This window comes from Somniosus microcephalus, chromosome 5 (genome assembly GCF_052327205.1).
Source record: "Somniosus microcephalus isolate GS21.2 chromosome 5, FLI_Smic_1.0, whole genome shotgun sequence".
NCBI classification, from domain to species: Eukaryota; Metazoa; Chordata; class Chondrichthyes; order Squaliformes; family Somniosidae; genus Somniosus; species Somniosus microcephalus.
This window is the reverse complement of record NC_140991.1, coordinates 244,623,238-245,199,953: the sequence shown is the minus strand read 5'-3', so window position 1 is coordinate 245,199,953 and position 576,716 is coordinate 244,623,238. Positions and strand designations below refer to the sequence as shown.

The 576,716-nt window shown below is 47.0% G+C and overlaps 3 protein-coding genes across 10 annotated transcripts; 1 reads left to right on the top strand and 2 right to left on the bottom strand.

Moving 5' to 3' along the window:
• The first annotated feature begins 108,381 nt into the window (after positions 1-108,381).
• Positions 108,382-482,761, top strand: mak (male germ cell-associated kinase). 7 transcript variants are annotated; one of them, XM_085988793.1, is made up of 15 exons: positions 108,384-108,512; positions 156,221-156,567; positions 168,075-168,129; positions 195,130-195,251; positions 286,174-286,256; positions 286,422-286,554; positions 287,817-287,988; positions 312,693-312,860; positions 318,022-318,345; positions 341,254-341,441; positions 384,683-384,822; positions 405,741-405,842; positions 415,574-415,699; positions 416,791-416,858; positions 481,869-481,954. In XM_085988793.1, the coding sequence occupies exons 2-14, from the start codon at positions 156,467-156,469 to the stop codon at positions 416,811-416,813; spliced, it is 1,737 nt and encodes a 578-aa protein (XP_085844919.1). In that variant the 5' UTR covers positions 108,384-108,512; positions 156,221-156,466; the 3' UTR covers positions 416,814-416,858; positions 481,869-481,954. The 7 variants fall into 7 exon arrangements, with proteins under 7 accessions (XP_085844918.1, XP_085844916.1, XP_085844917.1 ...); XM_085988790.1 differs by lacking the exons at positions 286,174-286,256; positions 416,791-416,858 and adding an exon at positions 244,543-244,622 and having other exon boundaries at positions 108,383-108,512; positions 481,869-482,761; XM_085988788.1 differs by lacking the exon at positions 416,791-416,858 and having other exon boundaries at positions 481,869-482,761.
• LOC147117635 (uncharacterized) lies at positions 423,876-425,949 on the bottom strand. The gene has a single exon (XM_085988795.1). It carries the CDS (start codon positions 425,745-425,747, stop codon positions 424,185-424,187), a length of 1,563 nt encoding a protein of 520 aa, XP_085844921.1. The 5' UTR covers positions 425,748-425,949; the 3' UTR covers positions 423,876-424,184.
• A 14,427-nt stretch (positions 482,762-497,188) lies between the features above and the next one.
• LOC147117633 (transmembrane protein 14C-like) lies at positions 497,189-555,307 on the bottom strand. Of its 2 annotated transcripts, none has more exons than XM_085988785.1 (4): positions 555,162-555,307; positions 533,890-533,991; positions 528,574-528,661; positions 497,189-497,348 (listed from the first exon to the last, which is right to left on the bottom strand). In XM_085988785.1, the coding sequence occupies exons 1-4, from the start codon at positions 555,235-555,237 to the stop codon at positions 497,273-497,275; spliced, it is 342 nt and encodes a 113-aa protein (XP_085844911.1). In that variant the 5' UTR covers positions 555,238-555,307; the 3' UTR covers positions 497,189-497,272. The 2 variants fall into 2 exon arrangements, with proteins under 2 accessions (XP_085844911.1, XP_085844912.1); XM_085988786.1 differs by lacking the exon at positions 497,189-497,348 and adding an exon at positions 523,480-523,701 and having other exon boundaries at positions 555,162-555,292.
• Positions 555,308-576,716: the final 21,409 nt, after the last annotated feature.

Here is a 576,716-nt window from a genome sequence, read left to right as displayed (position 1 = left end):
CCCCCAGATCCCTCTGTACCTCAGCATTTTGTAATCTCTCCCAATTTAAATAATAATTTTATTTTTTATTTTTCCTACCAAAGTGGATAACCTCACATTTTCCCACATTAAACTCCATCTGCCAGATTTTTGCCCACTCACTTAGCCTATCTATATCCCTTTGGAGATTCTTTGCGTCTTCCACACAATTTGCTTTCCCACCTATCTTTGTATCATCAGCAAATTTGGCTATATTACACTCGGTCCCTTCATTTAAGTCATTAATATAGATTGTAAATAGTTGAGGCCCCAGCACTGATCCCTGTGGCACCCCACTAGTTACAGTTTGCCAACCTGAAAATGACCCATTTATCCCAACTCTCTGCTTTCTGTTAGTTAGCCAATCCACTATCCATGCTAATATATTACCCCCAACCCCATGAGCTCTTATCTTGTGTAGTAACCTTTTATGTGGCACCTTATCGAATTTCTTCTGGAAATCCAAATACACTACTGGTTCCCCTTTATCCACCCTGCTCATTACATCTTCAAAGAACTCCAGCAAATTTGTCAAACGTGGTTTCTTTTTCATAAAACCATGCTTGACTATATTATGATTTTCTAAATGTCCTGCTATCACTTCCTTAATGATGGACACCAGCATTTTCCCAATGACAGATGTTAGGCTAACTGGTCGATAGTTGCTTGCTTTCTGTCTCCCTCCTTTCTTAAATAGGGGCGTTACATTTGCGGTTTTCCAGTCTGCTGGGACCTCTCCAGAATCCAGGGAACTTTGGTAGATTACAACCAATGCATCCACTATCTCTGCAGCCACCTCTTTTAAGACTCTAGGATGCAGGCCATCGGGTCCAGGGGACTTGTCCAGCTTTAGTCCCATTAGTTTGCCTAGTACTTTCTCTCTAGTGATAGTTATTGTTTTAAGTTCCCCCCCCCCGCAGCCCCCGCCACCCCAATAGCCCCTTGGTTATCCACTATTGAGATGTTTTTAGTGTCTTCTACTGTGAAGACCGATACAAAATATTTGTTCAAAGTCTCCGCCATTTCCCTGTTTCGCATTATTAATTCCCAGACTCATCCTTTAGGGGACCAACATTTACTTTAGCTACTCGCTTCCTTTTTATATACCTGTAGAAGCTCTTACTGTCTGTTTTTGTAACAAAAATAAGAGCACATGGAATTGGAGGCAACCTATTGACATGGGAAGAGAATTGGTCAGGAGATAGGAGACAGAGAGTAGGGATAATGGGTTTGTACTCAAATTGGCAGAATTTCACTTGTGATGTCCCTTGGGGATCTGTACTGATGCCACAGTTTTTCACTATATTTAAAAATGACTTAGATGAAGGAATTGAGAGCCAGATATCCAAGTTTGCTGCTGACACCAGGTTAGGTGGCACAGTAAATAGTGTAGATGGGAGCAGAAAGTTGCAAAAGGACATTGATAAATTAAGTGTGTGGGAAAAACAGTGGCAAATGTATGTATTAGGAACAGAGGAACAGAAATAGGTCATTCAGCCCCTTGAACCTGTGCCGCTATGCAATTAGATCGTAGCTGATCTGTATCTTAACTCCAAATACCTGCCTTGGTTTTGTAGCCCTTAACACCCTTGTCTAACAGAAATCTATCAATCTCAGTTTTGAAATTTTCAATTGACCTAGCCTCAACATCTTTTTGCGGGAAGAGAGTTCTTTCTTGGGTCCATAGTGGATGACCTCACACTATCCCACAATCCAGAGATTATAACACTTGAGGTCCTGTTCTTTAATTTAGCTTCTAGTTCCTGGTACTTCCCAAACAGGACCTCTTGCCTACTCTTCCCTATGTTGTTGGTCCCAACATGGACCACAGCAACTGGATCCTCCCCTCCCTCTCCAATACCCTTTCAAGCCAGTTCGAGATGTCCCTCACCCTGGCACCAGGTCGGCAACATATCATGTGGGGCTCTTAATCTTGCTTACAAAAGATGCTCTCTGCCCTCGAATTATAGAATCCCCTACAACTATCAAATCTCTATTCCATTCTCCCAGTTTCTCCATCTCCGCCGCATCTGCTCTGACGATGTCACCTTCCATACCAGTGCTTCCGACATGTCTTCCTTTTTCCTCAACCGAGGAGTCCCCTCTACAGTGGTTGACACGGCCCTTAACCGTGTCCGTTCTATCTCCCGCACTTCTGCCTTCACCCCTGCCCCTCCTTCCCGGAACCACGATAGAGTTCCCCTTGTCCTCACCTTTCACCCCACCAGCCCCCGCATTCAACGGATCATCCTCCGCCATTTCCACCACCTCCAGCGTGATCGCACCACCAAACGCATCTTCCCCTCACCTCCCCTTTCAGCATTCCGTAGGGACCGCTCCCTCTGCAACACCCTAGTCCACTCCTCTATCACCCCCAACACCCCTTCTCCTTCGCCTGGCACCTTCCTGGGGAAAAGCACGAGATGCAACACATGCCCTTATACCTCCCCACTTCCCACTGTCCAGGGCCCCAAACACCCCTTCCAGGTGAAACAGCGATTTACTTGTACTTTTTGCAATTTAGTATACTGTATTCGCTGCTCACGATGTGGTCTCCTCTACATTGGGGAGACCAAATGCAGATTGGGTGACCGCTTTGTGGAACACCTCTGTTCAGTCCGTAAGGGTGACCCCGAGTTTCTGGTCGCCTGTCACTTTAATTCAATGCTCCACTCCCACTCTGACCTCACCATCCTCAGCCTCTTACACTGTTCCACAGAAGCTTAGCATAAGCTCGAGGAACAGCACCTCATCTTTCGATTAGGCACTTTACAGTCTTCTGGACTCAACATAGAGTTCAACAATTTCAGATCATAACCACAGCCCCTATCATATATATATTTTTTATCCACACTTTTTGTTTCTGTCTTCCGTCCTTCTCTCCCGTGTAAGGCTCGCAAAATTCTACAGATTCCTCAAACTAAGAAAAGAAGAGATTTTGGACTATTTAAAAGAATATTGGGCCAGAAAGGGGCTTAAAATCAAAACCCCAGGATTTTGGGCAATTTTAAAAGGCATATCCAGGCCTGTGGAAGGCTGCGACAAAAGGAGGTGTGATGGGTCCCCGAAACAAGCAGTTTGAGTATTGGCAAAGGCCAGATTGTCTGGGAATGTTCTGGGCCGTCTCAGTCATTCCACATAAAGACAATAGGCCCACGGAAGGACAGTTCCCGCCAAAAATTACAGAGCTGTAGGAGTGCTTGAACTCCTAACGAAAGTACTGAGACTGAAGCTAGCAGTTAACCAAACGTGGTTTAATGCACTAGTAAAAGTTACAAACAAAAACGCAGGAGAAACTCTATACAGGTCTGTACACCAACTGGTTCCACGAGGACAGAGAGAGAACACCTCTCCCCTCTGACGTCATGACGTCATCACGCTTCCTGCCGTTGGGAACATCACGTGACCTGCGTGATGACGTCATCGCGCTGGATCGCCATTTTACCGAACCCACGCTGTTTATACAGAGCAAACACTTAAAAGGTAACAAGCCCCTGTTAAAGGCAATTATATACATTACTGCAAGAGTCTCTTGGTGGCTTTGCCACATACGCCCCCCCAGAATTGTCTTTAATAAGGAAAGTCAATCGCAGAGGAGGTCGGACAAGCCTGTTTGAACGACTCCTAAATTCCCGGAGAGGAAAACGCTGAGCAGCTGGTGAGCTGGTGGGGATAGCGGCCTGGTCAGGTGCGGCAGCAGCCGGCGGTCGACCCCTACGCGGGGGCTGAGCGGGCTCGACTGGCTGTTCAAGGTCCAAGTGCGCGGGCTTGAGGTGATCGACGGACCAAAAAAGTCTTAGCCCCTGTCTGTAAAACCCGGAAAGGACCCGTATACGGAGGCTGGAGCAGGCTGCGATGGGCGTCTTGACGAACGAACACGAATTTGGCCTTCATCAACTCCACTGGAATGTGGGAGGCAGGAAAACCGTGTTGCGACGTCGGAACTGGCCGGAAGCACTGGGCCGCTTCCCGGTGGGCTTCCCGCTGAGTGGCTGCGGACCACGGCTGTGTAGGGAACGGCAGGAATTCGCCTGGTACCCGGAGCGGCTGGCCATAAACCACTTCCGCGGCCGAAGCCAGCAGGTCCTCCTTTGGCGCTGTGCGCAACCCCAGCATAACCCAAGGCAGTTTATCAACCCATGCCACGTCCAGGAGGCTGGCCCTGAGCGACGTCTTCAATGAACGATGAAAACGCTCACACAGCCCATTCACCTGCGGGTGGTAGGCCATGGTGCGATGGAGTTTGGTGCCTAAGGCTGAGGCCACCACGTTCCAAAGCTCAGATGAGAACTGTGGACCGCAGTCGGACAAAATATCCATCGGAACCCCAAAGCGTGCTACCCATGACGAGATAAAGGCTCGAGTGACATCCGCAGAGGTGGTAGACGTCAGGGTAACCACCTCTGGCCATCTCGTGGTGTGATCTACCATCGTCAGAAGGTGTGTGAAACCCCGCGACGGCGGGAGTGGCCCCACAAGGTCGACGTGGATGTGGTCGAACCGACATTCCGGTACCTCGAAGGTGGCCAAGGAGGCCCTGACGTGTCGTTGTACTTTGGCTCGTTGACAAACCACACATGTGTTCGCCCAGTCGCGGATGTCCTTGCGCATCCCTCTCCAGACGAATTTGGATGCTAGCAACTTCTGCGATGCCCTCACACCAGGATGCGAAAGTCCGTGTATTGTGTCGAAAACTTTCCGACGCCAGGTGGACGGAACAATCGGACGGGGGTCTCCCAAGGAGACGTCACAGAGTAAAGTGGTGCCCACCGAATGGAATGGCACATCCTTCGGTTGAAGGCTGGCGGAGTCAGAACGAAAGGCTTGAGTGTCCGGGTCGGCAGCTTGGTCGGCCGCCATTCTCGCATAATCGATCCCCAACTACACGGCTTGGACAGTGGCGCGGGAAAGGCAATCCGCTACCACGTTGTCCTTGCCGGCCATGTGCCAGATGTTGGTGGTAAATTCAGAAATAAATGTAAGCTGTCACTGCTGTCGAGCCGACCACGGTTCGGCAGTCTTGGCCATCGCGAATGTCAGCGGTTTGTGGTCGACAAATGCAGTGAAGTGGCGCCCTTCGAGCAGAAAACTAAAATGGCGAATGGCCAAAAACAACGCCAACAGCTCCCTGTCAAAGGTACTGTACTGGCGTTCGTGCCGTCGCAGCTGGCGGCTAAAAAACGCCAGTGGTTGCCACGTGCCGTCGACCCATTGCTCTTGGACGGCCCCTTTGGCGTAGTCCGACGCGTCAGTCGTGAGAGCGATGGTGGCTCCTGGCAAGGGGTGTGCCAACATTGTCGCATTCGCGAGGGCGGTCTTCGTGTCCCCGAAAGCGCGGTCCATTTCCGGCGTCCAAACTACGGGCTCCTTTCCTGGCTTCCCTCTGAGGGCCTCGTAGAGCGGCCGCATGAGCTGTGCAGCCCTGGGAACAAAACGATGGTATAAATTTACCATACCCAGGAACTCCTGGAGTGCCTTCACGGACTGCGGCCGCGGGAATGCGGCGATCACCTCCACCTTAGCTCGAAGCGGCATTGCCCCCTCCGAAGTGATGCGGTGGCCTAAGAAGTCGATTTGCTGCAGGCCGAACTGGCATTTGGCCGGGTTGACAATGAGGCCGTGCTGCTGAAAGCGATGAAAGAGAATGCACAGATGCTTGAGATGGTCCTCCTTTGTGGCGCTGGCAATCAGTATGTCATCCAGATAGACGAACAAAAATTTGAGATCCCGCAGCACCGAATCCATTAGGCGTTGGAATGCCTGCGCCACGTTTTTAAGTCCGAAAGGTATGCAGAGGAACTCAAACAGGCCAAAAGGGGTGATGACCGCTGTCGCTTGGACGTCCTGGTGATGCACCGGTACCTGATGGTACCCACGGACGAGGTCGACCTTGGAGAAGATCGAATTCCCCGCCAAATGTGCGGAGAAATCCTGTGTGCGGTATGGGATACCGGTCGGGGGTCGTGACATCATTGAGGCGGCGGTGGTCGCTGCAGGGCCGCCATCCACCCCTGGGCTTAGGGACAATGTGGACAGGCGAGGACCAGGGACTATTCGACCGGCGAATAATCCCCAACTTTTCCATGGCGGTGAACTCCGCCTTAGCAGCCGTGAGCTTGCTGGGCTCGAGCCGTCATGCCCTGGCATAGATGGTAGAGCCGGTCGTCGTTATATGGTGCTCCACCCTATGTTTGGCGGTCGAAGCCGAGAAGGTGGGCTTAGTCAGCTCTGGAAAGTCCCCGAGGAGGTGGGAGAAAACGTCGGGGGGGTGGCCGAGCGCAGACCGAGTGCGGTGCGACCGTGCCACGCACACAGGGAATACAGTCGAACGTGGCGGCGTGAACAAGCCGACGATTTTTTAAAGCGCATAAAAAGTCGGCGCCTAGGAGTGCCTGTGAAATTTTGGCGGTGACGAAGTCCCATATAAAGCGTTGGCCACTGAAGCAGACCTGCAAGTACTAATCGCACCCCCGTTGGCAGCTTGGAGGGGAGAACCACGCCTGCCGGACCGAAGGTCGAGGACTGACGCGGGAAGGATGCTGCACTGCGCCCCTGTGTCGCACAAAAAACGACAGCCCGAGATGGAGTCGGTTAAATAGTTTCCCGGAATCGCCGATCGCCATCGTGGCCGCGGGGCATGCCCCGGAGTCGGTGTTCTTGACGCACAGTTGCTTGTTCGGTGTTTTGGGCACGAAACTGCAAGGTGGACGGCAGCTTCTGGCCTTCAAGCCAAACCGAGCGTGGTAATAACAGAAACCGATTGCTGGAGGCGTCGAGGCAGGGCCCTTTGGGGTGGGGCATTTCGTGACAGCGCAGTGTTGTTGTCGGACCGCGTATATTTTATCCGCCTCTTCGGCGAGCACTATGCAATCCCTGGCGTCCGATCTGGCGAGGGCCGCCTGCACCTGTTCGGGCAGTTGACTGAGGAACAGTTTGCGGAACAGGAAACATTGCGGTTCAGACCCCAGGAGCGTGAGCATCTGGCTCATCAACTCCGAAGGTTTGGAGTCTCCTAACCTGGGCAGCGTGAGTAGGCGGCATGCACGCTCTGCCTTCGTAAGGCCGAATACCTGCATTAGCCGTGCCTTAATGGCGACATACATGTCGGTGGCCGGGGGGTTCTCCAGTAGGCTGATGATCCTCGATGCCGTTGAGCTGTCGAGTGCGGCGACCACGTAAAGATAACGGGTCTGATCCTGCACGACGTTGCGGAGCTCGAACTGCGCCTCCGCTTGTACGAACCAGGAGGCCGCCTGTTGTTCCCAAAATTGGGGGAGCTTCAAAGCCACTGCGTTGGCTTCCATCATGGCCCTGCGTTCCGTTTCCGCCGCGAAGAACGTCCACGAGGATTCGGGGTCACCAATGTAGGAATGCTTGAACTCCTAATGAAAGTACTGAGACTGAAACTAACAGTTAACCAAACGTGGTTTAATGCACTCGTAAAAGTTACAAACAAAACCGCAGGAGAAACTCTATACAGGTCTGTACACCAACTGGTTCCACGAGGACAGAGGGGGAACGCCTCTCCCCTCTGACGTCATCACGTTTCCCGCCATTGGGAACATCACGTGACCTGCGTGATGACGTCATCGCGCTGGATCACCATTTTACCGAACCCGCGCTGTTTATACAGAGCAAACACTTAAAGGTAACAAGTTAAAGGCAATTATATACATTACTGCAAGAGTCTCTTGGTGGCTTTGCCACAGAGCCATCAAGAACATGAATATTACAGTACATGCCACTGATCAACAAAAGGGACCCTGACCCCAGCAGTCGAAGACAATCGAACAACAGTTTAAACCACTCAGAGAGACATCCAAAAACCACTTCACACACTTTAACCAATTTTGAAGCAATCCCGAAACCAGTTAAATAAATGGGACCAATTGATGTTAACGAGGCCGCCCAAAATTTAACAATGAACCGAGACTGATTTGGCAGGCAGATAAGCAGGCCTTAATTAGTATAAACTAAAGACCTGTCTCCACAAGAAATCAGTTCGTTCGATGTGTTCGATGGGTTCGAACAGTTCGAAAGTTGTTCAGTCAGAGAGTCATACGGACAGTCAGTGAAGATTATTCGGACGGTGTGTGAACTTGAAGGTACAGTTCATACAGACAGAGGCACAGCTCATTTGAAAGACACATCAGCCTCGGGACAATCAATCGACGAAAGGACAACAGAAGGAGAACGGAAGGAATCGTGGCAACCAAGGGCTCCAAGAAACAAACAACCAACAATATTACCAACAACTAGATAATATTGGGCCACCGCGACCAACAAGAAACCAACTCGGAAGAAACCGAAGATCTGCAAGTTTTTCCCACTCTACAAACTATTCCTGCGTTTGGTGAGCATTTCCCTGGTCCTCTGGAATCCAACCTAGTTCGTGTAGTGGGATTGGGAGGGGGGAAGGATTTTGTCTATTGTCATTCTCCCTCGTATATTTCGATGTGTTACCCCTTTTAGAGTGATAAGATTATTGTGTTGTGTATATTTTCTTGTCTCAAATAAAAATCCAAGTTCTTTTCACCAACTCAGTTGCCTGTTGCAATTTCATCACAGCCCCCAAATAAGTCCAGGTCTAGAACCAAGGGAATGGGAGCGATTCAAAGCGCTCAGGGAGTCAGAGGCAAAGCTGACCACACACACTACCCCTTACACCCACATGGCAGCTGTCTTTCATTCTGCCAGCGCAATTTACACTTCATCTAGAGCCATCCTTTGTTTCTTAACCTGTCCCATTACCATCATCTTTTGCCTTGAATATCTCTTAATGTCTCTCAATGTCTCACAATCCCTCCTGCCTTCTATCCTATCACAGACCTTCCCTTTTGTTCTTTCATCCCCTCCCCCATTTCCCAGCCACTACACTTGCTTAAAAATCTGTTCCATTTCCTGCTTTTTTCCAGTTCTGACAAAAGGTCATCGACCTGAAACGTTAACTCTGTTTCTCTCTTCACAGATGCTGAGTATCTCCAGCATTTTCTGTTTTTATTTCAGATTTCCAGCATCTGCAGTATTTTCTTTTTGTACCAAATTACACTTCCTCTCCTCCTCCTCCTCCCCACTTTGGACAGCCTCCTGCTCCAAAGTGCCTTGGTCCGCATTCTGGCTGTCCTTCCAACAGTCTTTATCCTTATCCTCACAGGTAGCAAGTACATTGTGCCTGTTATGTAGGATCAGTTTCTGTGGATCCTTGTTTTCTTTCTCACCTGGGTTCCCCTTACTCTGCATACTATCGGTCACACTAGTCCCATTCTGAACCTGCACCTCCCTACAAGGCATGACCGAGGTCTGGAGCAAACTGTCCAGATACTCCACCCGCTCCCTTATGTGTCGGAGTGTCTCCAACTCGCACTCCAGCTCAATGACTCTGAGCCAGTGCGATTCGAGATGGAGACATCTACTGCAGATGTGTTCACTTGGGACAGTCTTGCTGTCCACAAACTCCCACATACTGCAGTCCAGCCACACAACCTGCTCTGGAATATCTTAGTCTAACCTTCTTTTATTTATTTAATTAGTTAAAGTCTTTATTCAAATGATTATTTATAGTTATATTAATTCGTTTATCTGGTTAAGTTACTAATTTAATAAAGTACGTTATAGTTTCCCAGCTCTTAGTTTAAACCACTGTCCTAGCTTAGAGAGAAAAAAACATTAATACTCACCAGCCAATGACCTATGTGCTGTCCTGTGACGTCATTCCTTGGGCAGAATTTTCTGGGGGGTTAGCGGGCGTGATCAGTGGCGGGTCGGGTGGGAGAACCTACCACCACGTGCCTTTCCCAAATGTTGGGTCTGTCAGCGCTGAGCAGACCCGTCACCCGACAGGGAGGCAATTCAGGTCATCAAGACCTTGTTTACAGAGGATTAGCAACTATTTTCAGCTCACCTTCAGAGTTTACCAGGTCACCCATGGGATCCACGTTGCTCGGGATCACGTCAGGTAAGCAGGGCATGAGTTGAATGGCCATGGAATCATCTTAATACTTGACAGCTGGAAATGTGCTATAAAAGCTCCCATCTCACAGCTGTTTACCTTCCAAGCTCAGAAGCTGTTGCTTACTGCATTTAGAAGACAGATTGAGCTTTATGCAAGTTGCAAGTGTTTGGAGCAAACTCTCTGGGGGAAAAATTCAGTATCGCCCCGTTTGGGGCGCGATTATCGGCCGTGCGCAAAGTTTAGCGCCTGGCGCTAATTATCGCCTCCGACAGCAAACTTGGCTTTTATCACCCCTGGAGGTGATTGAAGCGCTAAATCAGGCGCTACACACCTCTCTTAAGGCGCAAAGGCCGAGGAGCGAGGCGCTAACTCAGAGCGCGGGTGCCGCGCAGGTGCTGTCAGTTAGCCATGGAACACAGACACACTGGCGCCGGACAGTTCTTAAAGGGGAGGGTCGATCTTGCTCTCCAGCCACACCCTGCTCATTGGAGCCTTGAATCTTGGCCTAAATCTTGCAGCCAAGGCCTATGGAGAGGGCCAGTGAGCGAGCACAGCATTTCAGCGAGCGGGCCTTGGAGGCGCGATTACAGAAGAGTGTGGAGGGAGGTGGCTCAGAGTGTCTCCTCCAGGAGCATGGTGCCCAGGACCCATATACAATGTAGAAAAAAGTTCAACGACCTCACTCGGGTCGTCAGGGTGAGTGGCTTTTTTTTAATACCTCTCCATCTCAACCTCACTCTATGGCCAGAGGGTCTTAAAACCCCAATGCCCAACACTCATCCAACACCTATGGCCCTCTCATGAAACACACACGCACATTCAACACTTTGCATACAGTAAGGGCTATTCATCTATGGGAGGCACATCAGGCAAGACCATGGCTGCATACAGTAAGGGCTATTCACCTATGGGAGGCAAATCAGGCAAGACCATGGCTGCATATAGTAAGGGCTATTCACCTATGGGAGGCACATCAGGCAAGACCATGGCTGCATACAGTAAGGGCTATTCACCTATGGGAGGCACATCAGGCTAGACCATGGTTGTATATTTACTCAGGCACCGTCCCTTTTCTTGCAGGCCAAGCTATCTCATAATAGGCGATAGCAGCAATGGACGGATGGAGGGCGGCCTCAGCTGCAACCCCTCAGCGATCTTGAGGAGCACGTCCACAGGATTGTGGCAAGCCAGGTGATCGGTCCCATCGCCACTGGAGAGGCCGACCCCATTCTGGACAGCAATGGTAAGGTCATCACCTTTTTGTCCTCTCTCCTTCCACTTGTCCCTCAGAACACCAGACTTTGACACTTTCAATCCAACTTACTAAATCGCTGCACTCATTCCTCCCTTACTGCCCCCCTGTCCTCACGCTAAAGCCACTCTTGTACCTCCCTGCTTTCAGATGGTGATTCACCAGCTGAGGAGACGGGCCCTCAAGCTGCCAGTGGGAGTGAAGCTGCAGGCGAGGAGGAAGATGAAGCCGGAGCATCAGCGCCACCCTCTCCCGAGGAAGCCCATGCCCACACTGGGAACACGCCTTCCCTGGAGGGGGGCAGGGGGAAGGGTCTGATGAGGGTGAAGCTCCAGGACCCAGCAGGCTGCAGCAACGCAATGGGGGTAGGGAAGCTCGGGGGCCTTCTCCCCGGAGGGAGAGTATGCCAGTGAGTTCTACTGCACTGGACGCAGAGGAGGAGTGAACACCCAGGCGGTGGACATGTACACTGAGCTCATGGGTGTAGTGGGAAGGGTGCCCGAATGCATTCAATCACTGGCAAGGAGTGTGGAGCACTTCGCTGTAGCACAGGCTGATGCCATGCAAATGCTTAGTGCTGCAATTCAGTCACTGGCTGCCATGACCCCCATCTCTGACTGCTCTCATGCAGACTCAGATTGAGGCCACGTGAGCACTGACTGCTGCCATCCTCGCTGGTTCGGACACATTTCCCCGGGGCTCTCACCGTGCAGCAGCAGGCCAGCAATCTGTGCTCCAGCAGATTGCGCCGGATGCTGAAGTGCTGCCCCATGGGAGTGCCAGTGTGTCGGTCGAGCAGGGAGTTGCTGTCCTCTCTCAAGATGACAGCATTCCTGCTGCCACCACTGTCACTTATCCACTGCACTTGCCATCGCCTGTAGGACAGACTGCTGCCGCCCATGCAGAGTTGGTGCAGTCTGCAACCGGGCCCTCCAGGCCCAGAGCTGGTCAAGGCCGTCATTCAAGGGCATTTGCAGTCTCAGGTTCTGACAATCAGCAGCCTTCCACCAGCCTTGCTGCAGCCACTGGGGTCCCATTACGGAGGAGCAGTAGGGTGGGAAGGGGGGAAGTGCGCAAAGGAAGGAGATCACCCTCAAAGGGCAAAAGGTAAGAGGTGTGACAAAATGTTGGTAATTTTTTTATTAAAGGCCGAGGTTCATGTTCAAACTTTTGTTTAGTGTTTTGGACATTATCTCCAGGTTGTGAGAACCAGTTATGTTAATGACTGTTTTTTTGTGTTTCTTTCTATTAGTTTGTCACGAGGAAATGACACACACAGAGTTTGTAAAATAAATAAGTTTTTGTATTCAAAATGTACATGTTTGGTCTTTGCAATCATTGCTGCCTTGGCCGGCTTAGGGGTTGCGGGTTCATTTTATTCATGTTGTTCTCAATGGCAGAAGCCATTTCCTCAGCAGGGGCCTAGAAGCGGCTTGCTATCAGCCATTGATGGACGGCCCTTCCAGTTTCTACATTGTGGGCCTTGTAAGATTCGCAAAATTTCTACATTTCCCCAAAGGTTATTAGTAATAAAAGGGACCCTGCATGGACATTTTAATGAAAAGGGTACCCAAAGATGGCGTCTGCACCTCGTGGCTAAAAGCCTGCAAGATATTAAAAGCTTGGACTCAGTGGCACAAGCAGTTCTTGGGAAATCAAAACCCAAGCTGCAGTTTCTGTGAAGAGAGACTTTTGTGTTTTGAAAGCAGACAGGACTTTGAATTATGCATTAAGTTAAATTGGAGACAGATCAAAACCAGTGAGGCCTATACTTAAGGCCATCAAGTTGTTTGCATAAATAATTGGAAACAGCTTAGGGAAGCCATCGAAGCTGGGCAGGCCGATTAAGATGTATTAATAACAAAAGCAACTCAGGAATCGGGCCGGTAGGTGCAAGTGCCGGCCATCTAAAAAAGGTTAGTATAGATTGCTACAATTATTTAAACTAGCCCGCCAAGATTGGGACAAAGAACTAACCTGATTTGGCGTGCAGATAAGGGCCATCCGAAGGAGTATAATTGTAGGCCCACTGGCAACCTTCTCTCTCTGCTCTCTTGCCCTTGCTCCCGGCTCCTGCTCCGGCCCCTCGCCCGCGTGGCTACTGCTCTTCCCCCGTCCCGCGCTTACCGCCCGGCCACTGCCCGTGCCTTCCCCATTCCATCAGGGACGCCCGGCATTGCGCCAGGCGGACACGGACAAACCAGGCGAGGCGAGGCGGGACGCGACGAGGTGAGGTGGTGAGAAAGACCAATGGGAAGACGATTGAAGAAAAGCTTCGAATAATCGTACCTTCAATCCAGCTCACCGTCGACTATCTTCATGCAAACTCCAACTGCCGGCCGAGGAAGAGGAACCATCATCCCTGCGAGGTAAAGTACCCAAGCAGAGACTTTAACTTTGGGGTACTTGTACCTGGACAACGCCCTTGCAGCACCCCGAGACCACATGACGATGGCAGGCTCCAGAGAGCACAAAGAGCGAACCCCAAACCCCACTGCTGTTTTGAATTCAGCAGATCTTTTGATTAGTGAGCATGAATTCTGGCCCCTCATAGCTTAACCTAGTTAGGTATAGAGGGTGGGATAAGGATAAGGGGATTGTTAAGATAGTCGTTTTCCCTTGATGTGCCGTGTGTTCCCCATTCCCTGTATAAGTATAGTTATTTTGTATTTGCCTGTAAATTTCATACTAGTAACTTTTCATAAGACTGTGTTAATTTCTATTTCAATAAAATCTTGGTTTTGCTTACATCCAAACCACCTGTCTACTCGAGTCTTTTCTGTATCGCCGCCTGTACCTAAGTCCGGTGTCTAGAACCCAGGGGCGTGGGAGTGATTCGAACTGCTCATAAACAGTCAGTCAGAGGCATAACTGACTGGGTGCACGCGCCACCCGACACCACCCCCTACAGCCTCCCTCCCGCCTTGGTGCTGCTGCTGATCATCCTCCTCCTCTTCCTCCTCCTCTTTCTCCTCCTCCTCTGGTGGTGCTCCAAGGCCTGGTGGCATTGGCTGGGTCCTGAGGATTGCCAGGTTATGCAGCATGCAGCACACAACAACGAAGTGGGAGACTCGCTCAGGCGAGTACTGCAGGACTCCTCCAGAATGGTCCAGACAGCGGAACCGTTGCTTGAGCACGCCGATTGTGTGCTCAACGATGTTCCTGGTAGCTTGATGACTCTCGTTGTACTGCAGCTCAGCAGGGGTGTTGGGCATACGGAGTGGTGTCATCAGCCAGGTGCACAGTGGATATCCCTTGACCCCGAGAAGCCAACCATCTGGGTGATGCGGTGCCTGCAAAAGTTCTGCCACAGTAGTCTGGCGCAGGGTGTATGCATCGTGGCTGCTCCCAGGATAGCAAGCATTGACAGCGAGTATCAGCTGTCTGTGGTCACAGGCCAACTGCACGTTTAAGGGATGGAATCCCTTTCAGTTGTGGAAATCCTTTGCATTCTCATGCAGAGCACGCAAAGCCACATGCGTGCAGTCAATGGCACCCTGCACCATGAGGAAGGCCACTATCCTCGCAAAGCCCATAGCGCGTTCATGCTGCTTGGCCGGGGTCATGGGGAAAGAGATGTACTCTCGTCTCCTTTTATAGAGGGCATTTGTGAACTGGGAGATATTGGCAATGTCCCCAGTAGCTGATTGAAATGAGCCGGTGGCATAAAAGTTGAGAGCCACTGTTATCTTCACTGCCACCGACAGAGACGTCCTGCTTCTCAGTTGAGGCTGCAGATCTGGCTGCAGCAGGTGGCAGAGCTCAGTGACCACCTCCTTGCTGAAGCGCAGCCTTCGCAAACACTGCTCCTCAGACATATTAATGTATGAGAATTGTTGGCGAAATACCCTGGGAGGGTAAGGTCTCCTGTACAGAGGCCTGTTGGCCCTCCTCTGTCTGGCCATGATTGCCACTCACTCTCTGCGTTTCTGTGGCCTCCAAATCTGCTGGCGCAGGACGATGCCCCCAATTAGTGCAGCCCCCATAGTGTCTTGGCAATCAAAGTAATGAAGGTCAAAAACCAAAGTACCTGCAAAATTATGGTCAGAAGCCAAAACTACTTCACACAGCGTTGATTCAATGCAGAAGTCTCTCTTTTCTCTCTCTCAAAATCTCTCTCTCTCTCAGAACGAGTGGTGCAAAAATGTCTACCACACAAAAAGCCAGGAAGAGGCCCCCTTTAAATAGCGCCCCCCTAGCCCCACAGCGACTGGGAAGCATTCCAGTCTACCTGTCGTTGGTTGTGCCAGGCAGAAAGGAGGGGGGCGCCACTCAATTTCCGTTCTGGGGCGCCACAAGGGCGTTGCACGCTCGAATGACGTCAAGCTCTGCGTGCGCAGGAGATCGGGCGGTATTGTTTAGCGCCGCCGCAAAATGTCCGGTCAATTTCACGAGAGGCGCAGATAGCGCCGCGCCCGAGCGCTAGTTGCTTTGTGCCCCATTAGTGCCCTCTTAAGGCGCTAACGGGAGGCGCAAACCAACTGAATTTTTCCCCCTCTATCCAGTGTCACCTCATTGGAACAATCTCTCTCACCATTGACAGATTGCTTCTGTCATCTCAAGTTCACCTGCCATCTATTACATCAGAATGGGTACGGTTTATACCGTCTTACCTTGGTTCTCATAATCCCACCACGATCAGCCACAACACCAGCAGCACCAGGCACACCAGCAGCACAAACAACACCAACCTTCTCTGCAATCAACTGATGCTGCACAGGTCACAGGGCATCAGCACCCGAGCACATTGCTGAGCGGGAGGCCAGGGATGGCCTCACCATGGCCAGATTTGCTTCACTTGACGCTATACACCCTGGCTGCCACATGATGCGCCAGGTTGGCACCACCCCACACCAACACCATAAAGCATCCCTACAAAGCCCAAGCCATTCCTTTCACATTCATCAGCATTGCGGGGGGGTACCGTTATGTCTCACTACGCCAATTCCAAAGGTGCACACAAATCTGTCCAAGAACGCAGTGTTGAAAATAAATATTTCAATGTTTGGCAGCACATTAACAGAAACTTCACATGGACATTGGCTGAAACACACAAGTGCCTACCCTTGTGTGTTGTTAGTTGGTTTAATTGCACTAGGATGGGGTTGTGTATGAGGGGTGGCTAGTGAAATGGGGAAGTGATAATGTAGATCGAGAGGGCTGGGTGGAGGCGCTGTCCTTGGCCTCCCATTCCATGTATATTCTGCCTCCTCCGCTGCTGCCGTCGCTCAGCTCCGCACTGTCCTCGTCCTCCCGCTCAGTATATACTCTGCCGCCGCTCAGGTCCACACTGTCCTCATCCTCCCGCTCAGTATATACTCTGCCGCCGCTCAGGTCCACACTGTCCTCGTCCTCCCGCTCAGTATATACTCTGCCGCCGCTCAGGTCCACACTGTCCGCGTCCTCCCGCTCAGTATATACTCTGCTGCTGCTCAGGTCCGCACTGTCCTCGTCCTCCCGCTCAGTATATACTCTGCTGCTGCTCAGGTCCACACTGTCCTCGTCCTCCCGCTCAGTATATACTCTGCTGCTGCTCAGGTCCACACTGTCCTCGTCCTCCCGCTCAGTATATACTCTGCTGCCGCTCAGGTCCACACTGTCCTCGTCCTCCCGCTCAGTATATACTCTGCCGCCGCTCAGGTCCACACTGTCCTCGGCCTCCCGCTCAGTATATACTCTGCTGCCGCTCAGGTCCACACTGTCCTCGTCCTCCCGCTCAGTATATACGCCGCCGTCGCTCAGGTCCACACTGTCCTCGGCCTCCCGCTCAGTATATACGCCGCCGTCGCTCAGGTCCGCACTGTCCTCAGCCTCCCGCTCAGTATATACTCTGCTGCTGCTCAGGTCCACACTGTCCTCGGCCTCCCGCTCAGTATATATGCCGCCGTCGCTCAGGTCCACACTGTCCTCGTCCTCCCGCTCAGTATATACTCTGCTGCTGCTCAGGTCCACACTGTCCTCGTCCTCCCGCTCAGTATATATGCCGCCATCGCTCAGGTCCACACTGTCCTCGTCCTCCCGCTCAGTATATACTCTGCTGCTGCTCAGGTCCACACTGTCCTCGTCCTCCCGCTCAGTATATATGCCGCCATCGCTCAGGTCCACACTGTCCTCGGCCTCCCGCTCAGTATATACTCTGCCACCGCTCAGGTCCGCACTATCCTTGTCCTCCCGCTCAGTATATACTCTGCTGCCATTCAGGTCTGCACTGTCCTCAGCCTCCCGCTCAGTATATACGCTGCCGCCGCTCAGGTCAAACTGTCCTCGGCCTCCGACAAGATGGTGGTCTTTTCATACGTAATCCTCCTTCTCACACCCTACTTTCCCCTCATCCCACAATCTCTTCTGATTTATAACAGCACATGGTGTAAGCATGCACCTCTTGTTTCGAGAGTTGTGAATGTTTGGAATTCTTTACCCCAAAAGGCTGTGGCTGCTGAATCTTTGAGTATATTCAAGACTGAGATAGATAGATATTTGGACTCTAGGGGAATCAAGGGATATGAGGATCAGGCAGGAAATTGAAGTCAAGGTTGAAGATCAGCTATGATCTTATTGAATGGTGGAGCAGGCTCAAGGCCTATGGCCTACTCTTGTTCCTAATTCTTATGTGCTTATGTTCTTAATGTGTGAGGGTAGTGGTGCAGATGGTGGGATATGGCATTTGAGGATGAATTCACTGACCTTGACCACTCATGTGAGGTCATTAAACTTATTCCTGCATTGCATCCAGGACCTCGGGGCTTCTTCTTCATCTTCTTAGGCAGTCCCTTGGAACCGAGGATGACTTGCTTCCACACTAAAAATGAGTTCTCAGGTGACTGATGAGTCCAATGCGGGACCTACAGTCTCTGTCAGAGGTGGGGCAGACGGTGGGTGAAGGGGCGGGTGGGTGGGGTGCTTGGGTTGACGTGCGCTCCTTCCGCTGTTTGCGTTTGGCTTCCGCTTGCTCCCGGCCAAGAGACTCGAGGTGTTCGGCGCCTTCCTGGATGCTTCTCCTCCACTTTGTGTAGTCTTGGGCCAGGGATTCCCAGGTGTCAGTGGGGATGTTGCACTTTTTCAAGGAGGCTTTGAGGATGTCCTTGAAGCATTTCCTCTGCCTACCTGGGGTTCTCCTGCCATGTCGGAGCTCCGAGTAGAGCGCTTGTTTTGGGAGTCTTGTATCGGGAATGCGGACGATGTGACCCGTCCATCGGAGCTGATCGAGCGTGGTCAAAGCTTCGATGCTGGGGATGTTGGCCTGAGCGAGAACACTGACGTTGGTGCGCCTATCCTGCCAATGGACTTGCAGGATCTTGCGGTACCTCTCCAGTGCTTTGAGGTGCCTGATGTACATGGTCCATGTCTCTGAAGCATACAGGAGGGCAAGTATCACTACTGCTCTGTAGACCGTGAGCTTGGTGCTGGGTTTGAGGCCCTGGTCTTCAAACACTCTCTTCCTCAGGCAACTGAAGGCTGCACTGGCACACTGAAGGCGGTGTTGGGCTTCGTCTTCGATGTCTGCCCTTGTTGACAGCAGGCTCCCGAGGTATGGGAAGTGGTCCACGTTGTCCAAGGCCTCGTCATGAATTTTGATAATGGGGGAGCAGTACTGTGTGGTGGGGGCAGGTTGGTAGAGGACCTTAGTCTTATGGATGTTTAGTGTAAGGCCCACCTCGGGGCTACACTGCTGGCATTGACCATGATGGCTATCTGCTCTCATTGCCTTTTATGTATTTGCCTGCAGGGTTTCCTGGCCCCCTGTGGAAAGAGGATCTCTCTACTGGAGTTGACCTATTTGGACAAGGCCTCCAGTGCTGCATCGGAGAATCTTGGAGCATGCTATATCCCCTGTTATGACATCAGTAGACTTTTTTGCTGCTCTGACTGTTCCCCAGCCAGTTCAATCACCTGCTGCAGGCAGAATGCACTTCCCCTTTAAGAGGTGTAGGCTAGCATTAATTGGTGCTCGCCTCGCACGAACTTGGGCCCCTTCTGAGTGTAAAGCCACTCAGCAGGGGCTGAATGCCACAATCATGATAATCAGCAGGCAGCATGAAGTTAGCGTGCTGCCTGCCCTCCCAGCTCTTGTTTTTGGGGGGCAAACGAATTTCTAACCATTTATTTCTAGTGTGGACCTGCACCACAACTAGTTAGGCCATAGTTGAAGAATTAGTGCAGTCTGGAAAACACTTTAAAGGAAGAGTGGAAAAGGTACAGTGAAGATTCACTAGAATGATATGACAAATTAAAGGTTATAGTTATGAAGGAATGCTTTAATAAATAGAACTTTTTTCACTCTATCAAAGAAGGATAAAGGGGACTATCAGAGGCTTTCAAAATTATGAAAGGATTTGAGATTGTAAATTATACAAAATTGTTTCCACTGGTTGGCAACTCAATAAGAAGAGTGCATAAACTATCTCTAGAAAAAAGGTGCAAGTTAGAACTTTTTTCACACAAAGTTATTAGAACATGAGAGGATGAATGTCCCATGAAATATCATACACAATAAAGAGATAACTTATAAAATTGGACACTCTGGCAATTTCTCATTTTAAAAGTATACCTGTTTGGATGCCAAGTGAGAACAGGACTCGGCACATGTGCACAGGGTGGCACCCAAAGACAAATAGCCTGCCAACGCACGAAGTTCAACAGAGATAAATGTGAGGTATTACATTTTGGTAGGAAGAATAGGGAGGCCACTTGTCACTTGGAGGGTATGAGTCGAGGTGGGGTAGAGGAACAAAGGGATCTCGGAGTACAAATACACAAATCACTAAAAGTTGCGTCACAGGTTAACAATGCCATAAAAAAAAGCAAACCAAGCACTAGGGTTGATTTCTAGAAGGATAGAAATGAAAAGTAGGGAAGTTATGCTAAACCTGTATCGAACCTTGGTTAGACCACTTAGAGTGCTGCGTACAGTTCTGGTCGCCACATTATAAAAAGGATATAGAAGCACTGGAGAGCGTGCAGAGAAGATTTACAAGGATGATAGCAGAAATGCGAGGGTATATATTTCAGGAAAGGATGAACAGGCTAGGTCTCTTTTCTCTTGAAAAAAGAAGGCTGAGGGGATGACCTAATAGAGGTCTTTAAAATTATGAAATTTTTGATAAAGTGGATACATCCTACTTGCTTTCCTAATTGCTTGCTGTACCTGCATGTTAACTTTCACTGATTAGTGTACAAGGACACCCAGGTCCCTCTGAACACCAACATTTCCCAATCTCTCACCATTTAAAAAATACTCTGCTTTTCTATTTTTCCTACCAAAATGGATAACTTCACATTTCTCCACATTATATTCCATTTGCCATGTTCTTGCCCACTCACTTAGCCTGTCTATATCCCCTTGAAGCCTCCTTGCATCCTCCTTACAACTTGCATTCCAAAGATTCACCACCCTCTGAGTGAAGAGATTTCTCCTCATTTCAGCCCTAAATGGTCAACCCCTTGTTCTGAGACTGTGACCTCTGGTTCTAGACTCCCCAGCCAGGGGAAACATCCTCCCTGCATCTACCTTGTCAAGCCCTGTAAGAATTTTGTATGTTTCAATGAAATCACCTCTCATTCTTCTAAACTAGAGAATATAGGCCCAGTCTACTCAAACTCTCCTCATAGGACAATCCCCCCATCGCAGGAATCAGTCTGGTGAACCTTTGTTGCACTCCCTCTATGGCAAATATATCCTTCCCTAGGTAAGGAGCCCAAAACTGTACACAGTACTCCAGGTGTGGTCTCACTAGGGCTCTATATAATTGCAGTAAGACGTCTTTACACTTATACTCAAACCCTCTTGTAATAAAGACCAACATACCATTTGCTTTCCTAATTGCTTGCTGTACCTGCATGTTAACTTTCAGTGATTAGTGTACAAGGACACCCAGGTCCCTCTGAACACCAACATTTCCCAATCTCTCACCATTTAAAAAATACTCTGCTTTTCTATTTTTCCTACCAAAATGGATAACTTCACATTTCTCCACATTATATTCCATTTGCCATGTTCTTGCCCACTCACTTAGCCTGTCTATATCCCCTTGAAGCCTCCTTGCATCCTCCTTACAACTTGCATTCCCACCCAGCTTTGTAAAATCAGCAAACTTGGATTTATTACATTTGGTCCCCTCATCCAAATCACTGATATAGATTGCGAATAGCTGAGCACTGATCCTTACGGTACCCCACCAGTTACAGCCTGCCAACCTGAAAATATCCCGTTTATTCCTACTCTCTGTTTTCTGTCCATTAACCAATCCTCAATCCAGGCTAGTATATTACACCTGTAAGATTCGCAAAATTTCTACATTTCCCCAAAGGTTATTAATAAGAAAAGGGACCCTGCATGGACATTTTAATGTAAAAGGGTACCCAAGATGGCGTCCGCACCTCGTGGCAGAAAGCCTGTGAGATTTTTAAAACTTGGACTCTGCGGCACAGGCAGCTCGTGGAGAAATCAAAACCAAAGCTGCAGTTTCTGTGAAGAGAGACTTTGCATTTTGAAAATCAAACAGGACTTTGAATTATGTATTGGACCAAATCGGAGACAGATCAAACCCAGTTAGGCCTATAGTTAAGGCCATCAAGCAGTTTGCATAAATAATCGGGAACAGCTTAAGGAAGCCATCGATACTGGACAGGCCCATTAAGATGTATTAGTAACAAAACAAGTAAATTATCCGGCCAGTAGATGCGATTACCAGCCACCTAAAAACAGTTAGAGTAGACTGCTACCGTTATTTAAAATAGCCCGCCAAGATTGGGACAAAGAACTAACCTGATTTGGCGCGCAGATAAGGGATATCTAAAGGAGTATAATTGTAAGCCCACTGGCAACCTTCTCTCTCTGTTCTCAGCCTTTGCTCCGACTCCGGCCCTTCACCCTCATAGCTACTGCTCTTCCCCCATCCCGCGCTTACCGCCCAGCCACTGCCCGTGCCTTCCCCATTCCTTCAGGGACGCCCGGCATCACGCCAGGCGGACACGGACAAACCAGGACAGGCGAGGTGGGACGCGACGAGGCGAGGTGGTGAAGAAGACGAATGGAAAGACGATTGAAGAAAAGCTTCAAATAATCAGGCCTTCAGTCCAGCTGACCTGCGACTATCTTCATGCAAACTCCAACTGCCGGCCAAGGAAGAGGAACCATCATCCCTGCGAGGTAAAGTACCCAAGCAGCGACTTTAACTTTGGGGTACTTGTACCTGGACAACGCCCTTGCAACACCCCGAGGCCACGTGACGATGGCAGGCTCCAGAGAGCACAAAGAGCGAACCCCAAACTCCACCGCTGTTTTGAATTCAGCAGATCTTTTGGATTGGTGAGCATGAATTCTGACCCCTCATAGCTTAACCTAGTTAGGTATAAGGGGTGGGATAAGGATAAGGGGATTGTTAAGATAGTTTGTTTTTCCCTCGATGTGCCGTGTGTTCCTCATTCCCTGTATAAGTATAGTTATTGTGTTATTTTGCCTGTAAAAGTTTATACTAGTAATTTTTCATAAGATTGTGTTAATTTCTCGAGTCTTTTTTGTATCGCCGCCTTGCACCTAAGTCCGATGTCTAGAACCCAGGGGCTTGGGAGCGATTTGAACTGCTCACAAACAGACAGACGCGCCACCCCACACCACCCCCTACAGAAATGGCGACCGCGGCAGGACACCGGCAACAAGGTTGTGATGCAGTAGACAATGGTTCGGATGAGCGAACCATGATGGAGGAAAGGATTTCTGATTATGTGTTTAGCAAGGTGAATATCAGTAAGAAGTGGATCACCACTTTGTTAAAGGCTGGGCGTCCGGTAGATGCAGCAGCCAAGTGGACAGAGGGAAAGGAACACAAGAAGTCCTTAGAGAAGGCAGTTTGGCAGATGTGTTTTAAAAAGCAGGTGCAGCTTTTGGACAGGCTCGTTGCAGCACAGGCAGTCAAGTTAAGGGAGTCAGCCCTGGAGATCCAGGATAAGGCTCTTGCAGGGGAAAAGTTATTAGTAGCTTTGCAGGCTCTGAATCAGGAGAGAGTGCATTTAGTGGGAGAACACAAGGCCCAGTTGGAATACCTACGGTGCCAAGTCACCGAGGCCAAGGGAAATGAGTTAAGGTTGTGGGAGAAAAATGCCCGCTTGGCAAGGCAGATTAGGGAACAGGAAGAAAAAGTACAGGAGGTAAAGGCAGCGTATAAGCTAGTGAGCGAACAGGGGTTTGAGGAAGCAGACCACGGCCCCTGTAAAGAGAGGATAAAAAATCTGAGCCAGGCCCTCCGGAAGGCAAAAGGCATGGTATGCCTCATAAGCCCAAAGGCAGGCCAGGCAGATTTTATGGGGAACAAAGGATGGACAGTTCCAACGTCACCAGTAGTGTCTAGGGACGACCCGGTTGAGAGAGAGGAGACTTCACGACCACCACCCATAGCGCCAAGTTTAAGCGAGGTTTGGCAGCAAGGGGGGGTGGAACCCGGGGTGGAGCCCAGAGTGGAGCCAGAGGTGGAGGCGGAGGTAGAGCAACCCCCGCCAGAGAGGTCGGAGCTGGGACCGCTGTGCCCAGCACGGCATCGGAGGTTCGGCCCACCCGCCAATGGCGACATTGAGGGACCCCTCCAAAACCAGTTCGTATTACCCTTTAACACCCAACAGCTTAGGGCCATGGTCAACCATCTCCCGAGGCTCTCCGAAAAGGGAGACCCCTCGATCCACTTCAGGGAAGTAGAGCAGGCAGCCAGCATCAACGACTGCGATGACGCTGAGAAGGCCAAAATGCTGCTATTCTCCCTGGAGAGTAGTCTCTTCCAATCCCTCTCTGACGAGTGCAAAAGGGGGCAGTGCGAGTATGAGGAGCTTAGAGATGCGGTTCTGGAGGCCATGGGGATGGATGAGGGAAGTCCTTTCTCCCGTGTGGAGAAGACGATCCAGCTCTCAGGGGAAACCCCGCAGGCTTTTGCGGACCGGCTGTGGCCGGTGTACTGGAGGGCCTGTCCGGGGACGCCGGGCCAGGCGTTCCTGAACGGGGATTCCCTGACGCATTGGCTCCGTTGCCTGGTGGCGAACAGCTTGCCACAGGTCCGGGCCAAGGCAGAAGCCTGGTTCGATCCCCAAAATCCCCAGACCACCGAACTTACGGTAATTAGGCAGCTCACTCTGGCTTACAAAAATGGTAGGGGAGCTGATGCACACCCACCCAAGGGGAAGGTGCATGAGATAAAACCCGGACCGGGTAGGAAAGAGTGGCACCAGGAAGGGAGTAACCCCCCCAACACCAAGACCAATTGTTACGGGTGTGGGAAGGATGGTCACTGGCGGAAGGAGTGCAAAAATCCTTGGAAAGATAACAAGGGAAGGCATCCCACAGCCCCAGCCCAAAAGGCGGGGGCAGGGACCCCCTTCCGCAGAGGTTGAGTCACTTTTGGACGCCATGAGGTCCTTACTGACTGGCCAGGGGAGAGTAGCAGCCGCCACCGGTGCTCTCACCCCGTCAGCCCCATCCAACCCACAGCCATGACTAGAGCCAATGCAGTCTGTTTATCTGATATGATGAGTGGAAAAGACCCCTTTTGCAGATGGAGGTGGAGAAGATGACGAGGACCTATCTGTTAGACACAGGGGCATCATGCACTGTGGCCTACTCAGCTAACCCCGCCACCTCACCTCTCTCCAGCGGGGTCCCATACAGTCTAACGGGGTTCACGGGTAGGGAACAGGCTGGCTCGTTTTCCATCCCACTCCCCATTCGGTTAAGACCGCTCCGCTCCAAGTGGACATGTGTCCTGATGAAATGAGACGTGGAGGGTGGAAGAGGGGTCCTGGGAGCCGACTTTATCGTAGGCCACGGGATCCTAGTGGATTTGAGGAATCACTGCCTTTGGGGAGCAGGTAAAGAATGGAGAGATCATAGTAATCCCGGGAAAGGAAGGGAAGGGGACCCTCTGCACCATGAAGCCCAAAGAGGATTATAACCTCGGGCTCATGGTCAGCAACACCCCACCACAGTTCCAGGCATTTGTGCATGCCCACCTGGGCACATTTGCCACTCACAAGCACGACTGCGGGAGGGTCACAGGGTTTGAGGTCAGCGTAGACGGGGACCCCATGGCCCGACCACAGAAACAGTATAACTTCCCCAGGGAAGCAGAACCGGACATGGAAGCAACCATGTCCTCGTTAGTGCAGCAGGGAGTTCTGAGGCCGATAGCTACCCACGTGAATTCTCCATTATGGTCGGTCAGAAAGGGGGACAATTCCTGGAGGGCCACGGTGGACTATCGAGTGCTCAATAGTAACATCCCAGCCTGCACACCCACAGTGGCAGCAGTTGCCGACTTCATCGGGAGTATTCCAGCATCCGCGACCACTTTCACGGTGCTGGATATTTCAAATAGGTTTTGATCCATCCCTGTAAGGAGGGAGGATCAGTACAAGTTTGCCTTTACGTTTAAAGGGCAACAGTACACGTGGAACTGTTTGCCTCAGGGCTTCCACAACAGCCCCAGCATTTTCCATCAGTGCATGGCCAACAGTTTGAAGTATTTTAGCCAGCCCAGACAGTTGGTCCAATATGTGGATGACCTGCTCCTGTTCACTGATTCGAAAGAGGAGCATGGCCCGCTATTGGCCGAACTGCTGGAGCTGTTAGGGCAGAAGGGTTTCAAAGTAAATGCCAAGAAAGCGCAGGTCGGCCAGCAGGAGGTGAAATTCCTCGGTCTGACCGTGCGTGCTGGAGAAAGGGCCACAGATACGTCTAGGAGGGAGGCGGTAAAAGAACTATCGGTCCCTAACACAGTAACGGGTGTGAGGTCGTTTCCAGGGCTAGCGGGGTACTGTAGAGATTTCATTGAGGACTATGCAGCTACCGCAGCCCCTCTGCTCCGACTCCTACACAAGGGAGTGGAGTGGCTTTGGGATGAGGGTTGCCAGGCAGCATTTGTCAGGCTCAAGAAAGACTTGCAGACCGCGCCAGCTCTAGGGGCCATAAATGGGGGGAAAGAGTTTTTCCTGGAGGTAGCTGTTGTGTATGTACCTTTAAGAGAAGAACTGATTCTATACTGCAGTACCGGCAGTGACCACCCCTGTATATAAAGCCATAGCAGACTTCTGTATTTCAGTCTTGAATTACTCTCTGTTCAGTAAATACCTGTTTATTTGTTCTCCTGCAGTCTGAGTATTATTGATCCTCGGACACTACACTGGCGACGGGCAGGTTTGAACTCACCTGCAGTACTGCATCACCTCACGGGGATCTTTTCCCTGAAGAGAAGCTTCTTGGAGGTCGAAGTCAGAACGGCAGGCGTCGACCGCGGGCAACCGCCCAGGGATCCATCGGAGAGTTGCAGGGGAGGCTGTGGAGAGCTGGGCCTGGCTCCCCAGTCGAGGTGTTCCAGCAAGTCGTGCTGGTAGCAGGTAGTGCGCTGACCCTTCCGGGCTGCGGCGGCCTCGGGCTCGATCGAGCGGCTCTGCAAAGGGGCCGTGCAGCGTCGTCGGGAGGAAGAGAGAGAGAGAGGGTGGAGCGCACAGGGCGCGGTCGGTGCTCAAGAACCGGGCAGCGTGGAGAGGATAGAACGTGGGGAAGGAAAATTGAGATGCGCCGAAGCTGCGGGTCGCTGCCATTACCCTGCAGAACGCTAGGAGCAGCATGGCAGCAAGGGGAAGAAGGAAAAGCGCGGGAGGCGCCATTTTATTCCATTGGGAAAGAAGGAAAAGCGTGGGAGGCACCATTTTAATTCATTGGTGAAGAAGAAAAAGTGCGGGAGGCGCCATTTTAAATCACCCAAGATGCCGAAAAGTGGCAGTATCACTGCTTTCGACAATGAGGTAGAAGACTGGACCACGTATGTGGAAAGAATTGAAGTGTCTGCGAGGCAAATGAGGTGGCCGATGGAAAGAAGGCGTCGGTATTATTAAATTTGATGGGCGCGAGAACGTTAAATTGCGGAATTTAATTACCCCAGCTAAACCAATGGAGAAAAGTTTTGAGGAGATTGTTAATATCTTACAGGAACACCTAAACCCTACACCGCTGCTGATAGCAGAAAGATTCAAGTTCCATAAAAGAAACCAGCACAAAGATGAGAGCAATGCTGACTATCTTACGGAACTACGCAAGTTATCGAAGCACTGCCAGTTCGGAGCAGGACTGGCAGACACCTTGCGGGATAAGTTTGTCTGCGGGCTCCAGAGTGAAGGAACCCAGAAACGACTACTTTCGGAAAAGGGCCTGACGCTAGAACAGGCTTTCAGCGTGGCAGTATCCTATGAAGCAGCAGCACGGGGAGCTGCGGAAATACAACAGAAACCACAGGAATACAGCGCTAACGAAATGGCGTATGGAGCTGCGGCAGAACAACCCATGATCAGAAGGACTGCTGGGTTAAGGACAAAATATGCAGGCAATGCGGGAAAATGGGACACATTGCAAGAGTCTGCAGGGCGGGAAAGAAAACCAACACTACAAGAACTACTAAGGAAAAGTACAAGAAAGTAAAGAAATTGACAGACAGTAGTTCGGAAGATCAGAAGAGTGATAAGGACTCCGGGAGCAGGAGACTAAGTTGTCTAAAGTTACACAACGTGATCGCAAAGGAGGATCACCGAACCACTTGTGTCACCCTCATGATAGCAGGGTCCCCAGTAAAGATGGAATTGGACACAGGATCAGCCCTAACTGTCATGATTTGACGAGACTACGAGCAGCTATTCTCACACATACCCTTGAAGGACACGTCCATTGTATTGAAGACATACACGGGGCAAAAAGTCTACCCCAGAGGAAAAATAAGGGTGCCAGTTGAATACAACGGCAAGGAAACACAGAAACTCTATCTATATATACTACCAGATGGAGGACCACCATTATTGGGACGTGAATGGATCCGAAAAATACAATTGGATTGGCATTCCATTCAGGCGCTAACTGTGACTGATAAAAAGGATGATGACGTCACACCTGGCCGACTGTCAAAAATTCTAACTGACGCGAAAGAGATGTTCCAACAAGGACTTGGGACTCTAAAAGGAGTAATGGCAACGATAAAAATCGAAGATAACGCAAACCCAAAATTTTTTACGGCCAGACCGGTACCTTACGCGATCCGCCCAGCTGTTGAAGCAGAGCTGGAGAGTCTGGAGCGTTCGGGTGTGCTGTCCAAGGTGGACTGGAGCGAGTGGGCCACACCCATCATCCCTGTAATGAAGAAATCATTGAGCAGCACGCCTGGGGAAACGAAGAAGGTTCGCATCTGTGGGGACTTCAAGGTAACTGTGAACCCAGTCCTGCACACAGTAAAATATCCACTTCCACGGATAGAAGATATTTTCACCTCACTATCTGGAGGGAAACGCTTTACAAAGATTGATCTGGCCCAAGCGTATCTACAAATGGAGGTGGAAGAAGCGTCTAGGAAATACCTCGCGATAAACACTCACAAAGGCCTTTACCAGTACAATCGACTGGTATTCGGGGTAGCATCAGCCCCGGCTATTTGGCAGAGGGCAATGGAACAAGTCCTGCAAGGGATCCTGGGGACCCAGTGTTATTTGGACGACATCCTGGTTACGGGCGAAAATGACAGTGAACACCTTGCCAACCTGGAGCAGGTGCTCACGAGATTACAGGAATATGGGCTACGAGCCAACTGCCCCAAATGCGAGTTCTTCAGGAGACAAATCTCGTATTGTGCCCACATGATTGATGAGGAAGGGTTGCATAAGTCGCCGGACAAGATTGAGGCTGTAGTCAAGGCTCCAGCACCGGAAAATGTGTCGCAACTAAGGTCGTTCCTCGAGTTGGTGAACTACTACCATAAGTTCTTGCCGAATTTATCTACAATTCTGCACCCACTGAACGCCCTACTGCAAACTGGAGTAACATGGAAATGGAGTGACGAGTGTAAGCGTGCCTTTCAGAAATGTAAATGCCTAATCACTTCAAAAGAAGTATTGGCCCACTACAATCCAACACTACCGATTCGGTTAGTATGTGATGCGTCTCCCTACGGCATCGGAGCGGTGCTGTCACACAAATTCCCTGACGGTTCAGAGAGGCCAATAGCCTTTGCGTCGCGCTTGTTAACCTCAGCCGAGCGTAACTATGCCCAGATTGACAGGGAGGCCCTCAGCCTGGTTTGGGGGGTGAAGAAGTTCAATCACTATCTGCACGGGCAGAAATTCACCCTACTGACTGATCATCAACCCCTGGTCTCCATTTTTAACCCAAAGAAGGGCGTTCCGGTGATGACGGCGCAACGGCTGCAAAGATGGTCACTTTTTCTAGGGGCACATCAGTACGACATAGAGTACAAGGGTACGAAACAGCATGGAAATGCTGATGGGCTGTCGCGCCTACCGTTGCCTATGGTAGAGGAAGCACCTGCAGTGGGCCCTGTTGAGATATTCCATGTGACCATAGTCGAATGTTTACCTGTTACAAACTCAAGTACAGAGAAGGAAACCCGAAATGACCCGACACTCTCTCGGGTCTATGATTTGACGGTGAAGGGATGGCCAGCACATGGCAACTCACTGTTGCCAGCATTCTCGCCAAGGAGAGAACAGCTGTCAGTGTGCCGGGGGACCTTGATGCGTGGATCCCGAGTGGTAATTCCACCCAAGTTGAGAGATAGAGTGCTCAATGAGCTTCATGAGGGTCATCTGGGAGGAGTAAAAATGAAGAGCCTAGCCAGGGCGTTTGTGTGGTGGCTGGGAATCGATAATGAAATCGAGGATATGACCAAGAGATGCACAGGATGCCAGAAGGTCCAAAACGCTCCACCACAGGCCCCACTACATCCATGGGAGTGGTCCTCATCTCCATGGCAATGGGTACACATTGATTTTGCTGGTCCATTTATGGACTCAGTGTTCCTAATCGCTGTGGACGCCCATTCGAAATGGCCAGAGGTCATCAAAATGTCCTCCACCACCACGGAGAAAACTATTGCAGTCCTACAGACCATCTTCACCAGGAATGGCTTGCCAGAACAGATTTGCTCTGACAATGGGCCACAGTTTGTGTCAGAGGATTTCCGGAGGTTTCTGAGGAATAATGGGGTGAAGCATTACACATCTGCCCCATATCATCCAGCCACAAATGGATTGGCTGAGAGGTTTGTTCAGACCTTTAAAAAGGCCATAAAGGCAATGCATAATGACGACATACCACTACAACACAAGGTGGATAATTTCTTGTTTGCTTACCGGAATGCGACACATGCAGTCACCAACCAAGCTCCAGCCATAATGTTCTTCAACCGAAGGCTAAGATGTCGCCTGGATTTGCTCAAACCAAACATAAGACGAGATGTTGAGGATAAGCAATTCCAGCACATAAATGAGAAGCCAACCAGGAACTTCAAGATGGGGCAACCAGTCTTGGCCCACGACTACTGAACAGAAAAATGGCAGCCAGGAACGATATGCACACAGCAGGGACCACTAATGTACACAGTGGACGTTGGAGAGAGCATTGTGAGACGCCATGCTGACCAGATTCTAGAGTCACAGGAACAAGCCAAACCCATACCATGAGCAGGTGCACCTGGTAATCAACCTGAAGTACAGATTGCGTCTACCTCAGAAGCAGTGGTATTGGAAGCTGACGAACCAACCAATGACAATGAGCCAGAATCAACTCCGCCGCAAGAACAGGATACTCGAGAAAGGCGCTATCCAGTCAGGATCAGGAAGCCTCCTCAAAGACTGAACTTATAAATGTTTATTTCAGTTGATGTATATAGTACAGGGAAAATTGTAATTGTAATTAGTTATTATTTAGTTGTTAAATGAATGTTATGTACTGTTTATCTAAAAGGGGAGGAATTGTTGTGTATGTGCCTTTAAGAGAAGAACTGATTCTATACTGCAGTACCGGCAGTGACCACCCCTGTATATAAAGCCATAGCAGGCTTCTGTATTTCAGTCTTGAATTACTCTCTGTTCAGTAAATACCTGTTTATTTGTTCTCCTGCAGTCTGAGTATTATTGATCCTCGGACACTACAGTAGCAGCCAGCGGGGACAGCCTGAGTACTGTGCTGCTCCAAGAGCGGCACGGCCGGCTGCGGCCGGTGGTCTACTCCTCCAGGATACTCACTGATGTGGAAAGGAGCTATTCCAACTGTGAGCAGCACCTTTTGGCCACACATTGGGCTGTGAAAAGATAGTTTATCTTCACAGGCACCTCTTCCCATCACCCTCCTCACCCATCAAGCACTGTTGCCTCACAGCGCCAGGGACCCGGGTTCGAATCCGGCCTCGGGTGACTGTCTGTGTGGAGTTTGCACATTCTCCCCGTGATTGCGTGGGTTTTCTCCGGGTGCTCCGGTTTCCTCCCACAGTCCAAAGATGTGCGGGTTAGGTTGATTGGCTATGATAAATTGACCCTTAGTGTTAGGGGGATTAAATATGTGGGGTTACGGGGATAGGGTGGGATATGTGTTGATGTAGGGGTTACGGGGATCGGGTGGGATATGTGTCGGTGCAGGCTCGATGGGCCGAAATGGCCTCTATCTGCACTGTGGGGTTTCTGTGATTTCTGTGATTCTGTGATCACACACCCACCCAGATGCTTCTGGATGGGAGGATCAAGGATGGAACAGTGAGCAGTGCCCGCATTGCCCGCTGGACCTTGCTCCTCTCACAGATGGATCTGAAGGTGAAGGGTCTCTGTGAGCCAAAGCTCGCAGCCAACCTGGTATATCCTGGAACAGCCCACCAGTGTTCCATTGAAGGGGTTTGGGAAGTAAACATAGGTTTACGGGCCGGGATACACCCCACAGGCCGCGAGATCTATGTAGACGGTTCCAGCACGGTGTCTGCTGGCGAGCGTCTCACGGGGTGTGGAGTTTACGACCTAGCGGCAAACATTGCCCTGGCGATTAAGCTCCCCAGCACCATGAGCGCCCAGCAGGCTGAACTGCTCGCGGTGGTGTACGTTGTTACACACCCCGAAATCTTCCCCACCCCCTACACGATTTGCTCAGACAGCATGTTCACGTGCAATTCGTGTACAGAGTACCTGGCCATCTGGTCCCGCCGCGGATACACCTCCGCTGATGGGAGACCCCTCACAGTAAAACCCCTGCTGGAAAAGATCCTGGCAGCAGTGGGGGAGGAAGGGGAGGTTTTCATTCACAAGGTGAAGGCCCATTCCTCCACAGAACCCTGCGGCCAAGGCAACCAGCAGGCTGACTTGCTCGCCAAGGAGGGTGCCCGCACAGGCACTTTCTGGGACCCATTTGGGTCCAGACCCATGGCGGCGGTCAGAGGTAGGGACGGGACCCAAGGGAGTGTAGGGGTAACGTTAGCCCCGGACCTTAAGACGGTCCAAGCCCAAGACCCCGTCCTCAAAGCAATCCTCAGCGCTGTAGCTGAGGGAAAGGGAGCAGAAGGCCCGTACGGCACAGCGACCCTCTCCGTTAAAGACGGCATGCTGTTCCAGTGGGAACAGTGGGTTGTGCCGCAGCAGCACCGGAGGGAATTCCTTCAACTGGCCCATGAGGGTCAAGGAGCGGGACACCCCGGGCCCGAGACCACCTGGCAGTGGGTGGAACAGGCGGGATGGTGGCTGGGACTCAGGGACGATGTCCGCGAGTTCTGTGCAGGCTGTCTTGTGTGCGCTGACCCCCACAAAAGGAAGGTCCCTACGGGACACGTCAGGAGGGTAGAGGGACCATGGCAGTCGATACAAGTCGACTACATCGGGCCCCTGCCTACCGCCCAGGGAGGCTATAAGTACTGCCTAGTCCTGGTGGACGTGTTTACCAAATGGGTAGAGGCCTTTCCCTGCAGAGCAGCCACAGCTCTGGGTACTGCCAGGATCCTGGTCCGGGAAGTGTTCCCACGGTGGGGACTACCACAGTTTGTGGAGTCCGACCAAGGGAGTCACTTCACCGGACAGGTGATGCAGAACACCCTTATGCTGTTAGGCATTGAAGGGAAATGGCACGTGGCCCACAACCCGCAGTCATCAGGGATTATGGAACGTATGAATCGGACCCTCAAAGAAAGGTTAAGAAAGGAGACGGTGGACTCACCCCGTAAATGGGCCGAGGTCTTACCGTTGGTTTTGATGGGGATCCGGGCCAGCCAGTCTAAAAGCACGGGGTATTCCCCGTACAAGCTAATGACTGGCAGGGTTGTGCGGACCCCCACCCATGTACTAGCCCCGGTGCTCACAGAGGGTCAGCTCAGAGAGGTCAACCGGGACAGGTTCGCCCGAAACCTCTTTGAGCACCTGAAGCAGGTCCACGAGCAAGCGGCTGGGAACATGGGGAGGCAGCATCGGAGTAACTGATTGCTGCTCGAACCGAGAAAGCACCACGAGTGGGAGGTAGGAGATCAGGTCATGGTAAGAAACTATGCCCGAGTGGGGAGTTTGGAGCCATTGTACATGGGGCCCTACAGTATTGTAGATAAAGCCAGCCCCATGGTGTACGCCGTGAAAATGCCCCGGCGTACAAAATGGTTCCATATCACCCAGTGTAAGCTGTTTACACCTGAAAGGGGAAAACAGCCAGTTGGGAAAAGGGCTGAGGATAAAGATCCTCAGCCTGCAGCAGGAGCGAGTTCACAGACTGCACAGGCAGGCGCTGCGGCTTGCTTAAAGGGAGGGGCCATCCCGCCCATCGATTGGGACACTCCCCCACTCTTCTGGGAGCCAGATGAGGGGGAGGGACCGGAGGGCGAAAACCCCGCCCCTAACCCAGGTATAGAGAGGGAGGGACCGGAGGTCGAAAACCCCGCCCCGGACCCAGCCATGGGATCTGGGGGTGGAGACTCTCAGCTCGCAGCAGCAGGCTGCGAAAAGTTACCTGCCCCCAGCCCAGGTTCGGGAGGGGTCAAGCCTGAGGGAGCAGCGGTTCGGGTTAAAGGCCCAGCGGCCAAGAAAGCCCCACCCAGAAGGTCCCCACGGACGCCCCAGCCGAGAAAGCCGTGGTCACCCGCCCTCCAGTTACCAAGGGCCGCCCCTCGAGCTAGGGAAGGGTCCAAGGACAGAGGTCCTCAGCCAGCAGCCACGGGCTGCGAGGGACCAACAGGGAAGGACGGTGCGGTCACGCCGGGGGTGGCGGTGAGACGCAGTCCGACCAGGGATTAGTTTGGCTGCCCAGAGACGGCCGGCGGGTGTATATAGTTTTAGTTTAAGTTTTGGTTAGTGTTTACTGTTAAGTTTAATTATTTAGCTTAAGCTTGCGTGTTTTAGTTTAAGTTAAATAAGGTGATGGGTAGTTTTAAGTAAGCAATCTGCTAAGAGTGTGTATATTTGGGGTCGAGGTCACGGGACCCGACCATGCTTCACCAAGCCAGAGAATCTCTTGGGGACCTGGCTGCATGTTTTTCTATCTTTTGTAGAAAGATTTTCAGGATGAAGGGATCGTGATCCTATTCGCCCTGATTGGGATGAGCGTCGAAAGACGGGGCGACGTCCAGGACTCCCACATCTACGGGTGCTCGGGATATAAGGCGCCCACGGCGATCGATGGGAGCGGTAAACAGGATGCGGAGGAGGCCGCCGTCTACTTCCACAAGAGAAGGTGGCCAGGATGGCTGGGGTCCAATTCGTCTCAGTACTCCAGCCAAACCGGATTCACGTACGGGGAGACCTCTCTCCTGTGCCCCAGGGTACGGGTCGCTACCACGAGGGTCAGCGTCATCGTTGGAAGGCGAGTATGTTTGACGCGTAAAGGACACATTGCACTGGATAGATGGTGGTGGCTCAGGAAGCTGAGCAAGGACATGAGGAACCCTGAAGTCGAGTGGGAACGGTTGGGGAACAGCACCCACCGGACGATCACAGGGACTCATGGAGGATTAAGTTGGGACAAGTGGTGGGAACCGGATCAAGGGATTTATATCTGTATGTGGGCTCAGAGGAGGTCTGCCCCGCAGGCATATCCATCGTTTTCCACTGGCAGTGGCACGACACCGGGAAGGGGATAAGGTGGTATGCCAGCCGGAAGGTGTGTGCGGTCCCATACTCCCCGATCCCAGTCAACGCCACTGAGCTGGTAACCCGCCTGCGTAAGCCCCTGCCCACGGCGCAGGCGGCGAGGTTACACAGGGAAGGTTGCCCCACCGCCACCAAGGGACCAGGGAATGGGTTGGTACTAGTACCTACCGATCAGGTGCTGTACCGGGGGTACACTATGCGGTAGCCTCCATGATTTTAAATCTCACCGAGGTACATTTGCCGGAGTGGTGTCTCAAAGAAACAGAGCAGCTATACCAGGCCCTATTAAAGGACATGTTCAAGAAGTTTTACGAGTTTGATTTCGCCCACGTGGACAAAACCGAACTGTACACCACACACCGAGAGTTTTTGGGTAATGTAGGGAGACAAAGAAGGGGAGTATGGAATGATATTTTTACTGCGTTTAATACTGGGTTCTCTGTCATCAACAGTTTAGATGACATAGAGTTGCAGACCCAGATAAACGGTTCCAAAACACAGTTGAAGAAGATATTACTGGATGAGAACAAGGTAGTGGGCTCGGAGTTGCATGAGGACCAGGCCATGATGGTCCATTTAAAGGAAGTCATAGCGGAGTTGGAAAAGCACACAAAGATGATAAATGCTCTCATAAGGGAGGACAGGAATGCTTCTTACCAGGCTGCGCAGAATGAGGTGTGCATGTTATACGGGGCGTGGTTACTGGGCGAGGGCCGCAGTAATCTGGAGGATTTAAAACAGGGTTTGGTCCCCTCCTGGATTAGCAACAAGCACCTCACAGCCCTCCACCTTTTTGAGAATGCATTAAGCCCGTGCCAACTCCAGCTAGCCTCCGAAGCCTATTCAGTCCCCGTGGATTGTGGGTGGTCCAACCACACAATCATGGGAGTAGTAGTTAGGATACCAGTCATGGGTAGGACAGCCCGACCCGTGCCGGTATACAGGGTTGAGAACATTGGAGTCATTCAAGGGGGTGCACGCATTCGTTTTACAGTGGTCCCGCCTTACGTCATTAAGTGGGAGCACGCTATGACAGGTACTGACCTCTCAGGGTGCCGGAGCCGGGGAGCACACATAATCCTGTGTCCCCAGCACTTGAATGCCTATTCAAAACCGCAGTGTGGGTTCAGAGCTGCTGGCGCGAAACCTATAAATTGTACCATGGAGGCAATGGCACAAAGCCATGTTCCCCCGCAGGTAGCATATATAGGAGGTGGGACATATTGTGTCACCACCAGCGCGTCCCATTACCAGCATGGACAGCATAGCTGGTGACTGGTCAGTGAAAGCAGCTTCTGTTTAAACCCGAGGCAGAAGTTCAAGTGGCCCAGGAGCAAATTGTCCCCATTCCTGAACCCTCCACATTTCACCTCACTGTGAAGGAGAATTTTACGGATTTGCAAAAGTACGTAGCCCACTTTGGCTACGAAATTCCCCCTCTCCCAGAACACCTTACCAAAATACTCAAAGCCGTAATAGTTTCGCAGAAACATTTTTACACTCTAGAGCAGAAAACAGTAGAGATAGGGACTAAGATATTGGATATTGTGATTCCACCCTGGTGGGACATTTTCAATAACATAGAGGTCCCTTCGTGGATCAGACTGGCTTCCCACATTCTCGTGGTTTGCCAGTTAGGGATAGTCATAGAGTCATAGAGTTATAAAGCACAGAAAGAGGCCCTTCGGCCCATCGCGTCTGCGCCGGCCATCAAGCCCTGTCTAATCTAATCCCATTTTCCAGCATTTGGTCCGTAGCCTTGTATGGCATTTCAAGTGCTCATCCAAATGCTTCTTGAATGTTGTGAGGGTTCCTGCCTCTACCACCCTTTCAGGCAGTGAGTTCCAGATTCCAACCACCCTCTGGGTGAAAAAGTTTTTCCTCAAATCCCCTCTAAACCTCCTGCCCCTTACCTTGAATCTCTGCCCCCGTGTTATTGACCCCTCTAAGGGGAAAAGTTCCTTTCTATCTACCCTATCTATGCCCCTCATAATTTTGTACACCTCAATCAGGTCCCCCCTCAGCCTTCTCTGCTCCAAGAAAAACAACCCCAGCCTTTCCAGTCTTTCTTCATAGCTGAAGCGCTCCAGCCGAGGTAACATCCTGGTAAATCTCCTCTGCACCCTCTCCAAAGCAATCACATCCTTCCTATAGTGTGGCGACCAGAACTGCACACAATACTCCAGCTGTGGCCTTACCAGCGTTTTGTACAGCTCCATCAATACCTCCCTGCTCTTATATTCTATGCCTCGGCTAATGAAGGCAAGTATCTCATATGTCTTTTTAACCACCTTATCCACCTGTTCTGCTGCCTTCAGGGATCTATGTACATGCACACCAAGGTCCCTCTGATCCTCTGTCTTTCCTAGGGTCTTACCATTCATTGTGTATTCCCTTGCCTTGTTAGTCCATCCAAAATGCATCACCTCACACTTTTCAGGGTTAAATTCCATTTGCCACTGTTCCGCCCATCTGACCAACCCATCTATAGCGTCCTGTAGCCTGAGGCTTCCCTCCTCGCTATTTACCACCCCACCAATTTTCGTGTCATCTGCAAACTTACTGATCATACCTTTTACATTCACACCCAAATCATTAATGTAGACCACAAACAGCAAGGGACCCAGCACTGATCCCTGTGGTACCCCACTGGACACAGGCTTCCAGTCACAAAAACAACCTTCCACCATCACCCTCTGCCTTCAGCCACTAAGCCAGTTTTGTATCCAATGTGCCAAGGCACCCTGGATCCCATGGGCTCTTACCTTCCTGACCAGTCTCCTATGCGGGACTTTATCAAAAGCCTTACTGAAATCCATGTAAACCACATCCACTGCACTGCCCTCATTCACACACCTAGTCACCCCCTTGAAAAATTCAATCAAATTGGTCAGACATGATCTTCCCTTGACAAAGCCATGCTGGTTATCCCTAATTAATCCTTGCCTCTCCAAGTGGAGACTAATTCTGTCCCTCAGAATTTTTTCCAATAATTTCCCAACCACTGATGTTAGGCTCACTGGCCTGTAATTTCCTGGTTTATCCCTACTACCCTTCTTGAATAATGGTACTACGTTAGCTGTTCTCCAGTCCTCTGGCACATCCCCTGTGGCCAGAGAGGTTCTGAAAATTTGTGTCAGAGCCCCTGCAATCTCCTCCTTTGCCTCACATAGTAGCCTGGGATACATCTCGTCCGGGCCTGGGGATTTATCCACTTTTAAGCCTGCTAAAACCGCTAGTACCTCCTCCCTCCCAATGCTAATATGGTCAAGTATATCACAGTCCCCCTGCCCGATTTCTATGTCCACATCGTCCTTCTCCATAGTGAACACAGATGCAAAAAATTCATTTAAAACCCCACCTACATCTTCTGGCTCTACACACAGCTTGCCACTTTGGTCCCTAATGGGCCCTACTCTTTCCCTAGTTATCCTCTTGCCCTTAATATACTTATAAAACACCGTAGGATTTTCCTTTATTTTGCTCGCCAGTGTTATTTCATGGCCCCTCCTCGCTCTCCTAATTTCTTTTTTTAAGTATCCCCCTGCACTTTTTATACTCCTCTAGGGCTTCCTCTGTCTTTAGTCCTTTGTATCTGCCAAAAGCCCCCCTTTTTTTCCTAATCCATTCTCATATATCCCTTGACATCCAAGGTTCCCTGGGCTTGTTGGTCCCACCCTTGACCTTTACGGGAACATGTTGCCATTGTACTCTCTCAATTTCCTTTCTGAAAGACTCCCATTGCTCCGATGTGGATTTTTCTTCAAGTAGCTGATCCCAGTCCACATTGGCCAGATCCTGCCTTATCATATTAAAATCGGCCTTCCCCCAATTTAGAACCTTTATTTCCGGTCCATCCTTGTCCTTTTCCATGACTACCTTAAATCTCACCGAATTATGGTCACTGTCACCAAAGTGCTCACCTACTAACACTTCTACCACTTGCCCGGCCACATTCCCTAGAATTAGGTCCAGTACCGCCCCCTCTCTTGTAGGACTTTCTACATGCTGGCTCAAAAAGCTCTCCTGGATGCACTAAGAATTCTGCACCCTCTACGCCTTTCACACTCTGACTATCCCAGTTAATATTGGGGAAGTTGAAATCCCCCACTATTATTACCCTATTATTTGCACACTTCTCTGAGATTTGCCTACATATCTGTTCCTCTATCTCCCCCTGACTGTTTGGGGGCCTATAGTACACTCCCAGCAAAGTGTTAGCCCCCTTTTTGTTTTTATGTTCAACCCATATGGCCTCATTAGAGGAACCTGTTAATATATCATCCCTCCTTACAGCAGTAATTGACTCCTTAATTAATATTGCGACACCCCCTCCTCTTTTACCCCCCCCCTCTGTGTCGCCTGAAGATTCTATACCCCGGAATATTGAGCTGCCAGTCTTGCCCCTCCCTCAACCATGTCTCCGTGATAGCAAAAATATCATACTCCCATGTATTCATCAACAACTTCAGTTCATCCACCTTATTCGTAAGACTCCTTGCATTAAAATAAATGCCATTCAGCCTTGCCCTACTCCCTTGTGCCGTTACATATTTGCTCTGCCTTCCAGTCTGACTTGTTTTTTCCTCTATATTTGGCTGTACATCACCCCCTATTATAGCTCCACTCTGTATCCCATCCCCCTGCCAAGTTAGTTTAAACCCCCCCGAACAGTGCTAGCAAACCTCCCCGCAAGGATATTTGTCCCGTTCTGGTTCAGGTGCAACCCGTCCGACTTGTACAAGTCCCACCTTCCCCAGAAGCAGGACCAGTGATCCAGGAAACTAAAGCCCTCCCTCCTGCACCAACTCTTTAGCCACGCATTCATCTGCTCTATCCTCCTATTCCTATACTCACTAGCACGTGGGACCAGGAGTAATCCAGAGATTACAACCTTTGAGGTCCTGCTCTCTAATCTGCTACCTAGCTCCCTAAATTCTTGCTGCAGGACCTCATCCCACTTTCTACCCATGCCACTGGTCCCAATGTGAACCACAACCTCTGACTGTTCACCCTCCCCCTTCAGAATGCCCTGCAGCCGTTCAGTGACATCCTTGACCCTGGCACCAGGGAGGCAACAAACCATCCTGGAGTCACGTCTACGGCCACAGAAACGCCTATCTGTTCCCCTTACGATAGAATCCCCTACCACTATTGCTCTCCCACTCTTTTTCCTCCCTTCCTGAGCAGCAGAAGCACACCTGGTGCCAGGAAGTTGGCTGCTGCTGCCTTCCTCTGGTAAGTCATCCCCCTCAACAGTATCCAAATCGGTATACCTGTTTGAGAGGGGGATGGCCACTGGGGTCCCCTGCACTACCTGACTGCCTCTACTGCCCTGCCTGATGGTCACCCATTTCCCTTCTGCCTGTGCAGCCCTTACCTGCGGTGTGACCAACTCACTAAACGTGTTATCCACGACCCTCTCAGCATCGCGAATGCTCCAAAACTCATCCATCCGCAGCTCCAGCGCCGCAATGCAGTCTACTAGTAGCTGCAGCTGGATACATTTCTGTCACACATGGTCGTCAGGGACACCGGCTGCGTCCCTGAATTCCCACATAGAGCAAGAGGAGCATAACACGGGGCTGGGCTGTCCTGACATGACTTACCCTTTAATTAATTTAAATTAATTCAATACCACCAATTAAAGATATACTCTAGGGCACTTGTATGGTTTACCAACAGTCCCCGCTACACCAGAAAGACCCTAGCAACTATAAACCACAGTTAAAGTTTAAAAAATAGAGAAATACTCACCAACCAATCTTACCTGCTCCCTGGTGACGTCACACTCTGATTACTTTTTACCTCTCTCCCCTGCTGCTGAGTTGGTAAGCCTTACCTCACTGCCGGTTTTATACTCGGCCTCGCTGCTCCCAGGTCCGATCTGGTCAGGCCTTACCTCACTGCTGGTTTTATACTCGGCCTCGCTGCTCCCAGGTCCGATCTGGTCGGGCCTTACCTCACTGCCGGTTTTATACTTGGCCTCGCTGCTCCCAGGTCCGATCTGGTCGGGCCTTACCTCACTGCCGGTTTTATACTCGGCCTCGCTGCTCCCAGGTCCGATCTGGTCGGGCCTTACCTCGCTGCTGGTTTTATACTCGGCCTCGCTGCTCCCAGATCCGATCAGGTCGGGCCTTATCTCGCTGCCGGTTTTATACTCGGCCTCGCTGCTCCCAGGTCCGATCTGGTCGGGCCTTACCTCACTGCCAGTTTTATACTCGGCCTCGCTGCTCCCAGGTCCGATCTGTATCTAGTTTGCATTCAATGTAAGGTAAAAGGTCAGTTGTTAAAAATCCGTAACCAGAAGATCTGGAAGGAACATTATGTAAAGGTGGAGGGAGATACGCCTGTTTAAGTCTTTTTCCTTGTATTTTGATTAAAGATGGCTGTTTTTTTGTGTTTGTTATTTTAATAAAGGTTTTTTCTGTTTGTTATTTTGCGACGCGGTTAATAAAGATGTATGTGTACCAAGTGGTGCAGGGGTGTTGGACCCCTCCATGCTTGGATATGTGTAAAGTCTGTAATTTTACTCTCTGTATGCTGATGTACACTACATTTTCGCGGAATGGGAAGTGTATGTCTCGTGGGTATATTAGATAGGCAATTACACGGGAAGGTTGACTATGGAGGATCAGAAATTTTTGCTCACTTTGTAAAAGTATGATACTTCAAGCAAGTTTTAGTATCACGGGGGGAGTGTAAGATTCGCAAAATTTCTACATTTCCCCAAAGGTTATTACTAAGAAAAGGGACCCTGCATGGACATTTTAATGAAAAAGGGTACCCAAGATGGTGTCCACGCCTCGTGGCAGAAAGCCTGAGAGATTTTTAAAACTTGGACTCTGCGGCACAGGCAGCTCGTGGAGAAATTGAAACCAAAGCTGCAGTTTCTGTGAAGAGAGACTTTGCATTTTGAAAATCAAACAGGACTTTGAATTATGTATTAGACCAAATCGGAGACAGATCAAACCCAGTTAGGCTTATAATTAAGGCCATCAAGCAGTTTGCATAAATAATCGGGAACAGCTTAAGGAAGCCATCGAGACTGGACAGGCCCATTAAGATGTATTAATAACAAAACAAGTAAATTATCCGGCCAGTAGATGCGATTACCGGCCACCTAAAAACAGTTAGAGTAGATTGCTACCATTATTTAAAATAGCCCACCAAGATTGGGACAAAGAACTAACCTGATTTGGCACGCAGATAACGGCCATCCAAAGGAGTATAATTGTAGGCCCACCGGCAACCTTCTCTCTCTGCTCTCAGCCTTTGCTCTGGCTCCGGCCCCTCGCCCTCATGGCTATTGCTCTTCCCCTGTCCTGCGCTTACAGCCCGGCCACTGCCCGTGCCTTCCCCATTCCTTCAGGGACACCCGGCATCACGCCAGGCGGACACGGGCCAACCAAGCCAGGCGAGGCAGGATGCGACGAGGCGAGGTGGTGAAGAAGACGAATGGAAAGACGATTGAAGAAAAGCTTCGAATAATCAGGCCTTCAGTCCAGCTGACCTGCGACTATCTTCATGCAAACTCCAACTGCCGGCCGAGGAAGAGGAACCATCATCCCTGCGAGGTAAAGTACCCAAGCAGACTTTAACTTTGGGGTACTTGTACCTGGACAACGCCCTTGCAGCACCCCGAGGCCACGTAATGACGGCAGGCTCCAGAGAGCAAAAAGAGCGAACCCCAAACCCCACCGCTGTTTTGAATTCAGCAGATCTTTTGGATTGGTGAGCATGAATTCTGACCCCTCATAGCTTAACCTAGTTAGGTATAAGGGGTGGGATAAGGATAAGGGGATGTTAAGATAGTTTGTTTTTCCCTCGATGTGCCGTGTGTTCCCCATTCCCTGTATAAGTATAGTTATTGTGTTATTTTGCCTGTAAAAGTTTATACTAGTAATTTTTCATAAGATTGTGTTAATTTCTTCTTCAATAAAAATCTTGGTTTTGCTTACATCCAACCACCTGTCTACTCGAGTCTTTTCTGTATCGCCGTCTTGTACCTAAGTCCGGTGTCTAGAACCCAGGGGTGTGGGAGCAATTCGAACCGCTCACAAACAGTCAGAGACATAACTGACTGGGCATACGCGCCACCCCACACCACCCCCTACACACCCAATCCCATGAGCCCTAATTTTGTTTAATAACTTCTTGTGTGGCAACTTATTGAGTGCCTTCTGAAAATCCAAATGCACCACATCCACTGGTTCCTTCTGATCTATTCTGCTAGTAACAACCTCAAAAAATTCTAACAGATTTGTCATACACGATTTCCCTTTCATAAATCCGTGTTGACTCTGCCCAATCTTATTATTATTTTCTAAGTGCCCTGTTACCATGTCCTTAATAATAGAATCTAGCATTTTCCCTACTACTGATGTCAGGCTAACTGGTCTGTAGTTCCCTGTTTTCTCTCTCCCTCCTTTCTTAAATAGTGAGGTTACATTTGCTACCTTCCAATCCGCGGGAACCATTCTAGAACCTATGGAATTTTGGAAAATGACGACCAATGCATCCACTATCTCTAGAGTCAACTCTTTCAAAACCCTAGGATGTAGGCCATCAGGTCCAGGAGACTTATCGGCTTTCAGTCCCTTTAATTTCTCCAGTACTACTTTTTTACTAATAATAATATCTTTCAGTTCCTCATTCTCGCTAGAGCCTTGGTTGTCCACTATTTCCAGGAAGTTTTCTGCGTCTTCTTCCATGAAGACAGACACTAAGGCTGGGATTCTGCCGGCGCTCAGGGGGTGGGTTTGGAGGTGGGACCTCCGTCAAAATCGCAAAAATTGACAGCGGGCAGGAAACCCGCTGTCATCCCACCTCCAATCAATCTTTCCAATTGTTGGGGCCCGATTTGCGCCTGGATCCGACATCTAGCAGCGGGAAGAGGATTACAGCCACTTAACTGCCTGTTAAAGGTTGTTAACAGGCAGTTAACAGGCTCTTTTTCAATTTTGACACTTCTACTTCGGACTTCCCGACGTCCGGACACTACGCCAGGTAAATGTGGAGTGTTGTGAGTCTGCTGTAATGTTTCTGCATTGATGACAGCTGCAGAAGTGGTGTGAAGGATCCAATGGTGCACTGATGAGTTTCAGAGGTAAGAAAATGTTGGGAAATTCATTTTTAATGCAGTTAGACGTTTCTGTAGGTAACTAGTTTTGAATTGCATGTTTAGTCCCACCTCATTGGGAGAACCTCTCTCACCAGTGACAGATCGCTTCTGTAACCTCACCTGCAGCTGCCATCTGTTCTAGCCTAAGGAGGGAGTCACTGGAGAGCCTGGGTGCAAGAACTCACCTGTGAACAGTCATTGTCAATGTTTGCAGTATCTCAATGCAGTCAAACATGGAGAAATGAGCTGTCAAAGAAAAATTGTGCGTGGTCCCTTTAAGAAAACCGGCAGATGATGCATCATCAAATGACGTCATCTGACCGACGACTTCTTAATTGGCCGGCAAGCCGGCAGGGCGGGCTTAACAAGGCCAATTGACATAAAACCACGTCCATGGGCCGGATGAAGTTGGGGGCGGGACTGGAACCCAGAAACCAGCTGACCCGCTCCTAAGCCGCATCAATCGAGAAAGTCGTGGCCAAATTCCCCATTATAATTTCTGCTGTCTCAGCCTGTAAGGGACTTACATTTACTTTTGTTAATCTTTCCGTTTTTACATACATATAGAAGCTTTTACAGTCTGTTTTTATGTCTCTCGCTAATTTACTCTCATTCTATTTTCCCTTTCTTTATCAATTTCTTGGTCCTCCTTTGCTGAATTCTAAAATCCTCGCAATCCTCAGGCTTACTATTCTTTTTGGCAGCATTATAAGCCTCTTCCTTTGATCTAATACTATCTTTAACTTCTCTTATTAGCCACGGTTGGACCACTTTTCCTGTGGGGTTTTTGTGCCTTAAAGGAATGTATATTTGTTGTAAATTATGTATTAATTCTTTAAATGCTAGCCATTGCTTGGCTATCATCAGACATTTTAAGGTAGTTTCCCAATTTACCTTAGCCAACTCACCCCTCATACCTACGTAGTTTATTTTGTTTAGATTTAAGATCCTAGTTTCGGATTTAACTAAATCACTTTCAAACTCAATATAAAATTCTACCATATTATGGTTACTCTTCCCTAAAGTCCCCTTTACTACAAGGTTATTAATTAACCCTTTCTCATTGCACAATACTAGATCTAAAATAGCCTGTTCCCTAGTTGATTCCTCAACATACTGATCTAGAAAACTATTTTGTATACATTCCATGAATTCGTCCTCCACACTCTTACTGCAGATTTGATTTGCCCAGTCTCTATGTAGATTAAAGTCCCCCATGATTACTGTATTACCCTTGTTACATGCACCTCTAATTTCCTGATTATACTCTGCCCTACATTACAACTATTGTTTGGGGGCCTATAAACAACTCCCACCTATGTTTTCTGCCCCTTGCTGTTTCTTAGCTCCACCCAAACTGATTCTACTTCTTGATTTTCCCAGTTAATATCCTTTCTCTCTACTGTCTTTATCCCATCCTTTATTATCAGGGCTACCCCGACTCCTTTTCCATTTTGCCTATCCCATCTAAAAGTTATGTATCCTGGAATATTTAGTTCCCAACCTTGGCCACTTTGCAACCACGTCTCCGTTATGGCTATTAGATCAAACCTGTTCATTTCTATCTGCGCTATTAATTCATCTATTTTGTTCCGAATGCTTCGCACATTCAGATATAGTACCTTTAGCTTTGACTTATTTCTATTTTTCCATGATGTCACCTTAGTTACTGATGCCTTACTACCTTTGTTACTCTCTCTGTCCCTTCCTGACCCACTCTGCTTATTTTTACCCAAAATTACACTGCTCTAGAGCCTTGACATTTCTCTCACTGCTTTTAAATTTACTCTTTCCTGAATCCTCCCACTCCCCCTTGATTAGTTTAAAGCCCTGCCTACTGCTCTAGTTATTTGGTTTGCCAGGACACTGGTCCCAGCCTGGCTTAAGTGGAGCCTGTCCAATGGAACAGCTCCCTCTTTCCCCAATACTGGTGCCAGTGCCCCATGAACCAAAACCCCTTCCTCCCACACCATTCTTTGAGCCACACATTTAAACCTCTAATCTGTTTGTCCCTATGCCAATTTGCACGTGGATCAGGTAACAATCCAGAGATTGTTACCTTTTAGGTTCTGCTTTTTAATTTGGATCCTAGCTCCTCAAACTCCGTCAGCAGAACCTCATTCCTAGTTCTACCTATGTTGTTGGTTCCTACGTGGACCACGATAGCTGGATCCTCCCCCTCCCACTCCAAGTTCTTCTCCAGCCGCGAGGAGATGTCTTTAACCCTGGCAGCCAACACAACTTTCGGAACTCTTGGTCATGGCTGCAGAAAACAGTATCTATCCTCCTGACTATACTGTCCCCTACCACAACGACATTCCCTTTCACTCCTCCCACTTGAATGACCTCCAGCACCATGGTGCCATGGTCAGCTTGCTCATCCATCCTACAGGCTTTTCCCTCATCCACACAGGCAGCAAGTACCTCATACCTGTTGGACAAGGGCAAAGGCTGAAGCTCCTCCAGCACTGCACCTGGGGTTCCCTTACCTGCCTGAATTGCAGTCACACCTTCCTGTCCCTGACCACTAACCAGACCTGTACCACTATCTAACCTAAGGGGTGTGACTGCCTCCTGGATCAGTGTCCAGGTAACTCTCCGCATCCCTTATGCCCCGCAATATCTGCACCTCAGACTCCAGCACAAAAACTCTGAGCTGAAGTTCCTCAAGATGCAAACATGGTTGTCCAGGATCACAATGCTCTCCACAAACACCCATATGCTGCAGTTGCGGCACACCATCTGTACTGCCATCCCTATATGACCTCGATTGATTTAATAAAATTTAATTAAATTTGTATTTAGGTAGCTTAGTTTACAGTGTAGTTTCTTGACTACTTACTTGATCTAGATTAATTTAAGGGTATTCAAATTAAATATCTACCTGTAACACAAAGACTACAGGTAGTGTAGGCAAAAAGCAACAATTCCTTCCGTCTCTTCTCCGAATTCCCACTCTTTCCAAATTCCCAACCAAAGCATTCTGTTCAAGTCCACTCCGTTTAATCCTGCTCTGTGCAGACTGTGCAGAATGAATCATTTCAAAATGTTTAATGTAGCATTCTATAAAACCAACTCCTGAAAAGGGCAGGACCTAAAAGTGTATAGATACTACATCAGTACTAAAAGGATGTACTTCAGTTAAGCAGCATGCACCTGTGTACAGGCAATCAAAGCTTCATAGACATCCATACTTCATTCTTAGTAGCTTTTGCTTCCCTTTGTATCTTCATTGTTAATGAGATAGAAAGAAAACATAATCCTCTGTTCTACTATAAAGAATTATACTGAAAATAAATATAGTTAACAAACACAACAGCAGTCTTCCAAAATTATAAAAGGAAGGCCCAATGTTTTTCAACATCTGACATTAGTGCTGCAGACAAAACGTTAACAAAGCATCTCTGATTATGAGATTTTTACAATAGGACACTATCCAAAGCATCTCTGATTATATGAGGTTTTTACAATAGGACACTATCTTTGAAAGCTAGTAGTCTAAATTAAGATGTAAAATGATATGGCATTATCAATTCAGAAGCTAAAATGTATATATATATAATTAGGTACCAAAGACAATGAGATGAAGTTCAGTTGAGTTTAATGTTGATCTTTCAGCATTTGAAAAGGCACTAGTAAATGGCATGTGGCTTTTCCTATGGTCAATTAATGATTATGGCCTAGAAATTAGCCCATTTAACACCACAAGTTTTCGTCGCGATCCGGTTGAAAAATGTCAGCCGCCGCTCTAGCATCACCATTTTGGTGATGGCCTCAGCGATGCCAATAGCAGCGCTGGCCCTGGAAATGTAAATTAAGAGAGGGTGACATCAGTCGGCGTGCAACGCTGATTAACGTCACCCCAGCGAACTTTGACCTTAGCGCTGAGGTCCTAAGCTCGCCATAAAAATGCAGCATTCAGCAGACTGACAGAGATGCTGTCAGCACCTCTTAATGGGACACGCACATCTTTCAGGTAAGTTTTTGGACTAGATTTTTAAAATTTTATTTAAGTAGTGGCTTGGTGCAATACATGTTAAAAACTTTTTAAATGTGCCGGGATTGCTGCTGGGTGCTTGCAAGGCCTCAGATGGTAAAGGAAGACCTCTGAGAAGACAGAAAATGCTGTAAATACTCCACAGGTCAGGCAACATCCGTGGTGAGAGAAACAGAGTTTACATCTCAGGTCGAGATGCTGCCTGATCTGCTAAGTTTTTCCAGCATTTTATCCTTTTGTTTCAGATTTATAGCATCCACTCGCAGAGAGAAGAGGAAGAAGCAGAAGAGGAAGAAGCAGAAGAGGAGGAAGCAGAAGGAAGGATTCAACCCAGACAGCCCCTTTCTGGCTGGGATATCTGGGATGGAATCATCCGCCTGCAGTACCAGTGACCACAACCCCAATTCCCCTTTCAACATTTGTCCCACACCTTACCTTCCCTCTGTTACTGAACATCATAGCATCCTCTTGGCCACAATGCTGAAATAAAAGCCACCACAAAGCAAACTTTCCTATCCAACCTTATCCATATATCCATCAAATATGACATTAAGAAATCAACTAATCACCCTTATACATTCTCTTAGTGACTGTCTTGTGTGTGCCTTTGCCTCTCCTACTGCTGTCATGAAGTGGCAGCAGTTCTTCTTCTTCTTCTCTCCCCTCCCTCTTCTTGGTCAACCGCTGGCTGGGCAGGCTGCATTTTTTGGGTGTGTGAAATAAAGAAGGCACAAGGGTGGAGTTGTGGTGAGGGGAGGGCGGGAAAGCAAGACTCGCATGCGAGAAGGAGGATAACGTATGAGGATACCAGCATCTTGTATTCTTTCAGCCCCACTGCTGGCCAAGGGCTTAGCCATGCCCCTGCCAAGAATGGTCAGAACCGTCTCATCCAAGGGGGTGAGGTGAAGCTAGGAATGGGAGGTGTGCCTTGTGTTTGGTACAGATTGTTGGTAGGTGAGTGATTGGAGGGGGTGGAGTCATGCATTGGGAAGTGTGTGAGGCTTGTGGTGCAGTTGGTAGGAGACAGCTTTTGAAGATGCATTCACTGACCTTGACCACTGGCCTGAGGTCATGAAGTTTCTTTGGGGACTGGAGCCAGTTGATGGGGGTGACACTGCTGGCAGTGACAGCCTCGGTGATCTGGTCCCACATTGTACTTTCTGAGGGGTTCCTGGCCCCTGTAGGTAGAGGACCTCTCTTGCAGTGTTGACCCCCTGCACAAAGCTGGAGTGCTGCGTGCGAAACCCTGGGTACCCCTTCCCTGGCTTGCTGAGCCATTTGTGTTAGTGCTGAAGCACTTTTCCCATTTTTTTAAGGTATGGAAGGGAATTCAGCTTTAAGAGCTGAAGACTCGCATTTGGGAATTATTTTTAATGTTCATTTTTTTTCAGAAGGCAGTTGAGCTGTAAGGGCTAAAAACTGCATATGTTTACGTCATTTTTATTTTTTTCATTTCAGAAAGCATTGTCCTTTTAAGAAAACAACAATGCATTTCCCTTTTAAGAATCCCACAATGATTTGTGAAATCACAGCCTCGCTTTCAGAGGCTGTTCTAGTAGCAACGCCACTTAAGCACGCCACATTGGAGCCTGCTGCCGGAACCAATGCCACCAGGAAAGCGTTCCACAGTGAGTTAAGCGCTGGGCTAATGATAATTACATGCCAACTGATGTCATGCTCTCCATATTTGCATCTCCAGGGCCAGCACTGCTAACAGCAGCACTCAGGTCCTCACCAAAATGGTGGTTGCTGAGTCCCACGTCAGAGAAGAGCATTAGAGTGGCGGCTACCATTTTTCACCAGGGTTGTGGCGCTAACTCATGGCGATAAGGTTGGGAATTTCTGGGCCAGAGTGTTTCCACTTGTGGGAAAGAGCAAAACTAGAGGCCATCAATATAAAACAGTCACCAAGAAATCAAATAGGGAATTCAGGAGAAACTTCTTTACCCAGAGAGTAGTGTGAATGTGGAACTTGCTACGACAGGAAGTGGTTGAAGCGAATACTATAGATACATTTAAGGGGAGGCTAGATAAGCATATGAGGGAGAAGGGAATAGAGGGTTATGCTGATATTTAGATGAGGAAAGATGGGAGGAGACTCAAGTGGAACATAAATGCTGGCATGGACTGGTTGGGCCAAATGGCCTGTTTCCGTGGAGTATGTTCCTTGTAATTCTATGTAATCTAGTAGCCAGAGTCTGTAACTACATTATAACCATTCACTAAAGAAAATTGATTGGAAAATGCTGCCTGGATTTTAAAGAAAGAAAGATTTGCATTTATATAGCGCCTTTCACAACCACTGGATGCCCCAAAGCGTTTTACAGCCAATGAAGTACTTTTGAAGCGTAGTCACTGTTGTAATGTAGGAAACATGGCAGCCAATTTGTGCACAGCAAGCTCCCACAAGCAGCAATGTGATAATGACCAGAGAATTGTTTCTTAATGATTGCGGGATAAATATTAGCCAGGACACTCTCCTGCTCTTTGAAATAATGCCATGGGATGTTTTACACTCACCTAAGAGGGCAGACGGGGCTTCGGTTTAACGTTTCATTTGAAAGATGGCACCTCTGACAGAGCCACATTCCCTCAGTTCTGCACTGGAGTGTCAGCCTAGGTTTTTGTGCCCAGGTCCCTGGAGTGGGATTTGAACTCACAACCTTCTGATTCAGAGGTGAGGGTGCTACCAGCTGAACCGCAGCTGACACTACGTTAAGAACAACGGTGTGGCTATCAGTGCTCACTGTTATTGTGGAGTACATTGTACAGCAACTTCCGGCGTCCGCACATGTGCAGTTAAATTTACTCACCAATAACCTGCTCACTGATGCGCAGTTTGGGTTCCACCAAGACCACTCGGCTCCCAACCTCATTACAGCCTTGGTCCAAACATGGACAAAAGAGCTGAATTCCAGAGGTGAGGTGAGAGTGACTGCCCTTCACATCAAGGCAGCATTTGACCGAGTGTGGCCCTAGTAAAACTGAAGTCAATGGGAATCGGTCCGATTTGCCCTACTCCCCCACAAACTTCACTGCATCAGTACCTCGCCAAGAGACTCGGCATTCAAATACATGAAGGGTGTGAAGTTGCCATACTTACCCAGTAGTTACCAGCTAAACACGGCAGAAAAAGTTAGGGTTTGTGCATTCAGATGTAAGTGAATTTTGAATGGCGTGATGAATTTTAATTATTGCCAAACAACCCTCTGGCACTGAAAATAACTTTTAAAAGTGTGGTGTCTCATTCCTTCAGCTTTTAATTAGTGTTGGAGATTTTTTTTAAATTACAATTTTTTTTCACTTTTTCTTTCTGTCTCTTTTATCTTTCTTTTAATCTCATCTTTCTTTCCCTCGCTTTATTTTGCTTTTTGTACGTGCTTTTACATTGAATTACATGTTCAAATTTATACTTTCTGGTTTAGACTCCGCGAGTCTCAGTGAGGGTTCTTCAATCTGATTGGTTGAAGCGACACGCTGTTGCTTGCCCAGCTCACACATGCCACAGGTCCCATGTTAGGGTGCGCCATGCTGAAAGGGATCTCGAGTAACTGTAATTTTCCGCTCAAAAGCCCAAGAAAAGTCTGTGGGCAGCTATAAGTGTAATGAATGGTGAACGCTGTTCCTTCGCCACTGACCGCAAAATCTGGGCCAATAATTTGCAATGGCAAATGTTGACAGGAATACGTGATCAAAAATCGTGAAAGTAGGAAAGCTTTGTGAGAAATGCACCACCCTATATAAGACTTTTTAAGTACCAGTGGATCTCTCGTGACATTGCCAATGGAAAATGAAATTAAAGCAAATTTTCTTCAAAGTGTGTTAGTGATGCCGTAGGTATAGGTAGGGGATTTACGGCTTTTGGAGTTCCATCAACTAGTACAAGTTTGCAGCTGCAAGCATGATTGTGTGCCACAGAATGGTGTTGTCCAAAGGGGGAGAAATTCAGTGTAGCCTCGTTTGGGGCGCTAACTTCGCCGGGGCGCTAAAAGTAGCACCCCAGAAAAATTAGCGCTCCCGCAACGGAAATTGGTCGGTTGCGCCCCAAAAGGAAGCGGGGCACTACTGGAGGCGCCCCACCTCCCCCTTGGGGCGCTGCGAGTGAATATCATGGCGCTACGTGCCGCAGTACCACACACTGCGGCACGTCGCGCTGCGGTATTGCAGGCCTTCCTCCCCTTCTTAAAGGGGAGAGGCCTTGTGCAGTGCGACCTGGGGCCCAGCTGGGCCCCCGGGGATCGGGAGTGCAGGCAAAAGAGCCCAGCACCCAAGAGAAGTGCCGGGCCCTTGGAGCGCAGCCGGCACTCCGCGGTGGGGGGGGGGCGGTTCCGGAGGCCGGAGACGGGAGCGCAGGCAGGCGGCCAACAACAAAAATGGCCACCCCGCACCTCTTCTTTAATTTGCGCATCCCCGGCCGCAGGTACGCCACCCTGACCCTGTCGGACATAGCGTCCAGCGGTAAATCAGGGGGCGCTCCCGAAGATCGCGGCCGGGGCGTGAGCGGGGCGCTGCGCACACCGATGATGTCATCGCCAGCGACGCAGCGCTAACGATTAGCGCCACCACTAACCTCCTGCTGAATTTGGCGGGAGGCGTGGGCAGTGCCGCGCCCGGGCGCTAGTTGGTTTGCGCCCCACTTAGCCCCCTCTTAAGGCGCTAAAGGGTCGTGCAACCAACTGAATTTTTCCCCCAAAGTGTGTGTGACACAGATAGTAAATTGAATATATTAATAGTCAGTCTCCTGTGGGGAGGCACATGGGTGGCCAAGACTAAGGACAGGGTTATAGAGGAAAGGTTAATTGGACCAAGGCAAGGCAAGGAAGGAGAGGGAAAGAAAAGGAGGAGCGATAGGGAAGAAGGAAGGGGTGGAGGGAAGGGTGAAGTAGGAAGGAGGGGAAGAAGAGGTAGACTGGCGAGAGCAGAGGAGGTGAGGGACTGCCTGAGGGGAGATCTAAAAGATTTTTAAAATAACTTTTAAACTGTGGCTGTCTCTCGGCTGAACTGGTTCTACTGTTTTTTTCTAGCTTCGTTGGCTTCTGGCTAGCAGCTGCTGTTTCACTGCTATCTGGTCACTCATTCTACTGGTTTTTCAGCTTTGCTGGTCATTGGCTTGTGGTTGTACATTTTCTCCACCGCTTTTGATCTACGGTGACCTCCAACTTGCGTCAATTTCGTAATCATCTTTCTGCACCGCAACCAATTCTCATTCCTACGGCAACAACCTTCATCCTCCAACTCGCTACCCTTCAACTAGCTTCTGGGCTTCACTCGCCCGCTACACCTGTCTCTGAACTTGGACAGCTCCGTGCTGGCTCCATCTTATGTCGGCTTTGTCCTTCCATGGGACCTCTGACTTTGACGCTGGTCTCTCTACTATTGTCTCCAACCTATTCCCAGCTACCAGGAAATATGTATCCCATTAATTACTACATAAGCAGGCCTATGTAACCTGAGCTTTTCCCTGTGTCCATTTGCATGCGCACTTTGGTTGCCGCTCCAAACCCGAGCTGTTCACTTCTACTTCCACTATTTTCTCCCCACTTTTCCTTTTTTCTCAACCTTCCCTGACCACTCTCTCCTGTCATCCCTCCTTTCATCTCTCCTCTCTCAGATATTCTGCCCTCCCAAATCCCTACCCCAATCCTTCATTACTTTTTGACTTTCCTATTCTCCTGCCGCCGTACCAGGCTCGAGTCCCTCTTAAATAAGCCTACAGCTTCCTTCTGTGCGTCTATTGGTATCCTCCGAAAGGCCCACCATGGCACTCATCACTGCCTCTTCATGTGCAGCAACCCCAATTGTCCCATCCTGCTCTTTCGCTGACCTTCCCGCCCAGCGCACCCGCTGGGGGCTAATCTTGACAGCATCCTCCCCGTCCAACGCGCCCCTCCCAGCGCTGACACAATGGACACTGGCAATAGATCAGCCATCACCGGCCATCTCCGCATCTCCCTGCAGAATGTCCGTTCACTTGCGAGCAAGGCCCTTGCCATCCATGAGCTTATCGTGGATAAGAACATAAGAACTAGGAGCAGGAGTAGGCCATACGGCCCCTCAAGCCTGCTCCGCCATTCGGTAAGATCATGGCTGATCATCGATCTCAACTCCACTTTCCCAACCGATCTCCATATCCCTTGATTCCCTTAGAGTCCAAAAATCTATCTATCTCAGCCTTGAATATACTCAAAGACTCAGCATTCACAACCCTCTGGGGCAGAGAATTCCAAAGATTCACAACCCTCTGAGAGAAGAAATTCCTCCTCATCTCCGTCTTAAATGGCCTACCCCTTATCCTGCAACTAAGCCCCCTAGTTCTAGACACTCAAGCCAGGGGAAACAACCTCTCAGCATCTACCCTGTCAACCCCCTTCAGAATCTTGTATGTTTCAATGAGATCACCTCTCATTCTTCTAAACTCCAGAGTGTATAGGCCCATTCTACACAATCTCTCATCATAGGACAGCCCTCTCATCCCAGGAATCAATCTAGTGAACCTTCGTTGCACCACCTCCAAGGCAAGTATATCCTTCCTTAGATAAGGAGACCAAAACTGTGCACAGTACTCCAGGTGTGGTCTCACCAAAGTCCTGTACAATTGTACCAAGACTTGCTTACTCTTATACTCCAACCACCTTGCAATAAAGGTCAACATGCCATTGGCCTTCCTTATTGCTTGCTGTACCTGCATGCTAGATTTCTGTGTTTCTTGCACAAGGACACCCAAATCTCTCTGAACACCAACATTTGAAAGTTTTTCACCATTTAAAAAAATATTGGCCTAAAAATTCGGTTGCTTTGCACCTCCCGTTAGCACACTAAGAGGGCGCTAATGGGGCACAAAGCAACTAGCGCCCGGGCACGGTGCCGTCAATGCCTCCTGCGAAATTCAGCGGGAGGTTAGCGGCGGTGGTAACCGTTAGGGTCCTGTGACGTCATCACTGTGCACAGTACCCCGCTCGCGCCCCGGCCGCGATCTTCGGCAACGCCCCCTGACTTACCGCCGGACGCTATGTCCAACGGGGTCAGGGGAGCCTACTTGTGGCCGGGGCGGCGCTAATTAAAGGCGAGTTGCTGGGTGGCCATTTTGGTTGCTGGCTGCCTGCCAGCACCTGCCCCCGTTGCCGTCCCCGGCCTCCTAACCAACCCCCCCACGGAGTGCCAGCTGCGCTCCATGAGCCCGGCACTTCTCTTGAGTGCCAGGCTCTTTTGCCGGCACTCTGATCCCGGGTGGCCCTTTAAGAAGGGGAGGAAGGCCTGCAGTACCGCGGCGCGACGTGCCGCAGCACCGCAATATTCATCAGTAGCGCCCCAAGACGGAGGCGGGGTGCTTCCAGTAGCACCCTGCTTCCCTCTTGGGGTGCTACCGATTAATTTCAGCCGCGGGGGCGCCACTTTTTTTGGGGCGCTAAAGGGGGCGCGACTCAAATTTTCCCATTCTGTTTTTCTATTCTTCCTACCAAAGTGAATAAGCTCACATTTCCCTACATTATACTCCATCTGCCACCTTACTGCCCACTCACTTAGTCTATCTATATCCCTTTACAGACTCTTTGTGTTCTCCTCACAGCTTACTGTCCCACCTAGCTTTGTGTCATCAGCAAACTTGGATACTTTACACTCGGTCCCTTCATTTAGGTCATTAATATAGATTGTAAATAACTGAGGCCCCAACACTGATCCTTGCGGCACCCTACTAGTTACAGCCTGCCAACCTGAAAAACATCCGTTTATCCCTACTCTCTGTTTTCTGTCCATTAACTAATCCTGTATCCATGCTACTATATTACCCCCAACCCCATGATTCGATGATTGCAACGACATCATGGCCCTGACAGAAACTTGGCTGAGGGGTGATGACATCTTACCCTTAAATGAAGCCTCCCCACCTGGCTATACCTTCCACCACATGCCCTGCCCAGACCGCCGTGGTGGCAGTGTGGTTCTCATCACCAAATCACACCTTGGTCTGTCCCCCTACTCCTCCGGACACTTTCTCCTTCTTTGGGCATCTCACCTTATTCCACCCCTCTCACCTCTCATTTAAAATTCTTTTTCTGTACAGCCCACCCAAGTACCATAAAATTTTTATTGCCGAGATATCTTCACTGCTTTCTTCCCTCAGCCTCTGCAGAGATGGTGAGGCTGGGAGGCTGGGATGAGGGAGAGCAGAGAAGGGAGGAGAGGGAAGAGACATTAGGTGGCAGGGAGGGAGGAGAAGATGAGTGCGGAGCAGAGAACGAGAACACTAATAGCAGAGAGGAGGAATAGGAGCAAAGATAATATAGTAGCATGGATAGAGGATTGGTTAACGGACAGAAAACAGAGAGTAGGGATAAATGGATCTTTTTCAGGTTGGCAGGCTGTAACTAGTGTGGTGCTGCAAGGATCAGTGTTGGGCCTCAGTTATTTACAATCTATATTAATGACCTAGATGAAGGAACCGGGTGTAACGTATCCACGTTTGCTGATGATACAAAGCTAAGTGGGACAATAAGCCGTGAGGAGAACGCAAAGAGTCAGCAAAGGGATATTAGATAGACTAAGTAAGTGGGCAGTAAGGTGGCAGATGGAGTATAATGTAGGGAAGTGTGAGGTTATTCACTTTGGTAGGAAGAATAGAAAAACAGAATATTTTTTAAATGGTGAGAAACTTTGAAATGTTGATGTTCAGAGAGATTTGGGTGTCCTCGTGCAAGAAACACAGAAAGCTAGCATGCAGGTACAGCAAGCAATAAGGAAGGGAAATGGCATGTTGGCCTTTACTGCAAGGGGGTTGGAGTATAAGAGTAAGGAAGTCTTGCTACAATTGTACAGGGCCTTGATTAGACCACACCTGGAGTACTGTGCACAGTTTTGGTCTCCTTATCTAAGGAAGGATATACTTGCCTTGGAGGCGGTGCAACAAAGGTTCACTAGATTGATTCCTGGGATGAGAGGGCTGTCCTATGATGAGAGATTGTGTAGAATGGGCCTATACTCTCTGGAGTTTAGAAGAATGAGAGGTGATCTCATTGAAACATACAAGATTCTGAAGGGGATTGACAGGGTAGATGCTGAGATGTTGTTTCCCCTGGCTGGAGTGTCTAAAACTAGGGGGCAGAGTCTCTGGATAAGGGGTAGGCCATTTAAGACTAAGAGGAGGAGGAATTAAGACTCAGAGGGTTGTGAATCTTTGGAATTCTCTGCCCCAGAGGGCTGTGAATGCTGAGTCTTTGAGTTTATTCAAGGCTGAGAGAGATAGATTTTTGGACTCCAGGGGAATCAAGGGATATGGAGATCGGGTGGGAAAGTGGAGTTGAGGTCGATGATCAACCATGACTTATTGAATGGCGGAGCAGGCTCGAGTGGCCATATAGTCTACTTCTGCTCTTATTTCTTATGTAAAGGAAGAAGGGAAGGGATGAGAGGGAGCGAGAAGGGGAGGAGAGAAAAAGGGTTAGAAGAGAGTGGGGAGAGAGGGCAAGAGGAGGGAAAGTGAAAGGGGTAAGTGGAAGAGATTGGGCTATGGGTGAGGGGGAAAGGAGGAGGATGCACAAAAAGGCTGGGAAGGGTCAGAGAGGAAAAAGGAAGAAGAGGTGGGGATGGAGAAGTGAAAGGCAGGGGTGGGAGATGGGGAAGAGGTGCGGGAAAATTCTCTCAAAGCAGGAAAGAAAGCACATTTCACAACCTTAAGATGTCCCAAAGCACTTCACAGCTAATTGATTAATTTTGTAGTGTAGTCATTGGGCCATATTTTGCAACCCCTACGGGTGCGTACGAGGTGTGTACGCTCCTGTAAGGGCCGCGCAAGTTCTGGGTTTAGGCATGTGAAGCGCATGCGCTAAAACCCGGAACTTGCGATCTGTCAAGAATCATCTTGGCAGATCCTCCGCATCCCCGGGAGAAGGGCCTCTGTGGGTGGAGAGTTGCGCTATTTGCCCAACTTCCGCCCGCTGAATGCCTGTGAAATTCTTACACCTGGTAAGAGTTTTAAAAAATAGAAAAATATCATTTTATCACTCATTTACACATTAAAAACCCTGTCCAATAAGGTAAGTTTATTTTTAGACCCGTTAAAACATATACTTTTTTTTCCAAAAAATTACATTTTTGTTTAAAATATTTTATTAAACGGCATTTTAATTAATTTTAAATATGTATTTTTTTATTTATTTCATATGTTAGTATATTTTTTAAGTGCTCCCCATTCATACTTATGGGGTTTCCGTACGTACGGAATTCCCATACGTATGAATGAGGATTCCCTTCTTTTATTGGTTGGGCCGGCCCACGTGATCCCAGGGGCACTTGCGAACTGCATGCGCCCCTGGGATATGTGGGTCTCTGCCCGCGTGGACCCAGAGAGGCCCAGGATCGCAAGCCTCCATACCTCCCGGGCCACCAGGTACATTCGTAGATTTTTTACAGGTCGAAGGCATCCGCCTGCCGGAAGCCTCCGATCGCAAATGTTGGGCCATTGTTGTAATGTATGGAAATGTAGCAGCCAGTTTGCAAACAGCAATTCCCACAAACAGCAAGGAGATAAATGACCATATCATTTGTTTAGTGCTATTGAGGGGTAAATGTTGGCCAGGACACCAGGGGGGAGAAATTCGGTACCTTAGCGCCTCCCGTTATCGCCTCTAGGAGGTGATAACAGGGTGCTAATGACTTACCGACGAAATGAACGACTCCCAGTAACTTGGCTGAGAAGTTTGCGGTGGCGGTAACACGATGGCCCAGGAATTCGGGTCTCCACGGGTGAGTACGCACGGGGTACTCACCCGCAGGCCCAATGGAAGTGCCGGTTTCGTGCATGCACTGCGCATGCGCGGGAAACTGGAATTTCGGTTCCCTTAAAGGAAGGGGTACAGAGGTCAAATGCGTACGCCGGAGAGGCAGCGCGTGCGCATGGAACTTATGTTTTTTTTCCAGGTTTCTCCAGGAGGGTAAGTCTCCAGGAGTTACACATGTAAAAAGCAGTCGCAAGGCCTGCTTTTATCAAGGTAACTGGTGATTTAATTAAAATTAAAACATTTTTTCCACAGGTTTATTATTTTTAAATACTTTAAAGAAAGGTAAGTTTATTTTTAGCCCTGTTAGAAAATGTAATAAATGTTTTCAAAAATTTAAATTATTGTTTAAAATAGTTATTTTATGTAATTTATAGTTATTTTAAAAATGTGATTTAAAAAAAAATGTATTTGAAGTTTTAGTGATGTTTTGCGGCTTATAGTATTTATAGTTTTGACAGCTCTTCCTGTCAATTTTATGAATGGGCATTCCCTGCTACCATTGGCTCTCCATGGCCCACGTGATCCCAGGGGACACGTCGAACTAACTGCGTCCCTGGGATACGCAAGCACTGCACGCTGGCAGTTGGAGCAGGCCCAGGATCGGAATCCCACGTGGGCCCACAGCTCAATGGCCGGCGCGCTAGGTAAGTGCAGGTCGGGGGTTGCACCCGCGGGAAGCCTCCGACCCGAATTTCTGGGCCATTATGCCATGATCTCCTGCGCCCGGAGATCGTGATGTCATTTCCGTGCACATCGCCCCGGACCTGAACTTCGGTTCCGCCCCCTGCAGCTTTGCTGGGCGACAACACTGACAGCTGCAGGAGGCATTGTTCGAGAGGCTGGGTGCTTCGGGGGCGCAAATTAAAGGGGATGTTAAGTATAAAAATTGTTACAATGCATTGCTTCAATTTTTTCCATTTTTCTTTGGCAGCGATTGAACAGCCCGGCACTCTGCTGGAGTGCTTGGGGCTGATCAGGCCGGATCGCGGTTGCCGTCGGGGATCAGCTAACTAGTCCCAATGCACAGCCTGCAGCGATTGCCCTTCCCTTTAAGGGAGGGAAGGAGCCTCAGATCTCGGCAGCGCTGCACGGGACATTGTGCAATGCTGCACCACCCTGCCTGCGTCCTTTAGTGCTCCAGGAAGGAAGTGGAGCACTTGATTTAGCACTCCACTTCCTTCCTGGAGCACTAACAGCCAATTTAGGGGAAACACAGAATCATTAGTGCCTGGCGCTAATTTTTCAGGATTTCAAAAATTAGCGCCCCAAATGGGCGATTCCGAATTCCTCCCCCCAGGTAAACTCCCCTGCTCATCTTCAACTAGTGCCATGGGATCTTTCATGTCCACCTGAGCAGGGAGACAGGATGTCAGTTTAACATGGCATCTGAACGAAGGCAGCTCCTACAGTAAAGTATTTCTTCAGTATTGCACAGTCAGCCTAGATTTATATACTCAAGTCTCTGGAGTGGGGCTTGAACCTAAGGGGGGAGAAATTCGGTACCCTAGCGCCTCCTGTTAGCGCTACCGGCTTTGCAACCGGGCGCGGCGATAGTACCAACGCCCGCGAAATTGACGTGGAGGTTTGGGGTGGCGGTAACAAGTAGAACCATGATCATGATCTCCTGCGCTCGGAGATTGTGACGTCATTGCCGTCTGCATCGTCCCGTTAGCGCCCCGGACCTGAACTTTGGTTCCGCCCCCTGTCCGGGCGCCTGCCGTTAGCAACGACAGGTAGAGGAGGTGATATGCAGTCGGATGAATGCTGGAGGAGCGCTATATAAAGGCGTCAACATTGGGTTTATTTTTAGTCAGTAAAGAAAGCTGCCTTGTCAGTTTGACATAGGCAAACAGGCATTTTGAGCGAATTCAGCGTTTTCCACTTGAAGTAAGTAGTCTTCTGTCTCAGAAAAATTACTTTCATTTAGGTGAGATTTTAAAGTGCAACATTTCCATGCTTTAATGGGGCTGTACTGGCACTGGATCTCGCCCTCCAGCATCAACGTCGGAGGCAGCAGAGGCAGAGAGAAAGATTGCAAATGTGGCCAGAGGGAGGAGGGGCAACAGGGCTGTCAACAAGAAGCCTTACCCTCCCAGGGTATTTCGGCAGCATTTCTCCTACATCAATCTCACTGAGGAACAGTGTCTTAGAAGGCTTCGCTTCAGCAAGGAGGTGGTCACAGAGCTCTGCCACCTCCTGTAGCCAGACCTTGAGCCTCACATCAGGAGCACCACATCTCTCTCAGTGGCAGTCAAGGTCACCATCGCCCTCAATTTCTACTCCAGTGGATCCTTCCAGGGTGCAACAGGAGACATATCTAACATATCGCAGTTTGCTGTCCATTGCTGCATCTGGGTGGTCACAAAGGCTCTCTACAGAAGGAGAAGGGACTACAATTCTTTCCCCATGACCAGAGAGAAGCAGCGCGAGCGTGCACGTGGCTTTGCCAGGATAGCCTGCTTCCCCATGGTGCAGGGCGCCATTGACTGCACCACGTCGCTTTGCGGGCACCGCATAACAATCCTGAGTTATTCCGTAACTGCAAAGGCACTCACTTAATGTGCAGTTGGTATGTGACCACACACAACAAATCCTCACCGTCAATGCCCACTATCCTGGCAGCAGCCACGAAGCCTTCATCCTGTGCCAGACCAGTGTGCCAGCTCTGTTCCACCCATCACATCAAGCTTGCGGCTGGCTGCTGGGAGACAACGGCTATCCGCTCTCTACCTGGCTCATCCACATTGCCCTGAAGACCTGGGGCAATGGCCTCCTTCCAGTGTCCGGGAACAGCACTGCCCTCCTTCCCTTCGCTCCACTTCCACGATCAATGCCTCATCCGTGAAATGACGAGCTCTCTCTCCCTGCGAGTGGGATCAGCCATCAGGTTCAGGGGATTGAGTTGGTTGCAGGTCGCCTTCACAGCCAGCAATGCTGATAATGAGGTTCTGCACAGTGAAGCAACCTCCCCTTTAAGAGTTGCAAGGAGCCAGTGTGAAGGATCATTCCCGATTGCATTGCACCTGAAATTCATTATCGCTCTGCTGGTAGCGCCCCTGTAGCACCCTACTGAGTACATTAGTGCTTGATTTAGCGCTTATAGTGATCTGGGTTGTTATGGTTGGGGTTGTCCAATGGGTGGTGCTGTAGCCAATGCTGCTGCTAAGGTCAGGGGTTTTACTTCCTGTTAAGGTCAGCAAAGGTCAAATGCCAGGATGCAGGCCTAATGTATGTGTTTCCCAGTTGTTAATAAAGTACTCGTGTTAATTCTATGATATCGCCTCTTTGAGTCCTTGTTCCACTTAATGGTTTTAACACATTTGGCGACGAGGCAACTAAAGGACCCTGCATAAAGAAGAAAAGTCTGCCGGGACATTTAAACAACAAAATCACGAGCTAAAGTTAGCTACAAGCTGGAAGAGAGCATGGCTGCCACGGTAGGAACGGTTCCGCTTTTGATATTCAAGCACAAACCTGGGAAGAATACTGTGAAGTGTTGGGTTATTTTTTCGAAGCAAATGAAATAAATGATGCCGGAAAACGGAAAGCCATTCTGCTTAGTTCAGTGGGAAGCCAGACCTACAGTTTGATGACGAATCTGCTCAGTCTTGAAAAGCCTGGAGACAAATCATTTCTTGAATTAGTGGCCTTGCTAAAAGAACATTTCAACCCTAAGCCTAGTGAGATTGTACAAGTTTAATTCAAGGAACAGGAAAGAGGAAGAGAGCGTAATGGACTATGTAGCGGTGTTGCGTAAATTAGCACAAGATTGCAATTATGGGAACAACCTGAAGGAAATGCTGCGAGATAGGCTAGTTTGCGGAATTATGGACGATCGAATGCAGCGTAGATTATTATCCGAGACTGGGCTTACTTATGAAAAAGCATTGGAACTTGCTCAAGCCATAGAGACAGCGAACCAAGATGTAAAAGAAATACAGGGTTCAGACAGGGCTAATGCTACGCAAGTTGCAGGTCAGGTTGTTGTGCACAAGTTGAACATGCGTCAGAAACCACAACGTGAGCATGTGAAGGCATGTTATAGACGCAAGGGCGATCACCTGGTGAGTGAATGCCGGTTTAGGGAGGTAAAGTGCTACAAGTGTGGGAAACAAGGACACATAAAACGAGCTTGCAGGGCGAAATCACCTGTGGAGGAATCCAAACCAAAAGGGGGAGGACAGCAAAACCAAGGGAGAGAAGTGAAAAAACATGGAGCACACCACATCAGCGGGGAAGCTGAGGAAGAAGAGGACACGTTCATAATGTATAGCATGTTAGAGAACATTCCAAAAGTGGCTCCTATCACATTGCAACTGACAGTAAATGACTCTAAGGTGAACTTTGAAGTGGATACAGGGTGTGGCGTGACCATAATGAACAAGGCAGAGTACTCAAAATTGTGGAACTGTGCAAAAGTTCCAGAGTTGCAATATTAATTAAGGAATCAATTACTGCTGTAAGGAGGGATGATATATTAGCGGGTTCCTCTAATGAGGCCATATGGGTAGAACTTAAAAACAAAAAGGGGGCAAGCACTTTGCTGGGAGTGTACTATAGGCCCCCGAACAGTCAGGGGGAGATAGAGGAACAGATATGTAGGCAAATCTCAGAGAAGTGCGAAAATAATAGGGTAATAATAGTGGGGGATTTCAACTTCCCCAATAATAATTGGGATAGTCAGAGTGTGAAAGGCTTAGAGGGTGCAGAATTCTTAAAGTGCATCCAGGAGAGCTTTTTGAGCCAACATGTAGAAAGTCCTACAAGAGAGGGGGCGGTACTGGACCTAATTCTAGGGAATGTAGCCGGGCAAGTGGTGGAAGTGTCAGTAGGAGAGCATTTTGGCGACAGTGACCATAATTCGGTGAGATTTAAGGTGGTCATGGAAAAAGACAAAGACGGCCTGGAAATAAGGGTTCTAAATTGGGGAAAGGCCGATTTTAATATGATAAGGCAGGATCTGGCCAAAGTGGACTGGGAGCAGCTACTTATAGGAAAATCCACATCAAAGCAGTGGGAGACTTTCAGAAGGGAAATAGAGAGAGTACAACACCAACATGTTCCTGTAAAGGTCAAGGGTGGGACCAACAAGCAAAGGGAACCTTGGATGACAAGGGATATACAAAAATGCATTAGGAAAAAAAGGGGGGCTTTTGGCAGTTACAAAAGACTAAAGACGGAGGAAGCCCTAGAGGAGTATAAAAAGTGCAGGGGCATATTTAAAAAAGAAATTAGGAGGGCGAGGAGGGGCCATGAAATAACACTGGCGAGCAAAATAAAGGAAAATCCTAAGATGTTTTATAAGTATATTAAGGGCAAGAGGACAACCAGAGAAAGGGTAGGGCCCATTAGGGACCAAAGTGGCAATCTGTGTGTAGAGCCAGATGAGGTAGGCGGGGTTTTAAATGAATTTTTTGCATCTGTGTTCACTATGGAGAAAGACGATGTAGACATAGAAATCGGGCAAGGGGACTGTGACATACTTGAACATATTAGCATCGAGAGGGAGGCGGTACTAGCGGTTTTAGCAGGCCAAAAAGTGGATAAATCCCCAGGCCCGGACGAGATGTATCCCAGGCTGTTGTGTGAGGCAAAGGAGGAGATTGCAGGGGCTCTGACACAAATTTTCAGAACCTCTCTGGCCACAGGGGATGTACCAGAGGACTGGAGAACAGCTAACGTAGTACCATTATTCAAGAAGGGTAGCAGGGATAAACCAGGGAATTACAGGCCAGTGAGCCTAACATCTGTGGTAGGGAAATTATTGGAAAAAATTCTGAGGGACAAAATTAGTCTCCACTTGGAGAGGCAAGGATTAATCGGGGATAGTCAGCATGGCTTTGTCAAGGGTAAATCATGTCTGACCAATCTGATTGAATTTTTCGAGGGGGTGACTAGGTGTGTGGATGAGGGAAATGCTGTGGATGTGGTTTACATGGATTTCAGTAAAGCTTTTGACAAAGTCCCGCATAGGAGACTGGTCAAGAAGGTAGGAGCCCATGGGATCCAGGGTGCCTTGGCGCGTTGGATCCTAAACTGGCTGAGTGGCAGGAGGCAGAGGGTGATGGTCGAAGGTTGCTTTTGTGACTGGAAGCCTGTGTCCAGTGGGGTATCTCAGGGATCGGTGCTGGGACCATTGCTGTTTGTGATCTACATAAGTGATTTGGATGAGAATGTAAAAGGTATGATCAGTAAGTTCGCAGATGACACGAAAATTGGTGGGGTGGTAAATTGCGAGGAGGAAAGCCTCAGGCTACAGGACGATATAAACGGGTTGGTCAGATGGGCGGAAAAGTGGCAAATGGAATTTAACCCTGAAAAGTGCGAGGTGATGCATTTTGGACGGACAAATAAGGCAAGGGAATACACAATGAGTGGTAGGACCCTAGGAAGTACAGAGGGTCAGAGGGACCTTGGTGTACATGTACATAGATCCCTGAAGGCAGCGGAACAGGTAGATAAGGTGGTTAAAAAGGCATATGGGATACTTGCCTTCATTAGCCGAGGCATAGAATATAAGAGCAGGGAGGTTGTGATGGAGCTGTACAAAACGCTGGTGAGGCCACAGCTGGAGTATTGTGTGCAGTTCTGGTCGCCTCACTATAGGAAGGATGTGATTGCTTTGGAGAGGGTGCAGAGAAGATTCACCAGGATGTTACCTGGGATGGAGCGCCTCAGCTATGAAGAAAGACTAAACAGGCTGGGGTTGTTTTCCTTGGAGCAAAGAAGGCTCAGGGGGGACCTGATTGAGGTGTACAAAATGATGAGGGGCATAGATAGGGTAGATAAAGAGGAACTTTTCCCCTTAGTAGGGGGGTCAATAACAAGGGGGCATAGATTCAAGGTAAGGGGCAGGAGGTTTGGAGGGGATTTGAGGAGGAACTTTTTCACCCAGAGGGTGGTTGGAATCTGGAACTCACTGCCTGAAAAGGTGGTAGAGGCAGGAACCCTCATAACATTCAAGAAGCATTTGGATGAGCACTTGAAATGCCATTGCATACAAGGCTATGGACCAAATGCTGGAAAATGGGATTAGACTGGACAGGGATTGATGGTCGGCGCAGACACGATGGGCCGAAGGGCCTCTTTCTGTGCTGTATACCTCTATGACTCTATGACTCTATGAGTTAAAGCCTTGCTCCCTGCATCTTAAAACATATACAGGTGAACGAGTAGCGACATTAGGTACAGCTAAGGTAACTGTGCAACACAGGGACACAGTGGAACAGCTACCTGTAGTTATAGTATCGGGTACCGGACCAAACCTGTTATGTCGGGGCTGGATAAAAGAACTTAAATTAGACTGGGGAGCAGTACATCAAATAGATGCGGGCAAACAGTTGACTTTGCAAGAAGTGTTGAGTGAACATGAGAATGTGTTCCAAGGAGGAACTTGGCACATTTAATGGCCCCCCAGCTAAGATTTATGTAGACAAGGAGGCACCGCCAAGGTTTTTTAAACAACGACCTGTGTCTTATGCCATGAAGCCAAAGGTAGAGGCTGAGCTTGACCGTCTATTGAGAGAGAACATACTGGAGCCGGTGAAATGTTCGGAATGGGCAGCTCCCATAGTACCTGTTTTAAAACCGGACAATTCGGTAAGACTCTGTGGAGACTATAAATTGACAGTCAATCGGGTGTCCAAACTAGAGCAGTATCCTATTCCCAAAACAGAGGATCTCTTTGCAAACCTGGCTGGAGGAAAGAAATTCACAAAGTTGGATATGAGTCATGCCTACTTGCAGATTACACTGGATGACGAATCAAAGAAGTATGTCACCATAAATACACACAAGGGTTTGGTGTCTCATCTAGTCCAGCTATCTTCCAGAGGACAATCGAAGGTGCACTGCAAGGGATTCCACATTTTTCCATCTATCTGGATGACATTCTGGTGACGGGAAGAACTGACCAGGAGCATCTGAGCACTCGGAGAGAGGTACTACAGAGGTTGGAGAGGGCAGGGTTCCGACTCAAGAGGAGTAAGTGCACTTTCCTGGGGAATGAGGCAGTGTTCCTGGGACACAGAGTGGACGCCACTGGGCTCCATCCACTCAAGGAGAAGGTACAAGCACTGCAGGATGCCCCTGCTCCTACAAATGTGGCTGAGTTAAAAGTTTACCTGGGACTGTTGAACTATTATAACAGGTTTTTACCAAACTTGTCAACAGTGTCAGCACCTCCTCACAAACTACTGTGCAAGGAGACACAGTGGCAGTGGGGAGAGGAGCAGGGGGTTTCATTTGAACAGTCCAAGAAACTGATGCTGTCGTCGGATGTGCTGGTTCACTACAATGCAGAGAAAGACATCATTCTCTCTTGTGACGCTTCACCTTACAGGGTGGGAGCAGTTCTTTCACACTGCATGGAAGATGGAACTGAAAGACCAATAGGGTTTATGGCCCGAACTCTAACACCAGCGGAAAAAAACTATTCCCAGTTAGACAAAGAGGGGTTAGCAGTAATGTTTGGGTTACAGAGGTTCCACAAGTACATATATGGCAGGAAGTTCACCATATGCACCGATCATAAACCTCTTCTCTCTCTTTTCAATGAAATGAAAGCAGTTCCACGTGGTAAGTGACAATGCCACTTCTTTTGTGAGTACAGAGACAAAAGAGTTCTTGAGGAAAAATGGCATAGTGCAGGTGACCTCAGCTCCATATCATCCGTCCTCAAATGGACTTGCGGAGAGAGCCGTACAAACATTTAAAGAGATGATGAAAAAAAGTGCAGAAGGGAGTTTAGCAGCCAAAGTGTCACGGGTTCTGTTCAGCTACAGAATAACACCTCAATCCACCACAGGACTCTCTCCTGCTGAGATGTTATTAGGTCGTAGACTACGCTCCTCTCTTGACCTTGTCCACCCAGACCTAAAAAGGAAAATGGAAAACAGACAAAACAAACAAAAAGAGAACCATGACAAAAGAACAAAGAGCCAAAGTTTTGGAGAAGGAGATGCGGTCCTTACCAGGAATTTCAGTTATGGACCAAAGTGGATTCCTGGCTTCATAGACTCAATGACCGGTCCAGTATCATACAAGGTCATGTTGGGAGATGGTAGGGTAGTACGCAGACATGTAGATCAGATACTTCCCAGACATGGGGAAATTGAAATGAACGTTCCAGATGCAATGACTGAGGACAGGTTTACCTCCAGTTATCCAAGTGCATCTGTGGTGCCACCACCAGGGACAGAGAAAATTCCACAGGAACCCGTTCGTCAAGAGGGAACCATCATTGCAGAGTCAGATACTCAGAGCACTGCTCAGGAGCAGCTGGTGGCTTCACCACAAACAAGCAGGGAATTTACTGTTAGACATTCACAAAGGGCTCGCAAGCCACCAGAGAGATTGATACTGACCTGTTAGATTCTTCAAGTATGGAACATGGTGAATGGAGACTTCTTATGTGACCCTTAGGAATGGTTGTTTGTTAAGAAATTCATACTGAAATCTTAAGGGGGGAGGGATATAGTGATCTGGGTTGTTATGGTTGGGGTTGTCCACTGGGTGGTGCTGTAGCCAATGCTGCTGCTAAGGTCAGGGGTTTTACTTCCTGTTAAGGTCAGCAAAGGTCGAATGCCAGGATGCAGGCCTGATGTATGTGTTTCCCAGTTGTTAATAGAGTACTCGTGTTAATTCTACGATATCGCCTCTTTGAGTCCTTGTTCCACTTAATGGATTTATCACAGCGCTCCAGTTCTTTCCTGGAGCGCTAACAGCCAATTTAGGGGAAGCTCAGATTCATTAGCGCTTGGCGCTAATTTTTCATGATTTCAAAAATTAGCGCCCCAAACGGGCCGATACCAAATTTCTCCCCTAAGATGACTCAGAGTGACATCTTGGCTCAGTGGTAGACTAAAAAGAGTGGGTGGAGGAGTGGGGGAATGACCAGCCCAAAACGTCTGTCACGGGGTGGGGGATTACAATCCAGGCAGGTTCATCAGCAGCAGTTTCCAGGCCCAGAAATGTTGGGAGGGGAGCAAGCCCAAGAAGACTGGAAGGAGTCGGCAGCAGGGGCGGCAGAGAATGAAGAGGCCGAGGGCAGCGGACCTGGAAGGAGTCGACAGCAGGGGTGGCAGATACAAATCCGCCGAATTCCAAAAGAACAGCAAAATCAAGGAGTGACGTCACAGGACTGCAGGTAGGTGATTCGTGGGTGAGTATTAGCATTTTATTCTAACTTAACTAGATAAACTAATTAATAAAGCTATAAATAATTGTGTGAACAAAGACTTTAAGAGAGCGGGAGAAGCAGCCGGAAATAAAGGTAGGCCAGACTTTTAAGACTCTTAGGGGGAGAAACTCAGTAGCGCCCAGGAAGAGGCGCTAACTTTTGAGAAGTTGGAAATTTAGCGGCAGGTGCTAAGCAATCTCGCTACCCGCTAAATTCAGTCTCAGCACTCAAAGAATGCAGGGGAGCGCTAATGGGATAGGTGAGTGGCGTTAGGTGAGTGCCGTTGTGTAATTGGGAGTGAGCATTGGCACAGGCACCTTCCAGCCATTAAAGGGGAGGGTCACTGGAGTCTGCACACCAGCCCCCCAATGATTCGGGGAGGGCAGAACGGCAACATGTTGTGAGATGAAATGCAAAGTGCTATGATGACCCGCAACACTCCGGGGACTAAGCAAGCGTTATTTGGCTGCAGATACATCTAGCGCTCTCTGCCACTCATAACTGACCTTTCGAATGGAAGTTCTTAGACAGCTGTGGCGCATCCCTTTAAGTAACGCCCCACCAGCCGCTAGCCGGCTGTTTCACACATCCACGCCCAGGCACTGTCGGCGCGAGGCAGTAAGGCATGGGGCGCTACTGAAGTTGGCACATCGGGCACCCAGCAAGCGTTGTAAACTTGTTGACGTCACGATCTGTATGGCAAAAAGAACCGAGGTGCTAACTGTTATCGTCAAATGTCCTACCCCGTACCCTGAGACTGTGAGCCCTCGTTCTATACCTACCAGCCAGGGGAAACATCCTCCCTGCATCCAGTCTGTCTAGCCCTGTCAGAATTTTATACGTTTCAATGAGATCCCTCTCATTCTTCTAAACTCTAGTGAGTACAGGCCTAGTCGACCCAATTTCTCCTAATGCCAACCCAGGAATCAGTCTGGTGAACCTTCGTTGCACTCACTCTATGGCAAGTATATCCTTTCTTAGGTAAGGAGACCAAAACTGCACACAGTACTCCAGGTGTGGTCTCACCAAGGCCCTGTATAACTGTAGTAAGACATCCTTGCTCCTGTACTCAAATCCTCTTGCAATGAAGGCCAACATACCATTTGCCTTCCCAACTGTTTGCTGCACCTGCATGTTTGCTTTCAGTGACTGGTGTACAGGAACACCCAGGTCCCTCTGTACATCAACATTTTCCAATCTATCACCATTTAAATAATACTCTGCCTTTCTGTTTTTCCTACCGAAGTGGATAACTTCACATTTAGCCACATTATACTGCATCTGCCATGTATTTGCCCACTCACGATTTCCCTTTCATAAATCCATGTTGACTTTGTCTAATCCCATTGATATTTTCTAAGTGTCCTGTTATCACATCCTTTATAATAGACTCTAGCATTTTCCCTACTACTGATGTTCCCTGTTTTCTCTCTCCCTCCTTTTTTAAATAGTGTGGTTACATTTGCCACTCTCCAATCTACAGGAACTGTTCCATAATCTATAGAATTTTGGAAGATGACAACCAATGCATCCACTATTTCCATGGCTACCTCTTTTAGTACTCTGGGATGCAGATTATCAGGCCCTGGGGATTTATCGGCTTTCAGTCACATTAATTTCTCCAGCACTATTTTTTTACTAATACTAATTTCCTTTAATTCCTCTTTCTCACTAGACCCTTGGATCCCTAGCATTTCTGGGAAGTTATTTGTGTCCTCTTCCGTGAAGACAGAACCAAAGTATTTGTTTAATTGCTCTGCCATCTCCTTGTACTCCATTATAAATTCTCCTGTTTCTGACTGTAAGGGATCTACATTTGTTTTCACTAATCTTTTCCTTTTCACATACTTGTAGAAGCTTTTACAATCCGCTTTTATGTTCCTTGCGAGTTTACTCTCATACTCTATTTTACCCCTCTTAATCAATCTCTTGGTCCTTTTTTGCTGAACACTAAACTGCTCCCAATCCTCAGGCTTGCTACCTTTTATGGCAACTTTATATGATTCCTCTTTGGATCTAATACTATCCTTAATTTCTTTTGTTAGCCATGGTTGGGCCACTTTTCCTTTTGTGTTTTTGCGCCAGAAAGGAATGTATAACTGTTGCAATTCATGCATTCATTCCTTAAATGTTAGCCATTGCCTATCCACCCTTAAGCCTTTTAATGAAGCTCCCCAATCTATCATAGCCAACTCACTTCTCATATTTTCGTAGTTTCCTTTGTTTAGATTTAGGACCCTAGTTTTGGATTGGACTACTTCACTTTCCATCTTAATGAAGAATTCTATCATGTTATGGTCACTCTTCCCTAAAGGACCCCACACAAGATTATTAATTAACCCCTTCTCATTGCACAATACCCAATCTAAGATAGCCTGTTCCCTAGTTGGCTCCTCAACGTACTGGTCTAAAAATCCATTTCGTACACACTCCAGGAATTCATCCTCCACAGTATTATTGCTGGTTTGGCCAGTCTATATGTAGATTAAAGTCACCCATGATTGCTGTAGTACCCTTGTTACATGCATCTCTAATTTCCTGTTTGATGCCATCCCCTACATTACCACTACTGTTTGGAGGCCTATAGACAACTCCCACCAATGTTTTCTGCTCCTTGGTGCTTCTTAGCTCCACCCAGACTGATTCTACATCTTGATTTTCTGAGCCAATATCCTTTCTCACTATTGCTCTGATTTCATCCTTTACTAACAACGCCACCCCACCTCCTTTTCCTTTTTGCCTGTCCTTCCTAAATATCGAATATCCTTGGATATTCAGCTCCCAACCTTGGTCACCCTGCAGCCATGTCTCCGTAATTGCAATTATATCGTATCCGTTTACATTTATTTGCACTGTTAATTCATCTACCTTATTACGAATGCTTCGTGCATTCAGATACAGTACCTTTAGATTTGTCTTTTTAACATTTTTAGACATCTTAACATTTTTTTATCTATGGCCTTATTTGCCTTATTACCATTTTTGCTTACCCGGACACTATTTGTTAGTGCACTCCTTTGTTTGTACGCTCTGTCCCTTCCTGACACAATCTGGTTATCCTTACCCCAATCACTTTCCTGCACTGTTTCCTTGTCTTTTCTCTTTAGCATTCTAGATTTCTCTCCACCGGGACCCTCCAGACATTGAAGTTCCCCACCCAGAGTACATTCTGTGCCCTTGCTTCCCTCAGTGCTTCTTCCAAGTGGTGTTCAATATGGAGGAGAACTGATTCATCAGTTGAGGGAGGGCAGTAGGTGGTAATCAGCAGGAGGTTTCCTTGCCCATGCTTGACCTGAAGCCATGAGACTTCATGGAGTCCGGGGTAAATGTTGAGGACTCCCAGGGCACTCCCTCCTGACTCTATACCACTGTGCTGCCACCTCTGGTGGATCGGTCCTGCCGGTGGGACAGCACATACCCAGGGATGATGATGGAGGAATCTGGGACATTGGCTGACAGGTATGATTCTGTGAGTATGACTGTCAGGCTGTTGCTTGACTAGTCTGTGGGACAGCTCTCCCAATTTTGGCACAAGTCCCCAGATGTTAATGAGGAGGACTTTGCAGGTTCGACTGGGTGTGCCGTTGTCGTATCCGAAGCCGGTACCAAGGTCGATGCCGGGTGGCCCTTCCGGTTTATTATATGTGCCACATAATAGGCTTGCCAGCAAAGTTGAAGCCCATGGAATAAAAGGGACAGGGGCAGCATGGATACGAATTTGACAAAGTGACAGGAAACAGAGTAGTGGCGAATGGTTGTTTTTCGGACTGGAGTAATGTATACTGTGGTGTTCCCCAGGGGTCGGTACTAGGACCACTGCTTTTCTTGATATATATTAATGACTTGGACTTGGGTGTACAGAGCACAATTTCAAAATTTGCAGATGACACAAAACTTGGAAGTATAGTGAACAGTGAGGAGGATAGTGATAGACTTCAAGAGGACATAGACAGGCTGGTGGAATGGGCGGACACATGGCAGATAAAATTTAATGCAGAAAAGTGCAAAGTGATACATTTTGGTAGGAAGAATGAGGGGAGGCAATATAAACTAAAGGGTACAATTCTAAAGGGGGTGCATGAACAGAGAGACCTGGGGGTATATGTGCACAAATCGTTGAAGGTTGCAGTGCAAGTTGAGAAAACAGTTAAAAAAGCTTATGGGATCCTGGGCTTCATAAATAGAGGCATAGAATATGATGAACCTTTATAAAACACTGGTTTGGCCTCAACTAGAGTATTTTGTCCAATTTTTGGCACCGCACTTTAGGAAAGATGTGAAATCCTTAGAGAAGGTGCAGAAAAGATTTATGAGAATGACTGCAGGGATGAGGGACTTCAGTTACGTGGCTAGACTGGAGAAACTGGGGTTGTTCTCCTTAGAGCAGAGAAGGTTGAGAGAAGGTTTGATAGAGGTGTTCAAAATCATGAGGGGTCTAGACAGAGTAGATAGAGAGAAACTGTTCCCATTGGCGGAAGGGTCGAGAACCAGAGGAAACAGATTCAAGGTGATTGGCAAAAGAACCAAAGGCGACATGAGGGAAAACTTTTTTACGCAGCGAGTGGTTAGGATCTGGAATGTGCTGCCTGAAAGGGTGGTGGAGGCAGACTCAATTGTGGCTTTGAAAACAGAATTGAATAAGTATCTGAAGGAAAAGAAATTGCAGGGCTACGGCGAAAGGGTGGGGAGTGGGACTGGCTGAAGTGCTATTACAGAGAGCCTGCACGGGCTCGACAGGCCGAATGGCCTCCTTCTGTGCTGTAACTATTTTATGATTCTATGATTCAAAGACGGTAGTCAACAGGGAGATCCGAAACAGTCCTACAGTAGGTAGTGGGTTGGGAGATTGAAAAAATCCTTAAGTGGTGAGGGATGTTGTTTGTCCTGAAAAGTGCTTCAGTAGCATGTTTTCCTGTCATATCGTGTTCTTCAGTGGGCTTGTATATCTCAACCTCTTCAGTCGTTCTAGTGGGAGGTTTGCAGTCTCAAAAAACCCATTCAGTGGGAAGGGGGCCAGTATTTTAGCTACAAAAGTCCTTTGGCAGAAGGTGCATGCTCAAATGCAGAAGAGTAGGTGCAATGCTAACTTTAAGTATGATAATACAGTTACAGTGCTGAGTTTAGAGCTAACGTTCTGTAACAGAACTTTTAACTTTGGCCCAAATTCTGCAATTGGAGGCTTCCTGTGGGCGGATGCATCCGACCTGTAAAAAATCTACAAATGTACCTGGTGGCCCGGGAGATATGGAGACTTGCGATCCTGGGCCTCTCCGGGTCCGCACTGGCAGAGGTCCACATATCCCAGGGGCGCATCTGGCCCAACCAATAAAAGAAGGGAATCTACATTCATACTTATGGGAGTTCTGTACGTACAGAAACCCCGTAAGTATGAATGGGGATCACCTAAAAAATACATGAACACATGCAATAATTTAATTTTTTTAATTATATATTTAAAATTAATTAAAATGCCATTTAATTAAATATTTTAAACAAAAATAGAATTTTTTGAAAAAAATGTATATGTGTTAAGCAGGCGTAAGAATTTCATGGGTATTCAGCGGGCGGAAGTTGGGTAAATAGCGCAACTCTCCCCCCGCAGAGGCCTTTCTCTCGTGGATGCGGAGGATCTGTCCAGAAGATTCTTGACAGATCGCAAGTTCCGGGTTTTAGCGCATGTGCTTCACATGCCTAAACACGAAACTTGAGCAGCCCCTATGGGCGCGTGCACACCTCGTACGCACCCGTAGGGGTTGCAAAATACGATCTATTATAAATGCTAATCACAGCACCACCTACAGGCATAACTGGTATTGTAGGTAAAGGTTGACACTTTTCAATGGGTTTTCACATTGACAAAACCTGACATGGGAGTTTTTTCAATGAATTTTGAGACAGAATATTATGACCTACTAAGTTTTTTAACATATAATATTTGATGTCCCATGATGTTGCACGTGGAGCGTCAAGATCAGGGGTAAGAGGGCAGGGTATAATTGGACCAAGTCATGCAAAGACAATTCAATTCACAATATGATGTCATATATTCTGTCCTTATGTGTCAACCAACTATAACTTAAAACACACTGCTTAACTGTAATTCATTTCCAAATGTTTTCTGTGGAAAAAATGGTCAAAAAATCATGGAATGTGACAGCTGTACAGTGCTACAACTGGCAGGAGAGTGTCATTACAGCATGAAAAGTTAGTACAGACAGATTCTACTATAACTGTTGATGTGGGAATTCACAATGGATGTATGCAGGCCTAAGATTTTTAGAGTATTACTAATTGATTTCCCATGGCATTAGCCATGGCAAGTTGGAGAATATGGTCTCTTACCTATCTCTTTTTAAATTTTGTTTAAACTCTTAGGGGCAAAAATTGAGTCGCGCCCCCTTTGGGGCACTAACTTAGCTACTTTTAATGCCCCGAAAAAGTTTGCACCCCCCCACGGCCGAAATTCATCGGTAGCGCCCCAAGAGGGAAGCGGGTGCTACTGGAAGCGCCCCGCCTCCCTCTTGGGGCACTGCGAGTGAATATCGCGGCACTATGTGTCACGGTACTGCAGGCCTCCCTCTCATTAAAGGGGAGGGGCCTTGCACAGCACTACCCGGGGCCCAGCTGGGCCACCAGGGATCGGAGTGCCGGCAAAAGAGCCTGGCACTCAAGAGAAGTGCCAGGTTCACGGAGCGCAGCCGGCAATCCACAGGGGGTGGGGGGCTTCAGAGGAGGCCGGGGACAGCAGAGGGGGCAGGTGCTGGCAGGCGGCCAGCAACAAAAATGGCCGCCTGGCACCTTCCTTTTAATTAGCGCCGCCCCGACGTAGGTAGGCCCTCCTGACCCCATCGGACATAGCGGCTGGCGGTAAGTCAGGGGGTGCTACCGAAGATCACGGCTGGGGCACGAGCAGGGCGCTGCACATGGCGATGACTTCATCGCCGGCGGCGCAGCGCCGTGGGAGGCTAACAGTTACCACTGCCGCTAACCTCACACTAAATTTCACGGGAGGCATTGGCGGTGCCGGGCCTGGGCGCTAGTTGCTTTGCGCCCTGTTAGTGTCCTCTTAGGGCGCTAATGGGAGGCGCAAAGCAACCAAATTTTTAGGCCTTATTCTGGAAATTTCATTTACTAGGGTAAAATAGCATGCCAATAGTGTTCAGATGAAGAATTTTCAGAAAGCATTTTAAGAGATTCGTGGGGAAAATCCACTTGGTGGCCACATTGTATCAAATTTACATAAGCAAATCTCATTATAAATGTAGATAAAGGAATCTACAATGGTTGTTGTTTTCATATCTTCAAATTCCTCCCTTGAAGAATACTGTGAAATAGTGGAAGGATTCGCTCGTTAATTAATAGTTTGACAGGCTGCATCATGAGCGCTCCTCCATTACCGTAACCATCTTTAGACCAGTCGATAGGGTGACTCCTATACGGCTGGCGGGTTTTATCGGCTCCCACAACCATATGAGGGGGAGGATGGCACCCACACCCACCAGACATGAATATTCCACTGGATGTCATGTCAACCCAGAACTTAGAGCTGGAACTCTAGTCCCCACTTGCCAAGACTGTCTGAAGCAGGTTTCAAACCCTACAGGGGGGAATTTTCTGGGGGGTCAGCGGTGGAGATCGGTGGCAGGTTGGGTGGGAAAATGTGGGGTTTTTTTTAACAGTAGGTCGGGACGCTGCTGTCAACTCGCTGCCACACGCTTTTCCCAAATGTCAGGTCTGTCAGCACTGAGCAGACCCAACACGCAGCTGCGGGGGAGGCAATTCAGGACATTATGACCTTGTTAACAGAGGATTAACAACTATTTTCAGCTCACCTTCAGAGTTTACCAGGTCGCCCACGGAGTCCACGCTGCTCGGGGATCACGTCAGGTAAGCAGGGCGGGAGCTGAATGGCCATGGAATCATCTCATTATGCAAATGTGCTATAAAAGCTCCCATCTCACAGCTGTTCACTTTCCAAGCTCATAAGCTGTTGCTTACTGCATTTGGAAGACAGATTGAGCTTTATGCAGGCTGCAAGTATTTGGAGCAAACTCTCTATCCAGTGTCACCTCAGTGGAACAACCTCTCTCACCATTGACAGATTGCTTCTGTCATCTCAAGTTCACCATTTACACTCTCTGAACTTGGTCCTCAGAATCTGATGATGATCAGCCCCAACACCAGCAGCACCAGGCACACCAGCAGCACCAACCTTCTCTGCAATCAACTGATGCTGCACAGGACACAGGGCATCAGCATCTGAGCACTTTGCTGCCCAGGAGGCCAGGGGTGGCCTCATCATGGCCAGATTTACTTCACTTGATGCTGTACACCCTGGCTGCCACATGATGTGCCAAGTTGGCACCACCCCACACCAACTCCATAAAGCATCCCTACAATGCCCAAGCCATTCCTTTCACACTCATAACCATTGCAGGGGTACCATTATGTCTCACCATTCACTGTAACTCACTAAGACACTTCCAAAGGTGCACACAAATCTGTCCAAGAACGCAAAGTGTTGAAAATAAAGGTTTCAATGTTTGATACCACATTGACAGAAACTTTACATGAACATTGCATAAAACAGCCAAGTACCTACCCTTGTGTGTTGTTAGTTGGTATGCTTGCAGTAGGATGAGAGTGAGTGTGAGGGGTGGCTAATGAGATGGGGAAGTGATGATGTAGATAGAGAGGGATGGGTGGAGGTGCAAGGTAAGTTGCTGTGAGTAAGGATGTGCAGGAGTAGGGCAGGGAAGGCAGAGTGATAGGTGGCACAGCAGGATACGGTTGAGTGTGGCTTTGTACTAACGTTTCGTGATCTACTGAGATAATTGAAAGGTTTGCGGCACTGCAGTCTGGTCCTCCTGACGACATCCCTGCTTGTGTCCTTCTGTGCAATGTGCAACCAGGCTGCATTCATCTCTTGGGGAGGTCTCTTCCGCCCTTGGAAGGGAAGAGAACTTCCCTGCGTGCTGTGACTCCCTCCATAAGAATATGGAGGGAATCATGGGAGAGCCTGGGTGTAGCCGTGCACCTCTGTGCAGTGCTTGTCAGTGTTTGCAGCACCTCAATGCTGTAGAACACTAACAGCACAAATGTCAAAATAAAGTTGCGCATGGTCCCTTTTAATGAAACCGGCTGATGATGTGTCATCAAATGATGTCATCAGACCCGCTTCTTTCAATTGGCCAGCAAACGCGCTGGGCGGGCTTAACAAGCGCAATCAGGGGAAAATCATTTTGGACAGCGGACTGGAGCCGGCAGCAAGGCCGGGACTCGCCATCGACGTCCCCTGCCACGGACCAGCCGAGGTTAGTAAAATCCAACCCTACACTTCTGAATTAGAGGCAGGAATGCTACAACAAAGCCTAAGGCTCGCTCCTTCTACAATGGTAAAAAGTTGACACAAAAACATGGTAACAGGATGTAAGGTTTTCTAGACAGGATGTGTTTCCAGATGCAAGATTGTTAATGAGATATATGTAAAGTCTGTGGGTTGTATAGCGAAGTAATACACAGACTACAAGAGTAACTTAAACAGGACTTTACTATTCGAAGGTCAGGGCGAATCTGCCCAATAAATTCTGCCACAGCACTTATATACCGGTGTGGTCACCGTCGGTATTACAGTATACAGCAGCCAGGATAAAGTAGTGCCACACCTAAAATAGTTCTCTTAAAGGTGGACAGTTACATACAATAGTTCTCTTAAAGGTAGAACAGTTACATACACTACAATCCTCCCTTTTTAGCTTACAACATACTTATTCCCCATTAAACATAACCTCCTAACATATATCCAACTTTATGTTAAAACAGTTCACAGATGTAATCTCTGCGGAAACAGTTCACAGATTCAGTCTCTGCGGGAAACAGTTCATAGATTTAGTCTCTGCGGGAAACAGTTCACAGATTCAATCTCGGTGGATGCGCCTTCCGTGCTTCTTGACTCGGTCCTGACAACGCCTCAGTGGTGCAGCAGTTCCCCGTGGTGTAGTCGGTTCACGTTGCTGGAGTGACTCATCCAATAGTCCTTCACTGGACTTAACAGCTTGAACTTCCGTCCTTCTGAACCAGCATTGTTGGCTTGTAAAACTTGAGTACCTTGGGAAGTTTTTTACTTCCAAACTGATTTGGCTCCGTTCACAGGGACCCCGTGCGTGATCTAATAGTGATGATGATGGTCCAGATGATCATCATCTTCTGCTTCGTCTTTTCCTTTTCTGTGGTTCAGATGGTTATCATCTTCTGCTTCGTCTTTTCCTTTTCTGCTTCTTGGAGACTCTCGGGGCTCCATTGTCAGCTGCCAGCTGCCTGCACAGTTCCTCCCGTAGTAGCGCCACCATCTCCCGATGTTCCTTAGACTTTTTGTGATTCATCAAGGTTTCTGCACTTTGGGAGTTTTCATCACAAGCTGGGCAGAACAGGTCCTCGTAATATTCGGTGTCGCTCAACAGGTCATGGTAATATTCGGTGTCGTCCTGAGCTAAGCCAGCGGGAGGGTCTTCTATTTCCTCCTTGCCCAGCTGAACGTTAGCCGACTTTTGTTCTAAATCCCGACATCTGTCCTGAAGAGACTTCATCATGCGTTCAGCTTCATCCCGCTTTTTCTGGGCTTCCTGCAAGTCTTTTACTAATGACCTCATTTGTGATTTCAATACTTCAACTTCATTCGGAGATTGATTGATCGGACCATTCAATCCCTCTACTGAAGTAGCTGTTTCAGCATTCTGTTGTTCTGCATTGACGTGAGGCAGCGTACTTTCGGCATCCAAGAGCGGCTCTGCTGCAGTCTTCTCAGTCTGTGTTGCCACCTCAGCTATTTCAATAACCTTTGAGAGTTCCGAACCCCTTTTCTTTGAAGATTGAGGCTCGTGTTCAAGTTTTTCCCATTTCAGGGTCTTGTCCCTCAGCATATGAAGAAGTTGGCTGACTGTTAACTCTTCTGCCATCATCCGTTTCCCATTAGCTGCAGGGCTGTTTATAAACTTGCCCTGGGGCTCCTTTGCTGTTTCTACTTTGCCATCATCCGCAGCCTCCACCATTCGAATTTCCACAAATGAATCGTCCGGTGATGCTGCACCCAACTTCAGTAGGAGCTCGGAAGTCATGTCGACCAAATCAGCCTTTTCTGCCTGCAACCTGCTAACAAGCGCCTTCAGTTGCTGCACATCTTGTTCCACCAGATTAGAGCACGCACCTTCAGAAACCGAATCAGCTTTGATTCGTTTGGCCTCCTCTCGCAGACGGTTTGTGTGCTCCTGCTCCCTTTTCTCCCTCAGCTGCTTCTGTTGTCTTTCCAGATTCTCCCATTCGGTGTCATAGAACTTTTTCATTGCTTTCATCTCTTGTTCGAGACGGCAACTCAATTGCTCTAATTGCTGTCGTAATTTGAAATAAGTTTGAGTTCGAGCTCGGTGTTCCTCAGTAATGTATATGTCTGTAAACTGAACAGACTCAGAATTCTCTGTCAAACTATGTTGTTGTTGTTCAGTGGAGTTCTGTTCCGAAACTTTGTTCTCCTCTGGAGCATAAGCCTTTATGCACGCCTTCGTTTTTCCAACCTTAGTCAGCAAGTCCATTTTAGCCTTGTCTTTCATACTTGGGCTGGACTTATCGTCATCCGTTTCAGAGTCTGAGCTGATTGTCCGCACCGAGTCCTCACTCGTTATTGCTTTTAGGTAGTGCCATTCCATGTCTATTTTCTTGATCCACTCCCATCCTAGAAGTGGTGGTCCTCCCTCAGGTAGTACATATAAGTCCATTCCTGGGTGTTCTTTGCCCCTGTCTCTCACCTTGACTCTTATCTTTCCCATGGGGTATACTTTATGCCCCATGTATGTCTGCAATACGAACTTGGTATCTCTCAAGGGTATATGTGAGAATAGCCGGTTGTAATCCCTTCGATTTATGACTGATAGGGCTGATCCAGTGTCCAACTCCATTTTTACTTGGACTCCGGCTATTTTTAGCATGACCCAGATAGTTTGTAGGTCAGCTTCCTTACTCACATTGTGAATTCTCAGACTACCCAGTTCCTGGCCGTTTGGGTCTGAATCCGAATTCGGTTCATCTGAACTCTTCTCAGCCACCTTGTGTACTTTGTTGTACTTTTCCTGTGATGGTTTTCTTTGGTTGTTGGTCTTCTTCCCTGACCGGCATACTTTAGCTATGTGACCCAGTTTGCCACATTTTCTACATTCCTGGTTTTTAAACCAGCATTGGTTCTGATCGTGTGTTGTCTTCCCACAACGATAACATTTCGTTGTACCCGAAGTAATTTGATCCACACTGAGTACCGCTGCCTTTAGCTGCATTTCCGCAGTTCCTTTCGCTGCGGCTTCGTGTGATGCTGCAATAAGAACAGCCCTCTCAAGTGTAAGGTCGTTCTCTTCGAGCAGTCGCTTTTGCATTCCTTCCTTCGACAACCCACACACGAACTTGTCTCGCAATGCCTCTGTCAGATTTCCTCCAAACTGGCAGTATTTCGCTAATCTACGCAGTTCGACCAAGTATTCCACGTTGCTTTCCTCTTTCCGTTGCGTTCTCGCATAAAATTTGAATCGTTCTGCCAACATCAGCGGTGTGGGGTTCAAGTGATCCTTCAGAACAGCAACAATATTATTGAAAGTCTGATCCGCCGGTTTAGCTGGTGATAGAAGATGCTTCAATAACCCATATGTCTTCGCGCCCATCGAGTTTAGCAAGGTTATAGCTTTATCATCATCTTCTATTTTATTGGCCTCACAATATATCTCGATACGTTCTACGTACGTGGCCCAATCTTCCACCTCGGCATCGAAGTTGTTGATGTTACCATGCTTAGGCATCTTCACTATCTCCCACTATCTTTCTGCGAAACAACAGGATTTCTCTTTAACTTTTTAACTTTTTCTTTTTTTCTCAAAAATGGCGGTTTCCCGCGCTTGTCTTCTTCCCCGCCTACTGGCAAAATGGCGGTTTCCCGCGCTTGTCTTCTTCCCCCCTACTGGCAAAATGGCAGTTTCCCGCTCCTGACTTCTTCCTCTGGTGGGAGGGGTAAGCTTTGCCCTCGGGCGACGACCGCTGGTTTACGGGGTTTGTAGCCTGTGCGCCGGCTTCAGTTTATTCTGAAGCGCGCGCTAGAAAAGCCGATCGCGTTCCTTGTTCCCCCCCCCTTCTTTTCGGCAGGGGCAACCGGCGCTGGGGACAACCAGTTGGCGTCGGACAGATCCAGCTCCTGGTCCTTCACGGCAGCTGCTGCAAGCCGCTGGCCGGAACCTCGCTCAGTCTCTCTCTCGGGCTCTGTCTCTCCTGCTCGCGCGGCTCTCGCTCGCTCTCTCTTGGGCTCTGTCTCTCCCGCTCGCGCGGCTCTCCCTCAGCGGCTTTAAACGCCTCTCCCAGACCTCCCGCAGTCCGGTCCTTTCCTCCCCGACTGCGGCTGATTCTTCGCGGGTTACTTAGTTATTTATTTATTTATTGCCTCCGCGCCTTATGATCCCGGTCGCAGCGCCTCGCGGCCTCGGTAGGTGCCTGGCCTTTTTCGCTCCAATCGCGCCTCCCAGCCCTCTCGCAGTCCGGTGCTTTCCTCCCCGGCTGCGGCTGAGTTCTCCGTGGCTTATTTATGTTTATATCTTCCCGCGCCTTACGATTCCGGTCGCAGCGCCTCGTGGTCGCGGTATTTGTCCGGCATTTTTCGCCGTCGCGATCTAGTCATCTCACGACGCTCCCCAGCCCGCTTGTACCACGGCTTCTGCTCCACGCTGCCCCAGTCTCAGCGCCTCTGGGCCCGACTTCTGTCCGGCTCCTTTCCCCCTCGACCGTGGTCGAGTGCACCGCCCTTATCCTCCGTTTATTTGTTTCTATTTTCCCTTTACTCACAGTCACCGTGGCCGACTTGCTTCTCGTGTTGATCGGCTCACTCACCACCGTGGCAGAAGGGACAATCCGTGCCTGTTGCTGATGGAAGACTTCGTGTTTGAAATCTTCCTCCTTTCTTGGTCTGCAGACTCGAGTTTTCTCTCAGCAAAACGACGAGGGCGGGTGCCTCTTCTCGACGCTCGTTTACTTCTTCAGAAGTATTGTTGCCGCAGGGTAAGATCGAACTCGTCGCCACTGTAAAGTCTGTGGGTTGTATAGCGAAGTAATACACAGACTACAAGAGTAACTTAAACAGGACTTTACTATTCGAAGGTCAGGGCGAATCTGCCCAATAAATTCTGCCACAGCACTTATATACCGGTGTGGTCACCGTCGGTATTACAGTATACAGCAGCCAGGATAAAGTAGTGCCACACCTAAAATAGTTCTCTTAAAGGTGGACAGTTACATACAATAGTTCTCTTAAAGGTAGAACAGTTACATACACTACAATATAGATAGATTTGTAATTAAATAGCAAAACCTATGGCAATTTGGGAATTGGAAAAGTAGAGTTTGCTTGAAGCACAGTAGTTTCTCTACAGTACAGGTTAAAAACCAAGTGTTGTAAAACTGTGGTGCCAGAGAGCCTGGAATTACAGCACAAATTTACATAAACAGCTTCCATTTTGAATGTGGACAAAGACATTTATAATGGAAATAGTTGACACAAAAGTGTGACAAAAATGTTACAGCAGGAAGTACAGTTTTGAGGACAGGAAGTTGGCATAGACAAGATTTTTAATATATCATAGATATAATAGATCATTCCACTTTAATTGTGCCTTGTGACAGTGGTATTTTATAGGGGGACTGTTAATCAAACCTGCTTAATAGCAAGAAGTTGGACAGTGGGAATTAAAGTTAAACATTTTCAACATGTTTTGCGTATTCTATTAAAATTCTATCTTGTCAGGGAGCTATTATTACATTTCTAGCCCAGTAACTTTTTGATTCTGCATATTACAATGTAACATTTATCAGTTCTGACATGCAGACGCACATGGGTTCAGTGTCGAAAAAGGTTTAATGATCTGCTGAGATCACCTAAAGTGTGGCCTCTGTGTTCTGGGAAATGGAAGTTCAAGAGTGAGGGCTCAGGGCGAATTCCATGTAGAATGTTGGTGGTGACATTGAGCGCAAACCATCGTTTATTGGATAGATGATGCCTGGGATTTTGAGAATGTCGGACTTATATTCATCTCCATGTGCCAGCCACCTGTGGTTGAAGCATTAGCTTACGCGATTCTGGCATGGTTGAGTGCATCCCTTTCCTGACGGCCAGCGATGTGGTCGCCTGCTGCTGGATTGGCCACATCCAGCCCCGCCAGGCATCGCTTCCTGTCCTCTTCCTCCGAGGAGGCTGTGTGCTGAGCCACTTGTTCATCCGGCAGCACTAAGCTGTGCTGCTTTGTGATGTTGTGCAGGGCACAGCAGACCACGACAATTCTCGACACACTGGCTGGTGCATACTGCAAGGCTCCTCCAGATCTGTCTAGGCATCGGAAGCACATTTTGAGCAAGCCGATGGTTTGTTCGATAATGCTTCTGGATATGTGACTCACATTGTACTGCTCCTCAGCATCGTTTGATGGCCTCCTCATCGGTGTCATAAGCCACTTTTTCAGGGGATAGCCCTTGTCGCCAAGAAGCCATCTGCAAAGTTGGTTTGGCGGATGGAAGAGCAGAGGCACAGTAGACTGGTGCAGGACGAAGGAGTCACGGCAACTGCCAGGGTACTTTGCGCAAACATGCATGATGATTTTCCTGTGGTTACACACCAGCTGGATGTTCAGGGAGTGGAATCCCTTGCGGTTGACAAATACAGCTGGGTTATGATAGGGGGCCCTAATGGCTACATGTGTGCAGTCTATGACATCCTGCACCGTTGGCAAGCCTGCCATATTGGCAAAGCCAACCGCATGCGCCATCACACTTGGGCCATCCGTGGAGAAGTGGATGTAATTATGCACCTTTGCAAAGAGGGCATCAGTGACCTGCGTAATGCAGGTGTGTGCGGCCAACTGGGAGATGCCGCTGATGTCTGCAGCTGATCCCTGGAAGGAGCCCAAAGCAAAGAAGTTGAGTGCGGTGGTGACTTTGACAGCAACTGGTAAGGAGTGTCCACATGCTCCTCTGGGCACCAGGTGTAGATGCAGCATTGCGCAGATGTCAGCGACTACGTCTCTTGAAAGTCGCAGGGTTCTTTGGCACTGCTGCTCAGTCCTGTTGAGGAAGCTCATCCTGGGCCGAAAAACCCTGTGTTGGGGGTATCTCCTGCAGCGAGGTGCAGCCCTGCACTGAGGCCCTCCGCCCTGTGCATCATCAGGTGGGTGAGGAGGAGGTTGGCGCTGCTGTTGTGGCTGGTTGTGGTGCTACCGTGGCTGCACTTCCTTTGAATCTGACGACCAGGATGAGCAGATATAAATGGTTCCCATCCCGTTGCTATAGATTTAATTTGAGGCAAGAAGCTTGCAAGCGCACAGTCGAAGAGGCCTGAAATTATTCCAACCAGGTCACATTGCAGATGGCTGTCAGCTTGAACAGTCAGAAGGTCAGTAGATTTGCAAAATCTTATCCCAAACCTCCAACAACAAAGTTGTTGCATTTGAATGTCAGCCATGTTACAGGAGCGCTTTTAAAGTGCTGCACCAATGACTACAAATTATGTCTTCCAGCAACTCGTCTCCTTGCAGCTAGCCTGTTTCTGACAAGACAAAGAGTTGGAATAAACGGGTCTTTTTCCGAGTGGCAGGCAGTGACTAGTGGGGTACTGCAGGGATCGGTGCTAGGACCCCAGCTATTCACAATATATATTAATGATCTAGACGAGGGAACTAGATGTAATATCTCCAAGTTTGCAGACGACACAAAGCTGGGTGTGCTGTGAGGAGGATGCCGAGAAACTCCAGTATGATTTGGACAGGTTGGGTGATTGGGTGATTCGGCAGATGCATGGCAGATGCAGTATAATGTGGATAAATGCAAGGTTATTCACTTTGGTGGCAAAAACAGGAAGGCAGATTATTATCTGAACGGCAATAGACTGGGAGAAGGGGAAGTGCAATGAGACCTGGGTGTCCTTGTGCACCAGTTGCTGAAGGTAAGCATGCAGGTGCAGCAGGCGGTAAAGAAGGCAAATGGTATGTTGGCCTTCATAGCGAGAGGATTCGAGTACAGGAGCAAGGAAGTCTTGCTGCAGTTGTACAAGGCCTTGGTGAGACCACATCTTGAATATCATGTGCAGTTTTGGTCGCCTTATCTGAGGAAGGATGTTCTTGCCATGGAAGGAGTGCAGCGAAGATTCACCAGACTGATACCTGGGATGGGAGGAATGACGTATGAGGAGAGATTGGGTCGATTGGGCTTATATTCGCTGGAGTTTAGAAGAATGAGAGGGGATCTCATTGAAACTTATAAAATTCTAACAGGACTAGACAGACTAGATGCAGAAAGGATGTTCCCGATGGCGGGGGAGTCCAGAACCAGGGGTCACATAGAAACATAGAAGATAGGAGCAAGAGTAGGCCCTTCGGCCCTTCGAGCCTGCTCCGCCATTCAATGAGATCATGGCTGATCATCCAAATTCAGTACCCTGTCCCTGCCTTCTCCCCATATCCCTTGATCCCTTTAGCCTTAAGAAATATATCCAACTCTTTCTTGAATATATTTAATGAACTGGCCTCCACCGCCCTCTGTGGCAGAGAATTCCACAGGTTCACCACTCTCTGGGTGAAGAAATTCCTCCTCATTTCGGTCCTAAATGGCTTACCCCTTATCCTTATCCCCTGGTTCTGGACTCCCTGGCCATCAGAAACATCCTTCCTGCATCTAGTCTGTCCAGGCCTCACAGAATTTTATAGGTTTCGATGAGATCCCCTCTCAATCTTCTAAACTCCAGTGAGTATAAGCCCAATCGACACAATCTCTCCTCATACATCATTCCTGCCATCCCAGGTATCAGCCTGGTGAATCTTCGCTGCACTCCTTCCATGGCAAGAATGCCCTTCCTCAGGTAAGGCGACCAAAACTGCACACAATACTCAAGGTGTGGTCTCACCAAGGCCCTGTACAACTGTAGCAAGACATCCTTGTTCCTGTATTCGAACCCTCTTGCTACGAAGGCCAACATACCATTTGCCTTCTTAACCGCCTGCTGCACCTACATGCTTACCTTCAGCGACTGGTGCACAAGAACACCCAGGTCTCTTTGCACTTCCCCTTCTCCCAATCTATTGCCATTCAAATAATAATATGCCTTCCTGTTTTTGCCACCAAAGTGGATAACCTCACATTTATCCACATTATAGTGCATTTGCCATGTTTCTGCCCAATCACCCAACCTGTCCAAATCGTACTGGAGTTTCACGACATCCTCCTCACAGCTTACCCTCCCACCCAGCTTTGTGTCGTCTGCAAATTTGGAGCTATTACATCCAATTCCCTCGTCCAGATCATTAATATATATTGCGAACAGCTGGGGTCCTAGCACCGATCCGTGCGGTACCCCACCAGTCACTGCCTGCCACTCCGAAAACGACCTGTTTATTCCAACTCTTTGCTTTCTGTCCGCCAACCAGTTCTCTATCCAAGTCAATACCTTGCCCCCAATCCCATGTGCCTTAATTTTGCATGCTAATCTCTTATGTGGGACCTTATCGAAAGCCTTCTGAAAGTCCAAATACACCACATCCACTGGTTCTCCCTTATCTATTTTACCAGTTACATCCTCAAAAAATTCCAGTAGATTAGTCAAGCATGATTTACCTTTTGTAAATCCATGTTGACTTTGTCCGATCCTGTCACTGCTTTCCAAGTGCTCTGCTATTACATCTTTTATAATAGAATCTAGCATTTTCCCCACTACCGATGTCAGGCTTACCGGTCTATAATTCCCCGCTTTTTCTCTGTCACCTTTTTTGAATAGTGGGGTAACATTAGCTACCCTCCAATCCATGGGTACTGTTCCAGAGTCTATCGAGTTTTGGAAGATGACCAGCAATGCATCTACTATTTCTAGGGCCAATTCCTTAAGTACCCTGGGATGTAGATTATCAGGCCCTGGGGATTTATCGGCCTTCAGTCCCATCAACTTTCCTAACACCATTTCCCTACAAATACTGATTTCTTTCAGTTCCACCCTTTCATCAGACCCTATTGTTCCCCGGCATCTCTGGGAGGTTATTTGTGTCCTCCTTTGTGAAGACAGAACCAAAGTATGTATTTAGTTGGCCTGCCATTTCTTTGTTTCCCATTATAAATTCCCCTGATTCTGACTGCAAGGGACCGACACTTGACTTCACCAATCTTTTTCTCTTCACATATCTATAAAAGCTTTTACAGTCAGTTTTTATGTTCCCTGATAGCTTACTCTCATATTCTATTTTCCCTTTCTTAATTAATCCATTTGTCCTCCTTGGTTGAATCCTAAACTGCTCCCAATCCTCAGGATTATTGCTTTTTCTGGCCAATTTATATGCCCTCTCCTTGGATCTTATGCTATCTCTAATTTCCCTTGTTAGCCACGGTTGAGTCACCTTTTTTGTTTTACTTTTATGCCAAACTGGGATGAACAAATTCTGTAGCTCATCCATTCGGTCTTTGAATGTTTGCCATTGCCTAGCCACCATCAACCCTTTGAGTGCCATTCTCCAATCAATCCTACCCAACTCGCTACTCAGACCATCGTAGTTTCCTTTATTTAAATTGAGGACCCTAGTCTCTGAGTCAACTACTTCATTCTCCATCTTAATGAAGAATTATGATCGCTCCGACCCAAGGGGCCTCGTACAACAAGATTGCTAATTAATCTTTTCTCGTTACATAATACCCAGTCTAAGATGGCCTGATCTCTGGTTGGTTCCTCGACATATTGGCCCAGGAAACCATACCGTAAACACTCCAGGAATTCCTCCTCCACAGTATTGTTACTCATTTGGTTGGCCCAATCTATATGTAGATTAAAGTCACCCATGATGACTGCTGTGCCCTTATTGCACGCTTCTTTAATTTCCCTTTTAATGCCATCCCCAACCTCCGCATTACTGTTTGGAGGTCTATATACCACTCCCACTAATGTTTTTTTCCCCTTAGTATTTCTCAATTCTACCCATACAGATTCCACATCATCAGAGCTAATATCCTTCATTACAATTGTATTAATCCCTTCTTTAACCAGTAATGCTACCCCACCTCCCTTTCCTTTTTGCCTATCTTTCCTGAATATCGAATACCCCTGGATGTTGAGTTCCCAGTCTTGGCCATCCTTGAGCCACGTTTCCGTAATCCCAACCAAATCATATTCGTTTACCTCTATTTGCGCAGCCAATTCGTCCACCTTATTACAAATGCTCCTCGCATTAAGACACAAAGCCTTCAGGCTTGTTTTTTTAATGCTCTTAGACCTATTAGAATTATTATTTACTGTGGCCACATTTGATTTAAACCGTTGATTTCTCTGACTGCCACTTTTGTTTTTCTCCTATCTTTTGCTTTTATCCCTGTTTCCCTTTCCTCTGTCTCCCTGCTCAGGTTCCCAACCCCCTGCCATTTTAGTTTAAACACCCCCGAACAGTGCTAGCAAACCTCCCCGCAATGATATTTGTCCTGTTCTGGTTCAGGTGCAACCAGTCCGACTTGTAGAAGTCCCACCTTCTCCAGAAGCAGGCCCAGTGATCCAGGAAACTAAAGCCCTCCCTCCTGCACCAACTCTTTAGCCACGCATTAATCTGCTCTATCCTCCTATTCCTATACTCACTAGCGCGTGGCACCGGGAGTAATCCAGAGATAAAGATAAGGGGCAAGCCATTTAGGACTGAGATGAGGAGGAATTTCTTCACCCAGAGAGTAGTGAACTTGTGGAATTCTCTACCACAAAAGGCAGTTGAGGTCAATTCAGTAAATATATTCAAGAAGGAGTTAGATATACTTCTTAAGGCTAAAGGGATCAAGGGATATGGGGAGAAAGCAGGGACAGGGTACTGAATTTGGATGATCAGCTATGATCACATTGAAAACCTCGGGAGCCTACTGTCAACAAGGGCAGACATCGACGACAAAGTCCTACACCGCCTTCAGTGTGCCAGTGCAGCCTTCGATCGCCTGAGGAAGAGAGTGTTTGAAGGCCAGGACCTCAAACCCGGCACTAAGCTCATGGTCTATAGAGCAGCAGTGATACTCGTCCTGCTGTATGCCTCAGAGGCATGGACCATGTACAGCAGGCACCTCAAAGCACTGGAGAGGTACCACCAACACTGCCTGCGCAAGATCCTGCAAATCCATTGGCAGGATCGGCGCACCAACGTCAGTGTTCTTGCTCAGGCCAACATCCCCAGCATCGAAGCTTTGACCACACTCAATCAGCTCTGATGGACGGATCACATTGTTCGCATGCCCGATACGAGGCTCCCAAAACAAGTGCTCTACTCGGAGCTCCGGCACGGCAAGAGAGCCCCAGGTGGGCAGAGGAAACGCTTCAAGGACACCCTCAAAGCCTCCTTGAAAAAGTGTAACATCCCCATCGACACCTGGGAATCCCTGGCCCAAGACCACACAAAGTGGAGGAGAAGCATCCGGGAAGGCGCCGAACACCTCGAGTCTCTTCGGCGGGAGCAAGTGGAAGCCAAGCGCAAGGAGCGCACGTCAACCCAAGCACCCCACCCACCCGCCCCTTCAACCACCATCTGCCCCACCTGTGACAGAGTCTGTAGATCCCGCATTGGACTCATCAGTCACCTGCAAACTCATTTTTAATGTGGAAGCAAGTCATCCTCGGTTCCGAGGGACTGCCTAAGAACTGGCGGAGCAGGCTCGAGGGGCCGAATGGCCTACTCCTGCTCCTATCTTCTATGAAACAGGAGCCAGAAGCACGAAAAGGGGAAACCACTATAAAAATAGGATTAGCAAGGTGTTTAACAGGCTGTTAACTGCCTTAGCTACCGGTCCCACTGGTTCCAGTTGGGTCAGTTTTGGAGCAGCTGACTCGACACTCACGAACATCGCATGGGGGCGGGATGGAGGCGGGTTGGCAGTCTGAAGCCAATTTTTCCGATTTTTGCTGCCCACCCGCCTCCAAACTGCCCTCCTCAGGGCTATTAAAATCGACCCTTTGTGTCTGTCTTCACGGAAGTAGACGTACAAAACTTCCTAGAAATAGTGGAGTACCAAGGGTCTAGTGAGAATGAGGAACTGAAAGAAATTAGTATTAGTAAAAAAACACTTCTGGAGAAATTAATGCGACTGAAAGCCAATAAATCCCCTGGACCTGATGGCCTACATTCTAGGGTCTTAAAAAAAAGTAGCTATCGGGATAGTGCATGTATTGGTTGTCATTTTCCAAAATTCCATAGATTCTAAAACGGTTTCCGTGGATTGGATGGTAGCAAATGTAACCCCACTATTTAAGAAAGGAGTCAGAGAGAAAACGGGAAACTACAGACCAGTTAGCCTGACATCAGTAGGAGGGAAAATGCTAGAATCTATTATTAAGGACGTGGTAGCAGGGCACTTAGAAAAGAATAATAGGGTTAGGCGGAGTCAACACGGATTTATGAAAGGGAAATCATGTTTGAAAAATCTGTTCATTTTTTGAGGTTGTAATGAGCAGAATAGATAAGGGGGAATCAGTGGATGTGGTGTATTTGGATTTTCAGAAAGCATTCGATAAGGTGCCACACAAGAGGTTATTAAACAAAATTAGGGCTCATGGGATTGGGGTAATATATGGATTGAGGATTGGTTAATGGACAGAAAACAGAGAGTAGGAATAAACGGGTAATTTTCAGGTTGGCAGGCTGTAACTGGTGGGGTGCCGCAAGGATCAGTGCTTGGGCCTCAGCTATTTACAATGTACATCAATGGGGCCGATTTTCCCAATGGAGGCGGGTTTTGATTCCTTCAGCATTCTTTCCAATAATTTTCCCACCACCGAGGTTAGGCTGACTGGCCTGTAATTAGTCGGTCTATCCCTTTCTCCCTTTTTAAACAAGTATGGGTTGCCCTGGGCCAATTAGTGTTTTGGGACTGAAACTCGCCTCTGCTGACGTCACTTATCCAGCTTCATTTAAGGGCTGCTTGCTGCCTTGGCTCATTCCACTGGATTTTGGTCGATGGTGCACCACCTGCAAAAAAATTTCTGCTTGAACAATGGCCAACTCCAATGCAAGGGCCTCCCCGAGGTTCTCCGATGAGGCACTGGGAATGCTGGTTGAAGGGGCAAGAGCCAGCAGGGAGGTGCTCTTCCCCTCATCTGGGAGGAAGAGGCCTCCCAAAGAAACCAAAACTGTCTGGGTACAGCTGGCAAGGGAGATCACTTCCAGATCAGTGTGCAGCAGAACATGGCTGCAGTGCCGTAAAGGTTCAATAACCTTGTAAGATCAGGCAAAGTGAGTATACCTTCAGCTTGACCCTCCTTCTGCTCCCCTTCTCCTCTCATCACCAGCTCTCTGCATTGTCAACCTCCTTCTCCACATCCCACTTTACCCTCACAACCCTTGCACCCTTCACCATCCCTCACACTCTTATGAACCCAATCACTTGACTTGACTATTTGTCTATGCTGCCCTCACACTCCCTTTCAATGTTATGCAATGACAACGACTAACAATGCACAGGGAGGGCCCTTGGACATGGAACCTCACTCTATCTTTGTCTCCTTTTAAGCATCTATGCTCTGGACTCTCTACACTCACTCCATCATTCTCATTCCAACTCCACTTGTCTCCCTCATTGCAGGAAAAGAGAGCCCACAATAGAAGGGAAAGGGCGAAGACAGGAGGAGGGCCACCTTCCCTAGCCATTCTCACCCAGGCTGAAGAGGCGACCCTGGACATCGTGGCACAGAGGTGGAGGTGGAAGTGGGGGACCGACAGATGGGCGAGGCAGAGCAAGCTGGTGACAAAATAGTTTTGCCCCTCTCTCATTTACACTGCTTGAGTGACTGACATGGCTGCTGGTGTACATTATTAGAATGCCACTTGAGCATCTGCACTATTGCATGTGCATGCCACACTTCTGTCAAATGTCTAACCCATGCCTTTACTCCCCCACAGGACCATTCACAGAGCCCCACCCCACTGTCGATGAGGAAGAGGCTGAGCAGCAAGACTCCTCAGGGGAACCTGCAACCTCTGAGGATGCAGCGTCAGCAGAATTAAACACACCCAGCACTAGCACAGATATGCACACCTTGGTGGGACCTTCGGGACATAGATTAGTGTTGTCACCGTGTGTATCACATCTCACAGGTGAGCATCAGCAGTGGAGAGTCCTCGGCGGAGGGCGCAGGACTCTCCCAGCTCTGCTCCGTTGCATGTGGACCCTGTGCCTCTGGGTTCATCCAGAAGGAGAGCGATGCTGGAACTCCAGGAGCAGGTGTCTCTGACAGGTCTTGTCTCCAGGGTCACTGCGAGTGTGGAGAGGACGGAGGAGTCCAACTCTAACCTGAGCAGTGCCGTTGGGGAGGCAATGGCGCATATATGCAGCACCATGGAAAGGATGGCAACCTCCGTGGAAAGGCTGGCTACAGCCATGGAGGCAGTAAGTCGCCAGAGTCAGGAAAACATGGAGCTGCGATTGGATACATACTGGACCATCCGCGATGCTGAGGACATCGTGGATATCACGTTTGATCAGTTGGTCACACCGCAGGTAAAGGTTGCACAGGCAGAAAGGGAATGGGTGACGAACAGGCAGAGTAGTAGGCGCAGGCAGGTAGTGCAGGAGTCCCCTGTGGACATTCCCCTCTCAAACAGATATACCACTTTGAATACTGTTGGGGGGATGGCTTATCAGGGGAAGGCAGTAGCAGCCAACTTCCTGGCACCAGGGTGGTTCTGCTGCACAGGACGGGAGGAAAAAAGGAGTAGAGCTATAGTAATAGGGGATTCTATTGTAAGGGGAATAGATAGGCGTTTCTGCGGCCACAAACGAGACTCCAGGATGGTGTGTTGCCTCCCTGGTGCAAGGGTCAAGGATGTCTCAGAGCGGCTGCAGAACATTTTGGAAGGGGAGGGTGAACAGCCAGTTGTCGTGGTGCATATAGGTACCAACGATATAGGTAAAAAAACGGGATGAGGTCCTAAAAGCTGAATATAGGGAGTTAGGAGGTAAATTAAAAATTAGGACCTCAAAGGTAGTAATCTCAGGATTGCTACCAGTGCCACATGCTAGTCAGAGTAGAAATAGAAGGATATTTCAGATGAATATGTAGCTAGAGGAATGGTGCAAGGGGGAGGGATTCAAATTCCTGGGACATTGGAACCGGTTCTGGGGGAGGTGGGACCAGTACAAACCGGACGGTTTGCACGTGGGCAGGGCCGGGACCGATGTCCTAGGGGGAGTGTTTGCTAGTGCTCTGGGGGAGGATTTAAACTAAAATGGCAGGGGGTTGAGAACCTGAGCAGGGAGACAGAGGAAAGGGAAACAAGGATAAAAGCAAAAGATACGAAGGAGAAAAACAAAAGTGGCAGTCAGAGAAATCAATGGTTTAAATCAAACATGGCCACAGTAAATAATAATTCTAAAAGGTCTAAGAGCGTTATAAAAACAAGCCTGAAGGCTTTGTGTCTTAATGCGAGGAGCATTCGTAATAAGGTGGATGAATTGGCTGCGCAAATAGAGGTAAACGAATATGATTTGATTGGGATTACGGAAACATGGCTCCAGGGTGGCCAAGACTGGGAACTCAACATCCAGGGGTATTCAATATTCAGGAAAGATAGGGAAAAAGGAAAGGGAGGTGGGGTAGCATTGCTGGTTAAAGAGGGGATTAACACAATTGTAAGGAAGGATATTAGCTCTAATGTTGTGGAAACTGTATGGGTGGAACTGAGAAATACCAAGGGGCAGAAAACGTTAGTGGGAGTGGTATATAGACCTCCAAACAGTAATGCAGCGGTTAGGAATGGCATTAAAAGGGAAATTAGAGAAGCATGCAGTAAGGGCACAGCAGTTATCATGGGTGACTTTAATCTACATAAAGGGCTAACCAAATTAGTAACAATACTGTGGAGGAGGAATTCCTGGAGTGTATACGGGATGGTTTCCTGGACCAATATGTCGAGGAACCAACTGGAGATCAGGCCATCTTAGACTGGGTATTATGTAATGAGAAAGGATTAATTAGCAATCTTGTTGTACGAGGCCCCTTGCGATCATAATATGATAGAATTCTTCATTAAGATGGAGAGTGAAGTAGTTGACTCAGAGACTAGGGTCCTGAATTTAAATAAAGGAAACTACGATGGTATGAGGCATGAGTTGGGTAGGATTGATTGGGGAATGTCACTCAAAGGGTTGACGGTGGATAGGCAAAGGCAAACATTCAAAGACTGCATGGATGAACTAAAGAATTTGTTCATCCCAGTTTGGCATAAAAATAAAACAAAGAAGGTGACTCAACCGTGGCTAACAAGGGAAATTAGGGATAGCATAAGATCCAAGGAGAGGACATATAAATTGGCCAGGAAAAGCAGTAAACCTGAGGATTGGGAGCAGTCTAGGATTCAACAAAGGAGGACAAAGGGATTAATTAAGAAGGGGAAAATAGAGTATGAGAGTACGCTTTCAGGGAACATAAAAACTGACTGTAAAAGCTTTTATATTTATGTGAAGAGAAAAAGATTGGTGAAGTCAAGCGTAGGCCCCTTGCAGTCAGAATCAGGGGAATTTATAATGGGGAACAAAGAAATGGCAGACCAATTAAATACATATTTTGGTTCTGTCTTCACAATGGAGGACACAAATAACCTCCCAGAGATGTCGAGGAACATAGGGTCTGATGAAAGGGAGGAACTGAAAGAAATCAGTATTTGTAGGAAAATGGTGTAAGGGAAATTGACGGGATTGAAGGCTGATAAATCCCCAGGGCCTGATAATCTACACCCTAGGGTACTTGAGGAAGTGGCCCTAGAAATAGTAGCTGCATTGCTGATCATCTTCCAACATTCGATAGAATCAGGAACAGTACCCATGGTTTGGAGGGTAGCTAATGTTACCCCACTGTTCAAAAAAGGTGGCAGAGAGAAAACGGGGAATTACAGACCAGTAAGCCTGACATCGGTAGTGGGGAAAATGCTAGAGTCCATTATAAAAGATGTAATAGCAGAGCACTTGGAAAACAGTGACAGGATCGGACAAAGTCAACATGGATTTCCAAAAAGTAAATCGTGCTTGACTAATCTACTGGAATTTTTTGAGGATGTAACTGGTAAAATAGATAAGGGAGAACCAGTGGATGTGGTGTATTTGGACTTTCAAAAGGCTTTTGATAAGGTCCCGCATAAGAGATTAGCGTGTAAAGTTAAGGCACATGGGATTGGGGGCAAGGTATTGACTTGGATAGAGAACTGGTTGGCAGACAGAAAGCAAAGAGTTGTAATAAATGGTTTTTTTTCCGCGTGGCAGGCAGTGACTAGTGGGGTACCGCAGGGATCAGTCCTTGGACCCCAGCTATTCACAATATTATTATATATATAAATGATCTAGACGAGAGAACTAGATGTAATATCTCCAAGTTTGCAGATGACACAAAACTGTGTGGGCATGTGTGCTGTGAGAAGGATGCCGAAAAACTCCAGTATGATTTGGACAGGTTGGGTGATTGGGCAGAGGCATGGCAGATGCAATATAACGTGGATAAATGCGAGGTTATCCACTTTGGTGTCAAAAACAGGAAGGCAGATTATTATCTGAATGGCAATAGATTGGGAGAAGGGGAAGTGCAATGAGACCTGGGTGTCCTTGTGCACCAGTCGCTGAAGGTAAGCATGCAGGTGCAGCAGGTGGTTAAGAAGGCAAATGGTATGTTGGCCTTCGTAGCGAGAGGGTTTGAGTACAGGAACAAGGATGTCTTGCTGCAGTTCTCCAGGGCCTTGGTGAGACCACATCTTGAGTATTGTGTGCAGTTTTGTTCGCCTTATCTGAGGAATGATGTGCTTGCCACGGAAGGAGTGCAGCGAAGATTCACCAGGCTGATACCTGGGATGGCAGGAATGACGTATGAGGAGAGATTGGGTCGATTGGACTTATACTCGTTGGAGTTTAGAAGAATGAGAGGGGATCTCATTGAAACTTATAAAATTCTGACAGGACTGGACAGACTAGATGCAGGAAGGATGTTCCCGATGGTCGGGGAGTCCAGAACCAGGGGTAACAGTCTAAAGATAAGGGGTAAGCCATTTAGGACAGAGATGAGGAGGAATTTCTTCACCCAGCGAGTGGTGAACCTGTGGAATTCTCTGCCAAAGAAGGCAGTAGAGGCCAATTCATTAAATATATTCAAGGAGTTGGATATATTTCTTAAGGCTAAAGGAATCAAGGGATATGGGGAGAAAGCAGGGACAGGGTGCTGAATTTGGATGATCAGCCATGATCTCATTGAATGGCGGAGCAGGCTCGAGGGGCCGAATGGCCTACTCCTGCTCCTATCTTCTATGTTCAGAATAGACAGACATCTCTGGAGGGGCAATGGGCAGCTATTGAACAGAGAAACCAGAGCTTCATGGAAGTCCTTTTGAGTAGGACTGCCAGTGCAGAGACGGGTCCCCATGGCCCCCCTGATGTGCAGCAAGGTGCTCTAAAGCCACTTCCAAGTGCTGAGGTGGACCTGACTCATGAGAGGGAAGTTGGAGGCAGACAACAAGGAAGTGGGGGCTCCTCTCCAAGTGCTCACACTTCCATGCCACTGCGTAGCCCTCGGTCAGAGCCTCACCAGAGTCCGCACTCAACTGAGATGGGCTCTCAGCCCCTGCACTGCCGCAGGAGGAGCAGACATTTGGCAAGCCCTCACAGGCTCGCAAACCCAGAGGACACCCACTAAAGGTGTCGCAGCAGGAGCAGCATGAAAGTGAGCAAGAGGCCTCCACATCTGCTGAAGCCACAGTGGGAGCACCACGTAGGAGCACGCGTAAGAGAAAAATAAAGCACCATTAGTCACAGGGGTAGCCACTTGGGTGAATGTTTATGTTTATTGACGAAATGCCATCCCTGTTTGAAAGTATAAAAATGATTTGATGGCAAACTGTTGGCGTGATGGCATCTGTTATTTTGCCTTAGGGAGCTCCACTTTGCGGGCTCCGCAACATTTGCGTGGTCAGGGTGGTGGCCAGAGAGTCATGTCCATTGTCTATCATGTCTTAAGATGGAGCCAAGGACATGTGCCAACATGGGCAACCTATGCAAATCTGGCCAGGATAAGTGCATCCCTTGCATCACGGGCAGCCATGTGCTTGCGTGCTGCCATTGCTGCTGGTCGATAGGCCAGCGCTTGGTCCTCTTCCTCCTCCTCCTCCTCCTCCTCATCTGAGGAGGCTATGAACTGAGCCACTTGCTCATCAGGAAGCTGCAAGCCACGACGCTGTGCCATGTTGTGCAGTACACAGCAGACCATGACCATTCTGGAGACCCAGGCTGCTGAATACTGCAGGGCTCCACCTGATCTGTCAAGGCATCGGAATCGCATCTTCAACAAGCCAATGGTTTGCTCGATGATGGACCTGATCGAAATGTGGCTGGTGTTGTAGCGCTCTTCAGCCTCGTTAGCTGACCTCCTGATCGGTGTCATTAGCCACTTCTTCAGGGGGTAGCCCTCGTCACCAAGGAGCCATCCGTTAAGTTTTTTTGGCGGATTAAAGAGTGCAGGAACACTAGAGTTCCGCAGGATGAACGAGTCATGGCAACTACCACAAAACTTGGCACAAACATTCCAAATTTCCATCTTGTGGTTACACACCAGCTGTACGTTGAGGGAGTGGAAGCCCTTGCGGTTGACAAAGATAGCTGGGTTTTGATGGGGTGCACTAAGGGACACATGTGTGCAGTCTATGACGCCCTGCACCATTGGCAAGCCTGCCATATTTGCAAAGCCAACTGAATGGGCGGTTTTACTTGCTTGATCTCGAGAAGTGGATGTAATTGCGGACCTTTGCGAAAAGGGCATCGGTAACCTGTGTGATGCAACTGTGGGCGGCCGACTGGGAGATGCCGCTGATGTTTGCTGATGATCCCTGGAATGAGCCTGAGGCAAAAAAGTCAAGTGCGGTGGTGACTTTGACAGCCACTAGTAAGGGGTGTCCACCCACTCCTCTGGGCTCCAGGTGTTGGTGCAGCAGTGCGCAGGGGTCTCCGACAACCTCTCGCGAAAGTCTTAGCCCCCTTTGGCACTGCTGCTCACTCATGTTGAGGTAGCTCATCCTCTGTCTGTAAACCCTGAGAGGGGGGTATCTCCTGCGGCAATGTGCTTCTGCCCTGTGTAGCATCAGGTGAATGAGCAGCAGGTTGGGGCTCCTTCTGCTGTTGCTGCTGAGCTGCCTGGTTCTGCTGCTGCCGTGGCTGCTCCTCATCCGAATCCGATCTCCATGGTGAAAGGAAATAAATGGTTCCCATGCTGCTGGCAGATACCTCCGTTGGGGAAGCGCTCAGTCAAGCGGGGAGAGGGTCTTCCAAGGAGGTCCCACAGTTGAGAGATAGAAGCTGCAGTACCTCTGACTTCGATAGGCCTGCTAAAACTGCTGAAAGACCTGGGGAACAAAAGTTCTGCCATCTGCAACTGATCGCTGATGAAAGCTCCGTTTTAATGGTGGAGCTGCAGCTGTGAGGAGGCCACCCACTTGTCAACCCACCAGATTTAGCTGACGTGGTTTAGTAGGGTTGTGGAACATGCTGCAAATGTGGTAAAATAACGAGGGCCTGTCAAAATAGGATTATAGAGGCCCTTAACTACTATTTAAGGGTCTTAACTACCTCTCTGGACTGATGGAGGCGAGACCGACTTGCACCCATCAAAACCGCCTCCGGCAAAATTGCACGGAGGCGGGTTCCGATCCCGCCCTCAGTTTTTGCCATTTTGCCAACTGTCCCGCCTCCAAACCCGCCTCCTCGGGGCTGGGAAAATCGCCTCCCTGGATTTGGATGAGGGGACCAAATGTAATATATCCAAGTTTGCTGATGATACAAAGCTGGGTGGGAATGTAAGTTGTGAGGAGGATGCAAGGAGGCTTCAAGGACAGTGACAGACTAAGTGAGTGGGCAAGAACATGGCAAATGGAATATAATGTGGAGATATGTAAATTTAACCACTTTATAGGAAAAAATAGAAAAGCAGAGTATTTTCTAAATGGTGAGAGATTGGGAAATGTTGGTGTTCAGAGGGACCTGGGTGTCCTTGTACACGAATCACTGAAAGTTTACATGCAGGTACAGCAAGCAATTTGGAAAGCAATTGGTATGTTGGCCTTTATTACAAGAGGATTTGAGTATAAGAGTAAAGATGTCTTACTACAATTATATAGAGTCCTGGTGAGACCCCACCTGGAGTATTGTGTACAGTTTTGGTCTCCTTACCTAAGGAAGGATATACTTGCCATAGAGGGAATACAATGAAGGTACACCAGATTGGTTCCTGGGATGGGGGGATTGTCCTATGAGGTCAGATTGAGAAGACTAAGCCTATATTCTCTGGAGTTTAGAAGAACGAGAGGTGATTTCATTGAAACATACAAAATTCTTACAGGGCGTGATAGGGTAGATGCAGAGAGGATGTTTCCCCTGGCTGGGGAGTCTAGAACTAGGGGTCACAGTCTCAGAATAAGGGGTCTGCCATTTGAGACTGAGATGAGGAGAAATTTCTTCACTCAGAGGGTGGTGAATCTTTGGAATTCTCTACCCCAGAGGGCTGTGGAGGCTCAGTCATTAAGTATATTCAAGACAGAGATCGATAGATTTTTGAATATTAAGGGATTCAAGGGATATGGGGATAGTGCAGGAAAGTGGAGATGAGGTAGAAGATCAGCTATGATTTTATTGAATGGCGGGGCAGGCTCGTAGTGCCAAACGGCCTACTCCTCATCCTATTTCTTATGTTCTTATATTAACGGGTGTGGGGATTGAGGGGGAGAGTGGGATTAGAATGGGTGGGATATTAAACGTTGTGGGGAGTTAGAAGGAGTGTGGGACTATAATGGGTGGGTTATTAAAGGGTATGGGCAGGGGAGTGTGATTCGACTGGTTGGGATATCAAAGATTGTGGGGAACGAGCAGGAGAACGAGATTAGCATGGGTGGGATATTAAAGAGTTTGGGGAGTGAGCATGAGAGTGGGATTAGACTGGGTGGGATATTAAAGGGTGTGGGGATTGAACAGCAGAGTGGGATTAGCTAAATTGGCCTTTCCCGAATCGAGAACTTTTACACCTGGTCTATCATTGTCCTTTTCCATAACTATGCTAAATGTAACTGAATTATGATCAGTAACACCAAAATGCTCTCCCACTGATACCCCTTCCACCTGCCCAGGTTCATTCCCTAAAACGAAAAACAGAACTGCCCCCTCTCTTGTTACGTACGGGCTAAAAAAGTTCTCCTGAATGCATTTTAAGAATTCTGCACCCTCTATTCCTTTTACACTAATTCTATCCCAGTTAATATTAGGGTAGTTGAAATCTCCTACTATTACCGCCCTATTGTTTTTGCACTTTTCAGAAATTTGCCTACATATTTGCTCTTCTATCTCTCTCTGACTGTTTGGGGGTCTATAGTACACTCCCAGCAGTGTGATTGCCCCTTTTTTCTTCTTCAGTTCAACCCGTATGGCCTCATTTGATGATCCTTCTAACATATCATCCCTCCTCAGAGCTGTAGTTGTTTCCTTAACCAATATTGCGACTCCCTCACCCTTTTTATCCCCCTCTCTATCTCATTAAAATCTGTAACCAGGAATATTGAGCTGCCATTCCTGCCTTTCTTTAAGCCATGTTTCAGTAATAGCTATGATGTCATACTTCCACGTGTCTATCTGTGCCTTTAGCTCATCTGCCTTACCTTATTCACTGGACTCCTTGCATTGAAGTATATACCATTATAAGCACTGCCAAACTCCGTCGTTGTCTAAGCTAGTTTAAACCCTTCCCAACAGCACCAGCAAAACCCCTTGCAAGGATATTGATCCCGGCCCTGTTGAGGTGCACAGGTCCCACCTCCCTTAGAACCGCTCACAATGCCTCAGGAATCTAAAGTCCTCCCTCCTGCATCATCTCTCCAGCCATGCATTCATCTACTCTATCCTCCTATTTCTGTACTCATTCGCGCGTGGCATTGGGAGTACTCTGGAGATTACTACCTTTGAGGTCCTGCTTATTAATCTTTTTCTTAGCTCCCTAAATTCTGCCTGCAGGACTGCATCCCTTTTTCTACCTATGTCATTGGTACCAAATAGACCATAACCTCCGGCTGTTCATCCTCCCCCCTCAGAATGTCCTGCAGCCACTCAGTGACATCCTTGACCCTGGCATCAGGGAGGCAACATACCATCTTGGAGTCATGTCTGCGGCTGCAGAAATGCCTGTCTGTTCCCCTAACCATTGAATCCCCTACCACTATTGCATTATTGACCTTCCTCTTCGCCCACGTACAGTTGAGCCACTGATGGTACCGTGGTCTTGGTTCTGGCTGCACTCCCTAGAGGAACCATCACCATCACCAGTATTTGAATACCGGTTAGAGAGCGAGATGCACTCAGGGGGGTCTTGCACTACCTGCCTGGTCCTCCTTTTCTGTGTGGCGGTCACCCATTCACTCTCTGCCTGCATACTCTTAAGTTGTGGGGTGACCACCTCCTGAAATGTGCTATCCGTGTAGCTCTCAGCCTCGTGAATGCACTGCAGTGATGCCAGCTGCTGCTCAAGCTCTGAAACATGGAGCTTGAGCTCCTCCAGCTGATGACACTTCCTGCACATGTGGTTGTCCAGGACACGAGAAGCATCCTAGACTTCCCATATGGCACTGGGTGTGCATTCGACGGGACTGAGATGCCATGCCATGCCTCTATTTATTAGGCTACTAACTCAACTTCTTAGCTAACCCATTGACCTAACTTAGAGAGAAAAAGACAAAGGTAATACTCACCAACCAATCACCTACCTGCTGTCCTGTGACGTCACTCCTTGATCTTTTTGTTTGTTTTTGTTTTTGTTTCACCGAATATATCCTGCCTCCTCTGCAGCTGCCGGCTCCCGCTCAGGTCCACGCTCTGTCCTGGGCCTTCTCTGCTGCTCTCCTTCTGCAGCTGCCGGCTCCCGCTCAGGTCCACGCTCTGTCCTGGGCCTTCTCCGCTGCTCTCCTTCTGCAGCTGCCGGCTCCCGCTCAGGTCCACGCTCTGTCCTGGGCCTTCTCTGCTGCTCTCCTTCTGCAGCTGCCGGCTCCCGCTCAGCTTGGCGCTCTGTCCTGGGCCTTCTCTGCTGCTCTCCTTCTGCAGCTGCCAGCTCCCGTTCAGCTTGGCGCTCTGTCCTGGGCCTTCTCCGCTGCTCTCCTTCTGCAGCTGCCGGCTCCCGCTCAGCTTGGCGCTCTGTCCTGGGCCTTCTCCGCTGCTCTCCTTCTGCAGCTGCCGGCTCCCGCTCAGGTCCACGCTCTGTCCTGGGCCTTCTCCGCTGCTCTCCTTCTGCAGCTGCCGGCTCCCGCTCAGGTCCACGCTCTGTCCTGGGCCTTCTCTGCTGCTCTCCTTCTGCAGCTGCCGGCTCCCGCTCAGCTTGGCGCTCTGTCCTGGGCCTTCTCCGCTGCTCTCCTTCTGCGGCTGCCAGCTCCCGCTCAGCTTGACGCTCTGTCCTGGGCCTTCTCTGCTGCTCTCCTTCTGCAGCTGCCAGCTCCCGTTCAGGCCCACGGTCTACTGTGAAGACAGACAAAATATTTTTTTTATGTCCCTGCCATTTCCTTATTCCCCATTATAATTTCTCCTGTGTCTGTCTCTAAGGTACCCATGTTTACTTTCATTAATCTCTTCCTTTTTACATACTTGTAAAAGCTCTTACAATCCATTTTTATATTTCTTGCTAGTTTACACTCATTCTCACTTCTCTCTATCAATTTCTCAGGTCTCCTTTGTGCTAATTTTTAAAATCCACCCAATCCTCAGGCTTACTACTCTTTTTGGCAACATTGTAAGCCTCTTTTTTTAATTTAATACTATGCTTACCTTCTCTAGTTAGCCATGGTTGTATCACTTTTCCAGTGGAGTTTTTATTCCTCAAGGGAATGTACATTTGTTGAGAATTATGACTTATTTCTTTAAATGTTTGCCACTTCTTATTTACTGTCATATCTTTCAATCTAATTTCCCAATCTACCTCAGCTAACTCACCCCTCATACCTGCGTAACTGGCTTTGTTTAAATTTAAGACCCTAGTTCTGGACTTAACCAAATCACTCTCTTTTGACTGGTCCTATCAAAAGAGGAACCAAATCACTCTCACACTTAATATGAAATGTTATCATATTATGATCACTGTTCCACAGAGGATCCTTTACTATAAGATTACTAATTAACCTCATCTCATTACATAATACTAGATCTAAAATAGCCTGATCCCTAGTTGGTTCCTCGACATATTGTTCTAGAAAACTGTCCCAAATGCATTCCATAAACTCATCCTCCAAGCTACTTTTGCCAATTTGGTTTGCCCAGTCTATATAAAAATTAAATTCTCCCACGATTATTGCATTACTCTTGTTACATGTTGCTCTAATTTCCTGATTTATGCTCTGCCTAACACTATGATTACCGTTAGGGGGCCTATAAACTACTCCCATCAGTGTTTTCTGCCCTTTGTTATTTATTAGAGCCACCCATACTGATTCTACTTCCTGATTTTCTGCACTAAGATCCTTTCTCCCTACTGCCTTTATCTCATACTTTATCAGGGCTGCCCCACCTCCTTTTCTATTTTGCCTATCTTTTCTAAAAGTCAAGTACCCAGGAATATTTACTTTCCAACCTTGGTCACCTGCAACCACGTCTCGGCAATGGCTACTAGTTCAAACCCATTTATCTCTATCTGTGCCATTAATTCATCTATCATGTTATGAATGCTTTGTACATTCAGATAAAGAACCTTTAATTTTAACTTTTCACTATTTTTCCCTGATGTGGCCTTAATCGCTAATGCCCTATTACCATTATTAAACTCTCTGTCCCTTCCTGACACAATTTGGTTGATTTTACCCAAATCGCTGCTCTGCTCTACAGCCATGACTTTTCTCTTCATAGAATCATCATAGAATCATAGAAATTTACAGCACAAAAGGATTTGGCCCATCTTGGCGTGCCGCGAACAAAGAGCTATCCACCTTAATCCCACTTTCCAGCACTTGGTCCGTAGCCTTGTAGGTTATGGCACTTCAAGTGTATAGCAAGTATTTTTTAAATGTGATGAGGGTCTCTGCCTCTACCACCCTTTCAGGCAGTGAGTTCCAGACCCCCATCACCCTCTGGGTGAAACAATTTCTCCTCAAATCCCCTCTAAACCTCCGACCAATTACTTTAAATCTATGCCCCCTGGTTATTTGCCTCTCTGCTAAGGGAAATAGGTCCTTCCTATCCACTCTATCTAGGCCCCTCATAATTTTATACACCTCAATTAGGTCTCCCCTCAGCCTCCTCTGTTCCAAAAAAAACAACCCCAACTTATCCAATCTTTCCTCATAGCTAAAATTCCCCAGCCCAGGCAACATCTTCGTAAATCTCCTCTGCACCCCCTCTAGTGCAATCACATCCTTCCTGTAATGTGGTGACCAGAACTGTATGCAGTATTCTAGCTGCGGCCTAACTAGTGTTTTATACAGTTCAAGCATAACCTCCCTGCTCTTATATTCTATGCCACGGCTAATAAAGGCAAGTGGCCCGTATTCCTTCTTAACCACCTTATCTATCTGTCCGGCTACCTTCAGAGATCTGTGGACATGTACTCCAAGGTCCCACTGATTTTCTGCACGTCTCAGTGTCCTACCATTTATAGTGTATTCCCTTGCCTTGTTAACCCTCACCAAATGCATTACCTCACACTTCTCCAGATTGAATTCCATTTGCCACTGTTCTGCCCACCTGACCAGTCCATTGATATCTTCCTGCAGTCTGCAGCTTTCTTCTGCATTATCAACTACACGTCCAATTTTTGTTTCATCTGAAAACTTCTTAATCATACTTCCTACATTCAAGTCCAAATCATTGATATATAACACAAAAAGCACAGGACCCAGTACTGAGCCCTATGGAACCCCACTGGAAACAGCCTTCCAGTCACAAAAACACCCTTCGACCATTACCCTTTGTTTCCTGCCTCTGAGCCAATTTTGGACCCATCTTGCCACTTTGCCTTGGATCTCATGGGCTTTTACTTTCGTGACCAGTCTGCCATATGGGACCTTATCAAAAACCTTGCTAAAATCCATATAGACTACATCAAATGCACTACCCTCATTGAATTTTTTGAGGAGGTAACAAGGAGGGTCAATCAAGTTAGTCAGACATGACCTTCCCTCAACAAATCCATGCTGACTGTTCCAGATTAATCCATATCTTTCTAAATGAAGATTTATCCTGTCCCACAGAATTTTTTCCAAAAATTTTCCCACCTCCGAGGTTAGGCTGACTGACCTCTTCAGACTTATAAATTTACTCTTACTTGAACCCTCCCTCCCCCTTATTAGTTTAATGCTTTAATGATGAGCCCTCTTTATTCGATTTGCCAGGACACTAGTCCCAGCCTAGTTTGAGTGGAGTCCATCCCAATGGAATAACTCCCTCTTTCCCCAGTACTGGTGCCAATGCCCCATGAATTGAAACCTCTTCCTCCCACACCAGTCTTTCAGCCATGCATTTAAACCTCTGATTGGTTTGTTCCTATGCCAATTTGCACGTGGTTCAGGTAGTAATCCAGAGATTACCTTTGAGGTTCTGCTTTCTAATTTGTACCCTAGCTCAAACTCCCTCATTTCTAGTTCTACCTATGTTATTGGTTCCTACGTGGACCACAGCAACTGGATCTTCCACCTAGTTCTTCTCCAGCCACGAGGAGCTGTCCATAACCCCAGCAACACAGCCTTCGGGACAACCGGTTGTGGCTACAGAGAATATCTATCTCTATCTCTTTTTACTTTCAGTTCTGATGAAGGGACTACACATGAAACATTGGGCCAGAATTTAGTGAAAGTAACGTTCACTGTTATTTATGCGCAAATAGGACTGCAACTTCAGGCGAGCGTAGATGCGCAGTTAAACGCAAAAATCCGGAAGTTGCTGTGCGAGAGTGCCGCTCCTCGGTAAACTGCGCGAAATCAGCATCTCACCATTCAAACGGCTCCCATTCAAATGTATTGAACGGTGTGAAGTTCCTGTACTTAAGTCGTAGATACAAACTAAACTCGCCACAGAAAGTTCAGTCTTGCAAGTGTGTAGGCTCATTTCTTCAGCTTTTAATTATTTTTGTTTACTTTTTCTTTTTGTCTCTCTTTATTTCCCTTTCTGTAAATGATTTGACATTAAATTCACTATTCTAACATACACTTCCTGGTTCAGACTGCGCTCTTCATCAACAATTCTTCAATCTGATTGGTTGCGATACACAGTTGCTTGTCTTGTTCACACAGGTTTCAGATGCTCTGTAGAAAGGTTCCGCGCAGCATTTTCCATTGTAAATACCGCACGAGCAGAAATTTAAAGGGACCGCACATTAAAACAAGCTGCCCAGAACAAAGTGCAGCTTACAGGAAACATTGGAAGGCGCCACGCCATTTCAATTTACAACTTGCAGCAACTTGCTGTGTAAAAGCTCATGGAAATTAAACGAGTAAGGCCAAATCGCGAGTTTGCGCAGTGCAGTTCGTTCACCAGTTGCAGTAAATTCTGGCTTATTAATTTGCTTTTTTTCACCACAGGTACTGAGCCACTGAACGTTACCAGCATTTTTTGTTGTTCACTTCTTGTTTTCTGTATACTTTCAATGGCCTGAGGGCAAAAACAAATGTCATGTTCGGCGGGCAAGAAGGTTCGCGTGGCGTCACCTTTGATTTAATAATGCCATCATGACACTGGTGATTTGCGATTTGTCTTAAGAGTGTGTTCCTAATGGCCGTATACTCAAGCAGTGCGTGGAGACTGTGCCCCGGAGAAGATCAGGCCTCTCCTGCGGTTAGGTCTCTTTCAGTAAGTTTGCGAAACGCTTGGAGTCGCCAGGTAGTCACAAACTGAACCTCACAAAACAATGCAGCTGCGAATCTGCGCTAACTGCCCCTCGGTGTCCACCTGGTGACGAAAAACCAGTGGTCGGGTAATGACGAGTCTGCGCACATCAGCTGGGGTGGAGATCGCGAGTTTGCGCAGTGCAGCTCCAAGTTGGAAGGCGAGTGATTCTGCGCAGTGCGGGCGGCCTCCGGACAATGGTTGGTCGAGACAGTGCGGCTAGGGGCGGGGCACGGTACTGGTGAGTATGCGCAGTGTGGCATGAGGGCGTGGCTGTGCCGTGGCGTGGCGTTACCAAGGAGAAAGCGGCGGAGGAGGAGAGTTGGGATGTGAAAATAAACAGAGCAGTTGCAGTAGAATAACGGCCGCGTTGCCAGCAGCAACCGGCACAGCTGAGGTGAGCGCTGCGAACAGCTGACACCGGAGAGGCTTCATTGAGTTGTGAGTGAGGGGTACCAGATTGTGAACAATGAGGTCTGGCTACAAGGATTGGGGCTGCAGTTATCCACTGACAGTCGGCCTGATTGTGACAATCTGACGGGGCTACCGGTACAGCTGGGGTTGTGCGTTTTTGAAGGGAATGGGCCTGGCCAGAGCAGTTACTGAGGCCCACATCGCGAGGGAGGGAAACACGCTTTGAGATTATGATCCTTTTTTGCGTCATTGGGTGCTCGGGACGAGAACATTTTTCTCCTTTGACATTAGACGCTGCCTCAATATAAACGGATAATATCATTGGCAAACTGTTATGCAAGAATGATTGAGATAAGCAGGAGGAGAGAACAGAGTTAATACCACAATTACATTGATAAGATTGCTGTTAAAGACTGGCTAAAGCAGCAGGGCACCTGGTTTTTAGTGGGACCTGATTTTAAATCCAAAATAGACAAAAAATTAATTGGCTGCAAGTGTCCTAAATAAAATGGATTTTGGGTCATTTCAATCCTGTCCAAAGTGGATGCCAAATCACAGCAAAACTTCCAAAATTCAGCACTAAAGTCAGTCAGAGAGATTATAAATATGGCTGGGGGCAAAATTCAGCACCAAAGTCAGTCAGAGAGATCATAAATGTGATTGGGGTGGAAATGCCACACTGTCTGTACAGGAGGTGTGTTCAAGCTTTTTGCCCTCATGGCCTGCCTACCATGGAGTTTCAGTTTAAATCCATGTTCCCATTAATTATCTCAAGTTGCTAAACTAACAGATCTTAGTATCTTTATTTAAGATGCAGTCACCATTGAGCCAACAGCATCAAAACAGCTATTTCCATGCCCAGATAAATTCAAATGGGACAAACCAATGAGTAAGAAATGTAAGCAAAGTCATATATGAGCTTCAGAACTCAGAACGAATTGGCAGGACTTTTGGGTACATCCCTGGTGTAGATGGAGAATTACTCCGCCTATGGCCATCCTGTAGCTTGAGGACTGAAAATTAAAAGAATGTTAAAATCAGTGGCTCTTTGTAACTTTAAAAGAAAAATGGGATCCTAAATTTAAAAAAAAAATTAAAATCTGTTAAATTTGTTGTTTAATCACTTTGACCAAGCTTTTGGTCACCCTTGACATTCTTTGGTTCACTGTCCATTTTTTTTTGTCAATTACACCTCCATGAGGTAGCTTGTGACATTTTTCTATGTTCAAGGAGCTAAATAAATGCAAGTTTGTACTGTTTGAACTGTATTTTAAACAGTTAACACAAGCAGGATCAAAGTGACAGCAACAAGGCTCGATTGAAATGTTGTCCTGGATTTTGCGGTCAGCGGCGAAGGAATGGTGCTCACCGTTCACTATGCTGCCCATAGAATTGTTATGGGCTTTTGAGCGTGGGCTTTTGAGTGTAGACTTGCTGTCACCGGGCGTCTGATCCAGTGCAGCGCCCTCTACAGCGAATCTGTGGCGTCTATGAGCAGGTAAAGAAACAGTAAGGCTCTTCAACCAATCAGATTGAAGAATCCTCTCTGAGATATGCAGAGCCTAAATCAGGAAGTATAAATCAGGAAATATAAATTTGATTTAAATCAAAATAAAGATTGGGAAAGAAAGATGGGATTAAGAGAGAGATAAAAGAGACAGACAGAAAAAGTAAAAAATATATTTAAAAAAAATCTCTAGCTCTAATTAAATTATGATGGAATGTGACTCTACACTTGTAAAATTACATTTTCAGAGCCAGAGAGGTTGTTTGGCAGTAATTCTGACTTATTATGCCGTTAAAAATTTACTTACACCTGAATGTACCAGCCCTAACTTTTTCCTGTCGTGTTTAGTAGGTAACTAGTTGGTAAGTACCAAAACTTCATGCACTTACATTGATTTCAATGCCGAGTCTATTGGCAAGATACTGTTCTAGCACAACCTGTGGAGGAGCAGGGTAACTCGGACTGCAATTTCCAGATTTCCACATTTAACTGTGCATGTGCATAATCCGGAAGTTGCTGTCCAATTTACTCCAAAGAGCAAGTTATTATCTAAATGGAGAGAAACTGCAAAGTGCTACAGTACAAAGGGATCTGGGGGGTCCTGGTGCATGAAACACAGAAGGTTAGTATGCAGGTACAGCAGGTGATCAGGAAGACCAATGGAATCTTGGCTTTTATTGCAAGGGGGATGGAGTATAAAAGCAGGGAAGTCTTGCTTCAGTTGTACAGGGTACTGGTGAGGCCACACCTGGAATACTGCGTACAGTTTTGGTTTTCATATTTAAGAAAAGATATACTTGCTCTCGAGGCAGTTCAGAGAAGGTTCACTCGGTTGATTCCGGAGATGAGGGGGTTGACTTATGAGGAAAGGTTGAGTAGGTTGGGCCTCTACTCATTGGAATTCAGAAGAATGAGAGGCGATCTTATCGAAACATATAAGATTGTGAGGGGGCTTGATTGGGTGGATGCGGGGAGGATGTTTCCACTGATGGGTGAGACTAGAACTAGGGGGCATAATCTTAGAATAAGGGGCTGCCCTTTGAAAACTGAGATGAGGAGAAACTTCTTCACTCAGAGGGTAGTAAATCTATGGAATTTGCTACCTCAGAGAGCTGTGGAAGCTGCAACATTAAATACATTTAAAACGGAGATAGACATTGTCCTAGCAGATAAGGGAATTAGGGGTTACGGGGAAAGGGCAGGGAAGTGGACGTGAGTCTAGGTTCGGATCAGCCATGATCCTATTGAATGGCGGAGCAGGCCCGAGGGGCCGTATGGTCTACTCGTGCTCCTACTTCTTATGTTCTTATAATAATGGTGAGCGCTGTTAGCCTCACCATTATTCTCCATGCAAAATCCAGGCCATCATGTCCAAAGTCTGCTTATTTCCCCCAGCCCCTAGCACCTCCTGTAGATTAAAGGGTAGGTATGGGTTTTCTGCACCTTCAACCAGTTTTAAGCCAGTCACTCGGTGTCAAGAAATGTAGTCCAGCAATGATTTTCCCTCTCTTGTGCAGCACTGTCTGATGCTTGGTAACCTCTCCATGATTGAGGTCCAACCTATGTGATACCACTCCATGCTGTAGATTGGTGGGGGGGGGGGGGTGTATTACATCCACCAGTATAGTGACATTATTTATTTATTTATTTATCCTCTTCCTCAGAAGTTCTGTCAGCCATTTATTCACCTAAATTTCACCCATAGCTTGGGATCAGTATTTTCCAGTGCAAAAGCAACTTTTGTAAATTAAAGTTAGAAGCACATAAGTTTATCTATATTATGTGACAATGTCTACATTAAAAGGAGAAAGCAATTACAATTCTATAGCACCTTTCATGACCTCAGGATGTTCCACAGCGTTTCACAGCCAATGAAGTTCTTTTGAATATTGTAATGCACACAGAACTCCTGCAAACAGCAATGAGATAATGACCAGATAATCTGTTTTAATGATATTGATTGAGGGATAAATATTGGCCAGGATACCAGGGAGAATTCCCCTGCTTTTCTTTGATTAGTGCCATGGAATTTTTTATGTCCGGCTGAGAGCAAGATAGGGTTTAACGCCTCATCCAATAGACGGCATCTCCCTGACAATATTGCACTGAAGTGTCAAATGTGCTCAAATCTCTGGAGTCACTCTCGGAGGCAAGAGTGCTACCGGTGAGCCAAGGCTGAACACCTTGAGGTGGGCCCTCTTGTATACAGCACAGCTATTTGTTTCAACAGAAACATTCTTCATTATTGCTGTAATACTGTGTCAGTTTCCTAAAGAATAAAGTTCTACCTGTTTTAAATGATTGCCTTCTGTAAATTCACACTACATGATTTTTTTGCATTGGAGACTACATCCCAGGCCCTTTCCAGCTTCACAAGTAGATGGCATTTGTTTAAAGTTATCATTTGTGCTTTATAATTGTGTTTAAAGATGATCAGGGTTCCAGTGTAAATCTTTTACATGGTGGGTTTAGGGCTGAAACATTGAAAGGAAATAAAACATAGATGAACCCTGAGGTTGCTGAGAGTTTGAGATATTTGTGATAAAGGCAGGGTTTCTGGTTTTCAGTGTTTTCAATGTTTACTTTTAGCAAATTTTCATTTGTACCAAATTGGATGTTTTATTGACGCTTAACCCATGTATTTCTAAATGCTCACTAATTTGATCTTGAATTATGGATTTAATAGTTTTCCCACCGATGTTAGTATATAGCTAACATTTTTTTGACTTATAATACTCCTGTGAAGCGCCTTGGGATGTTTTACTATGTTAAAGGTGCTATATAAATACAAGTTGTTGTTGTTTATCCTTCTCTCTTTTCTTGAACAGAGGTGTAACATTGGTTACTCTCCAGCCCCATGGCATAATAAGGTAGATAGAGAGAAACTTTTTCCGCTGGTTGGGGAATCTAGGACAAAGGAACATAACCTTAAAACAAGAGCCAGGCCATTTAGGAGAGACATTAGGAAACACTTCTTCACGCAAAGGGTGGTAGAAATGTGGAACTCTCTCCTATAAAAAGCAGTAGATGCCAGCTCAATTAATCATTTTAAATCTGAGATCGATAAATATTTGCTAGCCAAGGATATAAAGGGATGTGGTGTCAAGGCAGGAGGATGGAGTTAGCATACAGATCAGCCATGATCTCATTGAATGGCTGAACAGGCTCGAGGGACTGAATGGCCTTATGTGTTCCTTTTACTTGCATATTTAAGGAGGATTGAAAAATTGTGGCCAGGGCCTCTGCCATCTCCTTACTGACTTATTTCAACAGGGTGCATGACATCAGATGCAAAATATTTATTCACTGTAATGTATACAGCATTGAAGGGACTACTTTGTTTTGTGGATGTACATCCTTAGTTGCGAGCGTATATAACAGACGCGTATTGATTTGTACAGTCAGTGCCGAAGTTCCAGTTACCCAGTAAAGATCACATGAAGTTACTCTCAGTCTCTGCTGCTTTATTATTTTATATAGTTGTGTATAGCGGTACAAACACAACAAATTGGCGACGAGAATTATGAACCTACGTTTTCCTATTCTGGCATCGCATCCAGAGGACACCGAAACTTGGAAGAAAGGAGCGAGAAGGTAGAGAAAACGGAGTATGCTTGCTAAGCTAGGCAGGGGATACGTAAGTCAAGTGAAAAGTGCACAGGACTTGCATGACGCTAGCTAACTAGTAAAGAAAGAAAAACGGGTTTGGAAAAAAAAAATGGCGGTGATTGCAGCATTTGATAGCAGCATTGAAGACTGGGCAACTTATATTGAAAGAGTGGAGTTGTACTGTGAGGCTAACGGAGTGGAGGTAGAAAAGAAAGCCACTGTTTTGCTGAGTGTTATGGGCGCAAAGACATACGGGCTACTACGTAGTTTATTAACCCCTGAAAAGCCAGCAAACAAAACATTCAAACAAATAGTGGACACACTCCAAGACCATTTAAGCCCCAGACCACTGCTCATAGCCGAAAGATTTAAATTCCATAAACAGAACTGAATATTTGGCAAAGTTGCGCAAATTATCAGAACATTGCCAATTTGGAGTGAGCTTGTCAGACGCATTGAGGGACAGATTTGTGTGTGGTATGCAAAGTGAAAGCACACAAAAGAAGCTCCTGTCTGAAAAAGATCTCACATTGGAGAAGGCTCTAAGTATTGCAATTTCAATGGAAGCAGCAGCACGTGGTGCTTTAGAAATTCAACAAAAATCCCTGGAATATTCAACTAACAAAATGTCACTGAAACAAGAAAAGAAGTGCTATCGCTGTGGTAAAATGTCACATGACCACAATGACTTGGTTTAAAGACAAAGATTGCAGACAATGTGGCAAACGAGGGCACATTGAAAGAGTTTGCAAAGCAAAGAAGCAGAAAACTGATACAATACAGAGCAAAAAGGCACATCAAGTGACTGAAAACAAGAAACCTTTCAAAGATAGATACAAGAAGGTACACTACGTGACTGGAGACAGTTCAGATAAAGAAAGAAGTGACACAGACTCAGAGGAAGAGGATCTGGCTTGTCTAAAACTACACAGTGTGAAAGAAACAGAGGATCACAGAATAATATGGATTACTCCAGAAGTGGCAGGAGTTAGGCTGAAAATGGAGTTGGACACAGGCTCAGCTTTAACAGTGATCTCTGTACATGACTACAAACGACTGTTTTCACACATACCGCTAAGGCCAACTAAAGTACTGTTAAAGACATACACAGGACAAAGAGTGTGCCCCAAAGGTAAAATAAAAGTGGCAGTGACATACAAAGAAAAAAAAATACCGCAATTGAACCTCTATGTAGTGGAAAATGGAGGACCACGATTGCTGGGACGCGAATGGCTCAGGAAAATACAGTTGGATTGGCACACCATCCAAGCACTGTTTGTGTCAGCAAAGGAGGACAGCAACGCCACTCCTGAGAGACTGTCACAAATACTATCTGACTCTCAGGAAGTGTTCAAGAAGGGAATAGGAACACTTAAGGGCATGAAAGCAAAAATTAAGATTGAGAATGCAAATCCAAAGTTCCATAAGGCCAGACCAGTGCCTTATGCAATTCGCCCTTCAGTAGAAGCAGAGCTGGAGAACTTGGAGCAGTTAGGGGTCCTGTCCAAGGTGGATTGGAATGAATGGGCCACACCTATAGTTCCAGTGATGAAGAAAACCTCCAGCACAAAACCAGGAAAGCCAAGAAAAGTGCGCATCTGTGGAGACTTTAAAGTGACTGTTAACCCAGTCCTCCACACAATACAGTACCCATTGCCTCGCATTGAGGACATCTTTGCTTCCCTGTCAAGAGGGGAACGCTTCACAAAGATTGACTTGGCCCAGGCCTATCTCCAAATGGAAATTGATGATGCATCAAAGAAGTACCTGACAATAAATACGCACATAGGCCTTTACCAGTACAATCGGCTGGTATTCGGAATAGCATCAGCTCCTGCAATCTGGCAAAGGACCAAGTACTGCAGGGGATCCCAGGTACTCAGTGTTATCTTGATGACATCATCATTACTGGCAAGACTGACAACGACCACCTTTCCAACCTCGAACAGGTGCTCATCAGGTTACGGGAGTATGGGCTCCGAGCGAACCGAGACAAGTGTGAGTTTTTCAAAAAGGAAATCTCATACTGTGGACATGTGATTGACAAGGACGGTTTACACAAGTCTCCACACAAGATTGAAGCTGTGATTAATGCACCAACACCTGAAAATGTGTCTCAGTTGAGATCATATCTTGGACTGGTGAACTACTATCACAAGTTCTTGCCCAACCTATCCACAGTATTACATCCACTAAATGCACTGCTACAGACAGGGTCACAATGGAAGTGGAGTGACAGCTGTGAACAAGCTTTTCAAGAGCGTAAAAGACTCATTACTTCAGAAAAGGTGCTAGCTCACTTTGACCCATCCTTCCCTATTTGACTGGCATGTGATGCTTCACCCCATGGCATTGGTGCCGTGTTGTCACATAAGTTCCCAGACGGCTCAAAGACCAATAGCCTTTGCGTCAAGATCATTGACTGCAGCTGAACGCAATTATGCACAGATTGACCGAGAGGCCCTCCGCCTTTAGTGGGGAGTCAAGAAATTCAACCACTACTTGTATGGTCAACAGTTTACACTGTTAAATGACCACCAGCCTCTCGTTTCAATCTTCAACCCAAGGAAGGGCGTTCCAGTGATGACAGCACAACGGTTGCAGTGATGGTCACTCTTCCTAGGGGCTCACCTGTATGATATTGAATACAAGGGAACCAAGCACCATGGCAACGCCGACGGTTTGTCACGTTTACCACTGCCGACCTCAGAGAGAACTACAACAGTTGACTCAGCAGAGGTATTTCACACAACAATAGTTGAGCAGCTATCAGTGACAAACTCCCTCATTGAAAGAGAAACACGCAATGACCCTACATTGTCAAAAGTTTATGACATCACTGTGAAGGGATGGCCAGCGCATGGTGACTCATTGTTTCCAGCATTCTCGGCTAGGAGGGAGCAGTTATCAGTGTGTCGGGGAACACTGATGTGCGGCTCACGAGTTGTGATTCCTCCCAAGCTTCGTAACCGAGTGCTAGATGAACTGCATGAAGGCCACTTAGGTACGGTAAAGATGAAAAGCCTTGCCCGTGGTTACGTGTGGTGGCTGGGAATTGACAAACAGATCGAGGACCTGACAAAGAGCTGCTCAGGATGTCAAAAAGTCCAGAATGCACCACCACAAGCCCCTCTCCATCCATGGGAATGGCCCTCATCACCATGGCAACATGTGCACATCGACTTTGCTGGACCGTTCATGGACTCCATGTTCTTGATTGCAGTCGATGCACATTCCAAATGGCCCGAGGTCATTAACCACATCTGAAAAGACCATTTCAGTTCTGAGGACCATGTTCGCTAGAAATGGACTACCAGAACAAATCTGCACAGACAATGGACGACAATTTGTCTCTGACGAATTCCAAAGCTTCATGAGGAAAAATGGAATCAAGCACTACACATCTGCCCCATACCATCCAGCTACAAATGGCTTGGCAGAAAGATTCGTACAGACTTTCAAGAAGGCCATCAAAGCAATGTACAGCGAGAATCTACCACTGCAACACAAGATAGACAAATTCCTCTTTGCTTATCGGAACGCAGTACACGCAGCCACTAATCAGACTCCAGCGATGATGTTTCTGAACAGGAACCTGAGATCTCGCAAGGACCTTCTTAAACCGAATGTACGTCGTGATGTAGAGAACAAACAGTTCAAACATTTGAATGCTAAGCCAACAAGAAGCTTCAGTGTGGGACAGTCAGTTCTTGCTCGTGATTTCCGGACGGAAAAGTGGCAACCAGGTACAATATCCACAAGAGAGGGACTACTGATGTATACTGTGGATGTGGGAGAGAACATTTTGAGACGTCATGTGGACCAAATTCTGGACGTTCAGGTGGAAAACACCCCTATACCTCGCCCAGACTCACCTGACATGGAAACAGACACTCCTGATTCATCAGCACCAACCTCATCCTCAGCTGAGAGCTCTACCTGTGCTGATAGCTCATCTGATGCACCTGTACCTGTACAGTCTCATTCCCCAAAGCAAAAGAGTCTGGAGAGACGTTACCCAGAGAGGCAGAGGAGGCCTCCCCAGAGACTTGACTTGTAAAAGGGCTGTTGACAAAATAAAATGTTATGTTGGAATTTGAATTTTGTTACTTTTAAGAAAACAAAAAGGTTACTGTAAAGACAGGCTCTGTATGTTAATTATAGAAATTTTGCGTTAATATACTATTAAACTAAAGGGGGAGGAAGTGTAATGTATACAACATTGAAGGGACTACTTTGTTTTGTGGATGTACATCCTTAGTTGCGAGCGTATATAACAGACGCGTATCGATTTGTACAGTCAGTGCCGAAGTTCCAGTTACCCAGTAAAGATCACATGAAGTTACCCTCAGTCTCTGCTGCTTTATTATTTTATGTAGTTGTGCATAGCGGTACAAACACAACATTCACCATGGCCTCCATGATAACCTCCCCCCCTCCCCCCCCCCCCCCACAATGGATGGGAGGGTGTCGGGGGCGGAGTTAAAAAGTAAAATCGGTATAACCGGACCGCACCACACGTCCACTGCCATTTTTACGACAATCGGCAGGGGGAAGGGGCAGATCGACAATCGGCAGGGGGAAGGGGCAGATCGACAATCGGCAGGGGGAAGGGGCAGATCGACAATCGGCAGGGGGAAGGGGCAGATCGACAATCGGCAGGGGGAAGGGGCAGATCGACAATCGGCAGGGGGAAGGGGCAGATTGTCGATCTGCCCCTTCCCCCTGCCGATTGTCGATCTGCCCTCCCTCCCAATTGCCGGGCTACCGTTAAGATCGTCAGGGCCTCCAGGTCCCCGGCCTTGCCGGGTTCTTCAGCCATTTTCGACCACCCCTGCATCCTTCCCGCCTCTCCATTAATATCGGGACTTGTATCTTTTATACATTTTATCTCTGAGCACTCCAACCCTTTCTTTAACTATTCTTTTACGTTCTATATGCTTATAAATGCCCTTACTACTGCCTTTTATATTAACTGTTTTGTTTCATATACCCTTTTAATCTCCTTTTTCATCTTCCTACTACAATTTATATATTCTTCATGATCTTATTTAGCATTGTTAGCTGAAATTTTATCATATGCCTCCTTTTTCATTTTTAATCTCCCTCTTTATCCACAGAACACTATTCTTTGATGCACTCCTATTTTTGCCTTGTATTTTGTACTCTATCCATTGCAAATTTGAAGGTTTTGCATTGCTGATCCATTGACCTGTTTGCTAACTTTTCTGTCTAATTAATTTAGACCTGATCCCTTTGTATCTCACTGAGCTTGCCTTTTCCATTTCAGCATCTTATTTTTGACTCCTCATTATCCTTTTTTAAAATGTTTTATTTGTTCTCGGGATGTGGGTGATGCTGGCAAGGCCACATTTATTGCCCATCTCTAATTGCCCTGAGATGGTGGTGGTGGTCATTCTCTTTGAACCATTGCAGTCCTTGTGGTGATGTTGCTCCCATAATGTCTGTTCTGAATGATGTCGAGCTTCTGGAGTGTTGTTGCAGCTGCACTCATTCAGGCAAGTATTCCATTGCAGTCCTGACTTGAGATTTAGAGGCTTTAAGGGATCAAGACATTAGACATTCATTGCAGAGTACCCTGTCTCTAATGCTGTGGCCACAATGTTGATATATCTGGTCCATTTCAGCTCCTGGTCATTGGTGATCCCAAGATCTTGATGGAGGGGTATGCAGCAATGCTGCTGCCATTGAAAATCAAGAGGAGATGGCTCGGCTTCCTCAACTATGTTGCAGTTGTTATTTCCCCTATGTCATCCTACTTTCATCAGTTATTTACCCCACCTCATTTCCCAGAACTAAATCAAACAATGCTTCTTTTTTATTGGACAAGAAGCATACTAATCTAAGAAACCGTTCTGGATGCATTCTAAAAAGTGTTCCCTACTTTGACTGCATACTTACTTTCCAGCCTACCATTCAGAGGGTTAAAATCCTCCAATATTATTGCCCCATTGTTCTTGCATGTCTCTCTAAACTGTCTGCAGACCTTCCCCTCTATTTCATCTCTGCTGTCTGATGGCCTGTAATGCACATCAAGGATTGTGCTATTTCCCTTCCTATTTCTTAACGCTGTCCATATAGATTCTGTCTTAGCACAACTCCCTAGGACAGCCTTATTTTATAGAACGGTGATAGAAACATTGCCACCCACCCTGTTAATGTTCCTCCCTATAATGTTATAACTAGGGATATTAAGTTCTCAGACCTAAGCAATGTCTCTGTTAAGGATACTGTATCTTGTAATAGTTAGTACAGGAAACTCTTTGGTATCCGGCACCGACGGGACCGGGATGGTGCCGGTTGATTAAAAATTCCAGATAACGAAGAAGGGACATGGAGTGACAATGGCCCAAGGTACCGGAGCCCCGTTCCACGGGCACAAGTGCTGGAGCCCCGTTCCACGGGCACAAGTGCTGGAGCCCCGTTCCACAGGCACAAGTGCTGGAGCCCCGTTCCACGGGCACAAGGTACCAGAGCCCCGTTCCACAGGCACAAGTGCTGGAGCCCCGTTCCACAGACACAAGTGCTGGAGCCCCGTTCCACAGGCCCAAGGTACCAGAGCCCCGTTCCACAGGCACAAGTGCTGGAGCCCCGTTCCACGGGCACAAGGTACCGGAGCCCCGTTCCACGGGCACAAATGCCGGAGCCCCGTTCCACAGGCACAAGTGCCGGAGCCCCGTTCCACAGGCACAAGTGCCGGAGCCCCGTTCCACAGGCACAAGTGCCGGAGCCCCGTTCCACGGGCACGAGGTGCCGGAGCCCCGTTCCACGGGCACGAGGTGCCGGAGCCCCGTTCCACGGGCACGAGGTGCCGGAGCCCCGTTCCACGGGCACGAGGTGCCGGAGCCCCGTTCCACGGGCACGAGGTGCCGGAGCCCCGTTCCACGGGCACGAGGTGCCGGAGCCCCGTTCCACGGGCACGAGGTGCCGGAGCCCCGTTCCACGGGCACGAGGTGCCGGAGCCCCGTTCCACGGGCACGAGGTGCCGGAGCCCCGTTCCACGGGCACGAGGTGCCGGAGCCCCGTTCCACGGGCACGAGGTGCCGGAGCCCCGTTCCACGGGCACGAGGTGCCGGAGCCCCGTTCCACGGGCACGAGGTGCCGGAGCCCCGTTCCACGGGCACGAGGTGCCGGAGCCCCGTTCCACGGGCACGAGGTGCCGGAGCCCCGTTCCACGGGCACGAGGTGCCGGAGCCCCGTTCCACGGGCACGAGGTGCCGGAGCCCCGTTCCACGGGCACGAGGTGCCGGAGCCCCGTTCCACGGGCACGAGGTGCCGGAGCCCCGTTCCACGGGCACGAGGTGCCGGAGCCCCGTTCCACGGGCACGAGGTGCCGGAGCCCCGTTCCACGGGCACGAGGTGCCGGAGCCCCGTTCCACGGGCACGAGGTGCCGGAGCCCCGTTCCACGGGCACGAGGTGCCGGAGCCCCGTTCCACGGGCACAGGTGCAGGGGACCAGGTTACACAACCAGAGGTGCAGGAGCCATGATTACATGGCAAAAGGTACGAGAACCCCGTTACACAGCCACAAGTATACAGAAGCCTCAAAAACTACTCCAGAATTTTGCCGGTTATTAGAGAATTCCGGATAATTAGGTGCCGTTTAAACGAGAGTTTCCTGTAATGCTTAAACTCTACAATTTTATTATGAATGCTTTGTTCACTTGCATACATACCACCCAATTTGAACTCCAGTTAGAATGTTGATGCTTATTCTTTTTTCCTGGTTATTTAATTTAATATTTTGATTACAGTGTTTTTATTTCACTACCTCAAAGCCTCTTTCTTTCCCTTTCTGCTCTGATATTTCCACTCTATTTCAGCTAAGCCTTTAATTCAAATGGCTTTATTAATCCTGCTCCCTCTAGTCTCAAACCTAGAATTTCCCCTGCTATATTGAAAATGCTTCTTGAAAACAATTTCACCTGCCTATTTTCTCAGTAACTGAACTTTTCTAATATCCAAAATAAGGTTTTAAATGAAATTAGAAAATCAAAAAATTACAGATTTCACAATAAGATTATTACAATTAAATTGACTTTCATGCCTTTTAATACCCGCATTAAAATTTTCAAGACTTTAGTCTGCCTCAAAATGCTGGGTTTTCACTGGACATTTTTACCTTACCTATTACCTTAGAGGGAGCTTTCAATCACATCAGTGGATTCTGAGTGTGTGCAGTTTTCAGTATTTCCCAGTATGCAACAGTGCATCAACAGAAGTTGGAGAGTAGAAGAGTACATCCTCTCATTGTGTGAGGATTTGAGAGTTTCTTTGCTTTTTCTTAAAAAAAACTTTGAAAGAAACAGGATCAAATTCTCAAATAAAAACAGAAAATACTGGAAATACTCAGCAGGTCAGGCAGCATCTGTGGAGAGAGAAACAGGTTGATGACCCTTTGTCAGAACTGGAAAAAGTTGGAGATGTAACAGGTTTTTAAGCAACTGTAGGGGCAGGGAAAGGGGGGAGGGGAGGAAAGAACAAAAGGGAAGGTCTGTGATAGGATGGAAGGCAGGAGAGATTAAGAGACAAAAGGGATGATGGTGCAAGGCAAAAGGAGATGGTAATGGGACAAGTTAAGAAACAAAAGATGACTCTAGATGAAGTGTAAATGGCCATGGCAGAATGATTGACAGCTGCCATGTGAGAGAGAGAGAATTTTTTTTTTTTTAATTCTCAAATCTTTATTTCGTGCAAGTGATGATATTTAGGAGTGTGAAATATTAGATGGGATAGACATAGTGAGAGAGGAAATATTAAGCGGTTTAGCATCTTTGAAAGTAGATAAATCACCAGGCCCAGATGAAATGTGAGGTAATGCATTTGGGGAGGGCTAACAAAGCAAGGGAATACACAATAAATGGTAGGATACTGAGAAGTGTAGAGGAACAGATCTTTGAAGGTAGCAGGACAGGTAGATAAGGTGGTTAAGAAGGCATACCGGGATACTTTCCTTTATTAGCCGAGGCATAGAATATAAGAGCATGGAGGTTATGCTGAATTGTAAAAAAAAAAAACACTAGTTAGGCCACAGCTAGAGTACTGCATACAGTTCTGGTCACCACATTACAGGAAAGATGTGATTGCATTAGAAAGGGTACAGAGGAGATTTACGAGGATGTTGCCAGGACTGGAGAATTTTCGCTATGTGGAAAGATTGGATAGTCTGGGGTTGTTTTCTTTGGAACAGAGGAGGCTGAGGGGATACATAATTGAGGTGTATAAAATTTAGGGGCTTAGATAGAGTGGATAGGAAGGACCTAGTTCCCTTAGCAGAGAAGTCAATAACCAGGGGGCATGGATTTACAGTAATTGGTAGAAGGATTAGAGGAGAGTTGAGGAGAACTTTTTTCACCCAGATGGTGGTGGGGGTCGGGAACTCACTGCCTGAAAGGGTGGTAGAGGCAAAAACTCTCATCGCATTTAAAAAGTACTTGGATATGCAGTTGAAGTGCCGTAACCTTAAAGGCTACAGACTAAGAGCTCGAAAGTTGGATTAGGCTTTTTTGCCCGGGACAGACACGATGGACCTAATGGACGCCTTCTGTGCCGTAAAATTCTATGAAATGTATCCCAGGCTGTTAAGAGAAGCAAAGGAGGAAATAGCGGAGGCTCTGGCCATCATTTTTGCAATCCTGTCTGGCTACAGGCGTGGTTCCGGAGGACTGCTAACGTACCGTTGTTCAAAAAGAGAGAAGGGGATAGACCGAGTAATTACAGGCTAGTCAGCCTAACTTCAGTGGTGGGCAAATTATTGGCAAAAATCTTGAGGGTCAATATTGTCATTTATAAAGGCACAGATTAATCAAGGACAGTCAGCATGGATTTATTAAGGGCAGGTCATGTCTGATTAACTTGATTGAATTTTTTATGGCGGTAACAAGGAGGGTTGATGAGGGTAGTGCATTTGATGTAGTCTACATGGATTTTAGCAAGGCTTTTGACAAGGTCCCATATGGCAAACTGGTCAGAAAAGTAAAAGTCCATGGGAACCAAGGGAAAGTGGCAAGTTGGATCCAAAATTGGCTCAGTGGCAGGAAGCAAAGGGTAATGGTCGACGGGTGTTTTTGTGACTGGAAGGCTGTTTCCAGTGGGGTTCCACAGGGCTCAGTACTTGGTCCCTTGCTTTTTGTGGTGTATATATCAATGATTTAGACTTCAATTAGGGGGCATGACTAAGAAGTTTGCAGCGGATACAAATTGTGGCTGTGTGGTTGATAGTGAGGAAGATAGCTGTAGCTATCAATGGACTGGTCAGGTCGGCAGAAAAGTAGCAAATGAAATTCAATCCGGAGAAGTATGAGGTAATGCATTTGGGGACGGCTAACTAGACGAGGAAATACACTATCAAAGGTTGGGCAGAAAACATTGGTGGGAGTTGTTTATAGGTCCCCAAACAATAGTTGTAATGTAGGGCAGAGTATAAATCAGGAAATTAGAGGTGTATGTAACAAGGGTAATTCAGTAATCATTGGGGACTTTAATCTACATATAGTCTGGGCAAACCAAATTTGCAGTAATAGCATGGAAGACGAATTCATGGAATGTATACAAGATAGTTTTCTAGATCAGTATGTTGAGGAATCAACTAGGGAACAGGCTATTTTAGATCTAGTATTTGTAGATCTAGTGCAATGAGAAATGGTTAATTAATAAGTGTAATACCCACTGGAAATGTTATGTACGCTAAGTATGGTTATCAATCTTTAACTTAGACACTGTATTATCATTGTTATAAATCCCTGGGTTAAAGTTGCCCATGTGAAGGTACGGCAAGAACTTTTAAGGACACAATGTGACTAAGAGCAGACTTTCCATAATTCTGCACCAGTATCAACTGTTGCAGACAGTGAGGCTGCGCAGTCTCCAGGCAGAAACCCTAGGAGGAAGGGGTGGAGTCGGGTTTTTTGAGCGGGAAAGAGGAGCGACTGGAAGAGAAGAGGACAGGAGCACTGAAAAGAGGGCTCAGGAGGCAAATGGCTGCCGCATCCCGTCCCGGGCTTCCAAACTCGGCCGCCACCCTTCGTATTAGTAGCTCTGCATCCAGAACTCAAAGTGGGATTCAGTGATCATGAAGAGAATTCAACGAAGGGGTTCGGAGTCGTAAGTCTTGCAGACATTATACATACCATGAGCTCCAACTTAAGCGCGCCAACGAAAGAGTGCACTCGAATTTGGACACAGGGACAGATTCTCCTTTGAATCCATATAAATGGAGAATGTATGTTTATTATGTCTAGATTCATTCTAATGTATGCAAATGTCTAATTTAAGTCATGGACCCGTAATCTTCTTATACTGTCTGACGTTAAAACTATAAAGTAAGATAATTAGAATTAAGCCATTGTAGTAGTGATCTCCTTACTGGACTATAGAATACTGTCTACAACAGAGACCACATCTCACATATATCTAGAGAACCGTGAAGGGGTTACATAACCTTGTAGCAAAGGGGCCTTTAGGGAAGAGTGACCATAATATGATAGAATTTTATATTAAGTTTGAAAGTGATTGAGTTAAATCCGAAACCAGGGTCTTCAATCTAAACAAAGCAAACTACGTAGGTATGAGGGGCGAATTGGCTAAGGTAGATTGGGAAACTACATTAAAAGGTATGGCGGTAGACAAGCAATGGCTAGCATTTAAAGAATTAATACATAATTTACAACAAATATGCATTCCTTAAGGTACAAAAACCCTACAGGAAAAGCGGTCCAACCGTGGCTAACAAGAGAAGTTAAAGATAGTGGCCCAGAAATTCGGGTCGGGGGCTCCCCGCGGGTGTAAGCCCCCGACCTGCACTTACCTTGCGCACCGGCAATTGAGCTGTAGGGCCCCGTGGAATTCCGCTCCGGGGCCTGGCCCAGCTGCCGGCGCGTTGTGCTTGCGTGTCCCAGGGGCGTAGTTAGTGCGATGCATCCCCTGGGATCACGTGAGCCATGGGCAGCCAATCGGAGGAGGGAAAAGCCCATTCATAAGATTGACAGGTAGACCTGTCAAAACTTATAAATACTACGGGCCCAAAATAGCAGTAAACCTTCAAATAATTGTTTTTTTAAATCACACTTTTTAAATAAACTATAAATTACATTAAATAACTATTTTAAACATTAATTTAAATTTTTGAAAAAAATAGTTTTATATTGTAACGGGTCATAACCTCGGCCCCCATTAATTTTTTACCTGTAATTTTTCCAATCCTTTCCCCCCCCCCCTTTCCTTTTGTTTCACTCTCCCACCTGGCAGCTATCTCTTGCCCTGCCAGTACACTTCACACCTAATCTCAGCCTATTACCATCTCGTCTGGCTTCGAACACCTTTTATTGTCTCTTCTACCCCTTTTGTCTCTTTCACTTCTTTTGTCCGATCGCAGCCCTGCCTTCGATCTATTTTCTTTTCTTTCCAGTTTTGAAGAAGGGTTCGACCCAAAACGTCAACTCAAATTTCTCTCCACGGATGTTGCCTGACCTGCTGAGTTTTTCCAGCATTTTCTGTTGTTATTTCGGATTTCCAACATCTGCAGTATTTTGCTATCTTTCTAAAAATAAACTTACCTTGCTTTAAAGTATTTAAAAATAATAAACCTGTGGAAAAAAATGTTTTAATTTTAATTAATTGATCACTTACCTTGCAAAAAGCAGGCCTTACGCCTGCTTTTTAAATGTGTAATTCCTGCAGGCTTACCCTCCCGGGAAAACATGTATTTAAAAAAAAAAAACTAAGTTCAAAGCGCACGCACAGCCTCCCCTGCGCGCGCGTTCAACCTCTGAACCTCTTCGTTCAGAGGATCAGAAGTGCCGGTTTCCCGCGCATGCGCAGTGCATGCAGAAAACCGGCAATTCCATTCGGCCTACGGGTGAGTACCCCGTGCGTACTCACCCGGGGAGAGCCGAATTTCTGGGCCAGTATTAGATCAAAGGAAGAGGCTTATAATGCTGCCAAAAAGATTAGTAAGCCTGAGGATTGCGAGGATTTTAGAATTCAGCAAAGGAGGACCAAGAAATTGATAAAGAAAGGGAAGATAGAATATGAGAGTAAACTAGCGAGACATTTAAAACAGACTGTAAAAGCTTCTGTATGTATGTAAAAAGGAAAAAATTAGCGAAAGTAAACGTGGATCCCTTACAGGCTGAGACAGGAAAAATTATAATGGGGAATAAGGAAATGGCAGGAAATCCCCTGAACCTGATTGTATACATCCTAAGGTTTTGAAAGAGGTGGCTATAGAGATAGTGGATGCATTGGTTGTCATCTTCCAAAATTCCATAGTTCCCGCAGTTTTGAAGGTAGCAAATGTAACCCCACTATTTAAGAAAGGAGGGAGAGAGAAAATGGGGAACTACAGACCAGTTAGCCTGACATCAGCAGTAGAGAAAATGCTAGAATCCATTATTAAGGATGTGGTAACAGGGCACTTAGAAAATAATAATAGGATTGGGCACAGTCAACACGGATTTATGAAAGGGAAATCATGTTTGACAAATCTGTTCAGAGTTTTTTGAGGTTGTAACTAGTTGAATAGATCAGGGGACATCAGTGGATGTGGTGTATTTGGATTTTCAGAAGGCATTCGATAAGTTACCACACAGAGGTTACATAGAAACATAGAAGATAGGAGCAGGAGTAGGCCATTCGGCCCTTCGAGCCTGCTCCGCCATTCAATGTGATCATGGCTGATCATCCAAACTCAGTACCCTGTCCCCGCCTTTTCCCCATATCCCTTGATCCCTTCAGCCTCAAGAAACATATCCAACTCTTTCTTGAATATATTTAATGAACTGGCCTCCACCGCCCTCTGTGGCAGAGAATTCCACAGGTTCACCACTCTCTGGGTGAAGAAATTCCTCCTCATTTCAGTCCTAAATGGCTTACCCCTTATCCTTAGACTATGACCCCTGGTTCTGGACTCCCCGGCCATCAGAAACATCCTTCCTGCATCTAGTCTGTCCAGACCTGACAGAATTTTATAGGTCTCGATGAGATCCCCTCTCAATCTTCTAAACTCCAGTGAGTATAAGCCCAATCGACACAATCTCTCCTCATACGTCATTCCTGCCATCCCAGGTATCAGCCTGGTGAATCTTCGCTGCACTCCCTCCATGGCAAGAACGTCCTTCCTCAGGTATGGTGACCAAAACTGCACACAATACTCAAGGTGCGGTCTCACCAAGGCCCTGTACAACTGTAGCAAGACATCCTTGTTCCTGTACTCGAACCTTCTTGCTACGAAGGCCAACATACCATTTGCCTTCTTAACCGCCTGCTGCACCTGCATGCTTACCTTCAGCAAAATTAGGGCTCATGGGATTGGGGGTAATATACTAGCATGGATTGAGGATTGGTTAACGGACAGAAAACAGAGAGTAGGAATAAACGGGTCATTTTCAGGTTGGCAGGCTGTACCTAGTGGGGTACCGCAAGGATCAGTGCTTGGGCCTTAACCAATCACAATCTATATCAATGATTTGGATGAGGGGACCAAATGTAATATATTCAAGTTTGCTGATGATACAAAGCTAGGTGGGAATGTAAGTTGTGAGGAGAATGCAAAGAGGCTTCAAGAGGATATAGACAGGCTAAGTGAGTGGGCAAGAACATGGCAAATGGAATATAATGTGGACAAATGTGAAGTTATCCACTTTGGTAGGAAAAATAGAAAAGCAGAGTATTTTATAAATGGTGAGAGATTGGAAAATGTTGGTGTTCAGAGGGACCTGGGTGTCCTTGTACACTAATCACTGAAAGTTAACATGCAGGTACAGCAAGCAATTAGGAAAGCAAATGGTATGTTGGTCTTTATTACAAGAGGGTTTGAGTATAAGTGTAAAGACGTCTTATTGCAATTATATAGAGCCCTAGTGAGACCACACCTGGAGTACTGTGTACAGTTTTGGGCTCCTTACCTAGGGAAGGATATATTTGCCATAGAGGGAGTGCAACAAAGGTTCACCAGACTGATTCCTGCGATGGGGGGATTGTCCTATGAGGAGAGTTTGAGTAGACTGGGCCTATATTCTCTAGTTTAGAAGAATGAGAGGTGATTTTATTGAAACATACAAAATTCTTACAGGGCTTGACAAGGTAGATGCAGGGAGGATGTTTCCCCTGGCTGGGGAGTCTAGAACCAGAGGTCACAGTCTCAGAACAAGGGGTTGACCATTTAGGGCTGAAATGAGGAGAAATCTCTTCACTCAGAGGGTGGTGAATCTTTGGAATTCTCTACCCCAGAGGGCTGTGGAGGCTCAGTCGATGATTATATTTAAGACAGGGATTTTTGGATATTAAGGGAATCTAGGGATATGGGGATGGTGCAGGAAAGTGCAGTTGAGGTAGAAGATCAGCCATGATCTTATTGAATGGCGCAGCAGGCTCGAGGGGCCGAATTGCCTACTCCTGCTCCTATTCTTATGTTCTTATACTGAGAAGTATAGAGGAACAGAGGGACCATGAACAGTGCATGTCCACAGATCCCTGAACATAGCAGGACAGGTAGATAAGGTGGTTCAGAAGGCATACGGGATACTTTCCTTTATTAGCTGAGGCATAGAATATAAGAGCAGAGAGGTTATGCTAGAACTGTATAAAACACTAGTTATGCCACAGCTAGCGTGCAGTTCTGGTCACCACATTACAGGAATGACGTGATTGCGTTAGAGAGAGTACAGAGGAGACTTACGAGGATGTTGCCAGGACTGGAGAATTTTAGCTATGAGGAAAGATTGGATAGGCTGGGGTTGTTTTCTTTGTAACAGAGGAAGCTGAGAGGAGACTTAATTGAGGTGTATAAACTTATGAGGGGCCTAGATGGAGTGGATAGGAAGGATCTATTTCCCATAGCAGAGGTCAATAACCAGGGGGCATAGATTTAAAGTAATTGGTGGAAGGATTAGAGGGGAGTTGACGAGAAATTTTTTCACCCAGAGGATGGTGGGGGTCTGGAACGCACTGCCTGAAAGGGATGTAGAGGCAGAAACCCTCATCACATTTAAAATGTACTTGGCTATGCACTTGAAGTGCCCTAACCTGCAAGGTTACGAACCAAGAGCTGGAAAGTGAGGTTGGGCTGGATAGCTCTTTTTTAGCCGATGGGCCGAATGGCCTTCTCCTGTGCCGTAAATCTTAAGATTCTGTTCTTGCTCCCCACAATACAGCCTGATACCACCAAATACCAATACTGGCAGACTGTACTAACCCCCTCCCCTCCATTCTTCCAGAATCAGCTTCCGAGACCTGCTGGACTTAAGGAATCCCCTCCCCAAACTTCTGCCCCACCCCCATATCCCCAGACCCCCCTCAGTTCTCATAACACTTAGGCTGTATTCTCAGAACTGTTCCAGTGCTTGAGGATACTGATGCCTCCCTCCCAGTGCTGTTTAGAGTTGTGACACCAATCGCCCTGTATTTGTCCTAGTTCTCTTAATCCTAAAACCTGAGATTAGCTTTGGCTGGGTAATAACAAGGCAGCAACGTTAACGTGTGATGTTCATTTTGCTGGATGTGAATGTGTATTTTAATTTGCATGCACTTTTAGTAGAGACAGTCTTTTATTGCAAGAATACTATAGATCCAATTTAGTTAACTGAAGAAACTACTTACGCGCTCTTCAATTTTCTCACTATTTGTTAATTGCAATTAAATGAAAGTATAATAGGATTACTATGATGATCAGCCACTACTCATCCAAATTACTTGAGATTACACAGAGCTGATCAGTGATTAATATAGACTGCAAAATGCAGAATTTAAGTGGAAAATAGTAACAGTTCTTTGTATGTCAGGGATGTCCACACTGGACCGTGGGCCACAGGCAGTCACTGATCTCTATTCTATTTATACTTTCATTTCCTATTCACTGGTTTGTCCTGTTTGAATATCTAAGGGCTGGAGCTTTGGACAGCGCTGTTCTTGCTTCATTGGTGGATAATTCCTGAGCAGAAGATCGGTATCAGCAACTTGAGATGTATGCAAATTAATTGAAACATGGATTTAAACTGTATATGTGGCCATGAGGCTCCATACTGTGGACCTATGTAGCGCTCAAAGGCAAAGCAGTTGGATACTTCGAGAATATATTTACAGTAGAGGCCATGGTGGAATTTGAAAATGAGGATGAGAATTTTAAAATAGTGGCGTTGCTGGACCGGGAGCCAATGTAGATCAGTGAATACTGGATGGGTGAACAGGACGTGGTGTGAGTTAGGATACGGTCAGCAGAGCATTGGATGAGCTCAAGTTTCGGAGGGTGTAAGATGGGAGGCTGGCCAAGAAAGCATTGAAATAGTCGAGTCTAAAGGTAACAAAGCCATGGATGAGGGTTTCAGCAGCAGATGAGCTGAGGCAGGGTGGAGATGGATAATGTTATGACGAGCTGTTCTAGTACAGTTACAACACTAGCATCTACCCGACACACTGGAAAATTGCCCAGGTATGTTCTGTCCACAAAAAGCAGGTCAAACCCAATCTGGCCAATTACCACCCTATCAGCCTACTCTCAATCATCAGCAAAGTGATGGAAGGTGCCGTCGACAGTGCTATTAAACGTCACTTACTCATCAATAACCTGCTCACCAATGCTCAGTTTAGGTTCTGCCAAGACCACTCGGCTCCAGACCTCATTACAGCCTTGGTTCAAACATGGAAAAAGGAGCTGAATTCTATAGGTAAGGTGAGAGTGACTGCCCTTGAATCAAGGCAGCATTTGACTGAGTGTGGCATCAAGGAGCTCCAGTAAAATTGAAGTCAATGGGAATCGGGAGGGGAAAATTCTCCACTAGCTGGAGTCATACCTAGCACACAGGAAGATGGTTGTGGTTATTGCAGTCCAATCATCTCAGCTCCAGGCCATCGCTGCAGGAGTTCCTCAGCGCAGTGTCGTAAGCCCAACCATCTTCAGCTGCTTCATCAATGACCTTCCCTCCATTATAAGGTCAAAGTGGAGATGTTTGTTGATGATTGCACAGTGTTCAGTTCCATTCGCAACTCCTCAGAAAATGAAGCAGTCCGTGACTGAGTGCAGCAAGACCTGGATAACATTCAGGCTTGGGCTGATAAGTGGCAAGTAGTATTTGTGCCACACAAGTGCCAGGCAATGACCATCTCCAACAAGCGAGAGTCTAACCAACTCCCCTTGACATTCAACAGCATTACCATCGCCGAATCCCCCACCATCAACATCCTGGAGGTCACCATTGACCAGAAACTTAACTGGACCAGCCACATAAATACTGTGGCTACAAGAGCAGGTCAGAGGCTCGGTATTCTGTGGCGAGTGACTCACCACCTGACTCCTAAAGCTTTTCCACTATCTACAAAGCGCAAGTCAGGAGTGTGATGGAATACTCTCCACTTGCCTGGATGAATGCAGCTCCAACAACACTCAAGAAGCTCGACACCATCCAGGACAAAGCAGCTGATGCGCTATCAATCACTCAAAAGACTGAGGTTAAGCGAGTAACTAACAGGCTTTTATTAACAAGAGAATGAAGGTGTGCCTCGAGTGGTCGACCAGTCCAGAATACAGAGGGACTGTGGAGCAGTCACCTTTATACCTGGACTCGTGGGAGGAGTCAGCCGAGGCATGTACAGACATGTACACAGTGGAATACAAACAGTGGCTTACCACATTCACCCCTTGTTTAAAAATGAGTCCGGCGGGGTGAAGTGTATTAAAAGTTTGTGTATTGGAGTCTCTCCGGAGGTCTTGTCTGCCGCTGTGATCGACGTGGCGACGGCAGGGGTAGTGAAGCTTCCGGCGTCGAGTCCCGCGTAGGCTGGGGCACTGGTGTGTAGTCCTCGTGGGTGTCGAGCGGGTCGCGGGGCCCAGGCGTGCCGTCTGCTGGGGTTGGATATTGGATCGTTGGGGGGGGGGTGGTAGTGGGTTACTGGGGCCCCCGAGGGTGCGAGGTCTCGTATGGAGACTGTGTCCTCCCGCCCGTCCGGGTACGCAATGTAAGCATACTGGGGGTTGGCGTGGAGGAGGTCGACCCTCTCGACCAGGGTGTCTGTTTTATGGGTCCTCACGTGTCTTCTCAGTAGGACCGGCCCTGGGGACGTCAGCCATGGCAGTAGCGATGTCCCCGATGTGGACTTCCTTGGGATGACAAACATTTTCTCATGAGGGTGGCGTTAGTGGCAGTGCAGAGCAGTGACCGAATAGAGTGGAACGCATCGGGGAGCACATCCTGCCAGCGGGAGGTCGGAAGGCCCCTAGACTTTAAGGCTAGCAGGGCGGCCTTCCAAACTGTCGCATTCTCTCTTTCCACCTGTCCATTCCCCCGGGGGTTGTAACTGGTGGTCCTGCTTGTGGCAATACCCCTAGCGAGCAGGTACTGGCGGAGTTCGTCGCTCATAAACGATGAGCCCCGGTCGCTATGGATATAGCTGGGGAAACCGAACAGGGTGAAGAGGTCGTTCAGACATTTAATGACCGTGGCACTGGTCATGTCCGGGCAGGGGATGGCGAACAGGAAACTGGAGTACTCATCAATAATGTTGAGGAAGTACACATTGCGGTCGGAGGAGGGGAGTGGCCCTTTAAAATCAACGCTCAGGCGCTCGAAGGGGCGAGTGGCTTTTATCAGGTGAGCCCTGTCTGGTCTATAAAAATGCGGTTTGCACTCAGCGCAGACTTGGCAGTTCCTGGTCATGGTCCTGACCTCCTCAATGGAGTAAGGCAGGTTGCGGGCCTTGATGAAGTGGAAGAACCTGGTGACCCCCGGGTGGCAGAGGTCATTGTGGAGGGCCCGCAGTCTATCGATCTGCGCGCTGGCGCAGGTGCCACGCGATAGAGCATCCGGGGGTTCATTGAGCTTCCCGGGCCGGTACAAGATCTCGTAATTGTAGGTGGAAAGTTCGATTCTCCACCTCAAGATCTTGTCGTTTTTGATTTTGCCCCTCTGCTTGTTGTTAAACATGAAAGCAACTGAACGCTGGTCAGTGAGCAGGGTAAATCGTTTTCCGGCCAGGTAGTGCCTCCAATGACGCACAGCCTCCACAATAGCCTGGGCCTCCTTCTCAACAGCGGAGTGTCTGGTCTCCGGGCCCTGGAGGGTTCGTGAAAAGAAGGCCACGGGTCTCCCCGCCTGATTAAGGGGAGCGGCCAGGGCAAAGTCGGACGCGTCGCTTTCCACCTGGAAGGGGATGGATTCGTCCACTGCATGCATGGTGGCTTTGGCAATGTTTTCCTTGATACGGTGGAAGGCTAAGCGGGCCTCTGCCGTCAAGGGAAAAGAGGTGGACTTGATCAGCGGACGGGCCTTGTCCGCATAGTAGGGGACCCACTGGGCGAAATAGGAGAAAAACCCTAGGCACCTCTTCAGGGCCTTGAGGCAGTGGGAGTTCCATAAGGGGACGCATCCGGTCGGGGTCGGGACCGATGACTCCGTGTTCCACAACACAGCCAAGGATGGCGAGGCGGGTTGTGCGGAATATGCACTTCTCCTTGTTATACGTCAGGTTCAGGAGTTGGGTGGTGCAGAGGAATTTTTCGAGGTTTGCGTCATGGTCCTGCAAGTCATGGCCGCAGATGGTCACATTGTCCAGATATGGGAAAGTGGCCTGCAACGCATTTTGATCGACCATCCGGTCCATCTCCCTTTGGAAGACGGAGACCCCGTTGGTGACGCCAAAGGGAACCCTAAGGAAGTGATAGAGGCGGCCGTTTGCCTCAAAGGCAGTATACTGGCGGTCCTCAGGGTGGATAGGGAGCTGGTGGTACGCTGATTTCAGGTCAATGGTCGAGAAGACGCGGTACTGCGCGATCTGGTTGACCATATCAGCTATGCGGGGGAGCGGGTAAGCGTCCAGCAGGGTGTAGCAATTTATTGTCTGGCTGTAGTCGATGACCAGGCGCTGCTTCTCGCCGGTCTTGACGACCACAACCTGGGCTCGCCAGGGGCTGGTGCTGCCCTCAATAATCCCCTCCTTCAGGAGCCGCTCCACTTCGGTTTTAATGAAAACCCTGTCCCCGGCACTGTATCGCCTGCTCTTTGTGGCGATGGGCTTACAGTCGGGGGTGAGGTTAGCAAACAGTGGGGGGGGGGGTGACTCTGAGTGTGGAGAGGTTGCACCTGGTGCGCGGCGGGCAATTTGGAAGCTGCTGGCTGCGGACTGTGAGTGGGGGGAGGGGTCCACCGTACGCCATCGTAACACTTTTAAGGTGGCACTGAAAATCTAACCCCAGTAGGACGGCAGCGCAGAGGTGGGGCAGGACCAGAAGTTTAAAATTATCGTACACAGTCCCGTCTACTAAGAGTGTCACCACGCAGTAGCCGCCAATGTCCGCCGACTGGGACTCGGAGGCCATAGAAATCCGCTGGTGCGCAGGCAGGACTGGGAGAGAGCAACGCCGCACCGTGTCTGGGTGGATGAAGCTCTCCGTGCTCCCAGAGTCAAAAAGGCAGATTGTTTCGTGACCATTTACCTTAATGTCCATTGTGGACTGGGCCAGTTGGTGCGGTCTCGCTTGGTCCAGCGTAATGGAGGCCAGCGTAGGGGTCGGTGTGTCGTTACGGGTATCAGATGAGGCGGTGTTGGGGGCCTGCTGCGTCCCGGCTGGCGTCCAATATGGCGGCGTCCATGATCCCCATGTGGCTGGAGGCGTCCAAAATGGCTGCTGTTCCGGTGGTTCGCACATGGCTGGGGAGGCCCAAGATGGCGGCTCGCACGGCCCACACGCGGCGCTGCTGGGGTTCGGGGTGGCTTTGGCCCTGCAGACGCTGGCGTAGTGTCCCTTCTTCCCGCAGCCCGAGCAGATCGCATTTTTCGCCGGGCAGCGGGCCACAGAAGTAGCATTTCTGGCCTTGGGACACTGCTGCGGTAGTTGGGCCATTGCTGGGATGTGGCTGGGGTGGCACGGCGTTATGAGACGGTCCTACCGTGTCCCAGGCTGTCGTTCCCCGCAGCGTCCACAGTGCAGAGGAGTAGGCATCCATGCCCCGGTAGGCTGCGTCCAATGATAGTGCGAGTTCAGAGGCCTTGTTGAGGTCGAGGTCACTCTGCTCCAACAGTCGCTGTCGGGTGTAATTGGACCTGTGGCCCGCTACAAAAGCGTCCCGGATAAGTTCCTCTGTGTACACGGCGGCCTTTACATCCTTACAACCACAGGCCCGGCCGAGCACAGACAGTGCCTGAAGGTATTCCTCGGTCGATTCCCCAGGTTGTTGTTTACGACTCACCAGGAGGTGCCTGGCGTACACCTTGTTCACTGGGTGCATGTACTGGCCCTTGAGGAGCTTGATAGCAGCCGTGTACGAGGTCGCGTCCTGGATGACCGAGTACGCTCGGTGGTTCACTTTGGAGGTCAGGACATCCAGTTTGTCCTCATCTGATTTGACCGTTGCAGCGGAGGCGATCAGGAATTTTTCAAAGCACCTAAGCCAGTGAGCAAACTTGGTGGATGCGTCCGCCTCCCGATGGTCTAAGTCTAGGCATGCTGGTGTGAGGATCTTCTCCATTATAAAAAATCTTGTTAATAAAATTGATGCGCTATCAATCACTCAAAAGACTGAGGTTAAGCGAGTAACTAACAGGCTTTTATTAACAAGAGAATGAAGGTGTGCCTCGAGTGGTCGACCAGTCCAGAATACAGAGGGACTGTGGAGCAGTCACCTTTATACCTGGACTCGTGGGAGGAGTCAGCCGAGGCATGTACAGACATGTACACAGTGGAATACAAACAGTGGTTTACCACAGCAGCCCACTTGATTAGCAACCCATCCACCAACTTAAACATTCAATCCATTCACCACCGGCACACTGTGGCTGTAGTGTGTACTACCTACAAGATGCACTGTAGCACTCACCAAGGCTTCTTCGACAGCACCTCCCAAACCCGCAACCTCTACCACCATAAGGGCAGCAGGTGCATGGGAACACCACCCCCTGCAAATTCCCCTCCAAGTCGCATACCATCCTGACTTGGAAATATATCGCCGTTCCTTCATTGTTGCTGGGTCAGAATCCTGGAACTCCCTCCCTAACAGCATTGTGGGAGTACATCACCTTACGGACTGCAGCGGTTCAAGAAGGCGGCTCACCACCACCTTCTCAAAAGGGCAGTTAGAGATAGGCAATAAATGCTGGCCTTGCCAGCAATGCCCACATCCCATGAATGAATTTTTAAAAAATGTTAGAGGTGGAAATAGGTGGTCTTGGTGATGGAGAGGATGTGGGGTTGGAAATTCAGCTCCAGTTCAAATAGGAGGCCAATTTTGCAAACAGTATGGTTGAGCCTCAGAGAGTGGCAATGGAGAGGGATTGAGTTGGTGGCTAGGGAACGGAGTTTGTGGCGGGGACTGAAGACAATGCCTTCGGTCTTCCCAATATTTGGAGGAAATTTCTGCTCTTCCAATACTGGATGTCTGACGAGCAGCGTGACAAATCCGAGGCAGTGGAGGGGTCAAAAAAGGTGGTGGTGAGGTAGCATTGTCAGCGTACATGTGGAACCTGACGTCGTTACATACGAAAGACAGCAGCCCTGACAGTGCAGCACACTGTCAGTTCTACGTTGAAGTGCTCAAGTCCTGGAGTGGCACTTCAAACCACGACCTTCTGACTCAAGTGAGAGAACTAGCCAAGTGTTAGCAATCTTGGTGCTTAACATAGAGGAATGGTAAGGGTATGGGGAGTGAACCAGAGAGTGGATTCGAGTAGGCGGCTTACTTAGAGCAGTCATACATGTAGAATGGGCCTATATTCTCTGGAGTTTAGAAGAATGAGAGGTGATCTCATTGAAACGCATACAATTTTTAGAGGGCTTGACAGGGTAGATGTTGAGAGGCCGTTTCCTCTGGCTGGAGAGTCTAGAACTAGGGGGTGATGGTCTGAGAATAAGGGGTCGACCATTTAGGACTGAGGAGAAATTTCATCAGTCAGAGGGTTGTGAATCGTTGGAATTCTCTACCCCAGAGGGCTGTGGATGCTCAGTCGATGAGTATATTCAAGACAGAGATCGATAGAGGCTAGCTGTTTTTATCATATGATGTATGTCTCTATGCTAGGGATGTCAAACATACGGCCCGCGGGCTGGATCCGACCCGGGGAGCTGTTTAATCCGGCCTGCGGTATCCTGCGTTTAAGAAAAAAAGGAGCAGGAGTAGATCATTCGGCCCTTCGAGCCTGCTCCGTCATTCAGTATGATCATGGCTGATCCTCTATCTCAATACCATATTCCTGCTCTCTCCCCATACCCCTTGATGCCTTTTGTGTCTAGAAATCTATCTATCTGCTTCTTAAATATATTCAGTGACCTGGCCTCCACAGCTGTCTGTGGTAGAGAATTCTACAGGTTCACCGCCTCTGAGTGAAGAAATTTCTCCTCATCTCAGTCCTAAATGTCCTACCCCGTATCCTGAGATTGTGACCCATCATTCTAGACCCCCGAGCCAGGGGAAACATCCTCCCTGCATCCAGTCTGTCTAGCCCTGTCAAAATTTTATAGGGATCCATGAGATCCCCTCTCATTCTTCTAAATGCATAAGAGATTAGCGTGTAAAATTAAGGCACATGGGATTGGGGGCAAGGTATTGACTTGGATAGAGAACTGGTTGGCAAGACAGAAAGCAAAGAGTTGGAATAAACGGCTCTTTTTCTGAGTGGCAGGCAGTGACTAGTGAGGTACCGCAGGGATCGGTCCTTGGACCCCAGCTATTCACAATATATATTAATGATCTGGACGAGGGAACTTAATGTAATATCTCCAAGTTTGCAGATGACACAAAGCTAGGTGGGCGTATGTGCTGTGAGGAGGACGCCGAGAAACTCCAGGATGATTTGGACAGGTTGGGTGATTGGGCAGAAGCATGGCAGATGCAATATAACGTGGATAAACGCGAGGTGTCAAAAACAGGAAGGCAGATTATTATCTGAATGGCAATAGATTGGGAGAAGGGGAATGCAACGAGACCTGGGCGTCCTTGTGCACCAGTCGCTGAAAGTAAGCATGCAGGTGCAGCAGGTGGTTAAGAAGGCAAATGGTATGTTGGCCTTCGTAGCGAGAGGGTTTGAGTACAGGAACAAGGATGTCTTGCTGCAGTTGTACAGGGCCTTGGTGAGACCACATCTGGAGTATTGTGTGCAGTTTTGGTCGCCTTATCTGAGGAAGGATGTTCTTGCCATGGAAGGAGTTCAGTGAAGATTCACCAGGCTGATACCTGGGATGGCAGGAATGACGTATGAGGAGAGATTGGGACGATTGGGTTTGTACTTGCTGGAGTTTAGAAGAGTGAGAGGGGATCTCATTGAAACTTATAAAATTCTGACAGGACTGGACAGACTAGATGCAGGAAGGATGTTCCCGATGGTCGGGGAGTCCAGAACCAGGGGTCACAGTCTAAGGATAAGGGGTAAGCCATTTAGGACAGAGATGAGGAGGAATTTCTTCACCGAGAGAGTGAGGAACCTGTGGAATTCTCTGCCAAAGAAGGCAGTAGAGGCCAATTCATTAAATATAGTCAAGAAGGAGTTGGATATATTTCTTAAGGCTAAAGGGATCAAGGGATATGGAGAGAAGGCAGGAACAGGGTACTGAATTTGGATCATCAGCCATGATCTCATTGAATGGCGGAGCAGGCTCGAGGGGCCGAATGGCCTACTCCTGCTCCTATCTTCTATGTTTCTATGAATACAGGCCGAGTCGACCCAATCTCTCCTCCTACAATAGTCCTGCCATCCCAGGAATCAGTCTGGTGAACCTTCGCTGCACTCCCTCTATGGCAAGTATATCCTTTCTTGGGTAAGAAGACCAAAACTGCACACAGTACTCCAGGTGTGACCTCACCAGGGCCCTGTATAACTGTAGTAAGACATCCTTGCCGAGTCTACTGGAATAGGACACAAATCTCCTCGGCACTGCTTGTAACAGCCTGGGTGAACTACAATTTTTTTAATTCATGCCGCAGCAGCACCCATCCCCCCCCCTTCCACGGGACCAGCTTATGGAGGGGAGAGGTGCGTGGTAGGGCTGGAAGAGGGTGAACAGGGACTAGGTGGTGGTTAGACTGGGACTTGTGGGGAGGGGGAATTGGTGAGACTGGGGCACGGGAAGGGAGGAGGGTGGGCTTGTGATCTTGGGACTCGTGGATAGGTTTCCTAACCCTCCTGCTTTTGGCAGGAGTCTACTGGAATGGGCGATTGGGTTTCTGAGCGCTGCTGTTGGCGACTCGGGAGAACCAAACCGTGTTGTCTAAGCCTTGCAAGCCTCCCCACTGTTTGGAATGCACCACTTCCTTACCGGTATTGAGAATGACGGCATTGAAAATCTCCTGGAAACTCTGGGGGGAGGAGGGGAGAGAGAGAGAGAGAGAGAAAGAAGCACAAACGGAGGGAGGGAGAGAGAAAAACACAAACTGGGAAGGGAGGGAGAGGGAGCACCACCAACTGGCTGGAGGGAGAGTTCATCTCGGCCTGTGATGTACACTGACGTATACTATGTTCTGTTATGGGAGGCAGGCAGCCTTGGTGCTTTCTGAGGACTGAAGCTCACCTCCCTGAAGCTGGGCTTCAGCGGTTTGTTGTGGGAGTCAGTTAATTGGATTAGCTTTAGATTGGTATTATTTATCATGTCTATAACTTGCTGTGCATTGTAAAAAGTCATAAAATTGTACGAAAGCTTTAGTTGGAAATTACTTGCAGTGATGATTTTTTTTGAATCGTGGTATTTACTTGTTTCTCATTGCAGTTGATACTGTAGAAACATCACAAGTAGTTTTTATTTAAATATTACTTATCCTTAAATCTTTCTATTTTGTATTCTTTGATTTATAAATTATGTTATTCATCTCATTATAAAACAAAAAGTCAAATATTTTATTGGGGCTTGGTGATACTGAGACAAACTATGGTAAATGCAATAATATTTGCTAACTGGACAAACATCGCGTGATCAAATGACATGATTAAGCATCATGAGCTGTGTCACGTGATTGAATTTCATGTGGTCAAATGTCATGTGGGTTTGTGACATTGGGACTCACTGTGGGGGGGGGTGGCATTAGCGGGATTGGTGGCTTTGGGACTCTGGGTGGGGGGGTTCGGTGGGACTCTGTGGGGGGTTAGGTGAGATTGGGATTCGGGGAGGCTGTGTTTGTGATATTGGGTCTCACTCCGGGAGGAGTGTTGGTGATATTGAGAGGGTGACTGGGCAGCTTGCCTGATGTGGGGATGAAATTTAGGCTTGCTTCATCACTGGTATGTCTTGGGAGGTGGGTGGCAGAGTGTGGGGTGGCAATGGCCAGCTGTGGAGCCGGGAGAGGCACTCTTTCCCTACCGTTTCTTCAACCGCCTCCAGCGGTTCCTTTAAGGATCACTGTTATGGCATGCTCCATCTCATATCTCATGCATTTTGAAGAAAGGTCCTGAAACAGTCAGCCACCCCGGACGTCTAATAATGGTGAGGACAAATCTGGCGGTGGCCATGCTGCAGAGCAGATTAGGTGCAGGACCGTGTACCTGGTATTGGTATACATTGTGCCCATCTTACACCCAAAAAATGGATCAAATGCAAAGCAGTTTCTATTGCAGTGTGCCCAAATAACTTTTGCTGAATGTGGCCCATGCCAAGTGCCAGGATGGCAGATCAGGCACACTGTGTAAATTGAGTTTGACACACCTGCTGTAAGCTGTTCCTTTATTGGATCTAAAAGAGGTGGCTGTAGAGATAGTGGATGCATTGGTTCTGATCTTCCAAAATTCCCTAGATTCTAGAACAGCCCCAGCGGATTGGAAGGTAACAAATGTAACACCGCTATTCAAGAAAGGAGGGCGAGAAAAAACAGGAACTACAGGCCAGTTAGCCTGACATCAGTAGTAGGGAAAATGCTGGAATCCATTGTTAAGGAAGTGGTATCAGGGCACTTAGAAAATCATAACAGGATTAGGCAGAGTCAACATGGTTTTATGAAAGGGAAATCGTGTTTGACAAATCTGTTAGAGTTTTTTGAGGATGTAACTAGCAGGGTAGATAAAGGGCAACCAGTGGATTTCCAAAAGGCATTCGATAAGGTGCCACATAAAAAGTTATTACACAAGATTAGGGCTCATGGGGTTGGGGGTAATATAGTAGCATGGATAGAGGATTGGTTAATGGATAGAAAACAGAGAGTAGGGACAAACGGATCTTTTTCAGGTTGGCAGACTGTAACTAGTGGGGTGTCGCAAGGATCAGTGTCGGGCCTCAGCTATTTACAATCTATATTAATGACCTAGATGAAGGGACCGAGTGTAATGTATCCAAGTTTGCTGACGATACAAAGCTAGGTGGGACAGTAAGCTGTGAGGAGAACACAGAGTCTGCAAAGGGATATAGATAGACTAAGTGAGTGGGCAGTAAGGTGGCAGATGGGGTATAATGTAGGGAAACGTGAGGTTATTCACTTTGGTAGGAAGAATAGAAAAACAGAATTTTTAAATGGTGAGAAACTTTGAAATGCTGGTGTTCAGAGAGATTTGGGTGTCCTCGTGCAAGAAACACAGAAAGCTAGCATGCAGGTACAGCAAGCAATAAGGAAGGCCAATGGCATGTTGACCTTTATTGCAAGGTGGTTGGAGTATAAGAGTAAGGAAGTCTTGCTACAATTGCACAGGGCCTTGGTGAGACCACACCTGGAGTACTGTGCACAGTTTTGGTCTCCTTATCTAAGGAAGGTTTTACTTGCCTTAGAGGCGGTGCATCAAAGGTTCACTAGATTGATTCCTGGGATGAGAGGGCTGTCCTATGATAAGAGATTGTGTAGAATGGGCCTATACTCTCTGGAGTTTAGAAGAATGAGAGGCGATCTCATTGAAACATACAAGATTCTGAGGGGGATTGACAGGGTAGATGCTGAGAGGTTGTTTCCTCTGGCTGGAGAGTCTAGAACTTGGGGGCATAGTCTCAGGATAAGGGGTAGGCCATTTAAGACCGGGATGAGGAGGAAGTTCTGCACTCAAAGGATTGTGAATCTTTGGAATTCTCTGCCCCAGAGGGCTGTGGATGCTGAGTCGTTGAGTATATTCAAGGCTGAGATAGATTTTTGGACTCTAGGGGAATCAAGGGATATGGAGATCGGGTAGGAAAGTGGAGTTGAGGTCGATGATCAGCCATGATCTTATTGAATGGCGGAGCAGGCTCGAGGGGCCTACTCCTGCTCCTATTTCTTATGTTCTTATGGTCAGGGGTATGAGGGAAAGCCCATCAGCCAATTCTACACATATTATGGCCACAATTTAGTTTAAGGGTTTTGATTACCACTATCTGCAAAACAGCTAGATGAAGTAGCCTGTGTGGTTTTGCCATACATTGCTACCTTCATTGGACATTTCAGGGTGATGAATCTTTGTTATTGTCATGCTTCAAATAAGCCTTATTATTTGGTAGTAGAGTTGCCTACATCCAATGCATTTGCTATTTTGACAACTATACCTGCAGTAAGTAATCTCTCTTTCTATGTGGGCATTGAACTATATTCAAAGCTTACCCCGCTTTCACCCATTCTTCCTGCTGAGCAGAAATTTCCTCCAACTAAATACAGGAAACTCTTTCATATCCGGCACCGACGGGACCGGGATGGTGCCGGTTCATTAAAAATTCCGGATGACGGAGAGGTATATCTACCGAGGCTATTTTTAACAAACAAAAATAAAAAAAATCAAGAAATGTGCAGTATACCCTGTAATTGGGTACTCACCTACAGAATGTTGTGTTAAATGGATGGTGGAAGATGCTTGATTAAGTAATCCTGCCAGTTGAGGGTAATCCATAACTCTTTAATTACTTTACAGTCATTTATAAGTTTTGTTTTACTGTTTACAGCGCTGTAGTTGACTGTACACTTATTCCAAGTCAGCTGGTTCATCAGGAATATCCATGCCAGCTGGGTCATCAGGATCATGCACTTCAACAGATTCTTCAGGCACTTCCACTGCTTCAACTCTTTTGGAAACTTTCTTAAACATGTCCCGGATGTCTGCTTGCTTAGTGGACTCATGCCTTTTTTGTAGAAAGGTGGAATGCAGAATATGGAGTTGCATAACTTCTTGGGCAGAGTAGCAAGGCTGCCTTTCAGCAAATTGGAGGATTAAAGCAAATCCTTCTGCAGCTTTAGCCCAAGAAATCATCTTCTTGTCGGAAATCTCATCCTCTTCACTTTCCATCTCACTTTCCTTTTCTTTGGATTCAAAACAGTTTCAATTACTTCATCACTTAGAGAAGCATATGCTACCTGCATCAACCCACTGCTCAATATCACTTTCACTGAGGTGCCGTAGAGGGTTTGCTGGGCCTACATTTTTCACCATGCCAGCCATTTCCATTATTGTACTCTTCTTGGGACGAACATTGAACCCATGAAATTCCTCCTCTGAAGAAGAACCTTCAGCAAACATTACAGAAGGCCACAATTTGCGCCAGGCTTGCCTCAAAGTGTGACCTTTCACCAAGTTCCAGGAACATGCAACATTAAAGATGGCATCTTTAAGATTGTATTCCTTCTGAAATGCATGAATATTGTCATCTTGGTTTATCAGTTTACATAGCAAGTCTTTCTTGTAATGACACTTGAGATTTTGGATAACGCCCTGGTCCATGGGTTGTATGAGAGAAGTTACATTTGGTGGCAAATAAATGGTGAAAATATTTCCCGAAACCAACTCGGATTCATGTGGATGGGCTCTACAATTATCAAGCAATAAAATGCATTTGCTATCTTCAGGTTTCCCTATTTTACGGAAATGTTCCCTCACAGATGGAACAAAAATATGATGGAACCAATACGAAAAGATTTCCTTATCCATCCAAGCATTTCTTTGAGCTTTGTACTCAACAGGTAAGTGTCTCACATTTTCAAATGCACGGGGATTTTTATACTTCCCAATAACAAGAAGTTTAACCCGGTGTGATTCAGCAGCGTTCGCACATGTTAGCACAGTTACACAATCTTTATTTCTCTTGTAACCTGAAGCATTAGCCTCACTAGCCCCAGCAAGCGTTGATTCTGGCAAAAACCTCCAAAATAAGCCAGTTTCATCGGCATTGTATATCTGTGCTGGCGACAAATCATGTTGCTGCACAATCCGATTGAAATAATCGCAGTATTCTTCTGTGGCGTCGTGATCAGCTGATTCTTCTCCCCGGAAATATCGAGTCGTCGTATCCCGTGCCATAACTTGAAGCACGTTAGCCATCCCTCGGAGAAAGCACACTTGTCAGTGAACTCCATCTTTATGTAGAAATCCTTCGCTTTCTCGATTAGCATGGGTCCGGAAAGTGGAGCACCCTCTGAGCGCTTAAGAGAAAACCACTCATAAAGCACGGTATCCAGCTCTTCCAGCTTAGGCTTACGAAGCGTACGCCTTTTCTCTACACTCTTAGATGTCTCCGAGCTTGAATAAAACTTGAGCAGCTTATCCTTCTGCGATTTGATGTCGTAGATTGTTGACGAACCAATTTTGAATTCATTCATAATGTTGATACGCTTCTCTCCCCTTTTCTAGTCTTTGGCGTATCTTGATTTTCTGTTTTAAAGTTAACACCACTCTCTTTTGCTTTGACCAACTTTTGGAAATTCCATAATGCAAGATGGGGGAGATAACTCACGATAAAGATGGAGAGACACACAGAAAAATGGCGGATCGGAAGAGACTGCCGGCAGCGCGGGAGACACACAGAAAAATGGCGGATCGGAAGGGACTACCGGCAGCGCAGGAGAGTCAGACTCCTGTTATTGAGGTGTTCGGACTTCTGACGGCGCCAAGAAGCCGAGTAGTGGCAGTTTGGAGAACTACCCCCACTGACTAACTCGGCCACATTGCCGGTTATTGAGGTGTTGTTTTCGGAGTATGAATTTTGCCGGTTAATAGAGAATTCCGGTTATTTAGGTACCGTTTAAAGGAGAGTTTCCTGTACTGGGAAGACTGAAGCCATTGTCTTCGGTCCCTAACGACCTACTCCATCCCTCTCCCTGGCAAATGTCTGAGACTGAACCAGACTGTTCGCAACCTTGGTGTTGTATTTGACCATGCGAAGAGTTCTGATGAAAGGTCATCAACCTGAAACGTTAACTTTGTTTCTCTCCAAAGATGCTGTCTGACCTGCTGAGTATTTCCAGCATTTTCAGTTTTTATTTCAGATTTCCAGCATGTGCAGTACTGTAGTTAGCTTTTGTTCTAATATCTCCTTATGTGACTCGTTGTCATTCGCTTATGGGATTTGGGCATCACTGGCAAGGCCAGCATTTGTTGCCCATCCCTAATTGCCCTTGAGAAGGTGGTGGTGAGCCGCCTTCTTGAACCGCTGCAGTCCGTCTGGTGAAGGTACTCCCACAGTGCTGTTAGGTAGGGAGTACCAGGATTTTGACTAGCAACAATGAAGGATCGGCGATATACTTCTAAGTCAGGATGGTGTGTGACTTGGAGGGGAACTTGGAGGTGGTGTTGTTCCCATGCACCTGCTGCTCTTGTCCCTCTAGGTGGAAGAGGTTGCAGGTTTGGCAGGTGCTGTCGAAGAAGCCTTGGCGAGTGCTGCAGTGCATCTTGTAGATGGTACACACTGCAGCCATGGTACGCCGGTGGTGGAGGGAGTGAATGTTTAAGGTGGTGGATCATTAAATATATTCAAGAAGGAGTTAGATATATTTCTTATGGCTAAAGGGATCAAGGGATATGGAGAGAAGGCAGGAACAGGGTACTGAATTTGGATGATCAGCCATGATCTTATTGAATGGCGGAGCAGGCTCGAGGGGCCGAATGGCCTACTCCTGCTCCTATCTTCTATGTTTCTATCAATTTTCACCCCTTCCATTGCTTCTACCTTTTCCACTGCTACCGATATTTTGCCAACATCCACCTCCTTGGTAAACACCGATACAAAGTATAATAGCAAAATACTGCGGATGCTGGAAATCTGAAATAACAACAGGAAATGCTGGAAATACTCAGCAGGCCAGGCAGCATCGGTGGAGAGAGAAACAGAGTTAACGTTTCAGTTCTGGGACCCTTCATCAGAACTGGAAAAAGCTGGAGATGTAACATATTAAGCAGGTGCAGAGATGGGTGGGGGAGGGGGGGCAGGGGCTTTAGGAGGGGAGGAAGGAATTGAAAGAACACCCTGTACTTTTGTAAGAGGCAGGAAAGATAAAATGTTGCAAATGGGAATGGCAAAAATCATGATCAAAAATCATATAAGAGCAAAAATCGTGTTCTTTCAATTCCTTCCTCCCCTCCTAACACCGCCCCCCCCCCCCCCCCCCCCCCCCCCCCCGTCTCTGCACCTGCTTAATATCTGTTACATCTCCAGCTTTTTCCAGTTCTGATGAAGGGTCCCAGAACTGAAACGTTAACTCTGTTTCTCTCTCCACGGATGCTGCCTGGCCTGCTGAGTATTTCCAGCATTTTCTGTTGTTATTACCGATACAAAGTACGTACTTCCTCTTCCGCCTGGATAGTGGTGGGTGGGCTCTTGATGGACCTGTGGGAGAGTAAAGAGTTTATTTAGAAATGTCATATCAAGAATGGGTAACAATACCATTATGCACATGACGAACATTCATTGGCTGTTGACATCAGTCCCCATATGAGTGACAGCTGTATGCCATGTGGCTGTATGAGATGTAATTCTGCCACCAGGTTGCTGAGATGTCCCCCTCTCTCCGTCTCCCACCGCTAGCTGCAGTGCAACTCCTGAGACCTTCAGTGTGACTTTCTCTGTTGGAGTCGTCTTCTTATTGTGTCCACAGACAGTCTATACATAGCCCAGCCAGAACTGGACACATTTTTGCGCCTTGTTGTTGAATTCGGCAAGATCTGCAACAGTGCAGGGTTAGAGTCATAGAGTCATAGAGTTATACAGCACAGAAAGAGGCCCTTCGGCCCATCGCGTCCGCACCGGCCATCAAGCCCTGTCTAATCTAATCCCATTTTCCAGCATTTGGTCCGTAGCCTTGTATGCTATGGCATTTCAGGTGCTCATCCAAATGCTTCTTGAATGTTGTGAGGGTTCCTGCCTCTACCACCCTTTCAGGCAGTGAGTTCCAGATTCCAACCACCCTCTGGGCGAAAAAGTTTTTCCTCAAATCCCCTCTAAACCTCCTGCCCCTTACCTTGAATCTATGCCCCCTTGTTATTGACCCCTCTACGAAGGGGAAAAGTTCCTTTCTATCCACCCTATCTATGCCCCTCTTTTGTATACCTCAATCAGGTCCCCCCTCAGCCTTCTCTGCTCCAAGGAAAACAACCCCAGCCTGTCCAGTCTTTCTTCATAGCTGAAGCGCTCCAGCCCAGGTAACGTCCTGGTAAAGCTCCTCTGCACCCTCTCCAAAGCAATCACATCCTTCCTATAGTGTGGCGACCAGAACTGCACACACTACTCCAGCTGTGGCCTTACCAGCGTTTTGTACAGCTCCATCATAACCTCCCTGCTCTTATATTCTATGCCTCGGCTAATGAAGGCAAGTATCCCATATGCCTTTTTAACCACCTTATCCACCTGTTCTGCTGCCTTCAGGGATCTATGTACATGCACACCAAGGTCCCTCTGATCCTCTGTCTTTCCTAGGGTCTTACCACTCATTGTGTATTCCCTTGCCTTGTTAGTCCTTCCAAAATGCATCACCTCGCACTTTTCAGGGTTAAATTCCATTTGCCACTGTTCCGCCCATCTCACCAACCCATCTATATCGTCCTGTAGCCTGAGGCTTCCCTCCTCGCTATTTACCACCCCACCAATTTTTGTGTCATCTGCGAACTTACTGATCATACCTTTTACATTCACATCCAAATCATTAATGTAGACCACAAACAGCAAGGGACCCAGCACCGATCCCTGCAGTACCCCACTGGACACAGGCTTCCAGTTACAAAAACAACCTTCGACCATCACCCTCTGCCTTCTGCCACTAAGCCAGTTTTGGATCCAATGTGCCAAGGCACCCTGGATCCCATGGGCTCTTACCTTCCTGACCAGTCTCCTATGCGGGACTTTATCAAAAGCCTTACTGAAATCCATGTAAACCACATCCTCTGCACTACCCTCATCCACACACCTAGTCACCCCCTCGAAAAATTCAATCAAATTGGTCCGACATGATCTTCCCTTGCCAAAGCCATGCTGGCTATCCCTAATTAATCCCTGCCTCTCCAAGTGGAGACTAATTCTGTCCCTCAGAATTTTTTCCAATAATTTCCCTACCACTGATGTTCGGCTCACTGGCCTGTAATTCCCTGGGTTATCCCTACTACCCTCTAACGATGGGCTTTGCAGGAGATGTTGCATAGTCTGTGCCTCAGCTCCACATTCACAAGTTGTTGGGCTGCTTGAATATCCCCATTTGCTTAGTGACACCTTTGAGCAACCTACACCGGTCCTAAGTCTGTTAAGGCACTTCCAGGTTGCCCAGTTGCAATTAGCTCCTGGGGGAAGGCTTTCATCAAGTAAAATTTCCATCGCTGGGGGTTGTTCAAGACTGGCGAGCCGGTCTTTCCACAAGGCGATGCTGGCTTCAGATGAGGTTGATTGTAATGGAACAACACTGTTCATGAAGCTCTTTCTTGACTTTAGGCGGCTGGGTGTAGGTGTATGACAATGCAGAGGGTGTCTCTCATCTGATGTTTGACGGAGTCGTTCTTTCTTGCTGGCTACCGTTCTTATATCAAGGGGAGCGATACCCGCCAGGATATATAGGCTGTTGGTGTTTGTTGGTTTTAAGCAACCTGTGATAAATCGGCAGCTTGCATTCAGAACGGCATCCATCTTCTTGGCATGAGTAGACCTTTCCCATGCAGGGCAGGCGTATTCGGCAGTGGAATAGCAAAGAGCAAGTGCACTGGTTCACAATGTTTTCGGGCTTGTTCCCCATCTTGTGTTAGTGAGCTTATTCAGGATGTTGTTTCGTATGCTCACTTTTGCCTTTGTCTTCTCGATGTGGTTCTTGAAGGTGAGGCATCGGTCAAGGGTGACTCCTACGTAGATAGGGTGCTCGCAATGCGTCAGTGTTGCTCCACACCAGGTTACTTTCAGCTGGCGTTTGGCTTCACGGTTTCTGAGGTGGAATGCACAAACTTGCGTCTTTGATGGGTTTGCGCGAAGGTGGTTTTCTTCACAGTAGGATTTTAGTCCCTCCAAGGCCTCAGAAAGCGTTTTACATAGAAACATAGAGATAGGAACAGGAGTAGGCCATTCGGCCCTTCGAGCCTGCTCCGCCATTCAATGAGATCATGGCTGATCTTCGTCTGAGATCATAGCTGATCTTACCAGTTCAGTACCCCGTCCCCGCCTTTTCTCCGTAACCCTTAATCCCCTTAACCTTCAGAAATATATCCAATTCTCTCTTGAAAATATTTATTGAATTAGCCTTCACAGCCCTCTGTGGCAGGGAATTCCACAGGCTCACCACTCTTTGAGTGAAGAAATTCTTCCTCATCTCTGTTTTAAATGATTTGCCCGCTATTTTTAGACTGTGGCCCCTGGTTCTGTGCTCCCCGGCCATTGGAAACATTCTCTCTGAATTCAGCCTGTCCAGGCCTGCCATAATTTTATATGTTTCGATGAGATCCCCTCTCAATCTTCTAAACTCCAGTGAGTACAAGCCCAAACTATTTAATCTCTCTTCGTAGGTCATTCCCGCCATTCCAGGTATCAGCCTGGTGAATCGCCGTTGCACTCTTTCCATGGCAAGAACATCCTTCCGCAGATGGGGCGACCAAAACTGTACACAATACTCCAGATGCGGTCTCACCAGCACCTTGTACAGCTGTAGTAAGGTATCCCTATTCCTATACTCGAACCCCCTTGATATGAAGGCCAACATACCATTTGCCTTCTTAATCGCCTGTTGCACCTGCATGCTCTCCTTCAGTGACTGGTGCACAAGAACACCCAGGTCCCTCTGCACTTCCCCATCTCCCAATCTATTGCCATTTAGATAATAATCTACCCTCCTGTTTTTACCCCCAAAGTGGATAACCTCGCATTTATCCACATTATAGTGCATCTGCCACGTATCCGCCCATTCCCCCAACCTGTCCAAATCGCACTGTAGCCTCCTGACATCCTCATCAGAGCCCACCCCTCCTCCTAGTTTAGTGTCGTCAGCGAATTTGGAAATATTGCATCCAATTCCCTGATCCAGATCATTTATATATATTGTGAACAGCTGGGGTCCCAGGACAGATCCTTGCGGCACCCCGCTGGTCACTGCCTGCCACTCCGAAAACGAGCCGTTTATTCCAACTCTCTGTTTTCTATCCGCCAGCCAGTTCTCTATCCACGTTAATACTTTGCCCCCAATCCCATGAGCCTTAATTTTGCATGATAATCTTTTGTGTGGAACCTTATCGAAGGCTTTCTGGAAGTCAAGGTACACCACATCCACTGGCTCTCCCCCATCTATTTTACCAGTTACTTCCTCAAAAAATTCCAGCAGATTAGTCAAACACGATTTACCCTTTGTAAATCCATGTTGACTCTGTCCGATCCTTTCCCCATTTGTCAAGTGCTCCGCTATTTTATCCTTAATAATGGACTCTAGCATTTTGCCCACAACCGATGTAAGGCTTGCTGATCTATAATTCCCTGCTTTCTCTCTACCCCCCTTTTTTAAATATTGGGGTAACATTAGCTACCCTCCAATCCACGGGTACTGTTCCCGAGTCAATGGAGTTCCGGAAGATGATCCTTAGAGCATCTGCTATCTCCAGGGCCACCTCCTTAAGTACCCTAGGATGTAGTTTATCAGGCCCCGGGGATTTGTCGGCCTTCAGTCCCCTCAACTTACCCAACACCATATCCCTAGAGATACTAATTTCTGTCAGCTCCTCCCTCTCATTAGTCCCTATGTTTGCCGATATTCCTGGGAGGTTATTTGTGTCCTCCTTTGTGAATACAGAACCAAAGTATGAGTTTAATTGGTCTGCCATTTCCTTATTCTCCATTATATATTCTCCCGAATCGGACTGCAAGGGACCGACTTGGGATTTTACCAGTCTTTTCCTCCTGATATACCGATAAAAGCTTTTGCAGTCTGTCTTTATGTTTGCTGCAAGTTTACTTTCGTATTCTATTTTCCCCTTCCTGATTAATCCCTTTGTCCTCTTTTGCTGTATCCTGTACTGCCCCCAATCTTCCGGTCTGGTGCTTTTTTTTGCCAGTTGATATGCCCTTTTTTTTGATTTTATGCTGTCCCTAATTTCCCTCGTTATCCACGGTTGAGTCACCTTTTTAGGTTTATTTTTATGCCAAACCGGTATAAACATGTTCTGGAATTCTTCCATTCTATCTTTGAATGCTTGCCATTGTCTATCCACTGTCAATCCCCCCAGAAACACCACCCAATCAATCTTACCCAATTCCCGTCTCATACCCTCGTAATTCCCTTTATTTAAGTTCTGGACCTTAGTCTCTGATTCAATTTCCTCACTCTCCATCTCGACTGAGAGCTCGATCATATTATGATCGCTCTGACCCAAGGGGCCTCGTACAAGAAGATTGCTGATAAGTCCCTTCTCATTGCACAATACCCAGTCTAAAACGGCCTGATCTCGAGTCGGCTCCTCGACATATTGGTCCAGATAACCGTCCCGAAAACATTCCAGGAATTCCTCCTCCTCAGAATTTTTACTAATTTGGGTAGTCCAATCAATATGTAAATTAAAGTCACCCATGATGACAGCTGTGCTCTTATCGCACGCTTCTCTAATTTCCCTTTTTATGCCTTCCCTCACCTCCATATTACTATTTGGAGGCCTATATATCACACCCACTAACGTTTTCCTCCCCTTGTTATTTCTCATTTCTACCCATACAGATTCCGTTTCATCCGAGTTAATATCCTTCCTTTCCATTGCATTAATCCCCTCCTTTACCAGCAATGCTACCCCACCTCCCCTACCTTTTTGCCGATCCTTCCTAAATATTGTATATCCCTGGATGTTAAGTTCCCAGCCTTGCCCACCCTGCAGCCACGTTTCTGTAATCCCAATCAAATCATACTTGTTTACCTCTATTTCCACAACTAATTCATCCACCTTGTTCCTAATGCTTCTAGCATTAAGATACAAAGCCTTCAGGCTTGCTTTTTTCACACTCTCATTATGAATTAGTTTGGCCCTTTGTGTTTCTCTCCTTTGCTTATTGCTTCTCAACTTTCTACCATCTATTTCTGACTTCATATGACTTCCCTCTTTTCCACTACCTAGGTTCCCATCCCCCTGCCAAATTAGTTTAAATCCTCCCGAACCGCCCTAGAAAATATTACCCCGAGGACATCGGCTCCCTCACAGTTCAGGTGTAGACCGTCCCCTTGGTACAGGTCACTCCTCCCCAAGAACTGGTTCCAATGCCTCAAGAATTTAAATCCCTCTCCCTTGCACCACTGCTCAAGCCACGTATTTAGCTTATCTATCTTACTCTCTCTAAACTTATTAGCTCGTGGCACTGGTAGCAATCCAGAGATTACTACCTTTGAGTTCCTACTTTTCAATTTAGCTCCTAACTCCCTAAATTCAGCTTGTAGGACCTCCTCCCTCTTTTTACCTACATCGTTGGTACCTACATGTACCACGACAACTGGCTGATCCCCCTCCCCCTTCAGAATGCTCTGCACCCGCTCCGAGACATCCTTGACCCTTGCACCAGGGAGGCAACATACCATCTTGGAGTCTCGGTCTCGGCCACAGAAACTCCTATCTATCCCCCTTACAATTGAATCCCCTATCACTATAGCCCTATCCCTCTTTTTCCCGCCCTTCTGTGCAGCAGAGCCAGTCATGGTGCCCTGAACCTGGCTGCTGGTGCCTTCCCCTGATAAGTCATCTCCCCCAACAGTACCCAAAACGGTAAACCTGTTTTGGAGGGAGATGACCGCAGGTGACTCCTGTACTACCTTCCTGCCTTTACCCTGCCTTTTGGTCACCCATTTACTGTCTGAGCTAGCCTTTACCTGCGGTGTGACCAACTCACAATGTGCTATCCACAACATCCTCAGCATCGCGTATGCTCCAGAGTGAGTCCATTCGCAGCTCCAGCGCCGCCATGCGGTCCGCTAGGAGCTGCAGCTGGACACACTTCCTGCACACATAGTTGTCAGGGACAGTGTCCCTGATTTCCCACATGGCACAGGAGGAGCATGACACGGGTCCGAGCTGCCCTTCCATGACTTAACCCTTACAATACCCTTTTATTTACTACGATTTAGCTTAATTATTGAATTCTACTTAGAATAAGTTTGTGAAAGTACTCACCAACCAGTCACCTACCTGTTTTCTGGTGTTGTATTTTCACTGCCGCCTCCTGTCCTGGAACCTTTTCCACCTAGGTTAGGCTCCTGAAATAAAATAAATTGAACCTACCTTTTCAACTTCCCCTAACCCCTAAAAGGTTTTCTCCACGGTGTTAAAATCAGTGCTTTGGGCAGTGACACATAAGTCATCAGCATATATAAAACGGCGTGTAACACCGTCTATAGGTTGGTCATTCGTGTCATTGTGGCCAATGATCGAGAGTCTCCTCCAGTTCTCTCCCTCTCCCTCTTATTGTGGGCTCTCTTCTCCTGTAAGGAGGGAAAGAAGAGAAGTTTGAGTGAGAGTGATGCAATGAGTGTAAAGAATGAATGGGTTACATCTGTAAAGGGTGACTATGAAGGGGTGGGGTGCCAATGCCAACTGGCCTCCTTGTTCGGTGTTAGTTAGTATGAATGCATTAAGATGAGGGTGAGTGTGAGTGGTGGTAAGTCAGTTGGGGCTGTGATTATGTAGATAGAGAGAGTTGGATGGATGGACGTGTGAGTAATGATGTGCAGGCGTAGGCTTGAGAAGGCAGAGTGATGGGGATGTGATGAGAGGCACAGCAGGATGAAGTTCAGTGTGGCTTTTCACTCACCTTTCCTGATCTAATGAGATCATTGAAGCGCTTTTGGCACTGCACCCAGGTCCTCCTGACCACATCCCTGCTGTTGACCTCCTCTGCTAGCTTCAGCCAGGCTCTTTTGGTCTCCTGGGGTGGTTTCTAGCGCCCATCAGAAGGGAAGAAGACCTACCTGCGTGCACTCACTCCCTCCAAAAGCATATGCAGGGAGTCATCTGAGAACCTGGGTGCAGCTCTCTACCTCTGTGCAATCATGTGTACAAGGCAGAGCAAGACCCAAAAGCTGAAATGTTGTGCCTGCACTCTCCTAGATGAACCTTCAAATGCAATGTGGCCAAGGCTCCTTTAAATATTCCAGCTGGAAATGAGTCATCGACAATGTCATTAGACCCGCACCATTTAACAGAGCTGGGAAACGCGCAGGCCTGCCTTCATAGATGCCATTAAGGGAAAGTTGCTCTGAGGAGCACGATGAAAAGAAAAGCGAGGTCCTGACTCGCCAAGCAGACCCGCCCAGGTGAAGAAAATTCTGGTCAAAGATCCTGTGAAACGCCTTGGGACATTTTATTACATCAACTATGCTACATTCCCACTAGGGGGAAAGGTAGGGCAACTAAAGTCTGAGCTCCCTGGATATATATAAAAAAATATATTCCACTGAGAAGAAAAGGGTGTAAAAGAAAAGACAGCCATCCGTGGCTAAGTAAAGAAATTAAGGATAGTCTTCGACTAAAAACAAGGGCATATAAGGTAGCCAAATCTAGTGGGAGGATAGAGGATTGGGAAAACTTTAAAAGACAGCAAAAAATAACAAAAAGATTGATTAAGAAAGGGAAGATAGATTATGAAAGTAAATGAGCAAAAAATATAAAAACAGATAGTAAGAGTTTTTATAGTTATATAAAAAGAAAAAGGGTGGCTAAAGTAAATGTTGGTCCCTTAGAGGATGAGACCGGGAAACTAATGGTGGGAAATATGGAGATGGCAAAAACACTGAATGAATATTTTATATCAGTCTTTACAGTAGAAGACACTAAGAATATCCCAACACTGGACAAACAGGGGGCTAAAGGGGGGGAAGGAGCTAAACACGATCAAAATCACTAAGGAAGTGGTACTCGGTAAAATAATGGGACTCAAGGTGGATAAATCACCTGGACCTGATGGCTTACATCCTAGGGTCTTGAGGGAAGTGGCGGTAGGGATTGTGGATGCATTGGTAATTTTCCAAAACTCCCTGGACTTGGCAATGGTCCCGGCAGACTGGAAAACTGCTAATGTAACACCCTTATTTAAAAAGGGCAGTAGACAGAAGGCTGGAAACTATAGACTGGTTAGCCTAACATCTGTGGTAGGTAAAATTTTGGAGTCTATTATTAAGGAGACAGTAACAGGACATTTGGATAATCATAATTTAATAGGACAAAGTCAGCATGGTTTTATGAAGGGGAAGTCATGTTTGACAAATTTGCTGGAGTTCTTTGAGGAAGTAACATATAGGGTGGATAAAGGGGAACCAGTGGACGTAGTGTATTTAGACTTCCAAAAGGCATTTGACCTATCCAGATCAATCAAAAAATCAGCAGGGGGTGGGCAGAAAGTCCCGGCCTGTGTGTACGTGATTGAATATAATTACTTTAGAAAGTATTAAAACTTTTTTTAATGTAATATAATTTAGTATAAAATTAAATCTAATGTAGCTCTTTTGATTTTGTTTTCACAACAGAATGGCAGAGGACCAGTTACAAGTGATGGTCTTCCAATGTATTATGACTGCACATTAAGGAAACTTGAAGCAACCATACATCTGAGGAAGATGATTCTTTCATTACGAAGAGCAATATCTGATGACTGTTTGTTTAAATCAGTCTTGGAGTTAAACCTTTTTTTTGAAACCAAGTGAATCAAGCAGATGAAGGCATATTTTACATGAGCTTTAAGTGCTGAACTGTGTAGATTATTTTTTTGAAATATGAATCGATACACAACTCTGAAACAGTTGGGAGATGGCACATATGGCAGTGTCCTTATGGGAAAGAGCAATGAGTCTGGAGAATTGGTGGCCATCAAAAGGTATGTACATTTACTTTGTATTCCACACCTGAGTCTATGATTACAATGTTTCTGCAAAATAGAGGGATACCAAGTAGCAGTACAGCAAAATTGTAAGAATGACACATATAACCCTATAATGTGTTAGCTAAGTTAACACATTGCAATGTTGTTCGTGGAGGATAAACATTGGTTAGTGATTTATTTTCATAAACCACCATTGGATTAAGAGGAAATAATTTTCCAAATAAAGAAATCAAAATATAGTGGAGGTTAAATTGGGCCACGTAGTGCCTGTTTTTCAGGCGCTATATGGCTTCCTAAGGCCCCAAAATGGTGCTCAGGACGCGCATACACACTTCGACCAGAAGTGTGCCGCCCACCATATTCACAGATTCACAGAAACCCCACAGTGCAGATAGAGGCCATTTCGGCCCATCGAGCCTGCACTGACACATATCCCACCCGATCCCCGTAATCCCTACACCAACACATATCCCACCCTATCCCTGTAACCCCACATATTTAATCCCCCTAGCACTTAAGGGCCAATTTTATCATAGCCAATCAACCTAACCCGCACATCTTTGGACTGTGGGAGGAAACCGGAGCACCCGGAGGAAACCCACGCAAACACGGGGAGAATGTGCAAACTCCACACAGTCACCCGAGGCCGGATTTGAACCCGGGTCCCTGGCGCTGTGAGGCAATAGTGCTAACCACTATGCCACCGTGCTGTTATTGGGTAAGGACAAGCAAGAGGTGTCCTTTACCCACGCCTGCAGCAGGTGTTTAGGCCCTTTGCATATGCACATAAGGGTCCTAATGCTCAAGTCCCCGCTGCAACATTGGCAGCGCTGGCTGCCTCTTGGAAAACCAACCCTGAGCAGGCTGGGGCTCTTTTCTCTAGAAAAGTGAGGGCTGAGGGCTGATCTATTAGAGGTTTTTTAAATTATGGAGGGGTTTGATAAGGTAACCGTTGAGAAAATGCTTCCACTTGTGGGGGAGACCAAAACTGGGTGGCAATAAATCCAATAGGGAGTTCAGGAAAACTTTACCCAAAGAGCGGCAAGAATGTGGGACTCAATATCACAAGGAGTGGTTGAGGCAAATAGCATAGATGCATTTAAGGGGAAGCTAGATAAGCACATGAGGGAGAAAGAAATAGAAAGATATGCTAATAGGTTTAGATAAAGAGGGGGGGGGGAGGAGGCACTTGTGGAGCATAAATGCTGCTATAGACCACTTGGGCCGAATGGCCTGTTTCTATGCTGTAAACTCGCTGTAATTCTATGTATGTAATTGCCTACACAAAGAAAGTTAAGTACTTGCCACAATAACCATCCCAATCACCACCGGTCATGGCCCCTAGATCCCTGACCTCCAATGTCCCTCCCCCCGACCAGCGATCGCAACCACCATTTCTCCCTCCTCCCCCACTAAACCCCCAATGCCTCCTTGACACCCGAGGCCCCAATCACTCACGCTCCGACCCTGATGCCTCCCCAACATCCAAGGACCCGATCGCGCTCTTGCCACACAATTTCCCTCCTAGCCCCCCGCCACACCTCTGTCTCCCCGGCCCCTGATTTCTTCCTATCCATCCCTTCCCTGCACCCAATGCCTCCATTGCCCCCATTGTCAGTAAAGGATAGAATAGATTTAAAAAATTTGCACTCACAACAGAGTTTCGTGTGATGGGTGGAGAGGTCAACATGCCAAATTCACAACTTGCATAATTTTCCCAATATATACCCACCATGCAATTTTTTTGTGCCAGGAATCATAAAATCTATTCTTATTCGTTACAAAGAAATTCAAAGCATTAAACATATAAAGGGAACTGGAACAGATTCAGTACAGCTTAGAATCATTGAGAAAGTAGGTAATGGTTTAATGCTTTAAGAGCTCCCTAAATAAGGACTGTACCTGTGGACTGGAGCAGTGATTTACAAACATTTGTGTGTGGAGATCCCTTTCGATTATTGACATACTCTTAATTTCTAAAAAAACAGTATCAGCTGCCCAAAGGGATACAGTGCTATCTTTCCAGAAAACATTTTGATTAGTATACAGTAAGAGAATTTAAATTCTAATAAATTAATAAGTACTGAAAAATATTTCAAAATCTGATAGATGGACAGATGTCTGATAATTTCTGGGGTTTCCTCAATCATCCCCTGGAGTTCAGGGATCCCAGTTTGAAATTGGCTGGAGAACAGTGAATATTAGTGAAGACAGGGATGAGATGTGAATTTGAGAATTATAGTACGATTAGTCCAAGAACAGCAGGGGAAAATGCTCTAAAGCATTTACAGATATCAATGTTCATCTAAAGAGCATATCATCATAAAGAGGAGTCAGCAGTGTTACGAATCTGCTGGAATTCTTTATTAAGGTACAAAATTTAGTAGTCTGTGTGAAGCATTTATACTATCAGAAGACATTTAATAGAAGCTTTAATAGAAAATTAAGCCACATATACTTAATAGCAAATTCGCTGACTGAACTAGTTCTGAAAAGAAAAAGGTGTTGATTAACAAACATAAATTTGGAATACCCAAGTGGATCAGAATCCGAATTGCTTTATGGCCCAGTGTGCTGGTGTGTCAAGGAAGACATGAGAGGCAGGGCACTTCTTGACTTGGTAATAGTAGGTAACACAGATAACATACAGGAATGAAGTTATGACACTCTTGAGGATAGCGACCACAGAGATGTTCAAGATGATATGGGGTTAAAAAGTACTAAGAACCAGGAGTGAGAGTCGGCGGGAATCGCGGTGCAGAGCGGGGCTATAAAAGGCTCCAGAGACCAGGTAAGGCCTCAGTGTGGAGCGGGAATCGTGGTGCAGAGCGGGGCTATAAAAGGCTCCAGAGACCAGGTAAGGCCTCAGTGTGGAGCGGGAATCGTGGTGCAGAGCGGGGCTATAAAAGGCTCCAGAGACCAGGTAAGGCCTCAGTGTGGAGCGAGAGTCGGCGGGAATCGCGGTGCAGAGCGGGGCTATAAAAGGCTCCAGAGACCAGGTAAGGCCTCAGTGCGGAGCGAGAGTCGGCGGGAATCGCGATGCAGAGCGGGGCTATAAAAGGCTCCAGAGACCAGGTAAGGCGTACCAGTTTCCGAACTCGGAACTCAGAGGGAAGGAGAAAGGTAAAAAATAATCGAAGTGCGACGTCACCAGAAACCAGGTAAGTGATTGGTTGGTGAGTATTTCTCTCTTTTTAAACTTAAACTCTGTGGTTTATAGTTTCTAAGGTGTGATATTCATCATCTAGATTCGGGGCAGAGGGTATTTAAAAATAATATTAATAAATTTAATTAATTACATAGAATGGGAGAGCAGGAGATGTGTTGCTGCTGCACTATGTGGGAGCTGGTGGACACCATTGATGCTCACGGTGATCACATTTGCAGTAAGTGTTGGCTGCTCGAGGAATTCTGGCTCCATATTGAAGAGCTGGAGTCAGAGCTTCAAACACTGAGACATATCAGGGAGGGGGAGAGTTACCTGGACTCTGTGTTTCAGGAGGTAGTCACACCAATTAGATTAATTAATTCAGATGTAGTCCGTGGCCAGGGACAGGATGGTGTGACTAGAAGTGAGGCAGGTACGGGAATCCAGGAGGTAGTGTTGGAGGAGCCGCAGCCCTTGCTCTTGTCCAACAGGTTTGAGGTTTTTACTCCCTGTGAGGATGGGAACGGGGACTGCGGGGAGGATGAGCAACCTGGCCGCAGCACCGTGGAGCGGGGGGCCATTCAAGTGGGGGGAGTTATAAGAAATGTTGTAGTGGTAGGGGATAGTATCGTTAGGGGGATAGATAGGGTTCTTTGCAGCCGAGAGCGAGAGTCCCGAAGGCTGTGTTGCCTGCCTGCCTGGTGCCAGGGTTAAGGACATCTCCTCTGGGCTGGAGAGAAACTTGGAGTGGGAGGGGGAGGATCCAGTTGTCGTGGTCCATGTTGGTACCAACGACATAGATAGGACAAGGAAAGAGGTTCTGCTGAGGGAGTTTGAGCAGCTAGGGGCCAAATTAAAAAGCAGAACCACAAGGGTAATAATCTCTGGATTACTACCTGAGCCACGTGCAAATTTGGCTAGGGTAAATAAAATTAGAGAGTTAAATGTGTGGCTCAAAGACTGGTGTGAGAGAAATGGGTTTTGCTTCTTGGGACACTGGCATCAGTACTGGGACAGGAGAGAGCTGTTCCATTGGGACGGACTTCACTTGGCCAGTGCTGGGACTAGAATGCTGGCGAATCAAATAACTAGGGCTGTAGAGAGGGCTTTAAACTAATTAGTGGGGGGGAGGTTTTAAGAGAGCGAAAAATAAAAATGACAGCGGAGAAGGCAATAGAGCAAGGTAGCAGTGGGGGAATTAAAAACCAGAGCGTGTCAGGAAGGGACAGAATGTATAATGATAAAGGTAAAGTAGTAAAAGGGGTAAAAGCAGGAATAAATTGTCAGAAAACATATTTGAAAGTTCTATATCTGAATGCACGCAGCATTCGTAACAAAATAGACGAGTTGACGGTACAAATAACTACACATGGGTATGATCTGGTGGCCATTACGGAAACATGGCTGCAAGATGATCATGACTGGGAACTAAACATACAAGAGTATTTGACAATTAGGAAGGACAGACAGGAAGGAAAGGGAGGTGGGGTTGCTATATTAATCAAGGATGGAATCACTGCAATAGTCAGAAATGATATTGGGTCAAAGGATCAGGATAGTGAAACAGTTTGGGTGGAGATAAGGAATAAGAAGGGGAAAAAGTCACTAGTGGGCGTAGTCTATAGGCCTCCAAACAGTTGCAACTCTGTTGGTCGGAGTATAAATCAGGAAATAGTTGGGGCTTGTAATAAGGGAACAGCTATAATCATGGGGGATTTTAACTTTCATATTGACTGGACTAATCAAATTGGGCATGGCAGGCTTGAGGAAGAGTTCATAGAGTGTATTAGGGACAGGTTCCTTGAGCAGTATGTAACTGAACCAACCAGGGGGCAGGCAATCTTAGATCTGGTCCTGTGTAATGAGACAGGATTAATAAAAAATGTCCTAGTAAAGGATCCCCTTGGAATGAGTGACCATAATATGGTTGAATTCCAAATTCAGTTTGAGGGTGAGAGTTGGATCTCAAACCAGTGTACTGAGCTTAAATAAAGGAGACTATGAAGGTATGAGAGTAGAATTGACTAAAGTGGACTGGGAAAACAGATTAAAGTGTAAGACGGTACAAGAGCAGTGGTCTACATTCAAGGAGATATTTCACATCTTTCAAGATAAATATATTCCACTGAGGAAAAAGGGGAGTAAAAGAAAAGACAGCCATCCGTGGCTTAGTAAAGTAATAAAGGATAGCATCCGACTGAAAACAAGGGCATATAAAGTAGCCAAATCTAGTGGGAGGATAGAAGATTGGGAAGCATTTAAAAGCCAGCAAACAATAACTAAAAGATTAATTAAGAAAGGGAAGATAGATTATGAAAGTAAACTAGCAAAAAATATAAAAACAGATAGCAAGATTTTCTACAGCTATATAGAAAGAAAAAGGGTGGCTAACGTGAACGTTGGTCCTTTAGAGGATGAGACCGGGAAACTAGTGGTGGGGAACATGGAGATGGCAAAGACGCTGAACAAATATTTTGTATCAGCCTTTACAGTAGAGGACACTAAAAATATCCCAACACTGGACAAACAGGGGGCAATGGGGGGGCGGGAGGAGCTAAACACGATTAAAATCACTAAGGAGATGGTACTCGGTAAAATAATGGGACTTAAGGCGGATAAATCCCCCGGACCTGATGGCCTACATCCTAGGGTTTTGAGAGAAGTGGCGGTAGGGATTGTGGATGCATTGGTGATTATTTTCCAAAACTCCCTGGACTCAGGAAAGGTCCCGGCAGATTGGAAAACTGCTAATGTAACACCCTTATTTAAGAAGGGAAGTAGACAAAAAGCTGGAAACTATAGACCAGTTAGCCTAACATCTGTGGTTGGCAAAATGTTGGAGTCCATTATTAAGGAAACAGTAACAGAGCATTTGGATAAACATAATTTAATAGGACAGAGTCAGCGTGGTTTTATGAAGGGGAAGTCATGTTTGACAAATTTGCTCGAATTCTTTGAGGATGTAACATACAGGGTGGATAAAGGGGAACCAGTGGATGTAGTGTATTTGGACTTCCAAAAGGCATTTGACAAGGTTCCACACAAAAGATTACTGCACAAGATAAAAAATCATGGGATTGGGGGTAATATACTGGCATGGGTGGAAGATTGGCTATCTAACAGAAAACAAAGAGTTGGGATAAATGGTTCGCTCTCGGGCTGGCAATCAGTAAGAACATAAGAAGTAGGAGCAGGAGTAGGCCATACGGCCCCTCGGGCCTGCTCCGCCATTCAATAGGATCATGGCTGATCCGAATCTAGACTCGCGTCCACTTCCCTGCCCTCTACCCGTAACCCCTAATTCCCTTATCTGCTAGGAAACTGTCTATCTCCATTTTAAATTTATTTAACTAGTGGTGTTCCGCAGGGGTCAGTGCTGGGACCCCAACTCTTTACAATCTATATTAACGATTTGGAGGAAGGGACCGAGTGCAACATATCCAAGTTTGCCGACGATACAAAGATGGGAGGGAAAGCAGAGTGAGGAGGACATAAAAAACCTGCAAAAGGACATAGACAGGCTAAGTGAGTGGGCAGAGATTTGGCAGATGGAATATAATATTGGAAAGTGTGAGGTTATGCACTTTGGCAGAAAAAAAATCAAAGAGCAAGTTATTATCTAAATGGAGAGAAACTGCAAAGTGCTACAGTACAAAGGGATCTGGGGGTCCTGGTGCATGAAACACAAAAAGTTAGTATGCAGGTGATCAGGAAGGCCAATGGAATCTTGGCTTTTATTGCAAGGGGGATGGAGTATAAAAACAGGGAAGTCTTGCTGCAGTTATACAGGGTATTGGTGAGGCCACACCTGGAATATTGCGTGCAGTTTTGGTTTCCATATTTAAGAAAAGATATACTTGCTCTCGAGGCGGTTCAGAGAAGGTTCACTCGGTTGATTCCAGAGATGAGGGGGTTGACGTATGAGGAAAGGTTGAGCAGGTTGGACCTCTACTCATTGGAGTTCAGAAGAATGAGAGGCGATCTTATCGAAACATATAAGATTGTGAGGGGGCTTGATCGGGTGGATGCGGTGAGGATGTTTCCACTGATGGGTGAGACTAGAACTTGGAGGCATAATCTTAGAATAAGGGGCTGCCCTTTCAAAACTGAGATGAGGAGAAACTTCTTCACTCAGAGGGTAGTAACTCTATGGAATTTGCTACCCCAGAGAGCTGTGGAAGCTGCAACATTAAATAAATTTAAAACGGAGATAGACAGTTTCCTAGCAGATAAGGGAATTGGGGGTTACGGGGAGAGGGCAGGGAAGCGGATGTGAGTCTAGATTCGGATCAGCCATGATCCTGTTGAATGGCGGAGCAGGTCCGAGGGGCCGTATGGCCTACTCCTGCTCCTACTTCTTATGTCTTATGTTATGAGTTAGATATATAAGTTTGAAAGGGCCAATTTCAAAGAAATGAGGGATTGGTTAAAGCTGAGTTTGCCTGACTTGTATTCTACTGTTTTCACTACGTAATCCAAAATTCTGTTGGGGTTGTTGACTGTTGCTCTGCATTGGTTGGGCATGTTGAATGGCCATTTAAAATTTTTTTTTTAATTCATTGATGGGATGTGGGTGTCGCTGGCTAGGCCTGCATTTAGTGCCCATCCCTAATTGCCCTTGAGAAGATGGTGGTGAGCCACCTTCCTGAACCGCTGCAGTCCATATGGTGTAGGTACACCCACAATGCTGTTAGGAAGGGAGTTCCAGGATTTTGGCCCAGCGACAGTGAAGGAACGGCGATACAGGTCCAAGTCAGGATGGTGTGTGGCTTGGAGGGGAACTTGTAGGTGGTGATGTTCCCATGCGTCTGCTGCCCTTGTCCTTCTAAGTGGTAGAGGTCGCGGGTTTGGAAGGTGCTGTTTAAGGAGCTTTGGCGAGTTGCTGCAGTGCATCTTTTAGATGGTACACACTGCAGCCACAGTGCACCGGTGGTGGAGGGAGTGAATGTTGAAGGTGGTGGATGGAGTGCCAATCAAGTGGGCTGCTTTATCCTGAATGGTGTCGAGCTTCTTGAGTTTTGTTGGAGCTGCACTCATCCAGGCAAGTGGAGAGTATTCCATCACACTCCTGACTTGTGCCTTGTAGATGGTGGAAAGGCTTTGGGGAGTCAGGAGGTGAGACACTCGCCGCAGAATTCCCAGCCTCTGGCCTGCTCTTGTAGCCACAGTATTTATATGGCTGGTCCAGTTCAGTTTCTGATCAATGGTAACCCCCAGGATGTTGATAGTGGGGGATTCAGCGATGGTAATGCCATTGAATGTCAAGGGGAGATGGTTAGAGTCTCGCTTGTTGGAGATGGTCATTGCCTGGCACTTGTGTGGTGCGAATGTTACTTGCCACTTGTCAACCCAAGACTGAATGTTGTCCAGGTCTTGCTGCATACGGACATGGACTGCGTCAGTATCTGACGAGTCTCGAATGGTGCTGAACAGTGTGCAATCAGCGAACATCCCCACTTCTGACCTTATGATGGAGGGAAGGTCATTGATGAAACAGCTGAAGATGGTTGGGCCTAGGACACTGCCCTGAGGAACTCCTGCAGTGATGTCATGTGATTGAGATGAATGACCTCCAACAACCACAGCCAACTTCCTTTGTGCTAGGTATGATTCCAACCAATGGAGAGTTTTCCCCTTGATTCCCATTGACTTCAGTTTTGCTAGGGCTCCTTGATGCCACACTCGATCAAATGCTGCCTGGATGTCAAGGGCAGTCACTCTCACCTCACCTCTTGAGTTCAGCTCTTTTGTCCATGTTTGGACCAAGGCTGTAATGAGGTCAGGAGCTGAGTGGCCCTGGCGGAACCGAAACTGGGCGTCAGTTAGCAGGTTATTGCTGAGTAAGTGCCGCTTGATAGCACTGTCGACGACACCTTCCATCAGTAGGCTCCTTAGTTATTTCAACACCATTTATGAAGTGTCATTTATTTTTCCTTCCCACATTGAAGACCTTACAGTTGTCTGCATTAAATTTAATCTCCCATTGCTATATCCAGTTATATAATTGATGAATCCAAATTCCCAGTAACAGATTCACTGTAAGGCCCTAGCACGTTCATCAACAGTGTCTCGGAGTACACGGATATGCCTGGCTAGCAAAGGATTAAATTCAGTTCCAATCTTCCAACATCAGATGTCATCTTTAAGTCAACTCAATGTCTAAAAAGATCCATCTATGGTCTCTTTCTTCCTCAAGGTGGATAGTCACTAGCTGATCATTCAATAACTGAAAAATGCAGATACTAGGACCACCTCACATGCAGCGCAACACACCATAAAATTTGAGTCTCTTGCCACCATCCCCCTGACCACAGTATGGACGTACATTATACTCCACTGCTGGGTCCACTAGTGAATGTGTGGAGCTTCAGCAGCAGCTGCAGATCCACAGAATGAGTACGAGAATAACACATCTCAAGAATGTAAATGAAAATATGATTTATAGAATGTATTTAAAGTTGAATAATGTAAGTTTAGACTGATATTTGAGAATTCTGTTAGATCAGTTTATGGGATTTAGGGAGTTTCAGAGCTTTACCCTCTTTGAAATTATGGGGTGAATTTTAACCCCCAAAAATGGATAGGTTGGGGGTCGGGTCAGATGTTAATATTTTTTTAAATCTCAAACCCGAATCCAACCCGCCCACTTCTGGGTTTAATGGAGGCGCAGGGCAAGGTGCGGGCAGCCAATCAGCTCCCAGGAAGCGTGTTGGCAATTTAAATATTTTAGTGAGGCTGGCAGCCTCTGATTTAACCTACTTTGCAGGTTTAACAGTGGGCAGCTGGGTTTCTCAGGCCACAAGTAACCCGGCAGCTGAAGGGAGGCATGGATAGCTTTAGGGAGAAGAAAAGTGCTTTTACAGCACTGCTTGTGTGCCAGGAGGAACAGGAGTGCTTTCCCTGGCCCTCCAAACTCACCCCACCCCCCACAATCAGAACCCCCCCACCTCCATACAAAGACCCCCAGTGTCAGGGGTCAGACCCCCCCCCCCCCACCACCACCCGGGATTGGACATGCTCCCAGTAGCAGCTGCAGACTCCTTAACTACAACTGTGGCCTGCTCCAGAGTCCTCCCTGCCCGACTGGATGCCAAGCCTATCAATCAGGCTGACTTCCGGGCGGGGAACCTGTCGAGGAGAAAAGTCGCAAGCTTGTGGAGTTAAAGCTCCACAGCATGTGGGGAAACCGGACTTCTGGGTTTCTCATCCGAAACTCTGCACCCCCGCTCCTATGCAACCTGCAGTATCTGGGTCTGTAACTCTGGTCACCTCCCTCATGAGATAGTTAGGTCTTAGTTGAAGTGCTGGCCTTGACTCAGTGGTCGCATTCTTGCCTTTGAGTTAGAAAGTTGTGGGTTCAAATCCCATTCCAGATACTTGAGCCCATAATCTAGGCTGACACTCCAGTGCAGTACTGAGGGAGTGCTGCATTGTTGGAGGTGCCATCTTTCAGATTTAGGCCCCGTCTGCCCCCTCAGGTGGATGTAAAAGATCCCATGATACTATTTAGCAGAAGAACATTGGTGCTCTCTGTGTTCTGGTCAATATTTATCACTTAACCAACATCACTAAAACAGTTTATCTGGTCACTGCTGTTTGTGGGACCTTGCTGTGCGCAAATTGACTGCCGCATTTCCTACATTACAATAGCAACTATATTTCAAAACTACTTCATTGGCTGTAAAGAGATTTGAGAAGCCCTAAGTTCTTTGGAAAGCACTATATAAATGCAAGTCTTTCTAATTGAAGGTGGATGAGTTCTATGTTCTGTGCAAGGTTAGATTTATGAACATATGTATGAGGGGTCTGGGGTGGGAACTTGGTGGGCCGGGGGAAGCACTCCTGCTCCTCCTGGCTCACAAACAGTGCTGTAAGGGCACTTGCACACTCCCCAAAGCTGTCCTCGCCTCCCTTCAGCTGCCATGTTACCCGAGGCCTGAGAAACCTGGCTGGCCACTGTTAGTTGCAGACTGAATGCTGATTGGAAACTTTTGTAAAACCTAAGAAAACATGAAACAATAAGCCATTCAACCCTGTACAAAATATCTTATCATGGATTCTACTCCACTACTTAATCTCCTGATATAAGGTTCTGTATAAATATTCCTGGATCCCCAAAGGTATTTAAATAAATTGCCAGAATATTTATTCATTTCCACATTTGCATTATATAACTCTGGCCAACTGTACTCTTGAGAGCATGCCCTACTCAATACAGAAGCATTATGTTCAGAGAGTATGTGATCATCTTGGTGTATAATTCCATTTAAATTCCTTTTAAGCATTTATTTACTGTTGATATTTAGGCTTCATTTAAGGCCGTTTGTTTTAATCCATGTATTTAATTGCACAGGATGAAGAGGAAATTCTATTCTTGGGAAGAATGCATGAATCTCAGGGAAGTTAAGGTACTGCATAATGTCTGTTTACTCCATTGTAATGCTGCTATCTCTGTTAATTAGTACCTGTAAGTCTTTATGAGGCTGCAACACTTAATCAGTATCTTTGGTTTGTTTTTTTTAATTAGCAAAACCATTGAAGGTGAGTGATGAACCTTAGTGTTTCAGTGAGGCCTGTAATAACTTAGGATTTTTATTAAGAGAAGACTTGCTTATCCACAAAAAAGCTATAGTTCTTCAATGTGGCAGTTATTCTGTCACTTTTGCATTGATACAAAGTGATTTTGTGTCCACATCATCATAAAGTGATAGACTACTGAGCACATTTATAGCCTTGAAATGCCTGACGCCACCCCCCCCCCCCCCCCAAGTCACCATCACACCGCAGTTTGGGTTCATGTAGCATGCAGTATACATTTAGTCAAACTTGTACACTATGTGGAACTTCAGTTTTTCTGTATTATTGCTAGTGGCACAGTAGTTAGTATTTTCAGTGTATTTAAGAAACCAACGCAATGATTTGTGTCATGAGAGGTAGTTCAGGCAGTAACTGGACAATCTGTTCTATAGGGTATACTGTAACTGAAAATAGCCCTACGAGAGTAAAAACTCTAAAAATCCATTTAAATATCTTGGATGTAGAGGGGCAGATATACTCAGATTTTTCAAAAGAACTGTAGTATTTTTGGGGACGCGGTACAATAGTGCAGCATACTACTGCTCCAATGCACTGTGTTGTGAAGTGGCAGGTCAGCTTTGGCTCAGTGGTAACACTCTCACCTCTGAGTCAGAAGGTTGTGGGTTCATGTCTCACTCCAGAGAGGGTGCTGCACTGCCGGAGGTGCCATCTTTCGGATGAGACGTTAAACTGAGGCCCTGCCTGCCCTCTGGTGGACGTAAAAGATCCCTTGGCACTATTCAAAGAAGATAGGGAGTCCTGGCCAATATTTATCCCTCAACCAAGAAAGGTTGCCCAAATGTTTTCATTAGTGAAATGGAGCGGTATAGTATCCAACCCTAGTTCTGCAATGTTCATCAATTACAGTGCTGGATTGTAGGTTAGCAAACATTTATTCTCCTTCATTCCTCTCCCCCACTCCTTCCCCACCTCAAAAGAAAACATTTCAAATCTCTGGAAAATGGCAGCTTCAGTATTTCTCTAGCATTACCAGTACCTCATCATTTATTTTGCTTTGAATCTTAGCTTAAAAGCATTACAACAAATTTGAACTTACCCTTGTCTATTACAAATTAAAAACAGTGGGGTCGAACTTGGTTTGCTCTGGTAATTGGGATGGCAGTAAGCATTGTGACTGCTTTGCAGCAGTGAGAGGCCTGTTCCATCGTGGTGGTTGGGCTACCAGTGCTGAACAGGTGCTCCGATGCAGCTCGCCATTCAGGGAGGGCGAGAACCTCTGCTCCTCTTGGCCCCACAAAAATTGAAGAAAAAAAAATTCAGCCATTTTTGTATTGGCCTGTGGAAATGATTAGTTTGAAAACGATTATATCACTATAAAAACATGAGCAAAATGTTGGAATTGTGAAAAGGATCCCAAAAAATAATTCTACAAACAAGATGAAAAACATCTGCAGCCAACCTGGCCAAATGCGGCCTGATAAAGGACGGCGCTGCGTATTCTTCATAAAAGTGGTAAAACAAGAAATAGCTCATTTAAAAATGCTTGGATCCAAAATACACTCTCTGACTAAAGTAAAAAGTTAACCCAAATGAACAAAGAATAACACCAGTGTTGCTCGGAAACCCATCAACGAAGACGCGAAAACTTCTCAAATCTTGCAGGCAGCCACAGAGCGAAGAAAGCACAGTGGGCAGAAACTGAGCAGTGCCACTGACTACGATGGCAATAACCCCTTCCACCCTGCTGAGGAAAATATCAGACTGCACCCCCCTCAGTTCACACAACAGAAGTACCAGTTCAAGACCTAGCCTCACAGGTGCGCCCAAATATTGGACTCCTGAACTACCTCTGCTCTAGCTGAGACAGAAATTGGAGACAGAATCCTCCCCACAGCTGAACTAGAAAATGGATCATATCACTCCCACCCAAGCCTCTCACAGAGGCAGAAATGGGAATTTGCCCCCCCACCCCCGAAGCGAAAGTTGAATACTGCTCCCCCACTAATGAGGCAGAATGTGGGTGCCAGAATGCCCTCCCTCTGTTTTCCCGCCATCTCCTATCCACCTCACCCCATTCCTAGTCCACCTCCCTGTCCTCATACCTCCCCTCTTCTATGCTGAGGCTGAAATCAGACTCCAAAATCCCCAACCTCAGAAGAAAAAATTGAACATTATTTTAATCCATCCCCCATTGATGGGATCCTTCCACAGCTGTGGCAGATAACCAACCATATCAAACACCCTCCCAACTGGTAGAAATCAGAACTCTGCCCCCTCCCCCTCCCCCAAAACAGAAATCATACAACGCCCCAACTGCTGAGGCAGAAATTGGATGCCATTAACACCCCTTTGCTCATTTCCATCTCCCCTCACTCTGTTTTCTCCCTTCTCCTTCCTCAGTCTCCTCTTCTGTCCACCCTCCCATCTCCTCCCTGTTTCCTCCCTTGTCCCCTCTCTCCACTTCTTTCTCCCTCCCCTTCCCTCCCTGTCCCCATCTCCCCTTCCTGCCCCTCCATCTCACCCCTTCCTATCCCTCTGCCCCTCTTCTCTCCACTCCCTTGATCCTTGACATGAATCTTGTCATTCATGTGAAAATGACTTATGTAATAATACTGGGCGACTTGCTGGTGGCGCTGTCCAGGGAGAGTATAAATACTCTGGCATGGGCCCAGCTTGTGCAGGACATTCTTTAACAGGAACTAGTGAAGGACACAACTAGATCTCCATGTCGAAAAACAGTTGATTAAAGCCTTGTTTAATACTCGGACCAAGTGCCTAGTAGTTTTCTTACATCAATCCTCACACCCCTTCCTGACACACTCCTCTCCCTCATCCTTCCTTCCTCCTCTCCCTCACCCTCTCCTCTCCACCACCCTCTCCTCTCCCCTGCCTGTCTTTTAATAACTAAAGCCTCTAATCACTGATATCATCTTACTGAATTACTTCTGCATTCTTTCCATGGCCTAGATATCCTTCCTAACAGCAGCAAACATTTGTAAAGACTTTCGATTGCTTTTTTGATTTTGACATTTCTGCCCCTATGTATAAAACCAATGAGTTTTTTTTTAATAGCTTTATCATCTAATCCTCCCACTTTTAAAGATGTCCATACCTATTTGGGAGAGGAATGCTCCTTTGTCTTACCCATTTTTTGTATATCCAGAGAGAATCTTCTACTTGCCTATAATGCCCAACAAATGCAGGCCTGCTTCCTGAAGATTCTCTGTGAGCACCCAAAACTGAGTTTTAGATACATCAACAAAACAAGGGTACAAGGTCAAAACTTGAAAAGCCCCTGGCTTGGAGGTTTCTTGTCACACCAGTCTTATTATTGCTCTATCAAAACCCCTCATAATTTTGTATACCTCTATTAGGTCTCCCTTTAACCTTCTCTGCTCTAAGGAGAACAATCCCAGCTTCTCCTCCACATAACTGAAGTCCCTCTACCCTGGTATCATCATGGTAAACCTCCTCTATACCTTCTCCAAGGCTTTGGCATCCTTCCTAACGTATGGTGCCCAGAATTGTACACAGTACTCCAGCTGAGGCCTAACCAGAGATTTGTAAAGGGTTAGCATGACTTCCTTGCTTTGTATTCAACGCCCCTATTTACAAAGCCAAGTATCCTATATGTATTCTTAACCGCCATATCAACTTGCCCTGCTACCTTCAAAGATTTGTGAATATGCGCCCCAGGTCCTTCTGCTCTTTCACCCGACTCAAAACAGTACCATTTAGATTATACTGCCTCTCCATGTTGTTCCTCACAAATTGCATTACTTCACATTTATCCGCATTAAATTTCATCTGCCATATGTCCATCCATTTCTCCAGCCTGTAAATGTCCTCCAGAAGTCTGCTACTATCCTCCTATTTACTACGTTATCAAGCTTTGCATCATCTGCAAACTTCTAAATTGTACGCCCAATTCCAGGTATATATAACAAGAAAAGTAATGGTCCTAATACCGATCCCTGGGGGACCTCACTGCATACTTTTCTCCAGTAAGAAAATCATCCGTTCATCACGACTCTCTGCCTCCCATTCCTTAGCCAATTACGTACCCAAGTTACCACCGTTCTTTAATCCCATGTGCTCCTATTTTGCGAATAGTTTTGTTATGTGGTACTTTCAACTTGCCCTTTCAAATGCCTTTTGAAAGTCCATATATACAACATCTACTGCACTACCCTCATCAACCTCTCTGTTACTTCATCAAAAAACTCAATCAGGTTAGTCAGACACGATTTGCCTTTAACAAATCTGTACTGGCTGTCCCTTTAATAACCCATGCCTTCTCCAAGTGAGAATTAATTTTGTCCTTGACAGTTTTCCCACCAGTGGCGTTGGACTGACTGGCCTGTAGTTACCAGGTTTATCTCTCTCCCCTTTTTTGAATCTGTGTGTAACATTTACAATTTTCCAGCCCTCTAGCATTACTCCAATATCCAAGGAGGAATGAAAAATTGGTCAGAGGTTCTACTGTCTCCACCCTTGCTTCCCTCAGCAACCTAGGATGCATCCCATCTGGAGCGGGTGACTTATTGGGGGAAAAATTAAGTCGCGCCCCCTTTGGGGTGCTAACTTCGTTTAGCGCCCCGAAAAAATTAGTGTCCCCGCGGCCGAAATTCATCGCTAACATCCCAAGAGGGAAGCGGGGCTCTATGGTGGTGGATCGGGGCCGGCCACTAGAGGATCTGGGCCGGCCTCATCATCATCGTTGGGTGGGGTGGGGGGGAGGCCTAGGAATGCGACTGAATGCTTCGTTGGGGGCGGGGGTTTCCGATTGCGGGGGGTGGGTATGGTCGGGACACTGTGTCCCGGAAGGTAGGTATAAATCCACTTACTTCCTGGATGCAGCAGTCCCCACCTTTGTTTAACTGCCGGGTTTCACAAATCCGTCCACAGGCAGTTAAATTAAAAATGGAGGAACATAGGAACAGGTGTAGGCCATTCAGCCCCTCGAGCCTGTTCCGCCATTCAGTGAGATCATGGCTGATTTGCGACCTACCTAACTCCTTATACCCACCTTTGGCCCATATCCCTTAATACCTTTGGTGAACAAAAAGTTAATCAATCTCCGATTTAAAATTAACAATTGATCTAGCATTAATTGCCATTTGTGGAAGAGAGTTCCAAGCTTCGACCACCCTTTGTGTGTAGAAGTGTTTCCTAATTACATTCCTGAAAGGTCTGGCTCCAATTTTTAGACTATGCCCCCCTAGTCCTAGAAGCCCCAACCAGCGGTAATAGTTTCTCTCTATCTACCCTATCTGTTCCCTTTAATATCTTGAAAACTTCAATCAGGGGAAAATAGAGGCTTCCAGCCTCATTACAATATTTAAATTGAGGTAATGCTCTCTGGGAGCAGGTTGGTCGCCCGCAACCCATCCCGCCTCCGGCAAAACCGGAAGTGGACGGATTGGAGGCAGGATCGGGTCGGGAGTCCCATTTTTAACAATTTAACTACCCCCATGCTCCAAACCCACCTTTTTTTTTTTAATTGGAAAATTCCGGCCAGTGTTTTGGGGTTCCCACATGGCACAGGTTGTGCATACAATGAGCCTCATCTATCCTGCCATGTTAACTAAGTTGTTTAAAGCTGTTTGTTTAGTTTTAAGGCTAGTTAACTGTTTAGCTAACACTAACAACTAAAAAAAAAACACTAAAAATATTAATCAATAAACTAAATACTTAGACTAACTTACTCCCACCGCTCCTCCTTGTGTTGTGACGTCACTTTTTGATTTGTTTTTCTGTCTGTTTGAGACTTACCGCTCCTACGATCTCTCGCCCTTCTTATGTAGCCACTCAAACCTCTCGCGATGCTCATAGAGCTGGTTGTTGTAAGAATATATGTGGAAACTGACCCAATTCCTACAGATATTGTCACCAAAGGTAATTGTGCAGGAAATTGGATAGCTGTGCTACTCTTGCCTGAAAATTATTTCTATGCCACTGTAAAGGGCAACTTGTAAACAAGAAACAGGAGAGAACCTTGAGGTATGCTGCAGGCAATGTGCTGGCGATGTTGGAGTAGCATAGAATCATAGAATGATACAGCATGGAAGGAGGCCATTCGGTCCTTATGCCTCTTTGAAAGAGCTATCCAATTAGTCCCATTCCCCTGCTCTTTTCCCATAGCCCTGCAAATTTTTCCCCTTCAAGTATTTATCCGGTTCCCTTTTGAAAGCTCTTATTGAATCTGCTTCCACCACCCTTTCAGGCAATGCATTCCAGAGCATAACAACTCGCTGCGTTAAAAAAATTCTCTTCATCTCATCTCTGGTTGTTTTGCCAATTACCTTAACTCTGTGACCTCTGGTTACTGTAACTTCTGCCACTAGAAATAGTTTGTCCTACCAAAACCCTTCATGATTCTGAACAAGATTGGGCAGTCCCATGAAGGTGGAGGGGGATGGAGTAGTCAGCTGCATTGAACGCCGTGCACAAGTTGACAAGAAGAAGGAATAATGTGCCACAGTCACAGAGAATGTCATTGGTCTCTTTAAATTGGTTGGCCTTGGTGTTGTCGGCAGGGCAGAAAACTGAATGAGGGAATTTCAAAAGATAATTTTGGTACAGATGGTTATGGAGCTGGTGGAAACACTGGCCTAGAAATTGGAATAGGCCACAAACCTGCCAGAGCCATCGCGGGCTGAAGTTCAGGGCCACATGAAATAATAGCGCAGGCAGCTTTGGTGTGGCTTGCCAATTTAAATTAGGGCAGCGCAAAACAATGAATGCAACACTGGTTTTCCGGTGGTAGTCTCAGCAGGAGGCCCAGTGTAGTGTGGCGTAGCATCCCTGGAGCAAGAGCAGCGTTGTCTTAAAGTTAGCCTGTCATTTTAGAAAGCAGTGTTGGTTCCTAAAAGAGGAACTGACTTCTAAAATGAAATAAATAAAAATAATTTTAAAATAGGCAGTTTTTAGCCCTTAGAACTCAACTGCCTTCTGAAAATTTTTTTTAAAAATAATTCCAAAATGGCAGTCTTCAGCTCTTAAAGCTGAACTGCCTTCCACACGTTAAAAAAATAGTAAAAGTGCTTCAGCACTAAGACAAATGGATCAACAAGCCAGGGAAGAGGCACCCAGGGTCTCGCACGCAACACTCGCAGCATTGACCCCCTGCACAAAGCTGAAGAGAGGTCCTCTACCCACAGGGACCAGGAGCCCTCCAGAAAGAAAGATGTGGAAATAGTTCACCGAGGCTGCCACTGCCAGCAGTGTTACCCTCATGACCTGGCTCCAGTGCCCAAAGAAGCTTCATGGCCTCAGACCAGGGGTCAAGGTCAGTGAATGCATCTTCAAAAGCCATCTCCCAAAAACTGCACCACTAGCCTCATGCACTGCTTATTGCATAACCCCCCCCCCCCTCCCGCAATCACTCACCTACCAACAATCTGTACCAAATACGAGGCACACCTCACATTCCTAGCTTCACCTCACCCCCTTGGAGGAGACGGTGCTGGCCATTCTTGGCAGGGGCATGGCTGAGCCCTTGGCCAGTGGCGGGACTGAAATAATACAAAATGCCGGTATCCTCATACATTATCCTCCTCCTCACATCCTACTCCCCCCACCCCCCCCCATCCTACAATCTCTTCTGATTTACAAGCTGCACATTGTGTAAGCATGCACCTCTTGCTTTACCCCGCTCCCCTCACCACATCCCTACCCTTGTGCCTTCCTCATTTCAGACACCCAAGAAACCCATACTGCCCGGGCAGTGGTTGACCAAGAAGAAGGTGAAGAAGAACAAGAAACAATGTCACTCGATTTCACACTCCCAGCCACCAGCTCCTTGAGGTCGTCCTGCAAGGCCATCTGCAATGGCCTCCAATGAAAGTCAAGTGTAAATCAAGTGATGCAATAAATCGACTATTTAAAACTTACCACCGGACTCGCAAACTTTTATTTTAGTGTGTTGACCTCAGATCAGTGTGGTCCACTGAAATTACCCGATCCTACAGCAGCCTTCCACCAGCCATGCTGCAACCACTGGGGTAGCACTGTGTACCATCACTAGGATAGGCACAGCACATGCAAGACAGTCACTAAGGGAATGCACAAGGGTGATTAGTTGATTTCATGCTGTCATTTTGGATGGGAAATCATCATCAAATCATAGAAATTTACAGCACAGAAGGAGGCCATTTTGCCCATCATGTCTGCGCCAGTCGAAAAAGAGCTATCCAGCTTAATCCCACTTTCCAGCTCTTGGTCCGTAGCCTTGCAGTTTACGGCATCTCAAGTGCATATCCAAGTACTTTTTAAATGTGATGAGGGTTTCTGGCGCTACCACCCTTTCAGACAGTGAGTTCCAGACTCCCACCACCCTCTGGGTGAAAAAAATTCTCGTCAAGTCCCCTCTAATCCTTCTACCAATTACTTTAAATCTATGCCCCCTGGTTATTGACTTCTCTGCTAAGGGAAATAGGTCCTTCCTATCCACTCTATCTAGGCCCCTCATAATTTTATACACCTCAATTAAGTCTCCCCTTAGCCTCTTCTGTCTAAAGAAAACAACCCCAGCCTATCCAACCTTTACTAAAATTCTCCAGTCCTGGCAACATCTTCGTAAATCTCCTCCATACCCTCTCTAGTGCAATCACATCTTTACTGTAATGTGGTGACCAGAACTGTATAAATACTCTAGCTATGGCCTAACTAGTGTTTTATACAGTTCTAGCATAACCTCTCTGCTCTTATATTATGTGCCTCAGCTAATAAAGGAAAGTATCCCGTATGCCTTCTTAACTACCTTATCTACCTGTCCTGCTACCTTCAGGGATCTGTGGACTTGCACTCCAATGTCCCTCTATTCCTCTATGTTTCTCAGTATCCTACCATTTTTGTGTATTCCCTTGCCTTGTTAGCCCTCCCCAAATGTATTACCTCACACTTTTCTGGATTGAATTCCATTTGCCACTTTTCTGCCCACCTGACCAGTCCATTGATATATTCTTAAGTTTACAGCTATCTTCCTCACTATCAACCACAAGGCCAATTTTTGTATCATCTGCAAACTTCTTGCCCCCTACATTGAAGTCTAAATCATTGATATATACCACAAAAAACAAGGGACCTAGTACTTTTTTTAAAAATGTATTCGTTTTATGGGATGTGGGCCTTGCTGGCAAGGCCAGCATTTATTGCCCATCCCTAATTGCCCTCGAGAAGGTGGTGGTGAGCCGCTTTCTTGAACCACTGCAGTCCGTGCTGTTAGGTAGGGAGTTCCAGGATTTTGAACCAGTGACGATGAAGTACTGAGCCCTGTTAAACCCCACTGGAAACAGCCTTCCAGTCACAAAAGCACCTGTTGACTATTACCCTTTGCTTCCTGTCACTGAGCCAATTTTGGATCCAACTTGCCACTTTCCCTTGGATCCCATGGGCTTTTACTTTTTTGACCAACCTGCCATGTGGGACCTTGTCAAAGGCCATGCTAAAATCCATGTAGACTACACCAAATGCACTACCCTCATCGACCCTCCTCATTACCTCCTCAAAAAATTCAATCAAGTTAGTTAGACACGACCTTCCCTTAACAAATCCATGCTGACTGTCCTTGATTAATCCGTGACTTTTTAAATGATGATTTAGACTGTCCCTCAGGATTTTTTCTAATAATTTGCCCACCACCGAGGTTAGGCTGACTGGCCTGTAATTACTCAGCCTATCCCTTTCTCCGTTTTTAAGCAATGGCACAATGTTAACAGTCCTCCAGTCCTCTGGCACCACACCTGCAGCCAGAGCGGATTGGATAATGGTGGCCAGAGCCTCTGCCATTTCCTCCCTTGCCTCTCTTAACAGCCTGGGATACATTCCATCCGGGCCTGGTGATTTATCTACTTTCAAAAATGCTAAACCTCTATGTTTATCCCATCTAATATTGCACATGCCTCCTCCTTAACTACAATGTCTGCATTGTTCCTCTCTTCTGTGAAGACAGACGCAAAGTATTCCTTAAGAACCATACCCAAGTCTTCCACTTCTTCTACCTTTTTTGTCTCTAATGGGTCCTACTCGTTCCTCAGTTATTCTCTTGCTCTTTATGTATTTATAAAACATCTTTGGGTTTTCCTTGATCTTACTTGGCAATATTTTTTCACGCCCTCTGTTTGCTTTCCTTTTTAATTTCACCTCTGCACTTTCTATACTCTTCTAGGCTTTCTGTAGTATTGAGCTCTCAGTACCTGACAAAAGCTTCCCTTTTTCTCCTTATCCTACCCTGTATGCTGCTTGATATCCAGGGGCTCTAGATTTGGGAGTCCTACCCTTTTACTTTGTGGGAACATATTTGTTCTGGAACCTGCCTATCTCTTACTTGAATGCCTCCCATTGCTCTGACACCTTCAAGTAGCTGTTTCCAGTCCAATTTTGCTAAATCACATCTCAGCTTAGTAAAATTGGCCTTTCCCCAATCGAGAACTTTTACACCTGGTCTATCGTTGTCCTTTTCCATAACTATGCTAAATCTAACTGAATTATGATTACTACCACCAAGATGCTCTCCCACTGATACCTCTTCCACCTGCCCAGCTTCATTCCCTAAACCTAAGTCCAGAACCGCCCCCTCTGCTGTTGGGCTTGTTGTGTACTGGCTTAAAAAAAAAGTGCTCCTGAATGCCTTTTAAGAATCCTACGCCCTCTATTCCTTTTACACTGATACTATCCCAGTTAATAATAGAGTAGTTGAAATCCCCTACTATTACTGCCGTTTTGTTTTTGCACTTCTTAGAAACTTGCCTGCATATTTGCACTTCACAGAATCACAGAAACCCCACAGTGCAGATAGAGGCCATTTCGGCCCATCGAGCCTGCACCGACACATATCCCACCCGATCCCCGTAACCCCTACACATATCCCACCCTATCCCCGTAACCCCACGTATTTAATCCCCCTAACACTAAGGGTCAATTTATCATAGCCAATCAACCTAACCTGCACATCTTTGGACTGTGGGAGGAAACCGGAGCACCCGGAGGAAACCCACGCAAACACGGGGAGAATGTGCAAACTCCACACAGACAGTCGCCCGAGGCCGGATTCGAACCCGGGTCCCTGGCGCTGTGAGGCAACAGTGCTAACCACTATGCCACCGTGCTGTCTATCTCCCTCTGACTGTTTCGAGGGGTCTGTAGTACACTCCCAGCATTGTGATTGCCCCTTTTTTGTTCTTCAGTTCAACCTATATGGCCTCATTTGATGATCCTTCTAACATATCATCCCTCCTCAGCTGTAATTGTTTCCTGCCAAACTCCTCCGTTGTCAATTTTCTAGCCTTTGCTTCCTCTGTCTTCCAAATTCACTTACTAATTTACTGCCTTCCATTTCCAGCTTTGCTTCTCTCCCTACTAAATCTATGCTCAGATGTCCATTCCCCTGCCAAGCTCGTTTAAACCCTTCCCAACAGCACTAGCAACACCCCCCCCCCCCACCCCCCCACCCCCCCCCCCCCCCCAGGTGAGGATATCGGTCCTGGCCCTGTTGAGGTGCAACCTGTGATGAAATATGTCATTCATCAGACTCTGTATTTAACTACATATATTGTATTGCCTGCTCCTGTGTTTTTACCTTGTATTGTATATAGTGCACCGCCCCCTTTCTCCCCATTGGGTGTGTCGGCTCCGCCCATACCTGGCCCTACTTAAGACAAGCCCAGGCTTGTCTTGCAGCAGAACAGCAGAATGCTAGGTGAAGACACAGGCATCTTTCTTTGCTAATAAAAGCCTTGTTTTATCCAGTTAACTTTGAGCCTTGAAGTTATTGAGGCGCATCACAACCCATCCGGCTTGTACTGGTCTGACCTCCCCCAGAACCAATCCCAATGCCTCAGGAATTTCAAGCTTTCCCTCCTGCACCATCTCTCCAACCACGCATTCATCTGCTCTATCCTTCTATTTCTGTACACACTCACACATGACAGCGGGAGTAATCCGGAGATTACTATCATCGAGGTCCTGCTTACTAATATTTTTCCTAGCTCCCTAAATTCTGCCTGCAGGACCGCATCCCTCTTTCTACCTATGTCATTTGTACTGATATGGACCACGACCTCTGACTGTTCACCCTCTCCCCTCAGAATGTCATCCTTGACCCTAGCACCAGGGAGGCCACATACCATCCTGGAGTCATGTCTGTGGCCGCAGAAAAGCCTGTCTGTTCCCCAAACTATTGAATCCCCTATCACTATTGCATTATTGACCTTCCACCTTCCCACCACCCCCACCACCACCGTACAGCTGAGCCATCCATGGTGCCGTGGTCTCTAGAGGAAGTCTCTGGTCTCTGCCTGCACTCCATATCCCTAGAGGAACCATCACCCTCACCTGTATTTAAATACCAGTTAGAGAGCGAAATGCACTCAGGGGACTCCTGCACTACCTGCCTGGTCCTCCTTGTCTGTCTGGTGGTCACCCATTCCCTATCTGCTTGTGGACTCTTAAGCTGCAGGGTGACCACCTCCTGAAATGTGTTATTCTTGTAGCTCTCAGCCTTGCAGATGCACTGCAGTGATGCCAGCCACTGCTCAAGCTCTGAAATCTGGAGCTCGAGCTCCTGCAGCTGACGACACTTCCTGCACATGTGGTTGTTCAGCACACAAGCATCCAGGATTTCCCACATGGCACAGGATCTGCATTCGATGGGTCTGAGGTGCCCTACCATGCCTCTATTTTTAGACTACTAACTAAACTTCTTAGCTAACCCACTGACCTAATGTAGAGAGAAAAAGACAAAGGTAATACCAACCAATCGCCTACCTGCTGTCCTGTGACATCACTCCTTGTTTTTTTTGGGGGGGAGGTGTTTTGGTTTCACCAAATATATCCTGCCTCCTCCGCTGCTGCCGGTTCCTGCTCAGGTCCGCACTCAGTCCTGGGCCTTCTCCACCACTCCCTTTATGCTGCTGCCGCCTCCGCTGCTCAGCTCCCGCTGAGGTCCACGCTCTGTCTGGCTAGATGGATTGGAAAGTTTGCTTTGTGGTGGCTTTTATTTCAGAATTGTGGCCAAGAGGATGCTGTGAGAGTCAGTAATAGAGGGAAGGTGAGGTGTGGGACAAATGTTGAAAGGGGAATTGGGGTTGTGGTCACTGGGACCGCAGATGGATGATTCCATCCCAGATATCCCTGCCAGAAAGGGGCTGCCTGTGTTGCATCCTTACTTCTGCATCTTCCTTTTTCCTCTGCAAGCGAATGCTGGAAATCTGAAATAAAAGCAGAAAATGTTGGAAATACTCAGCACGTCAGGCAGCATCTCAACCTGAGACGTTGGCCGTGATTTTGGCATTGGAGGCGGGTTGGGTGCAGGTCAGGTGGTTTCAGGCTTCCAGTCCCGCCTCCAATTGCATCCGGCCCACAGACGTGATTTTACATTGATTGACCTTGTTAAGCCTGCCCTGCGAGCTTGCCGGCCAATTAAGAGGAAGTCGGTCAGATGACATCATTTGATGACGCGTCATAGATACATAGAAAATAGGAGCAGGAGTAGGCCATTCGGCCCTTCAAGCCTGCTCCGCCATTCGATGAGATCATCTGCCAGTTTTCTTAAAGGGACCATGCACAATTTTTTTTGACAGCTGATTTCTCAGTGTTTGACCGCATTGAGGTGCTGCAAACACTGACAATCACTGTACAAAGGTGAGCTCTTGCACCCAGGCTCTCCAGTGACTCCCTCCTTAGGCTAGAACAGATGGCAGCTGCAGGTGAGGTGACAGAAGCGATCTGTCACTGGTGAGAGGTTCTCCCAATGAGGTAGCACTGGACATGGATTTCAAAACTTGTTACCTAAAGAAATGTGTAAATGCATTAAAAATGAATTTCCCAACATGTTCTTACCTCTGAGACTCACCAGTGCACCATTGGATCCTTCGCACCACTCCTGCAGCTGTCATCAATCCAGAAACATTACAGCAGACTCACAGCACGCCACACTTACCTGGCGTGGTGTCTGGACATCGGGAAACCCGAGACAGAAGTGGCAAAATTAAAAAATAGCCTGTCAACCACTATCAACTACCTGTTAACAGGCAGGTAATTGGCTTTAATCCTCTTCCCACCGTTAGCTGTCGGGTCCATGTGCAAATTGGGGACCCAACACTTGGGGAAATTGTTTGGAGGCGGGTTGACGACGGGATCGGAACCCACCATCAATCAAAACGATTTTAACCTTTGACCCGCCTTCAAACCCACCCTCTTAGTGCCGATAAAATCTTTCTTTCTCCACGGATGCTGCCTCACCTGCTGAGTATTTCCAGCATTTCTGTCTTCCCAGAGGCCTTCCTTTACCATCCGAAGCCTTGCAAGTGTTCAGCAGCACTCCCTGCACACTTTAAAAACTTTAACATCTATTGCACCAAGCCACTACTTCAATCGAATATTTTAAAAATCCAGTGGTTTAAATCCTGAAAGATGTATGTGTCCCTTTAGGAAGTGCTGGCAGCGTCTCAGTAGGACTGCTTGATGCACATGTTTCCGCGCATGCTTTGGACCTGGCGTTAAACAGAGCGAGAACCTTGAAGTTTGCAGACATCGCATCAAGTCGTTGTTGCACGCCGATTGATGTCATGATCTGCTCATTTACATTTCAGGGGTTAGCGCTGTCAATGGCTGCGCTATGACCCTTACCAAAATGGCGGGTGCCGTGTCCTTCACCGGAGGCAGCTGGAAGCCAGGTGGCTGCCATTTTTTTGCAGCAAACCAATGTTAACGGCCGCCGCATTGGTATGGAATTTCTAGGCCACAGTGTTTAAGAACTTTGGAGAGGAAAGAGAGGTTAGGTATGAGATGGTAATTGGAGAGGACCAAGGGGAGTGGTGGTAACTTCAAGTGGAGGGAAACTATGCCTGAGCACAGGGAGCTATTTACAATGTTACCGATCACTGTGGGAAAGAGTCTTTAAAAGTTGGAGAGCATGAGAGCATAACATGAGTCTCCGAGGCGATGAGCCTAGGAAAGGCTGGGAGGAGGACAAATTTTGCTGAATGAAATGGCATCTGGGAACCTTACCTTGCACTTTAACTGGGGGCAAGATGAGGGCTGAAAAAGTGCTGGGGATAGTCTTGATCTTTGAGAGAGAGAAAAGAGAAAGCCCTTAAAATTTGTCATTGAGAAGTGAGCATGGTAAAGCTATATGGCGTTAGTGGAAGTGGTTGGTCATTGAGAAGTGGAAATACCCTTGAGGATGATCTTTGGAGCAGAGAGAGAGATGGTATTGCTTAACTTGGTCAAACCAGATCTGGCAGAGGATGACTAGGTTGGTTGTTTTGCAAGTGCTTGAGAACCCTGGGTTCCCCCTGCTGTAGCCTGAACCCATTTTTTTCTCTAGTTTCTCTCCTAACTCCCTTCATGCTTTCTCCAACCCTACCTCCTGCTCCCTTGACCTGATTCCCACTGTGACCCCTAGTTCTGGACTCCCCAGCCAGGGGAAACATCTCCCAACATCTACCCTGTCAAGCCCCTTAAGAATTTTATACATTTCAATGAGAACACCTCTGTCTTCTAAACTCTAGGGAATATAGGCCTAGTCTACTCAGTCTCTACTCATAGGACAATCCCCCCATCCCAGGAACCTTCATTGCATACCCTTTAAGGCAAGTATATCCTTTCTTCGGTAAGGAGACCAAAACTGTACACAGTACTCCAGATGTAGTCTCATCAAGGCCCTATATAATTGCAGTAAGACTTCTTTACCCTTATACTCCAATCCTTTTCTAATAAAGGCTAACATACTTTCCTAATTGTTTGCTGTACCTGAGTGTTCACTTTCTGTGATTTGTGTACAAGGACACCCAGGTCCCTCTGAACACCATCATTTCCCAATCCCTCACCATTTAAAAAATATTCAGCTTCTCTATTTTTCCTACCAAAGTGGATAACTTCACATTTCTCCACATTATATTCCATTTGCCATGTTCTTGCCCACTCACTTAACTTGTCTATATCCCTTTGCAGTCTCTTTGTGTCATCCTCACAACTTATTTTCCCACCTAGCGTTGTATCGTCAGCAAACATGGATACATTACACTTGGTCCCTTCATCTAAGTCATTAATATAGATTCTAAATAACTGAGCCCCAGCACTGATCCTTGCGGTACCCCACTAGTTACAGCCTGCCAATCTGAAAATGACCCGTTGATTCCTACTCTCTGTTTTCTGTCTGTTAACCAATTCTCAATCCAATGAGCCCTAATTTTGTGTAATAACCTCTTGTGTGGCTTCTTATCAAATGCTTTTTGAAAATCCAAATATACTACATCCACTGGTTCCCCCTTATCTATAGAGTTAATGTTTCAGGTCAATTCCCTTTTGTCGGAACTGATGCTGCCTGGCCTGCTAAGTATTTTGAACATTTTCTATTTTCATCCCTTCTTTCACATGGTTGGGTTTTTAGTCCTTTTAATTTTGAAGCATGCCTCTGGGCAGTTGCTTGCCAGCAATAGGCTTCTTCAAGTACAACCCCAGGATTAATTGACACTTCATTTGTTTCCTTTCAATGTCTTTCATGTAGCCAAGTTAAGTAAGTCTCAATCTGGAGCTAGGCGCTGCAAGTTGCTATGGTGATCTGTTCTCTCTGTGGTCTTTAACGAGGTGTAATTTAATAACCTTTTTTGTTTTAGCCTGTTTGGAACCGATTGAATTTTTTTTGATATAAAGCTTTTGTTTAGGTTAGGTAGGGAATCCCAGGAATCTGACCCAGTGATGATGATTGACCTGTTAATTTGATGCAGTTGGTTGAGGAAGAGTTGTTGTTTAGGAAAGTAGGAGAATTGGTTGGGAGCAGAATGTGGACCAGGACACTTGAGAAAACTCCCTTCTCCTCTTCAGATAGTGCCATGGAATCTTTAACATCCACTTGAACAGGCAGGCATGGCCTTGGTTTAACATCTCGGGAATGAATTTCTGTGTGGGTTCCACTGTTCACCCACCATAAATTTGACAGAAGAGCCGTGGAAACCCCAGAAAAAATGTTTGATATAAATTGTTTTAAGAATTGGTCTCTCTTAAAATGATAAATTGACCTATGTACCTGTAAACTTACTTTAATTATTTAATTGTTTAAAATTTGCTTTATTACCAACAGAATTAAGGAATACTCACTTTATCATTTGCATATTCCCTCCTCTTCCCTGAGTGTTGTAACTTATTCCCTCTGACTTTATTTTCCTCTCCTCTCTTGAAGGTGGTGATTTGTTTCACCTAAGTGGAGTTCTTCTTGTGTATTCATTGAGTATTACAGGAAACTTTCGATTAACCGGCCCCGAAATAACTGGAAATGTCGGTTAACCGGCAAAATTCAGGAGTCGGTTTAGGTAACTTTTATTACTTGCACAGCAACAAATGGAGGAAGGCAAGGGTCTGGCTGCAGCTGTTGCTAAGCTACAGAGACGCTTGCAACTTGTGGACGTTGTTCTGAAGCTGGGTTTGTTGCTTTATACGGAGCTCTCAGCTCCGTATCTTTTACTATAGCGTGCAGTTATCCGGAATTTTTGATGAACCGGCACCACGTCGGTCCCGTCCATGCCGGACACCAGAAAGTTTCCTGTAGCATGAAATTTGACTGGGATGCGAGTCACATTTGAGCCTAATTCCATCCATTCCTAACATTCACACATTTTCAGCAGAAGTCACTGGATAGCAGTTGGGAGTGGAAGTCTGGGCAGAGTTTTTTTATGACCCCTTGATTCCCCCACCAGCTCAGTGTTGCTTGTTGCTAATTTGTAGTTCCCTTAGTAATGATTCAGCTGAGATAAGCTGACTCAGCACAGTTTGGCAATCAAACCTAAGATCTTAAATAACAACAGAAAAACTCAGCAGGCCAGGCAACATCCGTGGAGAGAAATTAGAGTTGACGTTTCGGGTCGAAACCCTTTTTCAAAACGGGAAAGGAAATAAAATAGATCGAAGGCAGGGCTGCGATAGAACAAAAGAAGTAAAAGAGACATTAAGAGGTATTCAAAACCAGACGAGATGGTAATAGGACAGTGGAGACAAAAGACGGCTGAGATTAGGTGTGAAGTATACTGGCAGGATGAAAAACAGCTGCCATGTGGGAGAGAGAAAAAAAAAAGAAAAGGGGGGGGGGGAAGGGAAGACCCAAAACAAAGGGGTGGAAAAAAATATAAGTAAAAATGTAATAGGGGCCGAGGTTATGATCTGAAATTGTCGAACTCGATATTGAGTCCGGAAGGCTGCAAAGTGCCTAATCGGAAGATGAGGTGCTGTTCCTCGAGTTTACGTTGAGCTTCCGTGGAACAATGCAAGAGGCCAAGGACGGTGAGGTCCGAGTGAGAATGGAGCGGTGAATTAAAATGACAGGCGACCGGAAGCTCGGGGTCACCCTTACGGACTGAACAGAGGTGTTCCGCAAAGTGGTCACCCAATCTGCGTTTGGTCTCCCCAATGTAGAGGAGACCGCATCGTGAGCAGCGAATACAGTATACTAGATTGCAAGAAGTACAAGTAAATTGCTGTTTCACCTGGAAGGGGTGTTTGGGGCCCTGGACAGTGTGAAGGGGGGAGGTATAGGGGCAGGTGCTACATCTCCTTCGCTTGCATGGGAAGGTGCCAAGCGAAGTGGAAGGGCTGTTGGGGATGATACAGGAGTGGACTAGGGTGTCTCGGAGGGAGCGGTCCCTACGGAATGCTGAAAGGGGAGGGGAGGGAAGATGCGTTTGGTGGTGGGATCACTTTGGAGGTAGCGGAAATGGCGGAGGATGATCCGTTGAATGTGGAGGCTGGTGGGGTGAAAGGTGAGGACAAGGGGAACCCTATCGAGGGGCAGGGGTGAGGGCAGAAGTGCGGGAGTTAGAACGGACACGGTCGAGGGCCGTGTCAACCACGGTAGAGGGGAATCCTTGGTTGCGCAACCGAGGATTCCCCTCTACCGTGGTTGACACGGCCCTCGACCGTGTCCATTCTATCTCCCGCACTTCTGCCCTCACCCCTGCCCCTCCCTGCCGGAACCACGATAGGGTTCCCCTTGTCCTCACCTTTCACCCCACCAGCCTCCACATTCAACGGATCATCCTCCGCCATTGGTGGCATAGTGGTTAGCACTGTTGCCTCACAGCGCCAGGGACCCGGGTTCGAATCCGGCCTCGGGCGACTGTCTGTGTGGAGTTTGCACATTCTCCCCGTGTTTGCGTGGGTTTCCTCCGGGTGCTCCGGTTTCCTCCCACAGTCCAAAGATGTGCGGGTTAGGTTGATTGGCTATGATAAATTGACCCTTAGTGTTAGGGGGATTAAAATGTGTGGGGTTACGGGGATCGGGTGGGATATGTGTCGGTGCAGGCTCGATGGGCCGAAATGGCCTCTATCTGCACTGTGGGGTTTCTGTGTGATTTCTGTGTGTGATTTCCGCTACCTCCAAAGTGATCCCACCGCCAAACGCATCTGCCCCTCCATTCCCCTTTCAGCATTCCGTAGGGACCGCTCCCTCCAAGACACCCTAGTCCACTCCTCTATCACCCCCAACAGCCCTTCCCCTTCGCCTGGCACCTTCCCGTGCAAGCGCAGGAGATGTAACACCTGCCCCTATACCTCCCCCCTTCCCACTGTCCAGGGCCCCAAACACCCCTTCCAGGTGGAACAGCGATTTACTTGTACTTCTTGCAATCTAGTATACTGTATTCGCTGCTCACGATGCGGTCTCCTCTACATTGGGGAGCCCAAACGCAGATTGGGTGACCGCTTTGCGGAACACCTCCGTTCAGTCCGTAAGGGTGACCCCGAGCTTCCGGTCGCCTGTCATTTTAATTCACCGCTCCATTCCCACTCGGACCTCACCGTCCTTGGCCTCTTGCATTGTTCCACGGAAGCTCAACGTAAACTCGAGGAACAGCAGCTCATCTTCCGATTAGGCACTTTGCAGCCTTCCGGACTCAATATCGAGTTCAACAATTTCAGATCATAACCTCGGCCCCTATTACATTTTTACTTATATTTTTTTCCACCCCTTTGTTTTGGGTCTTCCCTTCCCCCCCCCACCTTTTCCTTTTTTCTCTCTCTCCCACCTGGCAGCTGTCTCTTATCCTGCCAGTACACTTCACACCTAATCTCAGCCGTCTTTTGTCTCCACTGTCCTATTACCATCTCGTCTGGTTTTGAATACCTCTTAATGTCTCTTTTACTTCTTTTGTTCTATCGCAGCCCTGCCTTCGATCTATTTTATTTCCTTTCCAGTTTTGAAAAAGGGTTTCGACCCGAAACGTCAACTCTAATTTCTCTCCACGGCGTGGCCTGCTGAGTTTTTCCAGCATTTTCTGTTGTTATTTCAGATTTCCATCATCTGCAGTATTTTGCTATAAATCTAAGATCTTCCTTGTCTGTATAGCTCATTACCATGCCAGATGGTGCATTAACTCACTGAACCATGGAAAAAGAGTCTCAAGATCTGAGGAAGTGACAGTTGCAATACAAATGCAAGTTTTCCTTTCATTACTTTGTATCTTAGTCCTACAATATTGATGTGATAACTAATTACAACAAGTTAACTGGATGTCATGAGAATGAATAGGATCTGTATAGGAAATGTGTGTTACCGTTACCGTCAAAATGTAGCGGGAAAACGGTGGCCGCCGCTCTTTCGCCAGCTGATGGTCGGTCCCATGGCGTCTGCAATTTTCCAAGGTCCAGCACGCTGCCAGTAAGAGCGATGGCCCATCAAATTTAAATTAGAGAAGTGACTGCACACCAACTTAACATTACCTAGGCGTACTTGGACCTTTGTGCTGAGTTCAGCACTGGGTCCTAAGCTCGCCATGAAAACCAGCGTTCAGCAGACTGACAGAGGCGCTGTCCGCACCTCTCAAAGGGACGCACACATCTTTCAGGTAAGTTTGAATTTAAGCTTTTGGACTGGATTTTTTATTATTTTATTGAAGTAGTGGCTTGCTGCAATAGATGTTAAAAGTTTTTTAAGTGTGTAGAGAGTGCTATTTGGACGCTTGCAAGACCTCAAATGGTAAAGGAAGGCCTCTGAGGAGACAGAAATTGTTGGAAATACTCAGCAGGTCAGGCAATATCCGTGGAGAGAGAAACAGTGTTCACATCTTGGGTCGAGATGCTGCCTGATCAGCTGAGTATTTCCAGCATTTTCTGCTTTTATTTCAGATTTACAGCACCTGCTCGCAGAGGGAAGAGGAAGACGCAGAAGGAAGGATGCAACCCAGGCAGCCCCTTTCTGGCCGGGATATCCGGGATGGAATCATCCGCCTGCGGTACCAGTGACCACAACTCCAATTCCCCTTTCAACATTTGTCCCACACCTTACCTTCCCTCTGTTACTGACCATCACAGCGTCCTCTTGGCCAGAATGCTGAAATAAAAGCCACCACAAAGCAAACTTTCCAATCCAACTTTATACATCTATCCATCCAATATGACTTCAAGAAATCAACTTATCACCCTTATGCATTCCCTCAGTGACTGTCTTGTGTGTGCCTCTGCCTAATCCTACTGATGTTACGCTGTGCTACCCCAGTGGCTGCAGCATGGCTGGTGGAAGGCTACTGGCTTTAAGTGGGGGACACTGCAAATGGCCTTACTGGTCAGCCTTGAGGAGCTGGTGGCTGGGAGTGTGAAATCGAGTGTTGGTGTTTCTTTTTTTTCTTCTTCATTCTCTTTCTTGGTCAACCACTGGCTGGGCAGGCTGCATTTCTTGGATGTGTGAAATGAGGAAGGCTTAAGAGTGGCGTTGTGGTGAGGGGAGGACGAGAAACCAAAAGGTGAAAGCCAGAAAGAGGATAATGTATGAGGATACCAGCATCTTGTATCCTTTCAGCCCTGCCGCTGGCCAAGGGGTCAGCCATGCCCCTGCCAAGATTGGCCAGCATCGTCTCCTCCTAGGGGTGAAGCGAAGCTAGGAATGGGAAATGTGCCTCGTGATTGGTGCAGATTGTTAGTAGGTGTTTGATTAGGGGCAGGGGGAGTCGTGCATTGAGAAGTGTGTGAGGCTAGTGATGCAGTTGGTAGGAGATGGCTTTTGAAGATGCATTCACTGACCTTGACCACGGCCATCTTGGTTTTAGCGGCCACTGTTGGAAGAGGCCACATCATTCTTTCTGGAGGGCCTCCTGGCCCCTGTGTGTGGAGGATCTCTCTTGTAGTGTTGACCCCTGCACAAAGCTGGAGTGCTGCGTGCGAGACCCTGAGTGCCCTTTCCCTGGCTTGTTAAGCCATTTGTGTTGGTGCTGAAGCACTTTTCCCATTTTTGAGGTGCGGAAGGGAATTCGGCTTTAAGAGCTGAAGACTCTCATTTGGGAATGTTTTTTCAAATGTTAATTTTTTTTTGAAAGTCAGTAGAGCTGTAAGGGCTGAAAATGACATTTTTTTACTTCATTTTTATTTTTATCAATTCAGAAGGCATAGTCCTTTTAAGCAAATGGCAATGCATTGTCCTTTTAATATCCCACAATGCCTAGCAAACTCATAGCCTTGCTTCCAGAGGCTGTTGGAAGATGCTTCTGGACGCCACATTCGGCACTGATGCCTGGAGTAATGCCTTGCTTCCAGAGGCTGTTGGAAGATGTTTCTGGACGCCACATTCGGCACTGATGCCTGGAGTAATGCCTTGCTTCCAGAGGCTGTTGGAAGATGTTTCTGGACGCCACATTCGGCACTGATGCCTGGAGTAATGCCTTGCTTCCAGAGGCTGTTGGAAGATGCTTCTGGACGCCACATTCGGCACTGATGCCTGGAGTAATGCCTTGCTTCCAGAGGCTGTTGGAAGATGTTTCTGGACGCCACATTCGGCACTGATGCCTGGAGTAATGCCTTGCTTCCAGAGGCTGTTGGAAGATGTTTCTGGACGCCACATTCGGCACTGATGCCTGGAGTAATGCCTTGCTTCCAGAGGCTGTTGGAAGATGTTTCTGGACGCCACATTCGGCACTGATGCCTGGAGTAATGCCACCAGGAGGACGTTACATGGTGAGTTTAGTGCTGGGCTAAAAATCTTTAGTCCCCAGCGCAAACTTTTCTCTCCTTCCGGCGCTTCCATTTTTAGCGGCCGTTAACCCGTGGCCGCGGTGATACCGGCAACTTTCGTGTCGCAGTCCAATTTCTAGGCCCCGGGCTTTGTGTAACACAATGGTGATAGGTTAAAGCATCACATTGGAGTTTTTCCCCCATTGGTTTTGAAACTGAAACTGAAACTTGTTTAAAATAGGTCTAAATAGCTAAATAACAACAGAAAACGCTGGAAAAACTCAGCAGGCCAGGCAACATCCGTGGAGAGAAACAGAGTCAACGTTTCAGGTCGAAACCCTTCTTCAGAACTGAGGGAAAAAAAGGCAGGAAATGAAACAGATTAAAAGGCAGTTTGGGGACTGGGAAATGGGGAAGGGGATGAAAGAAGAGACATTAAGAGATATTCAAGGTGAGACGAGATGGTAATAGGACAGGTAAAGAAACAAACAATGGCTCTAGATGAAGTGTGAAATGCGCTTGCAGAGTGAAAGACAGCTGCCATGTGGGAGAGAGGAAAAAAAAGGGGAAGGAAAAGGCACAAACCAAAAGTGTGGATAAAAAATAAAAATATACAGTATAGGGGCCGAAGTTATGATCTGAAATTGTTGAACTCGATATTAAGTTGTAAAGTGCCTAATCGGAAGATGAGGTGCTGTTCCTCGATATTGAGGCTGTAAAGTACCTAATCGGAAGATGAGGTGCTGTTCCTCGAGCTTACGCTGAGCTTACGTGGAACAATGCAAGAGGCCGCAGATGGTGAATTGAAATGACAGGCGACCGGAAGCTCGGGGCCACCCTTACGAACTGAACGGAGGTGTTGCGCAAAGTGGTCACCCAATCTGCATTTGGTCTCCCCAATGTAGAGGAGACCACATCGTGAGCAGCGAATACAGTATACTAGATTGCAAGAAGTACAAGTAAATCGCTGTTTCACCTGGAAGGGGTGATTGGGGCCCTGGACAGTGGGAAGGGGGGAGGTATATGGGCAGGTGTTGCATCTCCTGCGCTTGCACGGAAGTCTTCCCCTTGCACGGCTGACCCTTTCTCCCGCTTTCAGAATTCTCGTTCTACCTGGACCCCTCCCTCTGGCCTCTTATACTCTCTAAATCTTTTCATTGCTAACTGCCGCCGTGACATCGGCCGTCTCCATTTCTCTGCTCCCCTCACTCACTCCAACCTACCTCCCTCTGAACTTGCAGCACTCCATTCTCTCAGATCCAACCCCGACATTGTCATTAAACCTGCTGACAAGGGGGGTGCTGTTGTTGTTTGGCGAAGCAACCTCTACCTAGCGGAAGCTGAACGTCAACTCTCCGACACCTCCTCCTACCTCCACCTGGACCATGACCCCACTACCAAACATCAAACCAACGTTTCCAAGACTGTCACTGACCTCATCTCCTCTGGAGATCTTCCCCCCAATGGCCACCAACCTCATAATTCCCCAACCCCGCACAGCCCGCTTCTACCTTCTTCCCAAGATCCACAAACAGGACTGCCCTGGTAGACCCATCGTTTCAGCCTGTTCTTGCCCCATGGAACTTATCTCTTCCTATCTCGACTCTTTTTTTCTCCCCTTGTCCAGTCTCTTCCCACCTACATCCGCAACTCTTCTGACGCCCTCCGCCACTTTAACAGTTTCCAGTTTCCTGGCCCCAACCGCCTCCTTTTCACCATGGACGTACAATCCCTCCACACCTCTGTCCCCCACCAGGATGGCCTGAGGGCGCGCCGCTTCTTCCTTGAACAGAGGCCCAACCAGTTCGCATCCACCACCACCCTCCTCCACCTGGCTGAACTTGTTCTCACATTGAACAACTTCTCCTTTGACTCCACTCATTTCCTCCAAATTAAAGGTGTTGCTATGGGTACCCGCATGGGTCCTAGCTATGCCTGCCTTTTCGTGGGATATGCGGAACACTCTTTGTTCCAGTCCTACTCGGGTCCCCTCCCTCACCTCTTTTTCCGGTACATTGATGACTGTATCGGCGCCTTTTCATGCTCTCGCCCTGAACTAGACAAGTTCACTCACTTTGCCTCCAATTTCCACCCTTCCCTCACCTTCACATGGTCCATCTCCGACTCTTCCCTTCCCTTCCTCGATTTCTCCGTCTCCATCTCTGGGGATAGGTTATTGACCAACATTCACTACAAGCCCACTGACTCCCACAGCTACTTGGACTACACTTCCTCCCACCCCGCCTCCTGTAGGGACTCTATTCCATTCTCCCAGTTTCTCCGTCTCCGGCACATCTGCTCCAACGATGCCACCTTCCACACCAGTGCTTCCGACATGTCTTCCTTTTTCCTCAACCGAGGATTCCCCTCTATCGTGATTGACACGGCCCTCGGCTGTGTCTGTTCTATCTCCCGCACTTCTGCCCCTCACCCCTGTCCCTCCCTCCTGGAACCACGATAGGGTTCCCCTTGTCCTCAACTTTTACCCACCAGCCTCCACATTCAACAGATCATCTTCCGCCACCACCAACGTGATCCCACCACCAAATGCATCTTCCCCTCCACTCCCCTTTCAGCATTCCATAGGGACCACTCCCTCCGAGACACCCTAGTCCACTCCTCTATCACCCCCAGCACCCCTTCCCCTTCGCCCGGCACCTTCCCGTGCAAATGCAGGAGATGCAACACCTGTCCATATACCTCCGCCGTTCCCACTGTCCAGGGCCCCAAACACCCCTTCCAGGTGAAACAGCGATTTACTTGTACTTCTTGCAATCTAGTATACTGTATTCGCTGCTCACGATGTGGTGGTCTCTACATTGGGGAGACCAAACACAGATTGGGTGACCGCTTTGTGGAACACCTCCATTCAGTCCGTAAGGGTGACCTCGAGCTTCTGGTCGCCTGTCCTTTCAATTCACCGCTCCATTCCCACTCAGACCTCACCGTCTGCGGCATCTTGCATTGTTCCATGGAAGCTCAGCGTAAGCTCGAGGAACAGCACCTCATCTTCCGATTAGGCACTTTACAGCCTTCCGGATTCAATATCGATTTCAACAATTTCAGATCATAACCCCTATATATTTTTATTTTTTATCCACACTTTTGGTTTGTGCCTTTTCCTTTTTTTTACTTTTCCGTTTTTTTTCTCTCTCCCACATGGCAGCTGTCTTTCACTCTGCAAGCGCATTTCACACTTCATCTAGAGCCATTGTTTGTTTCTTTACCTGTCCTATTACCATCTCGTCTCACCTTGAATATCTCTTAATGTCTCTTCTTTCATCCCCTTCCCCATTTCCCAGTCCCCAAACTGCCTTTTAATCTGTTTCATTTCCTGCCTTTTTTTTCTCAGTTCTGAAGAAGGGTTTCGACCTGAAACGTTGACCCTGTTTCCCTCCATGGATGTTGCCTGGCCTGCTGAGTTTTTCCAGCGTTTTATGTTGTTATTTCGGATTTCCAGCATCCGCAGTATTTTACTGTCGTATAAAGTCTAAATGGCTTACTGAAATTTAATTCATGCTTAGCGGTCTGTATTGTGATTCCAAAAACATTCTGTAGTGACAATATCGGAGTTAAATACTGCACTTTGAATTCCATATTGGTAGATTTTCTAATATTAATTTCCCCGAGGTGACAAATGAAAACGCCATCTAACTCTGATAAGGCGGCTGTTGACAAGATGGAGAATTTCTTGTTGAGCAGTTTACAGTTGCAAGGGTGCTTTGACTGGGGAGGATTTTGTTCCTGGATTCTTGAAAAAAATGTTTTCCCTGAGAAGGTTGTCCTATTTAAAGAACTTGCACTGTATGATATCATAGGAATTAATCACTTAATGAGAATGTGTTGGTACATCAACCTGCATATCACAACTACGTAAAACGTTGTCCAATTGCTATAAACATGAGATTATTAATGCATTTTTAAATTGTGTTTTACAGTCACTAAAGAAGTTAAACCATGCAAATATTATCAAGCTGAAAGAAGTTATAAGGGAAAATGACCATCTTTACTTTGTTTTTGAATACATGAAAGAAAACCTGTATCAGCTAATGAAAGACAGGTAGGTTTTTTATTCAGCAATTTATTATACTGCATCTTAAAAATTTCCACCAGCAAATTTCCGACAATGCTACTTATGGTGAATTGGAGGATATCCTATTTTTTAATGAAAAGTGTTATATTATATAATACATTGTGTGTTGCATTGTATAAGTGGTCGTTACTGTAACACACAATGTCTTGTACAATACAGGAGTGTTATACCGTGCAACTTGCAATATGTTATATAATACAGTACGTTTGCTTTCTTGTCTCCTAGGGGCTAAGGTAAGGGACATATCAAATAAACTCAAAGATTGTTTAAGGAGAGGGTAACCAGTTGTTGTAGTCAATGTGGGAGCCAAAGGTAAAGAAAGATCTGGCATCCTGCAAGATGAATTTAGATTAGGAAAACCTTAGGAGTGGTAATCTCAGGATTACTTCCCCAGGCATGTACTAGAATAGTACAGCACAGAAGCAGGCCATTTGGCCCATCGAGTCTGCACCAGCTCTTTCGAAGCACAATCCAGTTATTCCCACTCCCCCGCTCTTTCCCCTTATCTCTGCAATTCTTTTGTCCTTCAAGTATTTATCCAGTTCCCTTTTTGAAGGCTACTATTGAATCTGTATCCACCAGCCTATCAGGCAGTGCATTCCAAATCCTAACCACTCATGTAAAAAAGTTTTTTCTCATGGTTCTTTTGGCATCACCTTAAACCTGTGCCCTCTTGTTATCGATCTTTCAGCCATTGCAAGCAGTTTCTCATTTATTCACCTTTATTCATGATTTTAAACACCTTTATCAAATCTCCTCTTTGAATTCTCAGCTCGAAGGAGAACAACCCCAGCTTCTCCAGTCTATCTACGTAATGGTAATCCCTCATCCCTGGAATCATTCTAGTAAATCTCTTCTGCACCCTCGCCAATGCCTTCACTTCCTTCCTAAAGTGTGTGGTGCCCAGAATTGGACACAATACTCTGGCTGGGGCTGAACTAGTGTTTTCTATAGGTTTAGCATAACTTCCTGGCTTTTGTACTCTATGCCTCTATTCATAAAGCACAGGATCTCATATGCCTGAGAAACTGCTTTGTTAACCTGTCCTGCCACCTTCAGATATTTGTTCACACCCCCAGGTCTCTCTCATCTTGCATCCCTTTAGAATTGTTCCCTTTAGTTTATAATGCCTCTCCTCATTCTTCCTACCAAAATGTATCATCTCACACTTTTCTGTGTTGAATTTCATCTGCCATGTGTCTGCAGATTCCAACAGCCTGCCTATGTCCTCTTGAAGTCTATTACTATCTTCCTCACTGTTTATTACACTACCACATTGTGTGTCAGCAGCAAATTTTGAAATTGTGCTGAGTACCCCCAAGTCATTAATGTATATCAAAAACAGCAGTGGTCCAAGTACTGAACCTTGGGGAACGCCACTGTATGCCTCCCTCCAGTCTGAAAAACAGCCATTCACCACAACGGTTTTCTATCCCTTAGACCAGGGGTTCTCAGCCTTTTTGCTTCCGAGGACCCCCCTCCCATGTTATAAAAATACCACGGACCCCCTGTAACGCAACACAAGTATGTTTTCTGTTTAAAAATTCTCTCAGCGCCGCGCCCACTCACCAAGTGGGATTAGGCTGGATAGCTCTTTTTTGATTGGTGCAGACACGATGGGCCGGATGGCCTCCTTCTGTGCTGTAAATTTCTATGATTCTGTGATTCTATGCTGCTGCTGCTATCCTGGCACTGCAGAAAATACTGGTTCCCATGCCCATCCCACTCCCTCTTTCCCTCCACATGAGCACCAATCGCCTGACATCCAGTCTCCCTCTTTCTCCCTCACTGACTGTTCCTGTCACATCAGTTGTCTGCTTGATTGTCAGTAAAACAGCCTATTCCCTATCTCCAATATTTTCATAACTAATAAACAAAAGTGTACAATGAAAATGAAAAAAAACACAATTGTCTTAAGGCCCATATGATTTTTCTCTCAAATTGCTCGCAGCAGTGTCCAGATTAATGTTTAATTCCTGGCGACTCCTGGAAGGTTGATATCCTAGCTGGAGGCCAACATTGTGTGTGAACAATCAGGTCTGCCTGTGATGCCCTTCTTGGTAGAGCAAGAATGCTAACACTGCTAATCCGGCACGGACTCGATGGGCCGAATGGCCTCCTGTGCCGTTATGACTATGACTTAAGGTATAGACTCACAAGTGAAGAGTGAATGAGGTTAGGCACTAAAGGGCAGCCAGCACCCTACAGTGTGAGTCAACACTCTTGATAAAATCTATCGGCTAACCGGGAGTTTCCGATATTGCGCAGAATAAGTTAAGGGTACAGTCGCACGCTTTTGGTCACGAGTCTAGATGCCGAATCGGCTGGATATGTAGCTGGTTACAGCGGTGCTCTGCCAGTTGTACTGCAACTGTTCGGCCAGCACGCCAGTCCGCCCGTATGTACAGCGGGACCAGGTGAGAGGAGAGCGGAGGAAGAAGAGCTTGAACTGGGGATCTGTGCTCAGCGACCGCTGTCTGTCTCTCCCTTCTCAGCAAACGGGGGCCTGAGCTCAGTGGCAGCTGCTGCTGTCCTCCGAGACATCGGGGGGGGGGGGGGGGGGGGGTGAGAAACAGATGTCCTTTTTGGTGCCGGAGCCCCCAGTTCGCTCAGTTCGATCCCTGCTTTACGCGATTGTGTACTTTTAAAAGATAAATTCTGGAGGTTATTTATGGTGGACCCCATGAAACCTGCTGAAAGGCACAAGGATGGAGTTGTGTTGAGGGGAGGGTGGGAAAGCAAGAGGTGCATGCGAGAAGGAGGATAATGTATGATGATACCAGCATTTTGTACCCTTTCAGCCCCGCCGCTGGCCAAGGGCTCAGCCATGTACCTGCCAAGAATGGCCAGCACCGTCTCCTCCAAGGTGGTGAGGTGAAGCTAGTATTGGGAGGAATGCCTTGTGTTTGGTACAGATTGTTAGTAGGCGAATGATTGGGGCGAGTGGGGGAGGAAAGTCGTGCATTGAGAAGTGTGTGAGGCTAGTGGTGCAGTTGGTAGGAGACGGCTTTTGAAGATATAGTCACTGACCTTGACCACTAGTCTGAGGTCATGAAGCTTCTTTGGGCACTGGAGCCCGGTAGTGGGGGGCGACACTGCTGGCAGTGACGGCCTCAGTGATCTGGTCCCACCTCGTTCTTTCTGGAGGGCCTCCTGGTCCCTGTGGGTAAAGGACCTCTATTGATATAACAACAACAATTGCAGTGTTGACCCCCCTGCACAAGGCTGGAGTGCTGTGTGCGAGTCCCTGGGTCCCCCTTCCCTGGCTTGCTGAGCCATTTGTGTTCGCGCTGAAGCACTTTTCCCATTTTTTTTTCATGCGGAAGGGAATTCAGCTTTAAGAGCTGAAGACTCACATTTGGGAATTCTTTTTAATGTAATTTTTTTTTCAGAAGGCAGTTGCGCTGTAAGGGCTAAAATGTATATTTTTACATTTTTTATTTTTTCATTTCAGAAGGCATTGCCCCCTTAAGAAACCCACAATGTTTTCTGAAATGACAGCCTCGCTTTCAGAAAGGCTGTTCTAGCTGCAACAATGCTTCAGCCACACTACATTGGGGCATCCTGCCAGGACCGCCATCAAGACGGCATTACACCGTGAGCTAAGTGCTGGGCCATTGTTAATTAGTCCCCAGCGACAATTGTTTGGTCCTGCCAGTGCCACCATTTCTGGTGGCCGTTAGCATCCAGCCATGATGGCACCGGCATTTTGTGTGGCGGTCACATAACAACAACAACTTGTATTTATATAGCGCCTTTAACGTAGTAAAATGTCACAAGGCGCTGCATAGGAGTATTATAAGACAAAAAAACCTGACACCGAGCCACATAAGGAGAAATTAGGGCAGGTGACCAAAAGCTTGGTCAAAGAGTTAGGTTTTAAGGAGCGTCTTAAAGGAGGAAAGAGAGGTAACAAGGCGGAGAGGTTTAGGCAGGGAGTTCGAGAGCTTAGGGCCTAGGCAACAGAAGGCACAGCCACCAATGGTTGAGTGATTATAATCAGGAATGCTCAAAAGGCCAGAATTAGAGGAGCGCTGATATCTCGGGTAGGGGGAGTGGGGGTGGAGGTTGTGGGGCTGAAGGTTGTGGGGCTGAAGGAGATTACAGAGATAGGGAGGGGCGAGGCCATGGAGGGATTTGAAAACAAGGATGAGAATTTTGAAATCGAGGCGCTGCTTAACCGGGAGCCAAATCAATGAGCACAGAGATGATGGACGAATGGGACTTGGTGCGAGTTAGGACACGGGCAGCCGAGTTTTGGATGACCTCAAATTTACGTAGGGTTGAATGTGGGAGGCCAGCCAGGAGTGCATTGGAATAGTCAAGTCTAGAGGTAACAAAGGCATGGATGAGGGTTTCAGCAGCAGATGAGCGGAGGCAAGGGCGGAGACGGGCGATGTTACGGAGGTGGAAATAGGTGGTCTTTGTTATGCTGCGGATATGTGGTCGGAAGCTCATTTCAGGGTCAAATATGACACCAAGCTTGCGAATAGTGTGGTTTAGCCTCAGACAAATGTTAGGGAGAGGGATGGAGTCAGTGTCTAGGGAACGGAGTTTGTGGCGGGGACTGAAAACAATGGCTTCGGTCTTCACAATATATAATTGGAGAACATGTTTGCTCATCCAGAACTGTATGTCGGACAAGCAGTCTAACAATTTAGAGACCGTGGAGGGGTCGAGAAAAGTGGGAGTGAGGTAGAGCTGGGTGTCGTCAGCGTACATGTGGAAACTGACGCTGTATTTTCAGATGATGTCGCCAAGGGGCAACATGTAGATGAGAAATAGGAGGATGCCAAGGATAGATCCTTGGGGGACACCAGAGGTAACGATGCAGGTGATTCTCTGACTACGATTAGATAGATAAGAATGGAACCAGGCAAGTGCAGTCCCACCGAGCTGGACGACGGTGGAGGCGTTGGAGAAGGATGGAGTGGTCAACCGTGTCAAAGGCTGCAGACAAGTCAAGAAAGATGAGGAGGGACAGTTTACCTTTGTCACTGTCACAAAGGATGTCATTTGTGACTTTGATGAGAGCCGTTTTGGTATTGTGGCAAGGGCAGAAACCTAATTGGAAGGATTCACACATGGAATTGCAGGAAAGATGGGCATGGATTTGGGAGGCAACAACATGTTCAAGGACTTTGGAGAGGAAAGGGAGGTTGGAGATGGGGCGGTAGTTTGCAAGGACGGAGGGATGAAGGTTTTTTTTTTTTTTTTTTGAGAGTGGTGATGACGGCAGATTTGAGAGAGAAGGGGACAATACCTGAGGACAGTGAACCATTAACAATGTCAGCTAACATGGGAGCCAGAAAAGGAAGCTGTGTGTTCAGCAGTTTGGTGGGAATAGGGTCGAGGGAGCAGGAGGTGGGTCTCATGGACAAGATGAGCGCAGAGAGGTCATGAGGGGAGATCGGAGAGAAACTGGAGAAAGATGTGAGTTCAGGGCTACGGCAGGGGGGAATCTTAGAGAAAGTTTGGCCCAGTGGGCTAGGAGAAGGAAGGGACATGGCAGAGGCAGCTGAACGGATGGTCTCAATCTTGGAGACAAATCCATGAGCTCCTCACACTTGTTATCGGAGGCGAGGGTGGAGGAGACAGGGGAGAGGGATTTAAGAAGACGGTTAGCAGTAGAGAATAGGAGCCGGGGTTTATCTTTGCATTCCAGAATGATTCTGGAATAGTGAGCAATTTTTGCAGACGAGGGCAGGACCCGATAATGCTTTATGTGGTCCAGCCAGATCTGGCAGTGACTGGCTAAACCAGTTGTCCGCCATATCCGTTCAAGTCAGCGTCCCTTGGACTTAAGGGAGCGAAGATAAGAGCCGTACTGGGGGAACGGCCAGGGTGAGAGGGGGTAATTGTTTTATTAGGGACTTGGGCATCAAAGGTGGTGGTGAGGAAGAAAATAAGAAATAGGAGCAAAGAGTAGGCCATTCGGCCCCTTGTGCCTGCTCCGCCATTTAATAAGATCATGGCTGATCTTCTACCTCAACTCCACTTTCCTGCACTATCCCCATATCTCTCGATTCCCTTAACAAACAAAAATCTATCGTTCTCTGTCTTGCCTCAGCTCATCCGCTGCTGAAACCCTCATCCATGCCTTTGTTACCTCTAGACTTGACTATTCCAATCCACTCCTGGCTGGCCTCCCACATTCCACCCTATGTAAACCTGAGGTTATCCAAAACTCGGCTGCCCTTGTCCTAACCTGCACCAAGTCCCGTTCGCCTATCACCCCTGTGCTCGCTGATCTACATCGGCTCCCAGTTAAGCAGCGTCTCGATTTCAAAATTCTCACCCTTGTTTTCAAATCCCTCCATGGCCTTGCCCCTCTATCTCTGTAATCTCCTTCAGCCCCACAACCCCCCCCCCCCCCCCCCCCCCCCCCCAAGATATCTGCGCTCCTCTAATTCTGCCCTCGAGCATCCCTGATTATACTCGCTCAGCCTTTGGTGGCTGTGCCATCTGTTGCCTGGGCCTTAAGCTCTGGAATTCCCTCCCTAAACCTGTCCGCCTCTACCTCTTTCCTCCTTTTAAGACGCTCCTTAAAACCTACCTCTTTGACCAAGCTTTTGGTCACCAGCCTAATTTATCCTTATGTGGACCGGTGTCAAATTTGTTCTCTTACAATACTCCTGTGCAGTGCCTTGGGACATTTTACTACATTAAAGGCGCTATATAAATACAAAAGTAAAATACTGCGGATGCTGGAAATCTAAAATAAAAACAGAAAATGCTGGAAATACTCAGCTGGTCAGTCAGCATCTGTGAAGAGAGAAACAAACAGTTAACGTTTTAGGTCAACGACCCTTCGTCCGAACTGGAAAAAGTTGGAGATGTAACAGGTTTTTAAGCAAGTGTAGGGGCAGGGAAAGGGGGAGGGGAGGAAAGAACAAAAGTGAAGGTCTGTGATAGGATGGAAGGCAGGAGAGATTGAGACAAAAGGGATGATGGCGCAAGGCAAAAGGAGATGGTAATGGGACAAGTTAAGAAACAAAAGATGACTCTAAATGAAGTGTAAATGGTAATGGCAGAATGATCGACAGCTGCCATGTGAGAAAGAGAAAAAATACAAGTTGTTGTTGTGGTTGAATATACTCAATGACTGAGCCTCCACAGCCCTCTGGGATAGAGAATTCCAAAGATTCACCATCCTGAGTGAAGAAATTTCTCCTCATTTCAGTCCTAAATGGCCGACCCATTATTCTGAGACTGTGACCCCTGGTTTAGGACTCCCCAGCCAGGGGAATCATCCTCCCTGCATCTACCCTGTCAAGCCCTGTAAGAATTTGGTATGTTTCAATGAGATCACCTCTCATTCTTCTAAAATTTAGAGAATGTAGGCCTAGTCTACTCAGCCTCTCCTCATAGGACAATCCCCCTATCCCAGGAATCAGTCTGGTGAACCTTTGTTGCACTCCCTCAATGGCAAGTATATCCTTCCCTAGGTAAGGAGCCCCAAACTGTACACAATACTCCAGGTGTGGTCTCACCAGGGCCCTATATAATTGCAGTAAGACGTCTTTACTCTTATACTCAAATCCTCTTGTAATAAAGGCCAACATACCATTTGCTTTCCTAATTTCTTGCTGTACCTGCATGTTAACTTTCAGTGATTCGTGTACAAGGACACCCAGGTCCCTCTGAACACTAACATTTCCTAATCTCTCTCCATTTATAAAATACACTGCTTTTCTATTTTTGCTACCAAAGTGGATAACTTCACATTTAATAACAACAGAAAATGCTGCAGAAACTCAGCAGGTCAGGCAACATCCGTGGAGAGAAATTTGAGCTGACGTTTCGGGTCGAAACCCTTTTTCAATACTGGAAAGAAAAGAAAAAATAGATCGAAGGCAGGGCTGCGATCGAACAAAAGAAGTAAAAGAGACAATAAAAGGTATTCGAAACCAGACGAGATGGTAATAGGCCGGTGGAGACAAAAGGCAGCTGAGATTAGGTGTGAAGTGTACTGGCAGGTAAGAGACAGCTGCCAGGTGGGAGAGCGAAACAAAAGGAAAGTGGGGGGCGGGGGGGTGGGGAAAGGAAGACCCAAAACAAAGGGGTGGAAAAAATTATCAGTAAAAAAGTAATAGGGGCCGAGGTTATGATCTGAAATTGTTGAACTCGACATTGAGTCTGGAAGGCTGCAAAGTGCCTAATCAGAAGATGAGGTGCTGTTCCTCGAGTTTACGTTGAGCTTCCGTGGAACAATAAAAGAGGCCAAGGACGGTGAGGTCAGAGTGGGAATGGAGCGGTGAATTAAAATGACAGGCGACCGGAAGCTCGGGGTCACCCTTACGGACTGAACAGAGGTGTTCCGCAAAGCGGTCACCCAATCTGCGTTTGGTCTCCCCAGTGTAGAGGAGACCGCATCGTGAGCAGCGAATACAGTATACTAGATTGCAAGAAGTACAAGTAAATCGCTGTTTCACCTGGAAGGGGTGTTTGGGGCCCTGGACAGTGGGAAGGGGGGAGGTATAGGGGCAGGTGTTACATCTCCTGCGCTTGCACGGAAAGGTGCCAGGGGAAGGGCTGTTTGGGGTGATAGAGGAGTGGACTAGGGAGTCTCGGAGGGAGCGGTCCCTACGGAATGCTGAAAGGGGAGGGGAGGGGAAGATACGTTTGGTGGTGGGATCACTTTGGAGGTAGCGGAACTGGCGGAGGATGATCCGTTGAATGTGGAGGCTGGTGGGGTGAAAGGTGAGGACAAGGGGAACCCTATCGTGGTTCTGGGAGGGAGAGGCAGGGGTGAGGGCAGTAGTGCGGGAGATAGAATGGACACGGTCGAGGGCCGTGTCAACCACGGTAGAGGGGAATCCTCGGTTGCGGAAAAAGGAAGACATGTTGGAAGCACTGGTGTGGAAGGTGGCATCGTTGGAGCGGAGACGAAGAAACTGGGAGAATGGAATAGAGTCCTTACAAGAGGCGGGGTGGGAGGAAGAGTAGTCCAGGTAGCTGTGGGAGTCAGTGGGCTTGTAGTGAATATTGGTTGATAACCTATCCCCAGAGATGGAGACGGAGAAGTCGAGGAAGGGAAGGGAAGAGTCAGAGATGGACCATGTGAAGGTGAGGGAAGGGTGGAAATTGGAGGCAAAGTGAATGAAATTGTCTAGTTCGGGGCGAGAGCAGGAAACGGCACCGATACAGTCATCAATGTATCGGAAAAAGAGGTGAGGGAGGAGACCTGAGTAGGACTGGAACAAAGATTGTTCGACATATCCCACGAAAAGGCAGGCATAGCTAGGACCCATGTGGGTACCCATAGCAACACCTTTGATTTGGAGGAAATGAGTGGAGTTAAAGGAGAAGTTGTTCAATGTGAGAACAAGTTCAGCCAGGCGGAGGAGGGTGGTGGTGGATGGGGACTGGACGGGCCTCTGTCACATTTGTCCACATTATATTCCACTTGCCATGTTCTTGCCCACTCACTTAGCCTGTCTATGTCCCTTTGAAGCCTCTTTGCATCCTCCTCACAACTTACATTCCCACCTAGCTTTGTTTATCAGCAAACTTGAATATATTATATTTGGTCCCCTCATCCAAATCATTGATATAGATTGTGAATAGCTGAGGCCCAAGCACTGATCCTTGTGGTACCCAACTAGTTACAGCCTGCCAACCCGAAAATGACCCATTTATTCCTATTCTTTGTTTTCTGTCCGTTAACCAATCCTCAATCCATGCTAGTATATTACCCCCAATCCCATGAGCCCTAATTTTGTTTAATAACCTCTTATGTGGCACCTTATCGAATGCTTTCTGAAAATCCAAATACACCACATCTACTAGTTCCCGCTGATCTATCCTGCTAGTTACAACCTCAAAAAACTCTAACAGATTCGTCAAACATGATTTTCCTTTCATAAATCTGTGTTGACTCTGCCCAATCCTATTATTATTTTCTAAGTGCCCTGTTACCATGTCCTTATTAATAGATTCCAGCATTTTCCCTACTATTGATGTCAGGCTAACTGGTCTGTAGTTTCCCATTTGCTATCTCCCTCCTTTCTTAAATAGTGGGGTTACATTTGCTACCTTCCAATCTGCGGGAACCGTTCTAGAATCTATGGAATTTTGGAAGATGACAACCAATACATCCACTATCTCTATAACCACCTCTTTTAAAACCCTAGGATGTAGGCCATCAGGTCCAGGGTATTTATTGGCTTTCAGTCCCATTAATTTTTCCAGTACTATTTTTTTTATTAATACTAATTTCTTTCAGTTCCTCATTCTCGCTACACCCTTGGTTCTCCACTATTTCCGAGAGGTTTTTTGCGTCTTCTTCCGTGAAGACAGACACAAAGGGCTGAATTTTGCCGGCGCTCAGAGTGCGGGTTTGGAGGCGGGTCCGTTGTCAAAATAGCAAAGATTGACGGTGGGTAGGAAACCTGCTGTCAACCCGCCTCCATGTGAGTCTCCCAGGTGTCGGGTCTGTCAGCGGATAACTGACCTGACACCAAACGGAGGGGGAGACAATTGAGATCATTAAATGGCTTGTTAACAGCTAATTTAATGCTATTTTGAGCCTACCTTGTAATTTTATGTGCTCCCCCACGGGTTACGCATTGCTCAGGGAACACGCCAGCTCAACCTGGCGTGAGTTGAGTCTGCTTTGATTTATCTGATTACACCACTTCTGCAGCTGCCAGGTTAAGGATACCATGTTGCAGCTGTTCAGTTTCAGAGCTCAGAAACTGTTGACTACTGCATTTGTAAGACATCTAGAGATTTCTTTCACTTGCAAGTGTTTAGAGCCAACTCTGCGGCAGCGGCGGGAATCTCAGCGGTGGCAGTATATAAGGTGAGCCCGAGGCGTGGGTAGGCCTCAGTGCGGCAGTGGCGGGAATCAGCGGTGGCAGTATATAAGGTGAGCCCGAGGCGCGGGTAGGTGTACTAATCTCCAATCTCAGAGGGAGAGAAGTAAAAAGTAATCGAAGTGTGACGTCACCAGAAAGCAGGTAAGTGATTGGTTGCTGAGTATTTCTCTCTTTTTTAAACTTTAACTCTGTGGTTTATACTTTCTAATCTCTCTGTGGTGTAGTGGGGACTGTTTGTAAACCAGGGCCCTTAAATATATCATTTAACTGTAGTGAAATTGGTGCTATTCATTTGTTTAATTTAATTTGAATTAATTAAAGGGTAAGTCATGGCAGCACAGCCTGGTGCCATGGTATGCTCCTCCTGCGCTATGTGGGAATTCAGGGACACTTCCTGTGTCCCTGCCAACCATGTGTGCAGAAAGTGTGTCCAGCTGCAGCTACTGACAGACCGCATTGCGGCGCTGGAGCAGCGATTGGATACATACTGGACCATTCGCGATGCGGAGGACGTCATGAATAGCACGTTTAATCAGTTGGTCACACCGCAGGTAAAGGTGGCACAGGCAGAAAGGGAACGGGTGACCAACAGGCAGAGTAGTAGGTTCAGGCAGGTAGTGCAGGGGTCCCCTGTGGCCATCCCCCCCTCAAACAGATATACCGCTTTGGATACTGATGTGGGGGATGGCTTACTAGGGGAAGGCAGCAGCAGCAGCCGCCAACTTCCTGGCACCAGGGGTGGTTCTGCTGCACAGGACAGGAGGAAAAAGAGGGGGAGAGCTATAGTAATAGGGGATTCTATTGTAAGGGGAATAGATAGGCGTTTCTGCGGCCGCAAACGAGACTCCAGGATGGTGTTGCCTCCCTGGTGCAAGGGTCAAGGATGTCTCAGAATGGCTGCAGAACATTTTGGAAGGGGAAGGTGAACAGCCAGTTGTCGTGGTGCATATAGGTACCAACGATATAGGTAAAAACCGGGATGAGGCCCTAAAAGCTGAATATAGGGAGTTAGGAGGTAAATTAAAAATTAGGACCTCAAAGGTAGTAATCTCAGGATTGCTACCAGTGCCACCTGCTAGTCAGAGTAGAAATAGAAAGATATTTCAGATGAATACGTGGCTAGAGGAATGGTGCAAGGGGGAGGGATTCAAATTCCTGGGACATTGGAACCGGTTCTGGGGGAGGTGGGACCAGTACAAACCGGACGGTTTGCACGTGGGCAGGGCCGGGACCGATGTCCTAGGGGGAGTGTTTGCTAATGCTCTGGAGGAGGGTTTAAACTAAAATGGCAGGGGGTTGGGAACCTGAGCGGGGAGACAGAGGAAAGGGAAACAAGGATAAAAGCAAAAGACAGCAAGGAGAAAAGCAAAAGTGGCAGGCAGAGAAATCAATGGTTTAAATCAAACATGGCCACAGTAAATAATAATTCTAAAAAATCTAAGAGCGTTAAAAAAACAAGCCTGAAGGCTTTGTGTCTTAATGCAAGGAGCATTCGTAATAAGCTGGATGAATTAGCTGCGCAAATAGAGGTAAACGAATATATGATTGGGATTACAGAAACATGGCTCCAGGGTGGCCAAGGCTGGGAACTCAACATCCAGGGGTATTCAATATTCAGGAAAGATAGGCAAAAAGGAAAAGGAGGTGGGGTAGCATTGCTGGTTAAAGAGGGGATTAACACAATTGAAAGGAAGGATATTAGCTCTGATGGTGTGGAATCTGTATGGGTAGAACTGAAAAATACCAAGGGGCAGAAAACGTTAGTGGGAGTGGTATATACACCTCCAAACAGTAATACGGAGGTCGGGGATGGCATTAAATGGGAAATTAGAGAAGCATGCAATAAGGGCACAGCAGTTATCATGGGTGACTTTAATCTACATATAGATTGGGCTAACCAAATTAGTAACAATACTGTGGAGGAGGAATTCCTGGAGTGTTTACGGGATGGTTTCCTGGACCAATATGCCGAGGAACCAACTAGAGATCAGGCCATCTTAGACTGGGTATTATGTAATGAGAAAGGATTAATTAGTTGTGCGAGGCCCCTTGGGTCAGAGCGATCATAATGTGATAGAATTCTTCATTAAGATGGAGAGTGAAATAGTTGACTCAGACTAGGGTCCTGAATTTAAATAAAGTGGACTACGATGGTATGAGGTGCGAGTTGGGTAGGATTGATTGGGGAATGACACTCAAAGGGTTGACGGTGGATGGGCAATGGCAAACATTCAAAGATCGCATGGATGAACTACAGAATTTGTTCATCCCAGTTTGCCATAAAAATAAAACAAAAAAGGTGACTCAACCGTGGCTAACAAGGGGAATTAGGGATAGCATGAGATCCAAGGAGAGGACATATAAATTAGCCAGATAAAGCAGTAAACCTGAGAATTGGGAGCAGCTTAGGATTCAACAAAGGAGGACAAAGGTTTTAATTAAGAGGGGGATAATTGTGGTGTATGTGCCTTTAAGAGCCCCCTGTGTACTGTAATGCCGGTAATGGCCACTCGGGCTATATAAGCCTGTATATTGTCTTGTATCTGTTAGTTCACCTCCAGACTTTGTTCAGTAAACACCTGTGAAACCAACTCCTGCGTTCCGTGTCTCCATTAACACACGGATACAACAGTGGCGACGAATTGGAAACGGACTTACCTGCAATTCGGCAGCACCTCAAGGAGATCGATTCCTCAGACGAAGGTCGAAGAAAAGCAAGAAAGAAAGAAAAAAAACTGTGGTTTCACCAGCTAGCCGAGCTGGTGGCAGGTACTGCAATAATCCTTCCTGGGCGGCAGGCTGGGGCTCCATCGGCTGGCTCTGCAGCGGGGCCGAGCAGCGAAGGCGGAGGCAAACAGAGACAGAGGGGGGGAGCACTTGGGAGACGGCCGGCGCTGCAAAGCAGGTCGGCGTTCGGACCAAGCAGAGGGAGGGAAAAGTCCCAGAGAGTCCGGCAGGAACGAGTCTCCACCTGTAAATAAAAACCGCGGAAAACAGCGTTGTCAGCAGCAGCAGCGGCGGGAAAGCGCCTTTTTTTTCTGCAGGGAAGAAAGGAAAGCGCAGGAGGCACCATTTTTTTTCAGGATGCCTAAGGCTGGCAATATTAATGCTTTCGATAACGATATAGAGGATTGGACCACATATTTGGAAAGAGTGGAGGTATATTGCACAGCAAATGAAATAGAAAATGATAAAAAGGTATCAGTACTTCTAAATCTAATGGGCGCAAGGACATACGGGCTGTTACGAAACTTAATCACTCCAGCCAAACCAAAGGACAAGAATTTTAAGGAGATTGCTGATACCCTACAGGAGCACTTAAACCCAACACCGCTGCTGATAGTGGAACAATTCAAATTCTTCAAGAGGAATCAGCACAAGAATGAAAGTAACGCTGATTACCTCACCGAATTAAGGAAGCTATCAAAGCACTGCCAATTCGGGGCAGGACTGGCAGATTCTCTTAGGAGACCGCAGACGAATTTGTCTCGAAGTGAAGGAACACAGAAAAGGCTACTTTGAGAAAGATTTGACACTGGACAAGGCTTTCAGTATGGCTGTATCATACGAAGCAGCCACAAGAGGAGCTGCAGAGATACAGCAAAAGACACAGGACTTCGGCACCCATGAAATGACACAGGGTTGAGAGAGATGTTATCACTGCGGCAGATCCACCCATGACCAGAGGGACTGCTGGTTCAAGGACAAAGCATGCAGGCAATGCGGAAAGATTGGACACATTGCACGTGTATGCCGATCTGGACACAAAAAATCCACGGACAGGAAAAAAATCAAAAAGGAAAAATACAGAAAGGTACAAATGATGACGGACAGTAGCTCCGAAGACCAGAAGAGCGATAGCGACTCCGGAAACAAGAGACTAAGCTGTCTCAAATTACATAATGTAATTGCCAAAGAAGATTACCAGACCATTTGGGTTACCCTCACGATAGCGGGGTCCCCAGTTAAAATGGAGCTAGATACAGGATCAGCTCTGACCGTCATAAGTCGACGAGATTACGAGCGGCTATTTCCGCATATACCTTTGAAAGACACATCCATTATCTTGAAAACATATACGGGGCAGAAAGTATACCCCAAAGGGAAAATAAGGGTGCCTGTTGTATACGACGGCAAGGAAATACAGAAGTATTCTGTGGTGTTACACTTCTGTGGTGTAGTGGGGACAGTTGGTAAATAAAGCGCCCTAGAGTATACCTGTAACTGGGGTATTGAATAAATTTTTTAATTAATTAAAGGAGTAAGTCATGGGAGGAGAGCTCAGACCCGTGTTCTGCTCCTCTTGCTCCATGTGGGAAATCAGGGAAGCTGCCAGTGTCCCTGACGACCATGTGTGCGGGAAATGCATCCAGCTGCAGCTACTTGCAGACCGCATTGCGGCGCTCGAGCTGCAGGTGGATGAATTTTGGAGCATGCGCGATGCTGAGAGGCTCGTGGATAGCACGTTTAGCGAGTTGTTCACGCCTCGGGGCAGGGCGGCACAGGGGGTGACCATCAGGCGGAGCAACAAAGGCAGGCAGGTAGTGCAGGGAACCCCTGCGGGCATCCCCCTTTCAAACAAGTATACCGCTTTGGATACTGTTGAGGGGGCTGACTCACCAGGGGAAGGCAGCAGCAGCCAACTTCCTGGCACTGGGGGTGCTCCTGCTGCCCAGGAAGGGGGGAAAAAGAGTGGGAGAGCAATAGTGGTAGGGGATTCTATAGTAAGGGGAACAGATAGGCGTTTCTGTGGCCGTAGACGTGAATCCAGGATGGTTTGTTGCCTCCCTGGTGCCAGGGTCAAGGATGTCACTGAGCGGCTGCAGGGCATTCTGGAGGGGGAGGGTGAACAGGCAATGGTCGTGGTCCACATTGGTACCAACGACATAGGTAAAAAGAGGGATGAGGTCCTGCATCAAGAATTTAGGGAGCTAGGTAACAGATTAAAGAGCAGGACCTCAAAGGTTGTAATCTCTGGATTACTCCCAGTGCCACGTGCTAGTAAGTATAGGAATGGAAGGATAGAGCAGATGAATGCGTGGCTAAAGAGTTGGTGTAGGGGGGAGGGTTTTACTTTCCTGGATCACTGGGCCTGCTTCTGGGAAAGGTGGGACTTGTACAAGTCGGACGGGTTGCACCTGAACCAGAGCGGGACAAATATCCTTGCGGGGAGGTTTGCTAGCACTGTTGGGGGGGGGTTTAAACTAACTTGGCAGGGGGATGGGATACAGAGGGGAGCTGAAATAGGGGGGGATGTGCTGCCAATTATAGAGAAAAAAACAAGTCAGCTTGGTAGACAGGGCAAATATATAAGGGCAAGGCTGGATGGCATCTATTTTAATGCAAGGAGTCTTGCGAATAAGGTGGATGAACTGAAGGTGTTGATAAACACATGGGAGTATGATATTGTTGCTATCACGGAGACATGGTTGAGGGAAGGGCAAGACTGGCAGCTCAATATTCCGGGGTACAGAATCTTCAGGCGAGACAGAGGGGGAGGTATAAGAGGAGGGGGTGTCGCAATATTAATTAAGGAGTCAATTACTGCAGTAAGGAGGGATGATATATTAGCAGGGTCCTCTAATGAGGCCATATGGGTGGAGCTTAAAAACAAAAAGGGGGCAAGCACTTTGCTGGGAGTGTACTATAGGCCTCCAAACAGTCAGGGGGAGATAGAGGAACAGATATGTAGGCAAATCTCAGAGAAATGTGCAAATAATAGGGTAATAATAATGGGGGATTTCAACTTCCCCAATATTAACTGGGATAGTCAGAGTGTGAAAGGCTCAGAGGGTGTAGAATTCTTAAAGTGCATCCAGGAGAGCTTTTTGAGCCAGCATGTAGAAAGTCCTACAAGAGAGGGGGCGGTACTGGACCTAATTCTCGGGAATGTGGCCGGCCAAGTGGAAAAAGTGCTAGTAGGTGAGCACTTTGGTGATAGTGACCATAATATGGTAAGATTTAAGGTGGCCATGGAAAAGGACAGGGATGGGCCGGAAATAAAGGTTCTAAATTGGGGGAAGGCCGATTTTAATAGGATAAGGCAGGATCTGGCCAAAATGGACTGGGATCAGCTACTTGTAGGAAAATCCGCATCGGAGCAATGGGAGGCTTTCAGAAGGGAGATTGAGAACATACAATGGCAACATGTTCCCGTAAAGGTCAAGGGTGGTTCCAAAAACCACAGGGAACCTTGGATGTCAGGGGATATACGGGAATGGATTAGGAAAAAAAGGAGGGCTTTTGGTAGATACAAAAGGCTAAAGACGGAGGAAGCCCTAGAGGAGTACAAAAAGTGCAGGGGGATACTTAAAAAAGAAATTAGGAGATCAAGGAGGGGCCATGAAATAACACTGGCAAGCAAAATAAAGGAAAATCCGAAGATGTTTTATAAGTATATTAAGGGTAAGAGGATAACTAGGGAAAAAATAGGGCCCATTAGGGACAAAAGTGGCAATCTGTGTGTGGAGCCGGAAGATGTAGGAGGGGTTCTGAATGAATTTTTTGCGTCTGTTTTCACTATGGAGAAGGACGATGTAGACATAGAAATAGGGCGGGGGGACTGTGATATGCTCGAACATATTAACATCGAGCGGGGGGAGGTATTGGCGGTTTTAGCTGGCCTAAAAATGGATAAATCCCCAGGCCCGGATGAAATGTATCCCAGGCTGCTGTGTGAGGCAAAGGAGGAGATTGCGGGGGCTCTAACACATATATTCAGGACCTCTCTGGCCACAGGGGATGTGCCAGAGGACTGGAGAACCGCTAATGTAGTACCATTATTCAAGAAGGGTAGTAGGGAAAAACCGGGGAACTACAGGCCAGTGAGCCTAACATCAGTGGTAGGAAAATTATTGGAAAAAATCCTGAGGGACAAAATGTGTCTCCACTTGGAGAGGCAAGGATTAATCAGGGATAGTCAACATGGCTTTGTCAAGGGAAGATCATGTCTGACTAATTTGATTGAATTTTTTGAGGGGGTGACTAGGTGTGTGGATGAGGGTAACGCAGTGGATGTGGTATACATGGATTTCAGTAAGGCCTTCGATAAAGTCCCGCACAGGAGACTGGTCAAGAAGGTAAGAGCCCATGGAATCCAGGGTGCCTTGGCACATTGGATACAAAACTGGCTTAGTGGCAGAAGGCAGAGGGTGATGGTCGAAGGTTGTTTTTGTGACTGGAAGCCTGTGGCCAGTGGGGTACCACAGGGATCGGTGCTGGGTCCCTTGCTGTTTGTGGTCTACATTAATGACTTGGATATGAATGTAAAGGGTATGATCAGTAAGTTCGCGGATGATACAAAAATTGGTAGGGTGGTAAATAGCGAGGAGGGTAGCCTCAGTCTGCAGGACGATATAGATGGGTTGGTCAGATGGGCGGAACAGTGGCAAATGGAATTTAACCCGGAAAAGTGCGAGGTGATGCACTTTGGGGGGACTAACAAGGCAAAGGAATACACAATGAATGGAAAGACCCTAGGCAAGACGGAGGGTCAGAGGGATCTGGGTGTGCAAGTACACAGATCCCTGAAGGCGGCGGAACAGGTGGATAAGGTGGTAAAAAAGGCATATGGGATACTTGCCTTCATTAGCCGAGGCATTGAATATAAGAGCAAGGAGGTTATGATGGAGCTGTATAAAACACTGGTTAGGCCACAGCTGGAATATTGTGTGCAGTTCTGGTCGCCACACTACAGGAAGGATGTGATCGCGTTCGAGAGGGTGCAGAGGAGGTTCACCAGGATGTTACCAGGGCTGGAGCGCTTCAGCTATGAAGAGAGACTGGGCAGGTTGGGTTTGTTTTCCTTGGAGCTGAGGAGGCTGAGGGGGGACATGATTGAGGTGTACAAAATTATGAGGGGCATAGATAGGATGGATGCTGAGGAGCTTTTTCCCTTAGTAGAGGGGTCGATAACTAGGGGGCATAGATTCAAGGTAAAGGGCGGGAGGTTTAGAGGGGATTTGAGAAAGAACTTTTTCACCCAGAGGGTGGTTGGAGTCTGGAACTCACTGCCTGAAAGGGTTGTGGAGGCAGAAACCCTCACAACATTTAAGAAGCATTTGGATGTGCACTTGAAATGCCATAGCATACAAGGCTACGGGCCAAATGCTGGAATATGGGATTAGATTAGACAGGGCTTGATGGCCGGCGCGGACACGATGGGCCGAAGGGCCTCTATCCGTGCTGTATTACTCTATGACTCTATGACTCTAAGTTGTACTTATACGTTCTGCAAGATGGTGGTCCACCGCTGTTGGGACGTGAATGGATCAGGAAGATACGTTTAGACTGGCACTCCATTCAGGCACTGACGGTGACCAGTAAGAAAAAAAATGATGATGACGTCATACCTGAACGATTAAAAGACATCTTGGCCAACGCCAAGGAAGTGTTTCAACAGAAACTAGGAACCTTGAAAGGCATCACCGCCTCAATAAAAGTGGAAGATGCGGCAATTCCCAAGTTTTTTAAGGCAAGGCCGGTGCCATACGCAATTCGTCCAGCAGTCGAGGCAGAGCTGGAGAATTTGGAAAAGGCAGGCGTATCATCCAAGATAGATTGGAGCGAGTGGGCAACACCCATCGTCCCGGTCATGAAGAAAACGTTGAATAATGATAAATCTGAAGAACAGAGAAAAATTTGCATCTGTGGGGACTTCAAGGTGACTGTAAACCCAGTCCTTCACACGGTACAGTATCCTCTTCCGAGGATAGAAGATATTTTCGCCTCACTATCCAGAGGGAAACGTTTCACCAAAATTGACTTGGCACAGGCATATCTACAGATGGAGGTTGAAGAGGCCTCTAAAAAGTATCTCACGATAAATACACACAAAGGCCTGTACCAGTACAATCGACTGGTTTTCAGAGTAGCATCAGCTCCAGCTATCTGGCAAAGAGCTATGGAGCAAGTCCTCCAAGGGATTCCGGGGACTCAATGCTACCTAGACGACATCCTTGTAACAGGAGAAAACGACAACGAGCACCTTGCCAATTTGGAGCAGGTGCTCACTAGGCTGAGAGAACGGGGCCTACGAGCAAATCGCCCCAAGTGCGAATTTTTCCAGAAACAAATATCATATTGTGGCCACATAATTAATGAGGAAGGGTTGCATAAGTCACCTGAAAAGATTGAAGCGGTCATAAAAGCCCCAGCACCTGAAAATGTCTCACAATTAAGGTCGTTCCTGGGATTGATAAATTACTATCATAAATTTTTACCGAACTTGTCAACTCTTCTGCACCCTCTTAACGAACTGCTACAAACAGGAGTAATTTGGAAATGGAGCGAAGACTGTAAACGTGCCTTCCATAAATGCAAAGGCTTGATCACGTCCAAGGAAGTTTTGGCTCATTACAACCCATCACTGCCAATCAGACTGGCGTGCGATGCATCCCCTTACGGCGTAGGAGCGGTATTATCGCATAGATTCCCTGATGGCTCGGAGCGGACGATAGCTTTTGCGTCACGCTCATTGAACTCAGCTGAGCATAACTATGCCCAGATTGACAGGGAAGCACTCAGCCTGGTATGGGGAGTGAAGAAATTCAACCATTACCTACACGGACAAAAATTTACCTTGTTGACTGACCAACACCTCGTCTCCATATTCAACCCTAAAAAGGGTGTTCCCATTATGACCGCAAAGGCTACAGAGGTGGTCCCTTTTCCTAGGGGCACACCAATATGACATAGAATACAAAGGATCAAAACAGCATGGGAATGCTGACGGTTTATCGCGCCTACCGTTGCCAACGGTAGAAGAGGCACCTGCAGTAGACCCAGTGGAGATGTTCCACTCAACCATAGTGGAATGTCTACCAGTAACAAATTCTGCCATTGAAAAGGAAACGAGAAATGACCCGACTCTCTCACGAGTCTACGATTTAACGGTGAAGGGATGGCCAGCACATGGCGAACCACTGTTGCCAGCATTCTCGCAAAGAAGAGAACAGCTGTCAGTGTGCCGAGGAACCTTGATGTGTGGATCCAGAGTGGTGATTCCACCCAAACTCCAGGATAAAGTGCTAAAGGAGCTTCACGAGGGGCATCTGGGTGGAGTGAAAATGAAGAACCTAGCCAGAGCGTTTGTGTGGTGGCCAGGTATCGATGGAGACATCGAAGAAATGACCAAGGGCTGTCTAGGATGCCAGAAGGTTCAAAACGCCCCACCACAAGCCCCTCTACATCCATGGGAGTGGCCCTCATCTCCATGGTAAAGGGTACACATCGACTTTGCTGGTCCATTTATGGACTCAATGTTCTTAATCGCGGTTGATGCACACTCCAAGTGGCCGGAGGTAATAAAGATGTCCTCCACCACCACGGAAAAAACCATCACAGTATTAAGGACCATATTTGCCAGGAATGGGCTGCCTGAACAGATCTGTTCTGATAATGGACCGCAATTTGTGTCCGAAGAATTCAGGAAGTCCTTAAAAAACAATGGGGTTAAGCACTACACGTCTGCCCCATACCACCCCGCCACCAATGGATTGGCTGAAAAGTTTGTCCAGACCTTCAAGGCGGCCATAAAGGCCATGGGTAATGAAGACATAAAACTTCAGCATAAGGTAGATAACTTCTTGTTTGCATACAGGAATGCAACACGTGGTTACAAACCAAACTCCCATGATGTTCTTCAATAGAAGCCTAAGATGCCGGCTGGATTTGATCAAGCCAAACATCAAAAGGGACGTGGAGAACCGGCAATTTCAAGGCATGAAAGAAAGGACAACTAGAACCTTCCAGATAGGTCAACAAGTTTTGGCCCGGGACTACCGTACCGAGAAATGGCAGCCTGGAACTATTTGCACACGACTAGGACCGCTGATGTATACCATGGACATTGGAGAAAGCATACTAAGGCGCCATGCTGACCAGATCATAGAATCATCCGAAAAGGGACAACCTACACCACAACTCTATACGCCTAATGATGAAGTAGAGATACTCATAGTATCTACCTCCGATCCGGTGATACTGGAACCAGATGAACCCGACACTGGCATTCAAGCCGAATCAGCCTTGCCAAAAGAACCTGCTACACCACCAGAAACTACTACACCACCGAGGCGTTATCCGGCGTTAACTGCAGCAAATGTGTAGATTATTGTTCTTGTAACATGTTAATTAATGATTACTTAAAATATTATGTACTGGCTGTCTAAAAGGGGAGGAATTGTGGTGTATGTGCCTTTAAGAGCCCCCTGTGTACTGTAATGCCGGTAATGGCCATTCGGGCTATATAAGCCTGTATATTGTCTTGTATCTGTTAGTTCACCTCCAGACTTTGTTCAGTAAACACCTGTGAAACCATCTCCTGCCTTCCGTGTCTCCATTAACTCACGGATACAACAATAATAGAGTATGAGTGTAAGTTTGCAGGGAACATAAAAACCAACTGTAAAAACTTAGATATGTGAAGAGAAAAAGATTGGTGAAGTCAAGCGTAGGTCCCTTGCAGTCAGAATCAGGGGACTTTATAATGGGGAACAAAGAAATGGCAGACCAATTAAATACATACTTTGGTTCTGTTTTCACAAAGAAGGACACAAATAACCTCCCAAAGATGTCGGGGAACATGGGGTCTAATGACAGGGAGGAACTGATAGAAATCAATATTTGTAGGGAAATGGTGTTAGGGAAATTGTTGGGATTGAGGGCAGATAGATCCCCAGGGCCTGATAATCTACATCCTAGGGTACTTAAGGAAGTGGCCCTAGAAATAGTAGATGCATTGCTGGTCATCTTCCAAAATTCGATAGACTCTGGAACAGTACCCATGGATTGGCGGGTAGCTAATGTTCAAAAAGGGTGGTAGAGAGAAAACGGGGAATTACAGCCTGACATCGGCAGTGGGGAAAATGCTAGAGTCCATTATAAAGGACGTAATAGCAGAGCACTTGGAAAAAAGTGACCGGATCGGACAAAGTCAACATGGATTTACAAAAGGTAAATCGTGCTTGACTAATCTACTGGAATTTTTTGAGGATGTAACTGGTAAAATAGATAAGGGAGAACCAGTGGATGTGGTGTATTTGGATTTTCAAAAGGCTTTCAATAAGGTCCCGCGTAAGAGATTTGCGTGTAAAATTAAGGCACATGGGATTGGGGGCAAGGTATTGACTTGGATAGAGAACTGGTTGGCAGACAGAAAGCAAAGAGTTGGAATAAACGGCTCTTTTTCCGAGTGGCAGGCAGTGACTAGTGGGGTACCGCAGGGATCGGTCCTTGGACCCCAGCTATTCACAATATATATTAATGATCTGGACGAGGGAACTAGATGTAATATCTCCAAGTTTGCAGACGACACAAAGCTGGGTGGGCGTGTGTGCTGTGAGGAGGATGCCGAGAAACTCCAGTATGATTTGGACAGGTTGTGTGATTGGGCAGAGGCATGGCAGATGCAATATAATGTGGATAAATGCGAGGTTATCCACTTTGGTGTCAAAAACAGGAAGGCAGAGTATTATCTGAATGGCAATAGATTGCGAGAAGGGGAAGTGCAACGAGACCTGGGCATCCTTGTGCACCAGTCGCTGAAAGTAAGCATGCAGGTGCAGCAGGCGGTTAAGGCGGCAAATGGTATGTTGGCCTTCGTAGCGAGAGGGTTTGAGTACAGGAACAAGGATGTCTTGCTGCAGTTGTACAGGGCCTTGGTGAGACCACATCTGGAGTATTGTGTGCAATTTTGGTCACCTTATCTGAGGAAGGATGTTCTTGCCATGGAAGGAGTGGAGCGAAGAATCACCAGGCTGATACCTGGGATGGCAGGAATGACGTACGAGGAGAGATTGGGTCGATTGGGCTTGTCCTCGCTGGAGTTTAGAAGAATGAGTGGGGATCTCATCAAAACTTATAAAATTCTAACAGGACTAGACGCTGGAAGGATGATCCCGATGGTCGGGGAGTCCAGAACCAGGGGTCACAGTCTAAGGATAAGGGATAAGCCATTTAGGACAGAGATGGGGAGGAATTTCTTCACCCAGAGAGTGGTGAACCTGTGGAATTCTCTACCAAAGGCGGCAGTAGAGGCCAATTAATTAAATATATTCAAGAAGGAGTTGGATATATTTCTTAAGGCTAAAGGGATCAAGGGATATGGAGAGAAGGCAGGAACAGGGTACTGAATTTGGATGATCAGCCATGGTCTCATTGAATGGCGGAGCAGGCTCGAGGGGCCGAATGGCTTACTCCTGCTCCTATCTTCTATGTTTCTATATCCAGTGGCACCTCATTGGAACAACCTCACTCACCATTGACAGATCGCTTCTGTCATCTCAACTGCAGCAGCCATCTATTCCAACAACATCAGTGCCCTTGGAAAAAAATCACACCTTGGTCCTCTGAATCCTCCCACGATCAGCCCCAACACCAACATCACCAGGCACACCAACAACAGCATCAACCTTCTCTGCCATCATCTGATGCTGCACAGGTCACAGGGCATCAGCACCCGACAACATTGCTGCCTGGGTGGCCAGCGATGGCATCACCATGGCCAGATTTACTTCACTTGATGCTGTACACCCTGGCTGCCACATGATGCACTAGGTTAACACCATCCCACACCAACACCATAAAGCATCCCTATAATGTCCTAGCCATTCCTTTCATACTCACCACAATAGTGGGGCGGGGGGAGTTATGTCTCAACATTCACTTGAACTCATTAGGACACTTCTCAAGGTGCGCACAAATCTGTCCAACAGTGAAGTGTTGAAAATATAGATTTCAATGTTTGACAACACATTAACAGAAACTTCACAGAAACAGAGTCTAAACCTCTCAAGTGCCTACACTTGTGTGTTGTTAGTTGGTATGCTTGTAGTAGGATGAGGGTGAGTGTGAGGGGTGGCTAGTGAGATGGGGAAGCGATAATGTCGATAGAGAGGGATGGGTGGAGGTGCAAGGTAAGTTGGTGTGAGTAAGGATGTGCAGGAGTAGGGTAGGGAAGGCAGAGTGATGGGGATGTGATGAGTGGCAAAGCAGGATGAGGTTGAGTGTGGCTTTGCAGTAACATTGTGATCTACTGAGATCATTGAAAGGTTGGCGCTACTACAGCCAGGGGCTCCTGACAACATCCCTGCTTGTGTTCTCCTGTGCATTGTGCAACCAGACTGCGTTGATCTCCTGAGGAGATCTCTTCCACCCATGGGAAGGGAAGGGAATCTCCCTGCGTGCTGTGACTCCCTCCACCATGGGGGAACCTGGGTGCAGACGTGCACCTTGGTGCAGTGCTCGTCAGTGTTTGGAGCACCTCAGTGCTGCAGAACACTGACAGCACAACTGTCAAAATCAATGTGGCCGTGGCCCCTTTAAATGATGTCATCAGTCCCGCTTCCTGTTAATTGGCCAGGAACCCCGCAGGGCGGGCTTAACAAGGCCAGTCTACAGAAAATCATTTTCAGAGAGTGGCTGCAGACGGGAGTGGGACCGGAACCCGCCAACCAGCTCTCCCGCCGCCATCCCGCCTCTGCAGGGATGTTCGCACTGCCTCTCTTTATAACGAAGCTGCTCTCAATGTTCGCACTGCCTCTCTCTCTAACGAAGCTGCTCTCAATGTTCGCACTGCCTCTCTCAATAACGTCGCCGCTGCTCTCAATGTTCACACTGCCTCTAACGCTGCCGCTGCTCTCAATGGTCGCACTACCTCTCTCTATAACGCCGCCGCTGCTCTCCATGTTCGTACTGCTTCTCTCTTTACTGTGCTCTCAAGCCACTTGCAGGCACGGAAGGGGAGCTGACAATGAGAGGGAGGTTGGTGGCAGACCTCAAGGAAGTGGGGGCTCCTCTCCAAGCGCTCACACTTCCATGCCACTGCAGAGCCCTCGGTCAGAACCCCACCGGAGTCCACACCCAAGTGAGATAGACATCTCAACCCCTGCACAGCTGCAGGAGCAGCAGACAGTTGACGAGCCCTCACAGGCTCACCACCCCAGAGGAAGCCCGCCAAAAGGTGTCGAGACAGGAGCAGCAGAAAAGTGAGCAAGGGGCCTCCACATCTGCTGATGCCACAGGGAAACCACTACGTAGGAGCACGCGTAAGAGGAAGATAAAGCACAAGTAGTCACAAGGGTAGTCACTTGGGTGAAATTTGATGTATTGTTAGAAAAAAACCATCAGATTAATCATGTTAATAAAAAATCTGATGGCTACTGCTGTATTTGTGGCGTGTGTCATTTTGCGAATGGGACTTTCACATTGAGGGTTTAGGATTACTTGCAATTGTCAGTATGCTGGTCAAATAGCTAGGAATCCGCAGGGTCTTGGCCATTGTCGATGCTCAGGTAAGAAGCTGCAAGGCAAGTGTTTGATTGGCTAGGCTAAGCAAATCTGGCCAGGATGAGTGCATTCCTTGCATCCTGGACAGCAATGTTCTCGCGTACTGCTGCCGCTGGTTGATGGGCCTCTGCAGGATGCTCCTTTTCGCACTCCTCCTCATCTGAGGAGGATATGAGAGAAGCCACTTGGTCCTCCGGAATCTGCAAGCCACGACACTGTGCCATGTTGTGAAGTGCACAGCAAACCATGATGATTCTGGAGACCCTGACTGCTGAGTACTGCAGGGCTCCACCGGATCTAAACAGGCATCTGAAGCGCATCTTCAGCAAGCCGATGGTTTGCTCGATTATGGATCTGGTGGAAATGTGGCTGGAGTTGTAGCGTTCCTCAGCTTCGTTGGCTGGCCTCAACGGCGTCATCAGCCACGTCCTCAGGGGATAGCCCTTGTCTCCAAGTAGCCATCCGTTAACAACAGAAAATGCTGGAAAAACTCAGGTCAGGCAACATCCGTGGAGAAATTTGAGTTGACGTTTCGGGTTTGACCCTTCTTCAAGCCATCCGTTAAGTTGGTCTGGTGGACTGAATAGCGGAGGCACACTAGACTGGCGCAGTATGAAGGAGTCATGGCAACTGCCAGGGTACATGGCATAAACATGCAAAATTTCCTTCTTGTGGTCACATACCAGCTGAACGTTGAGGGAGTGGAAGCTCTTGCAGTTGACAAAAATACCTGGATTGCGATGGGGTGCCCTAAGGGCCACATGAGTGCAGTCAACGACGCCCTGCACCCTTGGAAACCCTGCCAGATGAGCTAATCCAACCGTTCGCGCCGTGACACTTGCTCGATCCTTGGTTAAATGGATGTGATTGTGCACGAGGGCAAAGAGGGCATCGGTTACCTGCGTGATGCAAGTGTGCGCGGCCGCCTGGGACATGCCGCTGATGTCTGCTGCTGATCCCTGGAATGAGCCCGAGGCAAAAAAGTTGAGTGCGGTGGTGACTTTGATGGCCACTGGTAATGCTTGTCCACCTGGTCCTCTGGGCAGCAGGTCTTGCTGTAGCATTGCGCAGATGTCAGTCACTACCTGTCGCGAAAGTCGGAGCTGCCTTTGGCACTGCTGCTCAGACATGTTGAGATAGGTGACCCTGCGTCTGTTTGGGGGTATCTCCTGTGCCGACGGGCTTCCAGGCGCTGGCCCCTTCTGGCCTGTGCAGCCTCAGGTGGGTGAGCAGCAGCCTGGTGCTCCTGCTGCTGCTGCTGGTGCTGCTGTTGTTCCTGGTTCTGCTGGTGCTGCGGCTGGTGCTCGAGCTCCTCTAATGCCCAGATGGGAAGGAAATAAATGGCTCCCATGCTTCTGGTATATGCCTCTGTTGAGGAAGTGCTGAGTGAAGGTAGTGAGAGGGGTTTCCCAGGAGGCCACACTGGAGAAGGGTGTGAGGCTCCAACCTTCCACAGGTGTGGTTAAGCCTTGTAAAAGTTGCCCCAGACCTGAGACCACTAAGTCCTGCCACTGGCTGATCAAATCTCCTCTTTAATGGTTGACCTCAGTTGATAGTCAGTAATCCAATCCAGGTTTCACATTCGTGATTCCCACCAGGCATGTTTTACGTGGGAAAAGGGTTTAAGTTACAAGGGCCTGTTAAAATAGGATTATAGAGGCAATTTAGTGGTAATTAAGGGCCTTAAAGACCAGTCCCGCCTGTTGGATGCGGGGTGGAGTCGGGACCATCAGACACGCCTGAGGTAAAATTGCTCGGAGTCGGGAACCAGGCGGTGGGGGGGGGGGGCGGGGGGGTCCCGCCCACCAGTTCTTGCGATTTTAACCCCTCGCACGCTTCCAAGCTCGACTCTACGGTTCAGTAAAAATCGAGCCCATACACCAGTGCAGACTAGTTGGGCCAAATGGATTGTTTCTATGCTGTATATTTTATGTAAATCTATGTAATAACGCACCACATGGGAGATTACTAGAGAAGATTAATGGCCATAGAATTAGGGGGAGGATAGCAAACTGGATTAAAAATTGGGTAGAAGGGGGAAAATGGCTAATGGAATGTTGGTCTTTGCCTCGAGCGGATTGAAAATCAAAAGTGATGAAGTGATGCTTCAGTTGTACTGAGTTTTGGTCCGACTCCATTTGGAGTAGCGTGTTCAGTTTTGGGCACCAAACTGCAGAAAAGATATAAAAATGCTGGAAACACTCAGGTGGTCAGGCAGCCAGCATCTGTGGAGAGAGAAACAGAGTCAATGTTTCAGGTCAATGACCTTTCATCAGAATTAGAAGAAACAAAAGCGAAATACTGCACAAGATGCTGGAAATCTGATGAAAGGTCATCGACCTGAAACGTTAACTCTGGAGTCGATTTTCATTAAGCTGTCGGGAAGGAGGCGGGACCACAACTTTCGGGTTTTAGTCCCGCCTACATCGACGTCCGGCCAATCCACGCGATTTTCCCTTGATTGACCTTGTTGAGCCCGCCCAGCGGGCTCAGCAGGCCAATTAAGGGCCACCCGGCAACAGGTGACGTCACAGACTGAAATTTCATCTGTCAAGAGGTCTTGACAGATGAAATATCAGTGTTTCACAGCTGTTTGAAGCTGTCAAACACTGACAGTCTGACTTCTAACCTGAGTCCTTCTACGCAGACTCAGTTAGAACTCTCACCGGCACTAAAAGCTGAAGGCTGTCACTTTTGACAGATCGCAGCCATTCAGCTTTCAGTGCCGGCTGAGTGATGGACTCCCGACGCCTACAGGAAGAAAGGCTGTTAAGGTAAGTACAGGTAATTTAAACTTCTTTACACACTTTAGACACACCAAACACACTTTGCACTCATGCACCCATCACTCACCTGAACACCGACATCGCGACCCCTCCAAGTCCTTCAACCCGACGGCCCGCCTGCTCTAACCTGGTGTGGTTTGGAGCCGTCGGGAATCCCACACGACACCCCTCAAAATAGAGATTAGGCTAAAAACTGCCTGTTAACTACCTGTTAACAGACAGTTAATTGGCACTAATCCCTCCCCGCCTCGGGTCGGCGGGTCCCAGTGCAGGGCGGGTACCCGCCTCCTCTGAAACTTACATGGAGGCGAGTTTTGGGCGGGGATGGTGTCGGGACCCCCGAATTCGGGATTTTTGCCTCCCGCCCGCCTAAAAGCCCGCCTCACGGCACACTGAAAATCTAGGCCTCTGTTTCTCTCTCCAAAGTTGCTGAGTGTTTTTAGCGGTTTCTGTTTTTATTTCAGATTTCCAGCATCCACAGTATTTTGCTTATGTTTGTGTTAGTGCAGAAAATATATATTGGCTTAGAAATTTGGTATCCCCCAAAAACGGGCGTGGGGATCGCAATGCAATAGCAACCCACACCTGTTCGGAGGACTGAGTGGCTGAATGCTCAGCAGGGGGCCCAAGTTCATGCAAGGCTATCTCCAATTAAAGCTAGCCTGCACTACTTAGACAGTCTGCACCTCTTAAATGGGAGGCGCCTTCTGCCTGCAACGGGTACTGGAACTGCTTGTGGAGGCTACTGTCATAAACAAGAAGACTGAGTAATGGCTCAACAGGCCAGAAAAAGGGTTTCAGGGTTCTCTGATGGAGCACTGGAGGCGTTGGTCCAGGAGGTCAACTCCAGAAGAGAGATCCTCTTCCCACAGGAGACCATCCAGGCAACAGACAACTGCAGTGGGAGCAGATAGCCAATGTGGTCGATGTCAGCAGTATAGCCGCAAGGACCTGGACTCAGTGCAGGAATAAGTTGAATGACCTCACAAGAGTGGTCAAGGTCAGTAAATTCATTTTCACCATCTACGCCACCAACAACAATCTCTACCAAACACGACTCAGACCTCACATTCATAGCTTCACCTCACCCACACACACTTATCACTGCTGCAAGCCTCACACCCACATCTTGAACACACTGTCGGCTATTCAACCGCGACAGAAACATTACCCACACACATTTCACCACACTCACTGACACACTTCCTTTTCTTTTGCAGGATAAGGTGAAGCATAACAGACACTAGCAGACCTTAACCAGCAGGGGACAGGCTCGCCTGCATCACTTCACCAACTTGGAGGAGACGGTGCTGACCTTTCTTAGCAGGGGCATGGCTGAACCCATGGCCAGCGGCGGGGCTGAAGGAATAAAAGATGCTGCTATCCTCATACGTTATCCTCCTTCTCACCCCACTTCCCCCTCATCCCACAATCTCTTCTGATTTACAATCTGCATATGGTGTAAGCATGAACCTCTTGCTTTCCCCCTTCCCGTCACCACAACCCTACCCTTGTGCCTTTCTCATTTCAGACACCCAAGAAACCCAGCCTGCCCAACCAGTGGTTGAACAACAAGAGGGAGAGGAGAGTGAAGAAGAAGAAGAAACACCATCACTCGATTTCACACTCTAAGCCACCAGCTCAGATACTGACATGCCACATACTTGAGGGTAGGTTAGATGCGGGGTCTGTGCAGGGGAAAAGGGTAGCTCAGGTGCTAGCTCCCCAGGGGACGAGATCGCACACGGGTTCTGCTGCACAGGACACGGATGAAGATCTCGATGGGGTGTCCTACAGAAGAACACTGATGGGTATGCACAATGAAATGCTTGATGCATTGGCAAGCCTGCCAGAAAGCCTAAATGCAATGTCAAAGAGTATGGAGGAGTCCAGCTACAGCCTTGCACAGGGCTGTGGGCAAAGCTTGGCGTGCACCCTTTCCAGCATGGAAGGGGTGGGCAGACCCATTAACACACTTGTGGACCCAACCATCACGCCACATCTGATGGCTGAAGTCTCAGCTTCCATTGCAGCACAAGCAGAAGCCACCCAACATCTGAGTGCTGCAATGGAAGCTCGGACTGAAGTCATGCAAGCACAGACTGCTGCCATCATGGCTGGGTTTACCAGTGTTGAAAGGGGCTTGCTGGGTGTCACAGCATTCTAGCAGTCCAGCAGTCTATACTCCATCAGATTACTAGGATTGCCGAGGCACTGCCCCTGGGGAGTGGCAATCGATACGTGGAGGACAACCCTGCTGTCCTCAGGATGACAGCATTCATCCTCCCACCACTGCCACTCCGCTAGTGCCCTTGCCAGCCCAGACTGCTGCTGCCCATGCTGAGGTGGTGCAGTCCGAAGCCAGGCCTGCTAGACATAGAGCTCCTCGAGGTCGTCCTACAAGGCCACCTGCAGTCTCTCCCCCACTGAAAATCAGCAGTCTTCCACCAGCCATGCAAAGGCACACTCAAGACAGCCACTAAGGGAATGCACAAGGGTAATTAGTTGAATTTTTGATGTGATATTGGATAGATAGATGGATAAAGTTTGATTGTAATGTTTGCTTTGTGGTAGCTTTTATTTCAGCAATGTAGCCAAGATGACACTGTGATGGTCAGTAACAGAGGGAAGGTAAGGTGTGGCACTAATGTTGAGTGGGGAATTGGAGTTATAGAATCATATTAATTTACAGCACAGATGGAGGCCATTTGGCCCATTGTGTCTGTGCTGGTCGAAAAAGAGCTAGCCTAATCCCACTTTCCAGCTCTTGGTCCATAGCCTTGTAGGTTACTACAAAGGTTGCATTCACTCATACCACAGGTGGATGATTCGATCCCGGTTATCCCGGCCACAAAGGGGCTTGTCTTGGTTGCATCCTTCCTTCCGCTTCTGCTTCTACTTCCTCCCTTCCCGCCTCCTCCTCCTCTTCCTCCTGAGGTGGTGGCCCTGGTGGCAAGGACTGTGCCCTCATGGTGGCCAGGTTGTGGAGGATACAGCAGACCACGATGAATTGGGACACATGAGTACTGTAGGGCTCCAGGCAGTGGAACCATTGCTCGAGCACCCCAATAATCTGCTGTATGATGTGTGGCAGCATGATTCTTGTTGTACGCATGCTGGCCACGTGTGGTTGTGTTGCGGAGCGGAGTCATGAGCCAAATGGTCAAGGGATAGCCCCTGTTGCCCAGTAGCTACCCCCTGGTTTGTCTTTGTGGCTCAAAGACTGAGGGAACAGCAGCATGGCACAGAATAAAAGCATCATGACTACTGCCAGAATACTGAGCATTCACCATCATGATGTGCTGATCATGGTCGCACACCACCTGCACATTCAGCGAGTGGTAACCTTTGCAGTTGCTGTACATCTCAGCATTTATATACGGTGCCCGCAAAGCCACGTGCATGCAGTCAATGGCGCCCTGCACCAAGGGGAAGTCCGCTATCCTGGCAAAGTCACGTACATGCTCCGTTTGCTTCTTTCTGGTCAGAGTTTGGTTTGGTTGAAAGAGGTGGCAAAGTTCTGTAAGCACCTCCTTTGTAAAGGGCAGTCACCTCAGACACTGCTCCTGGTTCAGGTTGAGGTAAGAGAATTGCTCTCGGAAGATTCCAGTTGGGTATGGCCTCCTGCTGAGAGCCCTTCTCCCCCTCCTCCCTCTGTGAGCAGCTTGTCCTCTTTGCTGCCTCTGCTCCATCTCCCTGTCCTGCTGCAGGCCAAGGGAGATGACAACTAGAGTACCCTTGACTGGGAGCAAGTGGTGAGACCAGAACCCTTGAAGTCAGAAGCAAGGTCTTCTCCAATTTCAGCACCACTCCATCACCTCACCAGCTTTAAATAACTCTAGAAAGCTCCAAACAGTTTCACAAACTTACACTGCCAGTAGAAATCAAAAACCAAGTTACCAAGAAAGTTGGTGATGATCCCTTTAAATATCGCTGGTGGGGCGTCCTTCCTGCTGCTGAACGCATGTTCAGCTGTGTGAGGTTAAGAGAGGTCATTAGCTCCAGCGATGACGAAAACAGCAGTGCTGGCGTCAAATCAATGTTGCACGCTGATTGACATCACCATCTGCCTACCTACTTCTCGTGCACGCTCCTAACAGCTGCCCTCACCAAGATGGCATCCAGCATGGCCCACACCAGAAGTGTGTGCGCTGCTCGAACACCATTTTGGTCCCAATTCGGCACCCGTAGCGCCCAAACAACAGGCGCTAAGCAACCAAATTTTGAGGCCATTACCTTTGGAGGGGTACAGTGCAGATTCACTAGCATAATACCAGGCCTTAAAAGAGTTAAATTACGAGGGCAGATTGCATAAACTTGGCTTGTATTCCCTTGAGTTTAGAAGGTTGAGGGGTGATTTAATCAAGATATTTAAAATAATTAAGGGATTCCATGGAGTAGATAGAGAAACTATTTCCTCTCCGAACCAAAAGGGCATGATCTTAAAATTAGAGCTAGGCCATTTAGGAGTGAAATCAGGAATCATCTTTTTACACAAAGTAGTGGAAGGAAGTCTGAAATTCACTTCTTCAAATGGCTGCGTCAATTGAATTTTTTGAAGACTGAAATCAAGAGATTTTTGTTAGGGATGTGGAACAAAAGTGGGTAAAGTGAACAAAAGTGAGTTGAGATACAGATCAGCCATAATCTAATTAAATGGTAGAATAGGTTAAAGGGGTTGAATAGCCTATATTCTAGAGAGTTGTAGTTAAGGCCAGTTTTTCCAGAGTGGGTAATGGAGTGCCAGAAGGTTCAGTTCTGGGGCTACTTGGAGCCTGTGAATATCAATGATTTGGATACCAGGCCTAGAAGGAATAGTGTCAACATTTTCAGATGATACCAAAATAGGAGGTATGGTTCAAAAGCAAAATAGTGCGGATGCTGGAAATCTGAAATAAAAAAACAGAAAATACTCAAGGTCAGGCAGCATATGTGGAGAGAGAAACAGATAATGGGGTCGATTTTAACTGGGCCGTGAGGCAGGCTTTGAGGCATGCGGGGGGGTTAAAAATCACTAAAACTGGCGGGCGGGACCCCCTCCCCCCCGCCTGGTCCCGAATCAGTCCCGCCTCCAACAGGCGGGACTGGTCTTTAAGACCCATAATTGGCCTTTATAATGTCATTTTAACAGGCCCTTGCATTTTTAACCCTTTTCCCATGTAAAACATGCCTGGTGGGGATCACGCCTGTGAAACCTGGCGTGAGCACTATTGGCTTGCTGACTATCAGCTGCAGGTCAACCATTAAAGAGGAGATTTGATCAGTCATCATTTGCAGGTGGCAGGACTTTGTTGTTGCAGGCCTGGGGCAACTTTTACCAGGCTTAACCACACCTGTGGAAGGTTGGAGCCTCACACACATCTCTAGTGTGAACTCCTGGGAAACCCCTCTCGCCACCCTCACTCAGCGCTTCCTCAGCGGAGGCATATGCCAAAAGCATGGGAGCCATTTTTCTCCTTCCCTTCTTGGCATTAGAGGAGCTCGAGCACCAGGTGGGGCAGCAGCAGAACCAGGAACAACAGCAGCACCAGCAACAGTAGCAGGAGCGACAGGCTGCTGCTCACCCACCTGAGGCAGCACAAGCCAGAAGGGGCCAACGCATGGAAGCCCGTCGGCGCAGGAGATACCCCCCAAACAGGGTCTACAGACACAGGATCAGCTACCTCAACATGACTGAGCAGCAGTGCCAATAGCGGCTCCAACTTTCGCGACAGGTAGTAACTGACATCTGCGCAATGATACAGCAAGACCTGCTGCCCAGAGGACCAGGTGGACACTCCTTACCAGTGGCCATCAAAGTCACCACCGCACTCAACTTTTTTGCCTCAGGCTCATTCCAGGGATCATCAGCAGAACCTCCCAGTCGGCCGCACACACTTGCATCACACAGGTAACCAATGCCCTCGCGCACAATCACATCCATTTCACCAGGGATCGCGCAAATGTGACGGCGCGGGTGGTTGGATTAGCTCATCTGGCAGACTTTCCAAGGGTGCAGGGCATCGTTGACTGCACACGTGGCCCTTAGGGCACCCCATCGCAATCCAGGTATTTTTGTCAACCGCAAGGGCTTCCACTCCCTTAACGTTCAGCTGGTGTGTGACCGCAAGAAGGAGATTTTGCATGTTTGTGCCATGTACCCTGGCAGTTGCCATGACTCCTTCATACGGCGCCAGTCTAGTGTGCCTCCGCTATTCAGGCCGCCAGACCAACTTCACGGATGGCTACTTGGAGACAAGGGCTATCCCCTGAGGACTTGGCCAATGACGCCGTTGAGGAGGCCAGCCAATGAAGCGGAGGAGTGCTACAACTCCAGCCACATTTCCACCAGATCCATAATCGAGCAAACCATCGGCTTGCTGAAGATGCGCTTCAGATGCCTGGATAGATCAGGTGGAGCCCTACAATACTCAGCAGCCAGGGTCTCCAGAATCGCCGTGGTTTGCTGTGCACTTCACAACATGGCACAGTGTCGTGGCTTGTAGATTCCTGAGGACCAAGTGGCTCCTCACATACCCTCCTCAGATGATGAGGAGGAGGAGGGCGAAAAGGAGCATCCTGCAGAGGCCCATCAACCAGCAGCAGCATTACGCGAGAACGTTGCTGGCTGGGATGCAAGGAACGCACTCACCCTGGCCAGATTTGTTTAGCCTAGTAAATCAAACTCTTTTGCCTCTCAGCTTCTCACCTGAGTATCGACAATGGCCAAACCTTGGGGTTTCCTAGCTATTAGACCAGCATCCTGACAACTGCAAGTAATCCTAAACCCTCAATGTGAAAGCCCCATTCACGAAATGACACACGCCAGAACTGCAACAGTTGCCATCAGAATTTTTATGCACAAGAACCAACTGATGGCATTTTTACAATATACACATTTCACCCAAGTGACTACCCTTGTGACTACTTGTGCTTTATTTTCCTCTTACGCGTGCTCCTACGTAGTGGTTCCCTTGTGGTTTCAGCAGACGTGGAGGCCCCTTGCTCACTTTCCTGCTGCTCCTGTCTCGACACCTTTGGCGGGCGTCCTCTGGGGTGGCGAGCCTGTGAGGGCTCGTCAGCAGTCTGCTGTTCCTGCGGCTGTGCAGGGTTTGAGACGTCTATCTCACTTGGGTGTGGACTCCGGCGGGGCTCTGACCGAGGGCTCTGCAGTGGCATGGAAGTGTGAGCGCTTGGAGAGGAACCCCCACTTCCTTGAGGTCTGCCACCAACCCCCCCAACCCCAACCCCCCCGAGGTGTGAGTGTCTGCGCTGGTGCTGTGTGCGCTTATTTCTGCTGATGCTGCGCCCTCAGAGGTTGCAGATTCCTCTGAGGAGTCTTGAATCTCAGGTTCTTCCTCCTGCACAGTGGGGACGGGGGCTCTCGATGGTCCTGTGGGGGAGTCAAGGAAAAAGTTAGAGATGTGATGCCAAGGTTACATGCACATTGCATTTTGCAGATAATCATATGTCCATATGATGTAGCTCCAGAATCATTATCAGCGACTCATGCAATGTCAATGAGAGAGATGGAAAACTATTCTGTCACCAGCTTGCGGGGATGCACCTGTCTGTCCTTCCCCAACTTCCGCATCTGTATCACCCCGACAATCTCCAGGACAGCTTCCTCCCAGGGGGTGAGCTGGGCTAATGAGGGTGGCCCTCCTCCTGTCCTGGCTCGCTCTCTCCTGTTGGGAGCTCTCTTTTCCTGCAATGAGGGAGACAAGTGGAGGTTGAGTGAGAATGAAGGAGAGAGTGTAGAGATTGCATAGCATAGATACTTAGAAGGAGACAAAGATGGAGTGAGGTTGCAAGACCAAGGGCCCTCCCTGTGTGTTGTCAGTTGTGTTCAAAGCATCAGAGTGAGAGGGAGTGTGAGGGCTGCATGGTCGAATAGTTAGGTGAATGTGAGCATAGAGAGAGAGGGAATGGCTAAGGGTGCATGGATGTGAGTGTCAAGTGGGATGTGGAGGAAGAGATTGCTAAAGCTGAGTGCTGGTGAGGAAAGGCAACGGGTATCAGATTAGGAGTGATGGAAACTTCATATGTTTCCAGTGCGATGAAGGTCATGGAATCTTTTCCTGCACTGCATCCAGGTGCGCCGTGTGAGGCCCAAGGAGTTGACTTCCCCAGCCACCTGTAGCCACACAGCCTTGGCCTGACTGGGAGGCCTCTTCCTCCCTGAACAAGGGAGCAGGACCTCCCTGTGGGCCCTAGCCCCATCCAACAATGCCTGCAGTGATGCCTCATCAAATTTAGGCACAGCCCTTGCCCTCCTGCTGGCCATTGTTCCTGCAGGCTCCGGTGCCATCACAAGGGGAAAGCTTGGAAGCCTGCAGAGGAAGCAAGACTTGCTGTGTACCTTAAATGCAGCAGCAATGACGACGTCATCGGAGGGGACTTGCAGTCATGAAAAACCTATTTGCAAAGGCTTCCCACACGTTGGAAATCAATTGGCCAATTGAGTTATGAAATAAAGAATAGATTGGCCTTCCAAAGCTAGGCTTTATTAACTTTAAAATCAGCAGCATATCTTTCCATATCCATTCCCAACTAAAGCTAGAAAAGGACTGAATTTAAGGTAGCCACAACATGTGATCATCAACTACCAATGAGATTACAACACATATCCCAAGGCAGTCAACAAACAACGAATCACAATACTTTTACTAATCAAGGAATAATCACCACATTCACCCCTCCTTTTAAAATACACTCCAACCTAATAACTTTTACAATTTACAATTAATTATTTACAACTAAACTATGCATGAGAATAAAACTATTTACATAACACAATACTAAATGAACAACAAATAATAACATTACGCATAAATATTAAGTATCTCTCAATTAAAACAATATACTATAATATTTCAACAATTTTTAAAACATTACTATCAATTTAAAAGTCCATTTTCAATCGGTCGACCGGATATCTTGTTCGTGTCGACCTTCTTAACCTTGGTGAAATTCCTTGCCCTCCCATGCCAGAAGGCACAGAAGTATCTTCAACAGGAAGGCTATCCATATCCCGATTCTCAACGGTTTCCGGATTAGAAATCCCATCAGAAGATGAACTGGGACGGTCATAAACATCTATCAAAGGCTGACTAATAGAAGTATGATTATCTGCAATCGGATTGGAAATATTCGTAGTATCTGTAACAGCATCCACATTATCCGAATCATGACCATTATTAATATCCTCAGAAGAGGGCCACAAGGAGTCAAGTCTTTAATTGAAACAGTACTTTCTTTCCCATCTTGGAATCGAATATGAGCATATTGGGAATTTGCCTCCAACAGCTCCACCTCCTCCACCAAGGGGTCATATTTTGACAATCTAACATGGCGTCGAAGCAACACAGGTCCCTGCATAGTAAGCCATGAAGGTACCGAATATCCCGTAGTAGATCTCCGCGGATAGTTAAAGAGCCTTTCATGGGGGGTCACATTAGTAGCCGTTGAAAGCAATGATCTAATGGAATGCAGGGCATCAGGCAGCACCATTTCCCACTGTGTATTCTTAAGGTTCCGGGATGTCAACGCCAACATAACTGCCTTCCAGATCACCCCATTGTATTGTTCACACTGTCCATTACCCTGGGGATTATACGGGGTAGTTCTACTAGTAGAAATTCCCCGACTCTGAAGGTATTCCTTCAACTGGGAAGACATAAAAGAACTTCCCTGATCCGAATGGATATACGCAGGCATCCCAAAGATGACAAAAAGTTGAGTCAAACATTTAATAACTGTAGCAGCTGATACATCTGCACAAGGAAAAGCAAAGGGGAACCTTGAAAACTCGTCCACAACAGTAAATATATATCGGTTTTGAGTAGTTGAAGGAAGAGGTCCCTTAAAATCGACACTCAAACGTTCAAAAGGAGAAGTAGCCTTTATAAGATGAGCTCGTTGAGGCTTAAAGAAATTCGGTTTACACCGAGCACAGATAGAACATGATGAAGTCATCCGCTTGACGTCTTCAACTGAAAAAGGCAAGTTCTTACTGCGTACAAAGTGTATCATCCTTGTAACCCCAGGATGACATAAGGCATTGTGAAGATTAATAAGCGTATCTCCGTGAATCACAGAACAATAAGCCCTCGACAGTGCATCAGCAGCAACATTATCCTTCCCCGGACGATAAACTATGTCAAAATGGTAACATGCCAACTCAATCCTCCATCTCATTATTTTATCATTTTTAATCTTTCCAAAATGTTTAACATCAAACATAAAGGACACAGATTTTTGATCAGTTACCAACGTGAAATGTCGCCCCGATAAATAATGTCTTCATTTACGCAATGCTTCTACTATTGCGTATGCCTCTTTTTCTATTGAGGAATGTCTTTTTTCACTATTATTCAAAGTACGTGAGAAAAAGGCCACAGGTCTTCCATTTTGGTTCAAAGTAGCCCCAATTGCAAAATCCGAAGCATCCGTCTCAATCACAAAGGGAACCTGCTCATCAATGGAATGCACAACTGCTCCTAAAATATCCTTTTTAAAATTCTCAAAACATGTCCTGGCCTCCCATGATAGAGGATATGTCGTAACCCGAATAAGAGGCCGGATCTTCCGTGAAAAATTTGCAATCCAATTAGAATAATAAGAAAACAGTCCAACAACTCGTTGCAAAGCCTTAGAATTAGTAGGACAAGGTAAATCGATCAATGGTCGCAGACGTTGTGGATCTGGTTTAATCTTATTTCCCGAAATAATATACCCCAATAGATTTACCTCAGTAGTCGAAAAGATACATTTCTCTTTGTTAAAAGTTAAACCAACTTTTTCCGCAGCTTGAAGGAATCTTTTTAAATTAGAATCATGCTCCACCCTTGATTTGCCACACACTGTGATGTCATCTAAGTATGAAAAGGTGTCAGAGAGGGAGTTATCACTTATAAAAGCATCCATTGCCCGTTGAAAACAAGCAACACCATTAGTAACACCAAATGGTATTCGGCAAAACTGATACAGCTTTCCACCAGCCTCAAAGACCGTATATGGTTGATCCTTCTTAACAATAGGAATCTGATGATAAGCACTCTTTAAATCAATAGTGCTAAAAACTTTATACTGAGATACTTTATTGATAAGCTCATCAATCTTAGGCAAAGGGTACGCATCTAATTGAGTATACCTATTAATAGTTTGGGAATAGTCTATCACCATTCGTTTCTTGTGTCTCTCATTAGTCGTGACAACTACCTGTGCTCGCCAAGGCAAACAACTAGGTTCAATATTCCTTCCAATAAGAGACGTTGAACTTCAGAATTAATAAATTCTCTATCCTGACTACTATATCTTCTTGACTTGGTAGCAATTGGCTTACAATCGACATCAAATTGGAAAAAAGTGATAATGGAGGAATAGATAGAGGTTAATCCACAAATAGATAAAGGTGGCTTAGTCCCTCCAAATGAAAGACTAAGAGACTCGTGTAACTGAAGCACATCATGTCCAATCAAAATATCCGCAGAGATTAGGCAAAACAGATAGGCGTATATCAGTATACGTATTACCTAGAAGAACCATTTTCACAAAGCAACAAACAGCTATTTGTGAAGTAAGGGTCGTCTGAGCCATACACACCTGATACGTAACAGGCGAAATTTTCAAATGCTTCTCCTTCGCAAACTGAAGACTTATAAAACTCTCAGTACTGCCCGTATCTATAAGGGCCTTCACTTCCAACCCATTAACTTGAGCCGTAACTATAGCTTTGTTTAGGCCATGAGCAAATGCAGCAGAAATTGATGCAATAAACACCCTATCTAAAGGCTGAATAGTCACAGAAGAGGTAGTGGAGGAAGACCCTCCCACACCAGGAGAAGGGAAGGTAATTGAACCTGATGATTTGCACACACGTGCATAATGACCTCTCTTACCGCATTTACTACACACAGCCTCCCGAGCAGGACACTTCAGACGAGGGTGCCGGATATTCCCACAAAAATAACACTTCTGAATCCGAGAGGCAACGGCCACCGAAGTAGAAACTGTTTCAAAATCTAGTAAACCACTCCCATTAAGTCCACATAATTCCTTTTCATCCGAAACTGCCAAAACCATAGTCGCAGGCCGATTAAAAAGAGCATAAAAATCCAAACTTCTCTGAGCCACATCCAATGTAGAAGCTTGCTCAAAAGCACTTTTAAGATCCAGAGTCTTATTTTCTAACAACCGCTGACAAATTGATCTAGACAGTAATCCATTAATAAAAGCATCCCGTACTGATTAGTCCTTATATTCTTCAGCCGTCACAGCCTTATAATTACAGTCAACACTAAGGCACCGAAGTGCTTGTAAATAAGTATCCAAAGATTCTCCCACCTGCTGCCTACGGGCAGATAGAAGATGACGTGCAAATACCTCATTCTTTTGTTTAACAAAAATCTTTTCCAATGTAGAAATAGCCTCTTCATAAGTTTTACAGTGCAAAATATATTTATATACATCCGAGTCAATGTAGTTGATCAGCATATTCAGAGCCTCTTGATCCAACACGCCCAAAAAGTTTTTAAATGTACAATACCAATGTTTCCATTTATCATCCACTCCAGCAGAATCAGGGTCAGCCTTGAATCGTTCTGGTTGAAGATATCGCTCCATTCTAACATAAAGTTAATAAATTGAAATAAAGAATAGATTGGCCTTCCAAAGCTAGGCTTTATTAACTTTAAAATCAGCAGCATATCTTTCCATATCCATTCCCAACTAAAGCTAGAAAAGGACTGAATTTAAGGTAGCCACAACACATCATGTGATCATCAACTACCAATGAGATTACAACACATATCCCAAGGCAGTTAACAAACAACGAATCACAATACTTTTAATAATCAAGGAATAATCACCACAAGTTAAAATTGCATCAATCTCACACATCCATTTAGATTTGTGTGGGAATCACGAAATTCGGGGAACCCGACAATTGCCCGCACCTGAGTTAAAATCGACCCCAATGTTTCAGGTCGATGACCTTTCGTCAGAACTGAAAGTTAGCAGCCTTCCGCCAGCCATGTTGCAGCCACTGGGTAGCACTGTGTAACATCACTAGGATAGGCAAAGGCACATATAAGATAGTTGCTAAGAGAATGCATAAGGGTGATGAGTTGATTTCTTGATGTCATATTGGATGGATAGAGGTATAAAGTTGGATTGGAAGGTTTGCTTTATGGTGGCTTTTATTTCAGCATTGTGGCCAAGAGGATGCTGTGATGGTCAGTAACAGGGAAGGCAAGGTGTGGGACAAATGTTGAAAGGGAAATTGGGGTTGTGGTCACTGGTACCGCAGGCGGATGATTCCATCCTGGATATCCCGGCCAGAAAGGGGCTGTCTGGGTTGCAACCTTCCTTCTGCTTCTTCCTCTTCTGTGTCTTCCTCTTCCCTTTGCAAGTGGATACTGTAAATCTGAAATGACAGCATAAAATGCTGGAACTATTCAGCAGGTCAGGGAGCATCTCGACCTGAGACGTGAACTCTGTTTCTCTCTCCACGGATGTTGCCTGATCTGCTGAGTATTTGCAGCATGTTCTGTCTTCTTGGAGGCCTTCCTTTACCATCCGAGACATTGCAAGCATCCAGCAGCACTCCCTAAACATTTAAAAAACTTAACATCTATTGCAGAATGCCACTACTTCAATAAAAATTTTAAAAAGTCCAAAAACTTGAATCCAAACTTACCTGAAAGATGTGTGTGTCCCTTTTAAGAGGTGCTGGCATCGCCACTGTCAGCCTGCATTGCACAGTCATCGCGGCCCCACCCCCCACCAGCTGCCGAAAGAGCAGCGGCTGCCATTTTTTCACCTTTTTGTCGCGCTACGGAGTGGTGGTAAGCAGACAAATTTCTAGCCCTATGATTCTATTTGTCACGGCATCTTTTTCTCACTATTTGTGTAAATCTCTCCTTTGTGTTTCATCCCTTTTCCTTCTCTTCCAATTTGTCTGTTGAGTTTTGCATGTTCCTTTACCTATGGACTCTTGTGACCTTGTCACAGGCTTGGACATAAGAGCTAAATTAAAGAGAGGTAAAAATAACTTCAAGGCAGCATTCAAGAAGCCTGAGCAAAACTGAGGTGGGGTCAATGGAAACACTTCAGTGGCTGGAGTTATACCTCACACACCAGAAGATGGTTGTGGTTGTTGGAGCCAGTCATCACAGTCCTTGGTTCTCAACCCAACCATCTTCAGCTGTTTCATCCATGACCTTCCCACCGTCATAAGGTCAGGAGTGGGGCTGTTCACTGACGATTCCACAGTGTTCAAGCTCTATTCACAACTTCTCCAATAATTAAGCAGTCTGTGGCAACCTACAGCAGTACCTAGACAACATTCAGGCTTGAGCTGAAAAGTGTCTGGAAACATTTGTGCCACCTAAGTACTAGGCAGTGACCATCTACAATAAGAAAAGGCCCAGCCATCTCCCTTTGGCCTGCAACAGTGCTACTGTCGCCAAGTCCCATACCATCAATATTCTGGAAGTCACAGTTGACTCGAAGCATAACTGGACCAAGCATTTAACACTGTGGCTGCAATAGCAGGGCAGAGGCTAGGTACTCTGCGGCAAATGACTCACCTTCTGACCCTTAGAGCCTCCCTACCTTCCACAAGGCTCAAGTCATAGGTGTGCTGAAATGCTCCCCTGGATGAATGCAGCCAAACAACACAAGAATCTCAACATCAGGGCAAAGTAGTCCACTTGATCAGCATCCTGCAACTGAATTCAATAGCCATCCCCTCAACCATGGGTGCATCGTTACTGCATTATCTACCGCAGAAGCTCACCAAGCTTACTTCAACAGTACCTCCCAGCTCCATGACTTCTACCACCATGAAGGACAAGAGCAGCAGTGTCATGGAAATGCCATGATGTCTGAAAGAACTGGGGAATATTGAAGGTTAAGAGTACTTGGGGGTGTGGGGGGTAAGGTCAAGGAGCACTCTTGCAATGTGGCAGTACCATTTGGGATCTGCAGTTTGGCAGCATTTTGGCCCCTCCCTATTTCTGTAATCTCCTTCAGCTCCACAACCACCCCCCCCCCACCCCCCCCCCAAGATATCTGCGCTCCTCTAATTCTGGCCTCTTGAGCATCCCTGATTTATAATCGCTCAACCATTGGTGGCCGTGCCTTCTGTTGCCTAGGCCCTAAGCTCTGGAATTCCCTGCCTAAACCCCTCTACCTCTCTTTCCTCCTTTAAGGCGCTCCTTAAACCCTACCTTTTTGACCAAGCTTTTGGTCACCTGCCCTAATTTCTCCTTATGTGGCTCGGTGTCAAATTTTTTGTCTTTTAATACTCCTGTAAAGCGCCTTGGGATGTTTTGCTACGTTAAAGGCGCTATATAAATACAAGTTGTTGTTGAAAATAATTTGAGTAATTTTATTGGTTGTGGGTTGTTTGTACATGATTGGTAGACTTTCCCTTGTCTATATTTGAGCAAATCAGCATGGCTAACTTAACAGATAGTAGTAGTTTAAGTCCATCGGGTAAATGTGATGGACACTACAAATGTTGACACTTTGAAGCGTTTACTCTGAATTTCTGCAGAGCTAAAATCAGCTAATTCAGCACAAACCCAGATTCAAATGAGACTTTCTGTCTGTGACTTAATACTTCATTGGGTGATGTGTCCATTCATTGGGGCAGTTCATGATTGGTAATAAGGTGGCATTGTGTTTATCTGATTTTAAACATTCTACAAAATCATATCTAGCTTATGTCCATTTAAATGTCAGTCTTCTGCAAAATATGGCAAAGTTGGTCTAGAAGTTATTTTTTATTTTGTTTTTAAATTGCATTATTCCTAAACAAAGATACAATTGCTTTCAAGAAATCATGAGTACTTATGGTAATTTTATTGCTCCTTTTTCTTTATTGCTAAAAGGAAATTCACCAAAGGGGCAACTTGATTCTGAGTTCAAATCCGACTGAGATGCTGGAAGTCTCCTCTGTTAGCTGCCTGTAAAGGTCCTATGTGAAATGAGTTTGGTCAGTCTCAATTCAGGGTCCCTGAAGGTAGCAGGCCAGGTAGACAAGGTGGTTAAGAAGGCATACGGAATTTCATAGAGTCATAGGCCTAGAAATTCATTAAGGCGCTGCCAGCTTTGCAGCCAGTTACCGCCTAAAGAGGGCTTCTGCGCCAAAAATGAGTTTGCGCTGATATTCAGCGCAGCGGTATTGGCGGCGGTAGCCGTTAGCGCTGCGCCGGCACCGATGACGTCATCGGTGTGCGCAGTGCCCCGGTTCCGCCCCGAAACCGGCCCGATCCCCATATTTAGTAGCGGCCGCCTCCTCCGAAGCGGCCGCAAACAGCGACCAGAAAACGGGGCCGTGCTGTAGCCTTAGTGGGGCGCTTTAAAGGGGAAGGTGCGGCCGGCCGCTTTTTCGGCGGCTGCCTGCCCGCACCTCCTTCCCTGGCCTCCTCCACCCCCCCCCCCCCCCCCGCGGCATTGCCGGCTGCTTTCCGCGAACCCGGCACTTCTCCGTGGTGCCGGGCTCATTTACCGGCACTCTCCAGCGGCGATCTCCCCGTTGCAGGCAGCGCCCCCTTAAGAGAAGGAGGAGGCCTGCAGTACCGCAGCCTGCCGCTCCGCAGCGGCGCCAAGAGCGCTGAAATTCAGTGTCAGCGCCCCAAGCGGAGGCGGGCACACCCTGGTATAGCGCCCGGTTCCGAATTGGGGCGCAAACACTGAATATCTGACGATCGCTAATGGCTCCCCGCCCAGCGCTAACTTTTGGGCGCGAGCGAGCTGGCCGCCCCAAAGTGAATTTCTAGGCCAGAGTTATACAGCACAGAAAGAGGCCCTTCGGCCCATCGTGTCCGCGCCGGCCATCAAGCCCTGTCTAATCTAATCCCATTTTCCAGCATTTGGTCCGTAGCCTTGTATGCTATGGCATTTCAAGTGCTCATCCAAATGCTTCTTGAATGTTGTGAGGGTTCCTGCCTCTACCACCCTTTCAGGCAGTGAGTTCCAGATTCCAGCCACGCTCTGGGTGAAAAAGATTTTCCTCAAATCCCCTCTAAACCTCCTGCCCCTTACCTTGAATCTATGCCCCCTTGTTATTGACCCCTCTACTTAGGGGAAAAGTTCCTTTCTATCTACCCTATCTATGCCCTTCATAATTTTGTACACCTCAATCAGATCCCCCCTCAGCCTTCTCTGCTCCAAGGAAAACAACCCCAGCCTGTCCAGTCTTTCTTCATAGCTGAAGCGCTCCAGCCCAGGTAACATTCTGGTAAATCTCCTCTGCACCCTCTCCAAAGCAATCACATCCTTCCTATAGTGTGGCGACCAGAACTGCACACAGTACTCCAGCTGTGGCCTTACCAGCGTTTTGTACAGCTCCATCATAACCTCCCTGCTCTTATATTCTATGCCTCAGCTAATGAAGGCAAGTATCCCATATGCCTTTTTAACTACCTTATCCACCTGTTCTGCTGCCTTCAGGGATCTATGTACATGCACACCAAGGTCCCTCTGATCCTCTGTCTTTCCTAGGGTCTTACCATTCATTGTGTATTCCCTTGCCTTGTTAGTCCGTCCAAAATGCATCACCTCACACTTTTCAGGGTTAAATTCCATTTGCCACTGTTCCGCCCATCTGACCAACCCATCTATATCGTTCTGTAGCCTGAGGCTTCCCTCCTCGCTATTTACCACCCCACCAATTTTTGTGTCATCTGCGAACTTACTGATCATACCTTTTACATTCACATCCAAATAATTAATGTAGACCACAAACAGCAAGGGACCCAGCACCGATCCCTGCAGTACCCCACTGGACACAGGCTTCCAGTCACAAAAACAACCTTCCACCATCACCCTCTGCCTTCTGCCAGTAAGCCAGTTTTGGATCCAATGTGCCAAGGCACCCTGGATCCCATGGGCTCTTACCTTCCTGACCAGTCTCCTGTGCGGGACTTTATCAAAAGCCTTACTGAAATCCATGTAAACCACATCCACTGCACTACCCTCATCCACACACCTAGTCACCCCTTCTCAAAATTCAATCAAATTGGTCCGACATGATCTTCCCTTGACAAAGCCATGCTGGCTATCCCTAATTAATCCTTGCCTCTCCAAGTGGAGACTAATTCTGTCCCTCAGAATTTTTTCCAATAATTTCCTACCACTGATGTTAGGCTCACTGGCCTGTAATTCCCTGGTTTATCCCTACTACCCTTCTTGAATAATGGTACTACGTTAGCTGTTCTCCAGTCCTCTGGCACATCCCCTGTGGCCAGAGAGGTTCTGAAAATTTGTGTCAGAGACCCTGCAATCTCCTCCTTTGCCTCACATAGTAGCCTGGGATACATCTCGTCCAGGCCTGGGGATTTATCCACTTTTAAGCCTGCTAAAACCGCTAGTACCTCCTCCCTCTCGATGCTAATATGTTCAAGTATATCACAGTCCCCCTGCCCGATTTCTATGTCCACATCGTCCTTCTCCATAGTGAACACAGATGCAAAAAATTCATTTAAAACCCCACCTACATCTTCTGGCTCTACACACAGCTTGCCACTTTGGTCCCTAATGGGCCCTACTCTTTCCCTAGTTATCCTCTTGCCCTTAATATACTTATAAAACACCTTCGGATTTTCCTTTATATTGCTCGCCAGTGTTATTTCATGGCCCCTCCTCGCTCTCCTAATTTCTTTTTTAAGTATCCCCCTGTACTTTTTATACTCCTCTAGGGCTTCCTCTGTCTTTAGTCCTTTGTACCTGCCAAAAGCCCCCTTTTTTTTCTAATCCATTCTTGTATATCCCTTGACATCCAAGGTTCCCTGGGCTTGTTGGTCCCTCCCTTGACCTTTACGGGAACACGTTGCCATTGTACTCTCTCAATTTCCTTTCTGAAAGACTCCCATTGCTCCGATGTGGATTTTCCTTCAAGTAGCTGATCCCAGTCCACATTGGCCAGATCCTGCCTTATCATATTAAAATCGGCCTTCCCCCAATTTAGAACCTTTATTTCCGGTCCATCCTTGTCCTTTTCCATGACTACCTTAAATTTCACCGAATTATGGTCACTGTCACCAAAGTGCTCACCTACTAACACACCTACCACTTGCCCGGCCACATTCCCTAGAATTAGGTCCAGTACCGCCCCCTCTCTTGTAGGACTTTCTACATGCTGGCTCAAAAAGCTCTCCTGGATGCACTTTAAGAATTCTGCACCCTCTAAGCCTTTTACACTCTGACTATCCCAGTTAATATTGGGGAAGTTGAAATACCCCACTATTATTACCCTATTATTTGCACACTTCTCTGCCTTTATTAGCCGTGGCATGGAATACAAGAGCAGGGGGGGTTTATGCTTCAACTGTATAAAACACTAGTTAGGCCTCAGCTAGAGTACTGCGTGCAGTTCTGGTCACCACATTACAGGAAAGATGTGATTGCACTAGAGGGTACAGAGGAGATTTACAAGGATGTTGCCAGGAGTAGAGAATCTTAGCTATGAGGAAAGATTGGATATGCTGAGTTTGTTTTCCTTGGAACAGAGGAGGCTGAGGGGAGACCTTATTAAGGTGTATAAAATTATGAGGGGCCTAGATAAAGTGGATAGAAAGGACCTATTTCCCTTAGCAGAGTGGTCAAAAACCAGGGGGCACAGATTTAAAGTAATTGGTGGAAGGTTTAGAGGGGATTTGAGGGGAAATTTCTTCACGCAGAGGGTTGTGGGGGTTTGGAACTCGCTGCCTGAAAGGATGGTAGAGGCAGAAACCCTAACCACATTTAAAAAGTACTTGGATGTGCACTTGGGATGCCCTAACCTGCAGGGCTACGGACCAAGAGCTGGGAAGTGGGATTAGGCTGGATAGCTCTTTGTTGGCCGGCACGGACACAATGGGCCGAAATGGCCTCCTTCCGAGCTGTAGCTTTCTATGATTCTATGATTCTAGTATAGTTAGGCCTACAAAACTGCCCCTACTTTACTCTTAATTGGTTGTCTCACTCAGACAGGAGGTTGGTGTGGAAATGGCAAAATGCCAAACTGGTGCACTAAGGTGTGCTCGTTGGCGCTAAAGGACGTTTCTGGGGTCAGTGTAAAGGGAGCTTTATTCTGCATTTAGCTGCACTATACCTGATGCTGACGCTGGGTGTCTGAAATGGAAAGAGTCCTGTTCCCCAGCTCTAATATCACACCACATTTGTTTAAAACACTCCCTTGGGTTTCAGGCCTATTTTCCTGTATAAAGTGGTGTATGTTATAGTATAGTAATGCTTCAGATTACGTATAAACAAACCTTGCAAAGTTTTATTCAGAAGGTTCTACAAATGTTAACTGTTTTGCTGAAATGACTGTTTCGCTTTGTAACATTGCAATTGTAGCTTACTGTTTGAATTGTCTGTCCACAGAAACAAGTTGTTTCCTGAATCAATCATTAGGAACATAATGTATCAAATAATACAAGGGCTAGCTTTTGTCCATAAGCACGGTAGGTTCCTTCTACGGCCAATGTGGTCCTCCTGTAACAGGAACTGGGAAATCAACAGCAGATGTTGCCCCTAGAGACAAAAACATAAAAATGTAAATCTTTTCAATTCTGATATTCCATTGCCTGTTCAGAAATGTTATACTGTGTTTGCAACATTTTTTATGCTGCCTATTAGAAGTGGAGTTAAAATGTTCAAACTCTCTCATTCATCCATTTCATTCTGTGTGTAAAACTAGTACCTTTTGTCAGTGTTTTCCATTAATCAATACATTGGTCTACGTTGTCCTCAGAGTTTGTACTAAATAATTAGATTTCAACAGAATGATAGGCCGGAATTTTCACATTGCAGAGCGTGTGGGGTTGGGAGCGGCTCGGCAGTTAAAAGCACTGAAATTAACAGCGTGTTGGGAACCTGCCATCAGCCCGCCACGGACTCGCTCGGGAGGTAGTTAACTGCTTGTTGAGAGACCCTTGACAGCGTCGTTAACGTGAGGTTTCATAAGAACATAAGAAATAGGAGCAGGAGTAGGCCATATGGCCCTTCAAGCCTGCTCCGCCAATCAATAAGATCAGGGCTGATCTTCTACCCCATCTCCACTTTCCTGAGCTATCCCCATATCCCTTGATTCCCTTAATATTCAAAAACCTATCGATCTCTGTCTTGAATATACTCAACGACCGAGCCTCCACAGCCCTCTGGAGTTGAAAATTCCAAAAATTTCGGCCTAGAAATTCGGTTGGTTGCGCCAGCGATTAGCGCCTAAAGAGCCCAGGAATTGGGGCGTTACCCAATGTTCGGGTGGGCGCAATGAAGATCGTGACACCTCCCATATTGCGTATCCATTTAGCGCCAGCGCTAACTCTTAGCGCGCGCCCGCGTGCGCAGGCAGTTAATGATGTCATTTCCGTGTGCAACGCCTTTTTGGCACCCCTGACCGGATATTCGGTGGTGCCCGGAACCTTTCCGCCTGGCGCTATTAGTGACAGTTGGATGGAACGTTCCCAGGCCGTTCTTGGAGTCGGGGGGCGCTATTTAAAGGGGACAGCTCTAGTATAAAAGCTGCAGCCACTTGGCCTGTTCATTCTGTTCATTGCTGGAGAGAGTTGGTGAACTACTGTTGCACACTATTTTTCGGATTTAGCCTTCGAAGACTTGGGACCTGCAGGCCTGTCCGGAGCAGTTGGAGCGCTAGACATTACTGCGTGTTGCCCGTCTGTCATAGCAATGGGAGCTGCTTTGGAGGGGAACGTCCTCATGGCCGGACACTTGGAAGGGGCACAGAGACGGCGGGAGAGAGGGCCGGGATTGGCCAGAAGGAGGAAGGGCAATGGAGGTCGGCCAATCCGACGATACGCTGTGAGGGTTTTCAGGCAGCAGGTGTCATACCTTACCATGTCCGAGGAGCAGTGTCTGCGAAGGCTCAGATTCGGTAAGGAGTTTGTGACTGAGCTGTGCCACCTGCTTGCTGAGGATCTGCAGCCGCGTCTACGGTGCAGGACCTCTCTGTCGGTTGCCGTCAAAGTGACTGTTGCCCTGAACTTTTACGCAAGCGGATCCTTTCAGTCAGCCACTGGGGACATCGCGAATATAACACAATTTGCAGTGCATTGTTGCATCCGGCAAGTGACAGCTGCCCTCTATAGAAGGAGGTGTCAATTAATCACATTCCCTGTGACCCTGGAGAAGCAGGCTGAGTGCGCGCAGGGCTTCGCTGCTATTGCGGACTTCCCCATGGTGCAGGGGGCCATAAATTGCACACACGTGGCTTTGCGGGCGCCATTGCAGAATCCAGAGGAGTTCCGCAACCGAAAGGGGTTCCACTCCCTCAATGTCCAGCTGGTCTGTGACTACCGCCAGATGATCATGGCAGTCAACGCACAATTCCCTGGGAGCAGCCACGATGCGTTCATCCTGCGGCAGACCTCAGTTTTTGACCTTTTTGAGGGCCTGGCTCACCCACGAGGCTGGCTTCTGGGCGACAAGGGCTATCCTCTCTGCCCATGGCTCATGACCCCACTCCGTTTGCCCGCCACCCCGGCAGAAGAGCTTTACAACAGCAGCCATCAGGCGACCAGGAACATTGTCGAGCACACTATTGGTGTGCTCAAACAACGTTTCCGCTGTCTGGACCATTCGGGGGGAGCCCTGCAGTACTCGCCGGAGCAAGTGGGTCGCATCGTCGTCGTCTGCTGCATGCTCCACAACTTGGCCATTTGACGAACCCAGCCAATGCCAGCTGACCCTCAAGGTCCAGCAGAACAGGCGGACGAGGAGGAGGAGGAGGAGGAAGAGCAGGCGGACGAGGAGGAGGAGGAGGAGCATACGGACGAGGCGGAGGAGGAGGAAGATGGGAGGGCTCCTGAAAGTGGAAGGGCCGTCCGTCAGAGGCTCATAAGGACTTGGTTCTAGGCCCCTCTGATGGAATGATGGCTGTCATTCGTCCTGCGCAGTTCGGATCATTCAAAGCCTATGAAGGCCACCATGAGTGTAAATAGTTACGAGTACCATTGTAAATAAAAAAAATTCTTTATTGTCCAAAAAGTGCTTCCTTCCAGCATAACAACGTCATGTCAACAGAAACCATAACTAACAAAATAACAGTCAACTCTCTGGCAAAGCCGCAAAACTAAACAAACCATCACAAACAATCACAACAGGTGAGGGCGTCCTTGAATTTGGAGGAAGAAACGTCTCAGCAACTCCCTCTACTGCTGGCCCCTTGATGGAGACCGACTTCTCTTTCACGGTCGGCCCCTTCCCTCCCTGCTGCTCCTACGTAATTGAACCCCAGTGGCGGGGTCAAGGCTGGGGGATGCCTGCTGACTGTCTGGAAGCGCAGAAGCCCCTGAGGGACGGCCTGGATGACCTCTGGGCTTGGAGGGTGTGGAGGCTGGCTGCTTGATCTGGGCATGGCTGGAAGCAGTGTGCACTGCAGGTGGTGGCAGCTGCACTGCAGACGTTCCAGCGGTGGCATGAGCAATGGTCACCTGCCCAGAGAGGACACCTGCACCATGGTCGGACGACACACTGGCTCTCTGAGGGGACCGGTTCGGCTCAGCCACCACAATCGACTGCTCCACTGATTCCTGGCCTCGTGTGGTACTGGAAGGGCCCGGGGTGATCCTAACTGATGCAGATAGGGTGGCAGCAGTGAGAGTTCACGTTGCCTCAATCTGGGTGTGGATGAGGCCAGCAAGTGACTGCGCGGCAGCAGTGAGGACCTGTGTGGCAGGTGCCAGTGCTTCGGAGAAGCCCTGGACAGTTCTTTCCATTGCTTCGGACAAGGCCGGAGCAGTCCGTTCCACTACCTCGGACAAGCCCTGGACAGACCTTTCCAGGGGTTGTCCGAAGCTCTGAACAGTCCTTTCCATAGCGGCCTCGAAGCCCTGGACAGTCCTCTCCATTGCTGCCCCGAAGCCCTGGACAGTCCTCTCCATTGCTGCCCCAAAGTCCAGCACAGTCTTTGCCAGTGTTTCTATCGACTGAGGCATCCTCCCCACTGCAGCCATAAGCTCAGTGTGCCTGAGCCGAGCCTGGGTGCTCATTTCAGCCAGACTCCGCACCTCCTCTGCACTCTGTGCAGCAGTCATCATTCCCTGCCTTGCGCTCCGGGGAGCCGGTGGCCAAACTTGCCTACTCTCCTCGCGTTGCTGCAGGCCGCTTGTTCCGGCAACTGGCTCCTCATCAGAGCACCCCCCCCTCCCCTCCAGGGAACTACTATCCCCAGTCTGCAGATGTGAAGTCTCCCCTGTGGCTGGAACGGATGGTCCGGCTTCCTCCGGATCCTCGCCTCCGGAGGCACTGGCACTGGCAGCTTCAGGGCCCGGATCCCGAGCTGGTGATGCAGCATCTGAAAGCAGGGAGGTGGAAGAGTGGCTTTAGCAAAAGGACAGGTTGGCAGCAAGGCATGCCAGATTGCGGCAAGGCTATGACATGGCTCCACAGTGAGAAAGCATGCTGGCGGGGGGACCAAGTGGAAGGAGACAGCTGTAAAAGGTGAGAACCTTACCATCGCTGTCGACAATGGGGTCGGCAGCTGCAGTGGTAACGGGACCACTCAGACGTCCTCCAAGAATCTAGTGCACTCTCTCCTCGAGATCTGTGAGAGTGACCACTTGTGGAGGTCCTCCACCGGTTCGAAGCTGGTCTTTGCGATCCTTCGCCAGCTTGGACTGCAGGGGAAAGAAGGGGAAGTTATGTTACATGATGCCTTGAGTGATCATCTCATGCCCCCCATTGTGGAAGAGCCCTTACATAATGCCCTGAGTGATCATCTCATGCCCCCCATGGTGGAAGAGCCCTTACATAATGCCCTGAGTCAAATGTGCATGTGTGTGCCCAGAAGGGGCCATGGGTGCTTGCTGACACATGGCCATTGGGGCATCGCGCACCCTGTAGCCATAAAGTCAGGTGCAGATGGAGGGATTCAGAAGTTTGAATAAACACCACTCACCCTCACGACCCGAGTGAGGTCGTTAAATTTCTTCCTGCACTGTACAGGGCTCCTGGTCACCATGCTGCTGGAGTTGACCCTCTGAGAAACATCCCTCCAAGCTCGGCGGTATTCCTTTTGATTCGGCCTCCTGCCATTGTCTGGGTAGAGAACATCTCGCCGGCGCTCCACTGCGGCCACCAATTGCTCCAGAGCCTCGTTGCTGAAACGCTCTGCTCTCTGTCTCACCTTCTCCATCTGGTCCAAGGTTTTTGCGCCAGAGAAGGGCCTGCGCCGATTCTGAGGCCTACAAGGCGCTGAGTGTGGAAGCTGAGGCTGACTGACCCACCCCTTTAAGAGCCAGCCGGCACCTGGAAGTCTTGTGGTTTTCGGTAATTGAGAGCACCTGCGCTGCGCCCGTCCGCGCCGATATTGGGTTGCACCGGAAGTTTTGCGCCTTAGGAGTCCCGTGCAACGTCTGAAGTCACGCCTCAATCACCTTTGGGGGCGATGCAACCCAATATCGCGCCAGGCGGCGATAAGTTGCGTCTGGCTATAAACTTTGCGCAGCGCCAGTTCTAACGCCTCAAGCGGGGCTATACCCAATTTCTAGGCCTTCAACTTTAACTGGTTGCGCACATGATTCACGGACCTTGGAAGCTCGTCTGTGAAGGGGAAGTGGGAGGTCAGTGACCATTGCGCTAGTTCATTAAGTGATAGCTGGAAAAAGTGCATAAATACACACTGTGATGAAATATGCCATTCATCACTCATCTGTATTCTCTGTGTGTGATTGTGCCTGTGACTGTGGTTTAGTTTCAGTTTCATTTCCCTTACCTCAGTTCCATTTCCTCACCTGTATTTTATTGTGTGTAGGGCTCCGCCCATACCTGGCCCCTACTTAAGCAGGCCCAGCGTGTCTCACATCCAGTACAGCCGACCTCTGGATGGGAGACACTTCTCCACTGTGTGTTACCTTCTAAGTTAATAAAAGCCTTGCTTTGTTCAGTTAACATTGAGTCTCGGATTTATTGAGGCACACCAATTTTATTAACTTATTTTTCAACACAATGGATCAACTCTTGAAACCCGAACGTTTGGATTTGGACCAGCATGCTTCGGACGCATCGGCACGCTTCGGACACTGGTTTAAGTGTATGGAATTCTTCCTGGACAATTCCGCAGCCATCACAGGCGCTACGGACGCTGTAAGTATGAAACTCGGAATCCTGCGGAATTGGGTAAGCCACCGGGTTTACCCCCTCATCCAAGACGCCGACACGTACCCGGCCGCCTGCGACATCTTAAAGGCGCATTACCAGCAGCCTACGAATGAGGTGTATGCTAGGCATCTGCTCGCTACTCGCGCACAGCGACCTGGGGAATCGCTGGATGAGTTCCTAGTCACCCTGAAAACGCTTGACAAAGACTGCAAGTGCCAAGATGTAAAAGCCGCAGTGTACACTGACGAGCTTGGTCGTGATGCCTTTATCACAGGCCTCAGCTCCACTTACATCCGGCAGAGACTACTGGAGAAAACGGGATTGGACCTGAAACAGGCTGTGGACACAGCGCGATCCCTGGATGTGGCCCAGAGAAACTCAGACGCCTACTCTTCAGCCCGCGCCGCCCACGCCGCCACGTGTGCACCAAGGGCGCTGCCATCTTGGAAGGCACCTTCCCCGCCCGGCAGCCTGACACCGTCGGGGCCCCGCTCTCCCCCCAGAAGCCCTACGACAGCCGCGACGCGTCGAGGCCCCAACTGCTACTTCTGCGGACAGCCGAAACACACCAGAAACCTGTGCCCGGCGAAAGGCACCACCTGCTTCAAGTGCGGTAAGAAGGGGCACTTCGGGAAGGTGTGCAGAGGGAACCCCGCCGGAAAACCCGCCACCGCCGCGTGTGCGCCGTGGGAGAGGCCATCTTGGACGCCATCTTGCCCGACCTCGTGGGGTCCGCCATCTTGTGAACAGACTAAATCTATAGAAGGGGTGAATGTGATGAAATATGCCATTCATCACTCATCTGTATTCTCTGTGTGTGATTGTGCCTGTGACTGTGGTTTAGTTTCAGTTTCATTTCCTTTACCTCAGTTCCATTTCCTCACCTATATTTTATTGTGTGTAGGGCTCCGCCCATACCTGGCCCCTACTTAAGCAGGCCCAGCGTGTCTCACATCCAGTACAGCCGACCTCTGGATGGGAGACACTTCTCCACTGTGTGTTACCTTCTAAGTTAATAAAAGCCTTGCTTTGTTCAGTTAACATTGAGTCTCGGATTTATTGAGGCACATCACACACACCATACATCTGCTTCCTTGCCTAAGGGAAAGGCTCTTGTGACACCATTTTGTGCAGAGATTTTGCTTTCTGGAGTCTGCAGGTGATTTCTGCAACCTCGGAAGCCACTCTCACCACATTGCAAATCACTCTTACTACATTAGAGGCTTGTGCCTCTGATCTCCACTTTACCTCGCATCTATCAGATCAGCATGGGTGCTGCTTATGCTGTCTCACCTTTGACCTCAGATTCTGACCAAGATGAGCCACAGCACCAACAACACCAGCAGCCTTCTCCTCACTGACCTGATGCTCCACAGGAGAGAGAGGATCAGCACAGGAGTGCACTGCACCGGAGGCGATACCCCCAACACGGTATAGAGGCAGAGGATGAGCTTCCTGGACATGACTGAATAGCAGTGCTTCGGGAGGCTCAGGCTATCGTGCCAGGTCATCGCAGACATTTATAGCTTGCTGGAAGAAGACCTGCTGGGCACGCCTTACCAGTGGCTGTCAAAGTCACCCCCACCTTCGATTTCTTCGCCACCAACTCCTTCCAGGGATCTGCAGCAGACATTTGCAGGATCCTGCAGTCGGCCGCCCACAAATGCATCACCCAGGTGACCGATACCATGTTTCACTTATATAAACTTTGCCACTGATGAGGACAGTGTTACTGAGCGGGTGCTCAGCTTTGCGGCTCTGGCTGGCTTCCCACAGGTGCAGGGCACCCCCAGATTACCCAGAAATGTTTGTGAACTGGAAGGGCTTCCACTCCCTCAATGTGCAGCTCGTCTGCAACCATAAAATGATCATCATGCATGTGTGCCAGATTCCCTGGCAGCTATCATGACTCTTTCGTCCTCCACCACAGTCCACCCTCCCTCAGCACTTCGCACCTCCAAAGAGACTTGCTGGCTGCTCGGAGACCAGGGCTATCCTCTGAAAATGCGGCTGATGACACCTTTGAGGAGGCCAAGCAATGAGGCTGAGGAGCACTATAATGAAAGCCACAGTCCACCAGATGTGTCACAGAGCAAACAAACGCCATGCTGAAGATGGGATTCAGATGCCTTAACAGATCTGGAGAAGCTCTTCAGTACGCACCAGCCAGGGTCTCCAGAATCATCGTCGTATGCTGCGCGCTGCACACATAGTGCAGCAGCGAGGATTGGAGTTGCAAGAGGAGCAAAGGACAGAGTGCACAGCCTCTTATGAGGAGGAAGAACCTGAAGTGGAAGATGGCACCAGCAGTGGTGCAAATTGCTGCCCGGGATGGCCTCCTAATGGCCCGATTTAGTTAAGATGCACCATCTGGCTCCCAGATGCTGCACCAACTTCCCCCACCCTGCCCAACAACACGACAAAGCAGTCCTAAAATGACCAAACCGTTTCTGTCAACCAAACCCACATTGCTCGAGGTTAAGTAATGTCTCACTAGTCACTCCAAGTGACAAGGCCACTTCCCAGGTAGCAGGCAAAAATGGACAAGATGGGAAAGTAGTGCAAAGGAATAAATTTATGTGTGTCATAAATAGAACTGAAACTTAACACTAACATTTTGGTAAACACCCATGTTCATGCCCTTGTGCATCTACTGTTAGTGTAAATAAATTCACTCTCCTCTGTTTAAGGTAAAGACACACAGTTTATTATACGAAGCGCTTCGGGAGAAGGGTTCTAAAAACTCCGCAGTCTAATAACCCTCTTCTTGGTTTTACAATGGCAGCCGAGCTGCTTTTATACAGTTCAAAAAGCCGGAAAGGTACCGATATCAGCAGTTATTACATTAATTCTTTGGCCAATCCGGTACCTTAGCAACCTTCAATCACATTCTTTCAAAAACAACTTAATTATAAAACAATTAATTATATTACTGTACCGTTAGCTAACTTCTTTCAAGAACAACTTAATTATATTACTATACCGTTAGCTAACTTCTTTCAAAAACAACTTAATTATATCACTATACACTTTCGCGTGACATGTTGGTATTTCGCAACCCTACTCTCACAGTGAGAAACAAGTAAATGCGGTTATTGTCAGTACCAGTTTGAGCGAGATTATACCTATGTCCTGCCAGTTGCTTAACTCAGCCTTAACCTAAATCCTCTAAAGCACCCTTTACCTCCCTTATTCTTCCTAAGCATAATTTTTTGCCCTTACAGGTTGGTCCCTGGCCAAAGCTTGATTTGCCCTGGGAACCATCATACCATGATTAGACTAGCGGTACACAACTCTGCTTCTTCTTGTGCCTTATGTCAGAACCAATGGTCTGCCCTTACTTCATTCCAACCCCTTTTTTAAATCTCTATCTACACGCAAGCCAAAATGGTTTGTTCTTCTAAATGAACCCGAGTTCGTCATATTCCGGCCTAATTGGCGCAGCTGGAACAGCATTCTTTGTCATTCGGGCACAGCAACATTTCAGCAATAAGAACATACAGTATAACATGATTATTATTACAAAGAATAATATCAACCCCATACCAGTGAAGTCCCAATCGACCCCAACCAACCGGTCGCCCAATTCCATAAGGTCGAAGTCAGTGGCTGTTTCAGTTTCTCCACCTCCTTCCGGATGTGGTCTGCCAGATTGGTAATTTTCTCAGAGTTATCACAGAATCACAGAATCTACAGTGCAGATAGAGGCCATTTCGGCCCATCGAGCCTGCACTGACACATATCCCACCCCATCCCCGTAACCCATGTATTTAATCCCCTAACACTAAGGGTTAATTTATCATAGCCAAATCAACCTAACCTGCACATCTTTGGACTGTGGGAGGAAACCGGAGCACCCGGAGAAAACCCACGCAGACACAGGGAGAATGTGCAAACTCCACACAGACAGTCGCCCGAGGCCAGATTTGAACCCGGGTCCCTGGCGCTGTGAGGCAACAGTGCTAACCACTATGCCACCGTGAGTTATCTGGGATATAGGTACAACACTCCGTCCCAATCAGTGTGCACGTGCCCCCCTCCTTAGCCAGTAAATAATCCAAGGCCATCCTGTTCTGCAGGGCCACCGTGCAGATCGCCACCATTTCGGCGCTGACGTCACTAAGAGCCCCAGCCGTATCATTGGCTGTTGTTTCTAGTACTCTTTCCAATCTCCGTAACTCATCCACGCTCAGTCCTACCCCAAGTGGAGCAAGCAAGACACCAAAGAATCGTTGGGCCGATGACAGGTCTCTTTTCTGTATGTGGTTCCCCTGTACTTGTGAGAGGTGGTCTACAAACCTAGTGTAGGGGACCACGTAACCCAGATAACAGAACCCAGTCCATGATTGTGGCAATCTTTATGGCCACAGATAAAGTATGTACCATTATATGCCGTATAATTTGTCCATACATTGTTCATCTTGGTGACTTTGCCCTTCCAGGGGCCCCCACTGGTTTTGTTCAGGGTTCGGTTAACGTTCCATTCTCCAAAGGTCAGCGGGTCACGACTGCCAACCGTCTGCAAGAGATATCGCTGTTTACGGTGGCTCCATCCCACTCCCTGTCCTCGGGGCCTTTCGACTCTCAAGGTGTTGGTGAGGACCAAGAACGGGGGTTGTCGAGACCGATTATATTTAGGCTGGTACCATCCCTTGAAAGTGGTGAGGCTGTAACCTGCACTTCTCCAGCCCTCTGCTTCTAACTTCTATCTAAACCCCCATTCTACAAGAGTCCTCACAGTATTGATTTTGCAAATTAACCACTCGGCCATCTCCAATGCATTAAAGGGGACCGGTCGCAAGGGAATGCCCCCCTTTGAGTGTATAGGTACGTGCGCACATACCCAACACCCCTCCGTCTTCCCCGCTTGCGCTGCACACTGGTAGGACATATACAAAAAGGTATTTACATTTAATTCTCTTGGGCTTCTTTTTGTGCTTTTCGGCTCTGGGGCCCGTCTCAATATCAGCAGGCAGGCCCCCAATAAACACATACACAACGTCAAAGTTAATTTCACCATTTTTGCTTGTGAGGTTCGCTCTGAAATTCTGGACAGACATAATTATCTAGACAGTCACCAGTGGCCCAAACTCATTTACCTCTACCTCTACTGTATTCACATTTCCCTGATCATTTGGCCTTGTCTCCTCTCCCTCCTGTTGGCCATGTCTGTGAGCCACAAAGGCAGCGCCCTGTGCACGGTGCCACAGATATTCGAAGATCCAGACAAGGACAAATATCAAAAGCAAAACACATAGGCTTGAACCGTGACCCTCATTGTTGGTTCTAATTCAAAGGTTCCAGGTTTGAATTTCTGTATCAGTGGTTCAGACATCACTCACACTGACGAGGGATCATAGACCTTCAGCTGCGTCCAGTGCTTCCAACGTCCCATGCCCTTCATATCGATGCAAGCACATGTATCTCCACTGATTATAACCTGGTATGGTCCCGACCATTTTGGGGCGAACCCGGGTTTGCCAGGTAAATTTTTAACCATTACTTTGGTCCCTGCCGGAGGGACATCTGGGAAGGGGAACTGTTCCTTCTCATTATCTATTTTAACCTGTTTATCCCTTGTTTGTTGTCGCATCTCCTTTAATTGCTTACTTAACTCAAGGACATATCGACGGAGCCTGTCCTTCAATGGCCCTACATCCGCACCTCCTGTTATTATTCCCTCCGGGAGTTGCATCGCCCTTCCTGTCATTAACTCGTACGGTAACAACCCCATCGTACGGTTGGGGGTGGCCCGTTGCTTCATTAAGATAATAGGTAACACATCCACCCAAGATTTCCTCGTATCCTGTATAGCCTTGGCCAGGGCTGTCTTCAGGGTTCGGTTCATGCGTTCAACCATTCCCGAGCTCTGAGGCTGGTAAGGGATGTGAAACTTTTGTTTTATACCCATGAGTCCACAGACTGTCATTATTATGGATCCTGTAAAGTGCGTCCCCTGATCCGAGTCAAGTTGGAGGGGTAGTCCCCACCTTGGGTTTATTTCCTCAGCCAAAATATGTGCTACCGTGGTAGCGGTACGATTTCGAGTAGGAAAGGCCTCAACCCATCGGGTGAATTGGTCAATGATGACCAGGCAATACCATTTGCCCCTCGAGGGCAGCACGGTGGCATAGTGGTTAGCACTGTTGCCTCACAGCACCAGGGACCCGGGTTCGAATCCGGCCTCGGGCGACTGTCTGTGTGGAGTTTGCACATTCTCCCCGTGTTTGCGTGGGTTTCCTCCGGGTGCTCCGGTTTCCTCCCACAGTCCAAAGATGTGCGGGTTAGGTTGATTGGCTATGATAAATTGACCCTTAGTGTTAGGGGGATTAAATACGTGGGGTTACGGGGATTGGGTGGGATATGTGTTGGTGCAGGGGTTACGGGGATCGGGTGGGATATGTGTCGGTGCAGGCTCGATGGGCCGAAATGGCCTTTATCTGCATTGTGGGGTTTCTGTGATTTCTGTGATTTCTGAGGTAGGAAGGGGGCCGGTAAAATCTATCTGTATGTTTTCCCAAGGCCCCCTGGGGCGCGGCTGATGTGCCATTCGTATCTTAACCAGGCGACCAGGGTTATGCTGGGCGCACGTGTTTAGCCACATCTCGCCCCAACCCAGGCCACCACCACTCTTTTGAGACCATTTCAATCATAGGTCTGCGGCCTGTATGAGCTATTATATGATGCATTTCCAATAACATTTGTCAAATACAAGTCGGAGCTATGGCTTTCCCCTCTTTTCTCCATACCAAGTCTGCATCTTGTCGCCCACCTGCCTGGTACCATTCCCACTTCTCCGCCTGTCCCGTGTCCTCATGTAGCTTAACAACATTAATTTCCTCAATCTGCAGACTTCCCACTTTCTCCCCATCTTTTTCCTCAATTTCCTGCTCTAGGGCCTTTTGTGCCACGGCATCCGCGGCCTGATTCCCTTTCTGTTAGAGTCATAGAGTCATAGAGTCATACAGCACGGATAGAGGCCCTTCGGCCCATCGTGTCCACGCCGGCCATCAAGCCCTGTCTAATCTAATCCCATATTCCAGCATTTGGCCCGTAGCCTTGTATGCTATGGCATTTCAAGTGCACATCCAAATGCTTCTTAAATGTTGTGAGGGTTTCTGCCTCCACAACCCTTTCAGGCAGTGAGTTCCAGACTCCAACCACCCTCTGGGTGAAAAAGTTCTTTCTCAAATCCCCTCTAAACCTCCCGCCCTTTACCTTGAATCTATGCCCCCTAGTTATTGACCCCTCTACTAAGGGAAAAAGCTCCTCAGCATCCATCCTATCTATGCCCCTCATAATTTTGTACACCTCAATCATGTCCCTCCTCAGCCTCCTCTGCTCCAAGGAAAACAAACCCAATCTGCCCAGTCTCTCTTCATAGCTGAAGCGCTCCAGCCCTGGTAACATCCTGGTGAACCTCCTCTGCACCCTCTCTAACGCGATCACATCCTTCCTGTAGTGTGGCGACCAGAACTGCACACAGTATTCCAGCTGTGGCCTAACCAGTGTTTTATACAGCTCCATCATAACCTCCTTGTTCTTATATTCAATGCCTCGGCTAATGAAGGCAAGTATCCCATATGCCTTTTTTACCACCTTATCCACCTGTTCCGCCGCCTTCAGGGATCTGTGTACTTGCACACCCAGATCCCTCTGACCCTCCGTCTTGCCTAGGGTCTTTCCATTCATTGTGTATTCCTTTGCCTTGTTAGTCCCCCCAAAGTGCATCACCTCGCACTTTTCCGGGTTAAATTCCATTTGCCACTGTTCCGCCCATCTGACCAACCCATCTATATCGTCCTGCAGACTGAGGCTACCCTCCTCGCTATTTACCACCCTACCAATTTTTGTATCATCCGCGAACTTACTGATCATACCCTTTACATTCATATCCAAGTCATTAATGTAGACCACAAACAGCAAGGGACCCAGCACCGATCCCTGTGGTACCCCACTGGCCACAGGCTTCCAGTCACAAAAACAACCTTCGACCATCACCCTCTGCCTTCTGCCACTAAGCCAGTTTTGTATCCAATGTGCCAAGGCACCCTGGATTCCATGGGCTCTTACCTTCTTGACCAGTCTCCTGTGCGGGACTTTATCGAAGGCCTTACTGAAATCCATGTATACCACATCCACTGCGTTACCCTCATCCACACACCTAGTCACCCCCTCAAAAAATTCAATCAAATTAGTCAGACATGATCTTCCCTTGACAAAGCCATGTTGACTACCCCTGATTAATCCTTGCCTCTCCAAGTGGAGACAAATTTTGTCCCTCAGGATTTTTTCCAATAATTTTCCTACCACTGATGTTAGGCTCACTGGCCTGTAGTTCCCCGGTTTTTCCCTACTACCCTTCTTGAATAATGGTACTACATTAGCGGTTCTCCAGTCCTCTGGCACATCCCCTGTGGCCAGAGAGGTCCTGAATATATGTGTTAGAGCCCCCGCAATCTCCTCCTTTGCCTCACACAGCAGCCTGGGATACATTTCATCCGGGCCTGGGGATTTATCCATTTTTAGGCCAGCTAAAACCGCCAATACCTCCTCCCGCTCGATGTTAATATGTTCGAGCATATCACAGTCCCCCCGCCCTATTTCTATGTCTACATCGTCCTTCTCCATAGTGAAAACAGATGCAAAAAATTCATTTAGAACCCCTCCTACATCTTCCGGCTCCACACACAGATTGCCACTTTTGTCCCTTTTGGTGTGCTTTAATCTTAATGACGGCCGCCTGCACTGGCCCTTCTGCTGCCTGCAGGACAGCCTATATCCGCAACTGGTGTTTAATAGGTTCCCCTCCGGTCGTTACAAAACCTCTATGTCCCCAGGCTGTCATATAGTCATGCACAACCCCGAACGCATACCGACTGTCTGTATATATGTTTACCGTTTTATCCTTAGCTAATTCTAGCGCCTTTGTAAGGGCTACAATGTCCGCCACTTGTGCCGAGAGTCCTCCGTCCAATCTTCCTGATAATTTGGTCTCTAATTGGTCATTTACCACTGCCCATCCTGTTCTCGGGGACCCATTGATATATCCCCTAGATCCATCTACATACAGGGTGAGCTGAGCTTCGGTCAGTGGCTCATCCTGCACTTGGTTTTCCTCGAATTCCCCTTGTATCTCAGAACACTGGTGCAGGCCTCCCGCACTCAAGATGCCCTCTGCGGGATTTTCCCCTGTATCTTGAATTATTTTAACTGACTGATCCACCGGTAATAAAACCGCTTCCCACCGAGCTCTATGCATATTGGAGACTGACCTTAATTTTCCCGTATTTAGCATTTCTACCAATGTATGTCGAGTGTGTAGGGTGATATCCCCTGTCATTACGGTTGGTTCACTAACTTTAACCGCCCAGGCAGCGCAATCAAGCGCCGCTACGCATCGCGACAGTCCGGCCACTACTGGGGATTGATGTGTGGAGTAATAGGCTACCGGTCGCCTCCAATCGCCGTGTTGTTGTGTAACTACTGCTGCATAGAATCCTCCTTCATTCTCACAGTGCATGTGGAATGGTTTCTTCATATCTGGTAAGCCTAAACCTGGAGCTGTTATTAAGGCCCGTTTCAATTCGTCATATGCGTTTTCCTGTTCGGGCCCCCATTCAATGGGCGCTATCGTGGGTTTTCCTCCTTTTACTAACCTCTGTATTGGTTCTGCTATAGCTGCGAAATTTGGTATGAAATTCCTACTATAGTTGAATAAGCCCAGGACCTTCCGGATCCCTCTCACCGAAACGGGTCTGGGCATTTCTTGAATCGCCTTCCGGCGAACACTGGCATGGTCCTGGCCCCCTGAGACAACTGTTGTCCCAGGTAGGTAACTGTGGACTTTCCGAGTTGGGCCTTTTGGGGGTTCACTTTAAATCCACCCTTTTCTAGTGCTTGTAAGACCACTGCAGTAGGAGTAAATTGGCACAGCAGGCAGTGAAAACCAGTTTTCTAACCAATCAGCAGGGGTGACTCATTTGGCTGTAAACAAACAAACAGTATAAAAAGACCATTGCTAGTGCGAGCAAGCACTGAGTGCGAGGTCAGCAGAGAGTGCTGTGAGTTTGGGTAAGTGTGAGAGAGGGTAAGTGGGGTGTTAGGTGCTCTTTTCAAACTTTAACTCTGTGGGTTGTAGTTAATAAGGCCTTTCTGGTGTAGAGTGACTGTTGGTGAACCATTTAACTGGTGTAATTAGAGGGATTGATTTAATTTAAATCCAATAAATTAAAGGGGATACTAGCATCTATAATCGGGCAGAGGGTGTCCATAACTAACAATAAAAAATTTAATTAATTACATAGAATGGAGCAGGTGATGTGTTACTGTTGCAAGATGTGGGAGCCGGTGAACCCCATTGAGGCTCACGGTGATTCCGTCTGTGACAAGTGTCTGCTGCAACAGGAACTCCAGCTCCGTGTTGATGAGCTGGAGTCTGAGCTTCAGACACTGCGACACATCAGGGAGGGGGAGAAGTTCCTGGACTCTGTGTTTCAGGAGAAGGTCACACCTATGAAGTTAATTAATTCAGATGTAGCCCATGGTCAGGGACAGGACGGTGTGACTACGAGCGAGGCAGGTACGGGGATCCAGGAGGTAGTGTTGGAGGAGCCGCAGCCCTTGCTCTTGTCCAACAGGTTCGAGGTTCTTACTCCCTGTGGGGACAGGAGCAGGGACTGCAGGGAGGATGAGCAACCTGGCCACAGCACCGTGGAACGGGGGGCCATTCAAGAGGGGGGAGTAAATAGAAATGTTGTAGTGGTAGGGGATAGTATTATTAGGGGGATAGATAGAGTTCTCTGCAGCCGAGAGCGAGAGTCCCGTAGGCTGTGTTGCCTACCCGGTGCCAGGGTTAAGGACATCTCCTCTGGGCTGGAAAGAAACTTGCAGTGGGAGGGGGTGGATCCAGTTGTCGTGGTCCATGTTGGTACAAACGACATAGATAGGACGAGGAAGCCGGTCCTGTTAAAGGAGTATGAGCAGCTAGGGGTCAAATTAAAAGACAGAACCTCAAGGGTAATAATCTCTGGATTATTACCTGAGCCACGAGCGAATTTGGCTAGGACAAATAAAATTAGAGAGTTAAATGCGTGGTTCAAAGACTGGTGTGGGAGAAATGGGTTTTGCTTCCTGGGACACTGGCACCAGTACTGGGGCAGGAGGGAGCTGTTCCGTTGGGACGGGCTTCACTTGGCCAGTGCTGGGGCTAGAGTCCTGGCGGATCATATAACTAGGGCTGTAGAGAGGGCTTTAAACTAACTAGTGGGGGGGAGGTTCCTAGAGAGCAAATAATAAAAATGACAACGGAGAAGGTCATAGACTTAGGTAGCAGTGGGGAAATTAAAAACCAGTGCGTGTCAGAAAGGGGCAGAAGGTATGGAGTAAAAGGTAAAGTAATAAAAAGGGCAAAAGCAGGAACTGTCACAAAACATATTTGAAAGTTCTCTATCTGAATGCACGTAGCATTCGTAACAAAATAGACGAGTTAATGGCACAAATAACTACATATGGGTATGATCTTGTGGCCATTACAGAAACATGGCTGCAGGGTGACAATGCCTGGGAATTAAACATACCAGGTTATTTAACGATCAGGAAGGACAGGCAGGAAGGAAGGGGAGGTGGGGTGGCTATGTTAATAAAGGAAGGAATCACTGTAATACAGAGAAATGATATTGGGTCAACAGATCAGGATAATGAAACAGTTTGGGTGGTGATAAGGAATAATAAGGGGAAAAAAACACTAGTGGGAGTAGTCTATAGGCCTCCGAACAGTTGCAACTCTGTTGGACGGAGTATCAATCAGGAAATAGTTGAGGCTTGTAATAAGGGAACATCGATAATTATGGGGGATTTTAACTATCATATTAATTGGACAAATCAAATTGGGCAGGGCTGCCTTGAGGATGAGTTCATTGAGTGTATTAGGGATGGGTTTCTTGAGCAGTATGTAACTGAACCGACCAGGGGGCAAGCAACCTTAGATCTGGTCCTGTGTAACGAGACAAGATTAATTAAAAATGTCCTAGTAAAGGATCCCCTTGGAATGAGTGACCATAACATGGTTGAATTCCATATTCAATTAGAGGGTGAGAAGGTTGGATCTCAAACAAGCGTGCTAAGCTTGAATAAAGGAGACTATGAAGGTATGAGAGCGGAATTGAGTAGAGTGGATTGGGAAAATAGATTAAAGGGTAAGACGATACATGATCAGTGGTGTACATTTAAGGAGTTATTTTACAACTTCCAAAAAAATATATTCCACTGAGAAGAAAAGGGTGTAAAAGAAAAGACAGCCATCCGTGGCTAAGTAAAGAAATTAAGGATAGTATTCGACTAAAAACAAGGGCATGTAAGGTAGCCAAATCTAGTGTGAGGATAGAGGATTGGGAAAACTTTAAAAGACAGCAAAAAATAACAAAAAGATTCATTAAGAAAGGGAAGATAGATTATGAAAGTAAATTAGCAAAAAATATAAAAACAGATAGTAAGAGTTTTTATAGTTATATAAAAAGAAAAAGGGTGGCTAAAGTAAATGTTGGTCCCTTAGAGGATGAGACCGGGAAATTAATGGTGGGAAATATGGAGATGGCAAAAACACTGAATGAATATTTTGTATCAGTCTTTACAGTAGAGGACACTAAGAATATCCCAACACTGGACAAACAGGGGGCTAAAGGGGGGGAGGAGCTAAACACGATCAAAATCACTAAGGAAGTGGTACTCGGTAAAATAATGGGACTCAAGGCGGATAAATCACCTGGACCGGATGGCTTACATCCTAGGGTCTTGAGGGAAGTGGCAGTAGGGATTGTGGATGCATTGGTAATAATTTTCCTAAACTCCCTGGACTCGGCAAAGGTCCTGGCAGACTGGAAAACTGCTAATGTAACACCCTTATTTAAAAAGGGCAGTAGACAGAAGGCTGGAAACTATAGACCGGTTAGCCTAACATTTGTGGTAGGTAAAAGTTTGGAGTCCATTATTAAGGAGACAGTAACAGGACATTTGGATAATCATAATTTAATAAGACAAAGTCAGCATGGTTTTATGAAGGGGAAGTCATGTTTAACAAATTTGCTGGAGTTCTTTGAGGAAGTAACATATAGGTTGGATAAAGGGGAACCAGTGGACGTAGTGTATTTAGACTTCCAAAAGACATTTGACAAGGTGCCACACAAAAGATTATTGCTTAAGATAAAAAATCACAGGATTGGGGGTAATATTCTGGCATGGATAGAGGATTGGCTATCTAACAGAAGGCAGAGAGTTGGGATAAATGGTTCATTCTCAGACTGGCAATCAGTAACTAGTGGTGTTCCGCAGGGGTCAGTGCTCGGTCCCCAACTCTTTACAATCTATATTAACGATTTGGAGGAGGGGACCGAGTGTAACATATCAAAGTTTGCAGATGATACTAAGATGGGGGGGAAAGTAGTGAGTGAGGAGGACATAAAAAACCTGCAAGGGGACATAGACAGGCTAAGTAAGTGGGCAGAGATTTGGCAGATGGAATACAATACTGGAAAGTGTGAGGTTATGCACTTTGGCAGGAAAAATCGTAGAGCAAGTTATTATCTTAATGGCAAGAAACTGGAAAGTACTGAAGTACAAAGGGATCTGGGGGTCCTGGTGCACGAAACTCAAAAGGTTAGTATGCAGGTGCAGCAAGTGATTAAGAAGGCCAATGGAATGTTGGCTTTCATTGCTAGGGGGATAGAATATAAAAATAGGGAGGTATTGCTTCAGTTGTACAAGGTATTGGTGAGACCGCACCTGGAATACTGCATACAGTTTTGGTGTCCATACTTAAGAAAAGACATACTTGCTCTCGAGTCAGTACAAAGGAGGTTCACTCGGTTAATGCCGGGGATGAGGGGATGGACATATGAGGAGAGGTTGAGTAGATTGGGACTCTACTCATTGGAGTTCAGAAGAATGAGAGGCGATCTTATTGAAACATATAAGATTGTGAAGGGGTTGGATCGGGTGGATGCAGGGAAGATGTTCCCGATGATGGGTGAAACTAGAACTAGGGGGCATAGTCTTAGAATAAGGGGCTGCTCTTTCAAAACTGAGATGAGGAGGAACTACTTCACTCAGAGAGTGGTAGGTCCATGGAATATGCTGCCCCAAAAAGCTGTAGAAGCTACATCATTACATAAATTTAAAACAGAAATAGACAGTTTCCTAGAAGTAAAGGGAATTAAGGGTTACGGGGAGTGGGCAGGAATTTGGACATGAGTCTAGGTTCGGATCGGTCATGGCCCTGTGGGTAGCGGAGCGGGCCCAGGGGCCGTGTAGCCTGATCCTGCTCCTATTTCATGTGTCTAATTCTGTTAGATTCAGGAGATGGTTCTGTGATAATAGATTGGCGGTTAGGATCAGATCAGCCATGATCTTATTGAATGGCGGAGCAGGCTCGAGGGGCCGATTGGCCTACTCCTGCTCTTATTTCTTATGTCCTTATGTTACAACCAGGGCTGCTGCATGTCCTCTTTTGTCTTCTGACGCTATTAATAAATCGTCCACATATTGTAGTATTGTACTATGATAGGGAGTCAGGTCTACTGACTCTAATAATGAACTCATTACCCGGTGAAATATCGCCGGGCTATTATGAAATCCTTGAGGCAGCCGAGGCCACGTGTATTGTCTATCCCCTACAGTAAATGTAAATTTCTCCTGTGAGTCCTGATCTAATGGTAGAGACCAGAATCCATTAGCTATATCTAGTACGGTAAATATCTTATGTTCTGGGCTTAATCCGTTTAATATAGTGGCTGGGCTCGCCACTATAGGGTGTAATTTTGGGGTTACCCTGTTTAGCGCAGTATAATCAATAGTAAGGCAATAAGATCCGTCAGGTTTCTTAACCGGCCATGTCGGTGAATTGGTTGTACTTTCTACTTGTCGTATTATTCCCCTTCTAATTGCCTCACGATACTTTCTACTGCTTTCTTCGCTTCGGGCTTAATGGGATATTGTTTATGGGGTTTGTGATTAGGTCCAGGGACACATATGAGTTTGGTTGTGACCAATCCAGTATCCTGCTTTGAGGCGGCCCATACCGATTTTATCGCCTCACATATTGTCCCAAAGTCCCCTTCCTCCTTCCAATCTTGGGTTAGTGTCTTCGCACTCCCCACCAGTGCCAAACAGCTGTCTTTATTCCCATCTTCCTTAGCCCACGTTAGTTTTCCTTGACTTGAGTCTATTAACAACTTAAATTCTTTGAGTAAATCAATCCCCAAAATAGTTCCCTCGCTGTTGGGACACACAAAACTGTGCGGGTAATAATTGTCCCTCTAACTTTAATACTTGTACCTCACTACGGTATGCCTTTATACGTTTCCCCCCCCTACCCCTATTATGTTTATTCTGTGTTTGGTCAGAGGGAGAGGCAAATCCGTGATTGATACAGATGCCCCCGTGTCTATCAACATGTCGCACTGCCGGCCCCCTAGCAGCGCTGATACATACACCCGGGGGTCCTCCATCTCCTTCCTTTTTAAGGGGGCCGCCATTTGTCACTGGCCTCCCTTTTCCTTCACATACTGAAGGAACTCCTCAAAGAAGGGGCCATTAGTACCGGACTCTGTCTGCTGGTCGCCTTTCTTTGTCCAGCATTTGTCAGACGTATGTCCGGCCTTTTTACAGTTGGTACACACGGGTCTGTTTTGTTTAGGGGCGAGACATTCTTTGGCCATGTGTCCCAATTTCCCGCAATTAAAACACGCTCCCTTCTTCCTCTGGACCGCCCCTGCCCCAGTAGCCGCTGCTCCCACTCTTTCCTGCTTAATGACGGGCGCCCTCTCGGCCTCCTTTGCATCAACCTGACATGCCCATCGCACCACCGCATCGTAAGTATCGGCAGTCACTACCTCCATCTTTAATATTGCCTGATGGCATTGGGACAGTCCGTCTTTAAACATCTGTATGAAGGCCCCATCAGTCATTTGGTGATTAGCCTGTCCCGATGACTCTTGATAAGCGGTAAACAGTCGTTCACCATAATCACCGCTATTTTCCCCTTTCCGCTGTTTCACTAACATTATGCGTCCCCAATTTGGTGTTGATCCTCCCAAGACTGCTTGTACTGCCGTTTTAAAGGGATTATAAGCTTGCCATTGTGTTGCCTTATCAGCGTTCAGGGTTACTGGCGTTGTCCACTGCGTTGGCCTGCAAGATCTGCAGCTCCTCCAACATCCCTCCATTTCTCCCGGGGACATTTGGCTCTAACCAGCTGATGTAAGTCCCAAGGATGTAGGTCATGTATGTCCCATGCCTCCTCGAGACTTCTCCAAAACTCTACATTGGTACAGCATGGCTTCAGTGTCCCTAGGTCTTTTAATATTGCTTGTTTTTCAAGGGGACTAAAAGCCTGGTACTTAGCTGTCGGGGCTGCTGGCGTTCCCCCCCCCCCCTCCTTACGGGAGCTACTTTAGTTCCTTCTTCCACCGTTTCATTCTCACTATCGCTATCTTCTGTGGGTGGGGCTGATGCGACCGGGGCATAAGGGGGTGGTTTTTCACCCTTGGATTCCGGACCTTGCACTCTGATTGGGGTGCAAAGATGCGCCCGTTTTTCGCTCCAATACTCAAACTTGTCGTCCCGGTAGCCAATTTTCTCATCTTTGTGGGGACCGAACCGCCCTCTCCCCATTAACTGACTCTATAATTCTAGGATCCTCTCATTTTTACTTGCAAGTCTCGTGTGAAGTCTCTGTACTTTGCTCGTCACTGCAACTAACTGGTGTACTAGTATCACCCCCACTTTCCCTTCTTTTGTTTTTGTCCTTCCCACCATTCTCTTTGGGCTTTCGGATTCTGGAGCGGGTCCCACCCCTCCTTTCTCATCTTATCAACTAAACCCTTCCAGTCGTCTGCATAGAACCTAGTAAGGGACCCTGCTGGTCCCCATTCTATTGCTTTCCCCGACGCCATTATGTAGTCCAACTTACAGTCTTATCAGTTGCTGAGTTCCTCTACGCAGTTTGTTGATACCTATTAGGGATTTCAACAGTTAGTTAGTCACAATATTATTGATGTCACGATCCCTTAGAGACCAAGCTCAATCCCTACATCTACTTGATCCTGACCATCACGTGGGGCCCAATCGCCCTCTTAATTCTGGCTCAGGCTAGATGAATGAGATATTGGCTCTACCTTGTCCTTTGTCGATCAGTCAATCATGCATTCCTTCGCGACATTTATCGCTACCACATCAAGTCTCATCAACTCACACTTCACACTTTACATCAAACTGTGTCTTCATACCTATCACAGATTCTTTGATTCGTAATGCTCCGGTACCATTGGTTCCGCCGCCCTCCTGTGTGACTCAATTTATGGGCGGTCAAAAATTTGACTTACACCTGTGTTCACCGGTACGGGGTGGACCTCAGCCCCAGAGCATCCTGCTGACTACGCCAATTGTTAGTGTAAATAAATTCACTTTCTGTTTAAGGTAAAGACACATATACGAAGCGCTTCGGGAGAAGGGTTCTAAAAACTCTGCAGTCTAATAACCCTCTTCTCGGTTTTACAATGGCAGCCGAGCTTCTTTTATACAGTTCAAAAAGCCGGAAAGGTACCGATATCAGCAGTTATTACATTAATTCTTTGGCCAATCTGGTACCTTAGCAACCTTCAATCACATTCTTTCAAAAACAACTTAATTATAAAACAACTTAATTATATTACTATACCGTTAGCTAACTTCTTTCAAAACCAACTTAATTATATTACTATACTGTTAGCTAACTTCTTTCAAAAACAACTTAATTATATCACTATACACTTTCGCGTGACATGTTGGTATTTCGCAACCCTACTCTCAGTGAGAAACAAGCAAATGCGGTTATTGTCAGCACAAAACCAGTTTGAGCGAGATTATATCTATGTCCTGCCAGTTGCTTAACTCAGCCTTAACCTAAATCTTCTAAAGCACACTTTACCTCCCTTATTCTTCCTAAGTGTAATTTTTCGCCCTTACACTACAATTGTGTCTTTTTTTGTTTCCGAGTGCTTCTACGAGGTACAACCCCTGTGGCTTCAGCAGAGGTAGAGGCAGGCTGCTCACTTCCCTGCTCTGACTGCTTTGACACTTTTGGCGGATGTCCTCTGTGATTTAGAGCCTGTGAGGGCCTTGCCAAAGACTGCTCCTCCTGCAACTGTACAGGGGCAGACTCGGCAATTGGGATCCGAGGCAGCATGTGGGAGTGGGGGAGGTGTAGGATTTGAGCAGAGCCCCCACTTCCATGGCCCCTCTCACCATCATCCCACTCATGGGCCACCTGCTAGCAAGGAGCTGGAGAGCACATCAGTGGGGCGATGAATGCCCAAATCTATGTTGGTATCCTTCCTAGAGATGAGGCCAATTAAATTCTGCAATCTGATGTTCACAGCAAGCATGCTCTCATTTGACTGGCGCATTAGCGGCTCCGTGCAGGTGGCCATCCTTTCCATGGAACAGCACATCGTCACCATCGCCTGCGATATAGTGGTGCTCATGTTGGAGATGGACTCCTCCATTCTCTGTACGATCGCGCACATCGCGGCTGGTAAAGCTGCCAGAGCCTCGCGCATTTGTTGCTGCTTCTCCAAGATCAACCTCTTTGTCGACAGCGAGGTTCAGCATCTGCATCCAGCTGAGCAGAGCTTGGAGCGTCTTGAGCCCTCCAACGAGGACTCTCCGCTCCTGTCCCTGTCTCCACCATCTGCTGTTGCTCACTTGTGATGTCAGACACCAGATGACAACCATACTCTATGTCTCGATGGACCCACCGACATGTGCGTATCTGCGCTGGTGCTGGGTGCGCATGTGTATGGTGATGGTGCACCCTCAGAGAATGGAGCTTCCTCTGAGGAGTCGTCTTCCTCCTCCGGCTGGGCAGGGGGGCACTTGATGGACCTGTAGGCAAGTAAAGACATGAATTTGACCTCTTATGATAAGTATATGTAATGTTACCATTATGCACATGATGACATTTCACTGGCTGCTGACATCGGTCACCATGAGTGACTGTTGTGTGCCATGTGGGATATTTAATTGTGTCACCAGGTTGCTAGGAGGTCCCCCTCTCTCCTCCCACCACCACTTATTGCGAGAGCCTCCTCCTCAGCAGGCGCCTATAAGGGGTGGTGTGTGTGGTCAGCTTTGCCTCTGACTCCTGAGCGGTTCGAATCGTTCCCACTCCCTTGGTTCTAGACTTTGGACTTATTTGGGGGTCGTAATGAAATTGCAACAGACAACTGGGTTAGTGAAAAGAACTTGGATTTTATTTGAGACAAGAAAATATACACAACACAATAATCTTATCACTCTAAAAGGGGGAACACTTCAGAATATACGAGGGAGAATGACAATAGACAAAATACTTCACCCCTCCCAATCCCACTACACTAACTAAGTTGGACTCCAGAGGATCAGGGAAAATGCTCACCAAACGACTTTCTTGACAGTTGTAGAGGTTCGTGATTTCGGGGTTCTCTAGGTGTGGCAGTTGGGGCCTGCCGTACCCCGGACGTGGTAGAAGACTTCACCTGTGTTGCTTTTTCAGTCTTCGCATGTCCGCTGATGCGGTCGGGTGCGTATTGGATCTATTGGGTAAGTACCCAATTTCCTTTGGTTAGGTATAGGGTTTAGAGTCTTTTTCATCAAATCTTACCCGGGGTAAGTCAGGATAGCTTGTAGAGTGGAAACAAACTTGCGAATCTTCAGTTTCTTGTTGGTCGCAGTGGCCCAGTATTACTTAGTTGTTGGTAATATTGTTGGTTGTTTGTTTCTTGGGGCCCTTGGTTGCCGCGATTCCGTTCTCCTTTCCTTCTGTTCTCCTTCTGTTGTTCTTCTGTCAATCTCCGATTCTCCGACTGTTGAATTCCGAACGACTGCTCCTTCAATTGACTGGCTGTGTTAACTGAAAAAGCAGGCCCCAATTATACCGTTTGAGGCCTTGCTTATCTGCTCGCCAAATCGTCTCTGGCCCATTGTCAATTTTGGCGGGCTCGTTAACATAAATAGGTTTTGAGTTCTTTAACGGGTTTCAAGTTGGTCCCATCTATTTTTAATTGATTTAAGTTGGTGTAAACTAGGTTTGGGATGGTCCATCAAAACCTAAATTAGCTTTAAATGACTGTTTAATCTTTGGTCCGATTAGTAAGTTTTGTCTTCTCCTGCTGGGGTCAGGGTCCCTTTTGTTGATCAGTGGCATGTACTGCATTATGCATACTCTTGATGGCTCTGTAATTTTGGCGGGAACTGCTCTTCTGTAGGCCTTTTGTCATTTATGTGAAATGACTGAGACAACCCAGAACATTCCCAGACAGTTTGGCCTATGCCAATACCCAAACTGCTTGTTTTACAGAGGCCCATCCCAACCCCTTTGTCACAGCCTTCCACAGGCCTGGACATGTCCTTTTAAAATAACCAAAATCCTGGGGCTTTAACTTAGAGTCATAGAGTCATAGAGTTATACAGCACAGAAAGAGGCCCTTTGGCCCATCGTGTCTGTGCCGTCCATCAAGCCTTGTCCAATCTAATCCCATTTTCCAGCATTTGGTCCATAGCCTTGTATGCAATGGCATTTCAAGTGCTCATCCAAATGCTTCTTGAATGTTGTGAGGGTTCCTGCCTCTACCACCCTTTCAGGCAGTGAGTTCCAGACTCCAACCACCCTCTGGGTGAAAAAGTTCCTCCTCAAATCCCCTCCAAACCTCCTGCCCCTTACCTTGAATCTATGCCCCCTTGTTATTGACCCCCCTACTAAGGGGAAAAGTTCCTCTTTATCTACCCTATCTCTGCCCCTCATCATTTTGTACACCTCAATCAGGTCCCCCCTCAGCCTTCTTTGCTCCAAGGAAAACAACCCCAGCCTGTTTAGTCTTTCTTCATAGCTGAGGCGCTCCATCCCAGGTAACATCCTGGTGAATCTTCTCTGCACCCTCTCCAAAGCAATCACATCCTTCCTATAGTGAGGCGACCAGAACTGCACACAGTACTCCAGCTGTGGCCTTACCAGCGTTTTGTACAGCTCCATCATAACCTCCCTGCTCTTATATTCTATGCCTCGGCTAATGAATGTAAAAAGTCACACAACACCAGGTTATAGTCCAACAGCTTTATTTGAAATCACAAGCTTTCGGAGCGCTGCTCCTTCTTCACCTGAAGAAGGAGCAGCGCTCCGAAAGCTTGTGATTTCAAATAAAGCTGTTGGACTATAACCTGGTGTTGTGTGACTTTTTACATTTGTCCACCCCAGTCCAACTCCGGCATCTCCACACCTCGGCTAATGAAGGCAAGTATCCCATATGCCTTTTTAACCACCTTATCTACCTGTTCCGCTGCCTTCAGGGATCTATGTACATCTACACCAAGGTCCCTCTGACCCTCTGTACTTCCTAGTGTCCTACCACTCATTGTGTATTCCCTTGCCTTATTTGTCTGTCCAAATTTCAGGGTTAAATTCCATTTGCCATTTTTCCGCCCATCTGACCAACCCGTTTATATCGTCCTGTAGCCTGAGGCTTTCCTCCTCGCAATTTACCACCCCACCAATTTTCGTGTCATCTGTGAACTTACTGATCATACCTTTTACATTCTCATCCAAATAATTTATGTAGATCACAAACAGCAAGGGACCCAGCACCGATCCCTGAGGTACCCCACTGGACACAGGCTTCCAGTCACAAAAGCAACCTTTGACCATCACCCTCTGCCTCCTGCCACTTAGCCAGTTTAGGATCCAACGTACCAAGGCACCCTGGATCCCATGGGCTCTTACCTTCTTGACCAGTCTCCTATGCGGGACTTTGTCAAAAGCCTTACTGAAGTCCATGTATACCACATCCACAGCATTTCCCTCATCCACACACCTAGCCACCCCTCGAAAAATTCAATCAGATTGGTCAGACATGATTTACCCTTGACAAAGCCATGCTGACTATCCCCGATTAATCCTTGCCTCTCCAAGTGGAGACTAATTTTGTCCCTCAGAATTTTTTCCAATAATTTCCCTACCACAGTTGTTAGGCTCACTGGCCTGTAATTCCCTGGTTTATCCCTGCTACCCTTCTTGAATAATGGTACTACGTTAGCTGTTCTCCAGTCCTCTGGTACATCCCCTGTGGCCAGATAGGTTCTGAAAATTTGTGTCAGAGCCCCTGCAATCTCCTCCTTTGCCTCACACAGCAGCCTGGGATACATCTCGTCCGGGCCTGGGGATTTATCCACTTTTTGGCCTGCTAAAACCGCTAGTACCTCCTCCCTCTCGATGCTAATATGTTCAAGTATATCACAGTCCCCTTGCCCGATTTCTATGTCTACATCGTCTTCCTCCATAGAGAACACAGATGCAAAAAATTCATTTAAAACCCCGCCTACATCATCTGGCTCTACACACAGATTGCCACTTTGGTCCCTAATGGGCCCTACCCTTTCCCTGGTTATCCTCTTGCCCTTAATATACTTATAAAACATCTTAGGATTTTCCTTTATTTTGCTCGCCAGTGTTATTTCATGGCCCCTCCCCGCTCTCCTAATTTCTTTTTTAAGTATGCCCCTGTACTTTTTATACTCCTCTAGGGCTTCCTCCATCTTTAGTCTTTTGTAACTGCCAAAAGCCCCCCTTTTTTTCCTAATGCATTTTTGTATATCCCTTGTCATCCAAGGTTCCCTTTGCTTGTTGGTCCTCCCCTTGACCTTTACGGGAACATGTTGGCGTTGTACTCTCTCTATTTCCCTTCTGAAAGTCTCCCACTGCTTTGATGTGGATTTTCCTATAAGTAGCTGCTCCCAGTCCACTTTGGCCAGCTCTTGCCTTATCATATTAAAATCGGCCTTCCCCCAATTTAGAACCCTTATTTCCGGGCCGTCTTTGTCTTTTTCCATGACCACCTTAAATCTCACTGAATTATGGTCACTGTTGCCAAAATGCTCTCCTACTGACACTTCCACCACTTGCCCGGCTACATTCCCTAGAATTAGGTCCAGTACCGCCCCCTCTCTTGTAGGACTCTCTACATGTTGGCTCAAAAAGCTCTCCTGGATGCACTTTAAGAATTCTGCACCCTCTAAGCCTTTCACACTCTGACTATCCCAATTAATATTGGGGAAGTTGAAATCCCCCACTATTATTACCCTATTATTTTCGCACTTCTCTGAGATTTGCCTACATATCTGTTCCTCTATCTCCCCCTGACTGTTTGGGGGCCTATAGTACACTCCCAGCAAAGTGCTTGCCCCCTTTTTGTTTTTAAGTTCTACCCATATGGCCTCATTAGAGGAACCCGCTAATATATCATCCCTCCTTACAGCAGTAATTGACTCCTTAATTAATATTGCAACACCCCCTCCCCTTTTACACCCCCCTCTGTCTCGCCTGAAGATTCTATACCCCGGAATATTGAGCTGCCAGTCCTGACCCTCCCTCAACCATGTCTCCGTGATAGCAACAATATCGTACTCCCATGTGTTCAACAACAACTTCAGTTCATCCACCTTATTTGCAAGACTCCTTGCATTATAATAAATGCCTTCCAGCCTTGCCATATTCCCTTTTGCCTTCACATATTTGCTCTGCCTTCCAAGCTGACTTGTTTTTTCCTCCGTATTTGGCTGTAAATCACCCCCTACTATAGCTCCACTCTGTATCCCATCCCCCTGCCAAGTTAGTTTAACCCCCCCCCCGCAACAGTGCTAGCAAACCTCCCCGCAAGGATATTGGTCCCCCTCTGGTTCAGGTGTAAACCGTCCGACTTGTACAAGTCCCACCTTTCCCAGAAGCAGACCCAGTGATCCAGGAAACTAAAGCCCTCCCTCCTGCACCATCCCTTTAGCCACGCATTCATCTGTTCTATCTTCCTATTCCTATACTCAATAGCACGTGGCACCAGGAGTAATCCAGAGATTACAACCTTTGAGGTCCTGCTCTTTAATCTTCTACCTAGCTCCCTAAATTCTTGCTGCAGGACCTCATCCCTCTTTTTACCTATGTCGTTGGTACCAATGTGGACCACGACCTCTAGCTGGTCGCCCTCCCCCTCCAGAATGCCCTGCAGCCGCTCAGTGACATCCTTGACCCTGGCACCAGGGAGGCAACAGACCATCCTGGATTCACGTCTATGGCCACAGAAACGCCTATCTGTTCCCCTTACTATAGAATCCCCTACCACTATTGCTCTCCCACTCTTTTTCCTCCCTTCCTGGGCAGCAGGAGCACCCCCAGTGCCAGGAAGTTGGCTGCTGCCCCCCCAACAGTATCCAAAGCGGTATACCTGGTTGAAAGGGGGATGGCCACGGGGTCCCCTGCACTACCTGCCTGCTTCTATTGTTCCGCCTGGTGGTCACCCATTTCCCTTCTGCCTGTGCAGCCCTGCCCTGCGGTGTGACCAACTCACTGTACGAGTAATTCGCGACCCTCTCAGCATCGTGAATGCTCCACAACCCATCCACCCGCAGCTCCAGCGCCCCAAGATGGCCCGTTAGTAGCTGCAGCTAGATGCATTTCTGGCACACGTGTTGGTCAGGGACACTGGCAGCGTCCCTGAATTCCCACATAGAGCAAGAGGAGCATATCACGGGGCTGGGCTCTCCTGGCATGACCTACCCCTTTAATCAATTTAAATTAAATTAATTCAATACCACCAGTAAAGTAAGCCTTACCTGGTCTCTGGAGCCCTTTGTAGGCCCGCTCTACCGCTGAAGCACCCGCCGAAGCTCTGAGGCCTTGCCGCACCTAACTCCCTGACTCACCCAACTCTCAGCACTCTGTTGAAAACCGCACTCAGTGCAAAATCGCACTTCAAAGCCTGTTTTTATAGGCCCTGAAACAAAGACTTGCTGAGCCCAGCTACAGGAGAACCAGGTGAACCAGATTACTCCAGTTTCCCTTGTTAACTGCCTTCAGCTGCTCTGAGTTGTAGGACTTGTTTATCCCTTTTTAACCCTGCTTAAAGCTGGGAAATTTAGATTTTAAACAGTAAACAGTACACAGTAAATGTGAAACAAACAAAAGTTTGATTTCAGCAACCAGTTAAGACTCCCTGACTCACCCAACTCTCAGCACTCTGTTGAAAACCGCACTCAGGTTTTCAACCTGAGGGAAACTGGAGTAATCTGGTTAACCTGGTTCTCCTGTAGCTGGGCTCAGCAAAGGAACTTTAAGCCCCTTTTTGGCCCAACATTCTTTAAAACAGTCTAAAAATCTCTTCTTTGGGGTAATCTTCTTGGTTTGAGGGAATCTGCAGAATTTTGCAAACCTTACACTCCCTCCTGTGATACTTTATCCACTATAGTATCATCCTGGGTGAGCAAAATTTCTGATCCCTGGGATCCAACCTTCCCCTGTATTATCTAAACTAAAACCCAAAAACAAAACACTCTCCTGTTCCCCTTTAGGTGTAGTGTTCCAAATGTATACAAGATGCGAAAATCATGTTACATTCACATCCAAGCACGGAGGGGTCCAACACCCTGCACCACTTGGAAAAAAATTACACACACATAGGAAAAATAACGACACACACGCTCATCAAACTTTATTTTTAATAATGGTTAAGGTTGGTTTTATACCTGGTCGTAGACTTTATTTTTATGTTTGTCCCATGCTCCCTCATGTTGAGATCGGAGCATCCTGTCCCTTCCCTTGCACTTTGCACAATAAGTAGAAAACGATACCAAGCTGGCAGACTACTAAAATATGTGAAGCCATTCTGATCCAAGAAGGGACCTCTATATTTTCAAAAATGTCCCACCAGGGTGGAACTACGATATCCAAGATCTTGGCCCCTATCTCGACTGTCTTCTGTTCTAATGTGTAGAAATGTTTCTGTGAGATCTTAAACATTTCCTTCAGCAGGGCCTGGTACAACTGTTCTGTCTCCTTAGGACACCATTCAGGTAAGTGTACCTCAGTCAGGTTCAGGATCACTGAGGCCACTGCATAGTGTATCCCCGGTACAGTAATTTATCGGTTGGCACTAGGACTAACCCATTCCCTGGTCCCTTGGTGGTGGTAGGACACCTCTGTGCTATAGTCCGTGATGTCGTGGTCGTGGGCAGGGGCTTTTGGGGGCAGGTTACGAGTTCGGTGGCGTTGACTAGAATTGGGGAGTGTGGGATCACGCACGCATGCAGGCTGGAATCCCACTCCATCCCCTCCCCGGCATCTTGCCATTGTCTGTGGATGATGGATATGCCTGTGGGGCAGACTTTCTCTGACCCCCGCATACAAACATAAACTCCATGATCCGGCTCCCAGCACACACTCACTCCCCTTCGGGTCCCTGTAATCATCCGATGGGTATTGTTCCCCAATCGTTCCCAGTCGACTGCGGGGTTTCCTATGTCCCTGCTCAGCTTTCTGAGCCACCACCACCTATCCAAAGGAATCTGTCCCTTACATGTCAAACACACACGTTTCCCCTTGGTGACGCTGACCCTTGTTGCAATGACCTGTACCCTGGGGCACGGGATGGAGGCCTCCCCATACGTGAACCCAGTCTGGCTGGAGTACTGTGTGGAGTTAGACCTCAACCACCCTGGCCACCTTCCCTCATTGAAGTAAATGGCGAGCTCCTCCACACCCCATTCACCACCCCCTGTGGTAACGATTGGTGCTCTCTCTCCCGAGCACCCATAGATGTGGGAGTCCGCCACGTCACCTCGGTCACCAATGCTCACCCCTACCAGGGCGAGCAGGAGCAGCACCTTTCTCATGCGGATTTCCTTTCTGTAGGGGCACATAAAACAGATAGCCATGTCCCGAGAAGGTTCTCTGGCCTGACACAGTTACCGAAATTTTCAAAAACTTAAACTTACCATAAACTAAAATTAGACTATTAAAATTCCAAAACCTAAGAAACTGTAAAACACTCTTAAACTAAAAGCTATATACATCCGCCGCCCGTCTCCAGACGGCCAGGCTAATCCCTGTTAGGCCTCTGCCTTTTATGGAATCTGGGCAGCTTGTACGCCTGGGTGTAAGGTGACCTGTGCCACCGGACCCGGAGAGTCCTTCTTCACAGAATCACAGAATCACAGAAACCCCCAGTGCAGATAGAGGCCATTTCGGCCCATCGAGCCTGCACCGACACATATCCCACCCGATCCCCGTAACCCCTACACCGACACATATCCCACCCTATCCCCGTAACCCCACGTATTTAATCCCCCTAACACTAAGGGTCAATTTATCATAGCCAATCAACCTAACCCGCACATCTTTGGACTGTGGGAGGAAACCGGAGCACCCGGAGTAAACCCACGCAAACACGGGGAGAATGTGCAAACTCCACACAGACAGTCACCCAAGGCCGAATTCGAACCCGGGTCCCTGGCACTGTGAGGCAACAGTTTCGCAACTGACCGGGGGAGTGTGCCCTCCTGTGCTGCAGCACACTACCCCTTTCTGTGTGGCTGCTGAGTCCCTATCCTGTCCTGTGGGTACCCCGCAGCCTGATGCCGCAGGCTGGGGACCCTTCTCTCTCTGCCCAACGCTACCTCTCCTGTGAGTCCCTCACCTTTGGAGGCGGCAGGCTGGGGATCTGTGTCCTTAGACTGGTCCCTGACCTTGGTTTTTCCCTTTCTTTTAAGGGCTCTCCTGGGGCCGGACCGTTTAAACTGATAACACAGGTGACCACGGTAGTTTAGGCTGTGGTATGCGAGAAGACCTTCTTAAGGCTCCGGCTACTGGGGGTGTACCTGAGTCCCACTTCATCGGTGGGAGGGCCTCTCCAGTCACACAATTCACTGCCCCCACCTTTGCGGTCTGTGAGTCTGTCACAGCTGCAGGCTGATGATCTCTAGGTTTAACACAGTTCGCCATTGCTGGCCGTTCCCCACTCTCAGTTTTGAACAGCTTGCACTGGTTAATGTGGAACCACTTTGTGCGGCGGGGCACGTTTATGGCATCGACCATGGGGCTTGCCTTATCCACAATGCTGGACGGCCCCATATACAATGGTTCGAAACTTCCCAACCGGGCAAAGTTCCTCACCATGACCTGATTCCCTATCTCCCACTCGTGGTGCCTGTTGGGTTCTAGCAGCAGTCGGTTACTCCGGTGCTGTTTTCCCATGTTGCTAGCAGCCTGCCAGTGAATCTGTTTAAGGTGTTCAAACAGATTCTTGATGAAGCTGTCCCAGTTCACCTCTCTGAGCTGACCTTCCGTGAGTACCAGGACTAGTACATGGGTGGGGGTCCGCATAACCCTGCCAGTCATGAGCTCATGTGGGGAATACCCCGTGCTTTTTGACTGGCTGGCTCGGATCCCCATTAGGACCAACAGGAGGACTTCTACCCACTTCTTGGGTGAGTCTCCCGTCTTCTTGCGCAGCCTTTCTTTTATGGTGCGGTTTAAATGCTCCACAGGACCCGATGACTGCGGGTTGTAGGCGACATGCCATTTCCCCTCGATGCCGAGTACCATGAGGGTCTCTTGCATGACCTGTCCGGTAAAGTGACTCCCTTGGTCGGACTCCACATACTGTGGTAGTCCCCATCATGAGAACACTTCCCTGACCAGGATCTTAGCTGTACCCAATGCGGTAGCTGATCGGCAGGGAAAAGCTTCCACCCACTTTGAAAACACATCCACCAGGACTAGGCAGTACTTGTAGCCTCCCTGGGCAGTGGGTAGGGGCCCGATGTAATCGATCTGGATCGACTGCCATGGTCCCTCTACCCTCCTGATGTGTCCCAAAGATACCTTCCTTTTCTGGGGGTCAGGGTTATTGGCAGCACACACCAGACAGCCAGCACAGAACTCGCGGACCTGTTCCCTCAGTCCTGGCCACCATCCTGCCTGTTCCACCCGCTGCCAGGTGGTCTCAGGCCTGGGATGCCCCGTTCCTGGACCCTCATGGGCCAGTTGGAAGAATTCCCTTTGGTGCTGCTGTGGCACTACCCATTGCTCCCCCCTGAACAGCATGCCTTCCTTGACAGTGATGGCTGCTGTACCGTATGGGCCCTCTACCTTCTCCCCTTTTGTGAGCGCATTCAGGACGGCTCTGAGGATGGGATCCCGTACCTGGGCCTGCTATAGGTCCGGGACCAAAGCTACTCCCAGTGTACCTCCCTTGACCCGGATTGCGGCTACCGAACCTGTCTGGTAGGGGTCCCAAAACTCTCCTTCCCTGGCTCCCTGCTTGGCCAATTCATCTGTCTTTTGGTTGCCCTCCCGCATGGGTTCTGTCTTTGAATGGGCTTTAACCTTATGGATATAGACCTTCCCTTCCTCCCCTACGGCTGTCATGATTTTCCCCAGCAGAGGCTTGATTGCCAGGGGTCTCCTGTCAGCAGAGGTGTACCCGCAATGGGACCAGATGGCCAGGTATTCCGTACACGAATTGCATGTGAACATGTTGTCCGAGCAAATCATGTACGGGGTAGAGAATTTCTCGGGGTGTGTAACCACGTACACTACTGCGGACAGTTCAGCCTGCTGGGCGCTCATGGTGCTGGGGAGTTTAATTGCCAGGGCAATGTCCGCCCCGGATCATAAACTCCACACCCTGTAAGTCGTTCCCCAGCAGATACTGTACTCGAACCGTCTACATAGATTTTGCGGCCTGTGGGGTGTATCCCGGCCCAAAAACCTATGTTGATTTCCCATACTCCTTCAATGGGACACCGGTGGGCTGTCCCTGGATAAATCATGTTGGCTGCGAGCTTCGGCTCACAGAAACCTTTCACCCTTAGGTCCATCTGGGAGAGAAGCAGGGTCCAGCGAGCAATGCGGGCACTGCTCACTGTCCCATCTTTAATTCTCACATCTAGGAGCATTTGGGTGGGCGTGTGATGGGTGAGGAGGGTGATGGGCAAGGTGCCTGTGAAGATCAATGATCTTTTCACAGCCCAGTGAGTGGCGAAGAAGTGCCTCTCACAGTTGGAATAGCCCTTCTCCACATCTGTGAGTATCCTGGAGGAGTATACCACCGGTCTCAGCTGACCGTGCCACTCCTGGAGCAGCACTGCACTCAGACTGTCCCCGCTGGCTGCTACCTCCAAGAAGAACTCTTTTTTTTCCCATCAATGGCCTCTAGAGCCGGCGCGGTCTGCAAATCTTGCTTGAGTTTTACAAATGCTGCCTCGCAACCCTCATCCCAAACCCACTCCACTCCCCTGTGTAGGAGTCGGAGCAGAGGGGCTGCAGTGGCTGCGTAATCCTCAATAAAATCTCTGCAGTACCCGGTTAGCCCTAGAAAAGATTCACTCCTGTCACTGTATTGGGGGCTGGTAACTCCTGCACTGCTTCCCTTCTGGCTTTATCGATGGCCCTTTCCCCTGCGCGCACAGCCAGCCCTAAGAATTTTACTTCCTGTCGGCCGACCTGTACCTTCTTGGGGTTTACTTTAAAGCCTTCCTGCCTGAGTAACCCCTGCAGTTCAGCCAGTAGTGGACCGTGTTCCTCGCCTTCATCGGTGAATAGGAGCAGGTCATCCACATACTGAACTAACTGTTGGGGCCGGCTGAAGCCCTTTAAACAATCTGCCATACACTGGTGAAAAATACTGGGGCTATTGTGGAAACCCTGAGGTAGGCAGTTCCAGGTGTACTGTTGGCCTTTAAACGTGAAGGCAAACTTGTACTGGTCCTCTCGCCGTAGGAAATATCCAGCACCGTGAAGGTGGTCGCGGAGGCTGGGATACTTCCAATGAGGTCGGCGACAGCTGCGACCGTGGGTGCACAGGCGGGGATGTTTCGATTGAGTACCCGATAGTCCACTGTGGCTCTCCAGGAGTTGTCCGGTTTCCTAACCGGCCACAGCGGAGAGTTTACGTGGGTGGCTATCGGTCTCAATGCCCCCTGTTTGACCAGAGAGGCCATGGCCGTTTCCATGTCTGCCTCCGCCTCCTTGGGGAAATTATACTGCTTCTGTGGTCGGGTCATGGAGTCCCCGTCTACACTAACCTCGACCCCGTTCACCCTCCCACAATCGTGCTTGTGAGTGGCAAATGCGCCGAGGTGTACCCGCACAAATGCCTGGTACTCCACTGGAGTGTTACTGACCATTTGTTCGAAGTTGTAACCCTCCTTTGGTTTTAGGGTACACAAGGTCCCCTTGCCCTGTTTCTCTGGGATAACTGCTACTTCACTTTCTTTGCTGGTGTATGCTCCCCACAGACAGTGGTTCCTAAGATCCACTAGAATCCTGTGGCCTATAATAAAATCAGCCCCCAGGTTCCCTTTCCCTTCCTGCTCCCACTTCATTAAAACACAAGTCCACTTGGTGTGGAGTGCTCCTAAATGAATGGACAGCGGGATGGAGAATGAGCCAGCCTGCTCGTTACCTGTAAACCCCACTAAGCTGTACGGGACCCCGTTAGACAGAGGTGAGGTGGCGGGGTTATCTGAATAGCCTATGGTGCTCGATGCTCCTGTGTTCAACAGATAGGTCCATTTCACCTTTTCCACCTCCATCTTAACAAGCGGTCTCTTCCATACATCGTACTCGAGGGGACACAGATAGACAGGCTGCGCTGGCTCTAGTCATAAGTCTGTGTTAAGTGGGGCAGATGGAGTTAAAGCACCCGTGGCTGTGGCTACCTTCCCTGGGCCAGCTAACAAAACTCGAAGTGCAGCTACTAATGAATCAACTGTGGGGGGAGAGGTCGGTGTTTCTGTCTTTGGGGCAGGAGCTGGGGAGTTTTTTCCCACACTATCCTTCCAAGGATTTCTATAGTCCCTTCTCCAATGCCCACTTTTCCCGCACCCGAAGCAGTTACGCCTCGTATCGGAAGGGTTACCCCCTTCTTGGTGCCATTCTTTCTTACTTTGGCTTGGTTTTAATTCGTGAACCTTTCCTTTCGTTTGTGGTTCTTCTACCCCTCTACCTTTGCGGTAAGCCAGGGTCAGTTGTCTGACCACTGTCTCCTTGGTGACTTGGCCCTTTGGGTCAAACCACAGCTCGGCCTTGGCCCTGATCCGTGGCAAGCTGTTTGCCACCAGACTCCGGAGCCAGTGGGCCAGCTCATCCTGGTTCAAGTTAGTCCGGTCGAGATCCCCATTACAGGCATTCTTATACACAGGCCACAGCCTGTCTGCGAAAGCCTGTGGGGTCTCCCCTGCTAATTGTGTAGTCTTCTCCACCCGGGAGAAAGGACTACCATCGTTCATCCCCATCGCCTCCAAAACCTGCTCCCGGATGGCAGCGTACCCGCCCTGTCCCTTCTTGCTCTCAGCAGAGAGGGACTGGTACAGCTTGCCATCCAAAGAGAACAGAAGCATTTTGGCCATCTCAGAGTCGTCGCACTCGTTGATGCCTGCTGCTTGTTCCACTTCCATGAAGTGGACTGAGGGTGAGTTTGTTCAGGTGGCCTACCATAGCCCTAAGCTGTTGGGTACCTGTTCTTTTATTTGCCTGGTAAGGCGGACGTTCTCTTCTCGTAACACTAATTCATTACTTTTGGCTTCGGTGACCTGACACCAAAAGTATTCCTGTTTGTTCCTATGTTTCTCTACTATCTGTAGTCTTTCCTGATTTTGGGTGTTTAATTCCTCCAATAATCATTCCCCTGCTAGAGCCCTTGCTTGAGACAGTTGAGCTGATTCCCGCAGCTCTTCTGTTAGTGCCTCAATGTGCTTGTCTAAAAGCTGGATCTGTCGCAGGGAGCAGACCAACCAGATGGCTTTCTCCACAGACTTTTTATGATCCTTGCTCTCAGTCCATTTGGCTGCAGCGTCCATTTCTTGGTGATATTCACTTTCTCAAATACATAAGAGGAAATCCTCTCTTCCATCTTCGTTCTTTTGTCAAACACAGGGTCTATTGCATTACATCCCTTTTGCCAAAGTCTTGCTGTGGTTGCCATTTTCTGTAAGGGGTGGTGTGTGTGGTCAGCTTTGCCTCTGACTCCTGAGCGGTTCGAATCGTTCCCACTCCCTTGGTTCTAGACTTTGGACTTATTTGGGGGTTGTAATGAAATTGCAACAGACAACTGAGTTGATGAAAAGAACTTGGATTTTATTTGAGACAAGAAAATATACACAACACAATAATCTTATCACTCTAAAAGGGGGAACACTTCGGAATATACGAGGGAGAATGACAATAGACAAATACTTCACCCCTCCCAATCCCACTACACTAAGTTGGACTCCAGAGGACCAGGGAAAATGCTCACCAAACGACTTTCTTGACAGTTGTAGAGGTTCGTGATTTCGGGGTTCTCTAGGTGTGGTGGTTGCGGCCTGCCGTACCCCGGACGTGGTAGAAGACTTCACCTGTGTTGCTTTTTCAGTCTTCGCGTGTCTGCTGATGCGGTCGGGTGCGTATTGGATCTATCGGGTAAGTACCCAATTTCCTTTGGTTAGGTATAGGGTTTAGAGTCTTTTTCATCAAATCTTACCCAGGGGTAAGTCAGGATAGCTTGTAGAGTGGAAACAAACTTGCAAATCTTCGGTTTCTTCCAGATTGGTTTCCTGTTGGTCACGGTGGCCCAATATTACCTAGTTGTTGATAATATTGTTGGTTGTTTGTTTCTTGGGGCCCTTGGTTGCTGCGATTCCTTTCTCCTTTCCTTCCGTTCTCCTTTCCTTCCGTTCTCCTTCTGTTGTCCTTCCGTCAATCTCCGATTCCCCGACTGTTGAATTCCGAACGACTGCTCCTTCAATTGACTGGCTGTGTTAACTGAAAAAGCAGGCCCCAATTATACTGTTTGAGGCCTTGCTTATCTGCCTGCCAAATCTTCTCTTGCCCATTGTCAATTTTGGCGGGCTCGTTAACATTAATAGGTTTTGAATTCTTTAACGGGTTTCGAGTTGGTCCCATCTATTTTTAATTGATTTAAGTTGGTGTAAACTAGGTTTGGGATGGTCCATCGAAACCTAAATTAGCTTTAATGACTGTTTAATCTTTGGTCCGATTAGTAAGTTTTGTCTTCTCCTGCTGGGGTCAGGGTCCCTTTTGTTGATCAGTGGCATGTACTGCATTATGCATACTCTTGATGGCTCTGTAATTTTGGCGGAAACTGCTCTTCTGTAGGCCTTTTGTCATTTATGTGAAATGACTGAGACAGCCCAGAACATTCCCAGACAGTTTGGCCTATGCCAATACCCAAACTGCTTGTTTTACAGAGGCCCATCCCAACCCCTTTGTCACAGCCTTCCACAGGCCTGGACATGTCCTTTTAAAATAACCAAAATCCTGGGGTTTTAACTTTAAGCCCCTTTTCGGCCCAACATTCTTTAAAACAGTCTAAAAATCTCTTCTTTGGGGTAACCTTCTTGGTTTGAGGGAATCTGCAGAATTTTGCGAACCTTACACGTCAAATTTGTACATATTGGAGGGTCACCTCTGATTCTCTTTCTATCCTGTTCTGTGCTCTCTTCTGCAATGAGGGAAAGAAGAAAACTTTTAAGTGAGAGTGATGGAATGAATGTAAGGGATGTATGAGCTACATCTGTAGCGGGTAACTATGAGGGAGTGGCGTGACATTGCCAAATGGCCTCCTTCTGTGGCGTTACTTTGTAGGATTGCATTAGAATGAGGGAGAGTATCAGTGGTGGATAGTCAGATGGGGATGTAAGTAGGTGCATAGACGAGAGGGATGGGTGCACCTGCAAGGTAGGAAGGCAAAGTGAGGGGGTTGGGGTGACACGCACATCAGGATGTAGTTGATTGTGGCATTGCACTCACCTTTCCTGTCCTCAGCAGATAATTAAATCTCTTCCAGCATTGAATCCTGGAGCGGCTGACAACACCCCTACTGCTCACTTCTTGGGAGATCTCCAGCCATGCCCTCTTGGTTTCTCTGGCTGCTCTTTTTCTGCCGCTGCCAGGGAATAGGAGCTCCTTGCGTGCTTTGACTCCCTGGACCAGAACTTCCAAGGAGGCACCTGACAACCTGGGCGCAGCCTTCTGATGCTGTGACTCCATCTTTGCTTGCACCCACACAAATCTCTTTGATATAGACCAATAGCCACCTCTCCCAACCACCTGTACGCCTCCTCCAACAACCTTCAACTGTGATGTGTGCAAGGCTCTTTTAAATATCTGAACTAAAAGCGAGTGATTGGTGACGTTATCAGATCTGCTCCATTTTAATTGGACTGGAAACCCACATGACTGTTTCAATTGATGTAATTGAGGTGAACGCGCTGTTGAAAACTTCGGGATGGCAACCCACTAAGCGGCCAATGCGCATCTGCCCCAACTCTAAGGTAAAAATTCCAGCCATGGACTGTAGCTTCAGCCTCGAGGACTATAATCCTCTTTTTGTAACTTCCAAGCTACTAATATGAAAGATTCATATGAATTTGCATAAACAGCCACCTGTTCAACACTGGGCCATTCTTTCTGATTTTAATTATAATACTGTTGCCATTGTTACGGTAGCTGGTAAATGTTTCTGAGATCTCAAACCCTATCGAAAACGAGAAGCTCTATTTAAAATAGACTCTTATACAAACCATACAAGTCATATTAGCTATCTGCATTTTATTTTGCTGTATAATTTATACTGTTGGCTTTAGATCCAAACACAAATTTTAATTATTTTTAGCAATTGGGGGTTGGGGGGGGAAGTGCGTGAAATACCAAATTCCATTCAATAACGCAACATGAAATCCACTGTTAGAGCTACAGTGAAGCAGAATGGTCATGTATGCTGCCAAATATCTAATAGACAATTTAATAATGTTTTTAAAATTATTAAAGGACTTGATAGTGAACAGTGATAGTCTATTTCCTCTGGTTGTCACAATGGGTTAAAGAAAGAAGTTAGGAGAAACTTCTTGACTTGGTTGTTGGTACATGAATGTTTTGTCATATTATCTGCTGCACTTTTTCTGAGTTCCTGTTCAGGGGGTTAATCTTGTGTTGTCAAAACTTACAAAAATCTTTTTTTTCTTTTTTTTCCTCTCTCTGCTGCCACTTATTCTCATTACAAGAGAAAATAAACTTTTTACTGAGAATGAAATAAGGAACATTGTGTTCCAAGTGCTTTCTGGCTTGGTTTTTGTGCACAAACATGGTAAGAGTCTTTCTGAAAATCATGAGTGTTTAAACTTTATTGCTACTAATGTTATGATTTAAATTATGAGCTTTATCTGTAGATCTTTTATTTACTAATACTGCATCATAACATGTTCAAGGTGGATTTTAGTTGCTGTTTTATGAAATTATTGATGTCTGTTAGGATTTTTTCATCGTGATATGAAACCAGAAAACTTGCTCTGCATGGGTCCAGAACTTGTCAAAATAGGAGATTTTGGATTAGCCAGAGAGATTAGATCACGCCCACCCTATACAGACTATGTATCTACACGATGGTAAGTGCAATTTTATATGAGAAACCAAAACATTGAATGAAAAGGTATTAATTCTTCTTTAACCATGTGTATAAGGAATTATTTGAATAATCGCATACTTGCTTGTTAAAACAAATCTTCAAGGGTTGAGAAAAGTAAAGGCTCAGACAGGGAGCTAGTACTAACCCAGATATCAGGTTTGGCTTATTTATTTTAATCAGAATTGCAGGGAGATAAAGGACTTCTAAGAACTTGGGAACAGGAGTAAGCCATTCAGCCCCTCAACCCATTCAGTTAGATCATGGCTGATCTGCATCTTAACTCCATCTACCCGCCTTGGTTCCATAGCCCTTAATATCCTTGCCCAACAAAAACCTATCAATCTCATTTTTGAAATTTTCAGTGACCTAGCCTCAACAGCATTTTGGGGGAAGAGAGTTGCATAATTCCACTACCTTTTGTGTAAAGATGTGCTTCCTGACATCACCCCTGAACAGCCTAGCTCTAATTTTACGATTACGCCCCCTTGTTCTGGACTCTCCCATCAGAGGAAATAGTTTGCACCTCAATTAGATCAGCCATTAACCTTCTATACTCAAGGGAATTCAAGCCTAGTCTATGCAACCTGTCCTCATAATTTAACCCTTTTATCCCAGGTATCATTCTGGTGAATCCGCACTGCACCCACTCCAAGGCCAATATATCCTTCCTGAGGTGCGGTGCCCAGAACTAAACACAGTATTCTAACCAGAGCTTTATGTAACAGTAATGTCACTTCTACTCCTTTGTATTCCAGCCCCCTTGAGATAAAGGCCAGCCTTTTTAAATATTTTTGTACCTGTCCACTAGCTTTTAATGATTTCTGTACTTGGCCCCAAAATCTCACTGCTCCTCTACAGTTCCTAGCTTCTCGCCATTTAGAAAATACTCTGGTCTATCTTTTTTGGGTCCAAAGTGGATAATCTAACACTTCCCCACATTAATCTCCATCTGCCACAGTTTTGCCCACTCAATCTATCTATGTCACTTTGCAACTTTCTTCTCCCATCTACACTATTTACTGTGCCACCTAACTAAATGTCAGCATTTAACCAACACCACCAAAAAACAGATTAATTGGTCATGCATCTCATTGTTATTTGTGAGACATTTCTGGTTGCATTAACATCAGTGACTACATTTTGAAATAATTCTTATAAGTGAAGCCCTTTCAGGCATTCTGAGAGACATGATACAATATATAAAGCAAATTCTTTCTTAAAATCTTTTTCATATTTTCTCAGGTATCGCGCTCCTGAAGTGTTATTGCGATCCTCAATCTATAGTTCTCCTATTGATATATGGGCAGTGGGCTGCATTATGGCTGAGCTGTACACACTGAGGCCACTCTTTCCAGGAACGAGCGAAGTGGATGAAATCTTTAAAATTTGCCAAGTGTTAGGCACGCCAAAGAAAGTAAGTGACGTTTCTGAATATGGGAGCAGTACTTTAGCAGCTAGCTTTTTTTTACCTGTTTGAAAACCTAAGTTGTAGACTTTGGATCTGCAATTGTCACTCAAGAGGTTAACAAAGAGGAAATGACAACAGTAGAAGAAGTCAAGATATAATTCAATAGTACAACAATTAAGATAGAAAGAAAGAAGATGCTAAACAAACTAGCTAAACTTAAGGAGGACAAGGCGCCAGGTTCAAATGGATTGCACCTGCAGATACTTAATGAAACTAGAGAAGAGAAGGTCATGAGATCAGGGCGGGGGAGAGAAGTTCAGGAGATCGGAGGGGTATAGAAAGTCAGGAGATCGGAGGGGAAGAAGATCTTGTGATCGGGGGTGAGAAGGTCAGGGGTTCGGAGGGAGGAGAAGGTCAGGAGCTCGGCGGGAGAAGGTCAGGAGATCAAAGGAGAGGTTCAGGAGATCGGAGGGGGGTAGAGAGTCAGGGGTGCGGAGGGGGAAAAGTTCATGGGATCTGAGGGGGGAGAAGGATAGGAGCCCTGAGAGGAGCGAAGGACAGGAGCTTGGATGGGAGCGAAGGACAGGACCTCGGAGTGGGGAGAACGTCAGGAGACCGGGGGAGCAGGGGGAGAAGGTCAGGAGCTCGGGTGGGAGAAGATCAAGGAATCGAAGGGGGGAGAAATGACCGGAGCACAGAGGGGAAAGAGGTCATGGGATCGGAAGGGGGAGAAGGTCATGAGATCGGTGGGGGTGGGCGGGGAGAAGGTCATGAGATCAGAGGGGGGTGAAGGTTAGGGGATCGTGGGAGAGAAGGCCAGGAGCTTGGAGGGGAAGAAGATATGGGGGTCAAAGCAGGGAGAAGATATTAGAGCGGGAGAAGCGCAGGAGATTGGGGGGGGAGGACTGGAGCTCGGGGTGGGGTGAGACAGTCAGGAGATCGGGGCGGGGAAGGTTTGGAGAGTGGGGGGGAAGCGGTCAGAAGATTGGGGTGAGAAAGTCATGGGAACGGAAGAGGGAGAAGGTCTGGTGCTCGGGGGAGGAGATATAGGGATCGGAAGGGGAGAAGATATGGGTATTGGAGGGGGAGAAGTTCAGGAGATTGGAGGGATAAAGGACAGGAGCTCGGAGCGGGAGTGAGACGGTCAGGAGATCGGAGGGGGGAAAAGGTTTGGAGATCGGAGCGGGGAGAAAGTCAGGTGATGGGGGCAGAAGGTCAGTAGATCAGAGGGGAGCAGTCAGGAGCTCGGAGAGGGGAGACGATCATGGGATCAGAGAGGCACCAGAGAAGGACAGGAGATCGGAGGGGGGAGACAGTCAGGATTGGTGGGGGAGAAGGTTGGGAGGGAGAAGGTCAGGAGCTCAGCGGGGTTTGGGGGCGGTGGAGGAGAAGGTCAAGAGCTCGGGCAGGAGAAGGTCAGAGGATCGGAGGCGGGAGAAGGGACAGGAGCTCAGAGTGGGAGAAGGTCGGGGGAGGAGGAAGGTCGTGGAAATGGAAGGAGCAGAAGATCATGGGATCGGAGGGAGGAGAAGGTCAGGAGAATGGAGGGAGGGAGGAGAACAGAGTGGGAAGAAGGTCAGGAGATCGGAGCGGGGGGAGAAGGTCAGGAGATCGGATCGGGGAGGGAAGGTCACAAGCGCTGGGGAAGGAGAGGGCAGGGGATCGGTGTGGGGAGAAGGACAGGAGCGCAGAACAGGGAGAAGGTCAGGAGATTGGTGGGGAGGGAGAAGGTCAGGAGAGCAGAGCGGGGGGAGAAGGTCAGGAGATCGGAGGGGGGCAAAGGTCAGGAGCTCGTGGGGGTATCAGAGGGGGCGGACGTCAGAGAATCAGAGGAGGAAGAGGCCAGGAGCTCATGGGGGGGGGGGTGCAGAGAAGGTCAGGTGCTTGCAGGGGGGAGAAGATCAGGAGATCGGAGGGGACGAAGAAGGTCAGAGCTCGGAGGCGGGGGAGAAGGTCAGAAGCTTGGAGGAGGGGAGAAAGTATGGGGATTGGAGGTGAAGAAGGTCAGGAGATCGAAGGGAGGAATGGCAGGAGCTTGGAGGAGTGGGTGAGACGGTCAGGAGATCGGCGTGAGGAGAAGTTCTGGAGATCTTGGGGGAGAAGGTTAGGAAATCGGAGGAGGAGGAGTAGGACTGGATTGGAGGGAGAAGAATGTCAGGAGAGCACGGAGTGGACAGAGAAGGTCAGGAGCTCGGAGCGGGGAGAAGGTCAGGATCTCCCAGGGGGACGGAGGTCATGGGATCCGAAGTGGGCGAAGGAATGGAGCTTCAAGCGGGTAGGTCAGCAGCTCGCGGGAGAAGGTCAGGAGATCAGAGGGGTGTACAAAGTCAGGAGAGTAGAGGGGGGAGAAGGTCAGGAGATCGGAGGGGTGTAGAAAGTCAGGAGAGTAGAGGGGGGAGAAGGTCAGGAGATCGGAGGGTGGGGAGAAGGTCAGGAGAGTAGAGGGGGGAGAAGGTCAGGAGATCGGAGGGTGGGGAGAAGGTCGGAATCGGAGGGGGAGAAGGTCAGGGAATCAAGGGTGGGGGAGGGCAGGGGATCTGTGGGGGAGAAGGTCAGGAGCTCGGTGGGAGGGGGGCAAAGGCCAGGAATTTGGGGGCGTGGAGGTGAAGGTAAGGAGCTCGGAGAAGGGAAAAGATCAGGAGATCAGAGAGGGGGGCTTAAAGTCAGGAGATCGGAGAGGCGGGGAGTAGCTCAGGAGATCGGAGAGGCGGGGAGTAGCTCAGGAGATCGGAGAGGCGGGGAGTAGCTCAGGAGATCGGAGGGGTGGGGAGAAGGTCAGGAGATTGGAGGGAGGGGAGAAGGTCAGGAGATTGGAGGGAGGGGAGAAGGTCAGGAGATCAGGGGGAAGGAGGTCAGGAGATCGGAGCGGGCGGGAGGTCAGGGATCGATGGGGGAGGAGGTCGGGGGGTAGAAGGGACAGGAGCTCAGAGGGGGTGGAGGTCAGGAGGTCGGGGGAGGAGGAAGGTCATGGAAACTGAAGGGGCAGAAGGTCATGGGGTAGAATGCCATGGGATCGGAGCGGGGAGAAGGTCAGGAGAGTGGAGGTTGGGAGCAGGTCAGGGGAGCGGAGGGGGAGAAGGTCAGGAGAGCAGAGGGGGGAGAAGGTCAGTAGGGTAGAGTAGGGAGCAGGTCAGGAGAGCAGAGGGGAGAGCAGGTCAGGTGAGCAGAGGGGAGAGCAGGTCAGGAGAGCGGAGGGGAGAGCAGGTCAGGAGAGCTGAGGGGGGAGCAGGTCAGGAGAGCGGAGGGGGGAGCAGGTCAGGAGAGCGGAGCGGGGAGCAGGTCAGGAGAGCAGAGGGGGGAGCAGGTCAGGAGAGCGGAGGGGGGAGCAGGTCAGGAGAGCGGAGGGGGGAGCAGGTCAGGAGAGCGGAGTGGGGGAGCAGGTCAGGAGAGCGGAGGGGGGAGCAGGTCAGGAGAGCGGAGGGGGGAGCAGGTCAGGAGAGCGGAGGGGGGAGCAGGTCAGGAGAGCAGAGGGGGGAGCAGGTCAGGAGAGCGGAGGGGGGAGCAGGTCAGGAGAGCAGAGGGGGGAGCAGGTCAGGAGAGCAGAGGGGGGAGCAGGTCAGGAGAGCGGAGGGGAGAGCAGGTCAGGAGAGCAGAGGGGGGAGCAGGTCAGGAGAGCGGAGGGGGGAGCAGGTCAGGAGAGCGGAGGGGGGAGCAGGTCAGGAGAGCGGAGTGGGGGAGCAGGTCAGGAGAGCAGAGTGGGGGAGCAGGTCAGGAGAGCGGAGTGGGGGAGCAGGTCAGGAGAGCGGAGGGGGGAGCAGGTCAGGAGAGCGGAGGGGACAGCAGGTCAGGAGAGCAGAGGGGAGAGCAGGTCAGGAGAGCAGAGGGGGGAACCGGTCAGGAGAGCAGAGGGGGGAGCAGGTCAGGAGAGCGGAGGGGGGAGCAGGTCAGGAGAGCGGAGGGGGGAGCAGGTCAGGAGAGCGGAGGGGGGAGCAGGTCAGGAGAGCGGAGGGGGGAGCAGGTCAGGAGAGCGGAGGGGGGAGCAGGTCAGGAGAGCGGAGGGGGGAGCAGGTCAGGAGAGCGGAGGGGGGAGCAGGTCAGGAGAGCGGAGGGGGGAGCAGGTCAGGGGAACGGAGCGGGGGAGACGGTCAGGAGGTCAGATGGGGAGAAGATTAGGAGATCGGAGTGGGGGAGAAGGTATGATCAGAGTGTGGGAGAAGGTCAGCTGGAGAAGGTCAGGAGCTTGGAGGAGGGAAGAAGGTATGGGAATTGGTGGAGAGGTGATCAGGAGATCGGAGGGGGGAATGGCAGGAGATCGGTGGGGGAGTGAGACGGTCAGGAGATCGGAGCAAGGAGAAGATCTGGAGATCTGGGGGAGAGGGTTAGATCAGAGGAGTGGGAGTAGGGCAGGGTATCAGAGGGGTAGAATGTCAGGAGAGCACGGGGTGGGCAGAGAAGGTCAGGCAATCGGAAAGCGGGTGAAGCTCAGGAGCTCAGAGGGAGGAGAAGGTCAGGATTCCCAGGTTGGACGAAGGTTAGAAGATCAGCGGGTGAGAAAGTCATGGGAACGGAGGAGGGAAAAATCAGGAGCTCGGAGCAGGGTGAAGGTCAGGATCGGAGGCAGGAGAAGGAATGGAGCTCCAAGGAGTTAGAAGGTCAGCAGCTCAGGGAAGAAGGTCAGGAGATCAGAGGGGGTAGAAAGTTAGGAGCTCGGAAGAAGGGGAGGTGTAGAAGGTCAGGGGATCGAAGGATGGAGAAGGTCAGGTTCTCTTGGGGGGGGGGAAGGGAGAAGGTCAGGAGCTTGGGATGAGGGAGAAAGTCAGGAGATCAGAGGCGGGAGTAGGTCAGTGGCTCAGAACGGGGAGAAGCACGGGGGATTGGGTTCTGGTGATGGCGGGAGGAAGACAGGAGCTCGGCGGGTGAAAGAAAGTCAGGAGATTGGAGGGGGAAAAGGTGAGGAGATAGAAGGGAGGGTGAATGTCAGGACTTCATGGGAGATAAGGTCAAGAGTTCATGCGGGGAGGTCAGGAGAGCAGAGGGAGAGAAGGTCAGGAAATCGGAGGGGGGAAAAGGTCATGGGATCGGACAGGGAGACGGTCAGAATATCAGATTGGGGAGAAGGACAGGAGCTCTGAGGGGTGGGGGTGAAGGTCAAGCTTTCGTAAAGGAGCTGAAGGTCAGGAGATCGGAGCGGGGGAGAAGGTCAGGATCTCTGGGTGGGGTGGGGGGCGGATGGCGGGGGAGAAGGTCAGGAGCTCAAGGTGGGGGAGAAAGCCAGGAGATCAGAGGCGGGAGAGGATCAGCAGCTCGGAGGGGTGGGGATGGTCAGGAGATCGGGGGTGGAGAAGATCAGAGGAGGGAGGAAGTCAGACGGGGAGAAGGTCAGTAGATTGGAGGGGGGAAAAGGTCAGTAGATTGAATGATGTGGAGATGCCAGTGTTGGACTGGGGTGGACAAATGTGAGAAGTCACACAACACCAGGTTATAGTCCAACAGCTTTATTTGAAATCACAAGCTTTCGGAGTGCTGCTCCTTCGTCAGGTGAAGTGAAGAGATGCATATAGGCACAGCATATATAGTCAGAGAACACTGCCAGATGATTACAGGTAATCTTTCTAACTGCCCTTTATCACACCTCGGCAGAGAGATAATCACAGCAATCAAAGGTGTGAATGGTGTCCAAACAGATCAGCCAGGAAAACATTACATCAAAGAACAATGAGGTGGGGTCACAAGGGGTCAGATGTTGCAGATCACATTCTGCCCTCTCCTCCCCACTAGACCCAGATCACGTTCTTGACCATGAACGGCAGTGAGTTTTTTTAATCGTTCATGGATGTGGGCATCACTGGCAAGGTTTATTGCCCATCCCTAGTTGCCCTCGAGAAGGTGGTGGTGAGCCGCCTTCTTGAACCGCTGCAGTCCGTATGGTGAAGGTACTCCCATAGTGCTGTTAGGGAGGGAGTTCCAGGATTTTGACCCAGTGACGATGAAGGAACAGCAATATACTTCCAGGTCAGGATGGTGTGTGACTTGGAACTTGGAGGTGGTGGTGTTCCCATGCGCCTGCTGCCCGGGTTTCAGAGGTGCTGCCAAAGAAGCCTTGGTGAGTTGCTGCAGTGCATCTTGTAGATGGTACACACTGCAGCCACGGTACAACGGTGGTGGAGGGAGTGAATGTTTAAGGTGGTGGATGGGGTGCCAATCGAGCGGGCTGCTTTGTCCTGGATGGTGTCAAGCTTCTTGGAGTGTTGTTGGAGCTGCACTCATCCAGGCAAGTGGAGAGTATTCATCACACTCCTGACTTGTGCCTTGTAGATAGTGCAAAGGCTTTGGGAAGTCAGGAGGTGAGAAACTCGCCGCAGAATACCCAGCCTCTGACCTGCTCTTGTTGCTACAGTATTTATGTGGCTGGTTCAGTTAAGTTTCTGGTCAATGGTGACCCCCCAGGATATTGATGGTGGGGAATTCGGCAATGGTAATGCCGTTGAATGTCGAGGGGTGGTGGTTAGACGCTCGATTGTTGGAGATAGTCATTGCTTGGCACTTGTGTGGCCCGAATGGTACCTGCCACTTATCAGCCTAAGCCTGAATGTCGTCCATGTCTTGCTGCATACGGGCATCATTATCTGAGGAGTTGCGAATGGCCCTGAACACTGCAGTCATCAGTGAATATCCCCACTTCTGACGTTATGATGGAGGGAAGGTCATTGATGAAGCAGCTGAAGATGGCTGGGCCTAGGACACTGCCCTGAGGAACTCCTGCAGCAATGTCCTGGGGCTGTGATGATTGACCTCCAACCGCCACAACCATCATTCTTTGTGCTAGGTATGACTCCAGCCCGATTCCCTTTGACTTCAGTTTTACTAGGGCTCCTTGATGCCACACTCGGTCAAATGCTGCCTTGAAGTCAAGGCAGTCACTCTCGTCTTGCCTCGCCTCTGGAATTCAGCTCTTTTGTCCATGTTTGGACCAAGGCTGTAATGAGGTCTGGAGCCGAGTAGTCCTGGCGGAACCCAAAGTTATTTTCTCGGAAATAACTTCCCTGTTAGTGAAATAGACGGACACGTGGCAGGTGAAATTTAACGCAGAAAAGTGCGAAGTGATACATTTTGGTCGGAAGAACGAGGAGAGGCAATATAAACTAAAGGGTACAATTCTAAAGGGGGTGCATGAACAGAGAGACCTGGGGTATATGTGCACAAATCGTTGAAGGTGACAGGCAGGTTGAGAAAGCAGTTAAAAAAGCATACAGGATCCTGGGCTTCATAAATAGAGGCCTAGAGTACAAAAGCAAGGAAGTTATGATGAACCTTTATAAAACACTGGTTCGGCGTCAACTGATGTATTGTGTCCAATTCTGGGCTCCTCACTTTAGGAAGGATGTGAAGGCCTTAGAGTGGGTGCAGAAAAGATTTATGAGAATGATTCCAGGGATGAGGGATTTCAGTTACATGTTTAGACTAGAAAAGCTGGGGTTGTTCTCCTTAGAGCAGAGAAGGTTAAGAGGAGATTTGACAGATGTATTCAAAATCATGAGGCGTCTAGACAGAGTAGATAGCGAGAAACTGTTCCCATTGGCGGAAGGGTTGAGAACCAGAGGACACAGATTTAAAGTGATTGGCAAAAGAACCAAAGGCGACATGAAGAAAAACCTGTTTACGCAGCGAGTGGTTAGGATCTGGAATACACTGCCTGAAAGTGTGGTGGAGGCAGACTCAATCGTGGCTTTTAAAAGGGAATTGGATAAGTACCTGAAGGAAAAAAATTTGCAGGACTATGGGGAAAGGGCGGGGGAGTGGGACTAGCTAAAGTGCTCTTGCAGTCAGCCAGCATGGGCTCAACAGGCCGACTGGCCTCCTTCTATGATTCTGTTGATTCTATTGCATGCAAAGTGAATCAGTGCAAATGATCTTTCACTATTTTTAACAAAAGGGAGAAGGATAAACCTGGCAATTAGAGGCCAGTCAGTCTAACGTCAGTGGTAGGGAAACTTTCAGAGACAATAATCCGGGACAAAATGAATTGCCATTTGGAAAAGTATTGGCCAATAAATGAAAGTCAGCACGGATTTTTTAAAAGCAACTTTGTTTGACTAATTTGATTGAGTTCTTTGATGAAGTAATGGAGAGGGTGGATGAGAAGAGTGTTGTGTATATGAACTTTCAAAAAGCGTCTGATAAAATACCACATAATAGATTTGCTAGCAAAATTGAAGCCCGTGGGATAAAAGGGGCATTGGCTGCATGGATACGAAATTGGCTAAGGGACAGAAAGCAGAGTAGGGGCCAATGGTTGTTTTTCAGACTAGAGGAAAGTGTGCAGTAGTGTCCCCCTGGGGTCGGTGTTGGGACCACTGCTCTTTTTGACCCGAACTTGGGTATAAAGGCATAATTTCAAAGTTTGTCGATGACATGAAACTCGGAAATGTAGTAACAGATTTCAGGAGGACATAGACTGGTGAAATGGGCAGACACATGGTAGATGAGATTTAAAGCAGAGAAGTGTGAAGTGATTCATTTTGTAGGAAGAATGAGGAGAAACAATATAAACAAAATGATACAATTTTAAATGGGGTGCCGGCAAAGAGAGACCATATCGGTAACAACGACATAGGTAGAAAGAAGGATGAGGTCCTGCAGGCAGATTTTAGGGAGCTAGGAAAGAAATTAAAAAGCAGGACCTCAAAGGTAGTAATCTCCAGATTACTCCCGGTGCCACGCGCAAGTGAGTATAGAAATAGGAGGATAGAGCAGATGAATGTGTGGCTGGGGAACATTTAGGGAACAGTGGTCATTAGTATCATAAGGTTTAGGTTAGCTATGGAAAAGGACAAAGAGCAATCTCAAGTGCTTTACATTCCTGGGACATTGGGACCGGTTCTGGGGGAGGTGGAATTTGTAGAGATCGGACGGGTTGCACCTCAACAGAGCCGGGACCAATATCATCGCAGGGTGGGAGGAAGGGGTGCGGGTTGCTAGTGCTGTTGTGGAGGGTTTAATCTCATTTGGCAGGGGGATGGGAACCATGATGTAGCATTAGAAAGGAGAAACATGGTGCACAAAAGAGTGGGAGATACAGATAGCACTAGAGTAAGAGATAGTACGGTACTAAGTGGGGTCAGACTAAGAGAATACAAGAAGGTCTAAGATAGGTTTGCAGTGCTTGTATGTAAACGCATGAAGTGTGGTAAATAAGGTTGGTGAGATGCAGGCGCAAATAGCCACATGGGAATGTGATGTTGTGGCGATAACGGAGGCCTGACTCAAAAAAGGGCAGGATTGGGCACTAAATATTCCTGGAGATAAGGTGTTCAGGAAAGATAGGGAAGGAAAGAAAGGAGGTGGGGTGGCAGTATTGGTTAAGGAGAATGTCAGTGCTGGAGAGAGAGGATGTCCTGGAGGGGTCAAGGACAGAATCTATTTGGTTAGAGTTAAGAAACAATAGAGGTGCCATTACACTACGAGATATATTCTATAGGCCACCTACTAGTGGGAAGGATTTAGAGGAGCAAATTTGCGGGGAAATTACAGAGAGGTGCAAGAAATATTGAGTAGTGATAATGGGGGACTTCAATTATTCTAATATAGACTGGGATAGTAATAGTGTAAAGGGCAGAGATGGGGAAGGATTTCTGAAGTGTGCTCAGGAGAACTTTCTTGATCAGTACGTTTCAGGCCCAATGAGGAAGGAGGCATTGCTGGATCTGGTTCTGAGGATTGAGGTGGATCAGGTGGATCAATTTTCAGTAGGGGAACATTTAGGGAACAGTGGTCATTAGTATCATAAGGTTTAGGTTAGCTATGGAAAAGGACAAAGAGCAATCTCGAGTCAAAATACTTAACTGGAGCAGGGCCAATTTTAGTGGGTTGAAAACGGAGCTGGCCCGGGTAAATTGGAATCAAAGATTGGCAGGCAAAACTGTAATCGCACAATGGGCTGCCTTTAAAGAGGAGATGGTTCGGGTACATTCAAGGTACATTCCCATGAGGGGGAAAGGTAGGGCAACCAAAGCCAGAGCTCCCTGGAAGATGAAAGAGATAGAGAGTAAGATAAAGCAGAAAGAAGGGTCGTCTGACAGATGTCAGGTTGAGAATACAGGTAGACTATCCTTTATCCGAAAACCTCGGGACCAGCCGTGTTTCGGTTTTAGGAAAATTTCGGATTTCGGAAGGTGCGCGAAAACACTTCGGTTTTCAGAGGTAATTCGGTTTTCGGGAGTGCAGATAAAGGATACACTATCCCTTATCTGAAAGGGTGGGATAAATAACGACTATAAATACTGTAGTTACAGGGATAAATACTGTAGTACAGTTTATTTGTAAGGAAAACATTCAGTAAAACTTCAAACATGTACAGGTACAAACTAAGCTAAATACCTGTACATAAACATGCAATAAAGGTACATTACATCTGGCTTGAGGATCTTGGAGAAGATGGTACATCAGTGTTGTCATCATTGTCATCAGGTTGGAGTTGGACATCTGAAGATGGGCCAGGAACAGGATTCTCAAGTGATGAAGCAGCATTACATCTGGCTTGAGGATCTTGGAGAAGAGGGTACATCAGTGTCATCATTGTCATCAGGTTGGAGTTGGACATCTGAAGATGGGCCAGGAACAGGATTCTCAAGTGATGAAGCATGACTACGACAGACGGCCTTTTTAAAGACTTCTTCCAGTGTCATCTGTCTCATTAACATTGGTTTCTGTCTAAGCAGTCTCTCTTTAATTGAGTAAACTTGCATAATCTCTTGCTCACTGATAAATGCACGTTTTTCAAGGCCAGCAATTAACTGATCACACATTGTCACCATATCGTCTATGGGGATTTTTTCACCTGTGTTCACAATGTCATCATCATCATCACGACTGTCCTCATGCTTGTCTTTATTTAACACCATTTCAACAATTTCCCCATCACTCAACGAATTCACAACAGGTGCATCATTGTCAATGTTCAGCACTTCTTTGATGTCAGCTTCCTCTAACGTATTTACACTTTCGGATGATAAACCTTTGGCGTAAGTGAGGAGGTTTGATATCATCATCTTCTCCTGACTGACAGGAAATCCTTCAAACTCGTCATCTGCAGGTCCATCTTCATCTACATCGTTGAAGGCCAAAGTCTGTGCCAAGCATTTGTTAATGTTGGTTTGTCAACATCGTTCCAAGCATTAGCAACTGCATAAATGGCATCCTTAACATTGAATTCTTTCAGGAAGCTTTGGATTCCTTCGCCTCTGTTGATTGCATCAAGCATAGAGTTCAAAAAAACGTCTTTATACTTGCTCTTCATGGAGCGTAAAATTCCTTGGTCACAAGGCTGTATTAAAGATGTCACATTAGGGGGAAAGTTAATGCCGAAAACATAACTTTTCACAAGAAGTTCAGGAGGGGGATTTCCGGAGCAGTTGTCCAGGAACAATAACATTTTGCAGTTTTCTTCCAGTCCAACTTGCCTGCAATGAGCTCGTGTCGCTGGTACGAAGTGGTTATTGAACCAGTGAGAAAATATTCCTCTGGTTACCCATGCTTTCCTGCTCGCATAATAATGCACAGGTAAATTGCATACACCTTTCAAACATCTCGGATGTTGGCTTTTTCCAATCACTACCAACTTTAACTTGTGTGTGCCTGCAGCATTGGCACACCCAAGAACAGTCAACCTGTCCTTAGCATCCTTAAAACCTGCTGGTGCACTCTCATCAGCCGTTGCTAATGTTTTTCTAGGAACGTAGCGCCAGAACAGAGCTGTTTCATCAGCATTGTAAATTTGTTCAGGACCGAGGTTTTCATCCGATATTATTTTTGCAAACTCATCTATGTAATTTTCAGCTGCTTCATGATCAGCAGAAGCTTTTTCACCACAGATTTTCAGATATTTTATACCATGACGCTTCTTAAATTTATGCAGCCAACCTTCTGAATATTCACACTCAACTTCAATGTTCAGTTCTTCATGGTATATTCTAGCTTGCTTCATGACCATCAAACCAGTCAGTGGCACACGTTCACCTCTGCGTTGTCGAATCCACTCAATCAGCACACGGTCAAGATCTTCATTTTTTGCCCTATGCAATGTTTTCCTACTTTTCATTAGTTTATGGTCATCACTGTCAGTGTAAAATTTCAACAACTTGTCTTTCTGTTTCTTTAAGTCATATACGGTGGTACTTCCCACACCATATTCTTCAGTAAGATGTCGCACAGACACACCACGATCAAGCTTCTGCAATAACTCCACTTTCTGCGATATCGATAATGAGCGATGCTTCCTTCTCTGCTTCTCACTGTTACCCATTGGGGTATCTGCAGCTCTTTTTAGCATTTTCACAAATTGTTAAAAGCCAGCAAATATCTAAGAGAGCAGCAAATATCTAAGAGAGCTGCAAATATCTAAGAGAGCAGCAAATATCTAAGAGAGCAGCAAATATCTAAGAGAGCAGCAAATATCACACAGAGCAGCATAACACCTGCGTGGGTCAAGCATCGGCAGCGTCGGGTCATGCTTTGCGCCACTTTCGGCTTTCAGAGGTTTTCTGGTTTCGGATGTGCGGGTAAAGGCTGGTACACTTACGCTGAGCGATTTTGGTTTTCAGAAGTGCGGAAAAATGCTACACTATCCCTTATCCGGCTAGGCCTGTAAGTCGTGCGCCACTCTGGTCATGTCGTGCGCACGACTTACGCTGACCGAAAAAACCTTCGGTTTTTAGAGGGTTTCGGTTTTCGGAAGTCCGGATAAAGGGTAGTCTACCTGTACAAGTGATAACCAGGCTGAATATAGAAAGTTCAGATGGGAAGTGCAAAAGGAAATAAGAGGGGCAAAGAGGGAGTATGATAATAGACTGACAGCTAACATAAGAAGAAACCCAAGAGTCTTCTACAGGCATATAAATAGTAAATGGGTAGTAAGCGGAGGAGTGTGGCCGATTAGGGACCAAAAAGGAGACCTGGGCATGGCTGAGGTACTAAATGAGTACTTTGCATCTGTCTTTCCCAAGGAAGAAGATGCTGCCAAAGTCATAGTGAAAGAGGAGGTGGTTGAGATATTGAATGGGATAAAAATTGATAGAGGAGGTACTAGAAAGGCTGGCTGTACTTAAAGTAGATAAGTCACCAGGAACGGATGGGATGCATCCTCAGATGCTGAGGGAAGTAAAGGTGGAAATTGCAGAGGTACTGGCCATAATCTTCTAATCTTCCTTGGATACGTGATGCCAGAGGACTTGAGAATTGCAAATGTTACACCCTTGTTCAAAAAAGGGTGTGAGGATAAACCCAGCAACTACAGGCCAGTCAGTCGGTGGTGGGGAAGCTTTTAGAAATGATAATCTGGAACAAGATTAACAGTCACTTGGACAAGTGTGGATTAATTAAGGGAAGCCAGCACAGATGTGTTGAAGGCAAATCGTGTTTAACCAACTTGATTGAATTTTTTGATGAGGTAACAGATGGTTGATGAGAGCAACGCAGTTGATGTGGTGTACAGGGACTTACAAAAGGCATTTGATAAAGTGCCACATAATAGGCTTGCCAGCAAAGTTGAAGCCCATGGAATAAAAGGGACAGTGACAGCATGGATACGAAATTGGCTAAGTGACAGGAAACAGAGAGTAGTGCTGAACGGTTGTTTTTCGGACTGGAGGAAGGTACACGGTAGTGTTCCCCAGGGATCGGTACTAGGACCACTGCTTTTCTTGATATATATTCATGATTTGGACTTGGGTGTACAGCTCCGATGGACGGGCCACATCATCCGCATGCCCGATACGAGACTCCCAAAACAAGCGCTCTACTCAGAGCTCCGACATGGCAGGAGAGCTCCAGGTGGGCATAGGAAATGCTTCAAGGACACCCTCAAAGCCTCCTTGAAAAAGTGTAACATCCCCTCTGACACCTGGGAATCCCTGGCCCAACACCGCTCTAAGTGGAGCAGAAGCATCCGGGAAGGCGCCGAACTCCTCAAGTCTCTTCGCCGGGAGCAATTGGAAGCCAAGTGCAAACGGTGGAAGGAGCGCACGTCAACCCAAGCACCCCACCCACCCGCCCCTTCAACCACCGTCTGCCCCACCTGTGACAGAGACTGTAGGTCCTGCATTGGACTCATCAGTCACCCGAGAACTAATTTTTAATGTGGAAGCAAGTCATCCTCGGTTCCAAGGGACTGCCTAAGAAGAAGATATTAATGATTTGGACTTGGGTGTACAGGGCATTTTTTCAAAGTTTGCGGATGACACAAAACTTGGAAGTATAGTGAACAGTGCGGAGGATAGGGATAGACTTCAGGAGGACATAGACATGCTGGTGGAATGCGTGGACACGTGGCAGATGAAGTTTAATGCAGAAAAGTGCGAAGTGATACATTTTGGCAGGAAGAACGAGGAGAGGCAATATAAACTATAGGATACAATTCTAAAGGGGATGCAGGAACAGAGAGACCGGGGGGTATATGTGCACAAATGATTGAAGTTGGCAGGACAGGTTGAGAAAGCAGTTAAAAAAGCATACGGCATCCTGGGCTTCATAAATGGAGGCATAGAGTACAAACACAAATAAGTTATGATGAACCTTGATAAAACACTGGTTCGGCAACAACTGGAGCATTGTGTCCAATTCTGGGCACTGCACTTTAGGAAGGATGTGACGGCTTTAGAGAGGGTGCAGAAAAGATTTACAAGAATGGTTCCAAGGATGAGGGACTTCAGTTACGTGGATAGACTGGAGAAACTGGGGTTGTTCTCCTTAGAACAGAGAAGATTGAGAGGAGATTTGATAGAGGTGTTTAAAATCATTAGGTGTCTGGACAGAGTAGTTAGAGAGAAATTATTCACATTGACGGAAGGGTCAAGAACCAGAGGACACAGACTTAAGGTGATTGGCAAAGAGACTCATCGGAGAGAGTAAGGGAAGCTCGGGAAAGCAGAAAGGCAGAAGATCGGGTTATGATTCCACCATCCTTTCAAGTAGTGTGTTCCAGATCTTAACCACCCTTTGTGTGAAGAGATTTCTTCTCATTTCCCCTCATTCTTTTACCAATTATTTTAAATCTATTAACTCAGGTTACCGACCCACCTGCCAGAGGAAATAGTTTCTGACGAAAGGTCATTAACCTGAAATGTTACCTTTGTTTCATTCTCCACAGATGCTGCCTGACCTGCTGAGTATTTCCAGCATTTTCTGTTTATAGTTCAGATTTCCAGCATCCGCAGTATTTTGCCTTTGAAATAATTTTTCTCTACTTGCTCTACCAACCTCTCATCATTTTGAATACCTCTGTTAGTTCTCCCCTTAACTTTCTCTGCTCTAAGGAGATCAATCCCAGTTTCTCCAATCTCTTCACAAAACTGAACTCCCTTATCCCTGGTATCATTATGGTAAACCTCCTCTGTACCCTCTCATTGACATCCTTCCTAAAGTGTGGTGCCCAGGATTGTACACAGTACTCCAGCTGAGGCCTAACCAGAGATTTGTAAAGGTTTAACATTACTTCCTTGTTTTTGTATTCAATGCCCCTATTTGCAAAGCAAGTATCCGCATTCTTAACCACCTTATCAACTTGCCCTGCCACCTTCAATGATTTGAGAAATGCACCTGCAGGTCCTTCAGTTATTGCACCCTCCTCAAAATAGTATCGTTCAGATTATACTGCCTCTCCATGTTGTTTCTCCCAAATTACATCACTTCGCACTTAGATTACATGTCATGTGTCTGCCCATTTCACCCATCTGTCTATATCCTCTTGAAGTCTGCTACTATCCTGTTCACTATTTACTACATTGGCAAGTATCATCCACAAACTTCGAAATTGTACTCCATATACCCAAGTCCATTTATGTGTAACAAGAAAAGCAATGGTTCTAATACCGACCCCTCGGGGAGCCCACTGCATACTTTTCTCCATTCAGAACAACATCCATTCATCTCTACTCTCTGCCTCCTATCCCTTAGCCAATTTCATATCCAAGTTACCACTGTCCCTTTAGTACCATGTGCTTCTATTTTCAATTAAGTCTGATATAAGGTACTTTATCAAATGCCTTTTGACAGTCCATATATACATCTACTGCATTACCTTCATCAACCCTCAAGCACAATTTGCCTTCAATAAATTCATGCTGTCTGTCCCTTTTCCAAGTGAGGATTAATTTTGTCCTTGACAATGGTCTCCAGTAGTTTTCTCACCACTGACATTAGACTGATTAGCATGAAGTTACCAGGTTTACTCCTTTTTTGAACAGGGATGTAATATTTGCAATCCTCCAGTCCTCCAATATCCAAGGAGGATTGAAAGATTGTGGTCAGAGCTTCTGCTATTTCCATGTTAGCTTCCCTCAGCAACCTTGGATGCATCCCATCCAGACCAGGTGACTTGTAACTAAACAGCGGAAGCAGCATGCTATAGGCAGAGCTAAGCAATCCTACAACCAACGGATCAGATCAAAGCTCTGCAGTCCTGCCACTTCCAGTCGCGAATGGCAGTGGACAATTAAAGTTGGGGGGGGCGGGGGGAGGCTCCATGCGCCCCATCCTCAACAATGGCAGAGCCCACACATGATTGCAAAAGACAAGGCTGAAGCCTTCACAACCATCTTCAGCCAGAAATGCCGAGTGGATGATCCATTTTGACTTCCTCCTGAGGTCCCCACCATCACAGATGCCAGTCTTCAGCCAATTTGATTCACTCCACGTGATATCAAGAAATAGCTGTGCACACTGAATACAGCAAAGGCTGTGGGCCCCAATAACATCCTGGCTGTAGTGCTAAAGACCTGTGCTCCAGAACAAGCTACACCTCTAGCCAAGCTGTTCCAGTACAGCTACTGGCATCTACCCAATAATGTGGAAATTGCCCAGGTATGTCCTGTCTACAAAAAGCAGGACTAATCCAATCCGATCAATTACCACCCCATCAGCCTACTCTCAATCATCAGCAAAGTGATGGAACGTGTCGTCAACAGTGCTGTCAAGCAGCGCTTACCAATAACCTTCTCACCGATGCTCAGTTTGGCTTCCGCCATGACCACTCAGCTTATTACAGCCTTGGTCCAAACATGAACAAAGTGTGGCACCAAGGAGCCCTAGTGAAACTGAGATCAGTGGAAATCAGGGGGAAAACTCTGGCTGGAGTTATACCTAGCACAAAGGAAGATGGTTGTGGTTATTGGAGGCCAATCATCTCAACCCCAGGACTTAACTGCAGAAGTTCCTCTGGGCAGATTCCAAGACCCAACTATCTTCAGCTACTTCATCAATGACCTTCCCTCCACCATAAGGTCAGAAGTGAGGATGTTCGTTGATTATTACTCGGTGTTCAGTTCCATTTACAATTCCTCAGATAATGAAGCAGTCCATGCCCGCATGCAGCAAGATCTGGACAAATTAGGCTTGGACTGATAAGTGGCAAGTAACATTCACATCACACAAGTGCCAAGCAAAGACCATCTCCAATAAGAGAGAATCTAACCACCTCCTTATGACATTTAACGATATTATCATTGTCTAATCCCCCACCATCAGCATCCTAGGAGTCGCCCTTGACCAGAAACATAACTGGACCAGCCACATAAATACTGCGGCTACAAAGGGCTGGGTATTCTACGATGAGTGACTCACCTCCTGACTCCCCAAAGCCTTTCCACCACTTACAAGGCACAAGTAAGGAGTGTGATGAAATACTCTTCACTTGCCTGGATGGATGCAGCTCTAACAACACTCAAGAAGCTCAACACCATCCAGGACAAAGCAGCCTGCTTGATCGGGGCCCTATCCATTACCTTAAGCATTCACTCCCTCCACCACCGGTGCATCATGGCTGCAGTGTGTACCATCTACAAGATGCATTGCAGCAGCTCGCCACAGCACCTCCCAAACCCGTGACCTCTGCCACCTAGAAGCATAAGGGCAGCAGGCGCACGGGAACACCACCACCACCTGCTGGTTGCCCTCCAAGTAGTGTTAGCGCTGTGTGTGCTCTGAAGTTGGTACTGTCAGCGCTGGGCATTCTCTGAACTTAGTAGTGTTAGCACTGTACATGCTTTGAACTTGGTAATGTCAGCGCTGTGCATTCTATAAACTTGGTAGTGTCAGCGCTGTACGTTCTCTGAACCCAGGAGTGTTAGAGCTATGGGTTCTATGAACTTGTGGGGAACCAAGGGTCTAATGACAGTGAGGAACTTAAAGGAATTAATATTAGTAAAGAAAAAGTCCTGGAGAAATTAATAGGACTAAGAGCCAACAACTTCCCTGGACCTGGTGGCCTATACCCTAGGGTTTTAAAAGAAGTGTTTGCAGAGATAGTGGATGCATTGGTTTGATCTCCCAGAATTACCTAGATTCTAGAACAGTCCCCGTGGATTGGAAGTTAGCAAATGTAACCCCGCTTTTCAAGGAAGGAGGGAGAGAGAAAACAGGGAACTTTAGGCCAGTTAGCCTGGCATCAGTAGTAGGGAAAATGCTAGAATCTATTATTAAGGATATGGTAACAGAGCACTTGGAAAAACACATTATGATTAGGCAGAGCCAACACAGTTTTATGAAAGGGAAATCATATTTGACAAATCTATTCCAGTTTTTTGAGTGTGTACTAGCAGGGTCGATAAGGGGGAACCAGTGGATGTAGTATATTTGGATTTTCAGAAGATATTCAATAAGGCGCCACACAAGAGGCGATTGCACAAGATTACGGCTCATGGGTTTCGCCTGGTTCCATTCTTATCTATCTAATCGTAGCCAGAGAATCACCTGCAATGGCTTCTCTTTCCGCTCCTGCATCGTTACCTCTGGTGTCCCTCAAGGATCTATCCTTGGCTCGCTCCTGTTTCTCATCTACTTGTTGCCCCTTGGCGCCATCATCCGAAAACACATCAGTTTCCACATGTACGTTGACGACCCCCAGCTCTTCCTCACTACCACTTCTCTCAACCCCTCCACGGTCTCTAAATTAAAACAGAAAATGCTGGAAATACTCAGCAGGTCAGGCAGCATCTGTGAAGAGAGAAAAAGAGTTAATGTTTCAGGTCGATGACTCTTCGTCAGAACTGGGACGGTCTCTAAATTGTCTGACTGCTTGTCCAACATCCAGTTCTGGATGAGCAGCAATTTTCTCCAATTAAATATTGGGCAGACTGAAGCCATTGTTTTCGGTCCCCACCACGAACTCCGTTCCCTAGCCACTGACTCCATCCCTCTCCCTACATCTGTCTGAGGCTGAACCACACTGTTCACAACCTTGGTGGCATATTTGACCCTGAAATGAGCTTCTGACCACATATCCGCAGCATAACTAAGAACACCTATTTCCACCTCCGTAACATCACCCATCTCCACCCTTGCCTCAGCTCATCCGCTGCTGAAAGCCTCATCCATGCCTTTGTTACCTCTAGACTTGACTATTCCAACGCACTCCTGGATGGCCTCCCACATTCTACCCTACGTAATCTTGAGGTCATCCAAATCTCAACTGCCCGTGTCCTAACTCGCACCAAGTCCCGTTCACCCATCACCCCTGTGCTCACTGACCTACTTTGGCTCCCGGTTAAGCAAAGCCTCAATTTCAGAATTCTCATCCTTGTTTTCAAATCCCTCCACGGCCTCACCCCTTCTTATCTCTGTAGTCACCTTCAGCCCCACAAACCCCTCCCCAACCAAGATATCTGCGCTCCTCTAATAGAAACATAGAAGATAGGAGCAGGAGTAGGCCATTCGGCCCCTCGAGCCTGTTCCACCATTTAATGTGATCATGGCTGATCATCCAAATTCAGTACCCTGTCCCTGCTTTGTCCCCATATCCCTTGATCCCTTTAGCCTTAAGAAATATATCTAACTCCTTCTTGAATATATTTAATGAATTGGCCTCTGCTGCCTTCTGTGGTAGAGAATTCCACAGGTTCACCACTCTCTGGGTGAAGAAATTTCTCCTAATTTCTGTCCTAAAAGGCCTACCCCTTATCCTTAGCCTGTGACCCCTGGTTCTGGACTCCCCGCCATCAGGAACATCCTTCCTGCATCTAGTCTGTCTAGTCCTGTTAGAATTTTATAATTTTCAATGAGATCCCTTCTCATTCTTCTAAACTCTAGCGAATATAAGCCTAATCGACCCAATCTCTCATACGTCATCCCTGCCATCCCAGGTATCAGTCTGGTGAATCTTCGCTGCACTCTCTCCATGGCAAGAACATCCTTCCTCAGATAAGGTGACCAAAACTGCACACAATACTCAAGGTGTGGTCTCACCAAGGCCCTGTACAACTGCAGCAAGACATCCTTGCTCCTGTACTTGAATCCTCTCGCTATGAAGGCCAACATACCGTTTGCCTTCTTAACTGCCTGCTGCACCTGCATGCGACTAGTGCACAAGGACGCCCAGGTCTCGTTGCACTTCCCCTTTTCCCAATCTATTGCCGTTCCGATAATAATCTGTCTTCCTGTTTTTGCCACCGAAGTAGATAACCTCGCATTTATCTACATTATACTGCATTTGCCATGCATCTGCCCAATCACGCAACCTGTCCAAATCATACTGGAGTTTCTCTGCATCCTCCTCACAGCACACATGCCCACCCAGCTTTGTGTCGTCTGCAAACTTGGAGATATTACATCTAGTTCCCTCGTCTAGATCATTTATATATATATTGTGAATAGCTGGGGTTCTAGCACCGATCCCTGCGGTACCCCACTAGTCATTGCCTGCCACTCGGAAAAAGACCTGTTTATTGCAACTCTTTGCTTCCTGTCTGCCAACCAGTTCTCTATCCAAGACAGTACCTTACCCCCAATCCCGTGTGCTTTAACTTTGCACGCTAATCTCTTATGCGGGACCTTATCGAAAGCCTTCTGAAAGTCCAAATACACCACATCCACTGGTTCTCCCTTATCTGTTCTACCAGTTACATCCTCAAAAAATTCCAGTAGATTAGTCAAGCATGATTTATCTTTTGTAAATCCATATTGACTTTGTCCGATCCTGTCACTGTTTTCCAAATGCTCTGCTATTACATCTGTTATAATGGACTCTAGCATTTTCCCCACTGCTGATGTCAGACTTACCGGTCTATAATTCCCCTTTTTCTCTCTACCACCTTTTTCAAATAGTGAGGTTACATTAGCTATCCTCCAATCCATGGGAACTGTTCCAGAGTCTCTAGAATTTTGGAAGATGACCAGCAATGCATCTACTATTTCTAGGGCCACTTCCTTAAGTACCCTAGGATGTAGATTATCAGGCCCTGGGGATTTATCGGCCTTCAATCCCGTCAATTTCCCTAACACCATTTTCCTGCAAATACTGATTTCATTCAATTCCTCCCTCTCATTAGACCCTATGTTCCCCGACATCTCTGGGTGGTTATTTGTGTCCTCCTTTGTGAAGACAGAAATGTATTTAATTGGTCCACCATTTCTTTGTTCCCCATTATAAATTCCCCTGATTCTGACTGCAACAGACCTACGCTTGGCTTCACCAATCTTTTTCTCTTCACATATCTATAGAAGCTTTTACAGTCAGTTTTTATGTTCCCTGTGAGCTTACTCTCATAATCTATTTCCCCCCTCTTAATTAATCCCTTTGTCCTCCTTTGCTGAATCCTAAACTGCTCCCAATCCTCAGGCTTGCTGCTTTTTCTGGCCAAATTATATGCCCTCTCCTTGGATCTTATGCTATCCCTAATTTCCCTTGTTAGCCACGGTTGAGTCACCTTTTTTGTTTTATTTTTATGCCAAACAGGGATGAGCGAATTCTGTAGTTCATCCATGCGATCTTTAAATGTTTGCCATTGCCTATCCACCGTCAACCCTTTAAGTAACGTTCCCCAATCCATCCTAGCCAACTCGTGCCTCATACCATTGTAGTTTCCTTTATTTAAATTCAGGACCCTAGTCTCTGAGTCAAATACTTCACTCTCCATTTTAATGAACAATTCTATCATATTATGATCGCTCCTCCCCAAGGGGCCTTGCACAACAAGATTGCTAATTAATCCTTTCTCATTACATAATACCCAGTCTAAGATGGCCTGATCCCTAGTTCGTTCCTCGACATATTGATCCAGGAAACCATCTACACTCTAGGAATTCCTCCTCCACAGTATTGTTACTAATTTGGTTAGCCCAATCTATATGTAGATTAAAGTCACCCATGATAACTGCTTAATTCTGGCCTTCTGAGCATCCGTGATTATAATCGCTCAACCATTGGTGGCCGTGCCTTCTGTTGCCTATGCCCTAAGCTCTGAAACTCCCTGCCTAAATCTCTCCGTCTCGCTACCTCTCTTTCCTCCTTTAAAACGCTCCTTAAAACCTACCTTGTTGACCCTGCCCTAATTTTCCTTATGTGGCTCGGTGTCAAATTTTTTGTCTTTTAATACTCCTGTGAAGCGCCTTGGGACGTTTTACTATGTTAAAGGCGCTATATAAATACAAGTAGTTGTTGTTTGGGAATAACATATTAGCATGTATTGAGAATTGATTAACGGACAGTAAACAGAGTAGGAATAAACTGGTCATTCTCGGGGTAGCAGGGTGTAACTAGTGGAGTGCCGCAAGGATCAGTGCTTGGGCTTCAGCTATTTACAATCTATATCAGTGACTTAGATGAGGGAACCAAGTGTAATGTATCCAAGTTTGCTGACGATACAAAGCTAGGTGGGGAAAGTAAGCTCTGAGGGGGACTTAAAGTGGCTGCAAAGGGATGTAGACCAGTTAACTGATTGGGCAAGAAGGTGGCAGATGGAGTATATTGTGGGGAAGTGTGAAATTATCCACCTTGGTAGGAAGAATGGAGAAGTAGAATATTTTTTAAAAGGTGAGAGACTAATAGATGTTGGTATGCAGAGCGATTTGGAGGTCCTTGAACACAAATTACAGACAGTTAACATGTAGGTACAGCAAGCAATTAGGAAGGCAAATAGTATATTAGCCTTTGTTGCAAGGGAGTTGGAGTATTATAAGAGTAAGGAAGTCTTGCTGCAATTATATAGGGCTTTGGTGAGACCATACTTGGTCTCAGTTTTGGTCTTCTTACCTAAGGAAGGATATACTTGCCTTGGAGGGGGTGCAACGAAGGTTCACTAGATTGATTCCTGAGATGAGAGGGCTGTCCTATGAGGAGAGATTGAGTAGAATGGGCCTTTATCTGGAGTTTAGAAGAATGAGAAGTGATCTCATTGAAACGTATAAAATTCTTAGAGGGCTTGACAGGGTAGATGCTGTGAGGCTGTTTCCTCTGGCTGGAGAGTCTAGAACTAGGAGTCATAGTCTGAGGATAAGGGGGTCAGCCATTTATGACTGAGATGTGGAGAAATTTCTTCACTTGGAGGGTTGTGAATCTTTGGAATTCTCTACCCCAGACGGCTGTGGATGTTCAGTTGATGAGTATATTCAAGACTGAGATCGATATATTTAAGGGAATCAAGGGACATGGGGATCGGGCAAGAAAGTAGAGTTAAGGTCGAAGTTCCGTCATGATCTTATTGAATGGCGGAGAGGCTCAAGGGGCCATATGGCCTACTCCAGCTCCTATTTCTTATGTTCTTAGGAAGTGTTAGCACTGTAAGTTCTTTGTACTCGATAATGTTAGCGTATGCGCTTTGTGAACTCAGCAGTGTTAGCACTGTGCGTTCTCTGAAAACGGTAGCCTTACCACTGTGCATTCCCTGACCTCAGTAGTGTTAGCGCTGTGCGTGCTTTGAACTCAGTAGTGTTAACGCTGTGCATTCTATGAACTCGGAAGTGTCAGCGCTGTGCGTTCTCTGTACTCGATAGTATTAGCGCTGTGTGTTCCTGGAAGTCGGTAGTCTAGGCACTGCATTCTATGAACTCGGCAGTGTTAGCGTTGTGCGTTTTCTGAATTTGGGAGGGTGAGTATTGTGCATTCTCTGAATTCGGTAGTGTAAGTGTTGTGCATTTTCTGAACTCCAGAGTGTTAACGCTGTGTGTTCTATGAACTGGGTAATGTTAGCACTGTGTGTTCTCTGAACTCAGTAGTGTTAATGCTGTGCATCTCGGAACTCGGTAGTGTTAGCACTGTGCCTTGTTTGAACTCTAGCCTGTCTGATAATGACTGGATCAAATTATGCATAGCAGAGAACTTTAATTACTCTACTGCAGACAGGATCTAATTACCCATTCCAGACCAAGTGTTGGGTGAGTATTGTCCTCCCAAAGCCTGTATCGGTGGCAGTAAGAAGTTTGCTCCTTCCACCACGTAGTGCAAATAGAACTGAGGTATGATTCAGAATGATGCCTTTGTATTGGAGGTGAAGAGGACAATTAGACTGTATGAGATCAGTTTTTTTTAAAGGGACAGTGTCCCAAGGAATAATTGCCCGCTCTCCCCTGCACCCAGCATGACAGTAAAGTATTTGGTTGTTTGTGAAAATTGAAATACATTCAAAGAATGGGAAAGGCTATCTGCCATCGACAGTTGATAATGTAGCATTGCAGTTTTTTTTTTAAAGTGTAGAAATATTGGAATTACGATCGATATTGAGACAGAATAAATTGACCCTTAATGTTAGGGGGATTAAATACGTGGGGTTACGGGGATAGGGTGGGATATGTGTTGGTGTAGGGGTTACGGGGATCGGGTGGGATATGTGTTGGTGCAGGCTCGATGGGCCGAAATGGCCTCTATCTGCACTGTGGGGTTTCTGTGATTTCTGTGATCACTAATGGAATATAATTTAGATACAGTTACTATTAGTGTCACATTTACATTGTTGCTTCTCGTAATAATTTCTCATTATAACTATTACCTACTGCTTTTTGCCCTACAGACTGATTGGCTAGAAGGTTATCAGCTTTCAGCTGCCATGAATTTCCGTTTTCCGCAGTGTGTACCCACTCATCTAAAGACATTGATTCCCAATGCTAGTAATGAAGCATTACAGCTAATGAAAGACATGCTTCATTGGGATCCTAAGAAAAGGCCAAATGCCAGTCAGGTAAGTTAACAGATGAAGGAATATTCCATGTTTCTGCACATCCTAGCACAGTTTGGAGGATTGGAGCTACAATATGTAGCTCTATCTCTCTGGCTTCCCCACCAGAATCACCCTGCATGATTCCATATGCTTGTCAATTTGTTACTGAACCGGTTTACATAAATGTAATAAGGAAAACATCAAGGTCAGTGAACTTCTAAATAACATTCTTAGACAATTCTGATTACAGACCTTGTACAAATCAATACCAACACTGATTGTAGAATCATCTGACACTTGAAAGCTTCATGGTTGTTTTTTTTTCCCTTATCCAAATATTCTATGAAAAAAGAATAGCAAACTGAAGGAATTATACCAGTTGCTGTTTTCTTACAGGATACACTGAAAAAATAAGAAAACAATGCAGTTGACAAATAGTTCTGATGTTGTATCTGTAATCTTTATTAGATTAGAGACAGAGCTACGTAAAGTTATATATTTGAGAAGTATTAAAAGACAGTAAAAAAAACCCTTGTATTTATAGGAGTGGAAATTGATATGCATTGCACCCGGCTTATGCCGAAAAACAGGCGCAAAATTTACTAATTTAGCGGTGGGATGCTATTTGTTCAATCTGTGCAAGCGTTGATCCCACTGCTAAATTTGTGTGTCCATTTTTTATGCACACCAGGCAGATGCCAAAAATAGATGTAAGGCTCATTAAATATACCACATAAGAGACTGTTAACTAAGACAGAAGCCCACAGAATTGAGGGCAAATTATTGACCTGGTTAGGAAATTGGCTGAGCAGCAGGAGACAGGCAGTAGGGATAGTGGGTAGGTACTCAAATTAGCAGGATGTGACGAGTGGTGTCCTGTAGGGATCTGTGTTGGGGCCTCAACTATTCACAGTATTTATTAACAACTTAGATGATGCCATATAAAGCCACATATCCAAATTTGCCGATGACACAAAGATAGGCAGCATTGTAGGCAGGGTTGATGAAAGCATAAAATTACAAAGGGATATTGACAGATTAAGTGAATGGGCAAAACTGTGGCAAATGGATTTCAATGTAGGCAAATGTGAGGTCATCCACTTTGGACCTAAAAAGGATAGAACAGGGTACTTTCTAAATGGGGAAAAGCTAAAAACAGTGGCGGCCCAAAGAGACTTGGGGGTCCAGGTACATAGATCATTAAATGTCATGAACAAATACAGAAAATAATTAATAAAGGCTAATGGAATGCTGGCCTTTATATCAAGAGGACTAGAATACAAGGGGGTAGAAGTTATGCTGCAGCTACACAAAACCCTGGTTAGACCACACCTGGAGTACTGAGAGTAGTTCTGGGCACCATACCTTAGGAAGGATATATTGGCCTTGGACAGTCCAGAATGTCACCCGAGCACAATGCAACGCCATCCACGCTCTCAAGACCAACCGCAACATCGTCATCAAACCAGTAGACAAAGGAGGAGCCATCATCATAGAGAACAGAATGGACTATTGCAAAGAAGCATACCGACAACTGGACAACCAGGAACACTACAGACAGTTACCCACAGATCCGACCAAAGAACACACCCGCCAACTCAACAGACTGATCAAGACCTTTGATCCAGATCTTCAAAGCATCCTACGCGCTCTCATCCCACGTACTCCCCGCGTGGGAGACTTCTACTGCCTCCCAAAGATACACAAAGCCAACACACCCGGACGTCCTATCGTATCAGGCAACGGAACCCTGTGTGAGAACCTCTCTGGATATGTCGAGGGCATCCTGAAACCCATCATACAGGGAACCCCCAGCTTCTGTCGCGACACTACAGACTTCTTACAGAAACTCAGCACCCACGGACCAGTTGAACCAGGAACACTCCTCGCCACGATGGACGTCTCGGCACTCTACACCAGTATCCCCCACGATGACGGCATCGCTGCGACAGCCTCAGTACTGAACACCAACAACAGCCAATCTCCAGAAGCCATCCTACAACTCATCCTTGACCACAATGTCTTCACCTTCGACAACCAGTTCTTTACCCAAACACACGGAACAGCCATGGGGACCAAATTCGCACCCCAATACGCCAACATCTTCATGCACAAGTTCGAGCAAGACTTCTTCGCTGCACAGGACCTCCAACCAACGCTATACACCAGATACATCGACGACATTTTCTTCCTATGGACCCACGGTGAAAAATCACTGAAAAGACTACACGATAACATCAACAGGTTCCATCCCACCATCAAACTCACCATGGACTACTCCTCAGAATCAGTTTCATTCTTGGACACATGAATCTCCATCAAAGACGGACACCTCAGCACTTCATTCCACCGCAAGCCCACGGACAACCTCAGGAAGCTCCACTTCTCCAGCTTCCACCCTAACCATGTTAAAGAAGCCATCCCCTATGGACAAGCCCTGCGAATACACAGGATCTGCTCAGACGAGGAGGAACACGATGGACACCTACAGACGCTGAAAGATGCCCTCGTAAGAACGGGATATGACGCTTGACTCGTCGATCGACAGTTCCGACGGGCCACAGCAAAAAATTGCATAGACCTCCTCAGAAGACAAACACGGGACACAACCAACAGAGTACCCTTCGTCGTCCAGTACTTGCCCGGAGCGGAGAAACTACGCCATGTTCTTCGCAGCCTTCAACATGTCATCGATGACGATGAACACCTCGCTAAGGCCATCCCCACGCCTCCACTACTCGCCTTCAAACAGCCGCCTAACCTCAAACAGACCATCGTTCGCAGCAAATTACCCAGCTTTCAGGAGAACAGCGACCACGACACCACACAACCCTGCCACGGCAACCTCTGCAAGACATGCCAGATCATCAACACAGATACCATCATCACACCTGAGGACACCACCCACCAGGTACATGGTACATACTCATGTGACTCGGCCAACGTTGTCTACCTCAAACGTTGCAGGAAAGGATGCCCCGGAGCATGGTACATCGGCGAGACCATGCAGATACTGCGACAACGGATGAACGGACACTGCGCAACAATCGCCAGGCAGGAGTGTTCCCTCACAGTCGGGGAACACTTCAGCAGTCAAGGACATTCAGCCTCCGATCTTCGGGTAAGCATTCTCCAAGGCGGCCTTTGAGACACACGACAACGCAAAATCGTAGAGCAGAAACTGATAGCCAAGTTCCGCACACATGAGGACGGCCTCAACTGGGATCTTGGGTTCATGTCACGCTACATGTAACCCCACCTGATGTAGGGTCACCCAGACTCGAGTCGTCGTTGGCTTGTTCTCTCTACACAGATGCGGCCGGACCTGCTGTGATTTCCAGCAAAAAAAAAATTTTTTTGTTTGTTTTTCACACAGACCCCAGCATCTGCAACATTTGACCCCTTGTGACCCCACCTCATTGTTCTTTGATGTAACGTTTTCCTGACTAACCTGTTTGGACACCATTCACACCTTTGATTGCTGTGATTATCTCTCTGCCGAGGTGTGATAAATGGCAGTTAGAAAGATTACCTGTAGTCATCTGGCATTATTCTCTGATTATATAAGCTGTGTCTTTATGCATCTCTCCACTTCACCTGATGAAGGAGCAGCGCTCCGAAAGCGTGTGATTTCAAATAAAACTGTTGGACTATAACCTGGTGTTGTGTGACTTCTTACATTTGTCCACCCCAGTCCAACACCGGCATCTCCACACCAGAATTTAGAAGGTTAAGGGGTGATCTGATCGAAGTTTTCAAGATATTAAGGGGAACAGATAGGGTAGATAGAGAGAAGCTATTTCCACTAGCTGGGGATTCTAGGACTAGGGGGCACAGTCTAAAAGTTAGAGCCAGACCTTTCAGAAGTGAAGTTAGGAAACACTTCTACACACAAAGTGTGGTTGAAGTTTGGAATTCTCTTCAGCAAATGGCAATTGCTGCTAGATCAATTGTTAATTTTAAATCGGAGATTGATAGCTTATTGTTAACTAAAGATATTAAGGGATATGGGGCAAAGACAGGTTCAGGTCACAGATCAGCCATGATCTCATTGAATCGCGGAACAGGCTCGAGGGGCTCAATGGCCTACTCCTGTTCCTATATGTAAATTAGGGACCTAATGCTTGTTGAAGGGCTCCATCAAGAAATTAGTTAGTGATGAGCACGGCTGGCGCTGGGCAGCCAACTAAAGTAAGTTTTAAAAAAATGTTGTTTTTTTAAAAAGCCTTCCTGTAGAGTCAGGAGGAGCAAGAGTGCTCCACAGGTGCTGCAATCGCCGCCCGCCCCAGAGTTCGCTCCAACTCCTGTTCTGGGTCTCCCATTTAGCACCAAACTGCATTTTGCCCATCTACTAGCCCACCTGGCAGCTTGTTCTAAATATTTATCACTTTTAAGGGAAAAAAGTTCTTCCTAATATCTATTTTAAGTTTACTTTCTACTAATTTATATTTCTGTCATCCTGCTTTCCTGGTTTACATGGAAGTAATGTTCATGGTTTATCTTTTATATTTTAATAATGAAGGCCCTTTTTTTTCTAAGCGGTAGAGCTAGACTTTCTTTGATCATTTACTCTAATGCTGTTATTATTCATTAATTTAAACAAGATGGTAAGTACTCACCTGCAGGGTCTCCCATAGATATTTTTTCTTAGCTACTCTAATGGCACATTTTTTTTCTTTGCAATCACATTCATGGTAGATGAGTAAATACTTTCCACTAATAATACTTAATTGTAGGATTCCTCCTTTTAGGACATAGATTTTCAAATTGAGATCCATAACGTGAGATTTCTGATTATTTTGTTTTTATTTTATTATATTGTTCAATAGAATATACCAATGGAAGAATGTTTTCTATAATGATAGCACTGTTTTCCTTTGGGGAGCTGATACAGTCTTTCAGAAGTTGGGACAGGGAGTCCCTGGGACTATTTGCAGGGATGCTTCACACACAATTTTTTTTAAACAACTGATGCAAGAGAACATAAATAAACATACTCTTGGAGTCATTCAAGAGGCAATTAGATGCTGCCACAGTGGGGTGTGATCAATTTCCAAGGGACGATGAGCGAGATGACGCAAAAGGCCTTCCTCATCTCTATTTATCTTTGTGATCTTTAGTTTATTATGTTTCTATAATCATTTTAAAACTAATTCTAAATTGTAAGTTTTTGCACTTTTAGGCTCTTCGATATCCTTATTTTCAAGTGGGCCAAGCTTTAGGTATTCCTATGCAATATGTACAGCAGCCACAGTTACAGAAAAAAATAGTTCAGCAAACAGAGCTCAAGCAAGTAACTTTGCCGAAGTATGAACTTCAGTACCAGTCGCAGCATCAGCCTCCGTCTCAAGCTCCACCTCTGCCTCAACCTCAGCTGAAAAGTACCCATCAACCACTTCAACAGGTACAAATGCCACAGCAGACTGCTAACCTCCAAGAACCCCAAAAAGACACAATGAAATTCAAGCAAACCATTCTTCCCGCCATCATTAACAACACCTATCAGGTAAATTGTGACCTCATTATGGTGTAAGAGCAATTATGTTAATTAAAATACATTAACCCTTTTACTGGAACAACCCCTGAATACATTGGGATTAGTTGAAGAGTCAGTAGTAGAGAGCTCTCATCAGCCATGAGGCAACAAAGGCAGCTGTTTCTGTAACTAATTTCTATGTTGAGTTGTGGTATATATAAATAATAAATAGGAGCTAAGGGGATACTAAAACGTATATGTCTCTTATGTTATATATATGTTTTAGTTTACTATCCTCTTAACTTCTATTTATTATTTATGTATACCAGATTTTTATTTAATACAATTATATATATATATGGCTCTTATGTTATCTACTTATGTTTTTAAATAACATAAGTAGATAGACGTTTAAGTAAAATGATGAGACAACTAAGACCCGTTGCCTGCAATTCCCGTGCCTTGTGGGAACTCCAGGACACTTCATATGTACTGGATATGCACAAGTGCAGGAAATGCCTCCAGCTGCTCAATCTCAAGCACAGGGTTTCTGAGCGTGAGGAGCAGCTGGAGTCACTCAAGGGCATATAGGAGGCTGAGAATTTCCTGGATCGTACGTTCTAGGAGGTGGTCACCCTGCAGTCACAGAGTTCAGGAGGATAGTAAATGGGTGGCCATCCGGTAGAGTAGGACGAGACGGGCAGTGCAGGAATCTTCCAGGAGTGTGGCACTCTCAACTGGGTTTCAGTACTGAGTATGAGTGAGGGTGACGACACCTCGGGAGAGTGCCGTCCAGAGCACATCCACGGCACCATGGGGCAAATGACTGCACGGGGGGGCACAGTGAAGTGTAGAAATGCAGTTGCCATAGTGGATTTGATAGACAAGGGAATAGACAGAAACTGGACACCCCTTGTCTCACCTGGTCTGCACAATTTTCTAATTTGAGTTTTATACCAGTGTAATTTGGCTCTCGCATGTCACATTTCGTGAGACTTTCATTTTGCATGCATCCATCCTTTGAGCATAGAGCTTGGAGAGGACAAGAGTTGGATGAATCTGCTAAACGGAGTGAATTGCAAATGGAGGACTTTAAAAACAGAAATTTGGTGAGAGTAGTAATTAGGTGCAGAGGGGGAAGGAGATGGTAAGTAATTTAAACCAAGGGGCAACAGTAAATAAGTAAATAAATAAATAATCAGTAATTCATTAGCTCCACATGGATAAAATTAAAATTAACTAAGAGAGGATACCAACATTAAAGGGATTCCAATTGCATGAAATATAAATCTGGTACATATAAATAATAAATAGGAATTAAGGGGATACTGGAACATTGAGGGCTCGAAATTGGGTTCCTTGGCACCTCCCGTTAGCACCTCCGGGGGGCGCTAATGGGTTTGCGACCGGCGCGGCAATATCAACGCCTCCTGCTAAATTCGGCGGGAGTTTTGCGGTGGCAGTAAGACGTTGCACCACGATCTCTTGCACCCGGAGATCATGACGTCAATGCTGTGCGCAGCGCCCCGGTTGTGTCCTGGATGTAAAATTCCCTCTCGCCCCCTGCTTGTGTGCCTGCCGTTAACAACGACAGGTGGAGGAGCGCTATGTAAAGGCATCCACTTCCGGTGTAGATTTCGTCGGCAAACAATGCTGCGTTGTTAATTTCACATAGGCAAAGAGGCCTTTTGACCGATTTGAGCGTTTTGCGTTTTAACGAGTGTTCTGGCACATAAAGATTATTGAGTTTTATTGAGGGGAGATTTGAAATGCAGTATTTGTCTCCTTTCATGGGGGCTGTACTGGCACTGGACCTCACCCTCCAGCATCAACGCCTGAGGCACAAAGAAAGAGTGCAAAATGTGGCCAGAGGTAGGAGGGCCAACAGGGCTCTCAACAGGAAGCGTTACCCACCCAGGGTATTCACACAGAATCACAGAATCACAGAAACCCCACAGTGCAGATAGAGGCCATTTCGGCCCATCGAGCCGGCAGCAGTTCTCCTACATGAATTTAACTGAGGACCAGTGAGTTAGAAGGCTTCGCTTCGCTTCAGCAAGGATGTGGGGTTCAGAGCTCTGCCACCTCCTGCAGCCAGACCTGGAGCCTGAGATCAGGACCACCACGGCTCTTTCAGTGGCAGTCAACGTCACCATCGCCCTCAATTTCTACACCAGCGGATCATTCCAGTGTGCGACAGGCTACATCTCCAACATCTCCCAGTTTGCAGTCCATTGCTCCATCCTCCAGACAGAAAGAGAAGGGTCTACATTTGCTTCCCCATGACCAGAGAGAAGCAGCACGAGCGTGCATGTGGCTTTGCCAGGATAGCGGGCTTCCCCATGGGGCATGGCACCATTGACTGCACCTACGTCGCTTTGCGGGCACTTCATAACAATCCTGAGGTTTTCCGTAACCGCAAAGGCTACCACTCACTTAATGTGCTGTTGGTGTGCGACCACACACAACGAATCCTGACCGTCAGTCCCTGCTATCCTGGCAGTAACCACGATGCCTTCATCCTGTGCCAGACTAGTGTACCAGATCTATTCCAGCCAACACATGAAGCTTACGGCTGGCTGCTGGGAGACTATGGGCTATCCGCTCGCTACCTGGAGCATTACTCCCCTCCGCAACCCCAAAACTCCTGGCTAGCAATCATAATGAGAGCCATGCTGCCACCAGGAACATCATTGAGCAGACCATCGGAGTGCTCAAGCAACGGTTCCACTGCCTTGACCATGCAATGTGCAATATTCCAGTAATCAATTTATCAAAAACCATTAACCACATATATACAAGAACAATATTGACTAATCACCATTGTGCAAACCCTCTTTACAATCCCCTTTCCTAATCTAGTGCTCCTATGTAGTGTCTCCCCAGTGGTTACAGCAGGGCTGGTGGAAAGCTGCTGAGTGTTGGTGCCACAGACTACAGATGGCTTTGCAGGAAGCTCTCGACTAACTCTGTCCCTGGAAGTGGGAGCAGCCATAGCCATCAGGGGATTCAGTTGCTCGCAGGTCGCCTCAAAGCCAGCATTGCTGAAAATGAGCATCTGCACAATGATGCAACCTCCCCTTTAAGAACTGAAAGGAACCAGTGTGAAGGAACAGTGCTGAATGCATTGCACCTGAAATTCAGTAGTGCTCTGCTGGTAGTGCCCCTGTACCACCCCACTGAGGTCATTAGCACTTGATTTAGTGCCCCACTTCCTTCCTGGGGCGCTAAAACCCAATTTAGTAGAAGTTGAGAATCCTTGGCGCCTGGCACTAAATTTTCAAAATTTCAAAAGTTAGCGCAATACCCAATTTCATCCCCTTAACATATGTTTCTTACGTTATATATATGTTTTAGTTTACTGTCCCCTTAACTCTTATTTATTATTTATGCATACCAGATTTTTATTTAATGCAATTATTTTTTTTATATTTGTTCCTAGGATGTGGGCGTCGCTGGCAAAGCCAGCATTTATTGCCCATCCCTATTTGCACCACCACCTTCTTGAATCGCTGCAGTCTGCATGGTCAAAGTACTCCCATAGTGCTGTTAGGGAGGGAGTTCCAGGATTTTGACCCAGCGATGATGAAGGAACGGTGATATATTTCCAAGTCAGGATGGTGTGTGACTTGGACGGGATTTGTATACCAATGTAATCTGGTTAGAATTAAGGAACAGCTATTACACTGCTGGGTGTATACTGTAGGCCACCAAATAGTGGGAAGGAGATAAAGGAGCAAATTTGCAGGCAAATTGCAGAAAGATGCAAGAACTTTAAAGTAGTGATAATGGGGGACTTAAATTATCCTAATATAGACTGGGAAAATTGCAGTGTACAGGGCAAAGAGGGGGAGAAATTCCTGAAATGTGTACAAGAGAACTGGATCTAGTTCTGAGGAATAAAGTGGAACATGTTTCAGTGGGGGAGTATTTGGGCTACAGTGATCATAATATCATTAGGTTTAGAGTAGTTATGGAAAAGGACAAGGAAAAATCATAAGTGAAAATATTCAACTGGAGAAGAACTAATTTCAGTGAGTTCAAAAGTGATCTGGCCCAGATGGATTGGAATCAAAAATTGGCAGGTGAAACAGTAAATGAGCAATGGAGGCCTTCAAGGAATTCGGGTAAAGGCTCAACATATTCCCATGAGGGGAAAAGGAAGGGCATCCAAAGCTAGAGCTTCCTGGATGACTAAAGATAAAGACCAAAGGCTGGATTTTACCAACCTCGGCGGGTCCGTGGCAGGCGATGTCAGTGGCGGGTCCCGCGGGGCCTCACTGCCGGCTCCAACCCGCTGTCCAAAATGATTTTCCCCTGATTGGGCTTGTTAAGCCCGCCCTGCGCGTTTGCCGGCCAATTGAAGGAAGCGGGTCTGATGATGTCATTTGATGACGCATCATCAGCCGGTTTCTTTAAAGGGACCATGCGCAAATTTATTTTGACATATGCTGTCAGTATTCTACAGCATTGAGGTGCTGCAAACACTGACAATGATTGCACAGAGGTGCACGGTTACACCCAGGCTCTCCCATGACTCCCTCCATATGCTTATGGTATGGAGGGAGTCACAGCACGCAGGGAGGTTCTCTTCCCTTCCAATGGGTGGAAGAGACCTCCCCAGGAGATCAACGCATCCTGGTTGCACATTGCACAGGAGGACAGAAGCAGGGATGTCGTCAGGAGGAACAGGTTGCAGTGGCGCCAACCTTACAATGATCTCAGTAGATCACGAAACGTTACTGTAAAGCCATACTCAACCTCATCCTGCTATCCCTCTCATCACATCCCCATCACTCTGCCTTCTCTACCCTACTCTTGCACATTCTTACTCACACCAACTTACCTTGCACCTCCACCCATTCCTCTCTATCTACATTATCACTTCCCCCATCTCACTAGCCACCCCTCACACTCCCTCTCATCCTAGTCCAATCATACCAACTAACAACACACAAAGGTAGGCACTTGGATGTTTTATGCAATGTTCATGTAAAGTTTCTGTTAATGTGGTGTCAAACATTGAAACCTTTATTTTGAACACTTTGCATTCTTGGACAGATCTGTGTGCACCTTTGGAAGTGGCTTAGTGAGTTGCAGTGAATGGTGAAACATAACGGTACCCCCCGCAATGGTGATGTGGCTTGAGCATTGTAGGGATGCTTAATGGTGTTGGTGTGGGGTGGTGCCAACCTGGCGCATCATGTGGCAGCCAGGGTGTACAGCGTCAAGTGAAGTAAATCTGGCCATGGTGAGGCCATCCCTGGCCTCCCGAGCAGCAATGTTGTTGGATGCTGATGCCCTGTGTCCTGTGCAGCATCAGTTGATTGCGAAGAAGGTTGGTGTTGCAGGTGTTGGGGCTGATCGTGGTGGGATTCTGAGGACCAAGGTGAGATGGTTTCAAGGGCACTGATGCTGATGTAATAGATGGCAGGTGAACTTGAGATGACAGAAGCAATCTGTCAATGGTGAGAGAGGTTGTTCCAATGAGGTGACACTGGAGAGAGAGTTTGCTCCAAACACTTGCAACCTGCATAAAGCTCAATCTGTCTTCCAAATGCAGTAAGCAACAGCTTCTGAGCTTGGGAAAGTAAACAACTGTGAGATGGGAGCTTTTACAGCACATTTGCAGCTGTCAAGTAATGAGATGATTCCATGGTCATACAACTCCCGCCCAGCTTAACAGACGTGATCCCTGAGCAGCGTGGACCCTCTGAAAGTGAGCTGAAAATAGTTGTTAATCCTCTGTTAACAAGGTCATTGCCTCCCCCACCGCTGCGTGTCGGGTCTGCTCATTGGGAAAGGCGCACGGTGGCAGGTTGACAGCGGGCTCCCGACTATAAATAGAGGCATAGAGTACAAAAGCAAAGAACTTATGCCAGACCTTTATAAAACACTGGTTAGGCTCCTGATGGCTATTATGGCCAATTCTAGGCACCACACTTTAGGAAAGACGTCAATGCCTTAGAGAGGGTGCAGAGGTGATTTACTAGAATAATATCAGTGATGAAAGTCTTCACTTATATGGAGAGACTAGAGAAATGTGGGTTTTTCTCCTTAGAGCAGAGAAGGTTAAGATTCGATAGAGGTGTTCAAAATCATGAAGGGTTTTGATGGAGTAAATAAGGAGAAACTGTTTCCAGTGGCAGAAGAGTCATAACCGGAGGACACAGGTTCAAGGTAATAGCCAAAAGAGCAGAGGCGACATGAGGGGAAAGAAAATACGCAGCAAATTATTATGATCTGGAATGCACTGACTGAAAGGGTAGTGCAAGCAGATTCATTAGTAACTTTGAAAAGGGATTTGGATAAATGCTTGAAGAGGTCAAATTTGCTGAGCTGTGGAGGAAAAAGCAGGTGAGTTGGACTAATTGGATAGCTCTTTTGTAGAACTGGCACAGGCACGATAGACCAAATGGCCTCCTCCTGTGCTGTATCACTTTATGATTCTATGATGCAACATGACTTCTACCATTCAGGATATTAAAAGTTAACTGTATGCAGCAGGTTAGATTATTTTAGTTAGGTGTTCATGTTGGATTTTCACTTGCAGGAAATGCTTGTTACTGGACAAGTAGTATAACTATTGTTTCCATTATTCGAGAAATCGACTTTAAAATAGGACTTCTCCAAGGTTAAAAAAAAACCCTGAAAGAAAGTGTCATCTTTAAAGTTGCTCCTTTATTACCAACTGCTATTCCATCTCTGGGAGTGCTGAAGCATCTAACTAGAAGCTACAGAGTCCAATGCATTTGGCAGGCCTATATGAAGTTCATGTAGGTGTTGCTTTGAAAGTGCCCCAATTGCCATATTTCAAGCTTAATATAGTACAAGATGATAGAAAGCATCTAGGAACATAGGAAGAGGAGTAGGCCATTCAGGCCCTCGAGCCTATTCCAACAGCACCTTATTCTGCATAGGCAGACAAAAAACAGGTAAAAAAGTAAGGGCCAGCTTATTGACCTACAAACACTCATTGCATTTAAACTGAGTTTTTTTTAACCCTGGTCCAACTGCACCTCGGACATCTGCCACTGGCTGTGCTGCAGATCTGCCAGAGTTGCCATGTGCTGCATGGTGGACTGCAGTTCCAGTTAAGCAGTCACGCATGATTTCACACATGTGGGTTGTGTGACATTCCTCGCAGGGTGTTTTCCACACTATCTCAGATAACTGCATAAGACATTTGTGGTCAAATGTAGTTTTCTTTTTAAATGCAGAACCCACGAGTTGCAATTTCTTGAGCTCTGCAACTGAGAAAAGACACAGTTGGCTCTCTGTTTAACGGTCTCCTGCTCCTCCATGTTCACCACCACCTCCTCCTGCTCACTTGTGGTCCCTGATTTATCCAGTACATGCGCCAACTTCAAATTAATTCTTTAAATTTCCCGGGATGGATGTACCTGTCTTGGTGTTTGTGATGGAGTGGAGTTAGTGGCACAGGGTACTGTAAGACACTGGCTTCTTGGAACCTGTGGCTGGTTCTTGTGAGATGTCTAGAAAATGCTGCTTATTGCTTATGTGGTAAACTGCTGTGTGACATGGTACTAACCCCAAGCTTGCAGAGGAGCCTTGATCACACCCGAAAACTGGCATACACTGCACCTGCCTGTTAACATTGTCCCAGGCAGTTCATTAACTTTGTGCTGGAACCTCATTATGAGTCAGGCTTTCAGCCAGCACCTGTTTAGGGGACCGGAAGACATCTCAGATGCCACTTAAATGCAGCCAGCACCTCTTAAAACTGCAGAAACAAGGAAACAATTCTGAAGAGAGAAATGGCTGCAAGACTTGCAGATCGTGCCCCCAGGTTCTCAGAAGTTGCTTTGGAGGTCCTGGTCCAGGCAGTGGATGGGAGGAGGGAGATCTTGTTCCTCCAGGGGGCAGAAATCCATCCAAGCAACAACTCGTGCCAGTGGGAAGACATCGCAAAGGAGGTAAATACCAGGATCTTAGCTCCCAGGACATAGCTGCAGTGACAAAAAAAGTTAAATATCTTCACCAGAGTTGTCAAGGTAAGAATGCTGTCCTCTCTGTTCATACCTCCAGCCTCATTACTCACAATACTCTCCTCCTGCTTCCCTACACGCTACTGCAATCACTGCACCACATGTAATGACACCTCCTCACACACTCACTACATTTGCAACTCTCACTTCCCCATACCTCACATCTTACACACTGCATACCAACTATTCACCATAAACACCTCACAAGACTGTCACTAACATACTCCCTTCTTTCTTGCAAGAGAAGGTTGCGCACAACTCCAGACAGGATGCTGCCAACAGAGAAGGCTAAGCCCTCCTGCACACCCCCCCCCCCACCCCCCCAAAAATAAAGTGTGCTGGCCATTACGGGCAGTGACCGTCAAATCCGTGGCAACTGGCAACGCTGGAGGAGACGTCACGCAGGGTTTCTTCGCACCTTATCCTCTTTTTTTCCTTCTTACTTCTATCTCACCCTACACACTCTGCATCACAAATTGCAGATGCTTTCACCAGCCACTTTTCATCCTGCTCTCCCTTCACACTAAAAGCTAACCCTTGTCCAACTCTTTCATTTCAGATGCTGAAAATGTGGAGATACCTCTGCCAGTTGAATAAACGGAAGCCAGCCTTCCTGAAGATGCAATGTTACGCGATCTGACCCTCGTCAGCACCAGCTCAGATACTGGCACCATGTGTAATTTAGAGGCTAGAGGATGTATCTTCATGTGGTGAATTACTGAGAGCTAGGGCAGGCAGCTAGGATGCCACAGGTACCAGCTCGTTGGAGGGTGAGATCTCATACTAGCTCTGCTGCAGAGGACTCAGATGCGAACTTCGAGGGCTCAGCCTACCAACGAAGGCTGATGAGCAAATACCAGCAAATGCTGGATGCACTGGGCAGCCTATCAGCGACCTTGCACGCAATTTTGCACAGCATGGAGGAGTCCAGCTCCAACTTGTGTCAAGGCTTCACACAGAGTATGGGGAGCATTCTGTCCAAGGTAGATCAAGTGGTCAGCTCCATCAACACAACAGTGGTGCCCACCATCATCGAGCTTCTCCTGACAGCTGTCACAGCTGCCGTGGAACCTCACACCACTGCCATCTTGGCTTTGGGGGCCACTATTTACGAGGGCTACCAGAGCGTCACCTCACTCTTGCACTCTGTTCTCGTGCAGAGCCAGAGGAGTGCTGAAGGCACAGACCCAAGAGAGTGGCCTTGGCACCATAGGAGATGGCACGTGCTGTCCTCTCTCAGAATGACAGCATGTCTGCTCTCCCCCACTCACTCTTCCAGTGTCCTTGTTAATGCCACACTGCCAACTGAGCCAGACTGCCCCGGCCCATGCCACAATACTGTAGTCTGCAGCCCAGTCCCCAACGCCCACAGCTGTTCTGGGTCATCCACCACAGCCACCTGAAGTGTCCTCAGTGGGAGCACAGCAGTTTTGCCTCCCAAGCTGTAGCCAATGGGGAAACAGATCACATGAGCCCTAGGATTGGTAAATGAGCACAGAAGACAGGCACTAAGGGCTTGCATATGGGTGATTCATAATTATTTCTGTTGTTAGATACAGGTGGAATTGACTTGTTAGATAAATTTGTTCCAGATTTGGCATTGGTGTTTATATTTGTAGTGAAGTGAGGGCAAGTTGGTTAAGGCAGAACTGAAGGAAGGCAATCGGATGGTAATAGTAGGGATGGTGGTGGTAAGGATTGGAGAACTATTGGCATATTGGGGATTTGAGGAATGGTTCAGGTGAAGCGCCCTTTGATTAGCTGTTCTCTGAGAGCTCTGGCAGCTGGTGAACTGGTGGTTGATGCCATTCCTGCTCTTTCTCCTCTTCATGCTCCTCTTCCTGTTGTACTTGTAGCTGCCCAGGTGGTGGTAGGGGATGATCCCTCGTAATGACAATGTTATGGAGCATGCAGCAAACAAACACAAATCTGCCACTCAGGGCTGTACCACAAAGCTCCTCCTCAATGGTCTAGGCAGCGGAAGTGTTAGCACGTTGAAGTTTCTGGTGCTAGCATGGCTCTTCTTGTAGGCGAGCTCTGCAGCTGTGCCTGGGTTTCTGACAGGAGTCATGAGCCATGTCTGGAGAGGATAACCCTTGTCGTCCAATAGCCAGCCTGTATCCTGACTGAATGGATGGAATAAAGGCAGCTTGGAGGACTAGCGCAGGATAAGTGAGTCATGACTGCTGCCAGAAAACTGGGCACAGGCCTGCATGATGCACTACCTGTGGTCGCAAACGAGCTGGACGTTGAGAGAATGGAAACCCTTTCAGTTGATAAAAGTCTGGTTATGGGGAGCATGCAAGGCAATGTTGGTGCAGTCTATGACACCTTGCACCTCGGAGAAGCCTACAGTGTGAGTGAAGCCAAGTGCCCACTCGCCTGCTTCACTCTGTCCATGGGGTAGGAGATGTATCTGTTCCTCCTGGTGTAGAGAGCCTCGGTGATCTCACTCATGCAACGGTGAACTGCAAACTCTGAGATATCACTGATGTCACCTGCTGCAGCCTGAAAGGAGACTGTGGCATAAAAGCTAAGGGCCACTGTAACCTTGACAGCTACAGGTAGTGCTGTCCATGCCCTGGTGCAAGGCTCGAATTGTGGCTGCAGCAGGTGGCATTATTTTCCTTTGTGAAGTGCAGGTTCCTCACACATTGCTCCTCAGTGATGCCCATATATGTGAAGTTGTCCCTGAATGCCTGCAGTGGAAATGGCCTCCCGCACAATGCCCTCCTCCTGCTCCCTCTTGCTGCAGCTCTGTCTTCCTTGCTGCTCCCCCTTGTCATCCAGCACCAAAGACAGCCCTACCAGATCACCCATGGCTACAATCAAACAGTTATGAAGGCAGCCAAAAAGATCACCAGCAGCCTGAAATAATAAAGCAGGAACTAACCTGTAAGTAGTGGATAAGGCTACCTGCCTGTTAGTGCCACGAGTTGCTGGGCGGGTTTATCACGCGATGAGTCAGCCGCTGGGACAGCCCAATATCAGAAAAGGGTCCTGCAACAATCTAGTGCAGTAGATGTAATTTATCTAGATTTCCAAAAGGCCTTTGATAAGCTGCCACATAATAGACTAAGCTCGGAGCATGTGGAGTCGGGTCAAGTTGCAGAATGGATAGTTAGCTGGCTACAAGACTGAAAGCAGAGAGTAGGGGTACGGCGTAGCTATTTAGAGTGGCAGAAGGTGGAAAGTGGGATCCCACAAGGATTAGTGCTGGGACCACTGTTGTTCACAATTTATATTAATGATTTGGACTTTGGAATCAGAAACACAATTTCTAGATTTGTGGCTGACACCAAATTGGTGGGATGGGGGGAATAGTCAATACTGTTACATTGGGACCAGTTCTGGGGGAGGCAGGCCCTGTACAGGCACCTCAACAGAGCCAGGACCAATATCCTTGCGGGGGTGTATGCTAGTGCTGTTGGGGAGGGTTTAAACTAATTTGGTAGGGGGATGGGCATCAGGATGTAGCATTAGAAAGGAGAAAAAAGGTGCACAAAGGATTGGGAGAGACAGACAACACTAGAGTAAGAAATAGTACGGTATTAGGTGGGGTCAGACTAAGAGAATACAAGAAGGCCTAAGATAGGTTTACAGTGCACGTGTGTAAACGCACGAAGCGTGATAAATAAGCTGCAGGCGCAAATAGCCACATGGGAATATGATGTCGTGGTGATAACGGAGACCTGGCTCAAAGAAGGATATAAGGTATTCAGGAAAGATAGGGAAAGAAAGAAAGGAGGTTGGGTGGCAGTATTGATTAAGGTGAATATTACAGTGCTGAAGAGAGAGGATGTCCTGGAGGGGTCAAGGACAGAATCTATTTGGTTAGAGTTAAGAAACAATAGAGGTGCCATTACACTACTAGGTGTATTATATAGGCCACCAACTAGTGAGAAGGATATAGAGGAGCAAATTTGCAGGAAAATTGCAGAGAGGTGTAAGAACTATAGGGCTGGATTTTGCCAATGGGGAGCTTTTGGAGGCGGGATTCCCACTTGTCAGGGTTCAGACCCGCCTCCATCAACTTCTGGCCAACCCACGCTATTGTCCCTTGATTGACCTTGTTAAGCCCGCCCAGCAGGTTTAGCAGACCAATTAAGGGAAAGCCGGTTACAGAGAACATCAAGGAATGACGTTTCATCTGTCAAATATTTTTGACAGATGAATTGTCATCGTTTGACGGCTCTGTGAAGCCTGCAGGAAGAAACAAAGGTAAGTAAACTTTTTGTAACACTTTCCACTTACCTCACACACTCACCTCTCCACACTTACACCCATCACCTTCACAGCGCACTTTTGCACCCCCCCCCGACCCCCGCAGACCCAGTACTTGCCTCGCTGACCCTGGTGGGGTTCGGAGCCTTCGGGAAGCCCGCACTTGTGTGGGCAAAATGGAGATAATCCTCTTATCCCAGTTAACAGGCAGTTAAGTGGCTGTAATCCCCTTTCCGCCTCCAAGGAGACGGGACCCAGCGCAGGTCGGCTACCTGCCTCCTGGCAAGATGGCATGGAGGAGGCGGGTTGGGCACCCGCACCCAGATTCTGCCATTTTCCCGGCAGTCCCGCCTCCATACCTGCCTCTCCAGGGCTGGCAAGATCGCGCCCATAGAGTAGTGATAATGGGGGACTTCAATTATCCTAATATAGACTGGGATAGTAATAGTGTGAAGGGCACAGAGGGGGAAGAATTCTAAAGTCTGTTCAGGAGAACTTTCTTGATCAGTACGTTTCAGGCCCAATGAGGAAGGAGACATTGCTAGATCTGGTTCTGGGAAATGAGGTGGGTCAAGTGGAGCAAGTGTAAGTAGGGGAACATTTAGGGAACAGTGATCATAGTATCATAAGGTTTAGATTAGCTATGGAAAAGGACAAAGAGCAATCTAGAGTAAAAATACTTAATTGGAGTAGAGTCAATTTCAGTGAGTTGAGAACGGATCTAGCCCAGGTAAACTGGAATCAAAGATTGGCAGGCAAAACTGTAATTGAACAATGTGCTGCTTTTAAAGAGGAGATGGTTCGGGTACATTCGAGGTACATTCCCACGAGGGGGACAGGTAAGGCAACCAAATCCAGAGCTACCTGAATGACGAAAGAGGTAGAGAGTAAGATGAAGCAGAAAAAGGGGCGTATGGCAGATGTCAGGTTGCAAATACAAGTGAGAACCAGGCTGAATATAGAAAGTTTAGCAGGGAAGTGAAAAAGAAAATAAGAGGGGCAAAGAGAGCATATGAGAATAGACTGGCAGCTAATATAAAAGGGAACCCAAAAGTCTTCTATCAGCATATAAATAGTAAACGGGTAGTAAGAGGAGGGGTGGGGCTGATTAGGGACCAAAAAGGAGACCTACACATGGAGGCAGAGGGCATGACTGAGGTACTAAATGATTACTTTGCATCTGTCTTTACCAAGGAAGATGATGCTGCCAAAATCATCGTGAAAGAGGAGGGAGTTGAAATACTGGGATGGAATAAAAATTGATAAAGAGGAGGTACTAGAAAGGCTGGCTGTACTTAAAGTAGATAAGTCACCAGGACTGGACGGGATGCATCCTAGGATGCTGAGAGAAGTAAAGGTGGAAATTGCAGAGGTACTGGCCTTTATCTTCCAATCCTCCTTAGATACCCGGGTGAGATGCCAGAGGACTGGAGAACTGCAAATGTTACACCCTTGTTCAAAAAAGGGTTAAGGATAAACCCAGCAACTCCAGGCCAGTCAGTTTAACCGCAGTGGTAGGGAAACTTTTAGAAATGACAATCCAGGTCAAAATTAACAGTCAAGTGTGGATTAATTAAGGAAAACCAGCACGGATTTGATAAAGACAAATTGTGTTTAACTCATTTGATTGAGATGTTTGATGAGATAACAGAGAGGGTTGATGAGGGCAATGTGGTTGATGTGGTGTACATGAACTTCCAAAAGGTGTTTGATAAAATGCCACATAATAGGCTTGCCAGCAAAGTTGCAGCCCATGGAATAAAAGGGGCAGTGGCAGCATGGATATGAAATTGGCTAAGTGACAAGAAACAGAGAGTAGTGGTGAACGGTTGTTTTTCGGACTGGAGGAAGGTATACTGTGGTGTTCCCCAGGGGTCTGTACTAGGGCCACTGCTTTTCTTGATATATATTAATGACTTGGACTTGGGTGTACAGGGCACAATTTCAAAATTTGCAGATGACACAAAACTTAGATGTATAGTGAACAGTGAGGAGGATAGTGATAGACTTCAAGAGGACATAGGCTGGTGGAATGGGCGGACACGTGACAGATGAAATTTAACGCAGAAAATGCGAAGTGATACAATTTGGTAGGAAGAACGAGGAGAGGCAATATAAACTAAAGGGTACAATTCTAAAGGGGGAACAGGAACAGAGACCTTGGGGCTACATGTGCACAAATGTTGACGGTGGTAGGGCAGATTGAGAAAGAGGTTAAAAAAGCATATGGGATCCTGGGCTTTCTTAGGCAGAATACAAAAGCAAGAAAGTTATGATGAAACTTTATAAAACACTGGTTTGGCCTCAACTGGAGTATTGTGTCCAATTCTGGGCACCGCACTTTAGGAAGGATGTGAAGGCCTTTGAGAGGGTGCAGAAAATACTTACAAGAATGGTTCCAGGGCTGAGGGACTTCAGTTACGCGGATAGACTGGAGAAGCTGGGGTTGTTCTCCTTAGAGCAGAGAAGGTTGAGAGGAGATTTGATAGAGATGTTCAAAATCATGATGGGTCTAGACAGAGTAGATAAAGAGAAACTGTTCCCATTGGTGGAAGGGTCGAGAACCAGAGGACACAGATTTAAGGTGATTGGTAGAAGAACCAAAGGCAACAGGAGGTAAAACTTTTTTACGCAACTCTGCCTGAAAGGGTGGTGGAGGCAGATTCAATCGTGGCTTTCAAAAGGGATAAGTACCTGAAGGGAAAAAAATTGCAGGGCTACGGGGTAAAAGCGGAGAAGTGGGACTAGCTGAAATGCTCTTACAGAGAGCCGGCACGGGCTCAACAGGCTGAATGGCCTCCATCTGTGCTGTAACCTAATTCTTCTTAGGCAGTCCCTCGGAACCGAGGATGACTTGCTTCCACATTAAAAATGAGTTTGCAGGTGACTGATTAGTCCAATGCGGAACCTACAGTCTCTGTCACAGGTGGGGCAGACGGTGGTTGAAGGGGCGGGTGGGTGGGGTGCTTGGGTTGACGTGCGCTCCTTGCGCTGCCTACGCTTGGCTTCCGCTTGCTTCCAGCGAAAAGACTCGAGGTGTTTGGCGCCTTCCCGGATGATTCTCCTCCACTTTGTGCGGTCTTGGGCCAGGGATTCCCAGGTGTCGGTGGGGATGTTACACTTTTTCAAGGAGGCTTTGAGGGTGTCCTTGAAGCATTTCCTCTGCCCACCTGGGGCTCTCTTGCCGTGCCGGAGCTCCAAGTAGAGCGCTTGTTTTGGGAATCTCGTATCGGGCATGCGGACAATGTGACCCGTCCATCGGAGCTGATCAAGCGTGGTCAAAGCTTCAATGCTGGGGTTGTTGGCCTGAGCAAGAACACTGATGTTGGTGCGCCTATCCTGCCAATGGAGTTGCAGGATCTTGCGGAGGCAGCGTTGGTGGTACCTCTCCAGTGCTTTGAGGTGCCTGCTGTACATGGTCCATGTCTCTGAGGCATACAGCAGGGCGGGTATCACTTCTGCTCTGTAGACCATGAGCTTAGTGCCGGGTTTGAGGTCTTGGTCTTCAAACACTCTCTTCCTCAGGCAACCGAAGGCTGCACTGGCACACTGAAGGCGGTGTTGGACTTCGTCGTCGACGTCTGCCCTTGTTGACAGTAGGCTCCCGAGGTATGGAAAGTGGTCCACGTTGTTGTGGATTTTGATAATCGGGGGGCAGTACTGTGTGGCGGGGGCAGGTTGGTAGAGGACCTTTCTCTTACGGATGTTTAGTGTAAGGCCCATGCTTCGGTGAAGGTGTTGACGATGGTTTGGAGTTTGACCTCCGAGTGAGCGCAGATGCAAGCGTCGTCTGCATACTGTAATTCGACGACAAAGGATGGGATGACCTTGGATCTGGACTGGAGGCGACAGAAGTCGAACAGTTTCCCATTTGTTCTGTAAATTAGCTCCACTCCAGTGGGGAGCTTACTGAGGGTGAGATGGAGCATTGCAGCAAGGAAGATCGAGAAGAGCATTGGTGTGGTGACACAGCCTTGCTTGACCCCGGTTCGTATGTGAATTGGGTCTGTGGTTGAACCGTTGGTCAGAATCATGGCTTGCATGTTGTCGTGAAGCAGGCAGTGGATAGTGACAAACTTTTGAGGGCAGCCGAATTTGAGGAGGACACTCCATAATCCCTCACGGCTGACAGTGTCGAAGGCCTTTGTGAGATCAAAGAAGGCCATGTACAGCGGTTGGTGCTGTTCCCTGCATTTCTCTTGTAATTGACGTGCGGTGAAGATCATGTCCATTGTGCCCCTTAGTGGGCAGAATCCGCATTGCGACTCTGGGAGGAGCTCTTTGGCCACTGGGAGAAGGTGATTGAGGAGGATTCTTGCGATGACTTTCCCTGTGGCAGACAGCAGGGACACTCCTCTGTAATTACCGCAATCGGACTTGTCACCTTTCTTGAAGATGGTCACAATTACGGCGTCTCTGAGATCCCCTGGCATGCTCTCCTTCCAGATAAGAGAAATGAGTTCATGAATTCGTGCCAGTAGTGCTTCTCCACCATGCTTTAGTGCCACGGCGGGGATTCCATCTGCTCCTGAGGCCTTGTTGTTCTTCAGTTGTCGGATGGCCTTTTCAACCTCATGCCGGGCTGGGGTTGTGCTGAGATGGTGGCAGGTAGCATGCTGTGGGATAGAGTTGAGGACACTCATGTCGAAGACAGAGTCGTGGTTAAGGAGATCTTCGAAGTGCTCCTTCCAGCGGGCACTGACTGCCTCTCTGTCCTTGATGAGTACCTCTCCGTTCTTGGCCCGCAGTGGGGAAGGGCCTTGGGTGCTTGGGCCGTAGATGGTCTTAACTGCGCTAAAGAATCCACGCACGTCGTGGTTGTCGGCTAGCTGCTGGATCTCCTGCGCTTTCTCCACCCACCATCTGTTCAGAACAGATGTAACCTAATACTGAAGAGGACTGCAACAAATTTCAAGAAGACATTAATAAACTTGCAGAGTGGGCATATAATTGGCAAATGAATTTCAACACAGTTAAATGTGAGGTATTACATTTTGGTAAGAAAAATGAGGCGGCCATGCATTACTTGGAAAATAAAAATCTAAATGGGGTAAAGGAGCAAAGGGATCTCAGAGTACAAATACACAAGTCACTAAAGGTAGCGACACAGGTTACTGCCGGCATGGACTGGTTGGGCCAAATGGCCTGTTTCTCTGCTGTACCACCTATGTAATTTGAATATTTTATTATTGCTTTAACTGGTGCCTCCACATTATTATTTTGGAAAATCAACCTTTTAATTTCTGTTTCTTCCTTCACCATCTTGTCTCCTTATTGTACTAGTTGTTTTCTCTTCCCAGTCTAATTCCGTTCAGTCAACAGCAACAACTTTCATTTGTATAGCATCTATAATGTGTAAAATGCCCCAAGGCTCTTCACAGAAGAGGAATGATCACCAAGCATTAGTAGGACAGAGGGCCAAAAGCAAGGTTAATAAGGTTTTGAGGAGGCTCTTAATGATAGGGAAAGGCTGAAGGCTGTACCAACAATGGTTGAGCAGAGGGAGGGTCCACAGTTGAAGTAGCAAAAGGTACGGGCTGGGACGTAGGGCTGGAGGAGGTTACAGACTTAGAATGGGCAAGGTCGTGGAGTGATTTGAAAGTTTGGATAAGGACTTGGAATTTGATATGTTGCGGGACTGAGAGTCAATAATGTTGGGGTGATAGGTTAGCAGGACTTAGTGCGGACAGGATGTATGTTGCGGAGTTTCGGACTAACTGGAGTTTCAGTAGAGTGGTGGTTGATGGACCGAGGTTATTAGAGTAGTTGAGTCTGAAGATAACACAAGTATGGATGTTTCTGTGGCGATGGGTTTGAGGTAGGAGTGGATGTTGTCAATATTACAGAAGTGTAAGTCAGCAATATTGATGATATAGGGTTTGAAACTCAGCTTAGGATGTACCAGGACACCAAGATTGATCTAATTCAGCCTGAGCGAGCAGTGAGGGAGGGGAATCAAGTTTTTGGCGTGAGCTTAAATAAGATGGTTTTGATCTTCCAAATGTTTAATTGGTGGAAGTTCCATACCATCCCTGGCTAGTTGACCATCTGATAATAGCAAGGTGGATGTGAAGTCTAACGTCATGGTGGACAGATAGAACTGAGTGTAATGAGCATAATAGGAAACTGAGTCCATGCCTATGAATGATGTCATAGAGGGCTAACATGTAAACATATCTGGTAGAGGAGCAGCAAAATGGGATTTTGGTCTTCTATGTCATTCTGTCTCTCTCCAGACGACCTGTAAGTCTGCAGATGCCACCTCCTCCATTAATACCACCATTACATAATTAATTGGCCAACTACTTAAATTTGTTTTTCATGGCCACCCTTCATCTTCCAATGCACTCCTACCATTGCCCATCAGATACTTGGGATGTTTTATGTTCTGTCATCTGGAAGATATTTAGGTCTCTGATTCTAATCAGGAATTTGAAGAAGGCAAGGTGTCTCTCTCGCTTTGATTATTAAAGGCCAGCATTTATTTCCTATCCCTAGATGGCCTTGAGATGGTGTTGGTGAACCATCTTCTTGAACCACTGCAGTCCGTGTGTTAGATGCTGTTAGGGAGGGAGTTCCAGGATTTTGACCCAGCGACGATGAAGGAACGGCGATATACTTCCAAGTCAAGATAGAGTGTGACTTGGAGGGGAACTTGGAGGTTGTGGTGTTCCCATGCGCCTGCTGCCCTTGTCCTTCTAGGTGGTAGAGGTCGCGGGTTTGGGAGGTGCTGCCGAAGAAGCCTTGGTGAGTTACTGCAATACATCTTGTAGGTGGTACACACTGCAGCCACGGTACGCTGCTGGTGGAGGGAGTGAATGTTTAAGGTGGCGGATGGTGTGCCAATGGTGTCGAGCTTCTTGAGTGTTGTTGGAGCTGCACTCATCCAGGCAAGTGGAGAGTATTCCATCGCACTCCTGATTTGTGCCTTGTAGATGGTGGAAAGGCTTTCGAGTCAGGAGGCGAGATGCCGCAGAATACCCAACCTCTGACCTGCTCTTGTTGCTACAGTATTTATGTGGCTTTCCAGTTAAGTTTCTGGTCAAATCTGATTATTGATCTCAATCTGGCCCTTGAATTTTTATATCTTGCGGATGTCAGAGCTGGGGAAACTGGCTGCGCATTTTTTGGTAGCTATTTTCCGCATTAAGTTGTCTCATATGTGGTATGGATCAGGCACAACCTGACTGGGTAATAAACCTGGACTAAACCACTATCTCAAATGCCCTTTATTGTATCAGTATTTTTTTCCTATTTCCTAGTGCAGACCAGCCATCCTTATAAGGTTTCTCGCTGACTAATTTACTACTGAATTATGGCGCTTTCTGTTGCCTGCCCTCTCAACAAGGGACTCTGTTGAAATTGTCCAAACTTACTTATAGATGTCAAGAGTGAAAGTTTTCATCCTGTCATTTGAACTTTATACTACTGATGGGAAGCCGCCTTCACAACGCGTTGTCACAGAAGTGTACTGCAAACTGCGTATTAGCTGGGGAAAAGTAACTAGGGGTCTTTTAGCCTCAGTTCTGTCCCTTAATGAATCCTGGAAACCTTTTACTAATGAAGATCTAGTGCAAAGCAGAAGAGATTTGCTAGATTGTGTACAGATAACCTATATGATGTGAAACTGTATCAGTTCTGGAGTATTCTTAAGGTATACTTCCTTGAACCATGTACTGTATTCTTATACATTAAAACTCTCGCAAATAGAATGCCTTGTTGTATTGGTTTCAGCCAGAAGAGTTGGCAGACAGCAACCATTGGTTAATCATGTGACATGAGGTACTATCCTCCCTGAAGTTTCTTCCTAAAATAGCTTCAGAATTTGAGAATGATTAGAGAATTACCATTTCTTTTTATACAGCTCATAGGAATCAAAAATGGAACACTAAATGATTATGGCCCTGAAATTAGGATCGGGAGCTTGCCGCGCGTGCAAGCCCCCGATCTGCACTCACCCTGCGCGCTGACATCTGACGCCCGGGCCTGCTTGCATTTCCTGTCACTGGCCCGGTTCAGATGTCGCCGCGATGTGCTTACCTGATCCAGCGGTGTAGTTAGTGCGATGTGCCAGCTGGGATCAGGTGAGCACTCTGCAGCCAATCAGGGGAGGGGAAACTCATTCATGAGTTTGATAGTAAAGACTGTCAAACTCATGAAAAGTACGGGCACCCAAAAGACTAGTTTAACTTTAATTAAAATTTTAAAAAACATCCCAATAATTAAATAAACTATAAATAACTTTAAAAAAACTATTTAAAACAATTAATAAAATTTTTGAAAAAAATAATTTTTTACGAAATCGGGTCTAAAAATAAACTTACCTTACTGTAAAGTCCTTAAAAACAATGAAGCTGTGGAAAAAATGTAATAATTTTAAATAATAGACCACTTACCTTCAAGAATCCACTCCTTACGCCTCCTTTTTTCATTTCTAAAAAGTTCAGGCCCTTGCACACGCGCAAACCTGTCAAAACGAAGGAAGTTCAACGCGTGCGCGCAGAGTCCTGCGCGCATGCATTGGACCTCTTAACCCCTTGGTTCGATGGAGAGGAAATGCCGGTTTTCCGCGCATGCGCTGTGCATGCTGAAATCCGGCACTTCCAACGGGCCCACGCGTGAGTACACCGTCCGTACTCACGCGTTGGGACCGGAATTACTGGACCATTATCTTCAGGTGTAACTAAGTGGCAATATGATTTCAGAGTTGGATTTTGATCTGAGTCTGGAACAGAGAGGGTGCATACACTACATAGACGATAACACCAGTGTATTTTATAAGCTTGCATTTTTTGTCTTGGATATAATAAAAACTGCAGATGGTCCCACCCGTAATCTCTCAATGCCAGCCAGGACTGGAGATCTGCACGTGTAAGTATATGCATGCAGGTGGAGTCCAACTGGAAACTAGACTACAGTATAAACTTAATGTGTCTTTCTCCTTAATATATCTGTGCTAATGCATAGAACTAAACATGCTCTTTGGGGGAAATTGCCAAGTTGCGCTCAAAAGGGGTGTGATGTTGGTCGAACAAACACTCCAACCACCCAGTGGTGCCTAAGCCATTTTAAGATGACGGCAACGAGCTGCAGGAGCCATATGGGTGCCTCGCTGCAGATTGCTGTTTCTGGGATGGCTGCCTTGGCAGGGTTGGAATCCATATTGGATAGATTCAAAGATAGAGTTGCAGGAAAGATGGGCATGGATTTGGGAGGTGACAACACATTCAAGGAAAGGAAGGTTGGAGATGGGGTGGTAGTTTGCAGTGTCAGAGGGGGCAAGGGTGGGTTTTTTGAGGAGGGAGAGGGACAGTACCTGAGGAGAGGGAACCATTTACAATGTCAGTGAGCATGGGGGTCAGGAAAGGATGTTAGGTGGTCAGCAGTTTAGTGGGAATGGGGTAAAGAGATTGGGAGGTGGGCCTCATGGACAGGATGAGCTCGGAGAAAGCATGAAAGAAACTGGAGAAAGATGTGGATTCAAGGATAGGGCTGGGGGTACCTTGGGGGAAGTTGGGCTTGGTGAGCAGCAGAGGTAGCTGAACAGATGGTCTTACTGTTCCTTGCCCTTGTTGGTGGAGGTGAGGGCAGAAGGTAAAGTAAAGAGAGGTTTAAGGACATGGTTAGTAGTGGAGAAAAGAAGCCGGGGGTTATCTTTATTCCAGGGTGATCCCAGTATAGTGAGTGGTTTTGGTATAGGTGAGTAAGGGCTGATAGTTCCCTAAGCTCTGGCTAAACCTCTCCACCTCTCTACCTCTCTTTCCTCTTTTAAGATGCTCCTTAAAACCTACCTCTTTGACCAATCTGTCCTAATATCTCCTTATGTGGCTCGGTGTCAAATTTTGTTTGCTAACGTTCCTGTGAAGCGCCCTGGGATGTTTTACTACATTAAAGGCGCTATAAAAATACAAGTTGTTGTTGATGTGGTCTAGCTAGATCTGTTGATGGATGGCTAAGCCAGTTGTGCGCCAGATACGTTCAAGTCGGTGCCTCTTGGTCTTGAGGGAGCAAGGATGAGGGCCACACCAAAGGGAGTGATCAAAAGAGAGTAAAGCTTTTTCCTGGACAAGAGTGGCACTTCACTGAATTTCAGGACCTTAATGTCCATGTTGATTCTCTCCATTGGCAACTAGGGGTTAGCACTGTTGCCTCACAGCGCCAGGGACCCGGGTTCGAATCCGGCCTCGGGTGACTGTCTGTGTGGAGTTTGCACATTCTCCCTGTGTTTGCGTGGGTTTCCTCCGGGTGCTCCGGTTTCCTCCCACAGTCCAAAGATGTGCGGGTTAGGTTGATTGGCTATGATAAATTGACCCTTAGTGTTAGGGGGATTAAATACGTGGGGTTACGGGGATAGGGTGGGATATGTGTTGGTGTAGGGGTTACGGGGATCGGGTGGGATATGTGTCGGTGCAGGCTCGATGGGCCGAAATGGCCTCTATCTGCACTGTGGGGTTTCTGTGATTCTGTGAATGCTGCTTGTTTTGGATCTTGAGTTGCTGAAAAATTGCCTATAAACTAGCACAGGAGTGGCTACCAACATTATTTCCTTTTTTCCCTCTCAGCTGAACAAAATGACTTATTAGCTAATGTTACGAGGTGGAAGCAGTGATTAGGTGCTTGTAAGTATTAAAAATAACTTTTTTTTTCTCTTGCAAGTAGTGAAAGTAATTTACTTTTTTTTTCCTTCCAAAAAAATGAAATGCAGAAACCAGCAAGAGGAAGTGAAAATAATGCTATGGGTTTCAAAAGTGGCAGACGGCGCTGGGGTCAAACTGCACTGAGAACTATGGACAGTTGGAATGATTTTGATAATTCTGACTTTGGAGTGTCATACTCAAAAAAGCCCAGTATGCTAACAATGAAGGAGCAATCCAATGACGATTCTCTTCAAAGGTATGTTAGTTAATATATCCTTTTTTTCATTTTGAGAGATTGGCAGGCTTATTTTCTAAAACATGTCACAACAGCGTAGAAAAAGAGGCCATGTTTAATGTTCCACTATAACTTTATTTTAAGGCAATGATGGACACTGATTTTTATAAATAGTGATAATGTTATATGACAAGGTGTCATTAATTTTAAGGATCATGTAGTTCTGGTAAAGAGATATATCTGGACCTGAAACCCAGCATCTACATATTTTAAAATTAAAATTAAATCATTGGGAACATTTTAAATTGCGGATTCAGGTTCAAAACTCACGATTGGGCTACTATATTTGAGTTGACTAGCAGTTGAGCTCTAATATTATTAAAGTGTTTTATTTGGTTTTGAACCACAAAGCTCTTTATGGGGGTTAATAGGAATATACCCACTCAGGTGCACATTGACAATGAGACTGTTTAATATTCTATAATTAACTGGGCACAATTAGAACAAATTGGTTCCCTAGTCAGTCTACTCACCAATGTAGTGAGAAATCACCATTCCTTCTCTGCTTTGTACCAGGATGTAGCCATTCAGAACTTCCTTCAGTCATCTGAAGGCCTTTTTGCAGGATTGTGGTGCCAGCCACTTCTAATGCAGATGAGATAGCTCCTGATCCAGAGACCTACTTTGTGAAACCTCTTAAATGGATAGGTCTTCAGAGTATTTCACAGAATTGTGGTGGCATTACCAGCATGACAATTACTATTACTTTTGTATCTAAAATCTAGCCGTTTCATCTTACTGTCAGATCATCACAGAATTGTAAAAATTGCAGCACAGAAGGAGGCATATGTCCAAGTTGTGATGGTCTGTGACTTGATGGGAATTTGGAGGTGATGGTGTTCCCATGCACCTTGCCCTTCTAGGTAGTGGATGTCACGGGTTTGGGAGGTGCTGTTAGATAAACCTTGACGAGTTGCTGCAGTGCATCCTGGAGATAATGCACTGCAGTCATGGTGCACCAGTAGTGTTGTTACAGCTACACCCATCCAGACTACTGGAGAGTATTCCATCACACTCCTGACTTGTGCCTTGTAGAAGGTGGAAAGGCTTTGGGGAGTCAGGAGGTGAGTCACTTGCCACAGAATACCCAGCCTCTGACCTGCTCTTGTAGCCACAGTATTTATGCGGATGGACCAGTTAAGTTTCTGGTCAATGGTGACCCCCCCCCCCCCCCCGAGGATGTTGATGGTGGGGGATTTGGTAATGGTAATCTCGTTGAATGTCATGGGGAAGTGGCTAGACTCTCTCTTGTTGGAGATGGCCATTGTGTGGCATGAATGTTACCTGCCATTTACCAGCCCAAGCCTGAATGTTGTCCAGGTCTTGTTACATGCAGGCATAGACTGCTTCATTATCTGAGGAATTGCGATTGGAGCTGAACACTGCAATCATAAGCGAACAGCCCCACTTCTGAGTTTATGATGGAGGGAAGGTCATTGATGAAGCAGCTGAAGATGGTTGGGCCTAGGACACGACCCGAAGGAACTCCTGCAGCAATGTCCTGGGGCTGTGATGATTGGCCTCCAACAACCATAACCATCTTCTTTTCTGCTAGTTATGACTCCAGTCACTGGGGAATTTTCCACCTGATCCCCATTAACTTCAGTTTTACTAAGACTCCTTGGTGCCACACCCGGCCAAATGCTGCCTTGATATCCAGGACAATCACTCTCACCTCACCTCCAGAATTCCACTCCTTTGTCCATGTTTGGACAAAGGATGGAATGAGGTCTGGAGTTGAGTGGTCCTGGCGGAACCCAAACTGAGCATTGGTGAGTAACTGCCGCTTGATAGCATTGTTGATGACTCCTTCCATCACTTGCTGATGATTGAGAGTAAGCTGATAGGACAGGATAGGCTGATTAGAGAGTAGATGCAAGGTGCAATGGGGACTGGGATAGACAAACAACATTAGAATAAAGAGTAGTTCAGAAATAGGAGAGATCAGATGGGGGGGGGAATGCAAGGCACACTATGATGGGTTTGGAATGCATATGCATAAATGCACGGAGCATGGTAAATAAGGTTGGTGAGCTGCCGGCACCAGTAGCCACCTGGGATTCTGATACAGTGGCAATCACAGTGACCTGGCTCAAACAGGGGAGGGATGGGCACTTAATATTCTTGGCTACAAAGTATTCAGGAACGATAGGTAAGGAAAATAAAGGAGTGGGTGGTAGTATTGATCAGAAATACTGTTACAGCACTAGAAAGGGATGATATACTTGAAAGTTCAAAGACAGAATCTATTTTGTTAGAATCAAGGAACAATAGAGGAGCTATTACGCTGCTAGGTGTATACTATAGATCACCAAATAGTGGGAAGGAGATAGAGGAACAAATTTGCAGACAAATTGTAGAAAGATGCAAGAACTTTAGAGTAGTAATAATGGGAGCTTCAATTATCTTAATATAGGCTGGGAAAATAGCACTGTATTGAGCAAAGAGGGGGAGGAATTCCTGAAATGTGTACAAGAGAACTTTCTTGATCAGTATGTTTCCAGCCCAATGAGGAAGGAAGCAGATGTAGTTCTGGGCTATGATGTGGGGCAAGTGGAGCATGTTTCAGTGGGGGAGCATTTGGGAAACAGTGATCACAATTTCATTAGGTTTAGAGTGGTTACAGAAAAGGACATGGAAAAATCATAGGTGAAAATACTCAACTAGAGGAGCACTAATTTCAGTAAGTTGGAAAGGGATCTGGCCCAGGTGGATTGGAATGAAAGATTGGCAGGTGAAACAGTAAATAAGCAATGGGAGGCCTTCAAAGAGGAGATAGTTCAGGTACAGACTCTGTTAATTATTTAATTGTGTGTTAATTGTATTCAGGTGGGAGTATTCTCTCTGAAGCTCATATATATGGGAGTAGGCCGGGAAAGGGTTGTAAGCTGATCTTGAGGGTGCACAGTATGTAATGTGGGTCTCTCTAAATAAAGGCTGCTAAGTAACTAAAGACTAGGCTCTTGGTGTTCTGTCCTTCACCGCCTTGCTATCTGACTTCCACATTGTAGCAGAGAATGGTTGCCTAAAGGTGGAGGTTGGAAACTAGAATTTTTGGGGGGGCATAAAACTTGAAAGCCTTGTGGCCATTATGGAAAATGGCAGAAAGCAAGTTTAAATCATCGAGGTACAATTACCCTCCGATGGCCTTGGTGTTTGAACCGTATGACCAGTCGAAGAATGATGTTGATATGTGGACACAGGTTACTGCTCTACCAAAGAGAAAACAAGGCATGGCATTGGCGTCGTCGCTTCATGACGAAGTAAAATCAGAAGTAAGGTATTTTCGAGATGGATCCAGATCAGTTAGATAATGATTTTGAATGTCTAATAGAATTCCTGAATAAAATCTCTTCTTCTTAGGCAGTCCCTCGGAACCGAGGATGACTTGCTTCCACATTAAAAATGTGTCCGCAGGTGACTGATGAGTCCAATGCCGGACCTACAGTCTCTGTCACAGGTGGGGCAGACGGTGGTTGAAGGGGCGGGTGGGTGGGGTGCTTGGGTTGACGTGCGCTCCTTGCGCTGCCTGCGCTTGGCTTCCGCTTGCTGCCGGCGAAGAGACTCGAGGTGTTCAGCGCCTTCCCGGATGCTTCCGAGAATAAAATCTACAATAAAGATGACCTGTTAAATGCCCATGAGGTCTGGTCAGAATTTGATAGATTTTGGAAAATGGGCAGTTCTTCAATGGAAGGTTAAATCATGGACTTAAACTTTGTCAACCTTTTGTACAATTTTTTTAATTTGGGAATCCCTGGATTGGCACTAGCATTTAAATTACTAGATTGTGCAAAGGTATCTCCTATGGACGAGCAACTGGTCCTAACTGGCATCCATTTCTCAGAACAGTAGCGTAGTGGTAATGTCACTGTGCTTGTAATCCAGAGGCCTGGACTAATGATCCAGAGATGTGAGCTCAAATCACACCATGGCAGCTGGGGAATTTAAATTCAGTTAATTAAATAAATCTGGAATTTAAAAAAAAGCTAGTATCAGTAATGGTAACCATGAAACTATCGGATTGTCGTAAAAACCCATCTGGTTCACTAATCTTTTTAGGGAAGGAAATCTGCCGTCCTTACCTGGCCTGGCCTGGCCTATATGTGACTCCAGACCCACAGCAATGTGGTTGACTCTTAACTGCCCTCTGAAATGGCCCAGCAAGCCACTCAGTTGTAACAAACCGCTACAAAACAAAATCATAATGAAACCGGACGGACTACCCGGCATTGACCTCGGCATCGACTACGGACATGGTAAAGGCACACCCAGCCCAGTCAACCCTCCTCACCAACATCTGGGAACTTGTGCCAAAATTGGGAAAGCTGTCCCACAGCCTAGTCAAGCAACAGCCTGACACAACCATACTCACAGAATCATACCTTTCAGCCAATGTCCCAAACTCCTCCATCACCATCCCTGGGTATGTCCTGTCTCACGGGCAGGACAGACCCACCAGGGGTGGCGGCACTGTGGTATACAGTCTGGAAGGAGTGGCCCTGGGAGTCCTGAACATTGACTCTGGACCTCATGAAGTCTCATGGCTTCAGGTCAAGTATGGGCAAGGAAACCTCCTGCTGATTACCACCTACCGCCCTCTCTCAGCTGATGAATCAGTACTCCTCCATGTTGACCACCACTTGGAAGAAGTACTGAGAGTAGCAAGGGCACAGAATGTACTCGGTGATGGACATTGAAATCCCCCAGCCAAAGAGCGACTCGGTAGCACCACTACTGACCGAGCTGGCCGAGTCCTGAAGGACATAACTGCCAGTCTGGGCCTGCGACAGGTGGTGAGAGAACCAACACGAGGGGAAAAACCTACTTGACCTCATCTTCACCAATCTACCTGTCGCAGAGGCATCTGTCCATGACAGTATTGGTAGCAGTAACCACTGCACAGTCATTGAGGAGACAAAGTCCCGTCTTCACACTGAGGACTCCCTCCATCGTGTTGTGTGGCACTACCATGGTACTACATGGGATAGAATCAGAACCGAACTAGCAGCTCAAAACTGGGCATCCATGAGGCGCTGTGGGCCATCAGCAGCAGCAGAATTATATTCCACCACACAATCTGTAACCTCCTGGCCCGGCATATCCCTCATTCTACTATTACCATTAAGCCAAGGGAGCAACCCTGGTTCAATAAGGAGTGTAGAAGAACATGCCAGGAGCAGCACCAGGCGTACTTAAAAATGAGGTGCCAACCTGGGGAAGTTGCAACACAGGACTACATGCATGCTAAAAACAGAAGCAGCATGCTATAGACAGGGCTAAGCGACTCCCACAATCAACGGATCAGATCAAAGCTCTGCAGTCCTGCCACATCCAGTCGTGAATGGTGATGGACCATTGAACAACTAACGGGAGGAGGAGGCTCCATGAATATCCCCAAACTCAATGATGGTGGAGCCCAGCACGTGAGTGCAAAAGACAAGGCTGAAGCGTTTGCAAACATCTTCAGCCAGAAGTGCCGAGTGGATCATCCATATCGGCCTCCTCTCCACCATCACAGAAGCCAGTCTTCAACCAATTCGATTCACTCCATGTGATAGCAAGAAACGGCTGAGCACACTGAATACAGCAAAGGCTATGGGCCCTGACTACATCCCAGCTATCGTGCTGAAGACTTGTGCTCCAGAACTAGCCGCCTCTAGCCAAGCTGTTCCAGTACAACTACAATACTGACATCTATCCAACAATGTGGAAAATTGCCCAGGTATGTCCTGTCCCCAAAAACCAGGACAAATCCAACCCAGCCAATTACCCCCCCATCAGTCTACTCTCAATCATCAGCAAAGTGATGGAAGTTGACATCGTCAGTGTTATCAAGCAGCACTTACTCACCAATAACCTGCTCACTGATGCCCAGTTTGGGTTCTGCCAAGACCACTCGGCTCCCGACCTCATTACAGCCTTGGTCCAAATATGGACAAAGGAGCTGAATTCCAGAGGTGAGGTGAGAGTGACTGCCCTTGACATCAAGGCAGCATTTGACCGAGTGTGGTATGAAGGAGTCCTAGTAAAACTAAAGTCAATGGGAATCGGGGGGGAAATTCTCCACTCACTGGAGTCATAACTAGCACAAAGGAAGATGGCTATGGTGGTTGAAGGTCAATCATCACAGCCCCAGGACATCGTTGCAGGAGTTCCTCAGGGCAGTGTCCTAGGCCCAATCATCTTCAGCTGCTTCATCAATGACCTTCCCTCCAACATAAGGTCAGAAATGGGGATGTTCACTGATGACTGCACAGTGTTCAGTGCCATTCACAACTCCTCAGATAATGAAGCTGTCCATGCCCACATGCAACAAGACCTGGATGATGTTCAGGCTTGGGCTGATAAGTGGCAGGTAACATTCGCGCCACAGAAGTGCCAGGCAATGACTATAAGAACATAAGACGCAGGAATAGGTCATCTGGCTGCTAGAGCCTACCCCGCCATTCAATAAGATCATGGCTGATCTGATCTTGGCCTCAATTCCACTTCACTGCCCACTCCCCATAACCCTTGACTTCCTTACCATTCAAAAATCTGTTTATCTCCACCTTAAATATATTCAATGACCCAGCCTCCACAGCTCTCACGACCCTCTAACAGAAGAAATTCCCCTCATTTCCAATTTAAAAGGGTGTCCCCTTATTCTGAAATTATGCCCCCTAGTTCTAGATTTCCCCCACGAGGGGAAACATCCTCTCTGCATCTACCCTGTCAAGCCCCTTTAGAATCTTATATGTTTCAATAAGATCCCCTCTCATTCTTCTAAACTCCAATGAGTATAGGCCTAACCTGCTCAACCTTTTCTTCATAAGACAACCCCTTCATCTCTGGAATCCACCTCGTGAACCTTCTCTGAACTGCCTCCAATGCAAGTATACCCTTCCTTAAATAAGGAGACCTAAACTGTACACTACTCCAGTTGTGGTCTCACCAACAGTTACAGTTGTAACAGGACTTCCCTACTTTTATATTCCATTACCTTTGTAATAAAGGCCAACATTCCATTTGCCTTCCTAATTACTTGCTGTACCTGCATGCTAACTTTGTGATTCATGTACAAGGACCCCCAGATCCCTCTGTACTTCAGCATTTTGTAATCTCCCTCCATTTAAATAATAATATGCTTTTGTGGCGGCACCACTGGTTGTACCTTACATAAAGACACATAATTCCCTTTAACTTACCTTACTGTATGTTTAACTTACCTTTTGGGGCCGTTGCTCCCGCGGCAAGCACCGGCAAGCAACGGCCAGCGACGCAACGACACGCATCACGTGACACCCTAAGCGCGGGAAACGCGAACAACGTGATGACGTCACAACACAAACGCGATGGCATCATCACGCTCTCCACAGGACTGCGAACTCAGTCCTCGAGTCCCCGCTGGGACAAGACCTGTACCACGGTGTTCCTACAGTCAGCCATCTTACCTGCCATCTTACCTGATGTAATTAGTCTGTTCCTGTAAATAAACAACTTATTTATAGTTCGTCGAAGTCAAACTCGATTATTTAGTGGCGATGTACACGAACCGCTACACTTTTTTATTTTTCCTACCAAAGTGGATAACCTCGTATTTTCCCAGATTAAACTCCATCTGCCAGATTTTTGCCCACTCACTTAGCCTACCTATATTCCTTAGGTGATTCTTTGCTTTCCCACCTATCTTTGTATCATCAGCAAATTTGGCTACATTATACTCAGTCCCTTCATCCAAGTCATTAATATAGATTGCAATATAGGTTGACTATCTCCAACAAGTGACAGTCTAACCACCGCCCCTTGACATTCAACGGCATTACCATCGCCGAATCCCCCACCATCAACATCCTGGGGGTTACCATTGACCAGAAATTTAACTGGACCAACCACATAAATACTGTGGCAACAAGAGCAGGTCAGAGGCTAGGTATTCTGCGGCGAGTGTCTCACCTCCTGACTCCCCAAAGCCTTTCTACAATCTACAAGGCACAAGTACAGAGTGTGATGGAATACTCTCCACTTGCCTGGATGAGTGCAGCTCCAACAACACTCAAGAAGCTCGACACCATCCAGGACGAAGCAGCCCACTTGATTGGCACCCCATCTACCACCTTAAACATTCACTCCCTCCACCACTGGTGTACTTTTGCTGCAGTGTGTACCATCTACAAGATGCACTGCAGCAGCTCGCCAAGGCTTCTTCGGTAGCACCCCCCAAACCCACGACCTCTTCCACCTAGGAGGTCAAGGGCAGCAGGTGCATGGGAACACCACTACCTCCAAGTTCCCTTTCAAGTCACACACCATCCTGACTTAGAAGTATATCGCTGATCTTTCATCATCGCTGGGTCAAAATCCTGGAACTCCCTACCTAACAGCACTGTGGGAGTACTGCAGCGGTTCAAGTAGGTGGCTCACCACCACCTTCTCAAGGGCAATTAGGGATGGGCAATAAATGCTGGCCTTGCCAGCGACGCCCACATCCCATAAACAAATTTTAAAAAAAGGAAAGGATACTCTTTTGGAGCAGATGTCTGCTGCTTTAAAAAATTCCTGGGGAAACTGTCATTCCCTTCAACCTTCATGGAACAAATGAGGCATTCCGCTGTGACAGAAAGAATAGAAGATTCAATGGTTACCAGGTTTAGAAATATTCCAGATACTGGACGCAGGCGTCAATGATTAAAGACAGACAGGATGGTGATGCAAACGCAAGAATTAAAAATAGACAGAATGGTGAGGAAAGCACATATAGAAAATCCAATATTGACAGAAGATGAAATTGGGATAGTATTAATGGGCAAATTAATTCTAGGAATAGTCAATAGATGCTTTAGATGTAACTCTAAGTATCATTGTGCGGCAAATTGCCCAGAGCGAAGATGTAAAGTCTTTGAAATGGCACGTGAAAAAGTAGTTCTGAGGAAGAGGATGAAGATAATGATGCTGAATAGGAACAGATTATGCTGGTCACAAGGAGTTTTAACCCTGTGATGAATGTATTAGTCACGGACTCCTTTAATTGTGCGGTATTAGATAGTGCATGTACTTCAACTGTATGCGGGATAGATTGGTTAAAATGTTATCTTGATTCACTAATGTGTATTTTGAATGTGTATTAGAATTGTCCCACATGGGATACCGTAGTGGTGATTTGCAATGCACTATGGGAAATGCAGTGCATTGAGTGAAGAAGCACATTGTAAATAAAATGGCCATAAACTAAACTCTCCACCCCGGAGTCCTTCTTAATTGTTATATAGGTAAGGGTATAAAACCCCTTGAGACACAACAAAACTGGCGACGAGGACGATGGACTTGCGCATCACTTTGCACTGGAATCGGCGATGATTAAAGTAAGAAGTTCCTGTCTTTTCTTAATGGCGCGCCTGCAGTTTAGTGCTGATGCAATCGCCTCGTAAAGGTGGCGGTTCGTGTGTTACACAAATAAGAAGGGGGAGAGTAACGATACAGTGAAACGAAGTGGAGGAAAAGGACTGTAAAAATAAAATAAAAAAGTGGAGGAAAAGGACTGTAAAGAAAAAAAAGATAACAAAATGGCTATGCTAACCGAAGCGTTTGGACCATTTGATGAAACGGCGGAGCAATGGACTGCTTATACAGAGCGTTTCGGATTTTTCATGACTGCAAATGGCATTAAAGATGATGTGAAAGTGGCGACGTTCCTCAGTGTGATTGGAGCAAAAACATTTGGCTTGTTACGGAGTTTGCTGCACCCGGATAAGCCCGGCGCTAAGACATATGATCAGATTGTGGAAGTTTTGGAAACACATTTCGCACCCAAGCCGCTGCTGATTGCCGAGAGGTTCAGGTTTCACAAACGAAACCAAGGGGAGGGTGAGTCCATAACCGAATATGTTGCAGTGCTAAAGAAGCTAACTGAGCATTGTGAGTTTGGTGAAACTCTAAATGACACTGTCCATGATAGGTTTGTGTGTGGATTAAGATGTGAAGCAACACAGAAGCACTTGCTCATGACTGACAAACTGACGCTTAAATCAACAGTGGAGCTCACTGTGTCTATGGAGTTAGCAGCTAAAGATGCACAGCTGTTGGGGGCTGCAACAAGAGTGCACAGGATAGCAGCTACACCGGATAAGCATGCAAGGGGCATCAGAATGTGTTACAGATGTGGAAGGTCAGGTCATCAGCCATCTGACTGCTGGTGTAAAGACCTGACCTGTCGGAAATGTGAAAAGAAAGGACACATTGAACGTGTGTGTAAAGGGCAAAGCAAACAATCCTACGCAGAGACACACAAAAACAAACAAGGAAACACATCCAACTGGCGTTCTAAAAAGAAAAACCTACACATGGTGAAACAAGAACAGGAAGACAGTGACACAGACTCTGATGGGGAGCTGAATCTCCAAGTGTTAACGGTGAATGGAGGCTCATCAGGCTATGGAGTCACTCCACTACTAGAGGGAATACTGGTCAAAATGGAGCTGGATACGGGGGCCGCTGTCTCCATGATTTCAGAGAAGCTATTCAAAGAAAAACTGAACCACCTATCACTGATGCCGCCCAAGCTCATCTTAAAGACCTACACTGGGGAAACAGTCCCAATGCTGGCTAAGACAGAGGTCAAGGTAGAGCTTAATGGACAAACCGTGATGCTGCCAGTTTACGTGATCAAGGGTGACTATCCATCCCTGATGGGCAGGCCATGGTTGGAGAAAATTAATCTGGATTGGAAAAAAGTGAATGCGGTGTCAGTCGAAGAGGCGGGGCTAGCGGCATTGTTGACAAAGCATGCGGCTGTCTTTGACGGAGAATTGGGGAGTATGAAGGGGATTACGGTCAAACTCAAGGTGAAGCCTGACAGCCAGCCACGATTCCTGTAGGCCAGGAACGTTCCCTACGCCCTCAGACCAAAGGTGGAGGCTGACCTGGAGCATCTGGTCAAGATAGGGGTCCTGGTGCCGGTTTCGCACAGTGAGTGGGCCACGCCCGTGGTACCAGTGATGAAGAGTGACGGCGCGGTTCGCTTATGTGGAGATTTCAAAGTAACAGTGAATCCTGTGCTCTCAGCTGAACAGTACCCCCTCCCCATCATTGAAGATCTTTTTGCGGGTCTAGCAGGCGGTCAGAAGTTTAGCAAGATTGATCTATGCCAAGCCTACTTGCAGATGCATGTAGAAGAGGACTCACAGAAGTACCTCACCATCACCACCCACAAGGGCCTCTACAGGTACTGCCGCCTACCCTTTGGTATAACGTCAGCACCAGCATTGTTTCAGCGGGCTATGGACCAGATCTTAAGCGGCATTCCAGGGGTACAATGTTATCTCGACGATATCCTTGTCACAGGAAAGGACGACAACGAGCATCTGCAGAACCTGACGAAGACACTGGGAAGACTTGAAGAATATGGCTTACGCGTTCGCAAGGACAAATGCAAATTTTTCAAGCCATCAGTGGAGCACCTAGGCCATGTCATCGACGCGGACGGCCTACACACAGCACCGTTGAAAGTGAAAGCCATTGCCGACGCTCCTGCACCTACAAATGTCGGTCAGCTGTGGTCATTCTTAGGTCTCCTGAACTATTACGGAAAGTTTATTCCACAGCTGGCATCACTGTTGAAGCCATTACATGAGTTGCTGTGTCAGGGCAAGGCCTGGGCGTGGACGAAGGAATGCGAAGCTGCATTCAAGAAAGTCAAAGCAGCTTTGACTGACCCCAGAGTGTTGACGCACTTTGACCCGTCGTTGCAGATTCAGCTGGCCTGTGACGCGTTGCCTTATGGCGTCGGCGTGGTCGTGTCCCACATCTTTCCCTCAGGCGAAGAGAAGCCGATTGCATTCGCGTCAAGGTCCCTGAGCAAGGCGGAGGTGAAATACCCGCAGATCGAAAAAGAGGCTTTGGGCATCATCTTTGGAATCAAAAAGTTCCATCACTACTTCTTCGGAAGGAAATTCACCTTGCTGACAGATCTTTGGTCCACACACAGGAATACCCTCCCTGGCAGCGTGCAGGATGCAGCACTGGGCGCTGATGTTAAGCGCTCACAATTACAACATCAAATACCGGAGGTCAGCAGCACATGGCAATGCAGACGGATTGTCAAGACTTCCGCTGCCTGTGCCCTCTGAAGGCTGTGAGCAGAAGATTTTCTACTTTGACATGGTGAGCAATGCCCCTGTCATGGCCCGGCAGGTCAAGAAAGAGACCAGAGTGGACCCTACGCTATCCAAGATGCTGGATCGGGTGATGCGAGGAGACGGATCATGGGTGTCAGACACACCACCTGAGCTCCTACCTTACCTGTCAAGAGGGAAGGAGTTGTCTGTCACGTCAAGATGCCTCCTTTGGGGCATGCAAGTGATCATACCACCAAAGCTGCAGAAACATGTCCTCAACGAGCTGCACTCAGGACATTGTGGTATTGTCCGGATGAAGGAGCTGGCACGAAGCTACTTCTGGTGGCCCGGTCTGGATCATGAAATTGAAGTTGAAGTGAAATCATGCCCATCATGCGAGACAACCAGGGATACGCCAAGAGCAGCGCCACTGCATCCATGGGAATGGCCGGCGACACCGTGGCAACGGATCCATCTGGACTTCGCGGGACCAGTGGAAGGAGCAATGTTCCTGGTCGCGGTGGACTCCCATTCCAAATGGCCGGAGGTTGCAGTAATGTCCTCTACCACTACGGAGAAAACCATCGAGACTCAGAGAGATGTTCGGGCGATTTGGTCTGCCGGAGCAGATCGTAACCGACAATGGAACACAGTTCACATCCCAGGAGATGGAGGAGTTCCTCAAGAGCAATGGAATCCAGCACATGTTCTCCGCGCCTTATCATCCATCCACGAATGGATTGGCGGAGAGATTTGTCAGAATGCTGAAACGCGCGTTGAAAGCGGCAAGAAGTGATGCTCCTCTAAAGCAGCGCCTGAATGCTTTCTTGCTGAAATACCGAAACACGCCTCATGCTACGACTGGAGCATCTCCTGCTTACCTACTCATAGGAAGGCAGCTATGGACACGCCTTGACCAGCTGAGGCCAACGTCCACAGAAGCAGTGGTGCACGCCAATCAGCAGGATCAAGTCAGCAGACGAGCTCAGAGGTCCAAAGAACGACACTTTGTGGTGGGGGGCAAAGTCCTCGAGCGTAACTACACCACCCCGGAGCGGTGGGTCCTGGCTATGGTCATTCAAAAGATGGGCCCCGTTTCATACCAAGTCCGCACCGGAGACGATCGAACATGGAGAGGGCATGTAGACCAGTTACTGCCAAGATAGTCGCCACAGGTAACCCAAGAAACAGAGGATCAAGGGGGGCTGGGGGCTCCAGCAGGGACTGGTCGCCCGACCCTGAGACGGTGGCACCATCCACTCTTGTGCCATCGAGGGAGGAAGCCACGCCTGCAGGGTCACGGGAGAGCCAACCAAAGCCTGCTCCTGAGACTAGGCGTTGCCCCCAAAGAGAAAGGCAGCCTCCAGAGCGCCTTAGTTACAGTTAGTGCTAACCGGTGTGCATGGGGCGGAATAATCCCCAGGGTTAGCGGAGTGTAGAGGCAGTCTACCCTCTCTTCCAAAGTTATAGTCATTTTCAGTTATTCTGTTTTGTGGACATTCTATTTTAAGGGGGAGGAAATATGTTGTGTATTTTGAATGTGTATTAGAATTGTCCCACATGGGATACCGTAGTGGTGATTTGCAATGCACTATGGGAAATGTAGTGCATTGAGTGAAGAAGCACATTGTAAATAAAATGGCTGTTAACTAAACTCTCCACCTTTGAGTCCTTCTTAATTGTTATATAGGTAATAAGGGTATAAAACCCCTTGAGATACAACAACTAAGTAGTGATGATTGACGTAATCATGATTCACTAAGTAGTAATGATCGATGTAAGGTTAAGAAATATAAAAGTACCACATGCTTTAGGTTTGGAGATGACAACACCTTGAGGTCATTGGAGAATGGTAATTCCATGTAAGATAGCTTCAGAAAGCCATTTTATAAGTACGGATGTAGGGGGCAAAATTGAGTCACACCCCTTTGGGGGAAAAAGTTAACGCCCCGCGCCAGAAAGTCACTGGCAGCGCCCCAAGAGGGAGGTGGGGCGCTACTGGAAGCGCCCCGCCTCCCTCTTGGGGCGCTGCAAGTGAATATCGTGGCGCTGCGGCACGTTGCATTGCGGTACTGCAGGCCTTCCTCCCCTTATTAAAGGGGAGGGGCCTAGCACGACCCGGCCCAGCTGGGCCACCAGGGATCGGCGTGCCGGCAAAAGAGCCCGGCACTCAAGAGAAGTGCCAGGCTTGCAGAGCGTAGCCGGCACCCCGCGGGGGGGCTTCACAGGAGGCCGGGGACAGCAACGGGGGCAGGTGCTGGCAGGCATGCAGCAACAAAAATGGCCGCCCGGCACCTCCCCTGTAATTTGCGCCGCCCCGGCTGCAGCTAGGCCCTCTTGACCCTGTCGGACATAGCGTCCGGCGGTAAGTCAGGAGGCGCTACCGAAGATCGCAGCCTGGACGCTGCGCACAACGATGATGTCATCGCCAGAGGTGCAGCGCCGCAGGGCACTAACAGTTACCGCTACCGCTAACCTCCCAGTGAATTTCGCAGGAGGCGTTTGCGACGCCGCGCCTAGGCACTAGTTGCTTTGCCGGGCTCTTAGGGAGCTAATGGGAGGCGCAAATCAGCCGAATTTTCCCCCCGTAGTCTTTAGTGAGATACCTGGGCTTTTGATTAAACCTTCCATGAAAAACGCACAAATGAAACATGACATGGAACATGATACGGCAATACCCAGTCAGGACGTTATTATATCCCCTTAACATAGGATCAGGAGTAGGGCATTTAGCCTCTCGAGCCTGTTCCACCATTCAATGAGATCATGGCTGATCTGTGACCTACCTCCATATACCTGCCTTTGCCCATATCCCTTAATACCTTTTAGTTAACAAAAATCTATCAATCTCAGATTTCAAATTAACAATTGATCTAGCATAAATTGCTGTTTGCGGAAGAGAGTTCCAAACTTCTACCACCCTTTGTGTGTAGAAGTGTTTCCTAAATTCACACCTGAAAGGTCTGGCTCTAATTTTTAGACTTTGCCCCTTTGTCCTAGACTCCCCAACTAGCAGAAATAGTTTCTCTCTATCTACCCTTAACTTTCTAAATTCTCTGGAATGCAACCCTAATTTGTGTAATCTCTCATCGTAATTTAACCTTTGGAGTCTGGGTATCATTCTGGTAAACTAATGCTGCATTCCCTCCAAGGCCAATATATTCTTCCTAAGGTGTGGTGCCCAGAACTGCTCACAGTACTCCAGATGAGGCCTAACCAGGGTTTTGTATAGCTGCAGCATAACTTCTACCCCCTTGTATTCTAGTCCTCTAGATATAAAGGTCAGCATTCCATTAGCCTTTTAAACATGGTCCCATTAGAGGCAAAGGCAGGAGAAATTATAATGGGCAATAAGGAAATAGCAGAGACATTAAATAAATGATTTTCTCATTGGTGGCGGGTTGGTTGCGAGCCAGGTGGTCGGCGGGATCCGATCCCGCCTCCACTTTCAGCCAGTCAAAAGGTGAAATTTTGCCCTAATTGGGCTATTGAGTCACTGCATGCGCGCTACCCTGGCCAATTAGTGGTTTTGGGTCTGCTGCTCGTCTCTGCTGACGTCTGTCAGCCAGCTGCATTTAAGGGACCCATGCAGACTTGTTTCATTCCCTCATTATTTGATGCTGGATTTTGTGCTACCAACTGCTGCCATGGCGGCTTCAAGGGCCAAGGCCTCACCCCGTTTTGATGATGACTCCCTCCATGCTCTTGTGGAGGGAGTCAGAGGGCACAAGGAGGTACTCTTCCCATCCTCTGGACGGAGGAAACCTCCACAGCAAAGCAGCCTGGCTGCAAATTGCTCAGGTCAGCTCCAGATCCATGTGCACTCGATCCTGGGTGCAGTGCAGGAAAAGGTTTAATGACCTGGTACGCTCAGGAAAAGTAAGTATAACATCACACTTGCCCTCAATCTACTCCCCATCTCCTCTCATCACCAGCACTCTGCATTGTCAACCTACTCCTGCACATCCCACTTTACCTTTACCTCCCTTGCACCTTTTAACCATCCCTCTCTCTGTACACAATCACTTCACTATTTGACTATGCTGCCCTCACACTCACTATCACTGTTATGCAATGCTAACAATGCACAGGGAGGGCCCTTGGTATTGGCACCTCACTCCATCTTTGTCTCCTAAACATCTATGCTATGGATTCTCTACACTCACTCCATCATTCTCACTCAAACTCCACTTCTGTCCCTCATTGCAGGAAAAGAGAGCCCATAATAAGAGGGAGAGGGCTGTGACAAGAGGAGGGCCACCTTCCATTTCCAATCTGACCAATACTGAGGAGGCGGCACTCGATATCGTCGGAGGTGATGAGGATCTGGAAGTGGGGGACGGTCAGACGGGCACAGCAGAGCATGCTGGTGACAGAATAGATTTACATCCCTCTCATTTACATTTGCATGAGTGACTGATATGGATCTGATGCTCAAACAGATTGACTTATGATCACCTGCACAATTCGATGTGCATGCTACATTAATATCACATGTCTAACTCATGCCTTTACTTCCCCCACAGGACCATAGACAGCCCCCCTCCCCACTGTCCAGGAGGAAGAGCCTGAGCCGGAAGACTCCTCAGAGGAAGCTGCAACCTCTGAGGGCGCAGCGTCAGCAGAATTAAGCGGACCCAGCCCCAGCGCAGATATGCACACCTCGGTGGGACCTTCGCGAGATAGAGTAGTGTTGTCACCTGGTGTATCACAGCTCACAAGTGAGCATCAGCAGATGGAGGAGACAGGGACAGCAGTGGAGAGTCCTTGTCGGAGTCCACAGGGCGCTCCCAGCTCTGCTCAGTTGCATGTGGAACCTGTGCCTCTGGGGCCATCGAGAAAGAGAGCGGTGCTGGAACTCCAGGAACAAGTGCAGGAGTCTCTGGCAGGTTTTGCATCCAGGGTTACTGCGAGTGTGGAGAGGATGGAGGAGCCTATGTCAAACATGAGCGGTGCCTTTGTGGAGGCAATGGCGCATGAACGCACCAACGCGGATAGGATGGCAATCTTCGTGGAAGTGCTGGCTACGGTCATGGAGGAAATAAGTCGCCAGAGTCAGGAGAACATGGTGAATGTTCAGAATAGATTGACATCTCTGGAGGAGCGATGGGCAGCTATTGCGCAGAGAAACCAGAGCTTCATGGAAGTCCTTTTGAGAAGGACTGCCAGTGCAGGTACGAGTCCTCATGGCCCCCCTGATGTCCAGCCACTTGCTAGCACTGAAGTGGGGCTGACCCATGAGAGGGATGTTGGTGACAGGCAACAAGGAAGTGTGGGCTCCTCTCCAAGCACTCTCACTCCCATGCCACTGCGTAGCCCTCGGTCAGAGTCCTCACCCAACTGAGATGGGCGTCTCAGGCCCTGCACAGCCACAGGAGGAGCAAGCTGTTGGCGAGCCTTCACAGGCTCGCAAAGCCAGAGGACACCCACCAAAGGTGTCAAGGCAGGAGCAGCATGAAAGTGAGCAAGGTACCTCCACATCTGCTGAAGCCACAGGGGAAGCACCATGTAGAAGCACGCGGAAGATGAAGCACAATTAGTCACTTGGGTGTCCTGTTGTCTTTTGTTTTCTTTAATACTTGGCATTGTTATTGTTCTGGACCAATGAACATTTATGTGTGCAGATAGCACCCTCTGGTGGTGGTTATTGTGTTAACAATTTGTATGCTGGAAAGGTCATCTGATCTTCCTGTGTGAGGTCATTTGACCTTTGTTCCTTTCTTCCTGTGAGAGGTCATTTGACCTTCCTACCTTTCTTCCTGTTGACCCCAGGAAGCAGTTTTGCTAGGAAGAACCTGACTTGAGTAATGGAGAATCTGCCATGAGAGGTTCCATTTTTAATACAATGTAATCTGATTTCATATGTTAGGCCAAGCGCAATATCTGTGAGTATCTTTGTTCCTTAGCATAATAGCAACGTTGTCAGAGTAATATTTTGATAATACTATGTTTATAAAAGGTTAATATTTGATAGTTATAGAAGTTAGTCCAAATGTTAGTTAGTTATACAATTAGTCTATTCTACTGTTGTAAATATGTTTATATCTTATGTAATATCGAATGTATAGTACTCAGTTTATGTACAAAACATACTTTGTCTTTGTTTACAGTTTCACAAATTTGTTCAAGTAAAGGCTTCAAACAGCAAACAGCTTCACGAAGAATTATTTTGAATAGAGTGTTTAACTTGCTGGATAACTAGATAGGAGCACGTCTAGCGCGGCCAGTACAGTCATCCTTTTGTGCATGTATTAAACGGAAGTGATGGCAAACAGTTCAAGATCTGGCATATGTGTTCTGGGAAATGGAAGTTGCACATTGAGGGCTCAGGGCAACTTGCATTTGTAATGATGGTGGTGAGAGTGATAGGAACCCACAGGTTCTTGTCTATTGTGTATGGTGTGATAAAAAGGTGCCAGCCACATGTGGCTGATTCATCTACCTAAGTGAATCTGGCAAAGATTAGTGCATCCCTTGCATCACGGGCAGCAATGTGCTCGCGTACTGCTGGAGCTGGCTCATCCGCCTCTGCAAGGTCTTCCTCCTCCTCCTCCTCATCTGAGGAGGCTATGCACTGAGCCACTTGTTCCCCAGGCAGCTGCAAGCCACGATGCTGTCCGATGTTGTGCAGTGCAAGCAGACCACGATGATTCTGGAGACCCTGGTTACTGAGTACTGTAGGGCTCCACCCGATCTGTCAAGGCATCTGAATCGCATTTTGAGCAAGCCGATGGTTTGCTCGATGATGGATCTGGTCAAAATGTGGCTGGCATTGTAGTGCTCCTCTGCTTCATTTGATGGCCTCCTCAACAGCGTCATTAGCCATGTCTTCAGGGGATAGCCCTTGTCTCCAAGTAGCCATCCGGAAAGTTGTCTTGGCAGATTCAAGAGCGGAGGCACACTAGACTGCCATAGGATGAACGAGTCATGGCAACTGCCAGGGTACTTTGCGCAAACAGAACCAGCTGGACGTTAAGGGAGTGGAAGCCCTTGCGGTTAACAAATACAGCTGGGTTGTGATGGGGTGCCCTAATGGCCACATGTGTGCAGTCTACGACACCCTGCACCCTTGGCAAGCCTGCCATATTTGCAAAGCCAACCGCACGCACAGTTACACTTGCTTCATCCATGGAGAAGTGGATGTAGTTGTGCGCCTTTGCAAAGAGGGCCTCGGTAACCTGCCCTCGGTGATGCAAGTGTGTGCGGCTGACTGGGATTTGCCGCTGATGTCTGCTGATGAGCCCTGGAAGGACCCTGAAGCAAAAAAATTGAGTGCGGTGGTGACTTTGACAGCCACTGGTAAGGGGTGTCCACCCGCTCCTCTGGGCTCCAGGTGTTGGTGCAGCATTGCGCAGATGTCAGCGACTACCTCTCGCGAAAGTCTCAGCCTCCTTTGGCACTGCTGCTCAGTCATGTTGAGGAAGGTCATCCTCGGCCTGTAAACCCTGTGTTGGGGTATCTCCTGCGGCATGGTGCAGCCCTGTGCTGATGCCCTCTGCCCTGTGCAGCATCAGGTGGGTGAGCAGCAGGTTGGCGCTCCTGTTGTTGCTGCTGCTGCCGCGGCTGCTCTTCCTCTGAATCTGAGGACCAGGATGAAAGAAAATAAATGGTTCCCATGCTGCTGGTAGATATCTCCGTTGAGGAAGCGCTCAGTCAATGTGGGGAGAGGGTTTTCCCAGGAGGTCACAATGGAGATCGATCTCGGCTTCACCACTTCCAAGATCAGCAGACCTGCAAAAAGTTTTCCAAGACCTGAAAAAACAAAGTTCTGTCATCTGTAAGTGATCCTTGTTGAGAGCTCCGTTTTTATGCTGGAGCTGCAACTGTCAAGAAATCAGCCACTTGGTGAACCCGCCACAATCAGCTGGCATAGTTTGGGAACGGTGTGGAACATGCAGAAAAAGTGGTAAAATCGAAAACTGCTGGTAAAATAGGCTTATCCAAGCAGTTAACAAGCTGTTAATTGCCTCAAGGGCCTCTCCCACTGCTTGGTGGCGGGACCGATCGGGAGTCTGGGAGTCCGCATTTGGGAAAGTTGTGCGGAGGCGGGTTTGACAGCGGGATCAGACCCCGCCATCAATTTTTATGATTTTACCTTCTGACCCGCCTCCAAACCCATCCTCTGAGCGCCGGCAAAATCACGCCCAAAGTATCAGTCTTCACGGTAGAAACACAAAATACATTCTGATAATAATAGGGAACCAAGGGTCTCGAGAGAATGAGGAACTTAAAGAAATCGGTATAAGTAAAGACATAGTACTGGAGAAATTAACAGGACTAAGTGGCCACAAATCCCCTGGATCTGACGATTGCATCCTAGGGTTTTAAAAGAGGTAGCTGCAGAGATAGTGACTGGAAGCCTGTGTCCAATGGTGTACCGCAGGGATCGGTGCTGGGTCCCTTGTTGTTTGTAGTGTACATTAATGATTTAGATATGAATGTAGGAGGTATGATCAGTAAGTTCGCAGATGACACGAAAATTGGTGGAGTGGTAAATAGCGAGGAGGGAAGCCTCAGGCTACAGGACGATATAGACGGGTTGGTCAGATGGGCAGAACAGTGGCAAATGGAATTTAACCCTGAAAAGTGTGAGGTGATGCATTTTGGGAGGACTAACAAGGCAAGGGAATACACAATGAATGGTAGGACCCTAGGAAGGACAGAGGATCAGAGGGACCTTGGTGTGCATGTACATAGATCCCTGAAGGCAGCAGGACAGGTAGATAAGGTGGTTAAGAAGGCATATGGGATACTTACCTTCATTAGCCGAGGCATAGAATATAAGAGCAGGGAGGTTATGATGGAGCTGTACAAAACGCTAGTTAGGCCACAGCTGGAATACTGTGTGCAGTTCTGGTTGCCACACTACAGGAAGGATTTGATTGCATTAGAGAGGGTGCAGAGGAGATTCACCAGGATGTTACCTGGGCTGGAGCATTTCAGCTATGAAGAGAGACTGGACAGGCTGGGGTTGTTTTCCTTAGAGCAGAGAAGGCTGAGGGGGGACCTGATTGAGGTGTACAAAATTGAGGGGCATAGATAGGGCAGATAGAAAGGAATTTTTCCCCTTAGTAGAGGGGTCAATAACCAGGGGGCATAGTTTCAAGGTAAGGGCAGGGGGTTTAGAGGGGATTTGAGGAAAAACTTTTTCACCCAGAGGGTGGTTGGAATCTGGAACTCACTGCCTGAAAGGGTGGTAGAGGCAGGAACCCTCACAACATTCAAGAAGCATTTAGATTAACACTTGAAACACCATAGCATACAAGGCTATGGACCAAGTGCTGGAAAATGGGATTAGAATAGATAGGGCTTGACGTCTGGCGCAGGCATGATGGGCCGAAGGGCCTCTTTCTGTGCTGTATAACTCTATGGATGCACTGGTATTAATTTTCCAGAATTCTCTAGATTCTAGAACAGTCCCCAAGGATTAGAAGCCAACAAACATAACCCCGCTATTTAAGAAAGGAGGAAGAGATAAAAGCGGGGAACTATAGGCCACTTAGCGTGACATCAGTAGTAGGTAAAATGCTAGAATCTATTATTAGGGACATGGTAACAGGGCACTTAGAAAATTGTAATATGATTAAGCAGAGTCAACATGGTTTTATGGAAGGAAATCGTGTTTGACAAATCTGTTAAGAGTTTTTTGAAGATGTAACTAGTAGGATGGATAAGGAGGAGCCAGTGGATGTAGTGCATTTGGATTTTCAAAAAGCATTCGATAAAGTGCCTCACAAGATGTTATTAAAGAAAATTAGGACTCATGGGATTGGGGATAACATATTAGCATGGATTGAGGATTGGTTAATGGACAGAAAACAGAGAGTAGGAATAAACGGGACTTTTTCAGGTTGGCAGACTGTAACTAGCGAGGTACCGCAAGGATCAGTGCTTGGGCTTCAGCTATTTACAACTATATTAATGACAGATGAAGGGACTGAGTGTAATGTATCCAAGTTTGCTGATGATACAAAGTTAGGTGGAAAAGTAAGCTGTGAGGAGGACGCAAAGAGGCTGCAGAGAGATATAGACAGGTTGACTGAGTGGGCAAGAACATGGCAAATGGAATACAATGTGGGGAAGTGTGAAGTTATCCACTTTGGTGGGAAAAACAAGAAAGCAGAATATTTTTGAATGGTGAGAGACTGGGAAATGTTTGCATTCAGAGGGACCTGGGTGTCCTTGTACATGAATCACAGAAAGTTAACATGCAGGTACAGCAAGCAATTAGGAAAGCAAATGGTATGTTAGCTTTTGTTACAAAGGTATAAGAGTAAAGAAGTCTTACTACAATTATACAGGGCATTGGTGAGGCCACACCTAGACTACTGCTTACAGTTGTAGTCTCCTTACCTAAGGAAAGACATACTGGTTCTGGGGATGAGGGGATTCCCCTATAAGGAGAGATTGAGTAGACTAGGCCTATATTCCCTACAGTTTAGAAGAATGAGAGGTGATCTAATTGAAACATATAAAATTCTTAAGGGGCTGGGAAAATGCTTCCCCTGGCTGGGGAATCTAGAACACGGGGTCACAGTCTCAGAATAAGGGGTCGGCCATTTAGGACAGGGATGAGGAGAAATTTCTTCACTCAAAAGGTTGTGAATCTTTGCAATTCTCTACCCCAGAGATCTGTGGATGCTCAGCTGTTGAGTATATTCAAGACAGAGGTCGATAAATTTTGGGGAATTGAGGGATATGGGGATAGTGCGCGAAGGTGGAGTTGAGGTAGAAGATCAGCCATGATCTTGTTGAATGGCAGAGCAGGCTCGAAGGGCCAAATGGCCTACTGCTCCTAATTCTCATGTTATGTTCTTTTTGATTATTTTCTGTACCTGTTTATGACATTTTAATCTATGTACCTGGACCCCCAAGTCTCTGGACATCCACTGCTTTTAGCTTTCTACCATTTATAAAGTACCCTGCTGTATCCTTTTTAGGTACAAAGTGGATATCCTCACATTTGCCTACATTGAAATCCATTTGCCACAGTTTTGCCCATTCACTTAATCTATCGATATCCCTTTGTAATTTTATGCAATCATCTACAGTGCTGCCTATCTTTGTGTCATCGGCAAATTTGGATATGTGGCTTTCTATGCCATCATCTAAGTTGTTACTAAATACTGTGAATAGTTGAGGCCCCAACACCGACCCCTGCACGATACCACTAGTCACATCCCGCCAATTAGAGTACCTGCCCATTATCCCTACTCTGTCTCCTGCCGCTCAGCAATTTCCTAACCGGGTCAATAATTCAATCTACTCATGGGCTTCAACCTTAGTTAACAGTCCCTTTATGAGGGACTTTATCAAATGCCTTCTGGAAGTCCATATAAAGAACATCCATAGACATTCCCCTGTCCACTACTTTAGTCACCTCCTCAAAAAATTTAATCAGGTTTGTCCGGCATGACCTACCTTTCACAAATCCACGCTGGCTCTCTGATCAACTGAAAATTTTCAAAGTGATCTGTCACCCTATCCTTAATTATAGACTCTAGAAATTTCCTGACAACAGATGTTAGGCTATTGTCTATAATTCCCTGATTTCCCCCCTCTCGCCATGACGTGCAATTTTCCAATCTAAAGGGATGGTTCCTGAATCAAGAGAACTTTGGAAGATTATAGTTAGGGCATCTGCAATGTGCTCACCTACTTCCTTTAAAACCCTGGGATGGAAACCATCTGGTCCTGGGAACCTGTCACTCTTTAGTGCCATTATTTTAACATCAGGTTTTAACACTTTTAACAAAACCTGGGCCTAGAAATTGAGTTTGCGCTGCGCCAGGGCTTTAGCGCCGGAAGTTAGCGCCGGCGCTAAAGCCCTTTGCGCGCGCCAGAAATTCAGTAGCGCCGCGCCCAAACGGCTGCCGGCGCTACTGAAGGGTTTTAGCGCCTGAAAACTGGCGCAACGCGCCGCATTGCGGCGCTACTCCAGCGCTGCGGCGCCCGCTGCGGTGCGGCAGGCTCGGGAAGTGCAGGCCTCCTCCTTCCGTTAAGGAGGAGCTGCCTGCACCCGGCCGCGGCCCGCGCAAATCTCATCAAAAATGAGCCCGGCACCTCGGACAAGTGCCGGGCTTGCATCTGTTCCGGGGGGGGGGGGAGAAGTCCGGGGAGGGAGCTGCGGGCAGGCGGCCGGCGGGAAAGCGGCCGGCCGCCGCGCCTCCTTAAAGCGCCGGCGCAGACTCCGGCAACACTCGTTTGCCGGAGTCTTAGTTGCGGCTGCCACTGGCGAGGCGGCCGCAACTGAATTTCGGCTTGGGGCCGGGTTACCACGGCAACCGGGACGCTGCGCACACCGATGACGTCATCGGTGCCGGCGCAGCGCTACCGGTCTACCGCCACGGAAGGGCGCCAGGCAATTTAGGAACAGGCGCCAATTGCAGCGCTAGGCCCTCTAGCGCCGCAAAATCGGTGCTAAGGGCACTGAATTTCTAGGCCCTGATGTTTAACAATACCTGATGTTTCTCATCAGAGTGTTGGTCAAATATTAATCACATCAGGTGATAAAGATAAGAGAGAAAAAAACAAATTGTCTTAAAGTTACATAGACAATTTGCCCACCTTACTTGTCAATGTTTAAAACTCCTGCTAAAAGATGCAGGTGTAGTTGATGAGTATACGAGGACAATAAAAGAGATTGGTGAGAACTGCGAAAGCTATAAAGAGTATAGAAGGACACTCCCACGTCCTATTATAAAATCTTCCATTGGCACGTGGCTTTAACGAGGTAGTTGCCATGGATCTAAAGGTATGGGACAAAGACAGAAATATTTTCATCTTGCATTTTATTGACCTGGGTATGAGATTTAGTATTTCTACACTAAAACACAATTTTGAAATTTGCGGATGACGCCAAATTAGGGGGGGATAGTCAATACTGAAAGGACTGCAACAAATTACAGGAGGACATTAATAAAGTTGCAGAATGGGCATATAATTGGCAAATGAAGTTCAACACAGGTAAATGTGAGGTATTACATTTTGGTAGAAAGAATAGGGAGGTCACTTATTACTTGGAGGGTGCCAGTCTAGGTGGAGTAGAAGAACAAAGGGATCTCAGTACAAATACACAAATCAGTAAAAGTAGCGACACAGGTTAGCAATGCCATAAAAAAAGCAAACCAAGCACTAGGGTTTATTTCTAGAGGTATAGAATTGAAAAGTAGGGAACTTATGCTAAACTTGTATCGAACCTTGGTTAGTCCACACTTGGAGTACTGCGTACAGTTCTGGTCGCCATATTATAGAAAGAATATAGAGGCATTGGAGAAGGTGCAGCGAAGATTTATAAGGATGATACCAGAAATGTGAGGGTATACATATCAAGAAAGGATGAACTGGCGGGGTCTCTTCTCTTGAAAAAAGAAGGCTGAGGGGTGACCTAATAGAGGTCTTTAAAATCATGAAAGGTTTTGATAGAGTGGATAGAGAGAGAATGTTTCCACTTGTGGGGAAGAACGTAACTAGAGGCCATCAATATAAGATAGTCACCAATAAATCCAATAGGGAATTCAGAAGAAACTTCTTTACCCAAAGAGTGGTGAGAATGTGTAACTCGCTACCACAGGGAGTGGTTGAAGTGAATAGTATGGATGCATTTAAGGGGAGGCTAGACAAGCATATGAGGGAGAAGGGAATAGAGGGTTATGCTGATAAATTTAGATGAGGAATGAGGAGAGGAGTCTCGAGTGGAACATAAACGCTGGCATGGACTGTTTGGGCCGAATGGCCTGTTTCTGTGCCATATATCCTATGTAATATAGTAAGGAGAAGAAGGTTATTACAGTATAGATAAAAGTATGGAACAATGGATAGGGACTGGACTTGGGGCACCAGCAAAGTTTTTGACTGATAATGGAGGCGAATTCGCTAACGAGGAGTTCAGAGCTGTGTGTGTGAGAATATAAATATCATTGTCATAAATACAACAGCTGAGAGTCCTTTTAGCAATGGTCTTTTTGAAAGGAATCATGTTGTGATTGATGACATGGTGCATAAAATTTTAGCTGTTCAACCAGAGTAAATTGTCAACTGCCCTAGCAAGGGCAGTTCACGCAAAGAATTCTCTTCAGATGGTTGGAGAATATATTGTCCTTACCAACTAGTCTGTGAGCGCAATCCCAAATTACTTTCTGTTCTTTGTGATAATCCTCCTGCTCTAGAAGGTACTGCAATTCGGGCTATTTTTTCTGAGCATTTAAATGCTTCGCGAGACCAGTTTTTATCAAGGCTGAGGTATCGGAGAAAATTCATAGAGCACTGAGTCATCGTATTAGACTGTCTGAAACCGAGTTCAATTCAGGAGATTTGGTATACTATAAAAGAGCGGGCCATAGAGAATGGAAAGGCCCTGGTAAAGTAACAGGTTGTTATGGTAAGATGGTACTTGTCAAAGACGGCAATCAAACTGTTAAGGTTTATTCTTCATGATTAATTGGAATTAATTATAAAATTTCAGACTCTGAGTGGTTGATGGAAGTAAATGAGGCACCTTGTATTGGAAATGTGTTTTGCCACATGCTCATGGGAGTGTAGGTCAAGTGACATAAAAGCCACATCTTCGAAAAGTATTACCCTGCAGAAAAGTGTTTCTGAAACTGCCTAAAGAGGTGGCAGATGCGGAAGGACGACATTGGAAATTAAACAAATGCACCTATAGCCTGAATGATGCTTCCAGGGTATGGTATTTTTCAGTGAGATCGGTTTTGAAAGAAAGAAATACTTTCATTTATATAGCGCCTTTCATGACCACCGGACGTCTCAAAGCGCTTTACAGCCAATGAATTACTTTTTGATGTGAAGTCACTGTTGTAATGTGGGAAACGTGGCAGCCAATTTGCGCACAGCAAGGTCCCATAAACAGCAATGTGATCATGACCTGATAATCTGTTTGTTATGTTGGTTAAGGGATACATATTGGCCAGGACACAGGGGATAACTCCACTCCTCCTCTTCGAAATTGTGCCATGGGGTCTTTTACATCCACCTGAGAAAGCAGACGGGGCCTCAGTTTAACGTCACATCTGAAAAACGGCATCTCCGACAGTGCAGTACTCCCTCAGCACTGCACTGAAGTGTCAGCCTACCTTTATGTGTTCAAGTCCCTGGAGTGGGACTTGAACACACAACCTTCTGACTCAGAGCGAGTGTGCTACCCACTGAGCCACAGCTGACACTTTTGCTGAAATAGGTTGTGTTTAACTACAATCAGATCCCGCAATTTTTTTATTGGTACCATAAAGGAAAACTTTCACGCATCTTCGTAATGCATGTTGATGATTTCTTATGGGGCGGTACTGCGGAATTTGAGAAATTCGTCATTAATAAGATTAGAGTAGAATTTAGAAATCAACAGTCCTATTTAAACCGTTCCGGTTAATCGTACTAGGTCATCACAGAAAGATGATGGTATATCTAAAGAAGAGACCGAGAAATTGCAAAGCTTGATTGGTCAGTTGAATTGGTTGTGCACTCAGACTAAACCGGATGCTAGTTTTGATGTGTTCGAGTTAAATTACCTCAAATGAAATATCCCATAGTAGAAAATGTTTTAAGAGCAAATAAAGCATTAAGGAAATTAAATCTGGATAAATGCATATTTAAGTTCCCATCCTTAGGTGACCCAAAGAACATGAAGCTAGTTATCTTTAGCGATGCTTCACATGCCAATCTTCCTGATGGGTATTCTAGTGCAGCTGGTTTCATAGTATTTCTTATGGGTGAGGATGGGAAATGTTGTCCTTTAGCTTGGGAAGCTTAGAAAATAAAAAGGGTTCTTAAATGTACTCTGGCTGCTGAAACACAGGCTCTGGTGGAGGCAGTGGATATGGGATTCTATTTGGCAAATTTAGTGACATCCTGTACAATGGGACTACTGAAGATAGTACCCATTGAATGAAAAGATTAAAGATTGACCTTGCTAGCTTGAAACAAATGCTGGAGAGAAAGGAAATCTCTAAAATTAAATGAGTGGATTCAAGTCATCAACTGTCTGATTGTTTTACTGAAAGAAGTGTATATACAAAGAAATTATTAGGGGTCCTGGAGAAGGGTCGCCTCACCATGTAATGCTTTGTACAGAGTATAACTTCTTTAATTTGAAACTTTGGTTGTAATGTATTATAAAGTTTATTTTTTTATTTAAAGAGAAGGGAATCTGTTAATTGTATTTCATTGAGTGTTAACTGTATTCAGGTGTTGGGTATCTGTGTGCGTATATATGGGAGTAGGCTGGGGAATGGTTGAAAGCTGATCTTGGGGGTGCACTGTGAATAAAAGCTTCTAAAGACTTGGCTTTAATATTCCTACTGGCTCTATTGAAAAGTAGGGAGAAGGGGAACAATTTGCTTGCTTCCTTGCTTGCTTGTTGGCTGTCTGTATTGGGAGAGTGAGGGAGAACTACAACTCCTAAAACAACTGAAAGGAGGGTGACTATTACCAACCAAAGATCAACATAAGGTGGGTGTTGGTGCACTTTCTCTTCAAGGCAATTACCTGTAGGTGGGGGAGGAAAGAAGATAAAGGCTGAAAGATCAAGAGGTGTGTGTGTACTCTTTCCAAATGAACTAGCCCGCACATGCTTATAAACACCGCCCGCCAACCACCTCCCTGCCATTGCCTGGCTCGAGGCAGTTGGAGCTGCCTGGGTGAAGTTTTTCTTTCTATTCCCATTAACAAGACTTTGTGGAGGACTGTGTTTCCAGCTGTCCTGGGTGAAAACCTCTCCCCCTAGATGTTAAATAGTAGATCCTAAAGACTTATATTTAACATCTAGAAAATGTACCATTCATCGAGCCCCGTTTTGAGTAGTGACCCCACCTCTGCAGCCTCCCTTCCTCCTTCCTTGCCCCTCTCACTTTTTGAGAGGCAACCTCTCTGTTGTTTTCTTTACCCTGTGGCGTACCGATCACAGAACGGACACAATCCGCTTTCCGGTCCGTAGACTATAAATCAGGCGTCATGCCTTTAAGAAGGATCACACCTTTAAGAAACTCGATCTGCAACATAGTTAAGCCAGAGCGGGGGAGGAGCAGTCGAAGCTGTGCACTGATGAAAGGCAGTTGTACTTTGTGTAGTCTCTGACTCCATTTTGTGTTCAGCATGCAGCCTCAACAATTAAACCTTTTCTGTTGAACTTCTCCGAGTTCAGTATTTTTTGCTAGGAGTACGTAGACTCCTACAACCCTTTTTGAGCAGAGGGGAGAAGGCGCACTCCCATCCTGACATCAAAGGGGGAGGTGGGATTTTCCTTTTTCTTTCTAAGATTCGTCTGTTTGAAAGAAAGGCCATATTAATCTCAGGCCTAAAACTTGGGGTGAGTGGAGCCCTTAATTAAAAGCAATGGCGTCTCCATCTTCACCAGTGAAGGGGGCACTCAAGTACATACACAGGCATGGCAGCTACTGCTGCCCTGTCAACCTTTCGCCCTTATCACCAAAAAACATGGGGTGAAGAGCTACACTCAACCCAACGTGACCATCGAGGTGTGTGTCGAAGCCATGACTGGGGTTGTCAGCCGTTCAGCCATCGTTGCCGCCTCAACTGTATGGAAAGGCTGCATTCTTCCTGAGGTCTGAGCGGGCGGTGTTCCTGGCCCTTAATAATGGGCTCATGGTGGACAGGGCCTTCCTGCCGGTAGATCCTCTCGAGGCCACTGCGCAGCAAATAATTTTATCAAATGTCCCACCCTTTATCCCCAGTGAGCTTCTCCTCCCCCCACACACGTCAACTGGGGGAGGTGAGGTCAGGGATAGCGCCAATTCCCGCTCAGCTTCAGGGAGACCAGCCTCTGTCATGTCTTCTCCTTACGGCACCAGCCCACGAAGGACTCCTCTGCCGTCAATCCTGGGGGTGGGATCATGACAGAGGTGGGACCAGCTGGTGAGGCCGAGCCGTTCGCTGCACCCTGCATGGTGCATGGGTCAGCCACTGGCGACGACCTCCTGGAGGAGGACACTTGGGACAATTTGAGTCTATCACCAGTGAAGCAGTGGATGCCCTCGTGCCCCCTACTGAGTCTCCCCTCACCTCCTTTTGAGGAGCCCCAGGAATTTCTGGTTGGTTGCCTGGGGCGTCGAAGTAAAGTCCAGCTGGCCCTCGACAGATGGTCAGAGCTGGCGCTGCTCAAGTCTCCGCTCCGCTGATAAGATCCTGAGCGTGGGCATGGGCGTGAGCCACTATGAGCTGCACCAGCTCAAGACGTTCCTCACTGGGCTGCTGAGGGAATGGAGTGTAATGAGAGACTCCATTCTCTCCCCACAGTAGGGTTAAGTAAAGGTTGCACTATGCTCTTGTCATGAAGATAACCAGCCTCAACATCAACGGCAGCAGAGAGGCGCACCGCAGATTTATTAACTTCTCACTTCTTAAAGGAGGGAAGTATCATAGAAATTTACAGCGCGGAATGAGGCCATTCAGACCATTGTCCATGCCAGCTGACAACGAGTTATCCACCCTAATCTGTGTGCGTGTGCTTCCTACAGGAAAGCCACACTGTTCCGGGAGACAAGGCTACGTGGCTGCTGGAATGGCAAGAAGGGATCTGCATGTGCCACCACGCTACCAATTCATGTGAGGTGGCTACCTTACTGGCCCCACATTTTCGGCTGGAAATCTTGGTCAAGGAGCTTGTGCCAGGTCGCTTGCTCCATCTTGCTGTTTCCCTGGGGGAATGTGCCGTTCCACCTAGTGAACGTGTACATTCCCCAGACTGGTGCGCAGCAAGTGCGCTTCTTTGAAGAAGCGTCCGCTCTTTTAGGCTCCATCGGTCACAGCGAGGGGGGGGGTGGTGGGATTTCAACTGCACCCTCGAGAAGATGTACCGCTCTACGGCCCCGCGCAGCATAGCGGTGATGGGGAGGTTGAGAGACCTGATCGATCCTTCGACTTTGTGGACGTCTGGTGAAATCTCCATCCCGACTCCAGCGCCTTTACTCGCGTGAGGTCTAGAGGAGGAAGGGCCAGAAACGACTGCCTTTACATTTCCCGGGCATGTGACTCCCACGGTCTGGCGGATTCAGTGCAGCTGGCGCCATCCCACCATGGCAGCTGGGGAATTTAAATTCAGTTAATTAAATAAATCTGGAATAAAAAGCTAGTATCAGTACTGCTAACCATGAAACTATCGGATTGTCATAAATACCCATCTGGTTCACTAATGTCCTTTAGGGAAGGAAATCTGCCATCCCTACCTGGTCTGGCCTATGTGACTCCAGGCCCACAGCAATGTGGTTGACTCTTAACTGCCCTCTGAAATGGCCAAGCAAGCCACTCCATTGTAACAAACCGCTACGAAACACAATAATAAGAATGAAACCGGACGGACCACCCGGCATTGACCTCGGCACACCCAGCCCAGTCGATCCTGCAAAGTCCTCCTCACTAACATCTGGGGACTTGTACCAAAATTGGGAGAGCTGTCCCACAGACTAGTCAAGCAACAGCCTGACATAGTCATACTCACAAAATCATACCTTTCAGCCAATGTCCCAAACTCCTCCATCACCATCCCTGGGTATGTCCTGTCCCATCGGCAGGACAGACCCACCAGAGGTGGCGACACAGTGGTATACAGTTGGGAAGGAGTGGCCCTGGGAGTCCTCAACATTGACTCCGGACCCCATGAAGTCTCATGGCTTCAGGTCAAGCATGGGCAAGGAAACCCCCTGCTGATTACCACCTACTGCCCTCCCTCAGCTGATGAATCAGTACTCCATGTTGAATATCATTTGGAAGAAGCACCGAGAGTAGCATAGGCACAGGATGTACTCTGGGTGGGGGACTTCAAGAGTGGCTCGGTAGCACCAGTACTGACTGAGCTGGCTGAGTCCTGAAGGACATAACTGCCAGTCTGGGCCTGCGACAGGTGGTGAGAGAACCAACACGAGGGAAAAACCTACTTGACCTCGTCCTCACCAAGCTACCTGTCGCAGATGCATCTGTCCATGACAGTATTGGTAGCAGTCACCACCGCACAGTCATTGTGGAGACAAAGTGAATGGTGGTGGACCATTAAACAACTAACGGGAGGCGTAGGCTTCATGAATATCCCCATCCTCAATGATGGTGGAGCCCAGCACGTGAGTGCAAAAGACAAGGCTGAAGTGTTTGCAACCATCTTCAGCCAGAAGTGATCCATATAGGCCTACTCCTGAGTTCCCCACCATCACAGAAGCCAATCTTCAGCCAATTCGATTCACTCCACGTGATATCAAGAAATGGCTGAACGCACTGGATACAGCAAAGACTATGGGTCCTGACAACATCCCGACTATCGTGCTGAAGACTTGTGCTCCAGAACTAGCTGCGTCTCTAGCCAAGCTGTTCCAGTACAGCTACAACACTGGCATCTATCCGACAATGTGGAAAACTGCCCAGGTATGTCCTGTCCACAAAAAGCAGGACAAATCCAATTTGGCCAATAACTGCTCCATCAGTCTACTCTCAATCATCAGCAAAGTGATGGAAGTTGTCATCGACAGTACTATCAAGCGGCACTTACTCGCCAATATCCTGCTCACTGATGCCCAGTTTGGGTTCCGCCAAGACCACTCTGCTCCCGACCTCATTACAGCCTTGGTCCAAACATGGACAGAGGAGCTGAATTCCAGAGGAGAGGTGAGAGTGACTGCCCTAGACATCAAGACAGCCTTTGACCGAGTGTGGCATCAAGAAGCCCTAGTAAAACTGAAGTCAATGGGAATCGGAGTGAAAATTCTCCACTGGCAGGAGTGATACCCAGCACAAAGGAAGATGGTTGTGGTGGTTGAAGGTCAATCATCACAGCCCCAGGACATCGCTGCAGGAGTTCATCGGGGCAGTGTCCTAGGCCCAGCCATCTTCAGCAGCTTCATCAATGACCTTCCCTCCAACATAAGGTCAGAAATGAGGATGTTCGTTGATGACTGCTGTGTTTAGTACCATTCACAACTCCTCAGATAATGAAGCAGTCCATGCCTGCATGTAACAAGACCTGGACGACGTTCAGGCTTGGGCTGATAAGTGGCAGGTAACATTCGCGCCACAGAAGTGCCAGTCAATGACTATAGAATCATAGAAAGTTACAGCACGGAAGGAGGCCATTTTGGCCCATCGTGTCCGTACCGGCCAACAGAGAGCTATCCAGCCTAATCCCACTTCCCCTTCTCTTGGCCTGTAGTCCTGCAGGTAAGAGCATCCCAAGTGCACATCCAAGTACTTTTTAAATGTGCTTAGCGTTCCTACCTCTACCACCCTTTCAGGCAGTGAGTTCCAGACCCCCACGACCTTCTGGGTGAAGCAATTTCCCCTCAAATCCCCTCTAAACCTTCCCCCAATTACTTTAAATCTGTGCCCCTTGGTTTTTGACCCCTCTGCTAAGGGAAATAGGTCCTTTCTATCTACTTTATCTAATCCCCTCATAATTTTGTACACCTCAATAAGGTCTCCCTTCAACCTCCTCTGTTCCAAGAAAAACAGACCCAGCCTATCCAGTCTTTCCTCATAGCTAAGATTCTCTACTCCTGACAACATCCTTGTAAATCTCCTCTGTACCCTCTCTAGTGCAATCACATCTTCCCTGTAATGTGGTGACTAGAACTGCACGCAGTACTCTAGCTGAGGCCTAACTAGTGTTTTATACAGTTGAAGCATAACCCTCCTGCTCTTGTATTCTATGCCACGGCTAATAAAGGCAAGCATTCCGTATGCCTTTTTAACCACCTTATCTACTTAGCCTGCTACCTTCAGGGATCTGTGGACATGCACTCCAAGGTCCCTTTGTTCCTCTAGTGTCCTACCATTTTATGTGTATTCCCTTTCCTTGTTAGCCCTCCCCAAATGCAATACCTCACACTTCTCCGGATTGAATTCCATTTGCCACTATTCTGCCCACCTGACTAATTTATTGATATCTTCCTACAGCTTCCTTCTTCAGTATCCACCACACAGCTGATTTTAGTATCATCTGCAAACTTCTTAATCATACCCCCTATATTCAAGTCAAGATCATTGATATATACCACAAAAAACAAGGGACCTAGTACTGAGCCCTGCGGAACCCTACTGGAAACAGCCTTCCAGTCACAAAAACACCCATCAACCATTACCCTCTGCTTCCTGTCTCCGAGCCAGTTTTGAATCCAACTTGACACTTTGCCCTGGATCCCATGGGCTTTTACCTTCGTGACCAGTCTGTCATGTGGAACCTTATCAAAAGCCTTGCTAAAGTCCATATACACTACATCAAATGCACTACCCTCATCTACCCTCCTCGTTACCTCCTCAAAAATTCAATCAAGTTTGTCAGACACGACCTTCCCTTAACAAATCTGTGCTGACTATCCTTGATTAATCCGTGTCTTTCTAAATGAAGATTTATCCTGTCCTTCAGAATTCTTTACAATAATTTTCCCACCACCGAGGTTAGGCTGACTGGTCTGTAATTACTCAGACTATCTCCAACAAGAGAGAGTCTAACCACCACCCCTTGACATTCAATGGCATTACCATCACTGAATCCCCCACCATCAACATCCTGGGGGTCACTATTGACCAGAAACTTAACTGGACCAGCCACATAAATACTGTGGCAACAGGTGCAGCTCAGAGACTAGGACCTAGAAATTGGGTTTTGACTTAGCCAGGGCATTAGCGCCGGAAATTAGTGCCGACGCTAAGTCCCCTGCGCGCGCCAAAAATTCAGTGGCGCCGCGCCCAAACGGCTGCCGGCGCTACTGAAGGGTCTTAGCGCCTGGAAAAGGGCACTAACTGCCGTTTCGCGCCGCAATTCCGGCGCTGCGGCACCCGATGCGGTGCGGCAGGCTGGGGAAGTGCAGGCCTCCTCCTTCCGTTAAGGAGGAGCTGCCTGCACCCGGCCGCGGCCCGCGCAAATCTGCTTAAAAATGAGCCCGGCACCTCGGACAAGTGCCGGGCTTGCATCTGTTCCGGGGGGGGGGGAGAGAAGTCCGGGGAGGGAGCTGCGGGCAGGCGGCCGGCGGGAAAGCGGCCGGCCGCCGCGGGGCCTTTAATGCGCCGGCGCTAACTGCAGTAAGGCACCTCTGACAAAACGCTGGTTGCGGCTGCCACGGGCGAGGCGGCCGCAACTCAATTTCGGAGTTCGGGCGGGTTACCACGGCAACCGGGACGCTGCGCACACCAATGACGTCATCGGTGCCGGCGCAGCGCTACCGGAGCAACGCCGATTTAGGGCCCCAGGGAATTTCACTACTGGCCATAACTCCGGCGCAAGGCCCTCTAGCGCCTCAAATGAGGCGCTAAGGCTACTGAATTTTCAGCCGTAGGTATTCTGCAGCGATTGTCTCAGTTCCTGACTCCCCAAAGCCTTTCCACCATCTTCAAGGCACAAGTAAGGAATGTGATGGAATACTCTCTACTTGCCTGGATGAGTGCAGCTCCAACAACACTCTCAAAGCTCGACACCATCTAGGACAAAGCAGCCCGTTTGATTGTCACCCCATCCACCACCTTAAACATTCACTCCCTCCACCACCGGCGTACCGTGGCTGCAGTGTGTACCATCTACAAGATACACTGCAGCAACTCACCAAGACTTCTTCGGCAGCACCTCCCAAACCCGCGACCTCTTCCACCTCGAAGGACAAGGGCAGCAGGCGCATGGGAACACCACCACCTCCCAAGTTCCCCTCCAAGTCACACACCATCCTGACTTAGAAGTATATCGCCGATCCTTCATCGTCGCTGGTTCAAAATCCTGGAACTCCCTACCTAACAGCACTGTGGGAGTACCTTCACCACATGGACTGCAGCGGTTCAAGAAGGCGGCTCATCACCACCTTCTCAAGGGCAATTGGGGATGGGCAATAAATGCTGGCCGTGCCAGTGACACCCACATCCCATAAACAAATTTTAAAAAATGCTCTGACCACCACCTGATCTGGCCTGAGCCAGCTCTGCTCCGAGCGCGCACGATTGGGGTCCGCGTGCTGGCATTTTAGCAACCTGTTGCTGGAGGGCGAGCAGTTCCGGGATTCGTTCCATTGATTCTGCGCTGACTGGAGAAGGAAGTGGGGAGGCTTCCCTGATTGAGGCTATGGGGGATGTGGGCAAGGCTCACGTACGTCTCCTTTGGCAGGAGTATGTGAGGGGGTCGACCAAGATACCGAAGGTCCCGTTGTCGCAGTTGGGGAAGGAGGTGCTTGACCTGGTGTCCCATCTCGGCCAAGCCGTCGAAGACCCGACCCTGCGAAAGGTGTACGAAGAGAAGAAGGGCGCTTTGAAGGGCCTGCAGCTCATTGGGTCCCAAGGCGCATATGTGGGGTCGTGGATCCAGTTCCTCCTGGACCGCGGATCCCCTTTCTACTCGCTTGGAAAAAAGGCAAAGGGTCTGACATGAATCAGGCATTCATGAAAGAAAGACTTATGAAATAATACTAAGCGGCCTGCGGGTGGCACTGTCCAGGGAGAGTATAAATACTCGGGCATGGGCCCAGCTTGCGCAGGACATTCTTAACAGGAACTAGTGAAGGACACAACTAGACCTCCATGTTGTAAAACAGTTGATTAAAGCTTTGTTTAACGCTTAGACCAAGTGCCTAGTAGTTTTCTTACGTCAAGGTCCATAAGCGGCTCTTGTGTCTGCTGGCCGACAACGGATCTCTGGTCTCTGATCTGGAAGGCATCAGTACTGAGGCCCGTGCCTAATACGGGGCTCTGTTATCTCTGGATCCGTCCAGCGAGGATGCTCGCAGAGTTTCGTGGGAGGACCTGCTGAAGGACAGCCGAGGGCACCGAACAGCCTGATGCTCTGCTAAGTGTGGCGGAGTTGACCAGTGCCCTCGGCCAGCTCTCAAGGGGTTGGACGGGCTGTCCATGGAGTTCCACAGGACGTTCTGGTATGTCCTGCAGCGACTATGCAGATCCTGGAGGAAAGTCTAGTGACCGAGAAGATGCCCCTCTCATGGCAGAGGGCATTGTCCTAGAATTATAGAATGGTTACAGCACACAAGGAGGCCTTTCGGCCCGTCAAGCCCATGCCAGCTCTCTGCAAGAGCACTTCAGCTAGTTCCACTCTCCCAGCATTTCCCCGTAGTCCTGCAAAAAAATTTTCCTTCAGGTACTTATCCAATTCCCTTTTGAAAGCCAGGATTGAGTCTGCCTCCTCCATCATCCTTTCAGGCAGTGTATTCCAGATCCTAACCACTCGTGCAAAAAAAAAAAGTTTTTCCTCATGCTGCCTTTGTTTCTTTTGCCAATCATCTTAAATCTGTGTTCTCTGCTTCTCGATCCTTCCACCAATGGGAACAGTTTCTCCCTATCCACTCTGCCTAGACCCCTCATGATTTTGAATACCTCTATTAAATCTCCTCTCAATCTTCTCTGCTCTAAGGAGAACAACCCCAGCTTCTCCAGTCTATCCACGTAACTGAAGTCCCTCATCCCTGGAATCATTCTCATAAATCTTTTCTGCACCCTCTCTAAGGCCTTCACATCCTTTCTAAACTGCGGCGCCCAGAATTGGACACAATACTCCAGTTGAGGCCGAACCAGTGTTTTGTAAAGGTTCATCATAACTTCCTTGCTTTTGTACTCTATACCTCTATTTATGAGGCCCATGATCCCGTATGTTTTTTTAACCGCTTCTCAACCTGCCCTGCCACCTTCAACAATTTGTGCATATATACCCCCAGATCTCTCTGTTCATGCACCCCATTTAGGATTGTACCCTGTAGTTTATATTGCCTCTGCTCGTTCTTCCTACCAAAATGGATCACTTCGCACTTTTCTGCGTTAAATTTCATCTGCCACGTGTCCACCCATTCCACCAGTTTGTCTGTCTTCTTGAAGTCTATCACTGTTCACTATACTTCCAAGTTTTGTGTCATCTGCAAATTTTGAAATTGGCCCTGTACTCCCAATTCCAAGTCATTAGTATATATCAAGAAAAGCAGTGGTCTGCTGGGGAACACCACTGTGTACCTTCCTCCAGTCCTAAGAACAACCGTTCACCACTACTCTCTGTTTCCTGTCACTTAGCCAATTTCGTATCCATGCTGCCACTATCCCTTTTATTCCATGGGCTTCAACTTTGATGGTAAGCCTATTATGTGGCACATTATCAATCTCTTTTTGGAAATCCAGATACACCACGTCAACCGCATTGCCCTCATCAGTCCTCTCTGTTACTTCATCAAAAAAATCAATCAAGTTAATTAAACATGATTCGCCTAAACATCGTTCTTTCTGTAGGGCCTCTTGGCCCCTGTGGGTAAAGGACCTCTCTTGCAGTGTTGACCCCCTGCACAAAGCTGGAGTGCTGTGTGAGAGATCCTGGGTGCCCCTTCCCTGGCTTGTTGAGCCATTTGTGTTAGTGCTGAAGCACTTTTACCATTTTTTTTACATGCAGAAGGCAGTTCAGCTTTAAGAGCTGAACTGCCATTAAGAATTATTTTTGTTTATTTTTTCAGAATGGCTAAAGACTGCCTATTTTTAAATGGTTTTTTTCATTTTAGAAGGCAGTTACCCTTTAAGGGATCGACACTGCTTTCTAAAATGACAGGCTAGCTTTAAGAAAATGCTGCTTCACTCCAGGGACACTACGGCCACGCTACTTTGGGCTTCCTGCTGAGACTACCGCCTGAAACTGCACGTTATACTGCAGGTTTTGCGCTGCGCTAATGTAAATCAGCAGGCAGCCCCAAAATACGTTCTTTTTGCAGGCGGCCGTTAACTTCGACATGCGGTGGCACGGGTAGATTTCAGGCCTACTTGAATTTCTAGGCCAATGCCTCTATAAGTAAAGCCAAACATCCCATATGCTTTTTTAACAGCCTTCTCAACTTGTCCTGCCACCTTCAGAGATTTGTGTACATACTCCCCAGGCCTCTCTGTTCCTGGACTCCCTTTAAAATTGTACCATTTAGTTTATATTGCCTCTCCTCAGTCCCTACCAAAATGTATCCCTTCCCACTGGATTGCCATTTTCTGGTAGTAAGTTAGAACTACATTTTTCAGAAACATAGAAAAATAGGAGCAGGAGTAGGCCATTCGGCTCTTCGAGCCTGCTCCGCCATTCAATATGATCATGGCTGATCCTCTATCTCAATATATTCCCGCTCTCTCCCCATACCCCTTGATGCCTTTTGTGTCTAGAAATCTATCTATCTCCTTCTTAAATATATTCAGTGTCTTGGCCTCCACAACCTTTTGTGGTAGAGAATTCCACAGGTTCACCACCCTCTGAGTGAAGAAATTTCTCCTCATCTCAGTCCTAAATGTCCTACCTCGTATCCTGAGACTGTGACCCCTCGTTCTAGACCCCCTAGCCAGGGGAAACACCCTCCCTGCATCCAGTCTGTCTAGCCCTGTCAGAATTTTATACGTTTCAATGAGGTCCCCTCTCATTATTCTAAACTCTAGTGAATACAAGCCTAGACGACCCAATCTCTCCTCATATGACAGTCCTGCCATCCCAGGAATCAGTCTGGTGAACCTTCGCTGCACCCCCTCTATGTCAAGTATATCCTTTCTTGGGTAAGGAGTGCAAAACTGCAGGTACAGTACTCCAGGTGTGGTCTCACGGAGGCCCTGTATAAATGTAGTAAGACATCCTTGCTCCTGTACTCAAATCCTCTTGCAATGAAGGCTAACATACCATTTGCCTCCCTAACTGCTTGCTGCACCTGCTTGTTTGCTTTCAGTGACTGGTGTACATCAACATTTCCCAATCTATCACCATTTAAATAATACTTTGCCTTTCTGTTTTTCCTACCGAAGTGGATAACTTCACATTTTTCCACGTTATACTGCATCTGCCATGTATTTGCCCATTCACTCAACTTGTCTAAATCACCTTGAAGCCTCTTTGCATCCTCCTCACAATTCACAATCCCACCTAGTTTTGTGTCATCAGCAAACTTGGAAATATTACATTTGGTTCCCTCATCCAAATCAAGTTGAATATCCCCTTAAGGTTTAATAATCATAGTAATAAGCTCAACCCTGTATCTTGCAAAAAACCATTGCAGGGAATTTCCTTGGAGCCTCTCGCATTCTGCTGCCATTATTTTGGCGGACGATAAGTGGAAACTCAGTTACGTGCATCAGTGCGGCTTCTGCCAAAATTACGGTGGTGAGCATATGTACAATTTTGCCTGCTTAACACAAGCTCCCTTAGGAAAGTAAATCACCTGAGGTAAAACGTCCAAAATTCATCCTGACTTTTAGAAGTTAGACTGTTAATCTAAGCTTACATTCTACATTATTCAAATCTGATTCTTGCATTCAAAGGATAAGATTCCAATGGTCCCAATTGAACCAATACACTTAAAAGTGTTGGCATTACTTTTTAACTGGCCTTATATGGGTTCAAACCTAAATTCTGATTCCATGGAATGAAATAAAACAAACCAATAGCATTCACACCAGATATTTTTATGCTGTGACAAGAAATGCTCATCGATTGTGTACACGTTTCCTGTACCAGTGTCCATTTACTCATACTTTCCACGTTATATTTAGGATTTATAAGGAAATTTGTCCACTCTGGAACTTTACCCTTCGAAGAAGAGGAAGATGAGTGCAGACTTAAAAGAAGTATTTAAGATTTTCAAAGATATGGAGAGTTTGGATCTGTGAAATATTTTCTGTTTAATGTTAAGGATGTCAACATGAAATAGAAAATCTAGACAACTTATTTTCAGTAAGTACTGAAAGAATTGTGGAACAGGTTACCAACAGATGTGATGGAAAGAAAAAGAGGAATTAATTAATTTGTGTCAGGAAATGGGATACAGAGCCATTAGTTCCAGAATCACAGTAAGGATGGTTTGGAAGGATAAACTAGATGGAGCAATAGTCTTCCCCTGTCCAAAACATTACTATTTACCACTCCTTAGTCCATCACTTAATTTCTCCTGATCTCTTTGAATGCTATCAATCTCTCCTGTAAAATACTGCATTTCTTCATCATTGTTAGACTGACTGTATGAGTCTACAGTTCTCCAAAAAGGACTGAGATAATTTGAATGTCCTGATTACCTGAGCCTTCACACACACACCATATATTTATGGAAATACTAAATATTAATCAGAACCTTCACTCTTGAGGATTCAGGATACCATCTGGTCCAGATCTCCTAAAGTTCCAAGGAACAAGTGATTAACTGACCTCTGTGGGTAAATTATAGGTTTTGGTGCTTCTGGCACAGAGCTTTGTGTGACTGGAACACACATCATAAATTCAGGAGTGCACTTTATTCCTAGCCTCTCAATTTTTCATCATTTGATTTCAGTGAACTCAACAATCCGCATCCTCAACCGCACTAAGTCCCTTTCACCCAACCTCACTGACTTACACTGGCTCCAAATTTAAAATCTTCATCTTCATCTCACTCCAGAGACTTGAGCACATAATCCAGGCTGACACTCCAGTGCAGTACTGAGGGATTGCTGCACTGTCAAAGGTGCTGTCTTTCGGATGAGACGTTAAACCAAAGCCCTCTCAGGTGGATGAGAAATATCCCATGGCACGATTCCAATTTTTATCCCTCAACCAACATCACTAAAACAGATTATCTGGTCATAATTTAATTTTTGTTTGTAGGACCTTGTGGGACCAGCAGGTTGACTGCTGTGTTTGCCTACATTATAACAATGACTACACTTCAAAAGTACTTCATTGGCTGTGAAACACTTTGGACATCCTGAGGATGTTCAGGGTGCTATGTAAATACAAGGTTTTTTTCTTTTCACAAGAAGGGAGATACTTAAAACTTCGCCTTAGACTTATATTTATACAGCATGTTCCACGTTCTAAGAATGTTTCAAAGTGCATTACAGATAATTAATTATTTTGAGTGCTGCGTTGTCTGGTGTCTTTCAGGTTAGACAATAAACTGAGATTCTGTGTATCTGCACTGGTAGATGTAAAAGATTTCATGGAATTACTTGAAGAGCAGAGAGTTATTCCCGTGTCCTGTGTAACATTTTCCTCTCGGCCAACACCATGAAAACCGATTGACTGGTCATTCATTTGTTGCCTATCTGACCTTGTGACCACTTGTGCCTGTGTCTTCTCCTTTGACCATCTCCACTCTCTTGGTCCCATGCATTAGAACTCTCTCACCAAACCTCTCCACATTGCTACTTCTCTCTCCACTCTCACCACCTCTTTAAAACCTACCTTCACATATGGCTTTGATCACTTATTTGCTGTGTGCAAATTGGCTGCTACATTTCCTACATTACAACAGTGACTGCACTTGTAAAGTGTTTTGGGATGTCCTGAAGCCATGAAAGGCGCTATATAAATGCAAGTCTTTAATTTATTTCTTTTTCCCATAACACCTCTCCCATCACTGTTTGACATCCTTTTTCACCTGAAGTGCCTTGAGACACTATTATTGTGAAGACATACCAATTCAAGCTGTTGCTGCTTGAGCTGCTCAACCCCCACCCCCTTTTATTTGGCACACTAAATACTCCCCTTCTTCATCAACCTCCTCGTCCACGTCTGTATAAATTTGAATTTAAACATTCCACATTCTCTATACTTTATTTCCTCCCAGGTATTAATGTTACTGAACTTCTTCACCCTCCCATACTTACTCCTTCCTGGTCAGTTTTTTATTATTCCTTTGGTTCCTTTTGAAATTTTCTGTTCTGTTTATGAAATTGCATGTGAATATCTGAAAATGCCTTTCCCTTCTCTTTTCCTCCCTCTCCCCCGGGATTGATCCATTAGAACACCACTGAAAAGTTTACAATTTAGCAATTTTAAATCTTATGCCTATTTTCTGTCTGAAATTCATTTGTAATAATTTTATAAATAATTAATATCAACTTAATGCATAGACTTCCCAAAATTTGGAAAATTTGTAGCCAATTTACCCACTTTTTCACTTAGCAATAAAACAAAATAGATGGTTTTGGTAATGCCTTTGGCAAACTAAAGCAAGTCTGAGTTGAATGATGCGGATTTCTGTATACTAATTCAATAAATATGACCATACTTCAATCTAGTAAGCATTAAGAAGTTGATAGTTGGAGGATAAGTACATTTATGTACTGCATTTATTATTCTAGGATTCAGAATTGTTTTTGTGTGCAATGTCAACTTGTGTCCAACTGCACTATTATGATTTACAGTACAGCCGAGCTCAAACAACAAAACCATAACAGCAGAGGAAACAAAACTGTTCCAAATACCACTGCGACGAGATTGGATTCTGGATTATCTACATCTTCAGCAAGGCAGCACTATTTGAGGCAATCAAGATACCTTCCAGGTAAGCAGAAACATAGATCACAGGTCACCATGTGGCTCGTTCTACCACCTAGTATGCTACTGAGATGTACAGGCCTGAAATGTTCCTGGTTTGATTTCTGATCGATGCAGAGTTGAAAGTATTGCTACCATTGGGCTCAGCACGCCAGGGCTAAGAAAGGTTGGGAGATTGAAATCAGCCGGGCTTCCTAATGAACTCTACCTTGCTATCCATAACCGCTTGCTGGAAAGTGGACATTGGGTGAGGACAAGAACAAACTCAAATGAATCATGCTGTCACCTGCTGTTGAGACTTGAACATAAAATATGGTCACTTGTATAAAGTACCAGAGGCCGTTAGTGTCTGTAGAACTGTACCCTAGTATAAGGAGAAGAATGGGGAACAGATGAGAAAATTGGAAGAAAAACACAAGCCCGTCACTTACGCTATGATATCGGCCAAGAAATTCGACTGCATGGCAACTGTTTTTCAGGCATTAAACAGCCTCCTAAGAGTCTAAAATGGCAGACAGGAAGTGTGAGCCGGAAGTGTGACGTTTGCCATATTTGTATAGACAACTCCATTGGTGTCAGGAGCGTCCATCAAAATTATGTAAAGAGCTGAAGAGGATATTTAATTTAGGGTCCTGAGCTTCTTGCAGGGCCCGGTCATGATTTTGGTATGCCCCAGCACATGTCTCGCCACTTGTTGAACTTGCCCAGCAACACATGGTGTTAACCGGCAAGGAGAATCCCTCACCAGCGATATTTAAAGGAATCATGCAGAACTTAAAGGTTAGTTGCTGGTTTGTCATTTCAGGCTACTGGTTAACATCTGACTGTTTTTTGGTGTGTTTTATCACTCTGGAAAGTTCACTTTGTCTAAAGAGAGCAAAGTTTTGCTAGTATTGTACTGTTGTTGGGCCTTAGAGATAGTTTGGCTGCCTTCATGGACAGTATCATAGGGCTGCTTTCAGGCCTGGAGGATGAGTGGGAGCAGCAAGGAAGAGAGCATTAGCGACTGCTACAGGAGGAAGAAGGAGATGGGCACTGCGCAGAGGCCATAGCCAGAATGGGTATTCAGGAAGCACTTCTCCTACATTAACTTTACCGAGGAGCAATGTCTGAGGTGCCTTCGCTTTAACAAGGAGGCTGTCACCGAGCTATGTCAATTGCTGCAGCCACAACTCGAGCCTCGCGCCTCGGGCATGCACTGCCTGTGGTTGTCAAGGTCACCGTGACCCTTAACTTTTAGGCCATGCACTCTTTCCAGGTGACAACGGGTGACATCAGCGACATATCCCAGTTCGCAGTCCACCGATGTATCAGAGAGTTCACCGAGGCTCTCTATACTGATGCTCAGTTTGGGTTCCACCAGGATCACTCAGCTCCAGACCTCATTTCAGCCTTGGACAAAACATGAACAAAAGAGCTGAATTCTAGAGTGACTGCCCTTGACATCAAGACAGCTTTTGACCGAGTGTGGTACAGGAAACTTTGTGATATCCGGCACTGACGGGACCGGCGTGTTGCCGATCTATCAAAACTGCCGGACATACAAAGTTAATGTTGAAGCATACGGAGGTTTTCATCTCCGTATCTCACAACAAACACTGTTGCTTAGCAACAGCTTCTAAAGAGTCGGCTGCAGCTGCAAGCGCCTGTAGCTGAAGCTGTTGCTATAGCTACAGACCTTGCAGTGGCTGACTGGGGAAAAAAAAAGAACGAGATCTAAAAAAACTTACAGAAAACGGCTCCTGACTTTTGCCGTTAGATCGAGTATTCCGGACATACAACCTCCGGATAAACCAAAGTTTCCTGTATCAAGGAGCCGTAGTAAAATTGAAGTCAGTGGGAATCGGGGAAACCTCTCCACTGGCTGGAGTCATACCTAGCAGAAAGGAAGATGGTTGTGGTTGTTGGAGGTCAATTATCACAGCCCCACGACATCGCTGCAGGAATTCCTCAGGGATGTGTCCTAGGCCCAACCATCTTCAGCTGCTTCATCAATGACCTACCCTCCATCACAGGGTCAGAAGTGGGGATGTTCGCTGATGATTGCACAGTGTTCAGTTCCATTTGCAACTCCTCAGATAATGAAGCAGTCTGTGCCCACATGCAGCAAGCCTGGACGACATTCATGCTTGGGCTGGTAAGTGGCAGGTAACATTCGTGCCACACAAGTGCCAGGCAATGACTATCTCCAGCAAGAGAGAGTCTAACCACCGCCCCTTGACATTCAACGACGTTACCATCGGCCAATTCCTCCCATCAGCATCCTGCAGGTCACCATTGACCAGAAACTTAATTGGACTAGCCACATAAATGCTGTGGCTACAAGAGCAGGTGAGAGTCTGGGTATTCTGCGGCGAGTGTCTCATCTCTTGACTCCCCAAAGTCTTTCCACCATTTACAAGGCACAAGTAAGGAGTGTGATAGAATACTCTCTACTTGCCTGGATGAGTGCAGCTCCAACAACACTCCAGAAGCTCGACACTATCCAGGACAAAGCAGCCCGCTTGATTGGCACCCCATCCACCACCTTAAAGTTCTAGTCCCACACCAGAGACTTTGAGCACTAGATTATAGGCTGACACTCCAATGCAGTGCTGAGGGTGTGCTGCACTGTTGGAGAAGCTGTCTTTCGGATGAGATGTTAAACCGAGGCCCCTCGGGTGGACGGAAAAGATCCCATGGCACTTTTTCGAAGAAGAGCAGGGGAGTTATCCCCGGTGACCTGGCCAATATTTATTCCTCAAATCAACATAACAAAAAAAACCAGATTATCTGGTCGTTATCACATTGCTGTTTGTGGAGCTTTCTGTGCACAAATTGGCTGCCACATTTCCTACAGTACAACAGTGACTACACTTCAAAAGTACTTCATTGGCTGTAAAACGTTTTGGGGCATCTGGTGATCATAAAAGATACTATATAAATGCAAGTCTTGTTAAAACTTCACTCCCTCCACCACTGGCGCATCCTGGCTGCAGTGTGTACCATCTACTAGATGCACTGCACCAGCTCACCAGGGCACCTCCCAAACCCACGACCTCTACCGCCTAAAAGGACAAGGGCAGCAGGCACATGAGAACACCACCACCTCCACATTCCCCTTTAGTCGCACACCATCCTTATCTGCCAATGTTCCTTCATCATTGCTGGGTCAAAATCCTGGAACTCCCTCCCTAACAGCACTATGGGAGTATGTTCACCACACGGACTGCAGCGGTTCAAGAAGGCAGCTCACCACCACCTTCTCAAGGGCAATTAGGGATGGGCAATGAATGCTGGCCTTGCTAGTGACGCCCACATCCCATGAACGAATATTAAAAAAAACCAGGAGGAACAGCTACATCTGGTTAGGCCACAGCTAGAGTACTGCATACAGTTCTGCTCACCATATTACAGGAAAGATCTGATTGCACTGGAGAGGGTACAGAGGTGATTTCTGAGGATGTTGCCAGGACTGGAAAATTTTAGCTATGAGGAAAGATTGGATAGGCTGGGGTTGTTTTCCTTGGAACAGAGAGGGCCGAGGAGATACTTAATTGACGTCTATAAAATTATGAGGAGCCTAAATTGAGTGGATAGAAAGGACCTATTGCCCTTAGCAGAGATGTCAGTAACCAGGGAGCATAGATTTTAAAGTAATTGGTAGAAGGATTAGAGGGGAGTTGAGGAGAACTATTTTCACCCAGAGGGCGGTGGAGGTCTGGAACGCTTTGCCTGAAAGGGTGGTAGAGGCAGAAACCCTCATCACATTTAAAAAGTACTTGGATATGCACTTGAAGTGCCATAACCTGCATGGCTCCAAATGGCCTCCTTCTGTGCCATAAATTTCTATGATTCTATGATCTCTTTCCTTATTGACAGAGAGAAGCAGGATGAGAGAGCACTAGGTTTCATGCACATGGCAGGCTTGCCCAGGGCGCCATTGACTGCACGCACAGTGCCTTGCATGCTCCCTATCAGCAGCTTGGCATCTTTATCAATTGCAAGGGAATCCATTCCCTTAACATGCAGCTGGTTTGCCACCACATGCAGCACCATATGCAGGTATGTGCCCAGTGTCATGGCAGAAGTCATGATTCTTTCATCCTGTGCCAGTCCTCTGCTACCTAAAATCAGAGTAAAGGTCAGACCAAGGTAAGGGATAAGGGTAACTTAAACAGTCAGGGAACAGATACAGTTCTAAGTATAAAATGACTTAAAATAAAATAAGTGTAACGATTAATAAAAATGAATTCAATTGCCTGTACAGTAATGTGTACTGTTTCTGAAACAAAACAGGGGAACTGGAGGCAACAGTTCATTGTGAGGAGCCAGATGTAGTAGGCATAATTGAAATTGGCTTAATAAAGAACAGGACTGGCAGTTGAATATTGCAGGTTATAACGTATTTAGAAGGGATAGGGAAGTAAGAAGTCAGGATAGTTGTACTAATTAGAGATAAAATGATGACAGTTGACAGTAGACATAATTAACATTAAGATAGAAACAGAATCCATATGGATTGAGATAAAGGCTAAGGGATCAATCACTCTAATAGGAGTGTCTGCAGACCACCTAATAGTGACTATGATGGATTGGGGTGGCAATGCCAAGTGGGCTCCTTGTGTGTTGTTAGTTAGTATGATTGCATCAGAATGAGGCTGAGTGTAAGGGGTGGCTAGTAAGATGGGGATGTGATAATGTAGATAGAGAGAGAGGGATGGGTGGATGTGCAAGGTATGTTGGTGTGAGTAAGGATGTGCAGGAGTAGGGTTGAGAAGGCAGAGTGATGGGGTTGTGGTGAGAGGCACAGCAGAATGAAGTTGAGTATGGCTTTGTACTCACCTTTCTAATGAAATTATTGAAACGTTTCCGGCACTGCACCCAGGTCCTCCTGAACACATCCCTGCTGTTGACCTCCTTTGTAATTTGGAGCCAGGCTCTTTTTGTCTCCTGGGGAGGTCTCTTCCGCCCATTGGAAGGGAAGAGGATCTCCCTGCGTGCTCTGACTCCCTCCACAAGGATATGGAGGGAGTCATCGGAGAACCTGGGTGCAGCCCTCTGCCTCTGCAGCCATCTCTCCAACTGTTTGGTGCAATGGAAACCTCCAGTGTGCTGCCTGCACACTCCTAGATGAACCTTCAAATGCAATGCGACCATGGTCCCTTTAAATATACCAGCTGAAAACGTGTCATAGATGACATCATCAGACCCAGACCATTTAATTGGGCCGGGAAACGCGCAGAGCGGGCTTATTAGGGTCCATCATCGGAAAGACGTTTTCTGCAGTGGAATGGAAGCAGCAACGGAGTCATGACCTGCCATGCCGACCACCCGCACCCAACCCGCCCAGCTACAGAAAATTCTGGCCAAATCTGTGCCCTCTGGTTACTGACCCTTCTGCCATTGGAAACAGTTTCTCCTTATTTACTCCTTCATGATTTTGAACACCTTTATCAAATCTCCCATAAACCTCCTCTCTAAGAAGAACAACCCCAGTTTCTCGGGTCTCTCCAAGTAACAAGTCTTTCGTCCCTGATACCATTCTAGTAAATCTCCTCTGCACCCTCTCTAAAGCCTTGACATCCTTCCTCAAGTGTTGTGCCCAGAATTAGCCAGAATACTCCAACTAGGGCCTAACCAGTATTTTATAAAGGGTTAGCATAACTTCCATGCTTTTGTATTCTATGCCTCTGTTTATCAAGGTAAGGAACCCGTATACATTTACAACAGCCTTCTCAACTTGTCCTACCACTTTCAAAGACGTGTGTACGTACACTCCTAGGTCTCTCTGTTCCTGCATGCCTTTAAATTTGTATCATTTAGGTAATATTGCCTCTCCTCATTCTTCCTACCAAAATACATCACTTCACACTCTGCATTAACTTTATTCTGCCATGTATCTGCCCATTTCACCAGTCTGTCTATGTCAGTGAACACAATGCTGACCCATGGGGGACACCACTGCGCACTTCCCTCCAGTGTAAAAAAACAGCCGCTCACCATTACTCTGTTTTCTATCCCTTACCCAATTATATATCAATGCAGCCACTGCCCCTTTATCCCATGGGCTTCAATTTTGCTAACAAGTCTATATGTGGTACTTTATCAAATGCCTTTGAATGTCCATATACACAACCCTCACGAACCCTCTTCGTTACTTCATTAAAGAACTCAATCAAATTAGTCAAATCATAGAATAGAATCATAGAATGGTTAAAGCACAGAAGGAGGCCATTCGGCCCCCATCGAGCCCATGCTGGCTCTCTGCAAGAAAACTTCAGCTAGTCCCACTCCCCACCCTTTCCCTGTAGCCATGCAGATTTTTTCCTTCAGATACTTATCCAATTCCCTTTTGAAAGCCACGATTGAATCTGCCTCCATCACCCTATCAGGCAGTGCATTCTTGACCCTAACCACTCGCTGCGTAAAAAAGTTTTTCCTCCTGTCACCTTTGCTTCTTCTTAAATCTGTGTCCTCTGGTTCTCGACCCTTCTGCCAATGGGAACAGTTTCTCTCTATCTACTCTGTCCAGACCCCTCATGATTTTGAACACCTCTATCAAATCTCCTCTCAACCTTCTCTGCTCTAAGGAGAACAACCCCAGCTTCTCCAGTTTATCCACGTAACTGAAGTCACTCATCCCTGGAACCATTCTTGTAAATCTTTTCTGCACCCTTTCTAAAGCCTTCCCATCCTTCCTAAAGTGTGGTGCCCAGAATTGGACACAATACTTCAGTTGAGGCCGAACCAGTGTTTTATAAAGGTTCATCATAGCTTCCTTGCTTTTGTACTCTATGCCTCTATTTATGAAGCCCAGGATCGGATCCCGTATGCTTTTTTTAACCGCTTTCTCAACCTGCCCTTCCACCTTCAATGATTTGTGCACATATACCCCTAAGTCTCTTTGTTCATGCACCCACTTTAGAATTGTACCCTTGAGTTTCTATTGCCTCTCCTAGTTCTTCCTACCAAAATGTATCACTTCGCACTTTTCTGCGACAAATTTCATCTGCCACATGTCCGCTCATTCCACCAGCCTGTCTATGTCCTCTTGAAGTCTATCACTATCCTCTTCACTGTTCACTATACTTCAAGTTTTGTGTCATCTGCAAATTTTGAAATTGTGTCCTGAACACCCAAGTCCAAGTCATTAATATATATCAAGAAAAGCAGTGGTCCTAGTACCGATCCCTGGGGAACACCACTGTGTACCTTCCTCCAGTCCGATAAACAACCATTCAGCACTACTCTCTGTTCCCTGTCACTAAGCTAATTTCATATCCATGCTGTCACTGTCCCCTTTGTTCCATGGGCTTCAACTTTGCTGGCAAGCCTATTATGTGGCACTTTATCAAACGTCTTTTGAAAGTCAATGTACATCACATCAACCACATTGCCCTCATCAACCCTCTCTGTTACCTCATTAAAAAACTCAATCAAGTTAGTTAAACATTCACTACAAGCCCACTGACTCCCACAGCTACCTGGACTACACTTCCTCCCACCTCGCTTCCTGTAAGGACTCTATCCCATTCTCCAAGTTTCTCCGTCTCCGCCACATCTGCTCTTACGATGTCACCTTCCATACTAGTGCTTCCGACATGTCTTCCTTTTTGCTCAACTGAGGATTCCCCTCTACTGTGGTTGACAAAGCCCTTGACTGTTTCCATTCTATTTCACGCACTTCTGCTCTCGCCCCTTCCCCACCCTCCCAGAACCACGATAGGGTTAAACATAGAGACATAGAAGATAGGACCAGGTGTAGGCCATTCGGCCCCTCGCGCCTGCTCCGCCATTCAATGCGATCATGGCTGATCATCCAAATTCAGTACCCGGTCCCTGCTTTCTCCCCATACCCCTTGATCCCTTTAGCCTTGAAAAATATATCCAACTCCTTCTTGAATATATTTAGTGAATTGGCCTCTACTGCCTTCTGTGGTAGAGAATTCCACAGGTTCACCACTCTCTGGGTGAAGAAATTCCTCCTCATTTCTGTCCTAAAAGGCCTACCCCTTATCCTTAGACTGTGACCCCTGGTTCTGGACTCCCCGACCAGCGGGAACATCCTTCCAGCATCTAGTCTGTCTAGTCCTGTTAGAATTTTATAAGTTTCGATGAGATCCCCTCTCATTCTTCTAACCTCCAATGAGTACAAGCCCAATCGATCCAATCTCTCCTCATACGTCATTCCTGCCATCCCAGGTATCAGCCTGGTGAATCTTCGCTGCACTCCCTCCATGGCAAGAACATCCTTCCTCAGATAAGGCAACCAAAACTGCACACAATACTCAAGATGTGGTCTCACCAAGGCCCTGTACAACTGCAACAAGACATCCTTGTTCCTGCACTCAAACCCTCTCGCTACGAAGGCCAACATACCATTTGCCTTCTAAACCGCCTGCTGCACCTGCATGCTTACCTTCAGTGACTGGTGCACAAGGACACCCAGGTCTCGTTGCACTTCCCCTTCTCCCAATCTATTGCCATTCAGATAATAATCTGCCTTCCTGTTTTTGCTACCAAAGTGGATAACCTCACATTTATCCACGTTATATTGCATCTGCCATGCTTTTGCCCAGTCACCCAACCTGTCCAAATCATCCTGGAGTTTCTCGGCATCCTCCTCACAGCACACACGCCCACCCAGCTTTGTGTCGTCTGCAAATTTGGAGATATTACATCTAGTTCCCTTGTCTAGATCATTAATATATATTGTGAATAGCTGGGGTCCAAGGACCGATCCCTGCGGTACCCCACTAGTCACTGCCTGCCACTCGGAAAAAGAGCCGTTTATTCCAACTCTTTGCTTTCTGTCTGCCAACCAGTTCTCTATCCAAGTCAGTACCTTGCCCCCAGTCCCATGTGCCTTAACTTGACACGCTAATCTCTCATGCGGGACCTTATCGAAAGCCTTCTGAAAGTCCAAATACACCACATCCACTGGTTCTCCCTTATCTATTTTACCAGTTACATCCTCAAAAAATTACAGTAGATTAGTCAAGCACGATTTACCCTTTGTAAATCCATGTTGACTTTGTCCGATCCTGTCACTCTTTTCCAAGTGCTCTGCTATTACATCTTTTATAATGGACTCTAACATTTTCCCCACTACCGATGTCAGGCTTACCGGTCTGTAATTCCCCGTTTTCTCTCTACCACCTTTTTTGAATATTGGGGTAACATTAGCCACCCTCCAATCCATGGGTACTGTTCCAGATTCCATCGAATGTTGGAAGATGATCAGCAATGCATCTACTATTTCTAGGGCCACTTCCTTAAGTACCCTAGGATGTAGATTATCAGGCCCTGGGGATTTATCGGCCTTCAATCCCATCAATTTCCTTAACACCATTTCCCTACAAATACTGATTTCTTTCTGTTCCTCCCTTTCATCAGACCCTATGTTCCCCGACATCACTGGGAGGTTATTTGTGTCCTCCTTTGTGAAGACAGAACCAAAATATATATTTAATTGGTCTGCCATTTCTTTGTTCCCCATTATAAATCCCCCTGATTCTGACTACAAGGGACCTACGCTTGACTTCACCAATCTTTTTCTCTTCACATATCTATAAAAGCTTTTACAGTCAGTTTTTATGTTGCCTGCAAGCTTACGCTCCTATTCTATTTTCCCCTTCTTAATTAATACCTTTGTCCTCCTTTGTTGAATCCTAAACTACTCCCAATCCTCAGGTTTACTCCTTTTTCTGGCCAATTTATATGCTCTCTCCTTGGATCTTATGCTATCCCTAATTTCCCTTGTTAGCCACGGTTGAGTCACCTTTTTTGTTTTATTTTTATGCCAAACTGGATGAACATATTCTGTAGTTCATCCATGCGGTCTTTGAATGTTTGCCATTGCCTATCCACCGTCAACCCTTTGAGTGACATTCCCCAATCAATCCTACCCAATGCGCGCCTCAGACCATGGTAGTTTCCTTTATTTAAATTCAGGACCCTAGTCTCTGAGTCAACTACTTCATTCTCCATCTTAATGAAGAATTCGATCATATTATGATCGCTCCGATCCAAGGGGCCTCGTACAACAAGATTGTTAATTAATCCTTTCTCGTTACCCAGTCTAAGATGGCCTGATCTCTGGTTGGTTCCTCGACATATTGGTCCAGGAAACCATCCCGTAAACACTCCAGGAATTCCTCCTCCACAATATTGTTACTAATTTGGTTAGCCCAATTTATATGTAGATTAAAGTCACCCATGATGACTGCTGTGCCCTTATTGCACGCTTCTCTCATTTCCCTTTTAATGCCATCCCCAACCTCCGCATTCCTGTTTGGAGGTCTATATACCACTCCCACTAACGTTTTCTGCCCCTTGGTATTTCTCAGTTCTACCCATACAGATTCCACATCATCAGAGCTAATATCCTTCCTTACAATTGTGTTAATCCCTTCTTTAACCAGCAATGCTACCCCACCTCCCTTTCCTTTTTGCCTATCTTTCCTGAATATTGAATACCCCTGGATGTTGATTTCCCAGCCTTGGCTACCCTGGAGCCATGTTTCCGTAATCCCAATCAAATCATAATCATTTACCTCTATTTGTGCAGCTAATTCATCCACCTTATTACGAATGCTCCTCGCATTAAGACACAATGCCTTCAGGCTTGTTTTTTTAACGCTCTTAGACCTATTAGAATTATTATTTACTGTGGCCATGTTTGATTTAAACTTTTGAGTTCTCTGGCTGCCACTTTTGTTTTTCTCCTTCCTATCTTTTTCTTTTATCCTTGTTTCCCTTTCCTCTGTCCATCTGCTCAGGTTCCCAATTCCCTGCCATTTTAGTTTAAACCCTCCCCCAGAGCACTGGCAAACACTCCCCCTAGGACATCGGTCCCAACCCTGCCGAGATGCAAACCGTCCGGTTTGAACTGGTCCCACCTCCCCCAGAACCGGTTCCAATGTCCCAGGAATTTAAATCCCTCCCCCTCACACCATTCCTCTAGCCACGTATTCATCTGAAATATCCTTCTATTTCTACTCTGACTAGCACGTGGCACTGGTAGCAATCCTGAGATTACTACCTTTGAGGTCCTATTTTTTAATTTACCTCCGAACTCCCTATATTCAGCTTTTAGGACCTCATCCCGTTTTTTACTTATGTCGTTGGTACCTATATGCACCATGACAACTGGCTGTTCACCCTCCCCTTCCAAAATGTTCTGCAGCCGCTCTGAGACATCCTTAACCCTTGCACCAGGGAGGCAACACACCATCCTGGAGTCTCGTTTGCGGCCGTAGAAACACCTATCTATTCCCCTTACAATAGAATCCCCTATTATTATAGCTCTACCCCTCTTTTTCCTCCCGTCCTGTGCAGCAGAACCACCCCTGGTGCCAGGAAGTTGGCTGCTGCTGCCTTCCTCTGATAAGCCATCCCCCCCCCCAACAGTACTCAAAGTGGTGTATCTGTTTGAGAGGGGGATGTCCACAGGGGACCCCTGCACTACCTGCCTGTGCCTAGTACTCTGTCTGTTGGTCACCCATTCCCTTTCTGCCTGTCCAACCTTTGCCTGCGGTGTGACCAACTGATCAAACGTGCTATTCACGACGTCCTCAGCATTGCGAATGTTCCAGTATGAATCCAATCGCAGCTCCAGCGCCGCAATGCGGTCTGCCAGTAGCTGCAGCCGGACACACTTCCTGCACACATGGTTGTCAGGGACGCAGGAAGTGTCCCTGAGTTCCCACATATCGCAGGAGGAGCATACCACGGCACCGGGCTGTCCTGCCATGACTTACCCTTTAGTTAATTGCAATTAAATTAAATCAAATCAATCCCACCAATTTCACTACAGTTAAATGATATATTTAAGAGTCCTGGTTTACAAACAGTCCCCGCTACACCACAGAGAGCTTAGAAATTATAAACCACAGAGTTAAAGTTTAAAAAGAGAGAAATACTCACCAACCAATCACTTATCTGCTTTCTGGTGACATCACACTTCGATTACTTTTTACTTCTCTCCCTCTCTGTGAGATTGGAGATTAGTAAACCTACCTGGTCTCTTGGAGCCTTTTATAGCCCCGCTGCTGCCGCTGAAATTCCCGCCGATGCTGTGAGGCCTACCTGGTCTCTTGGAGCCTTTTATAGCTCCGCTGCTGCCGCTGAAATTCCCGCCGACGCGTTCCCCTTGTCCTCACCTTTCACCCCACCAGCCTCCACATTCAACGGATCATCCTCCGCCATTTCTGCCACCTCCAGCGTGATCCCACCACCAAACACATCTTCCCCTCACCTCCCCTTTCAACATTCCGAAGGGACCGCTCCCTCCGCGACACCCTGGTCCACTCCTCTATCACCCCCAACACCCCTTCCCCTTCGCCCGGCACCTTCCCGTGCAAGCACAGGAGATGCAACACATGCCCTTTTACCTCCTCCCTTCCCACTGTCCAGGGCACCAAACACTCCTTCCAGGTCAAACAGTGATTTATTTATAGTTCTTGCAATTTAATATACTGTATTCGTTGCTCACGATGCAGTCTCCTCTACATTGGGGAAACCAAACACAGATTGGGTGACCGCTTTGCGGAACACCTCCGTTCAGTCCGTAAGGGTGACCCCGAGCTTCCGGTCGCCTGTCACTTTAATTCTCTGCTCCACTCCCACTCAGACCTCACCATCCTCAGCCTCTTACACTGTTCCAATGAAGCTCAACGTAAGCTCGAGGAACAGCACCTCATCTTTCGATTGGGCACTTTACGGCCTTCTGGACTCAACATCGAGTTCAACAATTTAAGACCATAACCTCTGCCCCTATCTTTTTTTTCCATTTTTTTTTCTCTCTCACATGGCAGCTGTCTTTCATTCTGCCATGGCCATTTACACTTCATCTAGAGCCATCTTTTGTTTCTTAACTTGTCCCATTACCATCTCCTTTTGCCTTGCACCATCATCCCTTTTGTTTCTTAAACTCTCCTGCCTTCCATCCTAACACAGACCTTCCCTTTTTGTTCTTTCCTCCCCTCCCCCCTTTCCCTGCCCCTACACTTGCTTAAAAACCTGTTCCATCTCCAGCTTTTTCCAGCTCTGACGAAGGGTCATCGCCCTGAAACGTTAACTCTGTTTCTCTCTCCACAGATGCTGCCTGACCTGCTGAGTATTTCCAGCATTTTCTGTTTTTATTTCAGATTTCCAGCATCCACAGTATTTTGCTTTTGTAGTAGTTAAACATACAATTTGACTTTAACAAATCTGTGCTGGCTTTCAATTTTCTAAATGCCAATTAATTTTGTCCCGGATTGTTGTCTCTAAAAGTTTCCCCACCACCAGCGTTAGGCTGACTGGCCTGTAGGTGCCGGGTTTATCCCTCTACCCTTTTATGAACAGGGGTGTAATATTTGCAATCCTTCAGTCCTCTGACACCACTCCCATAGCTAAGGAGGATTGGAAGATTGTGGCCAGAGCCTCTGCAATTTTCGTGCCATCAGTAGGATAGGCAAAGGCACACACAAGACAGTCACTAAGGGAATGCATAAGGGTGATGAGTTGATTTCTTAATGTCATATTGGATGGACAGATGTGTAAAGTTGGAATGGAAGGTTTGCTTTGTAGAAAGGTGGCTTTTATTTCAGCATTGTGGCCAAGAGGACGCTGTGATGGTCAGTAACAGAGGGAAGGTAAGGTAAGGAAGGTATGGGACAGATGTTGAAAGTGGAATTGGTTTGTGTTCGCTGGTACCGCAGGCGGATCATTCCATCCCAAATATTTCACACAGAAAGGGGCTGTCTGGGTTGCATCCTTCCTTCTGCTTCCTCCTCTTCTGTGTCATAGAGTTATACAGCACAGAAAGAGGCCCTTCGGCCAATCGTGTCCGCGCCGGCCATTAAGCCCTGTCTTCCTCTTCACTCTGCAAACGAGTACTTTACATCTGTCTGCACTAAAGAGGATGTTGCCAATATCACAGTAAAGGCGGAGATAGTAGACAAATTGGATAGGATAAAAATAGATAAAGAGGAGGTACCTATAATGTTGGCAGAACTCAAAGTAGAAAATTCACCCTGTCCAGATGGGGTGTATCCTAGGTTACTGAGGGAAGTAAGGATGGAAATAGTGGCGGCTCTAGTCTCAATCTTCAATCCTCCTTAGATATGGCAGTGGTGCCAGAGGACTGGAGGGCTGCATTTGTTACACCCCTGTTCAAAAAAGGGCAGAGGGGTAAAGCCAGTAACTACAGGCCAGTCAGCCTGATGTCGGTGGTGGGCAAACTTTTAGAGACAATCGTCTGGCACAACATTAGTTGTCACTTGGAAAGAAGTGGGTTAATAAAAAACAGTTAGCACAGATTTGCGAAAGGTAATTGTGTCTGACAAATTTGATTAAGTTCTTTGATGAAGTAACGGAGAAGGTTGATGAAGCTTTCTAGTGCTGTGGAGGAGGGTTCAAACTAATTTTGCAGGGGGTGGGGAACCAGGATGAAGCAACAGACAGGAGAAATAAGATGCATAGAGGATTGGGAGAGACAGACAGCATTAAAAAAGAAAAAAAGAAAGACTAACATTTCTATAGTGCCTTTCATGACCACCCACATCTCAAAGCGCTTTACAGCCAATGAAGTACTTTTGGAGTGTAGTCACTGTTGTACTAAAGAGTAGTTCAGAAAGATGTGTGATCACAGAGGAGAAATGCAAAACAAACTAAGGCAGGTTTGGAGTGCATGTGCTTAAATGCACAGAGCGTGACAAATAAGATTGGTGAGCTGCAGGCACAAGTTGCCACATGAGTTTATAATATAGTAGTCATAACGGAGAACTGGGAACTTAACCTTGAAGGTTGATTTAAGACCACTGCTCTTTTTGATATATATTAATGACCTGGAAACTTACAACGTGGAAGGAGGCCATTCAGCCCATCATGCCTGTGCTGTCTCTTCGAAAGAGCAGTCGTGCTTAGTCCCCACACCCCCACTTATTGTCCCCCTTTTAACATTATTTATGGAATCAGCTTCCACCACCTTTTCAGGTAGAACATTCCGGATCCCAACAACTCTCTGAGTGAAACTATTTCTCCTCATCTTCCCTCTACATCTTTTGCCAATGATTTTAAATCTATGACCTCTGCCTTTTGATCCACTTGCCAGAGGGAATAGTTTTTCTCTATTTACTCTATCAAAACCTCTCATCTTCAAAACCTACATTAGATCGCCTTCTCTGTTCCAAAGAGAACAGTACAGTATCCTTTATCCGAACTACGGAAAACCTCTAAAAACCGAAAGTTTTTTCGTTCAGCGTGAGTCGTGCGCACGACATGACCAAAGCGGCGCATGACTTACGCTGAGCAGGGCAGAGGGTCACAGAGTTCCCTCCTGGGTAGGAGCTTGAAGGCCGAGCCGGGCAGTGTGAAGGAGGTACCGGGAGAGTGAACCCAACAATACAGCGGCCCGTCCGATAGCTGCAGCGGCCCGTCCGATATTCTTTTCTCCCACCCAACCCGAACCGAACCGCGGCCCATCCGATATTGTTTTCTCCCCCCCCAACCCGACCCGACCCCCGACCCGTCCGATATTCTTTTCTCCCGACCCGACCCGAACCGCGGCCCGTCCGATATTCTTTTCTCCCCCCCCGACCCCCCCTGACCCCAACCCCCCCCCCGACCTGAACCGCGGCACGTCCGATATTCTTTTCTCCCCCCCCGACCCCCGACCTGATTTGCGGGCCAGCTTAGTAGGTGTCAGCCGATATCCGTCTTTCCAGAGAAGCAGGAAGGGGAATGAGACACCGAACAGTCGCAAGAGGTAGCCTGAACTTTTAAAATTTATATTAAATACAAATTTCCCAGTCTTATAATAATACCTTCTGAAATCCGAAAAATTCCGAAAACCGAAACTCAGCTGGTCCCAAGGCTTTCGGATAAGGGATAGTGTACCTGTACTAACTTTTCCAACCTCTCCTCATAACTGAAGTTCCTCATTGTTGGTAACATCCTGGTAAACCTCCTCTGTACCCTTTCTAAGGCCTTTACATCTTTCCTGAAGTGTGGTGCCCAGACTTGGCCACAGTATTCCAGCTGAGGCCTAACCAGTGATTTATAAAGTAGGAAGTGGTGGAAAGTTATTGGAAACCATTATCAGGGACAAAATAAACTTTAATCAAGGACATCCAGCATGGATTTGTTAAAGGTAAATCGTGTCTGACTAACTTGATTGAATTCTTTGGGGGTGATTTTCCCAGCCCCGAGGAAGCGAGTTTGGAGGCGGGACAGTTGTCAAAATCGCAAAAAGTGAGGGCGAGTTCGGAACCCACCTCCGCGCAATTTTACCGGAGGCGGGTTTGATGGGTGCGATTCGGTCCCGTCTCCATCAGTCGGGAGAGGTAGTTAAGACCCTTAAATAGTCGTTAAGGGCCTCTATAATCCTATTTTGACAGGCCTTTGTTATTTTACCACATTTTGTGCGTGTTGCACGACCCTCCTAAATCACGCCAGCTAATCCTGGCGGGTTGACAAGTGGGTGGCCTCCTCACAGCTGCAGCTCCACCATTAAAACGGAGCTTTCATCAGGGATCAGTTGCAGGTGGCAGAACTTTTGTTCCACAGGACTTTCAGCACTTTTAGCAGGCCTACTGAAGTCGGAGGTGCTTCAGCTTCTATCTCTCAACTGTGGGACCTCCTTGGAAGACCCTCTCCTCGCTTGGACTGAGGGCTTCCTCAACGGAGGTATCTGCCAGCAGCATGGGAACCATTTATTTCCTTTCACCATGGACCTCAGATTTGGATGAGGAGCAGTCACGGCAGCAGCAGAACCAGGCAGCTCAGCAGCAACAGCAGCAGGAGTGCCAACCTCCTGCTCACCCACCTGACGCTACACAGGGCAGAAGGCACCAGCGCATGGAAGCACATCGCCGCAGGAGATACCCCCCTCTCAGGGTTTACAGACAGAGGATGAGCTACCTCAACATGACTGAGCAGCAGTGCCAAAGGAGGCTGAGACTTTCGCGACAGGTTGTCGGAGACATCTGCGCACTGCTGGAGCCAAGAGGAGTGGGTGGACACCCCTTACCTGTGGCTGTCAAAGTCACCACTGCACTCAACTTTTTTGCCTCAAGCTCCTTCCAGGGATCATCAGCAGACATCAGTGGCATCTCCCAGTTGGCCGCCCACAGTTACATCACGCAGGTTACCGATGCCCTTTTCGCAAAGGCCCACAATCACATCCATTTCTCAAGGGATCAAGCAAGTGTCATCGTGCGTTTAGTTGGCTTTGCAAATATGGCAAGCTTTCCAATGGTGCAGGGCGTCATAGGCTGCACACATGTGGCCCTTGGGGCACCCCATCAAAACCCAGCTATCTTTGTCAACCGCAAGGGCTTCCACTCCCTCAACGTACAACTGGTGTGTAACCACAAGGAGATTTTGCATGTTTGCGCCAAGTTCTGTGGTAGTTGCCATGACTCTTTCATCCTGTGGAACTCTAGTGTTCCTCTGCTCTTCAATCCGCCAAACCAACTTAACGGATAGCTCCTTGGTGACAAAGGCTACCCCCTGAAGTGGCTAATGGCGCTGATCAGGAGGCCAGCTAACGAGGCTGAGAAACGCCAGCCACATTTCGATCACGTGCATCATCGAGCAAACCATTGGCTTGCTGAAGATGCAATTCCGATGCCTTGACAGATCAGGTGTGGAGCCCTGCAGTATTCATCAGCCAGGGTCTCCAGAATGGTCGTGGTCTGCTGTGCACTGCACAACATGGCACAGCGTCGTGGGTTGCAGCTTTCTGATGAGCAAGTGGCTCAGTTCATAGCATCCTCAGATGAGGAGGAGGAGGAGGAGGACCGAGCGGCGGCGTATCGACCAGCAGCAGCAGCAGCAGCACGCGAGCACATGGCTGCCCGTGATGCAAGGGATCCACTCATCCTGGCCAGATTTGCACAGATTGCCCATTGTGGCACATGTGCTTGGCTCCTTCTTAACACATGATAGACAATGGACATAACTCTCTGGCCTCCTTTCACTCTGACCACCAACCTGACCACGCAAGTGTCGCCGAGCCCGCAATGTGGAGCTGCCTAAGCCGAAATAACAGATGCCATCACGCCAACAGTTTGCCATCACCTAATTTCAATACATTCACACAGGGATGGCATTTCATCAATAAACAGAAACAATCACCCAATCTGCACACAGATCTGGAGGTTATATCCCTTGCCAGCTGGACCCGCACAGCCTTGGTTTCTTTGGGAGGCCTCTTCCTCCCAGATGAAAGTGCAATAAATACTGTATATATGGACTTTCAGAAGGCATTTGCCAAAGTACTACACAGGAGGCTTGTTAAGAAGATGGAAGCCCATGGAATTAAGGGGAAGGTGGCAGTATGGATATGGAATTGGCTCATTGAAAGGAAGCAGAGAGCAGATGGTGGTGGTGGATGGATGTTTTTCAGACTGGGAGGTGGTTTGCAGTGGTGTTCCCCAAGGGTCAGTTTCGGGTCCATTACTCTTTGCAATTTTTATAAACAACCTAGACTCGGGTGTGGTGAGCAGCATTATAAAGTTTGCAGATGATATGAAACTGGGCAACGTAATAGATAGTGATGAGGATAGTTGTAGACTTCAGGGTGACATAGACAGGATGATGAAATGGGCAGAAACATGGCAGATGGAGTTCATAACGGAGAAGTGTGAAGTGATACACTTTGGAAGGACTAATATAGAAAGACAGTATACTATAAATGGCATAATTTTGAAAAGTGTAGATGAGCAGAGAGACATTGGTGTCCATATACCCAAATCCTTAAAGGTGGCATGGCAAGTTGATAAGGTGGTTAAAAAAGCATATGGGTTACTTGGGTTTATAACTAGAAGAATAGAATATAAAAGCAAAGAGATCATGCTACAACTTTATAAATCACTGGTCAGGCCTCATCTGGAGTATTGTGGATAAGTCTGGGCACCACACTTCAGGAAAGATATAAAAGTCTTAGAAAGGGTACAAAGGAAGGTTTACCAGGATGTTATGCCACACTGCCGGGGCGACACCTCAGCAATCCTAATAATCTGTTGGAGAGGAAATTGATGGTCTGTTGTGATGAGTTGGTGCTGACTGCTCCATGCTCCTTGACATTGAGTGCAGGCTTTCCTGTGCACCAAGCACACCCATGTGTACACCCATCAGCCTTCTTCTGTAGCCTGGCCCATCAAAGTCCTCATCTGAGTCCTCTGCAGCATAACTAGTGTGTGACCTCGCTCTCTGGGGAGCTGGCACCTGCGCTGTTGTTTCCCCACACCCTGCCTCCTACGCACTTGTGCCCGGTGTCCCACCACATGCAGATCGCTCCACCATCCTAGCCACTAAAATATGTGCAGTGTCAGTATCTGAGCTGGTGCCTGCGAGTGTAAGATCGAGTGATGCTGTCTCTTCATCTTCACTGTCTTCTTCCTCTTCCTCCACTGGCTGGGCAGGTTCCAATTCTTGGGTATCGTAAATGAAAAAGAGACAAGAGTTGAGTTCTGGTGCGGGGAGAGGACAAGTAAGAAGTGCATGCTTATACCCTCTGCAGCCTCTCACTCAGCAGAGATTGAGGGATGAGGGAGAAATGGGATGTGAGAAGGAGGATTAGGTATGCGGAAACGCTCATCATCAATCGCTTCAGCGTGGCCATGGCCTCAGCGATGCCCTTTCCCATGATGGCCTGCCCTTTCCCATGATGGCCAGCCCTGTCTCCTCCATGGGTGTTAAAACATGCAAGCATGCTTGTCCTCCTCCAGTTTTTTGCAGCTTCCTGCTTTTATGCGCCACCTTCTCCTGGAAGAAAGAGGAAAGTGTGTCAGTGAGTGTCGTGCAATATGTTTGGGTGATGTTGCTATCATGGTTGAATAGCTGCCAGTGTGTGCGAGCTGTGAGTTATGGGTGTGAGGCTTGTGATGGTACTAAGTGTGTGGCAGTGAGGTAAAGTATATAAATGTTAGGGTTGAGTCCTGATTGATGGAGATTGTTGGTAGGTGAGTGATGGGGGTGTAGTGAATTAAGCAGGGATGAGACTATTGGTGCAAGTTGGTAGGATGTACCATTTGAAGATGAAGTCGCTCACCTTGATAACTCATGCAAGATCATTAAACTTCTTCCTGCACTGCATCCATGTTTGCCGAACAACACTTCTGGCATTGACATCCGCTGCTATTTCTTCGAACTGCCTCCTGAGCACGTGTCTGCAAGGCCTCCTGCCACTCTGGGAATGCAAGACATCTCTCTTCCTTTCCACCAAGGGCTCCAGTCAATGTTCCCTCTATTTTTTTGTGCGCGGTCCTTTTAACTCTCTGCGCGGCCCATTCAAATTTTCTCACACACTGATTATTTCCATTGAAAAGCCGGTGAGCGGCCTGCGCGGGACCTCCAGACCGGGCAGCTTAGCGGGAACGTTGCCTCCAATGCATTGTCTGAAAACCTTGGTGCACGCTCTCTCGCATGTTCGGCATGCACAAATGAACACAGCACTGATTCAGTTTTGAAAAAACTCCCACCACTTGTTGCAGTCACAATGCACCTCCCCTTTAAGAGGTGCAAGCTACCTTTAAGTAGCGCTGACACTCGCGATATTGGGCGTGCTGATGCATGCAGCCAGTGAACACTGTGGGTAGCACTGGCTGCATACAGAAATCATTTAAAAGATCAGGCAGCACGAATTTTATGTGCTGCCTGTATCGCTATGAAAGGGCCCATTTTCAGTTCTTATCCAAGTTTTCCCCTGCCAAAAATATGCCCTTATTCAACCCACCAATTCTTATTAAAGGATGTAAAATTGGGTGAGCTGCATTGTTCTAATATGCACTTTCGACATGTGATTGGCGCCACCAGAACCAGAAAAATTACCGTTCAAGCATTTCAGTTTGAAGAGGAATGCTATTATGTCTTTCGCAGTGTTGTAAAATAAAAGTAAACTTCATATTGCACCCTGAATTATGATTAAATATTTCAATTGCCTTTTTTCAGGAGTACATCCCAAGTACACATCAGTTGTAGGAAACCACAAAGACCCTACCAAAGCATTGGGAATTATTGGTGGAGGGATTTCTATTGGAAGAGTTAATGCAGGTAAGTCGGACGGCAGCACATTGGTTGTCTCATTGACATCAATATTGACAATCGTAGAATGATACAGCACAGAAGGAGGCCATTCGACCCACCGTGCCTGTGCCGGCTCTTTGAAAGAACTATCCAATTAGTCCCAGACCCCTGCTCTTTTGCCACATTACTGCAATTTTCATCCTTCAAGTATTTATACAACTCCCTTTTGAAAGTTACTAGTGATTCTGCTTCCACCACCCTTTCAGGCAGAGCATTCCAGATCAGAACAGCTCGCTGCAACAAAAGAATTCTCTGCATCCCACCTCTGGTTCTTTTGCCAGTTACCTTAAATCTGTGCCTTCTGGTTACCAACCCTCCTGCCAGTGGAAACAGTTTCTCCCTATTTACTCGATCAAAACCCCGCATAATTTTGAACAACTTTATTAAATTTTCCCTTAACATTCTCTGCTCTCAGAAGAACAATCCCAGCTTCTCTAATTTCTTAACATGACTGAAGTCCCTCATTCCCTGGTACCATTCTAGTAAATCTCCTCTGTACCCTTTCCAAGGTCTGCCCATTTCACCAGTCTGTCTATGTCCTCCTGAAGTCTGCGCCTATTCTCCTGACTGTTTACTACATTCCCAAGTTTCATGTCCTCTGCAATCTTTGAAATTATGCCCTGTATGCCCAAGCCCAGGTCATTAATATATACCAAAAACAACAGTGGTCCCAATACCGACCCCTGGGAAACTCCACTGTATACCTTTCATTATATTCCCTTAAGTCTGAAAATCTACTGTTCACCACTACTCTCTGCTTTTTGTCCATTAGACAGTTTTGCATCCACACAACAAAGCCCCTTTCAATCTCAAGGGCTTCCATTTTGCCAAAAAGTCTTTTATGTGGTACTTTATCAAACGTCTTTTGAAAGTCCATACACACAACATCAAACGCACTACCCTCATCAACACTCACCATTACTTAATCAAAGAACTCAAATCAAGTTTGTCAGACATGATTTGCCTTTAGCAAATCTGTGCTGGCTTTTATTTATTAACCCATGTTTTCCAAGTGACAATTTTGTCCCACACTATTGGCCTAGAAATTGGATATGGCCACAAAATGGGCAGTGTTAAGGCCCAACTATGTTAAGCTGCACCAGGTCAAAATGGTCTCGCAGCACAAAAAATTGAGGGTAAGGAAAGAGGCATAAATTAAGTACATGGACAGCAGGGGAGAGCATGGCAAGAGAGAATATGAAGAGATTGGGAGAGAAGTCAAAAAAACAATTACAAAGGCAAAAAGGAACTATGAAATTAAATTATCAAGGAACATAAACAAAATAAAAGAAAGAAAAGAAAGATTTGCATTTATATAGCGCCTTTCATGACCACCGGACGTCTCAAAGCGCTTTACAGCCAATGAAGTACTTTTTTTTTGGAGTGTAGTCACTGTTGTAATGTGGGAAACGCGGCAGCCAATTTGCGCTCAGCAAGCTCCCACAAACAGCATCCAGGTAAACTGTTTTTGTTATGTTGATCGAGGGATAAATATTGGCCAGGACACCGGGGATAACTCCCCTACTCTTCTTCGAAATAGTGCCATGGGATCTTTTAGATCCACCTGAGAGAGCAGATGGGGCCTCGGTTTAACGTCTCATCCGAAAGACGGCACCTCCGACAGTAAACTTGAAGAATGGGCATATAATTGGCAAATTAAATTCAACACAGATAAATGTGAGGTATTACATTTTGGTAAGAAAAATAGGGAGGTCACATATTACTTGGAAAATACGAATCTAAATGGGGTAGAAGAGCAAAGGGATTTCTGAGTACAAATACACAAATCACTGAAAGTAGCAACACAGGTTAACAAGGCCATAAAAAAAGCTTTGCACAGAGCTTGGAGACCAGGATTTCCAGGCTGGAAATGATAGAAAACTCCCGAAGAGACCATGTCAACCCAGACATGATGCTGCATGTGATGAGCAATGTTGCAGCTGCCATTGCAGCACAGGCAGAAGCGACCCAATGTCTTAAGTGCTGCAGCAGAAGCGTAGACCGCTCTCATGAAGTCTTAGCTTGATACTACACAAGATCAGACTGACCACATGTAGTCTCAGCTTAATGCTGCCCATGCTCAGACTGCTGTAATGCAGTCAAAACTTCATGGCACCCAAGCTCAGACTGCTGCCATCGTGGCTGGGTTTATCAGTGTCAACCAGGGCTTGCAGGGTGTCATAGCAGCCCAGCAACAGATTGCTATGAATGCTGAAGCGTTACCCGGGGGAATAGAAGTGTGTCAGTAGAGCAGGACCCTCTGTCCTCTCTCAGGATGACAGCATTCCTGTTCCCACCACTGCCACTGCGCCATTGCCCTTGCCGTTGCCTGTCAGCCTGCCTGCCCAGACTGCTGCCGCCCATGCCGAGGTTGTGCAGTCTACAACCGGGCCTTCATGGGCCAGAGCTGCTCGAGGTCATCCTGCAAAGCCATCTGAAGCCTCCCCCACTGAAAGTCAGCAGCCTTCCACCAGCCATGCTGCAGCCACTGGGGGATCCCTTCGTAGGAGCACTAGATCAGGAAAGGGTACCCGAATGACGGGCACAAAGGGATTGCACAAGGGTGATTAGTTCATATCGCATATGTCAATTGATTTTTGATAAATTTATTAACTTTGTTTGGAATCTTTTGTGGTGGCTCTCATTTCAGCTTTGTGCCCAGGTGGACACTGTGATATTCCGCGACAGGATGGTATAATGGGGATCTGGGGTTTCATTCATTGGAATCGGAGTCTGATGAGGCGTTCATGGATAGCCCATCCGGAAGGAAGATTGGCTGCCTGCCTCCTTCCTTCTTCCTCGTCCTCATCCTCTTCCTCTTGCTCATCTTCCTCTTCCTCCTAATCTTCATCTCCCTCGTCCTCCTCCTCAAGTAGTCCCGTGATCCCTGGTGGCAAGAGCTGCGCCCTCAGGATGGCAAGTTGTGAAGCATGCAGCAGACCACCACAAAATGGGACACCTGCTCCGCCAAGTACTGGAGGGCTCTTCCTGAGCGGTCAAGGTAGCAAAACTGTTGCTTCAGTAGCCCGATGGTCTGCTCGATGCTTGTTATAAATCTCATCATCATAAAGAAACTACAGGAAACTTTAGTTTAAACGGCAGTTAAATATCCGGAACGCTCTATCCACCGGCAAAATTCAAGAGTCGGTTCAGATAACTGTTTTTACTTTTTGTTTTTTTTTTACACATTTGTGGCTGTGCAAGCATCTAGCTGAAGCAGTTGCTAAGCTACAGAGATGCTTGCAAGCTGAGCCGATTGTTTTGAAGCTGTGGGTTTGTTGCTTTAGACGGAGCTCAGAAGCTCCGTATCTTTTAACTATAGCCCTCGGTTCTCCGGCAGTTTTGATGGGCCGGCACCAGCTCGGTCCCGTCCGTGCCAGATACCAGAAAGTTTCCTGTACTCATGAAATAACGCTGGACGGCCAGCTGGTGGCGCCATCCAAGGAGTATAAGTACTCGGGCGTGGGCCCAGCTTGCCCAGGGACATTTTGTAAGACAGGAACTAGTGAAGTACAACTAGACCTCCATGACCTGAAACAAGTTGATTAAAGCCTTGCTTTATACTCAAACCAAGTGCGTAGTGAGTTTTAGTACGTCAATTTAATCAACTTGATATCGACTCCACGCTCTGAGTGATTTCGGGAACAGCCAGCTACGACTTCAACTACAGGAGGGAACTCCGGCATAGTAATCAATCCATCATGGACAAACTACTCAGACCCGCCTGTCTTGACCTGGACCCGAATTCACCTACAACTGCTAAGGTATGGAAACACTAGTATCCTACTTTCAGCAACTTCCTCAGGGTGTGTGGTGAGAATGTTCCTGATAAATTAGAGATACTTGCCAATTATGTATCTCCTCATGTGTTTGACTATATTGAAGACTGTGTAGACTATGACTCCACTATTCTAATATTACAGCGACTATATGTTAAGGCCCCAAACAAAATTTTTGCTCGGCATCTACTGGCCACAACTCGACAACAACCCGGGGAATCACTTGACGAATTCCTTCAGAAACTTCGCAGGCTCAGCAAGGATTGTAATCTTAAAGCTGTCACAGCTGAGCAGTACCAGGAGGAGTTAATTCGTGATTCCTTTATTAATGGGATTGCGTCTCCCTTCATACGCCAGCATCTGTTGGAGAATAAAACCCTTGAGTTACAGACTGCCTATGACCAGGCATGTTCCCTGGACTTAGCAAAGAGGAATGCAGATACCTATCTTTTACCTCGTGCACAGGCTGCTGCTGTCACTTTGAATGACTCCTTCAATAGGTCTCGGGCGGAAGCCCTCACTGATGATGAATCTAACCTAGCGGACGACAATCCTACCCTAGAAACCTTCACTGATGACGACCCTGCCCTAGCGGCATCTTGGCAATCTGGAAGGAAGTGTTTCTTCTGTGGAAGTGCGTTCCATTATAGGAAATGTTGTCCTGCTCGTAACGCAACCTGCAATCATTGCAGCAAGAAAGGTCACTTTTCTAAGGTATGCCAGTCAAGAGCCTCTGTTAGTAAGAAAGGCCCCTTTTCTAAGGTATACCGGTCAAGGGCTCCTGTTAGTTTTGCAGCTACTATCTATAAAACTGCTCCTCCCTCAAGAGCCACTACTAAGGTTACAGCTGTCAAGGGTAAAACTGCCCCTCTCCCCATCACAGCTGTTTTTCCCCAAAGTCTGTCCCATGCAGCCACGAAGGTTTGGGTCAATGGACACATTTTGAGCACACTAATCGACTCATGCAGCTCTGACAGCTTCATTAGTGAGCGGGCTGTCAGTAAGCTAAAACTGCGTATTTACCCCTCGGACAGTGAAATTGCAATGGCTCTGACGACACTGACCACCAATTCTTCCGGCTTTTGTCTTGTCGACCTTATTCGCAATGGCCGCACTTATTTCTCCACCCAGCTCGGGGTGCTCAAAAACCTATGCAGTGATGTGCTCCTGGGACAGGATTTCCAGAAACAACACAAAAAGACTCACTTTCGAGTTTGGAGGGTCAAAGCTGGAGCTTACTATTTCCAAGGTACCGTTTTGTGCGCTTTCGGTGGCTTCGCTTGATGAGCCCTCCTTGTTTGCCAATCTTTCCCCCCGATGTAAGCCCATAGTCACTAAATCACGACGTTTCAGCCAAGATGATCGATCCTTTATCGAGGCAGAAATCTCTCGCCTTCTAGCTGACGGTATCATTGAGCCATGTTCATCTTCCTGGCGGGCTCAAGTCGTCGTTGTTAAAAATCCTCTGAAGCATCAATTACTCCTAAACTATTAACCAGTATACCGACCTGGATGCCTACCACTACCACGCATCGATGACATGGTCAATAACCTTGCCAACTACAAGGTATTTTCAACTTTTGATTTAAAGAGCGCATATCATCAAGTACCGTTAAAGGACTCTGACAAAAAGTATACGGCCTTTGAGGCCAATGGTCGGCTTTGCCAGTTTTGTCGCCTTCCATTTGGAGTCACCAATGGGGTGGCCGTCTTTCAACGGGCAATGATAGCCTAGTCAAACAGGAGAACTTAACGGACACTTCTCCATATCTGGATAATATCACCATTGCTGGTCATGACCAGAAGGAGCATGATGCCAATCTCCAGAAATTTTTTGACGTTCTCCGTCGTCGCAACTTAACCTTAAATGAGTCCAAATCTGTGAAATCAGTACCATCAGTCTTGGCTACTGGGTGGGCAACGGTGTCATCAAACCAGATCCGGAGCGACTTCGTCCGCTTCAGGAGCTCCCTCCCCCTACGAATCTCGGCTCTCTTCGTTGGGCACTCGGCATGTTCGCCTATTATGCGAAGTGGATACCCCACTTCTCCGACAAGATCCAACTCCTGCTTCACGCAAAGTCATTTCCATTGGAGGCAACGGCTATTTCAGCTTTCAACCTCCTCAAGCGACAACTGGAAAAAGCCACGCTTCGTTCCATCGATGAAAATCTTCCTTTCGTGGTCGAGTGTGATGCATCGGATGTGGCGATATCTGCTACCTTGAATCAAGGTGGTCGACCCATTGCATTTCTCTCCAGAACTTTGCAGGGTAGTGAGCTCCATTATCCTCCTGTCGAAAAGGAGGCTACGGCCATCATCGAAGCTGTACATAAATGGAGTCATTTTGTCGCTCATCGCCATTTTACACTTAAGCGCTCCGTGGTCTTTATGCTGGATAACCAGAAACGCACTAAGATCAAGAATAACAAAATATAACTCTGGAGGATGGAATTGGCCACCTTTGGACACACCATACATTATCGACCCGGCAAAGAGAATGTGGCCCCAGATACCCTCACGCGGGCATTCTGCTCTTCTATGTCAACTTCGACTCTTGCGGATCTTCATACTGACTTATGCCATCCTGGCATTACCCATATGTTACACTTTGTGTGATCTAAAAATCTCCCATTTTCTAAGGAAGATGTGAAAAGAATATTCTCCTCCTGTAGAATTTGTGCGGAATTAAAACCGCAATTCTTCTGTCCATTGGATGGCTCGCTCATACACGCTATGCAGCCTATGCAGCGACTCAGCATTGACTTTAAAGGACCATTGCCTTCCTCAACGCGAAACACCTACTTACTTGCTATGGTGGACGAATATTCACGCTTTCCCTTTGCTTTCCCCTGTCCCAATATGCTTACTTCCACAGTGATCAAATGCCTTGATCAAGTCTTTTCCCTTTGCGGTATGGCCAATTTCATCCACTCTGATCGGGGTCCCTCCTTCATGTCAAGCGAACTCAAAAGTTATCTTTCCCAACGGGGAATCGCCACAAATAAAATGACACCGTACCATCCCATCGGTAACGGACAGGTTGAGAGATACAACGCTATCATATGGAACGCTGTTCGTCTTGCACTGAGGTCACGCAACCTACTAGACCAGCAGTGGGAAACTATGCTCCCTGACGTGTTGCATTCCATCAGGTCTCTTCTTTCTACGTCCACCAATGTCACACCTCACGAGCGATTCTTCAGCTTCCAGTGTCGCTCCACTCATGGGACGTTCCTACCGTCATGGTTGGCAGCTCCTGGCCCCGTGCTGCTCCGAAGATTCATCCGATCTTCTAAAAACAATCCCCTCGTCGACGAGGTAGAACACACAGACGTCAATCCCACATACGCGCACGTGCGGTACCCTGATGGCCGGGAGTCCACCGTTTCGCTCCGGGCCCTGGCTCCCTGTCCAACCAGTTCCACGGACCCAACTGATAGAGGGACCCACAGAGATGATGCCAACACTCTGCACTCCCTCGAAGATGACGCCCCCCTGGGACATCGAGAGAGCTACTGGCTGCCCCACCAGATCCACTCAGGGAGCCGAGCGCTCCCCGTGGAATAGCCACTCGAGGCCAGGACGCCGGTCAATCCCCGGCTATCAAACAGGATGAAGCCAGCTCTGCACCTGTGGGGACCCACACCCGGAGTCACGATCTCCCCAGCCTCCCTCGGGTTGACCAGGGCAACACGGGCCCTGTCGATCCACCGGTACAGATCAAGCGGCCCAGGGACCAAGACACGGTCCGGGGAGACGTGCCTTTTAGCCATAAACAAAGATCTAAAAGACTGCGGCTACCCGTGGCCCGCCTAATCCATTAAGAGGAAGTCGTCGGACTTCCAAATCTTTTAGGCAGGAAGAATGTTGTAAATCTCATCATTCATCAAGAACCTACTCATGAAATAACGCTGGACGGCCAGCTGGTGGCGCCGTCCAAGGAGTATAAATACTCGGGCGTGGGCCCAGCTTGCCCAGGGACATTTTGTAAGACAGGAACTAGTGAAGTACAACTAGACCTCCATGTTCTGAAACAAGTTGCTTAAAGCCTTGCTTTATACTCAAACCAAGTGCGTAGTGAGTTTTATTACATCAGTGCTGTTCCTGGTAGAAGCATGGCTCTCATTATATGAGTGCTGGGCACAAGTGGTGGGGTTGTGGAGGGGAGTCATGAGCCAAGTGCAGAGCGGATAGCCCTTATCTCCGAGCAGCTACCCTCAAGTTTCATGTGGTGGCTGGAAGATTGCTGGCACAGGCTGGAGGCATCATAGCGGCTGTCAGGATAGCGGGCATTGACCATCAAGAATCGCTGGATGTAGTCGCATACCAACTGCACATTAAGTGAGTGGTAGCCTTTGCGGTTACGGAAGATCTCAGGATTGTTATGCGGCGCCCGCAAAGCCATGTGGGTGCAGTCGATGGCACCCTGCACCATGGGGAAGCCTGCTATCCCGGCAAAACCACATGCGTGTTCATCCTGCTTCTCTCTGGTGTAGAGAGCCTCAGTGACCTCCCGGATACAGCGATGAATGGTGAACTGTGTGATGTTAGCTATGTTAGTAATGGTATATTGGCCTTCGTAGCGAGAGGATTCAAATACAGGAACAAGGATGTCTTGCGGCAGTTGAACAGGGCCTTGGTGAGACCACACCTTGAGTATTGTGTGCAGTTTTGGTCGCCTTATCTGAGGAAGGATGTTCTTGCCATGGAGGGAGTGCAACGAAGATTCACCAGACTGATACCTGGGATGGCAGGAATGACGTATGATGAGAGATTGGGTCGATTGGGCTTATACTCGCTGGAGTTTAGAAGAATGAGAGGGGATCTCATTGAAACTTATAAAATTCTAACAGGACTAGACAGACTAGATGCAGGAAGGATGTTCCCGATGGCGGGGGAGTCCAGAACCAGGGGGTCACAGTCTAAAGATAAGGGGTAAGCCATTTAGGACAGAGATGAGGAGGAATTTCTTCACCCAGAGAGTGGTGAACCTATGGAATTCTCTACCACAGAAGGCAGTTGAGGCCAATTCATTAAATATATTCAAGAAGGAGTTAGATATATTTCTTAAGGCTAAAGGGATCAAGAGATATGGGGAGGAGGCAGGGACAGGGTACTGAGTTTGGATGATCAGCCATGATCTCATTGAATGGCGGAGCAGGCTCGAGGGGCCGAATGGCCTACTCCTGCTCCTATCTTCTATGTTTCTATGTCTCCTGCTGTAGACTGGAAGGATCCTCCAGTGAAGCAATTGAGGGCCATGGTGACCTTGACTGCCACTGAGAGAGCTGTGGTCGCCCTGCTCTCAGGCTGCAGGTCTTGTTCAGCTTTTGGCCAATAGTGACCCCCAAGAAATTCAAGGGGAGATGGCCGGGGTTGATCATACATGAGATGGTCATCTGTTGGCAGTTATGTGGCAGAAATGTCACTGGCCACTTTTCAGCTGAAGAGAGTTAACAATACATCTGTGCCTGTAAGTCATAAGATATTGCAGTATTACCATGTGCAGTGTGGCAAATCTCCTAGTATATTTCTCTAAGTATAGCAACTTGAAGCGTGTCTTTCCTCAGGCTAGAACAGTATTTAGAGCTTGTTTTTCTAAATGATTTCAAAGCAAGCTACTGCATGAATTTTAGAACCTTTTTTGCAGGTAAGGTTTGACAGGAAGTCTACTTTCAACTTCCTATTCCATGGCTGTAGCCCTTCCACTGTTATCATAATCATTTAAGAAAGAACTGCCGTTTTGGGCAATTAAAGTGGAAAGTTTTTGAATATAATGCTGCTATGCTGTTCGATTCAAGATTGGTAACAAAATTTAACATCACTAAAAAAAAATCTCTGGAACATTTCCATAGTTTTAAAGAGCAGTAGTCCAAGGTGGTTAATAATAACATGAAGCAATATTCTATTGTTACAGGAAACCTGGGTGTGTTTGGTTCAGACTGTAACCCATCTGGAGGTTATATTCCATCCTTTCTTAAGAAGGAAGTTGGGTCAGCAGGACAGAGAGTTCAATTTGCACCTATTGGAGGACCTTCAGGCAGTAAGTATCTAATTTCTTCCTATCTTCCATCCCTGTGCATTTATTTAAAAACAAGACTAGAAAAAATGTAAGTCTTTTTACATGAACCAAAGTAGGTTCAGGAGGAAATAAGATGTTTTCAAAATTATGGAAGGTTATGAGTAGTTAAATAGTGTAAGATTGCTTCCACTAGTGGCAAATTGATAGCAATGGAACTTAGACCCAGGATTATCGCTAGAAGGATGAATGGGGAGGTAAAAGAGTTTTTTTCAATGCGTTTTAAAGTGTTATTGGAACGTGGAATGCTTTCTCACAAGTGGGAATTGAAGCAAAGACAAGGTGGGTTAAATTGGACCTCCTAAGGCCCCAAAATGGCAGGCAGGAAGCACGCACACATATCTGACTGGAAGTGCGCCGTCCACCATATTGAGTGAGGATAAACAAGAAGCGTCCTTTACCCATGACTGAAGCCGGCATTAGACCATTTGCACATGTAAATATGGGGCCTAATGCCTGCTTCAGGTCCCCGCTGCAACATTGGCGCTGGCTGCTTCAGGAAAAACCAACCAAAACATCACCTACATTAAAAAAAGATAAGTACTTACCACAATCGCATTTCAACCGCCACCGCTTCCAGTCCCGAGATCCCCGACCTCCAGCCTCCAACCCCCCCATCTCCCTCCCTCCCATGACCCCCAGGCTCTCGAACTACTCCCACCCCTGACCTCCAGGGCCCGATTTCCTTCTCGACTGCGTTCTCCAGTCACCCTCTCCCCCGAAGCCGACAATCCCTCCCTGATGTTATGTTCATAAATAAATAGACGTTTTCAGTATGAACAGCTAGCTTGAGCTAATCATTTATTCAGCCATGTGGACTAGTGTACAGGCATCCATCTTGACTACTGCCTTGTGGGTAGCCCACTACTAAACATACAGCTCCACCTAGTGTACCATTCTAGAATGACATGTTACTGATCATTACATCCCCCTTCCTTAGAGGTTAAACAAAATCAATATCAATCAATCATAACGACATAAACATCTTCACAACAGTCAACACATTTTCAAAGCTTTACTTTATGAACTCTAAGCTTTTCATTCTTTTATTATAGTTTTCTTTGTGCTCAAAGATTAAATCTATCAACCTTTTTTACTTCATGTGTGGATCTTCTCAGCACAGGTAAGTCTGATGTATTTTCATGAGAGCCTGTATGTGTGTTTGTGTTAGATTGTTCTGGTGGTGAGTGACAAGATTCAGTTGTGGCATTGTCATCGATTTGCTCTTGGATAGTTTCTTGTGTTTTCAGGATGGAACGGCGGTTCCTCTTGAGAATCTGTTCTTCCTCGGTTCTAACGGTGTATGACCTTGGTCCCACTTCCTCAAGAACTGTAGCTTTCCTGTTCCATGCATTTGGATCCTCAATCCTGACAACATCATCCCTTGTCAATGGTTTCAGTTTTGGATGACTTGTCGTAGTGTGATTTCTGTTTCAGCTCTTTAACAGTTGAAGTCTCTGTCTTAGTTCCTTACTCTGCTTTTCTTTTACACAGCAGGGTAGCGTGGTGCGCAACTTGCGACCCATTAGGTTCAGCAGGTGAAGAACCACAGTCTAAAGGGGAGGCTCGGTAGCTCAGCAGGGCGAGATAAGGATCAGACTTGCTTTCTGTTGCTTTCTTCAGTAGCTGTTTGAGAACTTGAACACCTTTCTCTGCCTTACCATTCGACTGAGCATACAGAGGACTGGATGTGATGTGTTGAAAGTCATAATGTGCTGCAAACTGTTGCCACTCCTTACAGTTGAAGCACGGACCATTGTCGCTAACGGCAATCCTGGGATTTCCATGTCTGGCGAAGATGGATTTAACATGCATTATGACACTGCTTGCTGATGTGCTTGAGAGCAGCGCCATCTCAGGATAGTTAGAATAGTAGTCAATCACTATTAGATAGTCTTTACCATTCAAATGAAAGAGGTCCATACCAACCTTTTGCCAAGGTGCTGTTGGTAAGTCAGCTACTATCATTGGTTCCTTTGCTTGTTTGTTTTGGTGTTTCTGACATGTCTCACATATGCCTATCATGTTCTCAATGTCCTTATTTATGCCAGGCCAGTAAACAGTGTCTCTTGCTCTGCTTTTGCATTTTTCAATTCCGAGGTGTCCTTCATGAATCTTTTTGAGCATGTCTTGACGTAGAGCCTGTGGAATGACTATTCTGTTCTGTTTTAGTAATAGTCCACTTGCGACAGTCAATTCTGACCTGATGTGATAGTACTTTGGACAGGAACCTTTTGGCCAACCATGATGAATGTTCTATTACTGTTTGTAACACTGTATCTTTTACTGTTTCTTCTGCTATTTGCTTTGATTTTGTGTCTGACACGGGCAGCGCAGTAGTGACCATACTCACATGAACATCCACGTCTTCCTCAGTAGAGCTCACATGACTCATTGTGGGTGCTCGAGATAGTGCATCTGCTAACACAATGTGTTTGCCTGGTGTGTAGATCAGTTCAAAGTCATATCTTTGCAGCTTCATCATGAGTCGTTGAATCCTTAGAGACATCTCATTCAGGTTTTTTTTTAAGATGGCAACCAGTGGGCAGTGGTCTGTCTCAACTGTGAAGGTGGGAAGCCCATATATGTAGCCATGGAACTTTTCTAGTCCAACTACCAAGCCTAGACATTCCTTTTCAATCTGGGCGTATCGACACTCAGAATCAGTCATAAACCTGGAGGCATAGGCAACAGGCTTCCAATCTTCACCCTCTGCTTGTAGCAAGACCGTGCCTAGGCCATCTTTTGATACATCCGTTGACACTTTGATTCTCTTTGTTGGGTCAAAGAAGGTGAGTACAGGTGTGGTTGTCAGCACTGTTTTGAGGTTCATCCACTCTTGTTCATGTCTTTCTGTCCATGCGAACTAATTTGTTTTATGTAGCAGGTCTCGCAGACAGGCTGTCTTGGCTGACAAGTTAGGAATGAACTTTCCAATGAAGTTTATCATCCCCATGATGCGTAGCACTCCTTTTTTGTCAGTGGGTCGGGGCATGTTGAGTATGGTGTTTACTTTTTCCATATCTGGCTCTATTTCTTTACCAGATAGATTATCTCCTAGGAAAGTGACTTCCTGGACGCCAAACTGACACTTTGCTTTGTTGAGCTTCAGTCCATTCCGGCGTATGCTCTGTAGCACTTTAGTCAGTCTCTCATTGTGTTCTTTCAGTGTGGAGCCCCAGATGATGATGTCATCAACATAGACCCGAACTCCTTCCAGACCTTCAATTATGTGTTCCATCGCTCTATGAAAGATTTCAGATGCAGATATTATCCCGAAAGGCATTCTGAGGAAACAATACCTGCCAAATGTTGTGTTGAAGGTACAGTATTTGGTGCTCTCTTCATCCAGTTTTAGTTGCCAAAATCCTTGTGAGGCATCGAGCTTTGTGAAGTATCTGGCACCTGACATTTCACTGGTGATTTCTTCTCGCTTGGGAATCTGGTAGTGTTCACGTTTTATGTTTGCATTTAAGTCCTTTGGATCCATGCATACTCTTAGATCATTGTTCTTTTTCTTTACACATACCATGGAGTTAACCCAGTCTGTTGGCTCTTCGACTTTCCTGATGACTCCTAGTGTGGTCATTCTGTCCAGTTCTTTCTTGAGCCGGTCACGCAGGGGTGCTGGAACTCTCCGTGGAACATGTACCACTGGCTGAGCATCCTCCTTTAGCTGGATCTTGTAAGTGAATGGTAGAACTCCAAATCCTTTGAACACATCCTGGAAATTACTCACTACAGAATCCATCGAGTCATCTGGTCTGCTTATGGCACAGTTTATCCGGTAGGCTCTCTTGACCAGTTCTAAGTCCTTACAAGCTTTGTCACCTAGTAGTGAATCAAGTCCTTCAGCCACAACAGAAAACATGAGATGATGCACTTTGTCTTTGACTGTCACTTTAAGTCTGCATACACCTAAGCTATCTATTTTCTGTCCATTATAGTTCTTCAGTAGTACTGACTTTTTTTGTATTTTGGGCTTTTCTTTCATATTTTTAATGTCACTCATACTGATTAAGTTTGCTTTTGCCCCAGTGTCTAGTTTCAATGTAACTAATGCTCCATTTACCTGCAGTGCCATTATCCATTTGTCCTCTTTTACTGCATTAACTTTATGTTCAGCATTGTCCATTCCTGAGGGCTGCACATTTTCTGTATCCTTTTCTATATTGTCACATGACACCATTCCTACAAAAAATGTCTCACTTAAACCAGTGTCCTCTTTTACTGCATTAACTTTATGTTCTTTCTTTGTTTTTACTTTTGAAAAGCATTGTTTGGCAAAGTGATTCTTTCCATTACATTTTGTGCATTTTCCCAAACGCAGGGCATTGTCTTGACTGGTGCTGGTAACCACAGCGTTTACAATTAAAAGTCCCATCCTCCGATTGCTTTGCATTTCTGTTCTGCCCACGTTTCTTCCCCTCGTAGGACACAGCACCGACAGCAGCACAGTCATTCACTACAGTCGCATTATTATTAATTTCACTGAAAGTCTTTGCGTGCTGTTGAGCTAGCTCACTGGCATGGCATATTTTCATAGCATCCTCCAACGTTAGTTCAGTTTCTCTCAACAAACGTTCCCTGACCTTTTTATCATGAATACCAAACACAATCTGGTCACGAATCATGGGTGATTTCAGTTCAGAGAAATTACATGTCTGTGCTTTCAGTTTCACATCGGTCACAAAGCTATCAAAAGTCTCATTTTGCTGCTGTGTCCGCGAACGGAACACGTACCTCTAATAGGTCTCGTTCTTTTTGGGAGAACAGTGTGTATCAAACTTCTTTAGCACATCGTCCATTTTTTCTCAGTCCTCCTCTTGATCAAATACAAACGTATTAAATACCTCTATCGCCTGCGGACCTGCAACCGTGAGCAGTAACGCTATTTTCTTTGCATCTGGCTTCGTACCGAACCCGATGGCAGCAATATAGAGTTCGAATTGTTGTTTGAAAGTCCGCCAATTGCAGTCGACATTCAGTTTCAAACCCTCCGGTGGCTTCAAATTCTTCATGTCGCGTTTCACAATATTCAGCAGATATTACCAATCCTGGTACCATGTTATGGTCATAAATAAATAGACGTTTTCATTATGAACAGCTAGCTTAAGCTAGTCATTTATTCAGCCATGTGGACTGGTGTACAGGCATCCATCTTGACTACTGCCTTGTGGGTGGCCCCACTACTAAACATACAGCTCCACCTAGTGTACCATTCTAGAATGACATGTTACTGATCATTACACCTGACACCCGAGTCCAAGGCCCGTGATCCCTCCAGACACCCGCGATCCCAAGTCCAACCACTTACCTTCGGCCCAAACTTAGACCACTTATATAAGAACATAAGAAGTAGGAGCAGGAGTAGGCCATTTAGCCCTATGAGCCTGCTCTGCCATTCAATAAGATCATGGCTGATCTTCTACCTCAACTCCACCTTCCCGCACTATCCCCATATCCCTTGATTCCTTTAATATCCAAAAATCTATCGATCTCTCTCTTAAATATACTCAACGACTGAGCATTCACAGCCCTCTGGGGTAGAGAATTTCAAAGATTCACCACCCTCTGAGTGAAGAAATGTCTTCTCATCTCAATCCTAAATGGCCAACCCCTTATTCTGAGACTGTGACCCCTAGTTCTGGGCTCCCCAGCCAGGGGAAACATCCTCCCAGCATCTGCCCTGCAAGAATTTTATATGTTTCAATGAGATCACATCTTCTTCTTCTAAATTCTAGGGAATATAGGCCTAGACTCCTCAATCTCTCCTCATACAACAATCCCCCCATCCTAGGAATCAGTCTGGTGAGCCTTCATTGCACTCCCTCTATGGCATGTATATCCTTCCTTAGGTAGAGACCAAGGGGTAAAAATTCGGCTGCGCCCCCTTTGGGGCACTACTTTTAGTGCTCCGAAACAGTTGGTGCCTCCGCACACGAAATTTAATGGTAGTGCCCCAAGAAGGAGGCAGGGCACTACTGGAAACGCTCCCCTCCCTTTTGGGGCGCTTCCAGGGAATATTGCAGCGCTACGTGCCGCCGCGCCATGTGCGCCGGGACATCGCACCGCGGTACTGCAGGCCTTCCTCCCCTGATTAAAGGGAAGGGGCCTTGTACAGCGCGACCTGGGGCTCAAGTGACGGCTGCTGACACCCCGCAGGGTGACGGCAGAGGGGGCAGGTGCTGGCAGGCACCCAGCAAAAAAAAAGGCCGCCAGCACCTCCCCTTTAATTATCGCCACCCCCGGCCGCACGTACGCCCCCTGACCCTGTCGGACATAGTGTCCAGTGGTAAGTCAGGGGACGCGACCGAAGCTTGCGGCCGGGGCACGAGCGGGGCACTGTGCACGGCGATTACGTCATCGCCGGAGGCGCAAGGCACTATCGGCTACTGCCGCCGCCAACCTCCTGCTGAATTTCGCGAGAGGCGTTAGCGGCGCCGCGCCCAAGGGCTAGTTCCTTTACGCCCCGTTAGCACCCTCTTTGGCGCTAATGGGAGGCGCAAAGCAACCAAATTTTGCCCCCCAAGACTCTACACAATACTCCAGGTGTGGTTTGACCAAGGCCCTACATAATTGCAGTAAGACTTCTTTACTCTTGTACTCCAATCCTTTTCTAATAAAGGCTAACCTCCCATTTGCTTTCCCAATTGCTTGCTGTGCCTGCATGTTAACTTGCAGTGATTCGTGTACAAGGACACCCAGGTCCCTCTGAATACCTCGAGTTAGCTTGTGCTGCCTCCTCCTTGCAGCACCGCCTTCATTATAATAAGGTCCATGGCCCAATATCCGGGGCTCCTTCGACCTCACCATTTGTGCCCAAAAATGGGTGCTCCTGAATTTAATCCACGAGAACGTCATTTAAAACAGAATTAGGTAAGCATTTGAAAAGGAAGAGTATAAAAGGACATAGGGAAAAGACGGAGAAATTGGATTAGAGTAGATAACTCATTGAGAGCTAGCACTGGCACAGGTCTGAAGGGTCTTCTGTGCTGTAAATTGTATGATTTGAGGGCTGCACTGATAATAAGGCCTAGAAATTCGGGGGTTTAGCACCGACTGTTAAGGCCTGTTTTGAAGAAAAAATGGTGACCGACTCACTTCCGCCCACTTCCAGCGGGTCACGTGGCGGCCGCCATTTTGGGCAGGTTGGCGACGTTGCTGTTGCCTGCGCTCACTGCAGAATTAGAAATGAAGCAGATCATGATGTCAGTGAGTGTGCTTTCGAGGCGTTCAGCAGCAAGAAGGAGCCCCCAGCAGTGCGATTTAAAGGGATCATCATCAACAACTTGCAGCTGACATGCTTTTTCAGTTCTGCAGGCACTGTCTATGTTTCTACAACTCTTGGAGCTTTCTAAACTTGTTTAAAGTTGCTGACATTACAGGGAGTGTTGCTGCAAGTGGAGAAGGCCTTGCTTCTCATTTAAAGGCTTCTGCTCACAACACTTGCTCACAGTCATGGGGGCTCTACTTGCAGTCCCCCTCGCACTCGAGTATCTTAGAGAGATAGAGGGGAGGCAACAAAGAAGAGGAGTAAATGCTCGCAGAGGGAGGAGGAGGAGGGCTTCCAGCAGGAGACCTTACCCACCTAGAGACTTCCGAGAGCACTTCTCTTACCTGCACTTAAGCCAGGAGCAGCGGCGGCAGCAGAGCGGACCTTGGAGGAGCGGCGAGGTGGCGGCATATAAATTGAGCCTGAGGCGCAGGTAGGGAGCGGCAGAGCAGACCCAGCAGGAGCGGGGAGGCAGCGGCGGCGTATATAGTTAGCCCGAGGCGCAGGTAGGCCCCACAGCAGCAGCGGCAGGAGAGCGGGCCTAGGAGGAGCGGCGAGGCGGTGGCGGTACCAACTCGGCACCAGCAGAATTTTGAAAGAGTGACGTCAGAAGTCAAAAGTGACGTCGGCACAAGGGAAGGGAGCTGATTGGTGAGTAGCTGGTAAGTGTTTATACATGGCTTTGTTAAAGTTTTAAGTTTATTCCAGCTAGGTTAGTAAATAGTCTGTTAAGTAGAGGTATGGCAGGTGTGGAGGAAATTAACTATCAGACGGAGACTTCGAGGCTCGCTTTAGGAATTTATTATGTGATATCACGGAGAGTCTGCAGCAGTCCCTACTGCTCACCAGCACTCTAAATTACTAAAGCGCTCATAGTTATACAGCAAGGTAAACAACTTCAGGTGATTAGCTTACATTACATTTCAACATAGGGTTTCATAGGTTCCATTGTTCTCAAGAAACAGATTAACATGTTCACATTTTATCACCAGATGTCCTAAGCCAAAAGGTCAGCTTGACTTCATTATGGCAGTCAGCAGTTCTTTTAGTTTTAACTAGTTTAGTGTCCTTTGTTCAATTAGTAAAGTGGTCAAGTATCCCAGCATGCCTTAATGTTTAATCCATTTTCTCCCACAATTCCCTCCTTGTTGATCTTTACTGATCAACACTGCTTTATGGCATTGTATTCAGTTCGTTTTCATAGGGAGGATAATATCCCTTTGGGAAAGGACACATTTTTAGACAATCTGCTTCATCATAGTCATCCTGGTTTGCTCTTTTTCTTTCCTTTCTAGTACTTTCGTAGCTCTTTTTACAGATGCTACTGATTCTACTGTTTGCGCTAACAGATATCTCACTCTTATCCACATTATACAAATTAATTAATATAAATAAAACTCCTGTCACTACACAAAATATAACCATCGGGTGAACAAACAATTCCAGCACTGCGGATGCTTTAGGTGACCATCCTTTAAACACATCCCACCAGTGGTGTACCGTCAAATCTGTTATTTGCGTAGCTATTTGAATCAAACCTTGCTCATCATAATCCATCACTGCTTTTAAATGGTGCAGATCTCTTCCTCTTTTCGCTAAGGCTTCTGCTATCTTTTCATTGTTTTTCAAAAATTTCGTCAGATTAGCCAAATTAACTGTAGGGGGGGCATTTTCTATCCCCAATACAGTTCTTCTTTGCATTACCGTAGCCCATTTTCCCAACTGATATGTCTTGTTGGTATGTGGGTCAAACACAGAATTAACATCTTTTATGCAAGTGTTTAAAGGGGGCCTTTTCAAAATCCCATCTACATATATAGGCCAGGCACTGCTAATACACAGATAGTTCTGGCCTATCTCATGCAAGGTAGTATCATTACAAGGTTTCAAATTCCAAATGCATGTACCTCTACTATGTTGTAATGAGCAAGGTTCATATATAGGGGTATGCAATGGACATACTTTTCCAAACGGCCAATCTTGGCAATCCAAGGCATCGTGGGTCTTATTCCCCTGATCTATCCATTTACCATGAAATTCGGGATACCAAAAGTTTTCTCCAAACAGTTGGGGCAATACCAAGAACTGACACCAGGTTTTGGCTTTTGTCACATTTACCACTTTCATTGTAAAATTACATCCCTTAAGGTCACATTTAGTATATCTTCGATCAGGTTTTACTTCTAGATTATTTCCTTCAAATCCGAAAATTCTCATCCAACTAGGAGCATGTCCTGACATAGCGATTCGCTCTAGCTCAGCCCTTAGTGACTGCTTGGTAATTTCTTTAAACGTACATTGAGTATGATTATTGACTTTCTCTTGTCCCTTTGCAACATTCTCTTGTTCCTTTTCTACCTTATTTACTTGCTTCCAACTCATTGTATCTGATATCCACTGTGTTAACATCGCTGCTGTCAGTCCATTGTTCCAAGCATTTCTTAATTTTATAGCATCTCCTGTCAGCCCTCCTACTTGCTGTATTTTATTCTGCAATGTTTCAATATCTATTGCATTAAGGACTCCCATACCAGTTCCTACTCCTCCCAAGACCGTTGCTAAGTCCCTTCTCCTTCTCCCGATCCTAACTCTCTTATTCAATTTGGCTTGTATATTAGTAATATTACATCCAGTATCTTTTTTATCCTCATATTGTACCTGTACTGTCAAATTTAGAGTATATGGGGAGATCAAGACCGGGGTACAGGTAGAATGCAATCTTTGCAAATGGTCCATAGGACTTTCTATCTGTTTCGTTTTCTTTGCAAAGAATGTTTCCCCATACCAGTGAGGTCTTCCTTCTATAAGAGTTGCATTCACGCATCCGTACGCCTGACCGTCTTTCAAATATATCGGTTGTTCCACGTCTCCGGTTCTTGTGTCATTTTTATACCATTTCCACAATTTAGTATAATTGTTTAGTATGTCAGTGTCATTCTCTATCCTACAACTTATATTCACTCCTTTTTCCCATTTTATACTTAGTATTTAGCCAAGGATCTAATATAACTCTATTTTATCCATCCCAGATTTCATTTTGAACATCCACAGGCTTCGCAATTAATCGTCCAATTAGCAATTACACAAATGGTGCTATTGTTACAAGTGTAAGTTCCCTGCGATTGGTTACTGTCTCTCGCCTTCCATCCTAACTGGCCTGCCCATTCTGTTTTTTCAGTAGGCAGGATGGTCCAGGCGGCTGTCCTTATTACACATAGGCCGATTATTATCATCTAGTTTAACATATTTCCTGATTTATCCTAGAAATCTTTAAATTTTCCTAATTATTGTTATATACAGCATTAAATATAAACATATATAGCAATCCGAAAGTAATCAGTCCTTCAATGGAGTGCCAAATTATGGTGGGCACGGATCTTTTCCCGTTTCTGAAGTGGTGTCTGGTGCAGTATGTTTATACTCCACCTCCGGTGTTTCCTCCGGATGATGCAACTTGCACCTTGTAGCATGTACCCAATCAGGTTTTTCTTTCAATTTGAGAGCTGTTCGAGTTGTAAGCAGCACCAAATATGGTCCTTTCCACCTAGGAGAAAAAGATTCTTTATTTAGCGCTTTCACATAAACTTGATCTCCGGGTTTAAAGGGGTGCATGTTTCCTTCTGTGGGGCGCGTCTGGGCCTGTCTCACTTTCTCATGTATTCTTCCTGCTGTTTCACACATGGCCTGAGCATATTTTAATGATTTTTCATCATTCCAAATTAATGCCACCTTCTCTGGAGTCATGGGTGGGCGTGTGCCTGTTGTCATAGGCCGGCCCATCAAGATCTCATGTGGTGTCAGACCTGTGTTTCTATTTTTCTGATTTCTCAGGGCATACATTACTACTGGCACGGCATCCGACCATTGCAACCCATTTTGCTGGCATACTTTGGTTAGGGCGGCCTTGATTCCCCCATTCACTCTTTCCACTATTCCTGAGGATTGTGGCTGGTAAGGTATGTGCAATTTCCATTGAAATCCAAGGGCTTCAGTTAAGTTTTTTATCAGTTTGCTGGTGAAATGAGTTCCTCTGTCACTGTTTATTCCCATAGGTATTCCAAATCTAGGTATTATTTCTTTTAGCAGAATGCTTACTACTGTTCTGGCATCATCCCTCCTAGTGGGGTATGCCTCTACCCATCTGGAGAACACATCTACTATTACCAGTATGTACTTAAATCCTTTTACTGTGGGCATATGTACAAAATCTATCTGTAGATTCTTAAAGGGCAGCTCTGGTTGGGGTAGGTGATCAAAATTTGCGGGCGATTTCCCTCTATTGTTCTGCTGACATACTAAACACGTTCTGGCAACTTTTTCAATTGTCACCGTTATCCCTGGTGCATACCATTGTTGGGACAATGCATGTGCCATCCCTCCTTTGCCCATGTGAGCCTGTCCATGTGCCAGGCGAGACAGGGGCAAAAACAAGCTTCGTGGGCAAACCACTCGGCCATCAGGATGCATCCATATATCATGATCTTGATAGCAACCTGCCTTACTCCAAGTACGTTTTTCTTGGACTGTTGCCTGACTTTGGGCCTGTCGTAGTAGATCAGCATCAATGCTACTAGGAAGTTCTGGAGGAAAGTTACTAACGGTATTTTTGGCGGCTTGAAGCAGTGGGGCCTGCCTCAGTGCGACCTCTTTAGCCGCACTATCAGCAAACCTATTTCCACACGAGACTTCACCACCTGCCATGGTGTGGGCCTCACATTTTAGTACTGCAATTTTACTTGGCAACTGAATAGCCTCCAACAAATTTAACACCATTTGCGCATGCTTAATAGATTTTCCTGAGGATGTAATAAAACCTCTGTTTTTCCATAATTGTCCAAAATCATGCACTACCCCAAATGCATAACGGGAGTCAGTATAGATATTGACGCTTTGATCTTTAGCCAAAATACAGGCTCTGGTTAATGCATATAGTTCAGCTGCTTGTGCAGATGTGCCAGGTGGCAACGCATAAGCTTCCAATAATTCATGAGGAGTCACCACCGCATAACCTGCTAATAGTTGATCATCACTGGGTCGATGCGAAGAACCATCTGTGAAGAGGATCAAGTCAGGATTATCAATAGGATCACTTAGCAAATCTGGCCTGGGCGTAGTGGTGGCTTCAACAGTTAACAAGCAGTCGTGTTCTGGTTCACCTGGATATTCTGTTGGTATTGGCACAAAGGTCGCCGGGTTGACAGCTGGTGATCACTGGTAGGTATAATTAGAGTGTGACAAGAGGATTACCTCATACCCAGTCCTTCTTGCCGCCGTAAAGTGCTGGGTAGCTGCCGAATTTAATAATAGCAGCACTGCGTGGGGAACAATTACCACACAAGGGTGATCAAGCACAATAGGGATGGATTTTTCCACTATTGTGGCGGTTGCAGCAACGGCTCGTAAGCAGGCTGGCATGCCTCTCACTACGGCTGGTAAGGCTACAGAGTAATATGCTACAGGCCTTTTTCCTCCCCCATGTTCTTGTGCCAGTACTCCTGTTGCAAAGCCTTCTCTTTCATTGACGTATAACTGAAAAGGCTTATTATACTTAGGTAGTCCTAACGCGGGAGCACCGACCATAGCTTTTTTAAGATCACTGAATGCCTTATCTCGTTCTGGCGTCCATTCGACTATGGGGGGCTCTGTCTGCAGCGTAGCTGATCGTAAGACCGCATCCATTTCTCTGTAGTCATATATCCATTGTCTACAATAACCCACCATTCCCAGAAACGACAAAATGTCCTTCTTTGTTCACGGGATCAGCACTTTATCCACTGCTCTTATTCTTTCCAGTCCAAATCTTCGCTGTCCATACTCCAACTGAAAACCCAAATACTGGACGGATGTTTGGCAAAACTGCAACTTCTCGGAGGACACCCTGTGTCCCCTGCTAGCCAGATGCTGGAGCAATTTTATAGTATCTTCTTGGCAGTCTGGCCCCGTTCGGGAGGCAACCAAAAGGTCATCTGCGTACTGGATTAAGGTGGACTGATCCGATAACTGACATTCCTCCAAGTCATTTTTAACCGCTGCCGCATACACCGCAGGACTTTCAGTATACCCCTGGGGCAACCTGGTCCAGGTATATTGCTGATTTTTATAAGTAAAGGCAAACAGATATTGGCTGTCCTTATGCAGTGATATGGAGAAGAAAGCAGAACACAAATCGATAACTGAAAAGGTAGTTGCATCAGCTGGTATAGAGGAGAGGATGATGTTGGTATCTGGCACCAAGGGAGCAATGGGAATGATTATTTTATTGATCGCCCGGAGATCTTGCACAAAACGCCAGTCATTTGGTCTTCCTACTTTCGGGATGGGCAAAATAGGAGTATTGCAGGGGCTCTGTGTTTTGACTAAAACCCCTTGCTGCAGTAAAGAATGTATTACCGCTGCTATTCCTTCCTCGGCCTCTGGGGCCAGGCGGTACTGCTTTAGACAGGGCAAAACAGCATTCTTCTGTAGCTGGACCCTATGTTCAGGTGCCGAATGCACCTTTCCCACATGATTCTTGTGCTTTGCCCATAATTCAGAAGGTACTTTAGTCAATGCCCATGGTAACAATTGCGGATTTTCCTTAGGGGGCTGCTGTCTTTCAAAAATAGTATCCCATTCTTTTCTTAACCAGCAAATTTTTCCCTCTGTTTCATTAAAGAATTCTATCTCCACCTTTCCAGCTTGAATTGGCAACGTGATGGAATAGACTGGCTTGTGGTGTTGTATTCTTTTTATCATCTCCCCCACTTCCTTCGCCTTAGCCGGAGCTCTGACTGCTATAGTCAGGTGGGGTTCGGATGTGTGATGCATCCTAAATCTTTCTTTTTGTTCGTGTGTAAGGTGAACCAACATTCCCAGGCCTTTATCTCCAAAGAATAAATAAGGTGAAATCTGCAGCAATTCTGGCTGGTTTAGGTATGAGCAAACCAATTCTTGATAATTGGGTGTTTCTTTATGCGTGTACCATGCCGTACAATGGGTCCATTTCTTTTCTCTACTGGTTTCAATTAGATATTGTAAATACTGCCCCTGAGGATCTTCCAATTCCTGCAAGGCTTGGTATACATTTTTTACCAATTGGCCATAAGGATTGCTATTCAGCTGCCAGCAGTACAAAATGGGGGCTCCTTCTACTTGCTTTTCCTCTATCATTAAATTCATTAGCTGATGAGTTTGTATTTGAGGCAGTTCCATGAACATGCCGTCTCGAGTGCAGTATATAACTGCTCCCAATTTACATAAAGCCTGTCTTCCCAACATAGGGAGAGGGGCGGTCTGAGAAATTATGAGGGTGTCTGTGACGGATTGCCCGTGCACTTGAATTTCGGTAGGTTTGGAGAGGGGTTCTAACATAGGGATACCAGCTACTCCCATGCTTACAATGTTAAATTGACTGGCGGGTATACCCACGGAGGGGGGTACAGAGGACATTGTTGCACCGGTATCGACCAGAAGGTCCAAATGGCTATTTCCTATTTTAACTGTAGCCATAGGCTGTTCTCTCATGGATTTGGACAATCTGATCACAGCCGCCTGTACCACCGCTTCTCCGTGGCACCCCTATGCGGATGGATTAGGGTTACTGAAAGAAAAGGAAGTTCCTTCTGCCCGTGGAGCTGGATACCCTCCTTGTTGGGCGTATCCCTGCTGTGGCCTTGGGGGGCATCGGCAATCTCTAGCCCAATGTCCTCTTTTCCCACAGTTCCTACATTCATCCTGTGATCTATCTCTCATTTGCCATTGTCCTCTTCCCCTTCCTCTGCCTCTACCATAACCTCCTCTTCCTGCAAATCCTCTTCTATTCTGTTGGAAATATTGTCCCGCTGTTTTTGGCTTTACTCAGTCGAAAGAGCAAAAGAGTCCTTCCCTATCCATATTTACCAGAGCAGTAACTACGTCCGCCCAGGGCTGAGTCTGCCAATTTAGATTAATCATTTTAAAGGCTTGAGCTTGAAAGGGTAACATGCAGTTTAGCAGTGTTTGTACTGCCAAAGGTCCATTGTCTGCTAACGGAACTCCCGCATGTTCCTCCCACTTGCTTTTAAATCGAGCTACAAAATCAGGAATTGTCTCCTCCTTTCTTTGCAGACATCGAGTAACTTCTCCTATGTCACTATGCTTCTTGGCTCCTCTCATTATAGCCTCTTTACCTCTATGTTCTAACCAGTGAGCAAAAGACTCATTTCCCTGGTCCAGTTGTACATCATCTTGTCGCCAATCTCCATTTTCTCCAGGGGGAACAGCAAATCCGTCCCTTAGGGTCGACCATGAGGACCCATACGCACATTTTAGCAGCATTAGCACATCCCCAGGAAGAGGGCTGTAAATGGTACATATTTGTTCTAGCCAATTATGAAAGGCAGTGGGCTTCTTTAAGGGGTCTGGTGCCTCGGTTTTCATAGCTCTAGCTTCCGCTGGGGACCATGGTTTTAACACTGCCACCTCTCCTATCATGACTCGAGGAAGTTGATGGGTAGTAGTGTCAGGTTGTGTTTGTGACCTAGTTGTAGGTCCGTTACGTGAGGGTAGGTCTTGTACATTACTACCAGGCAGTGCAGCAGCTCCTGCTCCGAGTGCCTCTGCTGGAGGAGGAGGTTCAATTACGGGTTCATCTGCGGGTGGGGGTGGAGGTCCAGACTGTGCCCCTGGTAGGGGTACAACTGGCTGTGGTGCCGCTAGACCTGCTGGATTGTATGGAGGCGGCGCCGGAAATCGTGCCGGTTGCTGTCTTAGAGCAGCCACTATCATTAGTAAATTATTTAACTCTGCCCCTATCTCAACCGGATCTCCCGCTGGGGTTCGGGGATACATTCCCACAACAGGAGCCTTAGGCAGCACCTCTTCCTTTTTCTGACTAGCCTCTGCCTCTTCCTGTTTCCCCTTCTTCTTTGGGGGTTGGTGTCTTTTTGCTACTTCCATCCACCTAGCAAAGCACCATAACATATAGGGGGTGTCCCACTCAAGATCCCCTCCTTCATTTCTAGTAATTTCTTCCCATTCTTTTATTAAAGGTATTTTAAAACTTCCCCCATAAGGCCAATCTCCACCCGACCATCCATACAGATCACTACTAAAAGTTACCGCATACCGATCGTCTCCTGTTTCTTTTATTACAGTATCGGCTGGCGATCCCAGTTGAACGATGGGATCTCCTACCTTTTTTCGATGTTGCACGAGCTTTTTTATTCTGTCATTCGTTCTTTTACATATCTTGATTTTACCATTTGCAGCCTCCTGTTCTACCTTGCCTCGGGCTCCTTTCTTGGCAGGCTCGGACGAATCCGCTCGACTGCCGTTATTTCCCATCTTCTCCTTACTCCTGTAACTTAGTTTTAAACTTACTGGTTATACAACCACGGGTTATTTTATATACACAAAATACAATGAGCGCTCACCGGTTTTTCCGTCTGCGAGTCTCGAAGTCAACCCTTTATTTTCTTTGTAGCTACTTAATTCGGTGCCATAGTCTTTTCTCTCTTCTCAGCAGTCTTGCCTCAGCCTGACGGGCTTCTTGGCTCAGCATGAGTCACCGGCCGGATAACTAGGCAATCGCGCGCCGTCCCCCTTTCGGCTGGGACGCGCTAGGTGCTCTCCCCCTTTCAGCTGGGAGGCACCGGGCACTTTCCTTTTATTTTTAGGAGAGTCCCTTTTTAAATTTCCTTTGTCTAATTGGAGCCTAAGCGGGCCAAGTGATATACAAGGTCGACGCTGTACCCAACTTAGACCTTCTTAGTTCTTTTGGATCCCGTTGTTAGGGATCCTGCCAATTACGCCAAATTCTGTGGAGGAAATTAACTATCAGACGGAGACTTCGAGGTTCGCTTTAGGAATTTATTACGTGATATCACGGAGAGTCTGCAGCAGTCCCTACTGCTCACCAGCACTCTAAATTACTAATGTACAGCGCTCATAGTTATACAGCAAGGTAAACAACTTCAGGTGATTAGCTTACATTACATTTCAACATAGGGTTTCATAGGTTCCATTGTTCTCAAGAAACAGATTAACATGTTCACATTTTATCACCAGATGTCCTAAGCCAAAAGGTCAGCTTGACTTCATTATGGCAGTCAGCAGTTCTTTTAGTTTTAACTAGTTTAGTGTCCTTTGTTCAATTAGTAAAGCGGTCAAGTATCCCAGCATGCCTTAATGTTTAATACGTTTTCTCCCACAGCAGGGCAGCTCACACCCATGGAATGCACATCCTGTGCCATGTGGGAAGTCCTGGACACCTCCCATGGTCTGGATGACCACGTGTGCGGGAAGTGTCACCAGCTACAGCAACTCGAGCACCGGGTTACGGAGCTTGAGCGACGGCTGCAGTCACTGCTTTGCATTCGCGAGGCTGAGAGCTATGTGGATAGCACGTTTCAGCAGATGGTCACCCCGCAGTTTAAGAGTGCGCAGGCAGAGAGGGAATGGGTGACCGTCAGACAGAAGAGGAGGACCAGGCAGGCAGTGCAGGAGTTCCCTGAGCCCATCTTGCTCACCAACCAGTATTCGGTGCTGAGTACTGGTGAGGGCGATGGTTCCTCTGGGAGTGCAGCCAGAGCCAAGTCCACAGCACCATGGAAGGCTCAGCTGCACGGGCGGGGGGGGTGGGAGGAGAGGGAGAGCAGTAGTGGTAGGGGATTCAATAGTGAGGGGAGCAGACAGGCGTTCCTACGGCCGCAGACGTGACTCCAGGATGGTAGTTGCCTCCCTGGTTCCAGGGTAAAGGGTGTCACTGAAAGGCTGCAGGGCATTCTGAGGGTGGAGGGTGAACAGCCAGAGGTCGTGGTCCATATTGGTACCAATGACATAGGTAGAAAGAGGAAAGAGATCTTGCAGGCAGAGTTTAGGGAGCTAGGAAAGAGGTTAAAAAGCAGGACCTCAAAGGTAGTAATCTCTGGATTACTACCAGTGCCATGTGCTAGTGAGTACAGAAATAGGAAGATAGAGCAGATGAATGCGTAGCTGGAGAGATGGTGTAGGAGGGAGGGCTTTAGATTCCTGAGGAATTGGAACCGTTTCTGGGGGAGGTGGGACCTCTACAAGCTAGACGGGTTGCACCTCAACGTGAACAGGACCAATATCCTCGTGGGGGGTTTTGCTAGTGCTGTTGGGGAGGGTTTAAACTAGCTTGGCAGGGGGATGGTAACCTGAGGGTAGAATCAGAAGGGAGAAAAGCTAAGCTGGAAATAGATGATAGGGGTTCAGGTGAAGGGGTATTTAGGAAGGCAAAGAGAAAGGAGAAGGCAATAGTGCAGGGCAACAACAGGGGTAATGATAACCAGAATGTATCAGGAAGGGGTAGAGTGTACAAGCATAAGAGTGCACCTGAAAATAGAGTCAGGGTAAGGAAAAATGATAAGATAAAATTAAAGGCTCTTTATCTGAATGCACACAGCATTCGTAACAAGATAGATGAGTTGACGGCACAAATAGAAATAAATGGGTATGGTCTGATAGCCATTACAGAGATGTGGTTGCAAGGTGACCAAGGCTGGGAACTGAATATTATGGGGTATTTGTCATTTCAGAAGGGTAGGCAGAAAGGAAAAGGAGGTGGGGTAGCTCTATTAATAAAGGATGAGATCACTGCAGTGGTGAGGAATGATATTGGCTCAGAAGCTCAAAATGTATAATCAGTTTGGGTAATGGTAAGAAATAGTAAGGGTAAGAAGTCACTGCTGGGATATAGGCCGCCTAACAGTAGCTATATTGTAGGACAGAGTATAAATCAAGAAATAATGGGGGCTTGTAAGAAAGGTACTGCAATAATCATAGACGATTTTAATCATCATATAGATTGGACAAATCAAATTGGCAAGGGTAGCCTTGAGGACGAGTTCATAGAGTGTATTTGGGGTGGTTTCTTAGAGCACTACGTTGAGGAACCAACCAGGGAGCAGGCTATTTTAGATCTGGTAATGTGTAATGAGACACGATTAATTAAGGATCTCATAGTAAAGGATCCCCTAGGAAAGAGTGATCATAGCATGGTAGAATTTCAAATTCAGTTTGAGGGTGAAAAACGGGTCTGAAACTACAAGGGTATGAGGACAGAGTTGCCTAAAGTGGACTGGGAAAATAGATTAAAGGGTAAGACGGTAGATCAGCAGTGGCAGACATTTAAGGAGATATTTCATAAATCTCAGCAAAGGTATATTCCAGTGAGAAAGAAAGGCTTTACGAAAAGGATGCAACATCCGTGGCTAACTAAGGAAGTTAAGGATGGCATCAAATTGAAAGAAAAGGCATACAATGTTGCGAAGATTAGTGGTAGGCCAGAGGATTGGGAAATTTTTAGAAACCAGCAAAGGATGACTAAAAAAATTATAAAGAGGGAGAAGATAGAGTATGAGAGTAAACTAGCAAATAATATAAAAACAGACAGTAAGAGCTTCTACAGGTATATAAAAAGGAAGAGAGTAGCTAAAGTAAATGTTGGTCCCTTAGAGGATGAGACTGGGGAGTTAATAATGGGAAATTGAGAAATGGCAGAGACTCTAAACAATTATTTTGGACCGGTCTTCATGGTAGGAGACACTAAAAACATCCCAATAATAATAGATAATCAAGGGGCTATAGGGAGGGAGGAACTTAAAACAATCACTATCACTAGAGAAAAAGTACTAGGCAAACTAATGGGGCTAAAGGCCGACAAGTCCCTTGGACCTGATGGCCTGCATCCTAGGGTCTTAAAAGAAGTGGCTGCAGAGATAGTAGATGCGTTGGTTGTAATCTACCAAAATTACCTGGATTCTGGAGAGGTCCCAGCGGATTGGAAAACCGCAAATGTAACGCCACTATTCAAGAAAGGAGGGAGACAGAAAGCAGGAAACTATAAGCCAGTTAGCCTAACATCTGTCATTGGGAAAATGCTGGAATCCATTATTAAGGAGGTAATAGCAGGACATTTTGAAAATCACAAGACAATCAAGCAGAGTCAACATGGTTTTATGAAAGGGAAATCGTGTTTGACAAATTTGCTAGAGTTCTTTGAGGATGTAACAAACAGGGTGGAAAAGGGGAACCAGTAGATGTAGTGTATTTGGATTTCAAGAAGGCATTCGATAAGATGCCACATAAAAGGTTACTGCACAAGATAAGAGGCACGGGTTTGGGGGTAATATATTGGCATGGATAAGGGATTGGCTAACTAACAGAAAACAGAGAGTCGGGATAAATGGGTCATTTTCCGGTTGGCAATCAGTAACTAGTGGGGTGCCACAGGAATCAGTGCTGGGGCCTCAACTATTTACAATCTATACTAATGACTTGGATGAAGGGACCGAGTGTACTGTAGCCAAATTTGCTGATGATACAAACATAGGTGGTAAAGCAAGTTGTGAAGAGGACACAAATAATCGGCAAAGGGATATAGATAGGTTAAGTGAGTGGGCAAAAATCTGGCAGATGGAGCATAATGTGGGAAAATGTGAGGTTATCCACTTTGGTAGGAAAAATAAAAAAGCAAATTATTATTTAAATGGAGAGACTACCCGAGAGAGCTGTGGAGGCGGAGTCATTGAATATATTCAAGGCAGAGATTGACAGACATTTGAACTACAAGGGAGTCAAGGAGTATGGGGAGAGAGCGGGAAAGTGGTGTTGAGGCCATGATCTTAATGAATGGTGGAGCAGGCTCGAGGGGTCGATTGGCCTAATCCTGCTCCTGCTTCTTATGTTCTTATGTCTTAGGAGGCTCTGCTTCAAGGAGATGGTCACAGAACTCTGCAACCTCCTGCAGCCTCAGAGCAGGGCAATGATGGCTCTTCCCAGTGGCCCTGAAGGTCACTGTGGTCCCAATTGTTTCGCCAGCAGAACCTTCCAGTCTGCAGCAGGAGACATGGCTAACATCTCCTAGTTCGCCATCCATTCAGGAGGTCTTAGAGGCTCTCTACTCCAGGAGAAGGGACTTCATTGTCTTCTCTCTGAACAAAGAGAAGTAAGATGAGCGCACGTATGGCTTTGCCAGAATAGTGGGCTTCCCCATGTTGCAGGCGTCATCGACATTGTGGGCACCATATAACAATGGGATGTTCCGTAATCATAAAAGCTACCACTCACTTAATGTGCAATTGTTGTGCGACCACACCCAGTGCATCATGATGATGAATACCTGCTAACCTGGCAGCAGTCATAATGCCTTCATCCTGCGCCAGCAATCTTCCATCCACCACATCAAACTTGAGGGTGGCTGCTCGGAGACAAGGGCTATCTGGCTGATGACTCCGCTCCACAACCCCACCACTCGTGGCCAGCACTCATGTAATGACAGCCATGCTGCCATGAGGAACATCATCGAGCAGACCATCGGGGTGCTCAATCAACGGTTCCACTTCCTTGACCGCTCAAGAGGAGCCCTCCAGTACTCACCGGAGAGGGTGTCCCATTTTCAGGTGCTCTGCTGCATGCTCCACAACTTGGCCATCGTGTAGGTGCAGCCCTTGCCACCAGGGTTTGCGGGACCACCTCTGGAACAGGAGGAGGAGGGAGGATGGAGGCAGACAGCAAATCCCCGTTCCGGATGGGCTGTCAGTGAGCATCTCATCAGAGTCTGATTCAACTGAATGAAACCCCAGATCCCTGTTGCTCACCACTTCCCTATCATACCATCCCTCTGTCACGGATCATCGCAGCGTCCTTGACATGAATCTTGTCATTCATGTGAAAATAACTTATGTAGTAATACTGGGCAGCCTGCTGGTGGTGCTGTCCAGGGAGAGTATAAATACTCGGGCATGGGCCCAGCTTGTGCAGGACATTCTTTAACAGGAACTAGTGAAGGACACAACTAGATCTCCATGTTGAAAAACAGTTGATTAAAGCCTTGTTTAATACTCAGACCAAGTGCCTAGTAGTTTTCTTACATCAATTTAATCAACTGCAACCCGCTCCACGCTCTGAGTGATTTGGGAACAGACAGCTACGATTCAAACTGTAGAAGGGAACTCGGACGTAATAATCAATCCATCATGGAGAAACTATTCAGACCCGCCCGTCTCGATCTGGACCCGAATTCACTTACAGCTGCTAAGGTATGGAAACACTGGTATCGTACCTTCAGCAACTTCCTCGAGGAGTGTGGAGAGAATGTTCCTAATAAGTCACGAATGCTTGCCAATTATATATCCCCTCATGTGTTTGACTGTATCGAAGACTATGTAGACTATGACTCCGCTATCCAAACACGACAGCAACTGTATGTTAAGGCCCCAAACAAAATTTTTGCTCGGCACCTACTGGCCACAACTTGCCAACAACCCGGGGTATCACTTGACGAATATTCACGCTTTCCCTTTGCTTTCCCCTGTCCCACTATGCTTACTTTCACAGTGATCAAACGCCTCGATCAGGTCTTTTCCCTCTGCGGTATGGCCAATTTCATCCACTCTGATCGGGGTCCCTCCGTCATGTCAAGCGAGCTCAAAAGTTATCTTTCCCAACAGGGAATCACCACAAGTAAAACGACACCGTATCATCCTATTGGAAACGGACAGGTTGAGATATACAACGTCATCGTTTGGAACACAGTTCGTCTTGCACTGTGGTCACACAACCTATCAGACCAGCAGTGGGAAACTATGCTCCCTGACGCGTTGCATTCCATCAAGTCTCTTCTTTCTACATCCACCAACGCTACTCCTCATGAACGATTCTTCAGGTTCCAGCATTGCTCCACTCATGGGACGTCCGTACCATCATGGTTGGCAGCTCCTGGCCCCATGCTGCTCCGAAGATTCGTCCGATCCTCTAAGAGTGATCCCCTCATCGACGAAGTGGAACTAACGGATGTCAATCCCACGTACGCACACATGCAGTACCCTGATGGCCGGGAATCCACAGTGTCACTTCGGGATCTGGCTCCCTGCCCAACCGGTCCCACGGACCCAATCGATAGTGGGATCCATATTAATGACGCCGATACCCTGCGCTCCTCTGAGGATGATGCCCTACCCGGGACGTCAAGGGATCTGCCAGCTATTCCGCCGGACTTCCAATCTTTCAGGCGGGAAGAATGACATGAATCTTGTCATTCATTGAAAATGACTTATGTAATAATACTGGGCGGCCTGCTGGTGGCGCTGTCCAGGGAGAGTATAAATACTCGGGCATGGGCCCAGCTTGTGCAGGACATTCTTTAACAGGAACTAGTGAAGGACACAACAAGATCTCCATGTCGAAAAACAGTTGATTAAAGTGTTGTTTAATACTCAGACCAAGTGCCTAGTAGTTTTCTTACATCAGTCCTCCTGGGCACAAAGCTGAAATGAGAGCCACCACAAAACGTACATTCCAAAAATTCATAAATTTATCAAAATCCAATAACAATGACAATCTCAACTATTCACCCTTAGTGTCTGTCTTTTGTGTGCCTTTACCTACTCTATGCAGTACTACCCCAGTGACTGCAGCATGGCTGGTGGAAGGATGCTGACTTTCATTGGGGGAGCCTACAGATGGCCTTGCAGGATGACCTCCAACTGCTCTGGCCCTAGACGGCCCAGCTGTAGACTGCATCACCTCGGCATGAGCGGCAGCAGTCTGGGCTGGCTGGCTGATAGGCAGCAGCAAGGGTAACATAGAAACATAGAAGATAGGAGCAGGAGTAGGCCATTTGGCCCCTCGAGCCTGTTCTGCCATTTAATGAGATCATGGCTGATCATCCAAAATCAGTACCCTGTCCCTACTTTCTCCCCATATCCCTTGATCCCTTTAGCCTTAATGGCGGAGTGGCAGTAGTGGGAGTAGGAATGCCGTCATCCTCAGAGAGGACAGCAGCTTCCTGCTCCACTGACCCACTGCCACTCCCCCGTGGCGGTGCCTCAGCATTCCTAGCAATCTGTTGGAGGACAGATTGCTGGGCTGCTGTGACACCCTGCAAGCCCCTTTCAAGACTCGTAAATCCAGCAGCAATGACAGCAGTCTGAGCTTGTGTGGCAGCAAGCTGAGCCTGCAGGAGAGCAGTCTGTTCTTCCACTGCAGCAGTGAGACTTTGGGTCGCTTCCACCTGTGCTGCAATGGAAGCTGCAAGATCGTCCGTCGCACCCAGCACCATCCATGGGTCCACAGGGTCTCTCCTGGAGTTGTCCATCATTTCCATCCTGGAAATGATGAACTCCAAGCTCCACGCAAAGCCCTGTGCACTGTTGGAGCCGGACTCCTCTGTGCTCCTTGACACTGACAAGAGGCTCTCTGGCAGGCTTGCCATTGCGCCTAGCATTTCTGTGTGCATGCCCATCACCCTTCTTCTGAAAGCCGCTCCATCGAGATCATGATCTGAGTCCAGTGGAGCAGAACTCGTGTGCAAACTCACCCTCCACTGAGCTGGTACCCAAGCTACCCTTTCCCCCTGGCCTGGCTGCAGCCCACTCTTGCCCAGTGACTCACCACTTGCAGATACCGCCTCTATACTACCCTCTAAAGTCTGCGCAGTGCCATTTTCTGAGCTGGTGTCTGCGAGTGTCAAACGCAATGCCGGTATCTCTTTGTCTCCTCCGTCGGTTTGCTGATGATGATGAGGTGCTGGTGGCCCTTGTGTATCTGAAAGCAGAAATGCACAAGGGTTGGTTGTGGTGAGGGGAGGGGGGGAAAGCAAGATAACCATGCATACACCATCAGCAGCTTGTAAGTGAGAAGAGATTGTGGGATGAGGGAGAAGTGCGATGTGAGAAGAAGGATTAGGTATGACCGTAACATCATCAGCAGCAATGGTTTCAACTGCTCCGCTGATTGGGCGTCTCAGAGACTCTCCTAGCGGTATAAATGAGTGCCTCATGACTCTTCGGCTCACCCTAGCCTGGAACCAATGCACTACGGTCATTAGTGCGTACGCCCCAACACTGGAAGCCACAGACGAGACCAAAGAGGAATTCTACTCCGGCCTCAAACAATCCCTATCCTGAGTCCCAACGGGTGACAAGCTGATCCTCCTTGGAGACTTTAATGCCAGAGTTGGAAAGGACACTGACCTCTGGGGAGGTGTGATCAGCAGAGAGGGGGTAGGGAAAGCCAACTCCAACGGTACCCTCCTCCTGTCGAAATGCTTAGAACATGGCCTTGTCATAACCAACTCCTTGTTCCGTCAGAGGCTTCATGGCAGCACCCTCGCTCCAAGCACTGGCAACTGCTGGACTACGTCATCGTCCGAGCGAGGGACCGCAAGGACGTCCGCATCACCCACGCCATGACAGGAGCTGATGACTGCTGGACAGACCACCGCCTAATCCGTTCTGTCATCTCCATCAATGTAGCCCCAAAACAGCGGCGGTAACAGAAACAATGCCGCAGGAAAATTAACGCTGGAGCACTCAAAGATCCCGCTAAGAAAGCCCTATTCAGCCTGTGCCTCACAAACAACCAGACGACTCCCAGTGATGCAGAGACACAGAGTGCCCACAGCGCCTGGTCTGCACTCAAGGCCTCCATATCAGCACCTGTGAAGAGACTAGGAAACACCAAGACTGGTTCGACGAGAATGACCAGGAGATCCAGGAGCTAATAAGCCACAAGCACAAGGCATTTCTGATCTGGAAACAGCAACAGAACTCAAGAGCAAGAAAGCAGCTCTAAAGACGCCTGAAGGCCCAGGTCCAACAAAAAACTCGCGACCTAAAGAACAGATGGTGGGTGGAGAAAGCGCAGGAGATCCAGCAGCTAGCCGACAACCACGACGTGCGTAGATTCTTCAGCGCAGTCAGGACCATCTATGGCCCATGCACCCAAGGCCCTACCCCACTGCTGGCCAAGAACGGAGAGGTACTCATCAGGGACAGAGAGGCAGTCAGTGCCCGCTGGAAGGGACACTTCGAAGACCTCCTTAACCGTGACTCTGTCTTCGACGCGAGTGTCCTCAACTCCATCCCGCAGCATGCTACCCGCCACCATCTCAGCACAACCCCAGCCAGGCATGAGGTTGAAAAGGCCATCCGACAACTGAAGAACAACAAGGCCTCAGGAGCAGATGGAATCCCCGGCAAGGCACTAAAGCATGGCAGAGAAGCACTACTGGCGTGAATTCATGAAGTCATTTCTCTTATCTGGAAGGAGGAGAGCATATCAGGGGATCTCAGAGACGCCGTAATTGTGACCATCTTCAAGAAAGGTGACAAGTCCGATTGCGGTAATTTCCCTGTCTGCCACAGGGAAAGTCATTGCAAGAATCCTCCTCAATCGCCTTCTCCCAGTGGCCGAAGAGCTCCTCCCAGAGTCGCAATGCGGATTCCGCCCACTAAGGGGCACAATGGACATGATCTTCACTGCATGTCAATTACAAGAGAAATGCAGGGAACAGCACCAACCGCTGTACATGGCCTTCTTTGATCTCAACAAAGGCCTTCGACACTGTCAACCTTGAGGGATTATGGAGTGTCCTCCTCAAATTCGGCTGCCCTCAAAAGTTTGTCACCATCCTCTCCGCCTGCTTCACGATGACATGCAAGCCATGATCCTGACCAACGGTTCCACCACAGACCCAATTCACGTAAGAACTGGGGTCAAGCAAGGCTGTGTCATCGCACCAACACTCTTCTCGACCTTCCTTGCTGCAATGCTCCATCTCACCCTCAGTAAGCTCCCTGCTGGAGTGGAGCTAATTTACAGAACAAACGGGAAACTGTTCAACCTCCGTCGCCTCCAGTCCAGATCCAAGGTCATCCCATCCTCTGTCGTCAAATTACAGTATGCAGACGACGCTTGCATCTGCGCTCACTCGGAGGTCGAACTCCAAACCATCGTCAACACCTTCACCGAAGCGTACGAGAGCATAGGCCTTACACTAAACATCCGTAAGACAAAGGTCCTCTACCAACCTGCCCCCGCCACACAGTACTGCCCCCCGATTATCAAAATTCACAACAAGGCCTTGGACAACGTGGACCACTTTCCATACCTTGGGAGCCTACTGTCAACAAGGGCAGACGTCCAACACCGCTTTCAGTGTGCCAGTGCAGCCTTCGGTTGCCTGAGGAAGAGAGTGTTTGAAGACCAGGACCTCAAACCTGGCACTAAACTCATGGTCTACAGAGCAGCAATGATACCCGTCCTGCTGTATGCCTCAGAGACATGGACCATGTACAGCAGGCACCTCAAAGCACTGAAGAGGTACCACCAACACTGCCTCTGCAAGATCCTGCAAATCCATTGGCAGGATAGGCGCACCAACGTCAGTGTTCTTGCTCAGGCAAACATCCCAGCATCGAAGCTTTGACCACGCTCGATCAGCTCCGATGGACGGGTCACATTGTCCGCATGCCCGATACGAGACTCCCAAAACAAGCGCTCTACTCGGAGCTCCGGCACGGCAAGAGAGCCCCAGGTGGGCAGAGGAAATGCTTCAAGGACACCCTCAAAGCCTCCTTGAAAAAGTGTAACATCCCCGCCGACACCTGGGAATCCCTGGCCCAAGACCGCACAAAGTGGAGGAGAAGCATCCGGGAAGGCGCCGAACACCTCGAGTCTCTTCGCCGGGAGCAAGCGGAAGCCAAGCGCAGGCAGCGCAAGGAACGCACATCAACCCAAGCACCCCACCCACCCGCCCCTTCAACCACCATCTGCCCCACCTGTGATAGAGTCTTTAGGTCCCGCATTGGACTCATCAGTCACCTGCAAACTCATTTTTAATGTGGAAGCAAGTCATCCTCGGTTCCGAGGGACTGCCTTAGAAGAAGTAAGTGAGAAGAGATTGTGGGATGAGGGAGAAGTGCGATGTGAGAAGAAGGATTAGGTATGACCATACCATCATCAGCAGCAATGGTTTCAACTTCTCCACTGGCCCTTCAATAATTTTGAGGACAGATTGCTCGAGGTCGGTCAGGATATCAATCCTGGTTTGGCCACTTCCGATCTGTTGTTGCTCACGTCTGTTCTGTGCCACCTTTGCCTGCAAAAGAAAGGGAAGTGTGTCAGTGAGTGTAGTGCAATGTGTTTGGGTGATGTGCCTGCCATGGTTGAATAGCTGTCAGTGTGTGCAAGGTGTGAGATGTGGGTGTGAGTGTTGCCGCAGTGGTAAGTGTGTGAGGGTGAAGTGAAGCCATGATTGTGAGGTATGAGTGATGATAGCTAGAGATTGTTGGTAGGTGATTCATGGGGGTGTGGTGCATTGAGCAGTTTGTAGGTTGTGGTGCAGATGGTGGGATATGTAATTTGCTGAAGCCTTCACTCACCTTGTGAGGCCATTAAACTTTTTTTGGCACTGCATCCAGGTCGTTGGGACAACAGTGCTGGCCATGACAGATTGTGCAATCTCTTCCCATAACCTAATGCTGTTGACCTTGGATGGCCTCTTGCCTCCCTGCGGGTGAAGGACAGCCCGTCTTCTATGGACCCCCAGGACCAAAGCCTCCAGTGCAGCATCTGAAAATCATTTGGCTCTTTCTCTTGGTTGTTGGGCCATTGTGTCTCCAGACTGGCAATGGGGTGCTTCTGCAACAAAGTAGTGGAGAGAGCCTAGGCCGAACTCGATTGGCCATTAGAGTGCACCCACTATTGGCCCCCCTGTTGAGCGCTAAACCAATCAGCAGCGCATTTAGTGCTGAGATCAGCGCTGCAATCATGTTAATGAGCAGGCAGCATGAATTTTGCTTCCTGCCTTCACCACTTAGAAGAGGCGCAGGCAAATAATGTTGCCCAGTGTCCCTGCCCGTTTTCAGGCCATATCCAATTTCCAGGCCAAAAATTCTGTATGTGTTTGAAATTGCATTAGAAAACTGATTAGCAGTTGGGTCAAATCCCAAGTTTTACTATACCTTTAAGGGTTGATTTTCCAAGTATATGCTCCGAAAGAGGAGCCTCACTGGCCAGGAGCCCATACAGGGAAATTGTGGGGAGACACGCCTGCTGGGAGCTCTCGTTCGAAAAATAACCTTTTCATTCTAAAACAACAGTAACTTGCATTTATATAGCACCTTTAATGTAGTAAAACACTTCACAGTAACTATTGTCAAACAAAATTTAACTCTGAGCAACATTGGGAGATATTAGGAGATACAGGTAACCGATAGCTTAGTCAAAGAGGTAGGTTTAAAGTAGTGTCTTAAAGAAGGAGAGAGAGGTGGAGAGGTTTAGGGAGGGAATTCTAAAGTTTAGGGCCAAGGCAGCTGAAGGCACGGCCGCCAAATGGTGGAGCAAAGAAACTTGGGGATGTGCAAGAGGCCAGATTTGGAGGAGCGCAGAGATCTCGGAGGGTAGTAGGGCTGGAGCAGGTTACAGAGAAAGGGAGGGGCAAGGTCATGGAGGGATTTGAAAACAAGGATGAGAATTTTAAAATCGAGGCATTGTTGTACCGGGACCCAATGTAGGTCAGAGAGCACAAGGGTGATGGGTGAATGGGACTTGGTGCGAGTTAGGATACGGGCAGCAGAGTTTTGGATGAGCTGAAGTTTATGGAGGGTGCAACATGAGAGGCCAGCCAAGAGAGCAGTGGAATAGGCGAGTCCAGAGATAACAAAGGCATGGAGGAGGGTTTTGGCTCTGTCTTCACAAAGGAGGACACAAATCACCTCCCAGAGATGTCGGGGAACATAGGGTCTGGTGAAAGGGAAGAACTGAAAGAAATCAGTATTTGTAGGGAAATGGTGTTAGGGAAATTGACGGGATTGAAGGCCGATAAATCCCCAGGGCCTGATAATCTACATCCTAGGGTACTCGAGGAAGTGGCCCTAGAAATAGTAGATGCATTGCTGGTCATCTTCCAAAATTCTATAGACTCTGGAACAGTTCCCATGCATTGGAGGGTAGCTAATGTTACCCCACTATTCAAAAAAGGTGGTAGAGAGATAACGGGGAATTACAGACCGGTAAGCCTGACATCGGTAGTGTGGAAAATGCTAGAGTCCATTATAAAAGATGTAATAGCAGAGCACTTGGAAAACAGTGACAGGATCGGACAAAGTCAACATGGATCTACAAAAGGTAAATCGTGCTCGACTAATCTACTGGAATTTTTTGAGGATGTAATTGGTAAAATAGATAAGGGAGAACCAGTGGATGTGGTGTATTTGGACTTTCAAAAGGCTTTTGATAAGGTCCCGCATAAGAGATTAGCGTGTATAGTTAAGGCACATGGGATTGGGGGCAAGGTATTGACTTGGATAGAGAACTGGTTGGCAGACAGAAAGCAAAGAGTTGGAATAAACGGGTCTTTTTCCAAGTGGCAGGCAGTGACTAGTGGGGTACTGCAGGGATCGGCCCTTGGACCCCAGCTATTCACAATATATATTGATGATCTAGACAATGGAACTAGATGTAATATCTCCAAGTTTGCAGACGACACAAAGCTGGGTGGGCGTGTGTGCTGTGAGGAGGATGCCGAGAAACTCCAGGATGATTTGGACAGGTTGGGTGATTGGGCAGAAGCATGGCAGATGCAATATAACATGGATAAATGCGAGGTTATCCACTTTGGTGTCAAAAACAGGAAGGCAGATTATTATCTGAATGACAATAGATTGGGAGAAGGTGAAGTGCAAAGAGACCTGGGTGTCCTTGTGCACCAGTCGCTGAAGGTAAGCATGCAAGTGCAGCAGGTGGTTAAGAAGGCAAATGGTATGTTGGCCTTCGTAGCGAGAGGGTTTGAGTACAGGAACAATGACTTGCTGCAGTTGTACAGGGCCTTGGTGAGACCACATCTGGAGTATTGTGTGCAGTTTTAGTCGCCTTATCTGAGGAAGGATGTTTTTGCCATGGATGGAGTTCAGCGAAGATTCACCAGGCTGATACCTGGGATGGCAGGAATGATGTATGAGGAGAGATTGGGTCAATTGGGCTTATACTCGCTGGAGTTTAGAAGAATGAGAGGGAATCTCATTGAAACTTATAAAATTCTGACAGGACTGGACAGACTAGATGCAGGAAGGATGTTAGTCATAGAGTCATAGAGTTATACAGCACAGAAAGAGGCCCTTTGGCCCATCACGTCCGCGCCGGCCATCAATCCCTGTCTAATCTAATCCCATTTTCCAGCATTTGGTCCGTAGCCTTGTATGCTATGGCATTTCAAGCGCTCATCCAAATGCTTCTTGAATGTTGTGAGGGTTCCTGCCTCTACCACCCTTTCAGGCAGTGAGTTCCAGATTCCAACCACCCCCTGGGTGAAAAAGCTTTTCCTCAAATCCCCTCTAAACGTCCTGCCCCTTACCTTGAATCTATGCCCCCTTGTAATTGACCCCTCTACTAAGGGGAAAAGTTCCTTTCTATCTACCCTATCTATGCCCCTCATAATTTTGTATACTTCAATCAGGTCCCCCTTCAGCCTTCTCTGCTCCAAGGAAAACAACCCCAGCCTGTCCAGTCTTTCTTCATAGCTGAAGCGCTCCAGCCCAGGTAACATCCTGGTAAATCTCCTCTGCACCCTCTCCAAAGCAATCACATCCTTCCTATAGTGTGGCGACCAGAACTGCACACAGTACTCCAGCTGTGGCCTTACCAGCGTTTTGTACAGCTCCATCATAACCTCCCTGCTCTTATATTCTATGCCTCGGCTAATGAAGGCAAGTATCCCATATGCCTTTTTAACCACCTTATCCACCTGTTCTGCTGCCTTCAGGGATCTATGTACATGCACACCTCTGATCCTCTGTCTTTCCTAGGGTCTTACCATTCATTGTGTATTCCCTTGCCGTGTTAGTCCGTCCAAAATGCATCACCTCACACTTTTCAGGGTTAAATTCCATTTGGCACTGTTCCGCCCATCTGACCAACCCATTTATATCATCCTGTAGCCTGAGGCTTCCCTCCTCGCTATTTACCACCCCACCAATTTTTGTGTCATCTGCAAACTTACTGATCATACCTTTTACATTCACATCCAAATCATTAATGTAGACCACAAACAGCAAGGGACCCAGCACCGATCCCTGCGGTACCCCACTGGACACAGGCTTCCAGTCACAAAAACAACCTTCCACCATCACCCTCTGCCTTCTGCCAGTAAGCCAGTTTTGGATCCAATGTACCAAGGCACCCTGGATCCCATGGGCTCTTACCTTCCTGACCAGTCTCCTATGCGGGACTTTATCAAAAGCCTTACTGAAATCCATGTAAACCACATCCACTGCACTACCCTCATCCACACACTTAGTCACCCCCTCGAAAAATTCAATCAAATTGGTCAGACATGATCTTCCCTTGACAAAGCCATGCTGGCTATCCCTAATTAATCCTTGCCTCTCCAAGTGGAGACTAATTCTGGCCCTCAGAATTTTTTCCAATAATTTCCCTACCACTGATGTTAGGCTCACTGGCCTGTAATTCCCTGGTTTATCCCTACTACCTTTCTTGAATAATGGTACTACGTTAGCTGTTCTCCAGTCCTCTGGCACATCCCCTGTGGCCAGAGAGGTTCTGAAAATTTGTGTCAGAGCCCCTGCAATCTCCTCCTTTGCCTCACATAGTAGCCTGGGATACATCTCGTCCGGGCCTGGGGATTTATCCACTTTTAAGCCTGCTAAAACCGTTAGTACCTCCTCCCTCTCGATGCTAATATGTTCAAGTATATCACAGTCCCCCTGCCCGATTTCTATGTCCACATCGTCCTTCTCCATAGTGAACACAAATGCAAAAAATTCATGTTCCCGATGGCCGGGGAGTCCAGAACCAGGGGTCACAGTCTAAGGATAAGGGGTAAGCCATTTAGGACAGAAATGAGGAGGAATTTCTTCACCCAGAGAGTGGTGAACCTGTGGAATTCTCTACCACAGAAGGCAGTAGAGGCCAATTAATTAAATATATTCAAGAAGGAGTTGGATATATTTCTTAAGGCTAAACGGATCAAGGGATATGGGGAGAAAGCAGGGACCGGGTACTGAATTTGGATGTACAGCCATGATCGCATTGAATGGCGGAGCAGGCTCGAGGGGCCGAATGGCCTACTCCTGCTCCTATCTTCTATGTTTCTATGATTTCAGCAGCAGATGAGCTGTGGCGGGGCAGAGATGGGCAATGTTACGGAGGTGGAAGTAGGTAGTCTTGATGATGGAAAGGATATAGGACACCAAGGTTGTGGACAGGCTGGTTCAGACTCACAGTGGCTAGGGAGAAGGATAGTTCTGACGAAAGGTCTTCGACCTGAAACGTTAACTCTGTTTCTCTCTCCACGGATGCTGCCTGGCCTGCTGAGTTTTTCCAGCGTTTTCTGTTGTTATTTCAGATTTCCAGCATCCGCAGTATTTTGCTATTGTAGAAGGATAGAGTCGGTGGCTAAGGAATGGAGTTTGTGGCAGAGACCGAAGACAATGGCGTCGGTCTTCCCAATATTTGGAGGACATTTCTGCTCATCCAACGCACGCATGCAGCATGACAAATCAGAGGCAGTGGAGGGGTCGAGAGGTAGAGCTGGGTGTCGTCAGTGAACATGTTTTCGGATGTCACCGGATGCAGCATGTAGATAAGAAAAAGGAGGGGGCCAAGGATAGATAACTGCGGGAGTGGGAATAGTCGAGGCTTTGGCGGAGGATGGTGTGGTCAGCTGTATCAAAGGCTGCAGACAGATCAAGAATCATAGAATCATAGAAATTTACAGCTCAGAAGGAGGCCATTCAGCCCGTCACGGCCGAAAGAAAGCTATCCAGCCTAATCCCACTTTCCAGCTCTTGGTCCATAGTCTTGTAAGTTATGACACTTCAGGTGCATATCCAAGTACTTTTTAAATGTGATGAGGGTTTCTGCCTCTACCGCCCTTTCAGGTAGTGAGTTCCAGACCCCCACCGCCCTCTTGGTGAAAAAAGTTCTCCTCAACTCCCCTCTAATACTTCCACCAATTACTTTAAATCTATGCCCCCTGGTTATTGACCTCGCTGCTAAGGGAAATAGGTCTTTCCTATCCACTCCATCTAAGCCCCTCATAATTTTATACACCTCAATCAATTCTCCCCTCAGCCTCCTCTGTTCAAAAGAAAACAACCCCAGCCTATCCAATCTTTCCTCATAGCTAAACTTCTCCAGTCCTGGCAACATCTTAGCTAGAGGGCAGAGAATACAAGGGGCAAAGTAACAACATCCTGGGCAACACGGACCCAACACAAAACAGTGTTATTAAATGGCCACTTACCTAAGAAGGATGAGGAGGGATAGTTTACCACGGTCACAGTCACATGGCATGTCATTTGTGACTTTGATCAGGGCCATTGCATAGAATCATTGAATAAAAGGAACATAGGAACAGGAGTAGGCCATTTAGCCCCTTGAGCCTGTTCCACTGTTCAATGAGATCATGGTTGATCTGCGACCTAACTCCATATCCCTTAATACCTTTGGTTATCAAAAATCTATCCATCTCAGATTTGAAATTAACAATTGATCTAGCAATCATTTGCGGAAGAGAGTTCCAAACTTCTACCACCCTTTGTGTGTGGAAATGTTTTCACTCCTGAAAGGTCTAAACCCGCCTCCAATCAATCTTCCCAAGTGTCGGGTCCCCGATTTGCACATGGACCCGACACCTAGCAGCGGGAAGAGGATTATAGCCACTTACCTGCCTGTTAACAGGTACTTGATGCTTGTTAACAGGCTCTTTTTCAATTTTGCCACTTCTGCCTCGGGGTTCACGACATCCGGACACCATGCCAGGTAAGTGTGGCATGTTGTGAGTCTGCTGTAATGTTTCTGCATTGATGACAGCTGCAGAAGTGGTGTGAAGGATCCAATGGTGCACTGGTGAGTTTCAGAGGTAAGAAAATGTTGGGAAAATCATTTTTAATGCATTTTTTGTAGGTAACAAGTTTTGAATTGGCTGTCTAGTCCCACCTCATTGGAAGAACCTCTCTCGCCAGTGACAGATCACTTCTGTAACCTCACCTGCAGCTGCCATCTGTTCTAGCCTATGGAGGGAGTCATTGGAGAGCCTGGGTGTAAGAGCTCACCGTTGTACAGTGATTGTCAGTGTTTGCAGCACCTCAATGCTGTCAAACACTGAGAAATGAGCTGTCAAAGAAAAATTGTATGTGGTCCCTTTAAGAAAAATGGCAGATGACGCGTCATCAAATGACCGCAGCTGACTGGCTTCCTCTTAATTGGCTGGCAAGCCCGCAGGGCAGGCTTAACGAGGTCAATCGACGTAAAATCACGTCTGTGGGCTGGATGCAGTTGGGGGTGGGACTGGAACCTGGAAACCAGCTGACCCGCTCCCAAGCCGCATCCATTTGCAAAATCGCAGCCTATGTCTCCTGCCACTCAGCCAATTTCCTAACCAGTCTATCTAAGCCCCTCATAATGTTATACACCTCAATCAATTTTCCCCTCAGCCTCCAAATAGTTTGTCTTCAATTCCATGAGCTTCAACTTAGCTAACAGTCTCTTATGAGGGGGTTCATCAAATGTCTTCTGGAAAACATAGAAACATAGAAGATAGGAGCAGGAGTAGGCCATTCGGCCCTTCGAGCCTGCTCCGCCATTCAATGTGATCATGGCTGATCATCCAAATTCAGTACCCTGTCCCTGCCTTTTCCCCATATCCCTTGATCCCTTTAGCCTCAAGAAATATATCCAACTCTTTCTTGAATATATTTAATGCCCTCTGTGGCAGAGAATTCCACAGGTTCACCACTCTGGGTGAAGAAATTCCTCCTCATTTCAGTCCTAAATGGCTTACCCCTTATCCTTAGACTATGACCCCTGGTTCTGGACTCCCCGGCCATCAGAAACATCCTTCCTACATCTAGTCTGTCCAGACCTGACAGAATTTTATAGGTTTCTATGAGATCCCCTCTCAATCTTCTAGACTCCAGTGAGTATAAGCCCAATCGACACAATCTCTCCTCATACGTCATTCCTGCCATCCCAGGTATCAGCCTTGTGAATCTTCGCTGCACTCCCTCCATGGCAAGAACGTCCTTCCTCAGGTAAGGTGACCAAAACTGCACACAATACTCAAGGTGCGGTCTCACCAAGGCCCTGTACAACTGTAGCAAGACATCCTTGTTCCTGTACTCGAACCTTCTTGCTACGAAGGCCAACATACCATTTGCCTTCTTAACCGCCTGCTGCACCTGCATGCTTACCTTCAGCGACTGGTGCACAAGGACGCCCAGGTCTCTTTGCACTTCCCCTTCTCCCAATCTATTGCCATTCAAATAATAATCTGCCTTCCTGTTTTTGCCACCAAAGTGGATAACCTCACATTTATCCATATTACAGTGCATTTGCCATGTTTCTGCCCAATCACCCAACCTGTCCAAATCGTACTGGAGTTTCCTGACATCCTCCTCGCAGCTTACCCTCCCGCCCAGCTTTGTGTCGTCTGCAAATTTGGAGATATTACATCCAATTCCCTCGTCCAGATCATTAATATATATTGTGAACAGCTGGGGTCCTAGAACCGATCCTTGCGGTACCCCACTAGTCACTGCCTGCCACTCGGAAAACGACCCGTTTATTCCAACTCTTTGCCTTCTGTCCACCAACCAGTTCTCTATCCAAGTCAATACCTTGCCCCCAATCCCATGTGCCTTAATTTTGCACGCTAATCTCTTGTGTGGGACCTTATTGAAAGCCTTCTGAAAGTCCAAATACACCACATCCACTGGTTCTCCCCTATCTATTTTACCAGTTACATCCTCAAAAAATTCCAGTAGATTAGTCAAGCATGATTTACCTTTTGTAAATCCATGTTGACTTTGTCCGATCCTGTCACTGCTTTCCAAGTGCTCTGCTATTACATCTTTTATAATAGACTCTAGCATTTTCCCCACTACCGATGTCAGGCTTACCAGTCTATAATTCCCCGCTTTTTCGCTACCACCTTTTTTGAATAGTGGGGTGACATTAGCTACCCTCCAATCCATGGGTACCGTTCCAGAGTCTATCGAGTTCTGGAAGATGACCAGTAATGCATCTACTATCTCTAGGGCCACTTCCTTAAGTACCCTGGGATGTAGACCATCAGGCCCTGGGGATTTATCGGCCTTTCGTCCCATCAATTTTCCTAACACCATTTTTCTACAAATACTGATTTCTTTCATCAGACCCTATGTTCCCCGGCATCTCTGGGAGGTTATTTGTGTCCTCCTTTGTGAAGACAGAACCAAAGTATGTATTTAGTTGGTCTGCCATTTCCTTGTTTCCCATTATAAATTCCCCTGATTCTGACTGTAAGGGACCTACGCTTGACTTCACTAATCTTTTTCTCTTCACATATCTATAAAAGCTTTTACAGTCAGTTTTTATGTTCCCTGCTAGCTTACTCTCATATTCTATTTTCCCTTTCTTAATTAATCCCTTTGTCCTCCTTTGTTGACTCCTAAACTGCTCCCAATCCTCAGGATTATTGCTTTTTCTAACCAATTTATATGTCCTCTCCTTGGATCTTATGCTATCCCTAATTTCCCTTGTTAGCCACGGTTGAGTCACCTTTTTTGTTTTATTTTATGCCAAACTGGGATGAACAAATTCTGTAGCTCATCCATTCGGTCTTTGAATGTTTGCCATTGCCTATCCACCGTCAACCCTTTGAGCACCATTCCCCACTCAATCCTACCCAACTCGCTCCTCAGACCATCGTAGTTTCCTTTATTTAAATTGAGGACCCTTGTCTCTGAGTCAACTACTTCATTCTCCATCTTAATGAAGAATTCGATCATATTATGATCGCTCCGACCCAAGGGGCCTCGTACAACAAGATTGCTAATTAATCCTTTCTCGTTACATAATACCCAGTCTAAGATGGCCTGATCTCTGGTTGGTTCCTCGACATATTGGTCCAGGAAACCATCCCGTAAACACTCCAGGAATTCCTCCTGCACAGTATTGTTACTCATTTGGTTGGCCCAATCTATATGTAGATTAAAGTCACCCATGATGACTGCTGTGCCCTTATTGCACGCTTCTTTAATTTCCCTTTTAATGCCATCCCCAACCTCCACCTTACTGTTTGGAGGTGTATATACCACTCCCACTAATGTTTTTTTCCGCTTAGTATTTCTCAATTCTACCCATACAGATTCCACATCATCAGAGCTAATATCCTTCATTACAATTGTATTAATCCCTTCTTTAACCAGTAATGCTACCCCACCTCCCTTTCCTTTTTGCCTATCTTTCCTGAATATCGAATACCCCTGGATGTTGAGTTCCCAGTCTTGGCCATCCTTGAGCCACGCTTCTGTAATCCCAACCAAATCGTATTCGTTTACCTCTATTTGCGCAGCCAATTCATCCACCATATTACAAATGCTCCTTGCATTAAGACACAAAGCCTTCAGGCTTGTTTTTTTAACGCTCTTAGACCTATTAGAATTATTATTTACTGTGGCCACGTTTGATTTAAACCGTTGATTTCTCTGACTGCCACTTTTGTTTTTCTCCTTCCTATCTTTTGCTCCTCTTGCTCAATGTTTTCCTTTCCTCTGTCTCCCTGCTCAGGTTCCCAACCCCCTGCCATTTTAGTTTAAACCCCCCCGAACAGTGCTAGCAAACCTCCCCGCAAGGATATTTGTCCCGCTCTGGTTCAGGTGCAACCCGTCCGACTTGTACAAGTCCCACCTTTCCTAGAAGCAGGCCCAGTGATCCAGGAAACTAAAGCCCTCCCTCCTGCACCAACTCTTTAGCCACGCATTCACAGAATCACAGAAACCCCACAGTGCAGATAGAGGCCATTTCGGCCCATCGAGCCTGCACCGACACATATCCCACCCTATCCCCGTAACCCCACGTATTTAATCCCCCTAACACTAAGGGTCAATTTATCATAGCCAATCAACCTAACCCGCACATCTTTGGACTGTGGGAGGAAACCGGAGCACCCGGAGGAAACCCACGCACACACGGGGAGAATGTGCAAACTCCACACAGACAGTCACCCGAGGCCGGATTCGAACCCGGGTCCCTGGCGCTGTGAGGCAACAGTGCTAACCACTATGCCACCGTGCTGCCCTATCCTCATCTGCTCTATCCTCCTATTCCTATACTCACTAGCACGTGGCACCGGGAGTAATCCAGAGATTACAACCTTTGAGGTCCTGCTCTTTAATCTGCTACCTAGCTCCTTAAATTCTTGTTGCAGGACCTCATCCCTCTTCCTACCTATGTCGTTGGTCCCAATGTGAACCACGACCTCTGCCTGTTCACCCTCCCCTTTCAGAATGCCCTGCAGCCGTTCAGTGACATCCTTGACCCTGGCACCAGGGAGGCAACAAACCATCCTGGAGTCACGCCTACGGCCACAGAACCGTCTATCTGTTCCCCTTACGATAGAATCCCCTACCACTATTGCTCTCCCACTCTTTTTCCTCCCTTCCTGAGCAGCAGCAACACCCCCGGCACCAGGAAGTTGGCCGCTGCTGCTTTCCCCTGGTGAGTCATCCCCCTCAACAGTATCCAAATTGGTATACCTGTTTGAAAGGGGGGTGGCCACAGGGGTCTTCTGCACTACCTGCCTGCTTCTACTGCTCCGCCTGGTGGTCACCCATTTCCCTTCTGCCTGTGCAGCCCTACCCTGCGGTGTGACCAACTCATCAAACGTGTAATCCACGACCCTCTCAGCATCATGAATGCTCCACAACCTATCCATCCGCAGCTCCAGCGCCTCAATACGGCCTGTTAGTAGCTGCAGCTGGATGCATTTCCGGCACACGTGGTCATCAGGGACACTGGCAGCGTCCCTGAATTCCCACATAGAGCAAGAGGAGCATAACACGGGGCTGGGCTCTCCTGGCATGACTTACCCCTTTAATTAATTTAAGTTAATTCAATACCACCAGTTAAAGATATACTCTAGGGTGCTTATTTACCAACTGTCCCCACTACACCACAGAGACCCAAGAAAATATAAACCGCAGAATTTAAGCTTGTAATAAAAGAAATACTCACCAACCAATCACTTACCTGCTTCCTGGTGACGTCACACTTGGATTACTTTTTACCTCTCTCCCGGAACCTGGATTGGTATGCCTCTGGTGATCCCTTGCAGCTCCGCTGCCTCTCCGGTCTCGGGGCTCTGGGCCTCGCTGCCTCGGGCTGCTCCTTTTATCCTCCGCCGCCTCTGGTGATCCCTTGCAGCTCCGCTGCCTCTCGGGGCTCTGGGCCTCGCTGCCTCGGGCTGCTCCTTTTATCCTCCGCCGCCTCTGGTGATCCCTTGCAGCTCCGCTGCCTCTCCGGTCTCGGGGCTCTGGGCCTCGCTGCCTCGGGCTGCTCCTTTTATCCTCCGCCGCCTCTGGTGATCCCTTGCAGCTCCGCTGCCTCTCCGGTCTCGGGGCTCTGGGCCTCGCTGCCTCGGGCTGCTCCTTTTATCCTCCGCCGCCTCTGGTGATCCCTTGCAGCTCCGCTGCCTCTCCGGTCTCGGGGCTCTGGGCCTCGCTGCCTCGGGCTGCTCCTTTTATCCTCCGCCGCCTCTGGTGATCCCTTGCAGCTTCGCTGCCTCTCCGGTCTCGGGGCTCTGGGCCTCGCTGCCTCGGGCTGCTCCTTTTATCCTCCGCCGCCTCTGGTGATCCCTTGCAGCTCCGCTGCCTCTCGGGGCTCTGGGCCTCGCTGCCTCGGGCTGCTCCTTTTATCCTCCGCCGCCTCTGGTGATCCCTTGCAGCTCCGCTGCCTCTCCGGTCTCGGGGCTCTGGGCCTCGCTGCCTCGGGCTGCTCCTTTTATCCTCCGCCGCCTCTGGTGATCCCTTGCAGCTCCGCTGCCTCTCCGGTCTCGGGGCTCTGGGCCTCGCTGCCTCGGGCTGCTCCTTTTATCCTCCGCCGCCTCTGGTGATCCCTTGCAGCTCCGCTGCCTCTCCGGTCTCGGGGCTCTGGGCCTCGCTGCCTCGGGCTGCTCCTTTTATCCTCCGCCGCCTCTGGTGATCCCTTGCAGCTCCGCTGCCTCTCCGGTCTCGGGGCATCCATAGACATTCCCCTGTCCACTATTTTAGTAACCTCTTCAAAAAATTCAGTCAGGTTCATCAGGCATGACCTGCCCTTTACAAATCCATGCTGGCTCTCTGATCAGCTGAAAATTTTCACTCTACAGTTCCTGAATCCAGAGAACTCTGGAAATTATAGTTTAGGGCATCTGCAATATTCTCACCTACTTCCTTTAAAACCCTGGGGTGGAAACCATCTGTTTCTGGGGATTTGTCACTCCTTAGTGCCATTATTTTCTTCATTAATGTTATTTTGCTTATGTTAATTTTGGTGAGTACCTGTACCTGATTCAATATTAGTTTCCTTGGAATGTCCGGTATGCTATCCTCTTCCTCTACTGGAAATACTGAGGCAAAGTAATTATTCAACATGTTCACCATTTCCTTATTTTCATTGACAATATCACCGTTATCAGTTTTCAAGGGGCCTACATTGCTCCTGACCACCCTCTTTTTCCTAATATAATTGTAAAAAAAAGTGTTGATTTTAATACCCCTTGCAAGTTTCTTTTCATACTCCCTTTTTGTAGCTCTAACTATCTGTTTTGTCACCTTTGCTGTTCTTTGTATCTATCCCATTCACCAAGATCTGTGCTATTTTTGCATGCTTTTGTTTTAGTTTTATGCTGTTGTCCCATTACCTCTTTAGTCGTCCATGGCTGGGTTTTTTTGGCAAGTAGAGCTCTTGCCCCTTAGGGGTATAAACTGGTTCTGTATCACCTTAAATTCTATTTTGAACACTTCCCACTGATCTTCTGTCCTTTTACCCGTTAACAGATTTGCTCAGTTTACTGTGGACAGTCTCTGTCTCATCGTATTGAAGTCAGTCTTACTTAAATCTGAATTTTAGTAGCTGTTTCACGTTTCTCCCTTTCAAACACTACGTTGAACTCGATCATATTATCGCTATTAAATAAATGTTCACGCACTGTTAGACTGTTAACGAAATCTGGCTCATTATTCATTACTAAATCAAATATGGCCTGCCTCCTTGTTGATTCTAAGACATATTGTTGCAGAAAACTATCCTGAACACACTCAAGAAATTCACTACATTTCTGACATGTGCTTGTCTGCTTATCTCAATCTATATGAAAGTTAAAATCCCCCATTAAAACCACACTGCCTTTACGACATGCTTGTCTAATCTCTGCATTTATATAATCTAGCACTTCACAGCTGCTACCAGGGGGCCTACACACAACTCCCACGACTGTCTTAAATCCTTTCCTAGTTCTTAATTCTACCCATAAAGTCTCCACTGCCTGCTTACCACTTGTTATATCCTATCATCATTGAAGTGATTTCATCCTTAATCACTAAGGCTACTCCTCCCCCTCTACCATTTTCCCTGGACTAGAAATTAATCTGCTGAGTGCCACTCCATCGTGCCAGAAAATGGTGATAAAATGGTGGCTGCTACTCTTTCACCAGCTGGTGGCGGGTCCCATGGTGGCTGCCATATTCCTCCCCCTTTGTGCTGCCAGTAACTGGCAGCACCCTGAAAGAAAAAATGGTGGCTTAGTGACGTCAATCAGTCTACAACACCGACTTAACGTCACCAACACGAACTTCGACCCTAGCGCTGAATTCACCTGGTTTAACTGGCATGCAAGCAGGCTGACAGTAGCGATGTCTGCAGCTCTTAAAGGGGCACACACATTATTCAGGTAAGTTTGAATTTAAGGGTTTGCACTGGTTTTTTTTGATTTTACTGAAATGGTGGCTTGCTACAATAGATATGAAAAGTTTTTTAAGTGTGTAGGGAGTGCTGCTGGAAACTTGCAAGGGCTCAGATGGTAAATGAAGGCCTTTGAGAAGACAGAACATGCTGCGAATACTCAGCAGGTCATGCAACATCCGTGGAGAGAAAACAGAGTTCACATCTCAGGTCGCTATGCTGCCTGGCCAACTGAGTATTTCCAGCATTTTATGCTGTAATTTCACATTTACAGCATCCGCTTGCAGAGGGAAGAGGAAGACGCAGAAGAGGAGGAAACCGAAGAGGAGGAATCAGACGGACGGATGCATCCCAGACAGCCCCTTTGTGGGGTGGAATCATCTGCCTGTGGTCCCACTAGCTGGGCAGGCTGCCTCTTCCTGTTGATACACTGGCTGGGCAGGCGGAATTTCTTGGGTGTGTGAAATGAGGAAGGCACAAGGGTGGAGTTGTGCTGACGGGTGGGTGGGAAAGCAAGAGGTGCATGCCAGAAAGAAGATAACGTACGAGGATACCCGCATCTTGTATGCTTTCAGCCCCGCTGTTGGCCATGGGCTCAACCATGCCCCTGCCAAGAATAGCCTGCACCGTCTCCTCCAAGGGATGAGGTGAGGCCAGAAATGGCAGATGTGACTCATCATTAGTGCAGATTGTTGGTAGGTGAGTGATTGGGGGTTGTGCATTGAGCAGTGTGTGAGGCTAGTGGTGTAGTTAGTAGGAGACGGCTTTTGAAGATGCATTCACTGACCTTGACCAGTGGTCTGAGGTCATGAAGCTTCTTTGGGCACTGGAGCCAGGTGGTGGGGGCGACACTGCTGGCAGTGACGGCCTTAGTGATGTATTTCCACAATGTTCTTTCTGGAAGGCCTCCTGGCCCCTGTGGGTAGAGGGCCTGTCTTGCAGTGTTGACCCCCTGCACAAAACTGGAGTGCTGCATGTGAGACCCTCGGTGCCCCTTCCCTGGCTTGCTGAGCCATTTGTGTTAGTGCTGAGGCAGTTTTCCCATTTGTTGAGGTTAGGAAGGTAATTCAGCTTTAACAGCTAAATATTCACATTTGGAACTTCTTTTAAATATTAAATATTTCTTAAAAGGCTGAAAAATTTATTGATTCACTGCATTTTATTTTGTATTGCTTCAGTGTGCATGGCCCCTTTAATTCTCAGACCTCTTCATTACCCACAATTCCCTGCGAGCTCCACAGCTCTGCTCACAGAGGCTGTGGGAAGCTGCAATGCCGGACCTGGGCAGGAACTTCGTCCCGGATTCCTCCAGCAACACCAATAGGATGGCGTTGCATGGAAGATGAGTGCTGCGCCACCTATCTCCAAGCCCCCCAGATCAATTTCACTCAGTTAGCATTGCTGCTATTTCCAGAGGCCGTTAACTGCAGTTGCCGGTAACACTGGCAACTTTGCTGGCGAACACGAAATTTTCCCCCATTGTCTTCTCTGTAGACCTTATAACCTGGTGTATGTAGTTCCCAGTCCTGACCATCTTTCAGCCATGGCATTCAGTAATGGCTACCATGTCATACCCTCCAAGTTGAATTTGCGCCTGTAATTCATTCAATTTGTTCCTCATACTTTGTGCGTTTGTATAAAGAACGCTTATTTGGGCCACACACCCTAACCTGTTCTTCTGCTCTGATGTTTTACTCACACATTTCTTTTTTCTCTCTTGTGGTTTAATTACTTTACATCTTTTAGTTTTCCCTTTTCCTGTAGTGCCTAAAGCACAATTTCTGACTATTACTCCACTCTCTTCCTTTTCATTTGTTTCCCATACAGCACAGAAGGAGGCTAATCAGCCCATCGTGCCTTTGCTGGTAGAGCTGTTCAATTAATCCCACTCCCCTGCTCTTTCCTCCGTTAATTTTTTCCCCTTCAAGTATTTATCCAATTCTCTTTTGAATCTTTCAAGCAGTGCATTCCAGAGCACAACAATCAATGTGGTGTGGCAGAACCACTGAATGACTCTGGCTAACTGTATATAATTCTCTTTAACGATGTTCTAACACCAGCCTAAACCTGTACCATTGTGTTAGGCATTACTGTGTTTTGTATATAGAGTTTGCATGTACGGGGCGTGGCCCCTTTAAGAGCACGGGAAAATGCGGGCAAACGCAATGACGTCACGTCGCAAACCACGGGACTGCCCAGGGAGTCCTCGTGGCATCTCCGTTGAGTAAAGACCTGTTTAATTGTTCTCTGGCGTCAATCTCAGTTATTCGTAGGAATTCGTTAATTCCTACATTGGTGACCCCGTTTTTGTGAACGTTTTCACAAAAGAAGAGCACAGCATGGAAGCAAACGCCATTTCGCTGAAGCTACCGCAGTTCTGGGAGCAGCAAGCGCCCTCGTGGTTTATTCAGGTCGAGGCCCAGTTCGCCCTGAGGAACATCGATGCAGATCAGACCAAGTATCTTTATGTGGTCTCCGCACTCGACAGCTCTACCGCCTCTCGGATCGTCAGCCTCCTCGAAAACCCCCCAGTGGAGCGCAAGTATGAAACCGTCAAAGCGCGGTTACTGCAGGTTTTCGGGCTCACGAAATTGGAGCGCGCCCATCAATTACTCGCTATGCCCGGGCTCGGGGACTCCAAGCCTTCAGAGCTGATGAGCCGAATGCTCACACTCCTGGGCTCAGAACGGGAATGTTTCCTATTCCGCGAGATTTTCCTCAGCCAACTGCCTGAACAGGTACAAGCTGCCCTGGCCAGATCTGAAGTTGAAGACTGCGCAACATTCGCTGCGGAGGCTGACAACATTTTCGCTGTGACTCGGCAGTACTGCGCCGCCACGAGGCACCCATCACCCATCCCGCGCAGACGCTGCCCCAGCTCGTCAGCCTGCTGGACTGTTTCTACCACGCGCAGTTCGGCGCGAAGGCGAAGCGTTGCCGCCCTCCCTGCAGTTTTCCGCAACAAAAACACCAACTGACACTGCGACCACCGAGGAACGGGTTTAACGGGCACCCCGCGGCCACGATGGCAATCGGTAACACAGGAAAATTGCTGTTCATCACCGATACTTTCTCCGGTCGTCGTTTTCTGTGCGACACCGGAGCGCAGTGCAGCATTTTACCCGCGTCCGCCCTCGATGTGTAGATGGGGTATCACGGCCCCACCCTTGAAGCGGCCAATGGCGGAGCAATTCGGACCTTCGGCAGACGGCGAGTGGAGGTGTGCCTCGGGGGGCAATGTTTTCACTGGGATTTTGTTACGGCCAAAGTTTCCCAGCCCCTCCTCGGCGCAGATTTCCTGTGCGCCAACAGCCTCCTGGTCGACGTCAGGAACTGGTGGCTGATCAACGCAGCAACTTTTAATTGTCTTCCGTGTTACCGCAGTAACAGTACATCACGCACCATTTCCTGTGCGTTCCCGACTCCTGATAAGTTCGCACGCCTGCTCGGCGAATTCCCCGACCTCACAAAACCCACGTTCTCTTCCACAGCCACAAAACATGGTGTGGAACACCACATCACCACCAACGGCCCCCCGGTCTACGCGCGGGCCCAGCGCCTGGAACCTGGCAAGCTGGCGGTCGCAAAGGCGGAGTTCGCAACCATGGAATGGTTAGGGATTATTCGCCGGTCGAATAGTCCCTGGTCTTCACCCCTCCATATCGTCCCGAAGCCTGGCGGCGGATGGCGGCCATGCGGCGACTATTGACGCCTAAACGACGCCACCACTCCCGATTGGTACCCGATCCCCCATATTCAGGATTTCTCTGCCCATTTGGCAGGGAACACCGTATTCTCTAAAGTCGACCTCGTCCGGGGCTACCACCAGGTCCCAGTTCATCCACAAGACGTCCAGAAGACCGCAGTCATCACCCCATTCGGCCTCTTCGAGTTTTTACGAATGCCGTTTGGGTTAAAGAACACCGCCCAGGCTTTCCAATGCCTGATGGACTCTGTGCTGCGGGACCTCAAGTTCCTCTTCGTCTACCTGGATGACATTCTGATTGCCAGTCCTGCTAAGGAAGAACATACCTGTCACCTACGCACCCTTTTTCGACGCCTCAGCCAACATGGCCTGATTATCAACCCGGCCAAGGGTCAGTTTGGCCTGCACCAAATTGACTTCCTGGGGCATCGCATCACCTCGGAGGGAGCGGTTCCTTTACCTTCGAAAGTAGAGGCGGTGACATCCTTTCCACGCCCGCAGAACATAAAGGCCCTGCAGGAATTCCTAAGCATGGTAAACTTTTACGACCGTTTCATGCCTAAGGCGGCACTACTCATGCAGCCCCTGTACGAGGCCCTCAAGGGCAAGACTGGCAAGAACCCGGTAGACTGGACGGATGACATGGCCCGAGCGTTCGCCGACACCAAAAGCGCCTTAGCCAATGCGACTATGCTGGCGCACCCGCTGCCAGGTGCCACCATCGCCCTCACCACCAACGCGTCGGACTACGCAGTCGGTGCCGTGCAACAGCAGTGGGTGAACGGGACGTGGCAGCCGTTGGCATTCTTCAGCCGTCAACTACGGCAGAACGAGAGAGCATACAGCATGTTCGACCGGGAGTTGCTCGCCCTTTTTCTGGCCATCCGCCATTTTCGGTTCCTTCTGGAAGGACGTCCTTTCACCGCCTTTGTGGACCATAAGCCGCTGACCTTTGCAATGTCCAAGACCGCCAAACCATGGTCAGCCCGTCAGCAGCGTCAACTGACCTACATATCCGAATTTACCACGGATATACGGCACGTGGCCGGTAAGGACAACCTGGTGGCAGACTGCCTCTCCCGCGCGTTCGTCAATACGGTTCATTTGGGCATCGACTACGCCCTCATGGCAGCGGACCAAACCTCAGACCCGGAAGTCCAAGCTTACAGAACGGCCATCACTGGCCTCCAGTTGGCCGACGTCAAGTTCCATTCGGCAGGTACCACACTGTTGTGTGACGTCTCCGTATAGGATCCTCTCCCTGTCGTGTCGGTCGTCTGGCGCCGCAAAGTGTTCGACGCCATACATGGGTTGTCACACCCTGGAATGAAGGCCTCTCAGAAACTGATGTCGGTGAAATTTGTATGGCATGGCATGCATAAGGATGTCCGCGACTGGGCCAAAACCTGCGTGGTCTGCCAAAAGGCCACGGTACAGTGCCACATCAAAGCTCCGTTGGCCACATCACAGTTCCGGAGTGACGTTTTGACCATGTCAACGTGGACCTGGTAGGACCACTCCCACCCTCCCATGGTTTTTCACACATCCTGACCATGGTTGACCGCACCACCAGATGGCCAGAGGCGGTCCCCCTGTCATCCACTACTTCGGCGGACGTGGCCAGGGCATTCATTTCCTCTTGGATCGCCCATTTCGGAGTGCCCGCAGATATTTCGTCGGACAGGGGACCGCAGTTTTCCTCCGAACTCTGGAATGCAGTGGCCCAAGGACTCGGTGTCAAATTACACCACACCACAGCCTACCACCCACAGGCAAATGTCCTCTGCGAGCGCTTCCACCGCTCAATGAAAGCCGCCCTGAGGGCCGGCCTCCAGGACGCTGGATGGGCAGACAAGCTACCGTGGGTCCTGTTGGGCTTTTGCACGGCCCCCAAAAAAGACCTTCACTCTTCATCAGCGGAACTCATGTATGGTCAGCCGCTGCGAGTCCCAAGGGACTTCCTACCAACATCGACGGAGCCCTGGTCCGCGTCTGCCCAGCTTGTTAGTCACCAAGAGGCGGCCAGATGTTTCGCACCGGTGCCCACTTCGCACCACGGGCTGCAGAGGTCACACGTTCCCACGGAGCTTCACAAGGCTGAATAAGTTTTTATTCGCCATGACGCACATAGGGATCCGCTCAAGGCCCAATATACCGGTCCCTTCCACGTGTTGGAAGCAGGGGACAAAACGTTCACGGTAGATGTCGGTGGTAAACCGGACCACATTTCAGTCGACCGCTTAAAGCCAGCACATTTGGACCTCGACCGCCCCGTCGAGACAGCACAACCGCCGAGACGGGGTCGGCCACCCATCGGCGTTACGGCAGACCAAGTGCGACCGCCCGCCAGACCGCCAGCCGCCCTGCAGCCTCCACCTCGAGAGTACAGGAGTCGTTCTGACAGGCTCGTCAGACCCCCTCACCGTTTAACTTTGTCCGTTAAAGCGAATTCTGGGGGGGCGCATGTGGCAGAACCACTGAATGACTCTGGCTAACTGTATATAATTCTCTTTAACGATGTTCTAACACCAGCCTAAACCTGTACCATTGTGTTAGGCATTACTGTGTTTTGTATATAGAGTTTGCATGTACGGGGCGTGGCCCCTTTAAGAGCGCGGGCAAACGCGATGATGTCACGTCGCAAACCACGGGACTGCCCAGGGAATCCTCGTGGCATCTCCGTTGAGTAAAGACCTGTTTAATTGTTCTCTGGCGTCGATCTCAGTTATTCGTAGGAATTCGTTAATTCCTACAGTGGAAAAAATGTTTCCTCATGTCGCCTCCGGTTCTTTTGCCAATCACCTTAAATTTGCGTCCTCTGGTGACTGACTCTTCTGCCACTGGAAACAGTTTCTCCTTATTTACTCTATCAAAACCATTCCTGATTTTGAACACCTCTATTAAATCTCCTGTTCACCTTCTCTGCTCGAAGGAGAACAACCCCAGCTTCTCCACATAACTGAGGTCCCTCATCCCTGCTACCATTCTAGCAAATCTCTTTTGCATCTTTGTCAAGACCTTGCCATCCTTCCTAAAGTGTGGTGCAGAGAGCGTGGTAGCTGAGGCCTAACCAGTGATTTATAAAGGTTTACCATAACTTCCTTGCTTTTGTACTCTATGCCTCTATTTATAAAGGCAAGGATCCTGTATGCTTTTGTGACAGCGTTATCAACTTGTACTGCCACCATCAAAAGATTTCTATATGGGAAACCCCCAGGTCTCTCTCTTCCTGCACCCCTTTTAAAATTGTTGCATTTAATTTATACTGCCTCTGCAGTCTTCCTTCCAAAATGCATCATTTCTCTGCATTAAATTTAATCTTTCATGTGTCTGCCCATTTCACCAGTCTGTGCCCTCCTGAAGTCTGCTACTATTCTCCTGACTGTTTACAACATTTCCAAGCTTTGTTTTGTCTGAAAACTTTGAAATTATGCCCCCAATACCCAAGTCCAAGTCATGGACCTATGTCAAAACAGCAGTGGTTCCAATAGCAACCCCTGGGAGACATGACTGTATACTTCTCTCCAGTCTGATAAATAACCGTTCACCACTACTCTCTGCTTTCTGTCTCTTATCCAATTTTGTATCAACACTGCCACTGCCCCTTTAATCCCATGGCTTTCAATCAAATGCATTCTGAAAGTCCATGTACACAACACAACATTAATCGCCCATTTTGTTATTTTACTGAAGACATGTTTGTCAGACACGATTTCCCTTAGTTCCCACAGCAACCTAGGATGCATCCCATCTAGACCTGGGTGATTTTACTACTTAGAGCGCTGCAAACCTTTTAAGTACCTCTTTATCTGTTTTTATCCTATCCAATTTTACCGTGATATTGGCAGCATCCTGTTCTTTAGTGAAGACATATGCAAAGTACTCATTTAGTACCTCAGCCATGCCATCTGCCTCCACAAGATCTCTTTTTTGTTCCCTAATCAGCTTCACCCTTCCTTTGACTTTCCTTCTACTCTTTTTATGTTTATAAAAGACTTTTATGTTACCTGCTAATTTTCTTTCATACTCTCTCTGTCCCTCTTATTTCCTTTATTCAATTCTCCTCTGCTCTTTCTGTATTCTGCTTGATTCTCTACTGTATTAGGAACCTGACATTTATTGTACTGGCCTCGCTAGACGTGCTCCTATCTAGTTATCCAGCAAGTTAAACACTTATTCAAAATAATTCCTCGTGAAGCCGTTTGCTGTTTTGAAGCTTTACTTGAACAAATTTGTGAAACTGTAAACAAAGACAAAGTATGCTTTGTACATAAACTGAGTACTATACATTCGATATTACATAAGATATAAATGTATTTACAACAGTAGAATAGACTAATTGTATAACTAACTAACATTTGGACTCACTTCTGTAACTATCAAATATTAACCTTTTATAAACATAGTGTTATCAAAATACTACTCTGACAACGTTGCTATTATGCTAACAAACAAAGATACTCACAGATATTGCGCTTGGCCTAACATATGAAATCAGATTACATTGGATTGTGAAACCCTCATGGAATTCTCCATTACTCAGTTCAGGTTCTTCCTGGAATTCCACTTCCTGGGATTTCACTTCCTGGGTCACACAGGAAGAAAGGTAGAGAGGTCAAATGACCTCTCACAGGAAGAAAGGTAGAAAGGTCAAATGACTTCTGCTTCATACAAACTGCTAACACAACCACCACCAGAGGGTGCTATCTGCATATAAAATGGTTCATCAGTCCAGAACATCACTGCTATACAATAGCTACCACCAGAGGGTGCTATCTGCATGTAAAATGTCCAGAACACTCCCCGTCTGGGGTCGTTAACGACTCCACATAGTCCGAACTCTACTTGTCACTGGAGTCCTCTGGCGACAAAAGAAGAACCACCTCAGAGACAGTCCGTCGGTGTTGACAATAGGATGCAGCTTCCGTAGACTGCTGTGAGGGGGTAGGTTGCATTCTGCTGCTATGCATAGTTCCAATCTGGGTATGGTGAGGTCTGGCTGGGGTGCCAACTTACCTCTATCAAAGACGAAGCCGATTTTGCTTTGTCCTTCTTGAGTGGTGACCTTCAGATAAGCCACACTTGCAATGGCCTTAGCAGATGCGTCTGCAAAGACACAAAGCTCTTTGAATTGGGCATTTAAGGGAGAGAAAGACGAATAGCAGCGAGGTATTCGGATCTCCTGTAAGTCTTGGAGTGAGTCTCTCCATCTGTCCCACTCTGCTTCCATCTCTTCAGGGAGAGGTGAATCCCACTCTTCAGCATGTGTGGAGAGTTCCCTGAGGAGCAGCCTGCCTTGTATGGTGACAGGGGCTAAGAAGCCGAGATTGCCGTATAGGCTGTTGACTGTAGAGAGCACTCCTCTACGTGTGAAGGGTTTCCTGGCATCTAAGACTTGGAACGTGAACGTGTCTGTTGCTATGTTCCAGGACAGTCCTAGGCTACGCTGTAGGGGGAGGTCATCAGTGAAGAGGTCTAGGTCCTTGACGTCCTTAGCACGATCTTCAGGGGGGAATGCCTCCATCACTGCTGGTCTGTTAGAGGCTATCTTGTGCAGCCTGAGGTTGGATAGTGCAAGTAGTTCCTGAGCTCGTCCGAGGGTACTAATGGCCTCTGCTTCGGTCAGGAATGACTTTCAGTGCGTCATCGACATAGAACTCTCGTTCGATGAACCCTCTCACATCACTGCCAAGTCATCGTCTTCTTCCTTGGCAGCCCTCCTCAGTCCGTATATGGCGACAGCAGGGGACGGGCTATACCCGAAGACATGGACACGCATTCTGTAGTCCACAATGTCTCTATTGGGGTCGTTGTCCCGATACCACAGGAAGCGGAGGAAGTCTCTGTGGTCTTCTCTCACCACAAAGCAATGAAACGTGCTGGATATCGGCAGTGATGGCGACGGGCTCTTTCCTGAATCTCATGAGCACTCCCAAGAGGCTGTTGTTGAGATCGGGCCCTGTGAGGAGTACGTCGTTGAGAGAGATTCCCTGATATGGTGCACTGGAGTCAAACACCACGCGGATCTGTTCCGGCTTTTTGGGGTGATAGACTCCGAAGGAAGGGAGGTACCAACACTCTTGGCCTTCCTGGAGTGGAGGAGCTATCTCTGCATAATCATTGACAAGCATTTTCTTGACAAATTCTAGGAAGTGTGCTTTCATCTTTTCAGATTCCTGGCGACGTCCTACAGGGTACACATTAACGAAGCATATCTTGGAGCATGCTCTTGCGCTCACTCCTTCTCCACACACCTCGATGCACCTGGATGTAATCTCCGGACCAGCAGCTCCCTCTCTCTCCCCGCCGTGCTCTGAAGCGGGAGGAGGCAACTCTGACTTCCAAGGCGCTGGGCCTGGGTGGAGTGCTGAAATATGCCGATCGCTTTCATATTCAGTGCATTTTGCATCTACCTTGCAGTTCTTGGCGAGATGGCTCGTGGACGAGCAGCACTTGAAACATATAGAGTTCTCTTTAAGATATTGTTTCCGATCTTCCAGGGACATCTCCCTGAAGCCTCTGCACTTCTTTAAAGGATGGGGCTTGTTGTGGATAGGGCATTGTTTGCTCATATCCTCAGGTTTCTTCTGAATCTTTGTTCTCAGTTGAGGACACTTGCATTTTGTGGACAGATATTGGTGTCTTTCCATGTCTGTCAAACTTGTCTCTTCTCGCAAGTGCTGGGCGGGAGGAGAAGAGGTTGAAGTTGGGATCGTTCCTGGCTTTGGCTTCTTTACAGATGAATTTAATGAACGCAGAGAATGGTAGGAATGCCACGTTGTGCTTTAGCTTGAACTTTGATCCAAACGTTATCCACTTCTCCTGCAGGTTAAATGGAAGCTTCTCAATGATGGGACTTACCCCTCTGGAAGTGTCTAAGTACGATAGACCGGGTAGGTAGCCATCCTGCTTTGCGGCTTCGAGTTCCGACAGCAGATCTCCAAGGTCGCGGAGCTTCTGGGGTTCCTTACTCGTCAACCTCAGAAAGTTCTCCAACCTGTCAAAGAGAGCCCTTTCAATGGCTTCGGGCGAGCCGTAGCTTTCTTCCAGCCTCACCCAAGCCTTCTTCAACCCCTCTGGTAGCTGTCCCACATTGGCCGCTTTTATCCTGCAGGCCTGTCCGGCGGACTCTGGGCCGAGCCATTTGATAAGGAGGCCGAGCTCTTCTCCTGCCGACAGGTCTAAGCTCGATATGGCATCGTGGAAGCGGCCTGTCATCAAACTTGATTAACCCCGAAGTCACCAGCTGGGTGCGTGCAAGGTATTTGGCAAGGTCGTAGGTGCTGGGACCTGTGCCAGGGTTGCCTTGGCTAGGGGCTCTGTTGGGGGTCTCAAGGACCCGAGAGGGGATTTGTCTCTGACTTTCTCTATTCAGCGTCCTTTTTCTCTGCACCGTGTCTTCCGTTCTGCTGGGGGAGACTCTGCGGCTTGAGGCACGCCGTCTGCTTTGACCTTGGTTGGCAACTTGTGGCATGTTATACGAAGTGCTTGCGTCTGTAGAGATGTGCGGGCCTTCATCCCTTTCTCCTGTAAACTGTATGTCGGCATGGTCGCTCACGTACTCTATGGTGCGCTGTTGTGGACTCTGCCATGAAACGGGAATTAAAGGTTTGTAAGCTGTCTCGGGATCAGCTCCCTCCAAAATTGCCTCGAATACTTGTGTCTCGGCTAATGCAGCATCTATCTCTTTTTGTTGCTGCAGAGTGTCTAATGTGGCTTGGAGTCGGGCCTGTTCAACTTGGGGTTCAGCTTGGAGACGGGCCTGTCTTACTTTTATTTCTATTTCACTGTTCGCATGCGCAGCTCTGGCTTGAGCTGCCACTAGCTTAGCCCGTGGTCTGGCGATAGTCACGCTTACTCTAGAACCACCTGATGACCATGAACCAGCTTGCGATTTGACGTAACCGGAGCTTATAGACCGATTGTCACCTTCTACAGTTTCGTCTGCCCGTTTAAGGTCTTCTACTCGCTGCAAAGCACTTTCGTTATTATCTTCTGACATGTTGATGTGAGGTAAATGTGCTCTACGAGGTTAAGGCTTACACTGGGTTCCTCCTGCTCCGCTCTTCACAGCTAGCCGTATTGCTATCTTTTCACTGATATCTTTTCACTGATATCTTTTCACTGTACTGGCCTCACTAGACGTGCTCCTATCTAGTTATCCAGCAAGTTAAACACTTATTCAAAATAATTCCTCGTGAAGCCGTTTGCTGTTTTGAAGCTTTACTTGAACAAATTTGTGAAACTGTAAACAAAGACAAAGTATGTTTTGTACATAAACTGAGTACTATACATTCGATATTACATAAGATATAAACGTATTTACAACAGTAGAATAGACTAATTGTATAACTAACTAACATTTGGACTCACTTCTATAACTTTCAAATATTAACCTTTTATAAACATAGTGTTATCAAAATACTACTCTGACAACATTGCTATTATGCTAACAAACAAAGATACTCACAGATATTGCGCTTGGCCTAACATATGAAATCAGATTACATTGGATTGTGAAACTGTAGTAACCTGATCCACCAGGTGGTGCTGTGGCAATTGGTCTCCTGAGTTAAGTCTGGTCTGTACTGGTGGCACTCTTTGTTTTGCTGCCTCATGGCAGAAGCTTTTATGTGCAAGTGTTGATTAAACCATGTTACGGAGTTAACCTATGTCCGTCTCCATCTATGGCCACCTCAAGATACCACATATGGCGACGAGAATAAAGGACGGAAAAGTTTTGGTGGATCAGTCATAGTTATGGAGTATTCAGAAGAGGTGCTCAGGTTGGTTAGCAAACTAGTCGGAAAAGCACGAGGCTAGGCCGCGGGAGTCGAAATGGAGTTTGATTTTTTGGCTGAAGTGACCGGACTCCAAGGATGGCAGGAACGGTAGGCTCCGTGGCACCTTTTGACAGCAAGTCGCAGTCTTGGGAGGAGTATTGTGAAATACTAAGCCATTTCTTTATGGCAAACGAGGTGGACAATGCTGAAAAGAAAAGGGCCATTTTACTGAGTTGTGTGGGAGCGCAAACCTATACACGGATGAGGAATCTGCTGAGCCCGGAGCGGCCAGGAGAAAAATCTTTTGATGAGTTGGTGAGTCTGCTAAAGAATCATTTCAATCCGAAACCTAGTGAAATAGTACAGAGATGGAAATTCAATTTGAGGATTAGGAGGCCGGAAGAAAGCATTACTGAGTATGTGGAGGAGCTTTGGAAGCTCGCACAGGACTGTAATTTTGGAAATACGCTCACAGTCATGTTAAGGGACAGACTAGTATGCGGAGTTAACGACGACAGTATACAGCAAAGGTTGCTGTCAGAAGAAGGATTAACGTTTGAGACGGCACTTAAAAAAGCACAAGCCATGGAGACGGCTAACAAGGACATTAAGGACTTAAACAGTATGAGCAAGGAGAAATGGAGTAAACCAGTGGGAGGAGCTGTTTTCAAGATGGAAGCTGGCGCGAAAAGTCCACCAGTCGGGGTTGGGGATTGCTACCGATGTGGTGGGATGAGCCATTATGCAAAGGACTGCAGGTTTGCAACGGCAAAGTGCCACAATTGTGGAAAAATAGGGCACTTAAAGAAAGTCTGTAAAAGGGCAGTGAGTGAGAGAAGCAGTGCTAAAGGGGCAAAGCATGCTAAAGGGGGGAGGGAGAAGTACACAAAGCGGGCAAATTACATACAAGAGGAGGAAGAGTCTAGTGAGGAGGTTTTCACTATATACAGTATAGACACTTCAAGGCCCAACGTACCCCCTCTCACTCAGTATTTGATAGTGAACGGAGGTCAAGTAAAGTTTGAGATTGACACCAGATGTAGTGTAACCATAATGTCGCAGACAGTATGCCAAGCTATGGGGGGAAGCAAATGTACCAGAGCTAGGTACATGCCCCATTAGTCTCAAAACCTACACAGGACAGAAGGTGGACATTTTGGGGGTGGCCAAAGTACAAGTGGAACACAAAGGAGTCACCAAAGAGCTTACGGTGGTAGTGGTAGCAGGGTCAGGGCCAAACCTGTTAGGGCGAGGGTGGATCAGTGAGTTGAGTGTGGACTGGCAAGCAATGAATAAAATGGAGGACAGTACAGAGGCACTGCAAGAAGTGCTGATGAAGCATGAGTTAGTGTTCAAAGACGAACTGGGCACCTTAAGGGGAGCCACAGCCAAGGTTCATGTAGCCAGTGATGCCACGCCTCGTTTCTTTAAACCAAGGTCGGTACCTTTTGCAATGAAAACCAAGGTTGAGGCGGAACTAGATCGCCTGCTAAAGGACAAAGTAATAGAACCAGTGAAATTTTCAGACTGGGCGGCACCAATAGTCCCGGTATTGAAGCCCGACGGTAACGTAAGGGTGTGTGGTGACTATAAGTTAACAGTGAACAGAGTATCATCACTGGAACAGTACCCCATTCCGAGAATGGAGGACATGTTAACATCGCTCGCTGGGGGAGAAAGATTCAGCAAACAGGACATGAGTCATGCGTATCAGCAGATATTGCTAGATGAAGAATCAAAAAAGTTTGTCACAGTTAACACGCACAAGGGGCTGTTCACGTATGCCAGGTTACCATTTGGTGTCAGTTCTAGCCCAGCAATATTCCAGCGGACTATGGAGGGCATTCTGCAGGGCATTCCAAAGGTGGCCGTGTACTTAGATGATATTCTGCTAACAGGAAGTGATGATCAGGATCACGTAAAAACACTGGACAAAGTGCTACAGCAGCTGGAAGAGGCGGGGCTACGCCTGAAACGGAGTAAGTGTAGTTTCATGGAGAAGGAAGTTACATTCCTGGGACATCGGGTGGATGCCACAGGCCTCCATCCATTACCAGGGAAAGTGCGGGCAGTGCAGGATGCACCTGCACCCACCTCAGTGACTGAACTGAAAGCCTATCTACGGCTCCTGAATTATTATAACCGGTTTCTTCCAAACTTATTGATGCTGCTGGCACCCCTGTACAAACTGCTGAGAAAGGAGGAGCCATGGCGTTGGGGGCCAGAGCAAGCGAAAGCGTTTCAGCAGTCAAAGGAGCTACTTCAGTCCAGCAGGGTGTTAGTGCATTACGACGAGAAGGAGGAGCTGATAATGCCCTGCGATGCATCACCCTATGGAGTGGGGGCAGTGTTGGCCCACCGCATGCCAGATGGAGCAGAAAGGCCCATCGGGTTTGTTTCACGCACGCTCACAGCTGCGGAAAAGAACTATTCACAGCTTGATAAAGAGGGGTTAGCCATTATATTTGGAGTAAAGAAATTCCATAAGTACATATATGGGAGGAAGTTTGTAATCAGTACTGACCACAAGCCTCTTATTAGCTTACTGAATGAGATGAAAGCGGTGCCTCAATTGGCATCACAGAGAATAATGAGATGGGCAGTAATACTAAGAGCCTATGAATATGTGATCACGTACAGAGCCGGCAAGGAAAACGGGAACGCTGATGCTCTCAGCCGCCTGCCCCTCTCAAAATCTCCTCGCAGTACTTCCCCTGAGGAGCACGTCCTGATGCTGGATCAGGAGATCAGTCCCCTGATGACTTCAGTGCAAATCCAGGGCTGGACAGCCAAGGACCCCGTTCTGTCAAGGGTCCGTGAGTATGTGTTGAAAGGCTGGCCAGATCACCGTGAGGGACTGGAGTTCGTGCCGTACAGACAGAGACAGCACGAGCTCAGTGTCCAAGATGGATGTGTGCTATGGGGAGCACGCATCATAGTCCCAGAGCGGGGACGCTCTACTTTGATGGAACAGTTAATGACTAGAATGAAAGGACTGGCTAGGAGCTACCTGTGGTGGCCTAACTTGGATGCTGAAATTGAGTCAAAGGTAAAGTCATGCACTATATGTCAGGAACAGAGGAAAACACCTGCTGGGACACCACTCCATCCCTGGGAGTGGCCCAGCAAACCCTGGAGGAGAATTCACATAGACTATGTGGGACCTTTTATGGGCAAAATGTTTTTGGTGCTGGTAGATGCTCACTCAAAGTGGATCGACATTTATCCAGTGAGCTCTGCAACGACTGATGCCACACTGGATTGTCTCAGGAACAGCTTCAGCATGTATGGTATTCCAGAAATGATTGTATCTGACAATGCACAGTGTTTTGTTAGTGAAGGGAGCAAAGAATTCATGGTAAGGAATGGAATCACACATGTCACCTCGGCTCCATATCACCCAGCCTCAAATGGGTTAGCTGAGCGAGCCATGCAGACTTTTAAGGAGCTCATGAGGAAGAGCTCAGGTGACACCCTGGAGACCAAGCTCAATAGAGCCTTGTTTAGTTATCGTATAACACCCCAAGCTACCACGGGGCTTTCTCCGGCTGAGTTGATGATGGGGAGAAAGTTGCGGTGCACGTTAGACCTGATACACCCAGATCTCAAAAGCAAGGTTGAGACAAAACAAACAAACCAAAAAGCGTACCATGACAAACACACTAAAGCTCACCATTTCGCCATAGGGGACTCTGTGTACACCCGAAACTTCGGCTACGGACCTAAATGGATACCAGGACTAATCCAGGACATTACAGGACCTGTGTCATACTCCGTGTTACTAGGGGATGGTCGAGGGGTTTGTCGGCATGTGGATCAGCTTTTCAGCTGGCAGCAGGGGGAACTGCCTCAGATGGAACAAAGGGCAGTAGAGGAGGCTGTTTCAGGACCCAGCATGGCTTATAAGGTGCCAGTGGACACTGGTACTGCCAGGCCACAGCGGGACAGAGTAAAACCAACATCAGAGACTACTCCAATCTCAAGTACGAGTGAATCTGAGAATCCACCACAAGTGGAATTAAGACGTTCACAAAGGATTCGCAAGCAACCAGAAAGACTTATACAAACCTGTTAAATTAGTCAGGGGGTAACCATGGTTTGAGCATACTGGCTAATTAAAACGTAGTACCTAGTAAGGGTTATTGTTTAAGAATTGCATGCGGCAATCTTAAGCGGGGAGGAGTGTAGTAACCTGGGAGGTTATGAGTAACCTGATCCACCAGGTGGTGCTGTGGCAATTGGTCTCCTGAGTTAAGTCTGGTCTGTACTGGTGGTACTCTTTGTTTTGCTGCCTCATGGCAGAAGCTTTTATGTGCAAGTGTTGATTAAACCATGTTACGGAGTTAACCTGTGTCCGTCTCCATCTATGGCCACCTCAAGATACCACAGAAACCCTCATGGAATTCTCCATTACTCAGTTCAGGTTCTTCCTGGAATTCCACTTCCTGGGATTTCACTTCCTGGGTCACACAGGAAGAAAGGTAGCAAGGTCAAATTACCTCTCACAGGAAGAAAGGTAGAAAGGCCAAATGACCTCTGCTTCATACAAACTGCTAACACGATAACCACCACCAGAGGGTGCTATCTGCATATAAAATGGTTCATCAGTCCAGAACATCACTGCTGTACAATAGCTACCACCAGAGGGTGCTATCTGCATGTAAAATGTCCAGAACATTTATCATAAGCCTTCATTTTCTGTTTTATTTTAATCTCAATTTCTTTAGTCATTCAGGGAGCTCTAGCTTTGGATGCCCTACCTCTCCCTCAAACTATCATCCTCTGTGAAGACTTCCTATTGCTCATTTACTGTTTTACTTACCAATCTTAGTTTTCAAACCGCCTGGGCCTGATCCCTCTTCAACTCGCTGAAATTAGCTCTCTTCAAGTTGATTGTTCCTTGTCCCTTTCCATAACTACACTAAACATAATGATATTGTGATCACTGTTTCCCAAATGCTCTCACACTGAAACATGCTCCAACTTGGCCCACTTCATTCCACAGAACTAGATCCAGCACTGCTTCCTTCCTCATTGAGCTGCAAACATACTGATCAAGGAAGTTTTCCTGTACACGTTTCAGGAATTCCTCCCGCTCCTTGCCCTTTACATTGTTTGTATCCCAGTTACTATATTGTGATAATTGAAGTCCCCCATTATCACAACTCTATTGTTTTCACATTTTTCTTAAATCTGCCTACAGCTATGCTCCTCTATCTCTGTCCCACTATTTGTTGGTCTATACTGTACACCCAGCAGCCTAACTGCTTCTCTTCTGCCCCTTAACTTTAGCCAAATAGATTCTGTCTTTGAACCGTCAAGCACATCATCCCTTTCCGGGGCTGTAACCATATCTTTGATTAATACTGCCACCTTCCTTTTTTCCTTCCCTATTCCTGCATTGTAGCCAGGAATGTTAAGTTTCCATTCCTGCCCTTGATTGCGCTAGGTCTTGTTACTGTCACTATATCATAACCCCATGTAACAATTTGTGCCTGCAACTCACCAACCTTATTCATGTACTCAAACTGCACTCCAAGCCTGGCTTAGTCTGCTTTGCATTTCTCCCATGTTTAAACCTTCTTTCTGGACAGCTCTTCATTCTAATCCAGTTTGTCTCTACCAATCCTATAAGCACCTTGGGGGGAAAATTTGTGTGGTTTGCGCCACATGTTAGTGCCACAAGATAGTGCTAAAATGACGTTGACAGCTGTAACAGTGTGTGATGCTTGTGGTACAGATGGTGGTATGTAGCATTTGTTGAAGCCTTCACTCACCCTGACCACCCGTGTGAGCTTGTTAAACTTCCTCCTACACTGTGTGTGGGTCCTGGGGAGCACAGTGCTGCTCGTGACATGGTATGCTACCTTCTGCCACATATTCTAGCAGACTTGGCGAGGGCCTCCTGCCAGTTGGAGGCTACAGGACCGCCCGCCTTCTCTCCTCCACTAAAACCAATGCCGCCAAAGCTTCCTCGTAAAACCTCCGGGCTCTCTCCCAGGGGCGGAGATCTGCCATCAGGATTTGTAAATAAGTGCTCCTCCTTGTCCTTCTTATGGTTGTTGAGGCAGCTGCACACCTAACAATGCTGAGAATGAGGTGCTGCAGCATTCATGAACCTCCCCTTTAAGTAGTGAAAAAAGCCTGTGGCAATCATTATTTGCATTTAGACTGCCCCCCAATAGTGGTCCATCTTTTCAGTGTAACGCCAATGAGCTTGAGCTTTTAGACTAGAATCATGACTGCAATCATTTTAATGAGGAGGACAAATGTGTGGAGCCTAGACGATTTTCAACTGGTGCTACTTAACCATTTTTAGTCTAAACACTGCCCATTTCGCCCCATCTAAATTAGTTTAAAGCCTCCCCCACTGCACTAGTTAACCTCACCATGAGGACATTTGTCCCAGCCCTGTTCAGGTGCAACCTGTCCATTTTGTACAGGCCCCTCCTGCCGCAACACTAATCCCAATGCTCCAGGAATCTGAAGTCCTCCCCCCTGCACCATTTCTCCAGCCAAGCATTATCCTGCTGTTCCTATACACCACTAGCATGTGGCGCTGGGGGTAATCCAGAGATTACCACCTTTGAGGTTCTGCTCTTTAGTTTCCCCCCCCCCGCCCCAGCTCCTGAAACTCTCTGTAGAACCTTTTCTTTCCTATGTCATTGGTTCCAACATGGACCACGACTTCTGACTGTTCCCCTCCCCCTTTCAAAATATTCTGCACCAGTTCCATGACATCCTCTACCCTGGCACCAAGGAGGCAACACACCATGTGAGACTCACATTGGCGGTTGCAGAAATGCCTGTCTGTCCCATGAATATCGAATCGCCTATGACAACTGCATTTCCATGCTTTCCTGTGCCCTATGTAGCTATTTGCCCCACGGTGCCGTAGATTTACTCTAGTCAGTTTCCCCCCAAGGTGTTGTTGCCCTCATCAGTTCAGCACAGAAAACCGGTTAGTGAGTGCCACTCTCCTGAAGGATTCCTGCACTGCCTACCTATGATTCCTACGACACCGGATGGCCACCCACTTACTCTCCTCTACATTGGGGAGACCAAACGCAGATTGGGTGACCGCTTTGCGGAACACCTCCGTTCAGTCCATAAGGGTGACCCCGAGCTTCCGGTCGCCTGTCATTTTAATTCACCGCTCCATTCCCACTCGGACCTCACCGTCCTTGGCCTCTTGTATTGTTCCACGGAAGCTCAACGTAAACTCGAGGAACAGCACCTCATCTTCCGATTAGGCAGTCTGCAGCCTTCCAGACTCAATATCGAGTTCAACAATTTCAGATCATAAGCTCGGCCCCCATTTCATTTTCTCTTGTAATTGTTCCACTCCTTTTCCGCCCCCCCCCCCTTTCCTTTTGTTTCTCTCTCACACCTGGCAGCTATCTTTTGCCCTGCCAGTACACTTTACACCTAATCCCAGCCTATTACCATCTCGTCTAGCTTCTAATCTCTTTTACTTCTTTTGTTTCTTTTATTCTTTTGTCCGATCGCAGCCCTGCCTCCGATCTAGTTTCTTTTCTTTCCAGTTTTGAAGAAGGGTCCAACCCGAAACGTCAACTCAAATTTCTCTCCACGGATGTTGCCTGACCTGCTGAGTTTTTCCAGCATTTTCTGTTGTACTCTCCTCCTAAACTCTGTGGCTATGGGGTGACCACCTCCTGGAAAGTACGATCCAATAAACTTTCAGCCTGCCCTTTAATCTGAAAGTAATTGTTTATTAATTTAAACTTTAAAAAAATCAGCTGCAGTCAATCTCAACTAAATGTTTTGAGGTGAAAATAGAACCAAAAACATTTATCTGGTTGTGGGTTCAAGGGCCTGATGCTAGGGATAAGAGAGTGCTGGAGTAGCCATCTTTCAGAAGATTAGGGTATTTCTTCTGATGTTCTGTTCAATATTCATCCCTCAGCCAGCACCATGAAAAAAATGATCAAATGGTCATGAATCTGATTTGCCGTTTGTGGGATCTTGCTTTGAGGATGTTGGCTGTTGCATTTGCCTACATAACAACAATGACTGCAGTTTAAAATGATTCATTCACTGTAATGTCCTGTACACAATAAATGAAAGTTTTTTTACTTTTATATCTGAGTAATGTCCATCTAAAACTATAATTAAAACAATTTCCTTGTTCGGAACATAGGAACAGGAGTCGGCCATTCAGCCCATCAAGCCTGTTACGCCATTCAATTAGATTATGGCTGATTTGTTAATGAGTTTGTGTTAAACAAAATAAGCTAAAACTCTGATTCTGGGGCTCCTCAATGTTAGAGAGTTTAAATTGTTGAATTTATCTTTTTTTCCAGATTTAGCATGAAATTGGAAAATTCTTCAATTTATTTCATAAGCTTGTCTTTCCTTAACAAAATCATAATTAAAGAATATATCATCATGAAAACATGCAGATAGGTAGGTCTCCCGTAGCTTGCATTACGCAGGACTCTCATTCTGAACGACAACTTTGTTTTTGCATCCTTTGCAGTGTTTTCCTACTTTAGTACCTGTTTCATCTAATCCATTTTGATTATGGAATTTATATGTTCACTTGCATTGTTATTTTACCTTAGTCATGTTTCATTTGCCCATGGAGCCCAAATTGACCCCAGTTGGGCTTGTATGTCCTTCAGCAACCTGACCCAAGTAGAAATTCTATCCTGGATTTACTAGATCTTCCTGCACCCTATGATGATTTCTTCTCAAATTATGTGGATTTCCAATAGCCCAGTTTGGGAGAATTTTTGTTTCTTTTTCTTGGTGCCACCCAGGCCTGACAAACCCTTACCTTCTCAGGAGGCCCGTTTACCTAGGCTGTTGCAGGTTCCCCATGATGTTCCATATTCAGTCCCCACACTCTGGAATTCCGTGCCTAAACCCACCACATTCTCCTCCTTTAATACTCCTTAAAACCCATCTCTTTGACCAAGCTTTTGGTCATCCCTTATAATATCCCCTTCTTTGGCTCAGCATCCATTTTTTTGATGACAACTCTGTGAAGTGCTCTGGTATTTTTTGTGTGTTAAAGGTGCTATATAAATTCAAGTTGTTGTTTTAACTGTCATTTGTGATATCCAAATGTGCATTGATATTAATTCCAATGATTTAATTTTGATTGTTCTGCATACATTTCTGGAAATGAAATGCATACCAGAGATACAAGGAAAACTAAAAATAAATCAAGGGGAGGAACTAACTAGATTCAATACAAGTAAAAAAAAACATTGATGGAGAAACTAATGAGATAGACAAATTTCCAGGACCCAATAGTTTCCACCCCAGGTATTAAAAGAAGTTGATGCGTTAGTCATGATCGTCTAAAACTCTCAAATCAGGAATTGTCCCCTTGGATTGAAAAATTGCCAATCTCACTCCACTATTTAAGAAGGGTAACAGAAATAAGCTAAGAAATTATAGGCCTATTAGTTTAACGTCCGGTGTGGGGAAATTACTAGAATCTTTTATTAGGGACAGAATGACTGAGCACTTGGGACAAATATCAGCTGATCAGAGAGAGGCAGAATGGATTTGTGAACGATAAGTCATGTCTAATGAACCTAGTTGAATTTTTTTAGATCACTAACATGGTAGATAAGGGAGTGTCTATGGATGTTATTTATATGGACTTCCAGAAGTCATTTGACAAGGTTCCACATAAGAGACGGTTAACAAAAATGAGAGTGCATGTAATTGAAGGCAACTTATTGACTTGGATACAAAATTGGTTAGGAGGTAGGAGACAGAGAGTAGGGATAATGAGTATGTACTTAAGTTGTCAGGATGTGACTAGTTGTGTCCCCCAGAGATCTGGGACTTCAGTTGTTCACTATATATTTATAAATGACTTAGATGAAGGAATAGAGAGCTGTATATCTAAGTTTGCTGACGACACTATTTAGGTGGCACAGGAAATAGTGTAGCTGGGAACAAAAAGTTGCAAAGGGACATTGATAGATTAAGTGAGTGTGCAAAACTGTGGCAGATGGAGTTCAGTATGGAGAAGTGTGAGGTCATCCACTTTGGACCTAATGAAGATAGATCACAGTATTTTTTAAATGGAGAGAAGAACTGAGGATAAGCAGAGAGATGTAGGGGTCCAAGTACAGTGACCACAAAAGGTTAGTGGGCAGGTACAAAAGAATGTAATAGATTAATGGAATGTTGGCCTTTAGCTCAAGGGGGCTGGAATACAACCGGTGGGAGTTATGATACAGCTGTACAGAGCCCTGATTAGATCCCATCTGGAATACTGCATTCAGTTCTGGGCACTACGCCACAGGAAGCATATATTGGCCTTGGAGGGGGTGCAGTGCAGATTCACCAGAATGATACCGGGGCTAAAAGGGTTAAATTATGAGGACAGGTTGCATAGACCAGGCTTGTATTCCCTTGAATATAGAAATTTAAGAGGTGATCTAATTAAGGTTTTTAAGATGATTAACAGATTTAATAGGATAGATAGAAACAATTTCCTTTGGTGGGAAGAATCCAGAACAAAGGGGACATAGCCTTAAAATTAGAGCTAAGGATGATGTCAGAAAGTGCTTCTTTACACAAATGGTAGTGAAAATCTGGAACTCTCTTCCTCAAAAGGGTGTTAAGCTAGGTCAACTGAGAATTTCAAAACTGGGATTGTTAGATGTTTGTTAGGTAAGGGTATTAAAGGTTACGGAACCAAAGAGGGTAGATGGAGTTACAATACACATCAGCCATGATCTAATGGAATGGCGGAACAGGTTAAATGGGCTGTGGCCTACTCCTGTTCCTATGTTCCATGGCTTGCTAAATCAATGTAAAAGTACAAAATGATGATCTGTCTTGATGCAATAAAAGCCGAGTATTTACTATTGTAATTTCTTTTTTAAGACTATGATGCATGGAAAACCAAACCAACCCGATCCCAGCTCCCAGCTCCCAACTATAATCCAGCTACAAAAAACTCTGCAGGACTTCTAGCCCGTCCACCACCCATTCAGTCAGTGCACGGAAGGACTGATTGGGCAACTAAATATGGTGGCCATAGATAGCTGCTACTGTCAACATTCTGTACCATCAGACCCAACTGATCATTCTGAACCAGGAGCAGCTCTTAGTCTGAATGTAACAGCAGCACCAAAACTACCTGAAACCTCAAAGATCGTCAACCAGCTCCAGGACAAAAATATTTCATTTAAGATGACCTCATTTCTGTTTGATTGCTAATCGGATTATTTTCTAATTTAAAATCAAGTGGGTCTTGTCAAGGTTCAAGATGTAATAGTCTGTTTACACTTTAATTATAAGGACAATAACTGCAGCTCTAGACTTTATGCAATGTTCCTGATAGAATTTAATATAAAAGTTTTAATATTTCAATCTTTTTTAATAATAGTAGGTTCGTTTTATTTATTTGCATGTGTCTTGTAGATACTATTACATTATTACTTTTCTTGGCTTTGTACAGTACCTAGTATTGAATGGAATGTAACATTTTATTTCTTGTTTCATTATTTTACATTAGAGATCAGTATTTCTTGCTTAGATTTGACAGTAATTATGGGCACCAGAGGAAGAGCTACTGATCCTCATAAAATATTCCATAATTTAGAACTATTTTTAAAATGTGTGTGTTAATGGTTACAGAATCAGCTTCTTAAAATTCTATTCTGTATTTAACATGTTTTTTGCACAGAAATTGTTTCTTTAATAATTTGTTTGGAGTGCAGCAACATAGTTGTTAACATACAATTAACTTGTTTTTATGAAATCTGTTGATTTTACTGGAGTCTAATTTAGTTTTTTTTACAACTAGTACAAAAAGGAAACTAGTAAATGCAGCTTAAAATGAAACTCTTCCAGTATGTGGTGTGCTGTGGCAATTCAATAGTTTGCCAGTTGTGGAGGTACAGTGACAAGTACCAGTGCCTGTTGTATGAGGAGCAACTCTTGGACTGAAATCAAAACAGAACATGCTGGAAATACTCGGGCAGCATCTATGGAGAGAGAAACAAAGTTAATGTTTCAGGTCGATGACCTGTCATCAGAACTGGAAAAAATTAGAGATGTAACAGATTTTAAGCAAGTACAGAGGCAGGGAAAGGGGGGAGGGGAAGCAGGAAAAAAAGGGAAGGTCTGTGATGAGTGAGAGATTGGACTGAACTTCAGTAGTATTCATTACAGTAGTATGGAACTACATCTGAAAGGACAACTCAAGCTATGCACAAGGGGTTAGGAATTGGACCATCCTATGTTTGAGTTAATAAGCTGCTGTCATTCTTTAGCATGCTGAACTTAGTCTTGAACCAATCCTCTGAGTCCTCCTGAACCAATCATTGGCTGACACCCAAACACAAAATCCAATCGTAAAGATGCCATGTTCGTAGCACACTGGTTTACGCAGGTTTTTGGTCTGATGACACTCTTAAATCATCTGTTTTTGACCATCAAGACTCCTATCTGGGGTAGTTATGGCAATACAAAAGGAGTATGTCTCCACAGGTTGTGATACGGTCCCTGCTGTTGGCCTTTGTTTTTATAATTCACTGCAGATGTTATAACATTCCAGCACAATGGTAAACTACAGCTAACCTTGATTCCCAGGCTAACTGCAGTCTATTCAACCATGGCAATCTCTTTCTTACCCCAGGTTGAATGGTTACAGCCAACTCGGACTTTTAAGCATTAAAAAGGGTTACATGTTGTACATAATTCAGGTTATACTTGCATGCAGTTGATGATTACAAACTTCTACATTTAATCCTTACACACGATTATAGATCTATTTCTGATGATTATAAGATATTAATGGATAGCAAAGTAAGTATTCTAAATACCAACTAACATAGGAACAGGAGTAGGCCATTCAGCCCCTTGAGCCCGTTCCACCATTCAATTAGATCATGGCTGATCAGCCTTTGCCCCATATCCCTTAATAACTTGGGTTAACAAAAAGCTATCAATCTCCGATTTAAAATTAACACTTGATCTAGCATCAATTGCCGTTTGCGGAAGAGAGTTCCAAATTTCTACCACGTTTTGTGTGTAGAGGTGTTTCCTAAATTCACTCCTGAAAGGTCTGGCACTAATTTTTAGACTATGCCCCCAGTCCTAGAATCCCCAACCAGCAGAAATAGTTTTTCTCTATCTACTCGCCTTAATATCCTGAAAACTTCGATCACATCACCCCTTAACCTTCTAAATTCTAGGGAATACAACCCTAATTTGTGTAATCTCTCCTCGTAACTTTACAAGAATGGGTCCAGGGATGAGGGACTTCAGTTACGTGGATAGACTGGAGAAGCTGGGGTTGTTCTCCATGGAGCAGAGAAGGTTGAGAAGAGATTTGATAGAGATGTTCAAAATCATGAGGGGTCTAGACAGAGTAGATAGAGAGAAACTGTTCCCAATGGCGGAAGGGTCGAGAACCAGAGGACACAGATTTAAGGTGATTGGCAGAAGAACCAAAGGCGACATGAGGGAAAACTTTATTATGCAGAGTGGTTAGGATCTGGAATGCACTGCCTGAAAGGATGGTGGAGGCAGGTTCAGTCGTGGCTTTCAAAAGGGAATTGGGTAAGTACCTGAAGGAAAAAAAATTGCAGGGCTACGGGGAAAGAGCGGGGGAGTGGGACTAGCTGAAGTGCTCTTGCAGAGAGCTGGTATGGGCTCGATGGGCTGAATGGCCTCCTTCTGTGCTGTAATCATTCTATGATTCTAACCCTTGAAATCCGGGTCTCACTCTGGTAAACTTATGCTGCACTCCCTCCTGTAATGATATCAGCAAATAGTGATGATATTTGTCTGTGTTTGATTACTTATGCCTTACAGCATATTTGTCTGTGTTTTTGATTACTTGTGCCTGACCAGCAGAGGTCATGTGAGAGACAAGCAGTCCAGAGGAGTTTTACTTTCAGTTTCATTCTAGATGCATCACAGCATAGTGTGTTCTGTAAAAAGCTGTAGAAAGTCTTGAACAAGACTTTAGATTAAACAACATTCTCTTTCAGAAATGAGTCTTTATTGAACCCAAAAAGAAATCAAAACATGATGTCAGAAGTGGCTGAAAGAGAAAAAATCTGAAGTTAGCAACTTGATGGGACAGTGAAAGCAGTTGTGGCAAGTAAGCGAAATCAGCTCTCCACATATTAGCAAGCCAGAAGAGAACATCGTTGCTTACCATTAGAGAATAGCTAACGAAGTGAAAAAATGGAAGGTTTACTCCCACCGGCGACGCTTCAATTGACAGGTAATGTGGCTGAAAATTGGAGAAGGTTCAAACAACGTTTAGAGTTGTATTTAGCGGCAATCGGAGCTGACGAGAAAAGTGATAAACAAAAATTGTCCGTGTTCTTACATGTCGTGGGTGATGCAGCACTGGAGGTATATAATAATTTCATATTTGCTGTTGATGGAGACAAAATGAAGCTAGATAAAATAATGGAACAGTTTGAGGCCTACTGCATACCTAAACGCAACGTGACCTTTGAGAGGCACAAATTTTTCACGTGTACAGAAAATCGGCGAGATTATTGATCAGTATGTGACTGAACTGAGAAACCGGAGCAAATCGTGTAAAATTGGGGGACTCACAGACTCGCTGATAAAAGACAGACTGGTGTGTGGTATTCCAGATAATGGCCTAAGGGAAAGGCTGCTAAGAGAGCAAGATCTAGACCTGGGAAAAGCCATAGCATTGTGTAGGGCTACAGAGACTGTGAAGTTGCAGGCAAAGGAGCTGTTCAGTGACAGTAGCTGCAACGTGGATGCAGTGAGAAAGAACGGATACAAACCGTTTAACAAAGAGAGCGCCAATGTGAAAAAAGAGACGTGGCCAGCAAACGAAAATGAAAGAGACAATCGGAAGTCATGTAGTCGATGCGGTACACAGCATCCACCAAGAAAATGTCCAGCATATGGTAAAACATGCAATAGATGCAACAAAAACAACCATTATGCCCGTTGCTGTAAGAACCAAGCGCAATAAAGCAAGGTCCATACAGTAGATGAAAGCGAGATAGAGGAATTCAATGTAGATGTTGTGTCTGAAAACAAAAAAGAAAGAGACTGGATGTTGACACTAAAAGTGAATGACATACACATTCCATTTAAATTGGATACTGGAGCACAAGTTAATGTGATATCAGAGACCGATTTTAAGAGAATTAGACCCAGACCAAAGTTACATGGAATACAAGTGAAAGTGACCGGATACTCAGGTACTGATATACCAGTGAAAGGAAAATGCATTGTCAAAGTAACACACAAGGACAGAGAGCACACGCTAGCATTAATCGTGGTGCCAAAGGATGTGCAAGCCATACTAGGGTTAAAAGCCTGTGAGAGACTGAACCTGGTAAAGAGAGTCCTCGTTGTGGAAAGCGAAGGAGAGACAGTCTATGATGAACTCATGAAAGAGTACAAAGACCTATTTAAGGGTCTAGGCTGCATTCCAGGAGAACACACGATCAGAGTAGATAAAAGTATGACACCGGTAATACATCCATGCAGAAAAGTTCCGTTTGCTCTTCAAAAGCAACTGAAGGCAGAGTTGGACAGGATGGAAAGCCTGAACGTGATTCAGAAGATAGATGAGCCAACTGAGTGGGTGAGTTCCCTCGTCGTAGTGGACAAAAAGAATGGAAAGCTCAGAATTTGCCTGGATCCAAGAGATCTAAACAGAGCAATAAAGAGAGAGCACTTCAAGCTTCCTACACGTGAGGAAATCATGGCACAGTTTGCAAATGCAAAATATTTCAGCAAGTTAGATGCGTCCTCAGGATTTTGGCAGATGAAGCTGGACGAAGCAAGTTCAAGACTGTGCACGTTCAACACTCCATTTGGCAGATACAGATTCCTAAGGTTACCATTTGGCATTGCCTCAGCTCCTGAAGTGTATCACAAGACTATCCATATGATCTATGAGCACCTGGAGGGAGTTGATACATCAATGGATGACATCATAGTATGGGGAACCACGAGAACTGAGCATGACGAGAGACTGAAAAAAGTGCTGGAAGCAACAAGGAAAACAAACCTGAAGCTGAATAGAGAGAAATGCCAGCTCGGGGTGACAGAACTGACATTCGTGGGAGATATCCTTAGCAGTGAGGGCATCAGACCAGATCCCAGAAAGGTGTCCGCCATTGAGAATATGCCAAGGCCACAATGCAAAAAGGACGTGCAGAGGTTTAATGGAATGATCAACTACATGGGTAAATTCATATCCAACCTCTCAGAAAAAATAGCGCCACTGAGAAGACTAACTGAAAAGAACATAGAATGGGAATGGAATCATGAGCATGAGAAGTCATGGAGCGATCTAAAGAAACTGCTCACAGAGGAACCAGTTCTGAGGTTTTATGACCCAGCGAGCCCCATCAAGATATCATCAGATGCATCACAGAGTGGGCTCGGTGCCGTTCTTCTGCAACAATATGACTACTGGCAATCTATTGCATATGCATCGCGCTCAATGACAGACGCGGAGACGCGATATGCTCAAATAGAAAAGGAGCTGCTCAGCATCACATACGCCTGTGAAAGATTTCACCAGTTTGTGGCAGGACAAGCAATCAGTGTAGAGACTGACCATAAGCCCTTGATTGCATTGTTCCAAAAGCCACTGAATAGCTGTCCGCTTAGAATACAAAGAATGATGATCAGGCTGCAACGCTATACACTGAATGTTGCGTACACACCGGGTAAGCTGATGTATACAGCAGACACGTTGTCCAGAGCTGTTGACCCAAGTGAGCCCGCAAACACCACAATGGATGAAAAAGTGAACGCCTACGTGGACATGATCACAAGTGCACTGCCCATAGCAGATGCAAAAATGGAGCTCAAAGACTGAGACAAACAAAGATGAAACAATGAGACGACTGAGAAAAAGCATCTTGGATGGATGGCCCAACATGAAGCAAGACTGCTCACCTGATATAGCAGAGTACTGGAACTGCAGGGCGGAACTATCAGTGGTCGAAGACATCATCTACAAAGGAAGTAAAATAGTTATCCCAAAGAGTCTGAGAAGAGAGATGCTAAAAAAGATCCATGGAGGACATCTGGGAATCGAAAAGTGTAAGAAAAGAGCACGAGAGGTGATGTACTGGCCACGAATCAACCAAGATGTGACAAATGAGGTGTCAAACTGCACAATATGCCTGAAATATCGAGCAAGCAATCCGGTAGAACCACTAAAGCCACACCCAGCACCAGACAGACCTTACCAGAAGGTAGGCACTGACCTATTCGTATGTCAAGGGAAGGACTATCTTGTCGTCACAGACTATTACTCCCTGTATCCAGAGGTTTGTAGACTGTACACCACCACTGCAGAAGCTGTGATAAGAAGTATGAAAGCCATATTCTCCAGACATGGCGTGGCAAGCGAGGTCTTCACAGACAACGGACCCCAGTTTAACAATGCAAATTTCCGACACTTTGTCAAAGAGTGGGACTTTGTCCACACAACGTCAAGTCCTCACTATCCACAGTCCAATGGACTAGTGGAAAAATCGGTCCAGTGAAAAGACTGATGTACAAGGCAAAAGACAGTGGAACTGACTTCTACCAAAGCATGCTTGTATACCGCACAACGCCGCTCGAGTGTGGTATGTCACCAGCCCAACTCCTGATGGGACGTCGGCTAAGGTCAAACCTACCCATCCTGGAGAACCTCCTGAAAACAAAAGAGGGGGAGAAAGTGAGGAAGTTCAACGAGCAACAGAAAGAAAAGCAAAAGTACTACTATGACAGAGGAACACAAAACTTACCTGAACTCCACACTGGTGACCAAGTAAGGTTGAAAGACAAAACAAACACATGGACTCAGAAGGGAACTGTCCTGAGTGAAGTTCAACCAAGATCATACACCATTCAGACAGATGAGGGTGCTGTTCTGAGAAGAAATCGTCGAGATCTTCTCATGGGACCAGCCACAGCAGGTCAAGAGACTGATACTGGTGAACAACCTGATCACACAGCTGAGAACCAATCATCTGAGGCAACAACTCAGATTCAAGGACAATCAATCAGAAAATCCTCAAGACATGTGAAGCCTCCTGAGAGACTCATTGAGCAAATTTAAGGACTATTGTTAAAGAAGGAAGTAATGTTATCTTATTCTTTCTTCAAGTTCTAGTGTATTGACATATTTCATGTGAACACACAAAGCAAGGGTAAAAAACCTTGATCATGATAATGATAATGTAAGTTCATTAAATGTTGTTAGTTAAAAGTAAAATACTTTTGTTTTAAGAAAGGGAGATGTAATGATATCAGCAAATAGTGATGATATTTGTCTGTGTTTGATTACTTATGCCTTACAGCATATTTGTCTGTGTTTTTGATTACTTGTGCCTGACCAGCAGAGGTCATGTGAGAGACAAGCAGTCCAGAGGAGTTTTACTTTCAGTTTCATTCTAGATGCATCACAGCATAGTGTGTTCTGTAAAAAGCTGTAGAAAGTCTTGAACAAGACTTTAGATTAAACAACATTCTCTTTCAGAAATGAGTCTTTATTGAACCCAAAAAGAAATCAAAACACTGGTAAATTTACGCTGCACTCCCTCCAAGGCCAATATATCCTTCCTACGGTGTGCTTCCCAGAACTGCTCTCAGTACTCCAGTTGTGGTCTAACCAGGGTTTTGTACAGCTGTAGCATAACTTCTACCCCATTGTACTCTAGTCCTCTAATTATAAAGGCCAACATTGCATTAGTCTTTTTGGTTATTTTCTGTACCTGCTCATGGCATTTTAATGATCTATGTACCTGAACTCCAAAGTCTCTTTGTACATCCAGTTTTTAGCTTTTCACCATTTAGAAAATACCGTTTTATCCTTTTTAGTTCCAAAGTGGATGACCTCACATTTGCTTACATTGAAATCCACTTGCCAGTTTTGCCCATTCACTTAATCTATCACTATCTCTTTGTAATTTTATGCTTTCATCTACAGTGCCACTTATCTTTGTGTCATCGGCAAATTTAGATATATGACTTTCTATACCATCATCTAAGTCGTTAATAAATATTGTGAATAGTTGAGGCCCCTGTAGTGTATGTACCCGTCTACCTTTAAGAGAACTATTGTATGTAACCGTCCAGCTTTAAGAGAACTACTTTAGGTGTTGCACTACTTTGTTGGCTTCTGTATACTGTAATACCGACGGTGACCACACCGGTATATAAGTGCTGTGTCAGGAAGTATTGAGCAGATTCGCCCTGACCTTCGAATAGTAAAGTCCTGTTTTAAGTTACTCTTGGAGTCTGTGTATTAATTAACTAAACAACCCACAGACTTTACAGTGGCGACGAGTCCGATCGTACCCTGCGGCAACAATAATTCCGAAGCAGTTAACGAGCGTCGAGAAGAGGCAACCGCCCTCGTCATTCTGCTGGGAGAAAACTCGAGCCTGCAGAGCTGGAAAGGAGGAAGAATTCAGAGACAAAGACTTCCATCAGCAACAGGCACTGACTGTCCCTTCTGCCACGGTGAGGAGTGAGCCGATCAGCACGAGAAGCAAGGCGGCCACGGTGACTGTGAGTAAGGGAAAAGTAAAAAGAATAACCGGAGGATAAGGGCGGTGTACTCGACCACGGTCGAGGGGGAAAGGAGCCGGACAGAAGTCGGGCCCAGAGGCGCTGAGACTGGGGCAGTGTGGAGCAAGGAAGCCGTGGTACAGACAGGCTGGGGACGCAACGGCGTCGTGAGACAGCTAAACCGCGACCGGCGAAAAAGGCCGGGCAGCGACCGAAGCCACGAAGCTCTGCGACCGGGAGCGTAGGCGCGGGAAGATATAAAAACTCAGCCGCAGCCGGGGAGGGAAGCACCGGACTGCGAGACGGCTGGGAGAGGCGTTTGGGAGCCGAGCGAGCGGGAGGGGCAGAGCCGACCAAGGGAGACTGCGCGAGAGCCAGTCCAGCGGCTGAAACTGTTCTCCGTCAACGGGGTGTACCCAGCGCCGGTAGAGCCGAGCGAGCGGGAGAGGCAGAGCCGACCAAGGGAGACTGCGCGAGAGCCAGTCCAGCGGCTGAAACTGTTCTCCGTCAACGGGGTGTACCCAGCGCCGGTAGAGCCGAGAGAGCGGGAGAGAGGCCGAGCCCGAGCAAGGGGAACTGAGCGAGAGCCAGCCCAGCGGCTGAAACTGTTCGCCGTCAACGGGGTGTACCCAGCGCCGGTTGCCCTGCCGAGAAAAGGGAAAGCACTGAAGCCGACGCGCAGGCTGTGAACCTGAAAGCCAGCGGCCGTCGCCCGTGGGGAAAGTGTACCCCTCCCGCCAGGGGAGGAAACGTGGGAAGCCGCCATTAGGCGGAGAAGAAGACAGAAGCGGGGAACCGCCATTGAAGTGGGCGGGGAGAGAAGATAAGCGCGGGAAACCGCCATTTTCGCGGGAACCGCCATCTTGGAAAAAAAAAAATTTAAGAAATAATTCGTGGTGTTATCAGGAAGAGAGGAAGATGCCTAAGCGGGGTAACATCAACGATTTTAATTCCGAGGTAGAAGACTGGGCCACGTATGTGAAACGCATTGAGATCTATTGTGAGGCCAATAAAATAGAAGAAGATGACAAAGCTATAACCTTGCTAAACTCGATGGGCGCGAAGACATACGAGCTCTTGAAGCATCTACTAGCACCAGCTAAACCGGCGGATCAGACTTTCGATGATATTGTGACTGTTCTGAAGGATCACTTGAACCCCACACCGTTGATGTTGGCGGAACGATTCAAATTCTATGCGAGAACGCAAAGGAAAGACGAAAGCAACGCAGAATACTTGGTCGAACTGCGTAGACTAGCGAAACACTGCCAGTTTGGAGGGAATTTGACAGAGGCGTTGCGAGACAAATTCGTGTGCGGAATGTCGAAGGAAGAAACACAAAAACGACTGCTCGAAGAGAACGATCTTACACTTGAGAAGGCTGTCCTTATTGCTGCATCGAACGAAGCCGCAGCGAAAGGAACGGCAGAAATGCAGCTAAAGGCAGCGGCACTCAGGGTGCAGCAAATTACTTCGGGTACAACGAAATGCTATCGTTGTGGGAAGACAACACACGACCAGAACCAATGCTGGTTTAAAAACCAGGAATGTAGGAAATGTGGCAAGCTCGGTCACATAGCTAAGGTATGCCGGTCAGGGAAGAAGACCAACAATAATGAGTCACCACAAAAGAGGTACAGGAAGGTACATGAGGTGACTAGGAAGAGTCCGGAAGAACAGAATTCGGACTCACACTCCAACTGCAAGGAACTGGGTAGTCTGAGAATTCACAATGTGAGTAATGAAGCTGACCGACAAGCTATCTGGATCACACTACAGATTGCAAAAGTCCAAGTGAAAATGGAAGTGGACACCGGATCGGCGTTGACGGTCATGAATAAGCATGATTATAAAAAGTTATTCAAGCATATTCCCCTACGGGATACGGAACTAGTATTGAAGACATACACGGGGCACAAAGTATACCCCATCGGAAAGATAGAAGTCAAGGTGAGATACAAGGACAAAGAGCACCAAAGGATGGACCTGTATGTGTTGCCTGAGGGAGGTCCACCACTTCTGGGGCGGGAGTGGATCAGGAAAATAAAGATAGACTGGCATTCACTAAACACCATGACGGTAGATTCCGGAAAGGAAGATGTCAAACCTGAACAGTTGTCCAGAATATTAGACGAAGCTAAAGAGGTATTCCAGCAAGGACTGGGAACACTGCGAGGAATTAAAGCAAAGGTTAAGATTGCAGAACATGCAAGCCCAAAATTTTTCAAAGCCAGATCGGTACCTTACGCGATACGACCTGCTGTGGAGGCAGAACTGGAAGAACTTGAACGATCAGGGGTACTGTCAAAAGTGGACTGGAGTGAGTGGGCCACGCCCATTGTTCCCGTCATGAAGTCTTCACCAAGTAACAAGCCAGGGGGACCGGGGAAGGTCCGCATCTGCGGAGACTTCAAGATCACAGTGAATCCGGTGCTTCACACGATACAATACCCGCTTCCGCGGATTGAAGATATCTTTGCTTCGTTGGCTGGAGGGAAACACTTCACCAAGATAGACCTGGCACAGGCATACTTACAAATGGAAGTCGAGGAAGAGTCGCATCAGTACCTCACCATCAACACACACAGAGGCTTGTATCGTTATAATAGACTGGTTTTTGGGGTAGCTTCGGCTCCAGCAATTTGGCAGAGGGCCATGGAGCAGGTATTACAAGGAATTCCAAGCACGCAGTGTTACTTAGACGATATCCTGATTACGGGAGAAGACGAGGAAGAACACCTCACAAATTTGAAACTGGTGCTCACTAGGTTGAAGGAATATGGCCTTCGAGTTAATCGCAAGAAATGTGAGTTCTTCCAAAAACGGATCTCGTACTGCGGTCATGTCATTGACCGAGAGGGGCTGCACAAGTCACTTGACAAGATAGAAGCTGTCGTGAAGGCCCCCGCTCCGGAAAACGTATCACAGTTAAGATCATTCTTGGGGTTGATTAATTATTATCACAAGTTTCTGCCAAATCTATCCACGGTGCTGCATCCGCTGAATGCTCTGTTGCGGAAAGAAGTACTATGGAAGTGGAGTGAGGAATGTAAAAAGGCCTTTCGCAGAAGCAAGGCGTTGATTACCTCTGAAGAAGTGTTGGCTCATTTCAACCCAATGTTACCTCTTCGTCTAGCTTGTGATGCTTCCCCCTATGGAATTGGAGCAGTACTTTCACACAAGTTACCAAATGGCTCGGAAAGGCCAGTGGCATTCGCGTCCCGATCATTGACCTCCGTGGAGCGAAATTATGCTCAAATAGATAGGGAGGCCCTCAACCTTGTGTGGGGCGTAAGGAAATTCAATCACTATCTGCAGGGCAAGAAGTTCACATTACTGACAGACCACCAGCCGTTGGTGTCCATATTCAACCCTAACAAGGCCGTTTCCACCATGACAGCGCAAGGGTTACAGAGGTGGTCCGTGTTACTTGGGGCACACCAATATGACATCGAATACAAAAGGTCCAAACGGCATGGAAATGCTGATGGGTTATCGCGCTTGCCATTGCCGATAGTAGAAGAAGCGACTACAGTGGACCCGGTAGAGATGTTCCACTCATCCATAGTGGAATGTCTACCAGTAACAAATTCGATGATCGAAAACGAAACAAGAAATGACCCGACTCTCTCACGAGTCTATGATTTAACGGTGGAGGGATGGCCAGCACAGGGCGAACCAACGCTGCCAGCATTTTCGCAGAGAAAAGAACAGCTGTCAGTGTGTCGAGGAACCCTGATGTGTGGATCTAGAGTGGTGATTCCACCCAAACTTCAACAGAAGGTGTTAAAGGAGCTGCATGAGGGACATCTGGGTGGAGTGAAAATGAAGAACCTAGCAAGAGCGTTTGTGTGGTGGCCAGGCATTGATGGGGACATCGAAGAAATCACTAAGAGCTGTCTAGGATGCCAGAAGGTCCAAAACGCGCCACCACAGGCTCCTCTGCATCCATGGGAGTGGCCCTCATCTCCTTGGCAAAGGGTACATATCGACTTTGCTGGTCCATTTATGGACTCAATGTTTCTAATAGCGGTGGATGCACACTCCAAGTGGCCGGAGGTAATAAAGATGTCCACCACCACCACGGAAAAAACCATCACAGTGTTAAGGACCATGTTTGCTAGGAATGGGCTGCCGGAACAGATCTGTTCTGATAATGGACCGCAATTTGTGTCCGAAGAATTCAAGAAATTCTTAAAGAGCAATGGGGTTAAGCACTACACGTCAGCCCCATACCATCCCGCCTCCAATGGATTGGCTGAAAGGTTTGTCCAGACCTTCAAGAAGGCCATAAAGGCCATGGGTAATGAAGCCATTAACTTACAACATAAGGTGGATAGCTTCTTGTTGGCGTACAGGAATGCAACACATGCGGTCACAAATCAAACTCCCGCCATGATGTTTTTTAATAGACGACTAAGATGCCGGCTGGATTTGTTTAAGCCAAACGTCAGAAGGGACGTAGAGAACCGGCAATTCCAGGGCATGAATGAAAGGCCAACTAGATCTTTTCAGATAGGTCAACAAGTTTTGGCCCGGGACTACCGTACCGAGAAATGGCAGCCTGGAACTATCGGAAAAAGGCTAGGGCCGTTGATGTATACGGTGGACATTGGGGACAGTATAATAAGGCACCATGTTGACCAGATCATAGGGTCAGCCACAAATGGCCAACCTACTCCACCACCTTACACAGTTAATATTGAGACAGAGATACCCAGAACACCTACCTCCGATCTGGTAATACTGGAATCAGATGAACCTGACACTGTCCTTCAAGCCGAATCGACCTTGCCAGAAGCACCTACTACCCCGCCGGAAGTTACGACACCACCGAGGCGTTATCCGGACAGAGTCCGGAAACCTCCAGAGAGACTGAATCTGTGAATTGTCTTGCATAAAGTTGTATATATGTTATAATGTATGTTTAATGGGGAATCAGTATGTTGTAAGCTAAAAAGGGAGGATTGTAGTGTATGTACCCGTCTACCTTTAAGAGAACTATTGTATGTAACCGTCCACCTTTAAGAGAACTACTTTAGGCGTTGCACTACTTTGTTGGCTTCTGTATACTGTAATACCGACGGTGACCACACCGGTATATAAGTGCTGTGTCAGGAAGTATTGAGCAGATTCGCCCTGACCTTCGAATAGTAAAGTCCTGTTTTAAGTTACTCTTGGAGTCTGTGTATTAATTAACTAAACAACCCACAGACTTTACAGCCCCCAACACAGATCCCTGTGTGACACCACTAGCCACATCCTGCCAATTTGAGTACCTACTCATTATCCCTACTCTCTGTCTCCTGCCGCTCAGCCAATTTCCTAACCAGGTCAATAATTTGCCCTGAATTCCATGGGCTTCTACCTTAGAAAACTGTCTCTTATGTGGGACTTTATCAAATGCCTTCAGGAAGTCCATATAAATAACATCCATAGACATTCCCCTGTCCACTACTTTAGTCACCTCTTCAAAAAATTCAATCAGGGTTGTCAGGCATGACCTACCTTTCACAAATCCATGCTGGCTCTCTCTGATCAACTGAAAATGTTCAGGGTGTTCAGTGATCCTAGCCTTAATTATAGACTCTAGCAATTTCCTGACCACTGATGTTAGGCTAACTGGTCTATCATTTCCTGGTTTCCCTCTCACCATTTTTAAAAAGCAGAATGACACACGCAACTTTCCAATCTAAAGGGACGGTTCCTGAATCAAGAGAACTTTGGAAGATTATAGTTAGGGCATCTGCAATGTGCTCACCTACTTTTAAAACCCTGGGATGGAAACCATCTGGCCCTGGGGATTTGTCACTCTTTAGTGCCATTATTTTCTTCATTAGTTATTTTGCATACGTTAATTTTATTGAGTCCCTGTTCCCAATTCAATATTAGTTTCTTTGGGATTTCCGGCATGCTATCCTCTTCTTCTGCTGTAAATACTGACGCAAAGTAATTATTCAACATGTCTGCTATTTCCCCATTGTCATTCATGTAATTTATAACAATTTTACGGTCCCTGCCTCTTATATCTGTCGCTCGAATTCCATTAATTCTCTCACCTTTTCTCACAGACTGACTGTCGCTTTGCAAACAAGGCTTGTTGGAGTCTGCATTTTTAATATTTGTTCAAGCAAGCCCAATGCCTCTTTCTTCCATTTTAAAATCTAACCGGGTCTACTCAAGGCATATTACACTAGTTTAAAAGCCTGATTATTCAAGAATCGGTGTGCATTGACTAACAGTTACATAATTCAAACTTAAACCTACAATTAATAATGCTTATTTCATTTCGTCCATGTTAGTTAGTGGGAAACTGAAATGGAGATTTCATAGGATTCTTACAGCTGTCATGCATTGCCACTCGTATTACCTCAGTTGACCTACCTGAGGAAAATAAAAGGGATATCAGTCATATGCAGCCACCCATACTCAACAGACTGCAGTGCCTCAGGTCTGACTAGCCAGTTTTTAAGTGGTATTAAATGTGAAATCATTCTTGTATTTTCTTTAAGATAACTCTGTTCTTTTCCTCCCATCTTCGATATCTTGTCTACTTAAAAACTCTTTATTCAAGGTTGTTTTTGGAGTATTTAAGCTGTTAATTTTAGAATAAATAATTTAGAATAAAATATATAAGCAGTAATAATGCACAATATTAGACATGGTGTTTGAAAAAAATCTTTAATATTGTTATAGCACAGGAGTCACCAGAATCCTTTTTACATTATAATAAATTATCAAGCAGATAGTCAGGAAGGATAGCCAGAATTGTAGAAACGTTGAAAATCCAGTCGCTCATTGGGAAGGATTATTGAGTCATTAAATCTGTTGGGAAGAAGTGGGATTGATAAACAAGGAAAAAGAGCACTAGAATTGTAATAAATTGTCATCATAGTTAGGGTTTTAAGAGCAAAAATTCAACAGGCAGGTAAGCACCAGGAGTTTGCGCATTCCACAAAAAGGAGAATTGGAGTCACCCGAATTACGCCATCAACAATAACTTGTCGCACCCCAGGGAGTTGTTACTTACATAAACTGCATACGATTCAAACATAGCAATAAATGATCTCAGCTTGCAATATAACACTCTCTCTGGATCTAACTGATTGCAATGGGAGCCCTGCTTGTTGCTACCCTACTGGGACATACATATAAAAATCATGAGGAGCCAATTAAACAACCCATCAGAGTCCTAAGGGGTCTTATAAGTGAATCTTATGCTACAATTAATATGAAAAAATTAACTGATCAGTTGTCGATCTAATAACTGATGCCCACTTCTGCTGAACTGCAGGACAGGTCCAGAAAAAAACAAACTAAACAGCAAATTCATCCACAGTCCTCCAACATGCATCATATTTTAGCAATTCAGCTGTACCAGTGTGGATTGAAGTATATTTGTAGAATTTCCATTTGTTAAAATTTTCAGTTTTTGCAGTAGATATTTTCCTCCAGTCAGCTTTACATACAGCTGTAAGCAAGCCTGTACACTCATGACCCGAGTATGCCTTTACTTGCCCAATGTAGTGAGCACACGGGTCAGAAAAAGCTTGTATCTCAGGTTGCTGAGACAAGTAAGAGTGGTAATAGCAGAGGCTTTAGCCACAATCTAGCAATCCTCCTTGGATATGGGAGTGGTGTCAGAGGACTGGAAGGTTGCAAATATTCATAAAAGGGCAGATGGATAAACCTGGTAACTACAGGCCAGGCAGCCTAACATCAGTGGTGGGGGAACATTTAGAGGCAATAATCCAGGACAAAATTAATTGTCACTTGGATTAACATGGGTTTGTTAAAGGCAAATGGTGTCTGACAAACTCGATTGAGTTCTTCAATGTAATAACGGACAGGGTTGATGAGGGTACTGCAGTTATGTACCTGGACTTTCAAAAGGGGTTTGGTGAAGACCACGTAATAGACTTGTTAGCAAAATTGAAGCCCATGGAATTAAAGGGGCAGTGGCAGCATGAATACGTAATTGGCTAGAGGCCAGAAAGTATTAGTGAATGGTTGTTTTTCAGACTGGAGGGAAGTATACAGTGTTGTCCATACAGGGCATAATTTTAAAGTTTGCAGATGACACAAAACTCAGAAATGTAGTAAACAGTGAGGGGGATAGGAGTAGACTTCAGGGGGACATAAACAGACTGACGAAATGGGCACATACATTGCAGCTGAAATTTAATCCAGGAAAGTGTGAAGTGATGCATTTTGGTAGGAAGAATGAGCAGAGGCAATGGGCCAGAAATTCCAGGCCAGAAGCGTGAGTACGGTCGGCTTACTCACGCTTCTGGCCGTTGGAAATGCCGGCGTTCAGCATGAACAGCGCATGCGGGGAACGCCGGCATTTCCAGACCTCGAGCGCGTGCGACTGCACAAGCAGCGCTTGCGCAGTGAACTTCATGGATTTCATTCATGAAATCCGTGAGGTTAAGTCCTTAGAAGTTACACTGAAAAAAAGCAAGTGTAAAGTGGTTCATTGGCTGCGGAGGAAGATATATTTTATCGTGGAGCTTTTGAAATGCAATATTTTTGTTTGGGAAAGGGAGGGAAGTTATTTTAAGAAATTTTAAGTAAGTTTTAAAGTTAAAATTTTTTTTTTTTTTAAAAAAAGGGTTTTCAGAAGGGTAGGTAGAAGGAGCAATTGTGGCTGTGTGAATGGAATGTGAGAATGAGTTATGTATGTATGTCCACATATATTCCTTTACGTATATGTATGTATGTTTTATATTCCTTTACTATGAATGTATGTTTTTAATTATGATTTTCCAATAAGTTACTTTCTCTGAAAGTCATAATTAAATAATACATTCATACACATAAGTAAAGGAATATATACATAACACGCAAAGGAATATATACAGACATACATACTTTCAGAAGCTCCACGATAAGAAATATCTTCCTCCGCAGCCTCTGTAGCAACTGTACCCATGCTTTTTTCATGTGTAAGTTGTAATGACTGGACCTCACTGAAAGCATTAATGAAAGCGGCGAATTATACTGCGCACGCGCTGCATGTGCAGTCGCACGCGTTCTGCCTCTGAACCCCTTCGTTCAGAGGACAGGAAATGCTGGTTTTCCCCACATGCACTGTGCATGCTGAAAACCGGCATTTCATCCGGCCAGATGCGTAAGTACCCCGACCGTACTAGCGCATTTGGAAGGGAATTATTGGGCCAACATTTTACATGTCAATAAAATAAAAAATTTAACACTTGCACGACTTGCCCCCTCGCATCTGCGACTGAGGGTCCAAGGAGGTGCATTGCGCAAGAGGTCATCATCGGATGTATCCTCACACTGTTCCCTTTGGGGAACTGTATGAAGTGGTGGAAGGATTTATGGCCGTGATTAACGCTCATTCCGTGACCGTAACCATCTTTGAACCAGCCATTAGGGTGGTTAGTCCTATGGCGGGAGGGTTTTACGGGCTCCCACAACCCATCTGACGGGGGGGGGGGCCACCAACACCCACGGACGCAAGTATCCCGCTGGATGTCCACCCAGAATTTAAAGTTGGAGCACCGACTCCACTTGCCGGGACTGTCTGGAGTGGGGTTCAAAACCCTACTCCTTCTGGCCCAGCGGCGGGGATGCTTACTGCTACGCAAAAGGCCCACTCCGCACAAAAGGTGATACCCATACGTTTCCTGCGCCTTTTCCCTCCCCGTGACTGGAGCCCTATGTTGCCATTTCACGTTGCTAATCGGATTGGGCGTTTGTCATAGCGGTAGGATCCCCGCCGCTGGGCCAGATCAGGGTAGGGTTTCGAACCCCGCTCCAGACAGTCCCGGCAAGTGGAGTCGGAGCTCCGGCTCTAAATTCTGGGTTGACATCCAGTGGGATATTTGCGTCCGTGGGTGTGGGTGGCCCCCCCTCCTTGTATAGCTTGTGGGAGCCCGTAAAACCCTCCCGCCATAGGACTAACCGCCCTAATGGCTGGTTCAAAGATGGTTACGGTCACGGAATGAGCGTTAATCACAGCCATAAATCCTTCCACCACTTCATACAGTTCCCCAAAGGGAACAGTGTGAAGACACGTATGACGACGACATTGCTAAATAAATAAATGGAATTAAAAAAATTCTTTTAGGGCTTTTAAAAGTCTTTAAATTGCTTTAATTCTCTTTAAAACTACTTCAGATTACTCAAAATAATGTAAACATTTTAAAAAGTTTATAAAAGTTACCAAAATCTTCAAAAAACTTCCAAAAACCTATTTAAACTGCTGCTTTGCATGTAAAAAAGCAAAGCAGCTTGACAGAAACATTGGGGGCGTGTCCAGTGAAACTGAGACCTCAAGGGGCGTGTCTCACTTACACTACACGCTCCTGGGTCCGCGCTGGCTGCACTCCTGGGCGGCGTGACGTCATACGCTGCCCGGGAATGTGCTTTCTATTTCTCCAAGTTCAGGCGTCCCAGAAGCTGATCGGCAGGAGCGCGGGGTAAGTGCAAATACGGGGCTTGCACGCGCTGCAAGCCCCGTTCTGGAATTTCTGGCCCAATATAAACTAAATGGTACAGTTTTAAAGGCGGAGAGGAACAGAGAGACCTGGAGATTTTAAGAACATAAGAAATAAGAGCAGAAATAGGCCATACGGCCCCCCAAGCCTGCTCCGCCATTAATTAAGATCATGGCTGATCATCGACCTCAACTCCACTTTCCCGCCCGATCTCCATATCCCTTGATTCCCCTAGAGTTCAAAAATCTATCTCAGCCTTGAATATACTCAAAGACTCAGCATTCACAGCCCTCTGGGGTAGAAAATTCCAAATATTCACAAGCCTCTGAGTGAAGAAATTCCTCCTCATCTCAGCCCTTATCCTGAGACTTTGCCCCCCTAGTTCTAGACACTCCAGCCAGGGGAAATAACCTCTCAGCATCTACCCTGTCAATCCCCCTCAGAATCTTGTATGTTTCAATTAGATGACCTCTAATTCTTCTAAACTCCAGAGAGTATAGGCCCATTCTACACAATCTCTCATCATAGGACAGCCCTCTCATCCCAGGAATCAATCTAGTGAACCTTCGTTGCACCGCCTCCAAGGCAAGTATATCCTTCCTTAGATAAGGAGACCAAAACTGTGCACAGTACTCCAGGTGTGGTCTCACCAAGGCCCTGTGGAATTGTAGCAAGAATTCCTTACTCTTACACTCCAACCCCCTTGCAATAAAGGCCAACATGGCACTTGCCTTCCTATTGCTTGCTGTACCTGCATGCTAGCTTTCTGTGTTTCCTGCACAAGGACACCCAAATCTCTCTGAACACCAACATTTGAAAGTTTCTCACCATTTAAAAAATATTCTGTTTTTCTATTCTTCCTATCAAAGTGAATAACCTCACGTTTCCCTACATTATACTCCATCTGCCACCTTACTGCCCACTTACTTAGTCTATCTATATCCCTTTGCAGACTCTTTGTATTCTCCTCACAGCTTACTGTCCCACTTAGCTTGGTATGATCAGCAAACTTGGATACATTGCACTCGGTCCCTTCATCTAGGTCATTAATATAGATTGTAAATAGCTGAGGCCGCAACGCTGATACTTGCGGCACCCCACTAGTTACAGCCTGCCAACCTGAAAAAGATCCATTTATACCTACTCTGTTTTCTGTCCATTAGCCAATCCTCTATCCATGCTACTATATTTCCCCCAACGCCATGAGCCCTAATCTTGTGTAATAACCTTTGATGTGGCACCTTATCGAATACCTTTTGAAAATCCAAATATACTACATCCACTGGTTCCCCTTTATCTACCCTGCTAGTTACATCCTCAAAAAACTCTAATAAATTTGTCAAACACGACTTCCCTTTCATAAAACCATATTGACTATGCCTAATCATGTTAAAATCATGTTCCAGTACAGCTACAACACTGGCATCTACCCGGCAATGTGGAAAATTGCCCAAGTATGTCCTGTCTACAAAAAGCAGGACAAATCCGACCCAGCCAATTACCGTCCCATCAGTCTACTCTCAATCACCAGCAAAGTGATGGAAGGTGTCGTCGACAGTGCTATCAAGCGGCACTTACTCAGCAATAATCTGCTAACTGACGCCCAGTTTGGGTTCCGCCAGGGCCACTCAACTCCTGACCTCATTACAGCCTTGGTCCAAGCATGGACAAAAGAGCTGAAAGAGGTGAGGTGAGAGTGACTGCCCTTGACATCAAGGCAGCATTTGATCGAGTGTGGCATCAAGGAGCCCTAGCAAAACTGAAGTCAATGGGAATCAAGGGGAAAACTTTCCATTGGTTGGAATCATACCTAGCACAAAGGAAGTTGGCTGTGGTTGTTGGAGGTCATTCATCTCAATCACATGGCATCACTGCAGGAGTTCCTCAGGGCAGTGTCCTAGGCCCAACCATCTTCAGCTGTTTCATCAATGACCTTCCCTCCATCATAAGGTCAGAAGTGGGGGTGTTCGCTGATGATTGCACACTGTTCAGCACCATTCGAGACTCGTCAGATACTGACGCAGTCCGTGTCCATATGCAGCAAGACCTGGACAACATTCAGACTTGGGCTGACAAGTGGCAAGGAACATTCGCACCACACAAGTGCCAGGCAATGACCATCTCCAACAAGCGAGACTCTAACCATCTCCCCTTGACATTCAATGGCATTACCATCGCTGAATCCCCCACTATCAACATCCTGGGGGTTATCATTGATCAGAAACTGAACTGGACCAGCCATATAAATACTGTGGCTACAAGAGCAGGCCAGAGGCTGGGAATTCTGCGGCGAGTGTCTCACCTCCTGACTCCCCAAAGCCTTTCCACCATCTACAAGGCACAAGTCAGGAGTGTGATGGAATACTCTCCACTTGCCTGGATGAGTGCAGCTCCAACAACACTCAAGAAGCTCGACACCATTCAGGATAAAGCAGCCCGCTTGATTGGCACTCCATCCACCACCTTCAACATTCACTCCCTCCACCACCGGCGCACTGTGGCTGCAGTGTGTACCATCTACAAGATGCACTGCAGCAACTCGCCAAAGCTCCTTCAACAGCACCTTCCAAACCATTGTGGGTGTACCTACACCATATGGACTGCAGCGGTTCAAGAAGGCGGCTCACCACCATCTTCTCAAGGGCAATTAGGGATGCAGGCCTAGCCAGCCAGCGACGCCCACATCCCATCAATGAATAAAAAAATTTCTTTTTAAATAAGTGACTCGATACCACTTCCTTAACAATGGATTCCAGCATTTTCCCGACGACTGATGTCAGGCTAACTGGCCTGAAGTTCCCTGTTTTTTCTCTCCCACCTTTCTTGAATAGCAGTGTTACATTTGCGACCTTCCAATCCGCTAGAATCTAGGGAATTTTGGAAGATCAAAACCAATGCATCCACTATCTCTTCAGCCACCTCTTTTAGAACCCTAGGATGTAAGCCGTCAGGTCATGGGGATTTGTCGGCTTTTAGTCCCATTAGTTTCTCTATTACATTTCTTATGCTTTTACGTACACAAATCTTTGAAGGTGGCAGCATAAGTTGATAAAGCTGTTTAAAAAAGCATACAGGATCCTAGGCTTTATAAACAGAGTCACAGCGTCATAATGGCGCAGAAGGCGGCCATTCGGCCCATCGAGTCCGTGCCGGCTCCCTGTAGGGCAATCCAGTCAGTCCCATTCCCTGCTCTATCCCCATAGCCCTGCAAGTTTACTTCCCTCAAGTGCCTGTCCAGTCTCCCCTTGAAAACATTGAGTGTCTCTGCTCCCACCACTTCCGTTGGCAGCGAGTTCCAGGTCCTCACCACTCGCTGCGTAAAAAAGTTTTTCTCACAGCTCCCAATATCTCTTGCCCAAAACCTTAAATCTGTGTCCCCTAGTCCTTGCGCCATCAACTAGTGGAAACAGCCTTTCCCCGTCTAGCCTATCCAAACCCGTCATAATCTTTCACCCCTCAGCCTCCTTTGCTCTAATGAAAACAAATCCAGCTTCTCTAACCTGTCCTTGTAGCTAAGATCCCCCATCCCCGGAACCATACTGGTAAATCTCCACTGCACCCTCTCAAGGGCCTTCACATCCTTCCTAAATTGTGGTGACCAGAAATGGATGCAATACTCTAGTTGTGGCCTAACCAGCACTTTATAAAGGTTCAGCATAACTTCTCTACTTTTGTACTCAATACCTCTATTTATGAAGCCCAATATCCCATATGCTTTGCTAACCACTCTCTCAATATGTCCTGCTACCTTCAGGGACCTATGCACATTAACTCCCAAGTCCCTCTGTCCCTGCACACTCTTTAAAACTGTGCCATTAAGTGCATATTGCCTCTCCCAGTTCCTTCTGCCAAAATGCATCACCTGTATTAAATTCAATCTGCCACTTGTATGCCCATTCTGCTAGCCTTTCTATGTCCTGCTGCAGTCGATTGGTATCATCCTCACTGTTTGCCACACCCCCAAGTTTGGTGTCATCGGCAAATTTAGAAATTCTACTCTGTATTCCAATATCCAGGTCATTTATATACATCAAAAAAAGCAGTGGCCCCAGCACTGAACACCACTGTCTACCATCCTCCAGTTTGAAAAGCAGCTATTTACCATAACTCGCTGTTTTCTGTCTTTAAGCCAATTCCTTATCCAAGCTGCCACTGACCCACCTATTCCATGAGCCTCAATTTTGTTAACCAGCCTTCTATGTGGTACTTTATCAAACGCCTTCCGAAAATCCATGTAGACAACATCCATTGCATTCCCTTCATCAATCCTCTGTTACTTCATAAAAAAATTCAATTAGTCAAACACGATCTGCCTTTTACAAATCCGTGTTGACTCTCCTGAAATTAGCTTAAACCTCTCCAAGTGGCCGTTAATATTTTCCTTGATTATTGTTTCTAAAACTTTACCCACCACTGATGTTAAACTGACCGGCCTGTAGTTACTAGGATTGTCCTTACACGCTTTCTTGAACAATGGTGTCACATTTGCCACTTTCCAATCCTCAGGCACCTCCCCCGCATCTAAGGAAGATTGGAAAATTATGGCAAGCCCTTCTGCTATCTCCTCCCCTAATTCCCTTAGCAACCTGGGATGCAAACCATCTGGACCAGGCGACTTGTCCACTCTTAAGCATACCCAGCCTTTCTAGTACATCCTGTCTATCAATTTTCACCCCTTCCATTGCTTCTCCCTTTTCCACTTCTACCAATATTTTGTCAGCATCCACCTCCTTAGTAAACACCGATACAAAGTACTCATTGAGTATTCTAGCCTTGCCCTGTGCCTCTAAGCATATATCACCTTCTTTGTCTTTAATAGGCCCCACCCCACCTCTTACTACCAGCTTACCGTTTACATGCCAGTAGAAGATTTTTGGGTTCCCTTTTATGTTAAGCGCCATTCTACTCTCATATTCTCTCTTTGCCAATCTTATTTTCATCTTCACATCCCCTCTCAACTTATTGTATTTGGTCTGGTTCTCCCTTGAAGAAATCACCTGACATGCATCATACACCCTCTTTTTTTTGTTTCATCATCTTTTCTATCTCCCTCGGCATCGAAGGAGCTCTTGCTTTGGTGCCCTTACCCTTCCCTCTTGTTGGAATGTACCTAGCCTGTACTTGCAACATCTCCTCCTTAAAGATCACCTATTCTAGATTGTTCCATGCTCCTCTCCATTGCTAACCTAAATCTTATGATACAATGATCACTCGTACCCAAGTGTTCTCCCACAGACACTTGGTCGACCTGGCCCACCTCATTCCCCAGCACCAGATCCAGTAATGCCTCCTTCCTAGTTGGGCCAAGAACATATTGGTCAAGGAAATTCTCCTGAACAGATTTCAGAAATTCCTCCCCCTCCTTTCCCTTTACCCTAGCATTATCCCAATCGATATTTGGGTAATTAAAGTCCCCCAATATCACCACTCTATAGCTCTTGCACATCTCTGCAATTTCCCTGCAGATTTGCTCCTCTACCTCCCTCTCACTATTTGGAGGCCTATAGAATACCCCCAATAGCTTGATCATACCCTTTTTGCTCCTCAACTCTAACCAAATAGATTCTGTCCTTGTCCCAAGAACATCCTCCCTTTCCAACACTACAATGTCTTCTTTAATCAGCACTGCCACCCCACCGCCCTTTTTTCCTTTCGTATATTTTCTGAACACCTTGTACCCTTGAATATTAAGTGCCCAGTCCTCACCGTTTTTCAGCCATGTTTCCGTTATTGCCACAACATCATATTGCCACATGGCTAATTGTGCTTGTAGCTAACCAACCTTTTTCACCACACTTTGTGTGTTTACGTACATGCATTCTAAACCCATTTTTGAATTTTTCGTAGTCTTTCTTAGTCTGCTCCTATCTAATATGGGTGCTATTACCACCTCTAGTACTATCCAACACACTCACTCTTTTATGCAGCTTATTATTCCTCTTTTCTTCTCCTATATGCTGGTACCCATCCCCCTGCCAAGCTAGTTTAAACCCTCCCCAACAGCACTAACAAACCTCCCTGCAAGGATATTGGTCCCGGCTCTGTTAAGGTGTAACCCGTCCGGCTTGTACAGGTTCCACCTTCCCCAGATACGGTCCCAAGCCTCAAGAATCTAAAGCCCTCCCCCCTGCACCATCTCTCCAGCCACGCATTCATCTGTTCTATCCTCCTATTCCTGTACTCACTAGCACGTGGCACTCGGAGTAATCCGGAGATTACTACCTTTGAGGTCCTGCTTTTTAATCTCTTTCCTAGCTCCCTAAACTCTGTCTCATCCCTCTTTCTGCCTATGTCGTTGGTACCGATATGGACAACGACCTCTGGCTGTTCACCCACCCCCCTCAGTGTCCTGCAGCCGCTCAGTGACATCCTTGACCCTGGCACCAGAGAGGCAACATACCATCCTGGAGTCATGTCTACGGCCGCAGAAACGCCTGTCTGCTCCCCTAACTATTGAATCCCCTACCACTATTGCTTTTCCACTCTTTTTCCGCCCCCCCGTGCAGCTGAGCCACCCGTGGTCTTGACTCTGGCTGCACTCCCCAGAGGAACCATCGCCCTCACCAGTACTCAGAACAGAATACTGGCTGGAGAGCACGATGCACTCCAAGGACTCCTGCACTACCTCACTGGTCCTCCTCTTCTGTCTGGTGGTCACCTCTCTGCCAGCACACTCTTAAGCTGCGGGGTGACCACCTCTAGAAACATGCTATCCACATAACGCTCAGCCTCGCGGATGCACCGCAGTGACTCCAGCCACCACTCAAGCTCCGAAACCCGGAGCTCAAGTTGCTGTAACTGGCGACACTTCCCGCACATGTGGTCGTTCAGGCTACGCGAAGCGTCCAGGACTTCCCACATGGTACAGGATGTGCACTCCATGGGGCTGAGCTGCCCTGCCTTGCCTCTATTTAATAGGCTAAGAACTAACCCAGCAGAAATAAACTTAAAACTTAAAAAAAAAACACTCCCCAGCTACTCACCAATCAGCTCTTTCCCTCTATTTAATAGGCTATTAACTAACTTAGCAGAAATAAACTTTAAAAAAAAACTCACCAGCTACTCACCAATCAGCTCCTTCCTTTGTGCTGATGTCACTTTTTTTTACTCGAACGTCACTTTGTCAAAAACTGCCTCTGTTGAGTTGCTGCCACTCCTTTTAACTGCTCCGCTCTCGCTGTGCTCCCTCTAGGTCCGCTCCTTCCGGTCTCAGGCTCCTACCGCTCGGGACTGCTCCTTTTAACTGCTCGCTCTCGCTGTGCTCCCTCCAGGTCCGCTCCTTCCGGTCTCAGGCTCCTGCCGCTCGGGACTGCTCCTTTTAACTGCTCGCTCTCACTGTGCTCCCTCCAGGTCCGCTCCTTTCGGTCTCAGGCTCCTGCCGCTCGGGACTGCTCCTTTTAACTGCTCCGCTCTCGCTGTGCTCCCTCTAGGTCCGCTCCTTCCGGTCTCAGGCTCCTACCGCTCGGGACTGCTCCTTTTAACTGCTCGCTCTCGCTGTGCTCCCTCCAGGTCCGCTCCTTCCGGTCTCAGGCTCCTACCGCTCGGGACTGCTCCTTTTAACTGCTCGCTCTCGCTGTGCTCCCTCCAGGTCCGCTCCTTCCGGTCTCAGGCTCCTGCCGCTCGGGACTGCTCCTTTTAACTGCTCGCTCTCGCTGTGCTCCCTCCAGGTCCGCTCCTTTCGGTCTCAGGCTCCTGCCGCTCGGGACTGCTCCGCTCTCGCTTTGCTCCCTCTAGGTCCGCTCCTCTCAGTCTCAGACTCCTACCGCTCGGGACTGCTCCTTTTAACTGCTCGCTCTCGCTGTGCTCCCTCCAGGTCCGCTCCTTCCGGTCTCAGGCTCCTGCCGCTCGGGACTGCTCCTTTTAACTGCTCGCTCTCGCTGTGCTCCCTCCAGGTCCGCTCCTTCCGGTCTCAGGCTCCTGCCGCTCGGGACTGCTCCTTTTAACTGCTCCGCTCTCGCTGTGCTCCCTCTAGGTCCGCTCCTTCCGGTCTCAGCAGAGTACAAAAGCAAGGAAGTTATGTTAAACCTTTATAAATAACTGGTTAGGACTCAGCTGGAGCATTGTGTCCAATTCTGGGCACCACACTCAGGGAAGGACATCAAGGCCTTGGACAGGGTGCAGAGATTTACTAGAATGGTAACAGGGATGAGGTATTTCAGGTCTTTGCAGAGACTAGAAAATTGTTCTCCTTAGAGCAGAGATGGTTATGGGGAGATTTAATAGAGGTGTTCAAGATTATGAGTTTTGATAGAGTAAATAGGGAAAATCTTTCCATTGGCAGAAAGGTTGGTAATCAGAGGACACAGAATTAAGGTAATTGGCTAAAGAACCAGAGGGGAGATGAGGTGAATATTTTTTATGCAACGAGTTATGATGATCTGGAATGCATTGCCTGAAAGGGTGGTGGAAGCAGATTGAGTAGTAACTTTCAAAACGGAATTAGATGAAGACTTCAAGGGGAAAAATTTGCAGGGCAATGGTGACAGAGTAGGGGAGTGGGACAAATTGGATAGCTCTTTCAAAGATCCAGCATAGGACAATGGGGCAGAATGGCTGTTTGATTCTATGATACTAAACTAGGAAGGGCAGTCCAGTTAAAGCAGTCATTAAGGATCTACAAAAGAGGTTAGATAAAATCTGTAAATGGGTTGAACAGAGGCAGATGAAATTCAATACAGACATGTGTAAGATATGGGTAGGAAAGTTACGAGTCATAAATATTCTATGGATGATATAGGAATACCTAAAGATGACACAGAAAGGGATCTGGGGCTAACAGCAGAATGCTGCATTATATTCACCAAGTACACCTCTCAAAATGGAGAGGCTCAAATATAGATGCAGTTATAGTCAGCAATTTTTAGATATTAACAAAATATTCATATGTTCCAATCAACAAATTTGTTAGCTGTCTTGTAAACCACTGCTACTCCCACTGAAAATTGAACCACTGCTGCTCACTCTCAACCCCAAATTGCGATGCTGCTCACTCTCAAACCCAAACCACTGTACCGCTTACTCCCAAACCACTACTGCTCATTCCAAAACCCAAATCGCTATACTGCAAATTTCATCTGCCACGTGTCTGCCCATTTAACTAGTCTGTCTACGTCCACTTTGTATGCTACATTTCCGAGATTCATGTCATCTGCAAATGTTTAAGTTATACCTTGTATACCCAAGTCCAGGTCATTAACATACAGGTCCTGTGTGCAGAGGCCTCCGATCTGGAAAAAATCTACAGACATGAGGGATCCCGAGGTGCGTATACTTCTGTTCCTGGGCCTCTCCAACTCGAATGCGCAGGGCCCACGTATCCCAGGGGAGCATGCAGTTCGCAGCGTCCCTGGGATCATGGGGCCATGGGAAGCCAATAGGAGAAGGGAATCTCCCTTCATACACTTGACAGATAGACCTGTCAAATATATGAATGGAGATCACCCCAAAAACACAGTAAAACATTAAGTAAAAATGTTTTAAAAATAACATTTTTGAAATGAGTTGAAAAAGATAATTAACGTTTTTTATGGGGCTAAAAATAAACATACCTTTTTTTAAAGTATTTTTTAAAATGATAAATGAGTGAAAAAAAATTTATTTATTTTTTTTAACTTTTTTTCAACTCTTATGCTGGTAATAGCAGGCCTTACACCTGCTTTTACCAGGCGTAATATTTGTAAGGGTTTTCTGCAGGCGGAGGATCTCCAGAAAGCGGAACTATCCGCCCGCAGAGGCCCTTCTCTAGGGCAAGCGTCCAATCTGTCAAGAGCATTCTGGACAGATCGAAAATGCCGGTTTTCAGCGCATGCACTTTGCATGCCTGAAACCGGCATTTACGATATCCCTACAGGTGTGTACACAGTGGCAGACAGGTTGGCAGACAGAAAGCAAAGAGTTGGAATAAACGGCTCTTTTTCCGAGTGGCAGGCAGTGACTAGTGGGGTACTGCAGGGATCGGTCCTTGGACCCCAGCTATTCACAATCTATTAATGATCTGGACGAGGGAACTAGATGTAATATCTCCAAGTTTGCAGACGACACAAAGCTGGGTGGGCGTGTGTGCTGTGAGGAGGATGCCGAGAAACTCCAGGATGATTTGGACAGGTTGGGTGATTGGGCAGAAGCATGGCAGATGCAATATAATGTGGATAAATGCGAGGTTATCCACTTTGGTAGCAAAAATAGGAAGGCAGATTATTATCTGAATGGCAATAGATTGGGAGAAGGGGAAGTGCAATGAGACCTGGGCGTCCTTGTGCACCAGTCGCTGAAGGCAAGTATGCAGGTGTAGCAGGCGGTTAAGGCAGCAAATGGTATGTTGGCCTTCGTAGCGAGAGGGTTTGAGTACAGGAACAAGGATGTCTTGCTGCAGTTGTACAGGGCCTTGGTGAGACCACATCTTGAGTATTGTGTGCAGTTTTGGTCGCCTTATCTGAGGAAGGATGTTCTTGCCATGGAAGGAGTGCAGCGAAGATTCACCAGACTGATACCTGGGATGGCAGGAATGACGTATGAGAGATTGGGTCGATTAGGCTTGTACTCGCTGGAGTTTAGAAGAATGAGAGGGGATCTCATTGAAACGTATAAAATTCTAACAGGACTAGACAGACTAGATGCAGGAAGGATGTTCCCGATGGTCAGGGAGTCCAGAACCAGGGGTCACAGTCTAAGGATAAGGGGTAAGCCATTTAGGACAGAGATGAGGAGGAATTTCTTCACCCAGAGTGGTGAACCTGTGGAATTCTCTACCACAGAAGGCAGTAGAGGCCAATTCATTAAATATATTCAAGAAGGAGTTAGATATATTTCTTATGGCTAAAGGGATCAAGGGATATGGAGAGAAGGCAGGAACAGGGTGCTGAATTTGGATGATCAGCCATGATCTCATTGAATGGCGGAGCAGGCTCGAGGGGCCGAATGGCCTACTCCTGCTCCTGTCTTCTATGTTTGCATCAGGGGTCCTTTATTTGCAGGTGTCCTTATTTACAAAATGGTCATTTTATGTACAGTAAACCAAATGAGCCAATTATCCCAAGATTGGCTGTATCTCCTGCAGTGTTCCTTCTTTTTTTTGCCCTTACCTGGGATCCTGCCTAATTCTGGAGACCTGCCAGCGGGGTACGATTTCTGTTCATTTTCTGTTTGTTGGACTTCCCAGTTCATTGTCATTCCAGGGTCCTTTTCCATCAAGGGAGGGATGCCCTGATCCTGGGATCTGCTACATTGGCAGCCTGCGGAGGGAGAGGTGGCTGCTATAGAGCTGGAGTGCCTGGGAGATCGGAAGCAAATTGGCGGGGATTAATGTCCTGCAGACACTTGTCAGGGACCTCCTCCCTTCGAGTGCTGCAGCTGCTAATGTTTGAAGTGCTGGGCGGTGGGTAGGGGGCTATTAGCAGCTCATCACTACCTAACTTACTGGTGGAGAGAGATGTGATTCGCCAATCGCAGCTTTACTTTTCCCCGCTCTCTCCAACCGCTCACGTGTTTTCGGTTGGGTAGTGAGTGCTCTGCTTATGTGTCGCACCCATTGCTCGCAGTCTGACTGGAGCTTTCCTCCTGTGCAGCCGCTTTCACACTCTGCACATGTGCTCCTTTGCTCTGCACTTAATACCATTTTAAATTAGAAATATCTGATAATATATTAGACAGGAATAGAAAAAAATGGATTCCACCACGTGAAGTCAGATGGCGCTCGACCCAGTTTGAGGGACTGCCTGGTTACGGTTGCTAACTTCGGTTGGACGCATTCCTGGAGGTTTAATCATACGATGTTCTGACTACATGACATCTTGACTATATGATGCATGATGACGTGACATTTGATTACATGACTAATACAAATGTTATTGCATTTACCTCATACAAGTTGGGACCCCTGTACTTGAGCATCTTTGCTCGTGGTTTCACAAGAATTTCCAAGAACCAGGAAGCCACCCGTGAGCAGGCAAAGATGGGAAATCAAGAAATTTCAGCACAGGAGGAGGCCTTCAGCCCCCAGGCTCTCGTGCAACCCCCAGACCCTTTTATATTCCTTCTTTTCAGATATTTATCCCCTTCCCTTTCATATTAAATATCAATCTATACATCAATAGTCACATAGAAAGAATCCCACAGTCTTCCACTTTACTGGCTGCTCCCATTGCACGTTGTTGCTCCTGCTCCTGGCTCTGCAAACAATGATGGTGCCCACCACCCCCCCACCGCTTGAGCCCCAATCTTCCGACTCCTAGTCCCCTTCTCTTCCCTTTCTCCTTCACTCCCCAAGATTCCATCCCCCAGTTTCCATCCTTCCTGAGCTATTCCCTATCTCTTGCCCCATTCCCCAGTCTCCATCTCTTCCCCCCCCCCCCAATTTCAGAGACCACCCAAATGCCAAGACTCTCCACCCTCAATTTCAGAGCCTCTCACGAATGTTGAGACTGCAATTTCTGACTTTCCAGCCCCCTCCCATCTGCACTCCACGCGGTCACGGATCTCTGCGGCGATGGTCGGGTGATGTCTTGGAGCCTGGGGGACAACACTGTGGCGGGAAATTTAATGCAATGGTCGACATAAAGAATATTCATAAAAATTCCAATGATCTGCTGGGCTGCTAGAGGCAGCGCCCTGGAGAATCATGCCTCATTTTGGAAGATTACTACTGCAGCAACACATCATCAGTAGGGTAAAATGAATCTGTCTCATGATGGTCTAATCCCAGCTCACATTCCCTAGTATTGGGTGATACTCTAACACTTGGTGAATTCTGCTTCACCATGAAAGGAAGAGCCAACATCGAAGGATCATTCTGAGAGGGTTGGGAACCCTCTGCCCGGTGCAGTTCCCATCTTTTGTGGAATGGAGATCACTTTACCCAGCAGCCATAGCAGCAGAAAAACCACTCTATCCCTGGGATAGGGCAAGCATTCAATCTCATAGAGCGGTTTCTCTGCCGCTATGGATGCCAAGTGAAGAGATTCCCATTACACAAAAGCTGTTTTTTTCACCTGTTGAATCTTTGCACTTACCTTTGGCGACCAGTGTTTTACGTTGCAAATGGACTTGGTGCATTGAAGGTCCATATAGGAAACTTTCGATTTACCGGCACCTAAATAACCGGAAATCTCGGTTAACCAGCAAAATTCAGGAGTAGGTTCAGGTAAGTTTTACTTCTGCCTTCCTCGATCTGTTGCTGTGCAAGGGTGTGGCTGCAGCTGTTGCTAAGCTACAGAGATGCTTGGAACTTGTGGCCATTGTTCTGAACCTGTTGCTAAGCAACAGGGTTTGTTGCTTTATACGGAGCTCTCAGCTCTCCTATCTTTCACTATAGCTTTCGGTTATCCAGAATTTTTGATGAACCGGCACCACGTCGGTCCCGTCTAAAAAAAAGTTTCCCAATGTGTCTGTTTTTTGCAGGTTTCCGTTTTTACAGGTTTCACTGTATAACAAAAAGTGTATATCTAATATCGATACCTGGGGAATACCACTGTATACTTCCTTCCAGTCTGAAAAACAACTGTTCAGCACTTCTCTCTGCTTTCTGTCCTTTAGCCAATGTTGTATCCACATTGCCACTGTCCCTTAAATCCCATGGGCATCAATTTTGCTAACAAATCTATTATATGGTACTTTATCAAATGCATTTTGAAAGTCCATGTACACATCAACCATACTACCCTCATCAACCCTCTCTGTTACTTTATCAAAGAACTCAATCAAGTTAGTCAAACACGATTTACCTTTAATAAATCCATGCTGACTTTCATTTATTACTCCATACTTTTCCAAGTGCCAATTAATTTTGTCCCAGATTGTCAAAAAGTTTCCCAACATTACGCTGACTGGCCTGTAATGCCCTCTTTATTTTTTTTGAACAGGGGGTTTAACATTTGCAGCCCTCCAGTCCACTGACACCACCCTCATATCCAAGAAGGATTGGACGATTGTGGCCACCCTTACTTCCCTCAGCAGTCTAGGATACATCACATCTGGACCGGGTGACGTTTCTACTTTGTGTACTGCCAACCTTTTAATACCTCCTCTTTATTTTTATCCTATCCAATATTGCTACTGCTGCCTCCTTTACTGCTACATTGGCAGCATCCTCTTCTCTAGCCAAGTATTCATTTAGTACCTCAGTCATACCCTCTGGCTCCACAAGATGATCGTTTTTGTCCCCAATCAATGCCACCCTTCCTTTGACTACCATTTTACTATGTGTGTTTATAAAAGATTTTTGGGTTCCCTTTTACGTTAGCTGCTAATCTATTCTCATACTCTATTTTTCCTCTCTTACTCCCTTTTTTAGATCTCTGTACTTTCTATATTCAGCTTGGTTCTCTACTGTATCATGAACCTTACATTTGTCATAAGCCTCCTTTTTCTGTTTAATTTTAGCACCATATTTTTGGTCATCCAGGGAGCTCTAGCTTTGGATGCCTTTCCTTTTCCCCTCATGGGAATGTGTCTACTCTGTCCCCGAACCATCTCCTCCTTGAAGGCCTCCCATTGTTCAATTACTGTTTTACCTACCATTTTTTGATTCCACTTCACCTGGGCCAGATCCCTTTTTAAACTCACTGAAATTAGCCCTCCTCCTGTTAAGTATTTTTATATCTGATTGTTCCTTTTCTATAACTATTCTAAACCTGATGATATTATGATCACTGTCCCCCAAGTGCCGCCACACTTGCCCTACTTCATTCCCCAGAACTAGATCCACCACTGCTTCCTTCCTTGTTGGGTTGAAAACACACTGATCAAGAAAGTTCTCTTGTACACATTTCAGGAATTCCTCCCTCTCTTTGCCCTTTACACTGTTACTATCTCAATCTATATTGGGATAATTGAAGTCCCGCATTACTTCCCCTTTTTTGAGCCAGGTCTCTGCTATTGCCACGTGGCGACTTTTGACCGCAGCTCACCAACCTTATTTGCCACGCTGCATGGAATTATGCACATGCATGTTAAACACATTATAGACTGCCTCGCATTTGCCCCGTCTGATCTATTCTTTACTCTCATGCTATTTGTCTCTCCTAGTCCTCTGTACACCTTTCTGTAATTTGCTCCTCTGTCTCCTTCTCACTATTTGGTGGCCTATAGTATAAACTCAGTAGCGTAATAGCTCCTCTATTATTCCTTAATTCTAACCAAATAGATTCAGTCTTTGACCCCTCAACTACATCATCCCTTTCCAGTGCTATAATAGTTTCTTTGATCAATACCTCTACCTTTCTTTCCTTGGCTTTCCTGAATACCTTGTAGCCAGGAATATAAGTTCACAATCCTCCCCTTCTTTGAGCCAGGTCTCTATTATTGCCACTATATTAAATTCCTATGTGGCAACTTTTACCTGCAGCTCACCAACCTTATTTACCACGCTCTGTGCATTTATGCACGTGCACTCCAAACTCATTATAGACTGCTTCACATTTGCTCAGTCTGATCTATTCTTTACTCTCATGCTATTTGTCTTTCCTAGTCCTCTGTGCACCTTGTTTCTCCTCTCTAATGTTTCAAGTGCCTATCCCCCTGCCAAATTAGTTGAAACCCTCCCCCACTGCACTAGTTAACCTCCCCATGAGGACATTGCTCCCAGCTCTTTTGAGGTGCAACTCATCCACCCCAGAACTGGTCCCAATGCCTCAGGAATCTGAAGCCCTTCTTCCTGCACCTTTTCTCCAGCCACGCATTAACCTGCCTCATCTTACTGCTCCCATACTCACTAGCATGCAGCACTGGGGGTAATCCAGAGATTATCACCTTTGAGGTCCTGCTTTTTAACTTCCTCCCCAGCTCCTGAAACTCTGATTGCAGGGCCTCAACACTTTTCCTTTCTATATCATTGGATCCCACATGGACCACGACTTCAGGATGTTCCCCTTCCCCTCACAAAACATCCTCCGCCCTCCCAGTGATGCCTCCCTGGTGCCAGGTTAAAGGACAATACACCATGTGGGACTCAGGTCAACAGTTGCAGAATCTGACTATTGATTCCCCTATAACCACTGTGTTCCTACATCCCCCTGTGCATTGTTTGCCCCATGGTACCATGCTCTGGACTGCAATCCTTTGAGGTGTCGTCACCCTCAATAGTGAAAATCGATTAGTGAGCAACACACTTCCAGAGGATTCCTGCACCATCTGCCTCTTCCTAGCCTGCAGGTGGCCACCCACTTACTGTCCTGAGCTCTCTGCGGCCGTGGGGTGACCACCTCCTGGAACATGTGATCCAGGAAATTCTCATCCTCCCGTATGCTCTGCAGTGATTCAAGCCGCTCCTCAAACTCAAACTCTAACTCTGAAATAGGAGTTCCCACAAAGCAGACGAATTGCTAGCAATGGGTTTCAGCTGTCCCTCCATTCTAATTAGAGTCGACTTGTTATTTATAGGTTTTATCTTAGTACCTCTAACTCCTCTTTATTATTTCTTTAATATTTATGTATGCCGGATTATTTAATACAATTTCAGATCCCTTTAGTGTTAGTTACTTAGTTTATTTTAATCCACTTAATACGTATCCTAAATACTTATTTGTTTGTTAGTATGCAATACTTTATTTCTAGAACTAATAGATTCACTAAAGGTATAGATTATAATTAGTAAATGGATTTAGTTTGATTTCAAATCAGGTCATAATTATTCATTTCTATGATTATTACTTAATTATTTCTTTATTTATTTCCCCTTTATAAGATAGTTATTTCTCAATCAAAAGAAAGTAAACACTTATATAGGCGGAAGACTTGCATTTATATAGCGCCTTTCACACATACGTCTCAAAGCGCTTTACAGCTGATGAAGTACTTTTTTTGAAGTGTAGTCACTGTTATAATGTAGAAATCAATGATAACCAACTACAATTAATATGATAGGGAGTGTGTACTAAATTGATTTACCTTAACTTTCACAGGACCCAACGTTCCGCTCCTGCTCTCCCGACGCTCCGCTCCTGCCCCTGCTCCCCCGACGCTCCGCTCCTGCCCCCCCGACGCTCCGCTCCTGCCCCTGCTCCCCCGACGCTCCGCTCCAGCCCCTGCTCTCCCGACACACCGCTCCTGCTCCCCCGACGCTCCGCTCCTGCCCCTGCTCCCCCGACGCTCCGCTCCTGCCCCTGCTCCCCCGACGCTCCGCTCCTGCCCCTGCTCCCCCGACGCTCCGCTCCTGCCCCTGCTCCCCCGACGCTCCGCTCCTGCCCCTGCTCTCCCGATGCTCCGCTCCTGCCCCTGCTCCCCCGACGCTCCGCTCCTGCTCCTGCCCCTGCTCTCCCGACGCGCCGCTCCTGCTCACCCGACGCTCCGCTCCTGCTCTCCCGACGCTCCGCTCCTGCTCTCCCGACGCTCCGCTCCTGCTCTCCCGACGCGCCGCTCCTGCTCTCCCGACGCTCCGCTGTTTAAATATTTGGGGCTACTCCCATGGTGCTCCACTCTCTCCTAACACATATCACAGAATTTGCGGTGGGTATGATGGCGTACTCAGAGTACATCGTCATACTGCCTTTGCAACACACCGCATGTTCAGGATATCCTCATGCGCTTGCGCATGTGCTGAATCCTGAACTTGCGATCTGCCAACGGGACTTGGTGCGAGTTAGGACACGGCCAGCTAAGTTTTGGATGACCTCAAGTTTACGTGGGGTGGGATGTGGGAGGCCAGCCAGGAGTGCGCTGGAATAGTCAAGTCTAGAGGTAACAAAGGCATGGATGAGGGTTTCAGCAGCAGATGAGCTGAAGCAAGGGTGGAGACGGGCGATGTTACGGAGGTGGAAATAGGCGGTCTTAGTTATGCCGTGGATATGTGGTCAGAAGCTCATTTCAGGGTCAAATATGACACCAAGGTTGCGAACAGTATGGTTCAGCCTCAGACAGATGTTAGGGAGAGGGCTGGAGTCAGTGACTAGGGAATGGAGTTTGTGGCGGGGACCGAAAACAATGGTCTTCCCAATATTTAATTGGAGAAAATTTCTGTTCATCCAGAACTGTGTGTCGGACAAGCAGTCTGACAAATTAGAGACCGTGGAGGGGGTCGAGAAAAGTGGTGGTGAGGTAGAGCTGGGTGTCGTCAGCGTACATGTGGAAACTGACACTGTTTTCGGATGATGTCGCCAAGCGGCAGCATGTAGATGAGAAATAGGAGGGGGCCAAGGATAGATCCTTGGGAGACACCAGAGGTAACGATGCGGGAGTGGGAAGAGAAGCCGTTGCAGGTGATTCTCTGGCTACAATTAGATAGATAAGAATGGAACCAGGCGAGTGCAGCCCCACCCAGCTGGACGATGGTGGAGAGGCGTTGGAAAAGGATAGAGTGGCCAACCATGTCAAAGGCTGCAGACAAATCAAGAAGGACGAAGAGGGATAGTTTACCTTTGCCACAGTCACAAAGGATGTCATTTGTGACTTTGATGAGAGCCGTTTCAGTACTGTGGTAAGGGCGGAAACTTGATTGGAGGGATTCAAACATGGAGTTGCGGGAAAGATGGGCACAGGTTTGGGAGGCAACAGCACGTTCAAGGACTTGAGAGGAAAGGGAGGTTGGAGATGGGGCGGTAGTTTGCAAGGACCGAGGGGTCAAGGGTTGTTTTTTTGAGCAGGGTGATGACGGCAGATTTGAGGGAGAAGGAGACAGTACCCGAGGAGAGTGAACCGTTAACATGGGAGCCAGAAAAGGAAGTTGGGTGGTCAGCAGTTTGGTGGGAAGAGTTGAGGGAGCAGGAAGTGGGTCTCATGGACAAGATGAGTGCAGAGAGGTCGTGAGGGGAGATCGGAGAGAAAATGGAGAAAGATGCGAGTTCAGGGCTAGGGCAGGGGTGAACCTCAGAGGAAGTTTGGCCCGGTGGGCTGGGAGAAGAAAGGGAAGAGGCAGAGGCAGCTGAACGGATGGTTTCAATCTTAGAGACAAAGAAGTCCTCACACTTGTTGTCGGAGGCGAGGATGGAGGTGACAGGGGAGAGGGGTTTAAGAAGACGGTTAGCAGTAGAGAATAGAAGCCGGGGTTTATCTTTGCATTCCAGAATGATTCTGGAATAGTGACCAATTTTTGCAGACCCAATAATGCTTTATATGGTCCAGCCAGATCTAGCTGTGAATGGCTAAACCAGTTGTCCGCCATATCCATTCAAGTCTGCGTCCCTTGGACTTAACAGAGCGAAGATGAGGGCTGTACCAGGGGAACGGCCAGGGTGAGAGAGAGAGTAATTGTTTTAATAGGGATTAGGGCCACAAAGGTGAAGGGGAGGGTGTAGTTGAGCAGGTCGGTAACTACAGAAATGTCATGATGAATGCAGGGCAAAAGGCTGGACAGTTGGGATTACAGAAGTGTAGTTGTAAGAGTTTTTTTTTCCAGAAACAGACACAGAAGGAAGTAGGGTTGGTGGGGGGGGGTGGTGCAGTGGGTGGAGAGTGATATGAGGAAATGGTCAGAGAAGGTCTTATCTGCGATTGACACGATGGAAGTAGCGAGGACATGAGAGATGGCAAGGTTGAGGGAGTGGCCATTAATATGGGTTGGGGAGTTTACATGGAGGGTGAGATTAAGGGAGGATAGGAGGCTAGTGAAGTCAGAGGAGAAAGAGCATGATGAATTGAGATGGAGGTTGAAATCGAGGATGAGAAGTCGTTCGGGGCAGAGGCTGAGGGAGGAAAGCAGTGAAGATATCTCAGTAATAACATTTTTATGGTACTTGGGTGGGCAGTAGAGAACAAGAATTTTAAATGAGAGGTGAGAAGGGTGGAATAAGGCGAGATGCTCAAAGGAGGAGAAACTGCTGGAGGAATAGGGGGACAGACCAAGGTGTGATTTGGTGATGAGAGCCACACCGCCACCACGGCGATCTGAGTGGGGCAATTGTTGGAAGGGGAGACTTCATTTAAGGGTAAGGTGTCAACACCCCTCAACCAAGTTTCCATCAGGGCCATGATGTCAATGCAATCATCCACGATAAGCTCACGGATGGCAAGGGCCTTGTTCGCAAGTGAACGGACATTCTGGAGGGAGATGCTGAGAGGGTCGGTGATGGCTGACCCACTGCCAGCATCCACGGATCAGTGCTTTTGGGGGGTGGGGGAAGAAGGGGCGAGTTGGATGGGGAGGAGCTGGGTGGGAAGGTCAGCGAGAGAGTAGGATGGGACAGTTAGGATTGCTGCTCGTAAGGAGGCAGCGACGAGTGCCTCGATGGGCCCTTCATAGAATGCCAAGAGAGGCACAGGAGGAAGCTATAGGCTTATCTAAAAGGGAGTCAAGCCTGGGACGGTGGCAGGAAAGTAGGATGGTTGAAGAGTAATGAAGGATTCGGGTAAGGATTTGAGAGGGCACAGTATCCGAGAGAGGAGAAATGAAAGGAGGTATGACGACGAGAGGGATGGTGAGAAAAGGAAATGGGGGAGAAAATGTGGAAAAGTATTGAATAGCTCGTGTCTGGAGCGGCAGCCAAAATGCGCATGTGAATGGACACAGGGGAAAAGCTCAGGTTACATAGGCCTGGTTAAATGGAATAATTAATGGAATACATATTTCCTGGTAGCAGGGAATAGGTTGGGGACAATAGAAGGGACACCAGGGTCAAAGTCAAAGGTCCCATGGAAGGTCAAAGCGGACATAAGCAGGATGGGGCCGGCACAGAGCATCGACGCACCGATGTCCAAGACAGGCGAGTGAAGTCCAGAAGCTATTTGAAGGGTAGAGAGTTCGAGGATGGAGAGTGTTGCCGTAGGAATGACAGTCGGTAGCGGTGCAGAAAGATGATGGCGAAATTGACACAAGTTGGAGGTCACCGTAGATCAAAGCGGCGGAGAAAATGTAACAAGCCAGCGACCAGCAAAGCTGAAAACTGGTAGAACGAGTCACTGGACAGCAAGTGGAGCAGCAGCTGCTACCTACAAGCCAGCAGAGCTGAAAAACCAGTAGAGACACAGCCGCAGTTTAAAAGATAAAAAATATTTTAGCACTAGAGATAGACATAGCAGGTAAGTCTTAGTGTAATCCAGTGCAGAAACGTAGTGGTTTAATCCAGAGTAGTTCAAAGCAGATACGTAGTCTGGATGTCCAAAGAAGTCCAGGAGATTGGAAACCAGTTTGACAAAAGAATTCCGCAGCAAAAAAAGCGACTTAAAAGCAGAGCAGTCACAGACTCTGTTTAGTCAGTAGACCAGCGCAGTCCTGTTGGTAGAGGAATCCAGGTGATGGAAGTCAACTTTCAGCAGAGTTCCGGCAGTTGAAAGAGCTCAGTGAGAACAAAGACACGCCGGGTCGCGGGATGGGCAGTGGACGATCCAGGGGTAGCTTTAAACTTGTAGTTTGGGCTGAAATGCCTTCACTATCAGTGGCAGGGTATCTTAAGCAATGGAAGAAAGGAGATTGGGAGAAGAAAAGATGGTAATGGATGACCAAGCATACAGTTAGAATCATAGAAAGTTACAGCACGGAAGGAGGCCATTTCAGCCCATTGTGTCCACGCCGGCCAACAAAGAGCTAACCAGCCTAATCCCACTTCCCAGCTCTTGGTCCGTAGCCCTGCAGGTTAGAGCATCCCAAGTGCACATCCAAGTACTTTTTAAATGTGGTTCAGGTTCCTGCCTCTACCACCCTTTCAGGCAGTGAGTTCCAGACCCCCACAACCCTCTGGGTGAAGAAATTTCCCCTCAAATCCCCTCTAAACCTTCCCCCAATTACTTTAAATCTGTGCCCCCTGGTTTTTGACCCCTCTGCTAAGGGAAACAGGTCTTTTCTATCCACTTTATCTATGCCCCTCAATTTTATACACCTCAATAATGTCTCCCCTCAGCCTCCTTTGTTCCAAGGAAAACAGACCCAGCCTATCCAGTCTTTCCTCATAGCTAAGATTCTCTACTGCTGGCAACATCCTTGTAAATCTCCTCTGTACCCTCTCTAGTGCAATCACATCTTTCCTGTAATGTGGTGACCAGAACTGCACACAGTATTCTAGCTGAGGCCTAACTGGTGTTTTATACATTTGAAGCATAACCCCCCCTGCTCTTGTATTCTATGCCACGACTAATAAAGTTGGAGAAGAGCAGCTCAGAAAGGAGCTGCCAGCCCAGGAGCCATCTTTAGAAGGTTTTTAGAAGTTTTAAAACGTAATTTCAATGTAAAAGACTAAGAGAATTTAGTGTGGGCGTGGCTTATTTTTGACAGCTTTTGTGTGCGTGTGCTCCCTTATGCATTGGCTGTACGCTGCGCTCCTGGCCTTCCCAACGTCATACACAGCGCATAACTCTGCAGCACTGAAGAGAAAGTCTCCGTTCCGGGCCTCGCTGAAGGCAAATGCGTATTCTTGTCACAAGTCGGCGGCATACTGCGCAGCTACGCCACCGACCGCAATTTTTGGCCCATTATCTCCTTTCACAATTCAACAGAGATCTGTTTTTCAATAAATCGTGCACAAAACATGCTGCTGTTTTCAGCTGCTACAGATTCTTAGTATTGTGCAAAGTTTTTCACGGGTTTAGTAGAAAATTTCATAATAACAAACCAAGCTTGTAAACTAAAAAAGCATCTTTGAATCAGACAGTTTATTGGAGCAAGTTCTGCATTTCTTACAGGCTCAGATTCAGTTCAGATAAACTTTCATTTTATAGGTTTGCATGATAGAGGTCAGAAATAATCAGTGATTCAAGGCACATTTATACAAAACTCTCTTGTTAAAAAGATATAGGTTCATGATTCATGGGGTTTTTCAAACATTTTTAGACCAAGTCTTCCAAGCATTAGAATGCTGTGGGAGGAACACACAAGAATTATTATTAAACATAGGAAAATATGCACAGCTTGTTGAAACATGCAACTCAACATAAATCCGAAAGACACTGTTGAAAGGTCATTGACCTGAAACATTAACTCGGTTTCTCTATTTCCAGCATTTTCTGTTTTTATTACAGAATAGTTTGTTATTGAAAGGATACGGTTTCCTTAAAATTTTAAATACGGCTTCTTTAAAATTATTCCAACCACAACGGTTACACTTTGGCAAAAATATGATGTGACCTAGACACCCATACACTTCTTAGTTCATATCATGTGATTTCAGTGTAGAGGGTTAATTGACAGTATATGCAATTGGGTTCAGAACAAAAAGGAGATTGTGGAGTTTTGTACGCTTATTAGTTTACCCAGTTAATTCTTTCCCCAATTACAGGCTGTAATGGAATGTAACTTGAGGTCCAAAACTCGGCTGCCCGTGTCCTAACTCGCACCAAGTCCCATTCGCCCATCTCCCCTCTGCTCGCTGACCTATATTGGCTCCCGGTTAAGCAGCGCCTCGATTTCAAAATTCTCATCCTGTTTTCAAATAGCTCCATGGCCTTGCCCCTTCTTCTCTGTAATCTCCTTCAGCCCCACAACCACCCAAAGATATCTGCACTCCTCTAATTCTGCCCTCTTGAGCATCCCTGATTATACTCGCTCAACCTTTGGTGGCCATGTCTTCTGTTGCCTAGGCCCTAAGCTCTGGAATTCCCTGCCTAAACCCCTCTACCTCTCTTTCCTCCTTTAAGACGCTCCTTAAAACCTACCTCTTTGACCAAGCTTTTGGTCACCTGCCCTAATTTATCCTTGTGGCTCGGTGTCAAATTTTTTGTCTTAAAATACTCCTGTGCAGCGCCTTGGGATGTTTTACTATGCTAAATAAAGGTGGTTGTTGTTGTATATCCACCAGGGGTCATTTTCAGTTTAACCGCTCGGGCGGTAACCTTATGGAGCAGCTCGCTAACCCATTGTAGAGCCCTCATGATATTTATCCCATTTATTTCAATGGGATGAAAATCAGGCAAGGTCTACAACAGGTGTCCAATAGCTCCACCAGGTTAGCGCCCAGGCAATGAAGCTGAAAATTACCTCGCATTCCCTATTGAGATTCAAACAGGTCCACTAAATGTTAGAAAATAGAATGGAGTTTCCTGCAGTTTAAAAAAAATGAAATAGCAGCACAGGACAAAGCTCACAAGCCAGGCGCAGAAAGCACCTGTAAGTGCGCAGCAGCCATAACTACATGAAGCATGCTTCCAAAATGGCATCCAGCAGGAATTGGACAGTCTGACCTTTTTGACCAATTGGAAACAGAAGGGCTTGTTTGGGCATCTAATGGGTCCCACTGAATCTCGTTTAGCAGAAAAAACACAGTATGCAAGTGAGAAGTAATCTTGGAGATATTGCCACGCACGTTAAAAATATAGCTTAGAACACTTACTTCTTCCAAATAAAAAAATGTTGCTATGGGAACCCTTAAGGGTCCTAGCTATTCCTGCCTTTTCGTGGGATACGTGGAACATTCTTTATTCCAGTCCTACTCCGGTCCGCTCCTTCACCTCTTTTTCCAGTACACTGATAACTTTATTGGTACCACTTCCTGCTCCAACTCAGAACCGGAAAATTTAATCAACTTTGCTTCCAATTTCCACCCTTCCATCGCTGTCACATGGTCCATCTCCGACTTTTCCCTTCCCTTCTCGACTTCTCTAACTCCATTTCTGGGGATACACTATCCACCAATATCTATTATAAGCCCACCGACTCCCACTGCTACCTTGATTACACTTCCTCCCACCCTACTTCCTGCAAGTACTTTACTTAATTCTCCCAGTTTCTCTGTCGCATCTGTCGTTCTGGCGATGTCACCTTCCACAGCAGTCTTCCTTTTTCCTCAACAGAGGATGCCCCTCCACTGTGCTCAACAGGGCCCACAACAGTGTCCGTCACATTTGTCGCACTTCAGCCCTAACCCCTTTCCTTCCCTCCCAGAACCACGATAGGGTCCCCTCTTGTCCTCATCTTCCACCCCACCAGCCAAAACAGTCAACGGATCCTTCGCCATTTCTGCCACCTCCAAGTACATCTTCCCCTCCCCTTTCAGCATTCCGAAGGGACTGTCCCCTCCATGACACCCTGGTCCACACTTCCATCACCCCCAACACCCACTACCCTTCCCTCGGCACCTTCCAATGTAAGCGCAGGAGATGCAACACCTGCCTTTTCACCTCCTCCCTTCTCACCGTCCAGGGCCCCAAACACTCCTGCCAAGTGAAACAGCTTTCAATTTAGTATACTGTATTCGCTACTCACGCTGCAGTCTCTTAAGAGATTCTGAAGGAGACCAAACCACTATGGGGTGTAGCAAAAATAATTTATTAATAGATTTAAAAGAACAGACAGCAGTCAGAGTTCACAAGCTGACTCACTAGCAAAACAAAATTCTTATACTCAAGAACTGCCTAGCACTTTAACAGGTTACAGTGATTAATACAACAGACACAATATTACCAGGTTCTGCTGGGAAGCATTGACCTCAGGACTTCCTTCACTGACTCACCATGTGGAACTTCTTGTACTGTTTTATACCTTGCCTTATCTTCTTGTTTGTATTCTTTTTAGTCTAGCTATTGTGGGAGATTGATAGCTTGCTTGATCTAGTCAAGGACTCTCACCTTGTCTTGTTATTTACAGCCTGTTCGTCTAGCTATTGCGGGTGATTGATAGCTGCTACATCTCATCAAGGGTTTCTTGGAAAAGCATGCTGGGATACTCAACCTTTCCAACACACAAAATATCTTAAAAAGCATGTATAGGCATTCTTGGCTAGATCTTGTATCTCCTCTACATTGGGGAGACCACACACAGTTTGGGTGATCGCTTTGTCGAACACCTCTGATTAGTCCGCAAGCGTGACCCGGAGCTTCCAGTCACTTGCCATTTTAATTCTCCATCCCACTCTGACCTCTGTCCTCAGCCACCTACACTGTTCCAATGAAATTCAACAGAAGCTCAAAGAACAGCACCTCATCTTTCGATTAGGCACTTTACACCTTCCAGACTCAACTTTGATTTCAATAACTTTAGATCATAACCACTACTCCCAGTTTTTCAGACAGCAGTAATGGTTCTGTTGTTGCTATTTACAGCTCCTCTAGACCCATCTTTTGTTTCTTGTCCCATTACCACCTCCTTTTGCCTTGCACCATCATCCCTTTTGTCATTTAATCACTTCTGCCCTCCATCCTATCAGATTGTTTGCTCTTTCCTCCCCTTCCTGCCTCTGTATTTGCTTAAAAACTGTTAAATCTCTAACTTCTTTCAGTCCTGATGAAACGTCATCGACCTGAAACGTTAACGGTTTCTTTCTCCACAGATGCTGCCTGACCGTACTGAGTATTTCTAGCATTTTCTGTTTTTAATAAAAATATAGCCAGCTGGATGGAAAATGACATGACAACCCATATGTGCTAAAAAGAGGCCTTCTTGTTTCAGGAATCAGGAAAAGTTAGTGATTCAACTGGGAAGGGAGTTTGCATGGGGAAGCCAAACAAATTGCTCAGTCATTGAAGGCTCTCACCCAGGATGACTTTCTAAAGGAATGCCGGGTCAAAGCAGTAGAAATTGTAAATACTTATAATATACAAAGCTTTCTGAATGTAAGCCTCTCAAGCAATCACAGCCAATTGTCTTATAATCTGAATACTTTATTTATATTTTGTTGCGCAAAATTCACTTAGTCAATGGTTGGGTTTCATTTGCATTTTTATCTCTGCTTGTCCTTGGCCCTTTAGCTCTGTGCCCTACCCACTGAAAAAGAGTTCCACGCCCTAGCCTGTGACATAGCATTCCACAAAAGCTCAGCAGAATACATTTTGGGTATTTCAGTTCTGAGAAAAGGTTAAGGAACTTGGTCACATCTTGGAAAGGAGGAGACTTTTAGGTGGCCTAACTAACATTTTCAAGATTATGAAAGGAACTGATAATGCTGATTCAGGCAAACTGTTCACTGCGGTGAAGAGTTCATATCCTAGGGGACACAAACTAAAGAAAAAAAAAACTTGCATTTGTATAATGCTTTCACAACCTCAGGACGTCCCAAAGTGCTTCACAGCCAATGAAGTACTTTTGAAGTTTACTCACTGCTGTAATATAGGAAACGCGGCAGCCAATTTGCGCACAAGATCCCACAAACAGCAATGTGATAATGACCAAATAATCTGTTTTTAGTGATATTAGCTGAGAGATAAACATTGGCCAGGACACTGGGGAGAACTCCTCTGCTCTTCGAAATAGTGCCATGGGATCTTTTACGTCCACCTGAGAGGGCAGACGGGACCTCGGTTTAACGTCTCATCCGAAAGACGACACCTCAGACAGTGCAGCACTCCCTCAGCACTGCACTGGAGTGTCAGCCTAGATTATGTGCTCAAGTCCCTGGAGTGGGAGTTGAGCACACAACCTTCTGACTCAGAGGTGAGAGTGCTGCCACTGAGCCACAGCTGACACTGTATAATAAGGGAAGTCAGGGGAACTTCTCACCCAGAGGGTAATTGAGTTGTGGAATAAGTTACTAGGGAAGGACATTGAAACAGGCGTTGTAAACGGGTTAAAGAGACAATCAGATGTGTATCTGGAGATGGAAGCGATTCAGGGATATGGTGAGAAGGCAGCGGTTTGTAGTTCATCGATCAAAAAGGGGCAGGCTTTTATAATTTATGCTTTCAATAAAGATTTTCCAGCCCATATTTAAATGAAGTTGTTACAGTGAGTCTTAATTTTTTACCTCCTCAGTAATACAAACACTTCCCTGTTGGGCACACAGAGTGATCTAGATTATTACCTCGCTCCTGCGACTAAACCAGCTGGCATGAACTTTCCTGACTTGTAGAATCTCATTCCCATTATTCCGGTCAGTGTTCCTGAAGCAACTTTAAAATAAAAAGACACAAAATAACTAAGTGGGAAGTATAGAATTGACCAGATATGTCTTAGTCTCTGTTATTGTGTTACCCATTCACTGGAAGACAATTTAAATAAATCCTGGAGAGCAGCAACAGATACATCAAAAAAATAGCTGGGGATCAAAAAAGAGCAAATATCACTTGGTATTAGCCCAAATATACAAGGGATTAGCTTAGTTCTAGGAGATCATTCACTTTAAAGCCTCTTCAGTTCTATACAAGTCAAAGGTTGATTGTAGCTGGGGATACAGGCATAAACACACACGGATATTTAAAGTTTTCCCAACTTAACTTTGTGCAACCAACTTGAGAATGGTTTTTCTACTCTGCACCAATTTAAAATTGAATAGCAATTAAAAGTGTCATCAGTAGTCAAGGTTGCAGTTTGAGTTACAGCAACAATATCGACATTGTGGCATTTAAAAAGGGAAAATTGACAATTAAAAATCCCATGTAATTTTAATTTCTCAAATTTGAAATCACAATTGGTCTGTCTTACTGAAGATCGCATATGAAGTTTATATCCACGTTCCTATTAATTTGCATATATCTCACATTGCTGATATTAACAGGTCTAGTTCTGATTTAGGATTTATCCACCAATGAGAAAACAGAACTAAAAACAGCCCTTTCCAAACCACCAGGTCTACCAAATTGAAACACGACAAACCAACGAATGAGAGATACAAACACAATATTGAGAAGGGTTCAACCCGAAACGGTAACTCCGTTTCTCTCTCCTCGATGCTGCCTGACCTGCCGAGTGTTTCCAGCACTTTCTGTTGTTATTTACAATACGGAGATATCTGGCCTTTGAGGGTTCGAAGGCCACATGTGGCCCTAGGATCGTAGTTTGGACACCCTTGATTTACACCACCATCTTAATTTTTTTGTGGTTATAGTTTCTAGTGCTAGTAACCAAGGGCCCTTGAGTATATCATTTAATTCTAGTGTAATTGGTGGTGTTGATTTGATTTAAGTTAATTTAAATTAATTGAAGGGTAAGTCATGGCAGGACAGCTCGGTGCCGTGGTATGGTCCTCCTGCACTATGTGGGAAATCAGAGACACAGGAAGTGTCCCTGACGACCATGTGTGCGGGAAGTGTATCCAGCTGCAGCTACTGGCAGACTGCATTGCGGCGCTGGAGCTGCGAATGGATACATACTGGAGCATTCGCGATGCTGAGGACATTGTCGATAACACGTTTAATCAGTTGGTCACACCGCAGGTAAAGGCTGCACAGGCAAGAAGGGAATGGGTGACCGCCAGGCAGAGTAGTAGACGCAGGCAGGTAGTGCAGGGGTCCCCCGTAGCCATCCCCCTCTCAAACAGATATACCGCTTGGATATTGTTGGGGGGGATGGCTTATCGGGGGAAAGACAGCAGCAGACAACTTTCTGGCACCATGGGTGGTTCTGCTGCACAGGACAGGAGGAAAAAGAGTGGGAGAGCTATAGTAATAGGGGATTCTATTGCAAGGGGAATAGATAGGCATTTCTGCGGCCGCAAACGAGACTCCAAGCTGGTATGTTGCCTCCCTGGTGCAAGGGTCAAGGATGTCTCGGAGCAGCTGCAGAGCATTCTGTAGGGGGAGGGTGAGCAGCCAGTTGTCGTGGTGCATATAGGTACCAACGATATAGGTAAAAACTGGGACGAGGTCTTAAACGCTGAATATAGGGAGTTAGGAGGTAAATTAAAAAATAGGACCTCAAAAGGTAGTAATCTCAGGATTGCTACCAGTGCCACGTGCTAGTCAGAGTAGAAATAGAAGGATATTTCAGATGAATACGTGGCTAGAGGAATGGCGCAAGGGGGAGGGATTCAAATTCCTGGGACATTGGAACTGGTTCTGGGGGAGGTGGGACCAGTACAAACTGGACGGTTTGCACCTGGGCAGGACCGGGACCGATGTCCAAGGGGGAGTGTTTGCTAGTGCTGTTGCGGAGGGTTTAAACTAAAATGGCAGGGGGTTGGGAACCGGTGCAGGGAGACAAAGGAATGGGAAACAAGGATAGAAGCAAAACACAGGAAGGAGAAAAGCAAAAATGGCAGGCAGAGAAGTCAAGGGTTTAAATCAAACATGGCCACAATAAATAATAGTTCTAAAAGGTCGAAGAGTGTTAAAAAAAAACAAGCCTGAAGGCTGTGTCTTAATGCGAGGAGCATTCGTAATAAGGTGGATGAATTAGCTGCGCAAATAGATGTAAATGGATATGATATGATTGAGATTATGGAAACATGGCTCCAGGGTGACCAAGGCTGGGAACTCAACATCCAGGGGTATTCAATATTCAGGAAAAAGGAAAAGGAGGTGGGATAGCATTGCTGGTTAAAGAGATTAACACAATAGTAAGGAAGGATATTAGCTCTCATGATGTGGAATCTGTATGGGTAGAGCGGATAAATACCATGGGGCAGAAAACGTTTGTGGGAGTTGCATACAGACCCCCAAACAGTAATGCGGAGGTTGGGGATGGCATTAAACGGGAAATTAGAGACGCGTGCAATATCATGGGTGACTTTAATCTACATATAGATTGGGCTAACCAAATTAGTAACAATACTGTGGAGGAGGAATTCCTGGAGTGTATACGGGATGGTTTCCTGGACCAATATGTCGAGGAACCAACTAGATCAGGCCATCTTAGACTGGGTATTATGTAATGAGAAAGGATTAATTAGCAATCTTATTGTGCGAGGCCCCTTGGGGCGGAGCAATCATATGATGATCGAATTCTTCATTAAGATGGAGAGTGAACTATTTGACTCAGAGACTAGGGTCCTGAATTTAAATAAAGGAAACTACGATGGTATGAGGCACGAGTTGGGTAGGATGGATTGGGGAATGTTACTTAAAGGGTTGACGGTGGATATGCAATGGAAAACATTTAAAGATCACATGGATGAAGTACAGAATTTGTTCATCCCTGTTTGGCATAAAAATAAAACAAAAAATGTGACTCAACCGTGGCTAATTAGGGATAGCATAAGATCCAAGGAGAGGACATATAAATTGGCCAGAAAAAGCAGCAAACCTGAGGATTGGGAGCAGTTTAAGTTTAAGCAAAGGAGGACAAAGGGATTAATTAAGAGGGGGCAATAGAGTATGAGAGTAAGCTTGCAGGTAACATAAAAACTGACTGCAAAAGCTTCTATAGATACGTGAAGAGAAAAAGATTGGTGAAGTCAAGCGTAGGTCCCTTGCAGTCAGAATCAGGGGAATTTATAATGGGGAACAAAGAAATGGCAGACCAATAAAATACATACTTTGGGTCTGTCTTCACAAAGGAGGACACAAATAACCTCCCAGAGATGTCGGGGAACATAGGGTCTAATGAGAGGGAGGAACTGAATGAAATCAGTATCTGTAAGGAAATGGTGTTAAGGAAATTGATGGGATTGAAGGCCGATAAATCCCCAGGGCCTGATAATCTACATCCTAATGGTACTTAAGGAAGTGGCCCTAGAAATAGTAGATGCATTGCTGATCATCTTCCAGAATCTTTAGAATTTTGGAACAGTTCCCATGGATTGGAGGGTAGCTAATGTTATCCCACTATTCAAAAAAGGTGGTAGAGAGAAAATGGGGAATTATAGACCGGTAAGCCTGACATCGGTAGTGGGGAAAATGCTAGAGTCCATTATAAAAGATGGAATAGCAGAGCACTTGGAAAACAGTGACAGGATCGGACAAAGTCAACATGGATTTACAAAAGGTAAATCGTGCTTGACTAATGTACTAGAATTTTTTGAGGATGTAACTGGTAGAATAGATAAAGGAGAACCAGTGGATGTGGTGTATTTGGACTTTCAGAAGGCTTTCGATAAGGTCCCGCATAAGAGATTAGCGTGTAAAGTTAAGGCACATGGGATTGGGGGCAAGGTACTGACTTGGATAGAGAACTGGCTGGCAGACAGGAAGCAAAGAGTTGGAATAAACGGCTCTTTTTCCGAGTGGCAGGCAGTGACTAGTGGGGTACCGCAGGGATCGGTGCTAGGACCCTAGCTATTCACAATATACATTAATGATCTAGACGAGGGAACTAGATGTAATATCTCCAAGTTTGCAGATGACACAAAGCTGGGTGGGCATGTGTGCTGTGAAGAGGATGCAGAGAAACTCCAGGATGATTTGGGCAGGTTGGGTGATTGGGCAGATGCAGTATAATGTGGATAAATGCAAGGTTATCCACTTTGGTGGCAAAAACAGGAAGGCAGATTATTATCTGAACAGCAATAGATTGGGAGAAGGGGAAGTGCAACAAGACCTGGGTGTCCTTGTGCACCAGTCGCTGAAGGTAAGCATGCAGGTGCAGCAGACGGTTAAGAAGGCAAATGGTACGTTGGCCTTCGTAACGAGAGGGTCGAGTACAGGAACAAGGATGTCTTGCTGCAGTTGTACAGGGCCTTGGTGAGACCACACCTTGATTATTGTGTGTAGTTTTGGTCGCCTTATCTGAGGAAGGATGTTCTTGCCATGGAGGGAGTGCAGCAAAGATTCACCAGACTGATACCTAGGATGGCAGGAATGACGTATGAGGAGAGATTGGGTCGATTGGGCTTATACTCGCTGAAGTTTAGAAGAATGAGAGGGGATCTCATTGAAACTTATAAAATTCTAACAGGACTAGACAGACTAGATGCAGGAAGGATGTTCCCAATGGCAGGGGAGTCCAGAACCAGGGGTCACAGTCTAAGGATAAGGGGTAAGCCATTTAGGACAGAGATGAGGAGGAATTTCTTCACCCAGAGAGTGGTGAACCTATGGAATTCTCTACCACAGAAGGCAGTTGAGGCCAATTCATTAAATATATTCAAGAAGGAGTTAGATATATTTCTTAAGGCTAAAGGGATCAAGGGATATGGGGAGAAGGCAGGGACAGGGTACTGAGTTTGGATGATCAGCCATGATCTCACTAAATGGCAGAGCAGGCTCGAGGGGCTGAATGGCCTACACCTGCTCCTATCTTCTATGTTTCTATTTCATGCGAACTGATGTGCATCTAACTACACAAAGAATGGCAGCCATAGCAGCAAGCGGACCTTTTAAACTTCTTGTTGATTACAGGTGCACACTCTGAAGATAACAGTCCCTACCAGCAGTAGAAAGGACATTCCTTACTTTTTCTTACAGGTATTTGAAAGCCCAATATACATGGAAAAGTTCACAAGAAATGTGGTCAGAATACTCACTCAGAGACAACCATATGTTTTTGGGGTTTTGAGTGATCTGGTAGGCACCAAACCCTGCTGCACTCCCAAATAACAGGCCAGCTGCTAGAGAAGGCACACTACCTGATTGCAAAAGAAACATTATATTAATCACTGAGCAACCATCAAGATAACAGTGCAATTCTCTGCAAAACATTGTGCAGCCTATATAATAAGAGTGCACTTTAATGATAATCCACTGGTTGGGAAGCACTTTGGGATGTCCTGAGAACACGATAACGCACTATATAAATGCAAGTTCTTTCTTTAATCTTCAAGTTAGGGTGAACACAGAGAAGCTGGGTCAGTCAGTAACTCGCTTCCCATCAATTGCTTTGCTGTTTATTTTTAAACCCGCAGCCTCATTGAACCATGCCACATAGGAATCACCAAAGCCCATAAACACATTTTCCATACATATGTTGAAGATATGCTTCTACAGAGAGAGACCATGGCCCGGATATTAATATGAATGCAGCTTCTGAGCGGGAGTGGGGGGGGTGGAATTGTCTGAGCGAAACCCAGAACAGAACTGAGTGGGTCGTAATTTGCAATCGCAACTGAATTGTACCAATTAATTTTGACTTCTGGGTTTTGCATCTCCAAACTGCCCAGCGGCCATGATGCGCACCTGCATGACATAATCTCAGCTGTTATTTAAAGGGACAGTGCACAAATGGAAATTGGAGGTGTTCGGGATGGATGGTGTACATAGAGCAAGGGCATCACCCAGATTTAATGATGCCTCGCTGGAATTACTGCAGGGTGCAGTCAGGAGGAGGGACATATTTTTCCCAAGCAATGGGAGGAAGAAACCTCATCAAGAATGCATAGTTTGAGGTAGAGAAGGTGGTGAGCAGCTGGAGTGTTGTGTCCAGGTTATGGATGCAATGTAGGAAGCGGTTTAATGACCAAAACCGGTCAGAAAAAGTGAGTACAATTACTGATTCAACTATATCCTGTGATTTAAGCCCCACCCCCACTCCCCTTTCACACTGTCTTGCCAAGTGTACTCCATCATATCGCTCCTCACACCCAGTCAACTGTCAGGAGCACCCAGCCTTCAGCTTCTATGCACTTCATCACCTCCCCATTTATCCATTCACCATTGACATTCACCCAATCCTTACGCAATGTGATGCATCTGTCTCATAGTCACTCTCCACAAATACACTGCATCCATCAGGTGAATAATTCACCTTCACTCATTCTCAGGTCTGTTTTTTCACCCCTTTTAGGAGGAGAGCACAAATCGCAATGGACAGGGAGGGGACTGGAGGTGTACCACCTCAAATAATCCATTTCACTAATGCAGAGGAGATAAGCTGGTGACACAATTTAAAACATTTCTGACACACATATGCTGACTTCATTTCATGAATGTTGTAACATTACGACTAAACCATATTCCTTTCTTTTGTCTTCCAGGGCCTTCACACCTATAGCAAGTGTCACAGGACATAAGAAATAGGAGCAGGAGAAACATAGAAGATAGAAGCAGGAGTAGGCCTCTCAAGCCTGCTCCACCATTCAATAAGATCATGGCTTCAACTCCACTTTCCTGCCCGCTCCCCATAACCCTCGACTCCCTTATCGTTCAAAAATCTGTCTATCTCCACCTTAAATATATTCAATGACCCAGCCTCCACAGCTCTCTGGGGAAGAGAATTCCACAGATTCACGACCCTCAGAGAAGAAATTCCTCCTCATCTCCGTTTTAAATGGGCGACCCCTTATTCTGAAACTAGTTCTAGATTCCCCCACGAGGGGAAACATCCTCTCTGCATCTACCCTGTCAAGCCCCCTCAGAACCTTATACGTTTCAATAAGATCACCTCTCATTCTTCTAAACTCCAATATGAATATAGGCTCAACCTTTCTTCATAAGACAACCCCTTCATCTCAGGAATTAACCGAGTGAACCTTCTCTGAACTGCCTCCAATGCAAGTATATCCCTCCTTAAATGAGATCAAAACTGTACGCAGTACTCCAGGTGTGGTCTCACCAATGCCTTGTAGCAAGATTTCTCTACATTTGTACTCCATCCCCCTTGCAATAAAGGCCAACATTCCATTTGCCTTCCTAATTACTTGCTGTACCTGCATGCTAACTTTTTTGTGTTTCATGTACAAGGACCTCCAGATCCCTCTGTACTGCAGCATTTTGTAGTCTCTCTCCATTTAAGTAATAATTTGCTTTTTTATTTTTCCTACCAGAGTGGATAACCTCACATTTTCCCACATTATACTCCATCTGCCCAATTTTTGCCCACTCACTTAACCTATCTATATCCCTTTGCAGATTATTTGTGTCCTCTTCACAACTTGCTTTCCCACCTATCTTTGTGTCATCAGCAAATTTGCCTGCATTACACTCGGTCCAAGTCATTAATATAGATTGTAAACAGCTGAGGCCCCAGCACTGATCCCTGTGGCACCCCACTAGTTACAGTTTGCCAACCTGAAAATGACCCATTTATCCCGACTCGGTTTTCTGTTAGTTAGCCAATCCTCTAACCATGCTAATATATTACCCCCAACCCCATGAGCTCTTATCTTGTGCAGTAACCTTTTATGTGGCACCTTATCGAATGCCTTCTGTAAATCCAAATACACAACATCTACTGGTTCCCCTTTATCCATCCTGCTTGTTACATCCTCAAAGAACTCCAGCAAATTTGTCAAACATGATTTCCCTTTCATAAAATCATGCTGACTCTGCTTGGCTGTATTATGATTTTCTAAATGTCCTGTTACTACTTCCTTAATAATGGATTCCAGCATTTTCCTAATAACAGATGTTAGGCTAACTGGTCTATAGTTTCCTGCTTTCTGTCTCCCTCTTTTCTTGAATAGTGGCGTTACATTTGCGGTTTTCCAATCGCTGGGACCTCTCCAGAATCCAGGGAATTTTGGTAGATTACAACCAATGCATCCACTATCTCTGCAGCCACTTTGTTTAAAACCCTAGGATGCAGGCCATCAGGTCCAGGGGACTTGTCCACCTTTAGTCCCATAAGTTTGCCTAGTACTTTTTCTCTAGTGATAGTGATTGTTTTAAGTTCCCCCCTCCCTATAGCCCCGTGATTATCTATTATTACTGGGATGCTTTTAGTGTCTTCTACCGTGAAGACCGATACAAAATATTTGTTCAAAGTCTCTGCCATTTCCCTGTTTCCCATTATTAATTCCCCAGTCTCATCCTCTAAGGGACCAATGTTTACTTTAGTTACTCTTTTCCTTTTTATATTTCTTGCTAGTTTACTCTCGATCTATCGGGCTTGGGTGGGATGGCTGTCGGTGTAGGGACCGGGTGCTAGGGTTTGGATGATCAGCCATGATCTCGTTGAATGGCGGAGCAGGCTCGAAGGGCCGAATGGCCTACTCCTGCTCCTATCTTCTATGTTTCTATGTTTCTATTATTTTTTTAGTCGTCCTTTGCTGGTTTCTAAAAAAATTTCCCAATCCTCTGGCCTACCACTAATCTTCGCAATATTGTATGCCTTTGTTTTCAATTTGATACCATCGTTAACTTCCTTAGTTAGCCACAGATGGTGCATCCTTCTCTTAATAGTCTTTCTTTCTCACTGGAATACCCATTTATTTCTATTTCTTCCATCAACTCATTTATCTTGTTACGAATGCTGCGTGCATTCAGGTAAAGAGCTTTTAATTTTGTCTTTTTACCATTTTTCTCTACTCTGACTCTACTTTCTGATACACTCTTATGTTTATACACCCTGTTCCTTCCTGTCACACTCTGGTTATCATTACCCCTATCGCTACCCTGCACTATTGCCTTCTCCTTTCTCTGACTTTTTAAATTTCCCTTCACCTGAACCCTCCCTTCCACCAATACAAAAGCAAAATACTGCGGATGCTGGAAATCTGAAATAAAAACAGAAAATGCTGGAAATACTCAGCAGGTCAGGCAGCATCTGTGGAGAGAGAAACAGAGATAACGTTTCAGGTCAATGACCCTTCGTCAGAACTGGAAAAAGCTGGAGATGGAACAGGTTTTTAAGCAAGTGCAGGGGCAGGGAAAGAGGGGAGGGGAGGAAAAAAAAGGGAAGGTCTGTGATAGGATGGAAGGCAAGAAAGATTAAGAGATGGTGCAAGGCAAAAGGAGATGATAATGGGACAAGTTAAGAAACAAAAGATGGCTCTAGATGAAGTGTGAATGGCACTGGCAGAATGAAAGACAGCTGCCATGTGGTCCCGCGCTCACAGTGCTCTCGGGCCGATGCTCCTTTTACCCCCGCCACTGGTCCCGCTCTCGCTGTGTACCATTTAGTTTAAAGCCCCATCTACAGCCCTCATTATTCGATTTACCAGGTCCCAGCATGGTTTAAAGTGAAGCCTGTCCCAAAGGAACAACTTCCTCTTTCCCCAGTGCTGGTGCCAGTGCCCCATGAATCGAAACCCATTTCCCCCACACCAATCTTTGAGCCACTCGTTCATCTCTCTGATCTTATTTACCCTATGCTAATTTTCTCGTGGTTCAGGTAGTAAATCAGAGATTACCACCTTTGTGGTTCTGCTTGTTAATTTAGCCTCTAGCTGCTCATACTCCCTCAGCAGAACCTCTTTCTTTGTCCTACCTAGGTCGTTGGTACCTACATGGACCATGACAACTGGATCTTTCCCCTCCCACTCCAAGTTCCTCTCCAGCCCAGAGGAGATGTCCTTAACCCTGGCACTGGGCAGGCAACACAGCCTTCGGGACTCACGCTCTCAGCTGCAGAAAACAGTATCTATCCCCCTAACTATACGGTCTCCTACCACTACATTTCTTTTTACTCCCCCAACTTGAATGGCCCCCTGTGCCACGGTGCTGTGGTTGGTTTGCTCATCCTCCTTGCAGTCCCTGCTCTCGTCCACACAGGGAGCAAGTACCTCGTACCTGTTGGACAAGTGCAAGGGCGGAGGCTCCTCCAATGCTACCTGTGGATCCCCATACCTGCCTCACTCAGTCACACCCTCCAGTCCCTGACCACGCACCAAATTTGAATTATTTAATCGAAGGAGTGTGACTGCCTCCTGGAATACAGCGTCCAGGTAACTCTCCCCCTCCCTGGTGTGTCGCAGTGTTTGAAGCTCAGACTCCAGCTCATCAACACGGAACCGAAGTTCCTCAAGCAACCAACACTTACTGCAGATGTGGTCGCTGTGGATCACACTTGGGTCCACCAGCTCCCACATGCTACAGCTGCAACACATCGCCTGCCCTGTCATCTCTATTGTATTTTATTTAAGTAATTGGGTTTTCAAGTTTTGACATTTCAATTATCTATGTATAGTTTTTAATCTGCAATCACGGCTCTTAATTTAAACCAATGCCCAAGTTTAGAAAGAGAGAGAAATACTCACCAACCAATCACTTACCTGCTTTCCTGCGACGTCACTGATTTTTTTTTCCCCCCCTCTCAGGTCCGTCGTTGTTTTCCTTTTATCCCTGCCGCTGGTCCCGCTCTCGGGCCTCGGCTGGTCCCACTCTCGCTGTGCTATCGGGCCTCAGCTGGTCCCGCTCTCGCTGTGCTATCGGGCCTCAGCTGGTCCCGCTCTCGCTGTGCTATCGGGCCTCGGCTGGTCCCACTCTCGCTGTGCTATCGGGCCTCAGCTGGTCCCACTCTCGCTGTGCTATCGGGCCTCAGCTGGTCCCGCTCTCGCTGTGCTATCGGGCCTCAGCTGGTCCCGCTCTCGCTGTGCTATCGGGCCTCAGCTGGTCCCGCTCTCGCTGTGCTATCGGGCCTCGGCTGGTCCCGCTCTCGCTGTGCTATCGGGCCTCGGCTGGTCCCACTCTCGCTGTGCTATCGGGCCTCAGCTGGTCCCACTCTCGCTGTGCTATCGGGCCTCAGCTGGTCCCGCTCTCGCTGTGCTATCGGGCCTCGGCTGGTCCCGCTCTCGCTGTGCTATCGGGCCTCAGCTGGTCCCGCTCTCGCTGTGCTATCGGGCCTCGGCTGGTCCCGCTCTCGCTGCGCTCTCGGGCCTCGGCTGGTCCCACTCTCGCTGTGCTCTCGGGCCTCAGCTGGTCCCGCTCTCGCTGTGCTATCGGGCCTCGGCTGGTCCCGCTCTCGCTGTGCTCTCAGGCCGCCGCTCTTTTTATCCCGCTGCTGGTCCCGCTCACGCACCTCGGGTCGCCGCTCCTTTTATCTCCGCCGCTGGTCCCGCTCGCGCTGTGCTCTCGGGCCTCAGGTCACCGCTCCTTTTATCCCCACCACGGGTCCCGATCTCACTGTGCTCATGAGGACAATTCCTCAGAGAGCCTCATGCCTTCTGAGGGTCACATGCGCCAGCGCAAATACTCGCACTTCGGTGGGTCCACTTAGACAGTTATTGCTTTTTCACCTCTGGATTCACAACTCAACTAAGCACCAGCAAACACTGGTGGCAGGGACAGCTGTGGAGAGTCCATGTCAGAGGCACAATCTTCTCCAAGCTCTGCTCAGCTGGACACAGATGCTAAACCTCGGGGGCTATTTTTGGAGAGAGGTTCATCAGTAACTTAGCCAGGTACTGACAGATGTACCATGCAGTCTCCATAGTAGCGGAGAGAATGCAGGAGTCCAACTCGATCACTAGTGGATTGTCAACACAGGGAATTGCGAGAATGTTATCCATGGAGCTTCAAGCAAGGCTCTCAAATGAGTCCATGCAGGCCAGGACCACGGCCGTGCAGACTCTGGGCGTCAACTTGTTTGCCACCTTAAACAGGATGGCACATACCTCATCCGTGGCCTTGCAGCGCGGCACTGATCTTCACCAAGCTGATCTGCAACAGTGTGGTAGGGTGATGTGGCGCTGGCCCAGGAGAGGGATAATGGCGAAAGGCGGACACAGAAGTGGGAACTCCACTTAAAGCGCTCCCACTTCTCACCCGTTGTGCCTCCCTCAGACAGTACCTAACATGCAATCTCGTCTCCCGATGGCAGAGTTTGCTCCTGCACAGGCCTCCTCCATCAGGGGCTCCAAAACCCAAAGGGCACAATCCAAAATCATCTCAGCAGCCTGCCTCTACCTCTACTGAAGCCACACCGGATGCACCACATAGAAGCAGCAGAAAGCATAAGTTGATGAAACTGTAATTCACCAAGGTTATGAACATGGGTGTTTGACAAGTTGTTACGTTAAGTTTACTTTTTTTTTTTAAATAATGCCACATGAAATTTATTGATTAGCACCACTTCCATAACTCTCTCGTTATTGCTTCCCAAGTATCAACTCGCCCTGTCATTGTTTCATGATGAATGTAAATACTGAGGGACAAAATTAGTCTCCACTTGGAGAGGCAAGGATTAATCGGGGATAGTCAGCATGGCTTTGTCAAGGGTAAATCATGTCTGACCAATCGGATTTAATTTTTCAAGGGGGTGACTAGGTGTGTGGATGAGGGAAATGCTGTGGATGTGGTTTACATGGATTTCAGTAAAGCTTTTGACAAAGTCCCGCATAGGAGACTGGTCAAGAAGTAAGAGCCCATGGGATCCAGGGTGCCTTGGCGCGTTGGATCCTAAACTGGCTGAGTGGCAGGAGGCAGAGGGTGATGGTCGAAGGTTGCTTTTGTGACTGGAAGCCTGTGTCCAGTGGGGTACCTCAGGGATCGGTGCTGGGTCCCTTGCTGTTTGTGATCTACATAAATGATTTGGATGAGAATGTAAAAGGTATGATCAGTAAGTTCGCAGATGACACGAAAATTGGTGGGGTGGTAAATTGCGAGGAGGAAAGCCTCAGGCTACAGGACGATATAAACGGGTTGGTCAGATGGGCGGAAAAGTGGCAAATGGAATTTAACCCTGAAAAGTGCGAGGTGATGCATTTTGGATGGACAAATAAGGCAAGCGAATACACAATGAGTGGTAGGACCCTAGGAAGTACAGAGGGTCAGAGGGACCTTGGTGTACATGTACATAGATCCCTGAAGGCAGCGGAACAGGTAGATAAGGTGGTTAAAAAGGCATATGGGATACTTGCCTTCATTAGCCGAGGCATAGAATATAAGAGCAGGGAGGTTATGATGGAGCTGTACAAAACGCTGGTGAGGCCACAGCTGGAGTACTGTGTGCAGTTCTGGTCACCTCACTATAGGAAGGATGTGATTGCTTTGGAGAGGGTGCAGAGAAGATTCACCAGGATGTTACCTGGGATGGAGCGCCTCAGCTATGAAGAAAGACTAAACAGGCTGGGGTTGTTTTCCTTGGAGCAAAGAAGGCTGAGGGGGGACCTGATTGAGGTGTACAAAATGATGAGGGGCATAGATAGGGTAGATAAAGAGGAACTTTTCCCCTTAGTAGGGGGGTCAATAACAAGGGGGCATAGATTCAAGGTAAGGGGCAGGAGGTTTAGAGGGGATTTGAGGAGGAACTTTTTCACCCAGAGGGTGGTTGGAATCTGGAACTCACTGCCTGAAAGGGTGGTAGAGGCAGGAACCCTCATAACATTCAAGAAGCATTTGGATGAGCACTTGAAATGCCATTGCATACAAGGCTATGGACCAAATGCTGGAAAATGGGATTAGACTGGACAGGGATTGATGTACGGCGCAGACACGATGGGCCGAAGGGCCTCTTTCTGTGCTCTATGACTCTATTGGGTGGATGAGTGGTTGAAAGACTGTTTAGTGCAAAGGGGGGGTGGGAGCGGGGGTGCTCCTGGTGGTGGGAGCGGACCACAGAATTTCATTTGTTATGTTTCACACGAGATGAACCTTCGCAATATTAGTGCAACCCTGGCAGCAATGAAAGCGGCTGGTGTGGTGATGTGTGTCCCACCTTTGTCCTCCTCCTCTAGGTTCTCCTCCTCCAAAAATACTTACATTTATATAGTGCCTTTCATGCCCACTGGACATCTCAAAGCGCTTTACAGCCAATGAAGTACTTTGAGTGTAGTTACTGTTGTAATGTGGTGCAGAGAATTGTGGGTCCTGCGGCCGCCATTATTCAATGCCAGTCTGAGACAACGCTTGCCGGGTTCCAGGGTTCTTAACAAAAGCTGTTCCAATTCGGATCGGCTCCGTGAGGTTCCCAGGCCAGTCTCAGCGCTATGACTTTTTCCCCACTCATTGTGCATTGGACTGCTCCAACTGTCCAACTGATTGCACGGCCTGTGAATTTAAGTGCATGGGAGCTTACAGATCAGTGTACAGCGACGCACCTTAGAGGAACATAGCTCTGTACCTGGGGAAATCCAGTCAGAGAGGCAAATCTAAGTGCCCACTCATTCTGGCTGTTGTCATCACATGGGAAATTTACATAATTATCGACTCTGGCAAACAAGCCATCAATGGCCTGCCTGATGCATTTATGTGCAGCCGACTTGGATATCCTAGATATGTCGCCGGTCGCACCCTGCAAAGATCTGGAGGCAAAAAAGCTGCGGGCTGTGGTCAGTAGTAGGGTCACTAGTAATGCGTGGCCACCAGGTCCAGCATGGAGCAGGTCTTCCTGTAGGAGGTTGCCGATGTTTATCACCATCTGATGTGACAATCTCAGCCAGCGGAAGCACTGCTCGAGAGGTCAAGGAAGCTGGTGACTGTATATCCTGTGAACATGGGTTGTGCCTCCTGCAACCTCGGCCCCTCCCCCCCCCATGCAGCTGCTAATCCCACCATAGAATGTCGTCCTCTTCTGATGTGCTGTCAAACACATCCAAGGTTCCTCCCATCCTTATCTTGTCAATTTGAAATCCTCCCAGGTTGAATAAAGCTGTATCCACACAAGCACTCTCCACTGGACATTTGCCAAAGGGAACGGAGACACCAGCTCCAATAAGTGAGCTTTTATTCAGGTGGAACAATGTACAAGTCGGACGGGTTGTACCTGAACCAGAGCGGGACAAATATCCTTGCGGGGAAGTTTGCTAGCACTGTTCGGGGGGGTTTAAACTAAAATGGCAGGGGGTTGGGAACCTGAGCAGGGAGACAGAGGAAAGGGAAACAGGGATAAAAGCAAAAGATAGGAAGGAGAAAAACAAAAGTAGCAGTCAGAGAAATCAACGGTTTAAATCAAACATGGCCACAGTAAATAATAATTCGAATAGGTCTAAGAGCGTTAAAATAAACAAGCCTGAAGGCTTTCTGTCTTAATGCGAGGAGCATTTGTAATGAGGTGGACGAATTGGCTGCGCAAATAGAGGTAAACGAATATGATTTGGTTGGGATTACGAAACGTGGCTCAAGGATGGCCAAGACTGGGAACTCAACATCCAGGGGTATTCGATATTCAGGAAAGATAGGCAAAAAGGAAAGGGAGGTGGGGTAGCATTACTGGTTAAAGAAGGGATTAATACAATTGTAATGAAGGATATTAGCTCTGATGATGTGGAATCTGTATGAAACAATAGAAACATAGAAGATAGGAGCAGGAGTAGGCCATTCGGCCCTTCGAGCCCGCTCCGCCATTCAACGGGATCATGGCTGATCATCCAAACCCTAGCACCCGGTCCCTACACCGACAGCCATCCCACCCAAGCTCTATCCCCGTAACCCCACGTATTTAATCCCCCCTAACACTAAGGGCCAATTTTTTTTTATCATGGCCAATCAACCTGACCCGCACATCTTTGGACTGTGGGAGGAAACCGGAGCACCCGGAGAAAACCCACGCAAACACGGGGAGAATGTGCAAACTCCACACAGACAGTCACCCGAGGCCGGATTTGAACCCGGGTCCCTGGTGCTGTGAGGCAACAGTGCTAACCACTATGCCACCGTGCTGCCCCATGGGTAGAATTGAGAAATACTAAGGGGAAAAAAAATTAGTGGGAGTGGTATATAGACCTCCAAACAGTAAGGCGGAGGTTGGGGATGGCATTAAAAGGGAAATTAAAGAAGCGTGCAATAAGGGCACAGCAGTCATCATGGGTGACTTTAATCTACATATAGATTGGGCCAACCAAATTAGTAACAATACTGTGGAGGAGGAATTCCTGGAGTGTTTATGGGATGGTTTCCTGGACCAATATGTCGAGGAACCAACCAGAGATCAGGCCACCTTAGACTGGGTATTATGTAACGAGAAAGGATTAATAAGCAATCTTGTTGTACAAGGCCTCTTGGGTTGGAGCGATCATAATATGATCGAATTCTTCATTAAGATGGAGAATGAAGTAGTTGACTCAGAGACTAGGGTCCTCAATTTAAATAAAGGAAACTACGATGGTCTGAAGAGCGAGTTGGGTAGGATTGATTGAGGAATGGCACTCAAAGGGTTGACGATGGATAGGCAATGGCAAACATTCAAAGACCGAATGGATGAGCTACAGAATTTGTTCATCCCAGTTTGGCATAAAAATAAAACAAAAAAGGTGACTCAACCGTGGCTAACAAGGGAAATTAGGGATAGCATAAGATCCAAGGAGAAGACATATAAATTGGCCAGAAAAAGCAATAATCCTGAGGATTGGGAGCAGTTTAGGATTCAACAAAGGAGGACAAAGGGATTAATTAAGAAAGGGAAAATAGAATATGAGAGTAAGCTAGCAGGGAACATAAAAACTGACTGTAAAAGCTTTTATAGATATGTGAAGAGAAAACGATTGGTGAAGTCAAGCGTAGGTCCCTTGCAGTCAGAATCAGGGGAATTTATAATGGGAAACAGAAACGGCAGACCAACTAAATTCATACTTTGGTTCTGTCTTCACGAAGGAGGACACAAATAACCTCCCAGAGATGCCGGGGAACATAGGGTCTGATGAAAGGGTGGAACTGAACGAAGTCAGTATCTGTAGGGAAATGGTGTTAGGAAAATTGATGGGACTGAAGGCCGATAAATCCTGATAATCTACATCCCAGGGTACTTAAGGAAGTGGCCCTAGAAATAGTAGATGCATCGCTGGTCATCTTCCAGAACTCGATAGACTCTGGAACAGTACCCATGGATTGGAGGGTAGCTAATGTTACCCCACTATTCAAAAAAGGCGGTAGAGAAAAAGCGGGGAATTATAGACCGGTAAGCCTGACATCGGTAGTGGGGAAAATGCTAGAGTCCATTATAAAAGATGTAATAGCAGAGCACTTGGAAAGCAGTGACAGGATCGGACAAAGTCAACATGGATTTACAAAAGGTAAATCATGCTTGACTAATCTACTGGAATTTTTTGAGGATGTAACTGGTAAAATAGATAAGGGAGAACCAGTGGATGTGGTGTATTTGGACTTTCAGAAGGCTTTCAATAAAGGTCCCACGTAAGAGATTAGCATGCAAAATTAAGGCACATGGGATTGGGGGCAAGGTATTGACTTGGATAGAGAACTGGTTGGCGGACAGAAAGCAAAGAGTTGGAATAAACGGGTTGTTTTCCAAGTGGCAGGCAGTGACTAGTGGGGTACCGCAAGGATCGGTCCTAGGACCCCAGCTGTTCACAATATATATTAATGATCTGGACGAGGGAATTGGATGTAATATCTCCAAATTTGCAGACGACACAAAGCTGGGTGGGTGGGTAAGCTGTGAGGAGGATGTCGTGAAACTGCAGTACGATTTGGACAGGTTGGGTGATCGGGCAGAAACATGGCAAATGCACTATAATGTGGATAAATGTGAGGTTATCCACTTTGGTGGCAAAAACAGGAAGGCAGATTATTATTTGAATGGCAATAGATTGGGAGAAGGGGAAGTGCAAAGAGACCTGGGTGTTCTTGTGCACCAGTCGCTGAAGGTAAGCATGCAGGTGCAGCAGGCGGTTAAGGCGGCAAATGGTATGTTGGCCTTCGTAGCAAGAGGGTTCGAGTACAGGAACAAGGATGTCTTGCTACAGTTGTACAGGCCCTTGGTGAGACCACATCTTGAGTATTGTGTGCAGTTTTGGTCGCCTTACCTGAGGAAGGACGTTCTTGCCATGGAGGGAGTGCAGCGAAGGTTCACCAGGCTGATACCTGGGATGGCAGGAATGACGTATGAGGAGAGATTGTGTCGATTGGGCTTATACTCACTGGAGTTTAGAAGATTGAGAGGGGATCTCATCGAAACCTATAAAATTCTGTCAGGCCTGGACAGACTCGATGCAGGAAGGATGTTCCTGATGGCCGGGGAGTCCAGAACCAGGGGTCATAGTCTAAGGATAAGGGGTAGGCCATTTAGGACTGAAATGAGGAGGAATTTCTTCACCTAGAGAGAGTGGTGAACCTGTGGAATTCTCTGCCACAGAGGGCGGTGGAGGCCAGTTCATTAAATATATTCAAGAGTTGGATATATTTCTTAAGGCTAAAGGGATCAAGGGATATGGGGAGAAGGCAGGAACAGGGTACTGAATTTGGATGATCAGCCATGATCTCATTGAATGGCAGAGCAGGCTCGAAGGGCCGAATGGCCTACTCCTGCTCCTATCTTCTATGTTTCTATGTAGAAGTCTAAACACCCACCTGAACTGCTGCTTAAACTCGCTTCTGTTGCCGTGGTCAGTTTCCTGAACCCTGGGAAACCCATGCAGCTCAAGTAAAATTTGAAGTCAAGTTAAAAACAATTTATAAAGAGCTCATTAACGTCTCCCAAAGACATTAATTTAGCCAATAAGTACCTGCCCACATCCAATTATTACTTCCCCAACGTCAGCGTGTAGGTTTCTCACTGGCATACAAACGCATCCTCATTAAACCCGGAGTTGTGCTCCCGCTCTAAAAGTCACAAATTTTACCCCACCCACCTGCTCCTAACCCACCCGTTTTAGGGGGTTAAAATTCCCCCCCATGACTCTAATACTGGGATTTCCAGCACTAGGTTTCCTTCTCATTCACAAGCATGCAAAGACGGATGGGTCAAACCAGATGACATCTGCTTGGGACTGCACACATTGAAACCTATCTCCCTAAATGAGGCAGGGACTTTACTGCAATTTCTCAGTACATCTTAGTTTGGATAACACTATAAAACTGGTGGAGTTAGGCATCTTTAAAATATTGTGCTTACCATTCATGATACCAGAAAATCAATACAAGTACTTGCAACTTTATATTAAAATGTTGTTTTTTGAACTAAACAATGGCCCAGAAATTCGGGTCAGGGGCTTCCCGCAGGTGCAAGCCCCCGATCTGCACTTACCTTGCGCGCCGGCCGTTGAGCTGTAGGGCCTCATGGAATTCCGATCCGGGGCCTGGTCCAGCTGCCGGCGCGCAGTGCTTGCGTATCCCAGGGGCGCAGTTAGTTCAATGTGTCCCCTGGGATCACGTGGGCCATGGGCAGCCAATCGGAGCAGGGAATGCTCCATTCATAAGTCTGACAGAAAGTGCTGTCAAGACTTATAAATACAACGGCCCCAAAATAGCACTAAACCTTCAAATAAATTAAAAACCATCACATTTTTTAAATAAACTATAAATTACATGAAATAACTACTTTAAACAATAATTTAAATTTTTGAAAAAAATATTTATATTCTAACGGGGCTAAAAATAAACTTACCTTGCTTTAAAGTATTTAAAAATAATAAACTTATGGAAAAAATGTTTAATTTTAATTAATTCACCACTTACCTTGTAAAAAGCAGGCTTACATTCCCAGAGAAACCTGTAAAAAAAAACTAAGTTTGATGCGCAGGCACAGCCTCCCCGCGCGCATGCGTTCGACCTCTGAACCTCTTCGTTCAGAAGAACGGAAGTGCCGGTTTCCTGCGCATGCGCAGTGCATGCAGGAAACCGGCACTTCCATCGGGCCGACGGGTGAGTACCCCGTGCGTACTCACCCATGGAGAGCCGAATTTCCGGGCCAATCTGTTTGAATTGGACATACTGGATTTATTTTCACATGCTTTTAGCCGATTATAAGTGAAACCTCTAGAAACACGGGTTGTTTTATTTTTTTTGTACTATTTACACGTTGCAAACCTTTTTTCTTTTCTGAAAAAAACATTTGTTTAAGCAGAGTTAGCTTTGAAGGAAGTGCATTGCTGTGCTTGAAGGATGCGTTACCACAAGATATAGCTTTGTACCAATGACTGCCCACTACACTTCGACATACTGAACCTGCCTGTGATCTCAGAGGGAGATATCGTGGAAACTAGATGGTTCTCCACAAAACGTGGTACAGGAATCACCCTGGGTGCTTTCCTACACATCCATGACCTTTTTGCTAAGTGATGCAGAGATCATAAAATATTTTTTAATACATTTTGTTCTCCTTGGAGCAGAGAAGATCGAGGGGAGATTGGATAGAGGTGTTCAAAATCAGAGGGGTCTGGACAGAGCAGATAGAGACAAACTGTTCCCATTAGCAGAAGGGTCGAGAACCAGAAGATGCAGATTTAAGGTGATTTGCAAAAGAACCAAAGGCAACGTAAGAAAAAACTTTTTTTACACAGCGAGTGGTTAAAATCTGGAATGCATTGCCTGAAAGGGTGGTGGAGGCAGACTCAATCTTATTTTTCCAAAAGGGAGTTAGATAAGTATCTGAAGGAAAAAAAATTGCAGGGCTACGGGGAAAGGGTAGGGGAGTGGTATTAGCTGAGAGCTGGCATGAGCTCGACAGGCCGAATGGCCTTCTTCTGTGCTGTTACCATTCTATGATTCATAGGTTAGAGCTTCCCAAGTGCACATCCAAGTACTTTTTAAGTGTGTTTAGGGTTCCTGCCTCTACCACCCTTTCAGGCAGTGAGTTCCAGACCTCCACAACCCTCTGGGTGAAGAAATTTCCCCTCAAATCCCCTCTAAACCTTCCACCAATTACTTTAAATCTGTGCCCCCTGGTTTTTGACCCCTCTGCTAAGGGAAATAGGTCCTTTCTATCTACTTTATCTATGCCCCATATAATTTCATATACACCTCAATAAGGTCTCCCCTCAGCCTCCTCTGTTCCAAGGAAAACAGACCCAGCCTATCCAGTCCTTCCTCATAGCTAAGATTCTCAACTCCCAGCAACATCCTTGTAAATCTCCTCTGTACCCTCTCTAGTGCAATCACATCTTTCCTGTAATGTGGTGACCAGAACTGCACGCAGTACTCTAGCTGAGGCCTAACTAGTGTTTTATACAGTTGAAGCATAACCCCCCCTGCTCTTGTATTCTATGCCACAGCTAATAAAGGCAAGCATTCCGTATGTCTTCTTAACCACTTTATCTACCTGGCCTGCTACCTTTAGGGATCTGTGGACATGCACTCCAAGGTCCCTTTATTAATCTACACTACTCAGTGTCCTACCATTTAATGTGTATTCCCTTTCCTTGTTAACCCTCCCCAAATGCATTACCTCACACTTCTCCGGATTGAATTCCATTTGCCACTGTTCTGCCCACCTGACCAATTTATTGATATCTTCTTGCAGTCGACAGCTTCCTTCTTCAGCATCAACCACACAGCCGATTTTAGTATCATCTGCAAACTTCTTAATCATACCCCTTATGTTCTTCAAGTCCAGATCGTTGATATATACACCACAAAAAGCAAGGGATCTAGTACTGAGCCCTGCGGAACCCGACTGAAAGCAGCCTTCCAGTCACAAAAACACCCATCAAGCATTACCCTCTGCTTCCTGTCTCCGAGCCAGTTTTGAATCCAACTTGAAACTTTGCTCTGGATCCCATGGGCTTTTAACTTCGTGACCAGTCTGTCATGTGGAGCCTTATCAAAAGCCTTGCTAAAGTCCATATACACTACATCAAACGCACTATCCTCATCTACCCTCATTGTTACCTCCTCAAAAAATTCAATCAAGTTTGTCAGACACGACCTTCCCTTAACAAATCTGTGCTGACTATCCTTGATTAATCCGTGTCTTTCTAAATGAACATTTATCCTGTCCTTCAGAATTCTTTCCAATAATTTTCCCACCACCATTCTAAACCCTAAGTTAATATTTCTAACCCAATTTCCTGTCATCTCCCTGAAAACAAAGACTCCTTATTGGGGTACCCCCAGCAATCTCCCAAGTAGTATTGATGCAGGAGTCTAGACTGTGAATGTTGGCGAGCAATCTGCCTGTGGATTGAGGTGTATCACATGCAAATATGATCGGTCTTCACCCAATGATTAGTGAGAACAAAATCGAGTTGGAACCTTGACCAATTTCCCCTTCCCCAGCGATTCCAAATGGCCCTACTGCTGATCTGGCTGAAATCAGCGAACTCAGCAGAGACCAGAGATTGAGCTGGGGCCTTCCTTGTTTGTATGGCTCAGCTACTGACTAGATAAACCCACTGAGCCATCATGAGTGTCCCCAAAATTAAAACTAATTGAGAAAACAAATCCTGCAGCCAACTAGCTCCTTTCATAGTGAAAATGAACCATGTTGATCTCTCATGATGGAAACCTAACTCACATCATGAATTTACACTGGGGTCCTTGAAATAAACAAATCTAAAATAACTTTAAAGAATTGCTTACTCAATGGACTTATTTTACGTCAGTTTTTTAAAATTTGTTTATGGGATGTGGGCGTCGTTGGCAAGGCCAGCATTTATTGCCCAACCCTAACTGCCCTCGAGAAGGTGGTGGTGAGCCACCTACTTGAACCGCTGCAGTCCGTATGGTGAAGGTACTCCCACAGTGCCGTTAGGCAGGGAGTTCCAGGATTTTGACCCAGCGACGATGAAGGATCGGTGATATACTTCTAAGTAAGGATGGTGCGTAACTTGGAGGTGGTGGTGTTCCCATGCGCCTGCTGCCCTTGTCCTTCTAGGTGGAAGAGGTCACGGGTTTGGGAAGTGCTGTGAAGAAGCCTTGGCGAATTGCTGTAGTGCATCTTGTAGATGGTACACAATGCAGCCACGGTACGCCGGTGGCGGGGGGAGTGAATGTATAAGGTGGTCGATGGGGTGCCAATCAAGCAGACTGCTTTGTCTTGTATGGTGTCGAGCATCTTGAGTGTCGTTGGAGCTGCACTTATCCAGGCAAGTGGAAAGTATTCCATCACACTCCTTACTTGTGCCTTGTAGATGGTGAAAAGGCTTTGGGGAGTCAGGAGGTGAGACACTCGCCGCAGAATACCTAGCCTCTGACCTGCTCTTGTTGCCACAGTATTTATGTTGTTGGTCCAGTTAAGTTTCTGGTGAATGATGACCCCCAGGATGTTGATGGTGGGGGATTCGGCGATGGTAATGCCATTGACTGTCATGGGGCAGTGGTTAGACTCTCACTTGTTGGAGATAGTCATTGCCTGGCACTTCAGTGGCGCGAATGTTACCTGCCACTTATCAGCCCAAGCCTGAACATTGTCCAGGTCTTGTTGCATGCGGGCATGGACTGCTTCATTATCTGAGACTTCAGTTTTACTAGGGCTGCTTGATGCCACACTCGGTCAAATGCTGCCTTGATGTCAAGGGCAGTCATTCTCACTTCTCTGGAATTCAGCTCATTTGTCCATGTTTGAACCAAGGCTTTATTGAGGTCGGCAGCCAAGTGGTCTTGGCAGAACCCAAACTGGACATCAGTGAGCAGGTTATTGGTGAGTAAATGCCAATTGATTGCACTGTCGATGACACCTTCCATCACTTTGCTGATGATTGAGAGTAGACTGATGGGGCGATAACTGGCCAGATTGGATTTGTCCTGCTTTTTGTGGACAGGACATACTTGGGCAGTTTTCGACATCATCGGATAGATGCCAGTGTTGTAGCTGTACTGGAACAGCTTGGCTAGAGGCACGGCTAGTTCTGGAGCACAAGTCTACAGCACAGATGTTGTCAGGGCCCACAGCCTTTGCTGTATCCAGTGCACTCAGCTGCTTCTTGATATAACGTGGAGTGAATTGAATTGGCTGAAGACTGGCTTCTGTGAGCGGTGGAGACCGCAGGAGGAGGCCGATATGGATCATCCACTCGGCACTTCTGGATGAAGATGGTTGCAAACGCTTCAGCCTTGTCTTTTGCACTCATGTGCTGGGCTCCACCATCATTGATGAAGGGGATATTCACGGAGCCTCCTCCTCCCCCCGTTAGTTGTTTTAACGGTCCACCACCATTCACGACTGGATGTAGCAGGACTGCAGAGCTTTGATTGTGGGATCGCTTAGCCCTGTCTATAGCATGCTGCTTCTGCTTTTCAGCATGCATGTAATCCTGTGTTGCAGCTTTCCCAGGTTGGCACCTCATTTTTAGGTACGCCTGGTGCTGCTCCTGGCGTGCTCTTCTACACTCCTTATTGAACCAAGGTTGGTCTCCTGGCTTGGTGGTAATGGTAGAGTGAGGGATATGCTGGGCCATAAGACTACAGATTGTGGTGGAATACAATTCTGCTGCTGCTGATGGCCCACAGTGCCTCATGGATAGCCAGTTTTCAGCTGGTAGATCTGTTCTGAATCTATCCCATTTACCATGGTGGTAGTGCCACACAACACGATGGAGCTTGTCCTCAGTGTGAAGACGGGACTTCGTCTCCACAATGACTATGCGGTGGTCACTGCTACCAATACTGTCATGAACAGATGTATCTGCGACAGGTAGATTGGTGAGGACGAGGTCAAGTAGGTTTTTCCCTCATGTTGGTTCTCTCACCACCTGTCGCAGGCCCAGACTGGCAGTTATGTCCTTCAGGACTCAGCCAGCTCGGTCAGTAGTGGGGCTACCGAGCCACTCTTGGTGATGGACATTGAAGTCCCCCACTCAGAACATTCTGTGCCCTTGCTACTCTCAGTACTTCTTCCAAGTGGTGTTCAACATGGAGTACTGATTCATCAGCTGAGGGAGAGCGGTAGATGGTAATCAGCAGGGGGTTTCCTTGCCCATGCTTGACCTGAAGCCATGAGACTTCATGAGGTCCGGAGTCAATGTTGAGGACTCCCAGGGCCACTCCTTCCTGACTGTATACCACTGTGCTGCCACTCCTGGTGGGACTGTCCTGCCAGTGGGACAGGACATACCCAGGGATGGTGATGGAGGAGTTTGGGACATTGGCTGAAAGGTATGATTCTGAGTATGACTGTGTCAGGCTGTTGCTTGACTAGTCTGTGGGACAGCTCTCCCAATTTTGGCACAAGTCCCCAGATGTTGGGGAGGAGGACTTTGCAGGGTTGACTGGGCTGGGTGTGCCGTTGCCGTGCCCGGTGTGTGCCGGGTGGTCCGTCCGGTTTCATTCTTATTGTGTTTTGTGGCGGTTTGTTACAACGGAGTGGCTTGCTAGGCCATTTCAGAGGGCAGTTAAGAGTCAACCACATTGCTGCGGGTCTGGAGTCACATATAGGCCAGACCAGGTAAGGACGGCAGATTTCCTTCCCTAAAAAAAAGGACATTAGTGAACCAGATGGATTTTTACGACAATCTGATCGTTCTTGCCAGTCACATCTGTGAATGGGAGTTGGAGAAAGTTATTTTGCGAATATAAAAAAGGAAAATACTGTGGATGCTGGAAATCTGAAAAAAACCATAATACTGGAAATATTCAGCAACAAAAAGAACCCATCTTCTGTTTCTTTACTTGTCTCACCATCATCCCTTTTGTCATTTAATATTTCCCACCTTCCACCCTATCAGACATTCCCTTTTGTTCTTTTCCCCACCTCCCCACTTGCTTAAAACCCATTACATCTAACTTTTTCCAGTTCTGACGAAAGGTCATCGAACTGAAACATTAACTCTCTCCACAGATGCTGTCTGACCTGCTGAGTATTTCCAGGATTTTCTGTTTTTATATCTTTATTTTGCTATTGGCTCAGCTCTGTTATAATTGGCAAATTGCAATGGTGCAAGTTTTTGTGCTCTGATAAATAATGATAGTTCTGTACTCATCAGATAACATAAAGGGGCAGTGATGTGGCACGCACTCTGTAAAAGCTCTGGCTAGAAATCTGTAAACTGCTTTCAAATGATAACTATATAAAAACAAGTAAAAGAACAAATTCAACCTTTAACATGCTCATGTACAGGTCTTGAATCTAATTTTGCAGTAGCCATTCTAGCAACACAAAAACGGGCAATAGGTTATATTACACAGCAAGTTACTAACCCAATGTAAACTATGTAACTCAATAATTTAGTCAAAAGTTAAAACACAACCTAGAGCAATCAGGTATATGAAACATTTTTATAAGCCACTTCTGAAAATGTTTTGAATGTAAAGTTCTTTTTAAGCAGTAAGCAAGAGGAAAAGACAAAATGAGCAGAGGAAAATTTATGAGCCAGCAAGCTACTCTGGGCTCCGGGAGAGATGGAGCTGCAGCGAGACAAGACCCCCCCGGCCAGTGAATCCCACACCCAGAGTCATCACCGGCCCGGGGGCTCACTCAGAGAGACCTCACCGGCCCGGGGGTCCCATACTCGGGAGTCATCGTTGGGGCACGAGATCAAATACGCGCCAGGCCTCTGATCCACGTTCGGTCATTAGCACCTAAAGCTCTTACCCGCTTTGACGTAACCCAGCACCCCCCCTGAGGTCACCAGCGCCGCATACCCGAACCCCAGCCAGTCAACTGCCATTTTGTCGGTGCACGGCACTGCTGCTCTCGCGCCTGCGCGGCGGTGGGATTCTGGGGGCACTCCGCCTCCCTCCTCGGGCAGCCAGCTCCCAGTGTGTTGGTGCAGAGAAGGAGGGTTAATATACAGGAAAATCACAGAGGCACAAAGAGAAAAAAAATCAGGTGATATAACCTAAACTGCAAATTGAGAAATAAAACCGGATAGATATGAAGGACTGAACTAAAAGTTCTGCTAATACTGAACAAGGAAACTATCAGTGAAACAAATAAGCACAAAATATGAAGTACAAGAACAAAAGGACAAAGGGTAGAAATAGGTCAAATCGGCAGAATCAACCAACTAGCTTAAAACCATCCACTCCCAGTAACTTGCAACTCCCAAACCTCCATCAGCTCAAAGGGCAAGGGTAGCAGGTGCATGGGAACACCATTACCTTCAAGTCCCACACCATCCTGACCTGGAAGTATATCGCTGTTCCTTCATCGTCGCTGGATTAAAATCCTGGAACTCCCTAACTAACAGCACTGGGAGTACCTTCACCACACAGACTGCAGCGGTTCAAGAAGAAGTCTACCAGCTTCTCAAGGACTGTAGTGTATGTACCTTTAAGAGAGAACTACTTTTACAGCTCCTGTATACTGTAGTACCGGCAGTGATTGTAAAGTCCGCGCCTCAATAATACACGGACTTCGGGAGAACAGTTTAACAGGTACTTTACTGAACAAGAGGCAGCTTGAAACTGAAACTACAGAAGCCTGCTAGGGCCTTTTATACAGGGGTGGTCACTGCCGGTACTGCAGTCTAAGACCAGTTATTCCCTTAAAGGTACATACACAACAATTCCTCCCCTTTTAGATAAACAGTACATAACGTTCATTTAACAACTAAATAATAACTAATTACAATTACAATTTTCTCAGTAATATTTACATCAACTGAAATAGTCATTTATAAGTTCAGTCTTTGAGGAGGCTTCCTGATCCGGACTGGATAGCGCCTTTCTCGAGTATCCTGTTCTGGCGGTGGAGTCAATTCTGGCTCATTGTCATTGGTTGGTTCGGGCTCATTACCAGGTGCACATGCTTGTGGTACAGGTTTGGCTTGTTCCTGTGACTCTAGAATCTGGTCAGCATGGCGTCTCACGATGCTCTCTCCAACGTCCACTGTGTACATTAGTGGTCCCTGCTGTGTGCATATCGTGCCTGGCTGCCATTTTTCTGTTCGGTAGTCGCGGGCCAAGACTGGTTGCCCTATCTTGAAGCTCCTGGTTGGCTTCTCATTTATGTGCTGGAACTGCTTATCCTCAACATCTCGTCTTATGTTTGGTTTGAGCAAATCCAAGCGACATCTTAGTCTCCAGTTGAAAAACAGTACGGCTGGAGTTTGGTTGGTTACTGCATGTGTTGCATTCCGGTAAGCAAACAGGAAGTTATCCACCTTGTGTTGCAGTGGTATGTCGTCATTATACATTGCCTTTATGGCCTTTTTAAAGGTCTGAACAAACCTCTCAGCCAATCCATTTGTGGCTGGATGATATGGGGCAGATGTGTAATGTTTCACCCCATTATTCTTCAGGAACCTCCGGAAACCACCTGTGTGCAGGACTGGGTTCACAGTCACCTTGCATTCCCCACAGATGCAAAACTTCCTTGGCTCCCCAGGCGTGCTGCTCAATGCTTTCTTCATTACAGGAACGATGGGTGTGGCCCACTCGCTCCACTCCACCTTAGACAGCACCCCCGAACGCTCCAGACTCTCCAGTTCAGCTTCCACAGCTGGGCGTATCGCGTATGGCACCGGTCGGGCCTTGAAAAATTTTGGGGTTGCGTTATCCTCAATCTTTATGGTTGCCTTTACTCCTTTTAGAGTCCCAAGTCCTTGTTGGAACACCTCTTCCACGTCAGATAGAATTTGTGACAGACGTCCAGGTGCGACGTCATCATCTTTTTTGTCAGTCACAGTTAGTGCCAGAATGGAATGCCAATCCAATTGTAGTCTTCGGATCCATTCACGTCCCAATAATGGTGGTCCTCCATCTCGTAGTACAGGGTATATACACATGTATAGTTTCTGTGTTTCCTTTCCATTATATTCAACTGGCACCCTTATTTTTCCTCTGGGGTAGACCTTTTGCCCCGTGTATGTCTTCAATACAATGGACGTGTCCTTTAAGGGTATGTGTGAGAATAGCCGCTCATAGTCTCGTCGATTCATGACAGTTAGGGCTGATCCTGTGTCCAATTCCATCTTCACTGGGGACCCTGCTATCATGAGGGTGACCCAAATGGTTCGGTGATCTTCTTTTGCGATCACGTTGTGTAACTTTAAACAACTTAGTCGCCTGCTCCCGGAGTCCTTATCACTCTCCTGATCTTCTGAACTATTATCTGTCAGTTTCTTTACTTTCCTGTACTGTTCCTTAGTAGTTCTTGTCGTGTTGGTCTTCTTTCCCGACCTGCAGACTCTTGCTATACGTCCCATTTTCCCCGCATTGCCTGCATATTTTGTCTTTAAACCAGCAGTTCTTCTGCCCATGGGTTGTTCTGCCACAGCGATAGCACTTTTAGGCTCCATACGCCATTTCGTTAGCGCTGTATTCTTGTGGTTTCTGTTGTATTTCCGCAGCTCCCCGTGCTGCTGCTTCGTAGGATACTGCCACGCTGAAAGCCTGTTCTAGCGTCAGGTCCTTTTTGAAAGTAGTCGTTTCTGGGTTCCTTCACTCTGGAGCCCGCAGACAAACTTATCCTGTAAGGTGTCTGCCAGTCCTGCTCCGAACTGGCAGTGCTTCGATAACTTGCGTAGTTCCGTAAGATAGTCAGCAGTCCGGAAAGGTCAGCGCGCTACCGGCTACCAGTACAATTCGCTGGAACCACAGTCTCTCCCGCAATTCTCCAAACACCAATGGATTCTTCGGGCGGTTGCCCTTGGTCAACGCCCGTTGCTCAGACTACAACCTTCCAGGACCTTCCTTTCAGGCGAGATCCCCGTGAGATGATGCCACACTGCAGGTGAGTTTGAACTTACTCGTCGCCACTGTAAAGTCCGCACCTCAATAATACACGGACTTCGGGAGAACAGTTTAACAGGTACTTTACTGAACAAGAGGCAGCTTGAAACTGAAACTACAGAAGCCTGCTAGGGCCTTTTATACAGGGTTGGTCACTGCCGGTACTGCAGTCTAAGTCCAGTTATTCCCTTAAAGGTACATACACAACAGTGACCACACCTGTATATAAGCCTTGAGCATGCCTCTGTACCCCCAGTCTTGAGACTACCCTACTCCAGTAAATACCTGTTGATTGTTAAGTTACAGCATCCGTGTGGTTATTGAAAAACATCATACTCTCAGAATCACGGATCTAACAGTGGCGACGAGTGTCGATTCGAATCTACCTGCAACTCTGCATTTCCCTTCGAGGATTCACTCCGGGAGGGCGGTGGAAGAAAGTCAAGGCCAGAAACACGGGCATCGACCACGAGCAACCGCCCAGTCGTCCGGCAGAGAGTGAACATCGCAGGGGAGGCTGTGGAGAGCCGGGCTTGGTTCCCCAGCCACGACGATCAGCAACAGGTACCAGGTACAGCGCAGACCCTTCCCGGACAGCGGCGGCTGGAGCCGACCGACGGCAGAGGAAAAGCCGAGCAGCGTCGACGGGGTAAGATAGAGGGTGAAGCGCACAGGGCGCAGCCGGGGGTTGAAAACCGAGCGGCGTCGAGGAAAAACAAAACGGAGAAAGAGAGGGTAAAGCAGCAGCCGGGTTCAGGACCAAGCAGCGGAAACGGGAAAGGCACACAGAAAAAAAAAACGCGCAGAGTGCAGCCAGGGCTCAAGGGCTGAACAGTGTCTGCGGGGAGAAGAAGGGAAAGCGCGGGAGACGCCATTTTTGACAGTTAAATCACACCCAGGGATGCCGAAGAGTGGCAGTATCTCTACGTTCGACAATGAAGTCGAAGATTGGGCGACATGTGGAACGTATTGAGGTGTACTGCAGGGCGAATGAAGTGCCAGATGCTAGGAAAGCACTGGTTTTGTTAAATTCCATGGGTGCAAAAACTTATGGGTTACTGCGAAACTTAATAACCCCAGAGAAGCCTGTGAATAAGAATTTCGAAAGCATAGTAGAAATCCTACAGGACCACTTAAACCCCACACCGCTGCTGATAGCAGAACGATTTAAGTTCCATAAAAGGAACCAACACAAAGACGAAAGCAATGCTGAGTACTTAACGGAACTGCACAAGCTATCGAAACACTGCCAGTTTGGAGTGGGACTAGCAGATACGTTAAGGGACAAGTTTGTGTGTGGGCTTCAAAGTGAAGGAACCCAGAAACGGCTTCTATCAGAAAAGGATCTTACGCTGGACAAGGCTTTCAGTATGGCAGTATCACACGAAGCAGCCGCAAGGGGCGCTGCAGAGATACAACGGAGACCGCAAGAATATGGCACCAATGAAATGTCCTATGGAGCAGGGAAGTGTTATCACTGCGGCAGAACAACACACGACCAGAAGGATTGTTGGTTCAAGGACCAAGTGTGCAGACAGTGTGGAAAAGCAGGACACATAGCAAGAGTCTGCAGGTCTGGGAAGAAAACCAACAGCAAGAAATCTCCACAGGAGAAGTACAAAAAGCTACACAAGGTGATGGACAGTAGTTCAGACAAACAGAAAAGTGACACAGACTCCGGAAGCAAGGAGCTGGGTTGTCTGAAACTACATAAGGTAACCAAAATGGAGGATCACCAGACTATCTGGGTTACACTCAAGATAGACGGAGTCCAAGTGAAAATGGAATTGGACACAGGATCAGCCCTAACAGTCATAAACCAAAGGGACTACAAGCGGCTATTTTCACATATACCCTTGAAAGCTACAGAGATTGTCTTGAAGACGTACACGGGGCAAAAAGTCTACCCCAAAGGAAAAATAAGGGTGAAAGTGATATACAAAGGCCAGGAAATACCTAAAATGGAATTATATGTATTGCCAGATGGAGGACCACCACTGCTAGGATGTGAATGGATCCGGAAGATACAATTATATTGGCATTCCATACAGGCACTGAAGGTTGAGGCCAAAAAGGATTACGACGTCACACCTGGACGACTGTCAAAAATGCTAACTGACGCAAAAAAAGTGTTCCAGGAGGGACTCGGAACACTAAAAGGCATAACAGCAATGATTAAAAGAGAGGAAAATGCAAGCCCAAAGTTTCTTAAGGCTAGACCAGTGCCTTATGCAATCAGACCAGCCGTAGAAGCAGAGCTGGAAGGGTTGGAACGTTCAGGAGTACTGTCCAAAGTAGACTGGAGCAAGTGCTACACCCATCGTTCCTGTAATGAAGAGGTCGTTGAGTAATACGCCTGGGGAACCAAAGAAGGTCCGCATCTGTGGGGATTTTAAGGTGACAGTGAACCCAGTCCTTCACACGGTACAATATCCGCTTCCACGAATTGAAGATATTTTCGCCTCGCTATCTGGAGGTAAACGCTTCACCAAAATTGATCTAGCCCAGGCGTACTTGCAAATGGAGGTAAAAGAAGCCTCGAAACAATACCTCACGATCAACACTCATAAAAGGTCTCTATCAATACAACCGGCTGGTGTTCGGGGTAGCATTGGCTCCGGCTATTTGGCAAAGGGCAATGGATCAAGTCCTGCAAGGGATTCCAGGGACCCAGTGTTATTTGGACGACATCCTGGTCACGGGCGAAAATGACAGTGATCACCTCGCCAACTTGGAGAAGGTGCTCACCAGATTAAAGGAATATGGGCTACGAGCTAATCGCCACAAGTGCGAGTTTTTCCAGAAGCAGATCTCTTATTGTAGCCACGTCATCACTGAAGAGGGGTTACATAAGTCCCCTGAAAAGATTGAGGCAGTAGTCAAGGCTCCAGCACCGGAAAATGTGTCACAACTGAGGTCGTTCCTCGGGCTGGTAAACTACTACCATAAGTTCTTACCAAATTTGTCCATGGTATTACACCCACTGAACACCCTACTGCAAACAGGGGTACCATGGAAGTGGAATGACGAACGTAGACGAGCTTTCCAGAAGTGTAAAGAATTGATCACATCAAAAGAGGTGTTGGCCCATTTCAACCCAGCAATACCAATTCGTTTGGCATGTGATGCATCACCCTATGGTATTGAAGCGGTGCTGTCGCACAAATTCCCAGACGGGTTGAAGAGGCCAGTAGCCTTTGCGTCTCGGTCACTAACCTCAGCCGAGTGCAACTATGCCTAGATTGACAGGGAGGCCCTCAGCCTAGTATGGGGAGTTAAAAAAATTCAACCACTATCTGCATGGGCAGAAGTTCACCTTGCTGACGGAGCACCAACCACTTGTCTCCATCTTTAATCCTAAGAAGGGCGTTCCAGTGATGACTGCACAATGGTTACAAAGATGGTCCCTGTTTCTAGGGGCGAATCAATATGAAATAGAATATAAAGGCACGAAACAGCATGGAAACGCTGATGGGCTATCACGCCTGCCACTGCCTACTGTGGAGGAAGCACCAGCAGTGGACCCTATCGAGATATTTTATTCATCAATAATTGAACGATTGCCAGTAACAAAACGCGGATATAGAGAAGGAGACCCGCAATGATCCGACACTGTCTCGGGTATATGATTTGACGGTGAGGGGATGGCCAACACATGGCGACTCACTGTTGCCAGCATTCTCATCCAGAAGAGAACAGCTGTCAGTATGCCAGGGGACAGTGATGTGTGGATCCAGAGTGGTGATTCCACCCAAGTTAAGGGAGAGAGTGCTAAATGAGCTTCATGAAGGTCATCTGGGAGGGGTGAAAATGAAAAGCCTTGCTAGGGCTTATGTGTGGTGGCTGGGGATCGATCAATAAATCAAGGACCTAACCAAGAGCTGCTCCGGATGCCAGAAGGTCCAAAATGCACCACCACATGCCCCTCTACACCCATGGGAGTGGCCCTCCTCTCCATGGCAACGGGTGCACATTGATTTTGCTGGTCCATTCATGGACTCAATGTTTCTAATAGCAGTGGATGCTCACTCGAAATGGCCTGAGGTGATAAAAATGTCCTCAACCACTACAGAGAAAACGATTGCAGTCCTACGGACCATATTTGCCAAGAACGGCTTGCCAGAGCAGATTTGCCCTGATAATGGACCACAGTTTGTGTCCGAAGAGTTTTGGAAATTTATGAGAAGGAATGGGGTCAGGCATTACACATCCGCCCGTATCATCCAGCCACAAATGGATTGGGTGAGAGGTTCGTACAAACCTTTAAAAAGGCGATAAAGGCCATGTGCAATGATGAAATTCCACTACAGCATAAGGTGGACAATTTCCTATTAGCCTACAGAAATGCGACACATGCAGTCACCAACCAGACCCCGGCCATGATGTTCTTTAACCGAAGGTTGAGATCTCGTCTGGATTTGCTCAGACCAAATGTGCGAAGAAATGTTGAGGATAAACAATTCCAGCACATCAATGAGAAGCCGACAAGGAGCTTCAATGTAGGACAACCAGTCTTGGCCCGTGACTACCGAACAGAGAAATGGCAACCTGGAACGATATGCACAAGGCAGGGGCCATTAATATACACCGTGGATGTCGGGGAGAACATTGTGAGACGCCACGTCGATCAGATCTTAGCGTCACAGGAACGAGTCAACCCCATGTCTCGAGTACCTGGGGATGAACCCGACATACCGGTAGCATCTATCTCAGAACCAGTAGCAGTGGAAACCGATGAACTAACCGACGAAAAGGGGCCAGAATCGCCTCCGCACCAAGAACAAGAACCTCAGGAAAGGCACTACCCCGAAAGGATCAGGAAGCCGCCCCAAAGACTGAATCTATAAATGGACTATTGTTGTTTAATGTACATGTTAAAGTGTTAATTGTTAAATGAGTGTTATGGTACTGTTAATCTAAAAGGGGAGGAATTGTAGTGTATGTACCTTTAAGAGAGAACTACTTTTACAGCTCCTGTATACTGTAGTACCGGCAGTGACCACACCTGTATATAAGCCTTGAGCATGCCTCTGTACCCCCAGTCTTGAGACTACCCTACTCCAGTAAATACCTGTTGATTGTTAAGTTACAGCATCCGTGTGGTTATTGAAAAACATCATACTCTCAGAATCACGGATCTAACAAGGACAACTAAATGCCAGCCTTCCCAGCAATGTCCACATCCCAAAGAATTATTTAAAAAACAAGAACTAAATCAAATCATCACAACAGAAAATACTAAAATAGAAAATAAAACATGAATTGTAAATTTAGAAAATGCTGGAGCTAAGAACTGTCACTATATCAAAAGGCAAAAGACAGGTTAGTGTTTTGGATATAAAGTCTTCATCAGAATAGGAAGATAAGCAAACTCCTAAATAGGACTGAACAAAATGGCTTTGAGAAAAAAGTTAAAAGTCAGACATGTTGGCTCCTGTCACACAGAGCAGGCAATGGGTTTAATAGCTTGTGAACAAGTGGTTTGGAATACTGGCAGGAGTGGAAAAGCTGATGGAGGATATACTGTGCTGTTCATAGAATCATAGAAAGTTAAGCACATAAGGAGGCCATTTCGGCCCATCGTGTCCGCGCCGGCCAACAAAGAGCTATCCAGCCTAAACCCACTTCCCAGCTCTTGGTCTGTAGCCCTGCAGGTTAGAGCATCCCAAGTGCACATCCAAGTACTTTTTAAATGTGGTTAGGATTCCTGCCTCTACCACCCTTTCAGGCAGTGGGTTCCAGACCCCCACAACCCTCTGGGTGAAGAAATTTCCCCTCAAATCCCCTCTAAACCTTCCACCAATTAATTTAAATCTGTGCCCGCTGGTTTTTGACACCTCTGCTAAGGGAAATAGGTCCTTTCTATGCACTTTATCTAATCCCCTCATAATTTTATACACCTCAATAAGGTCTTCCCTCAGCCTTCTCTGTTCCAAGGAAAACAGACCCAGCCTATCCAGTCTTTCCTCATAACTAAGATTTTCTACTCCCAGCAACATCCTTGTAAATCTCCTCTGCACCCTCTCTAGTGCAATCTCATCTTTCCTGTAATGTGGTGACCAGAACGGCACACAGTACTCTAGCTGAGGCCTAACTAGTGTTTTATACAGTTGCAGCATAACCCCCCTGCTCTTGTATTCTATGCCATGGCTAATAAAGATGGTGTGGAGATGCCGGTGTTGGACTGGGGTGGACAAATGCAAGAAGTCACACAACACCAGGTTATAGTCCAACAGTTTTATTTGAAATCACAAGCTTTCGGAGCGCTGCTCCTTCGTCAGGTGAAGTGGAGAGATGCCTATAGACACAGATTATATAGTCAGAGAATAATGCCAGATGATTACAGGTAATCTTTCTAACTGCCATTTATCACACCTCGGCAGAGAGATAATCACAGCAATCAAAGGTGTGAATGGTGTCCAAACAGGTCAGTCAGGAAAACATTACATCATAGAACAATGAGGTGGGGTCACAAGGGGTCAAATGTTGCAGATGCTGGGGTCTGTATGAAAAACAAAAAACCAGACAAAAAACGTTTTCTTTGCTGGAAATCACAGTAGGTCCGGCCGCATCTGTGTAGAGAGAACAAGCCAATGACGACTCAAGTCTTGATGACCCTACGTCAGCTGGGGTTACATGTAGTGTGATATGAACCCAAGATCCCGGTAGAGGCCGTCCTCATGAGTGCGGAACTTGGCTATCAGTTTCTGCTCTACGATTTTGCGTTGTCGTGTGTCTCGAAGGCCACCTTGGAGAATGCTTACCCGAAGATCGGAGGCTGAATGTCCTTGACTGCTGAAGTGTTCCCCAACTGGGAGGGAACACTCCTGCCTGGCGATTGTTGCGCGGTGTCCATTCATCCATTGTCGCAGTGTCTGCATGGTCTCGCCGATGTACCATGCTCCGGGGCATCCTTTCCTGCAATGTATGAGGTAGACAACGTTGGCTGAGTCACATGAGTATGTACCATGTACCTGGTGGATGGTGTCCTCACGTGTGATGATGGTATCTGTGTGTATGATCTGGCATGTCTTGCAGAGGTTGCCGTGGCAGGGTTGTGTGGTGTCATGGTCGCTGTTCTCCTGAGAGCTGGGTAATTTGCTGCGAACAATGGTCTGTTTGAAGGCGAGTAGTGGAGGCGTGGAGATGGCCTTAGCGAGGTGTTCGTCGTCATCAATGACATGTTGAAGGCTGCGAAGAACATGGCATTGTTTCTCCGCTCCGGGGAAGAACTGGACGACAAAGGGTACTCTGTTGGTTGTGTCCCGTGTTTGTCTTCTGAGGAGGTCTATGCGATTTTTCGCTGTGGCCCATCGGAACTGTCGATTGACGAGTCAAGCATCATATCCCGTTCTTACGAGGGCGTCTTTCAGCGTCTGTAGGTGTCCATAGCGTTCCTCCTCATCTGAGCAGATCCTGTGTATTCGCATGGCTTCTTTAACGTGGTTAGGGTGGAAGCTGGAGAAGTGGAGCATCCTGAGGTTGTCCGTGGGCTTGCGGTAGAGTAAAGTGCTGAGGTGTCCGTCTTTGATGGAAATTCGTGTGTCCAAGAATGAAACCGATTCTCAGGAGTAGTCCATGGTGAGTTTGATGGTGGGATGGAACTTGTTGATGTTATCGTGTAGTCTTTTCAGTGATTCTTCGCCGTGGGTCCATAGGAAGAAAATGTCGTCGATGTATCTGGTGTATCGCGTTGGGTGGAGGTCCTGTGCAGCGAAGAAGTCTTGCTCGAACTTGTGCATGAAGATGTTGGCGTATTGGGGTGCGAATTTGGTCCCCATGGCTGTTCCGTGTGTTTGGGTAAAGAACTGGTTGTCGAAGAAGAAGACATTGTGGTCAAGGATGAAGCAGATGAGTTGTAGGATGGCGTCTGGAGATTGGTTGTTGTTGGTGTTGAGTACTGAGGCTGTCGCAGCGATGCCGTCATCGTGGGGGATACTGGTGTAGAGTGCCGAGACGTCCATCGTGGCGAGGAGTGTTCCTGGTTCAACTGGTCTGTGGGTGCTGAGAAAATGTTTTTTGTCTGTTTTTTTGTTTTTCATACAGACCCCAGCATCTGCAACATTTGACCCCTTGTGACCCCACCTCATTGTTCTTTGATGTAATGTTTTCCTGACTGACCTGTTTGGACACCATTCACACCTTTGATTGCTGTGATTATCGCTCTGCCGAGGTGTGATAAATGGCAGTTAGAAAGATTACCTGTAATCATCTGGCATTATTCTCTGACTATATAATTAGTGTCTATCGGCATCGCTCCACTTCACCTGACGAAGGAGCAGCACTCCGAAAGCTTGTGATTTCAAATAAAACTGTTGGACTATAACCTGGTGTTGTGTGACTTCTTACGGCTAATAAAGGCAAGCATTCCGTATGCCTTCTTAACCACCTTATCTACCTGGCTTGCTACTTTCAGGGATCTGTGGACATGCACTCCAAGGTCCCTTTGTTCCTCTACACTACTCAGTGTCCTACCATTTAATTCCCTTTCCTTGTTAGCCCTCCCCAAATGAATTACCTCACACTTCTCTGGATTGAATTCCATTTGCCACTGTTCTGCCCACCTGACCAATTTATTGATATCTTCCTACAGTCCACCGCTTCCTTCTTCAGTATCAACTACACAGCCGATTTTAGTATCATCTGCAAACTTCTTAATCATACCCCCTGTATTCAAGTCTAGATCATTGATATATACCACAAAAAGCAAGGGACCTAGTACTGAGCCCTGTGGAACCCGACTGGAAGCAGCCTTCCAGTCACAAAAACACCCATCAACCATTACCCTCTGCTTCCTGTCTCCGAGCCAGTTTTGAATCCAACTTGAAACTTTGCTCTGGATCCCATGGGCTTTGAACTTCGTGACCAGTCTGCCATGTGGACCTTATCAAAAGCCTTGCTAAAGTCCATATACACTACATCAAACGCACTACCCTCATCTACCCTCCTTGTTACCTCCTCAAAAAATTCAATCAAGTTTGTCAGACACGACCTTCCCTTAACAAATCCGTGCTGACTATCCTTGATTAATCCGTGTCTTTCTAAATGAAGATTTATACGGTCCTTCAGAATTCTTTCCAATAACTTTCCCACCACCGAGGTTAGGCTGACTGGCCTGTAATTTCTCAGTCTATCCTTTTCTCACTTTTTAAACAAGGGTACCACATTAGCAGTCCTCCAGCACCACACCTGAAGCCAGAGAGGATTGAAAAATGATGGTCAGGGCCTCTGCTATTTCCTCTTTTGCTTCGCTTAACAGCCTGGTATACATTTCATCCGGGCCTGGGGATTTATCCACTTTTAAAGCTGCTAAACCCCATAATACTTCCTCTCTCACTTCAACATTCCTGGTTACAGGGTTTTCAGACAAGATAGAGAGGGGGATAAAAAAGGAGGGGGGTCGCAATATTGGTTAAGGAAACAATTACAGCTCTGAGGAGGGATGTTATGTTAGAAACATCATGAAATGAGGCCACATGGGTTGAACTGAAGAACAAAAAAGGGGCAATCACACCGCTGGGAGTGTACTATAGACCCCCAAACAGAGGGAGATAGATGAGCAAATATGCAGGCAAATTTCTAAGAAGTGCAAAAACAATAAGGCAGTAATAGTAGTGGTTAGAGGGTGCAGAATTCTTAACATGCATTTAGGAGAACTTTTTTAGCCAGTATGTAGCAAGCCGAACAAGAGAGGGGGCGGTTCTGGACTTGGTTTTAGGGAATGAAGCTGGGCAGGTGGAAGGGTTTCAGTGGGAGAGTATTTTGGTGGTAGTGATCATAATTCAGTTAGATTTAGTGTAGTTATGGAAATGGACAAAGATAGACCAGGAGTAAATATTCTCAGTTAGGGAAAGGCCAATTTTACTAAGCTGAGATGTGATTTAGCAAAAGTGGACTGGAAACAGCTACTTGAAGGTAAATCAGTGTCAGAGCAGTGGGAGGCATTTAAGGAGGAGATAGTGAGAGTTCAGAGCAAATATGTTCCCACAAAAAAAGAGTGGGACTCCCAAATCTAGAGCCCCGTGGATGTCAAGGAGCACACAGGGTAAGATAAGGAAAAAAAGGGAAGCTTTTGTCAGATAGAGAGCTCAATACTGCAGAAAGCCTAGAGGAGTATGGAAAGTGCGAGGGTGAAATTAAAACGGAAATTAGGAAAGCAAAGCGAGGGCATGAAACAATATTGGCAAGGAAAATCAAGGAAAACCCAAAGATGTTTTATAAATGCATAAAGAGCAAGGGGATAAGTAAAGAAAGAGTAGGGCCTATTAGAAACCAAACTGGTAACTTGTGTGTGGAGGCAGAAGATGTGGGTATGGTTCTTAAGAACATAAGAGTTAGGAGCAGGAATAGGCCATACGACCCCTCGAGCCTTCTCTGCCATTCAATAAGATCATAGCTGATATTCGACCTCAACTCAACTTTCCTGCCCGACCTCCATATCCCTTGATTCCCCTAGAGTCCAAGGCCTACATATTATCCCATTATCGCCAGATTCGGGCGAAAAAATGGCGGCCACCGCTCTTCGGCCAGCTGCTGGCAGATCCCGCGGTGGCCACCATTTTGGGATGACCAGCATCGCTGCCATTATCAGTGATCACTAAAATCATGGAGATGATGCAGCGGCATTTAAAGGGATCATCAGCAACTACTTGCATCTGACATGTTTGTTCAGTTTGACTGGCTCTGTGCATCTCTCTGCAACACCGGCAGTTTTATAAACTTCTTTCAAGGTTCTGAGGTGACAGGGAGTGTTGTTGCAAGTAGAGAATGCCTTCATTATTATTTAAAGGCTTCTGCTCACAACACTTGCTTGCAGTCATGGGAGCTCTACTGGCACTTGCGGTCGAGTATCTACAGGAGAGGGAGTGGATGCGGCGAAGTAGACAAGAAGATGCGCACAGAGGGAGGAGGAGGAGGGCCAGGAGGGCTCTTGTAAGATTTGCAAAATTTCTGCATTTCCCCGAAGGCTGTTATTAATAAACGGGACCCTGCGTGGACTGTTTAAAATCAAAAAGGGTACCCAAAATGGCGTCCGTGCCTTGTGGCGGCAAGACTGTGAGATTTTAAAATGGACTCTACAACGCAGACAGCTTGGAGAAATCGAAACCAAGCTGCAGGCTTCTGTGAAGAGAGACTTTGTATTTTGGAACCAGACAGGACTCCGAATTATGCATTAGACCGAATTGGAGGCAAATCTTGTGGTGTATGTAACCTGTTCCACCTTAAGAGAACTACCTTAAGAGATGTACTACTTTCTCTTGGCTGCTGTATACTGTAATACCGGTGGTGACCACACCGGTATATAAACGTTGTGTAGTGATTTGCTGGGCAGTTCAGCCCTGACCTCCGAATAGTAAAGACCTGTTAAAGTTATTCTTGTTGTCTGTGTCCAGTGATTTATAATAAGCATAACTGGGGCACACAGACTTAACAGTGGCGACGAGTCCGATCTTACCCTGCGGCAGTTTTACATCCAAGGCAGCTTCGTCCTCAGAACGGGCGTCGAGAAGAGGCATCCGCCCTCATCATCCTGCTGAGCACCACATCGCACGGGAGGCATCGAGAACCCAGGTTAAAAAGAAAAATTCTGACCACGAAGCCCTCCATCAGCGACAGGCAGTGATCATCCCTTCTACCACGGTGGTGGGTAAGCCGATCAGCGACATGAGCAGAAAGTCGGCCGCGTTGGCTGTGGAGTAGGGGAGGGAAAACGGAGGAAAAAGGGCGGAGAACTCGACCGCAGCCGCCGAAAAGGGCCAGGCTGCAATCGGGGCCGAGAGGCGCAGCGACTGGGGCAGCGTTAAGGCCACGAGAACCGCGGAGAACTCAACCGCAGCCGGTGTAAAGGACCGGCCTGCAAGCGGGGCCGAGAGGCGCAGCGACTGGGGCAGCGTGAATGCCCATGGGAACCGCGGGGAGCCGCCATTGTAGTCGGCGGGGGAAGAAGACGAGTGCGGGAAAACCGCCAAGCGCGGGAAGCCGCCATTTTAGTAGGCGGGGGAAGAAGACAAGCGCGGGAAGCCGCCATTTTGGGAAAAAGAAAATTTAAAGAAACTTGCAAGGATGCCTAAACATGGTAACATCAATGCCTTTGATAGCGATGTCGAAGATTGGGCCACGTATGTAGAACGCATGGAAGTTTATTGTAAAGCAAATGAGGTACCAGATGATAAGAAAGCACTAACCTTATTAAACTCAATGGGTGCGAAGACATACGGGCTATTGAAGCACCTTGTATCACCAGATAAACCGGCGGATCAGACTTTCGCGAATATTGTTACTGTCCTGAAAAATCATTTAAACCCCACGCCGCTGCTGATAGCGGAACGATTTAAATTTTACAGAAGAACGCAGCTGAAAGAAGAAAGCAATGCTGAATTCTTAATTGAACTGCGTAAGCTATCAAAGTACTGTCAGTTTGGAACAGGACTAGCAGATGCGCTGAGAGATAAATTTGTGTGTGGATTGTTAAAAGAAGGAACACAAAAGCGACTGCTAGAGGAGAATGATCTTGCGCTTGATAAAGCTGTCACTATTGCAACATCGCACGAAGCCGCAGCGAGAGGCACTGCAGAAATGCAGCTAAGGTCATCGGAACTCAGCACCAATCAAATGGCCTTGGGTGCAGTAAAGTGTTATCGTTGTGGAAAGACAACGCACGATCAGAACCAGTGCTGGTTCAAAAATCAGGAATGCAGAAAATGTGGCAGGCTTGGTCACATAGCTAAAGTATGCCGGTCAGGAAAGAAGACCAGCAACAAAAAGTCACTGCAGGAAAAGTGCAGAAAGGTACACAAGGTGACAGAGAACAGTTTGGATGAACAGAAGTCAGATTCAGACTCCAGCAGTAAGGAACTGGGTTGTCTAAGAGTACACAATGTGGGTAATGAAGCAGACCTCCAAACTATCTGGGTCACACTTCAGATAGCAGGAGTCCAAGTGAAGATGGAATTGGACACTGGATCGGCATTGACGGTCATGAATAAGCAAGATTACAAAAGGTTATTCCCACATATTCCCCTACGGGATACGGAGATTGTATTGAAAACATACACGGGGCAAAGAGTATACCCCATCGGAAAGATAAAGGTAAAGGTGGTCCACAAGGGCAAAGAAAGCCGAGGAATGGACTTATATGTGCTACCTGAGGGAGGTCCACCACTACTGGGACGGGAGTGGATCAGGAGAATAAATATGGACTGGCATTCCTTAAAAGCACTAACGGTAGATTCCGGTACAAAAGATGTCAAACCTAAACGATTGTCCAGAATATTGGACGATGCTAAAGAGCTGTTCCAACAAGGACTGGGAACACTGAGAGGAATTACGGCAAACATCAAGGTTGAAGAACATGCAAACCCGAAATTTTTCAAAGCCAGACCTTATGCGATACGACCTGCTGTGGAAGCTGAGCTGGAAGGGCTAGAACATTCAGGAGTACTGTCTAAGGTGGACTGGAATGAGTGGGCCACGCCCATTGTTCCCATCATGAAGCATTCATCGAGCAACAAGCCGGGGGAACCGGGGAAGGTTCGCATCTGTGGAGATTTCAAGATCACTGTTAATCCGGTGCTTCACACGGTGCAATATCCACTTCCGCGGATTGAGGATATCTTCGCTTCGTTGTCTGGCGGGAAACACTTCACCAAGATAGACCTGGTGCAGGCGTACTTACAGATGGAAGTTGAGGAAGAGTCACGCCAGTATCTCACGATCAACACGCATAGAGGCTTGTATCGGTATAATAGACTGGTTTTTGGAGTGGCATCGGCTCCAGCAATTTGGCAGAGGGCCATGGAGCAGGTATTACAGGGAATTCCAGGCACACAATGTTACCTGGACGATATTCTGCTTACAGGAGATGATGATGAGGAACACCTTGCAAATTTGGAACTGGTGCTCACCAGATTGAAAGAATATGGACTTCGAGTTAATCGCCAGAAATGTGAGTTCTTTCAGAAGCGGATCTCGTACTGTGGTCATGTCATTGACCAGGAGGGGCTTCATAAGTCTCCTGACAAGATCAAAGCTGTTGTGAAGGCTCCCGCTCCGGATAATGTATCCCAGTTGAGGTCGTTCCTAGGGTTGATTAACTATTACCATAAGTTTCTGCCAAATTATCCACGGTGCTGCACCCGCTGAACGCTCTTTTGCAGAAGGGAGTACCATGGAAGTGGAGCGAGGACTGTAAGAGGGCCTTTCGCAAAAGCAAGGCATTGATCACCTCAGAGGAAGTGTTGGCTCACTTCAACCCAACGCTGCCTATTCGTTTGGCTTGTGATGCTTCTCCATATGGTATTGGGGCAGTACTCTCACACAAGTTGCCAAATGGCTTGGAGAGGCCAGTCGCGTTCACATCCAGATCATTGACGTCTGCTGAGCGCAACTATGCTCAGATAGATAGGGAGGCTCTCAGCCTTGTGTGGGGAGTAAAGAAGTTTAATCATTACCTGCAGGGCCAAAAGTTTATGCTACTGACAGACCACCAGCCGTTGGTATCCATTTTTAACCCTAAGAAGGGTGTTTCGGTGATGACAGCACAGAGGCTCCAGAGATGGTCCCTTTTCCTAGGGGCACATCAATATCAGATAGAATTCAAAGGTACAAAGCAGCATGGTAATGCTGATGGGCTGTCGTGCCTGCCACTACCTACAGAGAAGGAGGCACCGACGGTTGACCCTGTTGAGTTATTTCACTCGACCATCATCGAATGTTTACCAGTCACCAATGCAAGTATTGAAAGAGAAACCAGGAACGACCCGACACTGTCCCGGGTCTACGAATTGATAGTGAAGGGATGGCCAGCACATGGTGATCCACTGTTACCGGCATTCTCAGCAAGACGAGAACAGCTGTCCGTCTGTCAAGGAACATTGATGTATGGAACAAGGGTGATTATTCCTCCTAAGTTAAGAGAGAGAGTTCTAAAGGAACTGCATGAAGGTCATCTGGGGGGAGTCAAGATGAAAAGCCTTGCTAGGGCTTATGTGTGGTGGCCGGGTATCGACCAACAGATAGAGGAGCTGACGAAAAGCTGCTCAGGGTGCCAAAAAGTTCAAAATGCACCTCCGATTGCACCGCTGCATCCATGGGAATGGCCTTCAACCCCATGGCAACGTGTACATATTGACTTTGCTGGTCCATTCATGGACTCCATGTTTTTAATTGCGGTGGATGCACATTCTAAATGGCCAGAAGTGATTAAGATGACTACCACTACCTCGGAAAAGATGATCGCGGTGCTAAGAACGATATTTGCAAGAAATGGATTGCCAGAACAAATATGTTCAGACAACGGACCGCAGTTCGTGTCAGAAGAATTCCAGAAATTCATGAAGAAGAATGGGGTGAAACACTATACCTCTGCCCCATATCATCCGGCTACAAACGGGTTGGCCGAGAGATTTGTACAAACGTTCAAAAAAGCAATAAAGGCCATGAGCGAAGATCAGATTCCACTACAACACAAGGTGGACAATTTCCTACTGGCATATCGAAACGCCACTCCTGCAGTGACAAACCAAAGTCCTGCCATGATGTTCTATAACAGGAGGTTGCGGTCCAGGTTGGACTTGTTAAAACCAAATGTGCGGAGGGAAGTCGAAAACAAACAGTTCCAGCATATAAATAACAAGACCACTCGGAGTTTTGAAATAGGACAACCAGTGTTAGCCCGGGACGATAAAAATGAGAAATGGCAATCTGGAACAATTGTCGAAGTTTCGACTGTTCAATAAGACTCTGTGAAACAAAGTGATCGTCAAAGGCAGACTTTATTAACTACTTGCTAGCAAGGGGAGCTTCACGTAGGCAAAGGCTATCGTGACTTCTCCGAATACATGGACAAAAACACCTCTTTTTATACACAAAGATCAAAACCTTTTATCACATGGTATGGTATTGAGAGACACAATTAATAACATTAAGAAAGAGATGAGTAAGGAATGTTTAAGGTCAACAAGAAGATGACTAAAGGGTCAGCAGAGCCTCGGTGTCTTAAGATAAGGTTAGCCAATAGATAATCAAAAGTCATGATGCAGGAATACCTTTAGATAAAGTTAATTAATTTTATACAATGGAGACGGTTTGTCTCTCACTTTGGTTCTGGACATTCATACGAATGTTTACAGTACATGTCCTCCGGTTATCATTAATTTGTTCTGCTAAGCTTATCTTGTTTATGGAACTGTCTAGCCTGCAAGCTACAAAGGAGTCACATCCTCTTCCTTAAACCGCTTCCTAATATGGGCCTGCCTGTTTCCCCTTATTTTGTACTGTGTGAAGCCATTTTGGCCTGCTGAACGTTTCAGACTCCATTTTAATATAACAGAGTATGTGTGCTTATTTTATACTAATATGTGTGGATATATATATCTATGCTGATGCACTTCTACACAATTCGGGCCAGACAAGGACCCCTGATATACACGGTAGATATTGGTGAAAATGTAATAAGACGTCATGCTGACCAACTGGTAGAATCGAGAACAAGGGTCGCACCCATGGTTACGGCAGAGACAACCGTGGAAGAAGTTAATGAACCTGAAGCATCTACCTCAGAAGTGAATGTACCTGATGATGATGTCCAATCCATAAGAGATCAACTAGATGAGTCACCCCAGCAACGAGAATCAGAGACCCCTGAAAGGCGTTATCCAACTCGGATCAGGAGGCCTCCTCAGAGACTGAATCTTTGAACTGTTTTGCATGAAGTTATAGATATATATATATGTTATTATGTTATGTTAAATGGGGATATACACTGTTAAGCTAAAAAGGGAGGATTGTGGTGTATGTAACCTGTTCCACCTTAAGAGAACTACCTTAAGAGATGTACTACTTTCTCTTGGCTGCTGTATACTGTGATACCGGTGGTGACCACACCGGTATATAAACGTTGTGTAGTGATTTGCTGGGCAGTTTAGCCCTGACCTCCGAATAGTAAAGACCTGTTAAAGTTATTCTTGTTGTCTGTGTCCAGTGATTTATAATAAGCATAACTGGGACACACAGACTCAACAAATCTAAATTCAGTTTAGACCTATAGTTAAGGCCATCTAGCAGTCTGCATATATTATCGGAAACAGATCAACAGAGCCATCGAGGCCGGACAAGGCCCATCAAGGAACTTTCAGGACAATACAAGTCAATTATCGGGCCGGTAGATGCGATTACCGGCCATCTAAAACCAGTTAGTATGGATTGCTACCATTATTTAAAATAGCCCGCCAAGATTAAAACAAAGAACTAACCTGATTTGGCACGCAGATAAGGGTTTTCGACGAAGGTATAACTGAAGGCCCCCTCGGGTAGCAAGGAGTTCAAGTTTTCGGTCGGGTGTTCGTGTTGTTTGGTGTGCTGGTGCTGCTCTTCGGCCCCTCGCCCTCGTGGCTGCCGCTCTTCCCCTGTCCCACGGTTACCCCCTGGCCTTTGCCTGTGCCCTTTTCCCACACCATCTGGAACTAGCCCCGGCACCAGGTCGGGCGTGTTGAGTCTGTATGTTCCAGTTATGTTTAGGATCAATCACTGGACACAGACAACAAGAATAACTTTTAACAAGTATTTACTATTCGAAGGTCAGGGTTGAACTGCCCAGCAAATCCTTGCACAACACTTATATACCGGTGTGGTCACCACCGGTATTACAGTATACAGCAGCCAAGAGAAAGTAGTACATCTCTTAAGGTAGTTCTCTTAAGGTGGAACAGGTTACGTACACCACAATCCTCCCTTTTTAGCTTAACAGTTATATCCCCATTTAACATAACATAATAATAACATATATATATACAACTTCATGCAAAACAGTTCAAAGATTCAGTCTCTGAGGAGGCCTCCTGATTCGAGTTGGATAACGCCTTTCAGGGGTCTCTGATTCTCGTTGCTGGGGTGACTCATCTAGTTGGTCTCTTATGGATTGGACATCATCATCAGGTACATTCACTTCTGAGGTAGATGCTTCAGGTTCACTAACTTCTTTCACGGTTGTCTCTGCCGTAACCATGGGTTCGACCCTTGTTCTCGATTCTACCAGTTGGTCAGCATGACGCCGTATTACATTTTCACCAATATCTACCGTGTACATCAGGGGTCCTTGCCTGGCCCGAATTGTTCCAGATTGCCATTTCTTGTTTTTATAGTCCCGGGCTAACACTGGTTGTCCTATTTCGAAACTCCGAGTGGTCTTGTTATTTATATGCTGGAACTGTTTGTTTTCAACTTCCCTCCGCACATTTGGTTTTAACAAGTCCAACCTGGACCGCAACCTCCTGTTGTAGAACATCATGGCAGGACTTTGGTTTGTCACTGCATGAGTGGCATTTCGATATGCCAGTAGGAATTTGTCCACCTTGTGTTGTAGTGGAATCTGATCTTCGCTCATGGCCTTTATTGCTTTTTTAAACGTTTGTACAAATCTCTCGGCCAACCCGTTTGTAGCCGGATGATATGGGGCAGAGGTATAATGTTTCAC

Coding starts and splice junctions, on each gene's coding strand:
- LOC147117633 (XM_085988785.1), bottom strand. CDS start 555,237: ATGGCAGTTGACTGGCTGGGGTTCGGGTATGCGGCGCTGGTGACCTCA. Junction 533,992..555,161: donor GCTGGGTTACGTCAAAGCGG/GTAAGAGCTTTA, acceptor TTTTGCAATCAG/GTAGTGTGCCTTCTCTAGCA. Junction 497,349..528,573: donor GGTTTAGTCGCAGGAGCGAG/GTAATAATCTAG, acceptor TCTTCCCAACAG/ATTTAATGACTCAATAATCC.
- LOC147117635 (XM_085988795.1), bottom strand. CDS start 425,747: ATGGACCATTTGCAAAGATTGCATTCTACCTGTACCCCGGTCTTGATC.
- mak (XM_085988788.1), top strand. CDS start 156,467: ATGAATCGATACACAACTCTGAAACAGTTGGGAGATGGCACATATGGC. Junction 287,989..312,692: donor TGTTAGGCACGCCAAAGAAA/GTAAGTGACGTT, acceptor TTTGCCCTACAG/ACTGATTGGCTAGAAGGTTA. Junction 384,823..405,740: donor GCAATCAAGATACCTTCCAG/GTAAGCAGAAAC, acceptor GCCTTTTTTCAG/GAGTACATCCCAAGTACACA.